Raw genomic sequence first — 532,080 nt, 5'->3', positions numbered from 1 at the left:
CTGCTGGTCCCCCCCTGCTTTTTAATCTCTACATTCACTTAAATTTAAGCTCATCAGAACACTTCCCACCTTGATCTTTCTCTCTCTCCACTTATATGTTCATTTGCCATATTCATACAGTATCGGACCGCTTTTACTTTACTGGTCGTTATTTGCCACTCGGCTGAAAGTTCCTCTTCCCTCCCCTATCACGAAGTTGCTCAGAGGCCACCCTTCGCGGATCCCCCCAGGCAGTGCCGAGCACACACCAAAGCCCAGCTGGGGGCACTGGCTTCTTGCCGCAGCCCGGCCAACGTGCCCCGGGAAGCTCCCCAGCCCACCAGGAGCTGGAGACCCTTCTACTCCAGCAGGACCCCCCCATTCCCGCTGCTGGCCAGTTTAGGAGCTGGGGTGTGGTGGAAGGTGCCAGTATCAGCAGAAAGGAAGCAAAACAAGTTTAATCTGCTGCTGAACTAGGACTGCTTGGCCTCTTACGGGTGCAATCCCTAGGAGAGCGCAGCCAACGTCTCCCCTGCACACCTGACACTGACATACAGAGCAGCTCTGACACAGCTTCCCTCAAGTAATTGGCTCCTCATTCCAATGAATCCCTCTGGATGAGAGGTTTCCTCCAGTCACTTAATGAGACCTCAACTGTCTCAACTTTGACCTTGAAGCAAAAGAACAGCATCTGATGTAACAGAAAAGAGTTTGCCCAAGCAGCCACGGCAAACCTCACTGATAAAAGTCAATGCGGGGTTCAATTGAAACGTTCAGATGCGATTAGAGCCCTTCACAGCCAAGCATCCTGGTGTTTTCTGTGTGCGTGGGGGGGGCGTAATACTCAGATAAAGGGAAAGGGAGGGGGTCCATTTCCTTCCCACTACCATACTGCAGCCAAGAGACCTGCTGCAAAGCCAGGCAGCTTTTTGTTTTCAGCATGTGATCAGCTCCTAGGAGGAGCACACACTACTCGGCAGCCTCGCTGCTGGCACTGGGAATTACCACCAGTCCAGTTCAAAATTCTAAGGTAGCAACTCAAGCTTTTCCACCACTCCAGTACAGCCATCAGAGAGGTATCTTCATCTTTCCTCTATAAAAATACAGCTTCTGTCTGTCTGATTGCTTAAACAAAGTAATTTTCAAAACCCGATCAGGTTTTGCCTGTGGTATTCCACCTGTCCATTTTCATGAGGAAAATTTCATATTCTCACAAGACAGAACATGAAGCAGCTGATTAAAAAGTGTAACAACAAAATGCTCGCAAGGGCGTTGTTTGAAACCATTCCCCCTTCAACTTTACATCAGGAAATCAATGCAATGGAAAAGAAGGCCAAAGTGAATGACAGATCACCCAACCCATGCAGCAGTTCTGTACAGAGAAAGGTGGTTCAGGAAACTCACCTGAAGAGAACGAATCTGTGTACTGGATCCAGTAGTTGCTCACGTCATCCAAACACATCACAGCGATGGTTCCTGGTAGTCACTTCTCCCTCCAGCACCCCCGGCCCTAAGGCCTATTTCTTTAGCAATGACTGCTTGCTGTGAACTACAACCAGAAGATGTGCCGTTTAGATCTCTACACTTCTGTTTGACCACATTAGTAGGGAGAAATGTACGGCTGTCCTCCAAATCCCAGAGAGAGTTAGCACACCATTTGCAGAGTTAGTGGATTTCTCAGGCAGGGAAAAACTAACCTAACGTGGAGGTAGAGAGGTGACGCCCTCAGGGGTTCAGAGTTACACTATTTTGCCCAGCAGCCCGCATTTGAGCCCCAGCTACATTTTATGCCTTTGAGAGCGTACTGCTCAGCCCAGAGTTGCTACAGTGAAACCCTCAATCTAGGTATGCTTCTTGCAAGCATTTTCTCATTCTTGTTAAAAGGGAAGCAATTCATTTAATGTAAAAGTTTGTTTTAAAGAGTTTAAGGAATCTTCACAAGTCGCATCCTCTATTATTAATTGGAAGATCAGTATTAAAAAAATCTTTTGTTAATTACACAGAAAAGCCATCTACACACTGAGAAAAATGAAAACTACAAGAAGATCATAAATACAAAATTTATATGGAATTTCAGTAAAAATACCCATAGTATAAATTTGCAACACTTTCATATAAAAGACAGTCCTGCATAACATTTCATGACGAAAGCCCACATAACAAGTGTTGCCCAGCACGAGTGCAGCATATACAGAGTATTCCAAGACGCGCATACAAATGTCACACAAATCTCGAGGACAGGGGTTTTGAAAGGCTGTATGCATTTCTACCCTCTTCAAAAAGTAACCCACCGGATTTTTTGAATGCCTTGCTTTTAAGCATTCACATTCAGATCCATCAGGGACTGGTCTTCAGAGTGGCACACATGCCATTTGAAATTTAAATTGGTTCTCAAAAATCTTAAGTAATTTTTGATATACAACTCTAGTTTACCAGCCTTACAGCCCTATCCTTAATCAAAACATTTTGAACAGCGTTAGCAGCAGCTTCTCCAAGGACATTTTGTCTATACTGAGGTTGCAGGAGCAAGTTCCATTTTTTAAAATTAATCATAACAGAACACTCAGATTGCACAAAAGGTTGATGCTGACTTTTTTTTTGGAAACACACCAAGTTTAATACTATTGTAATAGTCTAATCAGTACTATACTTGCATGATTCAATTAAAATGTGTTTTAGTGGAAAAAACCCTGATTCTGGAAAGTATATTAACATTACACTTTTACTACATAGCTAGTGGTCTTTTTGTTAAACACGAATTTAGCCTTCACAGTATTTGCTACTTGTTGTTTGCCAGATAAACATTAGTCAAAGTTGAGTATCTCCACTATCATGCTGCAGTATTTTTCCTACAAATGTAAAACTAAGTTGGAGATATCAATGGTTGCATAGCACCTGTTTTTCTAAAGTCTTAATCACAATTTAGTGATCTTTGTAATCCTCCAATACATGTCAAATACAGTCAAACCCAAGTTAGCATTATTATTCCCTACTTTATTAATGAAAAGACATGAGCAATGACATACATATTATGTTCAAGAAACCTTAGCAGCCTAATATAGCTCATTTCCAGATTCACAAGACAAATCTATGAAGAGATGAACTGCTGTCGCTTGCTGCCTGCTTACTTAATCCCTGCTCATCAGAGAGTGATCTTGCAGTTAGGTCTATTATGATGGAAAATACTTAATATCTTCATTTTAAATAACCCAAACTTAACAGTGACATGCAAAAAACAGAGGAAATGTAAGCAGAGACTTCAGAGAACCACCACAGAAAGGAGCTTCTGATTTTTCTCACAGCATCTCATAAACCATTTATCTGGTAGGACAAAGTGTCATTTATGGTTTGTGTTTTTGTTTGTTTTTTTAAACTCAAAGACACCGTAATGAAATCCAACTCTTGTGAGAACACCTTACTTGTCTAAACATTCAAAAAGCCCAAATACCTCATCTTGAGCACTGAAAAGAGGTGCACTTGACTTTTTAATACTTCATATTCCCAACAGCATACAACAAAGCCACTGTGAGGTATAAGGATGGTCTGTACCTTTTAAAGTTAAAACCTCTTTAAACAGCTAAAGAGGATATTAGATGACTGGCTCCATGATATTACAAAAGTGAAGAGAAATTGAATTAAAAATTAATATTGACATGCTCCCTCCTACACACTGAGTATCACAAGACCCCATGCAGTATAAGATACCCTCTTTGGTACACAACCAAAGTCGTCATTGCCCTCAGTCTGTGCTGGATACAGGCCCACACATTTTTCAGTGTCTGGTAGTTTTGGACCCATGACTGAGGGGATATGTCTATTCTTATCTTACGCAAGTTCATGGAACTGAACACAACTGACTCCTGCTTGTCTCATGAAATATGGTTAAAGTCTTGTTTTTCTTTCAAGGCTTTTATGAGCTCCTGATGCAGAGATAATAAAAAAGCAAATACATAATGGAAACAACAAATCTGTACTCTGAGCTTTTAGGCACACAGTTCTTCCCTCCAGACTACAGTGGCCACAAAGTTTTAATTTTTGCAAATAGAAGCTTAGCTTGAGTTTGGGGGTTCTTTTTGTTTTGTTTTTTTTTAAAAAAAAAAGCTGCTATGTACCTCAACTGCTACTGAGTTCTGCTGTCTATAAGCTTCTACAATTGCTCAGTTACATGGGACAACGCCCAAATAACACAAGACAAACTGTTCTCATTATAGCATAATGTATATATATTATCAGCTGTATGTTTTCACATATGTGATAGCATATATACATGTGTCCACTGTATGAAATTCAAGCTCCAGACTGAGAACGTTCCTTAAGAAAATTCATATTCCATATATGCAGTGTAATTTTGTTCTTTGCACAGCTGTAACAGACAAACGCAGAGTTTCTACCATGTAGTTCCAAGAAACAATATGCAACAGGACACAGACAGGAAAAGTTAAGCTTTCTTAGTAAACATGCTCTTCATGAGCATTTAAAAAACCAAAACATTCAACACAAATTGGCCCTATTAACCTCAGTCTCAAAGGAAACCAGCATTTTGCACTTGCAACTTGTCTCTTCTAATGAGAGATTATTTCATCTCCAATTACTCTTTATTCTTGAAGAACAAGATGAAATTCATGCATGTTAGCAAGGTTTATGCAATATATATAAAAAAAATAATCGAGATTAAGACACATCTTAAGCACATGATCACGTATCAACAAAACAGGAACATACAGGATCTCACTGTAGGTATTCCTTACCAAAAGAAACGCCTTATATATTAACCAAGTCAAAGGAGGGAAACAGTGATACCTTTAATGACTTAAGTCTTCTAACGACACCTAATGCTGTCTACTGACAAGCCATTTTCACTTTACACAGTTCAATAGACACGTTTATCTTGATATAAGTAGCAAAAACAAAAGCTTCTCCCCACTACCCACCCATGCCCCTCTCTTTTCCTAACGTGCCAATTCCAGTGACAAAAAGTAGAAAAGTGATCAAAGGTAAAGCCTTAAGTGCCTTTTCAGTTAATGTTACTAAAGCAGTTTGAGTTCTGCCAAAAGTATTCTGAGTTGGAAATAGCAGAACTTGCTACAATCTCTTAAAGGAGGAAAAAAAAAAAGAGAAAAGTCATGCTTTGGCAAAAATCTCCCCTGACCAAAATAATTTCCTTTAAACCTTTTAAAAGTTCAAACATATTTTAAACATTTAGCTGCCACTCTTTCTCAGCCTGAGGTTTTCAATTACTCAAACTCCTTGGGTCAAAAAACTCAGCTGACAAGCTTGAGCAGTGCAGCATGCCTCTGAATTACCAAAAGCTGAAAAATCTGGGGGCGTACTGTATGATAAACTTTCACAACAAATGTTAATAAAAATGAAAGAGAAAGGTGCTTCGGTTGAAAGTGATAAAAATAAGCCCATCATACACAACATTTTTAATAGAAGACTAGTAAGGTGCCTTCTTTCATTCCTGTATCACTTATCTGGTGCTTCTGTGGCATTTAGGAAACAAACATTCAGACAGAAAAGTCACAGTCCTGCCAAGCTACTGTAAAGAGTTAAAAGTCCTGATCTTGCTTAGGTCAACACTCACAAAGGAACACAAGCATAGAGGACCATTTTATAGCTGGTGAACTGAGACTCTGTTACACCCCTTTTCTCTTAGAAGACTTCAAACAGATAATATATACTTATTTTGATTGTCATGGCTAAAGTTATACAATACACAGCACATGTGCTTATAAAACAAACCCAATGAGCAAGTACTAACTTAAAAAAAAAAAAGAGAAGCCTGCTGATAGAGCAGAGGTTTTGCGTAAACACAAGTGACAAATCAAGTGTAAGCTTCAGACGCAGGGTCTGATACTTCTTTGGTCCAAGTGTACAAAATACACCACCCAAACAACTATAGTCCATTATCAGCCACCTGACTTTTACGCTGTCTTACTGAGCTTTCAGTCTCTGAATCAGCTACAGGTTGTTCACTTAAGTCTTCCATTTCTTCTTCCCCTGATTCTTTTCCGAGTGCTAAATCCTCCTCTGAGTCATCAGCACTTGAATTTGCTGCATCTTCTCCATCTGAGAGATCTTTTACATCTGCAGTCTCTTCCACATCATCTGCGGAAAGCTCTGCAGCCTCCTCTGGTTCTTCTAATGCTGCATTCTCCACATTATCCTTTGTAATTGCTTCTTCTAAACAAAAGAAGAGTTTCAAATACTGAAGTTAGACTGAATCTCAGAACAATGTCTTTTAAAGTTACATCACCATGTATGTATTCCGAAATACTCAGGGACATTATTATTGAAAACTTGTACGGGGCTGTATTTTCCTTATTTTTCAAATATTTCAAATAAATCTTCAGTAGTATTTCCCCTCCATTTTCATTTGTTTTTCTCGCATATCGGGCATAGATAGCTTTCATTTTGTTCCACCAAGTTACAAACTAAAGACAGATCAGTTTTACTGGGCTCCTTGAAGAGGTATCATTATCAAACAGATCAGTGGGAAATTGTTAAGATACTGGTAAGCTCTGTCAGGTAACAGCTGCTGTTGAGTCAACCAGCCAACTGGATAGCATACTGCACAAGTATGCATAGGTGCGTTTTTCTTTTGATAGTGATGAACATTTAAGATTTTGAAGGTGGTAATTTTGAGTTCTAGATTTGACTAAAGTCTTATTGGCAAGTGTCACAGATGTGCCTTCATCTTCAACAGCAAACCCATACACACAAATGTACACAATTAAAAAATAAATTCTTAATTACAGTTAAGTTTTGACTCCACTTAATAGCACAGATGTAGCAAAAGGTGTTCTGGAGCTTAACAGACATGTGATGCTGACAAGAAACTAATTCATGTGCAAGTTTTTGCCTCTCTTGTTCATAGGGAGCACAAAACTATTCAGAAGCCCTCTCACTAAGGATCAGAAAGATGTATGTTTTCTTCTCCTATTTGAACAAGATGCAACACCTTCCCCCATCCCCACACCTTCAGTCTCTAGATTCATATGATTCCCTTTATCTCCTTCTTTCCTCAACCACAAATTGCATAGAGAATTTTACAGGTTCAGAATGTTGCATCTCCTAATGCAATATACAGACTGCATATTAGGATGTAGAAGTGTCCTGCCAAAGCAAATTTCTTTCTATATTTAAGCAAGAGGTCTAGTGAATACGCACTTGCATAAAATACAGAAACTCCAGTATCTTTCTTCAAGACTTCCTCATTTTGAATGCATTTAGCCTCTTCACAGTGTGGAAGCTAGAACAAGTTACTGTTGGTTTGGGGTTTTTTTTGTCTTCTTTGCTGTCCTCCAGATGGATGCTTTGACGTTGATATTTTAAAGCCCAACATACCAATCCTTGTCAGTGTGACTAAAATCAATACCCGGATTATTGGTTCACACCTAACTTCTTGACATCTAAGAACTTCTTGACATTGGTTCACATCTAAGTTCTCCCTCCCACAAGTGTGCATTTAAACCTACAGTATCTCACACCCTTAAGAGTTCTTACCAGATGTTTCAGCTCTGTATCTTGACTTGGAGGGGCAAAGGCAGTCTGAAATCAAAACCAGTATCTGTGTAAAGCAAAAAAAGGCATTTATTTGCAAACCATCCCAGGAGCCCTTGCGCTATTAAGTATTTTCCTACTCATCCTTTTTAGATAGGCATACAATAAAATTTAGAAAATTATATTATCTTGCTCGGAGATAAGAGCTGTCCTAGGGAGCTAAATAAAGACATGGAAGAGAAGCGTGTTCTCAGTGTATACCAACCAATATTCTCTGCTTTCTACTCCAAATTTTCTGCCTCCTACTTCCCTAAATTTATTCAGTATTGAAATGGCTTGCATCTTAAGAAGAGAGGCCCAGAACACAGTTGAGGAATTTTTATTTATTTAAAACTTATGAAATGTTCTTGGTCAAGATTTTCTATATGTCGGGATGTTATTCAATCCCTATCCCTGACTCCCCAATACACGATGTGTACTTCCACCTTTTGTGCTTGATTTTGTCTTTCAGGGTTTTTCATTGTTATTTAAAGCAGTCTAGCATGGAACACATACAATCAAAATGCAAGGAAGATATTTGTGTCTCATTGTCATGTGCTAAGAATAATGCAAAGAAAAGAAAAGAGACAGATGATACCATGTTAAAGGAATACATTTCAATCATTGAAAAGCTTTTTAGAAAGAGCCGAGACATTAACTTTACATTTTTTCAGCTTTTTCAGGTTTGGTTTTTTTAGTGAAGGAGGAAGAAGGAAAGTTTTTTGAAGTCATCATATTCATTAGCTCCTGGTAACGCTAACTTGATTTGCACTCATTTGGATGAAAATCTACCATCTAGAAAAATGCAGCTGTTTAAATCGAATAATGAAAGACATTTGCTCATATATACCAATTCTGTACACATTATGTATAAAAATGTGGTTTTGCCTGAATACACACACACTGCTTTGAAATCACTTCCCTGTACTACTGAGAAACATACTCATGCAATTTTTCTTTATTTCGCTAACACTAATATTTGGGCTGAAGGGCAGAGATCCAAGTGCCAGAAACAACCTTTACACTTCCTACATAGAACAGCGATTTAGCAGCTAGTTAAACCAGTTATCAGCGTAACTGTTTTAAACTGTCTTTGCAGTTGCACAACACGCTTGTGGACCAAGCAACTAGTCTGAAAGAACTTCTCTTCCCATCTATATCTCCTTTTCCAGCTCAGTTTCTCATTTTATATTGATATTGGAGAGGTCACAGAGCCACATCATTCAAATACTCTGAGAGAAATAATCCAAGCTCCACAGGTAAAGCAACTTTGAACTGTTTCCACTGATGAAACAACATAGGGCTCAGTATATGGTCCCTAACGTTTGCATATACAGCAAACAGGTTTGTGTGAATAACCTTCCTGATGGTTTGGAGATTGATATATGAATGCACCAGTTCTGGTTAGTAACAAGAGAGGTCAGATTTTTCAATTACTAATGAGAACTCAAACCAAAAGATCACAGGGGAGAAAGAAGTGAAGTCAGATTTTATTAAAACCAAGCTGTAACCACAAAGCTATGCCCTGGAATAGAGTATAAATTAATTAAGCCCCCAGATCTTCAAAGCCTTTCAAAAAATATTTTCATCCTTTCATTGCGAGTAACAGTGCAGCAGCATATTTGCATTGCTAACTCCCACAAATACAATCCCACTATAGCTAATAAAAATCTCTCCACAAAGCCTGTGTTTTTAGAAGGTTGGAGTCTTTACACAATTCTGACCACAGGCATTCAAGCCTTAAGTATAAAAGTCTTTGATACAAAAGGCCAATGCAAAAATCACTTGTTTAGTGGATGGACTAAGCAAGTCTAAATTGAAGCATGAATTTCATAAAAAGGTTAACTTATTTGAGTGAACCAGTCTTAACCTTCACCAGAAGTAGGTAACAACTCTAGTGAGTGGATCTGCAGTACTGAATACTTAAAAATTTTAATAGAAGAAGAATAGAATACACTATTTCAGATGAAAGGGACACAGAAATCATCTAGTCCAACTGCCTCACCAATTCAGGGCTGACCAAGTTAAAGCATGTTATAAAGGGCATTGTCCACATGCCTTTTAAACACTGACAGGATTGGGGCATTGACCACCTCTCTAGGAAGACGGTTCTAGTGTTTGACCACCCTCTCTATAAAGAAATGCTTCCTCATGTCCAGTCTAAACCTCCCCTGGCGCACCTCTGAACAATTCCCACACATCCTATCACTGGATACCAGGGAGAAGAGATACATCATTAAAATAAGGTACTTCGGTATATCTTATCAGTGAAGTTTATTCATTTTTTCAGAAGTTACCGCAATGCAGAAGTTCTAGGTAACCGAGAAAAAGAAAAGTAATATGCTTTCTTACCAAACCCAGGAACAGGCCAATCAATAAAGTAGCTAAGATGAAGATTGCATAAGAAATCCAAACATGAATTCCAAGAGTGCCAGTGAGGTAGCTATGAATTTGCTGGAAATGAGAAGATGATACTTAGTAAGTTCATACCTAACACCACTTATGATATGTACTGCTGTCACCATTACATAAATTGGTACGTAATTAAGACCTTTCGTTTGACAGTATTTATACTAAAGTCTTCCCCCTCAAGCCCTAGTCATCCTTAGAAGCCATACTATAATTCTTTTGATACTATTAATCTTGTTTTTCTTTACCGAGCTGCTCACTTTAAAAGGCTTTTTAAGCAAAGGATGCACAATTCCTTCTTCCTAAGGTACTCGGCATTTGAGATGCCATGCATAATCTTACTGTGAAAAAAACGTAACCTCACACAGAGCCTTATCCCCATAATTACATCTGGGAAGCAGAGTGGTAGACACTTAAAGTTGCACAAGATCCAAATACATACTTAGATTCGGAAATTCATTCATTAACTAAAATTGAGCTATTTAGTTCTTACAAGGAGCCACCCATTCTAAGCAGATACTGAATAAGTGATTTCACTTATAAATTTAAAGATAATAATCCAAATACAATATTAAGATTTCTTTGAAACTGAAGTCTGTTATTCAAACCTACAAATTCAATTGACTGAACCAAGCACCACATAGAGTCAGATAGTCTGGTAGGAAGTAAACGACGACATTAGATCTCTTCCAAGAGTATATCCATTAGAAAACAAACCACAATTAACATTTACAAAAGTTTAAATATCAAAATTCCAGGGTCTTTTTTTTAATGTCAGAACAGCTTCCAACACTTATTAAAGCACATACAAGGACAGCACAGCAAGAAGAGTGAGGAAATGTACAGCTGAAATATTCATCAAAGCAGAAAGCAAATTAGAGAAGGTTTCTTCCGAGAGCATTTAATCTTTCAGGAAGGAAACTAGACAGAGACAACATCATTACGCAGCAACCATGGAAGAGAAATGCCAGAAGGCTATAAAAAGTTAACACTATCCAGTGAAAGAAAAAGAAAGATAGCTTGCAGAGGAAACCTAACAACTGAAAGGTTGGTTTGATTCTGGGTTAGACACTTACTGGCAGCGACACTAACTCTGTTCAAACTACTACACTTGTTTTTTGTAGCATGTTACAATATTAAGACCTTTTGCTACAATCAAATACAGTCTCTCAATCTTTGCTACACTTGAAGATTTTAAAGAAAGAGTATGTTTCCTGACCAAAATTAGAAAGGTCTGAAAATTCTCAGCATCTGCATGCTACAGGAAAAACTTTGATAGCTCCTAAATGAAAGTGTCTTGAAATATTTTTAAGCTCAAAGCATACTTCAGTGTACGCTAAGCATTTCTCCTTTACTTCTGATAATTACTCTACCATGGAAATTTGTTGTGTTCCTATGCAAATGGCATTGACAGTCTGAAATCCAGATGCAGAAATTCTTAATAAGGAATAAAACCACTACCCTCTCTTCTCCTGTACAATACACCAGAGGCAAATGAACTGCAGAAGATCATAATAGACAACTCAAAGTGAACCTGGATATAATCTTTAGTAGTAGTATTAAATGAGAGAACCTGGTAAGATACTAAATGTATTCCTGATGTTTACAACCATTTGTGCAGCAGCTCTCAAAAAACTACTTTATCATATCAGCACACTTTGATAGAACATTTTAACTATATCAAGATAATAACAACATAAGTATTTTCAGTATTGATGATAATCTTTAAAAATCAAACTGCCATTTTTGGCATAGACTAATAGTACTACAAAATTTATAGTGCAAAGATACTATACACCCAACGTACAGTAAACGTAAGGAAAATTTAACTCTCATAAAAGGATAATAAAAATATTCAGTTAGGTTTTGACTTCTAAACAGAATATTATTCTAAAGAATAAAGAGGAGGTATGGAAAACACTACAACATAGTTACTTACCCTGATCCATCCAGAGAAGTGAAATAGTCCTGCCATGCCATGCATCCTAGAAATCAAAGAAAAGGAAGGAACAGGTTCTAAGACAGACCCGAGTTGAGATACACAGCAAAGTGCCCAGTGACTTGAAAGATGGCATTTGAGCATAATCAAGAAACACCAATTCCACAGCTTAAAGCTGTGCAGCCGTAACCACCTTGTCCCCAACTCACAGCAGCGTGCAGCCCTGTAACTCGTCTCCCCATTACTAAATGTCCTATAGCTCTTCCTCATCCTCAGATGAAAAATAAGGACGCACACTGGATCTTTGACATGAATTTATACAGGGCATTCACATCTCTGGTTCATCTTTTACATCATGCAAGCATTCTACGCTATTTCAAAGCAAATCCAACACTCTGAAAACAAATTCTGGTATATCGTATAAGCACTACACTGGTTCCTATTCCAAGGGAGGACACAAGACTTCCTTATAAACAAATAAACAAGAAATCCTTAAAGCTAAATGCTGCCTGCCCCAAGAAGCCGGAAGTCACAAAGTAAAATAAACATGCATTTGATTCCAGTACTCAGCAGATGCTGAAACTGACGCTTAGGTAATGCTCAGTGGCTGTACTTTTTCCCTTTATATATTTTCAAAGACAATATAAACAAGCCTTAGTAGGCATGAACAAAAGCGAGTGCAGAAAATAAACTGCTTTTAAAATTGAAACTGGAAAGCAGGCTGTCAATACAGATTGCTTCTGCAAAGCCTACATGTCTAGGGAATAAAGGCCTTTTGCCTCTAAGCTGTGAACATAGCACCCTTACGGAATAATGAGCTATAAAGCATGTTTGTTGTTAATAAAAACAAAGTGTTACATTATAGAAGATGGAGACTTCCATCCTGCTACAGGCTCCACAGCTTCCCATTTTCTCTCCAAAATATAACCTTGAAGATCTTCCAATGTCCGTGAGCCTCGGTATCTGCGAAATATTCCATCATTTGCACTAAAAACCAAAAATACACATTAACACAGATATCCCTTAAACTGTATCTATGATAAAAAACGAAAACCAGAAAACCCATGTACATTACAGATTTGACTTGCTCAGAGAGTTGAACACCTAAGTATCATGTAATCCATGATGGAAGGTCTCAGTTTTCAAACAGCATGAGCTTTTGCTATTTATTAAAAATGCTATTTTTCTTAAATAAAAATTCACTCGCACTACAGCAGATACAAAGCATGAGGTTAACAACCAAATAATTTCTTAGACACAACTCAGAATTAAAAGTGTACATATATATGTGTGTGTGTATATATATGCATGACTCATAATATCATGACTTAATAAAGGGTTCAATATTTAAAGGATGACTTTTTTTATTGGAGAAGAGATACAAAAAACAGATCAGAAAATATGTTTGCAACAGTCTTGATAACAGGGGAACTTAGTAAAGTTACTTAAACTAAAGAAAAGCCTCAGATGAGGACTTTATCAATACAATCAAAGCTCTAAACAGTAACCTGAACTGAAACCAAAAGTCAGTATTCCTTCATTTTTACCTGCATTTCAGAGTTACAGTTTCAAACAAGTAACAAGCAGGCGTTAACAGCTACATAAAGAATTCTAGCATTAAGAGAAGCAGTAAAACAAACAGTGGAAAGTTTCTGTACTGTTTTACATGCGACCTATGCAGTCAATTATTCAAATGAGAAATTTTAGTGACACTTACACAAGGTCGAGTGTGTCTGCTCACATATGGTCAGGTTTCTAGAAGCCAATACTGCAAGCTTGCACCAATTTTTACAAATGCTATTAAATGTTGTTTCCAGACTGAAACAGCATCACTTTTATCTAGGTACAAAACTATTTGTAGGAGAACCTACCACCATAAGTTAAAAATACATACATTACGTTCATTAAGTGCACTGAGCTCCTGAGAAATGTTTTAGAGAGTGACAAAAGTGAAAAAGCCAGTTGTTCATCACATCTTTCATACCACTGTTCAAACAGTACAGGAAAAAAGAATACATACTGAAACAAACAACTGTTTCTAGTATGACACACTTACTGGTAAATTGTAGGAAGCGTTGTGACAAAGAAACGACCACTCAAGCCTAGAAAGGGAAGGAAAAAAATACATAAAACAGTTAAGAAAAACTGAAATTTCTCAGCATTCTGACTTACCTATAAACACCTACAGATCTGTATTTGTAGAGTACAAAGCAGCAGACTGCATAGCTTTTACCACTGTATTGTAAATACAGGTTTACAGTTTGTCTTCAGAAATGCTACAAACAGTAATAGATACTAAATATTGTTGACAAATTAGGGAAAAATGCTTACCTTGAAAAAATTTACTACAAGGTAATTTTTCTACATGGATTTCACTAATCAGTATTTGCACACAGCTGAAGTTTTTGACCAGACCAGCAGAGTGTCCCTCCAACCAAGAGAAAGAAGAGTCACACAAGTGCACCCATATTCCAGGATGCTGTGTGCTTGTGTCTGTGCATAGTCTCATCCAGATGACCTTCGTTTTATCTAGAAAGTTGTGCCACTAACAACAATAGCAATGACAACAACAGCTTACAAAATCTGGCCCCTGATTTTAATTCATCCTCCAGCTGATTTTAAATGATTTAGAGTTGCACATTTCAGATCTCAGGTACTTCAAGTCATTAAATAAATTAATCTTTGCATTTGCTTGTTTGCTTCTTCCAAATAATCCACGTACACTGTACAACCAGTCTGTTCTTATATCCTGTAGGAAGGCTCAATCTCTCTCATAAACAGGACTGTAGCAAGACAATGTTTTGGATGTTTCAGGTTCTTATCCTTCCTTCCCATACATCATTCCTCTCCAGGTAAATACACATAGTATGCCAACAAGTTGATAATAAAGCTTGGGATGTCTCAGCTTTCTGTTCTGTAAAATATTGCAAGTTTAAGCCATGAGAATAATTTTTAACATCATCTAGAAGGGTGGGTCATGTCAGCATTTTGAGCATCAGACATAAGAAAGGACAAAAAGTTTGGAACAGGGCTTCAAGGGGTTGACTGGAATTGATCCCCATACTGAAAGTGGGTGTTTCACTGACTGGCAAATACATAATAATCTTCTTACAAGTATCACCCTAGACAGTGACAACATAATGCAACTCATAGGACAGAGAAGTCATCCAAATGGTCAAAAAGCAGTTTATGGGGAGAAAGTGTTTGAAATTCTCTGGCCTTCCACTCAGTACTGCTACAGAGTAATAGATGCAAGTACTTCCAGTTTCACTGCTGTGTTAGGTACACCATTGAAGATGTCCCAGTGTATGGCTTAATTGCAAAAGAGTCAGCTGTGAAGCATAAAGCTCCCAAACATCTCATAAGCAGGTTGTCTGTATGACTCAATTAGCTAAGTTGTCAGGTGAAGACATCACTCTCTCCCCTCTGCTTCCAACATCTGAGGAAAAGTCAGGGCTACTTGACACTACCACCTCCTGCCAATTACAAAAACCTGCAAGTGAGAGGAAGAACTAGCCTTAGTGCTTAGTAATTTTATTCACTCTTCAACGCATCCAACTCAAAGACTGCAGAAATGAAAAACATGCTAATAATGCAGTCTATTTTGGAAAAAAAAATACAGCAGACTTCAGAGATCATCAACCCCTAGATATGCAGTCTAACTCCATTAGTAAGGGCTAGATTTCTCTAGCTAGCAATTGCCAGTCATAAAACGTACCACTGTAAAGAGTACAAATCAGTTATTTAACGTTTCCTTTTATAAAGTCCTGTGAAAATCTTTTGGGAAACTAAGTCTTTATTCAACTTTCAATAAAGCAAATATCTTTTGGCACGAGGAAGTTAGCCATGGAAAAGTATTGCAGCCACAGAGTTTCTGCCCTTAGAGAAAAAGATAAGCCATACTGAACTAAGCCAGGTATTTTTAAAAGTTTCAATAGTAATGTTTTTCCTAGTGTGAATTCCTCTATGGACTAGGCAAGAAAGTGTTGTGGGGAGTTTTTGTTGTTTAGGGTTTTTTTTGAAGATGTTTAAATCAAACCAAGTGCAAGCATCTTTAAAGTTCCAAAAGGGAGGTAGTCTTCATTTCAATTTTTCAGCTTTCTGCCTTTATTGCTATGAGAGACAGGGCAGTGGAAAACTTTATAAAACAGCTAAAAGCTGTGCCAGCACAGGGAGATATAAAGTAAACAAACACAAGTGTAACAGTAGAATTAATCAAGCAGAAAGTGCTGGTGCACAACAAAAACTAGGTGGAGAGCCATAAAGAACATAATAAGCTTAAGAGCAGAGAAAGTCATGGGAACACTGAAAGACTCTCTGAAGCTCTTACACATGCTAGTCAGGCAAAGAGAAAACAAAATAGCTAGCTTAAATCTCTCTTACCAGTAGCCTACCCTAGAGTAAGTACAAATGGTCTCAGAATGAACAATGAAATCTACAAAATATAAAATATGTTGCCAAAATGCATCTTAGCATCCCCAAAACTTTAGTTGGAGGTTTGTTGCTTATCTAAGGCACCTCCTTAACAGTAAAACTAGATGTGAGCTAGCTACAAAGAGCTAAGAACAGACAGTAAATTGTTTTGGTGCGTGTTTAATACAAACTTGAACTGGCTAATAGTTTAACTTGAAATACAGTTTAGCATCTGTCTTTGTTTGCAAATCAAAAACTGATATACATCCATTATGAAGTCAACAGCTAATCCAGAACAGGAAAACTTCAGTGTTTGCACACACACACCCCCCTCCAAAATACACAGAGAATATAGATGCCATCTAAAAATACAGCTGCTTTCACCAAACAACTACTCAAAGAAGATTACAGAAGATCCAAAAAGCTTTGTTTTAAATCACAAGTAAATGTTGTGATTGGAGCTTAAGAAAGGCACCACAAATACACAGAACTTTGAGATCCAGAAGCCACTCCATTACCTGCTCTTGAAATACTGAATGTTTCAATAGAAAAGATGAGGAAAGAATAAGCACTTTTAAGATTAGTACATCAAGTGACTGAAATACGCTGTAAATCCATTAAGGCTCTGGTGGATTTACTCTTTGGGCATCTGCTGTAATTAAGTACCATGAATGGCTACTTTCTCCTGCAGGTTGTGGAAGTGCAATTTTATGCAACTCTGCACTCATCTAGTGGTTTTCCCCTAATTTAATGCATTTTGACTACTTTCAATTTGATGAAGGGGTTACATAACCAAAGCTAATTAAGGTACCATTGTGCAAGCAAGAACAGGAGATAGAGCACTTAAGCACACCAACGAAAAGGCCGAAGCATAAGCCTATAGTAAAAATACCCCAATAACTTTGGAAAGCTTCCAAAGGAGCTCATATACCTTCAAAATTACATCAGCACCAAAGGTCAAATATGTAATAAATCTTTGTTTACCTGTTTGAGTATTCATTAGTTTTAGAAGTGGCTACAGTTTTCATGCTTTGTGCTGAACTGGATATTGTAGGTATATTACGCATGCTTTGGTACCAGTTCATCATTTTAGGTCAGTCCTTTGACTTGCAGAAGTCAAACATTCTCAGAGGTCAAGACTCTCAGCAACATTAGAAATTCAAATATTTAAGGAACTCCTGGTTAAAAGTCACATCTAAGGTCTTAAGAATCTGGCATCACTCAGCAGTCAGAAAAATTTAGACCAAAAGAAAGTATCAAGTACCTGAACCCTTCAGGTCCCCACACTGCCATTCAAGTTTTTTTACCAGGAAGAATAATGCCTTTGAGACCTCAAGTATTTTATTTTTACAGCCTCCCTTCTGAAAGTGCATTTTTAAGTTAAAGTCACATCCAAATGCCGCAATGAAGATTGAAATCCTTTTATTTGAACACTGCATAAGCAAAAGAATCCCTGTCTAATTGGGAGAAAATAACAGGATAGGATTATATTGGATCCCCATTTGCAGCTTTAACTCCAGAATAACTATTATTTTGTTGATGTGAAGAAGCTGGCTTTAAGTTTACATCTATAAAAAAAATTTTAATAGTCAAACTCACCTGTTTACTAAACTGTTAATGATTAGTATATGCAGTAAAGGAGAGCCCCACATCGGCAGCTTTTTGGCGTAAGAGTTTTTGTATACCTCTAAACTTTTAACAAAACATTAACCTACACAAGATCTAGAACAGCTGGCATTTTCTTGTGAACTTTAATTGCTGTACCTGAGACCAGAGTTTAAGTAATTTCCCTGCTGTTAATTTGATATAGCTAACTTGTTCGGCATGTTTTCAACTAACAAAATGGACACATTTTCCACATGCTTTATACGGCAAAAAAAAAAAAGAAAATCCGTAAAGCTTAGCCTTTTTATTCTAGTAACATCTCTGCCTAACTCTGTCAGTCTTTTGATACTGCTGAAATAATCTCTTATCCTCTCAAAGCCAAAACAAGCATGAAGCATTCCCAAGAGATGCAGAGGTTTAAATAATAGTGGTACTGCCTACACAAACACACATTCAAAACTTTGAAGGGAGTCACTAAAGGAATAAATAAGATTGTATTGATGCTTCTGTGGGTAGTTAGGAAACCCTTTTTGCAAACACATTTGAATATGTGCATCAGCAACAGAAAACAACAATAACATCTGTACTTTAAAGCACTACTACAATTAAACAAGACAATAAACCAGCACTATCACGGAAACAGTTAAGAAATTATTAAAGCAAGCTCACACACTGTGGTAATGCTACCACACCCTGAAACTCTGGGTAACTGGAGGCTACAGAACTGGATTCTTCTGCGGACAGTTTGGAGGAGAGAGGAATGAGACAGGCAGCAGCTTTCAGTGAAGTAGATTAAAATAGAGAATAAGCCCCTTTTAATACAGTATTAAGCCAGATCACTCGCCCAATTCTTTAATCCTTCAAATTGAGTTTACAAACTTAGGCTCTCAGATATGAACTACATGGAGAAACAAAATGTGGACAACGTTATTTTGATTTAGAAACCTCTTTTCTGACTTGGCTGGTATCCCAGGTACTCCAGTAAAATAAAGCACACTCCCAGATACTAAGTGGTACTTATATTGAATAATTCCTTTTATTAAAAGTCTACTTCATACTATACCTGGTTCTTGAGTGACATCCACCTTTCCCACAGTGATATCTAGATGTTCGCTTTCCTTTGCAAAACTCTCCCATGTCAATTCAATCTGTTGACAAGCTGGACACCAAGGAGCATAGCTAAAGGGAGAAGACAGGTTAAATATTTTAATACTCTTACACTCATAGACATTCAAATTGATGTGTTGGTATTTTCTCTGTATGGTAAATCAATCACAAATTAAAAAACCTACAGTTTTTCTTAATTAAGTCTACTGAATAAGACAATCAAGTATTTTATCAATCCCTATGTTCTTCCTCACATTATTAAAACAAAAACAAATCTCCACAGATTTGAGAAATTCATATCCAAACCCCTCACCGCTTGCGATTTGTTCTATTTACATATGAAAGAAATCCATTTCCATGGCAGCCATCTGAATTACTGAAGCCAGGCTGTCCTCTGAAGCGGTATCCTTCAATCTAACATTTTGTATTGACTTCCCACACCTCAGAACTTGTAGAAATTACATTTGCCTTCGCTCCACTACTCAATACAGCAAAGCACACCCTTTTTGATAACACTCTTTAGAGATTTAAGAAGGGCGCACATCAAATTCCTACTGCTCATACCGATTGCCTTTCTTAAGTCTCATTTTTTCCCAGGATGATTTTCAGCAAAATAAGAAAGCATGTTTCAAGAGCTCAGTTTTCTATGCTACCAATTGGAATAATCAAAACAAGTTTGCAGTTGTTATTGATAATATCAACATGGGAGACAGAACAACTCATATGAAAGGATAATATCAGATAATGCTTAAATGCTGATAAAACCCCATTTGCCATCTTTATATATTTTACCCTAACTTGGTTGACAAAGTCTGTGTCAAACTTGTGCAGCTTGCAATGGTCTGTCATACACACAGTTAAGCTAACACAGAACAGCTAGGTATAGCGTGTAACTGAGCCATGGCAATTGCCCATACACAGACTTATCCTTTTACAAAGAGACCTTTACGTGGTTTAACCTAATTTATTGGGGAGGTGGAGGTGGAAATGTATATATGCAGGTTTCTGATAGCAAAAGTAGTGGGTCTAGAGACACACTACTTCTCACAGTACTCCATATATGCTACCACGCTCTTCACCCACTGTTAACAACAGAAACAAATTTCTTCACGGGCAGAATCCAATATCCTTAACAGCCCACATAACCACTACACTCTAACTGGGAACCTCTACAAGGAACTCCCTTACTCCTTCGGTTTGTCTGCCAGTATTACTATCTGACCTAGAGAGTGGCACTTCCTATTCTCTGGCTGTCTTCTGATCAGGAATGCTTACTTTCTTAGTGGCTGCAGACAGAGATCTCCCCAGCCACCCACAGATGTTTCATGTAAATAACACTGAACCTAAACCAGGTAATTTCTCACAGAAAAGGTACAATCACATTTGCTCTGAGTGCTTCATGGTAGTTCTGAAACCTAAGTATTTGAAAAAAGAAATCCTGTAATTTGGAAGTTAAAAGGATATGATTTTAAGATATGTGTTGTATTTAACTGTACTAGAAATTTATGATTCTAAGTATGAAAGCCAAAACCTTGGTTTTTTGAATCAACATCATTCTCTGCAAGAGCACCTGAAAAAAGTATATAAATCTTATCCTGCCAGACACAGCCCCTCAGTATCTTTTAAAAAGATGCTGGAAACAAAACAGCGCTGCATGTGAGACTTCCATTGTGCTGCTGGCCTATAGAGGGCTTTTAATAATAGTTTGACAGATACTGTACTTTACAAACAGTGTTATTTTCTTACAGTAGCTTGACTGATAAGTCAGAAACCGCAAACATCCATCAGATAATGCTGCTGATGTTGCTCTAAAATTAAAGACAGAAGTTGGAACATTTTCTAAATCCAGCTTCTCTAGATGTGTCAAATTCACGCCATGAGGTTTTCAAGATCAATACACCCTTTAGCCTGTTTAAGGTACTATTTGATCTTGATATAGAAATTTGGGCCCTATCAACATTTATGTTTACATTTGACATTCATGAGCATTTCTTCTAAATGAAATTAAGTGGAATATTCAATACACCTGCCTAATATTCATGTGATTATAAATATTTTCTTTAGCTCAAAGCAGCATTAAAATCCACCCATATGACAGTTTGGTAGCGACAGAACATAACAATGAACTTCACAAAAAGCCTTAGTTGTTGGCTTCCTAGTTTTTATTACCAATATCGGATGTGGGATGGGAACAGTCACACACAATGCTACAAGATCCAGCCACTCAAGCTGAACATGGGCACAGACAATCAAGATTAATATATTTGCTTTACATTCCTGAAATTATACATCTAATTTTTGCCAGCCAGGAAACACCCTGTCCCCACATATACAAGAAAGAACTTGCCATAGACATCAGATTTCTGCAAGAGTTATCACTGCTGTTTATTTCAACATCCTCACTTTTCTGAAGCTTTAATGTCTGCATTTCTTATGCAGTATTTGAAGCACCAAGGAATTCAGGAGTGCCTCCTGGAAATAACAAAAACATTCTATTGCCAAAGCTTTATTGTTCCTCCCCTCTCAGTCTTAAAAATACCTTCCCTTACACTTTCCCTTTCAGTACAATACAGAAGAGTAACATACTTCACGCTTAGGTCACCTTTATCAAAAGTTTCAAAAAACTTTTTGCACCCTCAAGAACTAAAGCCTAAGGAGGTACTTTATTTCAACGTAGGCTTGTAACGAATCCTTTAGAACTGTGGCTGTTTTGTATTTCTACAGAAGTCATGGTACAACTACCATTCTTATCTTCCCCAGAAAAAAATCTGTAGAAGCAGGAAAGCAAATCCATGTGTGTGCTGTGAAACCAGTCTTCATTACTTTTCATCAAGTCACAAGATGCATGACCAGGTCATTACAACAGTAGATGTAACCTCATTTCTTCTGCTGTACTTCACAGACAGACCAGGGAACAGCACCTCGACACCACCAAATTGAGGGCTGTTACTCCTCTAGCTTCTCCCTTTGCACAAGGGGGGGTACCTTTAGCTGTTGTGTTGTTCCTACTCCAACCATTACAACACCTGAAGCTTTTTCAGAGGGCATAAAGCAAGCAATCCAAAACCAAAATTTTAAGCTCTAAGTCAAAAGCAAAGTCTGTGTCTATCTGTTATCTAAAGCACAAAAGACCAAGCTTTGGCTTTCAAATACCAGCAACTTCACTGATGGCTGCAATTAAAAAAAAAACAAAAAACATACTTAAGTTAAAACCAGTTTGAGCAAATGTGCCATTCAGTCATACCATGACAGAGTTGATCAGTAAACACAGAATGATTTAGTAAGATTTACTGATATACCGAGTCCAACTCTAAGCCACTAATCTCTTTTCTTGTAACTGCTTCGCTAGGGAATTTACCAATTCACTTATTTTCAAATGAATGTAACTGACTCCTTTTATCTGCTTTTTCACTACTATTATCAGTAACTATCAGTGTTGAATAGCTGTAACCTGGAATACCATTCTCCACTTCACTCTGATGCTAATGTCACAAAGTTGCAAGAATCTAGGAACAAAGGAAAAACAGCTTACGCATATGGGCATGAGAGGATTTGCTGAAGAGAAAATAGCAAAATAGGCGAGGTAAAAGTTTCCCCGTTTAGTCTAGTATTTCTCAATTCAAGACACACAACTTTTCATAAAAGGTACTGCTTACAGTAAGCCAAGCTATTTGCTGGATTTAAGATTGGGAGTACTATTAAAATTAGAGGTGCAAATGTTGACACAGTACCTAATAGAATGGTAAAAACAGTATCAGAATGAAATAATTATTACTTTTATTCTTTTAAGTAGTTTTGTCTTATTGTTACAGAGTTCATAAACATACAAAAAAGAGACAGCGCCTGATGTCTTTGGGTGTTATTTTGAGACTATCATTTGTTTCATTCTTGTTCCTAAATGCAGATAGGTCTTGAAGCAGAATAAACATAGCCATAATTTCAACAAAATAAAAGCTTCAGAAAGTCAACTATATGGTTTTAGTCTACTTTTCAAGTGAGCAGGTGGTAACCAAAGATAAAAAAGTTAGTCCCTGTAGTCTACCCATACCTGTATCACAATAGTACAGGCTCTGGAAGCCGACAAGAAGTTTCCTCCAGTGTGCCAAAATCCCTCCAAAACAGACAAGACCTCCCAACCCAAAAACATGGCTCCACAACAGTTAAAAAAGTGATTTTCACAAAGTGCTGAAGCCCTAGCTATCTCAAAGAGCAAACAAAGGAGGTTTCTTCCCTGGATTCTCTGGCCAAACTGCACTCAAATGCCTTAAATCACAGACAGCCCTGCTGAAGTGACAATACAGCGAGGCACTGTTCTGGGGAATTTGTTTCAGGGTGCAAGCTCAACCTTATGAATTCCCATTCTGCTGTATTTCCTTCAGTAACCTGACATGCATCTCTTTTCCAATAATACCTGAATAAAGGAGAAAGTAACTGCATACCATTGTGGTGTGATGCACTACAAGCCAAACAAATTGTATTCTCTAAGATAACATTTCAAGTGCTACTTCCCACTTGTTCTACAGCTCAGTAATGACGTGCATTTTAAACTTCCAAAGAACAAGATGAGAAGCAAAGCAGGGTATATCATAATTATTCAGCTCTCTAGTTTCATAAACAAGAAAAGAATAAGAATACCATCTGCAATTACAAAAGACCCCAACAACTCTCCATTCACAAGCATTTTTTTTAAAGATGGAGAAATTATTTTTAAAATAGAGAGCCAATCAATCACTGAAAAATTATGTGAAATCTTCTAGAACTTGAGCAGATTAAGTTTCATCATCCTAAATGATTTTTCCCCCTTCTATAATAGTAAAGCATCTGCTACCAAGGATATTTCAGTTTCACATTTTATCAGTTTCTGCTCAGCCAATGCATGGCACAGTAATCAGCCGCATGTCCAGTTATTTAATAAGAGTCCATAGATAATTCGGTCACTTCCTCTGAACTCAGTCAGGAGGGCTGTAGAAGCTTCAGAACCAAACTAGAGTTTTGGTAACTTGATTTTCATTCCCTCCTCCCCTTTTTAGGGTGGATTTTTTTTGAAGAACAGGACAAAGAAAAGCCTGGATACTAACAAATCAAGAGGCAGTAAGAGATGATACTCTCAGAAGTGACAGAAAATTCCCAATCTTATTGAACTCTCAATCTAAGTTACAGTAATGGTTAAATAATTTATGGAATTCTTCAGGAGTTTATTTACACAAAGCATTTCGAGCCAACTGTTTAAAAGCATTAAACCATGTAAACAGCAAAACATTCAGCTTGATTTTTAGCACACTCCCTTGAAACTACAGACAAAAGTGCTAGTAGGAGGACTGAACCCTTGTGACAATCTGGCCTACTAGATAGCAGGGCAATGTTTAACGATAAACGATTATAAGAAAATAAAGTATGGACCTATGCTAAAGGTATGATAAGCTATCCTCGAAAACATGACTATTACACTATTCTCCCATTTTTCACCTGGCTAGAGTTAAAATAGAAAATTAAGGGATTCTCTTTTAGGTACATACAGCACTAAGTCTGTGCCGAATAAATGGGAACCAAAACGTTCAATATCCTGTGCAGGAACTGAACTAGATATTTTCCTGACGGGCAAGTACCTGAAGTACCAGGTGCAACAGAAGCATATTAAATAGTTTCATTTGTAACCAGAGGCATAAAGACAACAATTTTTTATTACTGGGGTAGGGGGTGTGTGTGTTTGTTTTAATCTACTTCAAAAAGAAGAGGATGTTAAATTAAGATCAATCAAGCTTGGAACAAGCTATGCTTACAAATGCAAAATGCACTTTTAAACAAACACAGAAATTAGTTTCATATATTCCTAATAGACAAAATACTAAAAATAAAGACAAAAAGAAACTTCCTCATATTAACAAATCATTATCTTGCAGCTACAGACTAGAAAAAAGTCAGTAAGGAAACCTTTTATAACAGTTCATTCCAGCATCACACTAACAGCACTTCAGGGAGGATCTGTGTGCTGTGATAGTAACAGTAAGCAAAAAGTGTCGCAATGTCTTTCAGAAACACAAAGTTATCCAGAACATTTTTATCAATGAAACGCAGCAGTGCTTCCAGTGCCTGCAATTTCACCCGCTATGAATAACTGGATGTTTACAAGAAGTCAGCCAAGTACACACACTTCAGCTAGGAGGGATGAAGAAAGAAAAATCCTATTTCCACCACAAATCCTGCACACAAGTAATTTCTGACTTAAGTTTCTCTATTTGTGCACCTGAGAACAACAAAAGAGTGGTACCATACGGTAATTCGCCTGTACTACTTTCACAAGTAGAAAAACTGACATTAAACAGAAGTCGTAGTACTTGTTCTGACCAGGGCAGAAGACTTCAAACCAGTAATCTAAAGCAGGTGAGCAAAGTAAGTATTTTTTTCATAGATATCCTGTAACAACATTTGCGTTCAGAAAAAAAAAAAAGTACTGCTTGGAAAACAAAGGTCTTATAAACAAACAGGAGGTTCTTCAAGCAAATGAGGTTGTTTTGAACAATACTACAGTCTTGCCAAAAGACCTACCACACAGCATGGAAGGAATTAATGAACTGACATGCAGGACTCCTGTCCAGATCACCAGCTCTAAACCGGACAAAAATCAGTAGAAGCCAAAATCCATCAGCATGAAAACAGAATTGCAAGAATCATAAGAAATCAATACTAGGTCTCAAACTCCTGTCTAGACACAACTGGGATAATTCAAGAACAGCAGCACTGAGTTAGCATCTTCAAGAAAAACAAAGGTTCCTTCTCAGTTAGAAGAAAAGCAGAAAGCCCTAAAAACATACCACAGAAATTAGCATGGAGAACGAAGGATCTTTCACACAAACACTGTATGAAAAATAAAAATAAGTTTAAGCAATGTAGCAACATGTACCATATCCAGCTAGCACTATAGCTAACTTTGCCACCATTGCTATTGTCAGCTACCTGTCACTCCAAAGCAGAGTGCAATGTTTCAAGGGGAATGAAGCCTCACAAAGCATTAACTGTTTGCTACCCCAATCACTTCTAATTTCAGTCAGCTCCTCTATTCTTTCTTCCTCAGGGGCACGCCCCTGAGTAGTTATTTAAATATTTTCTCTTAGAAATGGGAACTTTGAATCACCATAAATAACCTTTTTCCTCCTTAAGATTCATCAACTCGTGTATGAATCGGTAACTTTCATACAATAGCTTCCACATAGGACTAGGATGTCAGAAGTGGAAAAATTTCAATTTAAAAAATAAATTTATTTTCTCCCACTCCAAGATCATCTCTTCCCTCACCTTTTAGAACACAATAAATGAAAAGGGAAAAAGAGCGACTCAAAATCAAACCCAAATCCTTAGTCACAACAGTGGGCATCCCTGGGTCTCTCAATCAGCCATTTCAGGACTGTTCCCACAATTGTTTCCCGCTGATTAACACCAGGTGTCCAGTTGGATCCTGAGCAGTAAAGCCCTAGGGGAAGTGATAGTTTCTCCCCCTAATAACAGACTGCAGATAACTCAAATTCAATACTAAAACAAAACTTAAAAGCAGCTGGGTAAGTATTTATGAGGAAGCAAGAGTTGATGGGCAACCTAGTCTGTTTCACAGGCTACCCAGTCTGTTTCAAACTGTTCAAACTCCAGCACTTCCATAGAAGAGTAGCACACATACCACAATAAAATCCTATTTCATGGCTGCACAGCACACAGATACCATGTGAGCATACAGCCTATTTGAATTATTTTTTTAACTGCCATATTAAGAAAACCCTCAAGTTCTTTTTCCCCCTTCTAACTACAAGCAGGTGAGCTAGCCTCCCAGCACAAAATGTCATGTGCATTTCAAGAACAATAGCATGTCACAAGTGAAGCCGTGACACCACTACAGTTACTTAAAAGCACTTAAAGCCCTAGCCTCTTTAGCTGTCACCAGGATAAAACAACAGCAGCACTGAAAAGTTAATGAAATGTGATGCAGCTCCCTTGAACAAGAACTCTAGAACAATGCGGCTGGAAGTGAGGGTGTACCGGGATATTATGCAACACTTACCACTTTGGAAACCTACTGCCGCTAAATATTACCTACCAAATGCAGCCTTCCCAGCTTGCACAGAATCCAGTGAAAGTCCCAAACGGGTAAGCAGTGCAAGGTGCAGTGCCTGACACTATTCCCCAGCAGGCAGTTGTCTCGAATAACACCGCTGACATGTCATCAGTAAGCACGGCTTACTGAGACGTGCCCAGTTTAACCTTGGGGCACTCGGGCGCTCCGTGCCCGCACGGGACAGGCACCTGAGGGAAAGCTTCCTTTAGCAGATCACCTCGGATAAGGTGCGCCTCTGCCTGCAGGCCGAGGGCCGACACCGCTTGGTGGAAGAGGGGATCACGGGCACTGGGTGTCCCTGCGTGGACGACACACGGCCGCCTCCTCCCGCGCCCTCCTTCCCCGGGCCAGCCATTACAGGGGTGGGGAAGGTGCGCGGCCGCTCCCGCGCTTCCCTTCGCGGGGGGGGAAGGCCGGCACCGCCCGGCCCCCCTCTCCCCCCACCGGGGCAGGCGTTACCGGCCGTGCCCGCTCCCCGGGGCAGGCACCAAGCAGAGGCCGGACGCCCTAACATGTAAGCTCCCCCCCTCAGGCCGCCCCCCCTCCCAGCACAGTGCCTCCGAGGCGGGCGGGAAGGCGGCCGTTACTCACAACTCCAACATCCACTGGCCCTGCAACACCAGGCTCCAGTTGGAGCCGACCAGCACTTGCACGCGGCTCCGCGGCTTGCCGGAGCTGCCTGCCGAGGAGGAGGAGGAGAAGGCGGCGGAACCCAGCACCGCTGCGAGGAGCAGAGCGGCCGCGGCGCAGAGGAGCCGCCGCCCGCCCCCGCGGCCCGCCGCCATGTTCAACCCGCCCGCCCCAGGAAGTGAGGGCGCGAGCGGCCGCCGCGGGGGCGGGGCCTGCGCGGGCGCGAAGGAGCGCGCGGCGCGGCCGTTGGGCAGGAGCCGTTAGGCGCGAGCCAGCGGGCGCCTCCTGAGGCGGGCGGCGCGGCGGCTCTCCCTCCCCTCACGGGGAAAGGCGCCCTTGCCACAGGCTCGGGGGACGCTCTCAAGCCCGAGCTCCAGCTCCAAGCAAGGCCGCAGGGCAGGTGCTCCGGCCCCACCATCACGGTGGCTTCAGTGCACTCGATCAGGTTCATGAGTCTTTCTTGTATTGGGGCGCCCATAATGAGATGCTGTGAGGAAAAAGCCATAATCATTTCACTGGGGCGCTGTTAGCCACCAGCCCTGTCGGGCTGCACTGCGGGATCATGTTTAATCAAGTGTCCAGCAGCGCCCCAAGGGACTGTCCCCCCAGGCAGGCGGCCTGTTGATCCCAATGCGTTGTTTCACCCATCCCAGACACAGGACTTTGTGTTTTCCCTTGAGTTCAGTGAGATTCCTGTCAGCCCCATTCCTTTGGCTTGTCCTAGTCCCTCTGAACAGCAGCCCTGCCCTTGGGTGGAATGATTGCACTCTAGGTTAATGGTTATTAGGACAGACAACTTCCTTAGTTAGCCTAGTAAATTGACCAGAAAAAAATAAGAAGATATCACTGTACAGGTTTAAGCTGCTTTCCTGTCTGATACAGAAATTAGTTCTCATTTGCTGAAGACTATCTTGGCTTGGAAGTAACTTGTGATGGAGAATTTTCTAACAGTTACTCCAAAAGTTAATAAGCCCTATTGTTAAAACATTTCCACACTTTCTTTCCCCCAGTAGAGGAAACAGTAGGACTTACCACCTCTGGGTTCTGTCACACTTGGCCAGTTTGTCTTATGAGGCTCCTTTACTTTATTCCCTTATTTCTCCATAGTAATCTGGTCTTTGATCAAACCATTCCTTAAAGCCTGAGTATAGGTCTGGCCTTAATTTATCACTGCGGAAGTGGACTCAGCATTAGCATCTGGGGACAGCTATGGGCTGCCACTGTTCCTCCAACAGCAAGTGAACAGGGAGTCAGGCCTGCCTGTAGCACCGCTCGCACTATGCATAAATGAAACAGTGACAGCAATTTTCCTCATTTGCTACTTCCAAAGAGTAGGTCACCTCTCCCAGTAACTCAGTGATGCTCTCTCCTCACTAGGTATTCAAATAGCACCTGCCATTACCAAAGAAGATTTTTGTCGACAGCTTCCCAGCATTGTAGAGATCCCGGCCTTTCTGAGCTGTAAGCTTCTTGCCACCACAATTAATGCCAGCTGAGAATTAAGTAAGTAAGAGCCTCATGGAACACATATCTTCTGATATCTTCCATGCGATACACATACACTGAACTCAAAGTCTCTGTATTACAATTTTTCTAATCCTTTTAGGTATTCTTGTGGTTTGTAAAAAAAAAAAAAAACTTCCTCTAATTTATCAGTGCCCTTCCTGAGTGGATAGTTTGAAAATTGGATGTGGTATTTTAGCAATGTTTAGACCTGAGATATGTAGTGAAGAGAAAGAAATACAGTGGTAGATATTATTTGAGAAGACATACACTTGGCTGAAGTTCCCTTGTGAGGAGGAGGTACAGAAAGGACTTTTTCCTGCTGCTCAGTAAGAACTGGGGAAACCTGAGGGAAACATGCTAGTTTTTCTACAGATTCTTTAAGGTGTGAGGGGGGGTGAAGTGATTGGCCAAATCTGAGAGAGGTTTGAGATCTGGTGGAGCCAAATTAGGAGAATTTATGTGACAAAGAGCTGATCTGCAAAAGGGAAGGTTGAAGAACATTTTATTGTGTGGTACAAGGTGCCGAATAATCACATTTGTGTCCTCAAAGACTATGCGAATGCAGGGGGTGGCAAAACAGACCTCCATGAAGTGGCTAAGAAAAAAGATGTAAAATGATGGCTCCAAATATATGGGAGTGTTCCTGTGAATTCAAAAGGACCAGGAAGGAAAGACTTGAGGATGAAAAGAGCAAAAGACTTACTTTACAAGTCATTTATAAGTCGTTTCTAGCCACATTCAACACAGAGGAGGTTTGCAGTTCAGGCAGAGTCTGCTCAGGAACAAGGCAGAGTTGCTTTCATTCCTAAAACAGAACAGAGCATTCCTAAAACAGGGGAGACATGTCACAGTGCTGCTAATCCCTCTGAAGTAGGGCAGGCTTGCAAAGATGGAGAAGATACACCTCATTTGAACCTGATTAGGAGCATGAAATGGCAGGTGGATAAAAAGACAAAACAAGGAGGGCCAGTTAGAGAAGGCAACTGTCTGGGCCAGACCATTTATTGCTTTTGCGATTACTTCAATTGCTTTCTCCCGTACAAAACTTACTTTCCTTTAGCTTCATTGGGCTTCTGTTAAACCTGTACATCTTCAACTTTTATCCTATACGTGTGTGTTGCTCTGCTGGCGTTGCATATATCTTCAGAGTTATAGTTTTCTGACTTCCATCCTCCCACTGCTGCTACAGAAAAGGTTTAGGTATCAAGCTGTCAGTTTAGGTTTCGACAGCTGTGGTGGAAGTGTATCCATTAATCACAGTTAAGTTTTAGGCAGAATTTGGAAAAAAAGATTTATGAGTTCAATTCTGTAACTTTTTATTTTAATCTTGATTATAAAATGGAAAGTTCAACTATAGTTTGGAAAGAACAAGTGTTGTAGACCTGAATGAAGGGAGAGGCGCCAACAACATATCTTTCTCCTGTTCTGTGATACTGCAGGCACTCATATCACAAATATTTCTATACTGGAATGGTAATTTACCTTGGTGACCAGCCCCTGCTCTGCACAGAGGACACCACCAAAATACATTGTTTCCTAGACTTCCCTAGCAGTAATTTCAGTGTTTCTCTTGAAGGACATGAGGAAGACTGTGCTTTGTGCTCCCTACATATTTTCTCTGTGTCGAGTCTTTATATTCAGTGAACTAAAATTGAGGCTCCTGTGACAGTGTGGCTTTTCACCGGAAAAAGAAGGGAATTAAAAACTCATTGATTTTAGGTGTGGGGTATAGAGGGCATAGTTAGAAAACTTTTTCTGTAAGTTTTTTCTAGTAGGTTTGTTTTCTACCTTATTGAATGTTGTCTTATTATTAGTTTGTGTGGGTGTCTCATGGTAAAGAAAGATATTCCAGCATTCTTGACGTGTTTTCTTTCACTGTATCCCATGATGGATTCATGACATTGCCTAGAGCAGAATAAATTATTGTAACACTCATTTTCCTACAATATGCCTAATTTCACCATCTGTGATTTTTTCAGTTCTATACTGGATTTTCAGAAGTATCCTCCTAAACTTTTGGAATTTGTTTTTGATGGATTGCTTGTAAAACTCAAAAATAAGAGGTTATTTTCACAGACAATAGTAATTTTGATATTTCCAATTTTAATTTAATCTGTAGATGTGCCTAACGAAATAATAGTTGCAATACATTTTTCATTATGTGAATGGTAAAAGAGTTTTCAACTTGGTTTATAATTTAAAACAAATAATGTAGTAGAAAATAGACAATATATGGCCAGAAATAAGTATTCCATGTATGATCTAACATGGGTTTATTAACCCTAACGCTTGTTCTATTTAAGGAAAATGGTTTAGTTTCAAATGGATAGATCAGTAAATACACAGCACTGTAACTGTTGGAAACTTACCATGGCTCTGCCTTTGATATCTATTTAAAATGAACAAAAACTTTTATACATGAGTTTGACTTTTGACTAGGAATGTTCATATCTGTCCTTCATAAATAAGACTACAAAATTCATTGGACTATTAAAAGAAATATATAAAGAGCTTTCTTGTTCGTATGGATCAAGTTCATATGAATCTAATGACTACCCACCAAAAGGTAGATATATAATGACAAGAGGATATCATATTTTGCACCTTCATAAAGAAAGCCAGTGAGGGTACTGTACCCATAATACTTCTAGTTAAACATAGTTTTCAAGAACATCTCTGACTAACTTTGAGTTTTGCTGTCCTGTAGAAATGTAAAGAACTAGAGTTGTCCTGTCAAGCACTCCAATTTGAATATAAGTTATCAAAGGTATTCAGCATTGAAAAATGTATCTTACTATCAAAAAACCTCACCACTCATTTGTTGTTTATGCTTCTTATACAGGGAAGTTAACGTGCATCACTAGTGCACATTAGCATGCACTAACAGTTCTGCCCTACCTTCCTGCATGGCTGCTCTTGATCTTGTATTAAATAATATAAAAAATATGCTTTTTCATCTTGCCTGCATGTCCAGCTACAGAAGACATTTGGCTACCGAGGTGAAGTTTGTCATACAAAGACTGAAAGAGTAGTGCACCAGAGCACGACAGTGTTCAGTGTACTTCCCGCAGCCAGAGGCATCCATAACCTCCAGGGATCAGAGATGCCAGAGCGGACCTGGTTCAGGAAGCATACGGTGCCTACGTAGGAGCTAGAGGAACAGCTTGCTTGCTGGCTTTCAAAAGACAACTGCTCAGCAGGGGAACTGGGTCAGAAAGAATGAGATCTGGAACCTGAAGGGCAGCCTGTTTCTGGTGAAATGTCTCTGTACTGGTATCTCTCCATATCTTCGAAGGTATAAAATGGAGGGACAGGAAATTATTTGCAAGCCTTATGTAATATCCAGTCCTGTAAAAAGGTGCATGCTGGGCGATTCCTCTACCCACACAGCGCTCCACCATGCAGGCATGCCTCCGCATCCTTATCTTTGCATAACTCAAGCACAGACCTCCTACAAGATCATCTCCCACCTCTAATGTGCATCTGTTCATTTTCTGCCTGTCAAGCCTCTTCGGAATTTAAAAGAAGTTGCAAGAGATAGGAGAACAAGCTTTCAAGTTTGAGTGCATCAGATCAGGACAGATCTGATAAGAAATGTGAATTTTTATTGTCTGACTTACTTTTCTCTCTTTTTTATTTTTCCAAACTGGAAAGGAGGAAGGAGAACTGCTGTGTAAGGAACTGTTTCTTGCAATATATTTTTCCTCAGCAATAAAAATATCTCCAAGGCAGAAGTACAGTTCTCTTTTTAGACCTGACACGTCAGAAGCCTGATATATGTGGCTCGATGAGTTAGATGAAAAGGTATTATTAGGTTTTTATTAGATTATGATGCAAGCTCAAGCTGGCTAGGTTTGTCAGACAGTAAATCTAGTGCAAACATCTGTGGCCAAATTCTGCTCTCATACATGTTGCTGTTTGACGGTGGTCAGTATTCCTCTCTACTGTGATACTGGTTCCCTTCTGTCAGTCGCGAGAAGTGCACGGGTGTACATAGGACATGATTTACAGTGTAAACAGGTATTGACATAGAATAATTCTGATTTTGCTCTCAAATTAAATCAGAAATAATGCTATTAAAGGCAGAAGAGTTATTCTTCCTTACACAATACATGAATCCAAAATTCAGGCCTTTATCACAAGACGGTAGGATTTGTTAGATATGACATGGATATTTATTTATACATGGCTTCTTACCATCAGTGACTTCCTGTTTCAAAAATAACCCTTTTTCAGCTCCTTTCTGGCAGCTGCAAGTTGTGTTAAAGAAGCAAATCAAACTGTGTTGAAGTCAGGTAGACATGGAGATCTTCTATTGACTTCAGCAGGGACTGCACAAGAATTGGGTACCTGAAAGCTGCACTGGGCACTGCAAACACAGCAAGTACTTTTTATGTTCCAGGCAGAGCGATAGTCTCACGAACAGCAGGCAGCTCACTTCACAGTACGTCATACTCATTTTAAACCTGCCCCGAATGCTGCAGGAGCTCAGCAGTGAAGCAGGTTGCCCAAAGGCACAGATGTAAACCCAGACTAAGCTCACAGATGTTCTATGGCAGAGTATCTACTGTGCACTCTATAACACACAAAATATATACTGTAAATTTTTTTAAAGGTCACAATACTTGAAGACTTCCTGTGAAAAAGAATAAAAGCTCACCTGAAAAGATGGCATGTTTGAGGAAATGAAAACTGTCATATCATGAGCTAAGTTCTTGCTTGTATTCATTTTTTGGATAAGTGTCTCAAAGACATATTGCAGCAGAGCCATAAATCCAGATGCCATTGCACGTAGTTCTCGAGCCAAGCTTCCACAAATTCCAACCTTTGCAAATATCTTTATATATTAATCTGAATTTAGTGCTGAGATAAGCAACTTCTGATGAAAGCAGCACGATAAACATGAAACAAAGAAATATTTTCCAGATTTTCAGTATCTGCCCAACCTTTTCAGAGTTTGTAGTCATTCTCTCACACAGTAAGAAAATACATCTTCATCTAAATGCAGTGAAAAATAATTATTTCTGGCCCCCATCTGAACAGTTAATGGGTATGTTGGCTTGATATGCATGCCATTATATCTGAGACTTCTGTGGGAATAGTCTTCTCTAATATTTTTCAAGTTTTAATGAAGTAATGTTCATCTCTCTCCTTCAGTATTACAAAAGAGGTATAAAATCCTTATTCCAGACCTCCTGTTTAAGCAGTGATTACCTACAACTCTGGGCATGTTTCTCCTGTTCCTTTCCTACTGACCTGTGCATTATGTAGACAATGGACAATGGACAAGTAATGCTCAGTCTTTTTTTTTTTTCCCCTTGGCAACCATTTAAAGAAGGTAAACAACTGCACAAGACATTGCAAGGCACTGGAAAAATCTACCTATACAGAAAAACTTACTGAAATGCACAATGAATGTAAGAAATGTAATTATGTAACTATATTCTGCCATGGATTTGCCACTGTAATTCTCCTTGCTCTCCCTTTCCCAGGGACAGTTTAAAATAAGTTACCTGAAAGAAGAATTACATTGCAATACGATCTGAGTTTATCTCATCACTCATCTTGCATCACTAGTGTCCAACAGACATTTCAGGCCATTTATTCTTTGGACAATGATCTCAAATCGTTCCTGGAATATTAGGAACAAGATCACTTTCAGTTATAGTCATAAAATCACCCCAGTGATTTTAGAGAGGTTAGTTACTTGAATGAAAATTGGATTCTATCCAAAAAGTTTTTTGTGTTGAAATGTAAAGCAGGCTGAGTTCAAAGTTCTTGGCCCTGACAGTGTCTCTTTCATAACCAAAAATCCAGATGAATGAGGAGCCAGCCGAAAAAAGGTGATTTTATTACCATCGACAGGCTGGATTATCTCTGCAACATTACTACAGAATGGAATGAGAAGATTGCTCACATTTTACAGTAATTTATGTGGCCATAGAAATATTTCTCTCTGCTCTAAAAAGAGGCAGCATACAGATCAACAAGCCTCTGCAAGGACATATTTATGAATGGGCCTCTGCTGTTGGTGACTAAATGCTCTTACAGGTGCCAAAGAAAATGGGCCACCCAGATAACTCTGCTTCCAGCCTCATCTCCATCTGGTACGGAGCATCCCCATAGCTCACTGTGCAGCTGCTTGTGTGTGACAGTTGCCAGAGGCCCATACGCTGCTGCTGTCGACAGACCCTTTTAGCCAGTTTGTCATCTGGGGGTTGCAATTGCCTTTTAGTGATCATGGGCCTGCTGTGGTAGTCCCTATTCAGGAAAAATTCTGTTGGATTTGGCAGGAGTTTTGCTTGCAGAGTTACTGCTGGATGAGGCTACAGATTGTTAGATTGAGAAATTGTATCTTTTTGCTGGGACAGATGAAAGCAGAATTCTTTTTAAATGCAAATTGTCTGAGAAATAGACTACTCAAGCTTCCAGGAAGCTGAAATTCTAGTCTTTTATTTGCCAAGGCCACAAAATTCTTCAAATACACAAAGACAATCAGCAACCAGTTATCATCCCGTGATTAAATGCAACTTCCAAAGCGTCCATAAATATTTAAGCCTATTGCAACTTTCAGACATGTGGTTTGATAATTAAGGTGATCAGTGTAAAGAAAATTACTGATTTTTCTCTGGGGTGTTCCCATGCAGAGCACTTAAGTGATCCAGCCATAGAATACAAGGGTGTCGGGCACAAAGTCAAGATATTTTTCTTTTGAAAGAAAGAAGAAAAACTGTAGGGAGTGCACATTTATCTGAAGTGTGGGCTGATGATGGGGCTTATTTAAAACTTTGTTTCAGAGCTACCCTTTTGCCAAAGAATGCATTAGTGGATATCTAGAAATAGCATGTTTTGTACGGAATATGAATGTTGAAGTTGGTAAGTGCTCAGAGCTTGATTTGCCAGCCTTTTCCTGTTAAGTACTGTTCAGCTCCACAAGTGGTCAACATAAAACAGATATAATCAATAAGTGGATTAGGTATGTTAACAATCTAAAGGGTCCTTTAAGGATATAAATATGTAGTCTTAAATGGCTTATTCCGGGAAAGCCCTGTAGTGAAAGTTCATTTTTATTGCTGAAATACTCCTAGCCATGGTGCAGCTTTCTGTGTGGCAAGCTTTTCACAGAAAGTGTTCCTGGTCTTTCAGCTTCATCCATAAGCTCTTAAGCCTGACTTTCCTGGATGCCTTTTCCCCTTGAGGGAAACCTGAAACATTGTGCGATTTTAAACATTTACATATCCTCAAACATCTTTTTTCCATCTGTATCAGGTGATTGAGTAAGAAACAAGCTATCTTGCTTTGCAAATGGCACATAATTTACTATATCAAAGTTACTGAAGAGTAATTTTCAGGGACCCTGACCTGACCCTGTAATAAACTGCTGTTGACATACACTTAAGCACAGAGAAAGAGGCAGTTTGCAAAGCAGAAATCTGCTAAGCAGCAACTGCCAAAGCAAGTCTGCTTTGGTTTTAGACCCTCCTGTCTCTGGCAAGAAGATTGTAGATCCAAGTCTTGCATTCTAGTCCTGTGACTCTCTGGTCACTCCTACAGCCTGTCCCTCAAGCAAGTATACCATCTGGCATATACTTGACCTTAATTATAGCTCATGTCACAACTCCCTTGCCCAGTGGGAATGTTAGTGTCCCACCACTCAAAACACTGGAAAAGGGTGGAATTCATATTTCTGTGCCTCACCCAGCAGAACAGCTTTTGAACCAAGTGCTTCTGTAGCACAAGCAATGGATATTCTTTAAGCTGATATTTTTTATCTTGTTCTCCCATTTCTGTGAATTTTTCCATGATAAATGAAGAGGTAAAAATGGGAAAGCATAAGACAATGATGACCTTCTAATATGACTTCTTGGTTTATGTATAAAACCCCACAGGCAGACATTTTGCTTCTGTCTCAGAGAGGCATTAATGTAAGAAAACCACCAAGACTGTAAACCTGAAGGCAACTGAAGCCAAAGGTATCTTGAAACAGCCACATTAAATGGCTCAGCAGACATTTATACTTGTAACACTGACAGAGCCTTGGCCATAATAATAGGAAGATTACTTTCTGATTTGGCTTCGTAGAGAATTGTACTTTTGGCAAACTGTTAGGATACAGCTATAAATTACCCGTTTCATTTTGACCTAAATACAGCTCCATACACATGGAGTATGTCCTGCTAAATCACAGCTTCTAACACAACAGCACTCTTGTTCCTCCGTTCACACATCTTTGTGAAGAAACTGAATTACATACCTCATTGAGGTAGAAGACTAAAATACTTTATTGCAGTTCAGAAAACAGTAAAAATTATTTTAAATGATTGAACCCTCCAAGCAATTTCTTAAATGCAACCATATGATTTCTGTTACAGAAGGCAGAAAAAAGCCACAAGAACGTTCAGGGAGTCACCCAAAAGTCCCACCACACCCTAAGAAATGAGCTCTGCTGTCATTCTCCAAAACAGAGGCCTGCCATTTGGAAATGTAACAGACATTTTTGTAAGTCCTCTTAACTGTCTGCCTACCATTTGCTGCCACTTGTGGTTCAGTTATTTCCCAGTAAAATCTGTTCTGTGAACAAAAGGCCAGACAATTAGAACAACTTTTTGCCTGGTAACAGGTGCTGGTTGCTTCCTCTGCCTGAGAAGGATTGTGTATTTTATGCTCAGAATTTCTTTTGGGGCTCAGTAATATCCCTTAACATAGATATCAAACAAAGTATCAAATCTCAATAATGCTTGGGGACTGCAGAGAAGGTATAGCCCCTCCCTTAAGGTTACTGCAACATCAATCTTTTACTGTTTTTACACTCTGTTCTTGTTTTCCAAGGGTCTCTGGTAGAAGTATAGATGGCTTTTAAAGGGCCAGTCCTCATGTTCTAGGCTCTATTTGCTTATCAGCAAAGTAACCACCAGAACCTTCTATAGATAGACAAAAAGGTATTTTACAGAAGGGGCTTAAGAACAAGCAAATCCAACCACTACTTTTAGCTTCCTGAAGTCTGTTTGACTACATAAAGAATCTTAGAATTACAGGCTTCAAATGCACAGAGCACTATCTGCTAATCCAGGCTCAATGGAAAGGCAGAGACCACTATAGTAAGGGGACAAGCTAAAAAAGCCCTTAATATTAAAAGCCATTGTAATAGATACAGCAAAGAACCATGGCAGTTAGAAAATATCTTTTTCCTAGTCAGAGCTATAAAATTAGTTACACATTCATAAAACCAACAGTGAGAAGTAAGATGGCTGGCAAGAGTTCATAGGTACTGACATAGATAAAAGTTTGCTGTATGCAGTAGTGAACATAGCTATGGAAAAACAAACCTCAATTACATTTTAGCAAAGCACATCAAGAACCCGTTATAAGCTACAGCCCACTGTACACTGAACTGTTCCCTGCCTGAAGCCTGCCTCCCCAAATAAAAAGGACCTTTCAGGTCTATGTACTTACAAACTTACACAACAACTGGCTATTCCAGAAAGCTCTCCTCTTGCAAACAACTGTCAGGCCCCTGAGGGCCCTAATAAGCTCTGGTGGACCTGATCAGCCTCATCTGGGACCCCTGCCCACACCCTTCCCATAGGCTCTTGGGCCCCATTTAAGCTCAAGCATGGGCACTATATGCTTCTATAGTGCTATAGGGGTGCTAGTGTCTAGCTGTCTCTTACAGCTGTCTTCAGTACTTACATTGCAGCTTTGTCTCCTATTGCTCCTGTCTGGGCTGCCTGGATGGCCTATGGGCTTGGTTCATCCTCTTGCTATGTCTGGGGCTGTTGATGGGTCTTGCTGTCTACAACTGGTACTGTATGCCATGTTCAGATCCTGCAGGATAGTGTTCTGGTTAGGTCTGTGCTGGGGTCATCCTCAGGTCCTGGCTCAGCTGTACTTATGGGGTTGCACTGTTTTCTGTTGTTATCTCATATGCTAAGTGGGAAGATGGGTGGGCTACAGCTGGAATGAAACTACAGAGGGCAAAAGTTAGTGTCATTTTTAAAAGTTAAACTTAAAGTTTTCTGACACTTTAGTAATCACAGAATCACTAAGTTTGGAAAAGACCTGTAAGATCATAAAGTCCATCTAGCCTTGGTTTGAAAACCTCTAGAAATGAGCAATCTGCTGTTTCCCTCATTAAATTTTTTTTAGAGTTCAGTTGGCTGAAGAAGCAAGGAAAGAAAGTAATATTTTTCCAATGGCAAATACTGCATGGTATTTTGTTATAATAGGATGTATGCTTGTTACAGACTCCTGTCAATGAAACCAACAGGATTACAGAGGGTGGGATTTGCTTCTGTAGTTCAGAATAGGCTGTTTAGGGAAACAGGTTACTGGATGCTAAACTAATCTTCTGAAAGAACCTACTTATTTTCAGCCTTGAGAGGAATGGAGATTACTGGCAGTTTCTCAAGAGAAGAACGCTGAGAAGTGAGATGTTTAATGCTGTCTATAGCCAGAGCTTTTTGTATATTATGTATGCTTGTCCAGAAAGTATGAATACAAACATCATATTCAGATCAAACACCTATTTGCAGAGTATCTAGTTTCTGTGAATGGCCAGCTACAGGTTCCTGGAGAAATCAGATAAGAAATGTGTATATACCACTATACTTAGGCCAGATGCAGTTAACTTTTGAAAGTGTTGCAGTTTCAGCACTCATTGAATTGGATTCAATCTGCTACTTACGGCTGGATTCTAATTAGCATCACTCTATATTTTTCTGCAGGGTAGCATAGCAAACCTGGCATACTTAATAAGATTGCTATGCTGCTTTCACAGCTTTAACTGTCAACCTACTTTGCTCTGAAGAAATGGAGAAGCTGTTTGTTAAAATACAGCCTGGAAGGAGGAAAAAAGTTAGAGGGGATGTTTGGACTTCTGAGCTTTCCTGAGGCATGAGAAAACAATGGGAGTGTAAGCCTCCTTTACTTTCTAAGAATGGCTGCCCAGTAAAAATGTCTCTTCAGATCAAAATTTCCTTCCTGTCTGATTTGAAACAAATACCTTTCCCTCTGCCAGCATACCTTGCTGTTTTGTAGCAGTTTGCAGTATATCTTGCTGACTTTGAGCTGCTTTGCAGTCTGTTCAGTTGTCCATTTCTGAAAGCATCCATGTGAGAGTAGCATTGTGAGGAGTTTAATGTTAATGAAGATAAAGGGGCAAATCAAACAGTCTGCTTTGTAGTTTCTGATTTTAAGAGGCTTGAAAAGGTCTATGTAAGCCCTCTTACACATAATACTGTGTGCACACCCTAAATATGTTTTTATCCTGAATATCTAAGTAAGGTTAGTGAAACTGATGTAGATAGAAAATGACTGATGTAGCCCAAGGCCACCCAGCTCATCTGAGTAGAACAGAATTAAATGTGCTTCCTTCATTGTGGTGGTCTAACAACTCAGTCGTGTTTTCTGCATGTCTTCTCAGTACTGGACTCAGTATTTGGACAAAATAAATACTTACTGCTTTTCGATTTCCAAATAGCTGTTCTTCATGTAAGTGCAAATGTTGTATTGTTGTGCTTGCTAATAGGATTTTTTATTTGTCCTCAGGAAAGGTTTTCCTGACAGATGCAGGAGTTTGGTTTAAACACACTGGCTTTTTTGGGGGTGTTCTACCTCTGTGTTCAGATGTACTTGACAGGCTGTATGATATTTAAAATGAGCTAAGGGTTTTTTCCAATATCTCCCCTTCATTCCTACTTGTCACTAACACTTTATACAGGTGAGTGCCTTTAGAAACACTCATGTATCAGAATACCCTAGTGAGGGATGTTAATATTATTGCTGTACTTGCTTACAAATTGAAATTATAGCAAATACCATGTGACAACTCATCCCAAATCTATGGAGTTGAAAGAAAAAAGTTGCTAAGATTAAGTGAATCTGTGGAATTTCCCTTAGTTACCTGCTTATGGACTCTGAGAACGGGCTTTTCTTTCTCATCTGACTAAACCTAAATATAAGAATTGCAAGGTTGGATCAGACAAACTTGTCAAACCAAGGGTCCTGTCTCAACACTGGGTAGCAACAAATACCTAGGGAAAGAGTACGAGCTCAGGCTGTGCATACCATCTTTTTCTATCTTGGAAACACCTAACACTAATAAGGGTTTCTGGAGCATTTGATTTATCTTTAATTATCAGCAATGGACTTCTGTGAATTCGCTTATCACTGCTTTGATCTTGTTTATGGTTATTGGATCATTTAGCTGTAGGTTATACAACTCAATTAGGCTTTGTATTGCAAAAGTAGCTTCTGTATTTGCTTAAGACCTGTGGCCTCATAACCAGTGGGTTGCCTCTTAAATCTAGTACTGTAAGAAACAGAAAAAAAATTTTTAGGATTCTGTAGACTGAGTGCTGCTCCACTGACTGAGGTGGAATCTGATCTGCTGATTTACGAAGTGAAAGCAAATGCCTGCTCTAGATGCAAATGCAACTTGCATTTTCTACCTCTCTCCCAGTTACTTGGCATTGTAGTATGTTAATGACAGCTTGGAGCAGGTGTGACTTCCATTTCTGTGTGATGAACCAGTTGTGTACTTATCTTTTGAAAACATGATGACAGATTGGGAATGCATCCAGTTAGACAACCCATGTCCTCCTCAACACTTGTTTGTGTTGGTGGATGCTGTGCTCAGTCAATTAACAGTTTGTCAACAGCTGATTACAGGATAGCAAAATTAAGATAGCACCTCCTGCTAAGTAGATTTTCCTTCTCTTAGGATATCAGCACCTTGGTAATGACATTCCATTTCCAGGCTGAGCTTGGTTTCCTTGCTGGTACTGCTAGCCTCTCTTGCTGTGCAGAGCCTCTGAACAGCAGCTTTGTTGCAGTTTCTAAGACTCTGAAGGCTTTCTCAATTTTCCTTCACAATGATGGGGAATTAACACCAGCCCTGAAGTGTCTTGGTGACAAATCAAGCTTTAAGTCACTAAGACTGTAAAAAAATACTCTGCTTCACAGAAGGTGAAGGGGCTATTTTAATCATGGAATCATAGAACAGCCCACATTGGGAAGGACCTCAAAAGATCATCTAGTCCAGCCTTTCATGGAAAAGAGAGCATAGATGAGATTATCTAGCACCCTGTGCAGTTGCATCTTGAAAACTTCCAGTGATGGTGACTCCACCACATCCCTGGGGAGGTTTGATCTTGACTGAGCTTTCTTGTGTGGTCTAAGCTTATACATGAATGGCACGTGTGCTTTCTCTTTAGCAGAACTGTAGGTTTTTGAGTGCTTCTACTTGTCCTTGTTTCCAGAAGGCTTTACTCCCAAGTGTTCAGCTGTCTCTTTAAGATACATCTGAGGCATGTCTATAGCAGCAAGTACAATGACTGGCTCTTTCTCCCTCCATTGTGAATGCTCGCTTCCAAATCTCTGTTAAGAAATATCCATATCTCCAGAGACTCTTTACATTTTCCTTCAGCTTTTTTTCTGATGTTAAGCTGATGTTTGTTTTTTCCAGTCTGTTCTCCAAAGTGGCCAAACTGTGTTCTAGCATCTTCTATTTATTTGTATCATTTTAGAGTGTATACTTACGGATTCAATTCTCTGCAAGGTACAGGTACCAGGCAATTGATTATGCATTGCCTTAGCTTATAAGAGACAAATAAAAGCATAGAGTGCTTTAAGGATAAACAGTAATAAACTCTTCTGAAACTTCCATTTCTGCACTTAGTGCAAGACAGTGAGAGCTATATGGGCTAATGCTATGGCAAATATTTCCATCAATGTAGAGTGGTGAAAAAACACTACCCAATTGGAAAGGTGGCATTTAATGCTCTTTTTCCAGGTATGCATAAGTGCCCAGGCCTCCTGAGAGGCTATTAGTCCCTGTGGAAACATCATTATTTGATTGTGTGTGCAAAATAAAGATGACTTTCTCAACTTCCTTTGTCTAGAAATTGTAGGTCACTAGCATAAACCGAGTGCATGCGCTCAAGATGAGACCACTGCCTTTCTGCTCTGTCTCTTCCATGTTGCCAGAGTAGAGCTGGGAGGGGGCAAAGTCTCTGAAACCTGGAACTGGGGTGGCAGCTGGAAGGCTGCCTAGGGAGACTCTCCTCATATGCTGCACCATAAAAAGAAGGATCATAGCTTGGAGGCAGAATGCTGAACTTTGTGAACTCTAGGCATCACTGAAACCCATATCCCTGTTTGGAGATGCTGCTGGAGTTCAGGCAGACTCTCCAGGCCAAGTTGCCTAGAGAGCCTTTTCACCTCCATCCTCCATCTCTGCATATGCACACAACTCTGCATGGCTGAGGGCAGAAGCAGGAGTTATCATCCATCTGATTTCTTCACTCTTAATCCTGTTTATCTCCTTTACCTGTCTTGCTATGTACAATTTGCATTCTGCTTTTCATGGGGAAGAGAGGCTGGAAGGAATGTTGACGGGAAATATGCTAAGAGTTCATTTATAATAGTTCATATGATCTGACGCAAAATGTTTTAAGACTTATTCAGAAAGCTTAGCATGAAGCAGTTAAAAGTGTGAAATCAGTATGCCCATATGAAAGCATATTGAACAGATGTTAGAATAGTCTTGTTCAGGGATAAAATAACCCCTGATACAGCCCTAAATCTATTGCAAGGTCCATTGATTGATTCCAGAAAATACAATATCATTCTAAGCATTCAGAGATCTGACTTGAGCTTTTTAATGTTTTGAAATTTTCTGTCTTAACTTTGCTTTTGTGAGAGAAATGTGGTAGTGAACCTTGTTTCAAGTCACTTTAGAAGTATGCAACACAATGAAATCTTTATTGAATACTTTACTGATGTTTTCTCCCCTCCTGTCCCTCTCTTCCCCAGTTCTTTATGGCAGAAATCACGTTTGCAATTTACTTTGATGGGACTTTTCTAGTTCAGGGAGAATTGCTACAGGACAGGTATAAACTTGAATGATCTTTGTGTCATACTGAGTGCTTGATGAACTCCATGTCCAGAGACACCTTACCTTGATAGAGCTGCACTGATTGCAGCGGACTGGTTTCTAACATTCCCATTTTTAGTGGCATTAAAGCAATCAGGTCAGTATCAATAGATTAGACCTGAATTTTCATATAGACTAGAATTTTTTTCTTGGCTTTTTCCAGTTGTTTACCCACTTGTGTGTTCTGGAGAGTAGAAACTATAAGGGAGAGTTCCATGTAGGTCTTGCATTGCAGTTAAACTTTATTGACTTCAATCATAAAAATGGATGCAAGAAAATCTTATTAAAACTAAATAGTGTGTTAGTAACCTGCTGTTTTCTTCTTGGGACATATGTGAGCTCATTACTGGACTCTTGATGGCTGTTGCTCCAATGCATATTTAGAAAATTCTTTTGCTACCTCTACAGAAGTAATGAATTTGTTTCACCTTGTGCCCTTGTACACATTATAAATGACAATCCCAATAAAAAGTAAAACTAATAACACAAACCAAATTATCTGCCTGCACCTTTAGCAACATTTTCTCTTATTTTAAAAACAAAGGGGATAAATTGAACATGGCAAAATGTGCTGTGTCTGGATTTTGCAGCTCCCAGCTTTTGACAGTCAGTCTACATTCTCTGCCCTGGAGAAAATTCAGCTGCACATAAAGATAGGAAATAAAATTACTTCTTGGAGGCGTTGGTGTTAAATAATCTATGTTGTCTGAAATCTGGCAGAATGCTCACAAGCTTTCTCAAGTTTTTTATGGAAAACAAGAGCTGTCATTATACTATATGAAAAATGAGTCCTCTTTCTGGAATCATCTCCATTAATTACCAGGTTGAAGCTTGGATTTCCTTGCTAAAATGAATTTGGACTTTGATAATTACTTTAAAAGGAATAGTTCCATAGTCTTGTCTTGATTTTCTTGTCAAAACATTGGTTGTTAATGCATTAATTCCATTACAATAAATTGAAGGAAAAGAAAGGATGCTAAAAAGGAACATTAAAACTGTGCAAGGCATGGTGACAGATTGAAACTTGAATTATTGTGCAATCTTGGAAGGAGTGAAAATGCCCCTGTCACTCTCTGCCACCAGCTTCTTCCACTATGTGCCTGGAAGCATGGTAGGAAGCATACTTGCCTATTTCTAGCTTCAGGAGCATGGAGATAATACTAATAGGCAGACCTTCAAATTATTTTCCTACCCTCTGGCCCAGGAGTGGGTGAGCAACCAGGAAGCTCTTATGGATATAATCTGTGTTTTTAAAAAGCTCAGTGAATATTGAGCACTTTGTATCCTGCATCTTATTGAAACCCAAGAGAATTAGGCTCTTTGCCAGGTTTAAAAAGGTACTCGGGCTGAGCACTAGAAATTAAGCATTTTCCTGTGTGAATTTGGATTCTTAATTTTAAATAGTTTTTTTGAAAATCAAACACAGTTGACTTTGAATATGTTACACAAAGTCATAAAGGGTAAGAAGGAGCCAAAAAAGATTGGGGACTACAGTAAGCTCTGAGCTGAAAACCTTCTGTAGGCTACTTGTGAGGCATGTTCCAGCTGTAAAATAACTGTTACTAAAAATATCTTAAGATCACTGTATAATTTAGTCAGCTTTGAATGTCAGATCATACAATGGAACACATGTACATATTTTAGAGAACTGATAAAATTAGCCTATATCTGCTAAGATATTACTGGAATAGATGCTTGCTTTCAGCTGGCATTGTCTCAAGTGTGCAGCAGGGGGGAATCAAGCTACCAGTTGGGTGAGAAGAATGGGTTCTGGTTCCTTCTCTGCCACTCTGAACAATTCGCCTCACTTCCTGGTGCATTTGTGTCCCTGTCTGCAAATGGACTGAGGAGCATAGATAAAAAGCTCTCTGTAAAAGATACCTGAGAGAATAATGATATTCTACCAAAGTTTTTACTGCCATTATACTTAGATCTTGTGTTTTTCACTTGGGAAAGAGTATAGTTAACTAGCAATGACACTGTGACTTGGCATTTTCAAGCTAGATTCACAATATGTTCTTAAAGTAGTGTGATTGTCTATGGACAGCATCCTAATTTAACTCTCATTGTTCTTGAAATACCTTAATGAGAAATTCTTTTAAAAAACCTCAGTACAGAGTAACTTTATTTAAATACTAAGGAAACTATGTATTCCTGTTTTGTTTCATTGACACACAAATGCTCAAAGCACCCTACAGAAAGTCGTCATTTCTTAAAAACAGCTTTCTCTGAAAATTGCAAACAACTTTTTGGGTAAAGTGCACTTACTGAATGACAGTGTGCTAGGCTCTTCATCTTCTTAAAACCAGAAACTCTTTGTAAAAAGTAATGAGTTCCTGCTGCTTCTCTCCTGGAAATGGATGGCACAATTCATCTGCTATCACTCCATGCTCTCCAATTTTCATTGTTATTAAAGACAAATAGTCACCAGTTCCCTTAGTGGTATCTTCTTACACAAGCAATCTGGGGCTGATAGTCACAGCAAAATGCTGGGTTCATGGTAGAAAAACAGAGTAATACCCACCCCAGTGAAATGCTGTATGCAGAAGTTGAAATGAAAGGAGTACTGGAAAATGCTAATCTTTTCCTTTAGTCTACTTTTTCCATATTCACTACTATCAGTGCTACTTGATTTACTGATGTACACAAGTCCCTGCATACAGACTGTTGAGAGGTACTTAAAAATGAATAAGAGGTGGAAAGAAGAGGGGTGTTGCCTTTGAACATCCAAGGAGAAATGAAAACCACCAATGAAAATCTGTCCTGTCATAGGCCTTCCTCTAGAAACAATAGTTGTTTTTAATAGATCACATTATCTTTGAAAAAGGGCAGCGAAACATAGGATACTATTTTGACTTTGAATGTATTAATTTATGTGCACAAAGCAATTACTTAGCCCACGCAAATGGGAATATGAAAGTATTAATTGTTGCCAAACTTAAGTGAATAAATGCTTGGTTTTAATTAAAAGATTTGATCCCAACTCTACTCTGGCAAGACTGCCATTTATTTTAGGAAAAGGAGAAATGGACTCAAATTGTGTAGGAATAATTAAAGCTCTGAGCACATGGGTAATACAGGTTTTTTAATTCTTTGCATACTGGATACTTTTGAAAGTTTGGGTGGGAGAAATGCATTTCGGGGAAGAAATAGAAGAATTAATTTAGAATTTGTTTTACAAATGTACTCTTGAGAGTTAATGCAGTCTACAGTGCACTAGCATGGGCAAGTTTACAACTCTTGACTTTCAAGGCTGTACTTAAACTAGATTTTTTTCCTTTTTGCAGCAGGTGTTTTCAATTTCTTCTGTATTGGGTATACATTAGCAGTGTGTAGTTGTAAAGAGTGGCCTAAAATTTCCAATAGGAAAAATAGGAGTCTAAAAATCACAAATGGCTTATACTTTTGTCAGTGTTAAAGTTTAAGCATGTCATAAGCCTCCCGTGCCAAGCTGGTGTGAGGGAGCAGCAAGAACTGGCTGCTCTGCAGGGGGAGAGGAATGAGGAGTGGAGCATGATGATTATGCAGGTGGGAGGGGTGACCAGGAGGGAGCTAGCTTTCTTCACAAAACCTCTTATCAGCAAAGGGACTGACCTTGGACTCAGCCAGCTAAACTACTTAATTCCCCCAATTTGCACTCCTAGAAGGGGAATGTACTCTGGGCTGACAGCTGTGTCTTTCATTTCCAGATTATGTTAACTGGGAAGCTGTTTCATGTACTTTGCCACAAGCTCAGAATGCAGGTGACTACAGTAGAATCAGATTAACACAGCATTTTGCTTACTGCCTTCTGCCTATATTTTTAATATTTTTTGCTGTTGATGGTGCTTGAGATCCAGTTCAGAGTCAATTGAAACCAGTGGAATTGATTCATTGACTTTTCTGAACATTGGGTAAATACTGTAGGCATGATAATATTAAAAAAGTTCAGAACTCTGTCTTTTAGAAATGAAATATATTCTGGCTGCTTTTATTCCTGCCACCTTTGGTTTTGTGTCCATAAACACCAGTTTAAATTCTTAGCAATTACTACATTAGGATAAGAAGAGTTTTCAAATATTTTAATATTTTGGGTATAACTGGCAGAAACTGCGGGCAACAGTTGCAGCACAGTTAAATTGGCCATTGCCCTGCCAGTGTTTTAGATTGTGAAAATTTAGGAGAACCATAAGCTCTAAAAGGATTAAAAATCATCATTTAAGACTGGTGTGCTCTGAAGCTTTGAACTTGTAATCAATTAGACCTTAAAAAAAAAGATTCTGGTAATTAATATAAAGTTGGGGGCGGGGCTTGAGGGATGAGTTTCTTACTGTTTTTTTTCTGGTTCAAGCAGAGAGTGTGACGAACTTAAATTTTAAAAATGACTTCATAGAAAATGTAGAAGCCAAAACTGTAATGATTTAAATTAGTGCTTGAAGGTCAGTAAATTAGGCCTATCTTCACAAGGGAAGTTGAGATTTGGTAAAAACATTTCATCCCTAAATGATGTATTTCAGCTATGAATTGTGATCAAAGTGCCTCAAAGTAATTTCTCCCTGGTCTTTTATATAATCGAAGCTGCGTAGTGGAACTTTCTCTTGTATTTTCATTTTGGACTAATATTTACCATGTTTCAGGCATTCAGTGTTTATTTAGAAACTGATATATCTGCCAAAAAAAGTCTCCATGAAAGATTTTATTTAAAGATCTGGCTTTCCCTTCAAAAATTTACCTTCTGATAAATTTTCTACCAGCTCATGAGTCATAGCAGATCTATTCCTTCTGAATAGTGAGGCTATTCAATGTTGTATATTTTTATGATACAGTGTGGATTTTCTTTAACTACTTAAGTCACTGCTGTTGTAGTTCTAGTTGAAGGACTGTCTTACCTGGAAATAGGTGAAATTTGATTACATGTGTATGATTAACAATTAAAAAGTGTTTTTCCAGAGCCTCATACACCTCACTTAAGTTATCTTTTCACAGCTACACATGGAGAAATGCAGTACAGAATTGGATCTAAATGCCTAGAATAGCTCCACTTGAAAATACTGAGGGCAAGGCTGTTGTGTGCATTAAAGGTAGAAGAGGGGCCCCTGAAGGATGTCTTAATGGGGGATTCCCCAAGAGGAAAAGCTGTTGTCATTGGTGTGTATGTAGCAACTCCAAAGGACAATGAGTGGTTCAGTCAGGCCAAGAAAAAGACAAAGGGAATTAGAACTGGAAGCAGGCCGGCAGGATGATAGTTAGCTAGTGGATTAGTCAGTACATGGAAACTTTATTTGGCACTTGTGTAGTCTTCAGTCTCAAAGAAGAACCACAATGTTCCCTTGGGAGATTATTTTAAGATCCCAAAGAATGTATGTGCTGTTCTTTAGTGTTGAGAAATTTCATCACGTGCTCATCCAGCCTGTTTTTTAATTCAGAAGTAACAAGTGCAGAGCATCCCCTGGATGCATAGTTACTGCTGTTTTATGGGGACGGAAGAAAAAGTATTCTAGTTTCCAGCTCCACAGTAAGTTACTATATTCCCCCAGGATCCATTTTGCAGCACACTACAGCCTTTGATTCTCACACTTATTTTATAGTCATGAGTTCTCTGCTGCTAGAAAGGCAACAGCGATCACATTTGGCATAATGTCACTTATGGAAAATTGTTTTAGCTGCTAAGTAGAAATCTAATTCAAATTAATTGTAAAACTGAGTGGCTTATTCCAGAACCTACACAAGACCAGTGGAATTGGTTAAAACTGGAGTAAACAAACCCTGCTAGATCCAAGTTGGGGGCCATGGCTGGTGCTTGATTTCAGTGCCCGTGCCAGCTTTGGAAGCTAAGTACTTGGATTGCACAGCACTGCACCTGTACTAAAGGGTCATGCTGAACCTGAGCTAGCTCTACCCAGAGACAAATCTCGTGTCTGCATCAGAACCTATGTGCAATAGGTGGCACTGTTAGTTTGTAACTTGGGCAAACCACCCACAGACAAGTGGGAGTTGATGGTAGCTGCAGTCCAAAAATAAATTTATGTATGCTGGGCTGAACAGCAAGTGGAAACTGCTGTTGCAGCTCAGAGGATTGATTGACAAGCATGCTCAGCTTCTTGCAAAAGTCAAATGAGATGTGTACAAGAAGCAAGTGTTAAGTGATCCTCTGAGCTGTGAATGTTGTAAACCTAGTTCTACCTTCAAGTACACCTGTGTGATTCCCCAAAAAAGATTAGCAAAACTTTCAGTGTCTGACATAAAAACTCAAACCTGAAGTTCTGCATTGCTTTTAAGTTCAAATCTGGCAAATGTTCATGCTTTGTTCAGTCTCCTTCCTCCACTGTTTTCTTCTGCAGCTTTAATAACTGCTTATACCCCCTGTTCTTCCCTCTAGAAAGGGAGGTTTTCGAAGTGTGCTGTGATTCTGTTTCTAAGTGACTGTATTTTAAATTTTCCACTGCTGTGAATGACATAAATGACTTGAGCAGAGGAATTGTGTTGCTCTAGGTAGCCAGTATACTCATCAAATGCCGTGTGTGATTGAGATACGTAGATATTATGATTTCAGGACAGCTGTGCTAAGTCCTAGGAGCTGAATAAACTTCACATTCTATATTTCAGTAGGTGAAAGCTCTCTATGCAGGACGGATACCCAGTGGAGACAGACTGTTCTAATTTTTAAAATCATGAAAGGCTTTTGACACTTGCTCTATTAATTTTCCACTAAGGACAGTGAGTCCTTAAAATAACTGTTTGGCTAACCTCTGTATGAACAGGCTCTGCTTGTTACTACTAAAATTGGAAGTACTCATTGTACTAATGGATTTTGGCTTTTCCCTGCTGCTTTACCTTTAAGCATAGATGTTATTATTTGAGCATTGGTTTTTTGAGTAAAAAGATAAAATGTGTGTTTTAAATTAATCCTCTTTGCTGCCCTTTCCCCTTAGAAGATCAGAACTGCTGAACAATAGTGCAATTTCTCATGTGCAGTCCTGTCAGCTAAACCAACACCACTGAGACTTTGCCTAGCTTTTCTAGCATACCTGTTCCTAGGCACTGTCATTTTTGGCTTGACCTCTGTAAGTCTTCACTCTCAGGACATGACTTTACTAACCCACCTGATAAAGCTAGAGACCTCTGTGAATTATGGAGAGGTGTGTTGACTCAGTTTTGTGCTTTCAATGTATTACCAATTGTATACTTAACACCTATGTGTTAAGTATTTCATCCTATTTTGATTCTCCATTCCACAAGTTTTAAAGCTCAGTGTGAAGATTTAGGGCTGCTTTGCTGGACAAAGTTAATCACTTCAGTGATTCAAGCCCCTTGCCTGATATATCAAGCCTCAAAGACAGTATTCACTTGCTAACCTCAAATCCTAAAATCCCAACTGAATTACTAGCAGCAGGCTTCAAACTGATTTCCTGACTACACAGAAGGGGACAAAAATCAGCTGCAGCTGTATACAAGGGGGCTGAGTTGAATCTTAGAGTTGCATCACACATTTGCATGAAGTTAATTTTCATGTGATTTAAGATCTCACATTCTTTGAAAAGAAAAAATCTTGCTCTTCAGAAACTTTCTATAAAATTGCTTATCCTCCATATGTCTTTTTGGGAGGGGGAGAAAGCTTGTTCTAGAACAACCTGAAGTATATTCTGTGAAAAACTTACATGTAGCCATCCTAACATAAGATTATTCATTGACTGCATTCCAGAAAAGTTAGATAAAAATATAGAGTATGAATCCGGAGTATTTGAATTAATGGTTATCTAAATTTTATTTGAACATCAGCCATTTGGAATCAAAAGAATTCCCAAGATGTAGCACATTTAGCAACTAATACAAATTCTGAAATGAAGTTATCCCTATAGCTCCTGGTGCATGCTCTGACTGTCTCAAATATTTTTAATGCTTTTTTCTCAAAGATATCCAATCTGAAGGTCCTCCCAGATTACCATTAGGTCTGACAAACATTTTTCTCCCTTTTTAATGAGCCTTTAGTACAAATGGTGTCTTGAAAAATATTCCTGTCTTTGCTTGTGTTGAGGCTCCACTTTTTCATTTATCTATCATGTCATTAAACTGCTATGATGTCTTCTGCACATCAAGTCAGGAACTTTTCAGTACTTACACAATGAACCCATGATTGCTGCCTGATGTATTTTAAAGTGTTGATATTAATCTCTTGGTGTCGTCTTGGCCTGTTTCTAGCAGCACTGGTTGGCCCTTACCCAGCGCTTAGGTATTGCACCCAGGACAACCCCAGGCTTGTGTGTGAATGGTGTGGTGAAAGCCCAGTAACTGAGGAATTTGCATTCATCTTCTGGCATCTGTGGTGACTTTCACAGCATGGCTCTCACACCTGTAGGTGTTTGTTCAGATCTGTCTCTTAACAGACTGAGTGTGGAGGTGACAGAGGAGTAGATTTAGTACCTGCTGAAACTCATGAAGACCTTTCCATGAGCTTCAGTGGATGTTAGATTAGAAACAAACTTTATCATCCTTTCACTGAAATTCAGGCTACCTATTCAGATGCCTGTATATGATTTACCAATATGTTATCTATGATTTAAAGAGGATCAGTGCTATAAAACAGGGCTTGCCAAGCTGAGTTTGACAGGATTGCCACTGATAAGTGTCCAATATACCATTCAGCAATTGCTGCAGCAATTGGCCCTCGTTACCCCTCTAAAAAGAGAAGCAGCTGCCTTCAGTCTAGCAGCCATCACCATTCAGACACTGGTGGGTGGCTGCAGATGTTTCATTCGGACGTGTGTGGCTGCCAGTGATCAGACCCTGCTGTGGGGTAGGTGTCTGTAAGAGGCAAAGACTCATGAATGACAACTGCTTGTGCGCAGGCACTCACATCGACTCAAGCAATGCCTGCATAGAGGCAGCAGGGAACAGTTTCAGTGTAGCTTGTCTACTCTCTGTGGTGTGGGTGACTCGGCCATCAATTGTGTAAATGTTGTTAGGAAGCAAAGGATTGAAAAAGCAGGTCTCTTTTGAGCAAACTGCTACACTGACTGTTGTGAGGTGGTTGTCATCTAGCCCTGCACTGTGTGTGAACAGAATGAATGCATGAATAGGAATTTAGCCGGTGTTCTCTGAACAGCTATGAGAGTATTGACTATTTTAGATGTGGAATAAGCACTTCAGTTTCCAAAGTGAATTGAAGTGTGTTCCAGCAGTGATAGGCTGTCCCTTAGACACTATTTACAAAACCTGCAGCTTCTGTGATACTCTCCACTGTTGACCCTTCCTTTCTATTATGCTTTCCCAGCTAGTCTGTGATAGAGGTCTGAATGTCTCCTATGCTTTCCAGGAGCAGAAGTCATTTGAGGAGGTTGCAAGCTAACTGCCTAAATCTGTGAGCAGGAGAAAAAGTACTATTGGCATTAGGTAAAGAACTGCTTGATATTTTTTTCTTGTGCAGAACATGCCTTGAGTAACTGTTTTTCTGTTAGGAAGGCAAGCAGAAATGGCCCCATTAATGTCTTGTCCCTTCTGAAATCTCTGCTTGTGACCCTGTTGCACCAGAAAGAGCATGCTATTTTAGAGTCTCTTGGCCACTCACAACTAAAGCTGGTGTAAAGATGATTTCCTCTGGATTAGAACTGCTTCTGCCTGCAGTTAGGATGGTTGATGGAATGGATGTTATGTTTTGACTGCAAATCACAATAGGTTTCAACTGGAAGCAATAAATCCCAGCCTCCATACTTCTGTTAGTGATAGAAATAATCTTGAATTCTTCAGATGAAAGTATTAAGACATTAAGAGTTGTAACTGGGTTATTAACTCATTCTTGAAGTTTAAAATATAAATTAAAAAAGATACATGCCCCTGCCCCTTAGGAAACTGCATGTCTGTATTGGGTGCTTTTTAGTTTTCTTGCTTTCAGCTTATTTTTTGAGATTTAAGAAATGTGTATTTCCTAGTGCTTAAAAGAAGTTGACATACAGTTGTTAAATACTAAATATCAGGGTGCAACATGGGCTGCTAGCTGGCTGGGGAGCCAGGAGCTGCAGGGGACTCCTGGGCATTCCTTGCCATCAGGGCCTGTCCCACTGCCCCCAGCAAGGGAGCAGGGCAGGCCAGGAGGGCTGGGAAGTGTCCAGATCAAGGGGACCCATGGCCAGGCGTGGGCATGGCTGTGTGACACAGCTGAGACGTAACTCAGGCAGGGGACAAGGGTGAGAACTTCAGCTTTCAAGGGAGGAAGCGGGGAACCCCCCCCAGGATATTTTAGCAGAGCTATTAAGGCAGCTCCTAGCTTTCTTCAGAGCTTACCAGCTCACGAGCCTTTAGACATTTAGCAGGGAGAGAGATGCTCTAGGCCCTAACATCAAGAGCCTGTGTAAATAGGCAGAAAATAAAAAGGAAGAAAATCCCTGCGATCTCCCTGTGCTTCTAACTTGCTGCACTCTTGTTCCATGCACAATGTGGAGAGCAGTGATCAATCCAGTAGTATATGCACTACGCAGAATTTTGCTTTGCTAGTATTTAATCATTTAGTTGTACTAATGAAAACAGCATGGCTGAAAAAAGCTTTTGAATTTTCTGTGTCTTATGGTACTAAATAAACCATTTATTAGAAGGGAAAACATTTTGTGGGGGTAGAAGGAAGTTTCACACTGCTGCTGTGGTGTGAATAGAATTCTTCTTTTGCTAATTTCTTTTGGTGGTTGTTAGTACCCCTTTTGGACCATGTGCATGACATTTTTAAAAAGACATATCCCTTAGTTGATGAATTTTAACTGAAATATTGTCACTAGGACATTCATCACCGCTGAGAGCTCTTAGCGGGTTCCAGTCAATGGCGGCAGCTCACATGGCCTGGGCAGCATGTTGGCTTCCAAGATGACAATCCCATTTCCTTCAGGGATTGTCGTAATTAGGGAAGTCAGAGTGAAGCTAAGAATGGCAGTGACTCACAACTGATACCAGTAGGTATGACCAGGGCGAGTGGATTAAGATGGCTTGTGCTGTCATATCAGAATTGGCACACTTGATGACCGACTAGTGATACAGTTATTGGATATGCTCAATAGCTAATTTCAGTGGGATTGTGGTGGAGTAAGGTACTTGGAGCCTGCAAGGCTACTGGAGTCTAGATGCATTTTATCTATGCTTCCCACCATATTAAGACTATTGTGTGTTTGTAGACCACACAATTGTTTGACAAGCATGTTCTCAGGCAGTACATCTGAAAGTACACTACTTTATAAATAAATCTGCCATATGGTTTGTCAGGTAGGTCTTTGACGCCTTTCACACTTGCTTAGTCAGAAGTGTATTACATACAACCCTTTGCACATGACAGAAGAAGCATCTGTTTTGTGACATGAAGACATGTGAAATGTAAGTAAATCACTTACAGTTTGTATTACTGGAATACCCATCAGCCCTATTTGTGTATTGGAACTGCACTCTGCTAGGCGCTGCGCAAACAGAACAAAGACAGTCCCAGCTCCAAGAGCTTAAATCTCAGCATGCTGGATTTGAAAATGTACTAATATGAAAGTCTGTATATAAGGAAGAGCCTCTCACATTATTACATTAAGATCAGCTCAGAGTACTATAAAATATTCAAATATTCTGATCCACTACAAACCTGGCATAACTCAACTGAAATCAAAGTTATCACAGCAAGGTTGATCTCACTAAGATAAATGCTTTATTCTACTATAAAAGCTCAGTCCAACCTCCTCTATGTTGCCGCCAGAGAGTCTGCAAAAAAAAATAATTTTAAGAATCAGCCTTTCCTTAGTAAGCCTTAAGATAGCTCAGTTGTTTTAGATGTTATTTATTAAATATTGCTTAATTAAAAACTGGTTTAACTGATTTGGAGCCTGAAACCATTCCCATTCAGACCTTTGAGAATATTTTATTCAACTTTATTAGCAATTAGATCTAGCCTTTAACCCTTTGGAAACCACCAACGAATGCATATTCAGGAAAAGCAGCTAAGTATTCATTTGGTTGGCTGTCTGGAGACTGCAAATATTCCAATGATTAAATAGATATTTTTTTTTGCCACTGGGCAAAGCTGTCTGCCAAGTTCTCACCAGATGCATGTTAATAAAGCTGGGTTTGATAAACAGTTCTGATGCAGGGTTCAGAGCAATCTGAGTGACTCAAAGCTGCTAACAGGGTAAGCGGAGTTTTCCAATGCCTTCTCTTAGCTCTGGTTTGAACTGAGATGCAAGCTGTAAGCAAATTAAAGTATTATTTGATAGTCTTCCCTGAAAATAGTGAGAATCAAGTCCATTCTCTTAGCTGGCAAGTGGCATATCTCAGAAGAGCTGTGTAATTGGCATTACCTGACATTTTTGGGGAATCCTCAGAGAGGCCAAGGACCAAATAGTGATGAAGGATTAATTGCCTTCATGGCAAGCAGCAGCGTCCAGGTCAGGGTGCAATGCATTGCTAGAAGAAGGTGGGAAAGGTGGTGTTCCTGTCTGCAGAAGGTGTTCTGGGCATTTGGGCAGAATTAATGTTCTTTTCTGAGCATAGGAGTCAGGTTGGAGTGATGCTTACTTTGCCAAATACATTGACAGCTCAGGTGAAGGTTTAAGAGCTGCAGACAGGCTGAGGACAGCTTTCAAGTTGCAACAGTCCAGCTGTGATGTAGGAAGGATCTGAGACAGCTATGCTTAAATCAATTACTTCCTGCTCTTAAGGTTTAACACCCTCAGTCTAAGCATGTAGCAGCTGTTAATTACAGTAACAAACTCAGAGGTGGGGACTAATGAGCAGAAAAATGTAGGAGATGTGCAGCTTCATTTCCAATCCATTTCTGCTAACAGGACAGCAAATGGGCAAGCACCTTTTTGCTGTTCTCTGATGTTTACAAGCTCAGGTAGTGTGCATGGAGGTATGGGAGTGTAAGGTTGGGAGGAGGATTCCTATGTCCTGTTCTTCCTTTTCAGGGACTCAGAATGAATTGCTCCCTGAAATTCATGAGATGTTGAGTTTCAGTGGCAAAGATGACAAGAGCCTTCTGTCACCTTGTGCTCTTCGTTACAACTAGTGTGGATGAGAGTCCTAAAAAAACTCATTCATTGAAGCAAGCCCAGAGCTGAAGCTGAGTCAGCAAAATCTCCCCCAAAGTTTACTAGCAGTGCTAGCTGCCCAAGAAGAGAAATTTAAGTTGGCTGAGGAAATATACCTGCTGTGTGGCTCCGCAAATGTCTAGGATCTCATTTTAGAAACTAAGAGTCCCTCCCAGAAGCCAGAGTCCTTATTGTCTGCAATTATAAACACAAAATTTACTGTGCATGATTGAGGCACCAGATTTTCTTTTGTTATTATGCAAGTGAAATAAAATCAGGGCTTCCAAGACTATGCTTCCTCTCTTCCAGGGTTGCTTTTTCGATTGGTTTTAACAATCCAGGGAGCTTACTATTAGAGACTTCTTCCCACAAACATTTATGTTTCTGTTGCAAATTCAGTCTGGTGTGTTTTGTCTCCTTTACCTCTCTTCCACTGCATTGTCTGCTTTTTTTAATACTAATAGCTACTTCCTTCAGAGTTGTGTATCTCCATGTGACTATTCTGGAGATTTTAATTCTTGACAAATAACAAGATAAAAAAATAGCTGTATTAGAAAGGAAATCCTTTGATAGGACAGAGCTGGAGGTGTGACTGCTAACCAACAACTTAGGAGACTGACCAAGTTTTCTAGCTCAGTCTGGACCTTATTTAATCTTGGGCAATTCATTTAATTCACTTCATCCTTGTCTTTTGCTCTTTGTAAACATGGGGATGATAAACTTTTATAAGCATGTTGTAATCCATTAACTCCTATAAGGCTTTCAAGCTGCATTGCTATATAGTATCTAAGTACAACTTATATAATCAGAACAGCATTATTACTTCTTAACTATTTTTGCATTTTGTCCAAACTGAATGAATGCCAATTTAATTGTGTTGCATGTGAAAATTTCATAATTCATACTATATTAAAGAAACAACTTTTATTACCGTACTAACTGCAAGCAAAGACAGGGGACAATAAAGATACATATTTTACAATCTATTAATTCTGGACCTTTTTAGAGAGAGCAAAATACTTAGTGGATTACTTAGGCTAATATCCTTTCTCTAGGCTGCTCAAGGTCATATATAATGGATGATGTACCTTTTTGTGTATGTATGCATTATGCATGGGTTTTGGACAAGTTGTAATCAGGTCTAGGAATTCCGCCAATTTATTATTGGAAAAATTTATGGTATTTAGCACTTATGTAGTACTTTACAGTTTTCAAGGGGAATTATAACTAATTAACCCTTGCACGTGTACAGAGCACAATTGTTACTACAAATGTGAAATACAGTTATAAGAAGTAATTTTTCAAAGTTAATACCAAAGCCAGAATTAAACCTCAGATTGCTTACTATTTGTCTTGTGATCAATTTAATAGGCCTTCCTTTATCTCCAGTCAAGAGCTGCTAAAACAAGGACTGGGTTAGTAGAATCCAAGGGTGTTCTGGCTTATTTGAGCGGTTGACTCCCTGGATATTACAGTTTGATGACAGAGGTGAGCAAGTAAATATCAAACGGAAGCACCCTGTCATCAGGTCTTACACTGAGAACATCCTGCTGTTGCTTAGCAAGGACCCACAGCTGCCAGGGGAGTCGGGTTTTTTTTGATCTTTATAAATTTACCTCGCTCTTTCAGGGTAAGTTGGGGACTTTTGTACTCCCCAAAATGAGAGAAGCCATTGCAGGTGACTGAGTGAAAAGTTGAAAGCCACACTGAATGTTACAGAACAGAGGGATTGAAGAGATATAGAAAAAGTTTCTTGGCTAAAAAAATTGTTTTTGTGAGTCATTATTGCCTGGGCTTGCCAAAATCTTCTGACAGTCTTCTGTTTGCTAATTACCTATGACTGTAGGAATGCACCTCTTATAAAGCCGGTTTCTCTTCTCTTTCTTGGGAAAAAAGTTATGGTTTTAATGAACAAACTTGTAGCCCTATACTACAGAAGTGAGAAAGAACAGCTTTAGATGAAGATCCTAAAGGGCTTTATTTTCTTTGTGCTTGCCACCAGCAGACGTGCCTTTTTCAGGGAGTGGGTAGAGTGTCCTTTTTGAAAACCCTCTAAAGTTTTTTTTACTTAAAAACAACACATTTCTCAAAATTGCCATGCTGTAGGCTCTGAACTGGCACAGGTCTAAAAATCTCTGACTTTTTCCTCTTTCTGTGTGATTCCACTAGCTGATTGCATTTGTAACTGGTATTCCCATTTGCTATTTCAGTGTTGCAGGGTGTATTTTCAGTGTAAGGCAGAATTGAATGAATGCAATTTAGACCTGGTGGCACAGATTTGTCTGATCTAACCCATATCTAAATCCCAGTGTTTCCCAAGCTCCTGTGAAGTGCTAGAGCCAACTAGTGAGAAACACCGGACACAAATTAAGTGGCACCTAGCCCTTAGTTATGTTCTCTGCATTACACCTACAACCTGAGTTGCTACTTTGTGGCTTCTGTTAATCAGGCTGGTGCACTGTTTAATGTTAAGGTTTTGCATCCTTCTTATGAAGGATTTCAATATGCTAGTATGTATATGAAAGATAAGCCTACCGTTTTGTTGTTGGTTTTTCATGGCTTGCAACTCTGTGTATTAAAAGAGGCTTTTTCCTGAATGTTCTTAATTCAAACCTTCTCCCCATTGGCATGTATTGATCCATAACATTTGTGTATCAGCATGTACTGGTTCTCTCTGTGCTCAGAGGTACCAGCTGCCAAATGCCAACCTGGTAAGGTTCTGCTGCTGTGTGCCACAAACTGTCACAGTTCCTTTCTCAGCACTTGTACATTTCATAATTTGCACATATGCACCTCTCTGATCCATCTATTCTTTGCATGTCCAAGCTTGCAGGAATAGAGGTAATCACTTGCCTGTCCTTTGTATACTGTTATATCTGCTTCTTCTGCTGAGCCTTCCATAACTGCCTGATTGTTTTTTTCACCAGCATCTTTCTGCCTTCAGGAAGCAGAAAGTTTGTTTTCCCTCAGGGGCTTAGTTTGGTTTGATTTTTAATTTAAAAAAATCTCTGGCTAAGAAATCTTGATTTGCATGGATTCTTCTGACCTTATTATTTATACACATTGTCACTTTCTGTTTCTCTTGTGGTTTCTACTTATTTGTAAACATTGTAAGTGTTAACATTTATGCTTGCTCCTCTAAACTTTCCTCCTCCTTTTTATCTATGAAATTGTGTGAGAAAAGAGCTTTTCAGGAAGTCTCTCTTAGAGTCTGTAGTTCACTTTTAAGTCAGTGTATCTTTGGAAAATTGGGATGCTTTTATCTTATCCCCCATAACAAGCAACAGGCAGATACTCCAGAGGAAGATGGAAAAAAAACCCAAACAAACCACCTAAAACAAACCCAAACCAGAACAAATCTCATCCCCAGCTTCTGCAATAAAAATAAAAAACAGTACAGAAAGGCAGAAATACTAGCCCAAGTGGATAAATTGTGTTTTGTTTAGCTTTCCAATTTGTTTGCTTTGGCCTGGTACAGTCCGAGGCAAGTTGAAGTAGTCATCCCTGTGTAGCTGTTGCTTGGCCCTTGCTCAGAGACCCAGAGTAAGTTGAAAGTCCTGGCCAGACGCCAGCATGGCCTTGCAGGAGTGCAGTTTGGATCTGTTGACTTTGTCTTTACCTATGTGCTGCTTTGTGCACTTTAAGAATCCTACAAAGGGGTAGTTTTTCTCCTTTTAAAGCATGAGGCAGCATAAGCCAACCATATTGGGATCTATCTCAACATTTTATTGAGACATTCTCTTCACCCCGGGAGGACATTGGCTGTTCAAAAGGATGAATGTCTTTTCCTCATAAATGCTTTTTATTCTAGTCAAGATTGCTGTGGCTATTCATATTCACATTAAAGTCCAATTCCTGTTTCCTTACAGATTAGATTTTAGAATAAGTTGTCTGCAGAATAAACCAAGTTGTAATGAAAGCTAAAAGGATCTCAAAATGGCTTAGGATCTGATGTGCATTTGAGGTCACTCTAACCCTAAGTACTGTTTTAAAGTTATAACAATGAGAGAATGACAGTATAATGTTACTGTGAAAGCATAATTCATCTGGATGTCTTTCGGTTCCCCACACTATTAGGCCTATTAAGAATCTGAAACACTCTGAAGAGGCATTAAAAATTGTTGATGAGAGAAGTTCCCATCAAAGTCCATTAGCATAAATGAGTGGTCACAGTAGCTGGAGCTGACATATTTCATATTCTTTTCCTATAAGAGTAAGTCTGAACTTCTGAAGAGCTTTCAGGCTCAATCTCATTCAAAGATGATCTCAGATGCCACTTATCATTCCCATCATTTTTCATGCACTTCTGTGTGAGGAGCAAGTGTTCTGAGAACAAGGCGTATGTTCATTTTAGTAGATAAAATAAAGGTGGGAGGAGGGGAAAACTGAAGCATGGCTGTAAGGGAAGACAGTTTCCTAGATTCTCAGCTTTGCATACCTGTAGAACAAAAGGACTGTCAAACCTCAAAATGGTCACTAGATATTCTATAGAAAAGAAAGAAAAGCTCCAATTCTGCTGTCAGAACCAATAATAGACCCTTGGATATTGAAACACCATGTGGATGCAGGAGGCATCATAACTTTGTGGTGTAATAAACCTGATACTAAGTACGATGATACTTAGCAGTTCAGAACAGACTGAGCTACACAGAAAGGTCACTAGGCAAAACCTCTACCTATTTATCAAAAAATTAAGCTAATCAATCACAATGATTTCCCCTATTCTTGCCCGTAGTATAAGTCACCTCAACTAATTCAGGTTTGTTTGTAAATGTTCGTGTCCACAAAAATTAAAAGAATGCAGTGTGCTGGCTCAGCCTACCTATGGCAAACAGCCTGAATAATGCCACCTGCCAAGGTAGGAGCAGCAGTGTAAACAGGGTGTGTGGCTGGGCTTAGCAAAAGGGCTGTGAGCACACTAGTCCAAAACCACTCATATGAAAGTGGAAGACAACCATCAGTGAGAATTATCAAGAGAATTCTGAAACAAAGAAGGCATCAGCTTGAAAAGTAGTGTTAAAAAAAGCAAAAAAACTTGCAACAATGGGGAAGAGGGCTTGAAGCAGAAGCAGCAGCTGCCAGAACTGGGTTTGGTGCTGCCAGAAGTTTTCCTGTGGCATCAAGACCTCCCCACCTGGGCCTGGCCAAGCACCCTCTGTGGTGGACACTAGGAGTAGCCTGCATCAAGCTCTGTCAGTACACAGCGCAGCAAGCAGGGGACCCCCCTTTGGGGTGTGTCTGCATGTTGGCATGTGTGTGAATACCGTATTGCGGTTTTCTGTTGTATTACTAATGAAAAACACAGCCACTGGAATGTGAAATTCGGGAAAAGTATTCTAGAAGCCAGAGAGCTTTAAAGCAAATCTAAGTTGAATTACAGCTACTTGTGCCCATCCTTGAGGCGAGTAGGATGTTAAATCAGAGATGTTGAATAGTTTATTGAGCTCCATTTTCAAAGAATAGCTCAGCATCCAAATCGGAACCAAATTTCTCCATGCAGTCTAGGCAGTTAAATGCCTGGCCGTGTTTTCTCACGGGCAGTTCAGCATTGAGAGTTCATGAAGATATGGACCTCTTAGGGAATCCCTAACTGGGTATCAGAGGTCTTGTGGAAAATCTTGATCCTGTTACAAACAGAGCATGTGCAGGTCTGGTCCGGCGCTTACTTAATCCCACTTAGCTACACACAGGTAGATCATTATTTTTAGCTGTCTTACAGTAATTACAGCAGGTTTTGTGCTTATTTAAACCATGCTATGTGAAAAAAATATAGTGGAAAAATTTCTATGTCTCCTTAAATAACATTGAAATGGATCAGGAAATTGAATTTTGTTTTACTTTTTGTGATATGATAAGTTCAGAAGTATCTAATGTAAACAAACAAACATTTTAATTGTGTATTTATACACTTAAACTCTGTTTATACTCTAAATGAATTTTAAATGTTTATTTGTAGCTATGTCTTAAAACTATTTGCTTAAGAAGGAGAAAAGTTAAATCACTGGTATATTAGAATGCATTGCTTATTCATGTCCGCATAAACATGTAAAGTAGGGAATAAAATTAGTATCCTTAGTAGCTGACAGTAGAACAGGAATATCTGCAATTATGCTTATGCTCCTTTGCCAGTTGGTCCTATTGTTCTGATAAATGGCATTAAACAGAAACAGTATTTCATAGATTAGCCACTGACTAATGTCTATTCCATGCAAGCATGGATCCTTGTGAAGCATATCCTGTATTTTTTGTTTGTCGTCTTTGACATCTCTTTGAAAAAGCAATATCAGTTAACAAATGTTGTTCCAAATAAGATTATCGATATAGGTATCTTCTTTTCTCTCTGTTCACAAATAAGGTTATAGCTTTAGGATATCATACAAATTATCCTGTAAATAATTATATACCCTTTAGTGTGTGTTGTTCTTCCAAAAGTAGTAAGTGAGTAAAAGATGGGCTAGAACTTGTCATAATAGCATTGTGGTTCTTCCATTGTCCTTGTCCCAATAACAGATGGTGTTTCTATTTATATGATTTGTATGTTGATTACAATTGTTTAATCATTTTTCCAAATTATTGCCATAAATGTTAAGTCTCAGGTTCTGCCCTTTAACTGTCATGTTTTGTCTCAGAAGTTGTTTTTGTGTAGTCATTGGGACTAGTCTGTAAGAATATTAGCTTTTATTGACTAAAATGAGCTAAATTTTTTCTGGGTCTCTGGGGGTTATGAATTAGTGTTGCTCTTGCTTTGTACCAGTTCATATCACTTGAAGATCTTAGTTTACTTCTAAGTGGCAAATTAATTTTAATGGAGAAAAATCTAAAATATTACTGGAAGAAGACTTGTGGTAAATTTTCATACTCTCACATCTTGCTTTCCTCTCTGTATGAAACTTTGAAGGCTATATGTGCTTTACATATGTCAGCAGGCCTTTACTATACATGCTTTTACTATACATTTTTATAGTCAGTTCTTTCAGTATCCCTTTGGGGTTTTGCTCTTGCCATCTTCTCATAATCTTGCAAATTATGGAAGCTACTGTTCTGAAGTTGGTCCTTTTGCACAAGTTCTGGCTCTACAAACACCGTTTTTGCACTTTTCCCATGCATCTCAAAATAATACATTTGTCAGGAATTTGTCATGTGAAGCCACAAAACTTGGGGTACAGCCTGATTAAACAGTTGAGAAACTTGCCCTGTTAATGGAAACAAGCTCTGGTTACCCATCTTTTCTTTCACACTTCACAGTTCTCCTATGAAAAAGACTTTTCTGTTGTAAATGCCTGTTTACTGGCAAGTTATCCACAGCAAATGCACAATAGCTTCTGATTTTATTGTCATTAAGGAAGCTTTCAGCTGAAAGACTACCTCATTTATGAAAATCAAGACTAAAACTGGAGTAAAGAAAACACATAAATGCAACCTAAAAATTATATATGCCAGAATTACACTACAAAGACTTTGATCATTTGAGAATAAGTTTGATCTAAATCCAAGTGCCAGTGCTAGGAGCTTTATTTCTTAAATATAAACAGAATTATTATTGCTGTATTTTAGAATTATACTGTAATGAGTAAGGGTCTTTCTCTTTTAATCTGATATATCATATTCCACCAGTATATATTATAATACAATACTTCTTGAATATTCATATGTAGCTCCTCGTAAAGTTCTCTTAAAATTGATACTAAAAGGCTAGAATTATTTGAGATGTGGCAATTACTGACTGCAAGAAAACTGTTCTCTGCTGAACACTTAAAACAAACAAATACTGCTGTTAGAAAGAGTGTTAAATAGCGTAAATCACAAAGCTATTATGGTGTTTTATATAAAATAGTTCACTAATGGATCACAAACCATGGCAGTTACATTTATAACAAGCAGATTCCTGAATTCAGACAAATACTAGGGTGTTTTATTGCACAAAGATGTGAAGATCCCTGTGTTCCTTACTGGGCTATTTAACACTTTACTATAAGCCTGTGAATTGTCTTCACTGGGTGACTACCACTGCTTCAGAGTGTTTGGCTATGTTGCTAAATCAGGCACATCTTCAAGACCTAGCTCTTTAGCTTTTGATGCAGCAGTGTGAGCTGGATGTGTTTTAGGAGTGCACCAGAGGTCTTTTGGCACAGCCAGCCAGGATGGTTTAGAGGGCCTTTGGGGCAGTTTAAGCTTAGCTTATAAGAGGGTAAGGGTTTAAAAATGTAACCTCTCCTTTATCTGTTAGTATTTAAACCAGTTTCTATGTACTGTGGTGGGTTATATTGGTTGCTGCAGAAGAACATAAAGCTTTCTCTTGCTTACTGATGTGGGGACGGGCAGATGGAGGTGTAGAGAAACTGAACTATTTCCTTTAGGGGTTCTGGCAGCACTCCATATGCACTTTGCTTCGTAGCCTCTTTTTTCCATGTGGACTACAACTGTGCCAGAATGGTTGGCTTTTAAATTACAAATGGAGGGGGAATGTGAGTATATTTTGCAGACACCTCACTAGTATTTATCTATCCACAAAGTTGCTTACCCAAGATATGAAACAAATTTTTGACTCAAATGTGTAATACAGGTAAACAAGCAGAGCTAATCAAGAATGAATACTAATGCCATGGGAAATGATCATGAATGCAATGTAGCAATTTCTTAGTGTATCTGGGGAAACTCATTTGTATGCCATGGCACAGACAAAGCACCCCTGTTTGCCACTGTGTCAAACCTAGTTAGCCCTAGAGAGTCTTCGCAGATTAAATAATGCAGTATAACAAATCCACTAGAGAGCACAACAGTCTCTATGCATGTAGCATGCCCATTTCTGAAAGTCTAACTTCAGGAAAGGCATAGAAATGTCAGGCCAAAGGGTGTTTATTGCAGACAACTGAACACCCAGGATCAGGAAGGTAGAATGAAAATATATCCAAAGACATAAGCGCAGCAACCCTATTACACTTACACAATATCTTCAGTAGATACAGTTCTCTTTAATAATGTCATTTTTCATGCACAGCTGATCTTGCATCATTTGGTATTAAGGGACACACATAATATCCCTTTAAATATTTAAGAGTATTTTCATACACTGAAAACTGTCAGTGGTATTATATATTACACATAAAACAACCTTTCCTTTTTCATTTTCTACCTATAAAGATGTGTTGTACATGTTTCCCTCTCTTGAATTTATAATGGAGACAACAGGTTTCTTTCTGAGTAGCTGTAGATATAAAATACCTAGCAGCAGAATGGCTTTTAACTCATTTTTATAGCACCGTAAGGCAGTATCTTCCTAATAGCCTTTTCTCAGACCATAGAAATGCTACCATTAGAGGTGGGCTGTGGCTGTCTGTATCTCTTAGGAAGAAGGAAGTTTTCCACAGAGGTTAAGAATCTTCATTAGAGTACACAACTTCATATATTCAAGCAAAAATCTAACTCCTCTCTGTTTTTTTAAGCTTTTAGAGATTCTTAAAAAAAATGAGTTAGGCAGAAAAGCCTCTTGAAGCTAAACTGTTGGAAGCAGTACGGGCCAAGTTCAAATAGCTATTATATGTAGTATGTGCTACACAAGTATGATTCTTCCCCTTTTGCCAAAATGTCAAGTATCTCCAAATACATTCCCCAGTTATCTTAACAGGCATCCTCTCACTCAAACTTTAACTTGTTTGGTCAAACAAGAAAACCTTTATTTGGGAATACGGCATAAACTTTGAAAATGTAACAGTTGTGCATTGGTACGTTTAAAATACTACCTCCTGGTGACTTTGAGCCTTGTCCTCCATCTCTCAGCTTTAAGTACCAAAAGGCAAGGCCAATTCATTTCTCCTGCCACCAAACCTTGCTCGTATTTTGGGGCCAAACTCACATTTTGGCAGCAGCATCCAGAATCCTGAAGAAGATGCATCTTCTGCCCCTCATAGATTTGCCATGTGCTTCAGCCAGACATGCCTTCTGATTGTCAGGCTAGTATTTGATGTACATGAATAGTCTTAGTCTGCTGCATATATGGTTTCAGATCAATTGCTTTTTTTAGCCACAAGCACACAGGTGAAGTGGAGCGGAACTGAGTTGAGTGCAGCAGACTGCACTGTCAGAAGGCAACTAATCCCAGCACCTCCCCACTATGCCTAGAGCATGGCCACTAATAAATTCCATTTTTCCCACTAGGTCCTGAGAGGTGATAGATGCAGGCCACAGGTAAGACGTGGCTGTGGCAAGTGTTAGTTGCTGCCTCCTAAAGACAGGAGGAAAATGAAGGACTGATGGATTTTTGTTTCATTTGGGAAGTGGTGGTGAGTGGTTTCCTAAACTAACAGCCTCATAAACTGCTCTCAGCTGTAATTTGTCTATTGGTTCATGCTGCAGTCTAGCAGGCTGGTTCTCTAAGGGCGGAAATGAGTTTTAAGACGCTGGCAAAAGGAGCTGTAATTGGGCTTGAGGATTTAAGAGTTGCAGAGAGGAAAACAAGTATTCATTCTGTTGAAAATTCATAATGTTTCAGATAATTTGATTTAGAAAAAGAAGAAAAAAAATTGCAACAAGAGGTCTAGTTCTCCATGAAGGCATACCTGTATGCCATGTTTCAAGCATAACATTTTTATGGTTTAATATAAGTAGGAATGTGTGCATGCATAGACAACATACCTATATTGCTTATTTTAGCCACAGAAAGGGAAAAAGGCTTATCAATTCCTTTTCTCATACCTGAGAAAATACCTAAGAATGTGTTCATATTCAATGTTCTTATAAAAAACCCACCAGTATGCTGAGAAAATACTATCCCAAAATGCTAATTCTCATAAAAGATGTGTGTGTGAGAACAGAGGGTTGAAAAGTTGTTTGGCAACCTAAACAGGAGCACAGTCTAGTCTTATTTGAAATGCTCTTTTTCTATGGAAGAATAAACTGTATTTCTCAGATAATTACACTTTTAGCTTTGGTAGAAACTATTGAGAAACACGCAAAGGTATTTGAGAGTACAAAATACTTGGTCTTGCCAGAAATAAGCAAGGGATCACACTAGTAATTTGCTGCCCAGCCCTTCCAGGCCACTGTATGCAGTGCCTGCAAACTGGTGTTTCTTAAAGTTTAAATGCAACGCCTACCCCCCCAAGGGAGAGAAAATCCCATCTGGAAGGAAATGTGAATAAGACATTGCTCAGGCAGGTACAGCACTGAGGAACAGTGATTTGCCCACCAAATAAGAATGGAAGATTTCAAAGCCCATCAGCTCTTCCAACCTTGTCTAAGTCTGTGGAGATCCGTTATCTTCCAAAGCAGTTCAGGAAGGAAAGTGGGAAGACTGTGGCATCTCCCTGGTGTATCGGAAGTAGGCCATTTCCTGCCAGTGAGTGGTAGTATGTTAGAGCACTTTTGCAGTATCCTGCTAGGGGCTATATAGAAATCAGTCATTCTTGTATCTTTGCAGTTTGGTTTGAACTTGCTAGTCTTTCAGTGAGCATGAATGTTTCAGGGCACTCTGTGAAACTGCTTCTACGGATCTTTGTTCTGTTTTTTTCCAGATTCTGTGTGCATGCCACAAGCTTTATTATTTTACTGCTTTAGTGAAATCCCTTCCCTTCTGCATGCATTGCCACAGCATTAATAAATTCTGATCATGTTTTGTATTACCTGTTAATGTAACTTAACTCTTGTATACGGCAATCTGACATGCATGTTGTGAAGATACATTACATAAAAGACATCATTATCTATCCATGAACTTTTCTCTACAATCACCACAATAATATTTTGAGATTCACAGTTTGTCTTCTTTTCAGGTTGCATTGCATTTTCTGTTAACTACGAAGTTTTTCCATGCTCACACATAAAACAACTGCAATTCTTCACCTGTATTAACAGTCTGGTATTACAAATTTTCTAGTACAAAAGGAAATTATCTTATACCAAATATTGGAGCATGGGGATGGGCTGAGATGTACATGTTCTTCCCTGGTGTAGGAAGATGCTGAAAAAATAAATATGGAGGTCTTAGGTGCGGAGAATTTCCCCGTAGTAGAGACAAAGACACAGAGCTGATACTGAGGGCACAGAATCTGGGGACTGCGTTCCTCACTTTCATACTCATTTTGTCACATAAGTAAAAGGCCTGACTATTTCCACAAAATGATTAGAGGGAAACAATTTTCTGGTCGGGAAGCAAACTGGCCCCTAAGCAATGCCTGTCTCACTGCCAAAATTTACTGTGTTTTATATTTTTCTATAATAAAGCTACCACTTTTTTAGCAACATTCTATGGTGCAATTAGGTATTAATTACAGCTTGCAAGATGTTTATCAGGTAATACCCATGTCTATTTTTTAGATCAGTAATTTGAGGTAGGAGGAGGTTTTCAGTGATGAATAGTGGTAGAGAAAGGAAAGAAGCAAGGAGCTCTGACTCTGAAATGCCTGCTTCACAGAATATAGACCTACCTTTGTGCAACTACAGTCATATGTTAGCATTTTGCATCTCCTATCAAAAGTAGATGCCTATCATTAAATTGTATGTAAAATTCTGGATTTTTAAATAGATGCAGCCACCTTGCTAAGGGCCTTCTGAGTTCCTATGTCCCATTGCTGTCTGATAATCACCTTTTATGAACTGATCCCAGGAAGAAATCAGTATCTACAGCTGAATGGAAATCAGTGAAATACCAAGGAAGATCAGTGCTGTGTATGATCAGACACTTGGATTTGAAGCAGGACTGATGCTGCTCTGGCTTTGTAGCGATGAGCTCACATTCTTGAATTTTTGCTGGCTTTGTTTGAAACACCAAACTGAAGTCACATTTCTGTGTTTCTCCTCTGCTTTCTTTTACGCACTGTTCCTGAAGTAGTCTGCAAGGCAGCTATGCTTTAATTCAAATACTTCAAGAATAACTCCTGTTATGTTAGCTTTGAGATAGTATCAATGGTTAGGATTTTATTGACAAACTTGGTACCAAATAATATTAAACACTAACCATCAATTTATGTTTATATAATGTTAATCACAAGATCCTTTCCCCCACCCTATACTGCTCTGTTAATTCTTGCTATTGCATCATATCTAAAACATCTGTGGTTTTTTTATCAGTGCTGTGAGGCATGTAGGAGAACAGAGAAACAGTATTTGATTAGGTTTCTTGGAAATCTGGACTCAGTTCTCAGCTTGTCTAAGACTTCTTGTAAGATCGTGGTCTCTTAGGGGAGTGATAATACTCACTCTGAGTGCACTTCCTCTCTTTGTCTATGTCGCCTATTTAAATAGTAATAAACAGCTCTTGTCCAAACAGCTAAGAATGTGTATGTGCAAAATGAGGCTATACTCATGGCTGAATTCTTGGTGTATTACAAGATTTTAAATAAGTTCACGTATTCTTGGCGCTATAAAAGCAAATGATGTCTATTGTTCTTGGTTATTCTGTTGAATAAATAAAAAATGTAGTTTCTTTAACTGGCATTTACATTCAGATTAATTTTGTACGCACACAGTCTGCTTGCAGATGATCTATGAAATACTGGCAACACTGGGGGTGGGAATATTAATTCAAATCAGTGCACGTGCCAGATATTCCCTATGACTACTGCAAACCTCACTGTATTCAGAGAAGTTGAGGTATTCTTTATTATAGTCTGTGATGTTCACTTTCAGCTTTGTTTTTGCAGTTCTGTATCTGCTGGCTGCTCTGAAACCTGAGACTTCTTTACAATAATTGCTTTTCCTTATTTGAAATTATATGTCATGACCTTTTATATATTTACAAGACTACTGGGAAAATGAATGTTGAATCCTAAATTAATCATCAGCTGTTTCATCAAAACTGTTGCATAAGCTCATAAAAAGATAATTGCAAGATAATTTATGTTATTTGCTTTCAAAGGGCCTGTTTGAACTCCCATCAAAGCTGATGGAATGACTTCAACCAAAATGTGATTGGGCCCTTGCAGTTTGACCTACTAGTCCTCTTCAGTGCTCTCTTCCTGGAACAAGAGGACTTTGGGTATTATAGAGCTTAATGTCTGATACAAAATGTGAAGGGAAAGTGGGAGTAAGGTGAGCAGCACTGCTATGGAATAGACAGACACTGGCTGTTTCTTCCTCTCCTCCTCCTGCTAGCTATGTTTTGCTCGTGAATACCAAGATGTAGCCTGTGGTCTTCTTTAAAAAGGCATTTTTCCTCCTCCATTTAACCTCTTACCTTTCTCTCACAATGTCTTTATGCTTCTAACAATGTCTTCTGTTTGGGAAGTTGGTAAATGTTGTTTCTGATTGCTCAGCAGGCATCCTGTTAGAGCAGATTGCCTCCCAGACAGCCAAGTGCTTTACCTGTTAGTGCTTTTCCTTGCCACAGAGTCACAGTACAAGTCATGAACCGAGCCATTCATTGAACCTGTATTTCTAGCTTCATAGCTTTTACCTAAATCCTAGACTACTGCAGCAGCTACTACTGTTAGTTCCTGGTGAACGGTGCTCTATTTTTTTTAAGAGAATGCACTACATCTTGAAAAATCCTTACTAAAATTATTAGTGATTAGGCAGCATAAGAGTTTGGATAGGCCCTGATAGCTTTCAGCTTATTTGGCTCAGCTTGAGCTTTATGGTCATGGAGGATGTTGCTGTCCTTAGATAGTCTGACTTTGGAAGTTGCACTTAGGCTGCTAGTAGATTGCAGGAGACTAACTAGTCCTTTCTTCCATTAGGCATGTTATTAGTGACTAGAGCTTTTTTTAGATTAGCCATGTTTAAGAACTGATTTACATTTAAATCAGCTTCTCTGAAATGTAACTAGGAGTTGGTTTTTTGCCATTAAGAGTTACAATTCATTCTAAGAGATATTGTGGCTCAGGATTTACATCACAACACAATTGTTCCAAGCCTTAGAAATATAATTTAGAGCAACTGTTTTCAGCTATGTAAATGGTGTTCTGTTGCTTTGTGACTACTGTTTTGTCAGTTGTGGAATTTCACCCTTTACAACTGCAAGTTCTGTAAAATGGCCAGAATGGGAATGAGAAGTCTGTGATGATTCAGAATAGTGCATTATAAGAATAATTCTGAAAAGAGAATAGAGAAAAATGTTAGTGGCTTATAGCAAGACATAAAATTTTAAATGAGCTGCTTTACTTCAAGATAAGGTATACCATCAAAATATTTTTGACTTTATTTGTGAGGAGTATCAAAAGACACAACAGCACTTGGGAAATGTAAAAAAAAATTTGGAAATATGTCAGATTGCCAATGCAACAAATTTAACACAAAATTACTCCTTAACTTTTTATCATCTGAAAAAATTATAAACCCCTTTCTCTAAATGTTTAATGGAAATGAAGTACACCTGCTGGTGTACAGACCCTTAATTATTAAGCTACTTAAACCAAGCCCTTGTGCTATGGTGGTCTCTAGAAATCCAGGGCATGTACATGCTGGGCTGCTTGCCTTTAGGAACTAAATGGGCAAGAGAGTCATCTAGAGGGACCTGAAAGATTAAGTAATTCATCTGAGTTTAAGGGAAGAAGACTGGGGCAGATCTGAGGGCAGAATTCACTTCTTCAGACTCATAATTTCACATCCTATCTAAAGACAAACCATCCTGCCCCCAGCTTTAATACATTATTTTTTCTAAAACTGTACCAAACTTGTAACCTGGGCCTAAATTCATTAGTTTCCATGGGATGTGACCACCGTGGAAATGGGAAATACAGCTGAGGGCTATTTTCCTTTTTCCTAGGAGCAGAATATTGCTCTGTCATAGTGATACACGTAATAGTTTTGTGGGAATTATGGAAGGGAATCCAGAGAAAGTGTACGCTGACTCTCTCGTTATGCTTCTGAAAGATACCATGAGAGGATTTCTGTAGTTTTAAGGCATTGGAAGAAAAGCATAAACGGGGCAGTCTCCTCTGCATGAAGCACAGATGTCCCATTCATTTGGCAGGTACAGAGTCCAGAGCACATAATTTTTCATCTCCAAAAGGGTTGGGGATTTTTTTTCAAGGCAATTTCTGCTTTTCAACCCATTTAATGTGTTTGTCTTTTAGTTCAAGTCACAGCTAAACTTGGATGTAAATAAAAGCAGGTGAGACAGCCTGCTTGCCAGTTGGTTCTAATCTGCATATACAGCTGGGACAATAGTTAAGAGCTAGAAGAAAAAAACAAAAAAGGTGAAGGTGCAGACATTACACAGGTATAAACAAATGCACAGCTTTGAAGTCAGTGGACCTTTGATAGTTTACACCAGCTGTGATTTAACAAATCTGGTAGGCCGTGAAGTCTTTCACAGTTAACTTCAGCATTCTTAATTGTGTTGTATGTTTTATGGACTGGTTTTAACAATCTGCAAAAATGTATGATGCTATAAACTTAACAGGGAAGCAAGAACAGCTTATATTACATTAAAAAGAGTGAATTAACACTTTCCAGGGAATGTACCTGCTGACTTTTTGACTTGAGATTCTAACTGTGCAAGTATTGCATTAATTTAGTGTTCTTCTGGTAATAGTTTTTTTAATGTAGAGGTTAGGTAGGGAGTGTCAGGGCACTACAAGGGCCAGCAGCTCCCTGGGGGCCAGGATGCTGAGGGCCATGGGGGGGTCCCATAGGATGGAGGGACAACAGGGAAGGACCTGGCCAGCCAGGGCCTATCTCCAGTGAAAGAGCAGGGCAGGCCGAGGGGGCAGCCCCCAGCCCAGGGCATCAGGCACCTCCATGGGGCTGGGGCAGGATGTCAGCCTGTGGGTAGGGGTCAGGATCAGGCCCAGTGAGGGGAAGCAGGGTCAGACATAGCGCCAGGACAGCAGCGCCATGGGGAAGGGGCTGGGCCGGGGCCAGGCTAGGATGTTAGTCTGTGGGTTGGGCCTGGGTCAGTGGGCCTGTGGGCAGGCAGGGCTGTGGTGGAGCTGGAGACTGGCATCCTGCAACATCACTGGGGCAGGGACTGACAGCCCCAGGCTGAGATGAAATGGTGTCCTGGGCCATGGGCAGGACATGGGGCAGCCCCCAGGGAGGAACTGATCAGGGCCATTATAGCCTGTTAGTGCCCTCAGGGCTCTGACAGGGTGAGGGGGAGAAAAGTTTCTGAGTAAAAGGCAATTATTTCCATCCAGATCAGTTTCAGCTTCTGATTCTGGAAACGAAATGCACCTGTGAAAAGCATATGCACAGAGCTCTGCTAGTTGCCACAGTAATGAATTAATCCTACCATGACATGAAAAGAGTCATGGTGGGGGTCTCAGGTGCCAGTGGGTGAGGAATTCTGTTCAGCAGCATCTTCTGTCCAAACCATCAGGGGTTTGTTCTTCCTCACATAGGGTATTGTACGGAGAAATGTGGACTGTTTCCTGTGGCATGGAGATCCATATGTGCCAGCTGTGTACCAGGTCAATCTATCCAGAGTCAAATATGGTCCCAGTGAGTGTAGCAGTGACTGGGTCATTTCATATACACAAAGACACTATTTGTGTCGTAATTTCAAAGGTTGTGCATTAATCTTTATTCTCCCAGTATTTTAATGACATTTGTGATGCTGATATGAAGGAAAACAAAAATGAAAATGATTTTGACAGGAAATGGACTTTTTTACAAGATTTCCCCTCCCCTTCCAATTTCTTTTCGTGCAGCAGCTGCTGTTGCCAGGCTGTCTTTGTTGCTATGGTGGTGTTTTGTGTGCCAGAATTTTATATTCACTCTTGAAGAGTCACCTGATTGAGTGGCTGTGCCACATAAGTTATCAGTCTCACTCATAAAGATAAAGGATATATCTGACTGCTGTTGTTATGTACGTATGACATCTAGTAAATGCATTAAATTAAATATAAACATATTGCAATGGCCACTGGCTGTGAGTTTATGGAAGTATTAATTTAACAGGTGAATTCTTTTAGTAAATGAATGACTAAAAAAAATAAATAATTATGATATCTCTTGGGACTACTGCATTTGGTAGGTTTCATTTCTTAACACGACAGTCACGCACAAGGTAGTTTCACTACACCTTGTGGCACTTGTCTCTCACTGGTGAGATTTGAGTTCTACTGTCTGCATTACCTGAAAGGTGCTTTTCTCAGAAAGATAGGGTAAAATTTTCTGTATTTCTTTTCTGGAGAGTTGTTGCATAGAACTTAAGGATCCTGCTTCCACTGATAATGGAAGTCTAATTTGGCCCAATTTAAAATGCAATTAGGATGATATACTTTTGGTGAAGCTGAGTTTATCTTTAATGCCAAATCCTGCAAACAAACACTGCCACTTACGTTTCACTCTTAGTATGTTAAGTGCACCATTGCATTGAAGCATTTTCAAGGCTGCTTTTTTTCAAAATGTAGAGTTACACCCATAAACTCAGGACAGCAAGTGACATTGAGGTATTTTATATATATTTCTCTGAAATCAAATTTAAAAGAGTAAATTTTATTTTTAATGCATTTCTTATATCACCTCATCAGTCTTTCAGTACAGCTTTTGCTGTATCTTCATTTGACCTGACTTTGATCAATGCCATCTGTTATTTAAATCAGTTATTGCTCCTTTCTCCTATTTGTCTGCATACATTTCCACAGGTGTATCTAAAACATACTGTGTATTCAGTTTATTCCCCTGGAAATGAAATATTGGTACCTAAGTGCATTATATAAAAAAATAATGTTTTACGAGGTATATTGCATTCAAATAACTTGTATTATTTACACAAAGCAATCGTTTTACTGTCTAGGCTGAGATTTTTGAACCTACAAAAATTAAAACATCTAGAAATCAGTTCCTGCAGCAATATAAGACCAGCATGTATCACATCTGATACGTACAATTTTGAACAACTACCTGAATAACCCTCTGCTGAGTTTATTTCTAACAGTACATCTTTCCTTTAGTTTCTTGGAACTAAAAGGGACTGAATCAAGAAGAAATAGAAAATATGCATAATACTTTAGATATCTCGTGAGGCTTACAGCACATTTGGAGAAAGGTGTCTGGTTCTTCTTTTGCCAGACTTGGTCCAATCATCTAATGATATGATGATACTCACACTCTTTCTGGGTGTAGTGATCCTGCTGACTGTAGCTGGTTTCCAGGTCACTGATCCCATGCTTTGTGGAAAAAGATTGAATTTAGACATGCATTGATTTTAAGTGTTTGCAATATGTACAACGTACCAAGAGATGTATTCTTAGCTGGGGCAGATGCTAATTAAGCAATAGTGATAACACACAAGCTAGCTATCTGGGTTGAAACTAAAACTCCCACTGATTTCAGTGAGCCCAGGATTTCAGCAAAGGCTGAATCATAAGCACTTCCCAGAACTGTTTTAAAGAACACAGTCATAGTGCCATTTCCTTTTGTGCTTCTTCCTCCTTTTGATGCAAAATTCATTAGATACCTGCCATATAAAAGGCATGTTCTCTTCAGCCAAATACCATCAGATTAAAATACTGAAGTCTGAAAAGCCACAAAATTTCTCCAAACAATACTTCATATCTGAAATACTGGATACCAGTATCAGAGCCTATACTGATCTATAGGATCACCTCTTCCATGTTCAGACTAACGGAGTGCCGGGAGTCTATAGTAACGTCAGGAATCATGAGGTATCATCATGAAGTGTGTTTGTTTTTTCCCTAACAAAGACTGTAAAGAAGGCTAGGCCAAGTGAAGATGTATTACAGACCTGTTGGGAAAACTGCCACAGAGGTGTCACCATCCACAGTAGTTTTACATCTTCCAAACAGTTGATTTTGGTAGACTGCTGTGAATACAAGTGCTTAAGGGATCACAGATATCTACTGTAGCATCAGTGCTCTTTGCATTTATTTTCTGGGGGATGAAAAGGCAGTTGGGAAAATGGTGCTGAAAAATCTCTCTCCCTTACCCCATCATGGAGCAATCCTGTACTGATGTCAGTGGAGTCAAACCCAGAATTTGTTAAAGTCATGGCAAATAAATGGAAATTCAAGCACAGCAGAGAGAGCAGACTTTCACCCTGACTGATGTGACACCTGCATTTGCATGGAAGGTTATCTAAAAAATAGATCAAATTGATTAATTGGCCTTGGAACATGTATGCTGCCTGAATGGACTATCGTAAAGAGGCAGATTCAGCTCCCACTACAGGCAATGAAAAGTTTCTTATTGAAGGGGAAGAAGTTGGAAGAAGCCCAGAGGAAGAGCTTTAACAACTCTGTAACTAACTATAAGAGCAAATTTGGGAGTCCAATATGCCAGTTTTGTAGCTTTTTAATTAAAAAAAAAAAATCTCCTCACTCAGATTGTATGTATTTTTACCCAGTAATTTTTTGGAATATTATTCCCCTGAAACTACATCAATTTCTCTTCAAAGATGTTCTTTGTACATCGTTTGCTTTGTCTATAGTAGAAGTTTGACCTGCAGCCCCTAAATCATAAGGGTCAGTTGGAAACCTCTACAGAGAAATTAGAAATCTCATGTCCTGTGTCATCTGATGCTTTATCTCTGCTATGACTGCACAGGGGCTCTAAGAGAGAAGGTCATTTGTGGAGCACATATAACTTCATTCTTAAAAAAACTTCCCTTATTTAGGGATTTAGGATTTTGCTGGGTGAGAGGACATTTTGCCATCTTTATGCCTTCTGAGTTTAGTATACCTAAACCTGAATTAAGGTCATGTGCCTTTGTTCTGAGGAAGCCCCTTCATCTTATGAGAGCAAAAAGCTTTGGTAAAGCAATTTCTGTGTATTTAAAGCATGAAGCCTTGATGGGAATTGTATGCAACACTCTCTTTAAGAGTCTTTCCTCTTTTGGCATCACACTCATCACTTTGCAGGCTAAGCATTGCCCTTCTAGTCTGCTTTTGCTATAGCTGTTACTAAAACTGCCCTCGGCATCCCCTGTGCTCACCCCTTCTGAAGCCTGATGTTGGCGAGAGGCACTGCTCGTTGGCCGCATCTCTCAGTAGGACAAGTGACATAGACGCTCGCCTTTGCTCCCTTCTCAGGCGGAACCGTGCATTAGCAGAGACCCACGGGGGCCTCTCCCTCTGTGCATTTTCAAGCGTCTCCCTGTTGTCCTTCTTGCTTCGGGGGGGGCCGAGAGGGCTGACCGGGACCGCGCTTAGAGGAAGGCAAATGCTGGGCATTGGTGGCCCGGGACTAGGCCTCAGCCCGGGGCGCAGGCCTGAGGGAGGAAAGAGCCCGGGGGGGAGGCCCTCGGCCGAGCTTCCGTACAGCTCGGCGGGGGGGAAGCTCGGCCGGGGGCCTCCGCCCCGAGAGGAGCCCGAGGCCCGGCGCGCCCGGCCCCGCGGCGCCCCCTGCCCGGCCCCGCGGCGGATGCCGCGCCAGCCGCCGCCGGCAGGTGGCGCCGCAGTGCCGCCGGCGCGGCGCGCTGACCTCGGCGCGGGGGAACCTCGGGGGCCGAGCCTGGCGGGGAAGGAGGAGGGGCGGGAGGGAGGGGAGCGGAGCGGGCAGCGCCGCTCGCTCCGTGCCCCTGCGTGCGTGTGTGTGTGTGTGTGTGTGAGAGAGAGCGGGCGCGCGTGTGCGTGCGTGGTGAGCCGGCTGTATATAGAGGATGTGCCGCTGCATGGCTCGCCCCGGCCGCTGCCGCGCCAGGTCGCTCCTCGGGCGCCAGTGAAGCCTCTCGCCCTCTCCGCCTGGGCAGCCGCTTCCCTGCCCGCTCCAGGCGCGCCGGGCGCGGCTGCCGGCCTCTCTCCCGGGGCCGTTTCCGGCGCCCCGGCGTCCCTCCTGAGGCGGCCGCCTCCCGCGGCTTCTCCGCTCTGGGGGAGAGCGCGTCAATGCGGTGCAAATGGCCGGGGCACAGCCAGGGGTGCACGCTCTCCAGCTCAAGCCCGTCTGCGTCTCCGACACCCTCAAGAAAGGCATCAAATTCGTCAAGTGGGACGATGTGAGTAGCTTCCCCCTCCCCTCTTCCCCGCTTCCCCTCGCCGTGCCCCAGTCGGGGCAGGGCGGCAGGGGCACGGCGGGGTTATGCAATGCGTAGGGCGCATCGATCGGGCAGGAGGGCTCCGGCACACATGTTGCGGCCGCCCGGCGCCGCGGCCGGCCCGGCCCTGCCCTGCGCGGCGGCGGGGAGCCGCGGCGGGTCGGCCCGCGGGGCGCTGTGCGCGCCCCGCCCGGTGCGGAGGGCAGGTGCGAGGCGGCGGGGCCGTCCCGCGGCGGGAGGTGAGGCGGCCGGAGTTGGCGGCCGGTCGGGGACGGTCGCGGCAGCCGGCGATAGGTGTCCCCGCCCGTGCTGGGCGGTCGCCGTGTGGGGTCCGGGCCGAGCCGAAAGGCGTTGTTAAACCGCCGGCCGTCTGCCGGGCAAACTTTCTCCAAAGGTTCTCCCGGCTCACTTCGCTCGGCCGGTGAGAGCTGTGTTGAGCTGGCTCCTTTCGCGAGCGTCTTTCTCTCGTGCCTCCCGTGTTTTGTTTTGCGTGTTGCCAGCTCTATCGCTGTAACATAGTTGTTTCAACCTGTTCCCTGTCTCTCTTGTTCCATCTCCCGTTTCCTCCTCCCAGCCTCTCTCCTTCCTTCCTGGATGCGTTTTCCCTGGTCTCACTGTTTGGGTGCCCCCACTCATCTTCCTCTGCAGAAGGCACTCTTCTTTCTTGGCTCATTAGGGCATGAGACTTGCCTCAAAATGACATCCACTTTCCCCTTACCACTTGCTGCTTCCGAACCCTTTACACTTGTATTGCCTGATACAGGAGAGGAGTGTGGTTTTCACTTCACCTTTGGTAGCACAGCTGTTCAGCAGCTGGGATTTCTTTCATCACTTGCAGGCTGTGCCTGGGACCGTTTCAGAGAAAGGTAGCTTTTCTCTGTTTAGCTTTCCTTTTCTTGGAGCACAAAAGTAAGACTGCTGTGCTGCAGAGGAGGAAAACAGAAAGGACTAGTCCTCTGCTAGCCTTGCTCCTACAGTACATTGGGTGTTTGTGTCTCTGTGCATGAAGGAGCGGGTGCCCCAAAAAGTCTGTCTGCAAATGGTGACTGGAGACAGAGGGGCATACTGAGACTCAAGCTGTGGTAGAGGAATGGTTGGGTAAGAAGGCAGGCATGCTGGGCAGTTTGAACATCAGAATTGTTGAGGATAACTTGTTTTGAGAGCCTTAACACAGCTCTCATTTTTGCTGCTAATTTGGCAGTGCTAAAGACACCCACAGCAACAACTGGAGGGATGACAGAGAGAGAGAGGGAGAAGGAGCAGTTCATGTGTCTTTAACAACTGTTCTTGTCTTGTTATGTATCACTGTTTTGCCATTGCTTTCAGCCTGTCCAGCAGCCAGATGTGTGAACCTGACCTCTGTCAACCTGTCATAAACACTCTCAAGCAGGGAAAGAACACCAAAAAACTGAACAACTTGTAGTGTGAAATTTTATTTACGATAATAAGCTAATACAGTTTTAATAAGCTCAGCAACCTGACCTTGTCTGCAGTAGTAAACATTGGCTTGACCCAGGTTATTCATGTTTGGGAACTAAGCTTGAATGACTTGCCTGAGAGAACGTTTTTCTTTGGTCGATGTTTTCCGTAGTATAGGAAAAGGCAGCGTAACCTCAGCCGTGTCATTGCAGTTGTTTTTGGTAAGCTACCAAGAAATTTCCACAGGTATATGCAGAGGTCAAGTTAACAGAGATTTAAGTCTCTGGACTGAAAGTCCAAGCAATTAGGCAACAGTTTAAGTTATTAGTTTAAGTGCTATTTCCCAAGTAGTGTACTGTATATGTAGAATTTGAAGGAGAAGAGATGTTCTCCATGCACTCCAGTGGCTAACCTGTCTGCTATCGACTAATTGCAAAAAAGATTTTCAATTGCAAACCTAAAAGCTGCAGTAATAGAATACAGCTGAATTCTGACAGAAGATGTGCATTTCTGGTTAAAGGTGTTACTCAGTGATACACAGGTATTATCTGGAGTGTGTGACTGAGATGAGGAAGAGTCCTGTTGTGTTTAGTGAATGCTTTCATCAGCAACCTTGTGAAAGTTGATGCATATTTAGCCACACTGTGTGATGAAGGATACTAACATTAACTCATTGTTGACCATGCATTGTGTGTATACGTATGCATTTCCCACCCCCCAACACCCCGTCTTGCCCAGAGTGTTTCTTCTCAGCAGCGGAAGCCCCACAAAATCACAAATCTGAAGGGAAATGAATCTTCTTTGGCACTCTGGCTGTAAGAAGGTCTTCAGACGAATGCATGTTCGGTGACTTTGAAAAGTATTTGCCGTTGAGTAGCCAATAACCACTTCAGAGTCTTTGTTTTCTACCAAATTAATCTGCTTGAAGAGTTTTTAAAAAACGATGATTATTGATCTGAACCTCTGTGGTCTCTCATGTAAGTAGGCGTGCACAAACTCTCCAGTGAAACAATAGGCTGTAATGAGAAATAGTAAACTACAAAATGTAACAGTAAAATAGAATTGACCATAATGAGTACTTTGGCTCCGCTGCGCTAACAGGGCTGTTCAGAAAAGCGAGGCTCACATACTGATGTTTATTACGCACCATTTTCTATTTACTGTTTCTGAGTGAGAACAGGAGTTCAGTTCTTCCACATCGCCTGTGCACTAGGGCAGCATTCGTTCCTGTCCAAGGCATACCCTTGTAGTACACTTCCCTGCTGTTTTGTTTTGCAGTTAAAGATGGCTCTATTGCCTTTGTTTCACATTTCATAAAGCAAGAGTGTTTTCAGTGAATTCCTATGACTTATACCAAGTTTCAGCCCAAAGCAAAATTTTTCCAGCTGAGTTACAAACCACTGAAAAGTAGTGTTTGCTTTTTTTTTTTTTTTTTTTTTTAAATGGGAATGCTGGAAGGATTTAAACCAGAGCAGGAGAGGCGTGTAAGGAATTTCATGCTGTATAGAGTAACAGTTGTTGAAGAATGTGTTTGCCAGCTTTTAGAAGGATGCTGCAACGTGGTGTGCAGAACAACCTGACAAAAGCTGTGGTGATACAGACTTTAAAACCGATCGACCCACGGACTTCCCATCCTGAGCCTCTAGTAGCTCTGTGCCTAATTAGTAACTCAGAGGCTGCTGATAAGCAGATGTGGTACTGACGTTGTTATATGGATCTCCTCTCTGAGGAACAACAGTGGAGTCTGCTACATGTTACACATGAACCTCATCCAGTGCCTGCCCTCCCCCTCCCCAGTGTGATGATGATCCAGTTTGAAAGAGAAACACCCTGCCGGAGTTTTGCTAAGAGGAGAGGAGGTGGTTACATCAACCGCTCAAGATCACATACAGGCAGGTGGAAGGCAAGCAGCTCAGGAGGCTTGAAATTCCATTTCCTGTGCTTACCATCTTCAGTTTCTAAATCGTAAAAGCATTGGGATCAATTAAAAAATTCTGGCTTTGCAAGACGTCACACTTTTGTGCATCGGGATTGAATGTAATATCACTTTCACCGTCCAATGCCTGATACAGTCTATTCACAAATTCCATTTTGGATCAGGATATAAAGCTCTGAAGTCAAACAGATGATTGTTGTCTTGTAACTTTGCTTTTCCTCACACTGTTTCTGGTTTAGTCTATAACAGTATTACGGGTTGGAAAACTAATTTTAGAATTAACTCTTGTTCTTGATGCGTAGATTGGATTCACAAGGCACTGAACAGAACTAGCTGACGTTTGAATAGATGAAAGATACAAGTGACTGGTTGCTTATGTGGTTTTTTTTTTTTGTGGATGTATGCACATGTGTGTCTGGTTTAAGATGCTAGTTGGGTAAGCGCTTGCTTCTTCAAGTCATGTTTCTTTATGCTGCCTTCAGTTGGGCCTTTGTAACCACTTCTCCCTTACTACTGGGAAGAGACTCTGAGTCTCTTAAGTACTGGTCTCATCTTTGAACAGATGCACTCTCTTATTCCCAGAGAGAAGCGATAGCTATGAAAAAGAGGGAAGGCTTAAAGAACTGACTTGATCCACCCTGCTGTAGTGAAACCCAGGTTATAACAGATCTTCCTGATGAGAGTTTTAAAGCAGTTTAATAAATAAAAAAGGATGCAGTTAAGTCCATGGGTGAAGTGTTTTTGTAGGGGGTTAAACTTAATGTAGCAGAATGTGTTGCTAGCTGAGAAGGTTAATGAAACCTGAGTATAAAGGGCGGCTTAGCTCAGGACCGATCTGACGTCTGAAGGGGCTGAAACCTGCCTCGGCTGTCTTTTTTCCTTTGAACAAGATAGACATAACTGAGTTAACAAATAGTTCAACAGCTAGAGCACAGCTGAACTGATGTTTTCTGAGAGCAGTAATTGGCACACTGAAGCAAGTTAATATGATGGTGTATATTCAAAAATAGATTTGTTTTCAGTTCTTGCTTAAAGGCTTTCTTATCTTCCCTAGTGATAATATGTACTTTGCGTAAAGAATTTGACTAGCCTCTCTGTGGCTTACACTATTTACTTTTACTTGCAAGTTAACTGTATCAGTAAGGTAATGTAACTCCGCCTAAACTGAGGGACATGATTCCAATTTTATATCCATATTTTTTTTTCTAAATATTTAGTTACTGAAAAAAACCTGCTGGTAGGTAGCATTGTTTAGTGGCTACAGCACTTCACCAGCAGCAAAAATGTACCTAGGTCTTTTAAGTTCTCTTTTAATGCCTTTTTCTTAGAGCACTACTTTGACTTCATAAAATATTTTTGAGCTCAGACGGTGAGTGCTATGTAAAAGTTTTTGGGCCTCTTTATTTGTTTAGAATCTTTTTAAAGAAGACTATCAAGAGCATGAGATACATCCCCTTTAACCTTACAAGTAAATATAACATCAGAGTAGCATTATTATGGGTAAGCTGAGATCAAACAAAGAAAAAACCTGGTAGTTTTCAGAAGTGATTTTAAGATGTTGATGCTCAAGTACCTTGGGTTTTTTCTGCCTTTTTTTTTTTTGTATTTAAACTCTGCACAAGTCTGTCACTACAGTACATTACTGAGGCCATGAAAAATGAACAACCATTGTTCTGTGGGTATAAAACTAAAACAATAAACTGAAAAGTTTATTTTTTCTGAATGTTTTCAGTCTGGAAGGAAGAAGTTAGACCAACATTCTAGAGTTTTTGTTTTTTCTTTCTTTGTTGCTAATCTTTATGTAGTAAACAAATATCAGCTCTGTGCTATATAAAAATATTTTATCTAAATGAGTAGATGTTGTAGTTTTGGTCTTTTGCAACATAGGAGAGTAATCAGATTGAGTTTAAAATTTCTCAACAGTTAACATTTAGTAAAGGGGGAAGCCTGAACTTGGTTAACTCCATTGGGAAGCTCTTGCTGACTTTAGCTTAGGGAGGGAGGGAGGATTTGGATCCCCTGCAGAATGGTTAGATGCCTGCCTGGGAAGATCTGGTGAAGACTTTACATGTTTAAGTTGTAGATAACATCTGTGTTATGGTTGCGTCTGAGCGCTTTTGAGTGTTGGTAGATACTAGGGAAACTGAAAACAAGAAAACAGCTCTTAAGTAAATGAGGAATTTGTTGTGGAAGGGAAACTAACAGTGAATTTAAGTTGTGCACTGTATGCTTTCTTCACTTTAATGTTTGAATGCTCAACACTTTTTTTTAAGAAAGGCTGTAGTGAAGTAGAGAGTTAACTAATCATTATGGAGTCTTTTATCTATTATAAAGTAAATGCTTCATAAGCACTTTTTAATTTATTTTCACAAGACCCATTAGATGACAAAATGTGTTCCCAATTGTACTGTTGTAGGTCCAAAAAAAGAGATCAACATAAAAAAACCTACTGATTTTTAATCTGTGATTAGATACCTTGGACCTAATTTTCAGACTGCATAGCACCATGCAGTCAGATGTTCAGAATGCCTCCCCAGTGACTTCAGATGAATTTGGGCTCACCATCTCTGAAAATTAGAAAATGAAATGTAGAAATACAATTCCAGTATTCCCTCAAAATCAGAATACAGCATTTATGCCCATGAACAGACTGGTTTAAATGATTTGCTTAGCATCACTTAAGAACTCTCTGGCAGAGATAAAATCTTCCTGGTTGGCATTTGACTACTTTTGCTATAAAGTTCTCCCTTTATTCCTTCTTTCTTGACTGTGTACTTTGCAACATCTACAAGAAATCAGGACTCATGCAGACGAATCAAGACTGCATGTGCTAAGGCTATAATTAGCCCAGGAGTATAGACATGCTGAGAAAAGAGACAGGGTAGTCTGCTTCTGAGAAACAAATCCCACTCAAGGTAGCTCTTTGAAACTTGCAGGAAGTTAGTTTTTAATTAGCAGAATGATGACTTCTGTCCGGTGGTGCTGTCACCAAAGTTTCTCCAGGGTTTAACCCCTCTAATAGTGAAGTATATTTTCCTGCATGTTCCTATTGAACAAGTGGGATTTCATTTTATGGATCCTGTTTATGGGTTCCAGTTTTGATTTTTCTGTCCTCCTTCCAACCTCCAGCACTCATTTCGCCTTCTCCAACATTTCCCTCTTGCAATCCGTTCCTTTACACAGCAGGTTTGGTTCTTCTGCCCTCAGTAAGGGGGCATCTTTACCCTTCTGGATTATTTCAGGGGTTCATTGCAAAACCAGGGGACGGGTACTCTCTCCCTCTCACTTGTAGTTCAGCTGTCAGCCTAAAGAAATTCACAGTGCTAATTGTTTGGGTAATCCTGCTTAGTTCCAGTCTAAGTACACACAGTGTATCATGGAATTTAGCAGCTAATGTATCTGCTGGCCATGTGTAAACTGTGGTTTTGCTATCCCTTCTCCTTTGCTCCTTCTCCAGTCCCCCAAGCCTGAAATCCCCCTGGCTTGTGGGGTGGCAAGAAAACTCTTTGCAGGAACTCTCCCCCACACCTTTCCCACAGCCTTACACCCTTGCTCAACCACAGTTCAAGCCCTTTTGCCAAAGTGAAAGAAAAGTTCCAGAATATTTTGCATCTGCTGGAAACAATCTGTATTTCTTAGCTTTGTGTTTGGAAGCAGTTTGGCAGAAATTTTCCAGGAGAAGGTTCAAGCAAATGAAATAATGATGTGTATGAAAGTTTTCAGGTTATATTTGGGGATGTTTGATATTTCTAAAAATCTGAGGCAAACCCAGGAAACAAAGGTCTGGCTTAATAAGGCAGTGCTGTGAGCCCCATCTGTTTGTATGAGATGAAGATAAAGGCTGGCCTGCTTTTCTTTTTAAAATCTGTTGATGTGAATTTTGACTGTAGCTGTTTCTAAGAAACATCATCATTATCTATATATGATTTATTAAAACACACACTCATCTGACTCATGGTCTTGATAGTTGACAAGGTACATGTAGATTTTCATTCCCCTGTAGGTACTTTTAAGATCCATTAGGAACTTTTCATCTATGGCAGGACTGACCTGATACTTGCATCACGGGTACACTAGTCCCAGCCTGTGATGTTCTCTGATCATTTTAACACTGAACTGTGCTTGGCACAAAACACAGCAGCAACAGTGTTACACCCTTGCCTTAGTACATACTGAATAAAGTACAGAGAGTTCTGGGAGCAAGGGCCAAAACCCTGGACGTAGGTGGCAGAGCAGTGTACCCTTATGTAGCCGTTTTTCCTTGCCTCCTGTCTCTTCAGGTCTTACCAGTGATGGTTGAAGAGTAGGGTAGAAGGCTCCGTCCCTCGTGGCTGGGTGCACAGCCTGGTCGTGGGGGTACTCTGGGATTTAGGAAGCACAGGCATACAGTCAGAAAGGAACTAAACCAAGGTTTCCACCCTCTTCAGTGTTTGGCTTTGTATGATAGTCTTTCTTGGTCAGTAATATTAAAATGGAGGTGGCACTTTTTGCTCGCTGATGTTAGATGTAGTCTAGGGGACCCACGCTTGAAATGAGACCTTCAAACGGTTACCTGGCAGGCACTTAAATATGGATTTGTCCATTGATGATCTACGCCCGTGTTCTGCTATGCCTGGTTGGTAAGGATCCCAGAGTTCTCTGTGGCACTTTGTGGGCATAAATTTGAAGCCTCTTTGCTTAAAAGTATAAAGTAAAGAATATTGCTAATGCAGGATCTGAGGTTGTACAGCCAATTAGGAGGCAACTTAATGGAATAAGTATAGAATAACCACACTACTCATTTGAGGCTGTGTAATTGGAGGAAAGTAGAGAAATGGCCCTAAGTCAACAAATAAAAAGGTGGGGGGGGTTAAAGGTGAAATTAAAAGCCCTTTAGAAAAATTATTCACTGAAGTTTAGACTGGTGTGATATGCAGCTCACTGGGACTGCCACATTAGGGCTACTTTCTATTCAAGGAATTTGTAGTAGCAATCTGTCAGAAACCAAGCTGCTGCTTGGCGCAAGCACCCACAGGTGGCATTTAAAAAGCCTGATAACCCACAACCATTTGCATCATTGACTGGGACACTCTGCATTTCTCTTCATCCTCTCCCTTTTCTGGTCACAGATGATTTTTGCCTTGGTCACCTCATCCTGCTTCTTTTCTTATATGCTTGGAAATGTCCCAGGAATCTGGGGCTCCTACCCAAAGGGCTGCTTGCTTTGTTGACACCTGGAGGATCAAAGAGCTATGCCCCTACTACACACCTAAATGTGTGTTAATTTCCAAACCTGACAGCTTTAGAGATGCACAACATTGACCTTTTTCCCCCTCCTCTTTTATTCTCACATTCTGGATCTGAGTGGGTTAGGGAAGAAATAAATGTCTGCTCCCTATTTGTTTGTCCTTCAAGTTTTGTTTGTTTTTTTCCCTTTATCTATTGTGTCCAGTCTGTTACCCTCTTCTTCAGAGTTGTGTATGGTTGGTAAATCTGTTCAGGGGAGTTACAAGATAGGTCAGCTCTTTGAGTGAGAAAATAGAATTAATGGGCTTCAGGATACTCTCATGAATGACTGCAGGTGTGTCTGTTGGGTAATAAACCACGGTTATTCCCATACAGTACATTTTTGTAAATAAATGTACCAGACAATTGTCATTTGAAACAAGTTTCTATTTCAGAGCCTTGAACCACTCTTCTTGAAAGTATAGTGTATAAATGGTTTTTCATGTATCTTGATTGTTGCCTGCCTTTGCAAGCCGTGATTGCAGAGCAGTGTAAAAGCAACAGGCCTGTTCCACGTGACAAAGGACTCCATGTTAACATGGAATGGAGAGAAGGACTTGCAGAGCTGACTAGAGAAGTTTATTTCTATTCCTCTATACCCAGAAGTAAGGAGTGTGGCTTTTGGTGGCAGGGACTTGGAGGAGTTACAATTAGCTTGCAGACTATATAAAACCTTGTGCACATGGCTTTTATTGCTACTGTTAACTGTGTGGAAGAGTTCCTAAGACACATGTTACACAGTTACATATACAAAGTTATTCGCAGATCTTGTGTTTGTGTACAGCATGACAGTGTGGGGTTCTCATGTTCATCAGCACATTAATTATGTTATCCTTAATGTCAGAGTAGTATAGTTAATTTACAAAAGAGGCATAATGCATGAGTGCCTTTTTTTGATTTAAAAAAAATCACAACAAACAAACAACTTCCTGGAGCACAGAGGATCTTAAATTAAGACTCATCATTATCCCTGTCATGAAGAGGTTTCCTATATGTCACCTAATAGATATTTCTTTCCCCTCATCCTCTACTGTTTTGAGTCTGATTATAGTCAACATTTTACAACCCGCATCTACAAATATATTACTTTGATAGCTGTGTGTCATCAGCACAGGCAAATCCAAACAGCTTGCGGGTTGAAGGAACTAATTTGAAATGATTAACCAGCAAAATTGATTAATCCTAGACATAATCACTTCATGCCTGTCTATTTCCCATCACTTCCTTCTCCTCCCCCCCCACTCGCCCAAAGCTGTGTATATCTCATCTGAAGGCAGAAGGACACTTAGTCTTTTTCTTTCCTCATTTTACATATTTGCACACAGGCTGCACGGGACATAATGAAAGAAGCTAAAATAGGAGAGTTATATCTCCAGACCAGTTTTTCCTTTTTTTCCCTCTCTTTTTGAATGCCAGAGGTTTAAGAATACTTTTGTAGGAGCTTGCAGATATAGACAGCCAGTCAACATCTCTTCAGGGCCTGGCGTATTTTAAAAATAAATTTGCCTGTTGCACTCAAACAGTACCCAACTCTGAGGTGTACAAGGTGCTGAAACAGGGGAAAAAAAAAGATGGTGCAAATTCTGTATGTCCATTCTCTTAGGGGAAGTACATACAACGCTGTTCTCTTCTAATGAGGAAGAGAAGGGTCAGTGGCACTTTGTGAACAGGCTCTGATCCCAGCTGGGACATTCCCATAGCACTGCCTGGCATTGGTACAGCCACACTTGTTCCCAGCCTCTGAAAGCTCACGTGGCAGCCGTTTGGGTGTTGATGTACCTGTGGCATGGTTAATCCACAGCCCGGATCTTCCAGTTATAAAGAGAACTTTTACACTCATTTAAGGGTTTGATGTTGTATTTATTCTTAGTGTAGAACTTGCTTTTCTATTTGTAATTCTCTTGTGCTGAGATAAAAACATGCTTCACTCTTGACTCCGTTTTATTCTTCTACTTGTTTCCCCGCAGGCTTCTGACTGGTGCTGGGCCTGTCACTTAGCTTCTTTGGGTCTTGTTTTTTCTAGCTGTAAACTGGGAATAATTCAACTTCCCTGTTTCACGAATGCCCATTGCTGGGAGTTCAGTATTCAGTCGCAAAGGACTGTACTGGTGGCATAATATAGACAAGTGTTATTTCCTTGCCTTGGAAGTGGCACTTGCATAAGTTAGTTTTGATTAATTTATGATAATGTCACTTCCATCAACTTTATTTGCACTTAGAAAAAACACAGTTAAATATGTTGTATTTAAACCTATTAGAGCCCATTTTTTTCCTTAAAGGAATGTAGGCTGATCTCACATACTGCTGCTTTGGAAATAGGTGAATGCTAAAGCTGTAATATACTTGTAACACTTCAACAGAAATATGCATCCTTTTTGAGGAGGAATTGTGTGTTTAGCCTGGTTTCCTGTGGAGATAAGGCTTAAGCAATTTTTCTCTCTGCCTATCTTCCTCCTCCTTTCTGTGCTCCCTCCATAACTTTTAAATCAAGTTTGGGAAACAGGTAGAGGTCTCAAGACAACAGTGTTTTTACAGATGTCATGAAAAATAGTAGAGGAAAGAGAGGAGGAATCCTATTAGGACCAGGCTGCACTGATGTCAATTATTGTTAGGCACCAGGGAATCCTGATGGGTGAGGGGTGTAATGAACGCCCACCTTCGGGTGGTTAGAGCTTGTATCTCCTGAGTCAGGTATCTGCTGTCAGTCAGAATACATGAATATGTAGGAACCCAGGCTGCCTTTTACCTAAAGTACTTAGAGATGTGCTTGGTTTCAAATGACCTGAGCTATGGGTCGTACCAGAGTAGACAGGTTTTCAACTAATTTGGAGGTGGGGTGGAATGTATATACTTCCATTACTAAAATCTTTATAGCTGGATTGTAGTAAAAATGGAAAAATGCTAATGGAAAGTAATTGACAGAAGTCTTAATGTAGTGGATATTATTCCAGGTTTTCTAGGCAAAGTCAGTCTTTGTAAGTTACAGTAAAGCTTGTAGGCATTTAGCTCTTGTCTATATCTGAAGGTTAATTTGGATCAAGGTGGGCAGCGGACTTCTGATAACTGTAGTACTTTATTATGTCAGCTCTAGTTTGACAGTTAGTGTGTTATGTCTGTTTAACTTCATCTACTTCCAGCTTTTCTGGAGTAACTCCATGTGTTGACAAGTCTGGAGTTATTTAGTGCTGTCTTCTCAGTAATGGAAATATGTTATGTCAGAAAAATGGAGCTTAGGCAGGTGATACTAAATTCTTTTAGTGACATCTTGCTAGCGAAATCTTCAGGGCAATTCCTAGATGTTGGAATTCATTAATATGGGTGGCAAGGCAACTAGTGCATAATTTTGTGTTTGTGTGCTGACATGGATTTTTTGTTTGTCCTTTTTTTTTTTTCCAGGACTCCACTGTTGTGACTCCAATTATTCTCAGAACAGATCCACAGGGATTTTTCTTTTACTGGACAGATCAAAATAAGGTAAGAGAAAAGGTTCTTTCTCCAGAATGGTTCTTTCTGTTTACTGTGGTTTGATGGTCAGGAGGCTTTGCATGCCAGTCCTGGCACAGCAGACAAGCGTTGCATCAGCTTACCTTCCTCTGCTCTTCCGGGGAGCAAATACAACAGGCCTGTGGCTCATCCCTGGTGTACCAAACTTGGAGGGGTGAATGGAAGACTTGGTAATTTCTAGCCATGTTAATGATCTGATGGCCGGCGAGGAGTAGAATTGTCCCGGTTTACAGGCAAGGGTCCATTTTAGATGCTGTTGTGGTTCATCGTTGGCTTGTGGTTTCTCTGTCTTGCCTTGCATACACTGAGGATGTTGGCTGTGGTGCATGGCAGACCCAGAATTCCCAGAGGCCAGAGCTCCCTTTGAATTCTTCCTTCTGAACTGCTGCGTGCTCCCTGGCCATGCCTGGTGGGCCACGTCACTACGTTCTTACTAATCCTCTCTGGACACTTACTTTCTTTTAAAAACATTCCCGTATGCTTAGATCACTATTATGGCTGGAGAGCTGTTGGGAAAGCTCATGGCCTGATTCATCACTGCGTTACTCCAGTTTCACATCCATGTCACCCGTTGAAATCAGCATTGTCGTGTTTCCAGCTGTTGGAGACTGTGGAGCTGCACTAGGGTGAAAGAGTATCAGTACCCTGAGCAACTGGATGCAGTTTGTTTCATATACCATATGGGACATATAATAGAAAATTATTGTTGCAATTGTTATAGCAAAATACTGTATCAAAACTAGGAACTGAATGAGTTCCTCCTTTTTTTACAGATGAATTTTCAAGTATTTATGAACTAAGTGCTTGTACGTTGAAGATGGTGTTAGAACTTGGTAGTGCTTGAGCTTTGGCCTTGTGTTGGAGTATATGCCAAAATGACTAAATATGTACTTACAGTATTCTGGCTATGGAAACCTGCTTTACCAGTTGCATAGCTGTTTTTCAGGAGTTCCTGTTGATTTTATGTTTAGATACCAGTGCAAAAATTGCTTGAGGAGGTAGCAACCATTAAATGTGCGGACTGTACAGGCAATTTGCTGTTACATTAAATCATGTTTATCTTCCTGTGTTTGCTTTTTAGAGGAGATGGAGCACAGTTTTGAGTCAGTGTATTTGGAAATCATATCATGGAGTTATAACAAAAACTTTGTCTGTCTTTACTTGTCCTTGTACAAGGTGGTGGTTGTTAATAGTGGGTTCATCTGTTGACAGTCCAGAGTTGTTAAATTACTACCCAAAGAAACAAAGTGAATGCCCTCAGAAGTTGAAGGATATGACTGATCTACAGCAACCCAGTAGCTATGCCGGAACACAGTGCAGTCTTCTCTTTTGTTCCTTCCCTTGCATAAACTAATTGTATAAGCCGAAAAATAACAGTGAACTTTGTAATAATAAATGGAAACTGAGGGTTGATTGCAGAGTTTGTATCACTTTTAATTTGTTTGGCACTAAGACCTCCTTCAGTTTCCTACTGTTGTCTGTAAAAACAATGTCTTGAAGCAATTCTTTGAAGAATAGCTATTTATAGAATTGTTGTTCTCATATTCATGAAAAAATGTATTTATAATGCTCAGAGCATTTTTTAAAAGGTTGGGTATTTGTACAAGAGATGTAAGTGTCAGTTTGATTTTTAAACTTGCAAATCAAGCCTCTGTAAAGGGCAACAAGAGGGATTTTTTTTTTCTGGTTAATAATTCATGGCAACTAGGTGAAGCTTGTTTCTAAACCCCATCCTAGAAGTGTCTATTTAAAGAAAGCAAATATATTTGTATCGGGGTGCTGATAGCGCAAGGACCAGGAAGGAAATGCTACTTTCTGCTTTTGCAGGGAATGGTTGGGTTCATGTTTATTGTGAAATTACAAATATATTGAAAAAGGAGGCTATATAGGAAATTCTCTTCATTTCTTCCTCTTTGTGTAAAGTGATCCCATGATGACAGTGGAACTACGTGAAGAAATAATATCAGGACAATACACCCTCTATGTGATTGCTTTCTCTTTTTTCTCGTAGTTATTTTTTTAAGCAATTGCTTTTGTCATAAGCAGGGCCTGTTATTTTCTGAGTATGGAAGGACAGGCCTTGCTAAACAAAGAGATGAACCGTGAGAAACCTGCCTGCCAGCATCCTTGGTCAGACACATTTTCCTGGGAGCTGACTACAAATGGGTATTGAGACAAAGCACGAGTAGCAGTCATCTTTCTACCCATTTGACTGTCCTGTTTGCCAGACACTGTGCAAAGCAGTAAATTACTGCCTGGATAATGGTACAGCTTTTAAATTATGAATCTGGCTCCTTTGGTGGTTGTTGCCTTATCAGTAAAGTTATACAAAAATTACATGAATCGCTGGCGGGGTGGGAGGGGAACACCAAAACAAAAAAAGCCGCTCCCCCTGTGTTAAATTTTTATTTAGCTTAGGGAACTGGTGGTTGTAGCTCTGCAGCTTTCTCTAACTTGTTGGCTGGTGGAGCTGCTTCTTGCATTGTTTTCTTGTTCCCTTCCTTTTCTGTTTCTTCTCTGTTGCAGAGAAAGGAAAATAATATGTACTGTCTGATGTCTAGCAGTGTATCTGGACAGTCTTTTAAACTGTTCTTCATGCAATCAGAGCTCAAAGTTCCTGGTAAAGATGCACGTTCAGTGCAGCCCTCCATCAGTGTCACTGACCCCATTTTGTAGTTCTTCATGAACCAGCAATCCTCCCAGGGCTTGCAGCCCAGTTGGCGAGTCTGGATAATGCTGGAGTTGAACAGATGATGGATCAAAAAGACTGCCAATAAAGTCAATCTTACCAAGAAGTTTTTTATTTGTGACCAGTCTGGGCTCTTTACTTGCTGTCCCCTGTAGCTTTCTGATAAGTTAGTAGCAAATTTCATGCTTGCAGGATCCATATGCTCCTAATAAATCATCCTAGGTCTGTCGTTTCAGATCCATGCCACTTAAGTTAGGCCACACGTGAAAGACTGTAAGGAGGATGGCCATTCTTGTGGTACAAGATACCAGTGGCAGCCAGGCTTAGTGGAGCCATCCTCTCAGCATTTACTTCTAAGAGCAGGAACAAAACTTGGGAAGAAGCCAGGCTGAGGAGACAAAGAGCCCCCAGAAGCCTGCTTTGCAGCAGAGTGGCCATCTGACAACTTACAAGCAAGGCAAACAGTAAACTAATTGCTTGAGACTCCTTCAATGCAAAATAAGTATCCATGTGCCTTGCTCATTTCTTCATGAGTGTGTGTGATTTGACCATTTAATTATGTTTGGGCTGGCTCCAATGTGTCCTGCCAGGTACCCAGGTCCAGCATGACTGCTTTTGGACATTAACAAGAGCCATATTAAGAAGTGGTTGATCAAACTTTTCTGTTTGAATGACTTTATCAGCAGAGTAAACAGTAGCCTAGGATGAAAATACATACAGGTTCTTCTGATCGGGTGCCGTTTCTCTTTGATTTTTATGGGCTAGGTTTGCCTTTCACCGCCCGTCCTGGTATGGTCATAGCTGCAGTGAAGGCCTGTTAAGCAAGCTCGTCTAAGCTCTGATCCTACAATTCAGTAATAATAATGTGGTATCCTGCAGTTCGACACGCTTACTGGGAATTTGCGTATTTAAGTATATTTTGCTGTCATCAGTAAAGATAATCCTCCAAAATAAACTCATACATAGCATTTTGCTATTTTCTGAGAACAAGGAAATTTAAAACTTTTTGTTTTAAACAGATGGCAGGACAGCTTTCTGATTTTAATTGTATTTTTCAGTATGAAATTCTTTTGTTGCTGAAGGTTCTGGAATATTTGCTTCATCTGTATGTAGAGCGCTGGTTGATTTCATATTATTACTTGAATGATTCTCAACATGGGTTTTAAAAAAGAAAAATTAATTAATGTGACAAGCTAGTGTCTGCTATATCTTTTTGTTTCTGTAATGTTTCTTAACTATAGCAAACCCAGACAATATTCATTGCATTGTCACATTTTTATGACCTGATTAAGACGTATCTCAATTCCTCGCTACTTTTTTAGAAGAAGGAATGCCATTTATTTCATTTGTTTATTCTGGTCATGAGTGTTGAAGAAAGATAAATCAAAACTCGACCAGGTGAAGAGAAAGCCTACTAGAATAAAAAGTAGTGATAATAAAAAGCATTTCTCAGAAGATGAGAAGAGGCTGGAAGCGTTTGGTGTGTTTAGCCTAGCTAGCAGAGCAAAGCCAGAGAAAGACTGTGATTTCTGTCTATGAATAAACGTATCAATGGATGCATAGTCAGAGTAGGAGAAGAAATATGTATTGTCAGACAGTTTGTGCATTATTCTTTCATCCTTTAGTGGAAGTTATGTTACACAATCAAATGGATGTTAGGAGAAGACAGCCATTGACTCGCGCAGTTCTGACACTGCCTGAGAAAAGGAGTAAAAGGAGGAAAACAACTAATTGCTTTTATGGTGGAGTCATTTAGGTTTTTAAAAGTCTAAGGATGGCATAATATGCTGTCCCCTTCATCTCGCTAGCACGTACTGATTTATTCCTCTTTATTTTTAAAGCTAGGTTACTACACTGACATGGCAGCATGCCTAAAACATAGAGGATGCGGACCCAGTGTCATCCACAGCACCATGAAAAGAGATTAGCTAACAGTCTGTGTCATGAAACTAAACTTAAGTGTCCAGTCCGGGGGAGTCAACAGTGATTTCTAATGCCTTCTGCAGAAATGGTGATGATCCCATTTGTCCAAAGGAGGTTTGTGTTGAGAAACTACTGAAAGAGCTGAGGTGATATTTACGCTGTAGGAAGGGATGTGTGGCAGAAACTTCCCTCCTCTGCCAGTTGCCATTAGAGCAGCAGCACAGCCCAACCAAATGGTTTATCAGGAAGGAGTCTGCTTCAGAGTCTGGCTTGCACAATTCATAGTTCAAGCTTTTATGTGTATTTGAGGGAAGGTGGGGTGATGTGGCCACAGCGGTGCAGAAGTACCTACAGTCAGGTATTTCCCCCAGCTCTGGCTTGCTCAGACTGATAGACTGAGGATGGTATCTAAAGGCAGAGAGGCTCAATCTGTACAGCTTTTCAGTAATGACACTTTTGCAGTTTTCAAGGTAAGGAGCAAGGGTAGTTTCTCCTCTTGCAGGGGTAGGCCTGTTTTTATGCGTGAACATCACTGACAGAACTGCTGCTAATATGCTGTAGCTCAGCCACAGAATATGAGCTTGCTACAAGAGCCTGTAGCAAAAATGCTGTACCTTGTGCTGGATTTTTTTCATTTCATGAGGCTGCATGAAGCGGTTCCTTATGATAAAAGAGGAGACGATTTTTCTGACCTGGAAGGTCCTTTCCCCTCCTGTGTCCTGAAGTGGTCATGAGTTTCTTTGGGCCTGAAAACCCACACAGACCTCACAGTGAATGTGTGAAGTAGAGCCCAAGGACTGTGCCTACAATAGGTAGGATTCTGTAGGATAAGGCTTGGCTTCAGCATGTTTGTAAATTCTCTGGCAATCCAGTTGCCATCATCCACATGAAAGAAGATGTGGCATTTTTCCAGCTGCTGGGGATTTTGGCTGTGTTATTTAAGAGAGTTCTTTTGTGGCTGTTTTGATTTGGGGCTTTAAAACAATTGGGTCAATATTTGTAATGCCCCATGGGTCAAAGATCTTTTCATTACATCTTTATAGGTTTTACAGTACATGTGACAAGCAAACAATAAAGGCTGAAGTTAATATATCAATATTTAAAATATACCTAGTAATTTAATGAGAAGAAGGTAATATTTAATAGTACTAGGTTTAAAAATACCTGCTTCAAACCCCAACTGTTTGGCTTAATTTATTCAAGAGCAACGTTACTCAGTGATGCAGCTCACTGCTGAAAATGTCCAAGGACTGCATCATTAAACATGTATTCACACTTCTCTTTCTGGCATGTAAAAGGCGGGGGCGGGGGGGGGGGGGGAGCTAAATAACTAGACCCTTTGAAGAATTGAGATGGTAAATATCATTAATTGGTTGAGAAAAGATGGTGCATGTCTCTCCACACAAGTGATTATTTTAACACATACAATGAAAATCTTGCTGCTCTTCCTCATTCTTTTAGCAGCTCTAGCATTTCAGCAGTCAACATCTTTTACTGTTAATTCTGTGTGATAACGAATATTGGATACATGGGCCTCTATCACATGGCTTGTCATACGAATAGATTTGCCTTTTCTTTAGCTGTAAAATGCAGGAGTCGGAACAACTTAGATCCATGTACCACACTGGCATTCTACCAGGTACTGAAAAAGACTTGTACATTTAGGTCTTTATGAAGTGGGGTTTTTTGGTTTATTAGTAGCAAATTCTGTATTAGATGACTTGTGTTCTTAATGCACTAGTACTTGTGGTGCTTCTTCATGGACTTCTGTAAAAACATTATGTATAATCTACATACGCACATTCTCTAGTGTCAAACTGGCATGAACAGAAATAATACCAAAGCTAGGAAAGTTTCTTTCAGAAGGACCCTTGTGATATCAGATTATAATCCTTTACTATCGAAGGGGAAGTTAAATTCATTCCATGAATGGCGTTGCTCAAGACTTGCTCCATATGGCACTATTCCTTTATCCATTTACCACATGTGTGAACTGAGTGGGAAGCTACGGGGAATTGCCTCTGACTTTTGAGGGTGGGGGTCACTCACTGTATTTCAGCTGGAAATTTAAGGATTGAGGGCTTTCAGGCTCTTGAAGGTGGACAAGGTCCTAAGGAGGTGATGCTAACCTTTTGGCACAATTAGATTGAGTTGGGTTGGTATCCATTCTTCAAAACAAGTAAGTCACATGCTGGAGGAGGTGACAGAGTAGTTTTCATTGGGAATCTGGATGAGGACTCCCCTGGGACAGAGTTGCGGTGATGTAAGGTTTTGCTTCTCAATGACACTGGAAACTGGGAGTGAACTTGAAGCAGCTGGTAAATAACAGTGGGGGCACAGCGAATAATCTGGGCTTTTGCCTGGGTTTTGAAGTCTTGATTCATGAATTTGAGATGCAATGTTAGAAGGTTCCATAGTAGCATTAGGACCTTGTGACCAGGCATGTCATTGCTGGAATGTAAATGCCAATTTTTGGATGAGAAAATGACTCATAAATACTGACATCCGAAGTCATGTGTCTGTCACATTTTTAATGGGAAATGGAAGAGAATCTCTTCAAGGTGCTAAGGGACTGTTGTAACCATTAGGCTGAGAGGTGCAGAAATCGCAAGTGAAATCCGAACGAGTTCTTCCTCCAGTGGAGTTGCAGTTATGTGATAAACAGCATAAAAGTCAACTTGTCAAAAGTAAAGAAGCTAACTAAACTATAATAGGAGTTCTTAGCTTGAGGGTCCCGACACTGGCTTGAAGCAACTGAGGGTAAAATATTCAAGGGTTGAGCTGCTAGCTCTGGTAGCAGCCCGAGTGGTCATCCTGGAAAGTTCACCTGCATGCATTTGCTTTCTCTTTAATACAGAAATAACTCCTCACCTGTATCTCTAAAGGCAGTACGTAGGAGTTCAGAAATAAATAACAGTACATGAGCTAACACCCATACTGATGGCTCCATGCTGGAAACTGTGCCAGTGCCTTTGTCAGTGAAGAACACTGCCTCCTTGCTGGCTTATGCTACAGAGATTGTTTGAAAGTAGAAGAGCCTGTTGTATTTTGAAGTGGGGAAAATTTCTAGCTCAATAGTTAAAGCACTAGGGGAGTCAGCCTAGCAATAGTTCTTGGTCACCGGGAAGTTGCAGTTCGTGTTTTTTCACAACCACTTAAAAATTGGCATGTGAGCGGAAGAAAAGACGACAGGGAAAGTGGTAGGGGATTGCCACAGATAGTGAAAATGGAAGGAAATATTTCATGGAGGTCAACTTCCCATCAGACTACTGATTTCGTTTTTAAAAGGAAATCTCTTTGCTTTCAAAACATGGAAATTGTTCAAGGCCCATTAGGGAAATGGTACTACATCAAACACAGATGATCTCTAATAAGCATTTCCCACTACTAAATATCTCCCTTATTGTTGTGAGGGAGGCAGGAATAGAAAATGAGTTTTGTATTTAATCCACAACATAGGTCCAGTTTCTGAAATGAGGAAGCCAAAGAACTTCAAAAATGGAAGCTGATCCTGGGGTCATCCACATTTAAGTGTTGTTGAATTCTCAGGTACTGAGAAAAGTCCTGAGATATCTTGTGTTATGCAAGAATATTATTCTTGCTGTCTAATTGAAAGTGGGTTGTGACTTGCCTATAAAGATGAGATTATAGGTTGTCTTTTGTTTAAATGGGCTGAGACTTGGTAAACTTTGCTGTAGATAACTGTAAATGTTGTTAAAAAATTGGAAACTGGAGGTTTTTGCGCAAGAGACTTTCATGATCTGGCTGCTAGAAACTGTTTTGTTGTTACAATTTTCAGCTTAAATATTTCAGTGAAGAAAACTTGTGGCCAAGTCGACTATCATACACTACAGTGACTTCTTTAGCGGATGCCTGTCAAGCTTTCAAATGCAACGTGCCATAAATAAGAATTTTCATACCATTCACATCTCGTCAGGTCATAATGTCATTTAAAGTATATACTTGGCTTTAACTAATAGCATTGTATGCTTTTAGGAAACAGCTGGGAGTCGGGAGACCTGGGTACTTGCCTCTTCTTGGTCATGATTTGTCATAACTCAGCAGTGGGCTCCTCTGTTTCCACTTCTGCCCTGACTTCATCTATTTGAGAAGCCCTCTGTGAGTAGGGCTGCAGCAGGGACGCCCTGTTACTGCCTAATTAGCACCTGGTACAGCGTGATTCCAACCCGCTGCAGTACGTGTGCTTTGCTGTTAGAGATGTTAATGTCTTCTAGCTGAGAAGGGCTCGTGGTAAATGGAGACAACGGTGTGCAGTAAGCTAGCCTTCAGTCTCTTTTCTCCTCCTTAATTAAAAAAGTCTCTTGTGTTCATGCCCTCAGCTTGTACATAGATTTGGTTGAATATGCAGTGTCGGCTTTGCTGACTGACCTATTATTAGCACAGTTCAAAAATTGGCTTCTAGGCCGGGGGGTTGGATTAGATGATCTCCAGAGGTCCCTTCCAACCCCTGTCATTCTGTGACATCAGCTTTCCTGATAGCTGGGAGGATAAGCAATCTCTTGGCATGCCTGTCAGATTGCTTTCTCTGCTGCAGCTCTGCCAGTTCAGATACTTCTCTCTAATGCTACATATCCTAGCTGTTTCACCTCCCTGCTATGCTTCCAGGTTTTTTTTTTTTTTTTAAAAAAAAGCTCTTTAAGAGATAGTGCACTGAAAATAATGATCTTTAAATAACATATATTCTGTCTCCATACATGTGATCTTTCTGCATGAGTATATGCACTCCGCTAGTAGTCAGTGTTATGTGATAAATGTGTGTGGAAATTTTGGTTCTCTTTTTTTTTAAGGAGTTTGAAAAAAGTTCTTGAAACACAAGTGACTGGCAATAAATGTCAGTTTTGCACTAATTCTTGACTTACTTGCTTTAAGGCTTTTTACTGTTAAAAATGTGGACTTGCCCTTGCTTACCTCTCCTGCCTTTTGCTTCCTCCTACAGTCTTAGTATTTTACAGCAGCTCTGCACGCTTGCAGTTGGCATCACACAGAGCAGAAATGATAAAGCCCTTGGCCTCTATGTACAGTGATAACAATGTACTCCATTGTACAACACTGCCTTCCTTTTTGATTTGGGGTTAGTGTGTAAGGACAGAAGACACTCTGTAGGATCCTTTCCTAGAGAATTGATTTTCAGTCCCATCTTCTTTGCTTTAATGACAACTTTAATTATATATCCTAGCACTGGGAAGACACACAAAGAACCCCACATTACAGATCATAAGACTTTTCAGTTCACTGTGTGTGGCTATTATTTTTGAGAGTTTCTAACTGTACAGTCGCTGTTTATATTGCCATTCTCCTCCAAATATTCCGCAGGATTAGAAACTCTGTAAAATCTTCATGCAGCCTCTGCCAGTGGTGTGTGCAGTGTCTTGTCTACATCCTGGCTTTTGGTTTTCCTGATGTTTTGTGCTACTGTATCTCCTCCACAGGCAGCGGTTTTGCTACTAAAATTCTGAACTAGCTCTGGAGGACGTCAAACCCCCAAAAGAGGGGAGACTGTGTTTGAAGTGGTGGTGCCATCCCCTGTATGTGTGCACATGCATGTGCTGTCACTAGGCAAACCTCCTTTTTCACCGTTTCGGAGTTAGGGCTCTGCACTAGACAGGAAATGGGTATTCATCTTTATTACTACTCCTAATTAATCTTTGCACATAGGCAGGTTTTCCAGTGTATTATGACTTCTTGATGTCATTGTCCATCCTTCACTTATTGCCAAAAGCCCATAATAGGCATACGTTCTCATCTCTGATATCTAGTTTATGACATTGTAGCTCTACTGATGTTGAGTCGTTCCTCATGCACTCCTGCTGGGGGGAAGGAGTAGGGACTGTGACAGGATTTAGATTTCTATCTTCATTCATATCCCAGGGAAAGTAATTGCCAGTATCTGAATTCTTAGTGTGGAGGTTGAGCCTGCTTTTAAGACTGGCACATGCCTTTATCCAAGTCGCACTCTGCATCATGTGAGAGGAATAAGATATGCTATTGTACAAGAGAACTGTTAGTGGTTGAAGAACATATTTAAATCCTGAATCTCCAGGGCGTGTTAAACACTCGGCTGTCCAATTAGCCCAATAACAATTTTGTCTGTAATTTCAAGGCTGCAGTTATACATGAAAAGTGAAATTCTACCCCTGCGCCACATCCCAAAGAGCTCTTGTACTGCCTGGGGGCTGGGGATTACCAGAACCTAACCCTGATTTCAAGGCCGGTCACAGTGTGCCTGCAGAGCTTTACTGAGCCTTCTGCTACTGCCGGGGCTGCAACCTATGCAGGCACCATCCAGACAACAAAGTCTGCCTCAAAACTGGAGAAGTCCGTGGGTTGTTAGCTGACATTGCACAGCTGTGCTGCCGGCTATTTCCAGTACTGTTTATTGAAGGCTAACTCGCAGCTGACCTAGGCGAATGCTGTCTTGCTAATCTCAGTATGTTGAATAAACTATGTAAATGGTAACATATTTACCTGCACAATATGTCTCACTTAAGAGGACTATGGATAATTTGGACAGGTGGTTTACTACCCAGAGAGCTGATTATCTCTGATTGATAAACAGCAGTAAGTGCTGTTTAACGAGACTAATAATAAAAATATTGATTAGCAGGCTACAGCTGTCTTGTACTAAGTGATGCTCACTGAAGCCCCTGTTAAAACAGCAATGAAATTCTGAAGGAAGTTTTTTTTTCTTTTATTCTAGCTGCTCTGGATTTACTCAGGACATTTAGACATAAGGCCTTATTTAATAATGAGTACTATGAAGTGGAACGCTAATGCCTGAAAGTTAGGAATATGGCCAAAAAATATGCAGGGAGTACCATTAGAGAAACTTATGTAACTTATCTTAGGCACTTTCAACTCTGAGACCGGGAAAAATAAAAAATTTTCTGCATTCAAGGGAACTTTAAGAACAATACGGTACCTTACAAAAGGTGGTTTTATTCTGTGATTTCCCTAAAACTAAATAAAATAAAATTGAGGTGGCTTTCTCTCCATTTAATGCAGATTTGCATGCTAAATAGTAAAATAAGCATAGGACTATGTTGTTTGTGAAGACCATCCTTCTAAATGATGGTAAGACTTAGGACTTCCTGAACTGTTTTTTCCCTTGCTATTGAAGTCCATGTTGCGGTGGCACATCTTAAAGTCATCTGCCAGGCGCTTCTGCCAGCCGGTCTTCCGTAACCAGATCTTCACTCCGTCACTAGCCCGTGCTGTAATTAAAAAGTTTCCAAACATGCTTGAAGGGAAGCTGGCATCATGCGTGTTTAGCAGCAACAGTGCTGTTCCAAGGACAGTCTGAGTCTTGCTGTTGTCATCCCCTTCCTGGCAGTCACATACGACAGTAGAGGACTAGACTAGATCATTAAACATCATACATGCTTCCCCCGCCCCAGGAAAATATCTGGTTGCTAAGATACTCTTGGGATTTGAAGATAGCTGGAACTTTGCCTTTCAGTTCTCCAGCTCGAGGCTTTTCGCCTGAAGTTGTATTGTCCTTAGATGCAGATCCACAATGGCTTTTTACTAGCATTGCCTCAAAAGCAATGTTTGGTTATACTAATACAATGGTCCATAATTCAGTCAGGTGGCTAATAAGTAACTGGTATTTGACAGCAAAGAAAAATTCTTTAATAATTGTGTTTTAAATAATATGTCTCTATCAGTGAGTACCCGGGAAAAATTGTATTCAAAGGAACTCAGTAGACAGTGTGCTTTTTGTAGGTGGAAAGCACATCCTCTCTGCAGTGTGCGGTTTTGAGTTGGTTGTAAATTACTTGTATGCAGAATAAGTTGGCTTATTCACATAGAATGTTATCATTAAGTGTCGTAGTCAAAAATTGTCTCGGATAAATCTCTGGCTTTGCATTGTACCCTTTTGCAGACATACCGGAAGATGGAAACCTATAGACATTTTTGCCAGGGAAAGTTGCTAGGAAGTGCCTGTCAGAGATGCTGCAGTAGTACTCTTTGGGCATAATGATGTCATACATACTAGATGGATGAGGTGAAAAGCTTCTCTCACTAGACTTACATACAGTGTATTTTAAAATGTGGAAAATCAGTTTGACAAGTGGCACTGCTTTTCTGCTGCCAGAAGTAGGTTTTCAGTATACCGACTGCAGATGTATCTTGTCACTGACAACTCATACCAGTATCTTTTGCATATCAGTGTGTTGCATATCCAGATTTAGGTCCCTCTTTCACATATGTTGAACTTTCAATCAATATTTTTACTGAAATCAAGGACACACAGGAAGGGGCTATAGGTAAGATAAAGAAAGCTGGAGGTCAAGTCAGCCATTCTAACTTGCAGACTGAAATCTTTCTGATGTATTTGCACTCATCTCCACAGTGTTCCTACATTTCACTTACAAATATTGTTCTGGCTTCATAGCCTTTGTGTAAGGGGAGAATTATCTACCTTTTTGTAATTACCATGGGGGGAGGTATCTTAGCCTTTCAGAACGCCTGGTGCAAAGCTGATTGTTGAAACAAGATTTCTTATTTCCTTGAAAATGCCTTTTCTCTTGTTTGAGAAGTAACATAAGACATTTAATAATGCAGAGTGAAGCCTGCCCGCCCCCCCCCCCCCCCCACCGCCCCCGGCATTTCACGCAGGACTTACCGGGGTTCAGGCTAAAATTGTGTGTCCTCCTTTCTTTCATTGCTCCTCCTACCTCAAATTCTGCTTCATGCAGAACTGATAGGATCTGTGTATGCAGCTCTGTCTCGACTCATATCTGAGTTTTCTGGGCATGTCTTGTTTTCTCATGCATAAATTTTGCCTGTGCAGAAGGATGTCTTTTGCCATTTTATTTTGGTTTCTAGATGAGCTGTGCAGTGCATGCAGGCTGTGCAGCTGTGATACATCCGTGTTATGTTAAAAGAGCTCTTCACAGATTGCCTTCAGAGCAGGTTTAAAATGTGAAGGAGACTTGCGTATGGTTGGACTGGCAATTACAAACATAGTTGTGTATGACATGTCACTTTGTGTCACCTTCTTTAGAGTGCTCAAATGCACGTATAATATTGTAGCTAAAAACGTGAGCCTGGAAATAAGAACATAAGGCTCCTACCGTTGAAGAATTCAGGCATTTAGCCACAGCCGTCCATCTAAATCCTTTAGATTTATGCTGGTACTCGGTCATGGCCACTGAGCAACTTCCCTGGATTTATGCCAGGAAGATGGCTAATGGAACAATCTTTTTATGATCTGTTTAGCTAAATGGCTATAATAATGTGGGATATTAGAGTAACAGATGCTGTTGACCATCCTGCAGTAGATCAAAGTTTGTATATACAGGAACTATGCACTTCCTTTCAGAGTCACGCGTATAATTTGGAGCTTCTCATTTGTTGCTATGGTATTATATTATCAGAACAATGAGAGACAGAAGTGGTAATTTTAATGTACTAAGTCAAAAGTGCCAGTCTGCAACAGGCTCAGAGCCTAAGGAATAGTTCTTTGGTATCAGTAGCAACACAAAAGGGTGCTCCGTAGATGACTTTCAGACGTTGTTGGCATCTGAGGATTTCAAAGACTGTAAATACAATTCCAAACTTGCTCAAACAGTCCTGTGTCATGAGACTTCAGGTATGTTTGGCTCACATCGCCATTGCAATTTTGTGTGGCCCCAGACTATAGCCCCTGAAGCACAGATGACCAGCACCTGAACTTGCATTTGCCTCCTGGGATTCTCAGGCTGGAGTCTGGCATTCAACTTTGACTGCACAGTGCAGAGTGTGGTGGTGGCTGGCAGGTTGCACCTCCTGCTGCTTCCAAAGTGGGTTGGGAGGTGAACAGAAAAAGTGAGAGATGAAAATGAAGCATCCAGCTGGTGACTCCAACCAGGCTTTCTTCTGTGAACCTTTTTCTAGGGTGAGAACAGCATACTTCAGTATTCCTGTTTTATAAAATAAGAGAGTGACTGACCAATATGAGATCCCTCAGGGTCTAGAGACTTACTCCCCAATCTCACTCTGCCTGATTCAAAAGAGGGATTTGAAGCATGGAGCTTTAACATCTATATCTGAGCTGTTTCAGCTGTGTATTAATTTTGTACATTTGAATTTAAGCTACAGGATGATGACACCAACATGAGAATAATCTCTGAATCATGAGGGCATTATAAGTTGATAGTAAATTCCCCGGAGACTAAAAAGATGCCAATTATATGGGTATCACTGAAAGTAAGATCTTGGGGCATTAAAAGCACTTCACACATAATCTTAATGGACTGTTTCAGAAACTGTAAATCTGCTTCATTAGTATACAGTCCTAGCATCATTAGATATGTTGTTTAATTGGCTTGGCTTTATGTTTGGAATATAGATTGTGGGTGGTTTGAATGTTCATATAGTGATATCATTAATTATGCTGTTAATGATATACAGAATTAGCCAGAGAACATGGGCGCAAGCGTGTTATGAGCTGCAGAGTCATATGCCAAACAAAATAGCATCATTTCAAGGTGAAGACTTGAACTGAAAAGACTACTTTTGTCCCCATTGCAGGTCTAGTAAATTTAAGACACAAACTTCATATTATTCAAGAAAAGAATTGCCTTGTGGCTTGCTGAATAAAAGCCCCTTTCTCTCACAACTGTGTTTCTTATCTGCGAAGGCGGAGAGTTTTCCTTTTGCTGGCTAGGCATTGAGCTCTTCATAAACACTGTTCGCATGCATGGAGTTTGCTTGAATATATCAGTAATATCTTTCCATGTAAGAGGGGTGTGTGCAAGGAGAGGGTACCAGTCTTTGAAGCTCAATAACGTCTCGGAAATGACGAAACTCAATTTAACCTGGGTGTTTCAGCAGAATGGAGATCGGACTGAATAGAATTACCTGGGAGCATCAAGAGGACTCCACTTAGGGGTCAAAGGAGTTACTACCACGCAGTTGACACTGTTCACGTCAGCATTTTGTTTTCTTTTTTTCCCCTTCTGCTGGCTTGCAAGAATTGCAACAGCGATAATTTTGTGTGTGAGTATAGCTCTCATGGGTAGTGACAGATGATCGCTTGCTATCATCTCTCATTGCCCCCTGCCATCAGATGCACTAGGTTGAAAAGAACTCTCGGAGGGAATCTTGCCAGTCAGCCTATGAATGCATCCTGCTAATGCTGAGAACTGACTCCTGCCTAAGGATGCAACTTGCTGCAGCTGTGGCTTTGATATTTATTATGGAAGAAAAGCTGTCTGACCAGTCAGCTCGGGGTGGTATTGTAAGAGCCAGGCTGTGCATGGCCGAGAAATGGATATGGGCTCTCTGAGCGGGACTGGTAGTTGCCCCAATGGTTATGGTAGGGAGATTGTAGTAACCTCTCCTTTAATCAAGGAGGCCCAGGGATTACTGTGATGTGTACCCCAACAAGTTGTATGGGCACCAGAGGAGATGGGACTACTTCCTATAGCTCAGGCTCCCACCTGCCCTGTTTGTTAGGGGTGTGGGGGAGCTCTTCCTTCTTGAGAGTGGGTCTTGTCTCAGGACTATTTGCAAAGCAGATGTACTCCCTCCTTTTGATAGGGATTTTTTTCTAATTATTTTTTTATACTTGATTCTGTAGGTGTATATAAAATGAAATAGGAAAACTTGCAGAATCAGACTCATTACTTCCTGCGTAAGGAAGCCTCCTTGTACCAAATGGAATGCTTTTGGAAATCTTGAATGTCATGTTTGACTTCTATTCCTACTCCCCATGACTATAACTGATGCTAGTATCTGCTTACTGTCATGTAAGGCAGAATGAATAATTCTGGTTTAAATACAAACTTGCTTGGATTTTCTTACAGACAAATATGATGATGTTATTTCTGTCCACATCTGTACTTTTCCCTGCACTTATTAGTTGAGGTGAAGATGCATTACTCTAATCTGGATTTGCTTGAAGACACAGGCCATATTTTAATGTGGATTAATAAAGTTATGTTCTGTTTACTTTGGACGTAAATCATATCTCCTGCGTCTAGATATGCCCTTTTTTCCCCAGAGATTGTCTAAAACGATAATCTGGAGTTTTAAATGTGCCACGAAGGTAGGCCTGTGTGCATGTGCTTTTCTTCACACACACACATATGCACGCATGCCCGCCCCACAATTCACAAGAAGTTAATATACCTGTGAAATGAATGATCTGCCAGAAGAGGCTTGAAGAATGTCTTTGGCTAATATCATTATGATACGAATGGCAATATTTGCTCCAGAGACTCAATTCCAGTCAGACAGCCACTAATTAATAAACCATTGCATAAATCCACAAGATAAAAAAAAAAAAATACAATATATTGCAAGATCCTGTATGATCTGGAAATCTTTTAACTATGTATTCTGTCAAACTGATGTATAGTGATCATGAAGTGAATGACGTGCATTACTTGATACGCTTGCAGAATGTAAAAAGCCTTTTCCTATTACATAAAGTGTTGTTTTGACCTGTCCTCTTCTTGAATGTCTTCTGTATCCTCTAGTCTTTTTTCTATCTAACTTATATAGTAAGTGACTCAGTAATGGTGTATGAGAGATGCTAAGTCAGAAACATGTTGAAGTTGTGGAGTGACACACGGTGCAGTGTTGGGTTGCTGGTCTTCAAGTGCTGGTGTGCAGGGGTGAGAAGGGGAGTTGAGGATGGAGGAGTACTGGTTGCTACCTAGCAATCTCAGAGCTATAAGCAGACTTCTGGTTTGCACCCACTTCAAAATGCTATGCTGATGATAAACAGCTTTTGGAATTGAAACCTTAGATTGGGAGGCAGATAACTAGTGAATATTGCATTAAAGTGCAAAAAAACCCAACCCCAAAACCAAACCCACTGAAACCTTCCTTTGCAAACCACGGAGAGGTAGGTTAGAGCATTTCGCTTGAACTCCAGAATCTTTTTCAATTAGACCATTTTCTAAGTAGTCAAGCTAAACTGTGTGGTTTTTAAACTTCAGAGTAAGATGAAGATGCATGGTTTTACAGTTGTCCAACTGGGCATTGGAAAGGTCATTCAATGAAGTAGGAAAACATGTTTGTTCGTGGGGTTTTTTGGGTTGGTGTGGTTTTTTTTTTTTTTAAGGCAAGTATAAATTTCTGTGCCTCTGAAAACTCAGTCATGCAGTATTTTTTTAAGCGGGTTCATGTTAAGCATGCTGTCAAGCTAGAAAGCCAGTTATAAGGCTTGGTCTTTGAAGCTCAATTGGTTTCCAGAGATGAGCTTTCTTTGTGTTGTCTTAGATTTGTGCTCAGAAGTTCTTCCTTGCAAGGGGCCATCTTAATAGAAGATAATTTAAGTGCTAATTCAAAGGTATCCCCATCACCAACACACGCTGGGACAGAAGTTCATGTCCTCAGGCCTTTGAACGTTGTCCAGCCTGCTGTATAAAATGAGAATAGTCATACCTGGGGGCTTCTGGCTTTTGCTGAATTTGTGGTGCTTAATTTGGTTTCCTAGTATGCTAGGAGTGTTCTTGTTTTATGGTGCTTGTCCAGCTGGGTGTTTCAGCAGAATGGAGATCAGACTGAATAGAATTACCTGTGAGCATCAAGAGGACTCCACTTAAGCGTCAAGGGAGTTATTACCCTGCTGTCCAGCTTTTAAGCCCTTGTTCATGTATTGCATACTGTGAGGTATTGCTGATGAACTGCAAACCCTTCAGTTATAGTTCATCTGTGCAAATTCATTCCCATGGCTTAAGGGAAGCCACCGAACGCTCTGGCAGGCTTTGCTTGAAGATGCACGTGACACTGAGGCCCAAACAACTCCCTATAAACTCACCTGGCAGAGGGAGAATAGCCTGGGTGATGCTGGCTCCAAAGAAGGTCGCATGTGGGAGCAAGGATGAAACATGCTGATAGGACCGTGTGTGTTGCAAAATTACCATGAATAAACCAAAGGCTTCAAACTGAAAGTTGGGGCAGCCTTCGTTCTGTGACTGTGTCTAGATGTGCAAGTATGGCATCCACAAAGGGTGCCTAACATAGGTGTGACACTCTGAAATACATTCAGTTTTCTGTAGATGAAAGTTAAGAGGCAAGTTATCTAAGGATTTTCTTAGCATCGGATGGATGGTGATTTTTACGAAGCATCGTGGCTGTGCTGTGCCACACGCTGCAGGCCCAGCAAGCTTGCGTGTGCCTGCAGTGTGAGCCAGCAGCACGTGGGCTAGACCTGATCCAAAAGCTAGTCCTGGGACATGGAGCTGAGCTGCAGTTAGTAAGCTCTCCCGAGCATCCTTATTCCTGATGATAGGAAAAAGTAATTTGTTTAGTGTACAGCTGTATTTTTAAAGCAGGATTCACTGTACCTCATGAGTTTGGGGAGGGAAGAGAGGGAAGAAGGCTTTGCTTTTTTGTTTTTTTTCTTTTTTTAAAATCCCCCTTCTCTTGGCATTCTCTCTGCAGCCTGCTTATCCTGTGTGTGAGCAAGGCTGTTCTTGTTGACTGATATTGTAGCTGTTGGCTTAACTCCTGCCTCTTCCAGCTGGCTGCCATGACACAGGTTCTTCTCTGGGATCTGTCCTTCTTGCAGCGGCATTTCATTCTTTGACAATTTAGAAGTCAATTAAAATGATGCAGGTATTGATGCAGATTTCCTCATCACCTGTAGCTGCCTAATCCTGGAGTGACAGATCAAGTGCTGGCCTGAATAATTTGAACCTGCCTTGCAAAACTCTCGAAGCAGTGGACTAAACTTGCCTTCCTTGTAATCCTACAGCAGGTGTAGGAAAGGGAAGGTCTGGTGAGGCAGTATGGAATATATTAAATACTGGTAGATTATTTCAACCCTGACTATATTTTTGCTAAGCTTTTTTGAGTTTTCTGTAGTTAAATGAAAATTGGCTTAATCTGTCATTTCTCCTTTGGTAGAAAGGCGAGATGGGCCACCAGGCAGCCTCTAACAGAATCAGAAATTCTCATCCAGAAGCTAAATGTAGTTGTTTCCTGGTGGCATCATCTGGGAGACAGTGCTTATCTTCCTACCAAGGAATAATTTTTGCGGAGTGAAGGCTTTGTCTTAATGTCTCCTGGCTGTGCAGAGAGCATTACAGGCCCCTGGGACTGTGAGATCAGATTTTCCTATCTGAGATCTTGGCACAAACTAACTCTTCAGTGTCACCGAAGATACCGCTGTACCACTGCTGCAGGAGCAGACAATGTTAAATAGTCTGGCGTGAGCACGGTTGCTTCAAGCCCTTGAAGAGTGGGTATAAACGCGCTTTTAGAAAGTGGAAATAAAGTGTGTGCTTGGGCAATGCTAGTCTGAAACCATCCAAAACGCTGATATCTTCATAAGGATGTGTCTTGTTTGGCGGGGTATGTTTTCTGGCTGTATCACACCTACACGGATAATCATTAGCTCTGTCTCTGAATCTTCTCCCGAGGGCATTCGGCTTCCTGTTTCTGCAGGTGAATAGCAATGAGGCATAATTTAGTAGAGGAAAGGATTTCTGCCAGCTGTATATAATCCACACCTGTTACTACGAGTGTAATCATTAACTTGGCCTTTTAAAGTAACTGGAAATAATTATCAGCACAGAGGATATTAGGTGCTAACAAAACTTCCAGGCATGTTGACTTCTTTTAGAGTGGTTTTATGGCTGATTGTGTGTAACCCTTGAGACTTGTTGAAAAGTTTTGTACTTAATGATGCTGAAATTCACTACAAGTGTAAAAGCGAAACAAGAAAACTTGTAATCCAGAGAATGACTTAATTTGGTGCTTTCTTTGTTATTATTGCTATTATAACTTTCTCTGCGGTTCAGACAATTTCATTGTATAAATCTTTGCAGTCTCGCGGAGAGCGGAGTTGGGGAAACTACAAAACACACAAACTGCTGTTGCATAAACATTGTGTGCAGCAAGCAAAGTTAAAGGGAGGCAGAGGTGGTACTGCAGCCACTTCAGCATACACATGGACTTGCATTTGATAGTAAATGGTGTGCTGAAGTTACGCCTTTTGAGTCCTCAGGGTAGCATCGGTACAAATGCTTTTTTCAATGAAGTAATGACATAGTTTAAAAAAAATCCCGACAAACAACAGCTCAAAATTTTTAAAATAAAAGTAGAGCTATAGTGCAAGATGCAGAAATTGTAGCTTTCCTGGTATTGTCATTATCTTTGGAAAAATAAAAAAAGACATTGGAGATATGAATGTTTTGGGGGTTTTTTTTTTGGTTGGCACATGGAATTATTTACTCTTCGTGAAAATGGGGAGAAAAGCCTTAGGTTTAAATCTCATTCATGATTCATCCTCTGTTAGTGTGAAGGGAAAATGACTTCATTGTAGGATTACAGAAGCAGTTTCATTTGCTGTGTGAGTTGGTACAACTTCCAAAGCTCAGGATGCAGCCTGCTGCATCGACTGAAGAAAATGCTAGAATAAATTAATGAGTATACTCGCTTATTTTTAGGATGAATAACCTGTTAGTTTGCATGGGTAGGGAGATTAAAACTGAAGCTGGGTCCTGGTAAGAGGGAAAGCCGTGAACTGAACTGTGGAGGATTGGGAGAGGAGTCGTGTGAATGAGGTACATCTTGCTGGATTGCTGCCTTTTCATGTCAATTTGGGACAGAATCATTCTGATAAGCAAATCCTAATTCTGTGCAATGTCCTGACATGTAGGTCGTAGATCTCACTGTGAGATGGGTGGTTTGTGTTAGCTTTCGTGTATTTGGAGGCAGTAATTTCACTTTGAAAGATTCTTAGCAAATTTGGGCCACTGCTGCAATCTTTGTGTTCAGTGAAGAAAAGTAGGAATATTAGGTAGAAAAGTTGATGTTCTCCTTTGTGATTGACTGGAGTAATTAATGAAAATTAATTTATATCATTAAAGCTGACAGCAATATTATCTGATGTCAAGTTCATTGGCATTACTTTGCAAGAGACTGACTGAAAGTTCTGGGAAAAAAACCCCTGTAATTGTATTCGAATGAAACCTACAGTATTTGTCTTTAACTCGTCAAACAATGGTTACTGAAAGCATCCCTAGATGCTTTCTGCTAGCCTTAATATTGTAAGGTTTTTGTATTTTTAAGGAAAAATGTCCATTTAAAAGAATTTTGTAACTTGGATGTGCAAAAGTGAGAAAATTCGTGGCGGCAGCTGAATGAACAAAATTTCAATTTTTCAAGGTGTTTACAGAATACAGCTATTGTGGCAGTTATTACTGTGTCCTTTTGAAATATTAAAGCTTTTATAGATGGATCTGGAAGAACTAGAGCAACAGAATTCAAATCCTTCGCCTCTGAGTTGAGTGTTAGTTTGATATTAGCAGGTGCTTCAATAGGTAGAAAATACTTCTAAGACCTCACCTTTAAATTCAGTGTGAGTCAATGTAGATATTCCATTATTTTGCATTGGCTGCTACCTGAGATTTGGGAAATACTGGGCTGTACTACTTGCTTAGTTTGTAAAAACATGCAGTGCAGGTGAAGCAATGAAAAGTTGTTTAATCCTACAACATTGAAGGGTTTAATATAGGCACTTTAGAGTGTTTCTAATAGAAATTATAGCGGAATCTTGTTTTATAAGGTCCACTTTGATTTTTTTTCTGTTCATTCTCAATGCTAATGCTCTGGTATGCTGTCATGTACTGTAAAATTCCAGGATTTTTAATGCAGTCCTTTAAAATTCATAGCTAACCTTTACTCAACAGAAATAAGATTGACCCTGTCCCTAATAGGTGTTCTATCCTTAAGATGAAATATTAAACCAAGGTCCCTTTTGCTGTGAAGAAATAGTTCCTTCAGAAAAGGCAGGTTATAACCTTGGTGAATGGGCCAAGAGTCCGCCTCTGTCAGGTTGTAATGTTCAAGGCTGCACGACAAATAATATAGTGCTGTTCTCTTGCTCTCTTCCAGTCCCAGCTGTAAACTAATTGCATAGTTGGGAGAATGGGATCCTGACCTGTGACTGGGCATCCTGTCCCACTGCAATGCGAATAATCTTTTTTTTTCTTTTAGTAGTCTCTAGTGTATGTTTAATATTTAAAGCCTCAAGCCAAATGTAAAAAGCTCCTTTAATAGTTGCCAGCTAAATGCTTTTTTGTTGGTATTATGCTACTTCTCACTAGACATTCAGAAACCAGTGGAAGTTTAGGATGAGATTTTTTTTAATGCCTACCTGAAAGAAATGCAGGCAGTAATTAGTTGGAAGGTATAGTAGTGTATGGTGTTGGGGAGAAACCTTGGAACTCATCCAGCATTTCCATGTAATCATTACCCAAATGATATCCTTTCAAGAATGAAAACATTTTTCCAGTTCATGCAACATTTTTGCTTTTTCCCCTTTCCCTAATGTCAGCTCTTCTATTAGATTCAATATATATTTCTGATTATAAAGCATGCTGTTGTATTTTGCTTAAAGAATAATAGTAAACAAATTACTATTGCCTTCTGTTATGTATCATCTCTAGAAATTTCAGCCATTTGAGCCCTCAGCTTGTTTTACTATGTGTATTTGCTTGTGTTGAATGTCTTCCAGCTCTTCATTTCCCAGGGCATATAAAATTGATGAAATTCCATGGGAAAGGATTGTTTTGGGTACGTAAACATACCGTCAAGGGTTTTTAGAGCTCAGGAAGAGCAGGCGCTTAAAAGTTGTGGGAGTTGAACACATCTGTGTAGCAAGCTCATGCACCTTCCTCTAGGCAGCGTATTGTGTTGGGACATCAGAAGACTCATTTTTTCAGAGATTAAGTCTTCCCCAACAGTTCTATCCATGTTGATGAAGTCAGGAGAAAACAACTCTGCTGTTATTTCCTGGACGATATGTATTTACCTCCTAGAAAAGTTATGCAATAAATAAAGCAAGACTTGTCCTGGCCAAGGTTGATGGAAAGTTCCAGAGGAAACGTCTGTGTATGGTTAGTGTTTTTGTTGAAGTTTTTGTTGCACTTGCTAAAAAGAGAAGTAGACATGTAAACATACAAGACAAGCTTAAGTCAGGCTAAACATAGAGATTTATTTTCCAATTAATCAGGTATTTATTATGAAATGTGTAGTTTGCAAGTACTTCTTGCAAGATAAACAATAGCTGCCAGGGAAAACAGCAAATTTAAGTGGATTTGCTACTGTCCCAAACATTGAATTTTCCAATTTGTGTATTGTCCTTAAGCCAGTAACCAAACCTTAACACGACGTGCTAATTTAAAGAATATGTTTTGTCTTTTCTGTGTTTAGCAGTTCCTCAGTTTGGCCAAGCCAGCCCAAATTTTTCCTGTGTGCCTTCTGCACGTGGCTGTCCAGCCAACATCTGTCTCCAGCTGGCCCCATCAGACATCAATTGATGTCCGATGGTGTACTGGGCATGTTGTGCCAGTAGCATCTGCTGGGGAGGATGACTCTCAAACAGAGTGGGGTGAGCGGTCCCCCACCCAGTCACCCTTCTGAGCGTGCTTACAGGGAGATCTCCCAGCATGGGTGAGTCTGTCTCTTCACCAGGATAACGTGAAGAGCTCTGTGCAAGCAGAGATTTTCATCAAAGTTCTTAGTCCTGAATACTGAGGGATTGGAGGGGGAAGGATCCGTATGCCCCAAATGCTGCATCTGTAACCAACATGCAGAAAAACTTAGCTCATTGGCTATTTGTGTGTTGTGAGGGCTGCCAAATCCCTACAAGAACAGAGAAGGTGTTCTTTTGATTTTGTAGGGATTGTGTTTGTGTGTGGTGGTGGTGGGCACAGTGGCTGTTTGCTTTTTTGCTTTTAATAGTGGTAAAAGGGATTTGCAGAAAGGCAGTTAGTCTTATAAAAAATTGCTTTTGCTGAGAACCCTGTAAGAAATTACCATAAAAGTCAGTGTGCTGTTAAGTTCTCCTTCTTCCCACCATCCTGCTGCCACTTTCTTATTTATAGAGCCTTTCCCAAGAACCTTCTTGTAGTCCCACCCTTATATGTCTTGTATGTGTAAAAGTGCTGGAGAAGCAGCGCACGCTGTCCAAAGCACAGTGATTTTTGCTTTTTCTAGTCTTTACCATCCTGAGTGAGAAAAGGAGTCATCTTTTATGGGGCTTTTGATAAGCTTTGGGAAAGTTTTGTCCTCGCTGATGTCCTTTAAATTTTTTTTCCAAAAGAATGAACTTTGAGATAATTGGACCTTGAAAATTAAGTGATTATCTTCCAGATAGCATGTGTGAAATGTATGTGTCTGTGTTCAGAGAGCAATGCCTCAGATGCTTAACACTTTAAAATGCCATTGTAAATAAACAGTCCTTGGAAGTATTTGCTGGAGATGTCACTGCCAAATTAAGGTAAAAATCATGTAACAGGATGTCCGATTCCAGTGGCACAGAGAATTAAAAGTTCTGCCTTTCTGTTGCTTTTTTGAAGACCTGGAAGACTTGCATCAGTTCTCAGGCAGTAAAAGGATTTGGCTCCATGCACCAAAATACCCACAAGTGGCAAACTTACTGCATGCTGAGAAGGGGGAAGGAAAAAAGGATACAGTCCCTATCTCAGAGATGCTCGTCTCTTTGCAGTATATGGGATAAGCACTTGAACAGGAACTCCTGGGGTACTATGAATAGGGAATTCCTTCTGGAATATTTTCAAAGGGTTCAATAGGCTGCATAGGGATTTTTTTTTTTTTTGGGGGGGGGGGGAGGTGGGTTTTTTAACAGGTAGAATAGCATAAAAAAAACAATGTAAAGAAAGGCAGAATGCATATAAATAGAGAGGAGTGGAGCCTGGGATGATGACTGGAAAAGGCAACCACAGCTGGTTTAATTTTCTCAAGTGACAAGGGTGGGAAACGTAGTGACAGAGTCCTGACATTTGCAAGAACTTCCATCTTTTTGACCAGCAGAAAATGCTGTCTGTCTCTTGAGTGGTTTAGGTGGATTTCAGATATTTGTAAATAATTTCAGCAGGTATTTGTAAAACAGCTGCAGTAATTGATGGCACAGGTTTTACTTGGAGATTTCCAGGTAACTTTCCAAGTCAAAATGGTAGAAATAATTGTTTGTTTTAACATAAAATTGTTGATATTCTGTTGACAGCCTAGTCATGAATATTTTCAGTCATGTGATGGTTCAGGCTAGAAATACCAACGCTTGCAAAGCTCTCTTACTCCTTTGAGCAGAACGCTGTATCATTTCTATCTCTAATCCTCAACAGTGCCAGAATCAAGTTTATAATATGCATCCTCAAGTACTTTGAACAGTGTTTGAGTTCTTATTTACTGGAAGATAAGTGCTCCTTGAATGTCTACAAACTTGGAATGGATGTGGAGTACCGGATTTAATGCGGCCTTGTACCGACACTAATAATATTGTTGAACTATTGGGCATCAGTGTAGATCAAATGCTTGCTTGCCCCTTTTCTGCATGCTCTCCCTACCACACAGTAAATGTCAGTAATTATCCCCACATTATTTTAAATGCCATTGCTAAGGCTGAGTGTTTTAAAATGTCAGTTCGACTTAAACTTAAAGATATTGTAGTTACATTTAGGCTAGAAGGAATTTTAAGGAAATAAATGACCTGTGGCTCCATGAAAGTTTAAATAAGCAATTTCCTTTGCCAGCAACCAGAATCTTGTTTATCCTCATGTGTGCTTTCAAAGAAATATTAATACTTGCAATACAATTTTTGTACCTTTATTAAGATGTCTATTTTATATAAGAGAAAATAATGATTTAAAATTGTGAAGTCAAATCCTCAAGGTTTTGTAGAAGGTACTTTCAAGATTACCATTCTAACATTTTTATAAAACTTTAGTTTTTGAGGAAAAACTAAGCTAATAGAAATCCTGAGCAGACTTATGCGGGAAGCAAGCCACTGGCTAAGCTCGGTCATCTGTCTGTTTTCATATGGTGTATCAACAGCCTGTTGCTCAAGTATTTCCAGATTCTGGAAGTGTCCGGGTGATAGTGGGTCTCAGACTACACAGAAGATGCACAGATGCACTCATCTCCGTGTGTTACTTTTCACCAGCCTTCATTGGGATGGCCAGAGTGGGCACAACCTCTTCCACTGCTCCCTGCTGTATTGGGTGATCTCATGTGATGTGTATGTTCATAGTTTACTTTTAGGGAGGAAAGACAGGTGGGATATTAGTTTTCTTTGGGAAACTGCGAGGACCGTGTGCCAAGTGAGATGCTGGTTAGATCAGAAAAGAACCCCCCATTTCTGATGAGCAGTGGGGATGGAAGGGTGTGTTTCTTAGGCTGTAAGAACAGTGAGTTCTGCAAGCTGTTGTCCGTTGGAGCAGTAGCATCAAAATGCACGTGGAAAATGACGTTGGAATTTGAGTTGTAATAACAAGATGGGGTGCTTTCGCTTCGCTGTCAATTAGTAGTTAGATGCTTTTGGCAGAATAAAATAACTTTTCTGTCATTAATGTTCTGAACTAAAAATATTATTACTTCAACAGCAAGCACTTTCAGATTTTTTTTCCTATATGCAGTCTAGGTGATAGAGTAGAAGAGGGAGGAAAGGAAGAATCAGGAAGAGATGTGGCATATTTTGGCGACTGTCTGCTGGCGATGTAGGAGATGACTACTGCATCTTAACTGATGAGTTTCTGTCTCCTGACTGTCACAATACTCTCTAGGCCAGTCTACGTTTGAGTTTCAGTTCATGTTCTAAGTGTCTAGCAACTATTCTTTCACTCAGGACACAGACCAATCTTGACCTTTTAAGTGTAGCTATTTTATCTTCAGAAAGAGAATTTTCTCTTTTTTTTTTTTTCCTTCTATCTGTTCCACAGCCTGCCTGACGCTTCAAAGCCATAATTTCGTTCTTTCCTGTTTTGGTAAAAGCAGCTCAAAAGAACATGGGTCATTGTTTTCTGAATGCAGCGTGAAATCCTTTGCCTTCATATGCAACTATAATATTAGTAAAACAAAGTCTTCAAATATATCAGAGTAGTGAATCCACTTCCATGATATCGTAATTTTAGATGAGTCTGATCCCCAAAGGAAGGACTTGACAGTTTTGCAAATTTGATGTCCAGTCATTGTGTTCAGGGGGATGAAGTAGAAGTGTTTTCATAATTTGTGAGGTTTTGTTGGGGGGGGGGGGTGTGTGTGTGTGTGTGTGTGAGTGGGTGGAGTGGTTGTTGTTGTGTATGGGGTTTCTTTTGGTTTGTTTTGCTTGTTCCCCTAAGGTGTTCAGAGCAGCCATGTTGCTCATAGTGGGTTATGTGTATCATCAGTTCATCACCCTAGCAATGTCTTAAGTGCCATTTTGAATATGGGCTGATGACAGAGATCTAGTCCAGTGGTGTAGCAAGAACTACATTAGAGCCTGACCTAAGCTAGTTTTAAGCAGAGGAGTTATTCCATTTGAGGTGAATGCTACAGTATTTGTGTCCCATTCTTCCTGGGACTGGTCAAAAGTGGCAAGTTCCTGGTATTTACTCTCATAAGCTATTTGTTCCTGTGACTCACTCTGTAACCTTCCCGTCGCTTCTGCAGGGAGCCGCTGTACCTGTACAGCGTTCAGGGTCTCACTGCCACAGCTCGACACTGCCCACTGTCCCGTTCAATGAGGCTTTGCTCTTCTGAAGCTGATTTCCACACTGATACCTGGTTCAGAAAAGGGAAACCCACTGAGTTTCTTCACTGCACCTAAATTCTGTGCTTCTAGGCATCCGGTGTTCCATCCAGTTGCTTCAATGGCATGGTGTGTCCTTACCAAATTACGTTAATTGCCTGATAGCTTCCAAAATACTAGCTTCAGAGGGAAGGAGACTACTAAGTTGCACAAATACAGGACTACTTCCACAGTATCCTTCCTAATAGTGTGTGTTGATGTGTTTGCATCATTCTGAGAAGTGACAGTCTTCTGAGCCGCACTCAACTCTGTCCTTGAACTAAAATAAAATGTTATTTCCAGAGTGTCTACTGTACTTGCAAGGTTTGACATCACTGGACAAAGAAGTTTGCATCCACAGACCTTAAAATTAATATTTGGCTTTCACATCAGCTACATGACATATGTGATGTGAATGTGTTCATTCTGTTCTGCTTCGTGACACTGACAACTTAAAAGATCATTTCATGACATTATCTACATCACTTATCCCTATTGTCCATCCACAGCAGACATGCATTCTCTTGCTAAAATAGTGTACATAAAGGTCTTAGGGGGAACTTTTAAAAAGGCTGGAAGAATGATTTATTGTGGTAGCCTAGACCACAACTGTACTACCTACCTTTCTATCTGTTTGCCATTAGCTAAATTGACAGGAAACAGTCAGTCAGCCGACTTGGCCAACTAATGAATATTGTACAATTAACAAAAGCTGAACTGTTCAATCAATTTCATGTAACGTCAGCATGAAATTTGCTGTTTTTTTCCAGAAGGTTGTGTGCACTATGGATTTCAGAAGGTACTGGCAGTAAGTGATCCTCAGAGATGAATTTCAAGAATATTTTTGAAATGTGATTGGATAAGCCACTGCCAAAGGCATTTCTGTTAGTTTGTGGCACTTCTGATCTCTACTTAATTAGAAATATTGAACTGTTCTGGTGTATTTAAAAACAGACTCTCAGTGCACAAGTGCTTCTCTGATATCCATGTTCCAGTTAGTGCTGTTGTCTCTGTAGCATATGGAAAATTAGTATGATAATGGAGCTAGGTTTCAGAGTCTTTCCACTCTCTGCTGTCTGATGTATATTACTCATTTAGGTATGTAATAACAGTTGCATTCCACAGAGCTCAGGAGATAAGTAGTGAATTAACCATTAATCTAGAATTGCGGTTGAGACATTAATTGCCAACTATGAGGACAATATTAGATACTCTTTTAAGTGCATTAAAGACATGCAATATTGCCCTGATTTGGCAGGAAAGATGTTTTTCCTTTCTATTTAACACAGCCACTGTAGCTGCGAGGACAGTGTAAAATCACATTTTTGAAACATGCTTTATGTTCTTTAAATTCTGTAGCTTGCACATGTAAGGCCTTCTTGTCTGCTTGCTGTGGAAAGCATCTGTCACACTAAAATGAATTTGTCAATGACATGATTATTAAAATGTCCTGTTCGATTAAAGACATTCCAGTTTCTGGAGCAATGTTAGGGGCCTTGTAAGAGTAAGTCTGAGGTATGGGGTTCCTTCAAGAGTAAGAAATGTAAGACCAGAGTTGATTTGTGAGAAGCTGACTTGAGTAATTGTTTATTTCTGTGAAAACTGCTTTTTATCTTCAATCGACACAATTAAAGCTGCATTTATTGGAATGAACAGCCTCACTGCCATACAGGTAGAAGACAGATTATAAAGACATATATGGTATCGTAGTGGAGCCCCTGAGAATGAATGGTCTAATCAGGATTAAATCAAATTGTCTGGGTGCTGTAATGAGAAGACTCAGGTTTGCTTTTATCCCTCCAGCTAGCTGGGAAAACTCTCCACTGCATTTTGCAATGAGAGGTTGTGCTATCATTTGGAGATCATAATAGTAGCAATAAAGAGAATGCAAGCTATCTACAATTTATTTTGGCCCACTTAGTCCAGCATTTGATGTATCTGATGTATTGTTTACACTGTGAAGTTAAATATTTCATCTGTTACATTTAAATGAAAATAGACAGAACCTAAAACAAGGAAAAATGTGTGATAAGTAAATACTTGGGGAAAAATATTCTGCTGTGCTTACACTACTTTAATAGGGAAGGAAAAAAAGGCCTGTAATGCATTCTTGTGATGTTTCTTTTATTCTTTTGTTAGCTACTTCGAAGAGTGAGTTAACACAGTGCCTAATTCTAGAACCCATGCTGCCTCATGGGTTAACGAAATACAGGGGTTTCCCTGCTCTCAAATGGATTTAGCCTATAGCTGTGAAAGTCCTGCAGCACACAAATATTGGCCTTTAGAAATGTACCTGCCAGTCAGATCTCCTCTCTGCTGTGGTTCGTGTGAGCACCGTTAGGAGGCTGTGCAGGTTGGGTGCCATCGGTTTGGCTTCGGTTTCGCAGGTGAGCGAAAGGAGGCTGGTGGTGATACTTTCTTAATCCCATGGCTTCAACCAGCTTCTGCTTTTTGCTTGTGGCTCTCAAATCCTTCACGTGCTTCCAGCAACTGGCCAAGCTCTGGGACCTCCTCTTGGCCTGTTCAGCTTCTGTCCCTAGGCAAGGCCATTGATCACACATGGCCAGTCCTGCTGGGTTGGGCAGCTTCTGCTGTAAGCCAAGGCAGAGGATTTTTAATTGCTTGCTGTTAACTCTGGAGGAACTACCATTTAATGGATATGATTATGTGAATATAAAGAGAGCTCCTGGAGAATCTAGATGCTGGTACTCTTCACAGCAATTGCTGGTTTTTAACTTTGAATTCTGAGCTGTAACAGTTGTAACTCTCAAACAAGCTCCTTTCGTCCATGAAACATGATCTATGCATTGAGCAACACTGAATTAACATGTTTACATATGGTGGTGTAAAAGGAGAACCTTTCCCCATGTATTGCAGAGAAGGATATTAGACTTAACTGTCATTTGTAACTTTGATAAATTTTTTTAGCATGAGGAAGCTGACATTTAATGCTTTCCTTCTATGTCTGTTATGTCAGAAAATGTTATTATCAAAGCTGGTGGCTGCATTTGCTAATGGTTAGCTCTCCTTTTAAAACTCTGTGGTGTTGCTCCTGGTTTTTCACCTTTGCTGCCTTTTACTTTCTGTCTCTTTCACCAACCAGTGAGGGTACTCCAGGGGTCCCAACATCCCACTGAAACCCAATATCTGATATTGTGGTGTTTTATTCAGACAAAGGCTGATGTTTCATTTGTAACTGCGGTACACTGCTGGGCCTCACTTGCTATCAAAGATTACTCTGCAAAGCAGGTGAGCACTAGCCAGGTGGGGTGACCGAGTATCTTGGGTCTTGTGGTGATCTCTCTCCCAAAAGCTGCATGAAAGAGAATTAAAGTTAACAAGTGTAACTTTTAACTTGTAACTCGATCAATTACAGTGCAGGGCTGGAACAGGTATGAATGCTATAAAAAGTAGAAGGTATGTGGAGTTACAGGCTTAGGGCAAAATTTGTCCAACCTGCTTATTTTTCTAAGAAAATTCTCTGAAGTTTAAATTGATGACACTTGGTAGAAAAGGGACTGGGATCCACCTTCAGAAGTATTCTCCATGCAAATGAGGATGACATCTTGGTGAATGTCTTCACAGCTACAGAAACAGAGCATTTCTACCCTGCCCAGACCTGTGGCTATTGCGGTTGATTAAAACGTAAGACAGTTGTCTTTCATATGCTCTAATAAAAATTTAAATTTAACCTGTAGCAAGTAAATATTTTTTATGATTACGTGAAAACCACCTGAGTAAATCTGCTTAAATTTTTTTTCTGCTAGAAGCACATCCAGCACTCACGTACAACTGAATTCAGTGCTTTCAATGGGATAGCCAGAAATGGACAAAAAACTTGTGATAGTGTTGGTGCTACTGTTGCCGAGATGGAAAAAAATAATTCTGATACTTGGCAGCTTCAGCCATTCAGTTGCCAAGTGTATTTTACACGTGGCTCTGGGTATTAGCTTCACTGCAGAGGAGGATAAAGGAAAGAAGGTGTGAAGGGATCAAATTAATTTATAGTTCATTGTCTCCTTCTACCATGGGCAATGTTAAATAAGTTATCCTCAGTCTGTGTCAAAGTGGTGTTTGCTATGGCATTAGTAACAAAAATAGACAGATTTGTTTCTAGAGGAACACTATCTGTTCTCTTGCATCTGGGGATTTGTAGTGAGATCTGTTAATAGCTGTGAAGATTTGAAGGTGAGAGGATAACAAATTATAAAAAACCCCACCCTGCCCTAGTGTTAATGCAACATATTAGCAAAACCTTAAGCATTCAAAACCATACAGGATTCTTATATTGAGGTTTCTCCTTTAACACTGAAAATGTTGATGTATTAACCCTTTGTTATCATTTTTCACATATGCTGTGAACACACAAAAGCATGCACTTAAGAAACAAAATGAAGTATGGATCCTCTGTTATACGGATATAACACTGCAGTTTAACATTTTAAGATGAAATGTTACTATTTTGGAGACACTTCACTTCCTCAGAAGCAGAACTTATTTAGTAAGCTATATAACCAGCAGATTTATAAGGCTGTCCAATTCCAACTTCACTATCAAGTTTTTAAGTATGCTGTTTGTACAGTTAGAAAGGCTTCAGACTATTCTGGGAATACTGGCAGTGGCTTCAGCAATGGGTGGGCATGGGTTGAGGTTTGCCTGGTTAGTTTAGACATGGCCTAAAACCCTCTTGGGTTTCATTTACTTGTTCATTGCCCTTAGAAGTCTGTTTGGTTTACTGCTGCCAGGTTCTCTAACAGCTCTGGTGGAGTCCTTCATACCAGGCTTCTGGAAAACAGCATGATTTTTCATAGTAAATTTCATAAACGTGTAAGTAGTATCTTTGCTGATGATGTACCACTGCTGTCTGTAGAACTGTATACCCACTTTTCTGAGCAAAAATGCATGATAATCTTCAGAAGACATGTGCCCCTTAAGCTTGGAAATAGCTAGCCAGTTGCAGCTATGGGCTTTGCCACCCACTGCTTAGTAGCTACTAAAACTTCTAAGTATCTGCAGGCCTCCTGTCTTACAGGTTTGCCTGCTGAAAATACCTGGAGTCAAACTCTCATAAGTCATTCCAAATTCTCTCCTCAGTGAATTTGGCTTGCTCTCTTTTTTTTAAGAACTCAACATCAGCCATTACAGAGAATCAAGTGTGTACATTTTCAAATTATCGGGTGGATAATTTCTTCAAATGACTGTTAATGAGCAAAGTGTACTTAGCATCCGACCTTCAGGCTGCGTTGGATGTGTAGGGCCTCCGTTATGTAGCTGTTCTCCCTATTGATGAGTGTAACTTCTGGTACAGCTGGAGTTTTAGTTCAAAGACTAGCACTTGCAAGTTCAGATCTCATTTCCGAGAATCTTCAGTAATATCACTTGAATTCAAGATTTCCATCAACTTCAAGCTATCTGAATTGTTCTCCTAAAGTGCTCATGGAAAAGGCAATGAAGGCAAGGCAAGCCTGGTCTTCCGAGCTTGAGAGAAGACTGAAGAGGTGTATTCCTGTCACGTGTGCAGATGAGCACCTGAAATGAGTTAGAAGGAAACTATATAGCATCGAGTTTCAAACTATTTCTGAGAAATTGCTGCTGTCGTAAACACTAAAATTTTGTGGTGCAGCTCTGGTGAGGTATGTCTGTTCAGTCTTTGGTGAGTTGACATCAGGAGAGTTAAGACTTACACTGCAATTAGTTTGTGCTGAGCCTGAGCTAATTGGCATCTCTGAGAGAGACCAGGTACTTTCCCGGGCTGGGTATAGCGCTCACAGAAGCACACAGGATGGCCTCTTAGAAATTCAGGGAAACTCTTTGGAGGCTGCGTAGGCATCGCCTTAGCACTGACCTTTCAGGAGGGAAGAAGGAACACAGGGGGGATGTAAGACACCTTTGTGCTCCTTGCTTCTGAAGTTCAGCAGAACTGTTTAGTGGAGATTAATGTTATATACTGGAAGACCTTAAATGACTCACTTAAGAAACTTCTTTGGTTGATGGCATTACATAAGGATGGTAGGACTTTGAATGTGGCTTCATCTGATCATGGCTCAATTATATGCAAATGTAGAACTTTTTTTTAATGTTTGTTTCTTTTTAGTTGACATTCTCATAAAATATTTACAGTTACATTAGTTTCCTTTTGTATGCTTGGTGACCGGTTATTGCGATGCTGGAACATTAGAGCAGAGTTGTTTTCTAGTTTTTGAGGAGGACTCGTGTTATATATCTACATGGTGATTGGAATTACTTGCATAGTTTTCCTTTAATCTGAAGCTCCCAAGAAATCCTAGTTAATCTCCAACAGAAACATTGTCTTTACTCATACTCTGAGGGGCTTTACTGTCATGACTTTAAAACGTGCTTACACTGTGACCAGCTGGTTGATGCTTGTTTTCAAAGATTCTGCATTTATTTTGCATCCATTCCTATCTTAACTTCAAGCACTTTGAAAGACTGCAAAGCAGGTCATAAATACATAGGCTGACCCTGTGAATTTTATGGTGTGGAAGTTTGTCATATACTTGCTGGTCGTAGTAACAGTGGTATTATTCATGTAGAGTTCCTAGATTTTTACACATGAAAGCAACTTTCCAAAGCAGAATATTTCTTTCTTATTGTCAGGACACAGTAAGACCAATTGATATGTACATGAAATAATTTTACCTCTGGAAAGACCTCAGGGGCTGAAGTCAAGCTTCAGATGCATAGGTGCTGACAATTTGATAAGCCTCTTCCCACCTGCACTTTATTGCTTAAATAATAGTAATTAAAATGCCCAAGTATGCGTATAATATTCGCTGAGGAACAACTAGTGTCTTAACAGAAGATCTAGGGAGTTTTCATCCTACAGAGTGATGTATGAGCTGACACTGGCTAGGAGGCACTACTTGAATACAAGAAATCCAGGGTGAGAAACGATATAAAGTGAATAAAAGACAAGTGCAAGTGTACCTGATGGCGTTTGACAGACTGCGTTGTTTTCCTTCAGTCTCTTAATGCCTGCAAAGGGGAAGAAAATAAAGACAATGTCAGAAATGGGCTGTAGTGAGTGAAGGACAGCAGAGCGAGCGGGTGGTGTCTGTGATATCGATGCACATCTTGAACTTGTTTATTTATAGCTTGTATGTCTCATCTATTTGGAAATAGAAGAGCTGCTTGGTCACACTCCTGCAGTAATGCATGCTTGGTAAGGTGGAATAACTTAGTATTTTGATTTTTTTATTTTAGTCTTTGCTACTAGTAGTAGTTTATAACAGTTTATTAACTTGTTTCCTGTGAGGTGAGTGTGAGTGTGTTTCTCTTGAGGCTGACAGATGCATACTGTTTCTAAATCATATAAAGACAGAGCTCTTATCTTAGTTTTCTGGCCTAAACTTGAGATGTGTTTTCATGTTGGCAAAGGGATAATTTTTGGACTGTGTTCAAGGTCTCAAGATTTTACCATATCTGGATGTCCACTTGCCTGCGTTTGTTGCCCTTTGGCTTTCATTTTTCAACAGCTTACTGGCAGCAGCACTGAAGGAAACAGCCAGTTTTGAGTGACAGACATGGAGTATTCTCAGTAAGGGCTCCCTGAACGAGCCAGTACAACTATTCACATCAGAAGTTTAATTCCCAGAATTTGCCTCCTTCATTTGGAGAACAAGAAGGATGGTTTAATGGCTGTGCAGCTGATTAAAACTAACCGGGCTACACAAATTCAGAGATGTAGACAGCTATCAGTTGCCAACTGAGTTAAAACAGATTGTTAGCCAGCTCTCTGTTGATTTGATTAATGACCTGAATCAGTTGTTTTTGAGCATATTGCTGCCAAAGTGTGCTAAACAATGAAAACAGGAAACTTGTGTGTCTTGAAACTCTTTGCTACCGTGGTGTCACCAGACATAACAGAACGGAGGCTTTGCTGTGCGTGGGCTGAACAGTGTGGAGAAGAAAAGGATATTTAAGGACTGATTATACCTCTGCCACACCCAGGCCACGGACCGCTCTGAGATGCGGGAACTGGCAATGATCTGTGAGGAACCACCTGCTTCCTTGAGATTGCAGGGATATATCTCAGCATTTGCTCTCTGCCTCAACATATGTTTCCTGCTCTTGGGTTTGGGACTGAGAAGAGAATGTGGCTGTATGAAAAGGAATGTCAGAGTTGCCCTTGGAGCATCTTGGAGCTGCGTATCAAATGTGCAGGGCAGCAGGGCTTCTTTCTCCTTCTGTTGTGCCAACAGGGAGGTAGAAGGGGAGTAGGACACAACGGAGAATGTGTCCTAGTTATGGCAGATACTGGGAGCAAGTGGCAAAGAGGAGGAGGAAATCAAGTTTGTTGATTGGGAAAACTCCCTATAATTTTGGTTGTGACTGTATTAGGAAGTTTGCACCAGCTCTTGTGCAGGCAAACCTCCTCTGAAGCACCCCTATCTTCCCAGGAAAGCTGAGGGTGTTTACCACCTCCTGTAGCTGCTTCGCAAACAGTGTGTGTTCAGTGTTTGCTGAAAACTTTTCCCACTTTGTTCTAAGTGGCTGAGGCTGAAGTGGCTGATATCCATGGCTGCATTTTTCACAGACAGCTTTTACAAGGCTGGTAGGGCAGAAATGAGTGAGATGACCATTCTGACCCCTGTGGCTGAACGCTATACTAATGACTAGTAATGTTTATTTCCAGTGCGAGCTGAAGGTGCTGTGAGTAGAAGGTAGAGGATATAGTAGCTGTGAGCAGGTCCTCCTTTATCTCCTGCGATACCTCTTTCGTTTTCATCTGTGTGTTAAATATTATCACCAGCTTCTATAAAATACTTTGTATTAAAGCACAGTACTAAATGCAACAGTGATGATTCAGTAATTTCTAAGGTTATTACAAGTCTAAACCCGAGAAGGTTTAAAATGCTTTGTATGTCTAATAAACATACTAAATTAATAAATTATTCTTTTGTAAACATCTGAAGGTAAGACAAATATAAGCCTGTCTGCTGATAAGCCAGGACCAATTAATTAATGAAAGAACTGGTCAGCCTGTTAGTAGAAGTACATTGAGCGCTTTCTTTTCCTGGAGGAGCTTTTTTCTGAAACTGGTTCCCTGGCAGACCTGACCAGCATCTGTCTTTCCGTGCGCAGTGTGGTAGCGAGCAAAGTAGTGAAGTTATTCTTCCTGGTACCAGGCTACAACACACCCAGGTGAGAACGATTCCATTTCCAGACTTTTAAGCAAAAGAATCCTCCATTTTAGGTTTTAATTAAATATTTTCTTCTATCAAGCTTTGATAGTCTTATTGGTAATATTTTTTTGTCTTTGAATAAACTGGCAGTTTGGATTGTTAGTTTACTCAGATACACGTGGCTTAAATCAATGAACCTTTCCTGGTGTTCTTGTATGAACCAAGAGCAGGCAGGCAATAAAGCAAATTGTTGTACAGGATCAGGTAGAGAAGATTTCCCCTGCCACAATTCCAAACACATGTACTCACAATTCTCCTGGTAGGTGCTCCACAGCTGTGTAAATACTCAATTATTATGTGCTGCTGCTTATCTGGATTGCTTGCTTGCTTCATTTCTAAAACTATAATACTGATCTTAATTCTATGTATAATGTTTCCCCTACCAACTCAAACAAGTTTTTCCCATGAGTTCATGTTTTTAATTGCAGCTTTAGACCAACTCTCTCCTTCTTGATGCTACATTTCTCTCCTTTTGGTCTTGATACCTACTTCAAACATGTTATAATTAAGTATGCATCCACCACATCCTAAACATTCAGTCTGAAAAACTGTTGTAGTGCTGAAATTGCCCCCTGTTCTTAATTCAGTGAGCCAGGAAGGTCTAAAGAAAAGAAGCTTGCAAAGCACTGATTTGTTTTTACTGTTACTTTGGGTGTTATAATATTTTTAAGCCCACTAGTTTTAGTTTACTTGTTTTAAGTGCTGCTAACTTCTATCAGACTCCAGAGGGCAGTTGTTAAAGCACTTAAAATAGCTCACAGATCCATCCATCTGATAGCTTAGTTTTGAATGTGGCTATTGTGGAAAAAGTTAAAGAAAATGCAGACTTCTGTGATGTACCTAATTATGTGCTGTTGTGCCCCATTTCTTCATGATGCACAAGCATGTAACTACAAGATCTCATTCATCACAGTAATGGTGGGTCTGGTCATGTTCTGCTGAGAGCTGTGTCTGACTTCTTCAAGAGTGCAAGGGCTAGCTGAGAGTACTTTCTTATGAGTAGCTCATCTCCGATAAGAAACACACGACATGTTCTGGTGCAGCTGGAGACCGACAGATGCATGTGTTTTAATAAGGTACTGTAAAAATGCATATATATGTCCTGCATGTTTAAAATCTCTTCTGTGAAGAGATGTTTCTTTTATAGCTCTACTGAGAGACCTCTCCGCCTTTAGTGTAATGGTGTCTGCAGACTTTCTGTGTAATGTGACAGAAGGGAAGGTGTTCGACTGAGGTTTAAAATGGCCTAGGAAAAAAAAGCAAGCGGTACTTTTGGAGTGTTAGAGATTACCTTAGCACTCATTCTGGATTCATCTTCCCTCATTCTTTCTCTGTCAACAGGAGTTGTAAAATACAGTATCCACTGGCCTAGTACTCTTGAGACAGAACATATCAAATCATCCTTGTAGCCTTACTTAACTGCCTTGTCTTTTCCTCTGAGCTGTTTGATAATGATTTAACCATTATTATTCGACTTTCCTGAATTAGTTTGCGTGGAAGGCTATATAAGATGCTAGAGGTCTTATTATAGTTGGAAATGTGCTTTCAGTTAGTAGGTATGGAACATGCTCTCTGCTAATGAAGTTACTCTGCCTTACAGCAAAATCAAAAGGTACTTCAAGCCCCCCTTCCCCCAAAATACCGCACTGAATGTCACTCATCAAATTCTAAAAAGGGGCAAGTGTTTTTGTAGTCCTTTAGTATAACTCACTGAAGTATCACATCCTCTGAAGCTGGATGACTTTTCCGGGGAGCTCACTTCAATATTTAGTTATTTCTTCACACTAGCAAATGGAATTGTGTAATTTGATAAAGTGAAATTTCATTTAATCAGATTAATAGTTTTAAAACTATAGCCTTCCTGAAGGGTTTGTGAATGAATGGACACATGGGAAAACTAGTATGACTTTATTTTTAAAGCAGCTTGTTGCACTGCATCAAAACTCTGTGTGGATGCTTTTCTTCACCGTTAAAGTGGCCTAATTCGATTTAGTTTACTTCACGTCCAAACTTAAGTAGCAAAATCATATTAAAGTCACTTTAATTCTGAAGGAAAGCATCCACATAGAGTTTAACTAATCTTCTTTAGGTCATATGTTAAACTAATGCCAGTTGACTTCCCTGAGCATCCCTGCAAAGTCATGCCCCAAGAGCTGTAGACCTTGTCTGAGAGCTTCCATCGACTTCAGTGACAATTTTATTCCAGATAAAGGTGGCAGTCAGGCCCAACTGTATAATGTTATAGTGTGACTAAAATGCAAATATGTCATTAATTTCTACCCCGTAGATATGCTTGCTGTATCCTGATTTGGTTTAATACTGAGTTAATGAAGCTCTAAGGAAATGTTTATCAAGTAGTATGTTAAAATAATTTTTTTCATCATATTGACTATTGCACCCTTTTGAAATAAAAATACATCCAGAGTATTTAAAGTACGCTTTACATTTCTGCTACAGGTGAGACAGAATACCTGTTGCCATGTATTATTGGTTTGAATGTAAATATTAGGGATTGATTGCAGTAAAGTAACTGTGACCCATTACTGTAATTGATTTGTAGGTTTTAAAAAATGAAAAATCAGGCTTTATACAAGTGCTTATTCTTTCTTTGATTGGCACTGAAAAAGACAGACAAATGCAGATGTGTGTTTCCAGGTCACTGGAACCACCTCGTTGCTCTAACATAGCACCACCCCAATAGCACTCGGTCGCAGTGTGTATTTTGTGGGGAGGCTATGACCCAGCTTTCAGAGTGTTTTGTGTATTTTGCTGGGAGGGAGGGAAGCACACAAAAGTCCAGGGGATGGTTGTGTCCATTGCGTGGGTCATTTGGTCATGACTAATCTGCTGAGGAGAGGGTACGCTCTGAGCAGTGCACACATCAGTGAGTTTGTATCATTTGGCCCATGGCCAGGCGACATTCCTGAAAATGGGTGCCTTTTGGAGTACCAATGCAGCAGCCATGAAGGATCCTTCTACCACTTGACTGCACAGTGTATTCAGTGAAACATCAGCTGAGATCTTGCCATCCAGAAAACAAGAAAAAGTTGAAAGCGTAAGATATGCCACTTAGTAAGTGTATTCATAAATGTATTCTATTGGTAAGTAATTATGTGATCCAATGTGAGAAGGTTTTGGAAGAGTTGGTAGTGACATCCGAGGAATGTGTAGCAGAGGACAGGCACAAGTTTGTTCGAAGTTGTGCACAACTGTTAAATTTTCTTTCTTTTGGTGTTTTTCCTAAAGGCTGAAGCTAGAGCTTAACAAAGATTTGCATTGACCTCAATGGTATTTTTGACGCAGACCTCAAACCACAGAAAAATCCTTATGTTTTGATATATTCCTTTCAGGACACTCCAGAAAGAAATAGCTTGAAAATATCTTGGCAGATAAAAATATTAGAAGTACGTGAATGAAGCCTCCAAGGCATCCTGCTTTAGCCGAGCTGGCGTTCTGTTTGGCAAGCAGAAATGCGAGGAGATGCACAACATACTATGTGCGCCCTGATCCCGACCATTTCTGACAGCAGCTTTAGTCGGTCTGGTTTTTGGTTTTGCATCATCATGTTTTACAGTGCCCCACTTTAAGGCAAAGCAGTGTCACAAATGATCATCAGAGGAAGAGGAGAATGCTGAATTCCCAGATTCAAAACATTTACAGGAATCTTGACTGGGACTTCAGCACCCTGTGATTGGGACTGTGTGTGGAAGCCGGTGTTTGCAAGGCATCAATGGAATCGGGACACGAGCTACTTCTGTTTCAAGAGCTCAGTGTAATTCCGTTAACTTTCTAAGTGTACGAGGGAAACACTGGCTTCAGAATTGGTAAACTTGGGCCCTAATTTACCATCTACGCAGTCTGAAAAATGCCATGGCAGGGAGGGCTTATGCCTTACTTTATTGGTTAATTTGTGAGATGCGGAATTGTTTGCAATAGTGAGCTACTGTCCTGGAGATCAGTCTGTGGCTACCCTGTGCCGCAGCATTTCCCTCGTCTAGAGGCAATCACAGCAGTTGATCTCTGACCTGAGAGGAGAATTTACAGCCTATTAGTATGTGCTAATTGCAACCATCAGCAATCACAGCCCCATCCATAGGTGACATGGTGGCCTTGAAATCCTGAAATGGGTCAAATGCTGTGTCATGCAAAATTGCCTTTGAAAGCACAGAGCTGTCTGGGAGATGTACCAGGCAAGTGGGACAGGGTTAGCATCTCCTCCTGACTTAATCCACCCTTGCACCTGGTTATGGGTTGTAAAAGTCTTCACTCTTTTAATAGGATGGTTACCCAGCCTTCTGGCATGTTCTGTTGGCCAGACCAGACCAGATCCAGCGTAGCCCTGTCTGGCAGCTACTCTTGCTGACTGTCTTGTCATCTCTTTGAAGAGAATCATCTATTCCTTGTCATGACGGGGATCCTCCTCCCTGCATCACCCCATCTGTTCATCGCACTCTCACCCACTAATAGAATCAGGTCCTGGATTTTTCTCTTTGCTTGTTAAAAAAAAATTGTTCCAGAGTTGTCAGTGTTCACATGTTTTATTGCATTTCTTGGAGTTGGTCAGTTGTTTCATGGGGACAATCTGACAACAGGGATTCTTCCAGGCTAATACAAGCCTCTCATCTCTCCAGATTCTGTTTTCTGTGTGTTTGTGCCTGTTTTGTTTGAGATGTATGTTGTTTTATTTCCCTGGCTTGTTAACAGTGCCGTTGGCAAGACTAGATGCCAGTGTGAAACACATTGCCATTAGCATAAACGTGCATGATACTGTCATTTTGACTCTAGGAAGGTTGCGTTTCCCAATAAAATAGTAAGGGGAAGAATGTTTTGCAAGTGATTCATCATTTGCTGAGTTGATTATATATCTTCTCTTCTTTAGACTGTTTATCCACAGTGAATGAATGTCATGCATTCCTTTTGATAAAAGAGGAACCTTCCTAAAATAAAAGGTATAAAGCTAAAATTGTACACCCTTAAAATTGCACTCCGACAATATGGAGAAGTTTAGGTCTTGTGGATCAATACCTGAGCAAGCTGAACAAATAGTCTTGTTTTCATTTCAGCTACAGAGCTTCACCTTGCCAATTCACTTTATCTGTGGCCTTTTTCCCAAGCGTGGAGTAAAAGTAACACTTTCTTTTTCCTTCTGTTCATTCTTGATGTAATTTGTAAGCTCTTCAGAGTAGGGACTTCTCCTTACTCTGCCCAAGTCAGCACTTACTACTGTTGTCTCACAGCAGTAAGAGGTAGGAGAGCACAAGGTTCTTTAACTCTGGTTTTATCACCTTTTACTGATGAAGGCCCTGACATAAACATTGCTGCACCAGTGTATAGATGTTTTGTTTAGTTTTTCTTGGTATAGCTCATTTTGTTTTGCTGAGTTTGACAAAGCTAAACCGTAAATAGTTACAATAAGTTCGACTATAATAAGCATATTTCCTGACAAGGTGTTGTGGCAAAGCTTATTAAATATAGACTTCATCCTAGTGTGTACACAAAGCTGAACACAATTAAGCTGTGTCATGGGCGAAGCATTATTATAATAACAGCTAAAATCCTGAAGCCGGTCTTGCTTTTAAAATTGCACAGCCATGCTGAGCGACAAATAATCCAGTACTTCACTCCAGCTGAGGTGTTTAACCAACCGTCTTCTCTTCTCCACGAGAAACTTTTTAAGGTAGATGTGCTTTGCAGTCTATCGCCAGAATTGATACAAGCAGGAGGTATCCCGTGGCGTGAAATGCAGAGTTAGTGGGTTCCCCCCGAGAGTGTCACGCTGGCAGCTCACTCTCCCCTCTCTGTCACACTGCAGTCCAACTTGGTGACCTTTGGTTTTGCACAGACGGGAGTTTAATCACATCTAGACTGGTCCCAGCTGGTTAGATCTCTAAATAGTTGCTTAATGCTCCACTGGAAATAGTGTGGTTCAAAAAGGAAAAGTTGGTTTTTGTCAGTTCAGTAGGATACTCTGCTTGCTGAGGCGCCAACCAGATTGTGCTGCTGGGAGCTTCTGGGGACGAGACCCTGGGGTCAGGCCAGCCTGCGCTGCTTCAGTGCATTCCCCAGGCAGCGTTTCCTAGCTGTAGCCCAAGAATTGCTGTGCAGACCTGAAATAGAGGCCATTAATATAAACCTTGCGCCTCCACACCTTGGGCGTGAGTCCAAGACAGAGCAACCCCTGCGACTATGGAGCATGCAGATGGCATGTGTTATAGTGGTAGCAAGCACGAATGAGGCCAGCCGGTCAGTGTAATGTAACACGGGGCTCTTGTTTGAGGCAAACAATATGATGTTTCAGTTTGAGCCTTCACACATTTTATTTATCAATATGTGGGATTGGAAAGTGCCATAGTCTGCTACTCCAGCAGAGTGAAGGTGGAGCAATTCCGTGGGCTTCCTCGGAGTGGCTCCTTGTTTGTGTGGGTGATGCAGACAGAAAAGCTGGTTTTGAGGTATTTTAAATGCTTGGGTTTTGCTTTGTCTCTTTCCATCCAAACCAGAGAGAGAAGAAGCGTTGATTAAGAGGGTGGGAGGCTGTTAGTTCTGCTGAAAGAACATAAGCAATTTTTCATGGTGTTTCAGTGCTTTCTGGTCTGTAACTTCTTTTCAGCACTGGACCTGCTTACAGCATCTTGAGTTCTCCAGCAGAAGTCTGTAATGGTACACTGAGGTAGGGATGCTGGTATTTTTATGAGGTAACACTATCATTCCTCACCTTACAAAAGCCTTTGGTTTTAGTTCTGAATTTTCTGCTGTGCTTATCTACTGCATTTAACTCACCAGAGCAATCCTGTGCTCTCGTTTCTAAAATTTGGGCTTCACTGACATACCTTGGAGTTCCTCTGTGTGCTGCAGTTAGTTCAACAAATATGCAAGGCCATCCTTTCACTGGGAGTATTTTCTCTTCAAGTAAAGACCTGATGAGATCTAAAAATTTTTTTTTTTAATCAAGCCACAAAACACTATCTGTTTATTTGCTAAAAAATGAACAGAAAAGGTGGAGGATGAAACCTTGGCTATGTGACAAAGCATCCTTTAGAATGAAGGTAGTGCCTGGACCATCTGCCAATTTATTGGGAAGAGCTGGAGTACTAAATGCCCCAGCGCTGTTTATCGGTCTCCTGAAACCTTTGGCTTTCAGAGGGGCTGGGCCAACCCGCTTTGAAGGAAACCAGTCCCTGACCTGATGACTTGAAAGAAATGCTGCAAGATGGCTCTGAGATGCCTACCTCCCCCATTACGGCATTTTGTCATCTAACTGAACATCTATCTGCGGCGATGCTCTCTGTTTTAACCCAGTTTGTCTAATGGAAATAGGCATAAACCATGTCTTTCTTTTAACGCACTTAGAATTTATAGTTTCAAGGGGCTAAATAATTCCCATGACTCACACGGGTTATTTGTTATGATAACAGCACTGATTGGAAATACTGACAGTCTGACGATTAGAGTACTGAGCGTACAGCCACTATACAATACAGGTGCCGCATTTTTACAGCCATGGTGTTGACTTCTCCTTGAATGGGAATCTCAAAATGAGGATTATAATATTTTACAATTTTTGAAAAATACTTATTTGGACTTAAACTTCAAAGTTAAATAGTACCTCTATGAGCGCAATACATTTATCCAGTAGCTTTACTTTATTGAGAGTTTGATTAATGCTAGATTTGTAGAAGTAAAAGGATTTTTTCCTGTGACTTAACTGTAATAACTGAGAAAAATAAATGTCCTAATTTAATATTTACATAGGTGTCCTAGCAATAGGCATCCTACGTCCTAATTATGTAAGACAGAAAAGTGTCGGTGCTGACATGAGATCATATATACTTGTAGGATAAGAAGCACAGATAGATTATCTATCCCTTATTTTACCTCCTTGCATTAACACATCATGAAATGAACAAAACCTATTTTATGATGCATTAATTTACAGCTGGTTGATATTGATAGACAGTTTCATATTTTGTTAAATAAGGGTCTATTGCCATCATGCTCAGCATTTCTCAGATAACCTACAGATTGCACTGCTTTTCTTCCCCCCCAAAAAGGTATTACTAGGGTCATTAGAGAAAATATTTATTCATAAGGAATTTGTACCTTAACACATCTTGATTTCCCAACTCTGAAATCCTTGGAGTTTCATTTCTTCTAATTTTCTTAATTTTACTGTTTGTACTTTTGAAATCTAGAACATAACTCCATCCTGTATTTATGGAGAAACCAGAAAATAATTAGCTGGTTTCTGTTGGTTAGCTTTGTATAGTAATTTTTGAGATATACTGGGCCTATTCATTTATGGGAAAACTTTACTCATGTGAGGGGAATGTTACGAACTTCAGTGTATTTAAATCCAGTAAATTGGAGGGAGTGAGGATCTTTAGGATTGGAGTGCTAACTGTAACTAGACATGAACTTTTAAGTCCTTCTAATACAGAACTCTCTAACTTCATTCATTATGGCCATTTCTTCTAGGAAGAAATTTTAAAAGGCACACATGGCTGTTTTCTAGGGAGTGTAGGCTGCTTAAATGTCCTTTTGTGCCTTTGAAATCTCTGCTAAAGTTTTTATGAAATATAAAACAGAGGGAATGCAATTAATTACTGCAGTCTCATCATTCAGTAGCAAAGAGGAACTGTTAAATGCTTTTAGAGCACTATGTTATAATAGAAAATTATTGTTATTCTTTAATATCAAGCTGACAAATTGGGGAATACAAGGACTAATTATGAAGGATGGAAAACAATCACACTTTACAAAGGCTTTGTTTATGGCACAAGTTTGCCTGTCAAAGCAGACAGGATAAAGCAACTAAATGATGTAGAATCTCATGTACTCTTAAAGTCACCATTTTTTTTTGGTTGGGAATTGATGCTTCTTTGTGACTTAGATAAATCCTTTAACTCTCAGGTGCTTTAAAAAAATTGTCTTCCTTTTAAGCAGTGCTCTGCTTTGCAAATTAAAGTCTACCCAATGGTATAGAGCAGCTGAAGGTTTTGCTGCTTTTAATGAAAGTAAACAGAAATTTTCATCAGGGCAGGATCTTTGCCTGAATAAGGGTTGGTGGTTTGGTTTGCTTTGGTTCGATTTGACTCTCATGTTTTTAGTGACTGTAATGTCCTGATTCAGAAACGCTTTCCAAAGTCAGGGTGTAGCATTAGAATAGAAGTTACATTATGCACGTAACCTTTTCCTGGGTAGGGATGGATGTTGTTGTGTTCATATATGCTTCCCTGGCTATGGCTGAGCATGAGTGAAAGCCAATTTGATTAAACAGGTCTGGGTAGTAAAATGACTGCATGTCATACCTAATAGCTCAAATGCATCTAACCATTTTTGCTCATGGCTAAATTACAATTTAAAAAGAACAAGCTAATTTCACATGGTGTTCTTGAGTGGTAACGGTAGCATGACAGTTGCTTTGTAAACCATTTCAATCTGTTTATTTAGAAGGAGCTTTCAGTGCAATAAGAGATGATCAAATGTTGCTTTGTAGCTCAAAAGTCTGATGCAGTTGGAGTCCTTGTCAGTGCTGAGAAGTGCCTGAATGTGCAATAAATGTACTCTCTTCCATGAATACTTTTAGCATACCTTGACTGCAAGGTTAACGCTTTGGGTTGGATGGGAACCTGAATGATAATAAAAGGAAACTGGATAATGTGGATACAAGAAGGAAAAACTTAAGCCCTATTAAAGTTGGTACCAAAATTCCCACGAGCCTTGACGGGGTGGGCTTTTTGTTCACGGTACTTAATGTGTACCCTGATATAACAAAACTTTGGGCTGGGACTGGAGCGTTTGTATCTGAAATAATTTGTGACCAAGTGGGGCTTTTCAGTTTAAAAACATAGTGAAATACATCATCAACATCAATACTACATCTGAAGGGCAATATTTTTTTTGTCGTGAAAGGAAGTCTTGCACAGCTGTTGTTAATGTGGGTCCCATTTTATCCTCCCATACTGCTCTAGCACATACACACTCCCTAACACACAGCCCCTGTGCTGGATGATGAGATGAAATCAATGCCATAGATCAGCTGAGGAATGTTGTTGTTTAAGTGTATTTTAGAAGGTTTCTGATTTGGCTTTACACTGTCATAGTAATAGTCTCTACGCAGAGAATACATTCCCTCTCAGGATCTTAAAATGCTTCAAAATAAACCTTATGCTACACTAATGTGTTATGTTATACTGGCACATGCCAACTTCGGTAAGAAAAAGCTCCTGCTATGAAACATCAATTTGCTATACACTTCACTTATTTGCGTGATTATTCATATGTGCATTACAGACCTGATTGCCCATGTTACTGTACTGAGGGCTGGTGGCTCTTACTGTCAAGTCTTTTGTAATTTCTGGTACGTCTTTTTTAAAAAATAAAATAGTAAAAAAATGGGAGAGGGAGAGAAACAGCCTGCATCTAGCTTAGGTTAATACAGCCTTGCTAGTCGGTGCAGCTCCACAGAGTCAATGAGGCTGTGGTTTGGCTATAGCCCAGCTAAGCTCTGTGTCACAGTGGCTGGAGAAGAAATAATGTTTTAAATGTTTTGCTCCAGATCATTTGCTTAAAACAATTTTCCTTTTGAACCAGCTATAATCCTAGCCTGGACATACCATGAAATATACAGACATGCATAGATATATATGCATACGTGTACACACATATGCCTATGTACACAGACACGCAAATATATACACACACAGTGTAATGGAGTTCTTACAGCTATGTTAGCATATACCCTATCCCATGACTCCAGCAGTAACTGTGTATTTTAGTTATAATCTCTCCTGACTAATTCTTGTGAAATACAGTGTTTCTGACTGTGATCCTCTGTGCATTTTAAGAGCTTTACTGGGAAGTTACTCCTCTCTTTCTTAAGTAGAGCTGGTAGAGCGTGTTCTCTCCAAATGGTTGAGATGGTAAGTTTTTTTTTAACAGAGATTGCTTAGTTCATCAGATAGTCAGCTTTTATAAAACACTTCTGTTTTCATAAGAAATATGTACGGTTACACTGGAAAACATGGAACTGTTCCTTTTTTGGGCCATCAAAGTGAAAATGTTTCCTTTTTCAGCAAGAAAATATTTTTTTATAAGTCTGACAACGTGGTGTTTTTCATCAAAATTTCTTGTGGGAAAAATTCTCGCTTGCTTATCAACTCTTTCCCTAACCCAGGGAAAGGGCTTCTTGTGTTGTAACTTCTCCTCTGTTATGTGCAGCCTGATCTGAAATGTAAGCACTTCGTGGCCTGCTGAACACATGGCGATGTCCTCCTTTGGCAAAAAGGTGTGCACTTCGGCAATGTGATACTTGGAAAAGGACAGGCTTTTGGGTACGTGGTCCCTTCCTCAGGTCCGTCCTGTCTGTACCCACTGGCTTGGTTGACTTAAAGCCATTTCCTCTCCTGCATCCTTAAATCATCGCTGGTGGAACATCGCAACTCTTGCAGCAGTGAGGATGTGCATCGTTTTTACTGTAAGATAAGTGGGCAAGGGCAATTCTTTATTACCTGCCTTCAGTTGACCTTGCCTATTTTAACTTACAACATGTCTTTGCTCGGTTTTTACAAGGTAGTGACTGCATGCTACCTACCCGTGGCAGAAAGGCACCTTCCACAGCAGAGAAGACAACCCGTGTAGGTGTAAAGCTGCCAGCACTGCAGGCAGTAAATGACTTGGGAAGTGACATGCTGATTGTGTGGGTGGTGGAGGTATGTCTGCGATGCCATTTGGCTATGTTAAGGAATGGGTACAGTTAAAAGCTACAGTGAAAGTTGTGGGTTGGTTTCTGATGTGTTTGGGTTCTTTAATTCTTGTTTTAATCTTTAGTGCTTTCTGATCTGAAATGTCCTTTATCCTTTCTCTCCCTTTTTCCATCCAGAAAAATCTGTTTTGTTCTTGCTCTGGCTTTCTGTTTACTTATTTAAGAAAATAAATATGGGAAATCACTATGGCAAGTGCAAAACATAGATTATGTTTTTCAGACGGGTACTGATGGGTTATCGTTGGGTGATGGTGTTGACAATAAAAATTGAAAATGTAGAAATAATTTATTAAAAAAAAAGGCACTAAAAGTTTTATGCTCTAGTTTTTATTTGACTTTAAAAGGTCTTTTGTAGAGGAGGCGATCTTACCCAGGGTATGCTGGTTTGGGCTGCAGAGACCCAGGGAGAGTTGTGAGGGCAAGGCCGGTGCTGATTTTCCTGAAGAAGTTTATCTGGGTTTTGTGAATTCATGTTGTTGACAAGATAGTTACCTGCTCTTGGTATTAGACTTGCATTTCACATTGATGTGTTCTGGGTATAAGTGCTATTAAAAGCACTCAGAGCTCCCTGTAGTCATTCTTTCATGTGCTGCCTATAAATCTAGGTATTAACAAAATAGTAGGGCATCTTTGAGGAATGGTGTAGGGCGAGGGCTTTTTCTCAGCCCCCTCCAAGTCTTTCCTGCTGCCAGGAGGGAGGGAGAAAGTGAGCCTAAGAACTAGGCCCAGGTCTGTGGGGCTGGAAAGTGATCTTTCCGCTTTTGTTTGCTAGCGGGAAGAATATTGCCCTTCTTTATTTTACCCAATATGAGTTACCATAAACTCATTTTATTGTGCTGCTCATTTGCTGTTGTTTTTAAGGAACAGTCTTGCGAGTGCACCCCAAGAGCTGTTGCAGGGAGGCTCTGGCTGGTGCTCGGTGTGTTGGACAAGTCCTGCTGCTTTGAAAGGACTGAGTGTACCTGACAGACATGGGGATTTGAATTTCTCTTATTTTCAGGCAAACTCACATTTTTCTGCATGTTGAACTATTTATTGAGTCTGTTTAATGAAACTAACTAACGTTATGAAAAACACACTCATCAAGATGCAGTTTGGGGTTTATTTATTGTTCATTTGGTGAAGTAGTCCTGAAGGGATGGGGAGAGGTAGAGAGGGAGGGAACCTGATGGCTGTGGTGGTACTGGGGAATTCCTGATGAATACCATGTGATGAGGCCTAAACATCCTCTGTTCTTAAAAGGAGGAGTTTCATGGGCAATTGTAGATTCCTCTTGGAATTCAAATCGTCATAGTTACTCAGACGCTGCAAAACACAGTTTGTCCATAATAAACCACCTCAGTGAATGCAGCATTTAGTTCCTTTATATTTTATGTATCGTTACAACGTATTTCCATGTCAAGTACATGGTTACTTTCTTGTGTTCTCCATGCCTGCGTACATTTTACCCTAGTCCTTCTATTCAAAAGCAGACACTGGAACTGAGATAATTGTTAAATAAGCAGCAGTCATGAATTTCCTTTCAGCTGGTGCCTGTCAGTTAATTTATTAGCTGGCTATTTGAAACTGCAGAATTTCAGGGATTGCAGTAATCCTGTCTATTCCTTTTCTTCTTTTTTTTTTTTTGTGTACAGTAGAGCTTGTAGGTGTTTATTGGCTTTTTATAGTTTTCTTATTTTCTTTTAAATGCACTTAACATATTTTCTGAAGAAGTGCAAGGGAGTATATGCAGTGAAATTGCCTGAGTGCTTGGAGCTTTTATTAACATGCTCCATCCCACAGACGAGAACATGTCCTCAAGTTCTTGAGTTCAAGTTTTGTCTGGGCATGAGACCAAGGACTGCAAATTTAAGTCCCAATCTTATATCTGATCCTATGTTAAACACATCCAGATGGTAGGTGATATTCTAATGTTAACAATCTGCTTACCCTCCCTCTGCTGCCTTTCCACGAAGTTGCTGACAAATCTTTCTGACAGTCTTTTTTAAGTAAATGAGATCAAGTATATTGAAGGTCTTTTATAGCAACAACCCCTGAGAAAGATTAGGCTTTGCAGTAGTGCTGCAGAATGTACATTTGCTTATACTCTCTCCCTGTATGAAGCTTGCGCTGGTCTGTGCCCTATAAATCGCTACCTGCTGCGAGCATTTGTTTTTTTCCTGGTTGTGATGTGAACGCAGAACTAGACACTCTTGCTCATGCGCCTTGCCTGCTTACTGCACCCACGGCCCCACTGTATGTACCAGCGCTTTCGGGTCTTGACCTCGGCGTTGTACGCTCAGTAGCGGCGTGGGTTGGAGACCATTGTGTAGGTGTTTCAGGGCACTTCTGGCATCTTGGAGCGAGTCCAGCAGTCTGCATGGATGCGGCTGTGAGACATGCCATGGTAGAGAAGACCAAATGAGATAACATCAAGATCTTACTTGGCACTATCCCCCCCTGCTTTGCAGATCTCAAACCAGCAGGAACCGCTGTGTGTCTTTTGGGGGACTGTGGCAGAGCTGGCTGTCGAGGGGGTCATGGGTGGCACAGCTCAACCCAGGGCTCCTCATCTTAAGGCTTGTTCTGGTCCTTCCACTCTGTGCATTCCATGCAAGTGGATGCCATTCATACACTTTATTGCTAATAAGTTGTAAGATTTTTAATAAATAAATACATTTCTGCATAAACCTGTACATCTTTTAATCCACTTGGTTGAAGAACACTTTTTTCCCTACTTTGTTGTGATTTTGGTTCATCCTGGATATAAAATCTTGCATCTAAATTATGCAGATTAGGTGATGTTATTCTAGTTCATTTGAAGGATGTGGAAATAAAACATTTTTCCTTTATGACCGGAATATAAGAGAGACAGTCTCTCTTTGACAAAGATAATTTTGTTTTCATCTAATGATTGTCCTGATCTTACTGCATTTCAGCTCTTTAATTCTTTATGTCTCCAAAGTTAATATGGCAGTATGTTAGCTTCTCTGCTTACCATGGTCTGATACTTAGGTATATGTTAGAAGAGCTGCATTTAAATTACTTTGCATCATTGATACCTAGCAATTCACAAATAGATGCTGTCCTTAGTAACATAGATTTCTTTACTTGACTTAGTTTATCCCACATGTTGGGTAGGTCTGCCTCCCATCCCAGTTTTATCCTGCTGTGCAATTACAAAGCCTCATCTATCCTGAACCTCCATCTAAGTCTTCCATGTCTAGTCTAGGCTTCCTGCTATGCCAGTCTTCAGGAATACTTGGCCAAGAGGAAAATGGTGCTTGGGTGGAGGTTAGGCTAGATGAGCCTTTGCCTTTGCTTGCTGTTTGACCAACCTGATGCTAAAATTCATCAAGCCCCATTATGATTCCATGTCATGTTTTTAACAGGGCTGGTATCTTCTGCCTTCACTGAAACCACCTGTAATTCTGAATGCTGCATATTTTAAAATTGGCCAGTTTGTATATGTATACTCTGAGGTCACATAAAAACCCTCATTTACTGCCTACAAACCTAGTGTGCAGTGATGTGAAAGCAGTCCCTTTCCTGAACTGATTGGCTGGGTAGCCATTATATGCCTTCTGCCTTTATTGCTTTTTGAAAGAAATAATGTGGTAACATTAATCTATAAAAGTACTAGTGAACAGATCCTGCAAAGGAACATTTAAAGTGTGTTTCCTGATGTGTAAAATTTGCTTTGTTTTGTAGGAATAGAATTCTGAAGGAGTTTTACCAGTTGTTTCATAGAAATGTTTAGAAGTGTTTAAAATTAGTCCTTTTAAAATGATACTTGCATACCATGGGCTCTGACTTGAACTTTACAAGTGGTGATGCCTGAAAGTCTGCAAACCATGTTCACTGCTGTTGCACTACATCCAGAAATTACTCTGACTAGGTCAAGGGTTTCCAACTAGCCAGAGAAACAAACGTTGCTGACGGGACAGGAGCAGAGCTGAGAAGCCCTTTTGGATATACACTGGCTCGCAGGACTCGCTGACCACTTTCAGGTATGCAGCAGCTCCTGAGCAGTTGCCCTAACAGATGCATTCCCCAGTCTGAGTGTAGGTGTTTTCACGCGCAAGAAAATTATTTTTAACTTGACAGTGTATTCAGCATATGTAAACATCACCCTGTAGGGTAATATTCTGAATATGTTGCACAGGACTGTAAATGTGTTGTGTCAGCAGTAATTAGAGACATGCATCAGGTGAGTTGTAGGTTTCAGCATTGCCAGTTGTCACCTTTGCAGCCCGAGCACCCTCTGTACCCAGACCGACTCCTGGTAGGCTTTGAAAGGCTTCCTGCCAACCGTGACGTCAGGTCAACAAAGAGTTAAAATTCTGTGTGTTTTCTGGAAATGCACTACATGCAACTCCTTCTGTCAAACTTGAGCTATAATGCATTGACACCAGTGAGTCATCTCTCTGACAGGGGGACTCAAACCAAAGGAATATGGGTTTATTCATTCAGGGTGAAATAACTTTGTCTGTCAACTAATAGCGACTGCTTAGTTTAGAACTAATTCGTATTGATTTATTTCCAACCTGGCCCTGCAGTTGCCTCGTAAAGCTCAAACCCCTGCTAGAACTCTAGAAGGTTATGCTTTCATGATGGGGATTACAGACAATATGTAATGCACGGTGACTTTTATAATCATTAAGGAGAAACTCGCAGCTTCCAGTCTGTGGAGCTATCTGTGATGGCTGTTCAGCTCCTGAGAAGGTAGCTGCGCTTTGGCAGCTCACTGTAGGCTCTTCAAACTAATTCACATTACTGCAATCATCTGTTTAATTGTCTTTCCTTTAACTTTAAGCTAATCATTTAGCGGGTTTTGCATCACTCCGTTTGTCTCACTGAACAAAGATAAAGATAAATTCAGTAGAGTTACAACAGTGCAGCAAGTGAAACAAGCTGTGTGTACATTATGTGGATAGATGATAATTTATTTGCCTGTGTGATGGCAGGTGAGGGTGGGTCAGGGAAGGGCCAGAAAAAAACGCTTAGAAAGAAGATCTAAACCAGCATTTTTATCTACTCCTTTTTTCTGTGTACATCTGCGCTCTGTCTCCTGTTATGAAAAATTTACCCATTTGCCTGTGTGCAAGCATCAAACTAAAACTGCTGTAAGCCTTTATTAGTTGGAAGGAAGTCTGTTTTGTGGCTAAAGGGCTGGACTGGAAATTGGGAGACTTGGACTTGTTTTCCAGGCTAGATACAGACTTCCTGGGTAAACAAGAAAGGTTCACTTAACCTTGCTTTGATTCAGGTCTTGATCTCCAGTGTGGGGATTAATAGTACTTCCTTTCTCTCTTCCTTAATGTCTTGTCTCTGTTGATACCTGTTTGAGACAGCACTTAAATTGATGTAATCTGGGTCTCATGGAGACCCTGTGGTCATAACTTTTAACAAAAATAAGTTATGTCCAAAAAACAGAGAAGCAGCTGACTTTCTTGGAGAGCAGACTCTATTAAAAAGTTTATACTTATTTGACTGCCAGTAAAAAAACAACTTTTCAGCTTTTCATAAGATGTGGGAGTACCATATGCCAAACTAAATCTCATCATTTGAATATGCTAGAAAGTATCTTCTAGGTTGTTTCTACTTTGTGGCTTTTTATTTGTGTGTTTGTGTTTTCCACTTAATCACCTGGTGGCCAGTTGGCGTGAGTGCTGGCCTGGGCTGCTGACAAATTTCTCCTTGTCTTTGGTTTGTTTGCTTAATGCTACTCGTACGGTTGGGTGTGTCTGTTAGAAATATGGTGGCCATTTGAATTAGCAAATGGGGTTTTCTGACAGGTTCTTCATTGGTTTTGCTACTTCTGATGATATAGTTGAAAATATGTGTGGTTTTTTTTATTTTTTTTATTCCATAGTTGTAGGAAATAATTGTTCTTCAGTTATTGCTGAGAGGTAGGAAGTTAAAGCAGCAGCAAAACAATCTGCAAACGCTGCTGTGTTCTGAGCGGTGCCACGCAGAGCTGTGGCTTCTAGGGTTCTGTGATGGGGGCTGGCACATACTTCATTGATTAAAGTTTTGTCAAACACTGGTCCTTCCTCATTTTAATGCAACAGCAACGTTACATTTAGTCTAACACTCAGAGCAACCAGGTTGAAATATGGCATGGTTAACTCTAAAGCCTCCAAGTAATATGACCTCAATTGCTCATTTACTGATAAAACACAGAAACTGCTACTTCAAACTGGATAAATAAAGACAAGTGCATTTCAGGTATGATACCATGACCAGCTAAAAAATTATTTTGAGCAGATGCTTTTGATCTGCAAAACGCTTGAAAAAGCCTTCAGAAGGTTTTGAGGATGTAACATTACTAATGCAAGGCTGATGTTGGGCATTAACGGGTCGTTGACAGCTGTCATAGGAGGAGAGTGAAAGACTTCAATTGCTACTGGTGCAAGTTCCTTGGCAAATACTGGCAGCTCACAAAGCAACATACCTGGGAATATGCAGAGCAGACAAATCGGGTGTTTTGGCATCCTGTATGGAGAGCAGCATGGTGCCAAGCCTGCATTCATGGCCTCTGCAGCATGCAAAATTCACATTAGTGTTAAACTTTCTCAGCAAGGTGTGAGCATGGCTGAAGTTTACATGATGATGCAAATGGCCAAAACAGCTTTTATTGTGGTAAACTAACTCATTGCTGGTTAACAGTGACATTCTAGCCTGCCTCTGTGTGTTGATGCTGTGGTTTCAAAGCTTCATCACGTTGCACTTCTCTCCATGTGGAGCTGTCCTGCCATCAGAGTAAGGTGCGTGGAGTTTATGGTAGACAAGCTTTGCCAGAGACTATTGTCCCTTTGTCAAAAGTCACAATGCGTAAATGAGCAGTCCTGCCTGGTTTAAACTAACACATGTGGAGAGGAAAGTATGTCTTCCTCCAATGGTCCTGCCGGCAGCTGTTCTAACAAGAATGTGGAGGCTCCAGAGGAGGCTGGTGAGTAACCATTTAATACAAAGCACTAGCAGGTAACAACAGGGTTTGCTGTCAGCTACCCAGGCTGGATTAGCAGTGACTGCCTGCAAGCAAAAAGCTCAGTGACTCACTGTTCATCTCCTGAGCCTTCCGATTTCCTCAAAATGTTCCTTGAAGTTGGGCTTAAATTAACTATTCATAATTATCTCAGGATCTTTTCTTCCTCTTAAAGCTTTCTTAACTCTGCAAACACACCAACAGCCCTGAGTCTCCAGAATATTCTTCATTTTACTGGAGAGAAAAAAGGTGAATTCAAAGGTTTTACTTTAAATTCGTGCGTTTTCTTAAATCCTTCTGCTGAAACTTAGAGGAATCTGGCCAGTGTTTAATTTCCTTTCCAGTTCTGAGTTTGAGGTGAAATAAGACTGACTTAGGCTCAAATGAGTGGTAAGGGTGGAAAAAAAACAATATTAAGCAGAATCAACCTGTGTTCCTGTCTGTCTGACTTACAAACTTGTCCATCCTGAATTCACCATGAAATATTCCTGCCTCCTTTTCATCTGGGATAGCACTTCATGGCCACTGATACCAGGTGTGTTAAATAGTGCTGTGAGGGAGCCCATCTTAGACGAGGGGTTATGTGTGACTAATGAATGCCATATCTCAACTGGAAGCCAATGGCCAAGCTGGTTGATTAAAGGACAAAGAGCCACTACCGGAAATACTTGAGTTTCTCACAGTATGCAAACAACCCCGATTAACTGGGACATTTGTCAGCCAAGGTGATCCATCTGACCCTGACATTGCACACTTATCTCCTTCTTTGGACTCTGTCAAAGTGCTGGCATAATACTTTAAAAATACTTTACACTGTGATCAGCAAGATTCAGGAAAAGCTGTCTGCCCCTAGCATTTCTTGTCCTCTCGTGTCCTTTTTCACCTGCCACAAGCAATCAGTATGCTACAGTGATGAAGTCGGGACCGAAGATGCTGAAAGGCCTACTGTACTGATTGTCAGGGAATAGGGGCTTGGTAACGTGCATCCTGCCAGGTCACTTTTACTGTCATCTACTGGCTGAACTAAAGTCTTTCTCCAGACCTCTCGCACCGTGAGAGAAGTATCTCGATGGTTTAGGAATTCAAACGTAACATCTTTCCCCCCTCCTTCTTTAAATACCTCCTTTTAATTCTGCCTTCATGTGCTACCTGAATTTCTGCCAAAGCATTTCTTATTAATTTTGTAGAGTGTACACAATCTTGAGAGATAATACTTCATTACATATTTGCAAAATGAGATTTTTTTCTTGGGCTAATGGATCTTGCGGTTTACTTCAGGTTAGGGCAGTCACTGGATTTGCTGAAAGATTTTTTTCCTTCTCTATTCAGTTTTTCTTGTCATCATGGCTACGTTCCTTCTATTCATAAACACAGCATGTTGCTCTTCAGTTTGCAAAAATTGCATAATGTATGTATTGGTGATTAAACAGGAAATAGCTGAGAGGGAAGGAGGCTTGGAGAAAGCTTGCGGTGCCAAATGAACACTTTGTATTTCCCAAGTTTTGCTTTCCAAAATATCTAGGCTTTGCATCTGTTGAAGTGATGCATCAGTCTGATGGTATGTTTGACTGTGTATAGGAGTTTGGTTGACGTATAATGGTACTGAGTCAATACAACAGTTTCTCCATTGCCCAGCAATTTGTGGGTTTTTTTTTTTTTTTTTAAAAAAAAGAGGAGGAAGACTGTGAATCCGTCTCTGTGAGTGTCCTCTCATGCTCCAGATTATTTAACTGTCCTAGAGAATCAAGGTATGAATCTACAGTCTTGAAGTATGTGCAGATCTGGGCCTTCTTGTTGGGGTGGCAGGGGTGGCATTCATCATCATGGAGTTCAACTTGCAGTAGCGGGGTGCTTGCGACCCCAGGCTCCACATGGATGTGGCAGGACACAATTAGATTTGGAGCAGACAGTGATGGAAACTGGCTGGTAAAGTTAATAGCTGTTCAACATGGGCGGACCGCCTTTGACACTGGTGGCAGAGGCATAGAGTTACAGGTTGTTACCAAATAGGCTCAGGCAGACTGGTCATCTCTAGAAATTGTGGAGGAACACCGAGAGAGAGAGCAGAGAAGGCACCAGCAGCCAACATCTTGTGCCTGGCTCCCTTGTACAGTTGCCATACTCCTGAAAGTCTGGGGAAACCAAATGTGTTAGTACCACAGGAGCCCCCAGGCTCGCTTTGTTTGGTATTCATTAAACATCACACTTTAGTTTATGTACTCCGTGTGGTTTTCCCAGAGAGGAGGTTTGTGCTGGTTTTTTTTCAGAACTGCTCTTTCTCAGAAGGTGGAGGGAGCTTCCCTCTCCTGGGGAGTCTTCGCTTGCTCCTGCTGCATTTCCCCGGCTTGCAGATGCCTGTAGTCACCTTCCTTTGGACTGAAAAGCGCTAAAAGGGCTGCTTGTCAAAACGGGCTTTTTTTACAGCTGCATGGGACAACACAGAGTAGCATCACAGTTTGCTCCGTCCCCAGTCCTCAAGAGCCTCATTTCAACAGTGCAACTTGCAGTCTTTGAAGAGAAGGAGGGTTGGGAGGCTGGAGATCCACCTCTGCTTTCCCAGACAGCTTTTCACTGTTGTTCTGTTCTGTGGCCCTGTTAGAACCTCCTGACAACTTTAAAAATGAGTCAGATAGCACCACAGTCTAGTGATTTATGGGTAAAGCAATCCTATAACAGTAATTGGCTGGCCATCGGTGTAGTCACATCTGGTTTCAACTCTTGTTCTTCTGTCAATAGCCTGAACGCAGACAAGTAGCTCCTCCACCACTTGCGCAGGGGCGAGATGGAAGGCTCCGGCTTGGCTGTGGTGTGTGGCAAGCCCCTGGTGTTATTAATGGAAGCTGACAGTATAACATCCCACTCCATCTGCTCCCAATTTATACCTTGAGATTTATTGTCTCTTGAAAAGATAAAATAAAGACTTGTGAAACAGAATTACTGGTTCTGAAAGGTGTAGGGGAAGTGTAGCATATCTCCCCTTCCGTACTTTCAAAGCCAGAAGGCAGAATAAAGGCATTTTTAAATGAAAGCAAAGCTCTTTCACAAGGTCTGCTAGGGATGGACTGTAACCTGTACCTCACTCAGGGTTCATGGTTGTCGTTTGGCCGATGCTTGGCTTCAGGAACTGGGACTTTCAGGTCTCTAGTGTTTCTACAGCCTGAACTTGTTCATTTACAGCTGCAAGAGATGCACAAAGTATCCTGGCCAGACCCAGAAGCCCGGATATTTTGGGGAAGACGCCAAAGCTCTTGTTTCTTTGGCATTTCTTTCCCTAGAAAGTGTCGAGCCCTGTAGGTACAGAGCAACACAACATCATCATGGTCCTTTATGTCAGTGAGAGCCAGTGCCTGTATTTGGGGCGGAAGGGAAACCCTGCCGAGGTTTCAGTCAGGAGACCAGAGTGAGCTCTTCTCTGCTTGGAGTCTGGCTCCTGTCACTTGGGAGCAAAGTCCAGGGACATCATGTCAGGAAAAGGTTGATGGGACCTCAGCAACAGGGTGGGTTCTTTGGCAAGCAAAGCAGCTGTGGCTGGGATGGGTGGAAGTGGCAGAGGCTGCTTCAGGCTCCTGCTGGAGCTGTTTGTGGAACTTGTGGAAAATGTTCAGTGGCTGGAAGTCTGCCAGAAGGCTTTATATGCTCTTGTGAAGTTTATACAGCTGCAGGTAACCTAATGCTGGTTCAGCTGTGGACTGAAGTCCCCAGCTTGCAGCTGTGGCAAGTGCTGGCATCCACAAAGTGGCTGAAGCTTTCGTGTTGTGGGCTTGAAGGAGTCTTGCTGAGCTGCTCCAAATTCTGCCTTTCCAGTGGTGCAGAGGGAGGGAAGGGCAACATTAATCGCTAAGGACAATGGATGTAACAAATGAAGCAGAAGTTGGGGTGTGAAGGGAAAAGGTAACATGAGAAAGGTAATTGCCAAAATTCTCATAAATATCACCTCCATTTTACCTCCTTATCCATATGGTTGTGTTTGAAAGTTTGGTTTGATGTGCCTTTGTAACAGAAGAAACAGCCTGAAAATAAAAATCTATCAAAACCAGGAAGGGGGGGGGGACGACGAGAAGAAAATGTTGCAGTAACCACTTCAGTGTTTTTCTCTAAGATCTAAAAAAAAAAAAAAAAAAGTAATCCAAAAAGTAGCATCTGGGTATAGATATTTCAAAGTAACAGCTGTTTTTGCAACCTTGTAGGACAGTTCGTAGACAGAGAATTAAGGGAATGAGTACGAAAAACATCAGTTGTATAGAATGAAGCTGAGAAATTTCATGTTTATTACTAATGTGCCTAAAAGTTAACATATTCACACCCATCTGAAACACCTAACACTGTTTCCCCTCGCTGCAGGACTTAGGCATTTGAAAAGAAACTCAGTGAATTTACTAATCTAGAATTGCTGAATGACCGGGGAGGAAAAATATTCACAAGGGAGGACAAGTGTTTGTCAAAATTTGAGTTGTGGAAGTGTCAGATTGTTTTAGGAGAACCTGCTGTTTCTGTTAGAACAGTGTGTATTCAGCTCTGTTGAGTTGCTTGTATTACGTTTAAGTTTAATTTGTTTATACTACTTAATTGCCCATTATTAAATGACACAATTTAAAGTTTATCTGTTCTGCTGTGGGAAGTGAGCAAAGTTTCTATAAATAAAATGCTAGCATTTTTATTGGCAGAACAACTTTAAACTTCTTTTTCTAGAAATCCGAGTCTTAAATGTGCAGAACTGTTTTCAAAACCATAGAACAAAAATCCATGTTAAAAACAGATAAAAGATTTTTCATGGTCCTGATCACAACTGGTTGATAGCTTTTCCCAACCTCCGTGGCATTCCAGGTGATACTGATGTGTTTAGTATGCTTCCTTGCAAAAAAATCTAGAGTTTCTAACTTTACTTATTTTGCCAGTGCAAATAGAAAATCTAAAGTCATAAAAAGTTTGTTATTCCTAGCCATGTACTTTTAGTAATGGGAAAAATACCGTAAACATTTTTTGTTAAACTGGGACATTTGCTACAGAACATGCTTTCTTATCATTCAAGAGTTTTAAAGAATTTATGCTTTTGGAATACAAATAATATATTGCTGATACTTTCTATATTTTCACATTCTTCTTGTAGATGACCAGGATCATCCCAATTACAACTCATGTCCACCAGTAAAATGGGAAGTAAAGAGAGTGCTGGGCTTCTCCTGAGCAGGCAACTAAGTTTTTTCATGAGCCCCTCAGCTGGGCAGCTCTTCGGCAAATAAGCACTACTTCTGTCTCTCAGATCTATGAATTACAGAATATGGGAAGCTCAGGCTGCTAAACGCTGAAATCACTTTCCGTTGGCTTCAGGGGAGATCTGAATCAGTCCTATAGTGAGAGCAAAACAGGAAATCACTGATTCAAAAAGCCAGATTTGTTGAGTAATTATTGAAATGTTGCCATTGGTCATTTCTCTGGAATTCTGTATACTGTATAAATAGAAATGGTTAAAAGTCTCCTGTTGCAGTGTTTAAATAAACATGTTATTAAAGAATTTTAGGAGAAGGCATGAAGAATGTAGCTGAAGTGGCAGCATCACCCTTTTCTTTTGGTTTTTGGTGAAAGGCTCCTTGGGTTTTTTTTCTTCTTATTGTGCTGCTTGAAGGGTTATGATTTAAAAAGAAAGAGAAAAGGGGGTACACACACCTCATTCAGAGAAAAAGAGGTTTTCAAATGAACAAATGCTCATTAGGCACCAGATTATGAAAATGCCTGAATTTTCTGGATTTCAAATCTTAGGTCTTCTAACTACTACATGTGCGCTTTGGCGTTTCCCCCCTCCCACCCTCTCTCTCTTTTGTGGATCAGGTCTCAACACTTGCTCCGGGTGACCTCTGTGACAGGTTCTGTAGCTGCAGGGCTTCTAGGTGTTTGCTGCACAGAAGAGGGTGTCAAGTGTGCTGGAACGCAGCATTTACTTTCCTCTGTAGAGCCTGATGGTTGTACAGAGCTGACGTCCAGCATTGCTGCAGATGGCACAAGGCTGGCATTTTGTTTTGAAAAATACAGTCTCATAAGCTCAGGCAATTTTTCTTGCTGCTAGTGAGCTTGGGTGCCTTGGTTCTCAGGGTATTCAAGATGAAACGCCCTGGCAAGACCTTTTTTGAGGGGGGGTCGTTTTGGTTATTAGGGGGGGGGGGGGGGGAGAATCCTGCATTTTCTTTGGCCCTCATTTTGGCGATCCAAAATATTACAGATGTTCCTTGGAACTTGAAGACAGTAAATGTCTGCAGTGGGACTTCAAATGCAAATATATATGCAGCATCTAATTTGGAGACAGAGTTTTCAAAACCAGAAAAAGCTGAGTCCTTTAGAAATTCTCACCACCTTGCAATAGCACTGGTAAAATAGCAGTGAAATAGTTATGAGAGGTGTTAAATGGCTAATTTATCTGATATTTTTGGCATGCGTGTTCCTTAGCTGTTGACTAGTTACAAGATTATCAAACATTACCAAATAAATAAATAAGATTAGACAAGCTTGATTGATGCAGCTGCTGTCACAGCCCATTGAGCTCAGAGGGAATTTGTAATATTTTCTATAATGCAACTCACAATGTACAGTTGGGCTCTGACAGATGTCCTGCAGTAAACTTTGGTGGTTTAAGACCTCACTGACGGCAGAACAGACAGAAAGGCTGCTGCACGTCAGTCTGGCATAATAGCTAAAATTTATCTTCACCTCTGGCTTAAGGCCCTGGGTTGTCCCTTGAGTGCGGCACCTCACTCCTCTCCTCTACCCAGCGCCCTGTTATCTTCCAACGGGGCAGCCCTCCGTGGAGAGGGAGATCTGACACATGCACAGCGCGTTTCTCTGGAGAACATCTGTCAGAGCCTTTGCCTGCCTCTTCAGCATATGTTGCCTCTTTTGCTTCTCACTTTCTCTGTGGTATATTTATATTTACCTCTCTCCCGTTCTGAGCTGGTGTTCAACACTTGCTTTGCAATGCTGTGAGTGATCAGAAGTGATGCTGTGCAGTGGAGGAGCAGGCTTCCCTGAAGTCTTTGGTTAGATGTCACAGGGGCCTGTGGGAGAGAGAAGCAGATGTTTGCATCTGTGGGGAGCTAGAGAGGAGGCTGACCCGCTCACTGCTCAGCTCGTTGGGGAAGCAGAGTCGTTTGCAGATTCGCTTCAGAGGATACTAAGGTTCCTACCAGCTTCTGCTTTGAAACAAGTGGTTTGTCTGTTGGTATTGAAGTTAGAAAGTGCAGTAGGAAAATACACAGGGGCTGCTCTGTTTTCTTTCGCTGGGAAACAAAAGGGGAAGAAAATAATATACAGCTGTTTAGGCTGTATTGCATGGAAAAGTGTAAATTACAAGCTGTAGAAAGTAAGTAGAAATGGCTATCAAAATGAAGAGATAAAGCTAAAGCTGAATCTTTTATTTCCCCAGACTGCAGGTCACACCACTGCCCTTTTGTTATCTGGCCAGGCAAGTGATAATATGGTAGCTAATGATTAAGCAACACATTTCTGTCCCGATTTTTAAATACCGTACTACAGTATTAATGCGAGCTGCCCTGTGAAATGCAATCTATTTAAGTAATCCTGCTGACAGCTGTTTTCCTCAGCCCTTGATTCAGTGCTCATCTGGTGACTGCCGATTGCCTTTACCGCCGCACTGGCATTTCTCTGTTTCCATGGCACTGCTGTGCACATGGAAGCAGCGCTGGAGTGTGTGCCTAGCACGTTTTTACTGTGTTAATTGTTCTCATCTGGGAAAGAGATATCAGGTCAACTGGCTAAATGAAGTTTGCCAGAAATGAGGTACAAATCTGTAACTTCAACTACCCAGAAGCCTGATGCCAGGGACTGAGGACTTGCTGTGGTATCTCTAGAAAATATAAAAGTAGTTTTGTCTTACCACAAGCTTTGCCTGGCTCTTCCCTACAGTTTGGGGATTAAGCTGTAAGTTTAGGGTAATATTTTCAAGAATCTTGATGATTTAGAAGATTAAATTCCTATTTTAAAAGTGATTTCCCCCCCCCCCAAATTTAGAGTCCTAAGTTTCAATTTCAGCAATCCATTTGATGGCACAATATTGTGAGTGTTGGCTTTGGTGCTCTGAAGAGGACAGCTGCTCTGCTGGTGGGCACATGCAGCAGACAGGAGGGGATTAAAACTTACTAAATGGAGAGAAGTATTTGCCATGGATGCTTTGTGGCTTGTAAGCGTACCCCAAATCTTTGCTTTAAAGAAGGGTGCCTGCCTGACTACTTATGAGTATACCCAAACGCCTTCACTTACGCTCGCCAATTAAAAAAAACCCCAACCCCAAAACATTCAAAATGACATAAGATCGTTCAGTCAGTAAGTTAAAAGGTTAGAAATGCCAGAAGCTGAAGTTACTTTGAGAATCTACCTATAGGCTTCTTATGTGCTTGCTTTATGTTAGTCTTTAATTAATGTGTTTCTGCATTAGCTTTTCTGTGGGTTCTACCTCATTCAGAGCAACAAATACATGATGTGATATTGAATGGACAGAAGATATCTGACATTTTGTTTTCATCTCATTGCTCAGTGTCCAGTATCCATCTATTATACAGGCTACCAGAGTTTGCACAGATGATAGCAACATTAATTGTCTTATGATACAGTGTATGGCATAGCTCACTGTGGTATTGAAGTGAACTACCACAAAGAATTGATCTCTGTTTACTGTGCCACTATCACGCAGGAGATGTTTTCACCTCAATTGCATATTAAGAAAGCAGGGCACTGAGTAAGGAGGCAGAACACGTCCCTTGACTTTGAGACGTGCAGGTAGGGTTATTTTACAGGCTTCTTGAAATTAGGCAGCATTTTATATGCTCTAAGCACAGCTCCCATTGGTTTTGGTTGGAACTAAAGATACTGCCCCTGCAGCAAATCAGACGTACAGGTTCCCACTATGCACCCTCTCCCTTTCCCCTGAAATGGGGAATACATTATCGACAGCCTTTTATGCAAGGTTAAAAATAGGCCTCACTGCAAAGTTTCTGGGGCATTTGGCACCCAGTCTGTGGGGCTCAGATGTGCTGAAAACCCATGTCTTAATGACTGTGCCCCCTGAGGTTCTCCATGCAATGGTAAGCTGAGCTGCCATAGGATTCTTTCCCATGAATGACGGGATAAACGCTTGCCTTTTCCTAAATGCTGGGGAGGCTGGGATAGCATTGGAGATCAGCAGCACTCAGGAGGGCTAATGTATGTCTCTGCTGCAGGGAGGACTGGGTATGAGCCAGAATAGAAATGGATTCTTGGCATGTGCCCATCGTGCCACCCAGCCAGCTCACCAAGGTCACGCAAGAGTTGTGTGTGTAGAGGGAGGGGGCTCGGGACCAACCTCTGCATACTGGACTGAAATAGCTCGGTTATGCAGGCATGCCCAGGGAGGTTGGCCTGACATCTCCTAGAAACTCTGGAGAAAAGAGGGCTGCTGACAGCAAACTTGAACTGGTTTTGACCATAAGACTTTTGCTTGTCTTTCTGCATTTCCCAGCCTCATTTACTTGTTTTCTTTCAATTCCCCTAATAAATGAAGCAGGGATCATCATGATGCCACTGCACACCCTGCAATTGTTCTCCCTGTTGTTCATCCCCTCGGCAAAGGGGGTCTTTCTTAGGACAGCTCTGGTTGGCAAAGCCTCCAGTGCAACCTGTGCCTCTCAGGCCAGGCGAAGCAGAGGTACAGAGATGTGCTACCATAGGATTTATGGGGACTGGAGAGGAAATCTTTAGCATTGAAATAAGAGTCTGCCGTTAAAAAAAAAGGAATTATTAGATAGACCTGTAAGTAGTATTCTCTTCTCCAATCAAAAGTACTAATATTGCATTAAAAATATATTTAAAAAAAAAAGTGGCATTTGAAATGCCTTGTTCTCCTTGTGAAATCACTCTATAGATGTAGTCCACTTAATTGCGATGTGCTTAATTGAGACAGTCACTTTTACTGGGACATCTCCCAGGGAACCATCTTAGCCTAATGATTATCAATGGCGATGGTTGTTGGCTAATCAGGTCAGTGCCATAAATCCCACTTAACAAGAATGCATTCAGTGAGTATCAAGTGATTAAACAGTGTTTAAACAGGTGTTAAATAAGTGTGGGATGCCATGTTTAAACACAGGGAAAACAAAAATTAAATGGAAAGCAATAGGGGTGAATCTCAAAAGTGGAAAGTGCTATCTTTGTCTTTTCATTTAGTATAGGGCTTTCTCTGATGAGTCTCAAATCTCACTTGGAATTTTTCATGTTTCATCACGGGGCGAATGGTCCTGTGAATGAAAGCTGGCCAGGTGCTTAGGGAATCGGCACTAGCTCCTGAATAGGCACTAGCTCTGATTAGGTTTGCCACTTGTGTAGGACTTTCCAAAGATCCTTAAATACTCTAGGAATTTGTATATATTCAGGGATTATTTTTTTTTTTCTTGGGGGGGGGCAGGGGGAGGTTGTTTAGTGATAGTTGATATAGCATAGCTGTAAAACAGAACAACAGAGATGCTGTCAGGACAGCTGAATCCTTTTGCCACTATGGATTTAAGAGTCTTAAAGTAATGTAGAAAGCCAATAGTGTGTAGTGCTGGTATGGACTGCCAGTACTTGCAGTGCATGCATCCTGCTGCTGCCTCCTTGTCCTGAATACAAATGACAGTTGTTGTCTGCTTTCTCCCCCTCTACAAATACAAGCTGGCCAGAAGCACACCTCCTTTTTCCCATGGCACAACTTACCCCTTAATGGGGAGGTTTATTGTATCAGGATTCTGCTGTACAAGTTGTGTTCTCCATTTTTGATCTGATTATGTGCCCTATAATCCCTATTGATTTATAACAAAATACAATTGTGACATATTTTGTGAGTATGCAGTACTAAATGAAATTTGGGAGAGAAGCTTAATCAGCTCTCTCTGTAAATATTAAGAACAAGAGGTGTGTATTTTCTAACAGAAAACTACCATTCAATATCTGATAGAAATTTTATGGCATCAACCTGAAACCTCTGGAGTGCAGGGAACTTCATGGCAGCCCTGGAGGCAATAAGTCTGTCCCTCCGATGTCACATGAAATGCATGCAAGTCTCCATGTGCATCTAAAACATCTACTCACAACTGCCTTTCTTCATCTTAGTCTTCTAAGAAATAGGCCTCTATTTTCTGAGCGTCTTCATGGCCCTGATTGCTCTAACATTTTGTTTGCAGACTTCTAGGTTTTCACAGTTGTTTTCCTGGCAGCCGTGCCAGATTTGAGAGTAGTCATTTTGCATTCGTTCAGCTGAAGTACAGGAAGAATCTTTGGAATTATGGGGGGAAATCTCACCATTGCTTCAGATTGAAAGGTGAATATTTTTGGTTTTATTTTGCCATGAGGTTAGATCAGGTGCAAAACAAATGCAGTGCAAGGAGGCACCATCCGTCCTGTCTTGATGAGGTTCCTGCTATTTATTAGTCAGTGGCTGTAGGTCTGTTCAGCCTTTTTGTGTAGTTTAACTTTATTTTACCTCTGAGTCTGGTTTTTTTTCTCTTTGGTCTTCAATAATGTGGTGACTTAAAAAAGATCAGAGAAAATTTTCATCTTTTACTCCAGAATGATTTTTATGCATCGAATCCCTCCACTGTAGTAGAATAACTTTTTAAAAATTCACAAAAATGTCACTTGAAATTTGATGTAAGGTTTGGCAAACCTTTTTTTTAATTACACGATAGCTTATATTGATGTTTATAAGAAAAAACAAAACACAACACCTTTTCCACCCCCTTCCTCCTCATTCCACACACTAATTTAATGGATCATTAGGAGTTTTAAATAGAAATAGCTCTGTATTTTGTTACACGGCAAGCTTGGTGTCAGAAGATACTTTGGAACTCTCAGGAAGCAAGGCTGGCATTATAGCAGCTACTTTATTTTTGCTGTGCTTCTCTAGCTTTGCGGTACACAGCCACCAGATGCAAAGGGACAGGTTGTGATAAATCTTTAATAAGACCCTTATTTAATATTGCAGAACTAAAAACTTGCGTAGGAATGGCAGAGAAGTTACTGGCACATATTCACAGCATCAAGGTATGTTCCTGAATTGGGTGATTTCCATTCTGGCACAAAAATTAAATCTCTGTCATTTGAAGTGTTGTTCTTGTAAAGTACTGAGTTATGCAGCTTACTTTGCTGTATTTTTAAAACTTTGTATTATTTTTTATTTCATTTGTAGATAGAAAGTTCTAAACAAGCATAGAACTTAGTTCTTATTCTGGAAGAACAAACAGGCAAACTCTTAAATGACAAAGCAAAGTCTGGAACTGAAGAAAATATTGTTTTCGTCCTGTAAAAGTGAGTCTGAAACATAGTGCAAATTAGTGGTCTGGTGGTGGTCCTACCACGGATTTCTCAAAGACAGAAAATGAATGTTAATCTCCTGAATCAGTCTAGTGCTGCAAGTATAAACCTAGCTTTCCTTTTTAACACAAACTCAGTGGGATTTAAGGATGTGAGTGCTTCAGAAGACCTCGTCTCCTGTGAGGCTGGCACTGCAGCCAGTCTGTTCAGCAATTGCAGCTGCAGAAGGAGAGGCTGTCAGAATTCATCTTCGGGTTTTCCTGCAGTTGTCTCACCCATGGGGGCTAGCTGCCATGGCTCGCACGCCAAGCAGCCTCCTTGCCGACCTTTCAAGTGGCACTCAGTCTTTCCCATCCACAGTAGTCCCCCTAAGGTGGGCATCCTTTGCCTTCCTCTCTTTGTTTGTGCCAGAGCCTGTCATGCCTCAGGCTCCCTGGGAGCATAGGAAGGATACTTGCAGAACTTGGCACTACATATGGGCACTCCTGTGTTTTTCTGTTCTGTCTTATTTTGGTCCATATATGGTTGGACTTGATGATCTTACAGGTCTTTTCCAACCTTAGAGATGCTGTGATTCTGTGATTTTTTTTTTTTTTTATTATTTTTTTTTTTTATTCCCCAGTGAAGTGGTTTCTCCTTTCCTTCTGCTGTGGGCTAGGTCTCTTCTAGCAGAAAGTCACTCACAGTCCACTCCAGTGTAATGCAGTTCTTCATGCATCACATAAAAGCACTTTTTTCCCTGTTTACTCCTCTGACATTTGCATATCACAGGAATAGGGTGGTTTAGACCTATTGCATTCGTTGATTATGAGATGACCACTGCGGGCCGTATTATGAGAGAGGTGAGGATGTGGGAAAGGCAACACAAATCTCTGTGAACTCTGCTGCATTATCTGCACAAGCCACAAAATAACCTCTTAAAATATGCAAAAAGGTCAGTGAGATAATGGAAGGATTTCACTACCTGGGCACCAGAGGCTGTGTTCCGTTAAACAGGAAATAAATGGGGAGGTATGCGTGTGCAGCTAGCCTTGGCTCACTTCCAGAGTCAAAACACGTGGGAACTGGCAAAGGAGAGAGCAGTGCGAGTAATTTGGAGAATAATGACCTGAGGATGTGAGACTAGAGGCGAAACAGCTGCGAAGGAGCTAACAGAAAAGGAAACTTTAACAAAGTGGATGTTGAACATACCTGAAAGATGAGGTCGAATCGGCAAACTCAGGAGATATGCAGAGTAGTGAGAGAAATAAAGTATTAACACCAGATTCTTCTAAATAGATGTTACAGTAGCTCGCTGCCAGATGTTGAGTTCTTTGAAAAGATTGGGTACTTCTTTTTTTGCCCAAATGAAAACTAACTGAGACGTTTTTGAAATTTTGGTCCCAATGGTGAGTGTTGAATGCTTTGCAAGTTCTGGCCATGGGTGGGATCAAAATCCTGTAATTTATTCCAGGTTTGAATTCTTTCTGTGGCAGCAGCCATCCTTTGGGGCATAGCTGGCTTGCTTTATTCCCTCCCAGCATGCTGGAATGGCTGCCTTTCTGTATTAGTGGCTGTCTTCCTTTGTAACTTATTTTAAGGGCTTTGTTGGGCTGTTGTTTGGTTCCCATCCTAGAGGATTGATGCTGTTCAGTTAAGCCAAAGATGAAGAACTATTTTTGCTTGGCCTTTCCCCTTTGATTTTTTTCTTTTTTTTTTCCCTTGGCTTGAGGAATCCAGCAGGAAACATACTCTCATCGACAGAAATCTGATCACACAGGTCCCCCCCAGCAACATTCTCCTTCTAGAGCAGGAAGGAGGTGATTGAAGACAAAACCCAACTAAAGGAAAGAAGCAAGAACAAGTCCTTTGCCCCCAAACCTTGCTGCTTTTCAGAGCTGTATGTTGTGGGCTGTGTGGATAAGAGAGGAAGGGCACTGTTTGATTAAAGGAAGGAAATCAGCTGTTCAGATGACTAAAATAATGCCAAAGAAAGTAGATGAAAAGGTAAATAGAAGAAAGCAAGAATAGGTGCAATTAATGTGTAGAAGTAACAAATCACGGGAACAGGAGGCTGGAGGTGCTTGCTGGAAGCAAACACAGAATGAGAGGAAAATGGAGGAAAATAGAACTCTTCCTTCCCTCCAGCTTGATGTACCTTCCAGTCTGTCAGCTGCCTTTCAGAAAATCTGGAAGGACTTTGGCACCCAAAAATAGGGCTGGATTTTCACTGTTACTCTCCGCTGCATTGCAGGTTTGCCTGCCTGGCAGCTTCCCTGGCTGACCCACCAGCAGTGACTGGACACGAAACAACTTCAGACCAAGAGCTCTCCCCATCTACAGCAGCCCCAGGCTCCTGTTCATGTCAGATTAGGCAAGAGAAGGTGGGGTTTACAAGCTGCACCTGTCAGTGGGTCACACCAGCACCAAAATCAACATTTTCAGACCTCAGTCTGCTAAGGGGGGGACCTTTCGAAAATAATCTTAAAATAGGACCTGAGCTGTTTTGAAAGTAGCTGGTCAGGATCTTGTTGAATTTGTGTGCTCGAAGACTGGTCTGAGACAGTTATAGGTTCATGGGCATCTTGTCACAGCGAAAATATTTGGTAATATTTATTGAAACCGGTATTCTTTATATGCTCAATGTTCTGAGCCTTGTACCAGGCTTTTGTCTGTAGCTTCTTGGAAATATTTTGCCATTCTTCTGTGCCGCTGACAATGTGGAGACCCATGTTTGTTGTGTTCTTGCTTTGGCGCTTCCTGGTCAACAGAAATAAAAAGATGGTTGTACTAACAGCTAGCAACGTAAACTCAGCATGGTACGTCACCATCAAGCTGGGTTATTCTTCTTTCCTGAAAGGTGTGCCGAATCAAATGCTGGCTTTAGTCTTTTGGATTCAATCCCTTTCTTCTTTTGTTTTGCAATAGGAAATTGTTGACTTGCACTTGTGAGTTTAATTGCCTTTGATAGAATAGTTGTAGCTCTATTTTCTTGCCAAGATGCCTTTTTTTGCATATGCTTTATAAACTGAAAGATGCGTAAATAAACTGGGGATGTACTTAATGCCTCAGCAGTATCAGTATCACAGGAGGGAAGGCTTATGACGGAACAGAGCCAAAGCCTGGTCTTCCTGCTGACAGTGCCACGTTGGGAGGGGATATAGAAAGGTGCAGGAGAAAAGGATTGGGGAAAAAATGAGAAAATAGCTTTCTGGGCTAAAAGTGAGAATTGCGAGGAGAAGGCAGTAGCAGAAAGGCTCACTGCTGGAACCAGTGCCCAGAATCCACTTTCATTAAGGCATGGACTCATCTTCACTGCGTTTCGATCCAGAGTAGAGAAGATCTGAACACCTTGTTAGATACAACTCTGTAGGTGCAATTCTCTTTAATGGGGTAAACTGCAAATAGAAGTCAGTTGTCTTTTTGGTGGATGCTTAATGTTTTGCCTTCCAGAGAGCCTTTTCATACTTCTGATAGCATGTATAGCTTATTCTTAGCCACAGAAACACAGAATTGGATGTTACCATCTCTGCGGTTCTTTCTGAATTCGGTTTCCTACTTTTTCAGCTCTGTTTCCATCCCGTCTGTCTCCAGATACGTCTTATTAAAATAATTCTTTGTGAAGTGACAGGCACGTGAAGACCTGAAAATGAAAGCAAGCTGAGGATGGCTGAAGGTGCTGATAAAAGGCAATCAGCTGGAGAGAGCAAAGCAAGAGGCATCAGATGTAAGCTGTCTGGCACATGTGTAATTAGCATGTGCCTCCAGGCTTACCGCTGGGCAAGAGCTGGGAAGTTCACTGAGCAAGTTCACTTGGTTTCTCTGCACTGCTTTTCGCACGCAGGAAGAAAAAGTGAAAAAAATATTCCCTAGGATGAGCAATAGGACCCTGAAAGGCAATATAGAAAACAAAGAGACTTGACTGGGGTAGTGAAGCAGATAATAAGGTAATTAGAACTGTGAAGAGTTGACAAAGCACTAGACCAAGACGAATTGCATCCCCAAATGCTACAGGAAGTGGGCAAGGAACTAGAGCAGCCTCCCCAAATGAACTTCTGACACGTAACCCTCATTAACTGTAACACAAGTTGCACGTATGTCACAAGAAGAGTTGCTATCCTTTCGAAGCGCAGAGCTTCCAAAAGGCTGGGAGGAGGGTCGGCATAACGCACACAGTTTACAAGGAAAACAAGAAGGAGTAAAAATAATATAGAAGTCTCTGCTAACAATGAAGAAAAATAGGGAGGGAGGCAGTTGCTCAAAGTTGGTGACAAGATTTATTTGCTGGGAGTGGTAGAGCTGCCATTGAAGTAGCTAAAAGTCAACAGTTAAGTAAAAAATATTTTCATTCTGAATCTATATCCAACTGGCAGCTATTAAATTAGCATCACTGTAATTTGTGTTCTTACCAGTAGGGTCTGTCTTGCAGCGTGTTTGCGTTGGACCTTGTCAAAGACAGCACTGAGCGTGGCATGGGTTTCCAGGCAGTGCTGTGGTACAAATAATAACAATCCGATCCAACCTTTCCTGACATACTTTTGCTCTGATGCAGCCCTCCCTTCCTGCCCATCACCTTGCTGTTATTTAGTATAAAAACAAAAAAAGCCATAAAAGAAACTCGGAAAAATTTATCTGTGGAGATGCTGCCACTTGCTGCCCTTAAAGAAGGGTAACAAGAGAACACAGGAGTCCTTTGTTGGAGTCGGAATCCATACTCCCTTTTTGCCTTCCCTGAAAATAGTTTATGTACTTGTGAAAATACATCATTTGCAGAACTTCTGTAGAGGAGAGTGTTGTTTTCCTTTGTTTTTCCTTTTTCTTGTAAATGAGTGCTTTAAACTAATCAGGTTGTTTCTGTTTGGAAAAAAATGAGGCAGTTTCCTTAGCTTTTTTAAAAATACTGTATTTTATTTTCCTTACATTCGTAATGTGAACACTGCTTTATATAAAAATGCAAGACTGTGCTACACTTCAGTTCTCGGTGTGTATCCCACATGTGCACATTACTTCTCTGTCAGTACCTTCTGAGGTTTTTCAGATCATGTTTAGGAATATGTGACTCATTTAGTATGAAAATAACCCTGGAAAAAAAAGTAGAGTAAAGATAACACATAGGTACTTCCTACTGACATATGGAAATGCCTTCATGGATGTACATTCTTTTCTCCTGACCTGGTTTGACTAATTTTTGGTGTGGTAAAATTGTCCTCAGACTCTTCTGAAAACAGCAGATACCTTCTGTGAGGCAGAATGAGTGAAGGGTTTTGCATTCCAGTGTTACAAAAGTTGATTCAGCCTCATTAAGATGAACGGAAAGACTCCCATTGATTTCAGTGGAGTTGAATCAGGCTCATATCCTCAATTTAATGAAAAACATTATCCGCATGACTCTCATTAACTCTGTTTGCAAAACAGACAGCAAGATATGACTCCAGATTTCTTCCGAGACATACTATGATGATGATGATGATGATTATCCTGTAGAGCAGACAAATGTACCTTGTGTTTAGGAGAGGATCATTTACTGCCTGAATTTTGCCATGTATTTTTTCCCCGTTACACCTGCTTTCTGTTTAGGCTCGTTTCATGCAGTGAAGGTTATCTTCAGGGCGGCTGCTCTGGAGCACCCATGTGAAGATACAGACGGCGAGATGTTAATGCCGCTGTTGTTTTGTGGGGCAGAGCCTCTCCCTGGTGGAGGGCTGTGCCGCTCTGGCTTGTGGTACAAGGCACATGAGTCACCTGTTGGATTTTATTTCTAATGTTTTCCTATCAGAAGAGTGACCAATGTGCACTTTTGGGAAAGCTACTGTAATACTTCATTGTGATTTTTGTTTAGCGGTAGGAAATCTCATTTCCTTACACTTTTTTTAACCTTGAAAACTCATTTACAAATTGTGACTCGCAACAGGAGGGCAGGATGCCAAGGCATAATCGACTTACACGAAAGAAATTTGGGCAGGCAATATGAAGAATCTAGACCTATTGAAACCAGTTGTGCAATTTCTGTTGATGTCAGAGGTGCAGTTATTTTTACCTTTGGCTTCACCTGTTCCTTCAGATTTTCATAAATCCTTTGAAGTTATAGTATAGCCTAAGCCTCATTATATTTGGTGTTTCGTTTAAAGTCCTAATTTCTGCATTCCCCATAACTATGTAACAGTCAGATTTTTGCTTATTTTGAGAAAGGCGTTTTCTTGCCATTGTAGATAAAAAGAAAACTTCTAAATAGTTAAAAAAAAAAGGATCAAGAGCAAATAACAGATACTTTTAAATGCATAATTTTTAAAATCATAGAATACGTGAGCTTGTTTAAAGATTTAATAATATACAAGGTGTCATGTAGATGGAGCGCTGGATGTGTGTTTTTTGGTGGTGGGGGAGAATACCAAAAACATTATTATTTGTTCCAGCTAATTTAAATGACATTCTGGAAAGTTTAGATGTGACTTGCCAGCTTTAAATACTGAGCTACAATTCAAACAAGATTAAATGTCTTTGAAGATGGCAGAATCAACCAACACCGTAGGTCTGCTGACCTCAGTCTTTGCAGACACACACACGTTCAAAAGCCCCGCTGTTTTTTTTTTTTGCTGATGGATCTCTTAAGTGTCACAGGATTTCTCAATTTATTTCTGCAAAGGGAGGAGATACGATATGGGTTGCATGTCCCCGTTTATTATTTTGAAGTGGTTGCCAAATGTTCTCTTCAAAGGTGATACATTTTAAGGAATTTCATGCTTGTTTGTTTTTTTAATGTTGATTTCCTCTGGGGCTTTTGTTTGTTTGGTTTTGGGTCTTCTGGGGTGTGTGTGTGTGAGGAGGAGTGGGTTTGGAGGAGTGGAAGGGGGTTGTTTATTTTTCTTTTTTACCGCAAAAAGAAATAACTTCCTCTTCTCCCTTGTGGCTAAACAACAAGCTATCAAAGGCTAGGAGAAGTTGAAGCTGATGGTCCATGACACGCAGCATTGGTTCAAACAAACCAAAAGTATTTTTTCATAGATGTTTTTAAACACATGTGCAATTTAAAATGAACCCCCAAATTATTTTGGCTTGCCTTGTTGTAGGAGGACAAATGTGATTTCCTTTTTTTAGAATTCAAGTACAGCCACGTGCTTTCATTTGCTGTACATTACTAAAGACAAGTTCAGATGCTGATAGCAAGAGATCTGTGAGGAAATACGTACTAATTCTGCAAAATAGCAACTGGAAGGAAATGAGCTGCTTTAGAGAAGCAGAAAGGAGAAAACAGTGTTAATTTTCTTCTCATTAAAAGAGAATGTCTCCCCAAGATCTTTATTTAAAATGGAAATCTGCTTTTTCCTTGCCTTACCTCTTTTCCAAGTGAATGTTCTGAAATATACTTAATTTTCTTCTTGCTCCAAACCCCCCAAAACTATGTAGAAATTGCAGGAGAGGGCAGGTGTGGGAGGTTGTCTTTCAACAGCCTTGTCTTTCCATCTCTTACTCACGTGTGCTGGTCAGTCGAAAGATGTGCTTGCTACATCTTAATGTGTTATGACATGCTAAATAAACCCGAGGCACTTCATTATGGTCAGAGTGAACATCCTGAGCCTGAAATAACAGTACGTTTGGGTTTGCGTGAGGGAGGGAGGTTTTATTTGCATGAAGGGTTATTTGTGAAATCCTACCTTGCGCACATGAATCCAGCACGGGCTCTGTGCAGCCGAAATTGCTGGCAGAGAATGTTATTGCAGTGTATCAAGTGACATGAATAGTTGCCAGCAAATCTGTTTTGCTGCTGTAGCTACTTCAGAGTGAAATTGAACCTTGGAGCATCACCACCCAAATGGAAACTCTACAGCTGCTGAAGGGTCTCCTTTTGGGAAAAAAAAAGCCAAAACCAAAACCCAAACCCACCCCACCGCAACAGTGCTACCGCTTGCAATGCTTCCCGAAGTCAGCAAAGGCAGAGCAGATGTTGAAAGGTCTGTTCACTGGGGACAAGACAGGTCTGTTGCCCACGTTCAGGCCTCAGGAGGGATTGCTCCTGGAGTAGGGACAGTCCCCAAGTAACCTGGTGAGGACGGGGGGGTGAAGGTGGTCTCCAGCTGCTGACGGTGTGGAGCAGATGTGCTGTGCCCTGCTCACAGCTCAGCCTTAGGGGACTTCTCTGCTCTCATGGGACAGGAATCTTTCTGCCCCTCTGAGCACAGCTACTGCTAGCCTGACCACTTACACTTGCTAGTCCAGAACTGGGAATATTAAGGGAGAGGAAACTACAGAAAGGAAGTGGCAGATGAATGGAGCAGGAACTCCAGATTGCAAGCTGTGACATTGTACGTTCCCACACGTCCTCAGCATAGCTATTACGTTCTACAGAGTGTCAGGCTGTTACTTTCAACAAATGTCGGTTTCTAAAATTCCCATGTAACCTTTGGAGGTTTTTTAGACCTTACCCGTATATAGGCTGGCATAGTGTCTAGTATTAAATTATGTAAATATATGCTTAGTATTATGCTTCTGTTTAGTGCTGACTTATAACAGTTCTCGTGTTTGTTAAGAAGAGAATGGTCCTAAAAGTAACACTTTTATTCTGTTGCTGATTTTGGAGCAGATTTTAACAAATACCTGAAGTAGCAGAAATAGAAATCGGGTCTTAAAATTACTCTTTCTTCTTGCCTACCGCTACACACTCAGAGCCCTGCACTGTTAGCAGTGTGCTGAGGGGAAGGCGGCTGTTAGCTGCGGCAATTAGCTATGGTAGTAATTTTTAGCTTTCTGCTTAAGGAGTGTATGGCTGAAAGTGTTGGCTGAATAGCTTTGGAAACTCAAACCCAAGGGAGTCTACTGGGACTTGGCACTCTTCTCATTGCCCTTCTTGTACATTGAAAAAGCTGCTGCTTGGCCACTGTGTGTGAGTGATGCCTTTCACGTTGTACTGGTGAGGTGGTGAGGTTGGCCCATGAATGATATCTCTACCTGCACTCACATGACTTAGCTCCCAGGCCGGGCTTGCCTCTGGCTTAATCCAGTCCTGTGGCAGCCATCAGTAAACTGCACAGCCTTCTCTTAACCCCCCCAGGCAGCGGCTGAATCCACCAACCGGTGCTGCGTGGGGACAGAGGACACTAGTGAGCAGCAGTCAGTAGCTCAGGGAAGAGACCCAGCTCCTTCTGCTTCCCACACCAGTGAGTCAGGTTGATGCTACAAGCAGCGTGCATGAAGAAGTGCATGTTTGTCTTCTGGCTGTCCGTTTGATTTGTTGTAAAAGTGACTTTTACAAGAGGTCACGCCGTCACTTTTGTAAATGCATGAAAAACTTGGAATAGACAAGTAGTGGCTTGGCAGGGTTAGCAAATGGCGAGCCTGAGGAGGGGGTGCCAAGAAAGAAGTCTCCTGGAGGGATGAGAGGAGAGGGATGAAGGGGAGTAAATCAAATAGGAGCTGCAGTGAGAGATGAGCAGTTCCTGCCTGTGGAAGTACAGACAGCATCTTCGGTAGGGATGCTGTTAGCCAGGAGAGAGGTCTGGCAGGCCTTCCGGAGCTGGATGGGGAATTTAGCCTTTTTGACCCTCATTTCCTCAGCATTCAGCCTGTCTGCAGCAAACTAGAAGTATTTTACCTTTTCCTTTTGTTTTTTTTTAACAAATTCAGAGATTTCCTAACTACAGACAGCAAAAATTAAATGACGGGAAATGATGGGATCTATTGGCTCAGCATGGCAACAAGAGCCTGCTCAAATGCTTGTCTCTCCAGATTGTGTGAACTTTTATTTCTCCTTTTAGAGTGGAACTGAGATCATCGGGTTATGTTGCCTGTGGAAGCAGGGATACAGACTGGTGGGTGCTCTCAGCTTAGCTTTGAAGTGTAACTGGCAGTCTGTGGGTGTGCGGCAGCTTCTTTCCTGGAGAAGCCATGAGCCACCCTGCCTGCCTGGAGTAGGTGTCTTGCAGCCCGATTTAGGAGGAACATCAGCCTGGTTCTGCCATGGCTAGAGGAGCTGCTTGGACTTGGCATTGGTGAGACATACATGAATAAACTAGCAGTACTTTTCCTTCCATCACCTGTTTAAGTTAGGAGAAGCAGAACTTGCACAGGGTTTGTTGAGGAATCTGTAGCACTACGCTAGTCCATTCCCATGCTTGCTGAGGAGCAATTTTTTCTTCTAGTTTTGATTCCTATAATCCATGCCTGAACACTGTATGAGGTACTGAACTCTGCTGCCGCTCTTGATTGTATAGCAACGGTAAAGTTATTTGTGTTGCGGTGTGTCACCCTGCAATGTTTCGCTCAAGGTTTGCAAAGACTGAGCAATATCTGACCCTTCGTCCTGAGAAGGCATGTGCAAAGATAAGTGTTAGAATAGGGTTTAAAAGCTATCCTTTGCTTTTTTGGTAGAGATGCGTTTCAGAACAGAATGCACGTCTCTACTGTATTTAGCGCACAGCAAAATTATATTACTGAAGCTTTTTTTGGTCTGCTGTTATTCATTTACACTAATCTTGTTATGCTGGCTTAGAAAGAGTTGTTCAAAGCACAGCTTTGCCAAAGCTTCTCTGTCCTCCAAGAGTCCTAGCAGGATAGGTAATTCATACGAGCTCATGTCTCAGAGGAATTATTCTTGGCCGCCTTCCTCCATTAGCACTGCTAGTACTTATACCGTTTATTCCAGGGGGAGTTGAGCAACTCCCACACAGTGCATTTGCAAATTCCAGCCCGAAGCTTACTCTTATCACTAGCTAGAAGATGCTTGCAAAAAGGAGCATGTTGTGAGTGAAAGCAAGGGAGATGCATCAAGATGTGGTTACTTGCAAAGAGCCCTGAAAGCAAGTACAGAGTGTATTTCATGTTGTGTATTTGATATTGAAACTGCTTTGGCTCCCCCTCCACCCTTCCTTTTCACCTTTCCGTAGAAAGAGTTTTGGCTGTCCCAGGAGCAGAAGAGGGAAGCACCGATGTAGCTGGGTAATAAACTGTTGTCTGTCTCATCTGCCCTCAGCTAACCAGAGGAAGAGTTCAGGACCTGTGGCTATTAGATGGATTTGTCCTATGACAAACCGTATCAGTTTATTATAAGTTTGTCACCCTGCTGAAATGTCACATCAAAAATTTGTCAGCTGTAACTCCATAACCTCCTGCTCAGTTGGATTGAATCAGGCTGAGTTTAACTTTTGAACTGTAACTTTTGGAGGCAGCAGGTCCACGCTTACGCCGGGTCTTCAGATGGCAGCTGGTGCTGTCCCCCAGCCCTGCTGTCCCTGTCACCCTGGTGCAGAACACAGCCTTTTTCTTCTGAGGCTCTTTATTCTAGCAGGTGGCTGAGGTGCCTCCTTGCTGCTTCTCCTTGGTATATTGCTCTTGGGCAGCAGGCTCGTAGGCTTTGTGTTCTTGGTGTGGAAGGAAAAGAGGGGTTTGACTGTAGATATATGTATTTTTTTTATTTAAGAGGACAACATCAATTTTTAAAGAATTTTCTTCATGTTCATCCAAAACATTTGAATTTTTTTTTAACAAGTAATACCTTAAAAATTATTAATGTTATTTGTGGGTTTTTTTTTTCCTGCTGATGTTTGGGATTTTTCACCAGAGATGAAGTTCTGAGAGTAGGTAATAAAATAATGTATGTTCTGCCAACCACTTACTCTTCTGCCGCTTCCCTAGGCTCTTCTGCTTCCTCCTGGTCCCTTCTGTTTCCTCCTGGTCCTTGCTTCTCCAGGATTGTTCCCAGACCAGGAGTGACTTTGCTGTTGAAGGCAAAGCCGTTCCTGCAGTGCTGTGCAGCGTGTGTGTAACAGCACCATCCTGTCACTAACACGCCAGTGAGTTGCTCAGAGCAAACACACCAGGGAGGCAGAGGGAAGTTCCCACGGGCTCCCCCCCTCCCTGTTTCTGAGGTCTCAGATGTTATTTGCAACACCTCTGCTTAAAGCATGGGCATACAGGACTCCAGTTGTGTTGTGCTTTTTTTCTTAAGCAAGATCTGTGATGTCGGTTCTGTGCTGCACAGTGGTAGAAGTGGGATTTTTGCAAGTGCAGGTCCAAGCAGCTGCCTGTCGCTATAGATTAGGAGAACAAAGGATGTTGAAGGAAACATGAAAAAAGGGTCTCGAGCCCACACAGAGGTTTTTCAGTCCTAGCTTGCCATGTACTTTCTGCTTAGAGAGATAACGTTGCAGAAGTGCTATTAGGAGTGTGTTTTTGTACTGACTGGTATTATTTTTCTCCTGTATCTTGCATCTGCATCACTTAATAGATGAACTTTGAATAATTATAGGTGAGGTCCTCTTTGGATTTGACAATTAGACAGAGATACTGCAGCAGAAACACACACACAAAAAAAGCATAATGTGAATCATGGATATTGACTGGATCTGCCACAAGTTACAATAAAAAGTCTTGCCTTAGGTCAATTGTTTTTTGGCATATAGATGAAAAAAAGGAATTCAGCAGTGTGCAGTATGATTTGAGCTGTTGTACATCAACATGTGCCAGCTAGGTGGTTTTTTTCCCTTCTATTTTTTCCCTTCATGGAGCTCGTATCTATCCCAAAGGTAGAGACAAGCTTTTGAAAGCATTCAAACACCACAGATCGCAGCCAGCACTTCTGCATGCCATAGAAGTCCTGGCTGCTGGCTGCCTAACAGAGGAAATTTTATTATCCCTCCCTCCCCCCCTTTTTTTTTTTTTTAAATAATACAGTGTGATGTAATATGGGTGACCAAGCTAACACTCACTGTTCATCCTTTTGTTGAAAATCAGTACTTTACTGACTGTTGTTGAAGAGGGCTTGTAGGTCGCCCAGAAGGTTACATCTGAATAGGGTAAGCAGCCGCAGTGAGGAGAGGACCTCTCTGTGATGGACCTTTCCTTTATCAAATTCTGCACTAGCTGGGGTAGGGACGCTTCCCCCTGCGCATCTCTTTAACACTGTCTGGTCCCGTAGCCAGTCCTTTTCTGTGACAACTGCTGTCCAGACACCTGATGTCTCTCAGCTGCTTGCTGGTGCTGCATTACAAAGTGAAATCAGATGGTTTTCTAATGAGAAGCTATCCTATTATTCCTTAAATAGGAATCGGCCATTGGCTTCTGCTCAAACTCTTGATGTAGTCAAAGGAGAACGCAACATCAAGCAGTGTCACTGACTGTGCAGACTGTGCTGTGGATTAAGGCTACCATGATCTAGAGGAGGTTTTGCAATTGTTTATAGCAGTCCTCAGAGAATAAGTGTGAAATGGAGAATGTGGTCTGATTTATCTATATGATTTCTGTGATGTATTTTTGTGATGCTGCAGAGCTAATTATAGATGACTATAAATATGCTATTGGGAACCTTTTAAACATTTCTTTTAGCAGTCTTGAGGAAGCCAGTCTGAAGTTTAGTAGACTGTGGTGAATTATTGACCTAACAAATTATAACCATGGACTCCAGTACAGTATTGACATTACCGATTGTACTGTCGTCTTTAGAAGTCATTACAGAATTTAATTGGGGGCATGCTGAACTTTGAGGTTTACATTGGGTGGGATACTGACTCCATAACATATGAGACATATGTTAACCTGAGTGCATAGTAGACAATTGTTAAAATGTCTTCCATAAAAGCCGTAGAAATTATGTAGTAAATTTGAATCAGATTTTTTTTTCCATCTCCTTGTGCTCAGGGAGCTCTAAATGCAGATGTATGAAAGCCTATGGTGAATGGCAGTTACTACCATAATTCTTGGAAATAAATCCATTGTCCTACCAGGTATTGGAAACAAGGTTCCTCTTTTTTCTGTTTGTATAACCTTCAGCGTTCTGGAAACAGTCTAATTTTGAGTTTGGAAGAAAAGACTTAACAGGCACTTCCTTACATATGCATATAAAGGGAGAAGTGATGATTGTGCAGGCCCATAGGACACATTTTATTACCACGTGCATGGTTGGTTCCCGGACTTGAAAGCAGAGAGAGACGTGGGCTGCGTTTCTTCTAACAGCCTCTGAAGCTGCCCAAAGGTTTGGGGCATTGCAGTAAGTCCCAGCAGTAGTGAACTCAGGAGCACAGTGCAAGCACTCAAAGTGTACAGTCAATAGCGTGTGCCGTGTATGGCAGCACTGGAGATGCACCTCCCTCATCAGCACGTGCCGCTCCTGTACAGGGCGTGTGTTGATGTTTTATATGGGATAGTGCAGGAGGAATCGCTGCATCTGGACCTGAAGTGAAACCCTTTTTGCAGCAGCTGCCAAATGCAGAAACATGCTAAGACAGTCCTGGGGAGGACTTCCGTATTCCAGGGAATCTCTAGAAGGATTCATGTAGCCAAAGTAAATGGTAATTCTCTGGCTATTTCCAAAGTTTCCCTTTTAAATCCATTCAGGAAGCGAGTCTTTCCTGTTCCTTCATACTGCCTGGTGTAGTTTAGTCTGCCTCAGACTCTGACGGAGCAAGAAGCCCCTTCAGAAACAAAATTGATCTGGCAGTAGAGGAAGTTGAGAAATACTGTCTGCATTGCTGTCGTCTTTCCTTGGGATTTATTGCTGGGGGATAAGACGATGTGCGAGTTCCTGTCTCATATAGAAAAAACAAAGAAATGCCTCCAATATTTCTGAAACTAATAGAGTTGATATGCCCAGCCTGCAGTTTTATTTAACTCTGAATTTCGGAGGGGGGGAAAACTATATACTATCAATGGAATAATAATATTACATTATTTAGGCTTTTGCTTGATAATGGAACATTCAAAATCTTCTGAGAATCAGAGGTGAGCAATAATTTACGAGATGATCAGATGTCGATACTATAGCCAGGGCAATAAAAGTCTAGATCGGTTGATTTATTTGGTGTAGGTTGGATAGAGATGCTACTCAAATATTGATAGGATCTTTCTGAAGCACAAATTAGTTTGTTAAACACATAACAAAAATTATTCAAAATAATGAAAAAAAAATTAAAATACCATTCCTACTGGTGCTAAAACAGCTCTGTGATTTTAAACATTTGGGCTTTCACAACATCTGATGATCTGTATTCCTCCTTCAGGGCTGTAATGACAAGGATACGCTGGATTGTGTAAAACAGACTGCTGAAGAGTTCTGCCATCTTGGGCATGTACTTGTTCAGGAAATTAATCTCATCTTTAATCTGGTTTGATACTGTATCTTAATTTAGTTTGCTGCTGCAATAATTGGCTAAGGTTTGTTTATCCATAAGGATAGTTGCAGTTGTAGTTTGAGGGTAATTTCAAGTTTAATAGAAAACCCTAGCTCCTTCATCTTCTTAATTGGCCACGTTTTTCTGTTCTCCTTTAATTGGGGTGGTAAATAATCCCTTTGGAAAGACTGAGACTACTGAGAGTGATTAAGCCTCTACCAAGCTGAATAAAAACTTATTTTAATGAACAGATAAACAGTGTTAGAATTTAAGAGGCCTTTCTGTATTGAAAAAGGTAAATTCTCATCTGGACTGACATGTATAGCCAGATTTTCAGAGAAATTAAAGCTGTTTCTGCAAATATTTGTGAATGGAAAATTGTATTTGCTTTAGGAAAGGAAACTGGCATGCCATTACATCTTCGTATGCCTACAGTCCAAGAGCTGTTGATACGCAGATTAGAGTCAGGTTTGGAAAATCCTGGAGATTATAATCCAGACTGAAAAGTAGTATAAAGTTTTACAACATCATGTATCTGCGTGGGGGATTTTCTTTGTTACAGAAGATGCAAGTTTTGTAGCAGGAATACAGGTAAAGATATGGAAGAAAGTGGGTCACAAGTCCCTCTGGTTTTTGTTTGTTTGTTTTTAAGACCATTGCTACATTTGTAGCAAAGCTCTTGAAACTCTTCATACATGGGAACAATATCAGAAGGCAGTAAGAGCAATGTTTATGTTCGCAAGCTTTTCACTTGTGGTTTAGGGCATATCAGCTGGTGCCATCAAAGAGTCACGGCCAAGATGTCTTTTTTAAGTTTGGCTTTCTGCTAACTAATTGCTCTGCAAAAGCTCTGCAGTGAAATTCAGACTTGCACACACTTCTGTAATATTAGTCATTGGCTTGACTAAATGAGTAAGATTACTTAACACTTCATACATAATAGGAAAAACTTTTCTGAGGGAGCATAGACTTGGATTCCCTTAGTCATATTGACTAATTGCCTCCAGGTCTGGTTCAGTGGGGCCAAAACCAGGGTTACTGGAAAGCAGCTATTTCACATACCCAACAATCGTGTCAGGGTTTATGCACTTTTTATGTTTGCTCGTTATTAAGTAAAACATGTTCACTGTGCTCATCCTTGACCCTTCTGTGAGAAACTGCTGATTTACCACCGGTGGTTTCATTTAAAACACTCTGCAAAAAATAAGGGAACATGGTGAAATGTGGCCTGTGCTTACTCAGTACCTGGGTAAAGATCATGAGAACCTGAGAGTCTGTTTGGTTTAATTGGATAAAGTATTTCTCACTGAATACACAAAAAAGCCAGGAGATACATGCCTAAAATCTTGTGTGTCCCTGTACACATCACACTCCATATTTAATCTTGTAATTCCCATACAGGAGCTTGGACTTACAAATAATAATTAAAAAAATCTCCAGATATAACCCTAAATATCACAATTCTTATCATGAAGCTGCAAGAGTTGACCACAAAACGTACAAATTTGACCTTCTAGTAAGTTCCTGTTTATTTGCTCTCTCCCCCGCCATGCGTCTTTTAACGGGCTTAGCTGTCAGACAGTTTCTAATTTTGAGTATCTTGTGTCATCATCCCTACTGTCCTGATTTACAGCCAGCCTAGCTATGTGTTATGGGAGGGATTTTCAAGGTTGACCAAGCTCCAATTAAAATCTCATCAGTAAAATGCCTGATCTGATGTGTGCATGGATTAAAATCACAGCAGGTGATTTCACTAACCCCAGCCTCTACCCAAATGGTGTTCTCGTTGGTCTCCTAAATAGATTTGGCTTCTTTCATTGTTGGTTTTTAAACTACCATTTTTCTGGAAAAAACCACCATGTGCTTGCTGATTTTCCTCTGTTTACTTTCTATAACTTTAAAACTTTCTTTGAAGATGTCAACAAAAATAGCTGTTTCTCAATCCGTGTAATTACTGACAAAAGCATCTATTTTCTAAGTCTGCCAGGCTTTTTTTTTTTCTTCTTCTAACTAGTATACTTTTACCCGTTAAGACCGCTTTTTGGTGTTATTGTGGAGGCAGCCTAGCCTGCTTTGAAAGACACACACATTCTTACACTTGATTCTTAACAATAATTTTATTATACGTGAAATTTCATTTAGAAAGAAATGAAACACTTATTAGGAGATTACTTAGGCTGCAAAGTCAACCACTTAGAAGTTATAAAATGCTAGAACAAGCTTCATTTTAGTCTTCTTATGCATTTTGAGAATAATAATATGAATATATATTCTCCATGATTTTTTTATATTCCTTATGTGTAAATTGAGAATTTCTGGTGTTCTGGTTTGTCCAAACTTGGCTGTATTTTCACAGGTCTGGCAGAAAGAGACAACTTGTTTGACTGTTAAAATCCAGATGTATTTCTCCAAGCAGGAAGGCCTTAGATCTTCCCACATACAAGAAGTAGTTGATAATTTAGAGTGTGCATAAAACTTATATTTTCCAAACCATTTTGGCTCCCATTCATCTCCTTTGGAGAGGTGTGCCTTATTTCAGAAATTGCAGCTTCATTTGAGGAAACTGGTAAAATCACCCTGGCTGCTACTTTAAGAATAAAAACAACCATCCCACCCCAGCCCAGGCAATCATCCAGCGTGACTATTTCCTGCTGAGTGGTTAAAGTTTGGCAAAGGAGTGAAGAGCTGACATCCAGGTCGTATAATGGAGCGTGCTGGACAAGTGCACGCAGTGATACAGTTTTTCTGATAATATGAAATATGGACGGATTCAAACCAGTGTGCCTGGGTGTTAAACGCCCTTCAGGGTTCCAGGTTGGTTGCGCCTGTGGAAACTGCCCTCGAGATGTTTGAAAAATGCAGAGATTGCGGTATTGTGCTGTACATCTTAGAGGCTCAGGTATCTCAGTCGTGCAGATCCACAAAGTATTTGGGTCCTAATCTTCTGTTGCAGTACCTTGTCAGGATTGAGCCCTTTGATACTTTCTTCAAAGTGTGTTTCGGTCACCTTCCAGAAGACAAACCTTATTTTGAAAAGCCAAGAAGTATTAGCATGCTGCTGCTGGGGGAAAGGTACTTAAAATAATTATGCTCCAGAGAACAGAACTGAGAACATTTGTGAGGGAGAGACCAGAAGAGTGCAGTAAAACTAACTGCTAAATAAGGAAACAGCATTAGACAACAGGGCTAACCTTGGGTTTGCTGCTTTGCGTTTAACTCCACATACTGGAGCAAAATATAAACAGGAAAGAGCAAAGAGTGCCCCGATAGGAGAGAAAAATGTCTTTTTTGTGCGTGTGCTGTCAACAAGTGGAGACAAGTCACAGCTAGCAAAAAACCCCAACTTATAACAGCCCCCAAACTGTTAGATTGAGGCAATGAAACAAGTGCAAAATTACGAGTGTGTTACGGCATGACTGTGTAACGCTGAGCAGAACCAACTATTAGCACACTTAAGGTGTAGGCTGAAGTGACCCCCTATTAAGAAAAGTGTGTTCTTCAGTTTGATTAAAGATAAGAAGACCTAATCATACATCTGTCTAAGTGTTACCAATTTTTTTGCTGAATTATGACTTGGTTACGTTTTGTGTGTGCCTTTCATGCTCAGAGCAGCTGGCTCCTGCAGGAGAGAGTAGCTGATAATTGAGGCTTGAGTGTGGTGTAGAGCAAAATATTTTGGGAAACATGGCTTGGCAAGAACTCAAGGTCTTCCAACAAGTTGCCATTGACTTCATCTCTGTTGTGTTTGCAGAATGACCCGTATTTCCTCATTCAGTGTAAATTCTGATTTCTACTACAGCTGCCAAGACTAGAAGAATTTGAGGCATGCACATGCAAATACCTTAATAAAAATAATTTCCCAGACCTATCTAGAGATTTATAAAATAACAATGAAGAATATTATGCATTCAGATTAATAGTAGATGAATGTAAATAAAATCTTTAGAGATTCACCCACCGATTCTGATCTGGGGATTCTCATTTTTTGGTTAGATTTTTAAAAAGCACTTATCCATAAACCCTGGGAGCATGCAAAAATAATAATGATTACAGCTTGCACAAAATAAATTAGTAAGAAATTCTTACTCCCTTCTAAGTAATTCCCTAATAAATATTGAACAAATAACTATGTCCTAAACTCACTTATATTTACCTGGTAAGCAGCAAATGGAGGTAAAAAGGGAAGTTAAACTATGGCTACAACAGGTGAAGTGAAATGGGCCGCAGGAGGATGGAGCGAGCATTCTCCGACAAGAAGTGTTTGTCTGCTGGCGCAGCACAGGGAGGAGAACGTGGCCATTGAGTGTTGCTGCCGAGTTACTGCACTAGGAACGCATTTGAAGAAGCAAAATATGACTTGCCTAATGACAAACCGATGCTTTCTTATGCTTATATTGTGCACTTACCTAAATTATTCTCATCTGTTTGACTGTACGTGGACATCTTCAGATGGTATTGTTTGTGTATTTCATCCTCCTTGAGAGGAGCAAGCTGTCAAGGATCCATCCGGGAAAAGCTTTCTTTCTGCGTGTGCAACTTCTGCTTTTTTCTGATGTTGACATGAAGAGCCTGGAAATATAAATCTTTTTGGGATAAACCTCCACAGAAAATGTTGGAGTATCAAGACCTACAAAATAGGCCACTTAGAACTTAATATTTAATGACTTATTCTCTCACCCGTTCCCTGGTAACTTTATAGAGAAAGCTGTATGGTGCTTGGAATGGTGAAAAGTCAAGGATTTAGCTGTAAATAAATACGATTCTTTTAAGTCTATACGATAGGAAAAGATTTTCTGTGTTAGTTCTATGTTTTCGGATGTTGTTTACTGCATGTATTACTTTCATATTTAGAAACATGTCAAACTGCATTTTGAAAGTGATTTTTTGCTTTCAGTATCTAAAGAAAAATAGTCCTAATTTTGCCCGATTGAATAGCTCCTCTTCCTCTCAACTGATTATACAATGCATATATTTAGAGACAATAATCACACCCCTCTTAGCCTTCCTTTCGCTGTTCTGTGGAAGCCAAGCTCTTTTAGTCTTCTCTAATAAGAGCATACTCCCAGTTCTGTGACCGATTTTGAAACCCTCTCTGTACCTCCAAGTTAAATTCACCTCTGAGTACTGGTGACCAGAGTTTTGGATGATGTTGTGTCAATTCTGGCTCATGTAATTAATCAAAATTCAGGCAGAGAAGATCTTCAAAGCTTCCTGTGCCAAGAAAAAAAAAGATCAGCTTAGTTAGATATGAGCTGGCTGGCAAGCTCATATGGTCTCTGTTTTTGTTTGTTTGTTTTACCTTCACATTATTATACTCCTTTCATCATCTGATCTAAAGCTTTGCCTATCAGCCTAATGTGCCTACAGCTGCTGGGGTGATTCCCCCTCCTTCCCACTTTCTAAAATGTAGATGTTGTTTTAGGTTTTCTTCAGCCTCCAGGTCTGGTACGGATTAGATAGAAGACCAGGATGCATTATTTAAAAACCCAGTGAGAAATCTGCACCTTTTGATAACAGATACGCTAGCAAAACAACTGATCCCAAGAGATTTTTGTGTTTTGGGGAGAGGTCTTGTCAACATGTCTTTTAGTGCTGTTTCAGCTTTAAATACATCCCAGAAATCAAACCTTGGATCCTAAAACCACAAAATGCCTTTATATGCAAAGGTCAATTAATGAGTTTTCAGCTATTGTCTTTGGTGCTTAAGTGTCATGTTATAGCTGGAGTCTCCAGTTGGAAGTGTGCCTGGACTGTGGATTTTCCAGTTAAGTAACACATGCCAGGGCCTTAGCTAGAGGAGTTGGAGGGAATATACATTGTGCTTCTATACAGTTTTCAGTTTTTATCCCTCCATGGAAGTCACAGGCGTGTAAGTAGGGCATGTATTGCTGTGTTGAGCCTTAACCTTAAAACTCCTTGTGCTGTGTAGAGAGGAGAGTAAATCCAAGTTCCTAATCTCCCACTTTTGTTAAATTTACATATATAAAAAACATTTACTGTTTTAATACAAAGCAGTCAAAAGCTCTGGGCTTTCCTAAAAACATATTCAAAGCCATAGATGTGTTGGTATTCTTTTAGATTCATCAAACTTACGCTGCGTGAATAGAATAGAATAGAAAAGAACTTTTATAGAAGAAGTTCAAAGGCCTTGATTTTGTTCAATCTTGGAAAAATCTTCTGTCGATCAACAGGACATTTGCCTGAGGAGGAGCTGCAGCGTGAGGTGCGGTGGTAGAGCGGTGTGGGGCAGTAGGCAGGAGTTGTACAGTGGCTTTTCCACTTGAGATGAAAGTCTCTGCTCTGGGTGTTCACTATTTGGGGCACTCTGCTGAAAATAATACACTTTACTAGCTTCAAAAGAAAAAACATAATACTGGTCTATGTAGTCTGTGATCCCTTGTCAGTGTGAAATAATGACACAAGACCATCACCCCCAAAGTATGATACGGCCCTTTCTGGGAAGGCATTTAATCATCATAATCACACATGATTATGACTTTTGGTATGAAAAGAGAAGTTTCTTAATAGAAATACTGCTTTTTTGTCTGCTGCTTAAAACTTCAATTCACTGTACTTTTCCTTGTGACTCTAAAGCTAAAAATTGCCAGGTTATTATCAGTTATGTGAATAAAAATCAGTCAAGTACCATTATGAAGGCTGCCTACAATATGCTTTGTATTTTCTTTCGAAGCAGGTCCTCCCCCAGCTCTTTCCTCTTTTGAATATGGCTGCACCTCATCAGTTCTCCTTTTCCTCTGGTTGTTACCTACTTGTGTGAGTGGGACGAGCAGCTCCATGAGAGCTATTCTAGCAGAACCAAACCAATTCCAACTGCTACGTTTGAGGTGCTTGTGTCCATGCAACGCCTACTGCCAGCTGCAAGAAAACTAAGTTGTTTGGATGAGAAACTTTTAGTTTGGAGCCACAGACATGCTTGCATTGCCCTGAACTTTGGAGACAAGCTCCTGTTGGTGCGGGATGCCCCGTTGTGTTGTAGCATAGTGCAGCAGGATGCAGCTTCTGCAGGAGTCCCTGACGAGCTCCTCAAAACATTTAAAACGAGAGCAGCCGTACAGCTTGTCCACAGCTGACTGGCTGTGGGAGGTAGCACACTGTAATGGGAAACTAAACGACCAGGGACCTGTTTCTAGCTCTGCCGGGGATTGATTTCTCACTTCGTTTATGGCACATCGCTTACAACTAGACTTCTCTGTGCACCGATTTCTCCAAAAAACATCATGTTCCTGTTGTTGTAAAGCTCCTAACTCTCCTGGAACAAGTTTGTATCCAACTCAGTCTCTCCAGGGCACACTGCCTTCCCTGGAAAGGTAGAGCACCAGTAGTTAAGAGTCCAACGCAAAGGCAGCAGCGTGGTAAGGAGACTGCAGGCTAATGGGTGTGGGGCTAAGATGTGGAGATACTTTACCAGCTTTGCCATTGTTTTCTTCTGTGCTGCTGGGAGATGACTCCACATACCTATTTCTCACTTCATCTGCTGATTGTCTTGTGTATTTAGGCTGTAAGATCTTAGGTTTGTGGCTTGGTTTTGTCGAGTATATACTGATAGTCCAATGAACAGGAGAAGTAACATTTTATCTACCAAGCTGAGCTTATATCCGATCAAGCACTGGTGACTTTGGACTAGACCTGCAGCTTCAGACATGGCTGAAGAGGGGGAAGACTAAAGTTCTATCTGTTGTTAGGGAAATTTTCTATTTTTCCAGTGCATTGCTTTTAAAATCTGAGATGATTGCTGATCATAACACACTGACTCTTTGGTGTGTCCTTCACCTGTTCGTGCTGGTCAGTTTGCTGTGATGAAGGCAGGTAGCGAATCTTTACCTCTGCATGTTCCTCTGCTTCCCAGCTATTTCTTTGCCCTGACTTGCGTTGTGAAATGTATGCACCAGTTTCTAGACTGCTTAGCCACAGCGTCTGTAAATTCAAGTAAATGAAATTTTCCTTAATGAAGCAGCAAAGAACTATATGCATAGATGCAGAAGACTTGTTTTGCCTTCATTATTAAAAGGGTACTTAGCATGAAAATTCCTTCTCATTTTTTTCCTAATAGCCCAGTGCTTCATATAAACTGCAGACTATTTTCCCTGTACTAGAAAACATTGCTGTTCTTATGTCTCCAGGGATACATTGAGACTGAAAAGTTTTTGCTATCTTAATAATGCTCAGTTTGTGGCTTAATCTTATACAGGAGTGCTTGCTATAAGGGCCTTTCAGTAGGGATGTCATGTAACTTAGCACTTCAAGAAGAACCTGCAAGCAAAGAAACCTTGCAAAGTATTTGGAGCTTATTCCCAGAGCAGCTGAGTCAAATCATAAATACTAGTTCTTACCTTGTGGGTGCTGAGGTCCTCTGACTGTTTTTTAGTTAAGAACAGTTAATGACCACCTAGGTGAAGTTTAGCTCAGGTTCAAATTTGCAGATAATTAATTTTGGGTTGTAAGAAGTCATTCTGTTTAAGTGATTTTTGAAAAATTTCCATTCCCTGTGATACCAAACCCCTTGAAATTGTTTGCTTGGAGAAGATCAACCACCATCCAGTTACAGTTGATTGTAGCTGTGGTCACCTCACCAGGTGCTTTTACTAAGAGTGCTGGGAGAGCCACCTGGGGAGCCAGGTATAACGGGGTCCCAAGTGCATCACTCTCCTCCTTGTCTAATGAACCATATTTATTTACTTGCAGAAAGCAGAACAGGAGAGGCTGAGGAAGCAAGCCAGGGAGCTTCTCCGGAGAGGGCTGGCTGGGAACTCACTGGGCAGGTGGGATGGTGGGGGTCAAAGCCATACTCTGAATCAGACAAAGCACTAACCTTAACCATTCACTTGCCTGAATCGGGGCTGAATGCCACAAGTTGTAAAGAGGGCAAGTGTCTGCCTGGACTATTTGGTCAGAAACGCTAGTCCAGACCTAAGGCTCTCATGAGGTCAAAGCAATGTTTAAAACCATCCCTTCTTGTTGGCCAAGCTGCTGTGCTGTGTAAGAGGAGCACATCTACATTCTTCCTTCCATCTCCATCACTTCTTGCCTCAGGGGATGATTCCTAGCACGGTAGGTAGCAGAAGAAATGACAGAGCACCTCCACCAACTCCATGGGGAGATGTAGCGCTGATGATGACAAACAGCTCCCCACTTAAAATAATTCCCAAGAGAGAAAGGTCCAGGAGTTGAAATTCCCCTGTGTGTATGGTGAAACGTGCCCAGCCTTATGCTCTGAATGGGCCTGAAGTGCATGGGGCTGTGGTGTTTTTTCTGTCAGCATTTATTGGCCAGAAAGGAATAGCTTGAAAATAAGTGATTTCGAGTGAAGTAGTGGAGGCAGCAAAGTGTTTTCTGTCTCTCTTGCCCCTCAGGAACAGCTGTGCCTCTCGCTCTTCTTTTTCATTTTGGGTGCCGGGGTGGTGGATTTGGTTTGGGCTTTGGATTTTGTAATACAGATTTTTGGAAGGCAGAGAATTCAGGAATCACTTTAACCAAGTTTGAACACACAAGAAGTTTTAATAACCCTTTGGGAAGCCAATGGCTAATCTAGAAATACGTGTTCAGTTTAACCTGAGTATTTGTTCCGTTATTTGAATGCCTTGCAATTGCTTCTTCATAACCTCTTTGAGGAAAACATCACCTGCAAGGAGCTAGAAGAGGTCTGGTTGCTTTGGGCAGGTTGGTGAGCTACAGCATTACTATAATCATCTTCAATGGCTTGTTAAAAAGAGTAGGTGGGAAGGTAATAACGTATTTTGAATTTGTGAAGAACAACTTTATGCAGGAAACGACTTTGCTATTGTCAGGGAGAGTTTTACCACTGACTTCAGGGTGTACGTGCTACTGTGCTGCTTGCTTCTTGACACAGCAGGTAATTTTGATGCCTGATAATTGAATTGTGTGCTGCCAGGAGGAAACATGGAGACAGCTTCTTCAGGGACTGGCTTGCTCTAGTGGGATGCAGCTTATGAATTATATAACGGGACTTTCAGGGAAACACAGCGCTAGCTCCCATGAATGTCATTGACAGCCTTGCTATTTCTTCTTGTAGCTGTTGATGCAGGTTTCTGTTAAATCAACCTCACCAATCCTCCACAGTTTTCCTTTGGGATGAGGAGACAAATCACTGTGTTTCATTCAATTTATTCTTAATGATATTTCGTTCAATTTATTCTTAATGATAATGGGGAAAAATAGATGTGGTTTTAACAGGGCATTATATACGACATCCCCTAACTGTGAAAGCACCCTTTCTAAATGAGCACTAGATGTTCATTCTCACTGTGGAAAATGTCAGTCCTGGAGTAATCTGAGTGTGGCTGACTGATCAGCACGCTGTCAAAAATCTCTGAAACCTGAATGAGGTATATTCGATAAATGGTTGTAAATTGCTGAGTTTGCATATATATTTACTCTGAATCTATAGGGCCAGATACTTCTTTGGCATAACTTGTAATTGTTCCCGATCAGATTCAAATGTTGATCTTTGTATTTGCTTTCTAACATGTTGTAAGGAACATGTTGTTCTAACATGTCGTAAGGAAACTAGTCGCTTGTGGTTTTATTTTAAATAACACTTTTTAAATGCAGAATAAAAATAAAAGTAACCTAAAACTGCATAAATTTTTTGCTTCAAGAAATATATCATGCTTTCATGTTCAGAAAATGTTAAAATGGAGTCTTTTATGTTAGAGAAATGTGTCATTATGACTAACTATTCCCAATAGAAGATGTTCTTTAAGTCTCCGTTTGAAGTTTGTTTCAGCAAAATGGCCTTTTCCCTTTGAAAACTTTCCCCAGATGTTGCCATCCAGTAGCACTAAATGGTGCTTGTTTACAAAACTGGCTTAGTTTTTCGAAGTTTATTTTGCTAGCACTGCATCAGACAAACTTTGAAGGCAGTGTTGTGTCTTCTATTAGGTTGACTGGTAACATTTTTAAGAATTAGATAAGCTTTCAGGCACACAGTTTCCTTTTCAGAAACAGCAGATTTCAAAGCTAAGTGGAAAATGAGTTTTTAGAGTTTATTTAGCTGGGCATCAGTTAGACTGTATCCCTAAATGGCAATGGCTGCAGCAACATGACTGCGAGAATGCTGCCAGCAACTGTGGAGCACCGTACAGCAACACTTCATACAATGCAAGAAAAGAACATCCGACGAAAAGGGAGGTGGAAATGGAGGTTGAACAGACGCAGGTCAGAGCAATACATGACTACTTAGCCACACTGAGTACTTGAAGCAGAGTGGAATTATTTTTGTTAGGCATATAAGTGAAGTAATTAGATATCTGGACCACCTAACCCATGCAGCTGTTGTAATGCACACCCACTTTTCCTATGTCTCCTTGACATAGTTTTTGTGAAATTCTGTAGGACACTTGATCCCGCTCTCAGCCCGCCGTGCTGCCGATGGCTCTTCAGCAGAGCTCTCCAGTGGGATCAATAAGGAATCCTGCCTTGTAGCTGGGGTTACGTCACGAGCAAGTTCCCAAGACACTGTGATTCACTTGGCATCATTTTGGGCAGTTTAAAATAGGAGTGAGCCAGATCCTCAGCTGGTATAAATTGGTGTTGCTATATTAAATTCAGACGGGCCTAATTATGAGTGTTCAAGCAGTCACTGAGGGTTGCACAATCTATTGCTTTTGTGAGTGTGTGCTCACCCATAAAAGTGAGATTGCACAATCTAACCCTATATGAATGCGTCTCTGTCTCAGCTGCTAATTGAAAACAAACACGGTAGGATTAATAATTCACTTCTCCGGAATTTCTGTATTATAAATTATGGGGGGATCTACCAGTTGCATTAAGAAATGTTACTCTATTGCAAGATTAGTAAGTCCCAACAGCAATGACTGGAGGTCTCTAAACAGGGAAAAGTTGGACTTGCAGAGGTTTTTGATTGTTGTCGTGTTTGTTTTTTTTTTTTTCTTTCTCCAGTTGCTATGGCTTTCGTGCCTTGTGCAGCACAGAGTGCAGTTTCCAAGCCTGCCTGGAGGAAGTCAGTAGCAAAACTCCTGTTGACTTAAGCAGAGGAAGGCTTGGGCTGTTTTGCTGCACAAGAAATGGGGCATTTTTCTGTCCAGTACTTAAGTGTATTTTCCCTTTACAAAAGTCTGTCCACATTTTGCAATAGGGAAATAGGAAATTGTCTTTTCTTTCATTTGGGAGGAAGTTGCTCTCTGTCCTCTTAATTAGTTGTTTGAAAGATGAAAGCGAATGCCCAGGGGGCAGGGAATTCTAGGAGGTTTGGTATTTTTGAACCAAAGAACTTCTAAGAAATAGCACATTATGAATTCTGATTTATCCAAGCCCCAGTGAATGCTGCCCGCAGAGGCACTTACATGGATTCATAACCTGCTCTCATCTACTTAATTTAGAGCATAGGCTAGAGCATCTATCAGGCTATTGCTTCTGCTGACCTGAACATACATATAAAATGTATTTATGGAACCTGGACCATTCCTTTCTGATATCGGATGGTGGCTGAGACCTTGGACTTTATTTTTCCTGTGGCTTCCATAATTACCACCTAGGAGAGAATCCCCCCAAATTAAATGGTCTTCTCAAATAGGGATATAAAGGATTATAGGGATAGGATTATAAAACCTGCTTTCTATGTCAGAGAGGTAGCACAGCAAAGACGTAACAGTGCAGCAAGGCCATAAGATGGATGTTCAGGGGGTCAACCTTTCCTACAGCCGTGCCAACTGGTCTTGTCAAAGTAGCCCCACAAAACTCCACTCTTCCCCAGTTCTTCTTAGACTGTCCTTGCTAGGTCTTGGGTCCTCAGGCTGCCACATTTTCTGCAAGTGCCTTGGTGGCATGCAAACAGCTTGAAAGTAGTAGTGAAAACTCCAAAACAGCCCTATACCTCCTTATCCTCCTCCACCTGGGAGGATGCAGACCTGAGCAGGGCTGTTCAGGTTCCTTGTACTGTCCTTGGGGGTGCTAGTCGTTGCCGTTTCCTATTCTGTGTCTCTTTCTAATGTGTGTAATTCCATTTAAAAGGGTCTTTTTATGTTTGTGTTATGGGAGGTCTAGTTGCACTTCTGTAAGTGAATAAATGATTAATTCTGTTTGTTGTTCTTTTTTTTTTAAAGCTAAAATACCAGACCAATCCAACCAAAAAAACTTATGAAATCCAGTCTGTGTGTGGCTCAGCATCTTTGTTTAAGATCCATTTTTCTTCAGTGTCTTTCATTTCTCTCATGTGTTTGCTGTTAAAGCCCTTATTTTTAGTGCTTGTCAGTCCTTTCAGTTGGCAAAACCTTATTTTTACGACATGCTCTGTATGTGCCCCTAGCTTCTGTAGAACATTTCACAGTGGGCCTGAGACTGCTTTGGGGCGCGAGTATTATTTGTTGTGGTAAATATAACCCCTGGCCTCTCACCCTGAAGGCCACATTCTCGTCCCATAACAGCAAACCTGGGCACGTCCACCCTTGCTGAGTGTGTGGTCTGTAAATCTGAAGTGCCCCCGTCTCTGCTCCGCTCCGCACGTTTGCTCTGCGCTGTTTCTGCTGATGGACTTCAGCCTGTCTCTGCCCTGCCTTGGCTTCTCTTTGCTTGATGCTCACGGAGTATGCTGGCTCTTGGCCCTGGTTTTCTTTTCAATTTCTTGCCTTTTGTGCAGCGTTGTCTGGTCTCCTTCTCCCTGTAATTATGTCGTGGCTCTTCTGTTTCCCACCTTAGTTCTTGCTCTGAGTGTGATAAACCCGAATGTAGCTCTGCCATACTTCATTATTTTCACTTCTACCAGTGTATGAATGGCTGCATGCATTATCTCAAAGGTAAGCCCGCCAGTGTGCCATTTTCCTGTTTCTTTTAAAGTTGCACCTGCTGCCGTACCTGCACACATAGCTATCTTGTAGTGCTTCTTTGCCTCTTTTCACTCTGATTTAATTTTATTTATTTTTTCTGTGTTGAGCAGCAAGCTTGCCTTCTGCTGCTGGTATATCCCAGGTGGTAACGTGATGTAATCGGCAACGTCATGTTTCGTAAGAGCAGCCTGAGAGACTAACAGAGTCATTCCCTTCTCCCAACACTTCTTTAAAAGAAAAGGGAGGGGGAACATATTCTGTTTTAATTGACAAATAATATGTAGCATCTGCATGAGAACTAGGAGTGTCATGCTGCATTTTGAGATGCAAATGTGGCATGGACTAGATTTCAGAAGTAGTAAAATACGTGGAGTCACATTTGCACTACTCCAACATCTCTGGGACTCGAGACATAAATTCCACTGAGAGAGGAATTACATGAATGTGGGAATGTTATAAAACCCAGGGACAGATCTGTAGGTGGTAAAAATCAGTATTGCTTTTTCACCATTGCAACTATTTCCTCTTGGTGAGGAGCTGGCCTCATCCAGGCCCGCAGATCACTCATGTTTGGAGATGGAGAGCTAGGGCTCGCTGTCCTCAGCAATTTTTAGACGTTCCTTACGCAGTGGTCTCATTGAATAGTGAGAGAATACCCAGGCTTTGGTGCATTAAGGGCTTTTCTGCACTGAAGAGTATTGAGCTTTGCCCTAACTCCTGGTGTCAGTGTGCTCATGTCGGGCAGGATAAGGATCAATGTAGTTTAGATCTGGAAGTAAGATCTGCTTCAAACTGGACCGGAACGTTGGGTTCACAAACCATCAGGTGCTCTTGAGCTGGAACAGGGACAGCTGTACACGAGCTTTTACATACAGCGATCAGCCGTCCATGTGAGAGGCTGCAGCGCTGTCGGAAGAGTGCTTCTGTACACATGCCTTGTGTATTGGTGTAGTTTGGGTTATTTCCTGAGGAGGTTTACAAAATATCACCTCTTACGACCCTGCTTATGCTTCTTTCTAATCCCTGCAAGTTTTGATACCCTTGTCCTCTTTCAGGCAAGTAAGAGCAAAAAATAACTATCTCAAAAGTGCGTTTCCTCTAAACAGGCTAGATGAAGAGGGAAAATAATGCTCGTGTAAATTCAGCAGATACTATAACAGAAGAGAATTGGGATTGATATGTGGGACAAAGAGGAATGTTATGAATGTACAGTCGCATGAAGATTTGGTGGTAGAGCTTGCGTCTTAGTAGACAACAAAGACCTACCAGTGCTGTGCAGGAGTGGGTCCCTTAAAATGGAAAAGAAGTAAGGCTACAAAGGTACCCATGTCAAAATAACATGTCCATGGGAAAGTCTCTTTCTCTTCTCCTTAGAATTAAAAAAAAAAAAGAAAATAGTGGCTTTGTCCAGCACAGAGATTTCAAATTCTCCACACAGCATTTGCAATTACTGCTGGAAGGCTGAAATGCATTGAACTGGTGTAGCACTAATTGCGGTGTGGTCACACTCCTGCTGAAGTACTCTTAGACTATATTTAGTATGTAATTGGGCCATGCTAACATGGGCTATTAGTCCAAATGCTAGCGTAAATGAGGCGGACAGTATTAAGATGTGCTTTAGGATTGTCACATAATGCTAAATCACGTCACATGTTCTTGCCGTGTCACACAGGACAGTTGGTGTTGCTCCTGGGAAAAGCACACGTAATGCCACATGGATGTGCATGCTTGTGAGGGAGCCGGCAGTTGGGTATCACGCTGCTCTGGTCTCCCGCATCCTTCCTCCTTCCAAGTGCTCCCTGCCTGTAAATGTTAAGGCATCAAGAAAGAACCAATATGGCAACATCCAAAAATGCCCTGTTGCAGGATGAGATGGGAGAAAATTATGTTGGCTGAAGGTTATAATTTGCTGCGTGTTTGGAGAGAGGCAAATAGCCCGTGCTGATCCCGGAGTGGTGCGTGCACCGCACTGGGCTGGCGCTTGCAGGCGCACCCAGAGCACCGTGGGCTTGGCTCAGGCCCCATCCTTCCCGGCACCGGCAGGGAGGGTGGAGACCCAAGAGGCTATCAGTGAAAGGAGATTCTTCATGTTACACGTGTGTAGGGGAGGACAGGAATTTGCCTAACAGAAGCTGTCATCACATGCCAGTTTTGTTCCAAGTACGGCATGTGTTGTATAACCCACAACTCGAGAGTAACGTATGAACTATGAAATGCTTGTCAAAAGCACATGGTTTTGATTGAGCAGTAGTCACTGTGAAATTGTTGGAACCTGTTATCATTGTAGATATAACACTTCTTGGGTTTTATGAGCACTTTTCAAAATGTTCTGGCAATAATAAAGTAGGTTTTCTATTGCAGAGGCAGGGTTTTCTGTTTGTAATGTTGCCTTTTTCACACTGTGACTAGCATCAAAAAGCTTAAATTGTATTAAAAAAAAAAAACCACAGCAGCTGGCATTTAGTGATCCAAGAAACAAGCCTGACTCATATGGCTTCTCTATAGTGTATATGTCATAAGAGATATGCATGTTTTTAAGGAAAACAAGTAATGTGTTTAAGGTCTCAGTATTGCTATTAGAATAGCTTAGGTGCAACAGAGCACTCCTCAAAACTGTTCTCAGTTTGGACAGGCGTCATTGCAAACAGGCAAACCCCTGATAGATGTGGGAAGTAGGGCACTGTTTGTTAACACAACCAGGCTTTTTGACTAATGTAATAATTATCTGTGTTGCAATTTTTCCTTCTAGGAGACTGAGCTGCTAGATATCAGCCTTGTCAAAGATGCCAGATGCGGAAAACATGCCAGAGCTCCCAAGGTAGGAATTTTTGCTGTGAGCTTACATGTTACATTGATGACCTAGATAAAATAGAATGGGGATTGTATGCAAGAATTAAAAACCAGGTTCCCTAAGCTAATAAGAAGTACTTTGTCTTTTCTCCATTTAACACTGTCTCTGATGAGAAATGTTACGATTGTTGAGCTGTTGTCATTTGATGCTGTGTGTAAAATGCTGCTGGAAGCTCTGCTGGTAGTGAGGGAACAAAAATCAAAGTAAACTTACGCAAGTTCCTGGTTTCCCTGATGGCAAGGAGCTGATATTTGTTTAGGTCCATGTTGCGTTTTGTGCTGCCTGTTTTCCTCTTTCAGTGCCTCTTGAGGCAAGAAAGGTTTTTGGTTTTTTTTTTTCAACTGTCATCAGAGCGGTCAGGGTATCAGCTCCCTTAGGTCCGCTCTGATGTATTGCATACTCCTTTGCTGTCTCTAAAGACAGTAGGTTGTAGATATATGTTCTCTCTGGTGTTTTTGTTTGGACAGACACTACACATCAGAGAAAAAAACCAAAGCACTAGGCTCTGGAAGCAAGATAGTGCCTCGGGGAATCACAAGAGTGATAGGAAAAAAGGAAATCTCCTTAGGGGCCTGAAAGTATGGCCTTGCTACTTAGCTGCGGTTGAACCGGTGAGGTTGAAGCAGCCCAAAGGAATGCTTCTCCTACCCTCTTTTCAGGGGAGGAAAACGTCTGGGTCTGGATGGCCACAGCTCCCCTGGAGTCTCCTGCGGGGCTCCCTCTTCCTTGCACCCAGCCCTGGGCCAGGGCACGGCCCCTCCGGCTCCTCAGCCCCTTGAGAATAGACATTAGGAATGGAAAAGGTTATTTCTCTGTGCCAGAATGCAATTGTAGTTATCTGCGAACAGACTATTTAAATTTGGTTTTCAAAGCTTTCCATGTAGTGCTGGCAGCATTTTAAAGGCTGAGTTATAATTGAAATGCAACTGAAGTACTTTATGACATCCACATTAATACCAAATGAGTTCACCATGATTAATGGTTCTATGATGAATAGCAATAAAGTAGTAACAATGGCTAGAATGTTATTTTAAAATGCTACCCGCTTTACAGAGGACATTCATGTTCTTCTAACAAAATGTTTTTAGCTAAAATTTATGCATAGCTATTGCCTTGGTGACTTTTATTTATTAGGTTACATAAGGGCTGTTTTTGTTACAACATGTTATGGATTTGACAGCAGTGGCATGAGATGAAGGGTATGAGAAAATCCTGACTTTTAGGGTGGTGAGATGCACCACCTGTGTGAAATGAGTTTGCTTTTTCTCATTGATTTGTGTGTGGGCAGAATGAAAACGGCACCTGGGTTGGCTGTTGATGGGATCTTGCAAACGGTGTGAAACAAAACGCTCATTTTGGGGCCACTTGTGTCGGTTTTGCTTTGGTCCACGTCGTGGGGCTGAGCAAAGGAGTGTTGACTGCAGGTGAGCGAGCGTTACAGAAGCCCTGTTTGTGTCATGTCCACAGAAGATCTAAAACCCATATAGCAGCAGGAAGGCTTGGCTCTTAGTCAAGCAGTAGCAGCATGTGATTGCATAGAGGTTTCTAGTAAAAACCCTGCTATATTGTCTTAAGAGAGCAGCACCGCATATGTGTGATACTTGCCAAAGTTCCCAGCTTTTCAGAGGCTCTTTTCCACAGCTCTACTTCCAGGTGGGAGCAACCTTTGCTCTCAGGTGAGCATAAATAATGAACTATGGTTAGGGGTAGTTTGTGTGTGGGAAAGCAAGCGTCCCTCTTGTAGCGTGCAAAGAAGTCCTTCACAATCTGTTCGCTGCATGGTAAAAGCGTGATGCACATGATGATTATGTTGTGATGATGAGTCTGAGCTGTATCCAGCAGAATGGCTCTGGGGTAGTTTACTGGTACCTGCAGAGCCTCGTGCCCTGTATGTAACACAGCCTACGGTATAAGCTGCAGACATGGAACAGAGTTTAGCTGTCTCGGCAACAAATACTTCTTACTGCCGTGGTACCACTTAACACAGGTTTATTAGCTGTCCCAGAAGTTAATCTCTTATGATCTGGTGGGATCATCATTGACTTCAGAACTTGCTTCCTGTAGTAGCCTTGCCAGATGGAAAGGACAACATGCTGTTGTGCATTGATGCGTCTTTCACTGTAAAACAAGAGATTTAGGTGATTTTTCTCTTTGTTCCCCTGCCACCCCTCCCTCTGCCCATAGTCTTGGACAATTTTTACACTGCGTTAGCGGACTTCTGCCAGTTTATGCAAATTTTTTAATCTACTTTCTATTTTCAGAATTCTAAGAATGGATTTCATCTGCGGGTTGTCATTAAAAACTTAAGAAGTTAATGGGAATCTTCAAACCTCATTTAGTGTATTTCTGATCTAGTGCTACCTTTTGATAGAAATAAGTGTCATCTTTTATAAGCCTTGACTTTTCTATTAAACATAAAAAATGTAATTCATTTTCTTTTTTATGGTAAACTAAATTTCAGCGTGATTAACGACACTCATAGTAAGCTACCCAAAGCCGTTAGGTGTGCTGCTATAGAAGACCATCAGCAAGTAATGATTTTAGAGGACTATAAGCAGTCATAGTTACCAAAAAACTCTTTCTTCCCCATCACCATCTGGAATACACACTTCTTCCCCATATGCTGCCATATCCACCAGCGGGGACGTTTCTTTGGTAGCTTAATTAATCTGCCAAGCTCTTGGTCTTTTTGATGGCTAGAAACAGAGTCTGTTCTCATGCTGCATTAAGTTTACCTTCTGTACAGCCATCGGCATTCTTAATTTCTGAAAAAGAGAGAGAAACAGTTAGTTTCAGTTAGTTTCTCTTTCAGCCTTGTTGGCTGATATTTGCTCTTCACAGTATTTTCCATAAGTCCAGACACATGTATTTTGTGATTGTTCTTGCGTGTTTGTTGTTGCATCTTCTTGTCATTATCATAAGAAAAAAACCCCTTTTTCATTCTGGAGTTTTCATCGATGAAGGATAAACAGCCAAATGCTTTGTGTTTATTTAGAAGGCATTGTAGTCTTTTTGTATTATGCTATTTCACAGTGTCCCTAAATTTATTGAAAATGTGTTAACATTTTCCTCCAGTGATTAAGTCCAAGCTATGGATTGTCTTCCATAATGCTTTGGCTAAGTGGGCATAGTCTGTGCTCCGGAGAAAGGCAGTATTAGGCACGCTTATGTTTTGTATTACTCCCTAGGTCATAGCACGTGTAAAAAAGGGTAACAGTAGACTCCGAAAACAGGATACATAAATGCACTTATGCTACTGTACACTTTTCACAAGCTCAGAGCTTTTTCTTTCTGGGTTTCTCATCCAGGAGGTCTGGTTCCTTTCTCCAGTCCCTATTAAGTTTAGCCTCAAAAGTTCCCTTGCCAGCACAAAAGTGCGTCTCTCATCCTACAGTCGTCACATTAAGGTAGCATGAGGAATGAGCTGAGCTCTCCTCAAAGCTCGTATGTTAGCACTAGGTTGCAGCTATGCAGGTGATCAGCTCTGCTTGGCACTTCTTCTGCAAAACTGCTTCTTCTCCAGCTGTGACGGCTGTTAGAGTCTCTTGAAACCTCTCCTGTTCTTCCCGTACCCTGGAGACTTAAGAGCAGTGCACCAACACTATTCCTGGTCATGACAGCAGTGTATGGGAGTAAAGTATGCTCAGAAAGGCATCTGTAAAAGAAAGACCTTCCTGAGCAGACCTCAGGAATAGTTACCCAGAAGACCTGACTGAAACTACGTAGAATAGCTCAGCACAAGACCACGGTCCTAGAGCCAAGGTCATAGTTATGTCAGCTGGTGGTAATTATTATCTGTGTTCTCACACTTCGGGGTACTGTGATGAATTTGTGGCTGTCCCTGAGAAGCGCTGTTACCATGTGGATGGTGTGAAGCCTACAGCCTCACCTCAGTTCCTGTGGGTGTAAGAGTGGCTTTGTGTTTATCCTTCTAGGAAACTCAAAACTTTTTTTCATCCATGTCATTGTCCACCAATTCTTCCAAATGGTGCTCAAGGCTGGGAAGATGAGACAAATTCAGACGACTTGCACAAGTCTCTGTCCTGCTTTGGGTGCCTAATGGCACCCAAAAGGGATTTGTAGATTTTAGGGGGTTAGGTAGACCCTCTGGGTCTTGGGCAGAAAGTCAGGATGGTTTTACAGCAAAGGAAGCAGGGCACAAAGATTAAAGGTTAGATCAGTGTTTGTTTAGGCATCTGAAAATAAGCCTGTATGTCTTTCATAGGAACTTAAGTTTCTAATGAAGTAGAATCCCATCTTTGGTGGGTACCAAACCACTTGATGCTTGGGGGATGAGAACATCGTCCTCCGCCCCCAAAGCAGTAAGTAGTATACTCAAATGACCCCTATGTTACTGAGAAGCTTCAGCATTGCCTTCATTTTCCACATTGTCAGGGATGAGTCCTTCTGTCTTCAGCTGCTATTTTCAGAAATGCTAACAGTTTTTCGTCTCAATGCAATACACATGCAAAGGCTTATTCTTTGGAGTAAGGGCAAATCTCAGGCAGCACAGAGCACTGCAGCAGATATCTAAATGAGAATAAAAATGGAAGTAATGTTCTGAAGAGAACAAGAAAAGACTTAGTAATTGTGTATGTTAGGAGAAAGTGCCTGAATTCAAAATACAATGAAATTTATACAGAAGTGAGGGAATTATAAGATGATTATCAGGACTTTGCCTTTTTAGTAAGCATTAGAATCATTTAGGAAGGGAGCAGGAGAAATTTTGAGAACAGGAGATTAATACGCAGTTCATTGCTTCCTTCGGAAGACGTGACTGCCCATAAATTCAGCGCAGCCTTTTTGAAGCGTGGCATGCCTTTTCTCACAGCTTTCAGGGACTCAGAGCTGCCGCCGGTGTCAGCAAGGGTGCAGCGTCAGGATGCTCAGGGTTTGCATTGTTTGTATTTTGAAATGCCGAAGGAATGTGAAAATCATTAGTTGCGATGAAGCAATTATTTATTTCCTTCTATTTGCACATTACCTGGTAGCACTCTCTCGAGCTTTGTTTTGATGTGCAGGCTAACAAAGAGACGTATTTTTCCCTTGTAAAGTTTAGCGAAGAGGTCTGCAAAATAAAATAACACAATGAGCAGTGAAGAGAAACATACGCTTTTGTACAATGAGGCATAGAAATAGCTCTGAATATTCACATACCTTCTGTGAAGCGTGGAAGTGCCACTCAAAAGAGCGTCCATGTTCTTCAAAGGGACACATAGCTAAAAATGTCACACAGCAGTAAATACTGGTGAAAGGTTAGGTGTGAAAATTTGGCAGCTGCAAGCATGCTCGCAGGACTAGGGAAGTCACACTTCTTACCATCTTATATTTATTTAGCCAATAACAGTTTCTATGGAAACTAAAATCTTAATGCAACTGTATAAGTGTTTTTAGTAGCAAGAAATATCAGGGTGAGTTGGCAGGAAGAAGGAAATAACCCCATGGCAAATGTTCATATTGAAAACTTTTGATGCATTTGATCAGTCTGTTTTCCCATAAATCATTCAGCAGGAAATGAATTTCTTTAAATGACATATGCTATGGAACTTGTAGGAGAGGAAATTATGAATGACAGAATCACTCTAATGCCAAAATGTTTATAGAGCGTAGTCCCCAATTTTAAAAACACTCGCAGCTCCCCTGCCCCAAATTTTCTCACTTTAACGGGAAAGCTCTACAGAGAAAAATAAGTAAGCTTTCTTAATGTCAGAAATTTGCCAAGACCTCAACTACTATTAATATCATCACCAGCCTCTCTACTCAAATAGAGTGAGATGATTTCAGGGGTATCTCAGCTGTAATTTGAAAAATACATGCTTCTTCCTCACTGCAGAGGGTTTGCTGGTTTCTAACACATCTGTAGAGAAAAAACATCATTTCATAAACTAGACAGGCTCAAAAACTAAAACTAACAAGGAAAGTCTAAATAATTATTTAACTGAAAATCTGGTGATTTTCAAGGAAATGATGATGTACAAGTCTATTTGAATTGTCAGAGCTATTAAGACTGTTGTCTTCTGTGTCTGCACTCCATTGCACGGACTTAGAATCAGTAGGATTTTACTGACATTGGAGTAAAATTTATGCAGAGAAGCAGAAAGTAAGACTGCTGTCTGTTAGTTGTTAAAAATCTCCTATTTCTTCCTTCGTTTTCTAACTTACTGCCTGAATTTGCAAATGCAGGTGGAGAACTTCTTGTGAACCCACTCAAAGCACACATACGCAAGTAAATAAATCGCAGGTAACGCTTGGTTGATTTGCCTCCGAATAAGGCTCTAACTTCTAATTTACGAGTCCAATGACAAGAGCCTGTCAGAATAAACCTAATTCAATCACTTGATTTCCTTATGGTATCTGAACTTACATTTTTGCTGGCAGCCCCTGATTTTTATGGTCAGGTTGTTTGTTTTTCTTTTATCAGGAGAACAAAAGAGGCCTCTCTCACTTCTGAAATATTTGAAAGCCTGGCAGTTATTCATTTCTTTATGATAAAGTCTGTGCTGGGACAATTGGGTTGTATTTAAAAACCACCCTGATCAGACTGCATGTGGGAAATGGCAGAAAGATTTTTATTCTTTTTTTCTTTTTCATCCACTCAGTAAATTCCCTGAAAAAGTCAGCTGCCTACATGGGTTGCACAGGAGAGCAGCAAGCCTGCCCTTTGCAGCACTGACTTCTGTCACTCTGCCTGTCTCAAATGCTGCTATTGCTGTTATTTTTATCTGCTGATAAATGCATGTTGCTTTCCCTTCAACAACCTTGGTGCTAAATTAGAAACTCTAATGTAAATTATGCCTAAGCAATGTTCTATTTCTGCCAAAAAGAAATAAAAATGGAATATGCACGCAACTCACCTTCTTCCCACTCACCTTAGGGATAACAGTGACATCCTCGAACATCCCCTCCAATTTGTTTGTTCTACATGACTGCTTTTTTTCGTAATAATGATTAAATTACATAAACATTTTCTTTAGGTTGAGTTTTACTTTATTAAGGAAGGTTAAGATTAATTTCTCTGGATGATGCTTGACCAGTGTTCATGCAGTCGCAGTTGTAAGGGCGGGGAAATGGAAGTAGCTGAAACGCTGGGCAGAGCGTGGGAGCCGTGGTCGCTGTGAGAGCGAGGGAGTTTTGCCTTGGGCCCTCCTGGGGGGTGAGCCTCACTCCGCCCTTCTCTGCCCGCTTCCCTGCAGCTCGCCCTTCTCTGCCCGCTTCCCTGCAGCTTGGCGTCGCCTCTCTTCACCAGGCTGAACAGGCTCCTAATGGCACCCAGCATCTTCCGCTCTGCCAGATCTTCCCCACCAGTGAAGACTTATTTCAGAAACGCTCTCCCTAGTGCCCACAGTAAAATGCTGCTGCTTATTCAGGAGAGAAGGCAAGTTTCTGTATGGCTAGGGTGCTTTTGAGTTTTTCTTTGCTTGTGTTTAAATCTGTTGAAAGTTAACCTCTTTGGGGAAGAGCCTCATCTCCAAAGATAAAGCTGATAGTGCTGCTATCCAGGGAGCAGGGAGAGCAGGTCATCATTTCTCCACCACCTGGAGACATGTCACCATCACAAACATTACTCATGCTAGTCTGGAAGCAAAGCAAAGCTTCCTGAAAGCACAAACGAAGCCTGGGGCGTTAAGTAGCAGCACAGGAGCCATTTTCTTTCTGCTTCATCGGGTCGCAAGTCGTGTCTCAAACACGGTGGCTTGCTTAGTGGAGTGGATGAGCACAAGTGCTTTGCACCTGCGCTCTGAAGCCTGCAGAGATCCCTCGCCTGCTTCCGAGTGCGGTTCACTTGGCTGCTCATGCCTGAGGCTGAGGCCACCTCCGAGACGATCGGCATCCTGATGCACCACCAGAACGGCCCAAGTTGGTGAAGGTGATTTTATTTACAACCCTCTAATCCTTAGGGAACTGATACCTTCTCAGAAGCTTGCCATACACTGTATAACTCAGCTGTCTGAGTAGTTCATTGGTTTCCCTATTTACTAACATTCAGGGTATGGTAGAAAGCACAGGGTTTTGTCCAAGGCTTTCGCTATGAATCATTGCCAAAAAAAGATTTGATTATTTTTTTTTCTGCTCACTGATGGTTTCAGTTAGCTTTCTGTGCTGCTTGGTTTTATGGTTTTCTTTGTTATATTTATAAAAGATACATCTTTTTTGTTTGTATACTTTCACACCAAAGTACACAGTACAAAGTATGTAACAAGAAATTCTGTATTTTAAGAAGCACAAAGGCATTTTATAAATGTGATTTTAAAACGTGACATTTAAATTTGAAAAGGTAGACACTGCTCAATTAAGTATGTGATATTTGAGTTGCTGAGAACACCAGAGAGTATCAGTAAAGCTGTGCTTTAAATGCTACTGCTGAAGATGCTTTTGAATAAACCTGTGTACATCCTTTTTTTCTTTTTCCTTTTTTCTCTTTAGTATGACTGTTTGTGTGATTTTTGAAGAGAGATTGACAGAGACAGCTTTGTGTGCTCTCAGGCACACATAATACTCCAAAACTCTTTTAAATCCATCCATAAGGCACTCTCGTGAGCTTTCAGACTGCGGCGGTAGGGGATTAAAGCAGCACACTGGAGGGCGGGGACTCATCACTTAACGGAGCATGTGCTTCATGCAGATGTGAAGTTCAGTGCTATGGCAGTATTTCCTGTGATAGCATAGTTGATTGTAATCACCTCTGTGCTGTTTCAGCTTGAAGGTTTAAATTCCAATTCTTGCCTTTCCCTGCTGCAGGATCAGCCTTGCAGGAGGAGAGGCGGGTTGTGAAGTGGCATCTCTTGGCTGGTAGGTCCCACTTCTGGTGAGCCTCGTGGTTGCTGCCGTCCACAGCCATCGCCTGTGCGCTTGGGTGCGATGGTGGGGAGCTGTCACCAGCTCACCTTGGTGACAAGGCTGTATCCGGTGTCAGCAGCCTTTTCACTTGTGTGGCTGATCAGTAATACAGGACATGGATGTCTTATTCCTGCCTTCACAGCTAATAACACTGATGAGATGAGACCGCAGCTGGGACAGCCTGTCCAGCAGCAGCTATCACAAACCCACACCCACTGTCAGGCGTGATAAAGCTCAGTCGAATCTGATAAACGGCATTTTTACAGTGGCTGGCACACAATTTCAAAATTGTTGGGACAATGTGAAGTTATTCTGGAGGTGCTTTTTGTGATGCTAAGATGTTAATATTGCCTATGAATGTCCTATATTATCTGTTTGTTATCTTCCGCCCTCTGTGTTCGTATCCACTTGTTACCTTTTGACTTGCACTAAGATCATGAAGATTTGGGAAAGTACAGTCCTTTTTTTCCAGTGTTGGTACAGTATCTAAAAGAGCAAAGTCCCGTTTCATAAGTAGGGTTCCTACGTGCAATACTAATACAAAAACTAATAAGTAAAATGTTGCTTTCCATAAAGATAAGAAATGCTGCATTCAGCCTCTGTCATGAACGCCCAGTTTGGAAAGAATTTCAAATTTTTTCATTGGGAAATGTAAAGGCACTAAATAACTGAGTCATACTAGTCTCTCCTTCTCAGCAGTAATCTCCATCTAGAAATATTTCATAAATATTAAAGTATGCATTTTAGCAGTAGTGTGTAGCTGTGTATCCAGAGAGAGATCTGATGGCAGTGCAATACCCTCAAGCTTCAAATGTAGAATCAACAGGCTCAAGTGAAAATACCACAGCAGAAACATTTTTATGCAATGGTTCAGAACAAATGATTTAAATTTCCCAGTTTTATTGTAATCCAGCTTGGTGATTTTGCATGGCATCTGTATCTTGTAAATAACTGGTCAAAGAAAACTGCTGCGTTTTATTTAGCTGCAAAGGTTTGATGTATTTTTTTATCATCCATCTCTGTGGAACTGAGCAAAACCTTTTAGGTTTAGGAAAGAGACCACTGCAAAGCATTAGAGCAAAAGGATTAGGTGTAGATCCCAAGTGACCATTGGTGACAGAGATGCCAGTTTGTTCACAACCGGGTGAACGTGCCCCCCTACTCAGCTCTGCAGGCAAAAGCATTTTATGGGCGACGGGACGGCAGAGTGCTGAATAGCCAAGGAGGAGCGGAGGGTGATCGGCATTGGTAAGTCGTTATCCGGGTTGGATGGGGCCGCCTGTGTGCTGCAGCGGATGTCAAACCCTGTCTGGAAACCCTCAGGCAAATGGCAGGAATTGAGCAATTTGTGATTGAGTTTAAATAAGTATAAACTGTCTTTGGTCAGAGCTTGTAACTCAAGAGGTTTGGTTTTGAGATTTACAGGAGTCATTAAAAAAAGTTTTCTTTAATACTGAAGTTATTTAAGCTTGCTTAAACTCCATTAGAACAGCTTCCAGCTTCGAAGTTCGTTATCTTCCATATCACAGTAGCACTTTCCCAGTCTCTCTGCTAAGCACATTTGGCTGTAAAACTGCACATTCGCCTAATGTTTGTTAATCCCTACTTGTATGCTGTCCAGTACAGATGTCTAAGAAAAACTGATGGGAAGAAACTTGGCTCTCCAAGCTAAAACTTTGATCACAAAATAATTACAGCCCCTGCCATAAATAATCCTTGTTTCATCACTGTGGCTTTTCAGGGTGTTTGCTTGTGTCCCAAGGCACGTCTGTGCTGGTCGGACACCCCAGCCGCACCAATGACGTGATGTCCGCAGCAGATGTACTGCTGTGCCTTGTAGTGACACAGGTGTCCTGCCGAGAGACCTCTGCCAGTATCGCAGGGAAGCATTTTATTAGGAATGTGCAAGTGGGACTTAGAAGAGTCAGCTACAGATAAGGAAGTAATGGGAGCAAATGGAAATAGCCAAGGGTCTGTGTGCACTATAAAGCAGCAGGAAACTATGGCTATTTCCAGTGTAATAATACCAGTATATTCATGTTAAATCCACGTTACCATTTCTCCAAAGTGTCAAGTAGAAATGAGACTGTTTTCTTTTGCTCTAGTCTGCTGTGGATGTATAGGAAGGTAGAGGCAAGTGCATCCAAACATCCAACAGGGTTTTTTTGTACAGTAGGATATTTCTGAAAACAAACCAAGCCAAACCCCATTCCTTTTCGATTATAAATAGGATTATGCTACCAAGTAAGGCATGTGAATGCTTAATTTTTAAATAAATCCTGGGTAGTATTTTTGTGGTGATAACAAAAAACCTTATAGCTGTATTGAGCGCGAGTTGCCTGTCTCTGGCTTTCTCAGCTCCATCGCCTCCCAGCCTAATCCTAGTTAAATAAACAAAACTATCAGCTGTTGCTGCTAGGGAGGGAGTTCAGACGTTGCTGCTAGGGAGGGAGTTCAGACACTCTGTTCCACTCCTGGGGTGTTAATGAGCCATCCGCAGGGATGTTCCTGAAAAATGGGTGGCATGGCGACACACGCTGGTACACAGGCATGTGCACGTGGGAGCAAAATGGTTATCTGTATGTCGGTGCTAAAAGAACGTTTTCTGAGGGCCAAAGGTTTGCTTAATGCATTTTTCAACCCTTGGTGATTTGCTGGAGTAAACTGTAGTGTATTCCTGGTAAAGACTGCTGTGTGTTAAGATTGATACACAGTTACACCTGATTTAGCAAGGTTTTTCTGGCTATCAACTGGATGGTGGATACATCCTTCCCAAGGAGAAGCATTTCTACCACTACGAACTTGAATGGGTAGAATTGCCGTAGCCCATCCTTGATATGGCTGATCTGCAGTAGCGGTGCATACGGACAGAATTAGGGGCTGTTTTCTGCATGTGAGTGGCCTTTTGTATGGTTATTAGTGCTGTAAGTGTTCAATGTCCTTCATATTTTGTCTTTTGAAGATAAAAATCAGGTCTTTGTTCCTCTGGAGAAGATCGATCTGCTGAGAAATCCCATGCACGGACCAATGTGTCATTCCTGTTGTACAGAAATCATCATACAGGATGTGTAAGAAAGTAGGCGAAGTACATGTTTCCAGAACTTACCCGCTCGTGAGTATGAACTTGAGTTCATACCCCTGAAGTGTGGATTGAATTATTAACCAGCCTAAAATTTCAAGGATTTTGCTGAAATACTGACCATGTACCAGTGCTCTGGGATTGTGGCGTGTTCTAGAGAGTGAGCAGAAAGGGCAGACTGAATGCTGATCTTACACCAAGGTTCAGCGTAGCTCTATTTTTAGTTACTGGAACGATCTTCATTGAATCCCCAAACAAAGCAGAAAAAACCCGAGTGTGTAATTGTAAATTACAGCAATCTATTACAGTCCACGTTCGCTCTTTTAAAGGCAGATTCCATGTGGCTTAGGTTTGTGAGCTTGTGAGTTACAGTGTTTAACTTGGAGGATTTGGATAAAAACCCAATTACTTTACTTCGGAGAAGAAACACCCTTGGCTGGGAGTTCTTGGGGAGTTCTTGGCTGTGGTATTTTGCAGTATCCAGTTTCTTTGTTGTCTTTTGGCATTAGAATGAACTTGCAAATGTGCAATTTAGAAACAGGCCTAGGTGGTAGCTGATATTTTTCCACCCTGTTGTGCACTGCCTCTGCATCTGGGTTCATTCCCATCAAGGGACACTGGTTTCCAGATGCTAGACTTCCAATGGTGGTTAATCACCATAACACTCGTTAAAAGAACATGTCTTTTCCTTATTATTTCCAGGAGGAATCCTAAAACAAGTGTCAGTATAACTTGCAAACACTAACATCATAATCTGGGTTATTTGAATTCTGCCTTATCTACAGTAGTCGGTACCTGCGCTGAAGGGCAGACGTGATGTGCAGGCAGAAAGGTGAGCTGCTGGGGTTAGGTCCTTTCCAGCAAGCCATGAATCTGGCAAGGTTTGGCAATATGTAGGGGCTTTGGGTCTGGAATTTTTTCTTTTCTTGCAAGCAAGTTATATGCAGTCCTGGTCCTGGGACAGCATTAAATGTTATAGTTTATTGCAACTGGTAAATAATTGGATTTTTTTAAAAATAGGTCAGAGGAAATGAGACCTTTCTGCTGTGTCCAAATACAGAAAAAGCATTACCAGCTCAGTGATTTTTATATGAAATTTTGTGATGGAAGGTTCTGGTAGTTCAGGGGAGCTGCCCTGATTGCTGGTCTGACTTGCAATGCATCCCAAGCACTTTTCTCCTGTTTTGAAACGCATCCAATATTGGTAATGCCATAACTGAAATTACACAAAGATTTTTTTTTTTGTTGTTGTTGCTGCTCTGAGTTAACCTCCTTCCTCCAAGATTAATGAAATACGTTTAAAAAAATCTATATGAGAAACTGTGTGCTGTAGTTGTGAATGTTTAGTAGAAATAGCTTCAAAATGATGTTTGCTAATGAAGTGGCAGAAGCAGAACAGTCGTGTTAGGTAAGGTCACAGTATAAAGGCAAAAGGCAGTCACATTCATCTCAGCAATAATGGTAGCAATTTGCATGCCGTTCAAATGTTTAAAGAAAACAACAAAACAGCATTCAAGTAAACTGAAGCGGACTCCTTGAATGGTTACCTGCGTGTTGAGATAAATAGAAGAAACTAGTGTGTGTCAGGATAGCTGATAGAGCCGTGGCAGCAGGTCCCAGACCTCCGAGGGCGGTGGGAGTTTTGCTTTGGCTTTTGCCGAGAGCCGGGCTCCCTTCACCATCTTACAGAACGAAGCCAACACAGGCTTGTTTTCTGCAGTGTATTTTTGGTAAAGAATTCCAAACCACAAAATGGTCATTTGGCAATTAGAGCTGATTTTAGCTAACCGAGTTAGTCCAGTTGTGCTGTGTTTTGTCCTTGATAAGGACAAAGATGCCTTTCTGCCCTTCCTCCCAAAGCCGGCCCCGGGGATCAGCCCAGGCTGCTGCTTCCATGCCTAGAAGTAAACCTGCAGCCTGCCAGTCTTCCCCCCTCTCTTTCTTTCTGTTTACATGCACCTCAGACAACACTGTGGTTTTGTAGGAGAGAATATCACCTTTTTCTCCAGAAATATTGATATCTATTTGTTTTTAACAGGGGTAAAGTCTTTCTTCACAGCCGTGGATTGTTGCTACCAGGGTAAATGTGCAAGTTGTCAGTGGGTGAGTGGCAGGAGGAAGGGGAGAAGAGGAGGTTGTTTAGGTCTTGGGGTGTGTGTTTTACAAGTCAGTGGAGGAACAACATTTTCAGAACTGCTGCAGAAGTTTGGTTTTGCTTGGTTTCAGCTGAAAGAAGAGGAGAATTTATTCTGGAGTTGCTTTTATATTGTCCTTCAGGGTGGTCTGCTGCAGTGACCCGAGGCACTGGGGCGCTTTGGGACCTGAGGCTGCTGGTGGTGTAGAAATTCACTCCTGCTTTGGTCAGTGCCTACGGGTCAGCTTCTGTTCTCATGGTCTACGCACGGATTTTGCTTTTCAGCGGTATGAGCCAAACATCTTTGCTGTAGAGGTGGCAGTGTTAGAGTTATGCTAGTATGCACTAGAGTAGTTTAAGTTAAAATAAGTTTTTCACTCCTCCTGGGTCCTGTGTGAACATCAAGCCTTTGCAGATGGTGACCACTCATTTTGTTAAAGGGGTGAGATTTGTCCTTGGTCGCAAGTCATCATAACTGACATGTTAAATTGTTGCATCATGTTTCCCACTGTAGTCGACGTGGTGACACTTCTGCATGTTTCAAAGGAACTATTGCTGCTGTAAATTGTTGTAGGCAACACTCAATATGATCTAGCCCACTTTTAAGACACTGATACGTTTGTGGCAGTATTTCTGTTGGGGGAACTAATTTTTTTTACACTGTATTTTTTACATCCTGCTAGAGTCAGGAGAGTTGCAAATGGTGGGAGGAGAAGTGGGATTATTTAGCTGTTACTTACATAATAAAAAAGGAGAATTTGAAAGCTGTGCTCATGTCTGGTCATATTTTGATGATACTTGGCTTTGACTTTTGGTTTATATTTAAAGTGATTTGTTCTCGGGAAGCATAATCACTTGATATTGCTAATTTAATCTTTTGCATATGACACTTGCAAATTATGTAATTAAAAGAAACCCTTTACTGGTTTTTTTAGGTATCAGATACTAGCTTGATTTAAGAGCATTTAGATGCCCATGTATTTGAAAGGGGGGTACTGTGTTTTCTACTTTAATTGAAAACTTCTTTGGGCAAATTACAAATGCCAAGGTAAAACTTACCAGGCTGTAAGCAAATGTTCTACAATCTCTGTTAGCTTTCTGCCATCTGGCAAAACCCAATTACCCTCAGACAGTTTTATGTTCTTTACAACAATGCTGGTAGTGCTGCCAGGGGAAGAGAAGGTGCGGTGGAGGTGGTGGTGCTCGTGCTGAGGGCTGTGCCACCCTGATAGAGGAGCCACGAGTTGTTCTCCAGAGGCCTCTCTCTCTCTGTGCGGACCAAAAAGAGACCTTACGCTTGTTGGCGATGGGGTTGTGAGCTTCCCTCTCCCCTGCCCCCAGATCAGGTGCTTGCTGTGGATGCCTCCATGCTGGCTTTATGCAATTTCGTATTTGTAAACTGTTTGAATATTTAGAATAATTATTCAGATTATCTGTTCAGTTATCTTTGTTCCAGCACTCAGAAAGCAAACTGAAGAGTTTGTGCAGCTCCACAGAGCCAGGGAGCACTAACATGAGCACCTCTGTAGTACTCCTATACCAGTTTGTTCACCCTTATTTAAGATTCCCCTTCCACACAGTATCCACTGTGAGCTCGCTTCCTGATGAGAGCCGACAAGCGTAGATACAGAATTGTCTGAGCTGGGTTTAGATGGCTGAACCACGCACATCCCATTAAAAGCAAATGTATTGCTATCCTGTCTGCTTACGGAGCCTGATTCATCGAAGCACTTAGCATATGCTTCAGAAGTCTTGCTGGAAGAAAACCTGTAATGACCAAGTATTTGTTTTGCACATCCAGGAAAGGTGTGATCCCAGAACTGGAGAACTGGGAGACAAAGTGTGTTTTAAAGAGATTTCTATATTAAGTAGCCCAGAATTAAGATGAGTGATGAGAATGTAAAAGTGTTGTCAGAAGCTTTCCCCTGAGTAGTAACTGTGTCTGTTAGTCATGCAGTTTATCCTGATGATAAATTCAAAACTATTTGCAGGATTATTTAGAGTATAAGAAAAAATTGCGTTTTCCTTCACTCTTGGAGCTAATGTCAAACGTGATATAAAACTGTTTGATATAAAGTTATTTCAATTGCAGTTAAATATGAGAGAGAAAGAGTTATAATTCTAACCTGCTTATAAACCAGGGAAAAAGATGAGGAGAGAATGCTTTTATTTGTGTGAAAGTAGTGGACCCTGCTGTAGATGCAGATGGATATTTTTCTTTCTCCCCTTGGGTGCACATTGTCCATTGCTCCTGGGAGTACAGAATTGAATCGCATGAATACGTAGTCCAATCTGGCCAGATGAATGTTATACAGTTGTTCTACCTGCTGAAAATAAGGGGGCTGGAATTAGGAAAGCTAAGAAATGCATGTTTTTCTGTGCCTTTTTATACGGGATTATGCTCGGGAATTGCAACATCACGGGTCAAAGACCACCGTATATGTGTTAATAGACGTTCTGTGCTTTCAGCAGCATGTACAAAAAAAAGCAAAGGGCACACGGCCAAAGCTCTCACTGAAATCCGTGTGCCCGGTTTTGGACAGAGGGAGCAGAGGAGTGGATTTCATGCTCACTTGCGCCACGGAGACAGTTGTTTATACAACCAAGTAGGCTTAGAGTATTGTTTGTCACAGGCTTTAAAGCTAGAGCTTATTTATATCAGTTGCCGCAAAGCAGAGTTCTTGGGTAAAGCCAAGATCTATTTATAGGATGCTTATCAATATGTCACGTGTTTTCCAGTTTCCTTGATGGCACAGCGAGCCTGCTCCCAAAATGATATAAGGGAAGTAACGCTTTTCTTGCTGGGACTGGGAGCATAGGCAACAGGCGTCAGGCTTCCTTTGCTGCCTTCACTTCTTTGCTCCCACATCAGTGTATGATTGCACTTGGGCGGGAGGGGTGATTTTGTTTGGGTTTAGGAAGCAGAGGGCTTAGAAATGTCTCCAGGAAACGAACAGGCGATCAACAGGCAAATCACCAGAGGAAAGAATAAAAAAAGCTGTATTTCAGTGTTACTTATCCTTGAGATATGTGGCAGCATTCTTTAAAATTCCCATCACCCAGAGCGAGTTGATTGCCTTGCTTTTAATTTTACTTCAAATAAGTTCTTAGCTTGAAAAGCCAACTTAAGTGGGTTCTGCGCTTCCCCAATCACTCTTTCCCAAGTTGCTCTTGCCACTGATTAGCAGATACAACAAAAAGAAACATCGTCGCATTGCAAAAAAACCAGGCTGACTTGTCATGCCATATGTGTCTAAGAGAAAATAACATACAAACTAAACCCAAAAGTGCTAATACTTGAAACTAAGGCTGGGAAAGAAATACGGTGGCTTATTGTATTTGAAAAGCTTGCTTGAAATGCAGAGGTGAGTGATGTGGGCAGTGGCTGACACTGGGTTGAAACGTGCTTTTGCAAACCCTGGGATGGGAGGGCAGCACGCCGGCTGGGCACACGCAGCTCAGCCAGCCTTGTTAGGAATTCAACTGCTTTTGTTTGTTTTTTAGTGTAATTTGATGTGTCTGTTCTGATTGCTTTGTATATATACATTAGGAGCTTAATTAAAAGCTCCAGAGACTGTTTACATGTAGAATACATTTTATTTCTTAAGCACAAGACTGGAGTGAATGAAGTGAACAAAAAAATTCTGATGAGCGTTTTTAGCAAACAACATCACAAAGGAGACTTGGAGGAAAGCTTATGTATTTTAGAAGCAATAGCTATTTAAACTCATTCATTTAAATTTGTTGCAAATATTTCTGTTTATTTGCTCCTTTGAAATAGCTGATATCAGTGGTAATCATCTAGTTTTTGCTGGACTAGAGATAGTTTTATATTAAAACAAATAGATTCTTTCAAATTTAAAAAATATTTTTCTATTCTTTGTTTTATATATATTATAGGTGGGAGTCCTGTTACAAAGCATGAACTGTACTTTCTAAAATATACCCCTTTAGAAATGTGGGAAATGTTTTTGTTTATTTTTTTAATGTGCCTGTCTTCTGTTATAAGGGACTTTTTCTCCTGATCAGGAGAGGAGATGAGTGGTGATCACATGCCTTGTCTGGTAGGAATGAAGCGTTGGCATCTGACTGCAGTTATCTTGGAGAGGCAACCAAAGACCAATGAGAGGATATTAAATTGTAATGACTAGCAGCTTTGGGGTGAAACACGTGAAAACAGCGGTAGCAGGACCTGACACAAAGCGTTGCGTGTCAAGGAGCCCCAAGAGTCAGCCCTGTTTGCTGTATCGGGGAAGGTGGAGCCCACTTTTCCTTTAAAACAGAAACGCAGGTCGTACTGTCGGGATGAACCTTTAGGCAAACATTACTTTTCCTCTCTTGAAATGCTCTACAGTCCTTGCAAGCACCAGCTAGACATGGAGACCCAAGAAGAGGGGCAGAGGTCTAAACTCACATTCAGGACGTTGTAAGTTGGCAGCAGCCCCACAGCACTGAAGGCGTTACCTTAGCCCGCTCCTTTTGGCCCCATATTCTCAGCCTTGTGCCAGGACTCACTTGTAGCATCGGAAGCATTTGTGCACCAAGGGATACCCTGCGCTAGGGAACTCGCAGGGCTGAAAACCAGATGTGCTTTTCCCCCTTAGGGTCATTTTCAGTTGGGTCGGTTCCCCGGCTCCTTTTGCTGTCCAGCCACGCGAGCGTGCATGTTGGTACGGAGCGCTGGGGAGCCCGCAGGGCCAGGCAGGAGCAGGGGATGGGGAGGGGAGAGACTGCTTCTCCGAATAGCATCTGGCAAAGCCTGATGAAGATGTGGAGGCAAAGCACACCTTGGGCAATCTTAGAAGTTATTTATTTTTTATTGGGAAAGAGCTAAGCCAGGAAGAAGTCCACTGAGCAGCAATTAATAACACTGGTACAATTTTATTGCACCGATGTATTTGTTTCTCTACTCTTTCTACAACTATATTTACTTACTCCTAGCTAGAATCAAAACAGTTACTGCTTTGAAGTGGTTTGAAGTGCCGCTTGAAGCACCTTCAATTATGGATTTCTGTTGATGTCAGTTTATTTACCTACACCCAACCCGCCAAAGTATTTATACTTAGTGTGGTTGCATTTTTAGTGCATTTTTCTCTTTCTTTTAGAAAGTTTCTTCATAGTTAGTATTGCTTCATGAAAATTGCATGTGAAATCACTCTGAAACAGGAGCTCAGTTCAATGATATACAGCCCACACCACTAAATGTCTTTGGTTAGGATCATGCATTAACCTATAATCAGTTTAAGTACGGTTTATAATCTATTTACAGTTCCATTCCTTTATCTATGACATGTTTCTTGGAAGAAGAAATTATGTTTGACAGTGCACTTCATGTTTGAGAGCTAAAATCCAATTTATCTAATCCTAGAAAGCTGGCCCCCACATCTCTATTAATGAAAAACCTCATGTCATCCTGTTGTCCAAATTACGCAGCAGGAATGACCACTAACTGTCCATTAACCTCGTTCAGCACATGTTACGCAATTAAAGCCCCAGCTAGGTAGAAAAATGGACATAAACAAATCATGCGACCTCCTGCTAGCCTTATCTCTCTCTACAAATTATTACAATCTAATTCCAACTATTTTCATGTTTTTCTTGGTATATTTAAAGGCTGAACCATTTTTACTTCTGTAACTGTATAACTATTTGCTGACATTATTTTAGTGGTGAAAGAGATGACTTAGCATACCTTCATCTTTCACTTTCTTTATCTGCAGTACTATCAATGTACTTTTTTTGCTGTGCTTTATAATAAACTGCAGGCTAGCAGGTATGGCATAGGGAGTGTTTGCAAATGTGTATGTTTTGTTTAAAAGCCAAGGAGCAGAATAATTATTATTTTGGGATCTGTGCCTAATGCAGTTTTACAGTAGTAACTAAATCAGACAGCGCCCTCAATATTTGCTTTTTTTCAGAGAAGCAGGGATAGTGTGGATATTGTAAAATTGGAGTGAAGCATTGAGAAGTAGAAACAGTATTTACAACAGTGTACGTATTTGTTTTACTGAAGTATTTCTTCTCCATTACACTTCGTTGATGACCTTTCAAGTCCTTTCCAAGTTTACATTTCTTCAATTTTATGAATCTCATTTTTAAAAAAAAAATTATTCTTTTCTCCAACAACTGTAAATTGTGGAAGAAAGTACTTGTAGTTATAAGTAAATCTTTGAGGTCGGAATAGTAAAATGTTCTAAATTGATGACCTGCAGTAGAGCTTAACCTCAGTTATCAGTGAGGAATTTATGTAACGTCTCATCTGTTTCTGTAAATCTGGGAGGAAAATCCTGACAACCTCGTCACTTTTGATACACATGCTATTTTATTTTAATTGCCTAACCTGGAATAATTCAATCTAATTGTGCATCTCTGAATCACCAGATATTTTTTCTTGGAGAAAGAGAGATTGTTGTTAACTGTCAAAACCCAGGAAATACGAAGCAGGAAAGGTGCAGCTATGCAGAAGGCATAGCTGCGACTCTGAATAATCTTTCTTGCTATGTACATGTCTGATAATTGAAGAAGGATACATGTCTGCTGCCACTGAATTACTGCTGTTGGTTTGCATGACTCCTTGGCTTTCCGTTCTTAATTGTTTAACATCAAATAAAGATGTCTTGGAAAGAGTACCTGCAGAAAGGCAGCTTCCTAAGACAACGCCTGACACAGAAACACTGGAGTTAATGCTATTCTAGTTCCACCCTCCGGCTCTGAGGATTTGCAGCAGCTGAAGATAAGTAAATGATGCAGTGGTTCACATTATGGCACTGATGAAATGAACTTTATGCAAAGTTTATATGTCTCTTTATCAAGAATGTAAAATGTCCTGATAGCACAACTTTCCTAATTGCGCTTGCTACTTAGTTCCTTATTGAGAAGTGGTATTAACACTGGCATGCTGGTTTTTCTGCTTAAAAAAAAGAAGGCTAAAAAGAGACAGAGCTCGAATGTATTTTTTGGAAAGGAAGTTGAGTGAGAGAAAAAGACTGTCAATCAGTTATCAATGGAACAGAAAGCACTTGAAACCATCAGCCTGTAAAGGTGCTACACGCAGCACTGTTGTATTCATTCTCTTCTCTACCTTCAGCTTATTTGATCCTCTGTGTTGAACCTCCTTCCTTTGCAGAGGTCTCTGTACGGGTATAGAGCAAGTTTCTTCTTCAAACAGCTCGACTTGAGCGTTTGTGTGAACGCCACCCTTCCTTGGCAGTCAAGAAGACGTTCCTTTTTTATAGAAGATCACAATGTCTTTTTAATAAGCTATTTGAGTTGAGCTGTAATATTTAAAACAAGATGATGAGACTGCACCTGGAAGCAAATTGAAAGAGATGTTTCAAAAACTCTTGAGTGGAACAGTGGCTAAATATACCCTGCCCCAGGTATAGTTACAGGGTGTTCAATGGAGAGAGATCTTTCTGCAAATGCTTCTCTCTCTTCAAACATCCATGGAGGCATTTCCCTTTTGTAGCACTGGGTAATCTCTGACTGAGGATGCTGTTAATTAAACAGGGGCTCCCGACTCATGAAATGATGTGCAACCAAATGCTAATTGCACAGGAAGTAACAGCGGTGGAGTAGGCTGCGTAGAGGGCATGTCGCAAGGTTATATTCCCTGGCAAGAATAGAAATTGCCTGGTGCTGAAATCTGAAAACCTGATTAAGTTGTCGAGAAGTGGGTGGGGTCTGAAGGACTACACGTGCAGATTTGATTTACAGAGAGGGAGGATGAAACAGTAGTTTCATCTGGAAATGATACCAGCTCTCTGCTTTTGATTAGCAGTAACAGAATATGGAAAATGCAGCTGCTTGATTCCCCTCTCACATACCCGCTGTTGAATCACAAGCAGCATAATTTCTGTCAGTTCAGTTACCGTTTGTGTGTTTTAAAAGCAAAAGGCACACAAAACATCAGCAGTTTCAACAGAACTCTGATTTCATCCTTGATTTTTCTTCTGCCACAGTCTGTTGTCATTGGGGTGCAGTTCTGGAGCTTTGGAGTTTAATTGCCTTTAATTGTATCTAGAAATCTGGTTCCTAAAGTATTAATAGTTTGAATGAGAGCTTTGGGTTTGGGGTTTTTTTTAATTTAATTTCAAAACACTGTTTTTTTCTTACTGAATTTTCATTTTAATGGTTGGTGGTTTAATGAAAAGATTTTTCCTAGTATTTACAAGCAAGCCAAAGTTTATAATGGCAGTTCGGATAGGCAGCTGAGCGCCAGGCTTCAGATAACATGAATGCTTACAAATCAGCTTCGTTTTGTTTCTGAGCCGCTATGCCAGCTAGTAGAATTCTGCTCATCGAAAATATTTAACAGAAATCAGAGCGTGACTAATACTTGGTGGGACAGATTTGTGCAAACAAAAATGACCGGAGGAATTCAGATCTGCAGCAAAATATTTAAAAGAATAAAATTCGAAGCTATTCATACATCAAAAAACCTTTTCCTCTAAGGAATAGTATTATGGCTTCAGCGTAGAAAGAGAAGTGCAATCTCTGAAAAACATCAGTGACCAAAATACTCTGCATGTTGGAGACATCTACAGCAGATATATTTTTTTTGAATCAAATTATCTTACTCGTGCAAGCTGCTTTCTTCCAGATAAACAAAACCAGACAGGCTGTAAGCAGATTATTAAAATATTGTTCAATTAAAGAAAACTCTTGGAAATACAAACAATTATTTCAATTTTATAGGTTCTCAGTTTAATCTAAAGCCTACTAGTGCAACTCTATGTAAACCAGGCCTTGTAAACACCTGAGTTACACAAGATTCAGTACCTGGCAGTGATTTATTCAAGATTTAACTTAGCATCAGAATAAAGTTTTCATCTAAACTAAATTAAGAAGTGGGAGTCATTCTGCACCTAGACAGGGGCACTCAGCATCATACAAAATCAGTCTCTTGGTAGTCACAAGCAGCAGAGATTCTGCGAGTACATCACAGAGCTGTTAACTGTATTTCATGCATTATAAGGAAGTGAGACCTAAGGAGAGGAAGTAATGGTTCTATAAGTTATCCAGTGCCATGCTTTGCATCCAGCACTGTGATTTCTTTTGAAGTGGAGCTAACAGATAATAACGTAGAAATAGGTGGCCGCTACTGCATCAGAATAATTATAGAACAAGTCTAACAACAGAAGTTAAACAGAAGATACTATAAACAGTGTGAGCGATGAAGAATCTTCATTATTCTGTAAGAAGCTTTTTCACTTTGAGGTTAGAAAATTTTCCACTGGAAACTTGTACTGCCTTAATTTTATATCAGTGATTGCAAGTCACATGGAGTTAAGTCCTCATAGGCTGATCATATAAGGCAAAATCAGAATTCATTGAGAAATCAAGGAAAAGCCTGGTTTTCAAGAATTGGCTTTGTAATACAATACTAGAGGTAGTATTTAGGCACAACCAGAAAATAGTTGTTTCAAACATACCAAGACAGTAGGTTATAAATCGTCATGCAAGCAAAACTGCCAATTAAATGCAAAGGTTTTTTTCAGTGGAATCGGCCTTATGTAAAGAAACAAACATGAAGACTTGAAGTTTTCCAACTTCTTTGTACACAGCAGTGGTAAATATTTTTTATTTGGTTCCGTATTGGGGTAGAGGTCTAAGGGTTTGAAGTTTGTCCTGTAGCGGCTGCTGATAAAGCAGCACATCAGTCAATTGGGAAGCTGGCATGTTAGTGTCAAAGCTACACGTTATTGTACAGTGTAGGGAGCGGAGGTATCACCAGCGTTTGTAGCAAAAGTACCAAACGTGGCTTTTGGTAGAGAAGTCTGTTGGAGGAAGAAGGAAGCTCCAGTAATGACCTCCACACCGGAGCTTGTTCTAAGTGGCTTTTAGTAAACGTGATTGATTTAATTACTTCAGGAGCTAAAAGGTCTTTCTGTGCACTTGGGCACATTTACACCTGTGAGGCAATTGTACGTATACAGGCAGTGTACAAAGCCCCGTTCCTGCGAGTAGCCACAATGCTGTTAACTTGGAAGGATTCCTGTTGCAATGAGGATTTGGTCTAATGGAGCTGCAGGTCTGAAGGAGATAGCGGAGTTCAGGCTAACACTACTCTCTGGGTGTAGCCGATGACCGGATTAGCTGTGGCTGTTAAATGTCATGACAGCCAAATTCGTCCAGTGGAAGCGCTCTACCCAGTGCGTCTCTGGCACTACACTCCTTTGTAGCCTTGTACGTCTGAGCTCGTGGAAGGAGGAAGGCTCTCATATCAACTTACATTATATATAGGTGTGTCTACAACTCTGCAGGGATTTTTCCAGTTGTATTATAAAAATATTCTCAGTTCTATGTAGTAAGCCCATTTCTGGGGCTTTACCTAGGCCTATGTAAAGTACAGGATTAAGTTATAAAACAGTGCAGATGTGGTTGGTTTTGTTGCTTGATTTTGGGTTTAATATATACAGAAAATTTAGGCTTTGCTTTTGCTGTTGTTTTGGCTGAATGCATTTATGTGCTTGTGCTGTCATTTCCTCCGGAAGAATTGGTTTAATCCGTGTTTGCCATGTTTTCAGGACTTTGCTTTAGCTACAGAATTGCTTCTTGCCATGCCGTTATTCCCACCTGCTGGGAATTGCAGGATGTATGACTCCACAGTGAGTCTCCACAAGTAGCTGCACTTCATATAAACAGGGAAGCGTATGTGCTCACGCCTTCATATAGCACTTCTCCAAAAAGGAGTTAATACGTCCCTGTGGGCACGGTAAAGGAGCTGTGGAGTTATGTTTGCCGAGAGCTTTGGGTTTGCAAATATTCCCCCTTGGGCCTCCATAGCTATCAGCCCAATAAGTCACCTGAAAGCACGGCTTGTCAGAAACCATCTGGGAGGTTCAGCTACTTCAAGACTGATGCACTTTTAGAGGTTTTGCTAGAAAAACTTTGGCAGTAAAAGCCCTATTACAAATGCAACTGTGGAAGCAAAACAGTTCTTTTACTGGCAGAAGTTTGTTTCCTTCAGTGAAATGGCTTTATTGACAAAATAACTTATTGCTAGCACGAAGCTATGTCTGCACTGAGATGTCTGCTGTTACCTGCCAGCGAGGCTCAAAGATAGGCAGAGACTTGAGGTTTGTGTAGGGAAGAGCCACCTGTGGCTGCCAGGTGACAGGAATTGAGAATTAGGGTCTCCGATATACAAAATCAGAGCTTGTGATTTATTGTGGCTGTCAGTTAAATGAGGAGGAAGATTCTGCAATCCACACTAATGGAGTTGAGATACTGAAATTAAATTTAGGAGTAAAAAATGCCCTGGCCTTAGTTAAATTTAGTGGCTTATCCACTCAGTGGTAATTGTATATTTGCAATTCCTTCAGCTGGACTGGACTTAAAATATGTACTTTAGTGATCAGATTAAATGAAATTTTAACGATCAACTGGGGTTAGACAAAATACTAATTAAACCCAGGGAAGTCTATTAATATAATTAGCCCTAGGGCAAGACAATTCAAGAACTGGAAACAAATTATTTGTAGCGTCTTGTCATTTCCTAAGTAAAATGTCAAAAAGACTAGAGAGAAGAGACAAAATATGGAAGTCTTTGCTTAGAAGTGAGACGGGCTGAGTGTATTTTATGTATTTTTATACCTGCTGGGTAGTCTGCAGTTATCTCCTGACTTCTGGCACCATCACAAGGTGATCCTGTACATTGTGAACTGCATGAGAGGGAACCCGCATGGCTTGGTTTGAAGAAGTGCCCTCTTCACCAGCCTCATTAACCAGCAAAGGAGTTTGGAGGTTGAATGGGCACTGAAAAACAAAAAGTCCTTGAAAACCATTTGGGTTTATGTTCAACTCCTTTCTCATTGTACGTTTGAAAATGAGTTCTGCGGAGCATGGGGAGAACTGTTCATGCTTTTTCTGGGCCTCTGTTTTCAATGGCGGTTGGATTTTCTTTCCTTGTAGGACTCTTCAAAAGCAAATTTTTAGGCAGTGCTTTCACCTTTCCTAGTTAGGCACGTTTGATATGTCAGACTGAGAACGTGAAAGGTAGGAGTAACTCAGGCACCATTCATTTCTGACAGTTTTGGCCAAGGTCCATAGGTTGTCAGCAAATGCTCAGTTTATTCAGTAGCATCATGCAGGAAATCTTGTCAAAATACCGTGGTCTCTTCTGAGCGCCCCTTGAAACGTCCCTTAACCTTGAATTCCAGGAGTAGAAGGTACTACGTTGCGATGCCTGGGTCTTACTATATTGAGTGTCATGGCACTGGCAAAGGAGACACATTCTTCCTCTTCCTTTCCTGACCGAGCTGTAGCCCTGCTGCCATGCGCTAGAAATCCTGCTGAGATGGATCCATCAAACATAAAGATGGTAAATGCACCAATGAGTTTATTTGATGACGGTCTGGCCTAACATTTAGAAGCAGCTATATAAGCTTCCTGCAAATAGTAGAGACACTTGCTGCAGTGCATGTGATTAGTAATACCAAGGTTTCACTCACTTTTAAATTGCCGTGATCTAAATAATTTCATCAGCCTCTGATCAGGTTGAGGCAAAAACTGGACATTCGAGATTTGTATTTACTTTGCCCTATTTTTTACTCTACATTTTAGAGACTGTTTAACTTTCAACTTTCTGATGGAATTAAGAGAAGAAAATGTTGGATCCCTTATTAGTAGTATTTTGGAGGCATGGCGGAGGATGAATAATTTCTCTTTTTGTCTTCGAATAGTTTACCGCAGGCATAAAAAAAAAAAAAAAATTAAAAGGATGGTAAGACCTAATAGTCTTCAGATGTCCCAGGCAGCACCAACGGCAATGCTCGTATACATGTTACAAAGTTGAAGTTTAAACATGTAAATATTTTTTTTTTTCTTCCATAGTTGGCAGATTTAAGGTCACGTATCTTGTGACTTGGCAGGCATCTTTTCTGTAGGATCAATAAAGCTATAAAAGTGTTCACGTACCCTCTGTAAACCTCTCTACCCCGCCCAGATGCCCACCAGCCATCCTCTGAAAATCCTGGTGTGCCCATGGATAGTTTCATTCTGTACCTCAGTATAATTCATAACACATATTTTTCAAGAGTGTGGGGGAAAAGTTTCTGGCCAAAATCTATTAACTATTCAGGCTGAATTATTGTGGGGGTTTTTCTGGCTCTTTAGTGCAAAGGCCAAATGCATGAGGCATCTCATCTGATCTACAGCAGATAATTATAAACCATTTTATTTTAGCACTATGGAATGTTGTGTCCTTAAATGTATGTGTGAATTATACTTACGCAGTTATGGTCTCAGTTTTAAAATTCAGATGCTTCAAATTAGAAAATGCCATTTTAGGGACTTGAGATACAGTTTAAAAAAACATCAGATGTACTTGTCAGGAATTCACATTTTTTCAACTGAGCAGAATATAAAGATTATGGGCATTTGAAATCTCAGATCTATTATTCTAGGACTAATGTTATGAATTCAGAACAAAGTATCAGTGAGAACTGCTGTTTTCCCAGCATTTTGCGTATTTAGCCGTTTAGCGAAGTACCTCCGTTTGGCCTCATGAGGTTAATTTAAGAATCATGCCTTTGTAAAACAGCTCAAAATGTGTCTATTTTAATAAGGGCATACAAGGGAAAATGTCTGCAGCTGTGTCTGTTCCACATACAAATTAATACGAACAGCTTTTTAAACAGTTGGGACTATCTTCTGGGTGCCGTTCCTCTGCTGGTTTTGCTTTGACATGCAAGTTTGCTCTGATGGTGCTAATGGAAGAGTGGGAAAGTGAATTTTTGTTACTATTACAGACTAATTTCACAGAATCACAGAATCAGTACGGTTGGAAAAGACCTGTAAGATCATCGAGTCCAACCTGGGGGGGGGGGGAACAAAACAAACAAAAAAAAAAAACACAACCACAAAACCCACGCCACACAACAACAATAACAAGCCACAACCCACCCAACACCACACAGCACCATGTCCATCAAGCTACATCCCACAATGCCACATCCACACGCTCCTTGAATACCTCCAGGGCGGGTGACTCTACCACCTCCCTGGGCAGCCTATTCCAGTGTTTCACCACTCTCTCAGTGAAGAACTTTTTCCTAATGTCTAGCCTGAACCTCCCCTGTCGCAACTTGAGGCCATTTCCTCTAGTCCTGTCACTAGTCACTTGGGAGAAGAGACCAACACCCACCTCTCTGCAACCCCCTTTCAGGTAGTTGTAGAGAGCGATAAGGTCTCCCCTCAGCCTCCTCTTCTCCAGGCTAAACAACCCCAGCTCGCTCAGCCGCTCCTCATAAGACTTGTGTTCCAGACCCCTCACCAGCTTCGTCGCCCTTCTCTGGACACGCTCCAGCACCTCAATGTCCTTCTTGTAGTGAGGGGCCCAAAATTGAACACAGTATTCGAGGTGCGGCCTCACCAGAGCCGAGTACAGAGGCATGATCACCTCCCTGCTCCTGCTGGCCACACCATTTCTGATGCAAGCCAGGATGCCGGTGGCCTTCTTGGCCACCTGGGCACACTGCTGGCTCATATTCAGCCGGGTGTCGATCAACACCCCCAGGTCCTTTTCTGCAGGGGAACTTTCCAGCCACTCATCCCCAAGCCTGTAGCGTTGCCTGGGGTTGTTGTGGCCGAAGTGTAGAACCCGGCACTTGGCCTTATTGAACTTCATCCGGTTGGCCTCAGCCCATCGATCCAGCCTGTCCAGATCCCTCTGCAGAGCCTTCCTACCCTCAAGCAGATCAACACTCCCTCCCAACTTGGTGTCATCTGCAAACTTGCTGAGGGAGCACTCTATCCCCTCATCCAGATCATCAATGAAGATATTAAACAAGACCGGTCCCAAAACCGAGCCCTGGGGGACTCCACTTGTGACCGGCCGCCAGCTGGATTTCACCCCATTCACCACAACCCTCTGGGCTCGGCCATCCAGCCAGTTTTTTACCCAGCGAAGAGTGTACCTGTCTAAACCACAGGCCGCCAGCTTCTCTAGGAGAATACTGTGGGGAACAGTGTCAAAGGCTTTGCTGAAGTCCAGGTAGACAACATCAACAGCCTTCCCCTCATCCACTAGGCGGGTCACCTGGTCATAGAAGGAGATCAGGTTGGTCAAGCAGGACCTGCCTTTCGTGAACCCGTGCTGGCTTGGCCTGATCCCTTGGGTAACCTGCACGTGTCCCGTGAGCGCCCTCAAGATGAGCCTCTCCATAACCTTCCCCGGCACCGAGGTCAGGCTGACAGGCCTGTAGTTCCCCGGATCCTCCTTCCGACCCTTCTTGTAGATGGGATTTCAAACCCTCTGATCTCTGTAAACCTTTTCTTTGTCATTAGTTGATGTAGGATTAAGCCTCAGCAGAAGAGCTGTTTCGTGGCCCTCTGGGGAGTAACGTTGGACAGGCAGCACAGAGATCTTTCTTTCGTTGGGCTTTGTAAACAAAGTCAGGACTTTAATAGAGATGCTTGATCTGTGGCTAGCTGACGATTAATCATTTAAAAGTAATTAAAGTTGAACCTCAAAGGTAAGCAGTCTGTTTAGAAAGAGGTCTGAAACAGCCACAGAACCAAAAATTCACCAGAAGTTTTCACAGCAAGGTGTAAAAAATGTGCAAAACCAGGCTCTTGTGAAAGATTCTTATTATGCTCCTTACTGCTCAGCCTCACCCGGGAATACTTAATATTTCTTAAGTGTTATTACTGAAGTGTATGAAGAAATGAAGAAAGTTTAAAACCAAACAGAAAAGTAATAAAAAGGAATCTCCTGGACCAAATGTGTCTCTATATATTGCAATTGCTTGATGAAGGATCGTGACTCACTATAGGTTCAGTTCTTAATATAGTAAACTTTTCTTAAATTTGTCTTTGTGGAAAACATTCCTAAGGGAGGGGGAAAAAAATAAAATCCCACGCTCATCCTCTTTGAATATTAACAAAAGCACCAGTTTCAGCTGTCAGGATATCTGTATGTGCCTGATGTTTTGGTGACCCAACATATGTATATATTAATGTAGTTTTACTATGTATAAACAAGAAACCACTGGCACAAAAAGACTAAGGCATTTGTTCTGCAGGGACTGTGCTGTGTATTGTGACACTTTGCGTTTATTTTATTAAGCATGAAGCTTGGGAAGGGTTTGTTACCATTCTGTTGGCTTCCCGAAGCTTTGGAGCTGGTTCCGTCATCAAGGCGAGAATAGTGGTACAAGACGGATGAAGCTGGGTACCAAGCAGATGATTTTTCATGCTTGATCTTCAAAGCAAGGATTGGCATTTGCAAACAGTTATACAGAACTTTCATATGTTTGTTCTGCAGAAGCTAAACGTAGAACAAGATATTTAAAACTGGAGAAAACCTACTAACTTCTCTTGTAGGTATAGGTTTAGGTACCGGTCAGTGTAAAAAAATCGGTGGTACCAGGATGAGTTTAAGCATGTGTCTGGAATTAAAGTTGTGCTTTTTTCTTTGTACTAGCAATAACGACTTACTGTTAAAATTTGTTGTTTAAAAAGGGTGTTGGAGAGCAGTCATTCTGAGAAAAATCTAGAGGTTGCATGCACGATATTGCGAATTATATGTGTAAATAGTATATATAATGTATAAATATATATATTGGGCGTATGCACGCACACACTCTATACTGCAAATTAAAGGGAATTCAACACAATTTATTCCCACATTGCAATCACTGACTTGTGTGGAAAGCAGGAAATACTTGTTTTTCACTTGGCTGAATAATGACCAAGAGATGTAACAGAGCTGGAGTTTATACAACAAGCAGAAGAAAAACAATATCCTCTCCAGCAAAAAGAATCCAAACACACCTTATCTTCCCCTCCTGTTTGCTGGGGGAGAACAAGTGGCAGCAACCGCAGTCATCAAAGTAGGCAGCACTCGCTGTGGACAGGATATGGTTGACGGAGAGATAATTAAATCCTTTTCTCTGGCTGCCTAAGCCTGCTTTCAACTCCATAACACAGATAAAAATGTCTTTCCTTTGCAGAAGCTCTCAGTCTGGTCTCTGCTGCGTAAAACCAAGGCTTTGTCAGTGTGAAAGCTTTTCATGAAAGTGTTCATGAAAAGTCTCCCAAGTCATCCTGGTTCCCTCATCTCCAGATCCACGGTGCAATCTCACTGGTGTTTTTTACAAAGCTGACCAGCACATATAGACTTCAAGAGAGTCAACTGAAGCCACTTTTTTCTGCAGTCAAGTGCCCAATGACCTGGAAGTCCTTTACACAAATTAGCCTGTTACCTTGAGATGCCCCAGACATCTTCATTTGCTGCTCATCCAGGTGAGCTCTTCTCTAAGCAATGAGGCCATGCTAGAAAGTTACTTCGGGAGTTAGAGATGTCAGTGTGTTCCCCTGGACTATAAAAAACACGATACGATAACACTTGGTTATGCAGAAATGCAATGAAGAACACAATTTTTGTATCTGTCATGGTTTTATTTAATTAACTGGCACTACTCTAATCATCAATTAATCGCCTGAATTTTGGATGGTACTTCATCGACTCAGGCCAGCATAATGCTGTTTTTTCTGTTAGAAACATAATTCACGTTTGTCATCTATTTTATTATGCAGGACTTATTATCTGTAAGGGAGCATCAGGCTGTGTGCTAAGCTTTCTCCTGACATGTGTCCCGAGAGACTTTCCCTGGACTGTCTGTCCTGAGTCACTGCAATGTGTTGTGAATTCTCTTAGGCCCCGATCCAGGAAAGCACTCAGGCATGTATATAACTTGACGATCGCAGCTCCAATTGTTCATTGACATCAGTGGGAATACTGACGTAATAAAAATTATGCACATGATTAAGTGCTTGGCTGGGCAAAGGCCTGAGTTAATTCTCTTTTGTAAGCAGATTTGGACACAAATTGACACTACATTTCTGTTTTCTTTTATTTATTATAGGATTTTAGGGCGGAGGTAATTTAATCACCCATCAAAGACTTTGGCAAACACAAACATTAGAACAAAACATTTAAATGTAATTATAATAGAGCTTGTCAAAAACACTTAGTGTCATGTAGTTAAGACGTTACTGGGCCTAAACTCTGTTAGCTTGAGGTACCTGAGAACTTCAAGGAGTGCTTGGAAGTAGATGATTAAATATAAAATAGCAGCAGAAGAAAATGTTTCTTCCCTCTGGTTAATAAACCAAAGGAATAATCTGTCTGTGTGAAGAAGCAAGCAGAAAACTCCAGCTATATTCAGCACAGAGAACAACTCATTAGCTGGTGCTGGGGTTTTTTTTGGTGGTTGTTCCTTTTGTTATTTTGGTGTAGAAAATTGTTTTCACTATTCCATAAAATGTGCTATACCAAAGTGCCCACAAAGGTAAAGTTAATGAAAGTAAAACGTGCCTGGGAATCGCTGCATAATTGAGAGGTGACGCCAGTGCTCTCCACTGATTCTTATTGGCCTCTCTGAGCAAGAAGTATTTGCTTGTACTTTGATAATCACCTCCAAAATATTAATAAGTGAACTCCGCTGCAGTCTCTTCTTTATATTCTCTTCCTATACCAGGCAATATTTTATCTCCATATGAAAAAAAAAAATGAATATGCAAATACATGCATTTATATGTATTGTCACCTGTTCAGTATGACTAAGCTGTATTCAAGTCATCATCTTTCTGCATCATGGCAAGTGTCTTTATTCCTTCCTGTTCAAATTACCTTTCCTGTTTCAAGACCAGGTGTAAAACTAACCCGCAGCTTTGGAGGAACCCCCGTGGCTTTAAGCTAGCTGAGGATGTGCTGTATATATTCTTTACCTCTATCTATGAAACTGCGGTGCTATATGAAATTGTTGGCACCTGAGTGAAATGTTGATACCTGTATTTGAGCTGACTGCGTTTTGCTCTGTACTTACTTCAGCGATGTCAAGGTGCTGTTGGTGGAGGGAAGGGGGGAGAGGCTGGACGCGTATGCGTTTGATCCAGTGCTCCGTAAAATGACCGTGTTCCTGTGTCTGATTACTCTGTGCAAAGTTATGATTATTTCTGAGATGCTTGCATTTATTAAATGGGTGTGGGCTTTTGTTTAAAAAAAATAACGTGTATGACAGGCTCAATTTTCAAGACACACAGGCAATAATTCTGCACTAAACAAAAGGCTGGCATAGCTGACGTGGGTAAATGCCTATTACTAGAAAATACTAAGTGAATTGTTTGGCTTTCTTTCAAAACTTAAAAGCAGTAGTGCTTTCTCTTGGAGCTGAATGCTTGCTAAAGGTTTTGGTTTTTCCCTAGCTGTTTTTTCCTCTGTTTCACTGATGGCAAGAGAAAGTAGAGCTGCATTTGTCTTTGCATCATTTTATGAAGCTTATGGTACTATTTCAGTAAGATGGTTTCTGCAAACAGAGCAATTGAGGCTTGCTTTTGTTTTTGAAACAAATGTATATTTTAAATTGCCTTTATTCATGGTATTATTTTTTATTTGTCATACTTCCAAGCAGTAAGTTGTCTTCATGCAGTAGCATAAAGTTATCTGGCTACATGAAGTGGTTGGAGCTGGTGACATGACTGTCACGAACAGCAGGCATGTGCCTCATTTAGCTGTTTGCACCTTTTCTCCTCTAGTCCCTTAGCCTTTTCTGGTAGCTGTCTCCAAACTATTAGCAGGGACACTGAATTCAATACACTTAATTCAGATTGGTGAGCTGACCTGCAGCTGCTAGCGGCAGTGTTGAAGATTCTTTTTTTTTTATTTTTTATTTTTAATTTTTTATGTCGCGTGTTGCTGGAAGGGATAGTTGAGAAATGCTAGTGCCTTGTGACTCAGTGCTATTTGTGACTATATATTACTTCATGGTTCTTCTAATGGTTTAGTAGTATCACTTCGTCATACACCACAGGTTTTGTGAGAAGACATAAAAAAAAAAAAATCTGTTTCCCAATAGTTTTGTAAATAGAAGTGTAGAGGAAAAAGAAAAGATATTGGCAGTTTCTACCCTCTCAAATACATTATTGGGCTTTATACCCTAGGAGGTTTGTGCCATTTGGTTGTAATGTCTGCTTTACTGCCCCAGGAGAGCTCTCTTTCTCCACAGTTGCTATTGAATGCATTGGTTCTGGTTCACCAGGTCAGGCCTGGTTTTATGGCATGACAAGGTGTTCAGCTCTTGCGAACGCCTCGGTGGTGCATGCGTGCAGACGAGGAACCTGGTCGCTCTGCTGTCCTGCCCAGGAGGAGCTGTGGAAATTCATCCCATGATTCCTGAGCCAAATCCACAGTTGAGGTGGGTAAGGTATTTGAAAATTAGTTTCAAGCTGCATTAACTCAATAGCAAATTTGCCTGTCGATATTAAATTGAGAAAGTTATTTGGTCTTTCTACTTGAAGAATGGATCGAATCCCTGAATAAGTCACTCTGATGGTTAATTGCCTGCAGAAACAAAAAGATGTGACCTTTTCCCACTCTCAGCCTAGCTTCGCTTTTCAGGCAGTAGCTCTTGTGCCAGACTTCTGTTTGGACAGCTCTTGCATTTTCTCCCAATTAATTCCCATCTGGATTGCTGGAAGTAATAAATCAAGATTTTGGAAAACCGAATGGTATTAGTCTTTTGGGGAGGAATGAATAAAGTGAGGTAGTTATTGGTGGTGCAGCTTTACAATCCAATTTGCTATCTATCTGCTGCTCTCTGGCAGATGGAAAAATGAGCCGAGAAACCCACATTTTTCAGTGTAGCCTTGTAAGACACATTTAACCTGAATATATGAACTTGGTGATCCCAACAGTTTTGGGAAAGGAAAGCTGTCAACTCTCCTTCAGTCTAGCAGTACCTGGTAGTCGAAATATAACCAGGTCCAGAGCTCAGGTCAGCGCAACTGGTTTTCATTTCGTGTAGCAAAAGCAATGTGCGTATTCGCTTGAGATTTTTTGATTATTTGGAAAATGTTCTCTGCATAGTACTGTGCAGTCACTATCACTTTTTTACATGTGTTATGAAAAATCACAAATAGCCATGTTCAATCTGTGAAATCTTGCTGTTCCTTTCTGCTTCTTCAACAATTTTGTCATCGTGTCATCTCCTAAAGATGTAGTTGCTATTGACGGTCAGCAGGACACAGCTTTAGTGTTACTTGGGTGATTTTGAAAATGAGATTCATTTTTTTAAAAAACAAAAACACTTTTCTAACTAAAGTCAGCACCAGATACAAATTTTACTTGCCACTTCAATACAGAAACAGTTTGCTGTGTTTGCCAGAGGACAAGATACATCTCAGAGATGACACTTGCTGATTGTGAGTGAGAAGGACATCTTTTTAAATTGGGGAATGTTGTTTTGCTGATGGAAATATTACACACTGCTGCCAGTGGGAGGGGAGACAGTTTGTGTGAGAGAAGGAATATCCAGTAATAGCTTGAATCCCCTCGGGGTCAGTTGGAATATTTTACAGTGAAGAGGCGCCGACCCTATCATGAAAGCCTCAGGTTATACTGACTTTTGCTCATACTGCTCAGCAGTAGTGCACAGAGGTCAACATATCAGATTCTGACCTAATTCTTAAAGAACAATATTAAGTTTTCCATGAGGTACCCAGAGTCAGCTATATAGCTCTTAATGGGCAAAGATTCCAAAATAAATTTAAAGAGATGGTAAGTGATAAGCTTATGACTTTTTTTTTTTTAAAAAAAAAAGCTTTCACACTGTGCCTAAGTTGGGGGGGCTTCCGAGTACCTAAAATTGCTCTTTAATTGGTGTACAGGCAAAGCCTGTGGTTCAGGGGAATGTGCTGTTGGATTCCGTGACTGTGGATAAAGTTCACGCCAGCGTTTTAGTTTCCTTCTTTGTGTCATCGCCTTGCTTGGGTTATGTGTAACCACCACTTTGCCTATCCAGAAGTGTGGTTGTGGTATACGTATTGACAACTTTAAAACTATGTACTGTGTTAGCCAGGATCCAACTTAAATAATTGAAATTGTGCCATTTGATACAAGACTATTGGAATAAATTGTCATAGCTCTTTTGGAGCGAAAACCTCCCAATAATTTCTAAAAAGAATTTGAGAAAAATTGGAATGTGCTTTTTGTCAGGTACAATACCCGTTTAATGTTGCAACACAGTTTGTCTGGGTATCAGATGATCTCCCTTGCCCTGCAAAATATAACATCCTCCTAATTTATAAACATACCCACAAGCAAACAAAAACCACTACCACCACCCCTTTTTTTAAATACTGTTGTAATTCTGCAGCGAGCCATGAAAGGTTTTGCTGTGGTACCTAAGGAAACCAGTGGTTTCTCATTGCCAGCCTTCTCTGCTCCTGGTCATGTGGTGGAGGCGGAGGTGGGTACATCTCAGTTTACACACTTATCTCATCATTGTCATGAGTCCATCCAGCCTTGCCGCAAACATGGACACAGCGTCCTTTCTGGATGGAGTACAACATTGTCAAATTCTGTACAAACAGCCTTAATGAATGTGAGTCACTTTTTATTCTTGGAATTCATTTCTGCACTGCAAATGGACATAATTATGTGGCTAAATTGAAAGGAGCCATAAACAAAACAGAACCATCAACCAAGTCCTGCAGGAAGCGATCAGCTAAGAGCCTCGCCATCGCCGGCTTGTGGAAAAAGCAAGGGCTATCAGGAGACTCATGGGAAACAGAAAGAGGATGGTGAAATAGCAGTTTGGGCTTCACGTGCAAGGACAGCAAGTAGGAGTCGGGGTACAGCAGCTGCGATAGTCCCGGGGCTGCAGTCCATGTAGGAACGTGGCGGGCCACCTGCAGAGCCTGCGGCACCCTGTGCACCTCTCAGCCTTGGTGTTCCCCCTTGCCTTCACCCGGCAAGTTGTGCCATGAGACTCTCCTAAGTGAGAGGTTTCTGCCTTCTACATCACCGGGGCTTGCCGGGCGTGTGGTCCTAGGTGGGAAGCCTTGGAAGTGGCTGAGGCATTTAGAAGTACAAAAGCTATTTGTCGGCTCATTTGCTTTACCTGAGCACAGAGCTTGCTTTTTTAATTGCATCCTTGGTGGTAGGATGTGTTAGTCATGGAACAGAGGGATCGGGTGTATGTAATTTTTCTTTGGGTTGCTGTGTCCCTCCGTTCCTGTACAGTGTGTACTCTGGTTTTTGCAAGGTGGCTTCAGCCTATTTATGAACCTTCAGGCTGGCATCACAGTTGCTCAGTGTGGATTGTGGGAGACTTCTAAACCCGTCCATCTACTCATCTGATAAATATAGGAGGGCAGAGGACAGGAAGGTGTGATGGAAGGCAAAAAAGCAGTGAAAGCTGAAATACAGGTTAAAAATCATAAGCTTTTCTCTGTGTGCAAAGTGAGATTCTGTTTTATACTCCAGGGTCATAAGAAAAAGGAGATTTGTTATTCTTTAAAGCAGCCGAGCCCAGGTGTGCCTCCGAACAGAGAGCGCAATGCTGCTGAAGCAGGCTGTCCTGCTCGGCAGCGTGTGTCTGCGGTTTATCTCCATCAGAAGAGACTTCCTCTCTCAAGTTCCTTCAGTAGCTAAAAGGAGGCGAGGCCGGAGCGTGGCATTTGTCCATGCATTTATCTTCCCATGGCCTCTTTCTTCATTCCCTCAGATCAACATATTGGCAGCGGCTGTGAGTCATGTTACCCTGAACTGGCACTGGCAGCAGTAGGAGGGCAAAGAGGCGATTGTGCTCCCTCCTTCGCACCGGTTCCTCTGCCAGTACGGCATTCAGAGCACTACAATGGGATATTGTGCCGCCGGGATTGCGTGCTACTGTTTTGATGGGGTGGGGAAGGGGTCATTATTTTTGTACAGTGGGAGCTGGCAATCTGGAACAAACTGCTTTAGAAAGCTCCCAACTTCCCTTTCATTATTACCAAAATAAGAAATGTATTATGCGGCAAAAGGACTCCATGCTGCTTATGTTGTGGAGGGGTTTTTTTCCACCCTTGTCAGATATTTTTACCAAGCGAAAAAGGCTCAGGAAACCCTTTAAGGAATGTTAGCGTTCAACCTGCTGTGGGGGGAGGATGTGCTACTAATGGTCGGTAATTATACCTTTTTTTTTCCCAAGGAAATTCACAAATCTGACTTCTTTTTCTTTGGGAAGGAAGAAATCCCTTTGTGTGTGGTTAAATGGCTAGTGTGCTTCAGAGCAAGCCTGCAGATGCATTGTTTGGAACCAGAAAGAAGTGAAGGGTGGCAGCCTGATTACTGAGCTGAGATGCCTCTAGAGACAAGTAAGGTGCCCACATCCGTGTACGGGTTTCTTAGCAAATCAGCCAGTTCAGCTCCAGGAACTCTTAGGAACCCTTGATAAAAACAGAGATATCCAAGAGTTTGAAGTTTTAGTAAACAAAAGAGGAAAATCAATATTGTGTATTAAGGACACGATCATTATTAGCAGTGAATAGACATGTCAGTGCCCGCTGTGCGCAGTGTTCCCGTGTCAGCCAGACTTTGGCTGGGATGCCAGAAGTGTCCGCATTGAGGTTTCCAGGTCCCAGATTTACTTACCTTTCTCTTAGGAGTGTGAAGAGCTGATGGTGCCATTGACCCTCATCCTCCCCTTCCATCCCCTCACCATCCTCACTTGCAATGGCCTCAGATTTCCTCCAGTGAACTATAAAGACAAAGCGATAAGGCAGTTCCTGCACACCTTGACCTTTGATGGTCATACAGTACAAATCTATTATTGGAGTTTTGTCTTAGAAATTGGCCTGAAGTTTTGCAATAGCTTTTTCAATACAGGGGACTCAGTGATGCTCTGTTCCAAACATATAAAGCACGTACCTGTTTTTTATCTCCTTATATTTTGGGGATATTTGTGAGTTCACTGTAGTTTTGAATAATCTCCCTAGCAGTGTGACAACTATATCCCTGGCTAGTTACTGAGTTTATTGAGATTTGAGAGGCATTCTTCAACATAAGCAGCACTTTAGGTAGTTGTTTGTGCTGTGTCATTTTAGGAATGCCATAGTGCCATTTCACCAATCTTTTACATAGGTTAATAAAAATACAAGTCTACTGAATATCCAAAATTGTGGCATGTTAATGGTTTGTTGTTTGTCAAGATTACAGATAGGTGTCAAAATCTCTTCAGGTTTTTAGGAGCTAGGTTATGCTTTAGGGCAGAGCCGTGTGTTGAAGCTGCCCTGTTCTCCAGAAGCAGTGTGCTGCCGAGCGCAGGAGAAGCCAGGAGGGGCCAGAGCTGGGTGCACGTCTCCCAGCCAAGGGCTGGAGGACTTCGGTGGGTGCTCAAGGGAGACTCTTCTCCCTCTTGGTCCTGTAGTCCATGGCAAACCATGGTTAACAATTAATTTGAGACACAGGGAAGGAAGTAGTCTTGGAAAGTAAAGAAAACAGAAATACATAATTTTGTCGTGTTTTTAGCATGTTACATAAAACAACATGTGCTCCCGCATGAGCTGCCAGGTTATGGTTTGTATTTGCTCTGTTTTCTCTATATTCAGATCTTTTTGTAAAGTGCAACTAAAACGTAGCTGAATGCATAACTATTGCTGTCACTTGTTCAGGGGGGTCTTTTACTTTGCCTGTGCATTCATGTATTTGGTTTGTTCATATATGTAAACCAACGAGACTAAGCCTGTCTGCACGCGTAGGTTCCTGCTAGCACAGTTACTCTTAAACATTAACACTTGCAACAGGCTATTTTTTATAGCTAGCACACACTTCTTTTATGTCTGGGTAAGGGAACTTGTTGTAACTCTAGGTGTCAGGTGACACTGGTTCTTGGCTAAGGCACCTTCTCAGTGTTGAATACTGTTTGACTTTTTATCAGCACCTTGGTTCACTGCTCATTCTGTTGTTCTCCAGAGTGCTCCCATTGTATCTCCGACTGCATTATTTCTGCAGCCAGCAGCCTGCACCGCACAGGTATGCTTCGCTAGCTCCTCTCATGCCAACAGGAGATTTGTGCACGCTAATGTGCACGCTTTGGGAGTGTGCTTTGAAGCAAATCTCCCCTGTTTCATGTCGCAGAGCAGGCTTGGCATATACAAACTGGATGAAAGTAAAATAGGTGGTCCAGGTGTGGTCCAGGTGCATACCTAGTGTGCGCCCACCGTTAGTGGGTGTTCATCTACACCGTAAGTAGACCCTCTCCTCACCCCTGAGATACATAAGAATTGAAACTCAGGTTTTCAGCACCAGCTGGAGCTTTGCACTACAGATCTGCTCCAAGCATCCTCACTGCTTGCTAACGTACAGGTAGCCAGAGATATCTTAAGCTTTTTCCCTCCTTTTTTAAGTTAAGGCATCCTGTGCTGGACTTCTGTAATAGGTGATGTTAATTGCACTGATAGAGCCCATTTCTTCTTGCTAGCAGTATTATACATGCTCAACTTGTAGTCACTGGACTTTGCATTTATGGCTGCTTCAGGATTCATTGTGCTTGACCGGTGCTTGCACAGGAAGGTAGAGCTGGGAGAGATTTATCAGGTCTTTAGGTCCTGGACCCCATAAGCATTGCCTCTTCTAAGGAAACATGGTAGTGAAATAAATAAAGCATTGAGTTGGAAATCCAGGTTGTGTCATTGGACTGGTAAGCTCTCTTGACTGCTAGAGCGTGGCCAGGTTCCTCTCCTAATAGATGTTCTCGTTTGCCTGTGAGGATGTGTGTCAGTTTGTGTACAAAAGGCACTTAACCTCTTGCATCTTAATATGCAATCTTTGCCAAATAAATAAACTGGTACCTGATAAACATGCAAATTCTGCTTAAGATGTCAGGCTAAATTTAAGGTCACTCTTACCTCTCAAATTTCTTTTCTCTTTCAGTGTGGGGGAGCCACATCTGATTGTCATTTGCATGTCTGATATACGCCCTGTCTCTTGTGGTACTCTTAAATAATACTAGCATCATATCTCAATTTAGAGAGACTAAGTGCTGCAAAACATATGGCTGGTAGATAATCATAAAAGCATAAAAATTGCCAACATTCGGCAAGGGATGTACAAAACCACACAGGACTTTCTGTAAGAAAATGAGAGCATTGCACAGTGGCGCAGGTTCTGCGTAACCGCTTCCTCCTCACTTCAGTGCCTGATGCCATTTCAGGCTTTCTTATCTAAGCCTTCATACCCATGTAACCTTACACCAGCTGTTCTTGGAGTAGTGGGAAAAGAATTTCTTTTACTCGGTCTCATTTGCTTGTCTGTTGGTATTGAGGAGGGGCAGATCATAGGGGCATCAGATTTTTTCATTTTGTGGGAGGGATTACGATCTGGCGCCTGTTGGAGTCAAGGAGATGACATTGTCTTTTCACGGATTTACGCTGACGTGCGTGAGATCCTCTGGGCTAAGCCTGTAGCCTTTTCCCTGTCAAACACCCCTTACCTTCAGAAGCTCTTCCCTGAAGAAGCCCAACTTCACCCCAGTAGTTCTGTGAGCCCACCAGCCACTCTCCTCTCCCTGTAAGTTTGCCGTTTTCCCACAGGTTTAAAACCTCTTTTCTCCCCTCCATTTGCCAGTGTGAAATAATAGGATTGTTCCAGTGGGAAAGGAAATGTGTTTTGACACCATTGTGTCAGAGTGCCACTTTGAAGGTGATTTGTTTAAGTTGTGCTAAGTTCCTGTTGGCATTTCTTTGAGGTTATTATCATTTTGTAAACATTACCGAGTAGGCTGCAGAGTGCCAACTGCTTTATGTTTTCTGTTAAATAAAACATACAGTACAGCCTGTTCACATGAACCAACCTCCAGTGCCCGCACTGTTTTGCATTTTTGGGACCAGCATCTGCAAAAAAGACCGAATTTGTGATAGGAGCTGTGAGGCTGTGGTCACCCCAGCGGAAGGGCAGGTCCTGACACGCAGGGTGACTCAGGCTGGAAGGGGAATGATTCCTTCTCCTTCCACACAGATCTGTGGCTCTGAGTTGTAAAAAAAAAAAAAAATAATAAAATGAGGAGTTAGGGAAGCCCTGGTTTTGTCTTATCTTACCCACTATGGGCTGCGGACTTCAGGTGTTATCTCGGAGTAAGAAAATCCCTAATTTTTACATTTTTATAAACACTGTCCATACTTAATTTTTTTTTCCCAATAAACACATCTGTGTTTATAGTAGGTGATAGGGATCGCTAAGGATTCCTTTTCACACCCTGAGACCCGACGGCAGCAGCACAGCAGCTCCCCCAGCTGCGCAGGAGCTACAGGAATGCTGGGCCAGCTCCTGGGTGACCTTACTGGCCCCAGGCTGGGACGACCCAGAGCAGGCAGGCAGTGCTGGACACCTGCGTTGCTCACTGCTGGAGGGTCAGGGCTCCCACGTGAGATGCGTGGGAAGGTCAGTATGTGTCCCTTCCTTATGTGCTGCACTGAGATCATGTGCCGCTACAATTATGGTCCTGTCAAGTACCTGTCAAGGGAGCAGGACCAGTAAATGAACCGTACATAAGTTATTGAACATCAAAGGATTTATGAGTTGCCACATTTTCCATTTGAAAGCTAATGTATCGTAAGGAATGACGACAGGCAGGAGAAAGTTATTTTAGTTCTGGGTTTTTAACAGCTGTTCCTATCAGTCCTCTTATGGTGGTCAACCTTGCCAGCCAGAGGGACCATGCGGCCCCTTCCAGCAGCAGGCACACGCGATGCTCTCTCTTGTCCCCTGTAACTAGTCGGACGAGGCCGACGGCTTTGTACTTGCATGTTGAATCTAGTGCTTCTGGGAAGCTTTGGACTGAGATATATTACAGGCTGGATAAATTCATCCTGCCTCCCCCCCGCTTTATGTCATATAATGGTGACAGAAAAAACGGCACTAGGAAAAGGCTGCTATTGTTAAAATAATTAATCTGGCTGATAGCCTCTTCCTAAAGGGCCCTTGGGAAAGAGGACTGCCAAAAGTAGGCTGCAGGCTGGGTGAATTTGCATAGTGTGAAAGGTGGGACATTTAATAATAAATCTGTATTTGTTATCTTGGCCTCTTACAATGAAATGGAAGTACCGCCAGTGCTTTGACGTCCAGAGTAAATGCGCTACAGTATTTACTGTAGTAGGCTAAAATAGTCTTTCATGGGGGAGTTAAAACAAAAATGAAAATAAAAAAGAAAAGGGCATTAAAGCAGGGTATTGTAGAGTAAGTTTTGAAATGCTGAAAATCGTGAGTTTCTCTAGTTTTGGTTTCTGGAAGTCTTGAAAAGATTAGCATAAATTTGGTAACATGAAGGATAAAGCCTGTTGTTAAAAGCGGTGGCAGTGAATCCAGCACAGTATAAATTTAATAATCTGCTTCTGCTACTTTTCATAATATTTCCTTGACAGAATTATCTCCTCTGAATTTAAGTCCAAATCACCTCCCTCCACAGATTTTTATGTCTGTCACTGCTTTTTGAGCATAAGTGGCCATTTAGAAAGATACCCAGACTTCACATAAAGATGCTTAGTGGTGGCATATCCATCATGTGTCAGGTGTGTGACTGACTACTGCCATACGGTCACTAGCGTCATGTTCAGTATCACATCATTTATCACCTGTGAATCAAGGCTTCATCTGTGGATAAACAGTAACTACTGATTATGGCATGTAATTAGAAGTTGTTCTTGAACAGTAGTTGGGCTACTCATTCTAATGGCTTTTATATCGAACATGTGACATATTCCAAGCCACGGAAGTTTCTAGTTTTAAAAGGCAGCATTGCCCAGCTAGGTTGGTGTGGTTCATGTCTACAAATGTTGTGCAACATCTCCAGTCCCTTGTTTTCCTGCAAATGAAGCAACAGGATGGTTATTGTCAGCAGCGTATCTGCTGTCAGTGTAGGAAAAAGTAAGCTTTCAGCATGCAAAAAGATACTGCTTATGTGGGTGATAGTAGGAAACTTTTTTTATCCTCTCCTCTTGTCTTCTGAACTTACTGAAACATTACATGTAGTGCTGGGGAAGGTACTTTGTTTAAAACTGTAGCTGGCTGATCTCTCAAGTACTCTTCCCTGCGCCTGTGATGATTTTAAAGCTGCTCTGTTACAGTCTATTAACACCCTATCAAGTGTGGGCTTCGTGGCTTGTTTAGCGCATGACTGTGTTGGGTTACACCGTCAAAGGTTATGGGAAAAACAAGCAGAAAATGAAACAATAGCTCAGGATGGCCACCCCCCAGTAAGCAAGTCCAGAACTACGGGAGAGTGCCCCGGTTATTAACAGGGACGGGCTGATTTCCAGCCTTCAGCCAGATTGCACAACGCCTGGTGCCACGCAGGCAGAAGCCAGTCAAGCACGGCGTACGGAGCAGGGGGACGTGCTATCTAGACGTCAAGGAGGCAGTTTCAGATACGCTGGCTAGACTTGTCGAGCCAAGATGCACATGGAAATTACTATCTTAAAACCTTTGTCTGTAAATGTTTTATCCCACTGTTCAGAATAACCACTGTTTTGATTTCAGCAGTGCATTCACCAGCTGTCACTGGCTGCTATAGAGAGGAACCAGAGGTGCCGGCTCAGCCCAGATGCTTAAGCACAATTAATATACAGGCTCTACAGCACAGCGTTTAGAAGGGAGGGTTGTAGCGCAAATTTCAGTGCAGTATCGCCATACTTAGACAGTTATTAGTATTGCTATTCTGCTTTCCTACTCATTTCTTTACTTACTGTGACTTTCCTCATCTTTGTATATCCCCATGTCCCCATAACTGTCCAATATGTTATAAATCTCTTGTCATTATTTAGAATAAGTGCTTCTCCATATACATGTCTGTGGTTCCTTGGCCCACTTCACTGACAGATGCTTAGGGGCAAATCTTCAGCTGCTAAAAATAGAGCTCCAAGCAACAGTGATAATTTACACCAGCTGAGGATCGGCCACTTGTGCCTTATCTTAAAATATCCATCTCTGAGAAGCAATTTGTTACTTAATGAAGAAAATGCTCCTAGTCATCTATTTCTCATTTCAAAACACCATGAACGTCGTTGGTTTTATTTTAGACGAGGCTTTGTTTTTAATAGGAGCAGTGTTGTGTAATCTGGACCGTAACACATGTTCATGAAAGGGTATTTGAAATAAGTATTTTATTGCTTCTTAAAATTTTTAAAGAAAAACATTCTGCATTTTGCTATGAGATACATAAATGCTTCATACCTGCCAAATCTTTCTGGTTGGGAGGTATCCCTTCCACATTTTGGCAGGATAAGTGTAGTTTTCCCCCACCATTTTCCAAAATCCTCCTTGGAACCAAGTTATATAGCTGACTTCAAACATGTTCTCCATTTTAAAACGTTGGTAGGTGGGATAATTTTGTAGTGTACTTGGAATCCCTCCTCATAGAAATTAATGGATAAAAATACAACTTGCATCCCTATCTTTATAAGCCTGCAGTGTGAAGGACTCAGTCTGTTATAGCTGGAAGGTCATCCTCCCGTACTGCGTGCTGGTGCCTGACTAAGAGAGGGTTCCCTGCTCTTGCAGATGCTGGTGACTGGTCTGGGCCTCGGGATGTCTCATGTCATGACTAACCAAGGGCTGATGTCTCTCGAGAAGGGCAAGTCACCACTGCGTTTGATGTACTGAGGTTGCTTGGTTCGGAAGAGCCAAACAAGTCCGTCTTATCCAGGTTTTGAATTCTTTGATGAATCTGAGGTTGGTTATACAAATTGGAAGCTGTTGGCCAGTGATTTTTGTCCGATGTAGTCTCAGATTTTCTCAGGGTTTTAAGTCCTAAATATCTATGTGGTTGCTCTCCTGTCATGCTAATGCGTATGTGCTATGGCTCCTTCTTGTTCATAAATCAGCAGAGGTTTATGTGTTCAAATCTACCCCATACCAAATACACCAAACTGTAGTGCTTATTTCTGTAGAGTAAAAAGACCTATTTTTACTCTCTTCTTTAAAGGATGAAACGTTTGTTTAGTGCTGCTGCTTTCCTTTCTTAAACTCTGTTTGAGGAAGCTTTAAGGAGTGGGAGAAGTTCAGTTTTAATGTTCAAAGTAATACAGACTCCAGAGGCTGACCTTTATTTAGCTTTATAGATCTTAAAACACTTGAAGTTTTATACTCTACAGACTATGCAGTGGGGTTCCCAGAAATGTCCTAGCTCTGTATTAATTTGTAATCTATATAACTGTGAAACGATCATGCATTCTTGTAATACCTGGATTGCACGGTCATATAAAACATCTTTAAAAAGAAAAAAAAAAAAATAGAGGGACCTATTTTAAGTGGGAAAGGTGAAGAGCGAGGTAGTAGAGAGATGGAGACAGGGAGATTTGGTACTGTTCCGGGTGCTGTTATTGCATTAGGTGAAGTCTGGCTTCTCGCATAATGCATTAGAGCTGACAGGCTTGCTTTCTTCTGAGGCATCTAAACTGTATTTCAATTGCCCCATGAAGACAGAAGAGTTTCTACAAGTGGGCAAAGGTGCGTTGGTTTCATTACAGTTTAATTTTGGGCTTGTCTGGTTTGGTTTTCTGTGGGGTTTTTTGTTTAGTTGGGGGGGTGTTTTGGGTTTTTTTCCTTTCTTTTTTCTTTTCTCCACAGCAGTGAATTGCATCCCTCCATCAAAAGAAAAAGAAAACAAGCAAAAGCAAATGCAAGCATCTCAATGCTGGACTTCCCATGTGGGTGATATAAAGAAGCTGATGCTTTCTCAGCATTAGCCCTGTAGAAGTAATACTAGGAATCATGCTGCTGAGATAAGAAAGGGGAGGGAGTTACTGTCACTTCTGAGGATGATCGGTGACAACTGAGCGTTGTGTTACTTTGACTGTTACTGCTTGTTCCAACTCATTCGGACCTGCTTAATGATCATATTTCATCCTAACAGATAACCACCCAGCCTATCACAGTATGCAGTAGTTGATGAATTGACAGCGCAAACCTTGTCTTAGAGCCTCCTTGTATTAATTCAGTTAATCTTCAGATTTAGGATGCAGGTGGGACTCTGTTTCTTTGTTTTAAAAGCTTTCAAGGTTGATTTCTTCATTTTTTACATGTGTTTCAAACTGTAGTTAATACAAATCCTTCACACAATGAGCTACAAAGCCTATGACTTACTAGAAATTACTAGAAATTAGAAACAGAAGAGCCCTATTTCAAAGAAATGCAGCATGGGCAGCCTGCCTTTCTGGCTCTAACATCTGCCCATCAGGCGTATGCCAGAGCAGGTATGTAGCCCAAAGATATGCATGAGCTCCAGACTGATTACAGAGAAGGAGGAAAAGGTGAACTTACCAAAACAGAATGACTCTAAATGTTCACACTTTTGTATGAGGTAAGGGCACGGTACAAGCAATTGTATGAACACTGTCTCTCTCCAGTCTAAAGTGAGGAGGGACCCTGTAGGACAGACTGGGTGTTTGTCCTCTTCTTTTTCTTCCTTCTTACACTGGCCAGAACTTGAGTCTGATTGGGTTTTCTGCAAGAGGTTATCTAACTTATTTCCAGTGGTCGTGCAGTTTTATTTGCTGGGGGAAAGTTACATAAAGGCTTGGCTTTTTTGAAGCTTAAAAGTCTTCTGGTCTGATGTGGTTGGACTGCAAAGGAAACTGAGAGAATAGTCCATAAGGTCTGGATCCTGTCCCCAAGTGCAATGCTAGCTTGCATCAACAGCCCTAATACTAGCTTTGTGGTCAGGCAAGTGGATTAGAAATCAGGTCGTTACAGAGTCAGTGCAAATATGAAGTTGTATGTGACAATCCCATCTTGGTATTATGTTGATAGGCATCATTAGCATGCCAGCTGAGACCTTTGAAGCAGATGGAGAGCGTTAATGTGTAGCATGCAGTCATCCAGCAAAATAGCAGCAACTTCTGAATGGAAAATTACAAAATATAATCCATTTTGTCTGAATTGTCCAGCGTATGAGAATGTCTGACAGAGCAGTCAAGACATGATGTCATTTTCCCTGGAGAAGACGTTTGCAAAGTGCACTGCATGTCTTGCATTCAGTACCTTTCTGCTCCTCTGTTAAATGTTTTTGTTACAGCATCCTGTTAAAGTCAATTTTTTGGCAACATAATTCTGAGAACAGGGTAAATTCCAAGTACTTAAATGAATTTTTTTTTTTTTTTTTGTCTCCCAGAGAATACATACAGTTTTCTCTAACTGATGCTGAACAGATCAACCTTTAGGCATTGGTATACCAATAAATCTTCTAGTATGTCTGTTCTCTCCTTTCAGGTGTATGCGTTCATAGACTGGTAGACTGGGCTTATTAATTCATACATTCAGTATGTGCAAAACCTCACAAAGTCAGAGAAATGGGTAGTTTTGCAGTCTGTTGAAAATACATGTATGTTGATGCCTGGGTGTATATGCAAATCAGTTGCCCAATACATGTGACCCAGACAATTTTCCTTAATGTTTTTTTAACTGACTGATAGTGTAAATGCTCAAATTCTTAGCTTAAAAGTTGCCCAGGACAAATTGGTGAGACATGGTTGAAAATGGATTCTCTAAAGATTAGCACTGGTTGAAATATTAGAATTAAAAAATGCAGTTAATGCCATTCTTCTAATTCATTGGTTGGTATCTACATTTCTCAACCCTTTACTTCTTACATTAACGCTTGTCCCCAGGTCAGCACCAATTACAAACAGTAGTAAATAACTACCTAACAGTTTCATCAGTGTGTGGAACCCACAATTTTGAAATCAAATTCAGATGGGAACATCCAATATCAATAGCAGGGTGGCTCTTAGGGCTCTAGTGCTAAGTCAGTTTAAAGCTGTGTTATCTAATGTAAAACAGAGTCTTTACCGAATCTAAAATTATGGTTTTGCATCTTGTAAAGTGTTGTGCAGACAGAACTAGCCTGCAGGTGAGATTGTATAACTGGGTAGCTGCACTTAATCTTGGCATTGTATCTAAATATGCCTGTATGGAGAGAACATGCCTATTGAAATACTGTGTTGTCCTTACACTGCCTGCTACACTAAGTGGGGAAGTGCTCTCAAAATGTAGCTGACTGCTGTCGTGATTTAGGGACTCAGCCTACAATTTCCTACTGATGGCCCATCTCTCAGTCCAGTGAGGAGGAGTCGGGCAAGGATCTAGAGGAAAGAATTTGCATGCACCACAGTTGTTTGTTGTGTTCACGCAGAATGCAGCTGCAAACCTTTATTTGATACATGTTAAGTTGATTCAGCCTAACTCACTGCAGCAGCATGGCTTAAAATAAAGAGTGTGTGCTGAACTATGTAGTATTGTTCGAGTTGTTTTCTCTGTATCTTTTGTTGTGGGAATAATTGTCACCTACTCATCTTCTCTGTGCTGTTCCATAATTTTATTGACCACTTTCCTAACAGCCATTTCACTTCCAAGCTGGAGAATTCTAGCATGCAACCGCATCTCCAGTCATAAAAGCTTATTTTTGATTGTTCTTCTTTTTACCTTTCCATGACGTGCCTTTGCGAAATGGCTGGAACTTCTGCAGTACCCAAGGCATGGCAGCTGTGGGGATAGCTACCATTAACATACTGATTTTTTTTTTTTTTTTAAATTACATTTGTAAACTGTTAGCTTGTCTCTTGTATTCTTGGGCATATGGTAAAGCACGTATGCATGGTGAGATCTTTACTTACCTACCATCACTTCTACAAATCCTATCTCAGACTTTTCCTTGTTGTAGTGAGGACTCTTTTAATTTTAGTCTTTAATTATTTAATCTCTTAATTTTAAAATGTGTCATTGTTGTTTCTTAATCTTTTAGCTGACAGTGCTTTGAGTTCCACCTTTTCTTTCAGAAAGGAAAACCATTCATTTGCCTTGTGAATATAAAAAATATGACTTATGGATAACACAAAAAGGGAACTTACTGGAAGAAACACTGCAACTTTCCTTTAAAATTCCTTCATTTGTATTTTAGTATTGATATTAAATGGTACCATAAATTATACTGCAACCTTTTTTCTTTTCTTGCCCACACAGAGGATTTAATAAAAGAAAAGAAAATGTCACTGAATCTGTGAAAATGTCTATATATATTTGTCAGAAAAATAGAGTAGAGTGGCATTATGTTCAGGACCCAGTCAGAGTGGTAATTATTCTTTCAGCAGTTTAAGACCGTACCTGTTCCCTGCATTTTAAGTGACTACTGAAGAACAAGGCACTGCAAATTGATTAAATATTAATTGTGACCTTGAAATTTTCAGTCTCATATTGTTTGGCTGCATTGATCCGTAACCTGCATTTAAACAGTGTGATGCAACTGGTTAGATGTGATGAAAGTATACAAGGCGGCATTTTATGTGAAGTCCATCTACAACTGTATGGAAAAGTACATTTTTGCCTTTAAGTGTGTCTTGGGAAATTGTTCCATGTTAGTTCTGCGCACAAAAGTAACGGTGAGGTCAAATGAAAATTTCCATACTAAAGGATTCATCTTGTAGCTTTGGGGACTTTTTGTGGGTGAAGCTCTGATAACATTAACAGAAGGATATTATTTTGATAAAGAGTATGGGTCAGTGCAAGACTTATGTGATAAAGAATATGTAGACTGCACAGCACACCTTAGCAGATCTCCCGCGCACCCCGAGACGCCTGTTTTTATTTAAGCCATTTCTCTCCTTACTGAGGCACAGTTTAATCAATAAGGAATATTACCGGGGTTTGTACTGTATTTACAAATCTCCAAAGTTTCTCGTCTCTGATGCTTAACAAACCACAAGTCAAGTCACATACTAAAGGCTGTATTTGCCACCTCGGGTGACATGATGGGGCCGGGTTGTGGTGCTCCCCTCCGCAGGAGGTTGGGTGAAGCTGCACAAGCCTGCAAGGGGTTTGCGCTCGGCACTGCCTACGTGTGTCTCTGCCGGACACGCGCTTTTCCTGGTATTTAAGGAAATTCTGCAAGTGCTGGGTTATTGCAATGAAGGGCACGATATAGACGCATGGGTTTCCTCTATACTGCATCGCAGCCAGGTCGCATTAGGCAGTCTGGGTCCGTATGGACGGGCAACTTACTCCTCCACTGTGGCTGCTATCGAGCAGCGACTATGTCAGCCGGCTGCAGGTGTAAAACTCTCTATCCATCCATCTCTAAGGCATCGTGCCCAGGCGCTCCGAGGGTGTTCTGGATTAATTTTTGATGTGTTCTTTTCAGAAGTTGGCAAACTACATATTTAAACTATAGCAATCGTTGGTAATCAGTTTACTATAGATTTTAATGGATGTTAATACAGTTTTCCCTCCAAGTGCAATAAAAATTACTCCTAATTTGATCTTACCATCAAAAAAGCTTTCCTATGCTTTGGTTTTATTCTGTATATTTTTAATCACTTCCCATTTCAAAGTGCATAATTTTGTGTTAATATACTACTGGGGAATTTGTTCTGTCCTAAAAACATTAGCTGTTTAATATCAAAGTGTTTCACTTGGTGTATTTCCACCACTGGAGACTAAGACATTTCCCCAGTTCTGGCATGTTTCATACTTTGAAAATATTTACCTCAAGCTGTTTTTCCTGTGTTATTTTCTGTTCTGAGGAATTTCACATGACAAAGTGAGTCTACGTTCTGTGAATTGTGAAATGCTTTGTGAAGATTTGGGAAGCTCCAAGACGTTTTCTAACCATAGAACAAATTACAGACATGTGTATGTGTGTGTGTAAATGTTTCCTACTTTTCAATCTTTCTGATTTCACGTTTAATAATTACATAGGCTAAGGGCACAATATAGCTATAAGAAAGAAGTGCAGAAATTCAGTGCTTAGTTGACAGTGCCAGCTTCTGATTTGAAGTGCCGACCCTTCAGCCATGCAATGCCTGGCCCACTGCTTGACCGAGCTACCACCCCTTCTGCAACCACAGCTCCCTTACCCAGATCATCTCACCAAAGCCATATTCCCGGTATTCCACTCATTTACCTCCATCCTTTTTCCACTTGGTTAACCTACTCTTTTTAATTTCATAGTTTAAGTCTTAAAAGCCTGCCCTGTTACCTTGTTTGTCATCAACGTTGCTGGAGTCTCACATTTATCCTCCCACTTTCTCTCTAGCAATTATTTTGTTCTGAGGCAATGCCTTTACAATCAGCTCACTCTTCTAAAACTGGCAACAAAATCCTTAGGTATTTTTCCCCCCAAGCTAGTTGTTTATTGAAGGCTCTTTTCAATTGTCAGTGTCTAAAGCCAATTACCTACGTCTTTGGAGGGGGGCTAGGCATGTAAACGCAGATGTAAAGACATCATTTTCCCAGGGCTGAGGGCTCCCGTTTGATGGTACCGTTATGATGGTGTTGGTGGTGGAGTCACCGAATCACTGGAGGTGTTCAAGTAACATGTGGACTTGGCATTGTGGGACATGGTTTAGTGGGCATGGTAGTGTTGGGTTGATGGTTGGACTTGATGATCTTACAGGTCTTTTCCAACCTTAGCGATTCTGTGTGTGTGTTTGGCACGCTGGAAGATCAGGCACTTTGGACAGACTATATGAAGGGGAGGAGGAAAGCTGGGTTCTTGGGTAATATGGAGGTTTTAGAGCAGCTGAACATGTCAGGGAGGAGTATGGTGCTGACAGAAGGCTGCAGAGATGGTTGTGTTGTTCCTCTTCTATTTGCTTCACCCAGGCATAAGGCAGAGCAGAACATGACTGAGATATTGCTGGTTAAGACAGGGACAGGGAAGTCTCGAAGGGGACAGGAGTGTGATTTAAATAGGGGCTGACCTTTTGAGCTTTTTACTGAGGCTGTATAAGCAAGGGATACAGCAGAGTCAGATCCGGGTATCTGTTTGAGAGTAGAGGCCAATTATCATGTATATTTGTAATATTTATCCTAAGTATCCTGTATTTCTTGCAACATCGTGTTTTCCATTGGAAAGGAAGCCATCATTTATCTTCATAAGCAATTTTATCTGTCTTTGTGCTTATTAACTTTTTTCCCTCTATTAATCTACTGTTCATCACTGAAACATATTCTTGCAATCCTTGGTAATCACCTATTCATGGCCCATCAGTCTAGTGATCATTATTTATTAATATTATTAATACAAAGTTGATGTTACAGCGATTCATCAACAGCTGGTTAGAAGTGATTCAATTCCACTGTTTAAACAGCATTTCCCAAACTTGCTGTGTTTGAATACAGTGTTGAATAGCTGTGAGCAAATTCTTTGCGTGTGTTTCTCTGCGTTTAAAAACTGTTCAGTCACAGCAGCCTGCTCCTCAAAAAGATCTATCTCATTGCTATTAACTAATTACAAAGAAGTGTAAATACTCAAAGCGCTCCACAGATATACACAGGGCTTGGACTGTGAGCCAAGGCAACGATGCTCCAAATTAGACATGGCACAGCAAGAAATTGCTATCAATAGATGTGGCTCTTCTCTGTGTGTGTTATATGGCACTCACCGCAAAGGTATAGGAGCATTTCACGGGAGCTGCTGGGCTTTATTCCTTCCGCGTCGCACGCAGTGGTACATCTGCACCTCTTCTACGTCTTCCTCTGGAAGACATGCCTCCCCACCAGCACTGCTGTAGCTTTGCTGGTTTTTAGAAGAAGATTTCATCGGAGCTGAGAAGGAAGGTGAGGAGATGTAGGGGGAATCGGAAAATATGCCCATTCACACTCCCGTGCCGTCTCTCTCTATCCCCTCTACTGCCCAGTCTCCACGATGTCCCCTCTGCCCCGCAGTCGCCTTAAGCCTTGGCTGGCTCTCTGGAGCAATCCCCGCGGACTGAGGAGTAAAGGTGTGAATAATGTGGTGCCAACTGAGCTCCTGAGATAAGGGGGAAGTATTTATCCAGAGGCCTCCTGCAGATTCAACAGTCGGGGCACACAGGACTTGCATTTTTATAACCGGATTTTGTATTTTCTGTAAATAAAGCTCTGTCCAGCTGGTTGGCCAGCTTCACTCATTTCTTCTTGTAGATGGCCTCCAGTTTCCAACTCTCCTGGCTGGTTTTGGCATGTTAGCCGATGGTTATTTTGTCATCACTTATAGCCAGTGTTTTTCCGTTGACCGTTAAGAAACCCTAGGATTTCTTCTAAATGACTATTTTGTCCAGCTTCTCGGCTACCTAGTTGTAATCTGTGAAAGTTAATACTCCAGTTAATAACTAAAATCCTGTTTTCTGGGATATGGTTCTCACGGGTCAGTGGTGATACTGAAGTCATCACTAAAGCTTTGTTGTAATCTCATCTGGTACAGATGAAACACAGCTTCTGATTAAAAACAAAAAAAGAAGGAATAAACAGGCTTTCTGCTCTGCCTTTTTCTTATCATCTCTCTTTTATTTAAATAAAAATGGTCATTGTCATCCCATGTTTTCACCTATGTGAATAATTGGTTTGTAGTGTGTCACATAAAACTGCAAGCTTTATGTGAGAAACCTGTTCTTTTAATTTTAACCTCCATCTGCCATTCTCTCTGTTCTCTTTGAAATAAGGGAAAAAAAAAAAAAAATTTAGCGAGGAACAAAATTTGACAAGAAAATCCTTGTCTAGCTCCTGCCCTCCCCGCAATGGAGGTCTCTTCCCACATCTCCGGCAGGGACTGTGCACAGGTTTGGTGCACCCACCCGCTGATTTGCGCAGGGCAGTTGCTGGGTGCTGCTAGATCCCAGCCCCCGGCTTTGCTGGGTGCCCTGATCCTGGCGCTGGAGCAGCTGCTGTGCTGCACGCTGGGAGCCAGGTGGGTCACGGCGAACAGGAATGGAGACGCGCAGGAGGGGCAGTGGGCGAGTACGACCCAGGGGAGAGAAAGGGGTTTCTCTTGCACGGAGAGAAATCTTTAATTCACGTGAAGCGAACAGCATTGGGGTGCAGAAAGGAGTTAGGCCCTATGCTTTATGGACTTTGCAGTTCTTTGGCCATCACTGTTCTTCCATCAATACAGAGTTATATTCCATGGTTTCCTTTTTTTGTTGTAGTGAAACAGTGAAAATTGCGTTTCAGATGTGTTGCAGAGGGTGGAGGGTAAGACGAACAGCTTTGGCTGTGCTTGTCCTAGCTCTGCGTGCTTCAGAAATGACACCCTGCAAGGGTCAAGGTGCAGCGAGGGCCAGGGACTCGCTGGGGCAGCTGGGGGGGGAAGCCCCTGCCCCAGGGCATCAGGTGGTACTTCCATGGGGATGGGCCAAGGGCCGGGCTGTCAGCCGCCGGACTGGGCAGGGCTGGAGAGCGGCACCCTACAGCATCACTGGGGCAGGGACTGATGGCCCCGGGCTGGGCAGAAATGGGGTCCTGGGCCATGGGGAAGGAATGTTAAGGTATTCATTTGAACACCCTGCTTTGCTTCTGCTCTACCAAACCCCTCATCAAATAAACGAAATAAAAATGAAACCTCAGTCTTGCCAAATAGGATGGAGCTTTTATTGAATATGGACCTGAGAGATTAATTTAGTGTTCCCAGGAGCTAAGAGCATGAGAATATCAGCAAATAAAACTGTGGTTTGGGATCCAAATTGGATAATGAAGTTGCTCCCATATTGGCTTGTCTTAATTGAACCAAACGGTTTACCTAGTTTGCTTCCCACATTACAGAACATATAGTGTACTTTCTATTCTGTTCTATTTTTCGAGCCTGTTCATTTTCCTTTGTTCTTAAGGTTGTTACAGGAGAAAAGGCACTCATCAACTGCAAGCCTAACAATGAGCTGGTTTTATTCCAGATGCTGAGTTACTGGTCAGATGTCCTTTGCAGTCAGTGGGAGGTCCAGCTTTCAGTACTGTAACCTCAGCCTAATCAGGGAGAGAGCACATTAACATGCAATCAGTTTTTCATTGTGGGGTAACGAGCATACCTTTGTCACTGACTGTGCTGGGTATGAAATTACAGATAACGCACAGAAATGTCTATGCTAAACTAATCCTTCCTTCAGTTGGTTTTCATCTGTTTTCTTTCTAACATTTTTCCCAACCTCTTGAAGAAAATACATGCATGAGTACTTTAACACCCTCCCTCCCTTCCCCTCCCACAGTGCCCACTTCTGCCTCTGCTGACAAGTTTTGTAGCACTCTGAAAATAAGTAATTTCTGGAGGCTTTTTTTCTGTCTGCAAAACAAAAAGGAAATTCTGTCCCCCTTTAAAATAGATACAAAACTTTTGCTGTATCATCCATAGGCTAGGCGAATGTCGAGGAGGAAATGGGCCCCTGTCTGTTCAGCCCAATTTGCTCATCCACAGGATCATCCCTTTTCACTGCTCTCTGGAGAAGAAGTTTCTTGTATAGATCTGCCCCAACGTACTACCCTGATAAAGGTAGGAAGAAGACTAGGAGGAGACTACGAGTAAGAAGAGCAGTGTCTTTGTGTGCAGCTTAGAAGGACTCTCTGCTAAACATGAAGTGCTTCTATCAAATTTCCTGACTTTTCTGTTGGCATATATGGAATAGCTTAGAAATTGCAGCATAAGCCACAAATTAAAGACATTTAAAAATATTATTTTAGAAGTAATAGCTCATGTTATGTGTAAGACTGAATTAGCCTTACTTTCTGGACTGATATTTTTGGATTATGCTTTAACAGCTCAATCCTACAAGCTACTGAGCAAATCTGGCTTTATCCACTTATGGGCAGGCTTTGCTTTAGCATGCGCACGGTCTCCAGAAGAATAGGGCTGTTTGCACACTCATATGTAAGCTTCTATGGAGGCGTTTTTTTGAGCTACTTAAGGCCTGAACATTGAGCCATGCAGCTGAAGTGCTTTGGTTATTTACCTCTCACACTGCTCCCTTTCTCTTGCCCAAAGGGAAAATGAGCTGCCTTACTGGACATGGGGACATCTAATGTGATGCTGAGTTTAAAGTTAAACAGTAAATCTTGATTGCTATTATATCTAGTACTTTCTGAAATACTTCCATCACACAGGAGCCCCAGGATGAAGTGGGTAAGACTCGTAGCTCTCAAGGCTGCCTGTGTACACACCTATTTTACAGGACCTGCCTCTTCCTCTTGGGAAGTCTTGTGGTTCTGGAGACATCAGTTAAAGTCTCTCTGCTGCCTTCAGCTTGGTGGCTGGGGTTAGATCCTGTAGATCCTGTACTTGCCTGGGGGTATAGGTTTGCAGTGCTTTCTCTCCAGAGTGTCTCTCTAGGGCTCGCAGCTACCAGCAGTCGTTTTGGACCTACGTGGGGCACGCTGAGACCAGACTGTGAACCAATATTCTATAGGGTCTAATGTCTGTGTCCTCAAAGCCTTGTGTGATACTTGTCATTTTGTAATGCCCGAGATTATAGTATCAGCTGACCGATTTGATTGCTTTGGACTTCCAAATAAACTTCTTAAAACCCAGAGGGTATGTTTTTGGAGAGAGGTTGCGTAAGGCACCTGTTTGAGTGCCTTCAGTCAAAGGAGCAGTGTAGTCAGCAAAGGCTTGTTTCTGCCTGCGGTAACTCCAAAGCGTCTCCTGAGGTTCAGCACAAATCTTTGCTTTTGCCATTTGTGTTCACTACTTCTTGCTTTGCTCATCATGAGGAGAAAAATCACTCCTTTCTCAACCCCTGTTTATTCAGTTTGTGTTCCGTTTGTCTCTGCTTTTGTCTCTCCTTTAACATCAACACCTTTGGTCCACATCTTCAAGTGCCCATGGGATACACTAATCCAGCTGAGACTCAGGAAAGGTCGGTGGTTAGCCTGTGTTTTGTGGAGGCTGTGGTCCTACGTGTGTGTTCCAGTACAGTGTCTGCCATCTTTGCGAACAACCCAACAATGTTCAGTTCATGACACATTTAACAAATGATAAAATACTGAGGCCCGACCCCAGTGAGGTTCCTGAGAGATGTCAGGTGCAGGAGAGGGACTGCGAGACTCGGGAGGAAGCCGAGTGTGTTTCAGGTGCTAATCCTCGAGCTCTAGCACCTCTGGAGACGCTGAATACCCTCGCCCCAGCAGGACGCTCAATAAAAGCATTTATTGGAGAACAAAATATCATCAGCTTAAGAGAGGGTAGGCTGGTCTGACTGTTTATGTGCCCCCGTTTGTAGTTGGCAATTGGTAAACACATTGTATTAAAAAGAAAAAAAAGACAAAAAAAAAGCTGAATTTGAAAGAACCCCCCTCCAGGCAAGCCCCGGGCCCACACAGCCTCCCTGAGCAAGCGTGGTGTCGTGGGGCTACGTGATAAATTCCTCCCCTGCAAAACCCAGGGCTTTATTTCGGCACAAGAATCCGAAAGTGGCAACCCAGGGGGAAGAATTCAAATTCAAACTTCCCACACAGCAATACAGAGACTTACCACTGAGTCACTGAAGCTGCTTAAGAATATCATTATCATATTTGCTGAAAACAACATTCCTACCTGATAAAGCTGAAAAGTGTTCAGGCCATGTAAAATTCAATTCCCTGTTTAAAGTGTCCATTTTCACCTTTCTTTTTCTCACTGAATTTAGGAGACATCTTGTTTCTCTGGGAAATGGATTTTCAGCTAGGAGATGTAACTCAATGGAAGTTCATTTTTTGGGTCAAATTACATTCTAGCTTCAGATGCTTGAGAAGAATGAGGTACAAAAGGGAGCAAAAGGCTGTGTTTATGGTCTTTTGAGAAGAAAAATACTGGAAAGAGTGTTTTGTTCGCATCTAAGATAGAGGAGTCACAACATATATTCTGCCTCATCCTAGTACCACTGAATGAATTTCATGGAATCCAAAGGAAACATTTAAATGCTTAATTTCATTGTCTTAGAAGTTCTTTTTCAGGGTTTGATTTATTTAGCATATTGGTTTTGTGTTTTGCTGTAAAAGACAAAATACGGAAATTGAGCAACGTCAAGCGTTCACTGTTTTTCAGGAGTTTAATTGTGTTGTGCTCCAAAATCTGGGGTGGTAATGATCGATAATAGCAGATCTGAACTTATAAGCATCACTTGGGTGTTTCTGCAATGAGTCAGTAGACCAGCTCGCTCTGCACCATCTAGCAGGGGATATTCACGAATCAAAAAAAGAAGAAAATTCAGTTTCATTCACACATTTAATGTGGCTAAGGGTCATCTGACATGAATATTAGCTGATCTGATTTGGAGTTGTTATATCATTAGTGCTTGACGGCAGACTTTTGATTAACTACTAATTAATCAGGCTCTACAAAGTGTTAAGCAGGGCACACGTGGGCCTCTTGATGCAACCAGAACTGTTGAACATGAGGATGAAACACGGCTGAAGGTAGATACAGCGTCCAATAAATGCAGTGTGTGTGTGGCATTTGGTGCTGCTGCTATGAATTAGGACTGTCTATAAAGAGGTAAAGAGAATGGTCAAATACGTTGCTGAAATACTTACATTCAATATCATAAGTACTTCTGCAGGCGTTAAAGACTGTACTTAAATGTTCACAGGACTGATAGTTCAGCTTTTAGGAAAAGTTCATTAATATGCCTATTTATTTTTCGGGCATGTATCTCTGGATGTTGGAATACATAACACAGGAATTCAGAATTCTTAGTCTTAAGCCCTGGCGCAGCAAATGTTGATGTAGCTTTACAGATTCGTGTTGTTGGTGTAAGTCTGTGTCATCATCCGAATGAAATCAGGCAAGAAAAGAGGAAAAAAAGGGACATGTCAGGGAATATTTTGACTAAAAACATTAAGTATCAGTTGTTTCAGGGTTTGTGTGTTTGGGTTTTTTCTAAACCATAGCTGCTATTAGTGTCAACTTTGCTTGCTTGAAAAGCCCTTACATGTTAGTAGAGAGCTTTCTCTTGTTAATTGCCCAGTAAAGTTAATTCTGACTTACATGACTGACCTTTATATCTGACGACAAAGACATCCAGAATTTGCATGCCACTTAGCACCGGATTCATTGAATCAGACTTAGACCTAATTGCACTATGAATTGCAAAATACAGTCCTGTCTAAGAGATGCTTTCATGTTGCGGCCTCTTCATAATAACGTGTTAATGGCATGGTGCATTGAATTGGTCTTGGTAATTATATCTCTGCAACTCTACAGAACCTTCCTGACTTTTTAGGTGATGCAAGGAGAGCTAATAGTGAATAAATTTAAACTGTGTAGTAATAATTACATTGTTCTTTTAGGCACCTGATATTTGTACTTTATATTTGAAAAATTGAAGCTCTGTAGTATTTTGTTCCTCTCTTTTACCCCATGATTTCATATCATCTTTCATTGCAATAATGCTGGCAATTATGTAAGTCCCTCCAGATCCCTAACAACGATCCCTACCTTTCCTAGGTACTATCTTTTCTAAATGATTTATAAAAAGTGAAAGAGAATGTGTTAATAAAGCTAGGCTTCAAATAACTGAATTTATTTAAAAAGCTAAATTAGATCCATTTATCCTTGGCTGTCTTGATTACAGGAATCTTTCTCAGTTTGACAGAAGCAAGTGCAGCTGCAGGTGTGAAAACAGCTGCTCTGACTGGCTTTGATTAGGTCTGTTACTCCAAGCTGTAGAGCAAATTCTTTCCTGTTTAATATTTTGATAGCTGACCTACAGAGGACACCTCCGTGGATTTTCAGTTTTTGAGCATGGAGATGACTGGGCTAAAGAGTAATGCCTAAGATTTTCAGAAGGCCTAAGGAGTTTATGTGCTGAATTCCACCCAAATTGTGATGGAAGTTGACTTCCCAAGTCATTAATTCCTAATTCTTTAAATTCTTTATCATCTATGTATTTAGTTACCAAAGAAAAAAGTTGGAGGTTGCGTGGGTCACAAAACAAGTGAGAAAACTGGGAAGTGTCATTTTTATGTTGCTCATCCAGCTACAATGCTGACATTTTCCTAAGAAGGAAAATTAGGATTATTTTTAGCACTTAATAATTTAACTAAACCTAGTTGAAATTCCATAGAAAAAGTGTAAAACATTTTTGTAATGTAAGAAACACCTCCTTATTTCCTACGAGAAACTTTTTGCAAGCGATGGAGACCATCAGTACCTGGAGTAGATTCCTCTAATTCACAAAATAGGCTTTGCCTCTTAATTGGGGAGAATTTGGCATGGTCCCTTGTGATTTGGCTGTATCTGTAATTCTGCAAGAGCTGGCTATTGCAGCAGCTAAATCCAAGGAAAATTGTTACTCTGAAAAGTTGCATTAAAAAAATAAAATCAGTTGAACTGTGAAGAAGAAAAGCCAGGTCCTATGTGGTATTAAGTTAATGAATCTCCCTTGATTTCAGGGGTTATATTGTCATTTATGCCATCTGAGGGATTCTAGCCTGCAGTTTTTAAGTTAGCAAACATTGAAATTTCCCTCATATGTGGCTGGTTAGATGGTATAATCTTAATCAGGCCGTACACCAGTGAGAGTGGTGATGCTCATACAGGGAGTAGTGGTAGTTGGATTGGCTGTAATAGTGCTCTTATCGTTGAGTAGCTGGATGCTTGGGTATCTCAAAACTCTTAAGGTAATTGCCCTTTGAATTATAAAACAATTGATTTTCTTTTTAAAGTGTCCTGTCTGGGTAACTCTGGTTGCTTTTTGTAAGAGATTTTCTCTTTTTTATTTGAGAGGGAAAAATCAGTCTTATCTTCTTTAGGGATTTACTGTAGTAACTATGATTTTATGTTTCTCATTCCTTTCCTGAAACCGTTATTTCTCCTTCTCAGTTGGAAACGATACTTTCATGTACTCCAATGCAAAATAAATTAGTGAACAAAACAAAACAGAAATTACCTAGAGGCTGGGCTTTTTTATTTTTATTTTTATAAGTGTATTTTTAAACAAATCTTGTCTTCTGATGGAGAGACTTCTCTGGCATCCCTGAGGAACTGCAGGTGCTGAGATCCCTCTGCCTGTACAGGACTGATGGGGAAGGCACTGAGCTTGAAAAAAGTTATTCAGTAGTACCAGTAGTACCATGATTATCATGATGTTTCGGAGTGTGAGACCAGGATCTGATTGTCTTAAATTATGTCTAAAATGATCAACTGTAGCACGGTGAATGTGTGTGGGAAGTGAATGAAATACCTGGGAGTTTTTAAGCTAGCAAATAGGATGCACTTTTTTCCCAGGGAGTTTCCTTGTAGATGTGTAGATTTATGAGATCAAATCAGGGCGTGTTTAAAAGGCTGTAGGCAGCTTAGTTTAGATACATTTTGTCCAACTCAAGCTGCAATAGGGCACGTTCTTGGCAAGACAGTTGCTCTACAACTGCTTGTATCCACCATAAATCTCCTGGTGGACTTCAAACATTTCTACGGCGTTCTGCAGTTAGTGACACTAGCACGTGTTTCTCTATCAAATCTGAGCATCGGTGAAGGGAAACACTTTTGGGTAAAATGGGCAATCAGCCCCAGGTTAAGCTTAACGGTACCTCCTTAGCGGTTTTTGGCTGTATGTTTGTATTGGGGAAAGAGTTGTTTAAATATTCTCGGTTTGTTTTGCTTTGTCTTAGCTGTGAGGGTTATTTGTACTGGTTTATGTACATTTGAAGGAAGGTATAATCTGTAAAGATAATCATAAAGGCAACTTTAAATGGCTGAAGTATGAGAGGTGCAAAACGGTGCCTGTGCCCCTGTTGAAGCTCTACAAGTTTTCATCCTCCCTCTGATACATGATCAGGAAGGTAGATGTAGTTCTTGCACATTGTTCCTTCTCAGACTAGGCAGGTGTGTGGATAGATGAACTGTAGTACACAACTTTGCTTAAACTGTAATTTTTAGGAGAAAATCTTCAGTCAGCATTAGAAAGGTCATATACTTGTAGAGATTAAAAAATAAAATCCGTCAACAGAAAGGTGACAGTCCTTCAGGGCAGATTTAGAATTACAAAGCCAGTACCACCGCTTAGGAAGTTTATCTTAATAGGAAAGTGCCACTCCTAACGCAGGCTAACAACAATAAATGTATTTTTTAGAAAAGGATCAAGAACTCAGTAGGGCTTGAGAGATTTGCTGTGTTGAGGCCATAAGACACATCATCCTGACTGCCGGTTTGTCTCCTGCCTTTATTTTCTTTTGATACAGGTTTCTTTACTAAGAACAATTAAAGACTGACCCTAGCGCTTGGACTCCTGTTTTTCAATGATTGAAAACAAAACAGATGTGTAGAAGAGTATGAGACAACATAGTAATCAGGAAGAAGTCATGTAATTGCATAGGCTGCTTCTGCTTTTGTTACGTGATTTAAATACTAAATTTGCAGTTCTGGCTCCCCTTGAATATCAAAATACTAGTAGTGGCAAACAGATGCATTTGTCATTTTGCCAGAATACAGTGCTACAGCAGAGGGGCAAATACAAGTTTTCCTTTGTTTAATACGCCTCATTAAGTTTTATTGGGGGGAAAGAAATCAGTTACAACAGAAAGAATGATAAATATTTTTAAAAATTCAGAAAATGAACTGGCACTCTCTTTTAAGGTACAAAATGGCACACAATATAAAAATAGTAAAATTGGGAAGGAGAGAGTAATTTTTTAAAGCAAAGTGATGAACCCTGCCATGGTAGTTGAGAGACTGTATGTATTGTATATGAAAACTTCAGATAGCTTATTTGGGGTCTTTTTTATTTGCTCTTTTCGAATCGGTATTGTACCACTGAATTCTGTTAAACTGCTTTGCTGTAGATCTCCCAAGAAGTTTTGCTGCTAACGGGTATTTTTTTCGTCTCATTCACCATATGCTCATGCTTTGCAGTTGCTGATTAAGCTATCTTTTGAACTTAACATGTTTTACTGCTGATAGTCTTGAAAGACCGCAGTAGTCTTCATCGTGGACGTGCAGAATAGGAACATAGTGATTTAACTTCCCTCTCATGCTCAACGTTGTGTTTTGTTCTTCATGCTGCCTTACCCTTCTGTCTTATTAGAAATTGCCTGGTCTACTCGTCTGTTTACTGTAGTTCAAATAATCTGTAAATTATACTTTTTAAAACTCTTGTGTCTCTACAAAATGACTCCTTCAAGCTGTTTCCATAACCATTATGATACATCATTGAAACTGCAACCCATAAAAGAATTAAGTGAGTCTTGGTTAGGCAGTTTTGCAATGAAGAGGAGAATGGCTTGCTTGCAATAAAGGGGAGAAGAATTATCCTGAATTACTGAAGCTTAAAACCTAAAGTTCTCCCCAAAGTTTGAAAATGTCTCCTCATTTCCTATGTGAAGGAAATAAATTTCTGGACTCTCTCAGACCAGTGAAGGTTAATTTTGAAGGTTGTGAAGGTATTCATGTTGATCAGGGATTTTGGCAAGCTGGTGCTTACATGGCATCAGTTGGGGCTTCGATGAGCAGTTCAGAAGTAGGCTTTGCAAAGATAAGTACCAAACTATGAACTAGTCAATCGCCTCCAGGCAAATTACATGGGAAAAAGAGGTTTTCCTGGGTCTCTTAAGGTTTGTGTGGGGTAGGATGCCAAATCTGTTCATCGTCACTGTAGGATTCTCCTAGCTAGCAGCTGTCACCGTATTCACTGATCCAAAACTTCAAATGTCTGAATTCCGAGTAGGTACAAACTTTCAATTTTAGGTGCCTCTCAAACAATGTATTTTCTTTTTTCCACATTGCTTATACCTATATATGGGATGTAGATTTTGAAAAAGTATGCTATGAAATTTGATGTTTTGGATTTGGATTGGAAGTAATTTCTTGCACCTAGGTTTCTAATTTGAAGATCTTACTTAGAGAAAACAGGATCATCTCTTGTAGAACATCTTTTGGGTTTGTGTAAGTAACAACAAGGTTGGATGAAGCATCTGCTGGTGGTTTTTTTGCTGCCTTCAAAATTTACAATCTGAATTTTAAACTCTTGCACCTTTTTATTACTACTGGTAGAGCTCAATAAGTCCGTACTCTGGGCTTTCTTCTTCCACTCAAAGCTATTTACTTTTATTCTGAAAATTAATGCAAAGACTGTAAAGGAGCTGGGGAGGATGAATATTTTATTTTTTGAAACGTAGAGCTACTGATATCAGAAGATACAAGAAAGCGTTACTTACATCTTGTATGTATGCTTCCTTACTAAAAATGCTATCAACGTTCCAGGCAGTTTTTGTTACTGAAAATACTGCACACATCTAAACAGGATAGTTTGTCATTTATTCTCTTTTGTTTTTTTTTCCAAACTTCAGCCGTGGGTAGATGGCAGAGGTTATGTAGTTGTAATTTGTGTGAGTTGTCAGTATGGTCAAGCAAGTTATGTGAAAATTAATTCTGCTTTTTTAATCCCTTTGTACTGCAATGTTTGGAAATTTGAAGCTTGTTGAAAACAAAATGACCCAATGTTCCCGAGAAAGCAGAATTAAGAGGTCTTCAGCATGCTCATTCCCTATTTGTTTGCTAGATAGATGAGCAGCCATGTAATCAATAGGGCTGTGTTGAGTTGTTCTGGCTGAGGTCTGGCTGTCATGGTTTTGAATTTAAGATGAACTGGTGAATACTTTCAGTGTCCGCAAAACTCAGATGTATGGAGCTTTCTGTAAATACTGTCAGTCGAAAAATAATTCTGAAGAATTGCTCAGACGATAATGTTGTAAATGTACACATGCCAACAATATTTAAATATTCTTTGTGAAGAAACTGAACTCCAGATTACACATCTCAGTTCAGCTTAACCACAATTTAGGAAAATATTTGTAGTTATTACAGGGCTGCTAAACAACAATTAAAAGCTAATTGATTGAAATGGTTCAAAGGTTCAGTTTTGCCTGTAATCATTAAATGAATTAAGTTCTGGTGGCTGAATAGTTCAAGAGCTTCGAACAATCTTCTGTGGCTAGAAATACTTCCAACAGATACATAGGTAATTAAAAGGGAATCTTTGTACTTTTAGTACAGAAAGAAATCAAGCTAATTTCTTATGAATTTGGGAAATCATTTGAAAGAAGAAATAACTCCTGGGAACTAGGACGTAGCATTTATGCATTATTAAAATGAACCTATGTGGATTGTTCTATATTTTAGAGCCAAATAACCAAAGAAGTTGAGCTGGATTTAGATCTTCTTATTATTTTATTCTTCTGGAGTGAAGGCTGTTGCTCGGAGCCATTGTCACAACATGTTTCTTATGAATTACATTGGTCGTGATATTGAGGGTTGTGGGAAAAGGAAGAAAACAGCAAGGCAGATTTGCCTGGCTCCCGGTGCGAGAATAAGGGGTTTCTCCTAGAGCAGGCTGCTCTTCTACCAGGTGAGCAACTTCAGCAGGAGCCGGCGGGTGGGAAAGCATCTCTGTGTTTGCACAGAAGTACCCCAGTAACTACGGGCTGGTCTGTATAATAGCAAGTTTTCCAGTTGTAGCAACTTTATGGTGTGGTTCAACAGGATTTGGCCCCCCGATGCACACACGCACAAGTTTAGCCATGGTCTTGTCTTTTCTTACAGCTGTTTGTGATTGCTTTGAAAAAGTGCAAGTTTTTATCTGTCTTACTCAGCCAAGGAAGTTTGAACTGAAAATCTCTTAGCCAAAATCTATAATTTTCTCTTTTTTCTTCACCCCCCATTTTTTTGATTTCCCACATTTGACAATGCTGTGTATATCATCACTTTGAATATTTTACTGATAATGAGGCAATTTCTCCCTTGTTGGAAAGCTGTAATGATCTAGACACATTTTCAAAGGAATACATAGATGGCAGAATGCAAAAATATGCTGTATCAGAAAATTATATCTTTTCCAACTGCCTCAATTATTCTAATAAAAGATTTTAGTGTCCCTGCAGACCTTGCACCCCTCATATCTATTATGTCTATAATTATATTAAATTTTCACACAATGTAAAAAAGCATAATTCCCTCGTGCCCCAAGACCCACTCCCCCAGCAAATATAAAGGCACTCTAGATACAGTTGTGGATTCGTGTGCCCTAAGTCATAGCTAAATCCTGAGCTATAAAACTATAAAATATAGATCATCATACATGATCCAGCTTCAAACATGAGCCTTGCGCCAGCATGGGGCTGTGGGCAGTGTTGCTGGAGGTATTAGATTTGGATGAAGTGCAAAAATAAAGTGTTGTGGGTTTTTTTCCCAAGCCATGTTTATCTTTTCTCCCAAGAAATTAACAGAATTGTTTGTATAAGCTCACATCGTAATATTTGAAAATCATCCATCATAAATATTTCTTCCTTGTGCAATGGTTTCAGTTTGGTTTATTTTGCAAGCTTTCTAGAAGGATGGCAGTAAAAGGGACAATAAAAAGAAGTAACATACTTCAAAGCAGTTTCATACGCACATTGAGTTAGTTTTAAATGTTACTGTATAGACCTGAAACCGAAGCACCTTAAAGAATATTTTAGAGAGGTGCGTGAATAGAAAAGGCATAAAAAGGGTTTCAGATATTGCATTCAGCCTACTTAAAATTCTACCTGCAGTTTCAATTCTACTGTGTTATTTTTTTTCCTATCTAAACTGTATCATCATCTGCTATTCCTGTGTGTGCAGCATCATCAATATTGGTTTCTGCAGTATTATGCTTTAGCTCAGTCCTGGCCCCGTGGCGTAAAATTGTTGATTGTTTTTCAGAGCATGGAGCGAAAACTATGGAGAGTTTTCAAGGAATAAATAAAACATGCTGCTTGTTCTTAGTTAAACGCCTCAGAAAGTCTCTTTCGGGTAGGCAAAGGGACAGGGGACTTTCTGAAACTTAACTACTTTGATAACCAAAATGTGGATTTGATAGCATGTGAATGGGCGGCTTTTCAGTTTGACAGTGATTTCCAGCTTCCTTCATTTGTAGGTGCCTAAACATTTTTCAGAGGAGTAGCATTCCACTTTGGAAACTGCTCAGTCGTAAGTTAGTATTTGGCATGTGCTGCTTTTTGGTCACCATTTGCAGACGTTTTGGAGACTGCCTTTAGGGCTAGGCTGAGTCACACAAACACCAGTAAGAAAGGAAATAAATCTTTTAGAGAATAGCTCTTTTATTTTGCCATTCACATTTCTGGAGAAGGGAAATACAGTCTAGTGCTTGTTTGTTTCAAACAGAACTTTCTTTTTTATCTAAATAAAATAGTTGGATTTTTTTCTGATCAGTGAGTCATAGAAAACATAGAAAAGAAGTTACTTAAAATGATATCAATATTGCTGTGATTTTACTGTTCTGCTAGTCCATCTCTAGATTTTGAAATATTGTTTCTTAAAATGTATAAAGGTCTTTTAAATTTCTTGAAGTTTTGCATGCACGGAAATTTTTCCCTATTTCTCTTTTATTTCCGGAATTTGCTTGACAGGCAGACCCATACTGCAGATGGAGGAGCGGCTAGAAATTGTTTCCATTTGAGCGTGGTCAGCTCCTGTTAACATAGGTCCTGCGTGCTCCGTGGCTCACCGTGCTCTTAAGAGCTTTATCAACGTGGACCTGTCACTTGAAGTCCATTATAGACAATTGGTATGAGGCAAACAGAAGCAGTTCACTGACCTTAATCTTAAAACTCTTGATTTCTCATTTATTTTCTTACTCCAGTGTGGTCAGAGTTTTGAGCATGAGGCAGAATTCTCCTTTAAAGTGGTTTATTCTATCTGATTGACTACTAAGATCTTGGTTTTAAAAGCACTTTGCGGAGAGCAGTGCTTTGGTGCTTAGAAATCAAGAACATGACATAATTAGTGGGTACATAAAAGAATATGAAGTTTATTCTTATAGTTACATAATTAATTTGGTAGACTATTCTCTTCCTTTCAAAATGCATTACTGTAGAATATTTTCATTCCAGCTTTTGATATTATATTTACAAACTCAAAAAAAAAAAAATTAAAGAAATCCAGAAATGCAAAGAATGATCATCATATTAAATTATACTCTTTAGAGAACAAAAAAATAAACCAAACTAAAAAATTACTTTGCTTGGTGATTCTTTAATGAGCTTGTAATATATACAGTGCAAGTAATATTAATGAAATGTCATGTTACAGCTCCAGAGCTATTTTTTCAGAAACCTAACAAGTCATTTTGTTTTCTTTTGTGTCTAACAGTGGTAATAATTTCCTGATAAGGCATATGTCTGGAAGGCCAGAGACCTCTCAGGGCTCAGTTTAAGTTATGACAATGTTGCTGAGAGCTCTGGATTTCCCACAGTCCCCATGATAAAACACAACGGGCGTAGTCTGTAAATTTGACTAGAATAGTACTTTATGAGTAAAAGCGGTAGGAAAATAAATCAGTTTTTGCCAGGTGAAGAAGGATTTACAGCTAGTAGAGAAATGTGCATTTTATTTCCAAGCTCCTTAGAAGCTGGTACTAGTAACGAAGGAACCCACCATCGATGGGGCAGGATTTGACACCAGGTACATTTTAGGAACTCGCAATGGGGAGGGACTGCTGCTTTGAGGGACTCATAGCCCATTAATTAAAGCATTGTATCCTGACACTGCCATACGATTATTCCTTCTACGCTGCCATCCCTTTCCAGTTCGGTAATAAAGGGAAGTGGTGAATGGTTGCCCACTCTTCATGTTGCTGGCGATGGAGGAACAATGCTAAGGCAGATCGGAGGCTAGGAACCTTAATATCCCTCTGGCTGGTGAAAACCCTTTTGCGTGCTGCTGTTTGTAACAAAGACGGGTCTTTCCCTGCGTTTTTGAGACTAACTGCCAACTGCCAAATTCTTACTAGCTATTCAAATCTAGCTGCTGCCTGTTTTCCAGTTGCTAGACAGTAGAATAGAATAAGCTCCGAGTTTATTATCTGTTAGCAAAACCTGTGTTTTTCCTTGAATTTATATTGTTGCGGTTGCGTAAACAGAACACAAGTGTCTTACTAGGCGAAGGAAAAGTTTTACACATTATGTAGGGTCAAATATCAGAGGAAAGTCGCCCTTTCACGGCCTCTGCTGCTAATGCACGGGCCAGCTTCCTGACCTGCTGACCACAGACAACTGGCCTGATAATTCAGAAGAAAACACAGACCCTGAGTGTTGCTCTGACTTTGCTTTCTTACAAATTCTTCTCCAAGAACAGTAGCTCTTCCAGGACACGAACCTAACACCCCGAGGTCCCTGCCAAAGCATTTCCCTCAGTTACCATCAGCCCATAGCAGCATGTAACCAGTTAACAGCAACACCAGCACAATACCTTGTAATGATGTATCTTTTTCTTCCGTTACATTAGCTTTCTGTATGTCTACCTCTAAAAAGAAGACCAGAACCTATCCAAAAGACGTAGACGTTTTTACTGTTGATATAGTTAAGTCAGGCTCAAAACAATTCTCTTAAATGGTGAACTGGGGCTTGAGGCTCAAGCATTCGTGTTTTTAGCATTGCCGATGGAGGATGCTTTAGGAGCTCTGTATTTCAATAGATACTGCAGGTATTCACACACACTGTGCTCAGATATGTAATGCATCCTGAAGGGTGTGAGTCAGAGTACCTAATTCTGGAAGGGTAAGTTCTCCATGTGTCAAAGAGCGCACGTAACCTAGGGGCAGCCTAGGTTCTGTGCCTAAACCCAAGGCAGGATGAATTATCCCACCACAACACAGAAGCTAGAAAATGCGTTCGCTGCTCGTTGGTTGTTTAGTTGCTTGGAGGCTTAACAGAACTTGGCACACACGAAAATTGGAAAAATATTTCCAAAGAGTGCGGGTTTTTTTCTGAGGTAATTTCTGTTTAACTGTTTTGCTTTTGTAGTCTTTTTAAGCTAATTTTCAAAGCTCTATTTGGAAAGAAAAACAGCAACGCCAAAACCTCCCCAAAAATGCTAATCAGAAAAAAGCCTTCCAATCCTTATAAATACCATTTTTCACAGAAGCAGTATTCTTCAATGTGCGAGCAACAGATCTTTTCTGCTCTTGAAGTGGTACACAGAGAAAACGGGAGATAAGAGGTGCAGGCACAGAGGAGGGAGAGAGGAGAGAAATTAAAAGAGATTATAGAAATAGCCAAGACCACAGTCGTGAGCTAGGGCAGTAGTTCAGGGTCTTGGAGCAAAACTATTTATTATCAAGTTGCAGTGGTACAGGGGCAGCTGAGAAGGTTTTGCTGAGAGCATTCTGAGTAAGGGAAGGAAGAGGGAAGAGAAAGGCTTACAGGGTGTTTGGCAGCTGGGCAAAAGCTTGTAATTGTTTTTGCCAATTGATCTGATAGGATTTGGGAAAGGATGTTGGAGAAGAGGCCAAAGACATTGGGTTTGGCTGTGGGAGTAACTGCGAGAAAGACTCCGCTGATGAAGCTCTGAGACTAAATTCAGGGCTGGGGATAGGTCTGTGGAAGGGTATTGCTGCAGGGTGCCGCAAGAAAGAAACAGCGTCTGAAACCAAGAGCCTGAGAACTGGGGTTTTGTAACAGGGTGAGGAAGGGAAGCTGAGTTCACCTTTCAGTTTGTCTTGGCAGAAAAATATCCATATTGAGATAGCGTAGACACAGTCAGGGAACTTTCATGGTGCATTTTTTCCCTTTGCCTTCTGTAATCATTGCTCTTTCCACTGTGGTGAGTCCTGCCTCAGAGCTGGAGCCTTTACCATCTTTGCAATATAGCGATATCCTTTCAGAGCATGCCATGTATGGAAACAATGCCTATAGAAAGCCTATTTTTTTCGTACTAATCTTGACCTTTTTATGCCTTCATATATTTTGTGTCTGACTCCAGTGTAATTAAAATTGTCAAGGATGTTCCAGTATTGCTTTATTTACACACGTATTTAAGATTGTCTGAATTAATTTAAATCTGAAAAACTGTGTGTGACATTCTGTATCTTATACTTCTGGAATGCGCCCCAAAATGTATTTTTAAAACCCCCCAACAGAATGCCATGGATTCATCCCACAGTTGGTAAGGTATATCCTGCAAGGCATTTAAGACCCTCAGTTCATGTACATTTAACTGCAGTTTACGTTATCATCTAAGTATCAGCATCTGATGTTGTTCAGTGACCTTCAGGTTTCCACAGCTTGGCATATATCGTCCTATTAAATCCATAGGAAAGCATGTGCAGTATTTTCTGTTCCGACAGCCACTGATTTGCCAACAGGTTTCTAGGCTGCCTGCAGCCAGGGTTTTAGTGTCCTTTAGGACACAAAGAGCCCGTCTGCGCCTCTCCTTGGAGAATTCAGCCAGAAGTCACTGACTAAATTACTTTTTCCTTGATCCCCATAAACCTCAGGGCATTATAAAGGAGCCACCATTCCTTTCCCCACCTCTGCACCTATTCCAGCACCCCATTACATGAAGAAAAAGCCCAGAGAACTGTATATAGGACTGGGGGAAAGGAGAGGAGAGGGAGGTGTCAAAACGTGTGTATTTATAAAACTAGTTCTTGGGAGGTGCTGAAGCCCTTCCGTGGTGGGCATCCCATACGTATGTGGGAAGAAACCAGAATGCACTGGTGAGCTGTGCAGACCCAGGAGAGGGCCAGCAGGCACAGCTTACCAAACCGGCCCGCGAGGCTGCCTGACCTCTCGGCTTGTGTGCCCTCAGCTGATTTTCTCCACGGCCTCCCTGGTAGGGGCTTTGCGCTGTGCAATTAAGGAGCAAGAGAGGAAACCCTTGTGCTGTGCTGACAGATCTGCAGCGGCTGCTGGTGGGTAGGCTGCTTCCTTCTGCCCTAAACGCTTTTAATGACCTTCCAACGTGAGGTTGTTAGCTGCAGGGAAGAGAGATGCACCGATGAATGCGTTCCTGTGGATCGGTTCAGTGGCACATATGGCACAAAGAGAGTTTTGGAAAAAACCACACGGGTATCATTAGCACAAGCTTTAGAAATACCTTCGGCAGCCTGCAGCTCTGCAGGGTATTTCATTGAGGCTGTGCACAGCAAAACTCTTCTCTGGTTGTCAGCAGCTGTCAGAGGTTGCTGGTGAGGAGCAGAGGTTCAATTCACCCTCGCCCGGCCAAACCGCGCTGCTTGCTTCTTCCTGGCAGCCGGCAGAGACATCCGTTCCCTTTCCAGCCTTCGCTAAGTGACAGCCAGAGCAATATGAAAAGCAAAGGGATATATTTAGTGGAAATTTTCTGTAGAACAAAGTTGAGCAAGGCTTGCTTTATATTTTTCTTTGGAAAATCAGGAATTTCTACTCTTTAAAGGTCTCTCTACTAACAGTAGGTTTTTTTTGTTTCGGCAGCATCACATCCTGCAGCTTCAATATTACCACTTTGTGGTAGTTCCTCGGTAGTTTGTGCCCCTTCTAACCCCTGGCAACCATAATGCTTTCAATACATAATAACTAAGCAAGGTAGTTTTCTAAAAGAAAATAAGCAGATGTCAAGGTTACAGCTGATCTTGGGACGACAAGTCCCTGGTAATAAGCACTTTGTTCGAAAAGACACACTCAATAGTTCTGCAGGAAATTTTAGCATTAAGGCTTCTGTCATGAGTCACAAAAGCTGTTGTTTTAGCTGAGGCAGCTGATCTTAAAGCCATGTTATTTCCAGGGCACGGCACAATTGGGCTGTAGTTTATTCGAGGGTTTCGGGCTCAGTGCAGTTGAGAGGGCTGCAGACTCCTCACGGCTGTCATTTCCAACTCCCACCTTCTCCACGGTCTTTATTTGCCGCATCTCATTTTCTCTTGCACTGAACTCTTCATTCACGTAAATTAGTGTGATTTTTGTAGATTTTTTTATTTTCTTGTGCAGGTTATTATATTGCTGCCATTATTATTACATTCGGAAGTGCCCAGGCTAGCATTTGGGGGGTACATGCGTGCACACTCCGAGCTGGGAAAGCTTTCACCTCTTCTGCAATTCAGAAGCAGGACGGAGGCTCTCAGCGAGTACTTTGGAAGAGCCTCCTCGTTGTCTCTCCATTTCTTCCCACGCATTCACCCATGAGCTGCCTCCTCTCCGTGTCTTCTTCCCACTCCCAGCCCAGAAAACTTGTCATGCTGTGTGCATCTCAACTCCCACACAGCCACAGCTGTCAGCTCCGCGTCCCCTGCACTGCCAACGGCAGCATCCCGTCCTTCCTCCGGCTTCCAGAGCGGGATCGTTCCCTTGCAAGCTGAGCAATCTCTTCTGCTAGTTACAAGCTGTGCAGCCTCCCACCCTCCAAACACGCTAATGCTTGCATATATGTTCTGTTGGGGTATTTACGAAGTTTGTTTGATTTATCAGAATCAAAAAGAAATGTGAAACAAGCATTATTTGGCTTCTTAGGAAACATTTACAAAATGTTTTCTATGTTTTGAAAATGAACATTTAACAAGACAGAGTTTGTTTTGCTTATTTGATTTTAATGAAGAATTGAATCCAGAAAATTCAATAAAAGCTACATATATGAGAGGGGAAAAAAATGCCAAAAGGATAAAAAGACATTTTTCATTTAAATAACTTTTGGACAAAACATTTCCACCAGTGACAGTTTTATGTATTTTCCCAGATTCAGATATGGAGCTATGACAGAAGAACAGGGTTTTAAAAGTCTCAACTGGGTGTCATAGGAAAGCTAATTTTAGGCAAGTAAACAATTAGGTATAAAGAGATAGGGTACACATTGTTTTCTAACAGATCATTTGGCAGTCAAGAAAGTGGCATTTTACAATATTCTTTGGGTTGGAGTAGCTCTTTTTTTAGTATAACTACCCTGTAAGTGAGTGTCCATCTTTAACTTCACCACCAGATTCTCACCTGTCCTGTAACGGTGTAAATCCAGGGGAACACCTGGATGTAATTGGATTTGCTTTGGGCATAACCGATGTGGTGGGAACCTTTACCTCCCTCCCCTTCTTGTTCCTCTGAATATCTCTAAAACAAACTTTTAATGAAAATCCTCATTCCCATATCCCTAAACCCAACTTTTCACAAAGAATTCCCCATTTCTCTGGGAACTTTACCAATGCTTTGCTGTCCTTACTATGTTTTTTTTCCTAGTGCCCCATCTGGACCTTCCCAATTGCCCTGTGAGCTCGCCCCTCCCTTTCTGTCCAGTGAAGCTGGAAAATGTGCTGCTCCTTCCTCTCTGCCGTGGCCTTCCCTGTTGCTAAAGTCCTTGCTCCTTAGGCTAGAGACTCCCAGTTAATTCAGGTTTCCTTTACAGACCGTGTCTTCTAGACCTTGGTTCATTCTTCATGTTGTGCCTGGGACTCTCTCCAGTTGGTCCCCATCTCCTTTGAAGGCAGTGCCCAAAAGCGGATGCAGGTTTCCAGCCAGCTCCTTTTACTAGAGCTGCGTGGCATCAGAAGAGCTTTCAGTCTCGTAGGGCATGTTTATGTGCACAGGCGTTATTGTATCCATACGTACAAATAGATATTGTCTGGCTTATCACAGCAGTAGGATTACCTCTGATCTTCTGATCCACAGTTGTTTTGCCCATCCTGTATTCATGCGGTTGTCAAGCCTAAATGTGTCGGTTTTTCGGTGCCCCGTGAGTAATACCCCATCACTCCAGACCATATCGCCAGTTACCAAGGATGGGTTTGAGTCTGCTCCATGCCTCGGGGAATTCGCCATTCCTTTGGGATTTTTGGCACCTGCAAATCAAATAAACATACTCTTTATTCCACCATCCCCATCATTAGGGACTGGTTGTTTCTTAACAGTAGCAAAACATCCCTCTGAAGGAAGAGGGCATCTGAGAATTTACAAACAAATAGGTGGCACAGTCTGTTCAGAAGAGATCGCTGCACATTTGTCATTAACCATCTTGGTTTAGGGAAACATTTTGAGGAAAATACTCTTAAAAATCTGTCATTCATTATTTACAGCAATTTGCTATAGGTGTACCTGTGGCAGATCAACTGTGAGAAAACTGGATTAGGATTGTCTTTTAAAAGTTAGTCAGATATCAGAATTGCGATTCTGTGAGGAGTTAGGCAAATCTGATCTTTTTCCTTCTTGACTGGAGGAAAAATGTAGGAATATATATATTGAATTTTCATATAGAAAGTTGAACTACTTTTTTGTTGTAGTCCCAGTTTATTAGATAGGTTATTTCACCATTGACTGATCTGAACATGGAGTTTTGGTCTGCTAAAACGAATCAAACTGTTTAAACTTAATTTGTTATGAAATTATACCTTAGGAAAAAAATATATTTCTGGAGCCATAGTTTCAGTGATGTTAGAGGTTACCAGCATGCTCTGAGATAATGTCATCAAATGATTCATTCTGAGTTTCTTCTGCTATTAAGGAGGAAAAAAAAAAAAGCCCGTTAGTGTAACCCTGTTTTCCATACAGATGGATTTATGTGTTTGGGGTTTCCTACAAAGTCCACTGAACTAAACAGAAAGATGTTTTGAGATAAGTGGTCTGAGAATAGGGCCTCTGGTTGAAAATGTTGAGGCAGTTAATGAAGTACAGATTTATCTGACTGCGAGTGTTTATGATGAGAAAAAGCTGGATCGAAGCACTACTTCTTCCCCATTTTTGTTTCTCTGATTTGGAATTCAAAATAAAATTGATGAGAGAGAGGGAAGGTGAGCAACTGTCCTTGAACAGAGCTTTGTAACTCAAATTAACATCTGGTTGTTTCTTTGTCCATCGTGCCATTTATCGAAGACACCGTCAACAACAGAGCTGTTAAAATGCTAAGAGGCTAGTGAAAAGTAATTATTTTGGCAGTGCTAAGATTGGGCAGGTTAGTTCTGCAGAAAACCTCCAGTATGCAAACCCAGGAGTAATTGCCCATTTTCCAGCTGAATTCACAATAGGCTGTTGCTGCCTTAGCTCTGTTAGAGTTGCCTGGGCCCGAGAAGGTACCGCCATCTGCTTTGTTGCCTGTGAACCCGCGCACACATTGCTTTCATTTTTACGGTGTGAGTGTGATATGTATTATGGAATAGTTAATGACTAGTTTGTATACTGATTACTGCAACTGGTGAGCGAGAGCAGGCTTGCACTTAATCGCTCGCTGTGCGGGGAGCTGCGATGCGCTGGGGAAGCTGGTACGCCCGCGGCCCGCAAACCGGGGCGAGAAAATGCTCTTCTCATTTGGCACTATGTCCCCCCACTGACTGCTTTCCCACTTGCAAAGGGCCTTGAGTGTTTCATACGTTCCTCTCAGCAGATTGTTTATTTTGCTGATTTGACAGTATAGGATCGAGCAGTGGGGATGCTTTCCATTAGTAATAATTTTAGTTATCTTGGTAAAACTTTTCTTTGTTCAATAACAGATTATACGGCATAGTTTGCCATTACGTAGCGATGTTTCCACTTCTGAACTACACTTTAAATCTCCCTGCTTCTAAGCAGCCAGTAAATGTGTTAAATTGTTTCTAGGCCATGTGGATATTAAAGTTAATGCTTGTGTACATCAAAACCGTACTGAATTGAGGTAGCTTTGCATCTCGCGTGCAGTTTATTTTGGAGTTGACTAGCCATAATTTTGGGTAAAGTTACCTTTCACGTATTAGAGCTTTTCAGTTGTAATTGCAAAGTGTGTCAATCTTGCTGACCTTCATCTGCCAGATTTAGGATGTAGATGATGTAAACATTGTTGCCATTTGTGTTGACTAATCATTGTATTTGGTGGAAAATTGACATGAGTTAATTTTGCAAAGCTGTCGCACGCTTACAAGTAGAGAAATCTGTGAACACTGAAACTGTGAAGCTTAACCCAGAGAATGGAATATTGCAGTTAGTGCCTTGTCCAGGCTGTCCTGGGACAAAAATTCCACTTGGATTTTCACTGTCTGCTCATAGCAGAGGGACTTGTGATGCATTGCCACTGTTAGGAAGCCAGACATCAAGAAGAATTTGATTTTAAAACTTACTGGGGCGTGCTTGCAAGTTTGAAATAAAGTTATTGATTCATTTATCCACTGAGACTGGAGACTTAAACTTATGAGCATTATCTGGTGAAGCAGAAAAATAGTCCTATTTCCCATTCCAGATGAGAAAACTGAGAACATAAAGTATCTATTGTCTGAATTTCCAAGGTTCCATGTGTCGATTTTTACGCTCTCAACTTTCTGAACAAAGCTTGAGATTTCTTAATGGGGCCATGGGGTTTCAAACAACAAATCCATGGTCTTTAGGTGATGTATAGAGAGACCAAAGCTGAGAAGTTCCATTGGGAAGAATTACACAACTCTGTTAAAACCAGGCTTTCACTCTTGAGGGTTTAAAATGATGCCAATTAGTTGAGGAGAGGTTCTCCATGTAGAGCACATGGGGGAGTTGCACAGTCAGTAGGAACACAAATCGCGAGCGCTGTGTGCAGTTTGAAAAACTCCCTTAGCATGCTGAAATCTGGCTGCCTCCCCTTGCTCTCCAGGGGAAAATAACCCTCTCGCTTCTTTTGTTTGTGAGAATATTTTCATAACACTGCTGAACATTTATCTGTAATTTACCAAGCGAATTTCTGTTAAACCTTCAGTCATCTGCAATAGTGTTCCTACCTCGGTTTGGGTTTGTTTTCTTTTAACATCATGTGAAGTAAATTCTTGGAGAAGCTGGTAGGAATGCAAGTGAGCAGAAAGCAGAGATTTTGTTTAGTCAGATTAGCTACTTCCTCATAGGTACTTTTATGAATGATACTTAATGAGACTGATTTTCTAAAGAAATTAAACTTGAAGGGCAGAAGTCAAGTTTCTGTGACTGGTATATACTTAATGGAGAGGTTTGGGTCAGTCATGTTCATCTTGCTGTCTGAACTCCGATGCACAGCATGACATTTCAGCAGGTGGCAAGATTTAAGAAAAAAATGTCATCAGTCTTTCAGCGATAGCAAAAGCAATATGAAAAATATAGTTAATAAGAAAAGGTTAATGTGCATCAAAGATCAGCCAGTTTTAGGGAGGAACCTCTCCCTGGCTTCCTCTGTTTTGCTTCACAGGCAGAAGACTCACCCGAAGGCAGCAGAAAGCAGTGCAACAATATGCACAAAGGCCTGGGTCCGTATTGCGTGGTCAGAAGAGGCTTGAATAGTTCTGGAAGGAGATAAGTGAGGTTTGCTGTGTCTTCGGAGATGCTTTGCACATGGGAGAGGGCATTAGACACGAAGGGGTTTTGGTGTTTGCAGCGGCCCAGTTGCCTGCAGCGGAGCTGTCACACCAACATTGTAATTCTGTGCCTCTCCCCGACTCCCAGGTCTCATTTCTTCTAAAAGAAGTGACAGAGCCATAATGTAACTTTAAGTAACTTCAAAGAGTATTTTCAAGACTTTTTAATAACACAGTAGAACTTATTTAATGCTCCAGTTATAGAGGAGTTACTATAATAAGAACTCTTCAAATGTGATTGTGTTCTGTGAAGTATCATCCCTCTTAAATAAGTGGTGTTATTATGGAAAAGGCTTGTTCACACACCCGGTACATTATTGAAAATTGCTTTTATAATTCAGGTTCCGAATAAGTCTACTTGTATTGAAGAAAATTATTACAAATTTCCTGGTCATAAACACCAGAAAGCAGTAGGATTTAGAATTTTATGGCAAAATTATATTCAGCTTACCTGACTAATTCTATAGAGGTCCATGAAATTACTCAGGTAAGTAAACAGAATAGGGCTTGATATCAAGTCTTCAATACTCTCTTAGAAATGACCAACTTGGCCAACCTTGTCATGTGGTCTAAAGTATATGTCAGTATTCTTGATAGCTTAAGTAAAGGAAGTAGAAAACAAGTTCAAATTTGCATTTACTTCCCAGATTTTAGAAATCGGAGCTACCACAATACAGCCAAGTGTGCACGTCTGCTGCTTCATGGTGTTCTAAATCCCACTGCTACCAGTGGTGCTTGAGCCAAGCCATCACTGCCTAGTCTAAGGCAGCCGTGCTGCGGGGTGTTACTGGGTGCAAGCTGCGTGTGTGCTGCTTATCGCTGTCTCATGCCAAGATGATGTTCCTGTATCTCACAGCATTGCAAAAGTTGTTGCTTTTGGTTTAGATACGAGTAGGCTTTTCTCTTATCTGCTCTTTGCTGTCTTGCCCTCCAGATAAACACACGCCTCTTGCTGCGGTTCCCTCCTCCTACCTTGCCGTGCCCGGTATGACAGGGGGAGCACGTGAAATCGTTTCACACATCTGTTGTCTGTTTTTCTTTCTGAAAAAATAAAAATAGGATGTCTTTGAGAAAATCCCTGGCAGGAATTGAAAGACTGTAGACCTACCAACAGCACTTCTCACAGAAGTTCTGTTGTATTACTTTTTTCCTAGTTTGTCTCTCTTAAGAGATCATTATATCCCTTTCCTTCAATAAATTGAGATGTCGATAAATCTGCCCTGACTTCAGAAGACATTGCAGCTGACCATGCCAAGACGGCTGTCGGTCTAACGGTGTTGAATAGCCTGCAGTACCTGTGTAGACATACCCAAAGCTTCTCGAGTCACCCAGGGGCAGGTACAAAGGAGCTGTTTATCAAACAGAGCCCCAGGACACTTTGGCAGAGCTTCCTTAAATGTCTTTATCAGATGCCATCCCTGTTATGCTTCCAGTCACTTGATTAGAAATTAATTTGATTTGAACGGTTTCATTTCAGTATTTTATTTTGGCTGTCCGTCAGTTGCCTGGGATTTGTGGGGTTGTAATTTTGTGGCATTTCTGAGGTTAAACTTTCTAAGTATCCCTTTAAGTCGGATGAACCCTACCACAAGAGCATTGCTGTGATTGGCACTTAGTGTTGTGATCTGTTGTTTTGGTTTATCTTGAAAATGATAAGGAAAAGGATGTCATCCATCTTCAAACTTCACTTGGATAAGTGTTAATCTTTCTTTCAAACTCATGAATAAATAAATGTATTCTGATGGTGTTGTGAAGAGTGTGAAGGATTATTGGAGCAGTGATCTTAACTCGGAGGGCATTGTCATTCATCAGTGATGTGTGTTACATGGGTGTTAGATCTATTGTGAATTTTGTCAGCAAAGCTTATGCAGGTCATTAAAAAGTCAGGTTTTGTCAACAGCTGCCAGAAAGTAGTCTGAAGGAAAAAAAGAAATAGCAAATTTTTTTTTGTAGCAGTGGAGCTGTGGTATTTTTGTAACTTGCAGTACTCGCAGAATTTACCAACAGCTGACCTTCTCGTTGCTTCTGGGTATCTTTCCCTGCTACGTTCAGAAATGCATCACGAAGCAATGTATAGGTAAGTATAGGGCCCACTTCTGACTGGAATCAGCTTTGAGACATATGTTTGAGACATATTTCCCCCTCAAAACAATTCTTAGAAACTCTAATTTCTAAATGGATTTTTATTTGCATTTTAACTAGCAGAAGACCTGGAAGTAAAAGGTATGATCATGTTTGTACAAAGGTTATTGTAGGTGATGTCATTTAATAACGAGGTGAGTATTCTTTATGTGCGTTGCTGAAGATTTGTATTTTTTGGTTTACAAACTTTACACGTGCTGGGAAGAAATAGCTATAATTGATAAACTGAGTTGCCAAGTTGACAGAGAGTACATAAAAATCACCATGTTAACACAGCTGTAAGAGACAAGATAAACTTTTTATTACTACAACGAAATATCATTTGATTGTCTGATTGGCTCCATCGTTAGGACCTTTTTTACTTCCCAAGACATATTTAAATTGTTTACTCAATTGCTAAAATGTCTGGTAACTTGATAGCTCTCAAGGTCAACATGACCTTTTGCATCAGACCTAATCCTTTATTCATAGCCGAGCAGTCAAAGATTTAATTATAAATGCATTAAGCTCATTGGGTGAACGCTAAATTGAACAAATGTCTGTATGGACAAGAAAAACTCCAATTATCACTGTACAAAAGAGCTCTTCGTCTATGATGCGATGGGGCTTTGCTCTTATTGTTTGCATGCTCATTAAAAAGTTACTGGTCACTCTTATGTTTCAGATGTTATAATAAATGCATCATTTGAATAAGGCAGGTTAGGCTGGCAGCAGGATGTTCCACTTAAATGGAGCCCTGGGGGAAATTAACCTCCTAGTTTAAGCACGGCATTAGGGAAGGCGGAGGAGATGGGTTGTGTTTTGTTCCCGCTCAGGCTGGTAGAAAGGCCTTCATTGATTTTGTAGGACCTGAACGAATGACTCAGTTCCTCATCAGCTCCTCCAGCCACCAAAGGTGCCGTATCTGATGAAGCCTCAGCAGTGGCTTCCTTTGCTGCAGCAGGTTTCTGGAGCCTCTGGCGGGTGTCATTGTGTGAAGAATGGCAAGAAGGAAAAGAAACCAAGGAGCAAAGGAAGTTCACTGGAAGGTGTCCAAAAAGAGGAGAGAAAAACTGATTGTGTGGGCTGGAAGTAGGAGGTGATCTACCTAGATATCTTGCAAGAGGGGCATAAGTAGAACATGTAGGCATAGTCCAGAAGCAACATGAAAAGAGATAAATGAAGTGGTAGAGGGAAGTGAGAGTGAAACCAGGTGTTTTGGAAAAGTCTGAGATGTTTTAGAATGGCCCACAGCAAAATAAATACTTTTTTTTTTTTGACATGGAATACTTGGAAAAAGGAGAACAGCTTCATAAGAGCAGTGCACACGCTGTCTCTTGGTACAGCAGGTGTAGTACAGGGGCTTACGTTTTTTGCACCACCACTGTCCATCTTTGTCAGTGTCAGGGTAGGAAAGCAGAGAGTTGAGCTGCACAGGGGCAGAGAGGAGAGAATAAGAAAGTTCACTTTCCTTGCCTACTTTGCTACCTTCAAACATTGCATTTTGAAAGGTGAGAAAATATAATTTAATAATTTTTGCTTTCCTGTACATTTCCCAAAACACTTCTTACGCTCTTCCAGCTCAAATAAGGTTGGTCACATCAAAAAGGGTGAAGTAGAATTGTTTTATTATAGCTTCTTCTTTTACTGATTTGTGGAATAAAAAAAACGGGGTAAGAGCAACTGAAATACTAGCTTAAATTCATGTTTGTTCTTGGCCTGACGTTATTTACAGGAGAAGTTGTTATGTTCCTTTCTGTATGTTCTGGTAGCTATTACACTAAATTATCATAGACCTCAATTAATATTTGCAAATTCCTGCTAGTAGGTAAAAATAGCCAAAAGATATTACTGTCCTTGAAAAACAAGGTTATTGCCATCAATAAAATATGTAATAACATTATCCAGGAGAAATACAATGTTCCATAGACAGAACGTCAGTGGTTTGAGCAAGCACCATGTGCGAATGTCTGTGTATCTGTCTGTGTGTAAATGCTGGGTTAGGCATCCTCAGTGCATGTGCACACACAAAATTAATTGGTGTAATAGTTGTTATGGCTTGAAACCTCTATCAGAAAGGGGTTAAATGGAGTTAGAACTGCTGTAGCAGTTACATTTTGGATGAATTTTTCTTTTTATGCAGAAAAAGTACATTTTTCAATCATTTTAATAAAATAAATAAATTTGTGCACAGAAAACTGCCCTCATAAGTGTCAAGCTGGCGTCACCAGAATTCATTCTTTTAGAAAATGACCATTCCACTTTTCATCTTGATAGCCAGATTTTCACAGTAGTTCCCTGTAAACATACTGACTTCTTTGCAACTTTAAAGAAGACCTGGGCTGCTTTTAAATCCAGTCTGGATGAGCTTCCTCCGTAGGCTGCTGCTGCGTATAACCTGTGAAGTGCTCTAATGCATGTTCAGCTTCTCCAAGTACTCTGCCACAAGAACAAGGGTTTCAGAGTGGGATTCAGAGAATGTGGTTTATTGCTGTGGCCCAGATGAAGATTGCTCTTCCATTCCTGCTCAAATATGGCTTTTACAGGAGAGCTGCACAGGTTGTAGCTAAAAACATTCCACTTGCTAAGTGACTTCTTTAGATCTCTCCCACTGACGTTGGAATTGATGGCATCGGATAATCCATCTGTGAGAAAACCCAACAGTCTTAACAGTTACGCTAGACAAAATATTCCCCAAATCATATGGGAAATTGATAAAATATGCTTTTCTAACATGAAAGTGGAAAAGAAGAGCTTCACAGGTGGTATTTATACACTACTGTTGGATAGCTTAAGTTGCAAGATGTTGGTTTGGACCCATATCTTACTTGGTGGGTTGGTGCTTTTTTTTTTTCCTTCCCACTTTTATTTTCCATTTTCCATATGACTGACACTGCTATATTTTTAGACAATTTCAAACATTTATTTTCATTTTGTATTTATTAAATTGTGGCAGTTTATGTACCCTGATAGCTTAACTCCGTCTTCTAGGTCAGAAGAATTTCTTACATTGCTCTTTGTTGGAATTTCATGGCACGGTCTTTTACATTTGGCAAGTTCTCACTTTTTTTTTTTTTAGGGGAACGACTGTATGTGAAATGACATATGTTACTAACAAGTGCATAATAGCCTTTCCCACAGAATATTTCCTTTGTTCTTTTTCTTATTTTATTTCCATCATTGTATGCGGTTTAATGGCTATACATCTCTTAATGTAGATGTAAGCTCTTAATTCCAGCTATTACACATATATGAAGCTATACATTATTTTGTCAGCGTGCGAATAGTTTTATGCCTATTCAATATACAGAACTATAAAGTGTCCATAATTACAGTGATTAACTGCAGGTTCAGTCATGCATCTTTCTTCAGGACATCAAGTTGAAAAATAAGGAAAGGGCCAATTAAGCCTCTGCTACGCTCCCCCGAGTTGCGGGCACTGATGTGAAATTATCCCAGGGACGTGTTTAACAGCGGAGACGTTCTTAGCTTACACGTAAAGGGATTTTTTTCCATGCAGCACTGAAATGCAGAATGTATCTTGAGTGCCATCTTCATCCGTTTGTGGTACGTGTTAAGGTTTGAAGTGTTGCAGACACTTGAGCATCGCAAATTTGTAACGTCAGTTCCTTTAAATATTTTTTCTGCTTTTATGGTCAAAACCCATGAAGAAAAGGAAAACGTCTGTCTGGCTATGGAGAAGGTGGAGCTGCTATCAAAACGTAGCAGGAAATGGAGAATTTAGCAGTTCAGTTTGGTGTTACAAGAGCATCCCTTGGCCTTCTGGCATTTGATAGACCACTAGCGAGAAGATGTTTCAAACAGGAATTCTTGTTGCGCTCACCAACAACGCAACTGCAGAGTTTCTCTCCTATTTAAAACCACATCGCGTGTAACGTTTTGTTGCTAGGCGCCTGCTTGGCCGAGTGCTGGTTTCTAAGCATGCTTTTATATTTAACTAACCCCTGCACAGCTTGCAAGTGATTTTGCCCCCACGAGTTCTAATTTTCCCTTCACTGTTTTCTGTATTTTTGTGTAAGGAAAATTCCCTCTTTCTCTCCATAGATTTAATCAAGATAATGTCTCCCAACTAAATACAGGAGATTTACATTTTCTCCTTGGAACTAGAGAAATTGTGTGCAGAAGTAGTACAGCTGGATTGATGCTGCTGTCAGAAAGGGTTGTAAAAAAAAAATCAAATTAAGTGTTATCTTATTTTTAGCTCTGTAATTTCTATTTTTACATCACTTAAAGAACTTTAAAAAAAAAAAAAGTAGCCTTTATCTCTATTTCTTCATGATTGATGCCAGCAAATTCCACAGAGATTCAAGGGAAAACAGCGGTAGCAGAGAGGACAAAAGTCTGGGTTTCCCAGAGCAAATGCCATGAACCTTTCCATTTATTTAGAAGAAGCAGGAGTTAAATTAAAAGTTCCTTTAAGTTGTTTAATTAACCTTCCTACCGGGGGGCTCACTTAAGGGAGTGGTGAATTTGGGGATGCGTCTCTGCCAGTACAGAGGGAGAGCAGGCGCTGAGATCCCGTGCAAGTGAAAAGCTGATGGTTGGCTAACAGGGACGGAGGGCTGTGCCGGGGGCAGCCCCACTCCTTCTAGGGCCCTCTAATTTGGGGAGGGAGATCGCGTTTTCAGTTGCATCACTTCTTTGCCCATTTTTTTTTGGTGGAGGGGAAGAATGTTGCCTGTATTACACGTAAAGAAACCCTACTTATTCTGAAATAGCAGCTATTAAGAACTATAAAACCACTGTCCATACCTGTCAGTTTTTCTTAGAGATGTTGAAGAAAAGGCAAAAACGAGGGCAAAATGCTAGGATGCTACTCTAATATTGTCTAAAGCTCTTGAAAGTGTTCAGTCAGCTTGTACGTGTGACGTATAAAACAAAACTCTTAGGATCCCTTTGAGGGGGGCTGCCCTTTGAGTGTATGTGCATCCCTGAACTGATCAGGCAGTATTTCCAGGATATAATGGGTGATCAGAGAAATCTGGTCATCTATAGTACTATACTGAAAAGAAGGCCATTTTATTGTTCTTCTGTAAAGGGAAGAATATTTTAACAAGGGAAAAGAAAATGAAAGGACTGAGCTTTCCTACTTGGAATTATCATGAAATGTTGGTTTCATTCCCTCAATAGCGCTAATAAAATTGAGATGAAAAGTCAATTGCTATTACTGTGGCAGGAACAGTCTGAGTAAATTCTTTTGCTCAAGTTCTACTAAAATAATTTTAAATGAAACCAGATGTTTACTCTCTGGAGTTTGGTGTGGCGAGATTCTCATTTAAGGATAAAACCCCATGCTAGTTCTGCAGTGGGGGATACATCTGCCTGACTGTCGATGTGATGTGCTCTGGAAATACTCACTCGAGTGTCCCGAGTTATAAATACTGCGGGCGGCTGCCTCTTATGCATTACTGGTCCAGATCAGAGAGATCAGATTGAAGCAACTGTATAATTAAATGTGAGCACATATTTAAACTGAATTTATGTTTTCTTCTGTCTCCCCTGGTTTTGGTACAGGATGGTAGCTAGGGCTGATTTTCTGATCACATTACGATGGGTTTCCTGACGTTTATGGAGATAGGCTGATTTAAACTAGCTCAAAATTATCTTTTAAGATCAGTTTCTTGCATTTTTCATTGAAAGCTTGTGCTCATTCTCCATCTCTCTTTTATCACTGTATTTTTTAAACTTTGACTCTTTGTGATGAAGATAGGCTGTGTAGTTACTAAAGGACGTAGCTCACTGACCTCTTACGTACTGCTCTGGAAGAGAGATCTGCTGTTCAGAATGGGATATATATTAGAATAATAATATTCCTTATTTTCTCTTATTCTCTTGTTTTTCTCTTATTTTCACTCTTATTGCTCTCATATTTTAAGGTATGACCATGCCTCCATTACATTTCACTTGCTTGTAGTAAGAGATTGTGTATGCGGGAAATCAAAAGTGAAACCTGGGCCTCACAGATGGCAACAGCAGCATTTTGTTGGCACAAGCAGGACTGGGATTCTCCCTCAACAGGTCACTTGCCTGCCATTTTATTTGACCAGCCAGGGTCAGATGTACACTTTATGAGTATACTTTATCAGCGAAGCCAAAATCTGTGTGAAATATGCAATAAACATGAATCAGGAGTTAGGGAAGAGAGGAAGCCGTCTTTTAAAATGCTGCAGCTTTTATAACTTGAATAAATTTTCTTTATTGGGTCACTAATTTTAACAGATCCTGGCTTTCCTATCCAATCCTGAGAAGCACAGCAGTTTTTTCAGTTTTTAACAGAAGTGAAGCCTTGAGTGCTCCGCACAGTGTTACCATCGGAAAATTTTTTGAGGCTGTGAATACTTGGAAAGTCTGGATTTAGCCGGTAGGCTCCCGGGTCCTGCTCCAAAGCCTGTGCTGCTTATGCATCTCCACAGCCATCACGGGGCTGGTCTCGGCTGCGGGCCATGCACCGCAGAGCGCCCGGGGCTTTCTCCTACTGGAGACCGGACAAAGGCCGCCTTCGCAAAAGACATTAAAAGGTTTTGCCTGCGATTTCTCTTAAAAGTCTGGAACATGTCTAGAAACGTCAAGGCATCCAAGTCTGTAGCCTTTACTCATGTAAGAGTCCCATTCTTTCTAAGGTTAAAATAACGTTTTTGGAAAGAGAGATAAAGCTTTTCATGGGTCTGTATGCCAATTAGAAAACTGGAGCCAAGTCCCTCAGTGATATAAACATTAAGCTGAAATCAGCCGAGTTGCCTTTTACTAGGAGAATATTTGGCTGATTTCTCTGTGTTTCCCAAGGCCGTAGCTGCAGGGATTAACTCGCGTTACGATTTTGTGCTTTGGCCCTCGCTCAACTCCTGCTCGTGCATAAAAATACTTAACTCGGGAGGGCAAAGCCTGAGATAACCTGCGCAAAACTGGATTGCCTGCTTCATTACAGGGGCTTACGGGCACATTCAGACACATCCCAGTTCATCAGCGGCTAATATGACCACTGTACACCACGGGTATAGGCACCTTCACTGGATTTAAGCTAATTCTAGGAAAGGCCACTTCAGTTTAAGATGTTAACAAGGACAAGTGGATGTTAAGAGAGAATTGTGCCGCAGGGAAATTGTGCTGCTTTATCCTTACATGGTCCTGACCGTAGCCCTCCAAATACATGAAGCAGACAGGAGGAAAAGTCCTTCATTTTGTGGAGGGGAACAAGGCTGGGGTTTTTCTTCCTTTTCTTTCACCTTTTTGTGTATTACAGATGCTTTCTTGGTTTCCCTTTGAGAATTTCATAGCATTTGGGGGGGGTCAAGTAATACAGTACTATTATCTAGGTTGTTTTGGCAGCAGTGCATATAAAACCTAATCTCTCAGTCCCAGTTACCTACTGTATTACATAAATAATGCTCAGTTTTAATTCATTGTAAGAGCTGTTTTCATGTGTAAAGTAGAGCCAAGATGAATTTCAGATTCCTGTTTCTATTCTGATCCTGCGTACTGCAGGCCATAGATACAAGAACTGCTCATGTCCACTCTGCTTAAAGAGCACCGTTTTAAACATCAGTATCAAACTGTTTTGTCACAGCAGGTAAGAGGGATATCTTTAGCAAGTTGTATTTGCATGTCTTTATATTTGCCTGGTGAGCTGGCTGCTAGGGTGTCATATCATATGCTTTACGTTCATGTTGACCAGGTAACGCAGAATGCCCTTTTCCTTGTTTCTGAGTGCCACAAACTAGCCGCGGAATGGCCCGATGCTGGGGAGCAGGAATATTTATTTGGTTTTAAGCAGTCCGTTTCCAGCCAGCTGATGTCGTGATGAGTATGGTTCAGCATGGGGGTTCACCGTCAATCTCAAATCATGAATGTAAACCTTTCTACTGTATGAAATACTCATGAGGCTTCTGTATTGGTCTGCAAATGCAGAAAGATAATGTGTGCAACTCGATGCTACGAGGTACGTAGGTACCCTTCCAGTGGTAATGAAAAAATAATATTTGACATGCCCATTGCTTTCACCAAGCCAGTTGTAGGCAGACAAACAGATCTCAAGGCTTATCAGAGATAATGTTCATCCCTGATTTGTATGCAGGGTTCTCTTTGTCTTGATTATTTCAGTTTTGTTGCCCACAGATTGTTTCCACAATCCCTTTGGTGATAAAGCCAAAATGTAGATTTCGTGTGCTTGTTATTTAGTATGTTGTTACACATTTTCTGAGGTTTTCTCAAGTGTAGCTTCAGTAAGAGTCAAAGCAGTGCTAAGATAAATTTTTTGTAGTGGTACGTATAATATGAGAGGTGATACAGGCTTTGAAGAAGAACCTGGTTTTAATGTGACTTCATTTGGCTAAGTCCATAGGAAACAATAATGCCATCTACAGCAGAACCAGCAGAAGGCTGAGGTTTCAGCTCTCTTCAGAAGACAGATTCTGCTGAATCTGTTCTACAGCTGCTTGCAGTTTTCAATCCAGTAAGGCACAGCCATGTCCTTAAAAAAACTCTGTACACAAAAGTGTGGTTCAGCTACATGGTGGAGAGCTCAGCTTGCAAATTCAGCAAGATTCATCAGGATTAAATACATTTTACTCTCTTAAATTAGACAGGTGTAACACTTGCTACAAGAAGCTTCATCAAAATTAATAAACCATGCATTGTATTTTTAAACCAAAACGCTGCTGTGTTCATAGCATGCTTCCTTCTTCCTTCCCCTGAGATGTTAAGAATCCAAGATCTGTTTTCTTGCACACCTTTAGACTTTTTAAATGTCCTTGTATGTATGCCATCACATCTCTGCAGTCAGGCAATTGATCACAATTGCAAGATTACACCTTAAAAAGGTATTAATATTTATTATTTGCCTGGCCAGAAGGATTACTGTCAAACGGGACCAAGCACTGTATATGCCTGGAGAGCTGTCATACCCTGCTTTAGACACACCCTTGAATCCACAGCCATTCAAAGAGCAAATGGAGAATCAGAGAGAGATGGGTGGTCCTGAAAGGCTGTTGAGATGAAAAACCTAACCAGAGCCATATATCTGGTTGGCCTTCAAAATTATGTGTCTTTCAGATGTGTTGGGGTGCTGACCTACAAGAGGAAAAGAGTTTGAGAGGAATGGGAAAGTGGGGTGCAGGGGAAAGATGATGTGAAGGGATGGATAGTAACTTGGTCTTGATCTGTGCCCATAGCCGCCTCCTCGGTGAGGTGGTGATGTTGTGCTCCAACCCAGAACCGTTAACGGATAACACGAAGTAGTTCAACCGCGGCATCTTAGCAACACAAAATCATAGAATCATTTAGGTTGGAAAAGACCTTTAGGATCATCACGTCCAACCGTATAATGCAAAAGGCAATAGCCAAACAACTTACTCTGCTTGTCTGTCTTCCAAGTTTGTGTAATTTTTCTGTTGTCCTCCTGGTCTCTTTTCCGTGTACAATGTGTGCCCATCTTCAGCATAAAAACTACTGTCACTGTAACACACTAACCTAGTTTAGCCTCAAGTCCTTTTTATGCAAGTAGGGTAAAACACACACCTGCACGCGTTTGTAAAAGTATATTGCAGTAAATGGGACTAGATCTGAGCCTTGGTGCATGCAATCCTTCCTGAGAAGGTTGCCCTTTAAAAATGTTAAACACATGGAACAGGATATTACTAATCATGAATCTGAATCTTCTGGCTTTCCTCTAAGGTTTTGCAGGCCTTTGATTGTATTAGTCTTCTGAAAATCTCGTGCACAATTATTTGGGCTTTGTAACTATACAAATTTTGTAACTCCTGCCTAAACTGGGTTACTTTTACACAGTGTCAACTTCTTTCTGTATTTCTAAACTGATGACACCTGGGTGAAGACTAGTCTAGACACTCCTTAAAATCTTGTCTTTAGTAAATGGTTTTTCAGCTTGAAGTAAAATCTCAGTGGAGACCAGGCTGTTTGTAGACTGAGCATGTATTTGCCATTCAAAATAAACAGCTAGCCTGTCCTGTGCTACAGAAGAGATTAAACATGTGAAAAATAGAAAATTTCTCATCTTCGTTAGACTTTGATCCTAAATCAATTACCATGTGTAAGTTAGCTGTGTAAAGAGTGCTCCTTTTAGTGCACATATTTATTCCAGGTTGCTGTTATTCATTATTTACTCCAGGAATCAGTAAATTAGGTACTTAATTTAGGTACTTTAGGTTAAACACAGGAAACAGTCTTAGAAGAAAACTGTTAATGTTCAAAAATTAATTCCTCAGAAGTGCAGAAAAGGCAGAACTAAGGTTGCCTGCGATATCCAGGCACATTCAGGAGGTGGGAGGAGATGGACCGTATATAATCTGGTGTGTTCTCTGCCCATTGCCCTGCCAGCGTGATACCTCTTAGCTTGCTTAACAGGAAAGGGACCCTCAAGAAATAGCACTGCTAAAATTATTCACACCTTGCTAACAAGTGCAGACTGCTGTCTCACAAAGTTCTGTTGTCATTGGAAAAAATGTTGACGGAAAGAGCTAGAGGGTGAACCCCAGCAAAGTAGACCAAGACTAAAATCCCAAGCACTAGTTAGCAAATGGAGTGGGTTTGAAATGATGGCACCAATGGTATATTCTCCAGAGGGTCCCCAAACGTGGCAAATTTGAGTTCAGGTTTGCTTGGGAAGGAGAAAATCTTTGTGCTCAGGAGAGTTCGGGCACTGTTTCTTCTACGTGATGCCTTCCTCCCACCTTAGTTCCCGTTACACCTCCTCACTCTGACAGACAAAACCTTTGTTGAAGTTCAGGCTCGCAAAATCTCCCACTCTCTCTAAAATTAGAAGACCGTTAACTCAATAGGAGAAAGACAAGTCTGTTGTTAAACCACCGGCAACCCCCATGTCAGCATCAAGATACTTGTGAAGTTCCTGGTTTCACATTCATGTACAATTTCTTCCTCTGTATGTCCTGCTGCTCCAGGGAAAATCAGTGCTGGTTTAACAGACGTTATTGGCGTAAAATGGATCCTCTGAAGGATTTATCATTTTTAGAGAAGGATAAATGAATTGCTGAATTGACAACACCTTCTGCAGTTCATTATTCCACTTCCAGGAAGACAGAGAAAAACTTGTCCAGAAACTAAAACTCTTCCTTTCCATCCGGTTCCCTGATTCAGATCCTTTAGAAATGTGTCTGCCAAAGCAATTGTCTTTTTTTTTTCCTAAGGCATGTATTTGGTTTAGTATATGTATGTGTGTGTTTATATATATATGCACCCACATACATGTATGTGTATGTAGAGTTTTAACTGTTCTTCAATCCACCATGACATTCACTTGACTGTAGAGGAATCATACAAGCTTGATACTAAGGCTGTTTTTTCTCCTTCTCCTTACTGTCTTTCTGCATTTCCATGTTCTCTCATTACAGGAGTTTTTAATTCTGATTTTGTGTCTGGCTACACAGTCTTTCTATAGCCACTTCTTGCAGAAACGACAGCATTAGATTGCAGGCTTTCTGGTTTGGAGTATACCTTGTTGTGCAAGAAGATGCAGCACGCTTGTGGTTTTATCTGTAATAGGAGTAATACATGAGACTGCACTGTGATATTGATTACAGACCTAAAATTGAATGAATTATGTGCAGGACATTTTTCTTTCAGTCAGTGGGCAACCGGCTACGTCTGTTATTTTTAATATAGAATATATTTTAGAGCTCTTCTCACTGACAGTTTCTCCACTGGATTATTGCTTGAGTTTGCACCATGAATACAATCAGGGCAGGAGACCTCCAATATGTTGTTTATTTATTGAAAAAGCAAAACTGAATTTTCTTCCAAAAGTATGGTGGAGAGCTATGTAATGTGTTTCACATTACACCAGCTTTAATGCTGGTCAAGAAGTCAAAGCTTGTCCACTTCTTGAAAGGAAAAGCAAGTGGACATGCACTCGACATAATTATTTTTTTTTCCTTACTAGATCTGTTTATGTAGGAACAGTGGAAAGAATGAATACATGGTGCACAAGTTGTCAGGGAGCTGCCAAGTTGTTTATCCTGTTTCCTTCAGGTAGGGTTTTTTTATGTTTGGCTCAGTTATGCCAAGAAACATTTGCAGATCAAAATGGTGTTTATTCAGTAAAGAAGCTAAAGGTCTCAGGCTTAGAACAGGAATAAATGCAGGGTCAATGTTCTTATGTTGATCCACTGCTTTCAAATTCCTATGAATTATTCTGGATTTTTTCCTACTTCAGTTGGCTTCAAATACTGCGTTGAACACATCTATTCATCAGCATTGAATCAAAAGCTTGGCAGCTTTTTCTTGATTAAATAATTATTCCCAAACTAATAAACATCACAGCAGGGTTTAATTAATATATGTCAGTCATACGGCTTTTTTTTTTTTTTCTCTAAAAATACAGTCCTCTGAAATTAGTACCTGCAGAATAAAGGTGTGGGCTTTTTTCTGCAGTGAGCCATGGCAAAGACAATTACAGAGTATGTTGATTGCAGCCACTTATCTCTCAGTTTAGGCAGGGATGTCTCATTTTTAAAAGTTTCCTGCTAGAAAAGCTGCAAAAACCTCGCGAGAAACCCTCCACCCTCATTACCCCTGCAGGACTCCTGTTACTGTAACAAACACAATCCTGCTGCAACTTTATTTTTGCAGTTATTTGTTAGCAGCGGCATTAACCTCGCTGTATGTCAGCGCGGCTGCTTAATTCTGCTACTTGATAAGCCTTTGAAGATACTATATGCTGGAAAGATAAGGCTCAGACATTTAAAATTATAATGGAATTGGCATATCTTTAAGATAGGGTACGTGTTATTGCTGCTCATGTGTATATACAGCCCCGTCCGTGCTTCCCCCTTCCCCAGTGCAGTATCGACCTGCAGTTGGTTTTCCTCAGGGCTGTAGGGAATGGGATCTCCTCGCCCGGCTTGGGAGGAGAGATTCTCTGCTCCTCCATCAAAACTATTCCACTAGCAACTTGGGTTTGTTAGCCATCTCCCAGACCAGAACCCACGCTGAGATTCAGTCAACATTGATATAAATAGTTTAGAAATATTAAAACCCGAAATGTTATACCGGATTGTGTGTTTTGTAGGTATGCATTCAAAGCATCTGAGCAACTCTGAATGTGCTGGCTAAGGATGTCACGCATTTGGTAGGTGGTTGTTATGAAGATACACTGATATCTTTGACCCTAGATAAGATAATAGCAATTAAGAAACGGACTGGTTATTTCTCTATTTCATTTTTCTCGTTGGCATCTTGACTCTCCCTATATGCATGAGCTTCAAATTAACTTCATTTGCCTCGTGAAAAGCATGTTTTACTGTAAAAACCAGACCAAAAAACCCCTTTAAATAGTCTAATGGGTTCAAGTATAGTTTTCATACCTAACAACCTGGCAGTTTTACCATGTTCTTCGTGTTTGCACTAAATGCAGACTTCTGGAGCAATATATAGAAATCAGGTTTTAAAATGAGCAAGCAACGTCCTTCAAGTGTATCTCATTGCATGACCTTGATGAAATGAACATTTCTAATGTGCAGAAGGGCTGGATAACTATTACCATATTTTGCATGAAGTACGGTTTGCTTTGAAGTTGGCAGAATCTTTTCCTGGGGACTTTGTGGGATTAGACTTTCTACATGAACAAAATTGCTTCCTTTAAGGAATGTATTTCCAGATGGAGCGATATTCGACTTATGCATACTGAGATGTAGGAGGACTTCAAACAACCATGAGATTTAATGAGAACTGATATTATTCATAACTTCATCAAGAATTACATTCATGGAGATTATGGAATGACCTGATCTTTTATTTGAACAGTGTCAGGTATTCTGTCTTCACCAGGGGCCCGTGTGAAACACTGGCTGAAATAATTAATTTATTTTCAATTTGCATAAAGACTTCCATTCCCGTAAATATTTTTAGGTACGTGCATAATTTTGCACTTAAGTAATCCCTTTGAAGGGCATAGGGCAAATTATTAGTTCATTTTGACCAGAAAAGAGTATTCATAAAGGATTTGGAGTTTAATCTTATTCTGTGGCTTCCTTGGTTACTGAGTCCTGCCTTCCCTGTAGCCTTTCTTCCAGTGGGTTTTACATGTCTAATCTTTGAAGGAGGGGAAAATTACTTGGCATTCTGTGTACTCTTCACTTTATATAAATGATTGGTTTTGATACTTACTGTTTTTATGCTTAATTGGGTACTTAATTAATAGCAAATGTTCAGAAAACATTAAATTTCTTTCCCCAAGGAAAGTCATCTCAGGCTTTTTAAGAAGGCTGAGTTTCCCATCTCCTGTTGAATATGTATTTCCAAGTGTGCTGAGTGGTTGTTTGACTGATGTGTTTTTAAATGAATCCATGTGCTTTACGACAATTAGACAAAATTTTCACAAAAGTTTGTCAAACAAAGAGGTCAGTGATAAAATCCCTGTGTTCATGCTAAGAATTTGCTGCCAACCTGCACGACGTGCCGTACCGCTGGGAAAGCATCTGGGCTGCAGTGAACCCGGTGTGTCTGGCCGTGGCGCGTGTGCCTTGCTGCTCGGAGGGACCTTTGCACCTTCCCATGCCAAGGGGGGATTTCTCAGCCAGCTCTAGAGCAGCAGCCCAGCCGCAGGGGAGGCACTGGCTGCCTCGGGTGTCATATTCTTTCTTAGGAGAGGGTTTCTGAACCTCCACGTTGTTTTGTTGGGAGTTTCTGACAGGTTCTTTCGTCTCCTCATTTGTTTCATTCTCCACCCATTGCCTTTTTCCTGTATTTTGAATGGTGCTAGTGAAGTGGTTCATTTGATAGGATACCAACTAACTTTCATGCCTCCTTATCACGCCAGAACAGATGTCTACCAGCACCGTTCCCTGGTAGTGCTAGGACTCGGGAAACAGCATCGTTCAACAGCTGCCACTGCAGAGCAAGTGGTTTGAGCACCAGCTGTAGTATGGAAACTGAGAGGTCGGCTGCTCCCTGGAAAGGTCCAGGGCTTGTTTGCTTTGTAACAGCAAGGCACGTGGTGTCTTCTCCACATCCAGTTTGTCATGGGAGTTTCCTGAGTACTCGCAAGTGGTCTAAAGCTATGATGAAGTCAATGGTCAAGATTACCCCTGTTGGGCTGTGCTTCAAGTTCCACCGTGGAGACTGGGAGACCTTCGGGATGTATCTGCAAGGCTTATTAACTGCAGGGTCACGCAAAGGAGAAGCTGTGCCTGGATTTATAGACTGAGTGTTTCTAGGTCAACTGAATAAAGGCATGCTGTAGCTGTAACTCACAGCAGAGAAATCCAGGAGTAAGTGCAGATGCAAGGGAATGATGTTCAGGCACTCAAACCACAGGAGTGGAGCGCTACAGCACTCTCTGTCCCGCAGTCTCGGCTGAGGAGCTGTAGCGAGTGCTGCGGCCCATCGGCACCCTGCGGTGGGTAAGCGTTCCCAGGCAGGGCTGCGTACATAGCTGTGTGCATGAATGAGCTGGTCCCCGGGAGGCAACATCTGAAGAAGCTGAGGTCTTGAATAGCCCTCATCCCTTCTCTCCCAGGAGAGGATAAGCTGAATGCAGCAATGTTCTCCTTATGGCCAAGTTTCACGGCAAGCCCCACAGGAAAGCCGACGCTAGGCTGCGGACTCGGGAGATCTGTAAGCCTATCGTCCCTGGTCTGAATTCCTTGATAAAATGTCTCTTGGGTTTTCCATACACAATTCTTAGCACCATTTTGCTGGCAGAGGAATGAATTGGGCTGAATGTCCCAAGCCCTCGAAGGTCTTTGCAACTTGATTCTGGGAGATGATTCATATGAGTAGATAGAAATGTTTGTGTAGGGACACAGGATCTGAGAGCACATCTTATCTCCCAGGATTGTAGCTCTTGACTTGAGAATAACCTCACCCTTCTGCAAACTAGTTGTACGTGGGTGTAGGTTTGGATATTGTTCTGCATTTTCACTACAGTGGTGTGGGTGACTGTTCCCAGCTGCGTTCAGTATCGGCCATTGCTGCTTAATGTTAGGAAGAGTCCAGCCTGGTTCTCAGGGAAATGTGTGGCACCAGTTTTCTTTTGCTCTAACCACTTTACTACATAATATTAGACAGAATTCTCCAGGGTAGGGTGTGTTAAAGCAGTGTGAAACCCATTGAATCCCTTTCCTCACAAAGTATAAAAATAGATACTGCTCTGCGGGCAGAGCACTTTTTCCTAGCATAGATAGAGGCGAAATAGGAGGGACCTACGCTGCAAAGTGTTTTGGGCAGTGTTTAATGACCAGCAGTCATTCTTGTGCTAATCTGTCCCTCTCTAGGAACATTTCCAGTTACTCTTGAATTGCACAGATTCGTTTCATTTTGTTTCCTTTGCTGTCAGGCTGTGGCTTAATATCAGCTGGCAGGTGAGAGCTTTCAGGGCTTGGAGGTAGCAGAAATGAATATTCCAATGGGAAGGGAGGCAGATGTGTGATCACCACATCAAGTTAAGGATAGCTGGGGAAGAAGGTGTCGTCTATCAGATGCCATTAACTTTAGAAGTATTTTCTACTCCACAGATGAATCTGGACGTTTTCATTACATATTAGACAATGGATTGGGTAGGCTGCATAATATAAAACATTTGAGAATACTTTAAAACATTATCTGACAAAAGTCTATCCAAAAAACCAGATCCAAACAACATTTCTATGAGCCATTCTTCATTAAAACAAATAACATTCGCCTCTGTTAAGAGCCAGAGGAGAGAGCACTTTATTTTCTCGTTGCTGGTGGGGATTGTCTACTTTTCCCTGCTTGCAACTCTGCTGAAAAATTGTGCCTTTTCTTTCAGAATCAGCAACATTACAATAGGTTATCCAGAAAAGTAATTGGCAAGCTTTCCCTGCTCAAAGCCCAACTGTGAATAAAATATGGAAGGGCTGCTTTTTTAATATAATTTCCAGCTACTATTTTATTAAGCATTTAAATTTTAGTGTTAGGCTTTTTTATTTTATTTTGTTATCCGAAATCGCCCAGATTGTCATCTGGGAATAAAAGAATAGATATAAAACCTTAAGAAGTTTGAGAAATACTATGGGGATATAGGGCAAGTCTTACTAATGGCATACCTTACACTCTCTGGGGTTCGTACATTAAAATATTCATGTATAGCTGCAATTTTTATTACAAAAATGACTTGTCCTTGCACAGGAAAAAAATCAGGTACTTGTTCTCAAAACTGTAATTACAAGAAAGGTGGGAGCTATAACTGTTGGCTGCCTCCCACCTTGTCACTGGAATATATTAGTAGATTTTATTTTGCTGCTAGAAACTGATGTCAAAAGCACCAGTTGAAGCCAGTGTGAAAAATAGGCATTAGCAGGGTCAACGCGGGCGAAGTTCACATTCGCTGAATGTAGGTTCCAGGATCGAGTCTGTGAGTAGGTCTGGTATCAGCGGTGGCTGGATGTGCAGGGATAAGGTCCACCTGCATCCGGATTACTGCTAGAAATGCATGCAAGCACGAGCAAGCATGTGAAGGCAGGTTTGCTACACGGCATCTACACAAGTGACTGGATATGGTTAAATGTCCCTGCTTTGTCCCAGGGGTAGAAAAATGCTGGGAACATGAACATCAAGAAGTTACTTTATATTCAGTTGTGAAGTGTGGCTTTTCTTAATTTTACTGTTTGATGGTACAGACTGAAATAGATGCCTTATGTAACACTAAAATACGAGAGAAGGAGAAGGTTGGAGTAGAGTTGAGAATCCAGCCACCCCCACAACGTAGGTGTCTACGAGTCCGGGGTTGCATCTGATCAGATGATCAGAGCCTTGAAGTTTCTGAAATGTCAGAATTACCAGTAGCAAAATTAAATGCAGCCACGTAAAAGGGACTGACCCAAACGTACGGGGTAGACGTGACCCTGGAAACCGCCTTCCAGCTTTTGCGTGACTTAGAAACTGAAGAGTAGCTCTGTAAAGGTATTTAGCTGGCAAAGGGAGCAGGCGCTTGCAAAAGTCCCAGTCAGCACCTGTGGGCAGATACGTATTTTTGAAAAGTGACCAAAAGTCACCTTAGACAATGTTTATTATTCATTTTATAAATTAGAAAGAAACATCCATATATGAAGTCTGCACCTGAACTGCCATCTGAAATTTAGTGCATGAACCCTCCTGAATTTAAAAAATAATAGCAAAAAATGGTAAATAAAGCTGTTTGATAAAGAGGCGGGGAAACAAAACTAGGATTTGTTCTTCTCTTTGGTTTTGTTTGGTTTTTGTGTTGGTTTGATTTTCCCCAGGTTGCTCCTTTTCTGTCTCTTAATTGATATCCCACTTTCATTAACTTATGGAAATTCAAATGCATGTTACACAGAATGAAGATGTTTTACCAACAAGATTAATTAATTATTGAGGCAGCCAATTAGCACTGACTAGTGTTCTTAAAGTCAAGTACACAGTGCAAGAAATGGTTGCTGTGTAGGATTAAACCAAAGCGCCGTATCCCAAGTGAGAAGCACACATGTAAGGCCTGTATCCAGCAGCTAGACATTTCCAAAGCAGAGGCGGACGTGACTGCTGTTCGGAGGAGATGTACAAGAGCAAACTCATGAAGACAGATCCATCTTGGAAAAAGAAAAAATTACAATGCTTTTGTGTGTCATTTACTTGTGCATCTGCTTTCGGCTTCGGCCAAAATTTTCTTCAGAAAAGAACAAATTCTGTCAAGTGTTATTATTTGTTAATGTTAGGTATTTTTCCTGCCTTGGAGCAATTCACACTCTGTTCTTCTGGAGACAGTAGCTACCACCTCCTGTTCCCTGAAGGTCTCATCCTGAATATTTAGTTAAGCCAGACTTTCAGGTCTTGATCCCTTCTCTCAGCTTCGTGTTCGCGGAGGTTGCACAGCTGGCAGCCGGCACTCCGGGATCCAATGCCTCCCAAAGCCTGGCAGCAGTTCAGTTTAGCACCTGATGTAAATTAGGCTCACAATTTAGTGCTGCTGCTAGTTGAGAAGGTCTTGACTCTGTCCTCAGCTTGTTCAAAACGTGCTAATTGCTCTGTACATCTCGTGGTGTCCACGCAGTGATGCACGGGGTGAGCGTTGCACCTGCAATGTGGCTGAATCTTCCTCCCACTGAAATCTTCAGGCGTTGCTCCTAACCTCAGCGTGGTTCCTCGTGAGTTTGATTTCCAATCAGCAGTGGGATTTTACTTGACCGTGAACTTCAGGATTGCTTGATATTTATGTCTTTAATATGACTAAATATTGAACTGATACTTTACACATCACTACAAGTTGCTATGCATCAGAATTACACCTCATTGATGTAATCTCATTATATACCAGAACAATTGTAGGTAGAACAAATAATTTAAAATAATTTCAGTATGCAGTAAGTTCATTAGGAGTAAGAGCTCATTTTAAACATTACAAAATAATTCAGTGTCATTATTGTATTGTTGTTTATACATTCTTGTGAACTTCCATCAAATATTTATATTGGCCTAATTTGGAGCTGACATTCAGAAGTCTTCACTGATTTACAGTGATGAAGCCAGGTAAATAATTCTAATCTAGTTGTATGAAAACTCATTTCTGTAATTAAGTATCGCTTTCACTCAGATAGTTGCTCCAAACTGCTGCTTGGATACCAGCCTCCTTTTGCTGTCTCTTCCCTTTCCTGGGAAAGTGGGGAGGGTGCTGTTGCCAGATAGGTACGTGTCCAGCACCATCCTCTGTTTAATTTTAATTTCTGTGAGAAGCTCCAGGTGTGTCTGCAGACCCTGCAGATGTATTTTGAGGGATGAAAGTAAAACATTTTCTTCAGAATGCCACCTGGTAGGTTTACAGCACCCTCCCCAGCCTACCTGCCAGGTTGGAGGGGTAACAGTTTGTGTGGAAAGCCACATTATTATGCTTTTAAATAGTTATAGATGTAGTTATATTCCAAGTAAGACTAAGTTTTGAGAAAGAAGTGGAAAGAGACGACAGATTGGATGTTTGCTCTTTGAGCCTTGCTCCTGGATAGACTCAAAAAGCAAAAGCCTTTCTGTAGCCACTGTAACTCATGGGAGTCGGGAGGACATCGCGGCTCTCCGGAGCAGACCAGAGATGCACCATCTTCACGTCCTAGTTTTTGCTGAGCAGAAACCAAGGTGTGTGTGCAGGGAGGGAGCTGCCCGTTGCTCCGTGATGTTGGGAAGTCATGACTGCAGTTGTGTCCTGCAGTTTGGGGACAGCCTGGCAGCCACCCAGCTCCCCTTGGCGTCCCGCTCCGCCGGGCACCCAAGGTGTGACAGCCATGGGCGCCAGATCTGGGTGCCTGCTGCCTCCGGGATGGTTTGCTCTGAACTCAGCATCTCTCTGGAGGGGTCCGTCAGCAGCTGCTGCTGCTGATGCGGGGCTGGAGCTGCCGTCTTAAGCACAGTCCTGATTTTAGAGACTTTGAAATTCATCGGTTTGTTGATGCGCCTGTTAGTTGCAAAACACATCTCTCCGGTTTATCGGTTCCCTGGGGGATCTCTGCTGCTTGTCGTTCCTGCTCCCATTTCTCCTCTAATATTAATTAATCTTTGTCAGACGAAGCCACAAATTACTTGTCAGATCAATGATTGGGTTTCACCTGCTTTCCCTCGGGCTTTCAGTAAGAACGGGTATCACTTACCCTGGGTGGATTACCAGAGCAGATTAGTCTGTCGTGGGTGTACGCTCTGCTTTTTTCTGCCACTGTGAATAAGAAGAATCTGATCTGACAGCTGCAGGCCAGTACACGCTTTACGTTAAGCTATAGCTGATGAAAAGGGTTGCCAAAAGAGATGATTGACATTGTGAGCTGAACAGGAATCTAAAAAGCATCTGAGGTTCAAAGAGCTGCCCTGAATTCTGTAGGTGTGTAGGATTACAAAAGCAGGGAAGGTATCAAATGGGCTATAAATACGTGTTTGTGGAGGTTAGGAGCACATGTTTCAGTAAACTGTTTCGTAATTGCTGCTGGAGGTGGCTTATGCCTTCACCCTATGAGATGGTTTGGGGTGTCTCGGAGCGGGGTATTGCAGTAGCAGAATTGCTGCAGTGCACAAGCTTCTTAATTTATGTTTTCCTTTTTTCTTTGTTTCTCTCATTTTCATTATTTTTCTCCCTGTGTTTACATAAGTGCATAGTATATTCCCTTCCTTTATTATCTTGTAATCCATTTTAATAGAGTCCGGTGAAGTTTAGGCAGAGGGGATAAAAATGCCCAGCTTCGCTGGGTTCCCTGGTGTCAGGTGCTTAGAGTGGCATGATTGTTGTCAGCTCTCGGGAGAGAGAAACAACGAGCAGAACCGCTGTTGAGTGCATACAGATGTGCCACTGACGCAGTTCTGATGGACTGGGGCCGGGACATGAAAAGCACCACATTTGCTTCTTTTAAGGAGGGAGAATGTGAATAAGATTAGGGTCGTAATTTAAACATCACTGAATAAACATCGGTTTACTGTTGTGTACTTTTTAGACGTTTATAATCGGCTGCATATATTAACGCTTTGTCAGGCTTGGGAAGTAGGTGCTCAGGATATTGAATTTATTAGATTGGAGTTTATTGAATTTCCTTTGAATTCTTTTGGCGATGTAACGTCACTATTGTGCTTACCACGTGCAGCTGGCTGCTGTATGGGGGTCTTCTGTGCAGCAGCGAATAAATACATCCGTGTGGTTTGAGTATGTTGTTAATAACTAGAGGTACTCCGAGCAGATGAAGGACAAGATATTGATCCCAAACCTTACTTTTTGGTTTTCCCAAGCTAGACTTGAAAGTCTGGATTAATTTAGACCTGAAAAAAACTATGTTCAAATTATGTTCCTTGCAGTTGTCTGCAGTCTGCTGTGTGTCTTTTCCCGAGCCCTGTCATTTGGTACATGCACCCTTGTGCTCCCCCCCAAAATGTTGTCACTTTTCATCCAAAAGCATTTTCTTCACAATGTGCTTCAGCCACGGCCCTGAATTTACACTGATAAATTCTCATTCCAGTCTTATTCCTGATCTGCTGTGACTGAGCATGCTTTTGCTTAATCTTTTGGGCTTTGCAGCTCATGCAACATATTCTGGGAGGTCGTGATGATAAGAGACACTTTAGGTGGTGATTGAAGCCAAAAGGTGAGGTCAGGGTTAGCTGGCTTTTGGGTACAGTGCTTGTCCTCCAAAGTCAAGTCGTTCTGAGACCGTGTGCCTTCACAAGGCTGACCATGTGCGTTGCCTCTTGTAGCGGATGCACACAAGGTAACGGTCAGCCCGGCAGAAAAGCTGGATTTTTCAATGTGGCCAACTCTGGCGTTGCTTAGTTCAGTCTCACTTCCAGCAAAGGCGATGGCTGCAGCCAGGGCACGCGTCTCTGTGGCTTCTGCTGCTTCGCTGAGCAGGAGACCACGAGATGGCCATGGCCTCCAGGGAGAGCTCCCACAGCAGCACATCCAGCAGAGCTGCGGCTGCTGGGGGAAGCAAAGCCTGTCCTGGTCCGCAGTACAAAATGAGTGATAGGATCAGGTCCTCGGGTGAAGAACAGCCCAATCATCCCCCTCTTGGCATTTGTGCATTGCCGAGTACTGGGCACGTCCCATCTGCAGCCGCTTGGAAAACACTCTGCTTTTGCAACTTGGAGGAACCTGTCATATGAGGGCAGAGGAGACTGTGCTGCAAGCTGAAGCAAAGCCCCAGCCCTCCGTAACATAGATACCAGTTTGCCTATCTTTGTCTTTTGACCTTATCTCGAGGAGCGCTTAGATGAACCTGAGGTTGCAGGGAAAAATATAATCAAGTTGTGGTTGCCGAGTCTCATTGCCACTTTGCTGACATTTCTAAGCCAAAAAAAAATATTATTGAGCCACTCTTGCTAGTCTTGGTTTAGATAGGAGATTATTTGGTATGGCTGCAACACTGTATATCTGTTACGAAATTATGTCAGTGAAAAAAAGTCCTGAGAAAGCTTCACAGAGGATGGCAGACTTGCCCTTTTGCTGCTGATTCCATCTAATTATCTGTTATACCTCAATGAAAGAAGGAAATTGCCCAAGGCAAAAAACCCCACCATGTTTTAGAATGGAGCCCAGAACTTGCACTGGTCCCCATTCCAGACTGGAATTCAACTGCTGCCTAAACATTCATCTTCAGGAAGAGCTGAAGCAAAATAAGTTAGAGCAAATAAGAAGGAAGAAATGAATGGAGATCTGCAGAGGACATCCAAGGACTCGCCTGCAGCAACTTGGGGTTTGTTCGTGTTATTTGTAGCAATCCAGCCCGGTGTTGCCCCACAGGAGGAAAACTTGGTTTGCTTTATTACTTCGAGGGCTTTGCCTGAAAGAATCAACAGGATTTTGGAAAGTTGTGAAAGCTTTGTTGCTATTGTTAACTTTAATCATTGCAATACAAATGTCTAGTCCCCGGAGGAGAATTTCTGTGCAATACCTTTCTGTATTTATTACTGAAAAAAAAGATTCTTAAGTTACAAGTTATTATTTCTGTCTTAGGCACTCACTGCAGGGTAGAACTGGAGATAAATCTAGCGAAGTCTTGTCTTCCAAGTGTAATAAATGCATTTCTGCTAGATTTTGTTAACCTTTCTCTGTAATTAAAAAGGTAACAGCAATGAGATCTGAAGGTAAGGTTGGTTCACGAAATTCACCTTTCTGACATACGATGTTTAGGTAATTGGTGCTGGTTGAGTTTAAATTTCTCTACAGATATTTGTAGGACTCATCCTACTCTTTCCTGGGTTTAACAAGGTGTTTATTTATAAGGGCTCAAAGACAACCTCGTTAGAGATGTTTGTTTAGTCCTGTTTGTAGTACTTTGCTGTGCCACTCACTTCTTGGATTTCTCCAAGTTCTTCCCTGAAAAGAAATAAATTACACTTATTTTCTTCATGCTGCCAGTTTTTCTGGATTTCTTCTTAATCTTGAAGTTCTTGATACTCGCTAAGCTAGTCTGTTTATTTTGTAATATTTCTGATTGGCATTACCACTTCGCAAACTTTCCTCAGGAGCCGTTCAGTTCAGTGGCAGGAGGTTGTAGCACACGGCTTGTAGGAGCTGCTAAAGCCTGTCTGCTTGGTTGTGCTTAAAATTGCTTCGATTGCTATCAAATACTGGCATATGTGGTTGTTACTGCCTCAATTTAATCTGACAATAACTCCTTAAGATCTGGTTGATTCCTCTTCTAATCCAAAGAAGCCTCTGTTCCCAGTCATCAGTTCAAGTTTCAAATCTTTTTTTCCCAAATAAAAATATAATATACATTTTACAAGGAATTTAGAGGTTTAAAGATCTGCAAATTTTCAAAGCTGGTACATTTTTAATATTTAGAAGTTACAATGTCTCTCAGTGAGAAGCTTCCAAAGCACTAATGCTTTAACTAGCATCTCTATTCTCTGTCAAGGATCCATTCAGTAGTCCTGCATGCGGAGCATTTCCACAATTGAGCCTTAATTTCTTCAGTATCCGTGAATTCTGACATGCTATAACACTGCAAAGATGCTATTAAATTTCAGTATCCATAGAGTATTTGAGAGAAGCTGCTTCTGCTTGCAGAAAGGAGTAATACTGTATTTTTTTATATACATTTTCGTTTTCTTCAGCTTTTTTTTGTCCTTGCACTCAGCAGTCATTCCTTAGGGATTTGACAGTCTGTTTTGTAACCATGGGGGCAACTGCATCTGAACTGGGATTTATTTACTGGGAGGGAAGGGAAGCAGAACAGAACATTAACCACTGCAAAGACAAATAAACCTCATTCTCTGTGTGGGAAATAAGCCTCTGTGAAAAATGTCTTTATTGAGCGAGTCTTCCAGATGGCCGTGCTCGCTGCTTAGCTGGCTCCGCTGAATGCCGAGTCCCACAGCAGCGGCTTTGAGAGCCTGCTGAATGGTTGGAGCATCAACAACCTGGAGAGAGTTTTGACAGCAGGATCAGGCCCTCTGCGTGCAGAAGTCTGGTCCCTGCTGAAATTTGTGCTTTACAAATCAAAGCCTTTATTTATAGGAAAAAATGTCTTGCTGTGGAGAGTTTCCTTTAACCACCACAATTAAAAGCTGCTGAGAAACTGTTTGCTTGCTTTCAGCTCGCTGATGCGGAGCACTAATCTCTGCAGCCCAGCGCCGAGACTGTCTATATGCCGGGAAGCGGTTGGGTTGGGTTTGTTTTGAGTTGGTTTTGTGCGCTGTTACATCACGTGAAGCAACTTCTGATCCCAGAGCTGAACATTGTTGTCCCTGGGACCGCTCTGGGGGGTGTGGGCAGAGTCGTGCTGTAGAGGACAGGTCCCTGTGCCGCCCGAGCTGTGATCTCAGGGGAGGAGGGTGCTGGGTGCTGCATGGGCGGTCTGGGCTCAGGTGCCAAGTTAGACAGGAGGGCTGGCTCCTGCTGTACTCCTCAATTCACAGGGGACATTACAACTCCCATTACACCTTTGGGGTCCTGTTGGGACTGCCTGCCTCATCCTATCAGTTTCTATGATTAAACAGTTTGCTCCTTCTTAAAAAAGTATTACAATTCTTACTTGCTCTATGTGCTAAGGCACAACTGTCATACTGGTTTAGTTGCAAAGTTTTCAGAAATAACATTCTAACATCTTTATTGCTGTTTGTATTGCTTTAAAGGGCCTGATTTGTGACCAGTGGACAGTTTTATTGCCTTCTGTGAGCTTTGTTTCTGAGGCAGAATGGTTTTAGTATTTAATGGATACTGTTGATTTGGGGGAAGAACCTCCCTTGGGTATTGTCCCACTAAAAGAAAACAATCCTGTAAAAAACCACAATACTCTTATCTCTTGACCTTTAAGATTTTATGGCTGTGGGCATGTCCATCCCAAACCACGGGGCACAGGGGTGCCCAGGGACTTGGGCCACCAGTTGGTGCCATGAGGGGAAAATTGCAGCTCAGATCTGAAAGCCTTAAAGGCATTCAGACTCTAGGGAGCTCATAAGTAAGTGCAATATCACCCAAAAGGTTATTAGCTTTTTTTTTTGCTTTTCTCACGTCAACTTTAGATGTGGAGTCACTAAAGGCAGAAAGAGCTTTTTCTTGTTAGTTCCAGCTGCTTTCAGTGCTCCAGTGTGGGTCTCCAACAGGCTGTAGCATCTCCACAATTAACTGACAGCCAAGCTGTTGGGAAAAGGTGAGTTTTAAAGTGATCCAAGACCAGGGATTAGTGAAGTATTGCATGGGTCATGTCCAATTGTTGTTTGTTTCTCTGCATTAATTCTCATTTCATGTACTTAAACCCTAGACAGCTAGGCAGGTTGCGTCTCTGGGCACAACTCCAGTAGCAGGCATCTCCTCTGGAAGTGCCTGTCTCTCTCTGTTGACCAAGAGAGGATTTAGACAATCAGTTTGGACAAAATGCCTAACTTTCGACTTTGTGGAAGTTTGGTGAGTTGAAGCCCCACAGTGGATTTTCATGATGGTTGTCCATACTGTGTACCAGTTATTGTTCCCTTGCTCTTTTGTTTTTCACAATCAAATTACTATTTAAACAGACTTAATCCTTCTGTTAAGCCATTCCTCCAAGGCAAGTGCATTCCTCCATCTTTTCGCTCTCGTCCCATTGCTTTTGAAGAGTTCCTACTTGAGCTAGACCTTCCCTTCTCCAACCTACCCAGGAGGCCGAGGTCTTCATAGTAAAGAAAAAGGTCATCTTTTCTGTGTGACAGCTAGAAAAACATGGCTTGTGCTTAGTACTGGTTGCTGTGAAAATTGAATCTGGGAAGTTTCTTAAAGTCCGTTTAAGCCTTTAGTTTGCAAGCACATCTTGATAGAAGAGGTATCTCTTCATGCGCTTGTTGTAGTGGTGCAAGAGCATTGGGTGCAGGTTACAGTGAAAGTACATGTTTGCTGGCTGTTACCTGGTACATGCAAGTGTGTTTGCATTTAATCCATGTGCCATTTTCCCTGGGCAGTTGCTTAATGTTGAGTGTTGGAAGGAATTGGCTGTAGAAAGGTAAGAGCAAAATGTTGGTGGCCCAGTGGGGGCGGTCTTTTATATCTGTCCTTCTCCTACCTCTGTTAGTTTTATGCTGAAACATCATGATTATCAAGCGGCTTTTTTATTGCTGGAAAGCGTCTTAAGTAGGGGTCATTCTCTGTGAATCTTTGCTATTTACAATACATCTCGTTAGACCGTGTTTAGAATTTAAATGAATTACTTTAGTGCAATCAGCTACTGTAATTGCACAGGGAGCACCCCCAGTACTGCTGCTCGTCATACCTGAGCATCGAGACACTGAGAAATTATCTCACCACACCTTTTCTCTGGTAGCTTTAATCAGCTTGGATTTTATATCCTGGGCTGAGCTTGCTGGGCTCACAATTAGTAAACCCAGCAGAATAAACAAAACAGCTTGGAAATCTGGTGAAGCAGTAAGTGTGGAGCCCTGAACTTCACGTATCATGGGAACATCATGCCTCTGCTAAATGCAGGGACAAAGCCTTGGGTATAAAAATCCCCACGAGGCAATTTCTGCAGTCAGTTAAGACGCCAGTATGTTCTAGTGCATTTTACAGCATGTGCCGTTTAAGTGAAATGAGCATGAGATTAGCAAAATGTGAATTAAGTTATAAAGTTGAAATAGAAGTGGATTTGTGAAAAAGTAGAAATGAAATAAACTCCAGGCAGAGGCAGAAGCGATGTCAGGATTGTCACATCGATCTGCACGACCATGAATGCCACGTAGATTTAAAAAACATTTTGAAAAATGGGTTATGAGGAGGATACTTGGAGGAGCCAGAAATGTTATTTTACATACCATGGGGTTGTGAAATGATCATCCAAAGACAGAGCCAGTATGTAGGGAGTTGCAGGTTGTCTCTGGGATTCCTGGATGGACTTAACATGGAATAGACCAGAATACTTTACAGATGCCACTTGCTGAGAATCCGCCTAATGTATTCAGCATGATTTAATAGGTAAGGACTGAAATTATTAACAAGAAAGGAAAGTTAATGTAGGCTAACAGTGTATCTGATTTTGGTTTTAACACCAAAGCCTCTTCTTGTCCAGATCACTGTCATGTTATTTCAGGAGATACTGTGATCCAAAAAAGATGAGAATCTTTGATGATAGATGTCCTTGTCGTTTAAAATGTGATTAATATAATCATGGATTAGAATGCAATCATACAGTAAGAGTATTGCATGACTTTTTAAAATAAACAATAAAAGCAACTAAAGACATTCTGAATTAATGAAAACTTCCAAAAAACAGATATTGCAAATTTGCATTCATTTTCACTCAGCTCAAAAACTTTTAGATACTTTGTTGGGGAAAAAAAAAAGTATTGTCTAGTTTTTTCCCATCTCCAGAAAGTTGCGAACCAGGCACGAGCTGTGGGTTATCTCCCAGGGGAGGCACCCCTCTGCAGGGACAGGGTTGCCAGAACTGGGGTGTTTGGGAAGAAGCTATAGAGGACGGCTTGCCGACTCTGGGCGGCGGGTACCTTAGTGATGGCAAGTTGTATATAAGCAGTGCACTTTTACAAGTACAGATTTGATCATCAGGCATTAGTTTTCCACACTAGTAATCTCATCATTGCACCCCATCCCGATGGGTTGTGTTTTTCATTATGTATCATTTGCACTATTTATAATTTACAAATATTTATCACATGTCTGCAGGCAGAAATATCGCTGTCCTTTAGCTCTATGTGTGTATGAGAGACTTTGCGAGATGCTAAGAAAAGTGATCTCCCAACCTATGAACTACTGAAACTTTTAAAGAAATTGTGATTTTTTCCAGGATATGGGATTTCTTTGCATTTTTTTTGTTTGGGTTTTGTTGGGTTTTTTTGTGACAGGAAGACAGCTTCTGATACAAGGATTTTGTAAGTTGGAAGCTGAGGAAGAATCTTAGCTGGGGCATTTGTGACTCCATGGATCACAAAGCTGACTATTTGGGTGGAGATTTTTCAGTTGGTCAGAGACTGCTTAGCAAACAGCTTGGTCTCAATGTAAAGCCAGGAGAAGCCTTTCGGAAGCCGAGGTACATACTGTGCTCTTGAAGATGATCTGTGAGCAAGCGTGCGGGCGTGTTGACAGAAGCACGCAAACTTTGCACAGGCTGGGCCATGCGCACGATTGCCAACAGGCAGAATTACCTCTTGACCAACATTCACGCTGAAAGGGAAGCCAGCTGCATCAATACAGCAGTAACCACACTTCGCAGCTCCCTTTGGGCACTTTTGGGACAAATTATATCAGCCTACTTCACAAGTTTTCTCTTCCTTTCATCTTCTTTTCAATACTTTTCCTTGTAGTTGGTTAGACGTGATGCCAGGAGAATCCAGGATTCTATTTTTGGCGAAGTACGGACAATGAAACAAGTGTCAGTATAGGCAGTAACTCATATGTGAATAGCTTCATATTAATGTGACTATATAGACAACAACCTATTTAGATACAGCAACCTGATTTATCTTCTTTGCTGTCAGTGAAAGCTGCTGAGTTACTGACACCAATACGGGCAGGACCAACCTTCTCAACCTGGCACAGTTGTAGGAAGATTAAACCATAAGAGCAATAAAGAAGCCATGTCAAAAGTGTGATGGCTTAAATTAGACATTACTATGGATGATGAAGTTAAACTAGGCTTAAGACAGTGTTGAACTGGTTTGGATTACTGACTTTTGGCTTGAACTCAACAGGAAGCCTTGCTTAGCAATTTTCTGCTCTATTTTTTCCGCTCTTAAAGTGCATGAAAACTCTCTAGTAAAATCTCCATCATGAGACCGTATTTGAAAACTCTCCAGGCAACCTAGGCAGTGGGTTAGTTTGTTGCCATTTCAGTGCAGAAACTCAGTGGGACGGAATTGCCTTGAAAATAAAAGCAAAAATATTCCAAATGCAGTCTAAAACATCTACTAAATAAATAAATGAATAAAAATTGGAAATTAAGTAATCCACTGAACTACTTTAGCAAGTTATTTTGTAAATACTGCCAGTTACTCAAAGAAAGGACTCCATTGTCCAAAGTTTCTCCTGCCTGTGTTGGAAATGTACTCCGGAGACATGGCAATCAAAGTCTCTCTTAATTTCCTTAACCAAGGGAATTTGCTTGACCTTTCTGGTTTTAACCCTAGCTGCAGCTCTGCTGTGTGTTATTTCTTTACAATAGTTACTACTTCTGCAATTCGGTTCAGAGAAATGAAAATTTTTTTTTTTTCTAGCTTTTTGTGGTTTAGAAATTTGCATTAAATGTCCCGACGTTGCTAAGAGAGCAGCATTGACAAAGGCAAACACTTTGATCGAACCTTCCTCATCAGTGATGAAAACTTCGACAAGTAGAGCCTGCGGGATGAGAAGTGTTGGCAAAATGATCCAGATGTAATGACCCAGATACTCATTTCGTCATTCTTCTCCATCCAGTGGGACTCTGCATGAACTGTAGCAATTTTACCCATGCTGTCAGACCTGCCAGATAGCTCAAGCGTGATGCCAGGGGAGGCTGCAGAGATCAGGAACTTAGAAATAACGCAGATATAAACACTAAACAGGATTTTCAACAGGGAAGCTGCGGAGTTACCAAAAAAAAAAAGAAAAAAGAAAAAAATCAAAGTTACTGTTGGTGAAGTTACAGCATGCTGCACAGAAATTGGAAATAGTCAAACAGGAATTAGAGAGAGCCAGCTGAGCTAGCAGCGCAGCGGCAGCCGTATGCCCTTTAGGGTTCCTTAGCATGCTGGGGTACTCCACTGCGTCCGCAGAAATCCGAAAAAGGGAGCAGAAGCAGATAGGGCAGCAGCTTGAGGAGCTGTAACCACCTCTGCCTTTGCACTGGAATCAGTCTGAATCAGTACGGAAACCTTGTAAAGAGGGCACTGTTACCCTTCAGATGGCAGGAGAAACATTGCCATCCTGCTGATTTAGTGAGGCAAGGACTGCAATTTTACAATTTATGAGATGTTATACAGGCTTCGTGTGGGAAGCGCTCATGAGTTCTGAATTGCTTGATAAACTAGTCATGAGGGTCATCATTGCTAAGATTCTCGGAGGGGAAAAAAACCAAAGCAACAGCAGAAGAAAATAATGCAATCAGATTTCCATAGGCTTTCAGGGCATAACATATTTCTATTTCCTAAAAAAAGTGAGATCTTAAATACTCTGGTTTAACCCTGCGATATTTTTTTTTTCCTATTTCTCATTTGCCTCAGGAATGTGTTTAGCAGACAGACTTTTTAGTATTTAAAAAATAGCAATCAAATGCAAAGGCATCCTGCCAAAAGGCAGGGAGGGCAGCATGCAGGCTCTGCAGAAAACCTTTTCACCATTCAGTAGTTTAAACGTATTCTTACAGTTTGATCTCCAGATACAGCAGCATGTTAACATGAGAACAATATTGTGTCCGGGATAAATATTCCTGTACTGCTCACTGGAGCATTTTTGCTGGCAAAAAAATTCAAAGTCAGCTTTTGCCTACCTGTAAAAGAATAGCCTGTGCTGTGCCAGGTGCCGATGAGCAGTTAATCAGCTTTTTGTATGGGTGCATTCATTGCTAAAAATACGAGATTAGAGTACAATGGAGGTATAATTGGTATGCTGTGTAAGAAAGCATGAGAACTGCACCTTGTATAATTTGGTGGTAGGCCAGATATTTTTAGGGACATATGGTTTACTGAATGAAAAGTTTTCTATTCTTGTGCTTATGTTTTGGGGTTGCCTAATGAGGAATTCCACTGCTTAGTTTTAATGCGGTTTCTTACACTGGAGAGACCTTTGAATTCCCTTTGAGAGGCTAAATTACACACTTCTATTATTTTATATATATCTGCTGTTGCACATACAGAAGAAGTAGCGTTTCTGTGAGATGTCAAAAGCAACCACGAAATGAACAGAATTTTGGGACAGATTCCCAAATGTCTCTATGCAGAATCTGAACAGCAAGTAATTGCAGTAAAATTGTTGCAAAAAATGTTTGCTGTGTTCTTCTCAAAGTATTTCTTACCTGACTTTTTCATGTTTGGTGTTCATGTTTGGCTTTCTTGTTCAGCATTTTCAGTAAGTAGGGGCAAAACTGTACAGGTATGTGTATATTTCTGATCTTCCAATTGGTCCTGCTGAGTGAAGAGTTATTTTGTGTTTTAAAGTTGCCATTCCTGAGGTCGTTAAACATTTAAGAACCTCAATTGTTAGCCATCCTGTTTCACAAAATTAAGTTCATTTCCCATAATTTTAGCTATCCAGCAGCTAGATATTGAGCCCAGGGTAATCATCCAGGCTCTTTCAATAACAGCAATAACATTAATAGTGTATCTCCTGGGTTTTAAGTAGCTTCTTTCATTGAAAGGGAGGTGAGTCATAGGTTTTGAATACTTGGGGTTGACAGTGTTGTGAGTATGAACTATAATAGTATTAAACAAAGACTGAGATGCAGTAACATGTGGATAAATAATAGTAAATGACATTCTAATAACTTGGTATACTTTGATGAAGTAGTTTAAAATTCATATTCTCCTTTTAGTACATCAATAAATACACCAATTTAATCTGATAGTGACTAGAAGCACTCAGCTGCTGAACCCTTCTCGATTCCGCTTATTAGCTGTCCACACAACTCCTTTGGCTTGCATTTTTATGTATTTCTATTTTGCAGAGCTGAACAAACACTGCATTATTTTATCAAAAACAATTACGAGACTGTTAGCTGCAAATAAAGGCCAAGCTATTATACCCTAACAGTTAGCGTAAAGGAAAGCTGTAGCATATGTAGGCTGATTAAATGGTGTATATTTAATTTTCCTTTCAACCAAAGAAAGTCATGGAAGTCAGCTGCTGAAATTCACAGAAGACAGAATGTAGCAAGAGTCATGTGGGCAGAAACAATGATCCGGGCAAATTAAGTATGTGGTGGCTCTTAAAAGAAATTTGAAAAAAGAACTGAAATACAGCATTGAGTAGGAAAGTCTTGGCAAAAAAGAGAAGAAATACCACCCTGAAAGCTCTAACATTTTAATGTTTATGTCCGTGGTATCGTAGATGGTGATGTTATCTAAGATGCTACCATTTTCTCTCATAAAATGAATTTTAAAATCGACACCTTTTGGCAAGTCTTGGCTTTTTAAATTGCAAATATGTCATAGCATATATAGTCATGTGCACTCGCATTCTGTATGTAAAGGCTGGTGTCCCTGGAAATAAAGCAGTGCCAGAACTAGTGACAAAAGTCTCCATCCAACTGCATGGCACGCATAGTTGCTTCTTCATTTTGAAAGTGCATAGATTTGGGTATAACCATATTTGACGCGGGCAGCCTACCTGGATTTTCCCGTTACAGCTTTCCCTGGGTATGCGGAGAGTATTGGTTAAGATACACAAACAGGAACTCAGCAATGCAAAAGCCTAAATGAGACTCGTGTATGTTGTAAGCTGATCACTTGAGATAGCAAAGCATATACTGAGAAGTAGCGATAGAGAAAGAATAATGGGCAGAAAAGGTCCAGATAAGATTGGGAAACCAGTTGGGAAAGACTTCCAGGTGAGTGAGTGGCAGTGAGTGGGTAGGTGCTAAAGCCCTGATGAAACCGCAGTGATTGCAGAGCAAAGGTTCCCTTTTGCTTCCACATGATCTCAGTGAGGCTGAGGTCAGTAGAAGTCCACGGAGACAGGTCCTGCCCTATTAAGCTCCATTTCTACCAAGGAGTTAGAGCTAGTATTTGTTTCTTGCAGAACTGAGACATAAAAGGGAGTGAAGTAGGGACATAGGTTCAGACCCGTGACCCTTATTTTCTGAAAAACTTCTGAGAGCATTCCTTAAATTTACTGGTATCTTGACAGGAATCTTATATGTTCAGCATTTCTTTACTGTCCACAAAGTATACTGGCCAAATTCTTGAATCTTAGTGCAGAAATTAGTTCTCCTCTAAGAATTCATCTTTCTTAAACATTATTTCTCTCATTCTAGAAAATGGCTTGTATTAATTCCAAGAACAAACCCCTGGTGAGGGCAGGTCTGGGTCTCGGGTTTATCTGAGTCAGGTTAAAAGTCTATTAAAAATTATACTTGAAAAATGTCTTAATTGGAAAAACTGTCTCAGGTGTGTGAGCCATCCTCCTCATCCCCTTTTCCACTGCTTTCTTCCCAGACAGCATGTCACTTAACAGAAAACCTTTCTGTTTCTGCTACGAAATACTTAATTCTTTGTGTCTAATAACATGGAGAGGCTTCTTGCTACTTTTGCATATGAATATTTAAAATTAGGCTTGGAAAGGAAAAAGCAAGTGACATTGTCTATAAATACCAAAGCCACTTGCTTGTTTTTTCTACTGCCTGAAAAATAATCAGTTTTCTCAGTATTTTGTACCTGAGCAATATAATTCTTCAAAGATTTTTAAGGGCTTATTTTCAGCTCCTTTTAAATCTGCGCTTTTACAAAAATGTATACCCTTCTCTAAATAGCATTACTTTTTTCATAAGCTCATGTTAAAATGTCACACCTTTGAAAAAGAAATGTTAGAAATGGGTACATTAAAACAAGAAAAAAACCTGGGTTTCTTTATGTGAAAGCCCTTTCAAGCCCACTGGAAATGTAAAGAATTGTTAGAGTAAATGTAAATACAATTAAAGTCCTTTTAAAAAAACCAAACCAAAGTGAAAATTCTAGGCATCTTTTTTGTGATTCTGCAGTGCGCCGATTTTAACGGGACTGCTCAGGTGCTTCAGTTATGCATCTGCTCCAGTGTCTTGGGAACTGGACAGCCTGGTTACACCCTGGGTGTGCGCACAGCTCCCACCCTCAGCAGGAGTTAGACCGGAAATTTAGGGATAAACTGCAACTCATAATACTTATGTCTCGCCTTGTCCTGGACTCATTCTCCTTTTCTGCAGAGTTCCCACTAAAGATCACGGAGAAATCAGCACCATTAAAGCAAGAGGAGGAAGGGGCAGACATTTTGCTTCTTCATGGCTTGGTTCAACATTGCCTAATTACTCTTGCGTTGGTGGGAAGCCATCGCCCCATGACTATTATATTCTAAGTATATCACATTAAAGCAGCCCACACCTACCTAACTCTTCCTGTATTCTGTGGGCATCTGCTTTTCTTTGTTGTCATGTGAATGTGGGACTTACTCATTCAGGCTTTCATGTTCAAATCAATGGGATTATTCACAAAAGCAAGCGTTAGTACAGTTTGTTCCCCATGGTACAGCTTCGTTTCTGAAAGAGTACCAGCGTAGTTCATCCCAAATGCTCTTCTATTCTCAAAGTCCATCGGTCGCTACACTGAAGTCCTGAACACAGCCCTTCCCGTTCACTGGGTAGGATGACACCACGTTTGCGTGTACAACACCTGGATGTCACTAGAAGTGGTGTCCTAAAGCCATGCCTGTTTTGCAGGACAGCTGGGCACCCCACAGCTATGTTCCCTATACTTGCAAGGTGAAATTTAAGAGCTTATTCTTGCTTTGAAAGCAGACTGAACCTGTAGGCAAGGGGGAGCTGTGGTGGGCTCCAGCAGTTCCTCTGTCCTGATGGCTTGGGGGTTTGAAGGACAAGGTGAACCCCAGGGCTGTCCTTTAGTGCATGCTGAATGTATATTGATACCTGAGCCACACAGTATACTAGTATTTGAGCTATTTTTTGAGCAAAGCTTTGAATTCACGTTTTATTCTGTAATTTTGCGGCATTACCTTGTAAATGTTTTATGCCACTTCTGTCTAGACACAGCAAAATGAATCAGAAGGTAGATGGATATGATTCGCAGCGTGGGCTGCTCACACCACAGGCGGTCAGCCAGTCCCTAGGCTATATTTGTATGTTAAATTCAGCATCTCGTAAGTGCTTGCATAGTGCTTCCATTAATGGCATTAATCTAGTATCTGGAAGCTTTTTTAAGCAATCTTCATAGAAACCCACCTAAAAAATCCTTCCTCTTTTGCTTTACCTTCTTTCGCTTTTTTGTGTGTGGCCGTGGTTTTTTTAAAGGCAAAAGAGAATTTGCGTGAGAGTTGATCTAATAAAATATTCTGTGGTCAGGTATTTGCTCAACTGCTGCTGACGCTTGATCTGAGAGGAAAAAGCATGTTGAGCTGCTCTGAACTTTTAAAAAATATGAACTTGTTTTTCGATAGGCATTTGTTTTCCTTTGAAACAGTAAGCAGACTTCATTGTCTGGAAAGGAACTTGGAGGAGGTCTCACGAGAAGCAGCGGAAGACTCATGTCAATGTGTCTAAGGAAGTCTTTTCCTTAATTTTTAAGGTGTGAGATTGCAATTTTCTCCTTAACACAAAATTAGCTGAGATCTGTTCAGTTCATTGGTTTGTCTTCCTAGTTTATGAAGTCAGCGGGCATCCGTCTGGAGCCGCTTGCTCTTCTCAAAGGCACTGACTTGTGCATCAGTAGAGGTTGGACTGAGTGCAGTAAAAGGCAAATAAGTTTATTGTGCTCCGTGCTTTCCTTATCCATCTATTCTGTTCTTTTCACTGGGGCACGAACTTGCTGTTACATTTATAGGTTTCTGAAAGAAGGTGCAGAGTGTCCATGTGCGGCACCACAAGGGTCTGATCTGAGCCAAGCCTCCTGACTCCAATGGGATGTCCAGGGAATTGAGGGCATTCTAGTATGATCATATAACACTAAATAACTCATCTGGGAGAACCATCCCTCTGGTAACCTCTCTGCAATTACATGCCTGTATGAGTATTCCCCTCACAGTCTGAAAGCAAGCGTGGCCAACAGCTAAGAATTGGGCCATGACTTTCCTTGACTTCTGAGAAGAATGCTGTAGATTGATTTGCTATCCCAACCTTCTTAAAGGCTGAGTAAGAGCCGTAGAACAAAACCTAAAGAAATGAAAAGAGAGTGAAAAGAGAGTTTGAGAAGAGGCATTGTCAGGAAGATGGAGGAGGATATTATCAGATATTATGCACTTTAGATCTGTCAAGAAGAGTGGAGCTTTTTATTGGAAGGTACCAAATGAATCAAGAGCTTAGATAGCACTTTCCAGCTTTATAGATCACAGGACCCTTAACAGAAGACATGGGTATCATTAGACGTGTTTTACAGATAGAAGCAGCAAACAAAAATTCAAATGGCTTGTGAAATGGCAGCAGAAGAGAGTCAGACACCGAGGCAAAAACTGACCCAATACTCTTCCTAAAAATGTCATCTTGGATTGCTGTAGGCTTGCCATTTGCAAGTGTTGTTTTTAAAAAGGAAATCTATGCGTTAAAAAAATTTCAAACAATTTTTCTTACTCATTCCAACATACTATTAATTTTGATCTAAAAATTTATTTTTTTCTGTGTGTCAGTCCTTATCCTGTGAGACCACCCAATGAGGCAATAGAGCGGCTTTACAGATCGTAGGGAGAGTTGGTCCTGCAGTTGCTGTGCGGAGTGACGTTGGTATTGCATGCAATTGCACTTTAGGCAGCTGAATCAGACTCTCTGTACTACACTTGTTTTCAGAGAATGATAAGCCAGGCATGGTATCAAAAATATAAAGATCAAGTTTGAAGGCTGAGCAAAGATAAAATGAAGAACATGGAAATTCTCTTTTTTTTAGGGCTGGCAGAGAAAAGCCGTATCAGATTAGGCTGTAACCTGCCTGATGGTGCTAAATGATGGATAACATCGAGAAACTAAACCTGTGACATTAAGATGTGTTTGCTAAAGGTTCCAGCAAAATAGTAGGCTCTAGCAGACTGATTTGGGAGCATTTATTTGTGTCAATTGTCCTAACTTTCTATAATTTAGGTTTTCTGCATTACAGCATAAATTTCTCTGTTAATACTGAAAATACCAGCGGTGGTGGGTTGGGGTATTTTTTTGTGTGGTTGTGGTTTTTAAAAATTTTTAAAATCCATCTGAAACATTAGTATGATTCTGATTTTGGACAAGCTACTGTAGTATCTCATTAGAATTGCAGTTAAAGGCCTTAGTAGGTCAGGTATCTGGGTAGATGACATCCACTGTAGTCTAAAAGTTTCCGTCTCTATAGTGAGTTTCAGACCATTCCAGAGATTTATACCTATTCAGTAGCCTGGTTTAAAAAACAGATTAGAAACTTGATAAGCCAAAAATAAATTTCTTCTGGGAATTCTGCCCAGAACTTTGCTCCAGCATACTTCCATTCACCATTTGTTTTATCGGGCACAGTATTTTTCCAAGGGGAGGTGTAAGGCTCTACTTCTTTTGCTGCCCAAATAGTAAGTTTCCCAACATTACGTTTAGCCCTCTTTCAAACGTATTGTTGTTTCCTTCGTCTAGTAGCTTAGTTATGAGACAGGATTAAAAAGAAAATCAAAATAGGCGTTTAAAAATTTACTGAGAATGTACTGCCTGTTGTTACTTGTGCTTGCACAGTGAGTAGCCACTTTCAAACAGTCACGGAAAGTGGCAGATGCCACAAACACCACTACAGTGTATAAAGATTAAAAACAGATGATGGTGCCAATATAAATTATGTTATATAAATATATATGTGTATGTATTTTATTATATAAATAATATACAGTAGTCTCAAAGGATTCCAGATTGCCAAGGACATGAATTTAGGTCCTTTTTTCAAAAAAGCTGACCAAACAAATGAAACAAACCCGAACCTATTTAAGTATCTAAATGGTATGGAAAGTATGGAAAAGGGAAAAAAAGGTCCCTAGATGACTTTGCCCCTGTATCGCTCACGCTCTGTAGTCTCAGGTAGGTGCCAGCATGTGCCACGTGGCCCTGTATTACTGCTATTTTGGGGAGTCATTAATTTAAGCATTCAGGCTGACTCCAGGCACTATTGATCTCTCTATTTATAACATCGATCCATTACACACAAGATTTTTATCTGTGGGGGGGTTGGTTTGTTCGTGGGTAAGTCAGTCACCTGTTTTGCATGTGTTAGTGGTTGGGAGTCACTGTCATTCCAGGCAGCCTTGTTAGCAAGGCGGCTGTAAAGGTCCGATTTCACAGACTTCGAAGAGTTTTTAAAAGTACTATTAGGATTCAGTTTTCTATAAGAATTCTCCCTGGAAAAGTTAAATGTAACAGACAATTACAGAAAGCTTCCATAGACTTTTTGTAGTTATAAAAAAAAATAAAAAACCACCAAGCCTTCTCTTATATGCTGTAAAACAACAGGGTACTGTTGTGTATTGCATACACTCTGCAAAGAATCGAAATGGAGTGCACCGCATTAGCTCTTAGGATCTATTTATGTACAATAATAAGGCTAGACCAGAGCAGTCCAAGTGTGCAATTCAATATTGAAGTGATGTGAGGCCCTGACCTGGGCAAACAGAAGCCATTATTTCACACCAGCGGAGCGTTTGCTCCATAGTTTTCTATACGCACCACGTTCAGCAGTTGCATACGTCTCCACAGAATTGAAATTATCACCTCCATAAATCTTCAAAGGGTATTTAAATGTTTAGCAGACCTAACACATGTTACTTCTGCCTCATAGCAGAGGCATACAGATGTCACCTCTGTGTCGTCTTCGGAGACATTATACATTGAAAGCTAGAAAGAAAAATAATGTAGTAACGCCTCTACCACCAGAGAGGAGAAAACAGTGACAACACTGGAAGGAAGGGCTGCACTGGGGGAGGAGGCAATAAAGAAATAAATATATATATATATGCACACACATATATGACATGACACACACACCCCTCCGCTTGGTGGGGGATGGCTAAACTGCAGCATCCCCTCCCAGACTCCTTCCATGACGAGGGGGCCTCGGATGTGGTCAGTGGGAAGCGCTACCATGCTGACAGAATTATTAGCCAGCTGTATCTCGATTCTTTTAAATTCCAGGAGGTATAAATGCATAAAGGGCATTGTACTGCAAGATACATTCCTACTGTGAGCCAATATGGGGCTGGGTTCTTCGGGCTTTTCAAAGTAGCATCCTTGGCTACATAATCATGCAAGAAAGGGAAAGTCTTAACTCTATTCCTGTTAATGCAATGAGGTTATATGCTTCATCACTTCAGATGATGTATGTATGAAGCATACATTTATTTCTCTTTCTAAAAATGATTTAAAGAAAAAAAAGACTTCTGCTGTGTTAACACTTTCAGCGAGGCAAGAGCTGTTGATGGCGATATAAGAAAAATGAAATTCAGTAGACTTCAAGAGCAGCAAAAGAGAGAAAAACTCAATTTACAGAGGGAGGAAATGAAGACGCTGAAATTCAGTACTTTCGACCCCTGTTATCACAAGAGATGTGCAGGTTTTGTGTTTGTTTCCTTATTTCCTTTTAAAGGATGGGGGGAAAAGGAGGGGAAAAAAACCCCTCAAGAAATGCAAAGTATTATCACACTATAATAATATGTGCTGTAAAACGTAAGAACTGTGTGGTAGACCCAAATTAGGATTACTGTTGGAGGTCAGGGTCAAGTTGTCTTTGCTTGATCCTACAGCCTGTTGCACAGAGCAAGAGTTGTGTGCGTGTCTGGATAACCAATTTTAGCAAGTTGCAGCATCAGGGATTTAACTGTGCATCTCGTTCCCTGACGGTCTGATCCAAAACCCTTAAATCCTTTCAGCTTTAGCCTAAACCCTGGCTTCATCAATCTTCCTACAATCGCTGCACTTTCAGCCGATCTTCCTGTCTCCTGCTCCTTGCTGGCAGTTGATCGTTGTTGAAATTGGCTTTGCACTGCAAATACAAGAGTTCCCCACCTTAGCTGGAGAGACAAAAGAGTGTTTCAGAAACACAGAGGTGTTCCAGAGCAAAGGCCACATCTTACATGATTTAGTATATTTAAATATCATGTTGAATCGTCAGCAGACTAGTATTTATGTCGTGAGCGAGTGTGGTCTTATATTACAACTCACTGGTTTGTCACGTTGAAAGGACCGTTGTCTTTCACTAATGTTTTCTGCGGGCAAACGCTTTACACAATTTGGTTTGTCCAATAAGACTGAATGGAAAAAAAAATATAAATTACTGCATAAGCACCAGGCTACTGTTTTAAAATAGCTGAAAATCTAGCTCCAACAACGGAAATATTTTAGAGAAGCTATTAAATTCTGTCTTAAAGTTAGTGTCCACTTAAGATACATCTTTATACAAACTGTACTTTAAAACCCATCGTGTCAAGTGATGTTGTTTTGGGGAAGTGACATGTAGGATATTCTCATATTTGCAGAATATTCCTTTCCAAATTGCATGCATTGTAACTATTTGTTTTTCCGCGGATGTGTTGGAAAGGATCCAACTGGATAAAGTGTACCCTCAGTACCATAATCTTATGTGCACAAAATATTTTTAATTCCCTTTTCAAAAAGCATTGGACTTCATAACCTTTCAGAAATATTTTGGTCAAACCCTGGAGTGCATAGTTTTGCTCAGTCAAATACTCCACTGGGGATCCTTGGGGAGCACGGCAAAGGGGGGAGCACAAAGTGTGGCCTGGAGTTTTTGCAGGACTTTCCAGCTGTCCGTGCGCAGTTCTGGTCTGCAGCCTGTGTGCCAAGCCTATTTACTCGACCTCCCCCAGCTAAAATGTGATTTTTAGAATTAACTAACTGCTTGGGTAGTTTATACAGACCAAAATGTGTTTTATTTTCCACTACCTTGAAGGCTGATTTATCCTTTAAGTTGAAAAGCCTCTTATCTAAATGAAACAGCCTTAAATTGTTGGACGTAGTTCATTAAATTCTTGGATAAGTAGAAGTCGCTGGCACTTAGCAAGTGATATTAGGAGGAGAAGTGCTGATCCACGTTCTAAATGTAAGAAATGGAATTCTTTGCAAGCTGCCATGGTTTGTACAAGGCACGTTTAAAAATAATTAATAACTGTTAAACTTCCTGTGCCAATTTTTACCCTTTCTCAACTACTGTAAATCCGGGTTAGCATCTTTGAAGTGAGGAGAGTTGTTAAGGATGTGAGTTAATGGAGAATTCCAGTTATCTCTTAATTTCAGTGCATCTGCTGGGATTGGTACTTAGACAAGGGTTTTCAAAGTGTTCAAAATCATGCAAGGTTGTGAGGTGGCAAATACCCTTTGGCTCCTTGCACTTTCCCAAAGTACCATCAAATTATTTCTGCTGTGCAAAAGAACAATCAATGGATATCAAGGATGCAGTTGTATTTTTAACTGACAATGAGTGTTTTCTGCTTTCTAAAGGGCAACAACTATTGCCCTTGTTGGTTTTCCTGTGAGCCGTAAGAAAAGCTAATAGAAATGGAGAAGCTTGAAGGACCAAGTTGGGAATTATTGCTGACACTACTTCTAAATGTAGTTGTCTTAGTGCTCCATACCTGCAAATATACAGGTGGAGACACGTATTTATGGGTGAATTTTAGTTCTATAACACATGTGAATAATTCAGATGCACAAAGCTGCTCACTGCACCAGAGTGTCTGCATCTGGATAGTTCTTCATGTGGACCTCATGCCATGTAGTCCCTTTTCTTTTGGGACCATTTCCATCCAAGTCCGTAGTACTCAGGATTTCCATCAGGACTGTTCTCCAAGTTGACGTGTTACATTCTTCTTAGAGTCTGATCTCAGATTGATCCAGCCACCCTTTTTATATCCCCTTCATCGATTATTTCTCAAAACCACAGAGTACCAAACCAATTGCTTAAAATAATGTCCATGGCATCCCTTGAAGAATTCCTTCTCTCTGCAGCTGCTTGCCAAAGACATTAGTGTTTGGATGTTCTTTTCCTAGCAATGACGGAACACATTTCCTGTACTTTCACAGGTAGTAAAATTAATCTGTCATACAACCACCCAAATCCAGTTTCTGCATTTATTCATTGTTTTCTCTCTCTTCTCAGCCAGAAAAACATATTTGTAGTTCTTACTCATACTCCTTGTAGATTTTACTTCTTTTTTTTCAGTAGTCATGTTGTCTTCTAAAACAGCAATCTGTTTCTGGACTTTTTCTGTCAGGTATTTATATAAAAAGTTAAAATGTACTTACAGAAGATCATCCTCTCTGGAGTAAATTGAAGCCGACCAACTTTTAAAAAGCAATCTTAATTTGTTTTGCTTATACATTACTTCTCTCTTAACTTTGCCATCCGAAGCAGTGGCATCTGCTGTGTGATTTTGCCATGTGGCTTTTTAGCTGATTTTATGGTTGTAGTTATGTTTTCAGAGTCAAGGCACCATTCAGCTAACGAGCACTCCCTTGCCTTTGTGGTACCCTGGCTCCAATTCCTGTTGAGCTGGACAGTCACCATGAGCCGGGACAGCTCTGTTGAGATCTGCAGGAAATAAGTTCCTCTGTGCTGGCTAATTCTGCACCAGTTTTCAAATGTCAGGAGTCTAAATATATTTCTACTTCTGAATTATTGTTACTGATATGTAACAAGATGTAGTGAAGGTTTTGTGGCAAGTGACAGTGCAGGAGAACTTGTCATTGGCAGTCAGTAGTTAAATAGATGTGCCATTAAGAGTCTGTTGTAAGCTCGCGGGCTGATTTGCAGGAGCTGACTATCTGGTACAGTCCAAGAAGGCAAAAAAATATGACTGTCGCTGCATCATCATTGAAATGGTTTATTTTTCTTTGCTATACTGCAAATGAGTCTCCTAGAATTAAATACTTACAGGTAATGGGAATAGTGCAATAATTAAAATCAGGTACATTGAAACGTTTACCAGTAAGCATCCCATATGACTTTGTGATTGAAAAAAATATAGCAAAACATGTCTCACAAACAGGTAAGATAGAGCAAAATAATGCTAGCGTGGCCAAGCAGGATATATCTTTTTTTTTTCTTTTTTTCTCCTGATGAGTGTGACTGAAATGTTGCAATAATAAACAGCTCGTTAGTCAGATGTTTTCAATTATAGCTTTCCGTGTTTCATCTGTTATTTTTGTACAGGGTGGGTAGTTGGTGCATTCAGCATACAGACCGTCTGGATGTACATACTTCCACCAGCTAAAAAAATGCATTAAAATGCCAGTGATTGTACTCCAGCCCTTGTGGAGCACTCCCAAAAAGCATAGTGGGCATCATTCATGCAGTACCTCTCATTCAACTCATTCCAAGCATCTTAGATTTTTACAAACGATGTATAAATGAATAGCTGATTGTACCTCAACCTCTGAAGTAACCCTATTAAAATAACTCCACGCAGCAATTCAGAATTGGAAGAACAATGCGTAAAAGATTTATAGATAAGTGAAAATTAAGCTGCTGTTCCAGCTATTGCTGCCCTTACGTGCTGTGCAACCTGCTGTAGAAATCATTTCATTCTAAGACTTTTTATAGTTCCAATAGTCTCAAACAGACCAAAGAAAACGAGTTAACAAAAGTAACATGAAAATGAGAGAAGTTTCTTTTCTCTGCTATCTCTTCATCTCTTCCTTTAAAATTATATTGACGAAAATCTCAAAAGTATTTTGGGAAAGGAAAAGCAGTGAAAGGAAATGTGTGTGCTTAAAGGTCATTTTTAAAATAATGAACCATCTGCAGCTAATAGAAATTGATAAAAATGCTAGTGAGTTAGAAAACATCTAGAGGAAGATTGTGCATGATTGTAGCTTCTAGGTATTTCGCCTTTTTAAATTGTCATTTAAATTAAGATGTACACTGTGAGATATAAAGTACTTTCATGTTAATCACAACCGCATTCAAAAGGACTGAAAGATACCACGTTTGGTCTGATTTTACTTAGATGGATTATACTGTCACTTGTTTTTTGTTAGAACACACAGTCTTGCAACCAATTTAAAACTGAAATACCACAAACCTAAAAAAAAATTCTGAGAAATATGGACGTTTAGAAGAAGAAGTAAACAAATATGCAGGCTGAGTATTTGCTTAATCTTCTGTCATGAGAGCATGAGAGACCCAGGGAAGCTGGATTTGGATCACTTGAATTGTGAGAAAGGTCAGAAAAAGAGGAATGAGGTGGCCCTGTTTTTGTTCCCGGGCTGCTTCTTAGCACATACAATTCATTCTTTTTGTATTTTATATAAAATCCTGTTTTCACAGAATACGGCATTGAAGTTGAAATCATTATTTTTGGTATATCCCTCCCTTTCCCCCAGAAGTCAATCTGATTTTGTACTGTAAGGAGGAATAGCAACTTCAGCAAAGCTGGTGCTGAGTATCTATCAGTAAGTGCATAGTGTTGTCTCCGGTAAATTCTTGTAACACAAGTGGTCATGTCCGAGACAGCAATCATGGTGTCGTAGAGTATTGTAGATTGGAAGGGACCTCTCAGCCTTGCTCTCCAGCACATCAGCTGCTCCCTCCAGCTTGGTGTCGTCTGCAAACTTGCTAAGGATGCATTATGTCTCCTTGACCTTGTTGTTGACATAATAACTCAACGGGGTTTTTTGGGTGTCCATAAGTATTACAAAAATACTCATTAATAAAATTGTATGGTTTTAAACATCTCATGTCTTGTAGTGTGGTTATTGTAGAAAGTCAACGTGAAATCTCTGAATTCATCCCGCATTTTCAGATCTCAAAGTTAGAATTGTATTTTGAAATTTATATCAACACAGTCCTCTCCGAAGTTAAATATAATTTGTACAGGTATAAGTTTGCTTACCTCTTATTTCTCTGCTGAAGAAAAGTATTGTTTTTGCTGGCACATATTCTCTCTTCCTCAAAAGTTTTACATCATAGAAAAAGAAGTAGCTTTATTACTTTTCATAACCTAGTCCTGGTAAACTGGATGTATTGATGTTCTCACTTCAAGCATGGAATTGGATTAAGCTATTTTGGGAAAAGCAATTGTTGTTCTGGAATAAGTGTTTCACAGAGAGAGTTAATCAGGATTGACTGTTTGATGTATGATTTATGGTATCCTTTAATCCCTGATAATTTCTAAGGGAAGAATAGCCCTTGGATCTTAGTTGCATCTAAGGCATTCACTGTTGCTGCAGGTACCGAGCAAGATCGGTCCTAGCAGGCAGTGGCTGTCTCTGCTCTCCTCCTTCAGGGACTGACTCTTTGTCTAAAGCATTTCTGACTCCTTTACCTAATTCTGTGTTACACTCTAGAAATACTCCACCGTATTAACTGAGCAGATGGTCAATTTAAGACCAGTTTAGATTATTGAGAGATATTTTTCAAGAAACATCCTTTGGTTTTGTACACACTGACTTAGTGTGCACAAAAAAGACTCAGTGGTTTAAACAATATATTGGCTCCATTTCTGTGCGTAGGTAGCAATGGTGATACGCAAAATTTGGAATCCATTCTGAAACCATAGAAATGAGAAAAAAATTCAAAGAATAAGTATTTGCAAATATCTTAGTCATATATTGATCTGATGCACCTTTGTGAAATGTATGAAGACATATTTGTATTAAAAACCATAGTGCAGTTTTTCTCTTTATTGGACTAAATGTATTTCTGGTTTAATGATAATGAATTTGGCTAGAATGGTTTGATGATATAAATGAGTATATTTAAATATCAAACTTCCTGTGAATTCTGTGCAATAATGGAAAAGAGAGTCTGGAGAACACTGTTTTGAGTATCTTTGATGTAGTAATTGGAGTATATTCATTTCACATGACTGTCATTAGGGAAGACAGACAAAACCTTGTCATTGAGTTCTGTAGGTGTGATTCCCATGTATGGACATTCTCTTTAATCAGTGAAAGGGATTGCTGAAAGATAAACTATTGATAGTTTTGATTTTGGTCTCAGCAAAGGAAGGAGAGAGAGAAGAAACACACATTTCTTTGAAGGATGAGTCTGTCAATCCACTTGATGGGAAGTTCCTAGTCCTGTACTGTTGCTAGGTGATGTGTGACAGAAAGGGTGTTTGATCCAGCTTTGAAATCTGTGTTGGGATTGTTAACAGTAAATTTAATCCAGTGAGCAAGAGCATTTTGTTTCTGAGGGTCACACTGGTGCACTGCAGCGGTTCACAGCTGTTTAAGAGGGAATGCAGAGTGACGGTCCCTTTGTAAGGAGGGATTTGGGGTGTGACACTTGCTGTGGGATTGTCTCACCTCCCGAAGTTAGACATCTCCTGTGAACGGCTTGCACCTGCACCTCGGGTACTCACTAGGCAGAGAACAGACTGTCAGGTGGGTGATTTAGTCCTCTGTGACACAGGTGGGGAAATACCCGCCTAGGGAGGTGCTCCACTTGTTGCTTGGCTGTAGATGCAGATGGAGTGACTGGACAAGATGAGACACTTAACCTGTAGAGACAAAGGCAAGAAGCAACTCTCAAGTATCATCGTGGACCCAAGAAGACTCACAGACCAGAACTGTGTACTTTAGCTACCGGAGATGGTACAAAATCACTTCGACAGGGTATTAGAAAGTAATTCCTACCCTTATTTGGTCTTCTGTGCTGGGCAGCTTGCACTGCGGAGTTCAGCTGGATCAGTTCAGTGGAGTCGGGGCTTGGGAAGTCTGCTGAAGTCCTTAGCTAGCCATAGGGGTAAGTGGTCTGATTTTAAGGGAAACTGGGTATTTCTTATTCATATTGCCTCTACTACAGCTACTTACCTGGTACTTGGAGTGTTAAGATCTGATATTTTGAAATCTGGGTCAAATATATGAAGTATGCATACTATGTGTATACATTTTTGTTTATAAACACTCTGTGATAAGGCATTCCTGAACATAGAAGACTTTGTTCTATTTGAAGAAAATCTGTGGGAGTTTTGCCTTCGACAGAGTCACAATGTAAGGTCCTATTTTAGCAAGGTTCTTCATTTAATTTAAGCACAAACTCGAGTGTTTCCTGGAAAACTCTTTGCATATGTAGCTATCTAATTATGCTTCTTTTCCCCCATCTCCGCTCTCCTGGGATACATAAAGAGCTAGAAAAATATAAATGCAATTTTGAATGCTTGGAACTCTTACTCTGATGAGCAGGGAACTAAGATGAAATTCTGTTGCCAGTTTTTTAAACCTCTCCAGTCCTGAAGTTATCAGGACACAAATATAACAATTTGGGATTATGATACAGACTCTAGGGAGTTCTGAAGTACCTGCATAGCTATGTAATATAGTTCAAAAATCTACAACAAACTGTGCAGTTCTGCCCAACCCTGCTTTACTGAAACTTTGGCTTCATTAAATACAGTGTTTTATAGTAAGGAGTATGGCATATTTTCAGTACCAGAAACAGAAAGCATATGGAAATTGCAAGTCAGATTGACAGAAGTAATGAAAATAGCTGATAAACACTGAGTTTGTGTATAGGGTTTGGGGGGGGTGTTATTTGGGGTTGGTGGCTTTTTTTTTTTTTTGGAGGCTTTGGGGTGCCTTTCATACCTATAGCTTCAGTAGGACTCAAGTATTTAATTCACATCTTAAAGACAATGTTTTACTGCATGAGATGTGAAAGAAAATGGTTTCAGTTGATAGCTCTTTGGGGGCAGGGAGCGTATGACATTTTGCATGCGCAGGAATGAATGTTGTATAGATAATGTAGTACACACTGCATGTAGTCTATACGTGTATTTTAGTCTATAATGACTCCTTTAGATTGTTTGCACTGTAAATTAATGTCTTCAAACACCGAAAAATTTCCTATATCACTTTAATTACACAACTGTTGTAGCAACCCAGAAGTTCTGGCTGAGATAATCATCCAGTTTGGCCATCACATTGTCTGTAACTATTAAACCCCGAGGAAAATCTTTAGCACTGGACAGATCCTTTTACTGTTTAATGTAGGTCTGGGATCAGAGACAGCTGCTCTCAGAGATGGTGCAGCTTTGAGAAGCATTAGTAACAAAAGGTAGTGCATTTATCCAAGGTGAAACCTTGGCTGATCTGCTGCCCCTTGGGGGGCTTAAATCAGTGTTTGAGTTTTACTGACCTGCACGGCAGCCTTTTATATATATATGTATGGCAATGTATTAAAAAACCAGAAAATTTTTGCAGACAGAGGGTGTGTTGCAAGTTTTCTGAAAAGAGTTAAAAGAGCTGGAGATACCATTAATAGATGTTACAGCATTTACTGCAATGTGCAGAGCACACATTAATTGGGATTTCAGTGTTAAGAGCTACATTTTAATAACAGCAACCACAGCTGAAAGCAGTCTTCGCAGAGGTTGTCATTAATGTGGCTGGAGTAGCCTCTTGAAGTTTACATTATTTTTATGATTTCCACTGAAAGGAAAATACAACAGGAGAAAGCTTTGGAAGTCCGATTGAAATCTATTTTTATCCATCTGTCTACAGGATCCTGGTTTCTAACAAAATATCGTTATTCAGGGGTTTTCATTAATGTTGTAGGAATTCCATAACCTTGCTCCCCCCCCCCCCCCAATGTTTCTCGTGAATTTTTTCTATTTCTTTTTTGGATTGATTTAAGGTATACTTTCTGTTGACAGTTTTGTCAAGACAGCAGAACCAGATAGGGAGAGCTTTTTGCCAAATGAGCAGATAGTCCTATGGCCAACTCTTGGCTCAATTTGACACCATTAGTCTTATTTTTAATGGATTCTAAAGCTGTTTGTGCTGCCAATACCATCCTTGTCACCTCCTCTGTATTTTCCTGCTCACAATTTGCATCTCCCTCCGGGAATCTGTCAGCCTTTTAGCCATAGAGGTGTCCCATCAGAAACACCGGCTCTCCTGACCTGGTTTCAGGGCAAGTCTTCAGGCAGCTCCGGTCCTTGAGCTGAAGGTCCTGCTAGGCTTTAGTGGAAGGGAAAAAGCAAGCTGACGCCTAGACCTTTTGAGTAAAAGAGACGAAAGGATGCTCGTTCATCAGAAAACATCAAAGCAGACTTAAATCATTGTGCTACGAAGGGAACTTGGACGAGTTAGGTGGGCACTGTCAATAGCCTGCGGTTTATTGAGCATCCCATGAATGTGTTCCCTAACGTGATAGCACTTCAGTAGCTCAGGTGTTCAAAAAATTACTATAATCAATATTCAGTAGGTATAATTCTTCTGAGTGTCTCTCAAAGAGCTCAATATGTTCATAATAAGGCCACAGTCTAGCAAAGAGCTTATGCCGAAAACCAATCTGTCCACTTGTGAGCCAGTATATCAAATGCAGCTCCAAACAGCAGCAGACTTTCAGTCTTGTTCCTCAAAATGGAATTATTAAAATCAAAATAATCCGATTTACATAAAAGAAGCTAAATTTGGTCTTGCTGCTTGGTTTTTTTCCATGTGCTTTCCTATCATCTCCACAGGAAAACTTGCTGACATTTTAAAAAGGGCTTTGATTCATAGAGCTTTGATAGTCTTCAAGATTTTGATAAAGGATATTTTGCTCATCTCCTTAGTAGTGTTTGCAGCCAAGTGTGGTAATAAGGGAGCAGAGCTGCTCATGAGGAATGTGAAGAGCTGACAGTGTGCTTTGGTATCTAAGTTTGAGAACTTCAGGTCTAAGGACCAAATAATATGACCTAGATCATCAGCTAAGGGCAAGTTGTCACTGAGAAGTGGAAATGCATCTGTCACCCTTAAAGGGCAAATATACCCCTGGCAGGGGTCAAAAAGGGCATGAATCCTGTTAGTGTCAAAATCATTGTCTTACACTGAACTTATAATAAAAAAATCTAAATTAAGTCTGTGGAGCACGTTGCAGGTTACACTGAGATAGCCCAGGATATGCAGTGTATGCCCTTTATTACTAGGTGCTGGATAGCAGCCAGATAATGTGTTGCTCTAAGGGACTGTGTGCTTCAAATTTCGTTAGACAAGTCTTAAACAGAATAGAAGAATTCAACGTTTTACTTATCCAAACCCAGCAACCCAAAGAGGATGGTCTGTCTAATTTCTTACCTTTAAAACCTGGAGAAGAATCATGGGATTTGGAAGACCAAATTCATACTCACGTTGCCTTATTGGCAACTTACTCTGCACTTCTAAAAACCTTACTGAGCCAGTCCCAAATAATGTCTCTTTTGATAAATTTGCTTTGGAAAAACATCCCATTTCAAATATGTTTCTTTTTTATTCTGTGATACATGGCTAATGCATATCTTAGACTAACTAGAGTATGATCCATCAGGGAGACATCCTATAGTTGACTATAAATACCAGGAAAAACTTTTCTTTCTTCTTTTGTTGTTATGATTGCAGTTCATCACCAAGAGTGAAACTGTGAGCAAGAGGTTCAGCCAGGGAAAGGAAGACAGGAATGACAAATACGTGAAAGAGAACAAAACCAGACAGACAATCCTGTTCAGTTTGAGTTCAGAAAGAATGATGCTTTTTCCAGACAGGCCCTTTAGCAGAAGCATTTATCAGTCTGATTTTGGGTTTGAAACAGTAGATAGTAAAAAGCAGATGAGTTCTCATCTCCCAAAGAAATTAAACAAAGCTTCATAACATTCAGCCTGTACATTAAAGAGAAAGTAACCCATCTAGTAATACACCATCACTAACTTAGCATCTTCAGGGCATGTCTCTAGCTTCTCTCCTAGATGTAAATTAACACAGTTTCTTTGCCTTTCTCCTTCAAATTCCCATCTCTGGAAGGCAACTACTATTTTTGTATCCCTATTCTGTGTTTCTCTTATGTGAAAGCCTGTCATTAACTTGTTTATCCATGAAATCGTCTTTGTCTCAGAGCACAATCATATTCCTTCTTTACAGAACCCTCAAATAGAATTATACTGTCTGTTTTCCTGCAACACTTGCCATCATACCTGGTATTTAATGAGGCTCAGCATTTTATGATGGACAGCCTTGTAGTTTCTTTCCAGTTAATACGCCATACTTCAAAATGCTCACCTAAACCTTGTGAAGTATTCGGTGAATATATGTGTAACTCCATTGCCTACAAGCAGCTGTGATACCAGTCTGGAGATGCCCTTTAGACTGAGGTCTTGTTGATACAGGATTTCCTGCAAGATCCATGAAAAATCGCCCTTTCTATCATCTTAAGCTTATCGTCCTGTTATACTAATTTTAATTTGTATCAGTTGGTGGAGATTTAGATTCTTATTCAAAAGTTATTAAATATTAAGAAGTACCATAAACACTAAATGTATGCAGACAGTGGGGGGGAAAAGGTTCATGTGAGAGTGAAATGTAAACTGCAGTATATATTTGTGTCAGTTTTGAAATAATTTAATCTCTACACAGAATCTGTCATCCCATAGTGACACTATTTGCTGGCCATTTTTTAGTATTTGTACCAGACTGAAAAATCTTGCATTTTAGGAAACCTGAACTTTCAAATTATACTGGCCCTATTCAGAGGACTGAATTCAGTCATGCAGGGCTTCTTTTCATCTGTCTTTGCCTTTGTAAACTTCAGCTTGAGGTCAAGGACCAAGCTGTTTTCTTAGTTTGAAAAACACTGAGTGCGTTTCTTGGAAATGCTGCAGCCCGATAGAAACTAGTAGAATTACAAAATAACTTGAAGTTTTTTCTCACATGCCTATGCTACCAATGAAGCTAAAGTTCAGGCTATTACTGGCTGATAAAAATAATTGAATATATCTTTCCTTCACAGGAATGTTATGTAGTCATTTCTATACTGGATATAAACCGGAAAAAAAAAAGACTAAAAACTAAATATAAATGGAATATATCTCATAACTTAAATAATACATGACCTTTTGAACGTGAAGATGAAAGAGGAGCGCATCACCAAAGTTCTGTTATGCATTTCATAGTGTTTAAGACAGTTAATTCCAGACAGTCATCTTAATTCCTTAGGAAAAAACTGAGTTCTCATTTTGAGCTTTATCTAAAATCCATTAAAATCATAGAGAATCTCTCTGCTGAGGCCAGTAGCCTTTGGACAGATTGTGTTGTCTTGACAAGCAAAACAGTTTACGTATGCTTATCTTATGAGACAAAATAGCTGAAAATAGGAATGTGCAGCCATCAACTGGACAGCTTTTCATCTGTACTGTACCAATACAGGGCTCAGAGGCATCAAAGGATTTACAGTAGTGATTTTCTTTTTGTCCTGGTTAATAGCTTTAAATATTTTAATGAATAATTAACTGGATCAGAACCTAGTGCCATCATGTTTAAAATGTTCAAAATAACACAAGTTTTCAAAATGGAAGTATTTGTAAAAATATTCACCTCTTTTAGTGTAAAAATTTTCAAAAGATTTTTAACTATTTTGTTATTTATTTACCTACAGGATCCAAAACTGCGCGAACTGTTGGATGCTGGGAACCTTGGAGGTCGGCTGGAAAATCGAATGATAACTGTTGTCTATGGCCCAGACCTGGTCAATATATCATACTTGAACTTGGTGGCATTCCAAGAGGATATAGCAAAGGTAATATACATTCATCTGTGTCATATAAAATTAAAGTGTTTTTAAAGTATCATTTTGAGATATGGATAAATGAGTTAAAAGTGGAGATTGCTATGAAATGAACCTCAATTCTGCTGTAGAGCTGTGCCACTCAATACCAAAGAAGAAATGTGCAATAATTTTTTTTCTGGGAGTTAATTCCACAATTTTTTTCCCCCGATATGTGTGCTCATCTTCAGAACATTGCTTGTAAAGCCCAAATGAGCACTGTGAAAATGATGGCATGTGCACATTTTTACTCAGTTATAAGATGTATACTGTGACTCTCCAAACAGGTATCAATATTTTTCAGTAGTTATCGCACTTTTATGCTTGTTCTAAGTGTGTGCGAACTATGGATCATCTTTGAGAACAAAGTTTGTAAATGGTTGACTTTTTAAAGTTGGCCTATACCAGAGCAGTGGGAATCTACAGCTTTACCTTGCACACTCAAGTATGTCAGCAATCAGATGCTTAATTTAGCTTGCACGCATAACTGTTTCTGCTCATGTTCAAAGGTTAATTTTAAGCATTGCATTTTGTCTGCCTTTGATAAGAATTGTGAAGTCAACGTCATTACCTTAGCATTTTTTCCACGCAGGTATACAGTCCTTTCATTTCTGTCCAACACACCACATAAAACACAGTTGTGTGTACAAGCAAGTTACAATTGATATTAGTACATGGTTTACGGTTTTTTTTTTCCCTTCTTCCAATTTCTGTATGACTCAGTTGTATTTAATGAATTAGGAGCTCTGTGCTTTATCTGTTCCAAATTAACATTCAAAAGCTCTCTTTCCACTTCCATTCATGTAGATAGACCGATGACAGCCTCTAGATAACCACCTGCAGAACACACTTTCATATGGTTTGCATCCTCGAGTCTACTAGATAGCACTAAAAAGCTAATTTCTCCATAGACTGCTGTTACTTAATAACCGTAAGGAGTTATTTTGTCACCTCACAGGCAACAAGGATGGTCAGACCACGTGAAAAAAGGTCATAGGATGAAAGGCTTAACCTGGGAGGGAGGATATAGTTTTGCTTGTCAGGTTTCTGTCACTGCTGATCTTCATTAGCCAATTGGTCAATTTGGCAAAAACACAGTTTCCACTGTTTCTTTGGTACAACAGAATAGAAACAAAATGAGTTTGTGGGGGTCCATGGACGGCTGAGTGGGAAGTGCTGTCCTCAGACTTGAAAAAGCAGAGCTATACTCCACAGGTGTGGTTAAGAAATCTTAACACTGCAAAAGTGAAAGCAATTGAAACAACTCTTCAGGAAAAAAAACCCCTAAGCATCTGATGGAAAATGAAAAGGTATGCTAAACCTTTACCAGCAAAAATTGTTAGCCCTTACCAAGGAAGAAGGATAATCACCTAAATTAGAAGTGTATGTCCTTCTTTTCCACTTTCCTGTCTAGCCAGCAATCAGTGAACTATAATCTACTTGCTAAAACAGTGCAGAAATTTGTATTTTAGGGCCATTTTCTGTTTGATAATGGAACCTTAAAATACAGTAGATAAAATCATGTTTTAGAGAAGCTTGGCTGCTCTAAATGCTGAGTAACTCCTATGATCTGAGTAACGAAGAATCTAAGTCTTCCTTGTTATTTGTAAATGCAGTAGACCATATAAATTCGTATTTTATCAGTCAGGCACTGTGGTCTGGGGATGCAATTTTCCAAGCATTGCAGATTAGCTGTGCTTGCTTTGAAATCCCATTAAATACACCAATTGTTTCAATGAGAACAGAGTTTGAGCACTCCTGAATGCATCTAAAAATTCTTCCTTTTAACATGTTTTCCAACTTTATATGAGCAAGACCACAGAGTCTGGTCCTTCTCATCTCCAGAACCCATGAGTGACTCAAAGGAGTCGTTATAAATAAGCACATCAGACACAAATCATCTCTTCAGGGAGCTTTGAGAAGGCCTGTAAACACAAGAAGTTTTCAACATCATATGCGAATTTTGACCCGTCCTCTTGCTGATATTCCAGGAAAAGCAAGTGCTAATGAAAAACTCTCCCACCTTTCCCTTTTCAGTGCATGAATATTTTTTAGAGCAACCCTTCATTTGTTATACCTTATTTTTCAAGTTGTGTGATAAGTATCAATCAGTCCTCCCTTGGAGGAGAAAGGCAAAGTAAACTGTAACAGTCTTAGGCAGTTAAAATTATTCAATTATGGGGTTTTCTTCCTTTGCAAAAGGCTTCCTGTTCTGCTACAAACTCTGTGCATCACATCCACTGGCCAAGTTGTGGGAAAGTTATGAAAATAGGAGCCTTGGGCTATTCAGCTTGCTTTAAGTGAACTAAATACAGAGCTAGAAATGATGATGTAGCCACAATGTACTGTTTCCTCCAGGAGAAAGTAACTGATGTTTAAAGTACGTTAGTGATGAGCTGAAGGGCACTGAGCAGCTAGTTTGTTCAAAGAATGCACCTTGAAATTCATTGGGTAATGTCTAAAAGGCAGATTGCTAGACACCTCTTGATGACGAGAAGTAGCACTGATACAGCGTGTGCTTATTTTCAGATGGGTGCGCCTGTGCCTGTCTTGGGATAGGATTTGTGAGCTTCCACAAACGTAGCACTGCAGAAGCCAGGATAAAGAAAGAAGTTTGTTCTCGAACCCTGTTCTGAGCGGATGCTCTTTTTCTCCCTATCTGTTCCCAACATGAAAAAGTCCAACCTGTGAACCTCTGTGTCTCCTCTACAATATTCCATTCTCTTCCCAAATCCAGTAACTTCAAAAGTGAACATCCTATTGTTCCCATCTCTTTCCTTTCACTCTTTTTTTTGTGCCGCTCATGTCAACTCTGTTCTCACCAGACTAGTCCGTCCTGGCCATGCAGACCCCTGTCCAGAGCCCAAGGAATTCTCTTTCTTCTCAGTTTGAGGAGCTTTGGATCAGATCCATCACTAAGAGATGATGAATTCCTCCATAAGTAAAATGATGTAGTCAGAGATGATTCACAAGTTGTGCTATATTATGCTTTCCAGCATACATCTTTATTTTTCCAGCTTCTTGGCCATATTTAAGAGCTTGATCCGTATAACAAAATGGTAAAACAAACCATATCAATTCTTGTCCATTTGATATATTTTTTTAAAATGAAATTCTTAAGGATGCCGAAAGTGTAGAATTCCAGCAGCTTGCTTTGTTAACCTCCCACCGAAAACAAATGTGCGAGAAAAATTGCCTTCACATGTAGTCAGTTCTGATTTGAAGGAAGCGTTTTCAAGAATGTGTGCTGTCTTTTCTTACGAAAAAAGACTGATCTCTTCTGTTGAGATAAATGTCTTATGGTATGTATCCTGATGCATGCAACAGAGGAGAGAAATTACTTCACTGAGCAACAGATTTCCAAATGAACTGCTGCTTATATGCTACCTGCCAAAGCAGAGAACAGCTAAATAATTTGTTAGTAAAGTTCACAGGAGTGATATAAATATGAATTAGTGTAACAGGACGTAGCCAAGAGAAGTTAGGGTTCAGGGAGCTCTTATCATGATGGATGTGACTTGGTTGGAGTTGAGTGTCGGAAGGCTGGGTTCTTGCGCTACCAAAGGGGATCAGAGGCTTCCAGTCTTCAAACAGTTTGTTGGCATTAGTACAGTCCTATTTCAAAATACCTAGATTTGTATTTTCCTTTTGTATTGCATCTGTACCGCAGTCTGCAGCTACCGTGGTGATTCAGAGGCTGTTATAACCTTTCCGCAGTAGGCTGTTTTCTTTCTACACATAACAGCTTTCTACCCTGCGGAGCGCTCTCACCGAGTGCTGCCTTCTGGAATCGCTGCTGCTGGTAAAGACGGCTGCAGAGTGCATCATGCACGGAGTTAGAGTACAGGCTTTACTCTCTACCATGCAGAAAAACCAAGGAAACAGAGCCGTTTGGTAGCTAAAGCAGTGAGACGCATCTTGGCTCACAGCTTGATGCAAGCCCATCAAAGTCAGTCCAAAGCATCTCCTTTATTTCTTCAGGTCTGTGCTCAGGGCTGTTGTTTCCCCTCCTGCTGAGGGTTCAGACCAGCAACTGGAAAGATGATGTGATCCTTGGCATATTTTCTGATCTTGGTTTTTTGGCTGCGGCTCTGTGGTGGCTGGAATGAAGACCGTAAAATGGGAGAGGCAATGAGCAAGTATTGCTTGTGACTTGTTGACTTGGCACCTGTATCAGAAATGGCTCAGCCTGCAGGTAGCCCTTAGAATATTTGGCAAGAACAATGTGATTGCTTGAAGAGCCAGGAAGAGCTAGCAAAGGAACATGGCAAGACTGTTCATATAAATAATGCTTGTGACAGGCACATAATAACCGAGTTCCTCTTACATTTCTGTCAACAAGTGCTCGGACAAAAAGAAGGAAGAGCTGGGGTGTGGGATACTCCTGAAGTGCTCTCCCTTCTGTTTTCTACACAATACTTCAGTTTTAGGCCCAGCAGAATCGGTGAGATCAAAACAAGGTCTATCAAAATGTGTTAAAAGCCAACGTATTTTCAATTTCTGAATAATATTTTATGTGGCCATTAATCTTTGCAGCCATTAGTGTCATAGAGAGAAGTTTTAACTGCTATTATTAGTGCCTAAACAAAGCAGTGTTTACAAGATGAGCCTATTTTGAGCCTGGAAAAATGAGTTGCCAAGAAGAAAAAAAGATGCTGCACTTAATACGCTTTCCGTTCCAAGAGTCACAGCAAAGCAGTGGTGTTCCTAACGAACCCGAGTCCTCCTTTGGTTCTTTCTCACACCCCTGTTTTTTCAAATTAGTCCTCCCCTCCACCGCTCGTGACTACTTCCATTTTTTTAGTTTACTTGTTTTTCCTTCTTAGGTTTATCTCGGCAAGAACGGTTTGCCACTAGAACAACAAGTCTGTGTCTGAGGGAGGAAGGTTTCTCTGCCAGAAATACCAGTCACAGGGAGATGTGTTGTCTCAGCTGCTTGGGGGTGAGGTTGTGAGTGGGGTGGACTTAAGGATCTGGTGGTTGAAGGATATCAAAAGGCTCGTATAGCAGTAGGCATCTAGGTAGCCTTATCTCTTCCTTGTTGGGAACAAGATCTGATAACTTTAGGGGACAAATCTTAGCACATTAAAAAAAATAGAAAAACGTGATAACTTCTGAACCTCACAGATTGATCACCTGATCATGTGGAAACTTGAGGCTTTTTAGGTAAAACAAGCTCATAAGCTCCAAAGTGATGTAGTAACGTTTGTTTCATTGGAAGTCAATGATACTTTTCATCATTATCATTTTTTGACAGAATGAAATCACCTTTTTTTTGTATTTTTCCTCAAGAAAAAGAAGAACGAAGGAGAGGGAATACCTCCAAAGAGTATGCATCTGGGAGGGTGTGTGGTGATGGGAATTTTGGATCTGGACTAACATGAAAGGAAAGTCAGCTGTAGTTTCAAAGAAAACTCAGAAAACTTCATCTAGTAAAAAAATCCCCAAACACCACATTGTTTGCAAAGGCATTGTTTATTTTCGTTCCTTTCTTTTTTTAAAGGGGTGAAACAAAGCCAATCCAAACCCACAGTTGTGATTAAAAAGGATTGCAATTAAAGATTGTAAATAAGCACCAAGTTAGGAAGGAGGAATGTGCTGAAGTTGTCAATGAAGAGCTGCGGGAGAGCTCTGCAAGGGAGGAGAGTGACAGCATGAGCAGCGAGAGTCTAAACTTCAGATGATAATCATGGATCAGCCTTGCTGGGAACCTGGGAAGGGATGGAGACCTAAGGGAAGGACTTCCGCAACATACATAGAAATGAGAAAAATAAGTCAGGGAAATAAAGAGAGGAGAAGTGAGGGAGAGCCATGGGAAGAGTAGTGCCTGCGGATGGAGACGGGAGGCATCCCGTGAGCAGCTGGAGGACACTTCTTCCCTATGCCAGAGTAGCAAGGGGGAAAAATAATTTAGCGAGGGATAGGACCACAGTGTAAGGATATATGGTGGGGGAAGAGGAGCTTTTCTGTTCGGACTTGCATCTTCTTACTTGTATATCGGAATAATTTAAATTTACTCCTATATATTTCTACTGGTTTGGTTTTTTTAAGTGTGTTTCTTATGTTGGCTGGTAAGATCTTAGGTAGAGTCAGTATTTACAGTTCTTAATTCGGTATCCACCATAACAAAGCGTGATATTTGTTGTCTGAATTACTTCCTGATCTGTGGAGAGGGTGATGCAGAGGCTCTCACAACAAACTTACAAGAGGGGACATCAGAGCAAGAGACTTATTATGGTATGGTCTGTATCCCACCCTGGCAGGTCTGTCTGTCTTCAGAAGGCTTTAAGTCCATTTCAGCGTCATTTTACGAGGATGGTGGTAAGGGGCTCCTCTTTTAACCTTAGCGTATCAACCAGAACAGTGTCCAACAGACAAGAAAATCTATTTTTCTGGGGCATTTATTTCACATCTCCCACAAATTGGAATGTGCTTTGCATCAGACACTTATCCATATGATTTTTATTTTTTTTTTCTAATACATTGGAATAAGATACCTTTTTAAAAAAATATTTGTAACAGTCTTCATTTTTTGCAGCATAAGAAAATCAGGTCTCACAGATGAGGAAGGGAGCTGTAATTGGAAAAATCAAGTTCAGACTTTAATTAGGCAGTTCTTACTAACGATATAATTTTCAAAAATATTTTGCATTGTGTAAGTAAACATCTAAACTAAGCCTCATTTAATCACATTTTCTCTCTATAGGAATGGTCAGATGAAGTGTTCAGTTTGGCAACAAATTTGTTGGCACAGAACATGTCAAGGGATGCGTTTCTGGAAAAAGCGTAAGTGGCCATCGTATTTAATGCTGTGGGTGTTGCTCTTTTCTCTGCGTCATTTTCCTCTTTTCTTGTTAGTCACATTGTCATCTATTGTTTCTGCTTTGATGAGTTGTCACTTTTGTAAACACAGGCTGTCCTTTCCCATGGTTTTAAAAAGCCTGTTATCTAAACGTCATTTAAACAAAAATCTTGTTAGGGTTCTTCTTGCAAACTACTAAGTTGTAGCAAAAAACCAGAATTAAGTGCCATCTTCCCCTTGCATACCAAAGTAGCAGCTTCGGCTGTAGTCTGAAGCTCTGCATTTAAAATGAAAGAATATTCTGGACTGACTTGCTTCCGGTTTATTTTCCTTTTTTTTTTCTGTTATCGATCAAAAAATGAGAAATGCAAGAAGTCCATTTTCTCAGTCTAATCTCTCTGGTTTTCACGAATCCATTCGTCTAGGTTGCTTTGCATAGCGTGCAGATTCTGACTTGGTTTCGATGAAATACAGAAGGTGTTTAGGAGAACGTTTGGGGTGTATAAACACACCTCCGAAAGGAGAGAGAACTAAACCTGAGATTAGTGAGTCTCAACTGGATAAGTCCACATGCTGAGGGAGTTTTGCAGAAGTGATATTGTTGAGAACAGCATGGCAAAGCCTACCAGGTAGGGGTGGTAATGAACTGGGGTATTTGCTGGCCTTCTGGGGTTCTACAAGAGAAGATACACCCTCCCCAGCCTACAAGTTGGCTGGTTAAATTCAGCTTTGTGTCTCCTCTAAACACCTTTTAATTTCTGCTCACAGACAGAGGCTCGGTCCAGCTAAATACCAAGCTGGGGCTTAGGTTCCTAAAACTTGCCTCCATCCAAGAAGCAAGTTAACCCACCCTTTTTCTGGACTTTCTAAGGTTGTGCTTGCCTAATTTCATTAGATGCACCCATATTTAGTCACAAGGTTCCCAACTGCTTAAATTTAATCCCATGTGTGTATTCATAGGTGCCTATTCTGGGAAGGGGAGAAGTGGCGGGTGTGTGCGTTTCCTTCTCATAGTATTCGTTGTGGTGCAGCTGAAGTCAACGGAAATTACTGAAGAAACTTTGAAGGCTGGACTTTGCAGGAACTACAGCTCTGTGTCTGAAAATGCTGTGTTGGGACAGCAATGATACATCAAGCGAACAAAATCCCAAATGGATGGAAACATTTAACATTTCCTTTTCGCTCTGCGTGTTGACAGTGGAGAAAACACTGTGCTAACCTGAGCAGACCCAGGTGTGAGAGCAAGAGCAGAGATGCCTTCCTTCGCCTCCATAGGTCATAGATGAGTTACGGGAGTGATTTGATGTTACTATTTTCATGCCCCCTACCACTCAAATCCCCAGGTGGATAGTGGACTTTGCTGACAGGTCTGGAATGGGGAGGATTGTGCCTGTACCTAATGGGCGCTTTCAGATCAGATTCACAGGAGGAACATGTTATCACACAGTATACTAGAGCAGTCTTATTTGGAGCCATTTTTCTGCAACGTTCAAGCAATATTAATTAAAGATCAAGTCACTGGACACATTGCATAGATTCAGTAGCAGGCAAGCATGGCATTCCTGTGTCTTTTCTTTTTCCACTAATTAATAAATCACTTAGGAACTGTTGGGTTTCCAGGGTCCTCTGCACAAATGCTAAATCAGTCGCTTAAGAAATCTTTGAAGACTAAAAATATTTCCCTATTATAATTACTGTACTAGGCAAGGGGTTAGTTGCAGTCCTATCAGAACCCTTTCATCGAAATAGAAAAGCAAATTGCATTAGAGCAGAATTAGAAAGGCTTTTTTCTTTGTGGCATTCAGTCCCTTGCGGTGTTGGAACTGCAATAATAAACAGCTTGAGCAGCTCCCCTGTGGTTTGGTCAGATGAGAAAAATAGGGTTAATTTGGGAGGAAGGATGGTTAATAAAAACTGCTATTTGGTTATAAAGTGCTCATTCCTCTGTTGTAACTGTGCAGTGTATTTTTCTGTTGGGGTGCAAATATGGACGCTGGAGTACATTAGCACTGAAATGCTGAGCAGTGCAGTGATGAGCAAAGGGGGACTGCGCTGTGCAAACCCTTGGGTCAGCGTTACGTCCAGGGTTTGTCGTTCTTGGAATCAGCACTGCACTACTGATGTGAGTCCATTCGGCTGCTGCTGATGGGAGTATCTCTCAGCAGGCTTTTTAACAGGAATAACATGCTTGAGTTTCTTAGATGGATGGATAATGTCTGCATGGGGAAAAAATAGTGTCACACGTGTAGCAAAGAATTTGGGAGGAAGAAAGGTGGTAAGTACTGGTGGGGGTTGACTGTTCTTCAGACGCACATTTTTAGTTTGCTTTAACTGAAGTTCAGAATTCTTTTTTTTTTTTCCCCATTTTCTTTTATTTCTAGCTTTGTTGGCTGCAGAGGAAAACATTAAATGTGACCGGAATTACTCAAAAGTTTCAAAAAATAGAAGGCAAAATAAAAGAAAACTTCTTTTACTACCTGCTGTGATTTTTTTTGTTTTTAACCTAGCTCAGTGCTGGGAGATGGGGCAGAGGGGATAATACTTTTGTTTGGTGACACAGTAGCAGTAGAGATTTCAGTTTCCAGAAGATGCATATGAGGAGACAAGGATTTGTGAAAATGTTCCTATTCTAGTTAGGGATATTAGCACGTACTTCGTTTTTGAAGCGGTTACTAATGGCATTTTCGGTTGGGAAGAAAAGGAAAGTTTATTAGAACCATGCAGTTTCTTTTTCTTTTGGTAGGCCAGTGGGTAAAGTGAAAAAGTTGGGGTTTTTTTTAACAACAACAACAACAACAAAAAGTCTTCTAAAGTACTTAAGTGTTGCCACATTTTTCACCAGATCATATTACTGCAAAACTAATTTACAGTTTTAATTATGTTCAAGCAGAAGAGATGAAGCACTCAAAAAGTTTTGCTTTTCGCAGGCTGCTGCTGGTAGACGTGCCGGAAACCAGTAGTTGTCTTACACTGGGAGGATCATCAGATAGCAGCCGTAGGCCCAACTGCTTCTCATTAAAGCTACTGGATGACTCCTGTTTCAGTAGGCTTTGAATCAGTATGTTGAAAGATTTGGACAAAGAAAGATACGTCCTCATCCTGCTGCCTTAATGAGCATGTGAGAGGAGTCACAGGTCCTGAGATATTGAGATTCTCTAAATACTCACTTCAAAAGCTGGATAATTGCCTGCCTGTAGATGGTTTCAGCGTGTAATTTTTATATTGCTTCACACTGGAAATGTCTTGGGCTTGCCCAGGGCTGCTAAATGTATTGACACTCTTGCTGGTGCAGAGACATTTCAGTTGCCAGCGATTTGACTTCCTTCCAGCTGAGGAGTGACAACATTTAGTGTCAAACAGAGAAACCTTCACAGATGTGTGATGGGGGGGGCTTAGGGAGGCAGGGATGTTGGCGTGCAACATCCAGGGTCATTTTCAGCCCCTGGAAGAGGAAGACTACAGCCACTTTTCCAGCCAAGTTGTGTAGCCTGTGTGCCACAATTCAGTCTGCTGATAGACAGGCAGCCTGGGTGAGAAGGACCTGGGGCGGGGGGGATGATAAATTTGTGCATTTATGGTATTTGCAATGTTCTGTTGCAAGACAGACCATATTTGACACTACAGGTGCATTACTGTTGATGGAAAAGGTATTTACTTATTAATGATATCCCAACAGGTTTTTACATTGGGCAAAAGAGCTGAGTGAAACTTGCCACATGATCAGAGCACTAGCGTTGAGCTATCAAGTTGGTGGAGAGGTACTTGAAAATGCTGTAAAAATAAAACAGGATGCTTTTCTCTCCACAGTTACACAAAACTTAAGCTGCAGGTGACTTCAGAAGGGCGCATTCCTCTGAAGAAGTAAGTTCTGTTTCCCTTCTTTACCGTGTATTCTCTTCTGACTTTTGAGTGTGAATATATGTTTGGGATGAACATGTGACCCCTGTGTCTAGGATAGTAATTTTATCATCTGTTTATAGACATATTGCAGGAAAGAGTGGCCAGTGATACTCAGCATGTCTCTGTTCAAATACCCTTTGGGCATAGATTGCCCTTGTGATCTTGAGTAAGACATTTAGCTTCTCTGCCCTTGTTCCACTTGTGTAAAATAAAAAAAAACCCCATAATTTCTATACCTCAGAGACATGTCGTGAGGATAAATATATTCAAAGTGCATGTTGCTGGGGTAATATGAAGAGAGCAATGGTGACTTTCTCAAATAACTATCTGCTGTAATAGGGACTTCTGTGGGATACAGTTAAACTCATTGTGGGTACCATTAAACTCACTTGTGTTACCAAGCAGCCAGCAAATGGAAAGAAATAGGTAAAGATGGGATAGACATCCTTTATTGGATGCAGGGGGAAGTAGTGACAAAGCATGAGGAAAAGGCTGAGGTACTTAATGCCTTCTTTTCCTTAGTCTTTAATAGTAAGAGCAGTTGTTCTCCGGGTACCCAGCCCCCTCAGCTGGAAGACAGCAACAGGGAGCAGAATGAAGCCCCCACAATCCAAAGGGAAATGGTTAGCGACCTGCTGCACCACTTAGACACCCACAAGTCTATAGGGCTGGATGGGATCCACCCAAGGGTACTGAGGGAGCTGGTGGAAGTGCTCACCAAGCCACTTTCCATCATTGATCAGCAGCCCTGGCTAACCGGGGAGGTCCCGGTTGGCTAGAGGTTAGCAAATGTGACGCCCATCTGCAAGAAGGGCTGGAAGGAGGATCCAGGGAACTACAGGCCTGTCAGTCTGACCGCGGTGCTGGGGAAGATTATGGAGCAGATCATCCTGAGTCCCATCACATGGCACGTACAGGACACCCAGGTGATCAGGCCCAGTTAGCATGGGTTTAATGAAAGGCAGGTCCTGCTTGACTAACCTCCTTCTATGGCAAGGTGACTTGTTTAGTGGATGAGGAAAAGGCTGTGGATGTTGTCTACCTAGAGTTTAGTAAAGCCTTTGACACCATTTCCTACAGCGTTCTCCTGGAGAAACTGGCTGCTCATGGCTTGGACAGGTGTACTCTTTGGGTGAAAAACTGGCTGGAAGGCCGGGCCCAAGGAGTTGTGGTGAATGGAGTTAAATCCAGTTGGTGGCTGGTCACAAATGGTGTTCCCCAGGGCTCAGTGTCGGGGCCAGTTCTGTTTAATATCTTTATCAGTCATCTGGATGAGGGGATCAAGTGCACCCTCATTAATTTTGCAGACGACACCAAGTTGGGTGGGAGTGTTGATTTGCTTGAGGGCAGGAAGGCTCTGCAGAGGGATCTGGACAGGCTGGATCAATGGGCTGAGGCCAACTGTATGAGGTTCAGCAAGGCCAAGCGCCAAGTCCTACACTTGGGTCACAACAGCCCCATGCAACGCTACAGGCTTGGAGATGGGTGGCTGCAAAGCCACCCCACAGAAAAGGACCTGGGGGTGTTGATTGACAGCTGTCTGAATATGAGCCGGCAGTGTGCCCAGATGTCCAAGAAGGCCAACAGCATCCTGACCTGTATCAGAAACAGTGTGGCCAGCAGGAGTAAGGAAGTGATTGTCAGTTGGACTTGATGACCTTAAAGGTCTTTTTCAACCTAAACGATTCTATGATTCTATGACCAGGAAGTGATACTCATTCTTTAAGCCACAGAGCCCATCAAGACGTGTCTTTAAGCCAATTTCCTCTGGTTTCTCTTTGTTTTGCAGCATATACCGCTTGTTTTCCGCTGACAGAAAACGAGTAGAGACTGCATTAGAAGCTTGTAATCTTCCATCTTCCAGGGTAAGCATCTGAATTTATTCCTGGCTCTTACAAAGTGTTGCTTGTATTCAGCAGTGTTTACTCTCTATTGAGTTGAGGACAATTTGTTCAAGGCTGATCATGCTGTGCTGGCTTTGCTTCTGGATAGCTCCTCAGCAGCAGGTCTTTCTTTCCCACACAGAAGTTCCTGATACCCATCTGCAAATCTGAGTACCTTTGATTTGAAATTGTCTAGGCACCAGGAGTACCTGGAAGAAGTGTGAATGGGTTGAAGGAAAGGGCAGGGGGTTGTGTGACCTGTCCTGGAGAAATCCTGTGAGAGTATTTTAAGAATCGGTGACTCTTGCACAATTTTCAAGGCATGATTTCAGAGCAGTGTTAGCTCAAGGTGTAGCTAATGGTGTAATCTGTTTCCTTCTCAAAAAAAAAAAAAAAATCTATAGCTTGGGTTAAGTGACAGTTAAATTCACTGTAGCTTATCTAAAATGTGCATGGAGTAACTGTTGAAATGCTATAGCATCAAAGTTGTTAATGCTGCGGGGATGCAGCCATTGTATACTGCTAATCCAGGAGTTCTCCTCAACCTGGAGCATTTGCAGGATGGTACCTCACCCTCAGGAATGCTTTTTTAAAGAGGAATGAGCTTGAGCAGGTTATTCTAGTCAATGCTGGAGTGAAGATGTCCTTAGTCTTTCCTCCCAGGTGGAGATTCTCCTCCAGGAAGCTTCTTGCAGGATAATTCCTACTTTTGGAGGTCCAGGAGGTGGGGCAGAACTGATCTGCAGCAGAAGAGAGCCTGCATCTCCTAATCACTCGCTCTTGTAGAAAACTCTGTGCTTTGATGTTTGCTCAACCTTTGCTTCCCCATCAGTTTCTTAATAGATCCAATTCCTGTGGCTCCAGAAGTACAATGGGGCAAAATCTTCACAAGCCAAACCTCAGATACCCCTTACCAATGAGACCTTTCTTCCTAGGTTTGGGAGCTTAATTCCTTGAAATTCCAAGGACTGTCTATGAAGTTAAGTACAAAAGAGTATAACAATTTTAGCTGAAGTAAGGTTGTGAGGTTTTCATTTAATTGTTAGCAAACAAGATAAGATGTGCAAAAAATCACTGACGCATTGGTTTTTAAATCAGTTGATTTATTACTTCTTTTTACTACACATCTCTGAAAAAAAAATCTAAACATCACTAGAGTCCTTGAAAGAAACTGCAACCTTTTTCTGCTATTTATTTAAGTACAGTCAATTTTACATACTCATTGCTGGATACTTGTTGCTGGGATACCATCTTGAAAATTGTTCATAGTATAAAGTAGAGCCTTTCTTTGGATGGGACAAAAGAGCGATATGCTTCATGCAACAAAGAAAACTGTGTTGATCATCTTGGAAAAAAAAATATTTTAGAAGCTAAGTGTTTAAGAGGCATGAAACTCTGCATCTCATATAGGTAATGGAGTAGAAGAAAATCAGTTCTTCAGCTCTTTTTCTTTGTGTTCCTGTTTATTTGAACAAGTAAAATTCTTAACTTCAACTTCCAGCTTTTCTCCCCCATTATACTACAGGACAAATGCTGTTCCCATAAAGCATTGAAGAGCGCTGAACTCCTAGCAGCATACAAGACATGAATATCAGGGAATCTTCCTCAGTAAAACCACACCAAATTATTCAGAGAATTCATGAAAGTCTCTCATGGACATTAACAGCTTAGGCTTTTTGGGTGGTTTTTATTCATGCCTCATGAAGATCTCTCTAAGGGTCTTATCTCCAAGTTTCATAGAAAAAACATACTTCTCATTGCTTAGGAAGATAGAGGGCTCATTGGCCATGAGTTTCACGTGATGTTTTGCTGCACCTCTCAGAACCTGAGGGTGACGCCAAAATACAAAATTAAATTCTCAGTCATGGGTAAGAGGATGCCAAGGCAGCACTTATCACTCTTCCCCTGGTTCTTAGCTTCAAGGTTGGGACAGTCCCTCATATAGCTTACGCAGTGACCTGAGCATAGGGCAGCCTGAGCTGCGCTGCTGGGGCCAGTATCACTGCATGGCCTTGTCTGTGACAGCAAGAACTTCAGCATCTGCTGGCCCTACTGTTTAGCAAATTCCCTGTGCGTGTGCTTGCCAGGAGACCTCGTGGGACAACATGTAGGAACTGTATTTAGTTCGAGAGGAGGAAGAGTTCTCATTACCTGGATAATTGCTTTCATCCTGCTGTAGAAGAATAGCACCAGAGAGGCTCCTCAGAAGTGCCGAAAATAAACTCTTTATTTCCTATTTAGGGACCTTAATAAGGGATAGATTTTCTGCAGCACTGAGCACTCCAGCCTAGATTTGGGTGAACAGTTGAGCATGACTGCGGTGGGATGACCCATGGACTTAAAGACAAGCACATTTGCAAAGCATGGATTTATTTATTTGAGTATTTCTGGGTTGGACCTGGCACGTATAGAGTCTTGCAGGACCAAGCCCTGTGTGATGTGATTTTTGGCAGTATTCGTCATCCAGCAGATCTGAAAGCAGAGGAATGTTTAAATAAATGTTTAAATGAAGTTTTAAAATATGCCAGTGAGTTTTTGAGTTTGGCATCTGATTGCCCTATGCTTTTTTTAAATCTTGGATACTTTTGGGGAAGGGGGGGTACTTTCTGTTGGGTATTTTTGTTTGGTTTGGTTTTAGGCAAAGGTGCCTTAAATAGAATTTGAAGAGCTTTATTTTAGTCATCTGTTTGCCTGTGAAGACTGGTTTCTGCCTTCCAGTTAATGTCGAGGTTCACAATGAAGCACCAGTGAGCTTGACTGTTAACTTAAAATAAAGCAACCAGCTATTGAGTCCTGTCTGTGCAAATAATCTGAATTAGCTGTTGTGCTGCTGAATATATAACAGACTGGATACAGATGTTATTAAAGCAGGCAGGTTAACAGACAAATCATAAATCAGCAGTGCTTGAAATTAGTAGAGAGTCGTAATCACAGAACAAAATTGAATGCCAATATTCAGCAAAGCTGGAAATGAGGGACGCTCTCATGTGGTACAGAAAGTTTGTGATTTGTTCATTGGTCTCAAAAAAGAGATGAGCGCATAAGGTATGTGGGTGGTTCCACTGAAATGTGGATGGCTCAGACCAGGCTGAGGAAAGGGGCAGCGTAGTTTAATCCCTTCAGGCAGGCAGGCTGGCTTTTGGAATCCAAATATAGTTGTCTGAGCTTGTGCCTGGGGTGGCAAATGCTTGCAGCAAGGCTTTCATCTCTGTGTTTTGTAGCCCACTGATTACGTTACTGGTAGGAAATAATTAATTATTTAAAAGTTCTGTAATTATGCCTGAAGACTTGTGTTTGTTATACTCTTTGTAGATAGGTATTTGGAGATGCGTGCTGGGAAACTGAGGTTTATTTTCTTAATTGGAACCCAGTGGCAGATAAAAGCCTGGATCTCAGGTTATTGGAAAAGACCCACGTTTTGTTCAGTGTTGAGTACCTTCAAATCCCCTGTAAAGGAAAAAATATATTAGGTCAATAGGAGACTGTAATTCTGTGGTAATTACAGAATCAACACCTAAAATGCCCTTAGGAGAAGTGCTTGCTGATGAGCAGTAGCCTGCTGAATAGGGATTATAGGTACAGGGAACAGAGGAGAGTGGGGTGCCAGCCATAACAAGAAAATTCACAAGCTTTGTGAATCGTGGCCTTTAGGAAAACACAAGTATCAGCAGTTCTACTCTCAACCGAAAGCACCACAGCTCAAATTTGTCAAAGTGTAGCGGGTGCAGCTTCACATGTAGTTTTGTGTCACTGGCAGCTGTCACTGAAAGGAGCTATTTCCGTCCTCCAACTTCAGGTTACACACTTCTCCATCCACCCTTGCGCTGGATTTAGCAGTTGTGCTGTTGGCGAGTTACCTGGCTCAGCGACCTGATCCCATGGTCGAGTGCATGGGGTTGGTTTGGCCAGGTAAGTTTTGAACCAGTTCACCCTGCAGCTACTTGCACAGTCTGCCAAAAAAAGGAAGGCACAAGGGTCTAAGGGCTGGTGACCTGAGACCGCTGGAGATGGATACCCAGGTGGAGCAGGGAAGCAGCCCAGCTCGGTCCGAGCGTGAGCTGGGTCTGGTTCAGTCTGCGCTTGCAGGAAGAAACGCTGAGTGATAGTCACAATACAAAACCCTCTCGAGCCTCTGCGGGTTTCACAGATGAAAGGAGAGATAAAGTGATGCCTGTGGCATTCATTTATTTATTTATTTTAACCTAAAGCAGGAAAAATATGGGAAAGTTTCCTTCAGTCTAACAAAGGCTTGAATTGACGCTTCCGGTTCCCTTGGCAACAGCGTTAAACAGGTGGAATAAATAAAAGCAACGATTTCCTCTATCAGCAGCTTGCTTCTGAGATGACTAGATTCAACGGTGTTTAAAAGCAAAAGGCTTTGTGTCCAAGTTACAATTTTCCTCCTCCAGTTCATCGGATTCAGGCGTTATTTTGGAGTTGTGGAGAGGCATCACGTGGGCCCATGGTGCTCCCAGAGACTACATGTCATAGCTTTTGATAAAATTAGCTTGCCTGGAGGAAACTCAAAATCAGATTTTCAGTATGTGCATTCCACGTTTTTTGTGTTTTCCTTTTTCTTGTTCCTTTATAAGGTTTCCTCTCCACAAAATACAAGCTTCCATGCCATTTTCCTTTTTTGGTGCACTGACGCAAAGGCAGAAGTCAGTGGGCACATCGTTACTGTTCTGTGCTGAAAAAAGCTTTGCATCTTCCTTGGGGTCCTCATTTCTTCCCAGCCCTGCTAAAGAAGCAGCCCTTGCTGTCTTCTGCAGAAACTCTGGAGCTTGAAGGCAGTGCCTGCACGTGAGAAGAGAGCTCTTGAGCTACATGCAAAGGACTGTTTTCTTTATCCAGTCCAGTAATTCCCTCCAGTTAAAAACAGTAATTGTATTTTTTCAGAGAAAAGCCACCAGATATAATAGGGATGATGAAAGTATCATCTAGAAGTGGGATTAAATGTAAATTGTTCTAAATTTTAGAAAATGTAAGAAAAAAATGCTGGTATCTCTTCTATAGGAGAACATTTTTATCAATTTCTGTAGAAGAAATCTGATTGCCTAATGCACTACCCTGAGCATTTAGGACAAAGATGTATGGAAAAGCTACACTGCATGAGTCTTGCCCAGGTTCATGGTATTTTGAACATATATCTTCAGGAAGGAAAAGGAAACATTGCTGCTGCTGTCAGAGAGCAGGAGTATTAATAATGACTCAGTGACCCATTTCATTCCCCAGTTGTTTGAAAGCTTTGGAAAGATGAGTGATGTGCTCGTCCTCTGTAACGCTGCCGTTTTGCTCACTGAAGCACGTGGGCTCAGCACCACTGGTCAGCCGCCCCGCTGGGACTGAGCTCAGAGGCTTCACTGGCATCGCTGTACCTATTTATGCTATAGGTAACGTGGTTCAATGGAGAGGAGTCCTTTCTTTCTTCTTCACAGGTGCTCGGAGAAAGAGATAACTTTGCCTTGTGGAAGCTAAGATGATGAATGTATTTATGTATTTTTTAAAGATGTACTTTTTAAGCTGCTCTTTTATTCCGGGGGATTTATTATTCTGCAAAATCCGGGCTCCTTTAGGTTGCATGAAGGAAATCAAAGAAGCGCAGTAGTGAGTGATCTGTTTACAAAGAGCGTGTAAAAGTGCTGTATCGTTCTTTCACTATTTTTCTCTCGTTTCACAGAATGATTCAATCCCTCAAGATGACTTCACGCCAGACGTGTACAGGGTGTTCTTAAACAACCTCTGCCCTCGGCCTGAGATCGACCACATCTTTTCTGAGTTGTAAGAAAAGACACTCTTTTTTTATTTTTTTTTTTTTTTCCCCCCCTTCACTGATTTTTCTGGCCTGGGGAGGGCAAAGTAGGTTATTTAGACTACAGCAGCATGCAGCAATTGCCAAGAACAGATTTCATTGTCAAGCAGGGCTGTTATTTAACCTTGGATCAAGGGTTCCTTCTCTCCCAAGTTTTTGCCTCCATTTCTAATGGCCAGAGTTTGAAAGTAATTTGTTCCTAGAGGAGCAGAACTCCTGGGTCTTGATTTTCTGTGTGGATTAGGATAGTTTAGGCTTCCATGAAAGTAAAGGAAGAAGAGTAATAAGCAATAACAGCATGCAATAGGCATGAGAATATGTATAATCACTCCCAAAAGCTTAATTAGGAGTTGCAAAAAATGCAGTAACTTTTAGGATTTGTGCATCATGAATTCACACTGTGAAATTAAATTAGCAGCCAGCTACAACTGATTTCATACATTCAGTTACAAGCTATGTAACTCGTGTTGCTTCTACCCCTTGCAGCAAGTCGTCGTATTTCCCATTTCAGCAGAGCCTGATCAATGGAGTCAGAACATGAAGCAATAAGAAAGCAAAGTAATTTCCAAAATACCTCCCAAGACCACCAAAGCAATTAGTGCAACATGGGTGTGCACACATCCTCCTTTTGTGCTTATCTTCTCTAGGGTTGAGCTTTCAGAGGAACTCAGCCTTGACCTAGTTTGCTCCCATTGAACCTGGGGGTAGACTTTCCATTGCTTTCTCCCAGAGTAGAAGTAGGCCAGTTCCGAGTGCTGTAGACAACCCTAAGCACGTCACCTGGCTTGAGGGCTTCCTGGATCTCCGTCTGGGTACAAATTGTACCCAAACTCTGCTCTTTTTACTAACTCTCTAAAGAGGCATCTTTTTGCTTGCTTTGCAGAGTGCCTAGCATTTTTTAGCAGGCTTATAAAAAAAAAAAAAAACCCAAGCAAATACTAGAATAATGAAATCAGGGCTGCTGTTGTTCAGCAGTAGAACCAAATAGTTGGGCCAGGAATGCCAGCAGAGTGTTTGTGGCAAGCTCAAGATTGAATTCCACATCGTTTTCTCTTTCACTTTTTTTAATTGCTTAGTTCCAGGAATTCAGGGGAATGAAAAGCTTTTAACATTGCTCTAACTCTTCCCATTGATGTCAATAATGCTGAACGCTTTTAAAAGTCTTACTCCTAGATGTTTGATGAAGAATGTTTGTCATTACATGCTGGCAAAGTAAATTAGTCCAGAGACGCAGTGGGACAATGGTTTTGTTGTACAATAGTTTGAATCTTGTTTCAGTTTTCCTGGGAAATTACAGAACATTGAACAAGATTTCAAGGAAACATATTTTAATGGCTTTGCCGTTGCTTTGATTTTTCTCTAGTGGTGCCAAGAGCAAACCATACCTTACTGTTGATCAGATGATGGAATTTATAAATTTTAAGCAACGTGATCCACGATTAAATGAAATCCTTTATCCACCATTAAAACAAGAACAAGTTCAACAACTGATTGAGAAGTATGAACCCAACAGTAATCTAGCAAAGAAAGGTCAGTGGTTTTTACATTCTATCCGTACTTGGTTTCTGATTTGAAACAATGACTCAATTATCCTACAGTGCATGCTAAAGCAAAATTTGGTTCAGAATCAAACTGCATTTCCAACTATCTACTTTTGGATCGTACAAGCCTGTGAGACATCGTGTGGTTCATTTTTAAATGTATTTGGTTGAGATCGATTTAGGAAGGATGGGGCTGTTTTCAGTATGGGTAGTTGATAGTTTAGAACAGTTGCTCTGGTATGCAAACTTGAGCAGAAATCTTTCTGTCACAATGACTATTTACCGGCATCTGAAATGCAAAATTTAAAGAAACAATTGGTGGCATTGAAACTAAGATGATGAGAATTCTATCATTTAATAATAGTAATAAGTCCAGCCTTCTGCTTTCTGATGAAGTGGTACACGAAGTAAGATGTGAGAGTAGCTGAGTGTGTTTCGTGCTATAATCACAGAAAATTCTCTTTTGAAAATCTCGAGTGTTGTCAGGGCTTAACTGGGCATTTTGCCAAAGCCAGCAAGAGAACTCCTGCTCACATCTCTGCACATTTTTGCTACCACCACAAGTCTCAAAATAGCATTGAATTTGTGTCTGCATCCTGTTTTATTCCAACCCACATATCCTAATGATTACCCCAGCTTTTAATGTCTTTGTACCTTAGAAATTTTAGGGGCATGGGAATATCCTGGAAAACAGATCTGATATGAAAAAACTATTTTGGTCCAGAGATTTTGGATCCAGAGGAAACAAAAAGACATCTTTCCCAAAAGTCTAGAGGTTAACTGAAGGCACTCCCATCCCTCTCCTTGAGGGAGAGGCCTTCTGACCTAGGTGCCTTCCTGAAGGAAACCGGTGGCTCTCAATGCCACGATCAATGTTGTCTCAAGGCAAAACACTTGTCATTCTTCTCATAAGTCTTCTTATTTTCCTAGTGCAATCAAATTTAGTGTTTCCAGAGGTTTTGATGGAGGGTTAAATCCTGCTTCTTTGTCATGCTTATGCAAACTGTCTTTTGACGTCAGTGAGAATGCTAGCAGGAGTAGATGAAAACACATTGTGACCTCCTCTCTCGTCCGTGCAAATATTAGAATATTGCTCTGTGCTTACCTTATTTCACATCAGCTACGGGGAAGTCTGGTACCTAAAAGATCATTCTTATTACCCAAATATTGGCACTTCATATAAACCAAATAAAGGGTTTATTAGAAGGAGGTGTGCTAGCAGAACACCAAAGTCAAAATGAAATCACCCTCTGACTGGCAATAAGGAGGAAGCATGAAACAAACCTCGGAAAGAAGGGTGCTGTGATGGTGTTTGCTGATACCCTCCAACTAGGATTTGTGGGACACCTCCGGCTTACCCTAATTTACATTGGTGTGCACATTTGTTGCAGGCGCTTGCTCTGCTATAGGTGCCTCTCTTCCTGTGTACGAAAATGTAAGGCAGGTCATAGAGAGTTAATTCCTTTTGTGTGTTTTTTTTTTTTCCTCTTCAAACTTGTGCACTGATGTCCGGCAAACTCTGACAAAGCTGGCACAAAGCTGCCACCTCTTCTGTCTTATATAGCACCCTGTCTGGTGGCTGAGCTGTGGTAACTGGCCTGTTCTGCTAATCAGGCCCCAGTGCAAATCTCAAGCTTACTGCCTTAAAATTACAGGAATTGGCTAATCAGGAATGACATGGGGACACAATATTTTCTGTACATCTGCTTCAAGTTGGGAATTCAAGTCACTGTATATTAAATGAAGTGTAGATGTGCGCTCAATCCTACACTCATAGAATAATTACAAACAAATGCTGCATGTCTGTAAAATGTCACCAAAATATAACAGTGCATATTCAGAATAATGATTTAACCTTTTGATATGGTGTTTTGTAAAAGGGATTGTCACTCAGGCTTTCTGCTGCCGGAAAGGACTGTTCATAGGCTGAGTTGCAGGGATGGCAGACCAGAATGACATGCTTCACTGACACTTTCCCTGCCACTGAAACTATACTCACTTGGGCCACTGAGCAGAGATGTTATTTTCAGTAGACCTGTGGGTGTTCAAACCACAGTTAGATGCAGTCCGCTGTTACACACACATGAACTTGTTGGCCTTAACTTCCCACCTCCACTGCTCAGATATTCTGCTTCATTTCTTGTGGTGGCATTGCTTATGTCCCCTTAATTGCTGGGGTCAAAGTCAGCGGAGAGGTAGGGATGGAAGTAGGATGTTTGGAATGGCCCCAGTGCTGTCAGTTAAAATAGTAAGAGCAAGTAGAAACTTCAGGGCACTCAGACCAGCAGCTAAAATAGGTAAGAAGGTAGCAGAGCCTTCATCCAGCATAGTTCTCAAAGAAAATGGGGCCCAAAAGCTCCATGAAGAGAGATGGACTTAGGGTCGTTGTCCACATGCTCCTTTATGCTCCTGTGTTTCAAAGTGAGCTGGAAGAGGTCCCAGCTAAACAGCTCCTCGGGATTGATGGGGTACACCAAAAACCAGAAGAGCAGCGTAGGGAAGAGAGGAGTAGTGTAACAAGGCACATGAGGCAGAGGTAATGATGTGAGAGAATTACATGATAAACAGCAGGATGGGAAATGGAGTTACAGGTGGTCTAAGGATGACTTCATTGCTGTTGTACCAGAGCAATGCAATTAAATAATTGGATTTTTGGAGCAGTTTTGCACAGTTTTGCTTCAAGAAGCAAGCCAGAAGATCTGACAACATGGTATATGTACTTGTTCTTTCTTGGCAATGAGAAGTTGCTCCTTTGAAGTAAATCACAGATACGCGTCCAGAACAGAAGAAAATACCATAAAGAAATTTAAAAGTTGCGATTAACTGCTTCTTGAGAGTAATGAGTGATTTGAAATACTTTGTGGTGGTAGAGACTTTAAAGGCTTGTTTGCAAGAATTAGGTGATATAAATTGCCAGCCTTTGTGCCAATTAAATCCCTTCCCTCAGGTTGTTCTAGTGTTTGAACATTTGCGGCTGCCCGCAGTGTGTGTGTTTGTATGCACATGCCTGCACTCTGGTATATTGTTTTGTTTCTGTAAGCTGCCTTTCTGACTGGCTCCGTTCATTGCCTCGTGTCATTATTATAACATCAGATTGCAGAGAGGTTAGGGACAAACATACACATAAATGATGAAGGTCTGTCCATTTTCATGTCTGTTTCTGTAGTATTTCTATATTAAACAATCTATCTAATGTTCAGGTGTCCCACTGAAATACAGATTCATGTTCAGCATCCTCATGAAATAAGCCAAGCTCTTGTCTTTCATTCAAACTTTAAAGCCTGCATAGTCCTTGTTTAAACTGCCAGAGAAAATGACTTTTGTAAAAGCCTGAGGCAAAGTTAGTGGCAAATATCCTTATTTTTCAGGTATTCTATAAGGCCGCAAGGCCTACATTTCTAATCATCTTTCACAAAGCTAGACGAAATATAAATCGTTTTTCTTTTTTTTCCTGTGCGCAGTAGCACACGACAAGATGCAAACTTAAACTGAATACTTGCAATTCACAAGGAGTAAAAGCATTTATGCTGTGGGAGTAGGATTTCATGTTTGCAACATGCAGAACGTCCTGGCCTCGAGGTAGTAAGTCACTTAAGCATATGCTTAACTTCATGGGTGGTGTGGGAAGAGAGGATAGTTATGTAAAAATCTCTTATGCTCCATTTCCTTGAACATCATATTAATTCTCTGTTGAAGCTCAATTCCTGTGGTTACCTGTTTCCTAATGTTGTTGAAGTGAAATTTCTTAGCAAATAAAATTTTATGTGTCGAAAAGTTCTTCTCTTTTAAATAGAATTAGGGATTTTTCCTTGAAAACTTAAATCCAAATTCATAAAATAGAAACCGTGTGCCTTTGTACAGCAGCTGACTCCTTGCTCCCAGTACCCTGTTTGGACAGTTCTAGACCTTCACTCATCTTATGATTATATCTTCCTCTAATTTCACATCTAACTGCATTCATTATCTGTGCACATTCACTGTACAACAATATTCTCTTAAATTAATTATTATCCTCTCGTAGCTAAATGAATTAATTTCTAAAGAATGGTTTTAGTCTCAACTTTCACAGCACTAGTCACGTGCTTTTGACATCTCACAATTCTCTATTACTCTGATTGCTGTTATAGCCCTTTTTCTGTACCTGTTGCAGCTAAATTACAGTATTTTGAACACAGTAAGCAAGAAACATACATAATATTTTAAACTTGGCATATTTTACAACATGGCTTTCGAGGGAACTGTTAAAATCAAATGCCAGTGTGCTTACTGGATAAGGACCTTAAGTTGCAGAGTTTTGAGTAAAAAGGCTGCCCTTCGCTAATCGCTTCGCTCATCGCTAATGTATTTTTAGGTATCGTATTGCTGGGATGCAATTGAGCTTCTGCAACATCAGCAGTTACATAGGCTTGACATCTACATAGGTTAAGTGTCTGGAGCAGTATGTTATTGTGGTTGAAGCAAGCTGTTGTGATTAATGCTGTGTGTCATACAGCGAAGGAGATTAATGTGCTATGTATAGCATGTTTCCTTATCAGGTGGAAGCAGAAGGAAGTTCCTGGTACTGCTGAGCAGTCTCTCGCTGTCAGCAAAACCACGCTGGGGGGCTGTTAGGCCTGGTTAAGTAGCATCTTAGAGTGTGTTATTTTCAGGCTGTAAAGCATTTGCCTTGGGTGACTGGCATAACTGCTAAAATGTCTTCCCTTTCAAGTTACCAGGTTGATAATGGGATGTGTACTAAAAAATGAGTTGCCAAGTGGTTGATTGGGAATTTCCTTATTTGCTTTTATTTCTAAGAAGGCTTGTATAAAACTAAGTTGTTCAGGATCTTGTTACATTATGGATGGGAGATGGGACATTGATGCTGAGTTTCAGGTGTGTCTGCTTGCAGTGTCCAGGCTCCCCGGGATGATAGTCCTAGTTTCTAGAATTATGTGAAATTTACCGTGCAAATTCTGCAAAAATGTGCTGGTTCTTCCTGATTTAATGATGCAATTCATATATAAAAGTTTCTAAGTTCCAAAGGACCCTGGAGCTTTGAGAGCTCAAATCCCATTCTCTCAGTTTAAACCTTTCCTTTTGAAACCAGTGTTTTGAAAAACACAGAATAACAGTCTTGGCTCTAGGGGCATCCTGTGTCTCTTAAAGACTCTAAGCATGCAAGAAGATCTATGCCTATGTACCAGACTAGCAGTGAAGAGTACGAAACCAAGGCCTGCTAGGAAAGGAGACGTGAAAAAGCTGGAATCATGCTACAGCAGTAAAATACATGTTTCCCACCATCCTCATTGGTGGTAGCAAGACAAGGGTTAGCTTATTATTAACCATTCTTTTTAGAGTGCTTTTTGTTGAGAGAGATTGTCTTGACTGTAGTATAAGCTTTAAAAATAGAATCTGGAAGTGCTTTGGAGATTTTCCTGGCCAATGGATCTGTACACCAGATTGTACTTACTAGAAGGTATCTTTGAGATAAATGATGGCATAAAGATGTTAGTTTTTATCTCTTAAGTATGCGTTCGTTTAAATAATATCTCTGCCTATTTAATTTTAAAGGGCCAAGCCTTTAGATCTGCACAGAGAAAAGAGTTTTCCTCTTATATTTCACAGCATTTCCTTCTCCAGGTTTTCTCAACTGTACCTATTTGGGAATACCATATGTCAGTTGTAGTTAGACATGTATTTAGAAGGCTTGTAGGGGAGCTGGTTCCATGATGCTCTTTGAACTCCAGTATTAATTCTGTTTTGCTAGTGCACATTTATTGGTAGCTGTTGTGCTGGGATTTTCTTAGGTAATAAAATAAATTAAGCAATTAACGTTAGCTTAAGATATTTAATTTTATACAGCATTTACTACATGTGTTTTTCTCATGGCAGCCTTAATACCAGGCAGTATTCACTTCAGCACAAATGTGGTTTTCCTCCCATAAACATCAATACATTTTAAACATTTTCATCCCACCACATCAAATTCACCTTTTAGTAACTGCTTAAGAATAATTACACATCGGAGTCTTTCGATGTCAGAAGGGGGTCATTTCCTAGGCAACAGATTTTAATGGCAAGAACAAGTACCGTGCAACCGTGGCTACACTTTTAAGACATACTTCATAATATTTAAAGCATAAATTCTGATGTATAAACCATACAGTGAAATGGTGGAGTTTTCTGGCATTGAAACATTTGTAGGACATGTTACAAACGGGTTGAAATCCTTCTACTTCCTAACTGTAACGCGGAAAATTAAGAATACTTATCAAAAAAACCATTAACTTTGGGATATTCAGTGCTTTCCAACATTCCAGTTGTACAAGAGAAGAGCTCTCAGGATTGTTTCTCATTCTCAAATGACGACAGAACAAGATCCCAGTCAAAATTTATTTATCTTTAAAATTTATAAGCCACACAAAAGTCATAGCCTATTCCATGCTGTCAGCAACAAGTGCTAAGTTAGGTAGCTTGCCAGAAAGCCTTTTTTTTATTCTTTTTAAATGTATATATGCAACAAATGTTAGTATGAATAATGTATTACCACAAATAAGTTAATGGAAACTATACTTGTCAAAATTAATTTGCCAAATATGTTTCTGTAATGCATTGTGGGTTTTTTTTAGTTGCTTGGGTTTTAGTTACTAGTTAAGCTGTAAAATTCATTTCAGATCTTGTAGTAGTTTGGAAGATTGCATCTCAAGTAAAAGACTAAATGCTGTAAAAATCTTTTAGAATGGAAAATCCTCAGTTATGAGGGGTTGTTGCATCTCTTTACAGGTAAAGTGCTTCATCTTTCTAACTTAACTGTAACAACTTGATAACATAAAATGAAACAGTGATGTGGACTAGTAATAATGGGTTTTGCAACAGTGAACAAAGACACTTAGTAAAAAAGCAACATTTTTTACCTTTTATTCTTTGGTTGCATTTTAAAAGTATAGGCACTGGCTTGGATCTGAGACCCATGTGCTTATGCATAGAGTTGGTTTTTACTGTTGGCACTAGAATTCATGAAAATATCAAAAATATGTCTAGGGTTCCAGGGAGGGCAAGTTTCCTAATCTTCTGTCTATGATACAGATACTTTGAAAGAAGCATGAGCTTTGCAGAAATGCATTTTGGGACTGGTATCTGATACCAGGAATAGCTCCACTGATATCAGTGCAAATGTGCCAAATATAAAATGGACAGACCTATTGTGGAATTTATATCTGCAGAGCAGCAGAGCATAAACTAATCGTAATAATGTAAGTTCAGCACTCAGACCAGACCTGCACTAACTAATGTGGAAGCTGACCGTACTAGTGACTCTTGTCCTATGTCCTGGAAACCTGATAGACCACCTGATGGACCCCAGGCTCAAACCCTCCAGGCAGACTTGAACGCTATGTCCTAACATTGAAAATGGGTGCAAGAACCTGGGGTGACAGGACCACAAAGCAAACATGAGTGGAGGTTTTGGAATATATGTAGGGGCTGCATCATTCCCTTTATCTGGAGCTTTTGCTCAGAGATAAGTAAAAGAGAGTCTTACACCAATACTGCATTTCAAGGGTTATGGAGACACATTTTTCTGCTGCTGCCTGCCTGTATTGTGTTTGACTCAGCCTCAGACTATCAGACCCCATAAATAGAAAACTTACTCTAAAAGTAAAACAGCTTCTTTGTGCTTGTTGCTGTTTTACTGCCTCTTTTATGGAGCACAGGGAGGTATTCAATTTTAGCAGCAGGATTTATTATTTGAAGATGAATATCAGATAAAGTTTACTTCTGAAAACATAAATCAGCATGGACTCAAGTGCTGAAGGAAACAAATGTAGATAAACTTTGAATAAATATTGTGGGGTTTGCCTCTTCATTACGACTGCTACAAACATAGTGTTTTGCAGCTGCAGAGGGCCCATGAGGAAGAAGGAAGTGAAGACTGCTCTAATCCAGTGGGTGACATCTAGAACCAGTGGCAGAAGAGCATGGTTTTCCTGGCTCTGCCACGAACGAGCTCATTGACATTTGGCCATCCCCTTTCATGTGCTGTTTTGGTTTTTTGCCTCATCCTTTGGTTGACTCAACTAAATAAACAGTCAGTCTCAGCCTTGAGGAGCTAGCAATGATCTGCGAGTCTTTCAGTATGTATGCTATCTGTCATAACAGGGCTGTTAACATAGTTGGAGTATGTGCGCTACTATAGTACAACAACCATATGAGGAAGTTTCCCTTATAATGTCAGATTTAATCATCTACTCGAACAGTATCCTTTAGCTGGAATATGACTGTTGCCTATAAATACATCAGGGTTAAATGTTGGGGAGGCAAAAAGAAGTAGTAAGCTCCAAGACAGTGTTGGCAGAAGAACACAGAGGTATCAAGCGGCCTTGAATAAATTTAGGCTGGAAATTAAGAGAGGTTTCCTAATGTTATGGTTCTGGCACAGCCTACCAGAGGTAGTAAAGAGGGCAAACCAAGACATTGTTATCAAGATAGAGCTCGATTTGTTTATGAAAGGGAATGTCCAATGCAGTGCCTGCAGCTGCAGAACCAAGTTTAAAGAACAGACAAGGAAGTCCCTTTAAAGGGACTGAAGTTCCCTCTTTTTAGTTTATTTGAACTGTCTTTGCACAGCTGTGCCTTTATTATTTTCCACTTCTCTTTAATATTAAAATATCTTCTTCAACAGGAGGAGTTTCTGGAAGTAAAAATATTAGCCACGATGAAGGCTTTTCCTAGGTTTTTTCCTACCTATAGCATGCTCACTCTACTCTTATCTCTTCCCATTATGCTGCAGAACAGTCTTTTTGGCAAGTGCCTTAATAGCTTATGTAAAGAAGTATCACTTAAGAGAAAAAAAGGGATGTATTTTTAGATGTTGTTTAATGCAACTTAGCAATTGGAAGTAAGCCAACATTTAACATTATTACATCTCCCAGGATCACTCCGAGGCATTCTACAGAGTGTGTTTTTTCAGAGGTTTGGGAAAGACAGTGACATATTCCAGCAGTGGCCCTCTTTCAAGTCTGTCAGAAATAACTGTAGTATTGCTGGGATTAATAGTATTTTTATCTGTCTGATTTAAAATCTTTCCTCTTACCTAGTTGTCCTCCTGTCATAGAAATCTGCCATGTTGTAAAGTGCTCATTTCACTGCTAGCTAGGAACTAGTATGAAGGTGGTTTTGTAGTGTTTTTATAGATGTAATTGGATCGAAACTATCTGCCGCCTTGTATCCTGTAAGGGATATCTTGTCAGAAGTGATTTCTTTACTACATCTGTGCTGAAAAGTCAAGAGCAGCTAGGGAATGGGCTTGTGTCTGTAAAACCCTGTGACCCCACAGACTTTCTGTCCACAGTAATTTTTGTAGATGGTTGCAATTTGGGCTCAGAAAGCGTTCAGAAATACAAAGCTTAAGATGTCTACTGGGAGACTTGGGTGTAGCTCACCGTGTTTGCCTTTGCTTAATTTGTCCTGATGTAATGAATGAGACCTGCCCAGGTGCTAGGGCCCTTAGCACCTCCTTCTCCTGGATCATGCTCCAGACCTCAACTGAAGTCCAGAGCAGCAGGTATGTTTGCATGTAGACAGTAGTTATGGCGGGAAAGTGGGTCTTGAGGACAGAGTTTCTTGACACTGCAAGATCATTTTTTACATCGCTGTGTTGCTTTGCATTATCTTGCAATGTCAGCTGAAATCATCAAGATGTAGATTCATTGGGTTTTTCAATAGCCAAGGCCCCACTCTTGGACACGAACCTGGAAGACAGTAGCTGAGGCTTGCTAATGTAAAGACTGCACAAATCAGGCCAGCACTTTTAAGCAAAATTGAATTTGGACAGGGACCAAAAAAGAAAAAAGCAGAAAAGTAAATGCCTGCCAAGGAATAAGCTGCAGTCCCATGTGGTTTTCTAGCTAACTTTAGATGTAGCATTTCTTCACAGTCCAAGTCGGAGATGATGCTGATCACCCTGCTTTAGTCTTGAGACTTAGGAGAGATTGCTTGCTTATGTACACCAGAGTGGGATTTTCCCCCACCCCTTAAAAATTACTAAATATAAAGATATGTATATATACATCTGCTAATATTTTAGAAACTGATTTGGCTGAAAAGACAGCATGATAACCAGTAAGAAACTGCTTGATACTACATATAGGGATCTGGTTAAATGTGAACTGTAACACAGACGTGCTTGATTCAAGATGCTGGATACTTGTGTGTTTGTTAGCTGTCATAGGCATATGCTATATAGATAGACACTATTTGGAACTAATAAAAGACTGTTTTACAGTATAACAGGTTCCAATAATTGTGCTCCTTAACGCAATACCTCTGCTTACCAGAATCTCTGAACTGTGGCCATGCTTTGTTACAGCAGAGGTTTTTAAAGCTGCTGTGGAGATTTAGATGATCAATAGCCATTAAAACAATTATGTTTCCAACATATAAATTTTGAGGAAGAGAAAATGTTGAGTGTCTCAAATCTTCCCTGCCTATGTGTGTGTTTTACTGTTTTCTAGCACTACTAGAGAAAAATACATAAATTTCATAGGCTGTAGGCCCTGTGGGTTAGAGCCCTTCTTTCTTGGGTGTTTGAAAAGGGCTGAAAAAAACTGTGACTTCTGATAATATAAATAAATAGCATGCTGAACATTGCACAGTGACTTCAAGATGGCTCATGCCAACAGACACAAGTGAGGTTTGTAAACTTTTGTTGCTTCTCAGGTGGCACTCCATCTTCCTTTCCCTTTCGAGATGGCAGTGTCCTTGGAATGCTCCCAAAGTTTTCGTCGTGATTGAAAATGCCCTTTATCATAAAAATATGAGGTTTGCTATTTGGCATGGCTTGCCTAGAAACTTATAGGAAATATTTCCTCCCTGAAGTGAACTGAGTGTCTTGAGCTGCAGTACCTCTTCTGAAACCCAGAAAAAGTGGTTTTCTGTTTGCAAACATTTTCTTGCCAAAAAAAAAAAAAAAAAGTATCCAATGTTAGTTTTCTCTGTGCACTTGTATAGATGATAAAATATGATTAAATGGATATGATAGGTTCATTGCTTCATTAGAAGCATATCAAGCACTTCTGATTCAAACATAATGAATTCTGCTTTACTTGGTTGATAATCCTTACTCTGCAAAATATTCTGCGTCTCTGTCCTTGGGCATGTGATATTTCCGCATGGATTAACTGATACTGAGTAAGCTCTTTTACGTACGCTACTTAAGCATGTTTACCTTCCCATGTTTTCCCTCTCTGATTCCTTGTAATTCAGTAAGCATTTATTTTGGATATTGTATAGGAGTTACCATTCCCTGTTTGTTCAGATTTCCCTGTGTCCTGTTACAATACACACGTTTAAGGGTAGAGCAATGAATCTTGCTCTATTACTTTCTTACTGAGTAAGTTTTCTGTTTCTTTTTCAAGAACATGTTGCCAAAGCTTGTTTTGGTTTGTGGCCAGGTAAATGTCTAATCACAGAAAGTAGTTGAGCAAGTATAACTGCGGGTAGAATTGGATCCATGATGTTTTTCTTTAAGTTTAGAAATCTGAAATGAGATTTGAAAACAACAGGATATTCTCCTAGTTTGATTTTAAAGGATTTAAGCAATGAGACAACCAATAAATCCACTGTGAGACTGTTTCCTGGCACAATTAGTTGTAGCACTGCCAAGCTTTTTCAAATGCTTACCCCAAGTTTTCCATTGCTTACTCTGATCTCATTACTTGCTCTGCCTTTGGCCACTGTAACTGTTCTTCCTCATCCTTATCATTTACACTTAAAACACTTGTTGACCATGATATTATGGCCACTTCAGCTTTACATGTTTGATCTTTCTTGTTTTGGCATATATTGTGACATACGTTATGATTCATAACACTTCTCTAAATAATCTTCTGTATACAGATATGTTTCTGATACTAAGTAGTCAAAAACTAGCATCATGAGACTGGGTGCAGGGTCAGTGGTCCCATTAAGATCCTCAGTGTTGTCAATAGTTAAGCTTAACTTATGTCTGTTAAATCTGTAGGCTTGCCTGTGTGGTTAGGTTTAGTTATGGATACTAATGGATGCATATGTTGATATATTTGATGTTTACCTCTTTCATCAATGACTTGATAGTAAAATGTCCTGCCAATCCATCACTTTTTTTTTCTATCCACTTTTTTTGATGCAGCTACATACAGATACATTGCTGTTCTTTACATCCTCTGCTTTTCAGGATGATGGATTTCAGGGCATCTTCTTCCCAATTGAGCTCTGTATTTTGGATATTTCTTTGCTTGAATGATTAGCTACCTAGCTTGAATTATTTGTGTGTTCTCATTTGACTTCCATCCCATTTACCTGGTTCATTACAGCTTTACCATCTTGTTTTGATAACAGCTCCCAGAGAACTCTCTGTTCTTTAAATCCTGTGTTGTTGATTCTACTTTTTCAGATTATTAAAGACTGTATGAAACCAGACCTACTGCTGATCAGTGTGGCAGCCTCCGGACTTCTTTCATGCAGTTCAGCTTTCAAATTCAAAGAAACTCTGATCTTCTAGTCTGACCTCAGTTTATTTCTATCTGTGCTTTCTGCAGATTAGTTTTTCCAATAAGGAAAAATTTGAATTTAGAAACTCTATTAAATGCTTCACTAATATTCAGACACAGTGATTCAGATGTATTGCCCTTCCTCTACTTATTTATTAATTTGATAAAACTGTCTGACTAGTGTGAATTTTTCCCCTTGCTGATCATTGAGAAAATTGCCGAAATGGAGGAGTTACTGACGGCTTCTGCCCATGATGTGTAAATGATGGTTGGTACGTAGATATTTTGAAGTATCTGCAGATCCTGACCTGAGGCCTGAAAGTCTTTTCTGTCCCCAATGTTTTTTTCTAAAATAGAGCAGCACTGACGTTCCTGGAATAAAGTCCAGTAACACAATTGTAGGGTTCTGACATTTTCAGTCTGGGCTGACCTTGTACCATACTCTGTCCTTGAGATGACTTTGCTATTAAGAGGATGTTGCTTGGATGATGCAGTCCTGACCTGCCCCAGTTTACAAAACTGAATACAGACAGAAGCTCCAGTTATGCCATAGCAATATAGTAATAGTATGCATGTCTGGAAAGCCAAACAGGTTTCAGCATCACTTCCAAAATCACTTGGATGCAAATGTTGCAAGTGTCATGAGTGGCTCTGGCACGTTGTGTCCCACACAGTGTGAATTTTATGTAAATTCATCCTTGTGAACTTTTCTGCTGGCTCACAAAGCTAGAAAGCATAGAGTAGCTAATGTGTGCCCAGTGTCAAGAGACACACCAGGGGTATATGCGTCCTACTCTACACCGTGCATGAAAATTTTAATACCTAATGAGCTGTAAATTGTGGTGCTGGTTTGTGAAATGGAATTCCCAATGGGGCATATTGTACAGATCTCACAGGATTATAAAATATCTGCTTTACTTGGCAGTGAGAGGACTACTCAGTTGTATGGGATTACAGTGAATGTGATTAATGTTACAGATTGCATTGGAATAGACCTGATTTCGCTGACAGACAAAATACTAATGTAATTCTGTGTTGCAGGCTGGGAGATGTGAGGTGCCAATTAATTGTCTCTTTTCCTTGTTTGTTTGTTTGTTTTGTTTTTTACTTTAATAACATCTCTTGGCACAGTTGTGCCTTCCAGTTACATTATAACTGAGTGGATAACAGCATGGGCATAAATAAATGGAAAGCTGTATTAAGTTTGCAAATATATGGAAAGAAATGTTTAAGATCCATGCAGTCAAACCTGTTGACTGCTTGCAAGCAAATGCACATTTTAATTGTCTTACAAAATGTCCACAAATTTTATGGGATGAGCAAAGGCTGATCTTAAAGTTGCGAGATTGAAGTGCAAAGAGAAGTGTGCAGATAAGTGATCTTTTCTGCTGTCAGTTGTGCCTCTCTTGTTTTGTGCCCTACTCTGTCCCAAGACTTTGCCCAAAGGACTGGAAGGCTCCTGGGAGCAAGTTAGGCAGACCTGAGCATGCTGCGAGGCAGGGGAAAATCACGTAGCGATCAAGTAGCTGTGCATACAGCTCACGTGTTTAAATAAGAGGGACAAAGTTTAGATCAAGCAGTTGGGTTGAGAAGTTTGCAGAATTAGCTGTACTGTTATATTTCCTCCAGACACTGCTAGGGTTTTGACCTTTATCCTGGGCCTGGCACTGAACTGGTGAAGAAGCTGCTTTTAGAAGAAGCTCAGCCCTACTTTGAACCCGCACGTCTCTTATCTTATGCTTGGCACAGTCCTGCAGGTGTTGAGCGAACAAGGGTTTGTTTACATCCTCAAGTTGATGAGCTGGCAGGCTCCCAGGGACCCACGAGCATTTCCACATCCAGAACAATATGCCGGTCATGCTGGCACGCTGGAGGGGTTGGGAGAGCCGGAACTTGTTGAGTTACTTACGTGTTGTTAAGCAGCAGGAGAAGGATTGTAGTGTCAAAATCAGCCTATGCTTTTGCCAGCCCTGGAAACGGCATGAGAACAGTTTTACGTGAGAATATTATCTATGTCTGTGCTTGCATGGGAAAGTGTATGGTGCCCTAGCCCTGCACAAGGACTGTCACAGGACCTGGTGAGGAAAATATGCTAGGTTCTCTAGATGTAGTCAAAGAAGGTTGTGAAGAGCCTTGTGATAATACAGTAAGTCTTTAAATAGACAAGCCTCTGAAATGCATGTTCACAAAGTATAGTGTATCCTATCAACCAGTTCAACTGACTGCCTGGAATTCCTGTTCAATGGCAAATTTGTAAACGCCATCTCCCAGGAATGGGGAGATTCCAGATCTCATAAACTGCAAAAGAAAACAGTTTGATCGATCAATGTTGACAATATCCAAGAACCATAGAAGAGAGGATTCGTGTCATTCCCCTTATAGATATTGCGAATTTTCAGTGTGTCATTTGCTAGAAGTATACCACCTGCCTGAAGACAGCTTCCAAGGAAAAGGATTTGGGATGATGAAAGTGACTTCTGTTGTCTGTTAGAGCTGACAAATGTTGACCACAAAGGAGCCCTGTTTCTTACGGGCAAAATAACAGTTACATTTTTATGTGCTTTTCTTTAAGCTGCCATCCAGGAACATTTACATCTTTGATCCAATGTAATAGATTTTCAAAGGTATGGGATCATGGAGCTGTAGCTAATAAGGAAATATTGTAAAATACTCTGAGCTTGCCACTTTGTTTATTTTCTTTTTTTTTTTTCTCCCTTGTAAGCATTTTGGAGCAATCAGGTGGAGCCAGGGATGCAGAAAAAGATCAAGCTGCCACACAAACACTTCACATGTTTCACATAATGAAGCTGATCACAGCCTGGGAAATTCAATCGGATCTCTCAGCACCCCTATTAAATACACTACTCTCTAGTAGGAAATTATTTCTCCTTCCTACCAGATTTTAGTGAAAAAAAATCAGATTTGGTTGACTTCACTTGACTGTCAATCTGGTGGTGGTTCTTTGATCTCTGCATGAATTTTACCACCAAGCAGGTTGTATGGACCAGTCGTTCGAGGTGTCCTGTGGAACCTCTTGCTTATGGGCTGCTTCACACTTTGCTGCAGGTGAAACGCTGAATGCTGAGGACATTTTTGGAGGCTCCTATATGGGCTTCCTCTTCCTTTCTGCAATAAAGGATGAGGTTTGGAGGCAGCAGGTGGGACAATCGCTGACAAGCTCCCCGCCAAGCAACCGGCAGATGAAGTTCAGCTTCCAAATTAAAAGTGAAGGGGAGAAGGGGGTTGCGGGCACGCCGCAGGAGAACTGTTGGCACGTGCAGCTAAAGTGCAAGCAGAGCTTAAATCCGCAGTGCAGAAAAGTAGCGCAGGGGTAAAGCCAGAACCTGATTCGGATAGGTCTGTCGGAGTTTGCACTAGGTTTGTCTTGTGAAACGATGGCATGGGAACTTCACAGTGAGAATAACAGTTTGTGTGGGCAAGCGGGCAGTCCTGACTGTGAGGTACTTTGCCATGCAATTTGTACCTAGAGGGTAATGGGTAGAATGTTCAAAAGATGTTGAGAAGTCACAGTCCCTTTCTTTTAGAAGCTTCCTTCTCGTTTGGAGAACAGATTTTGGAAGGTATGTAGATGTATAAATATAGAGAGGGGCATGTAAAGGCATTTCCAGACTTCCCAGTGCCTCTAGCTCTTGTAAGTTTTTAATTTAGATATGTTTTTAGAATTACATAAAATTTCGTGTTATATATAATTTACAGACAAGCGTCCAGCTACAGACTTACAGTTTTGAGGTACTGGGAATGTCTGTGATTAAGAATACATTAGATGCTTTCGCATTTCTCCTCGATACTTGCTCTTTTATTTTACAGACCTGTTCCATTGCACAATAAAAACATTAAAATTGATCTGTTACTTATTTGGCTTGCACAAAACTTTAGCCAGTCGCTTATGTGTGCTTTGACACAAACTTTGCCAGTCATCCCGCTGGGGCACCGTGTGCGGTCGCTTCTTGGCGAGGTGTGCTGAGGCAGCGCTCGGCCTGTGAGCGGGAGGGGACTGCCTTAAGTTGAAAATGGAACCATTGATTAGAATATCCTTAATTTTCGCTTTCACCTTGAACTGGCTGTCGGTGCCCAGGCGCTGGCAGCGCGGGGCTGGGGGGCTTCTGTGAGGAGAGGCCGGGGCTGCCCTGCACCGGTTCCAGCCGGTTCTGGCCAGCTCCAGCTGCCCCACGGCAGGGCACAGCCAGGCCCCTCGGCCGCGCTGGTGATGCCTCGGGGGAAGCAGGTTTAAGAACTGGTGAAATGCCGCTGGCAGCAAGGAAGGAGGGGAAAAGTGTGAGGGGAAAAGCGTGAGGGGAAAAGTGCGAGGGGCGGCCCTGCGAGCCCCGAGGGGAGAGGAGGATTTGCTGCAGGCCCAGGGCAGGCGGTGCCCTGTACAGCAGAAGGCCTTCCCGTGGCACTGTGGGAAAGAGTTAAGTGTGGGACACTGAAATAGTCCACACACCACAGGAAAAAGGAGACATTTGTATGTTTGTGCTGTTGAAGTGTTTTAATACAGCAGTACTGAGTGAGCCCATAGGGAAATTCTGATTAATCAGATAAATTAGAAAACAAATATTTGGGGGGCGGGAAATAAATTTCTCATGCTGGTAAACTCCAAACCCCGCAGAGGAAAGCATCTTCCCTGAGTTCTGTAGCTGTTGGCATAGCTTCTGTTATGGTTATGTCTGCGTTTGCTCTTCTGGGTCTGGCTTTGCCAACATAGCTAAAAGAGGGTCATCTGAAGCCTTCTTTCTTTGCATTGCACTTAGGATTATTTAGTAAGGTCTTGAACCAAACGTTATTGGAGTTGATGGTAGCATTTCAACAAACACTAGTGAGCTTTGGGTCTGCCTCTGTCCTAGTCAGTGACATCAGATCGAATTTAACAGGGCAATGGTGAGGGAAAAAGACAAGCAGTTAACTCCATAATTTTAAGTATATAAAGCACACCGGTTATTTTGAAAGTTTCATCAAAAACCTAGGGTTCAGATGGTTTTAAGGCAATCATGTGCAAGAAAAAAAAAAAGAAAAAAATTGTGAATCTGACTTGTCCCTGTGTCTTTCCTGGTGTGTTTCTTTTCCCTCTAACTTTTTATGTCTAATCATATCATTAAATATTCCTAATATATATCTGAAGATAAAAGGTGACAGCTGTAATGAAAAGAACAGATCACAAATTACTTTTTCTTGGCAATGTCTGTGGTAAATTTTGCAATATGCTTAAGAAAACAGAGAACAAATCTTACCAATAAATTGAGGCCATTTCATTCTGGATGACTGTCCACCGAGGATCATCCTTACTGCAGTTGGCCTCAGAATATCATTGACGTTGATCACAAACAATCTACTCTTTAATATCCAGGATACAAAGTCCCTTTGACATCTGCCATCTCTGTTCCACAGTCAAACTCTCACTGATGCAGTACTGGCTGTAATTGAACTTGCAAATTGTTTCAATTTCTGAAATGCTGACTGCTTAATTATGATGGGGGAAATAGCATTCTACAGCCATAAGCTCAAATAACTGTGTAACTCAGAAACTATGTAATTATACATGTGAATAATACTTGCTGTGATTTATGTTAATACCAGCAGCAACACGCAGAAGGACCATTCTGCAGACCTTGTCTTACTTCAGTGTAGAAGGGAGCAAAGAAGCAGAATGAACCACAAAATAGAGAGAAGGGAGGAAGTGCAGGCCTCAGCCTTGCTTCCTTTTATCCCAGAGGTGTTCAAGTTCACCCAAACAGTCTTCAAGAGATTGTGCAATTCAAATCCCAGCTTAACCCACGGGTTTTCCATGGGGTATTGTCCAGTCACTTAATTTATCCTTAGCTTCAGGTCTCCATCTGAAAAACGAGGACTGCAAAGACACTGTTTTTCAGCTATACTCTGAGTATTAAATGCAGAGATCACTTTGAGATGCTTGAATACTATGTCTGCATGAATTGAAATGAGTATCTGTATAACAAAATAGCAGCCTTTCTTTCTGAGCACTGTGTGATTATGATGCTTCCATTTTCTGAGTCATTGTATGTATGAAACCCAGTATGTTTCATTTTAGCCTCGAGCAGAAATGGCAGAGCAACTTTAAGCCTCCTAGTCTGAAAGGAGCTTGTTCAAAACAACACGGAGATACTGAAGATTACTCTGGATGAGCTATTTCAAACATCAGAAGTTGCAAATCACTATAACGTGACATGGCTTTGCTGGTTCCCCGTGTAGTAGCTATCCCATCCAGATCTTACCTGTTTTTTCCTGTATGATGTTGCTTGTGTGTTGTGAATGTACATCACAGACCATATCTATATCGCAGTGACCTTGGTGCAGAGTGTTTCTCTTAAGTGGATTTTAGCTCAGGCTAACCCCATGATAGTGCCTGATATTGTTTACATTCATAATGTTTCTCTGGTACATTCAAGCAGCAGATAGGTTGTTCGTAAATCTTTAGTTTCATGAAAAACATCAGTGGTGGTTGTTTTCCTGATTTTCTCCATCTTATATTTTTTCTTGTGAAAAGGAAGTATGTAGGCCTCTGTCTGTGGATGATTAATAACTATGACAAAGCAGCTGTGGAGACTGACAAGATTGCACTCATTACAGTGTAAAAATAGTGGATGGACTTGATGTTTTTCCTTCCAACCATCTTACAATTGTTGTCATAAGAATGAATGATAATTGCATTGCTCTGTATTGTCACTACATTTCTTGTCATATGAATAGGTTTGTTTAGTGCCACCATCTTGCGTTGTTATGACAATGAGGCATCTGAACTTAGGACTGTTACATCTTTGCCTCTCTGATGAAGAGCCAAATCCTAGGGTCCAAGCACAGATTTTAAGTAAATGCTTTACGTGCTATATTTGCATCATGTGGTTACAAGCTTTACAAAAATGATGCAGGGCTGGCTGTTACTTTTCCATATACTAGAAAAATATGTGTAAATGTATATGTTTTAGGATAAAAAGGGATTGACCCTAACAGGAGAGAGCAGTAGAATTAGGAGTAGAGCTGAAGTCTTCCATTTTTTCAATGCCATAGTCAGTTGACAGTTTTTTTTCAATAGAGATGTTATGCAGAACATTTTGGGTTGGAGACAAGGTTAAGAAATTATCATTGTTGGGAGTCACCAGGCATGTAGCTGCTTCAAGGTTCTTCAGAGATACAGATCTGTTTTACTGTAGGCAGTAACTGCATTAACTAAAGTTAAGTGGTTGAGTAAATCTACAGATGAAATCTATACAAAATAACAAAAATACTAAGCAAAGAAAAATGTCTCGAATTTGTTTGGCTAAGCATTAATCTTCAAATTTAAATTAAAATTTGAAGACTACTGGATTTTAATTTTTTTAGGCTAAATATACAAATTGACACCCTAACATCAACTTTATGCAGAAGGCTTGACAAAGAAATTCATCCTGGTGTAATAAGCACAGCTCCACTAAGATCAATGGTGATATTTAGGCTGAGGATAGGACTCAGCTTTCTAATTTCCTAGCAGCATATGAAATGATCATTTATGCTGGCACTCCAGTGAGATATGAATTGGAAGACAAATATAAAAATTACAAAGCAAAGCTTAGTTCCCACTTGAAAGGTGGTTCATTTAGTTTGCTTTGCTTTGCAGTTTGGTTGCATTCGTATACACACACTGAATCATGTTCAAAAGAGGTTGAAGTTACCTGTTTCTTTGCGTGGCTCTTTGTTTGCTGGTTTCTTGGTTTCCTCTGGAAAAGATTATTTCTTTTGCCCCTGGAAGACCCCCTTCTTTGATAGGCTTTCATTTATTTTCTCTGTTCTTATAGCCTTCTGTAACTGACTCCCCTGTGCCTTTGATTATCTGTGGACCCTGATTATGAAATGATTTCTCTTTGGTACAGGTAAAGGGTTGTGTAATATGGCTGAAAATGTGGTAATAGTAACAAAAGAATATGTGAATAACTACATGAAGGCCAGTCTGATGATTATATGGTCTTCTACACAGATAGTTGTGTAAGTGTATATTGAAGATAACATTTGTATGTCGCAACATCTGTACTTGAAATTAATTGGTGCTTTTCCTGGATCTGTGTTTCTCTCAGGACAGATATCAGTGGATGGATTTATGCGATATCTGAGTGGAGAAGAAAACGGCGTTGTTCCACCTGAGAAACTGGATTTAAATGAAGATATGTCTCAACCACTGTCACACTATTTCATCAATTCCTCACACAACACCTACCTCACAGGTACAGTGTTGGAGAGATCTGATTCCTTATCTTACAGAAACTTATAGCATATTTGCAGTGATACCATAAAATACACCAGAAGCATCAGCAGTAAAAGATGATGGAGCTTAGTCTTCAGAGAAGCAAGGGTAGCGCTTGATTGTTGTTCAGGCTGCTACACACATACATCAAATACACATTTATTAACAGGTGAGCAGCAGTTGTGTTGTTCAGATAAGGTCTGGTCTGAAGCCCAGTAAAGTCCCTGGAAAGTTTCCCTCAACTTAGATAGGATTCCAGATTAAGGTCCTTATTGGGGGAGAAGAGGGAATGATGTACTTCTTATGACAACCAAGGGTAGACAAACAAGCGTGTGAAGCGGAATACGGGAAACATCTCTATAGCTAATAAATTTGCCTCTAAACGTTAAATCTGAGAGTTTGTTGAGCTCCACGAAATTCGCTTTGATTCAGAGATTAGAGAGGTCCCAACATGGCACCTAGCTTTCTGACAGTCCATTCATATCTGCAAGGAAGGGAAATCTGGTCTCTGACTATCTCTAATGTCTGAGATGAGAGTTTTAGGTGCTATCATGCTTTTAAAAGGCTTAGCACCCAGAACCTCCTGTTAGTTTCAGCTAGAGTTAATGAGTCTGAACTGGATTGTTTGCGTAGCAAAGTAAACAATGCTTCAAGATTCCTAAAAAAGTAGGGCAGTTTAGGAACCCAACTTTTGGCACTCATTTTCTAGTCTAAGGTGCTGTTAACTTGTGAGAAAATAATTGTAAATTCACAATTTTAGTTTAGTTTGTGTAAGAACAAACATTTTTGGCAAGCAGATGTGCACAGGGTGTTCTCTTCTTTTTCACAGAATCACTAAGGTTGGAAAAGACCTGTAAGATCATCAAGTCCAACCATAAAAAAAAAAAAAACCACAAACAAACAAAAAAAAAACCCACACCCACAAACCACAAAACACACCACAACCCACCCACACCACACAGCACCATGCCCATCAAGCCACATCCCACAATGCTGTATCCACACGCTCCTTGAATACCTCCAGGGAGGGTGACTCCACTACCTCCCTGGGCAGCCTGTTCCAGTGTTTCACCACTCTCTCAGTAAAGAACTTTCTCCTAATATCCAGTCTGAATCTCCCCTGGCGCAACTTGAGGCCATTTCCTCTAGTCCTGTCACTAGTCACTTGGGAGAAGAGACCAGCACCCATCTCTCTGCAACCCCCTTTCAGGTAGTTGTAGAGAGCGATAAGGTCTCCCATTTTTGATTTTTTGATTTGATGTTTGCTTTGTCTTGTCAACGTTTGCTAATGTCTTAGCGTTATGTAAAAAAAAAAATATAGTGCTACAGTGCTTGCTAAAAATGTGGCTCATGGATAATGTAGGCCTTTCAATGTTATTAACAGACTTGCCTTGACTGACTTGAGTTCTTCAGAATGCCAGTATGCCAAAATGTAAACAAAACCATGCGGTGGTGATGCCCGGTTTATACAGACTGCGTGGTAGTTACTTCCATCTGTACTTTCTACAGCGCTTTCTACAGCACCTTCTATGCTTTTATAAAGTGAATGAACTGTCATTGTTTCCATTAGACACTATTTTTCAGAGGTTTATATCTTGGCTGTAAAATGTGTTTTGTGCTAAAACTGGTCATATAACTATTTGGCTTGACAGGTATTTTGTTTCTCTGAGTTAAAAGAAATGAAAATCAGTGAGGCCACTTCTAAGTTATGATTCCAATATGCAGAAATTTATGCTCTTTGGAAGCGTGCAGACATGTCCAAAGCAAAAGCAATTTTTAATTATGATATTTTGCAGGCCTCTTACCTCCAGTACGGACTTTGTTCTGTCAGTGAGGATTAGGACCCACTTAAGCCAAGTGCTGCAGCTTTATACAGATTTTCTGGAAAAAAACAGTAAGGCTGTTGTACAAATGTGGGAAGCGTAGGCCCACAGGGAGGACAGACGGTGCAGTTTAAAGTTGGTCTGAAGAGATAAAATACTGCTCTCCCCTCTACCAGCATGAATTTATAGCCAGTACCATACCACAGATATTTATCAGGGCTGATCAGGACAGAGTCATGTTCTAAAGGTCTAGAAGCACAGAAGCCAAAGAACTAAGGATGGAAATTCACGATTAGTCCAACCCATTCTAAATTTTTAACTACACAACAAATGACCTAACATACTTATTTTAGGAGAAAGTTTACATTGAAACTTTCCAAATTCACTTTGACTTGTATGTGAAAGTCTGCAAATCATCTCAGACTGCATCTACAGATTTCTTTGCCTGCATTTCTAAATAATTTCAGAAACTGCATTTGGAAGTATGATCCTCGCTCTTAATTTAATGTAATATTCCTGGCTTAGTAAATTGGGAGGAGTAAATCAGAGTAAACTCGGGGGATAGTGCAAAATAAGTTTTAGTCTCTTTCAAATTCCATTTATGAGTGTGTATTTTCCCATTTAGAGGCACAAAACACATGCCCTTCCCTTTTAGTGGGCTCGTTATGTTCAGTAAATGTGTGGCAGCTGGCTGACAATGGGATTAATGATTTGATTTTTATCTCTGTATTACAAAAACTGGCAGCCTTAGATTTTGCTTTGTGGCTAGACCAGATACAGCAACCACAGTGCCATTTGCTTTCTTCCAACAAGGACTTAGTAAAATTAATAAGATTAATGGTGGCATACTATTCTTTTTCCCAAGAAAATTTCGAAGGGTCTGCTCGAGTGCTCATGGCTTCAGAAGGGAAGCTTTGGAAGCACCTCTGTCCTTATTGGAGCTGTGATATAGCAACTAGTCATGTAATAATTATTAGGACAGTAAGAAAACTGTTCAGTCTAGCAAGACTTTATGATTACTGTGGTTAATGTCCTACCAATTATCTCTCCCTTTGTTACTTTTTTAAACCCAGAAAAAGCATGCACAAAGAAACGACGTTATAACATAAAAAGAAACATGTGCACACTCTGAATTTATTTTTAATTACCCAGATCATTTTCCTACCCTTTAGTAGAAACCCTTGGCAGTACATCAAGTCCTGATTATTTATTTAGAAGTGTTACTGCTTTCTTTTTCTTAGGGAAAAGTAATTTTTAAGAACAAAGGTAAAAATCAATGAAGAAAGAAGTAATTTATAGTGAACCTAGGCTAGCTTAAAGAAATGTCATCTTTTGGAAACTTTTTTTTACTGTGTCTCATCTTTTTTCTCACTGGTATCATATTTATTTATTTACTCCTTTGAATCCTTAACCTGGAACCCTGCTTTTTTCTGGTTTCTCACCAGTCTCACCTCAGGTTACTACTGTTGTCACAGCGGGGAGTGACTTTGCAGCATTTCTCTCAGCAGCAGCCAAAGTCAAAGACATAAGATTACGTATCATTGTCAGCATTGCACACTTTGATGGCTGTGCAACTTGCTGTTGTATATGTGAAACGCAGAATATGAAAATCAAAGTCCGTTAACACGTTTTGTCTTCGGCTAAAAGGAAAAATGATAGCAGCAGAAGGTTGCAGAGCTATTGGTTTAGCACATTAGCCAACATGGGACTATACCACTCACCATCAGCACCTGCTTCCCTGCTTACAGTCCAGTACTTTCAGTTGTTTCTAGAAAAATATCTCATGAGGGGCATGTTCTCTTCTTCTTTATTGCTCCTATGGTCTCTCCTCTACCATCCTCCAGCTTTTCTGTTCTTAGCAATTCCTCAGTCCTAACTGTTGCTGCTTATCTGCATTCAACACTTCCTTGAAGCCTACTTCACCTTCAAAGCCTCCAAGACGGTATCTTTACAGTTTCCAACATGACAGCACCATACGTAAGGGAAGGAAAGCTCGGCAATGCCTGCTCTGAGCATGAGTTTGTGATACCACCAAGAGCAGTTTTTGGCTGGTTGCTTCATGCCTCTCGAGCTGTGCTGAGCCCAGGTGATTGGCTGGCAAGACCCAAGGCTCTGCTCTCTTCCAGCCCTACCACGTCCTTCCTGATGGACTAAAGAATAGCAGAACTCCAGGAGCTCTTGCAGCAGAGAGCAGCTGAGCTGAGGAGGAGCTGTAGCTGTTCTCCCTCCAGCAGACCCAGCTAATCCTGTCCAGCAATCTAAGGCAGATAAATGAGATTGTTCCTGGCACTGGGGTCATGGTTTATCTTAGCACGAAGGCTACCAGGTAAAAAGGAGGAGTAGTGGTTATTGTGCAGCTCTTCAGTCCATCAGCAGTTTCTGGGGGTATTTTTTTTTACCTTCCAGCTGTCGTTATTTTTCACGATTCCCCTTCAGAATATCATAAAAGCTTGTGTAACACTGAGAAAAAGGACTGAGTTTTCAGAGATGAAGTTAATTTGAACATGATGACTTCAAGTCAAGAGCCAGACTCCCAGCAGTACAAGGGTCTGGGTTTGCACACTGCAAACTACGGTGTATGCTCCAGAGCACTGATTGCTTTTCCAGGACCTGCCTGAAGAGAGGAAGTTTAGCAACTCGTGTTTGTGCAAAGGGAGTATACAGGCACTTCTTCATGCCGGGAGAAGGTTGTGCCATGGGTGGGCGAGAGGGCAGAAGCAGCCTCTGCTTCTAGAGTAGTGAAGAGTCAGGCGACTCCAAATACCTGGATCCAAATATCCCCCAGTTTTAGGAGGACACATGTCATAAAATCGTAAACAAATTTTAAGTCCATCTATTGCAAATAACTTGCACTTGGAAAACCAGGGATGAATGAACCCAACAAGGATGCACTTGCTGAGAAATGAGCAGCTTAGAGTTATAGAAGTGAGGATCTGATCTGTATGGGGAAACATGGGTCATATCCTCAGCTTATATCAATTAGCACAGGCTCATTTTGCTTAGTGTCCTGTCAGGTATGATTTGGCCGATTATATTTTTTAGAAAACCGAGTTTTAGTCAAAATCTGTTTCTCCTTTTCCTATATAGGGTGATGGGATACAAATATTACTGTATTACTGTAGATGCTGTATGTATTATAGAAGGGAATACGTAATGCTTTCAATTTCTAGTATTAAAAAATTGATCTGTACTCAGGATATTAAAAATATCACACTGGAAGTATTCCCTTTAGTGTCTGTGTTAGCACATTTTAGAATGCGTTTGTTAAAGGGATAGTTTGGAATAGATGCAAATAGAGACTTGCACAACAGAAATTTGTAAATAATAGATGCAAGAAAACATTTGAGGGAACATTCCTAATATTCCGTATTTCAGACAAATAAGCTATTGAGACTATTAAAACATTTGCTAGCATTTTGCACTCTGACTGGGAGCCTTTCTGAAGATTGAATGTTTTGGAGGTTGAATATCCTCTTATCCTTAGCAGGAATCCTTCCAAAACATCTGAGCCTTATTAATAGGTACTGTGGAAAAGTGTCATATGGCAAGTGATGCATGTCATGATTTACTTAAGCACTTTTGAAGGTTAAGGATCCTGTAGTCCAAAACGCTTAGCAATAATAATGGCCAATAGTCTCTCAGGAAGTATAGTAGAGTTTGTTAATCATAAAATAGTTTGCTAATCCAAAGTCAATATGCTTTTCCCTCAGAGAAAGACAACATGAAAACAGTTTTCTAAGTGAATGTAGTCTTTTAGGCAGCAGAGTTCAGCAGATCCATATAACAAGAGCCAAGTTTTCATAAGCACAGAAGTGTGTGCTGTTGTATCCTGACCTATGCTCACGCTTGTTTGCATCCTGCAAAGAAAAAGAGCCACTGCTTACCCCAGGCATTGGGATTGCACCAAAAAGGCTTTTGTGTGAGTGAAGATAACCTGCCATAATCAAAGGGGAAATACAGGAAAAAGTTAAGCAAAAAAAAAAAAGTGACACGTCACTTTGCTGACTCTGTTTGGATTTTCAGACCCTTCCAGCACTGGCCAAATTCTTCCGTTATTAACATGTATTTCTCGTTGGTTCCAGCAGGAGCTGAGAAATCTTACGTATTTCAGTAGGAGTAATGCTAACACCTTATGGAGTATTTATGACTGCTCCAGCTCATGTATCAGGCACAAACGGTAAACAGGAATTTTCAAATAGAAGGGTTTTTCTTTAGTGGAAGGTAAAAACACAGAGAAAGCAGACAATGCTATTTAGTGAAGCAAACCAAAACGTGTCGTTCCCAGCGTAAAACCTAAACTCAGAACCCCAGAGACAATAAAAGGAGGGTTATAGTAATCCACATTATATTATATGCTAGTCTCGATGAAGTATTTATACGTCCCTCATCAGCGAAGAATCTTTAGCATAAATGAACTCAGTGACTCCTTAAAAAGCAAGTGAATTCCCTTCAAGAAATCCAGGAAGGTCTCCTCGGGAAGTGTGCTAGAAAGCAGGAAAACGCATCCATTTTCTTCCCATCTAAAACAAGCACTAAGCCGTTCTTCCATTACCTTTACCTCTCTGCTGCAAGAAATCTGTATTCATGTGACTGGAATCAAACCTGTTGCAGCAGATGAAGACACACTGTCTGGATATCCTTCCCTGAATACAACTGGACTTCTCTGTTGGATTTTTGGTTCAGGTTTTTGGGGGTTTGTTTTAATACCTCCTGAGTTTGGGAGAAGCTGAGTTTTCCTTGTTTATTTTTAGATTTATATTATGTCATTGTTGGAAACTGGTAGTTTAATTTAATTTCTCCCTACATAATGCAGTATCACATCAGGAAATTGAACTGACCAACTCAGTGCAGTAATTAGTGTATTAAATATTGATTTGAGACCTAGTAATGGTACCATTAGTGACTGTACAGGAGGTTTGTTTTATCTTGTGTTAAACTGCATTGCATGTTATGAGAAAATGTGATCTTGCTGTCCTGAGTCACCTCTGAATTTCACATTGCTTGTCAAAGGATAACAAAGTCTTTTAGAACTAAGCCATTTTATTTTATTTATTTTAATTTTATTTTACGTAGTCGATGCTGTCGAAAGTTTTGAATTGGCTTCAGTTCGGTTATTCCTCCTCACTCACAGCAGTTTAACTGAGGGCAGAATCCAAACCATGACAGTGACTCTGTCTATGTTATTTCCATTACGTTCTTATGCTTTTTGTACGCCTTTGAGTGTTACTCCTTTCAGCTGAGGGTAAAAGATGCTGTTAACTCTAATTATTATTAGATTATTTGTATTTATTCCCGAGGCCCATAATGACTTCCCTTTTTTCATGTTCTTGTGCTGTCGCAGCTGGACAGCTGGCTGGTAACTCATCAGTGGAGATGTATCGGCAAGTGCTTTTGTCAGGCTGCCGCTGTGTGGAGCTGGACTGCTGGAAGGGACGAACAGCTGAAGAAGAGCCAGTCATTACACACGGATTCACTATGACAACTGAAATATCCTTCAAGGTACTGCAACGCAGCGCACTGGTGTAGTTGGCTTTAGCTGGGGTGGTTTCATTCATGTAAAATGCATCACAAATACATAGCGAGAATATTACTGCAAAGGTGGAAGCTAAGAGGAATGTGAGGGCAAAAAGGTGTTTTAAGAGGAGATTTCAGAGCACGTGCAGAATCATTGGGAGAGAAGAGTTGCAGTATTTGGACCTCGCACAGGAAGAGGTTCTTGGTGATCGTGGCAGTTGGAGGAAAAGGGATTGTATGGTGTAACAGTCTGTGCCATCTGGGGACTGGGCTCAGTGCCCAGGTCCATGCTCCTGTGCATGTCCCTGCAGCAAATCTCACGAAGGGGGAGAAACAGGGTAGACCACAGTCAGGGCTGAAGGACCAGGTATTGCCATCGCAACTGGTTTTACACAGTGTGAAATGGGTCTGCGGATGGGTCTGGAACAAGAGAATGGGGAGGAAGGACTGGTTTCTGTTACAGCTCCATAGCATGTGGCAGGGAGGAGAGCTGAGATTGAAGGCTGCAAGGATTTGAACAGCAATAAGCAATGTGTCAGTATCCTCTTTGTCTTTTCACTGCCTGGTAAGTGGGAGTGGGAGACAAAAGTGCTGAACTGAGGTAGGAAACAGCAGCTATCATGGAAAGCTCTACAATTTGCAAGCCTTTAAATTCCTATGAGCAGAGAACAGACTACTCGTGCCCAGACACTCATCATTTTATTAACTATTTAAAAAATAAATAACGCGTGTGCAATGTTACCCTTATCCCTGATACTTAGGATTAGATTTGAAGCACTGGAGGATGAAAATGAAAAATTAGTGTCTTTGGAGAGTGTGACGGGATATTTGTGCCATTCAAACCCCTAAACATATCATCTATATCTCTGAATTTTCTCTTCCATTTCCTTTTTTTATAATAAAAGGTAGATACTATACCCTTAGTAATAGCCCTAAATTGCTATCTTTGTGTTATTCTTAAAGATGTTTTTGATCCAAGGTGTTAGAGGAGCAGGATGGAGGTGTTTTCCTATAGTATTAAGATTGGTAGTCAGCACAGCTTATAATGATACATCAGGATATAATTTTTGAAGTGTGAAGAAATAATTCTTGTTCACCTGAGACAAGAACTCACCATGGAAATATGTTTCTAGATTTACCTGTGTGCAAGAAGATGTGGAAAAATACCGTACTGAATTTGGTTATGTTACAGGTGTTAGGTGTGGCTTCTCAACAAGCTACAGCTTTGAAGCATGTTTCCTACCCTTAAAGCATGAGTTGTTGGGGGTTTTTTTGTCTTCTAGTGCCTTCCTTTAAGAAAAAAAAAAAACCAAAACCAAACAATACTGCCACACAGACAAAGCACCAAATTTGATTCTCATCAAAACACTCCTTTCTTTTTTTCCAATTTGTTTTCTCTAACTCTTCACTGATTGTGTTAATCACAGGAAAACATAAAACACAACCTTCTTGCACATTTGTTATTGACTTTCCAGTTGTGTATACATGAAGCCAATTATGTTTATATGTGTAGAGTTTGATTGCTGGAAGTCCTTTAATTAAGGAAGATAGCTCTCAACTCCTTTGGTCATGAGCAGGAATTTAAAACAAAGTTAATCTAATTCTTAAAAGGATCATTAGCCAGAAATGAGGATTATCCCTGGTTATTTAGGTGTTCAACCCTAGGCATTGTGTTTGCAGGAGAGCTATTGGAAGGTATTTTAAATCTACTCAGGAGTATTTGATCTGTCACTCTTCAGGGCAAATATTTTTTTCTCCACACAGAAAAATGTAAAAATGTATCAACTGCTGGTTTCTTTTCAACAGTGAAAGTGTGCTGCTTGGCTGAGGAGGAGCAAAGTGATGGTGAAATAATGTGTCATAAGTGTGTGAATCAATTCAGAGTGATCACTGGGTCTTGAATGCTGAATCATTTATCAGCTCACGCTTTTGGTGTGACCACAGCACACAATACTTCTGTTCAGTCTGTCAGTTTTCGCTGCCTCAGATAGGCTTTCTGAAGTGCAGAGACAGAAGCAATATATACTCCTCATCCTTATGTTGCTGGGGGTTTTGTGGGTTTTTTGTGGTTGGTTGGTTTTTACCTTGCTTCATGACATACAGAAATTGGTGAGGTTTTTCTCAGCTGCAGATTGTGCGCTGCTGCCAGGGTCAGATCTTATAGGGTTATAGGGAACCAACAATATTTTTGATGCCATAACCAGGAATCTGTGCATGTGTACTTTGTAAATACCTTGGAGACCTGTTTCAGGTGAGTCATTCTGCAGCTGGAGTCAAGTATGGAACTTTCCATGTTGTTCCTGTCTGACCACAGAGAATGTGCATTTACATTTGAATGCAATGCAAGAATGAATCACCAGCATACCTGTTTCTCCACTGAACCAATGCCTGAGCTTCTCATTCTCCAATTTCATCTGCGTAATCCTGATTTTACTCTTTCAGGTTATTTTCCCACATATGCTGGATTTCATCCCTTTTTGCAGTTGAGAAGCCAGTTAAAAAGAAATTTATGGATTTACTCCACAGCTTGAGCAGTGTGTAGGAGCAAGAAAGGGCTCAGGACTGCTTTCGGCAGTACCTCTGATATCCAGCCTCAAGTGTTCTTAAGCCTTGTAGGATGCTCCATAACCAAGGGGAGGGTGCAGGTGGGTGGAGACCAAGCCAGTACTGATGATCTGGGTGGAGAGCATCAAGATGGGAGGATTGAATATTTGCAACCTGATTCTTGGCACCACTGCTCCCTTGTAATGGCAAAATTTCCTTAGATGCTTTTGAGAATCCCACCGGTTCTGAATAGCATTAAGGTGGTACCAGCACTTAGTGATTTACTGGAGCTGGAAAGAAAATGTGCAGCGTGAATCACTCCATCGTGCATTCCACCATGGAAGAACCACTGCTGTGAAACTGCAGCTTCATCCAGCCTTCTGCACCATTTACTATTCTTCCAGTAAATGCTGTGCCTTTCTGCTCTCTTTAAAGAATAGAAGTGGTCTTAGTTGAAGCACATGAATGGTTAGTGATATGTGAAGCATTTAAATATTTGTGATTGCAGTTTATTAAATACAGTCATTCACCACCTGTGTGTGCTGAGAGAGCTAGTTTCTCATCTTATAAGAGATACTACAACAATTTGTGCATGAGCTGTGGGGTTTTTTTCTACTTACATGAAGACTGTAAATTTTGTTTGTATCCTAGCTCATATCAGCACATCTTGAGATGGCTTGTGCTTTCCTTCCAGCCCTGGATTCTGCAACCCAACATCAGAAGAATGTAGCAGAAGCTCAGCTTTCATTTTAGGAAGTGAATTTCTTACTGTTATGCTTCTCAATTGAGCCTTTAAAAGTACAGAAAATGAACAAATGGAGTCCTCAGAGGAGGCTTGTTTAAAAATAAATAAATCTTTTGGGTTTTAATTATCCTTATGATTTGGGAGGTAACAGGCTGATGGGTTCTTACCAACTCCAGAGTTTGACAGCAATGCATATGGAAAGTCTTCAGTGTTTTGTAAGTTCTTTTTTCAAAAGATTTGTGTTTCAATAGGGAAACATGAATAATTTGTAACAGTGAGTGCATTACTGTATTGTGCACCCCACTAAAATTAGTGTTATCAAATGATTCCTCTACTAGATTTACAGTTGCCATTTTCCATCAGAGCTGAAAGGAAACTTCTACAGAAGTTTCAGTTTCTGAGCCCTCTGATGATTACTACTACACAGCCAACTGCTTTAACTGAGTAACGTCTGGGGGGTTTTAAATTTTTTTCTTTCTTTTGCCTTAAAGGGTTTTCTCTCATCAAAAAAGAGGGAACTAAAACTTGTGAGTCAGAGTAACTAAGGATTTTATGGATACGTGCTTGTGCTGATGATGTTTAGAAGATAGGCATTTGTCCGAGCATGTTTATTATTATGCAAAATGGTACATGAAAGTCACAGCTTCAGGCATGGAAAAACTTCACACAAAGACCAAGTTTTACATTTAAACTATTGATTTGGGCAGACATAAGTAATTACTTGAGAAATGTGATGCTTGAAGCTCATCAGACGTTTTGGAGATTTGATTACAGTTCAGGTTGAAAGATTTGGTTGCTGCAAAAACACTTCCAGAGCTTTCTGGGATGTTTAGAACGGAAGCTCTGATTTCAGACCTCTTTGGGTCTTTTCTGTCTTCAAAGACCAAAACGCTGTTTCTTTAGAGACATAGATTTGTAACTGTATGTATTTTGATTCTTTAGGAAGTAATAGAAGCTATTGCTGAATGTGCATTTAAGACATCGCCCTTTCCAATCCTCCTTTCCTTTGAAAATCATGTGGATTCGTAAGTAATTACCATGTTTTCCTGTATTATTTTTTTATAAGGTCTAAGCACAGAATTATGTATGCATTTGTGACAGTTTTATTATATGACAGCTCTTACCCCAAAAAAACTTACATCAGCCTAAGTAACCAAGATGATCAGAATGAATCGGGCATGTTCTTAAAAACCTTCCTGAATTAGAACCTTTTGTATGAAAGAGAAAGTTTGAATAATTGTGAGACAAATTGTGTTAACTTTACAGTCTCAGTATGTCCTGCTGGAATGTAGCAGTACTTCATCAAAGGAAAAGAAGCAATATTTCACCTGCTTATGAGGCTATTCTGTGCTATAAGCATATTCTGTTCACAGAATTTGGTCTGTTCTTCATGTGTTAGAAGTAGAGGCCAGAACCATAGACTAGCTAGGATTGCAAAGTAGGTGGTATGGATGGCCAGGAACTGTTCTGTTTCTGCCAAAAAATACCAGTTTGCCTAAGCTGTTTTCTTTTTTTTTTTTTAGTTACAAAGAAAGGACAATTTTTCTGTGTAAGAAAAGAAAAATAAGTGAGAACACTTCTAAATTTGTCTCAGTGATCTATTTTTTTATTATTGGTGTAGTTCTGATTTTTCTCTTTTTAAGTTTGACATTAACTTTGGGTTTGAATAGAGAGACCACATGGTTCAAAGTGGGGTGACATTGACACATAACATGTGCTTTAACTTCAATTGCCTTTTCCCCTTTTGTTTTCTGCTATGAAAACATTTTCAAAAGTTCTGGGGCCAGTTTGGACTGAGAAACTATTTTTTTTAATGTGAAATAAAAAGTAATCTTTGGGGCAGCTGTGAATGATTTAATACAAATCAGAAAAGATGTTGGCACTTTTGCTTCTTGAAGAGGAAAAGGGTGAGGGCTAACTGCTTTTCCATTGTTTTAGGAAGAACATTCTCGTCATAAGGGAAGGAACTGGTAGAAGAAGCTATGTAAGAATGTTTTTAAGAACAGATGTGACAATACTGATCAAAAATGATGTAGGTAGAAAAATTTAAAATCTGAGAGCTGACCTACACTACCTGTATACCTTACAGTATAAGTTCACATTACCTTTTGTGGGCAAATATGTGCTTGCTCTGCACACATTTAAAGGCCACATGGTTATGATTCAAACAGCTACCTGTTAAATCCTGCTTAGTTAGTTCTGTCTTCCTCTGAAAGACCACACAGGTACTGTATTTAATGTCTTTCTCTAATCAGTCCCCTCACTTCTTTCTTTTTGGTGTAAGTTGTATCACTTTGGACTTGCTTATGCTCACCTACTGCTGTAGGTTTTAACTCACAGTGCTTTTCTCAGTGCTTCCAAATGCAATGTCTGGTCTTTAGAAAAGATCTCAACCATCATTCTTCAATGTATTATATTTTCTATTCATTCTTCTGTATTTGTTAAAATATACATTCACTGTGTTGCTATAAGGCAGCGAAAAAGCAACATCTAATTTATTTTAACCAGAAGGGTTACATTTTTCTTCCTTTAAAGTCATTAAGACTTAAATCTTCAACTATTCCAGGGTGATCTGTTCTATTTTAGGAAAGTAAAGAAGTAAAAAAAAATGTATAAAATAAACTCCTGTCAGATGTAAGTTATGTACAAAAGTGGCTTTAAAACTATAAGATGAAACACTGTCAAAATTAAAGGTGGTGTGATACTGCAAGAATGTGTCAAAAAGGGAACAGAGTTACTGCTGTGTTACTCTGATCTTTACAACTTGCCCCACAGAAACCACTGGACCTTTCTCTCCAGACAACTCCGGTCATGGAACAATGAATTATCCCTAAGTGTATTATTTGATGTGCTTTTCCATGCATTGCTATGACATAGGTTTTTAGCAAAGCAAGTCTACAAAAACAATATCAAGTATTTTCTCTTTCTGGGGCTTTATTGCTATTTATTATTTTCTGCTGCAGTAAATCATCAGACTTAATGTGTATGATTTCTAATTTTGCTTTGGCTGAAAATAATTTCTAGTTATTTTACCGAATAGTTGCTAGAGAAATCTGCAATTAGTCATGCCACTCACCTTCACCTAGTTTCTTTGAATGCTCCTTTTGTCTTTTCATTTACTTGGAATTTTTTTTTTCTCCTAGATCTTAAAGATGGACTTTGCTCTAAGTATTAACAAAAAATGCTAGGTGTTTTTATAGAATTGCTGTCAAACAAATCCTATGACATCAATTCCTACTTTTGGGTAACCAAATTTTTCTTCTGATTTTCAAGTTACAAGAGTTGGTAGTCATGTGTGAAATGCTGGTCCCATACCAATCAGTAGAAATTGTGGCATTGGCTTGAACAGAAATATGGTTTTAGCCTGTGTTCTGTATTCATCGCTTTTAAACAGACTGTGATTATCAGAGGTAAATAAGTTTTACATCGCCACTATAGATGTGACAGTGTTAATCACCACTGGACTTAAAATGCAATTTTTCTTCCTGTTGGTTTATGTTGCTGAGAATATTTTTAACACTTTTTGTCCACCTAGGGAACAAATTACTTACTAGCATGTAGTGTTAATCATCTCATTTTGCTTTCTTTCAATGTTTTTCCTAGGACTCCTCTCTAATATCTTTATAGCATGAGAAGAGTTTTCATTTCCTTTACTATAATTCCACTATGTAGTAGTATATTCATTCTTGCCTGTTGTTATACAATAAAAAGTTTAGAAAAAGAGGTGAGCATATAACTTTTAGAATGTATAAAATACTATGTATGCCATCATTTATATTGAAGTCAAAACATGCACGCTGAAAAAAGACAGTACTAAGAAAAGATGTGGTTCTATCAAAAAATAGAAAAGTGCCCTGAAAATGTTGAAAAGACCTCAAGAAGACCTTGACGTTTGAAATTGGGCTTGCGAGAAGATAAGCAATCTGCAAATCTGAAAGCAGACACTCTATAATTAGAAATGCACTGATGACATAGCAAAAAGGTTAAGTGATCCTTGAGCAGTATCCATATAAGATTGCTTCCAAGATTAAATTTAATTACAGTTATCCATATTGCTGGTTTCTTGCTGGAATTGTTATTTCAAATATTAACAGGATTTTTATCACTTTTTCTTGCTACACTTTAAATTATTTTAGACTCTTCTGGGAAGCATCTGTGCCTTTGTCTTATGCAGAAGAAGTATCTCTGCAGAAGTGATAATAATATAATGTTAGGAGTGCAGTAGTGCCAAAGAGATTGACCTTCAAAATAGGCATAATACAAACACAGTAAAACAAAGTACAAGCAATACAGTAATGGTAACGAAAACATTCCTTAATATTCTTTATATTTCCATATCTCCAGGTATCATGTTCCTACTTCATCTTCCCTTGCCCTGGCACATTTTGGGGGCATATGTAATTAGTCTATGTGCTACCTGTCCACGTCTGCACAGTGAAAATCATAAAGCAGATAAAGTCAGCTCTTCTGACTTTAAAAAAATCAATTTTCATTACAATACATGAATGCTGAGAGACTTTCCAGTAACAGTAGATGTGGACCAGGAAATACCTGCTTTTTTGTTCCATAACACAAATGGGGAAATATGTTGATGTAGAAAAGTTGGTATTTCAATCTGTTGCTCTGGTTCATAATTTTGAAAGAAGGGGAAAAAAAAAGAAAGAAACTGATATTCCAACTTTTATAATACTATAATAACAACACATTATCTATACTATTACTAATATTCTGTCTCTTGAAACTGTATATATATTAGAGAGAGAGAGAGAGAACACTCGAAAAATACCACTCAGTTAAATGCTGGTACTCCTAAATATTTTATTATTCCCTCTTAGTAGCTTTTAAGAATATCTGTGTATATAGTCCAGTTCACAAAGACAAGTAATTTTGTAATGTCAAGATTTTCCTACTTTGGCCTTGTCTACCTCTGCAAGATTTTTTTATAGTATTAAATACCATTAGTTTTTCACATACTTTTCCTTTTCCTTCTTTCTGTCTTGGGGATGCAGTGACATTGGAGTTTATACGCTAAACCAAACTAATGTTGCATTACATTTTTCTCTTTTGCAAAAATGAAAGTTCTCACTGTGCTCTCCTTGAGGTAAACATGTAATTAAACACACAAGATCAGAAGAATTTGTTCTAGCTGTGGTGATAGTGTGAAATTTATTAGATGTAACTCTTGCATATTTTTTTCGGATTCCTATCAAGAGTTCTTTTTGGAGTTGATGTGCCCATTTAAAAATGCTGATGTCACATCTAATTACTACGATTTCAATAATTGTGCTCTTTTGATTTAAGGAGATGTCCTTTCAACTTTCTGGGTCCTAAGAGCATGGGTCTATTCAAAATATACACTGGTGGAGAAGACTGAATTCAAATTCACCATAATGACCCCTAGACCTATAGCAAATACCCCGTCTGTTTGCTTGCTGGAGTGAGGTGCCTTCATTTTCCTTGGTAGCTGGTGGTTAGAAATAGCTAATGCACTGTCATAGCCTGATCTATTCTCCCCGTCACCTTCTCCCTTGTGGGTTCTTAGTTCCACTGCCTTGCTTGTCGTCATCTTAATTTTCTATCCTCAGCTAAAAGTGGCTTTTAGCTTTTTTGCAGAATTGACTGCATGTGAAAGAAAGCATTAATGAAATGCTGTAGTGATTTAAACTGCATGCAGCACTTGTGTAGCTTTGTGGAATAATTTAAAGCCTCCTTGCAATATGTTTTGTCAATGACTGAGCTAATGACTGTTCACCCCGTATCTGCTTCAAGGGACATCCAGAATGCTGATCTCAGGGAAATTACATTTTCTGATTCAAATGCCACCCAGCCTTTATCTCAGCTCTGGTTTGGCCTTGCTGACCTCAGGAAGAGCTCCAGTGCCAGGTGCCCAGTTGGTAGCTAATGATGAACGAGATGCAGCAGTTGTTGTACTCTGTTTGCAAGAGAAAAATGAGCAGTCCTTTTTTCCTATATACCTAGCTCTACTTTGTCATGAAAAGTAGCTCCATGGTAACATAACCGCTTATACCATTCATGTATCTTCCATGATATGCAGATCATAATTAACAGTAGTTGAGGAAGTTATATTAAGCAATATAAACCTGTCCTTCAGTTGAGGCTTCTCCACCGAGTATCAAAAAAGGAAACTTTTGAAGATACCTAAGCCTAGATGTTACAGATTTTAAACAGGCATGTATAACAAAAATACACAGTCATCTAAAATTAGAAAGAGAGTGATTATAGCACTGAGCTGCATTTTAAGATTATTTGAGTAATATTTCTGAGCAGTATAGTATCTTCAGTCCTAAAACTCCCATCACTGATATGCAGGAATTATTTCATTCTTTGGTTGCACTTTGGGAAAATTGATTATAAGTAGAGTTCACTGAGGTTCAATTTACTTCTAAAGGATGTCATGAAAACCACTGAAGTAATTTACTATGGTAAAATCTGACACTCTTATCTGATTTTAAATAAAATTTTAAAATATTAAAAAAAGGAATCTGACCATCTACTTAAACCAGCTAAAATGATCATTGAGCAGCTCCACCTAGTAGCTTATTACATCCAGATCCCCACGAAGAAGGTCGTCTTGATATGTTGGTCCCAGTTATATACACATAACATGCGTGCAATATGTAATTATATGCATATAAAATGCAGTTATAATAGCACTTATTACAGCAATTTTCCAAAGTGACATGATACATCTTAGCAGTGGCACAATTACATCTACGCTATGACTTCTGCCAGTGAGGATATGTCAGGGGAAATACTTCTGAGTGAGCTGGCGAGAGCAGTGCAAGCTTTGGGTGCAAACCCAGCCCAGGAGGTCTGCTGATGGGGTCAGTGCTTTGTTGTGGGGTGCAGAGGTGCAGCTGCAGCTCCAGGCAAGGCTGTGGCTGGATGGGCTGTCATGCTGTGCAGGCACAGCACCCACCTCACACGGGCTAACAAATAGCGTGGGAAAGTAGGCTGCATTTTAGCAGAAAATCTGCAGTAAAACTAACTGCATTTTAGAAATCTGCAGTAAAACTAGCTGCTTCTCTACCTGTGCTTATAACTGATGCAGCTTTGCTGGTTTTGAGACCCAAGTAATGTCTTCTGCCCCTTCTTCTGTATGGCTGGGCCTTACAGACATGCTGAGTGGGGTGATAAGCACTCTTAGCTTGGGAAATTTGACAGACACCCCTGCACAGGAGACTGCTTTCTCTGTAACTGTTTTGGGGTTTATGCCTTAGGTAAGGTACAACAAAAAGAGAACGAAATCCAAATGGGGTTGGGGGCGTGTGTGTGTAAGAGGAATGGCAGGCATGTGATAAAGTAACATAAGGAGGAAAATACTTAAACTTTGAATAAAAATGTTGCCTGAAAGAGGCAAATTAACGTAATAGTTATTTCCCTAAAGGTAACAACTGACAGACTCATTTTTTTTATTTTCTACTAAGTGCATGGGAAAATATAACTCAGTGTTAAAAGTTCAGTTTCACTGTTACTCAATTGACTAGTGCCTTTACTTCATGTATGATCCTTTTGATAAGCTCTAGCAGAGGAGTCAGAATAATTGCATGATATATCTAGGTCTCTCTGAAAAATTCACAGCAATTGGATCAGGAAATTATATCTAGTTTAGGGATATTAGATATTTCATTGCTGCTGCTTTCACTATGTAGCATTAGTAGGACTCATTTATTTCTTTCTTTTCCCCCCTTTAGCCCTAAACAACAGGCAAAAATGGCGGAGTACTGCAGATTAATATTTGGAGATGCACTGCTTATGGATCCATTGGAAAAATACCCGGTAATACAGTTTGGTATTTTACAGATCACAAATATCTGTCTGAATTTTTATTTAAGTGTTTCAGTCCTGTGTCATTCTTCATATATGGCCTTTCAAAACAGAGTAAAGGAGGGGATTAAACAATGTGCGTTGGTGGTGATTTAAGCATATAATTTCTGATGCAGAGATCGTTCTGATAGAGTGAATTGTAATCTTCTAAACACAGTTGATTCTCATAGCTGCTATTTTATAATGTAGGCTTTCATATTAGAACTAATACTTATTTTGGTTATTACAGTAGACATTTGATAAAGCATTTTTCTTTTCTTCTTAAGTGTCCTCAGTAGCCCTGTGTCATTTAATGTTGAGGTTACCTTTTGTGCAAAATACATTTCATTTTAACAAGTCTTATAGAGGTTACAAAATCATCTTGTACCATGTGGGCCCTAAGAAACTGCCATAAGCTCATTTCTTTTGTTGTTGTAAAAAATTCTCTTCCTTTTTCTGCAAGCTTGAACCTGGGGTTCCTCTTCCAAGCCCTATGGATTTAATGTACAAAATTCTGGTGAAAAATAAGAAGAAGTCACATAAGTCTGCAGATGGAAGTGCAAAAAAGAAACTCTCGGAGCAAGCTTCCAACACATGCAGTGATACGTCTAGTATGTTTGAACCTTCCTCCCCTGGAGCAGGTATGGATTGAATCTATAAATATATTTCTCCCTAAAACACAAATGCTTAATTACAGCTATAATTCAATATATTTGCATTGCTCTAGCAAGGTAAAGGTACACCAGTGTGGGCCTTACTCAGTAGGAAATGACGCTAAGTGTCATTGATCTAGGAGTCTGTGAAGGTTTGTGGCTGAGGAATCGCTTGTGGAGTGACCTAAAGCTCAGTGATGTGTACTAACATTTCTCTGCACTGCTTAGGAAGTAGAGCGAGCTGCCAACTCCACCACCCTTGGGTGCCTTTTCTCTGTGCCCAAGTCCACTACCAAATATAATTGTTTTCTTTTTTCTGTTGCCTCTGAGATGTGCCTACCATTTGGTGCCCTTTCAGGCTTAACCCATTACACAGGAGAACTGTAGTGGTTCTGCAGTGTCTTAAGATTTAGGGTAGCTGTGAACAAGGTATCTGTTCCTCAGGCCGGCAAGGCTCAACCTGCTGTTGTCTTGCATTAGTTGGGAACACGTCACAGACCTCTATGCAAAGTGCTATATAAGGTGTTCTTCTGTTCCAGAGATGGAAACAGGCAAAAATAATACTGCAAACAAATATTTGTTACCATCAGGAATTACAGGGAACGTAGCCAATGGAATGCAGTGTATTGCATTTAACTTGTTCATTGTTAGCAGAATTTTTAGAATCAGAAATTAAATAGAAAAGTTACTATGATTTAATGCATATATTCTGGTAATGCCTACGGGATCTACAGAGGACCATTGTGAGTGTTGGTATGCAAAAATTAGTAAGAGATGGTCTTTGTCCTGAAAAGCTTAAAACCTAACTAGAAGAGACAGAGAGAAGTGCAGAGAAAAAGATAAAGTAAGGATTTGCTCTAAACCACGGGAGCAGATTAGCAGCAGGACAAACAACAAAATCTGGATATCCTGATTCCCAGCCCAGTGTCTGTTCCCTGCACTAGAATGTCTTCTTCCTATTTAGACTGAAATTTTGGATTGCTAAAAGCATAGACATTTATGCCCCAGTAGTAGAATACTTACAGAGCGAATTGAAAGCTCTACTGGAATATAAGTTCATTAACATTTGCCATTAAAAAACTTCTTTCCATTGTTTGTAATTTTTTCTAAACTCTGATTAATTGAGCTGAAAATTTTCATGCTGGCAGTTTGCCTCAAGTTGAATTAAAAAAAAAATAAAAATCCTGCTGTATTTGTGGATAACATTGTTTATCCTGTTAGAAACAAAGAAAGATTTTTCAACTCTTGTGTTAAGAAACTTTGAAAAGGGCATGCTTTGGAGTAGGACTTGGATTTCAAAGGAAGATTCATCCTGGTCTCAGGAATGATCTAGTACTGTTTTCTTGATTTGCTTTAGACAAATCCCAAGCAACAGAAAAATAAGTGTGTGTATGCCAACTGACTCCTTTCCAACACTTGAAATCAACCCTGGGTTCCTAACTCTACATTTTTGTTACCAGCACGTAGTGAGAACCCAGTGGCGAAGTATATGTTTTTTGCTATATGATTTCTTCTGAGTGCCTCATCTGCATTGACGGTAACAGCTTTGTCTTTCGGGAGCCTCTCTATGAGCTTTTATAGGAAAAGACCTGGGGTGTGAATCTAGATGTTGATGATGATGCAAGGCAGGGGCATCAGTCCCATAATAGGGTGTGTAATTTTACAAATTAACTGTGAATATTATGTCTGTATTACCTATATAACAAACTCTGTTAACTGTAGATTGTGATGATGAACACTTAGAAAATGCTAGAACTGAGATTGCAAAATTGATGTGGTCACTTGGTTCATCTGTGACTGCCAAAGTATATTACTTGTCAGCCGTTGTTTCTCCTTTAGGACCTGTGCCTCTTTTGGAGAATGCAGTTAGTCAATATTTTTTCTCTGTGTCATTCAGTACTTGATCCTACATCTAGCATCCTCATCTTGCAGTGAGTATCTATGGAGCTATCCAGGCTGCATATGAGCACTTGACAAACAGCAGTGAATTTAGCTGAACAATACCTGTGGGAAGTGAAATAATATTAAGCCAATTTTATCTAAGGACAGCCGAGTCTGAGAGAGCTTAAGAACAGTTTAGGGGTGACTGACAAGGAACATCCAGGATCTGATTTTTCAAGAATACTTTGAATTTTTAAGTATGCAGAGCACAGCTCCAGAGATTTCAGCTACAGCTTACAGCTATGAGCATGCAGCATTCCTGTAAATCAGATGCCAGATTTCTGTCTGTGAACATTTTAAAAAAAATAAATTATTCGCCATTTTATAAGACCGCTGTGGTAAGACCCAGCAAAGACCGTGGTTCCATGGGCCAGTGCTCAACAGTCACTATGACGCCCTTCTTTTCACCGCCTCATTCCGTATGTGCCTCTCAATATGGGCAACATGTAATGCTGGAGCCCTGCAAGCATTATGCGCCTCTATATCCCATACAGATTTCTTTCTGGAGCATGAGAAGAGTAGTGCAATTGAAGACTCACTAAAGGAAGCCTAATTCTTAACATTTCTTAACATGAAGTGTTTCAATTCTCCAACCTTAATATAATCTTTACATTTAGCAAGCGGGGCGTATTATTCAAATAACTCTTATCGTATTGTATAACTCCTGTCAGAATTACTGCTGATCTCCAGGAGAAAGTTGTGCTGATTTAGGCTTCTTGAGGTTTTAAATGAGTTTTTTCACAGCAATGAAAAAAATACAGAGATTCGTACTTCAATTGATAGCAGGCTTCACTGTCTTGCACTGCTTGAGGTCTGATTTAAATCCAAATAAACCACTCTTTTGATATGCTTGTAAAACATACCATATGAAAGCTAGGTGGTGGTGATACAGTAGCAATAATTAAAAAAAACAATTCTGAAACGGGCTTTGTGGAGTAGCTTGCAAAATATTCATGAAACTGATGTAAAAAGTAGCTTCAGTAGCATATAATATCTGTCAGTGGAGAAAGCTTTCCCTAAAGGTACAGCAAAGCTGGCAAAGCAGAAAAAGAATTTCTGAGTTAACATTTGTGAGATAGATTGTCATTTTGGTAAACAAGCATCTTAAACCTGGCACGTTTAGCACAATGAACAGACGTAAATAAGATTTTCAAAGAAGTTAGATTACGCTGCAAAAAGAACAGTGGCAGTTCTGCAGGTACATACATTGAACCGAAAGTAGGCCTATAACTGAAAGTGGCCCAAACTTGCTAATTGAACAGTATTTAAATTTTCGGGCAATTTGTTAATTTCTCACTGATAGGTTGACATTTTTGTCAGAGTAGCGGTTACTGCAAGGAAAGAGTTGCAGGAAGGCAGAGAGAGAGGGTAGAATTGACTCCATCATTTCATGATGACTAAATGGAAAACTGGATAAAAAGTTATAGGCTCAGTGTATGTAAATGCATTGGTATCTTGCTGCTGCATGCCAGCTGAGGCCATGGCCCACTGTTACAAAGTAAAATGTTTTAGCAAACTGAATAAAGTTAATTTTTTCCTTTTTAAAAATCAGGAAGTGCTGATGTACAGCTTGGGGGGGGAAGGTGATTTCCCCCACCCCCCCCCCCACCCCCAAGATGCTGGTGGCTACCTGACTGTTAATAGAGCTAACAAGCTGCACCAGCAAATACCACATTTATAACCTATTCTGGCTGTTATTTTAAAGGGGTCTGAGAAAGAAGATTACTAAATTCCTCTGAATTTCAAGCAATGTATAACCTTCCATTTTATTAGGCTCTCAATATATGTCACGCTGCTGAGGCATGGTGAGAATGGATAATATTTAGCACTCTGCTCCCTTGGTAATAGAGAGTTGGCTTGTCATTCCCAGCTCTCCTCTCCTAATCGTCTTCCATTCAGTATTACTGTGTTGAACCCCTCTACCCATCAGTTAGGATTCAGCCTCCCTTGTCCAATTGTTACGTTGCCCAGTGAGCACTTTTATGCCTTCCCCATGCTGCACCACTCACTAGGAGCAGCTCCTTGAAAACATCCTTGAAACTGCCCCATTACACCACTGAGGAGTTTCCTGTGCCTTTCTGCCTGTGAGCAGTTGACAGTATCTGCATTATAACTTACCTTTTCTGGTAGAGAGCAACATCTTTTTATTTCTTGATATTCTTCTGTCTGCCTCTGTCCATGGGCAGGCTCTTGCCTTGTACTTGGAGGGCAAGCCCTTGCAGCAGGGCTCTCTGTTTTCACTGTATTTGTATGCCACATAGTATGGAGAGGTCCTGTTCCTGACCTGGGTTTGTAGTCCCATCTAAATGCAAGTAATAATTGTGCTGTTACAGCTAGTTGTCCCTTAGACAAGCTCACACATACATACTGGACTTGACCTGCTGCACAGCTGCATATGCCAGCCCACATGCTTTTATGAAACATGGTGTCTGTGCCCTCCTGGGAAGGGATAGGAATGATGGCATGGGGCTGATCCCTCCACCGCTGTGGAAGGGTGAGCGTGAAGGCATCCACAGCACAGACATCTCCTCAGTCTGGCCAAGGCTTGCTCTGACTTTGTGTCCCAGCAGTGTAACAGGAAAAGAAGGTTGGGTTTGAGTGTAGGACCATGCTGCTAGGTGAAAGACAATGCAAATGTAGTCATACTTTCTAAAACACTTACTAGTTTTTATTCTGTGTTTGCAATCCTGTGTATTATTTGTCCTGGTTTTGCTGTCTGATGCAGAACTTGAAAATGAGATCTGATCTCCTTGGGAGTTTTCCTGTTAAATATTTTTAAATAAATGAATAATGTGTTCTGTACTTTCCTCCCTGGACACTTCTGGCAAGAAGAAGCTATCATCTACCTGGTATCTCAGTAGTGCAAGCTGGCTGCAATCTGCCCATGTCCCCCATTTTGTGGACTATGCAAAGTGTTATTTTGCCAGTCTGGTTAAATCAGTTGAGAGCTTCCCATCCGAAGATTGTCACTGTAAATCCTGTGAGTGTTCGGCTGGCTCTTCACAATGTGTTGAGGTTCCCTGAGCCATCCCTTGAGCCTGTTGAGCAATCGTGTTTTCTTCAATGAAATGTTCAGGAAGAAATGTGTTCATGAATAAAAGCCTGACATTTCAACATCTGCATCTGGAAGGAAATGCAGCTTGGGTAGTCATCATTTAGTTGTGAAAGGCACACTCATTATTTAAATCATATGTGCTCTCCATGTTCAGAAGGGGCCCACTGGGCATGATTCAAGGCCTGATGGAACAAGAGGAGTTTCTTTATTGATTCAGTGGGCTTTGGATTAGACCTTAAATTGACAGGAGGAACTGAGACTGAATTACCATTCTCTGGAGAGCTTGGGAATGCTGCACAGTGGTTAGATTTTTGTGCTGCCAAAATAAAATTGCCACCGCTGAAGAAAGCTGAAAGGTTTGTAGAATAAAATCTTTAGGGAGAGTTGTCAGTCTTATAGGTCTGGATAGGTGACTGCAATATAAGTTAAACCTCTTTTCCAGAGTCTTCTTAAGATGCACAGTGTATATTTTATGACAGCCAAACCCACAGGAGGCGTTACAAAAGAGAAAGATAAGCTCGATATTCCTTAATGGTTTAATTTCTGGTGTAACCAAATCAAAACATTCTGGAGGCGAGGGGAGGCATTTATTAATTAACAACAAAGAATCTGTGTCTTGCTCATAGGAACTTGATGAGTACACCACAATTGGGAGCAAGGCATAAAATGTGTTTTATTTGGTCCCGTTTACTCCATCACTACATTTTCAGGGAAAGGATGAGCCTATGCATCTTCTTCACATTATTTGATTTGCACTGCCCTCAGCCGGTGCGTTTGCGCTATGCCACTGGAGTCCTAGCAGTAAGGCACACCAAAGCAGTCTGTGGAAGGAACTGAAGTCAAGCTATTGCAGTTAGGCTCCTGTGCTGGATCCTCCTAGCTGCGCTACCTCTGTAGCAGAGTACATTTGCAGCACAGTACATTTACTGTGATACATTCAGAACAGATGGATTTTGCTGAACAGTCCTTGCTACCACAGCACATGAGAATCTCATCAATTTTCATGCATGGTTTCTTCACCCCGTGCATGCTGTTATGTGTGCGCTTCCCAGAGGGGGTTAAGGCATTCATTGGAGGTTGTGCAGGGATCCTGCAACAGAGAGGGAGTTTGAACTCAGATCTCTCAAACCCCAGGGCTGCACCGCAAGCATGGGAACATCTCTTCAGGGTAGTTTATGATACTATACCCACACACTGTGCACATTATGCACATCACAACGCTCTCTTCTCGGTGCTGATGTCTACCCCGTGATTTCCAAACACTGGGCATCCAGCAGCTGCAAAGGAAGAGTTTTTGTTTGGTTGGGCAATAAGAACTTATCAATGCTGAAGATAGATGAATCCCTTGAGACAGTGTATTTGATTTGTGCTCTGACAAAAAGCACATGTATAATGAAGTCTCCTTTAAGCAGTGCTAGTTGCACATCTTTCTCAAATTTATTGCTGGTAATTATAACTCTTGCTTCAGCCAGTAATTATCTTCTGCTTAAAACTTTTCAGGAGAAGCAGAGATTGAAAGCGATGACGATGATGACTATGATGATGACTGTAAAAAGTCGTCGATGGATGAAGTAAGGGTGTAGATATGTTTTATTGTGATGGGTGGGTTCCAGCAGTTGTGGGTTGGCTTGTGTTACCAGGAGTGGGACTACCATCTAGTGGTGAAAGGGAGGCAGAGCACTGGAAAACACACCACGAACTTTCAGAAGTTGGTTGTTAATCGGTTTGGAAGCACACCTTTGCTTTGTTTATTTATATTTTCATTTACTGAAGAATAAAAATAGAACTACAGCTGATCTTTTTTAGACAACTGCTTGTGGTGTATTTAGCATTGTTGGAAGAAAAACTTGACATCAAAAACTTAGAGCTATATTTATTATTTATCCAACAGTACTGATAAATGTGCTCAGCACTATGCATGTGTAAAGGTAATGCAGTCCCTTCCCTAGGAGCCACGTAAAAAGAATGAATACAGCAGCAGTTTAATTAAACATGTACGTTTTGCAGAAAATTTTCTTCTTTATGATGTGAAGCTCCCTATGTGAAGCATTGACTTCACTAAGCCAGGATCAGTGAAAGATACTGTGGTTGATAGAAAACTGGGCTTTGGTATTTGTGGCCTCTGATGGCCACCATGGACAGATCAAAACTGCAGCATTTTCCCTTCTCTGTCCTAGGGTACTGCTGGAAGTGAGGCAATGGCCACGGAAGAGATGTCTAACCTGGTGAACTATATTCAGCCTGTGAAGTTTGAGTCATTTGAAGTATCAAAAAGTAAGTAAGCTAAGCATGAGCAACATCTTATACTGCAAATTACCTAGCAAGTGTTAGGAAGAAAGTTCTGGAGAATTGCTGCTTGGCTTCCTCTCAGTTAGATACAGGCACACAGACAGAAAATGTTCCCTTGGTATCCAGCCAAATAAATCCATATTTATTTTGAAACCTGCATTAGTCTAAATATCAAACTTCATCAACAGTAAACATTCTGTCATTTCAAAAACATTTTTGAAAATGTTATACTTGCATTGTCTTGGTTGTCCATGACTGAAGAGTAAATTAAGCAGTTTGAGAAAGGTGGTCATAAATATTCCTTTGGATTGAGCAAGTGCTTTATAGTTTGCCTCTGCTACTTTTATAGAGGATTCAGGGTAAGCAGAGTCTGCCCTTCCCCATATGCAAATTCATTCATTCCTGCCTCTGCGTATTGTATAGAAAAGGCCATAATTTCATCCCCTGATGGCTTTTACAGAAGATGCCTTGCTAGGAATGCACTCAGTGGCATCCTCAATAAACATGGCAGCATCTCTTCCTTTCTTGGTGCAGAACCCCCTACTGTTTGCCTGCCCTTTTCCACTTTGTTTTGACAGGTTGCAATATGCTCTTGGGACTTTTTAGTTAAAGTAGTGTATAGCATTTTAATTTATTATGGATTTGTGGAGGCCTTGGCAGAGGACAGGTAATTGGTGCATAAGTCCATATCTGTATACAACATTTTACATTTACTCATCATAAATAATAAATGTACAAGAAGTTATCTACCTGTTCATTTGTATGTGGGTATTTATACAGACATACACACAAGCATTCACAAAATCATGCAGAGAGCTATGCTTGTTCCCTATAGTAGTGTCCTTTTGGATGTTTATAATCTCCTCTAGCTCTAATGAGAGTTACAAGAACACAGTGGGAAGGAGATATTCCTTCTGGAAAGGAAGCCATGTAAAATCCTAGCAGGATGCAGCTGTTATAAAATTGTCTTGTGTAGATTTCTTCTGTTCATGCGCCTGTGCCTTTCCAAGCTTTGTCTTTTGTAAAGAACTGCTGATGTCCAGATTTTTTATCCTAAGTCTTGATGTGACCTTTGATCAATCATACTGTTTCTATGAACTCGTAATGTTAAGGAATTAATATTTCTGGTGTTAGTGTTGAAAAAATCATTATGTGGTAAACGTGGCCAGTTTGTTAAAGCAGTGGCCTTGTGTGGTAAATGTTGCTGGCTGATTAAAGCAGTGGACTCTATAGCATGATTTGTGGGTTCTGGTCTTAGTCCTGGCCTAGACTCACTGCTGGACCTTCATTAAATTCAGCAAAGACAAGCTGAATGAAGGAGTTAGATGAGGATTGTTTTTTAGTTTGCTGCCTATCCAGTTGTTGCCCAGATTTTATTTTTGTTCACCTGACTTCATTTCCCTAAGTGTAGAGCTCCATACGTGTCTTTTATACAGTTTCATCATTTCAGTGTTACAGCATTTTTCTAATTTAATATTTTCTAATTCAGAATTTGTTTTGATTTGTGATCCTGGCTTCCATCGTGATAAGAGCACCTCACTGCTTCTGTCATTCACACATTATAAAAGTGCATTTTCTGGTCTTGCATCCAACTTGTTAACAGAAATGTTGAATAGCACTGGATCTGTAACAGCCCCTGATTGTCCTCACTGGGTATGTTCCCGCTCTCTGACAGCAAGTAGCTGTAAGTGTATTTTTTCAAGTTTTTCAGGCAGTTTTTCACCAAGTTGTTTGTCCACTCCACAGTGACTTCCTTCTGATAAGATAATACGGTGTAATGTATCACGAGAGAGAAATGTGTCTCCTGCACAACGTTTCTTCAAAGGGCAGGTTTCTTAATCCTTTCCAGATACTACAAGGAAATAATTGTTCTTATTTTAATTAGGAGTTTGATTAAGCCCTGGACATTTAGTAACCAAGTCATTTAACAGCCACTAGTTCTGGTTTCCTACAGAAGCTCTACTTTAAGATAAGGCTGAGAAATACGGTATATTACTACAACAAATTCTAGCACCTATATTCTAAATAGAATTAAACCACTATATATGTGTGTTGCTAGTGCTATCCTATTAGTAAGGGGGAAGGATGGAATAAGAATAATCTCAGTGCCTTTATAAGGAGCTGAGCTGGAGGTGAGCTGGCTGGAACAGAGTCTAGAGAAAGAGAGGATATTGCTTGTTGGAAAGGAAGAGGACTGGTAAGAGAGCAGCCTCTAGGGAATGGCAGGAATCTTTCACCATTAGACGATAACTGCTGTGAGTAACGGCAGTAGTGTAATGGATGCTAATTAGAAATAGGGACCGCAATAAAGTCTGAGTCCCAGCTCTTCTAGAGGGAATCACTTTTGGAACATGACAGTCATCCTCTGACTGTTCAACATACTCTGAGAATAGTTTGTAGTTCACAGGCTGGCAGCACGTTTTCCTCTCATCTTGGCCCAAACAATCTAGCTCCTCATTTCTTTGGATCCTCTGCTTCCTTTTTGGCTTGCTGTAAGGAAAGCGCCCACCTGTTTCTGTCCTGCCTCTCTCTGCAAGACAAGTGCTTTTGTTCAGTTTTATCCCGCTCCAGCAGCTTCGCAGTTTGACTTCAAGGAGCCGGCCAGGCTGGCCTCCTGGCCATCCCTGGATTACTGCAGCAGAATTACTTCTAAAACCAGATGAGAGCAAGCCTTTTCTCTGCCTAATTGTTTGCTTTCAATAAAGTGGTGAGGCTAGAGAGTTCATGTTTCAACACAGGCGCTGTTTTCCTCATTTTTAAAGAGAGCAGCGCTGAGATCTCTAATGGATATGACCTCCCAGCGCTGTGGCCCCTTCTAGGCAATCTACACAGCTGATTGTGATGAAGTGGGAAGCTGTTATTTTACAGCAATCCTTACCTTCTGTACAAAAGTGTAAAGGAAAAAATACTGAAGCTAGAAGGGTCTTGACTTAGGCTCTCTGCTACAGCATGTCGCATGGGTACATTGAAAGGCTGTGTACACATCAGGCAAAGATGAGTAACAAATTAAGGTTTAGTCCTACTGAATTATAAGCTTAGGAGGAGCTTTTCACCACTGTCAGGTCAGAAAGTTTGACCAAATTAAAGAGGTCACAGAAGTTCCATTAGTTCGGGGTTAGGTCTGAAGACCTGCTGGGACACAGGAGTGTACCTTCAAGCTTGATTACATAGCAATGTTTCCATGACTGTGTGAGACAGATGTGACCTTACCCTGACATACTGAAGATAACGAGAACTGCTGTAGGCACAGCTAGCGCACTGCTTAGTTTAATCTGACAGGGACATTAGTTATTATAGCTTCAAATTGGCTCAAAGCCCTTACATCTGTCTGGAAAGACAATCTAGAGATCCAGCAGGGCCCTCTGTGTTCCCCACAAAAACTACTACAATACCTCTGCGTCACACTTGTGAGCTTTGGGCTCTGCCTCTCAAATATCAACATGGTATTCTGCAAGCAAACATGAGAGATCTCTGCCCCTGCACTGACTTTCTGTTGCCTGCAGCTGGTGCAGTAGCAATCTCAGGCAGTACCAATGCCATTAATTTGGGCAGTGCTAATGTGAGTTCAGACGGAGCTCTTGAGTATGTGCGGAGTGAGCTTACTGCTGTCAGCAAACAATTGTGTACGTAAATTCTCTGAGATCAAGGTGAAATGAGCCGGTGAACAGTAGATGGGATAAGGGCACTGAGACTAAACCAGTTGTTTGCAGCTCATGTATCGCATATGATTTCATGCTGTAATGTGTCATTGTTTTTATTTCCCCTTTAAACTTCCAGAACGCAACAAAAGTTTTGAAATGTCTTCCTTTGTGGAAACCAAGGGGCTTGAGCAACTTACAAAGTCTCCCGTGGAATTTGTGGAGTATCCTTTGACTTTGAGAGCTGTTTTCTTAGCCTTTCTATATCTGAGATCTGTTACAGGGCTTTATTGAAACTTGGAGACAGGAGCTGGGGAAATAGGGAACCAAAATGAAATTTGTAGATTTGACTGTCTTCCTAGATGAATTAATTGGCCTCAGTTCTGATGAGCTAATTTAAAAGCTGGCATGAGTCCTTGTGCTGTGGGCTAGGACTAGAGGGAATAGGCATAAACTACATATTGAAGGCCTGATACTTTGTATTCTCATTGTTAAATTTATCATCCTGTATGAGGTGGTATGAGTTATGATGAGCAAATTGTCAAAATGTGGCTGACTTGGTTTTTTGCAAAGTCATATGAGAAAGCTTGCTTTCCTATTGTACCTCTAGTTCTAAGAGCAATGAGCTGTTCTATTGCTGCAAAATTCTTTTTTTTAAGGTTTTTTTTTTTAATAACTTTCAAAGAAAAGCTAAGGAGCATTCTGTTTAGACCTTTTGATGTTTCTCAGTATCTCTTACCACGGCTGCAGTTAAGAATGAATGGTCAAGATAAAATAGTGCCTTAAAGAAGATTAATGGAAAGCTATTTCCACAGATAACCTGCAGCATATTCTCATCACTGAGATTTGTAGACTCAACTATAAGTGCACACTCATCATTTCTGTCTGTATGTAGAGGCCAATTCTAATGCTTATTCCAGAAGAACACTTTTTAACTGAGCACCTCTCCTCACTCTAGAGGAGGATTTGCTGTTTACAGCTCATTGGCCTCTATAAATGCAGTCATAGGAAAATCCCAAATTAGTAACCATAATGATAACTGGAATTTTATGAATGCTATCTTTTTTATGCATGTGCCTGTGCTATTTCCTTGCTTATTCTGAGTACTCTGTACAGGAACAAACAGCACTTTTAATTACCCCGTATTTATCGTATCTCCTACAAAATTGTGGACCTCTGGAAGCGTTATGGTTGCAGAAATCCAATAAGGAACCCACTGCCATTCTGTAAAGAACCTGCATCAGTTGCACCTCTCTGCAAACTGATTTTTGTCACACGTACTATATCTTAACTGCTTACCATTTAGATACAACAAAATGCAGCTAAGCCGAATTTACCCTAAGGGAACACGTGTAGATTCTTCAAACTACATGCCACAAGTCTTTTGGAATGCCGGCTGCCAAATGGTTGCTCTTAACTTCCAAACTGTAGGTAAGTTATGCTGGTCTCTGGATCTTGTAAGCTGTACATTTCCACTTCTCTGATACAGTTTCTTGTTAGTAGGTATGAAAGGCTTTATGCATCAAAAGATGTCTAGTGATTGAATGATACTACAGAGCTGTTAATTAACATTTTTAACACAGTTTCGTTTTTAACTGGAATGTTCATAATTACCATGCTGTAGCTAGTATAATACGCATACATAATGCCCTCCATATTGTCATCATTTTTAAGTGGTTACCACTGAGCAGCATTTCAGATCTGGCAGGGATTTTTTTCCTGTGTCTTCCAAAATCTCATTATAGCAAGACGTAAGGGACTTCGATAGCAAATTCCACTTTAAAAGTGAGTTTTTAAGAAAGAAAGACATTTGGGCTCCTAGATGCACAAGTCACGTTTGAAATAGAACATGTTGTCTTCCAAGGCCATGTCTGTTCTGAGACATACAAATATTTCCATCCACTGTATCCCAGGACATCTCCTGGCTGTGTTTTGCCTCTGGGCACATGGTACCACAGTATCATTCCATTTTTCCTTTCCAGTTGTGCCCATGTACACACCGCCTTTCCATGGAAAGTAAAACCCCACACAGGCTGGGAGTCTGCAGAGTAATAAAAACCTCTTTGGGCCAGTTTCAACCAAGTATCAGGCACCCAGTGTCTGAAGTTAGAAGGGGTTAGAAACATAAATACTCTGCTGGGTTGGGTACAACAGTACAATCAGTACAACACTGAGGGACTCAAAACCTAAGTGTCAATACTTCTTTTAAAATTTGAAAGTGGTTATCTATTGAGTAGTCTCTGAAAGATGTCTTACAGATGTCTTGCAAAAGAATGCAAGAGGGTGGCTGCAATCACATCTGAAGCCTCTAAAGCAACAGTGTGCCATAAATAGCTGTTTACATTACAGTTTGATATTACAATAATTGTTATTATTTTATTGCTTTTTAAAATTATTATCTATCCAGAACATAATTCTTATCATTATTTTTAAAACCTAGATTTGTCTATGCAAATAAACATGGGAATGTACGAATACAATGGCAAAAGTGGATACAGGTTAAAGCCAGAATTCATGAGAAGACCAGACAAACACTTTGATCCGTTTACTGAAAGTATAGTGGATGGAATAGTAGCTAACACCTTGTCTGTCAAGGTACGTACGTAGCTGGTGAAAATGCTCTCCTGACAATGTCAGAGCATAGATATATTTCTGTTGTGCAGTGGCCTAGCAAATGACTATACTAAGTGAAGAAAATAAAATGCATTTCATTTCGTGGAGTGGCATTTCATTTTTAAATTCTGCCTCATGTTTTATATTGTAGGATAAATACATGTATTTTTATTGTATGTATTCTTTTCCATAGAAGTAATTAGGAAGTGAATGGATTTAAGAGTAGTTTGGCTGTGGTTTTAGTATCAAAGGGCTGAATTTAAAACATGCTGTTATGAAGTGGTAGGTTGGACTGGAATAGCTAGAACACTACACTGTATAGTATAAATAAATTTTGTGGTTCCCTATAAGTTCTCCAGCAGAACTGTGGAACCATAAATGTCAGCTGCAATTCATTGCCAACTTGCTGTTCTTCATTCCTTTTTAAGGACCTCTAATGAAGTTCAAGGATTGCCAGGGATCTGCAAATTGAGAACTACTTGTATGAATGTTTAGAGGGATAGATTGCATTGGCTATGACAGGGTCACAAATTTATACTTGGTATATCTCTAGTTATAAAAACATAAACTTCCTGAAATCCTGTTATTCCTTTAATAGACTTGTCCATTAGAGCAGTGTCCGTATTATAGAATCCACCTGCAAAATATCCTCCTGTTTTCATTGAGAGAAAACAAGTGTTTCCTCTCAGGCTGCAGACACAAGCATAGCAGAGCAGTGCTGAGAGGGATATGAATAAAGTAATAATCTGATGACATGCGTGGTAAAAAGTGATGACTGTGTGGGAGTGACCTTTTGTAGTGACCTGTAATCATGGAAGCTTTCAGTTCCTCCTGTGGATTTAGAGGCACTTTCTTCTGCAATTTTAGTAAATGGAGGTGGAAGTCATTCAATAGCTATTAGGAGATGCACAGCATTTTTAACAGGAATGAGCATCCAGGAGTCATGAGGCAGCTGTCGGAAGTCAGCTGCTTCTGCCTGCTTGGTGAAGACTCTGCTGGTTAGAATGTCAATGCCCATACAAGATAGAGCTGAGAACGGATTAAGATTTGCTTTAGGCAAGCCTCAATTTGTTAAGGTACAGTGGCATTGCTACATATTCCTGTGCCTCTTCAGTTTTCTGAAGTAATTGCAGACCTTTGTTTTACTTTTTAAAGCTGAGAGTTGTATTTCCTGTTAAAAATAAGAACTAGAAAAGACCAGCTATTTTATAGTTGTATTGTTTTCATAGTAAAACTCCTCACCCTCTGTGAAGAGCCTTTATTAGAATACCAACTTTTTAGCTTGTTTTCTCCCTCGCACTTAAAAGCATATGTAGTTTCTCTGCTGCTTATACCTCTTTTCTTCTAGCATTTTTTGAACCTGTTGTTGAAACTGGATAGAAATTAGAGTTCTCAAAGATACCATGTCGTGGAAATAGGCAGCCAGATTGAGGATGAGATCCAAATGAGTATTCCCACTGAGGGAAAGGCAGCAGCATGATCTCAACCACATTATCACTCACAGGGGAGTTCAGGACCACAGGGTCACAGGAAACCAGGCCTCATAAGTTGTTTTTCTGTGTCTGTGATATTAAACATTTTTTTTTTTATTGTGGTTTTGTTTTGGTTTTATTTTAAATGCGTACTGTCTGATCACTAATGAGAATTACCCATCTGCATTTCAGCCACTCATTTCCTAATCCACCAAAGCAGTCTCTAGTGATCCTCCTTTGTTTTGGTTTTAGATAATTTCAGGTCAGTTTCTTTCTGATAAAAAAGTCGGTACCTATGTGGAAGTCGACATGTTTGGCCTGCCTGTGGATACAAGAAGAAAAGCTTTGAAGACCAAGACCTCTCAAGGCAATGCAGTTAATCCCATCTGGGAAGAGGAAACCATAGTGTTTAAGAAGGTCGGTGTAACACTTGCTTCCCAAACATGCATTGTGCTTGTTTTATCACTGTCCAGTAGAGTAGTTCTGTGAATTAGTGAAACTTTGCATTTGTTAGAAAGAAGATAAAGGGATTCCAAATAGTTGTTTCTTGAACTGTTTATTGTTAACTCCTTTTGGTGTAATTTTGCTGCTGTAGTCATGTCAGCTGCTACTAAAATAAATTAGTTTAAAGTCACCTTGATTATTCTGCTGACACAGCTGGAAACAGCAGACATGTCGATAGACTCATCTGCGTGGCACGGTGCAGTGCCATGCTATGAACAAGCAAGCACAGATCCCAGAAGCAGTTTAGCTGAATTACTATTTTGCCTTGGCTGAACAGCCCTGCTGAAAAGCAGATCCTGTTAACCTGCAAGCAAGACGATGTGAATACAGCTATAACAATCTGCTTGTCCAAGCTAGCACATTCAAAGCAATCTGTTATCTCTGCTTAGTGCTAGATTGTGCTATGTAAATACAACCTAGGTGATGAAACCACATAAATCCCATCCACTTGAAATGAGACGTAGGTTCCTAAGTTACTCATGCAATTTGAACAATCTTACTGAGACTTAATTCTCTAAACTTTGAGGGAGCAGAAAATACTGAACACGTTTCAGAATTGTGCAATGCGAATGTCTTATTGTGCTTCAAAATACACTTGGCAGCCAGTTTTCGAACAGGATTTCTGGGGTTTGATTAGTGGGCACTGAGGTTAAGTGGATCCTGAGTCCAGGTGTTTGTAAAACAATTTCTTTCTTATTTCTCTAGGCAAATGTAGTTCACAGAGATGTTTATACAATTGGTACTTGCAGCCCTGCTTTCTAGGGAGCACAGCCTTTTTCCCTGAATATTTGGCCTTCTGAATGACTTTCCTTTGGCAGCCTGCCAGAGCTTAAGTTTGGAAACATCACTAGCATTTTTCTTCTGTAATGAACTTCTAATTAGTGTACTTCATTTCTCTATTTAGTTAATGATGGTGCCTGACTGCCTCTGTGCTCAGAGAAGCATAGATTACTATTTTTAGGAATCTTGGAAATAAATTAGAGAAACTCTTTATTTTGGATTGTTGCCCTTTTTTTTCCCCCTTCTTTCATTGTCTAGATAAATTTTAGCATACGTTCTGAAAAAAATGCATATCTGTGCCCAGGTTAAAAATATGTGTACTTGTATGTGTATTTGCATTAAGTAAGAAAATGAGATGAATTATGTGACACTATTTTTTAAACTAATATTAAAGATTCCTATCTTAGTAGGGTAGTTTAAGTAACCTTTTTTGATTTCTTGTTTTCTTTTTTCACTGTTTGGCCTTCTTTCTTATGTAGTGCCAAGAAAGCATCCAATGCTAGTAAACACCCTGCCTGATTAAACCTCTTTAGCCCAGCCAGTGAGTGTGCTGCAGCACTGGAAAATTCTACTGGGGTTGACATGGTTCATGTAATTCATACATTCACACTCTGCAAAACAGGTTGAGTTGCTTGTTGAGTTTTCAACACTAATATGCCTATCAGTGACTTTTCTCAGAAGTAATCCCATTGGCACAAACACAAAGGAAAAAAAAAAACCTGTAGAGCTGTGAGTAGTAAGCAGAAAACAGAGTGGCATTCAAGTGTCACAGGAGCTGAGCTGCCAAAGTCCCTTGCATCATACTGAAAATGTAGGGTCAAATTGCTGGGTCCAAGATACTATGCACACGTCCCACATCAGGTTTCTTGATTGAAAAATGTTTCTATGAGAGTTGTTTTGACACACAGGTGCATACAGCCTGACCTCTTATATGGTAAGACCTTCCTATGGGTGTGTAGATGTTACTACCTGCTAAACTGAACTTTCTGTCTGCTCTATAGCTGGGGTCTGGAAGGAGCTGTTTCATTCAGAGCAGAAAGTTAATAATGCAACAAATATTACCTTCTAGGTCGTTTTACCTTCCCTGGCATGTTTGAGGCTAGCAGTGTATGAAGAAGGAGGGAAATTTATTGGTCATCGGATATTACCAGTCTCAGCAATTCGACCAGGTAAACTTTTTTCTCCATTGAGACAGACATTATGTAGTGAAAAGCAGTAGCAAGCCAGAATCCCAGTGCTGTAAATCAGCAGCCACTCTGCAGGTTTATAGCAACTGGAGATTTGAATAATCTGTCTCAACTTTGAAAAGGATACCATATTTCACCAGAAATTTAAATTTGTAATGAACCAGGATAACCAATAGAATTAAGCATCAGAGGCATGTTTGGCACTTACTGGTCTCCAGTAGATCAACTGCATGTTCACAGTTTTATGCTAAAAAGTACAATTGTACACTTTTAAGAGGAAAGAGGGCAGCAACACCCAATTTTGATGTCATCTTTGTGAGAATGGGAGATTGCTGGGAATGAAAGCAAAATATGCTCCTCTAATGTAGTTTTTAAACATATGCAAGGACTGACTTATATGTAAGCTGTTGTATCTCTGCAAAACCTTTAAATCAACCCCAAATTACTTTCATCTTTATTGCTGAAAATTAAAAAAAAGAAAAATCATTACTGTTCTCTTCCAAATCGTATAATCATTTCTATTATAATTAGTGGCCACTTAACTGAAAATTGTCTTGTGCAACAACTCAGCCCTTATTTTCCAGGCCAGAGACTTGTTAGAGATCAGGTTTCAGAAAGATGCAGTGACATTGGCATTTTGAGCAAGAGAAGCGTTCAACTTCAGCGCCAGCTTTTCCAGTGAGGGGAGGGGAGGAAACTAAATTAGGGCAAGCATATGGGCCATAAACATGCTCCCAGCTTCACTTACCCTGGAAAAGGAAGAATATCTGTGTCTACCCTCTACCTTATCTACTCAGTCCCAGCAGTAGCACAAAACTCACATATCCCTGTATCTAACAGTTGTTGTCCATATTATTCCTGAAGACCTGATCTCAGGTATTGTATAAATCAGCCCCATTTCTTGTGGCAGGTGATGTCAAGGCTCTTCTAAGAAGTGCTCCAAGCAGTTTTGTCTTAGTTGGTGTGGGTCGCATGGCCTTACTGCAAGCGTAAACAAGGTAGCCATGGGAGGTGGCTGCTGGGCATGTCACTGCTCCAGGATTTCCTCACCAGTTGTCACTTCTCTTTCCCTTCTCTCTGCCCTGCTCTTGGCCACACATCCCTGGCCATTCTGTTGTGCCAGCTCTGCCAATCTCCACACCTTTTTTGTGAGCCAATTCAGCTTATCAATCCAGCAGAAAACTCTCCGCTGTTTTCTCCTGGCTTAATGAATATAATTGCCTCATGGAGGATCTCCTGAGCTCCAGAGGAAGTGACTGGAGAGGAGAAAGGGGGATGTGAAGGATTTCCCTCTTCTGGTGAAAGTGAACTCTTACCACGGCTGATCCCCTTTCATGGCACTCACCCTTCATGCAGCACAGAGTTCATTCAGCAGAGCACTGAATCATGTACCTGCTTTCAAGCTTGTGCTTTTTAGAGCAAAGGCCACTGTGTTAAATCATACATGGACTTTTGAGAGCTTTTACCTGCAGGCTGATCTTCTGTCCTTTTGACTCCAGTAATCATTAGTTTACAGCATCTGATGGAGAACAGAATGTTGATTTTAGTTTGTGTACATGATGAAAATTTGCTGAAGGAGCTTGAGGGAACTGAGAAACCTTTAAAATATGTAATTTCTCTCTTTTCTGAGACATTACTGAAAACTGTATCATACTGTCACACAAATCCACAGAATTACCATTATTCCCAAAGCAAGGATTTAACCATTACTTGGAGAGGGAGTTGTTCACATCAGCCCAGTAAGGATCCCCCCAGCTAAGTGCATCCTGCTCATGACTTGTATCTTGACCCCTATGTGCGGCTCTGTAATCATGCCTTAGAAGAACAGCTTCAGCCATGGTGCGGGAGGCACCAACTTGTGAGGCAGAAGATGTGACTTTGCAGCACTGTGATGCTGGGACTGAAAGTCCCTCTCTCCCACCCCTACCTGTGCACTTCCATCACTGCCTTTAAACTGGCATTAGTACGTCTGACCTTATTGTGAGGCATTTTGGGGAGCTAAACTGATGGAAGACTCTTCACAGTTTCTGAAGTTTGCTTTTTCTGGAGTTTAGCTTGCTGAGCTGCCTGTCTACAAAGTCAGAAAAGTGTCAGTGCACAAGAGAAGGAGCAGGAGATGGTGCTAGATGGCTGGGAGAAAAGGTTTGGGGCTGTCCCATCTGTGGTGCCTCACCATTAACTTGGCTAAGCTGCACTGTAATGTGTGCCCTCACTCTTACAAGACAGCCAGCTTTCAAAACAGTTTGAAAATACCCATTTTTTCAGATATATTTCTAAGGTTGGTAGGACTCATACACACACACACTTTGTAGATATAGTGCCACATTGTCTGTTTTTTAAATCAGATACTGTGTTGTAGATGGATTATTATGTCTCAGTTTTACTTGGCTGTTCAGATTCCTGAGTATTACAAGGGTCACTTTTGAAAACTGAAGAGCTCTGAAACAAAACAAAAAAATGCAGCCAAAGGTAATAAAATAGAATGCATCAAAAATTACGTAAATGACAATTTTTAGCATTATTCGCAGATGTAAAAATAAAGGGAAAATACTATTTTAAATTGCAGCGTCATGTGCCTTTCTAACAGTCCCTTGTCTGTATACTTATTTCTGAAACCCTTCAGGTAAATCTTTCCCTACCAGAAGTCCCTAGGGTTGCTTGCTTAGTTGGAGCCACACTATAAATAACAAATGATAACACATTTACATTGGAAATGCCTGTGGAACAGTTTATGCTCTGAACTGGTTGTTCCTTATTTTGCAGGCTATCACTACATCTGTTTGAGGAATGAGAGGAACCAACCGTTGACACTGCCAGCCCTCTTTGTGTACATAGAGGTCAAAGACTATGTACCTGATACTTATGCAGGTAATTCTGTGACGTTTTCTTACTGGGAAATATAAAGGTTAATTGAAATGCAAAATGAACGTGGTGTAGATGACTTGCCATATTGGGATAACAGTCCTGTGAACAAACCTCTGCATCTGATGGATCATTATGTCTCATCACCCCTACAAGATGGCCTGATTTACAGCAGCCTGCCTGAGGTTTAAGATTAGGGCCAATTCGAATCTTTGCTTACGTGACACAGTAGTATGTAACTGTTTCCTAAGCAGAGGGAAGTGCCGTGCTTAATGTAGAGCATTGTGTTTTGGAATCAGCTCTAAACAAGGATAGGTTTAAGACCATACTGTGCATCTTCAGTGAAAAACAGTATTCTGTATGGCTATTTTGAGGGGGTTTTTTAAAAACAGGATTTTTACTAACACTTCTCCATGCCTCATGTGAAGCAGGATCCTAGTTGGCTGATGCTGTAAGCTTTGAAAATCCATCATAAAACACTGTAGAAAATGCACATCCATGAGGTCCGAGCACAAACTCAAAGAGGGTTCGTGTTAAGAGTATTTGTGCATGATGGTGTACTCCCCTCCATTGTTGTTTCCAGGACCTAGGAGTACCTATCAGCAGCAGAATTATATGAAAAATACAGGCTCTTTCTTAAAACCTGAGGAGCACTGGAACCATAACATAAGGGGTTTGAAACTGAAGTATTTGCATTATTTCTAGACGTGATCGAGGCCTTATCCAATCCAATCAGATATGTAAACTTGATGGAGCAGAGAGCTAAGCAACTGGCTGCACTGACTCTGGAAGATGAAGAAGAGGTAAAGAAAGAGGTAAGGGAGGTTTCAGAGTCTCTGCAAATTATGTTATGTTTAAAAGCACCTACTTTGATTAGAAAGACAAATACTGAAAGGCCCTGGGAATTGTATGTGTTGATTAAACACCTGTAAACTACTTACCTAGAATGAGACTCAGGTACACTACAGCTGAGAAGCTTTGCACTGTGTGTGTGCTTTCACTGAAGTCAGCATGTTGTGCATGGAGTTACTGTTCAGAGGTAAAGAGACACCAAAAGCTGAATGAAAAACTATGATATGTGTATGCTGATTTGCAACTTTTTTACATAGTAAATTAAATCTTTGTAAGTCATTGCTTGTTGTTCTCCAGTGTGATACTGGAGTTCCCCTCACAAAAAAAGACAACTCTGTGTCAGTAGCTTTTCCTGAAAATATGGCAAATTTTCCAGAATTTCAGGCTCTGTTTCTGGAGAGTTTATTCTGTTCAAAAACATTCGTGTATCTCAGATTATGATGTCTCTATACATTCTCCGTGAGCAAACGTGCCCTAAAGACACCCCGTATAATCGTACAATAGTTTAGATGGGAAGGGGCCTCTAGAGGTCAACTGATCCAACCCTTCATAGATCTTAGAAAGGGAGATGAAGAGGGAGGATACCACAGAGTAAATAAATGTTCAGGTCTATTCTAGCTTAGCAGAAAGCTATGGGAGCCACATTTTCAGTTGTTATGTATCTGTTTGGGTGTTTGTGGTTACCTACAGACTAACCTGTAATCCTTTTTTTTCTGTATAATTGGAGGTGTTGTGCATACAAAGGCATAGATGTTATTTTGAGCAGAATTGAGAGTATTGGCTGTTCAGCTTTGGTTTCTGATAAACTCTGTGCACATTCAAATGTTCAGTCTCTCTGTTCCAGACATTGTCATTGGGACGTCTTCTAGCAATGTTGGAAAATATCAACCTTGTATTTTAAAGATTGCTTGTGTCAGATGTTAGGCACATGATGCGAATCAAAAGGCACTCGGTACAGGTCTCTGGCAAAGATGGAGAAATGCTCTATAATCCTAAACTGCCCTCAGCTCTGGTGCCTGTCTTCTTCAATTCTCAGATGTGCAAGGCCTCATTGAACTAGATTTTGTAACCAAGAATATATTCTCAAAGCAGACCAGATGAGTGAAAGTCATTACAATTCAGTGGCCAGCAATTTACTCTTTGTGCAGTGTCACAAGTTCGGCTGAATTGAGGACACTGTGAAATGCTCAATAGTATCTTAGACATTTATCTAGGACACTCTACACATGAGATTCTATTTTAATAGCAAAATCTTTTTTTAACATAAATCTTTAAATACCTTAGAGGTCATTTTTACTTTTGAAAAAGTACAGATTTTCCTGGTCTGTACAGACTTATTTGTCAGTTAGAAAAATCCTGTCACAGAGTATATTATAAAGCAAATGAGAAGAAGAAAGGATGAATTGTAGTGCTCAGGTAGTACTACCATATGTCAAGGAGCTTGAAAGCTCATAGGATAAAGAAGCTTGTTTTGGAGTAGCAGAGAGATATTTTTTAAAAGAAAACTGTGACGATTGTAGCAGTGCGTTTACTAAAAATGTGTAACCTTTCAGATAGATGCAGTAGCAAGGGGACAGGTACAAAATTGCTGCTTGACGTGGCAATCTAAATACACCATTGTTACCTTCTATTTATAAATGCCCATTCTGGGTAAGATATTTGGCAGCTGGGCTGTACTTGGAAATCTTGAATTGCCTGATCGTGTTGTATGATGATAACATCTTCTTCATCAGTCAGCAGGGCTGACTGTTTTGTTCACTTACATTGGCCCACAAGAATCACATCGGTTAGTAATTGCAAGTACCTTCACTGGCAACATCGCTAAATAAACCCAATTATGTTTGCCAGAAATGTACACATAAGTGCACCTGGATTCAATTTTCCTATGTACAGTTTCAAATTTACACACTATAAATGTTTGTGTGCAAAGCTGCGCTGTCTCCTAGTACAGATTCCACCTCCCCACACCTCTTCCTCCCCCCCCCATTTATTTATCAGCTGTCATAGGAAAACAGAGTTTTTGTGCTGCCAAAACCAGCACACTTTGCTACCTAGAAGTTTAAAGTGCATCTCTGTAAGAAGTTCCCTAGGCTTCTTGCAAAACAGTAGTCAAATAAACTACCTAATAATGAATTGTTTTGAACAAATAAATTAGTCTTTCTTTAGGCTTCAAATTACACTGCCTGTTAATTATCAGTGCAATGACATAAATGAAGAATGCTGAAGAACTGACAAAATGTACAGCATCTTTTCTGTATTTATTTGCAATGTTCCCATCATGAGCATAACATGAATTCCTAGTTTGTATGTTTTCATCCCCACAGTCACAGGAGCAGAAGTGTGTAGAGGTCTAGGAAAAGCTAGCCAGAGTAAAATCCATCTTGGCTGTGCCTCCTGGCGTCGTGTCGCTGGGGCTGTGTGTTAATTCCCACTGCAGAGTCAGGGAGTCGGGAGGCCTTGCTGGCTCCTTAATGTGCCTGATGTGGAAGCAGCAGAGTGTCTGACCTGTTGTTTCTACCCATAAAACAGTGTTGAAATGGAAACTATTATTTTGCATGCCTGGATATAAATCAAATGTGTGTAATCACTCCAGTTGGCTTCTTTGGTTAAATAAAATAATTTTGGTAGGGAAAGTAAACAAAAACATCTCTAGGAGAGCAGTTGCATTTAGCATATCTGATACCGCTATTTAAAATGAAAATTCAGGTATAATTTTGCAAATTATAATGATCACACCAAGTTACAGTAATGGAAATGAAGTTGATCTGACACTTCTTATAGGGAGGCCTTGCTTACACTTGCTTATACTTTGCCAAGGAGGATAGAGGCAAACTGACTTAAGAACTGCCCACCTAACAGTGCAGCACAGAGGAGATCTCCCAACCCCAAAACTTTGCAGCTCCTTTTCTCTGTAGAAATAAAAATAGACCATATAGATATGTACCTGTATGGGTATGTATCTTTCTACTTAGTAAATATACTGTCTTGCAAAAGACATGGCAACATGTGGAATATAAACCATTTTCTGTGAATATTAGAACTATAAATTATAAGGCTGGATTAGATCATGTTTTAAAAAGAGCCTAAAATATTCTCCACTAAGGAAAAATTACGCTTACTTTAGCATTTTGTGTGATGAATTATGAGAAGAGAAAGTGCTTTTTAATGAATTAGATTGCTTGATGTAGTGAAAATTACTCTTTATTCACTTCCTGATCCTGTCTCACATTTCTGCTTTAGTTTCTGAAAACAGATGTTTTATGTCCAAAACTGACAGGCTATATTAATAGTTTCTCAACAAGCTGTGATGCAGCATTTCACACCACATACATACCTAGTCCCCAAAAAAGAAGATAATACCCACTTTCCCATGCAGTGACTTTTGGGGCAGAAACTTGCCAGAAGTTAGGAATTCTGGCTTTATTTGTATTAAATGTTGATGAACTATATAGCAAACATTGTTTTTATTTAACTAATGAATTTCATCCTGTGAGGAGTATATTTTAAAGAAGAATTGAGGGGATAACCATGTCTCTGTGTGTTTGTCACAGCTACAGCTTTTGCCAGTCGCATTGTTCTACTGTCATAAATGTTGGCTAGATCATGTTTTTCCTTATTTCATTGCAGTAATTCCTGCTTGATATAAATGAAGTTGTTGGCATTGATTTTAATTGCATCATGTTTCTGACTACAGTATCTCTCTCCTATAATTTTGGTAGAAATAGGCTGTTGAGACAGAAATCCTTTTGCAATATACAGTATGTTGTCAGGGCCAAGATGAAGGAAATCAGCAGCAGGAGCAGCATAAAACAGTTAGATCAAAATGTATTTTGCCTCTGATGCAGTGCAGGATGATATTTTGCAAGTGTGGAGTAATCAAGGGGAAAAAAACAACTGTGGTATCCTGCCTCCACATGTAATGTGATTACCATCAAAGAGTGAAATGGAAGCAGCTGAAGGAGCAAATCCAAAACTACCCTGAGACACCATGGCAACTGGCCCCTCACAGGGACAACAGGAGGGGGGGCTTGGCCATTTCAAAATAGAAATTGCTTTGAATGACCTTCTGTTTGCCGAGTTCTGGGTGCTTGCTTAAAACCTGATGGTCTCAAGGAAAATTTTAAGATGTTCAATGCATAGTACAACATATGCTGTAAGCCTGAGCCTTTAGGAAACTGGAGAGAAAGAAAAGATTGTGGAAAATGCTTAAATATTTGGATACCACAGATGTATTTATGCAGCAGGATGGAGGTACTGTTTACATATTATCCTTGGAGTGTAATTACAAGAATGTAAGAGCTTGGGAATCAGAAGTATCTCTCTGTTCTGTAAGAACGGTGAATAATGATAGTGCTGTTTGTATCTGAAATTTAGAAGTAATTTTGTGTACACATTTTCTTCACAGCAGGGCTTTGAGTAGCATTTTCATGCCAGCTTCTACATTATTTCTAGAAAGGTTTTATGGCAGAGAACAATGCTTTTCAATAAAACACAGATTTCACATCTGGTGCAGCTAATATATACTGTACTGAAAAACGTCCCTGATGAGTTATATCCACTTGAAATAAAAATACTTTTTCAGAATAATATATGCTCTATTTCTTCTTGAAATTTACCCTGCAAAAATGAACCACCTGGACTACCATGGCTCTTAAGGGTATCTTTTTTGTTGTTTTTCCTTTAGAATGATTTATATATAACATTTACAGAATTTTACATTTAAAAAAAGAGGCTAAACTAGACCTGCAAATGAATAATTTTAAGTCTGTTATTTGGGAAGAGTAATGTAAAACATTGTGTATTTTCAGGTTGACCATGGAGAAGCACCATCCGAAGCTAACAATGAACCTAGGCCAACACCAGCAGAAAATGGAGTAAATTACACTGCCTCTCTTACACCGAAACCAGCAACTCAGGTTGTCCATAGCCAACCAGCACCAGGTAACAAAAAACGAAGGAAAACAAAAAGTCCCATCTTCCAAAATAAATCAGATAGTAATTCTTCATGTGCGGGGGTTTGTGTGTGTGTGTGGTTTTTTTGTTTTTATAAAATAGGTAGAAATTTTCCCACTACTTCAGTGTGCTGTTAGGGCCAGTCATCTTCATATATATGAGTATCTTCTGTTTAAGAGTTGCTTTTGTGGTGGAACTGAAGTTCGTTACAAGCAAGAAAATTTGCTGGGGTTTGGTTGGTTGTTTTTTTTTTTGTGTTGTTGCAAGTGTAGGAATCTCTTTAAATTGTTTTTACAAATATGCCTAATTTATGCGTGTATGTACATCTTACTCCACACACAAAATACAGTCTTAGATACTTATATATTTTTGTATTGATGTATCTCCTACAACAAATGCTTGTTAAACCACAGGGTTTATAAATTTGTGGCTGCAGTCATCATAGGCTTGATCTAACTGATTTCCAAGGAGCTGGATTCATCTTGTGTACAGAAATTTTGCATTGACATCATAATATAGGGCAGTTGTACTAACTGTCAGCCTAATACCACTTAAATGACTCGTTTGAATGGTATCAGTGAGTTCAATAACATCCTCCTCGTAAGTAAAAGAACAAAGCTCAGGTGGGTTTTCAGAAAGTTATCTTTTTGTGTTGGTTCACAGGATCAGTGTTGTTTTCCTTTTTGCTACTCTTCTGCTCAAGAGATGTGTTTTCTCAAATGATTAATAAATGCCATGTCAGTGTATGTCCTGTGTCACCTGCCATGTTTTCATATGCAATCTAGCAGCACAATAATGGCTGTTGTTTTAAAAGAATTAGAATCAGTCATCTCTTTTATCTCTAGGTTCGGTGAAAGCACCTGCAAAGACAGAAGATCTTATTCAGAGTGTTCTCACAGGTAATAAATACAGTTTACACTGCACGAATGATGCACTTTTTTATCAAGAGAAACATATTTTTTATGAAATAGGCCATCTGGTTTAGACATTTCTTTGAGTGATTAGGACTGCAGTAACTCATGTAAAATGTACATGCCATGTTTTCTTCCTCAGTTTTGAAGTTATTAAATGTTTGAGCACATGTTTCATGAATTAGTATTGGATGCCAACAGGGAGTTTTTAAGTAGTTTCATATGCACAACGTTACCATCTAATGCAGACAAAAGACCAGCATTATTATGAGAACAGATAATGAATTTGCTCTGAATATTGTAAATAGTAGTAAAACCATTTTATCTTCATTAGCCTTGCAGTGCTCCCATTACTCCTACAAAACGGAAATTACCATTACATTAAGCAAACTGGTCTGTTGGTTAGATCATGCCCTACTGTTCAATTGGGAGTCATATTCTCAGCTTGGGGTTACAGTTTAGATTGCAAATCTCATAACTCAGTTTATTTTATGGTCATTCTCCTACATTAGAATCCATTATATGTCCAAATCTTGTGTAGGCCTACATTTAGGTGTGGAAAACAGGTAAGACATATGAAATTCTGCGTGTTGATTGTGTCGTACTCAGCCTCCCTCATGTGCAGTAGAAAGAGGCTGGCCTAGATTGTGGAAGTACCTGCTGGCCTCATACAATCAGTCTGTTGTCTGGGAATGGGTCTTCAGTCTGTCTTCCCCAGCGCTGTGACCCCAGATTATGCAAGTCATTATTCCCTCCAGCACTCTTTTTTTTTTTTAATTGCTGATTTGGGATGAGCTCGTGCAGGTCAGGCTAGCAGACCCTGAGCTCAAGCCATGGTCTGGGTTCGCAGAGCAGGACATCCTTCATAGCTGCTGTTGGAGTGACAGAATTAGAGGGCAGTTATCAGCATTTAGCTACCAATCCTTTGCTGGGCTGGCAACCAGATGGCCATGACTCCTCTGATGCAGGGTCTCCATCAAGAGAGAAGTGAAGTCTTTCTCGAGATGCCATGATGATACTGGGACAGATGCCTCCAGCCAGTGCCTAGGTCAAGGCAGGCAAGCAGGCAGCTAAAGCGCTGTTGGTGAAGGGGGTTTGGGCATCAGCATGTTATGTAGCTCATCCAGAGGGAAGGGAGACTTGAAATGTTGGTAAAGAGGGTACAAAAAAGATCTATGGTCATATCTATATAAGATCATGGTTTTATGTGTTGGGCTGATGGGAATCTTTTGCATCTGAAAGGGGTTGAGGAAAGAAAGTACATGTTTTTTATTTTGCTACACATCTTGGTGTTCTACATTTTCATCTCACTTCTTACTCTTATATCAGTTAAGTTTGCCACAGTATTTTCAATATGGTTAGCCTACTTCCAGATAAGTCTACTCAATAGTTTAATACAGCACATTTCACTTACCAGCAGTGAACAAGCATGCTTTGTTTCATTCCTGCTAATGGCAATTTCTGGGTTCTCTGATTGAAATCATACGTTATTAGAAAATTGAAGTGGCTTCTGTTACTATCATTGTAGAAGTGGAAGCACAGACTATTGAGGAGCTAAAACAACAGAAGTCTTTTGTTAAGCTTCAGAAGAAGCACTACAAGGAAATGAAGGAACTTGTAAAGAGGCATCACAAGAAAACCACTGACCTTATCAAAGAGCACACTGCAAAGTATAATGAAATCCAAAATGACTACTTGCGACGAAGAGCAGTTTTAGAAAAAACAGCAAAAAGGGACAGTAAGAAAAGGTATGTTGAACATAGCTTTCCTCTTCTTGGTATTGGAGATCTTTATTCAAGTCTTCTTTTATAGTAGACAATTAATATGGAGGTGACATTAGAGCACAGAAAAAAAAAAAGCAGCAAGTTTCCTAGGTAAAATGAAGTCAGGGCCTTTGATATGGAAATCATCAGGAAAAGCCCTCTCCGTGGTGTGCTGCTGCTCTGCTAGAAGCCAGATAAGTTGTTTACCATGTTACACCTCTTTCCCTGTAAATGAGGGCACACAGTATTTATCTTGGGACTTTCCCTAGACCGATGGTATGGGTAGGTGACTCAGCTGTACTGGCAACAGCAGCCAGTCGTTAGTTAGTGAGCTTAATCGCAAACTATGAGATGGGGCATCCCCTACATACTGGGACAGTTCAGGGACCAGACTGAGCGCAAAAGCACTCAAACCTGTCTGGATAAAGAGTTTTACTTTCCTACTCAGGTCAACTGCAGCATGTTTCATCAGAGCACCCTATCTTCTCCCACGCTGACCTCCTTTAGGAGAAGGACTATCACTTCCATGAATACTTCTACACCACACTTAATAATATGACTTATAATGTAGCTCCTTTTTCAAGCAAGGAGAAGTTTTTGCAGCCAGCACACATGGTCATCGTGCTCATATTAAGCAATTGGTTTACTCTGGGCCACCACAGCGTGCTGTCTGGTGGTGAAAGAGACCCAAGGGTCAGAACAGGAACAAAACTTAGTCCTCTTTATGCTATTTGTGGGTAAAATGGGTATTCTGAATTTGGGAATGAAAAGCATTGTCTCCAAGTTAGAGCCCTGGAAAAAAACCCTGCTAGAGTAGAAGTCATCAGATGTATAATTAGCTGAAAGAAACACCTGAAAGTTATTAACACCTGACTACTGTTTAAATTATGATTGATCCAGACCACTTGGGGATCTCTTAATGTTTGCTTGGTTTTGCCTCTGCATGCACAGGCCTTCTTTGCTATGTCTCTTTCTAAATCTTGCATTGCCCTATCGCTTTGTGTGTGCTGATGTAATTTTTACATTATTTGTTTATGCAATAATAAAAAAGTAGAGTTGTGTTTATCATTATCAGTTGGAAATGCAAAGACTGTTACGACTCTAATCTTTCCACAATTATTGTCTTGCTCATATGGTAAGGAACTATATGTTAATAAGATCAATTCTTAACTCCTGGCAGTACATATACACACATAGGTACAATCAGTGTCTGATGCTGTTACAATCGAATGATAATCAGGTAGGGGTACCCTCCTACATTTTTATTTCTCCCATTAGTGCAGCTTTCTCATTTTAACATAATTTATTTTTTAAGTAATTAGATAAGCACAAAAGTCCTTTAACTTTTACATAAAATTGATATAGCTGCAGTTCTTAAATATGAGGACACTGAATGAACATTAAAAAAATTACTTGATAGTTTTTGGTACGAGATCATATCAGAAAAAGACTACAAGCATGCTCTGGCTGCTAACCTTGTTGATAGTACCTCTCATTGTAAGCGACTGGGATTCAGGCCATAACTTGTCCCTAAGAAGGAGCTTATTCATTTCTACCTGCCTGATGACAATGTCATTGGGCTTAATAAGAGCTTTACACTCATAATATATCTATGTTCAGCTGGCCTTAACTGTTGCCAATTTTCAGGCTTCCGTGTTCTACACTTGAGTTTAACAAACTCCCTTAATGACTGGTAGTCAGCTGCACACCCAGTGTTATTTTATCTGATGTATTTTCCATCATCAAAGCGTGCAACAGATAGTGGCAGACAAAACAATGTCATGTTTCTTTTCTCTAGCATATTCTATTCAAATTCAAGCAGAAAAACAAACTGAATAAATAAAATGACTCATTTATCTTTAAGTAAGAAGGATTTTGGTTTTTTATTTTGTTATGATCTGACCATAAATCATTCATTATATCAGGCAATAAAATCCTGCAGTCTATTACGTGGTGCTGTCACAGTGGTTTCAGAGACGTGAAGTTTTATGTGCAGATACAGAGAAATCTGAAGGTTAAAAAATCTGAGGTTGCATTTTAAAAAGGCAGGAATATATTTTTAGGGATTTTCAAATTTGCAAGTACATATTATCTCAAGCAGAAGACTTCTAATAGAATACTGCATCCCAAGGAAAAAGGTGATTTTTATAATTTTAAATTATTACTGAAGCTATTTGCCTGTAACTGCAAAGTATAAAGCACTACTTCATCAGGAGTCCCTGTATCAGATTGCCATACAAATGTGTTGTCTCTGGTCAGAAGCAATCCATGTTTCATACCCTTGTCTAAAACTGGGCCAAGATTCAGTAAAGCCATTGTCTGTAGGAAGTTTGAAGTATTTATTTATAAACCTGCAGAATTGTTTTGCTGGTGGTGTTCTGAAGTTTCTTTAATGATCATGTCCCTTAAAACACAGTCTTAATATTTTAGCCAGCATTTAGAAATAGGTCTTATTTCTTTTTCCCAAAAATACAAGAGAAATGTCAGCTTTAAAATAGATAGTGTAATGGCATAATATGCGGATTTTAATATTCATTAATGCTGTCTTCTGGCTCTGTATTTAAATTATCCTCACCTATCACACTGACACCACTTAACCTCTTAGCAGAATATTCAAATACAATAAAAATACAAGAAATAAAAAGAGGCTACCTTGGGGTTCATATCCTCAGACCGATGAAAGCAGCTTCACATTATTTCAGTGGAAGTAACTCCAACTGACAGCAGCTGCAAATTTGAACCTGGGAGAGAGAAGATGGGCAGCCAGTGTAGCAAGTTCTCTGCGTTGTAATCTCTGCAAATTTCTGAGTAGCAAGCTCATTTTTCTCACAGTGTCAGCCCTCTCTGTTCAAGGTTTTGCTGTTTTGTCCATTTCATGCACTGTTCCTGAGGTTTCCCGGGCAACTGATTTAACACCTGAGTACAGCAGTAAACACAGCAGCAGAGCAGGGTCATGGCATAATATTTTTTATTTTTTTTAAATGTTTTTCTTGGGTTTAGTTTAGTGCTGGCCTGAGAGTGATATTGCTTTTGCTGCTTATTTTTCCCTTGAGCAGTTTCGTGTCATCGTGTCTCCTTCCACAATTACAACTATCCTTCCTTATGTCTTAAGAAAGAAAAAAAACCCAGACAAACCTGTTCCTTAGTGTTGCTTTTTCACTTCCTCATTATATTTTTCCTTTGCTCCTATGTGCTGCCTTTCTGAGGTTTACTCCCCACTGGGGTATTAACTTTCCTCCTAAAGTCAGCAGTCCATAGAGCACTTTCCTCTGTGTGTGCTATGCATAGCATTTCCAGAAGGGGGGGGGGGGGCGAATAGCAAATAAAGGGATGTTCCTACCATTTTAAGCAGTTTATAAATGCAGATATAAAGTTATGCTCTTAAATTTATTGCTAAGTGTATGCAAGAATTACTCAGTTTTCAAAATACTTAGCATTCACCATTTCTGCTGAGGATTTTGGAGCTTTGAAGTTCAAGTTACATGTCTGGAGGCCGATAAACAAGTTCCATGGGCATCTGTTTATGGGAGATCTTAGCAGTTGCATTTGTAGCTCATTTACACTAAGTCCGGTTCACACCACCATGATGGGTTAGTGAAATGAGGTTTAAAAGCAGCAATCATCCCATTAATAAACTGTTAACGCTATTTTTTTCCTAAAAGATGAAATTATTAGACTTACTAGAGCTAAAATCATCTTCTGGCCCTATAGTGGTGCTGAGAAACTTCTTAATGGGCTGCGTATAACCAGCTGCCTTAAAAACAAGGTTTAAATATGGGGCAGAGTGCACATGCCTAGGGACTTAGACCTTGGTGGTATGTGTGTGTCTTTGCAGATCTGAAACGGGCAGCCCAGACCACAGTACTTCAACAATTGAACAGGAATTAGCTGCACTCGACTCTGAAATGACCCAGAAGCTAGTTGGGCTGAAGGAGAAGCAACAACAGCAGCTGCTGAATCTCCGACAGGAGCAGTATTACAGTGAAAAGTACCAGAAACGAGAGCACATTAAGCTGGTACGTTTCTTATGTCATCTGCTTTTCGTTAGCAATCTCAGGGTGAGTAATGAAAGCAACATGACATATAATTAAGTGGGGCTTCCTCTTACTTGGAGTCCATTTCAGAGCTTGATTTCCCCGTGGTCTGCTGCAAGTTCAAGGGGTTGTTGTGTCACTTTGTCACTAACATTTCTAACAACTTGGAAGGCTTTGGATGGAAGGTAGAAAGGCAACAGGATTATTACTATTGTTAACGCAGAGAGTCCTTACCTCTAGTTACGTGAGTCTCGATTTATTACAGCTTTTGGATGACGTTCCCATTTTGTTCTGGCACTTTTTTAAACATACAATACTCAAGGAGGCAGGATTAGCTGGACAATAAATTGAAACACCATGAAAATAAATACATGAAAATAGATTCAAACATTCCCCAGGGCACAGAGTTGTGCCAAACAGTGTTCCTATTGCAGATGAATGCTTTAAGGGGATGCAGGACATAATCTGTATGTGGTGAAGAAATACTTTGTGTCCATCAGTCCAAGCCAGCTTGTGTTTTTACAGCTGGAGTTTGGCTGACAACTACAGCAGGATCATACGCCCTCTGAGCTGAAAATAGAGGAGCTTGGGCAGATGGCAGCTCATGCTGATGGATATTCTCAGGCAGAAAAGAACATTTTTAAAGGGTGTTATGGGAGTGCAAACTGTTTCTCAACTCCAGACAATCCTCTCACAGTTTTTTTCTGTTATATGATGTTTTGCCTCATTACTGCTGGGTGAAGTGATTTGTCTACTCTGCCCTGCCATCCAAAAAGAGTGGGTCAGAGGAGTGATATGCGTGGATATTGCTCAGCAAGGTCTTCTCACAAATTCATTCCCATGGATCAGAGCACGGATCTGCAGTTCCCAAGCAGTGCCCTATTTATTGCCAGATGTATGTGAATCACAGCTGCTCCAGTGTGGGTGCATCGACACGGTTACCTGTACCACAGGGAGAGAGTCCACATTCAAATAACAGTTGTTGGCTGCATCTCAGGGATTTTAATTTTTACGAAAACAAACCATTTTGGACCCACATAGTTGAGCTTATATTGTAAGCTAACACATTTCTCATTTCAAAATGGGAAATGGCATTTCTCAAAGCAAAGTTAGATTTTCAGCATTGTTGAGTTAGTTAGGTAGTGTCAGGATAAATTCATATTTTAGCATAGAAGCTTCAGTTTTCTCTCTGAGCTGTGCAGGGGTTCATATTCCGATTAAAATCTGCCTTGCATCTGAGAGGTTCTTTCTGATGTCTTTCCTTTAGAGGAGAGCCTATTGTCAGTATCTTTCTTCTTTTTTCTAAGGAATGAAAAGCTGGATCAGACTAGCTACGCATTATTATACGTTCTCTGGTTTATCTTCCTGAGAGGATTATTTTACAGAATCAGACATAAACTAGAGGGGGTGATCAAACCAGATGGGTCCCATTTCCCACTTTAATTCACCTTTCATTGAACTTGCACACAAGCCCTGTCCATGTTCTCTCCAGTCAGCACAAATGAGGTTGGGCCCAGAGCTGCACAGCAGATTTCAAACCGACAACTCAGATTTTTTGAATCCATGATTCTGTGATCAAAATGTAGGCTATGCTTATCTGTACTTCGCTTTCCTAGCTATCATGCATGAGTTTTCAATAGATACCTGATCACCCTGAAATCCAAGCTGTTCCATGTAATAAAGTTCGATGCAAGAGGAATGTTTTCAGCACTCAGAGAACCTTGAATATTCAGTCACACAGGTATTCAATTTGTAATTTGTATTGCATAAATTCAGTTTGTGACCATTTATGAATTATCATAGGCATTTTAATTCCTAGCAAAGGTAAAAGCTGCAAAATATATTTTAATTCTACATTTAATATTCTGAGACTGTATCACCTTGATGTACAGAGAAGTAGTAGTTTCTATGTAAGTTGGACATACACAAGTCTGGCTGGACTCCGCAAGTTAAGAATGCATTTACACCGACAAGAATGTTTACTGGCTTTTGATCATTGGTAATTAATCAGGGAATGGTGCAACACTTTCGTGTCTGCTACAGACTTTTGAGGAAACTTAGATGCATGAATGATGTTTAGCTGAAAATACATATTTATGTTTCTTGGGATTTTTTTTTTAGCTTATTCAGAAGTTGACAGATGTAGCAGAGGAGTGTCAGAACAGCCAGCTAAAGAAACTGAAAGAAACATGTGAAAAGTAAGGTGCTATTCCCCTTATAATCGATCGCTACTCTGTATGGGTTTTGTTTAGATGCATTTTGAACTTGCCTTTTTTTTTAATGCTTTAGAGAAAAGAAAGAATTGAAGAAAAAAATGGACAAAAAGAGGCAGGAGAAGATCACAGAAGCAAAGTCCAAGGATAAAAATCAAATGGAAGAGTAAGTATATCCCTGGATCCATATCCTTATATGTTATGAGGAGACACAAGGCTTTTCACAACTGGAAAATCAAAGAAAGGTCTTAACCTTAGATACAAGGCAGTTTTTAGTCAGACTGTAATACCTCACCAGAGCAGTGGAGTCCTTCTTACTTCCACTGATACTAATTTAATTTCCTGGGATTTATCTAATCTCCTGTTCTGTGAGCATTGAGAGCCTGGGTCAGCTGCAAAGGTGCTGATGTGTGGTATGGGGACATGCCTGTGAGTGGCATGACAGAGTGATTCATTGAGATGCTGTTAATCCAGACACTATTCCTCTGAGTATAAATAGACTTAGTGACTTCAGTTCCTGGAGGGTTTGATTTCACCTTAACTTAGGTTTTTATGTTTTTATTTGTGAGTTATTTTTTCTTCTTAACTCTGTTAAAGCTGCTTGCCAGAAGAAATAGCAGCAACACACTGGAAGGTTGGCTCTACTTTTGCGATAAATTCCCCTCAGAAGAGGTGCTACTGATTCTCCTCCAGTGATAGTGTTACGCAGCGTGCAGTTACATTGGGTGAAAGGGAGAGGAAGCTGAGCTCTGAGGGTACAGTTTCTGTGAACAGGGTCAGGAATATTAATTTCATTTATGCACCACCAGACAATACAAACTGTAGTTGTGCAAGTTGATTATATTCTTCCCAAGGGCACAGTATCTAGGTTTGTTTGTTCTCCATTTGTTTTGGCAAGCAGCTAAAAAAAAAGGGAGCGTCTTATTCTTGCACTGTTTGCTTGGATATTCTTGCTACCCGTCTTTATTTTAGTAAAATTTAAGGGCAATTAAAAATACAGGAAGAAAAAAAAAAAAAAGAAAAATACAGAATATCCGAGTTTTACCATGTAACAAAGATGCAACTATGTTGGGTTTTCTGCAGGTAAAAAGGTTTATACAGATTTTGGAGCTTCTCAACATAGAATCTGTGTATTTGGTAACACTGAAAGGTCACACACACAATGAACTGCATCACATAATTTAAGAATCATTATTATAGGATTTTAATAAATGTCCTAGAAAAAAGATAACAAAATGAGAATAATTGATTATGAAAAAAAGGGAGAAATACTTAATATGGTTAGAGCTGGTCACAGGGCATGGAAGTCATATTAGAAAAAAGTAGTCAGTCGTTATGAAAACGTTATAGCGGTAAAACTCAATTGCAATAGGAAATGATTTGCTGAGAGGTTAATGAGACACTAGTGAGAAAGGCTCAGAAACAGACTAGTAGAAATGCTTTTTTTCCTTTTATTTTTTTCTCATTTTTCCCAAGGGCTTTCCTTTGCCAGGATTTTCAAAGAGCCCTTGGGAAAGGTGCGATGGGAACTACATGGGAAACTCAGCTTTCTTCTGTCAAGTGACACAGTCTGTCCTCACTCATGCAGTAGGACAGAGAGTAGCAAGACCTTCTGGTGAATCCCATTTGAGTCATCTGGGCTTTTTTATTCAAAGCTGTTACACAAATTTGGGAAAGAGTATTACACAGAGATAATACATTGTAGTAATTGTTCTTAGTTAATTTTTCTAATTCCTACATGCACCCCGGGCTTGTGTAACTACCTAAAACCATCAGATTTTAGTGTCACCTGAACAGCAATTCACTGTTCTTGACTTAGGCAATTAGGTTGTAGAGTACTGTCCTGAATCTGGTCAACTCCAGTATCCACAAATTGTTGTTTTGTGTGCATTTATCCCTTTGGGGGATCTCATTTCAGCCTTTGACCAATGGTTACCTAGTAACTATCTCACAGAGTCACTTAAAGTTCAAGTATTTCCTCCCAGTTCAGCTTTATGTGGTTTACATAGCAAAGCTGGGGACCAAAGTCGAGTCTGCCCTGCTCTTTGTGGGAACTTTGCCATTGTCTGAGATGTCACCAGCAGTATCTGCTTGCTGGCACAGACTATTTCTCTACTATATAATGTGCCACAATGTGGCAGTGTGCATCTACTGATGATCGTGCGCTCTCCTAGACTGACATTTGGGCCTTCAGGAATGCTGCCATCACTTTGAAGACGTGGCAGTACCCCAAGGGAAAAGCCTGTTATGAAAGAGCTGGGCATTTGTTGTGGTAGGTCATGGGGAAATCTGAGCCCTTTATACAATAAAGGTGCAGAAAGGCACCTTTGAGAAGTGGATAAAAGTTAAGTAGGCAGATCCGTACATTCAAAACATAGCCTTACTTACTTTGTAAGGACTTGTGGGGGATTAAAATATATTGGTGTGATCTTATTGACTACGATAACTTGTTGATTGCTTCTCCCCAGGGAGAAGACTGAAATGATTCGTTCATATATCCAGGAGGTGGTGCAGTACATAAAACGGGTATGTCAGGCCTTATGGGGTTTTTTCATTTTTGGGGGTAAAACGTCAGCTTTCATATTTTAGGTCATATTAAATTGCAGATTCTGTGATTCAGTATAAAGATTCTGCAAGCGCCAATTTTTAACAGATGCAGCGTAGACTTTTCTTCACATTCCAGTTAAAGGAAAACTGGAATTTCAGACAGATCTTCATTAGTTGTTAGTCAGTATTTGGGGGATGGTGCTAAGAGGGGCAGATTTTAATACAGTTATGATTTCATCTTTGAATATCCTGTGTTTATTCATGGAAAATGTACTAATTTTTTTAATTGGCTTGCTGTCTCATGAATGCAAAGATTGCATAAGGAACTCTGAAAGTCAACAAACATTTAATTGCAGAGTATATTTTAACCTTAATTACATTTGTACAGTTACTGAAGTGTAAAACTTTCTATGAGCTCTGTAAATACAAGTCAAAGAATTTCATTACATGTATTAGCTTTTCTGAAGCTATAGGTGGTTTACACTTGGCTGAAAGTATGCACCACAGTGTTTTGATGTGTGAAATCACTGTGAAACATATGCCACCGTTGCATTTTCTCTTAATTTCAGTGCAGAGATAGTTCAAAAGTTGGCCCATTTTTGCTCACAGAGGCCTTGATTCAGGAAGCAACCTAAAGAATTAGCAAATTAAGCATGCTTAATTCCTGTTGGAGTCAGACACGTGTCTGAGTGCTTTATTAAGTGAGGCCCAAAATTTATCAGCATGTTCATTTAGGACACTGGGATGCAAATCCTCTTCTTCTGGGAATAGGGTCCATCTTGCATAGTTCATGCAATAAAAGCTAAAGCAAAATAATACGATTTTTTAAAAAATCATGCTTTATGCTTTTAATAGCATTAGAAGTCTACAATAAGTCCTTTAGACATTTCTGATTCTAAATCCCATGTGTGAAATCTGAGCTATATTGTCCACATACAACTGTTGGAGTAGTTGTGCTCAGGGATGCTTGTGACAATGGTGTGTAAGTTTATATTAGAATTATTCATAGTTTTGATGATAACATTTTAATTTTGATGGATGAAGTATTTGTTGGGGAAGAAGTGGGAACGTGAGGATGTGCAATCTCTGAAAAAAGATTGTCTACTATTTTCTTACAGCTAGAAGATGCTCAGAGTAAAAGACAGGAGAAACTTGTAGAAAAACACAAGGAGATTCGTCAGCAAATACTGGATGAAAAGCCTAAGGTAAAGAGTTTTTGAACAATGTTATACTGCTAAAAAATGTCCTTCAGGAAAGAAAAGTGTACTTGCAGCAGGTAGGCTGATGTTTAAACATGAGAAAGTCCATTCATAGCATCATAGCCATCGTCTCTAATATTCAGGATGAAAAAAAGTCAAGTAGCAGCCTGGTATGGAGCACTACTTCAAGTCCCGATGTCATATACTGGAGTTTATTTTTCAGTACTCATATTGTTAAAAAGCTTTCAGTGTAAATGGTGCTTCTGACCGGCAGAGTGTGCCCTGCACTCTAATGCCTTAGCAGTACAAAAACAAAACACAGTTTACATTGAAAAAAAAAAGAGATATCTTTTTAGCATGCTTGCTGCAGATATTTGTGATAATTGATGAGGATATATTTGGGTGGAAAACAATGAGCTTTTTCATAATATTAGTGCTTAATATTCTACATTGCTTGCTGGATTTCCTCTATTTGATTTTGTGCACTGCATCTACAAGTAATATTCTGAAATACGGTTTTTCATACTAAAGATTGCAGGCTGACACCTGCTTCTAGTGAAGCCGGTGGTAGTTTTGCCATTGACTTCAGTAGAGGAGGTTCAGAGTCCTCCACTTGTCACAGTTTTCCTGTAGGAAGACCTAGGTAGCTATATAATCAGACTTCTGTATGGAGAGAGACTTGTTTTCAGCAGAGTTCATATCCAAGTATGATTCTTCACAGCCCATTGTGTCGTGTCCGCTTTCATTTTTTCTGCATTTTCTCAAATGTGTGTTTTAGGCTTCACTTTTCATTTCTTGTCTGTGTCCACAGTCCTGATGTTTCTGTGCTTGTATTACAGCTTGAATTCTAGCACTGGGTGTCAGCTAATCAGTGTTGTCATGTAATTTCTGTGAAATATCCAGAGAATAAATTAGGCTAAGGTCTGAATATCTAGATGTTTACAATAGTTTGGAAAAATAAAAATGTTTGCATTTCTGATTTTCTACTGATCTTTTTAAAATCGTGTTTATAAATAAGGTGGAACTTTTCAATGTTGTAGGCATCTGGGTGTAAAGACTATACAAAATACTATGTTTTATATTTGATGCTGTAGGATCATGAGCATCTCAGGCACATGAACTAAAAAACTGGAATTTAAATACTGAAAGTATTTCAAAGAATAATCTGTTAGTACTTCTAACACCAGCTTTTCACAAGTACTTGGGCACTTGGTTACTTCTCTGTGTCTGTGTCCTCTCGTCTTTTTTTCCTTGATTTTTTTTTAAATTTATTGATTCACTGAGAAGTAGCATATAAGCGCTGAAAATTTGTCACTAAGGACTTGGGTTGCATTTTGAAAGATTGTGCTGGACCGGTAGTGTTAGACTCTTCCATCAGCTGTCCACGTGCCAAGCGTTAGGTCATAGCACAGAGCAGCTCCAGATCCCTTGTCTTCCCCTGCATCTGGCCATCAGTTAAAGCACTGCGGTAATCAGCCCTCCTCAGTCAGCGCTCTCAATTTCTCCTGAGAAAATCCTCTGCAGTAACGTGCCTCACAGGGCCTGGCTGCAGGTTTTTTTTCCTTTCCCACATACTGAAATGGGCAGACTTCGCTGAATTTATCATGGTATGTGCCTCTTGCTGGCATGAGAGGATTTAGGCAAAACATAATTACTCATTTTATTAAGTCTCTTTTTATGTTTTGCTTCATGTTCATATTTCATATCCATACTTGCTTCCTTAGTGACAGGGTGTATGATATAAAATAGATGAAATGATTTCCCAGCTGAGAAGAACTGATGTATTTTATGCAAACAGTAGCCTTTCTAGGGGCAGCTTTTTTAACAGGCTAGTCTCTTGTGCTTCAGTATTCAAATACCCACTAAAATTTATGCTAGCTGTGTTAAAAGGGTTTTCTGGCAGTATCAACTCAACCCCTAAACAAAGAGTTGAATATATTAAGAGGGAAAGAATTTTTAGTATTTCTACCAATAATTCCTTTGGAGACAGATTTGCCATCATCAGTCATTGTCATTTGCTTATTTATTACTGACTCGCAGTTCATTGTGTTATGACTTTGTGCACAGAGCTCTGTCATAGCCAGGAAGAATATCGTTTCCCAAAGTGTCACCAACAGACTGCCACACCAGTGAGGTTTTTTCGGTTTTTGGGTTTGGGTTTTTTTTAAAGTATGAGTTTGCAGCTTCCTTTGTTGCGGTGCATGTAGGCCACCAGAGGAAAATTTCCCTTTTTAGACAACAGCTTTTAGAAAACGCACAAACTGGATGCAAATTAGTTCCCTGGACTGGAGGCAGAGGGCTTGCTTTTTCTTTAAAATATCATGTGTTTAGATGAAAGCACTTAACTCAGAACTGATTTACACCCTTAAACTCTGCCTGTCTCTCATATATATAATTTTCTTTTAATGTTTGGATATGAGACTGTTTTGCAGCTTTCATTTGCAGGGCTATCGTTTAACAAAAAGCTTTTGTTTTGTGTAAGAGTTGGAGACTTTAATTCCTGAACTGATACTGTTAGGCAAAAGATCGGAGATAGTTCTTCAGCTTCTTGTGGTCCTGCTGAAATCAGAGTATGCACTGGCTTTAATGGGCCCAAAATGTCATACTGTATCTGTGTAAGTAATGAGGATATCTTTGTGAGAAACTAATCTCTGATGCTGTAGAAACTAGAAATTGAGTATTATCATCAAATGTGTGTGTGTGTGTGTGTGTGTGTATGGAAACAGGCCAACCGCTCCCACAATTATGTTTGGAAAAGGAGACTGTCACCTAATTAAGAAGTCAAATACTGACTGACTGTAGGTCAAAAAAAATCTAACTTGCCATTTTAGTGAAAAGACAATGGAAACAAAGTTCAAATCCTCTCCTGCCACTATCTTTTTCCTAACAACATCATTACCAAGCAAGGCCATGTGTATTTTTTTTCTCTCACTCCTTTTTTTTTTTCTTCCGTTATCTATTGGCAGCTTTATTATCAGCAACAGCTTGTATTTCTTTTCTCCCCAATTCTAATTCTTTGTCTCCTCCTCTTACTCATTGATACCCATTAAGCTTGTCCTGTCCTTATCTTCTTCCCCTTGGGCATCTCTTCTGCATGCTGTGGAGGCTGCTGTAGAAACACAGTACTGAATTCTGTATGTCAGAGCAGTGTGTGATTTTAGATTCTCCACTACAGCATGTGTCTGGCACTCATTATCTAAGCACAGAGGATAGCATCGAGGATGGGCATGGTCATCGCATCTTAATTTCTTTGTCCTTGTCAGCTTGTGCATCAAATTAAACACAAATCAAGAGCATTTCCTTCCCCCCACCCTTGCCTCATTGTAATTACAAAAATCAATACACGTGAGACATGACAAGGAATTAATTATTTTTCTGAGAATCGACTTAGTTACAGTAAATAGACCCAAGCCTCCTCTAATTGAAATCAATGAGACTTTTGTTATTCATGCTCATGGGTCAGAGTTACACTTAAATCTCAATATAATAGCCAAGACTCCTGTGCTCTTGCAGTCAGCTCCTGCTCCCAGCCGAGTTAACTGGACTCTTTTGGCTTCAGTGGACCATGTTCTTACAGCCCCAGCTGTCAAGGAAGATGTAACTCATAGGGTTCCTCTTTTTGTAGCCCATGTTCGTGTTTCTGCTCGCACCCACTCCACTGTTCACAACCCCAGCTTAGCCAAGGCCTGCCAGATAGTGTGGGCTCCTGTAGAGATGTGGAAAATGGCACTATTCGGGGTGAGGCTTTATCTGTGGGAAAAGGTGCAACAGATCTACAGAGGGCATCATAAGATGTGCAAACTTTCCTCTAAGTGTTGAATCTCTGTGGTCTTTCAAAGGAATGAAGAGAATACAGCCTTAAGGTATAAAATTCCTTTTTCCCATCAAAAAATATAATGAAAACAATTTTTTAAGATTATAAATCAGTTCTTAATAATGGAAAATAAAAGCATCTGATGCATTCTAACTCAGTTTCAAAGAACACACGTTTATTATCTCGCAGTTAGACATGCGTTATTAATTATTAACTCCAATGGGAGTTGACACTTCCACACCCAATCAATAATTAATATTAGCACTGTACCTGAAAAATTTATAGGGATGTAAAACGATACACATTCAAGTTAAAGAACAAATTAATGAGATGCTGATCATTTACAGCAGTATGCCTCTCGTAACTCCAGTGTCGTCTTTCCATTACATAGGGCTGGAAAGGACCTCCAAGTCTGTCTTCTCAGGGCTAGCTGTTTTTACAAGCAATCACATATCATGTAAGCCTATTAATGAAACAGTGCTGGACAATGACTCCTTCCTTCTGAGTGTTATTTAAATGAAGACATTTGAAAACCCATTTAATGGTTTCATAGATTTCTGATCAATGCTTTTTGATTTCTTAGAATATCCAAAAATACATCGATCTTTGTGAAGGTTACAGCTTGTCATATGTGCTTTAGGTAAAACTTTGTGGTCATCTTCATGCAGATAATGTTGAGTTAAATGGAGCTGTTACTGACAATAGTGTCAGCAGAATCACCGCTCTGACTTTAGAAAGAAGTCAAATACAGCAAATGTATTTTACAGCACTGTTAAATTTGATTTCAGTTAACCTCAGAGCCACTCTATTAGCTCATCTGGAAGAGAGCAGCTCTTAGGAACTTTGATGACTATTCCAGTGTCCTTTCAGCTCACTGCATAATTCACAATAACAATGCACTGTCCACCACAACCCCTGTTTTATTCTTTACACCTCTGTAGGAAGCCAAACTGTCTTTTGGGCTAGCTGCACATAATTCAAACCCTTCCAAATGCATTCCAGTTCAACCACAGGCGACTGTTCAAGAATTTTGGGGGAAGGAGTTTGGAGGAAAAGGTTATTTTAGTTTACTGAGTTTCATGGGACTTTGCATTGCATGGATTTGGATTGAATGGGGGAAAGTTGCCCTCCTAAAGTAGTATTCAGACTCATTGCAAAAAGACATGAAAAAAATGAGTTGATAGCCGCTGTAATATTTGAAAAGTTCTCCTTTTATTTTCTCCCCATTTTAGGTAAAAATTAGTTCTTCTGTTAGTTCATTCAATTTAAACATTTCCAAAGTTTGAAAAGAAATCTCTCTTGAATCTGTGGCTGCTGAGCTAAAATGACTTATGGCATTATCTGCCAAAAAAGCAGAGAATTAAGAGGATTGAAATAATGTACTGTTTGTTTCACTGTTCAGCTTTGGGGTTTGGTGTTTGTATATTCATCAGAGGGGAATAATAAAATGCTTCTCTGCCTCATTAAATGGGCAACAGCATGAAGAAATGAATGGAATTTTCTTAGCCTCAGTGAACAACAAATATTTGAAAGGAATATTCTTTTAAAAAAATATCCTAGACTGAAATTTCCAAATCTCCCTATGACTTGATCTGGCATCTTCCCACTTCTGGACCAGAGCTGGCATTGAAATTGAAGGATGCAGTTTTCATGGACTATTCACTTGAGGATCTTGGGACTTTGCTAGCACCTCTCAGCATCAAGTCCTAAGTAACAGTCAGCCTAATTATCTAATAATCTTTGAGTAGCTTAAACCCTGATGTTTCTTTAAATGTTTTATTAGTGCAATTGCTAAGCAGTTCCCAGTTGCAGAGTATTTTTTTGGGAAACTAGGGTTGTTTCTTTTTTTCTGTGTCTCCCAATGGATAAACACTACAGAATGCACTTTCAGCCTGTAAATTGAGTAGTAAATAATCTCACTTCACTCGTTAAAATGAAATAGGCTGACCTTTATCCTATGCCAGTTTTATACCAATAAAACTCCCTTAAGTTCTGTGAAGTGTCTAGCTCATCACTAGGCCTAAGATCAAAAGACTTCAATCCAAATTACAGAATGCTCAGAGGATTATTTTTGGTTAAGACCTTGCTTGATTGCTTGTTTACTTTTTTTCTTCACAAATCCACATTTTGAATGATTGTTTACTTTTCTAGCAGAATAAATATTACAGTATGAGAAATGGATATCAGGTCACAAAAAATACATCTAACAATTTGAGGTAATATTTATTGTGTTAATTAAATGTCTTCCAGTGTTGACCTTGCACATACACATATGTCTTGGGAACACTAACTTCCAAATCAACAGCATCGCATTCCAGTGTGAATATGCAAAATGCTTTTAAAATTTATTTTAATGAATTCTGATATCACTTCCTTTAAATAAAAATGTCACAAACCCTTTGTAGAAAGAATGTAAACATAAAGAAGTATTGTAATGAACAGGACATAAGGGAAAATGTGAGAAATTTAGATTGGAGTTTATTGATAGAGGGTGATATTTTTCTCACATGGATCATTCTACTGGAAGTTAGAGAAAGTCTTGGGTTTGATCTGGAGCTGCAAAAAAGAAAAAAGGAAAATAAATTATTTGAAAGGGCACTGTTTTTTCAGTTTTGCACTAGTGTAAATCAAAAGGAACATTATGAAGTTAGCAGAGTGGCTGGTGATTTAAACTGATACTAGTGAAGGCAAGAGTATGGTCCATAATGGAGGTCATGTGGCAAACAGATTTGATTTGTGAAGGTTAGTGAGATTTGCCTGAATAACATGCTAATAAATAAGAACTATGAGGGGATTTTTTAAGAAAAGTAATTTCAGAATCCAGCTACCATCTGTGGGCAAAAGGTGTTGCAGAATTTTTTTTTTTTTTTTAAAGGCAGAAATTGGAGAACTCTTCATGGAAAAAAAAGAAACCTCACTGATTTTTTTTTTTTCTGATTTGCACAGGTGAATCTGTTCCTTATTTTACCCATCTCAGATAAGCACATGGCTCATGTCTCACCCCGCTGTGGTTAATTATTTAATTAGCTTTCCTGATACATGTAAGAAAGACAGAATCCAAAGTGGAGCTCAGACTGTCCTGCGTTCCCAGCTGTTTCCCACTATTGTCCAGCTTTGTGTGATACAGCCCAACACTGAGAGAGGTCCCCACCACTCAGAAGCTCCCCCTTGGCTGGAGGGAAAGCAAAGATAACTCCGTATACCCAAACTGAGAGGCAGTGTCCCCCAGATTCCCTCCTCTCCTCAGTAGAAAGTACAGCTGCACCCAAACCAGTCCAGTCTTGGGACAGTGCAGAGGTACAAGTTTGAGAGACCTCTTTGCTTTCGGAGAGGCATCCAGCTTTGCATCCACCAAGAGCCACAGCAGCACAGGGCAGCATATGGCATCCATACTGCTCCTCCAGGGCAAGCTGCATGCTTTCACCACCCCTGTTGGCTTCTGCAGTGTCATGGGAGGATGGGAGGACAGGTTAGCCCAACTCGGTATGAATAATAAGCAAAAAATGTGTCATTATTTACCATTATGCAGATAAAAATATGCATGTCCCTAGTTTGTAACGGATTGCTGCAACGATGATCCATCAAAATGTCAGAACAGACCATGTTTTCTTGCAGTTTGGGGCTGTCGTTTCAGAACACCATCACCGTGTGCAAACAAACCCTCTTGTTAAAAGCAAGAAAATTACTTGCATTTATACAGTAACTGATTTTACAATACTGCACTGTTACTGGAATTCTCTTAGATGCTTAATTTGAGTTAGAAAGCACTTCAATTAAAGGGAGAAAAAGGAAGTAATAAATTGCCATTAAAATGATCAGCTGTGTGATAAACACCAAAAAGTAAAAATTATCTTTTCTCCCTTTGCAACATAACTTACTAAAGTAGACTTAACTTCTGATTTTAACATTTGTGAATAGCTAATCCTTCTTAAAACAAGTGACCTTCCTATGCAGAAAAGAGCGCAGTGTGTTTGACCATAGCTTAAAGAGAAAACTGGGAAAAAGATGTGAAAAATGAATATATAGCTTCTTTCTGCAAAGTCGAGCTCAGGATGATAATAACATCCTAGAGAGTGCACATTGTCTCTGCAGGAAGATGCTTCTCTGTGTACTGCAAGTGTCTAAGGATGCCAAGAAAACACCAACCTGGAGTGAATAGCGTGACATTAAAAGGTCCCTTATCTCTGTTCTCTGTAGCCTCTCGAAGCGCTTTCATCTGCACTATCCCATTCTCTGCTTAACTGTAGAGCGCATCTGTTAGGGTTAAAGCAAAGTACCGGGTGTCCCTCAGTAACCTGCACCCCTGTGACCCACTCCTGCACTCACTGTGGTTCAGCATTATTGCTTTCCGCAGCAAAAATTTCGCAAAGTATGGACAGGTGGTCAGCAAGCTGCAAGGTAGCAACTGGCTGTGAGAAAAAAGAGAACGAAACTAACTGGTGTGTTAACATTATTATGTCTGAAGATAAAACAAGTGAAAATTATGTGAAAAAGTTTAAGAGGCCAGGGACTGCAAACATTTTGTGTCAGGATGTTTAGCTTGGATTATACAATAGTTAAACCTGACGAGAGAAATCGCTGCTAGGAAAATAATTGTAATTCTGCAAAGGCAAGTGTTTTGCATGCTAAATCCACATGAGCAAGAGGGCACCAACAAGCTGTTGACTTTCCTTCACCTTTTCGTGAGCTAGTTTAGTACTCTATGAAAATACATTATAAAACATAAGCTAAATTATGCATAGTGTGTATATATATAGTATATATGAAATGCATGGTAGTGCACACGCACACACACTTCAAATATAGTGCTTTATATAGCATCTTATACACATATTCATCGCTCTAAGTCAGAGTCAGATTGAACAAGAACTGACACAAAGGCAGAACCACATGCTCTTATACAACTGCATTCATCATTAAGCAACAGCAGCAACATATTTGTTAATTATCAGACCTTCAGCGCAACATGACAAATGACAAGAGATTCAGTTTGACACAGCTAATGGAAAAATGTTAAGAGAAATAGTAATGCTTAGCATGTAAATCCATTAAAGAGATGTTTTTAAATGTATGAAATGGGGAAAAATATGTTCCTTAGTGAACAGAGAAAAAAGTCACTGCAAAGATTGTAGTATATTGTATAGCTTCGCATATGCAAGTCATTTGTTAAGATAGTGCTTATGTCTTTGTGCAGAATCAGTCTGCAAAGCAGAGTCACTAATGACAACAATACTGCATTTCTGTGAAGGAGGTAGTAGTGCACATTGCAGTGCACGTTAAAGATGCAGATTGCTTTTATTAGTAAACTCATGACAAGATGGGTGCTGAGTTTCTCTTATTTTCAGTGAGACACTTCAGGACAATAAATACACTAGTAGAAAGGGTAACAGAAATAACAAAAGTAGTGTGACAGTTTCAAAAGTATACCTGGATTAAAAAGTATATTTAGAATCATGAAGAAAATCCTAAATCAGGGGAGGGGGCAGTGTTTTAGAAACAACAAAAATTTCTGCAACAAGAAAATGTTATTGTTTTGAGATGCAGTATCTTTCCTGGCAGTTTAAGAGTACTGAGTTTGGTAGGGGAAGAAAGTCCTGTGCATCCAGAAGGGAGAGAAAGTGCACTCCCATCCATGGTAATAGGGAAATCAGCATCTCAGCTGCATTTCAGGATGTACTTCCCGTGCAACGTGGGTGCAGCTTTCAAGGGTCTGGCAGCCCTCCTTAGTCAGAAGGAGAATAGCTGGAAAGATGTTCCCTGGAAAGATTACTTTTTATTAAATTTCTCCTGTGACTCATTTCCAACGAATCAACATTTTCTGACAGTAGTTGCATATAATTGCAGTAGTTGCATAATACAGTAGTTGTGGATGATGATAGTATATATGTTTGACTATAGTGACTCAATCAGTTTCCTATTATTCAGCTGTTGCTTGGAAGGAGGTTCTTGCCAAGAGATTGTGGAGTGTGACTAAGCACATAAACTATGGCTATGTACCTGTAAATGATCTCTTTTATGGAGTCCTAGAGATTTGTAAGCTTTGTGTGGAATTAAGTGGATGTGTCCAGGAAGGGGAAGCCTAATCCAGACATGATTAGATATGGAGCCTGGCTCAAGGATGGTCAAGGCAAAGTTTTAAACTCTTGTAACATTGACTTTTCCAAGCGAGTGGTGGGTCCAGAGATCATTTGTAGAAAAATGTTGTGAGGATGGTGAAAGTCCACAATTTTTACTTCTTTCCTCCCCCCTAAAAAAAACGAAAGAAAAATCAGAGTTTTGATGTTCATCTGATAGAAAATTTTCCTTTTCAAACCCTACTGAGTATGGGACAGGAAATCTCAGTCTTGGTTCATTCTATCCACTTTGCAGCTCTCCAGGTTGCCCTCTGGTTTATAGAAATGAAGCCATTCACTAAGGAGAAAGGGTTATAGGCATACCATACCCTACTGATAATGGTAGGAGGTGTTTTCTCAGTCTTTTTTTTTTTCCTTTCTTCTATTTCTCCATTTTCCCACTTCCTTGGTTTTACCCACTATCCTACTTGTCCTTCTCTGTCTTGCATTGAGATTCTTTTCACAGTATGTCATTTCTTTCTAATACTCTTTCCATATACTTTCTTTACTTATACTTCTTATACTCTTTCCTCCCTCTTCCTCTTTGCCATCACTTGCTGCTATTAAATTGCACGAGTATCTACAGTACTTGTAGGAATAGTGTTTCTTTCAGATTAAAAGACACATTTGAAGAAGGAGCCTGAAGGGGGAAGAGATGTTAAAGAGCTGACGTGATGTGGTCTGCACGTCTGTGAGCTTGACTGTGTATGTGGAACATGTTCCAAAGTCTTCCATCAGACGAAAGATAGGATACATAAGTTCCAAAGATGTGTGAAAAAATAATCATTCATAAGCATCCCAAACCTGGCGTAATAGGAAGAGTAATATTTAAAGTGAAAGCAATGAAAAAAAATAGACCAAAACTAGAAGATGACAGCAGAAAAAAAATGTGATAGTGGGCCTAAAGAATTTAGATTCAAGATTGAGAACTAGTGAAGACTTCAGGGAGAAAATGAGAAATACAGATGAAAGGATCTTTACTGGGAAATGAAGTATAGATTCTTGGCTCATTCTCAATTATTACAATTTTCATTTTATATCCAGTCCAACACAGTAAAAAAATGCAATGGAATTGCATCTATCCAAGTGGCAATCTTGACTTCTCTGCTCGGAAGTCTGAGAGCCATAAGTGCAGTGGGCTTTATTCTGACCAGCAGTTTAATGATTCCAAATTTATGCAACAGTGTGCAACCAGTACATTGCTGCAACCCATACGCTGCTGCACCTTATGGCTACTGCTTGAGTTCTGACTGATGATGTTCCACTGGTATAGTTACAGTTGCGTGATGATGAAATGGCCAATTATAGTCTTGCTTTGGAGATCAAGGCCAAGGACTGATGGAAGATTAGATGTGGATTGCTTAGCAATTGTGATAATTGCTGTCTCTGACATGGAGATTAGTGGCAGGTTTTCTGTAAGGCGAGGGGCTGCTGGAACGTGCACTGGATTGATGGCAACGGGGAGCTGGGCAGTGCTGCACTCAGTGTGCTACGCATGTCAAGCTAATAGGAGAAGTTACTAATAATTTGTCAGTAGTTCTGGATTCTTTGTTGTGTTCAGCCCACTTTGTCAAGTTTTGCATGCATTGTTTGACATTTCAAATGCTGGAGCAAATGCAAAGGAAACTATTAGTTAACTACAAACATATTTCTAGAAGAAGAGTCTAAAGGACAGGTACATTCTGTTCAGCTGTGCAGCCCAGCAGTGTGGGAATAGAAATTTTTTTTTTTTTTTTTTTTGGTAAATAATGTATTCCACCCCCCTCCAGAACATAGGTCAACTTCATCTTGAAGTTGAATTTGCAAAATAGTGTCATGTGGGGCAGAGGGAAGTGATCCGCTTATATCCGTGCCTGTATCATTTCCCTCACTCTCCCTCTTTGGCCCCTTAAATATTCCAGTTGTAGAGGAACAGTACTAGCTCCAGAGACTCTGAGCTACCAGTCCTAAATCACCCCATGTCAGAGTGGTTGGGCCATCTTCCCAGTACACAGAAGGGGACTGAATCTTGTTAGGCAAAGCACAAGCTGAATATCCTGAACACAGAAGTATTGATAAAAGGCTTATAGCATGGATTTCCCCCCTTTCTTTGTGAATAGCCATCTCCTTTGCTGTGCTTTTGTTTGAAAGGGCCAAACAGACACAAAGTTTTGAGGTTAAAGACTGAATTTCATTGAATACAAAATGAAAACTTTTTAGCTTATATTTTCAGCATGAATAAATCTAAGCATTTTTATATCAAAATCCTTCCCTAGATGTTTGGGTTTTTTTTTTTCTCTGGGACCTGATCAGCTATTCACACAGTCACATCATTCAAAGACAGTTTCCAGTAATATTCTACATTTCTTTTGATTTCTTTCACTCCTTTCTTAAAGCAAAGGTGACTACTGACAAGCAATTATACACCAGTTTTAGCGAAACAAACACCCTTGATTTATAAATCAAGGAAGCCTACTACACCTTGCTTGGCAACAGAAACAGACCTCAATTAAGATGAGATAAAGACAAATTTCTATGATACAGTAATATTAACCACTTTTTTTTTTTTTTTGCAAAATGTGCTCTGCAAATACGTACAGATATTCTATAGCAGAATACAACAGTAATATTTTATAATGCATCTGACAGCCGGTTGCACTGAGATTTATATCTTCAAAGCCCCGGGAACAAGGAGGCATTACCATAACTGTAGGTAGCCTACATATAATGTAAACCTATGAAAATTCCTCCTGAGTGATGCTTTGGTTGGAGCAGACTGTGTCCCAGCCTGCTGTTCTGAGGTACCGAATGGGTTTGTGGGTGGGTTTGTGATCCGAGAGTGCCATTCCTGGTCTGCTACAGGGAAGATCAGATCATCTGCACCCTGCATCTTCTGAAGATTAATAAATGAAGCGTTGCTCATGAGTCAGGCCGTTGCCTGTAACCTCACTAACCCCTTCCCAGCTGGTATGAATTTTAGTCAAAGGGAAATTATAAGGAAATTTTACATGGAGTAGATACAGTACATTTGTTTATATTGATGAATAGATGTGTTTGTGTATATCTAATAGTAAATATTTGATTATGTATGCATATGCATTTGTGCTCACTAGATATATTAAGAACATGCATATGCTATGTTTGTAGAGATTAGTTTGATATATACATTTTGGATGCATCTGTTAAATTAGTTATTCACAGCTTTGCAGGATGCAAAAGTCATTATTGTAAAAATACATTAGTGATTTTAAAACTGACGTGATCACCTTTCTGTTAATTACAGTCTGATTCAACCCCCAGGTTTTTTTTCTGTCCTGTAAAATTGCCTGCTTAATATTCTGGTTCCCTTCTGGAAAGACAATAAATGGGGAAAAAATTTTCTCCACCCAGTGGGAGCCTTCCTTGGCAGCAATCACAGCAAAATGGCATGAGGAAAGGGACCTCAGGCAATGAGCTGATGGGAGTTAAAGGTGTAATGCCACATTGATCTGGTTTGATCAACCCAAGAGAAGGCAACATACAGCACTGAAGATCAGTACATGCTTTTCTCAGCTTAGGAAGGAGCCTGTGCTTGAACATGTCCAGGGTAGCAGCTGATTAGTGATTCCGAGGAGACCATCTTCTTCCTTTCACTCCTAAGTTAGACAACATAAATTACCATCATCCCTGCTTATCTGTATAAAACTTCCCTAATGCTCCTGAATTACATTAGGAGTTTGTTAAGTTAAGCACATTTGAGATTATGAGGTGTTTAGATAATAAGGGGTATATAAATGCAAATTAGATAGTAAATATAGGAGAAAGTCATGAAGAGAGGGTTTCATTGAGAATTAGCTGCTAGATAATTCCCTTTTCAGCAATCTCTGTGTAAACTGCAGTGACTGTTCACTCCAAGGAAAGAGTCTTCACAATGCTTAAGCAAGTACCTGTTTCTGAATGCTCTCATACAGAAAGAGCTGAAACATATTTATATCCTCACCTCAAAGATTAACACATTGTGAATAATGGCAGACTGCAAACCCAGAGACATGGATTGGCAGGGAAGAAGACAACTGAAGCATCAAAATGTCATCATGCATTCATTATGTGCATGATTTCCCAATTAATGCATAGACTCTCTCCTCTTAATGGAATAAATCTGTACCTCTAGAGTTACATATACCATACTACTTAACACTAGCTTCTCGTGTTTATTTTTTCACTCACTGTTTATTGTGAATGCCTAGTTTGATAGCTTGAAAACAAATGTTCTCTCTCTCCCAATCACTTCCCATTTTTCTGATTGGAAATGGTATTTTTCATTTGCTTTCACGTTTATTAATCTGGCATTCCTGCTTCCTGGGATTATCTAGATGTTTTGACCTCCCTACCTGCCACATCTGGTGAGAGCGATAGGAAGAGCTCTTTCACTGAGAACTGCTTGTAACAAAGTTCAGATTAATAGTGATAGTTTTTGTAGTTTGGCATTCTTTATTATGTTGATACTTACAGTGATGAAACACATTTTCTGTTTCTACATTGAGTTTTTTTATGCTATATTTTGATAGTCAATTTTTGCTCATGCAGACAAGATGTACTGGACTTCTTACTGCCCTAATTGTGTAATTACTGTATGTTCACCATAACTTGCTTGGTCATATAGTTGTGTAAGTACATTTACAGGCTAATCGAGATCCTTTAGTGATTTGAACTCCTGCATTTTTCTTTTATTTTTATCTTTTGCTGAAGAGCTGTGTCCTAACATTTTTAATCTTCTTTACACACAAAGTACAAAAGCTTTCGTAATGATCACCTTGACTGCTAATGCTGCTGTCGTCAGTGCTTGTCTAGTTAGCCCCTTCCCAAGCCCATTTCAGACAGTCATTCGTAGATTGTTGTATCATAAAAAAATCATGTTACTTTCTAGCTTACAAAAAAACAGAAAATTGTTGCATTTAGAGTTGATAACATATTGTGAAAGAATTCTTCAACATCTTGTATTGCTTTGTTGAGTTTATTGTCTGCCTCACTTGCAGAGTTATTCACTATGCAGAGGGCACTTATGAATGTCCTTTCTGTGGTGACTTACTGATTTTTTTTCCTGATGGTAAATGGCTTTGCACATCTTCCACTAAAAGCAATGTTTTCCAATAAGTTTTATGATGGCTTTTCAGGTCAAGGCTTCTGTTTCTCCTAGAGATATCTGTGCAGAGTTATTGTCTGATGCATAAGCCTATGACAACATGCAACATTAATAATAGAGTGTAGAATTATAAGTGTATTATTCATGTTATGTGAATAATAACAACTTGGCCTTCAGTTTTATGTGAAAAGCTGCCTTCAGAGCATTAATTGACCCCACTTCATCTATTGCCTTACTAGATTACGTTTCCCTGAGGAAGTATCTTGGTTAGTATCATCTGTACTATCCTATATTCTGTGCAATATACTATTATTGTGACATATGAACCATGGATTACCCTTATTTAATACTCCAGTTTCCCCTCTTATAAGTTTCCTATCAGTAGACACAGGAGTCCTCAATATTCCTCAGGTGGCCCTCACAATCCCATTTGCAGCTATTAATGCTCTTCCTGTTTTAGCCTGTCACTCACACTTGAGTCCTTCATACATAAAACATAACATAATTTTCCTAAGAGTGCATGTACAGGCTGCAGTACTGGATCATTAGTTACTACAAGTGTGGCCCTTGAGACACCAGCTATCAGGGGAGCCTTCCCACAGCATAGACCGTATTGGCCTTGTCAGGCTTCCCATCATAGCTCAGGAGGAAAGAGAGCAATATCCGGCAGCAGTTACGCATTATGTATTTCTTACTCATTTCACATAATAGCTTTTAAAAATGATTTAAATACTTAGCAGCTATCATTTTAGTTATGGGTGTTTTTAATATGCATTTAGATATAGGCTTCTGAGGCATTCTTTGTCTCATGAACATGTTAATTTGTAAAGAAACAATAGTTCTAACCCATCTTTTAACTGCTGCTTAACCAACTTTTAACCCACCATTAATTATGTCCTCCCTCTTTCTTTTTCTGCATGTGTGTTGTACTTCCCTCTTTGTTTGGGGCAGAATACTGTATTGGAAGACACACCAAAAATGTTGTCCTTGACCTCCCTATGACTCCTTAATTCCACTGAAATTGCTTACTTTTTTATGTTGGTTTTGGTTTTTGTTATTATTAACCACCAGTAAAAAACTAGTATTCGATTCCTTGGGGGTGACGTTTGGGGATTATTTCTGTAGAGCCATGTTCAGTTATGGCCTTAATCCATAGAAGTGTTGCATGTTAATATTTGGGATCAGTTTGTGGCCTGAATAGAAAGTAACCCTTTTTGGGGGCTACCAAGTGAATAAACTGAGCAGCACATGGTGGGTTCCCTTTGTCCTTGTTTTACCTGCTCTGTAGACGTTTCTTTTCCAATGCATTTTCTTCAAGAATGTTCTGTCCCTGGCTTGCACTTTCTCAGGACATTCATTTAGAGGCATCAGACAGTCACGGTGCAGCAGTGAAGCTCAGCACTGCTCTTTGTATACCTGCGTCTCGTTCGCAGGGCTCGAATCAGCCTGAGCTTTCCCTGGATCTTAGCCCATGAGATGAAGCAGTTTCTCTTCTCTGCTGCCAGAAGCCACGCTTTCCCAGTTTTCACTTTTTCCTTGTTTTCCCCAATTTGTATTTTCTCATTGCCAAACTCTCTCGGCAACTCAAGATAATGTGCAGTTGAATAGTCTTTCTCAGTTGTTGCAAAAGACAGACCCTATTAAGTGATTTGCTTTTGCCTCTGTCACAATTTAGCAGCAGAAGAATTTCAATAGTTCTTGACTATTGCAGATGGTACTTCTTGCTGTCCAGGAGACATCTGTACAGGCGAGGCTAGTTTCTCAAGTAACAGTAATAAAGACTTCAGACACACATGAGGTGCCCACAGGACAAGTAATGTGAATAATGAAAAGCTGCTAGAACAAGATGACTGGGATAAACAGCTCTTAAGTGGCAGCACTTTCTCCTGTTTTTTCTATTTTTACATAGAATACTGGATTGCGGTTTTTTTATTTATTTGGAGATGGAAGTTTTTGTTATTTTACTATAAATTACTGATTAAGAGCAATAACTTTCAAGCTGGTGTCATGTCTTTTTAATACACAAGATAGTATTGAACTTTGATATTTATTGTTTTAGGCTACTATACTTTAAAAACATCCAACACATCAAATCAGGGGGGTTTTTGGGTTATTTAGACTGACAATTTGATTTCTTAACACCGTGTGCTTAAGAGTATGATGTATAGTTCACCATGTAGATCATTATGTGGTCAGAAGATTATATATAGCACTTCATTTTCCTAATGAATTGATCATAGCATACAGACCTTTAGAGCTGCTAATAGGTAAAGGTAAAATTATAAACACAAATGCCATCTTTGGAGTACCTCAGTGAGTTATGCCCTTTTGAAAATGTTACCTATAATGACATCCAGATGTCTACATGTAGTGTTATCCCATATATCTTGCTGGATGTTGAATATTCACCCTTTTTATAGTGTGAAATTCATCTGGTGCCATAAACAGCAGACAACTGTGGGCTGTAATCATTCCATTTTGCATTTCTAAAAGGTTTTATTTAATTTTATCTTGTGGCTGAAATCATGCCATTCTCTTTTTTTTTCTTTTTTCTTTTGGCATTCCTCTTTGCTGGGTCATTGATAGACATCATCAGTGTCTTTGAAGAAAATTACTGTTACTTAGCTTGGTTTTATGTACCAGTGATTCTTTCAGCATCCTTTCTTGAAAATAATTGCTATTATATCATTAGAGACAGATTAAGTTCCAGGTAATATTTCACTTCCTTGTGGTTTTTTTTGGTCTTAGTCTCTACACATACATGGAAGTGTAGTGTGTTCTGCAGATCATTCGTTAAAGTTTAATCCTGCTGCTAACTAGCAGTGCAAAAGAGTACTGTTACCCTGGAAATATTTCATCCCTTTCACCTTTTCCTAATTTTGTGCGGATTTGTGCAAATGCAATGAATAACAATTCAAGAACTGACCAAGTGGGATGCTTTAATTGCATTTCCTCAGTTTTCAAGACTCATCTTTCCACGTTCCTGCACTGTTTTAATTGAGTTAAATTAGATGATGAATCTTGAAGTCCTAAAAAAAATTTATGAATTAAAGGGGCCATGAGGTAATGTAACTGAAGAATACTTCAAGGGCAATAGGTTAAAAATGGGAGGTAAAATTCATCTCGTCTGAATTTAGATATCTGCAGGAAACCTGTGTACCTGTACAAGTCCTTAAGTCCTTCGAGAGAATGAAATTGTGCTAGGAAGCAATTCACCTAACCCATTTTATATGCCTGCTCTATGAGAAGATTAACATAGAATTCCTAGAGATTCCAATAGGACCTATGGCATATATTTTGATTAAAATTTATATTGAGTGTGTGGGTTTTAAATGGTGTCAGCAGAACCAGCTCAAACCTCTCTAATTAAGGAGACAGGCATTACATTTCTTAAGCAAAGGGTGAACTGAGATTAACTCCTCTGACAGGTGTAAAACTTCTGTGATGTATGTGAAAACGAATATGGGATGTCCTTCTCAAAATTACTGCTCCTAATTTTTGTCTGTGAAACAAATCTCTTTAGAATAACATTTCTTGGGTTTTAAATTAACTGTTAAAGAAGATTTTTAAATCACTTTTTATATCAAAATAGTGATTAATCTTAGCTATTTATTTATCTCTAAATGGATTTAGTAACACTAGATTGCACTGCTTTCAAACTTTTCCATAAACCCCACTGAAGTCTTGCACTGAGAGTCTCTGGTCCCAGCCGTCTTCTTTCTAAATAGCCACCTATACCTACCTGCAGACTGTGAATGAGGCGCCACGTTTGTCCTCAGGGAATTTCCTCTCTTTCAAAATGGATGGACAGCAAGCAAATGAAACAACCGCATCTTTGCCCAGGCAGTCTAAGGTTTTAATCCTATATAAGAAATGAAGGAAGGCAAACATTTAAAAAAATATATTAGTTCTATTAGAATATATTCTTCAGCTTCTAGGGAAATCGAAACATCAAGAATAGAAGGAAGAAAACAGTAGAAAGTGTGTCAGAGAACAAGGATATGGACAGTTTGTAGGTTGTTGTGGAAGGGAATGCTTAGAGATGCAGGAAGATGATGAAATTTGGGAGGCGTATTCAGCTGTTTTGTTGCCTGGCAATACAAAGCAGTGCCAATATGCTCTGACTGTTTTATGCTATTGCAGAGCAGCGTAAATTACCCTAAACATACTGGTGAATCTTAAGTTAAAGTTTCAATAAGATTTATGACTTGCATTGCATGCCTCCAAATCAAAAGGAAAACTTTTCTGTTTGAATGGCTCATTTCATGTTTATATACAGCATTTAATAACAAAAACCAAGGGAAAATGATAAAAGTTAACGTTAAATGTTTTACACCTGCATTTCATTAATTTAGGACTGTTGTTTGGAAAAACTAATATTTTAAAAGAGAAACTCAGACCTTAATCATGAGCTTAAATTAAAGCCAACCCTGTTAGAGTGACATTTGACTTTCTAGTAACCACTCGTCTCCAGAAACAAGAAGTGAATTTTACATTGCATACCATCAGCTGAAATTATTTTCTTTTCTAAGACTTACGGTGAGAAGAATTATTCCATTTGTACAAAAGGCTCTTCGATATATTGATATGTACCCTGACAGACAGACAGAGGCTTGTGCTACAGATGTATGTTTTATCTGTTCACATCTGCGTTTTACTGACAGCCATTTCTGTTGCGTACCTTTAGCATGGAGCAGCTAAATATTTTGATGATTCAGATCTCTCATTACCTTTCAGAAATTACTAAGATACTAAGATTTCTGAATCTAAGAAATTTGAAGAGTGACTATTTAAGTAAGAAAGAGTAGGGTTTTTTGTCAAGACAAAAGATAATGTCGTATTTCATCTGTCTGTTTGCTTGTGTGAACAACTTAAAACTAGGTTTGCTTTCCTGTTTTACTTTTTAATGCAATAAAAGCAAAAGTTGAATTTCTGTTGCTCAATATCTGCTTAGTCTCCAAAAGAGGTTTAAGTAGCTTTAACTCAGAAAAGAGAAACTCAGACAGATTTTAACTGCCACTGCTGTTCACCCATGGAAAAATGGATAAAAACCTTTGTCAGCATTGCTTTACTGACAAAGCAAAGAGAAAGGCTGGGGTATAAAAATATAAAATGGCACATTCTCTAGAAACTTGATCACAGTCTTCAGAGAGCAATGAGAGTTTCAGTTTCCAAGAAGAATAAGGCCGTCCCTGGGAATAGCTGACAGCAAGTTGCTCAGCGAGGAGCCGCGCAGAGACTCAATGGTTTGGTTCGCTGGACAGCGCTGGAACCCAGCGCAGGTGCCTCCCGTGCTCTGCTCGCTGTCGTGCCAGGGCACAAATTAAGGTCATTCCCCTTTGCTTACAAAGGCGAGTGTTAACTGCTTCCCTGGCTAGAGTTTCAGAGAGATGATACAACACCCCAGATCACAGCTGATGGTAAATGACAAGGTATGAGAGGGGAGGGAAGCATTTTATAGGTGGGTGATTAAGGTGAAACCTGCCTGGCACTCACACTCTAGGGAAACAGTCGCAGTGCTTTCAAGTCCCCGGGAACAGCTTTACAGACTGTGGAGAGACATAACTAGAGGAACCTTAAAGTAGTGCTTATGACTTAATAATCTTACATAGGTGAAAATACATGGTAGACAGACCATGTTTTTTAATTCTGGAATTTATTCTGTAACGACTTCAGAGGGAGGAAAAAAACTCTGTGCTTTCCAGTGTGTGCTGATCTTCCTCACTTGCCTTCATCCTATACTATCCTTTAGTTTGGGGAGGGGGGGGGGTTGTAAACTCACTGAACTATACTTCTCCCCAAGCATGTGCTTCCAGAGACTGGTTTTGATTGTGTTCTTATATAGGATTAAAACCTTAGACTGCCTGGGCAAAGATGCAGTTGTTTCATTTGCTTGCTGTCCATCCATTTTGAAAGAGAGGAAATTCCCTGAGCCATTTCCAAATTGGGAACTGTTTGAAATTCCTCCTAGTTGGCTATGTGATTTTTATTATTTTTTTTTTCTTTTGGGTTACTCTTCATTATAACCCTAAAAGCACATCTAAACTTGTGGTCAAAAGGGCAGTTCTCTGAAAAGAGCTGGCATCAGGCTTGACAGCTTTGAAGCAGTTGATCATTTGAGTTAATAATTGGTGAACAGCTCTGTTTAGCTCCAGTATGATTAACAGAGTGATGCCATGAAGTATATGCCCAAGCAAAGGTTTGGGATACCATAAATTTTTTTGCTCCTATGCCTTAATTTAGACATTCCATGTGGCACTTTAAAATAAAGAATTTTCCAGGGCACCATTATGGAATCAGTTTCTCTTGGCCTTTGCCCAATATTAAGTGATCACTTTTAAGGACATCTATTGTAGCCATTGCCTAGAAAATGGAGTTCAGCCATAATAGATTGGTTGTGTACCCTTTCAACAAAACTTTAAATATTTACACTTCCTAATTTATAGTGTATGCTCTGTTCCTTAAATAAAGATCTATCCTGAATATGATCCATCTAGCTCTTCCAAAAAACCAAAACAGAGCACTAACCCAAACAAAATTATTCAGTTGTATTACTACTCCTAGTTTACCCCAGTTCCATACTATTTAAGACATTTCTGCCTTTTGTGATTGCTTAGTGATTGTCTCAAATCACAGCTGAGTGGTAAAACTCATGATACTTTCTAACATGCTCTGCGCCTCTGAGAGTGTGGTTAAAATATAATGTCTAACAACCATCAAGTAACCTCAAATTATCATTGCTCTCTTTATTCTGAACTCAAATATAGCAGAACATAGCATAGTCAGACAATCAGAACTCCAGTTTTGAATCCTAAATGGAGCTGGGGTTGTAAGAATAAAAGGTTTTGTCTGCATCAGCCAACAGTCTCCCATAGCTTTGTTAAAGATCGTTAGAAAGAATTCAAGTTTGCTACTTTAGTTTTGCCATTATTTTCTACAAATCACTGGGACAAAATGGAAACATTTTGCATTAATGATTCTACTCCTTTAAATTCAATACATTTTTATCTAACCTACTTCCTTTGTTTTGTCCATGATTAAAATTTAAATATTTCATAACTACAAAATTTGAAAAGAACGTAAGGGGTGTGTACCTGCTGGGGAAACACGACAGAGTTATCTTTTTCCTCTGTGTTCTCTAAACCAGGGCACCACACTGACAGGTGTTTTGTGCACTAGTGATAATTGGAGTGAGGGAGTATTTGGGCTTTACTCCTAATTTCTTCATACGTTGCAGGCTTTCTATTTCACGGTGCTGGGCACCTGCAGCATCTCCACATGTGTCCCTGAGTCCCTTACTGCCGTATCTTGTCAACGGGTGGCAGAACCCCTCAAAAGCTGTCCTGCTGCACTTGCCTGGTTACAGACATGGCTGTTGTTCCCTGTGAATGTGTCAGCATGGCTCATATATAAACATTAAGCTACAATGCACACAAAGAAGTTGAAAATTACTGTTTGAAGGATCCAAAGAGCAAGCGTGATTTTTACTAAATTTATCTATTTTCTTGAAGACAGTCTTGCCAAAAGAAACCCTTTTTCTTCGAAGTATTGTAAACATAACCATAACAACTTGTGTTTTCTATGAAAGGTAATTGATTTTTAAGTTGAGCCAAAGACTAAAAAAAATCAGTGGACTTGACAGCAAAAGCTGGATCAGGGGATGTAACTTCTAATGAAGCATCTCTGTTTACTTTGTTCTCATTTAAGGAGCCTTTCTTCAATTAGGTTTCGGTTTTGTGGCATCTTGCTTAAAAACTGCAAGCTGTACCAAAAGCAAACAACTTCTAAGCACAGCGTACTGTCACAGACACCTGTGCCTCTTTCCCACACAACAGCAAATTAAACAGACACTTTGGCTTCTCCACAGACTTTTAAGTCGAAAAATAATCAGACCCAGCAAAGGAGGATGCTCTCTGCTAAGCAGCCCAGAGAGACACCTATCTCAATTCACTTAGTCTGTGCTTTCAGGACTAGAATGTGCTTGTTATTCCACTGCATAGCCTTAATGGACACAAGATATTGGAAGTTTTAATCAGATGCAGTAAAGTGCTATCCACGCTATGCTATCACATCAGGTGTCCAGCAACTAGAAAAATAATAAAGTGTGCTCGTACATAGCGCTGTTGTTGCATGAAGGTCAGATCATCTCCCGGTTCTTTAGGCAGATCTCTGACGCTGCAAAGCTGTGGGAGCTTTGCTGTGGGTTGAGGGCAATATGCATCCTTAAATTTGTAATGGGGTCACTGGCAAAAACAGGCTTTCTGCTATGCATTTGGTGCCTGTAGTTGAAGACATTCTGTATAAAAAGGTTTTAGCGGAACAGAAGCTGTGGAATCAGGTCCACCAGATGGACATGGTGACAGGACCTAGACTGGTGCCATGAGGGTCAGCTTTTACTGGAGTCTGAGGCTGATGCACTGCTCAGGACAAAGATACTCGTGTTTCGTATGATAGAGTAATCATAATAATCATATTATACTTCCTTCCTACGAATACTTAATAAGTAATTTTAAAACAAGTTATTGTTCTATGGATAGTAAAAGCTCCAATTTATACATGAAGATTTGGCTTAAAATTTGGTTTTGGGCTTCCTTTGGTTTAAAAGGAAGAAGGGTTTTCTCTGATTTTTCATTTTAAGAAGGGGTGCTTGGTATTTTTTCCAGAACTGTTGTTCTTTCCTCAGTAATTACATAAATGCTAATTTTTTGCTACTTCTTTTGGATTCTGTATGCATGCATTATTTTCTCTTTCAAAATTTAGTTTATGGTAAAGTAACAGAACTTTACGACATGGCACTTTCCTGGGTAAATCTTTTCTATAAAGCATAAATGTAGAGAAAATAATAGGTGCAAACTCCTGAGCACCTGTTTTCTCGTTTTGCTTTGTAAGAGATTTCTGTTGTCTCTCCTCCACAACTGGAATGTCCTTTCTAGGCATCTTTCAAGTCTTAGAGGAGCAGGGAACATCTTGGTAAAAATAACACCGTGTCTAGCTATGTGGCAAACATCAGGTGCACAGCAGGGTCAAAGTGTTCCTATATGCACCCTCCTGTGATTCTGCTGGTGAGATAACCTTGCAGACGTATGGGGAGAGGGAAAAAACTTGTGGTGCCAAACAAAATTGGGCTCACAAGACCTGTAAGTTGCAGAGAAGCTTGTCAGGGAGTGGTGCCTTCTGCATTTAGCACACTTCAGCCTGATTTAGTGTCTACTTTTAGATAGTATTCAACAGGAGAACTTGAGAATGCCAAATAATGTAATGATATATCCTGAGTATAACTCTTCACATCTTTATTCAATAATAAAATATTTGATTCACTGATAATTTTTTATTTTAGTCAATGTCCTGCCAATTATTTTCATTTACTCTCTTATCTATAATCACCTCATTAGCACTGTCTGCATTATGATGATACAACTGCTTCTCCCTGCATTTGGCTTTCCCTTCTCATTTCCCCCCCCGAATAAATAATATGTGATGGGACGATTTCCAACTAGCATCTATCACCTCCTCCTCAATCTATAATATAATGTTAGACTTGCTTCTCTGCAGGCTTTTTGGTTTCTGCTTTCCTTTCTCCTAGTCTGGAAGATTTATATTTTTAAAAATATTCTGTTTTCATTTAGGTTAGTTATTGAGTTATATGTGCCTAGCTTCATACACCACGCTAACCTCTCCTGAGGGTCTGGCCGTGAACTTTCACAAGAGGAGCTGCTGAATGCTCAAGACTTTTAACAGTTCAACTTCATTTATAGGTGCGAAGCCCTTGAAAATCTGTCAAAGCTAAGTAGATTATTAGTGGGACTGGAGACTGCTTCAGAAATTAAATATTTTCAGAGTTGAAATTCTTCTTGACCAGTACTTTGAAAGGAATTAACACTTTACTAAAACTTGAACTCCAGGACTTAAGTCAGTCTTTAACTATTAGAGATCAGGACGAGGAAGGCCTGCTTGAAGGTGGGAATTATTTTATCTACGTCTGCTCTAGACCTCTTTTACCTCTGTACAGCATTTGACACAAGGCAGAGGCAGAGTGGTCTTAGTCAGCACTGAGTCTGATTTAGTCTGGTAATTATTATGTTCCTAAAGCCCTGAGCAATTTGGGGAATCTGGCCTACAATGACCAAATGTCACTTCTAGTATTCTTGCATATCTTCTCATTGTAGCTAAGGCAGAAATTGTGTTGTCCCACTTATCCTGTAAATATATATGAGACTTTGAGCATGGACGGAGAGTTTCCCCATGACTTTCCATATATTTGATTAGAAACCCTACATGAATTTTGTGTGTATCACATCTTCATTCTTCTTTTCTAGAGCTGATACACTATTGTCATCATTACTTGTTTATGTGGTGCCAGCGTGAGAGTGTTTGGCTCTACATTAGTTGTCCGTATGTAAACCAATAACTTGTAATTACTTTTGAGAATGCCTTTAGGAAATAATGAAATGACACTTACACAATCATACGCCCTGTTTTAGAAAGAAGTCGGAGGCATCATGCTACTGCCCTGTTGGAACAGATGAAACTGGAATGCAAAATGTACATGCCACATGTGGGCTAACTATGAAACAAAATTAAAATTTTAATCAAAGTCTCCATGCATTTCCAAAGTATTAAACAGCAGATTGCTAGGCGTGTAAGTAGGTCGCACGTTGTGTTGAGCAATTGTGCTTTGTCCTTAGCCATCTGGCAACATGAATCAACGTCAGCTGGATGCAAATATAACTCTGCAAAGGTGACCTTGGTAACAGGATTGGTCCACTGAGCAGAGACTACAGGAGGGTTACCTGCAATAACAAGAATACTTTAAGGGAAAATCCGAAAGTAAGGTTTCTTGATTCTAGGAAATCTTACAGCCACCGCTACCAGTTTGGTAGTCTGCTGTTTGTCAGTGGTAGCTACATTGAGTTTCAAATCAGGGATTACTTTAATCCCTACACATATACTACATTTCAGTGAATGACTGAGAATTCACTGAAGTTCAGAGTAGGTATAAATGAGGCAGAAGACACCAAATAAAAGCAAAAATGGTTCCTTATGGTCAATTGCTGCTAAAAAGAGAGATTCCAGATATTATCCAAGGATGTGGTTTTGAGGAAACTTAGCTTTTGAAGCACTCAGTTTTTAAAAGTCTCGGAATCTTAACCCAGCAAATAGAAAATACTTGTAGCTCAGTTGAAATGACACTATCAAGACAAGTTTGGCTGTGAGTTTTAAATCTGTGGATCTGAAATATAAAATGAATAGAAAATTCCAAAAGGAAAACAATGTATAATAAAAATTCCCTGTGTTGTTTCCAACTCAAAACAGTACAGCATTTTTTCAGGCTTTGCTGGAGTGCATAGTTAACTTCGCATTTTGCTGCCTTACTTTAGGTGTCAGTTTGAAATCTTTGGCTTAAGCATCTTTCAGAGTGACATGTCTGCATGACAAAATTAGAATCCAGTTCTGATGGTTCCCAGTCCTGTTTTGAAACCACTAATCCCACAAAGGAGTTCTGTGGTCTACTCAAGTTTTCCTAGTTGACTGCATTAACAATGAAGTCAGAGTTTCCCTTGTATGGAAAACAAAAAAGGGAAAGGCAGATTTATGGATTTCCAGGTTCCATGCTATCTACAAAATGGATTTAACATATGCCAAACCTACAGCAAAGAAGTTCACACTTACATTGTCCTGAACAGAAGAAGCATTTTTCTTCTTAAACAAAGGAAACACTGTGAAGCGTGGAAGCCATCAGGTTTCCTCAGCCTGCCTTCCCCGCGTCATGACTCATGCAGTTAAAAATGCCACTACAAAATGAGAATACAATGCTGTTGTCTGCACACAAACACGCTAATTTAAAATGTGTGTTCACATACTGTGAACCAATTGTCTTCAAAATTCGGAGTTATTTGGTTTCTCCAGTTATGGCTAGGCCCTATTGGAGTTTCCAGCTTTATTATTATTATTATTATTATTATTATTATTATTATTACTACTACAACTACTACTACTACTACTACTACTACTTTATCTGAAGGCATTTTATGGGAACATAGAAACTACTCTTCTTGCACAGTAAATGTATCAAACCACATCTGTTTCTGTTTCTCTAGTACTAAAGCAAAGAAAACTGCTGCTCAAAAGTTGTGTGACGTTGTTGTAAGACGGTCAGGATGTGAGCAGGAGTTAGCCATATGTTTATACCTGCCCACAATAAAGAATGTCTCAGGCCAACATTTAGGTGAGGGTGTAAGAAGTTATTTCACTTTCAGTTGACTCACCTGCGTGTGTTTGAGGATGAGAATGTGTCTTGATGAAAGCCAACTGACACTGTGAAAGGAGAAATAGCAAATGTTGAAATGTAATACACATTCTTATAATCTAAGGTTATTACTGTCCACTGAAGATCACTTTTTCAACATACGGGAAAAAACCTGGTTTAGTACAGAAAGTGTTAAGAAGTACGGTCATCTAAATTACTATGAATCAGAGAAAGTTTGCAATAACTCATAGCATATGTCCATGATGGATATGTGAAAAGTGTAACGTCTGATTTTGCTTTAAGCTTATTTCCTTTTTTATTTTATATAAATATTATAAATGGACCTAGGTCTACAGGCTGCCTGGGGTATATCTAGATTTGCAATCAGTGGACAGCGTAAGTTATTTTTAGATGTGAAATATGCTCGCATCCACAAAGAGTGTGGTTATTCACTTGGTATAAATGCACTAGGGAAATAAGTAATTTTAGTGCTTTTAAGTGGTTTGCAATCATCTTTTTTCACTTTATTGGATTTAAATCTTTTTCCAGTACTTGTGAACTGTTCAGTTGGATGAGTCTGTTTCTAATCAATCACCACATCAGACATAGCAATGTGATCTCTAGGTTCCTATCCATGAGTCGGGTTTCATTTCAAAAATACAATTTGAAAGACTTACACTAACTTCATTAAGCATTTCATTGGACCCAAGATGAAATCATGGTCCCTCCTGAAACTGTGAATTCTTACACTGATTTCTAAAGATCTCAGTCTGAATGACAGAATGAATCAGTGCACCAGCAGACATTTCCTAGGGTGTTACTGGATTCTAGCACAAATTCATGAAGTTGGATCTCTGCAGGGACTCTGGTTACAGATTCATATTCAGAGCAGAACTTTAAACTCATTAAAGCCAACAGTTTTAAGTCCATGCTTCGAGGTAAGCGCTTGCTTATAGCACTAACAGAAACCAAAGGGAACAATAATTCCCTAATAGTGTTAGAGACTTTTGGAGCAAATGAAATTGTTTCCAAATCAGGCAAAAATGAGCAGACATTCAGAACACCAGACATCTGTAACACCTGGAGAGTGAAGATGGGAACCATGTCTGATCATACTTGTATAGGTGTATTCTCAACCATTTCCCAGAATCTATTAATTTTGTGGGTTTAGATAATACTATTTACAAACCAATTAAGTCTAACTTTTTATTTTAATTGAGAAAGTTAATTGAAAAATGTCCTTAGAGATCAGGTTTCTCCCGTGACATACTGTAAATAAATAAGTTATATTGGAAAACAAGATGAAGATAAACAAAGGACTGTTTCAAGCTTTCGAAGAATAGGAACTGTTTAATCCTCTAAACAACAAAAATACATTTCATCATCTAAATATCAACATATGCATTAACATTTATATTAATTTTATTGTTATTAATTTGATTGTATTCTTTTAATAAGAAACACAGCTAAAATAAGTGCTATTGCAAATATTTGCTTGCATTCATAGCACTTCCCGTTACTTCTGCATTTCATCAGTGGTTAGTGCTGTTGAGCAGCCTCAAAACTGACCCCAGCTGAGGCAGCTCCTCAGAGCCCTGGGAAAGTTGTCATTTAAACAGCTTCAGAGTTGCAGCCCTTCTCCTGGCAGAGCTCAGATATGCCCCGGGGGGAGGTAATTGCCCACTGTCACTTCACAATTCCCTTTCATAAGAGTATCAGCACTGCTGGTTTTATTGGCTTGCCAGGTATGTTGAACTACTCGAATAAGCGAGGTTGAAGGGAACCAAGAATGTTGCTGTTTGATCAGACTTCACAGGCAACGTGTAGGTTCTCATTCTTTGATCGCTTTCAGAACTGTATGCTGAGTCAGCTGCATCCGACACCGACCTTAGCTTTCTGCCCTACCCTTCCCTGCAGTCGGCTGAGGGAGATAAGTAACCCCAAACTTTCTTCCTTATTTGTGGTCCTGCCTGTTAATGTAAATTCCATTTGGCAGCAGATTACATTAATGCACTTAATTAATTTAAGCTACAGCAACTAGCAAGCAGATACAGAATTTGCTCAGCCATGCCCACAAGAATGGCATAATCTTCAGGAGAGAAGAGGAGGATTGCTAGGAATACTATCTGCTTTAGCTACACCAATTTAATTTATCCATAAATTTGAATTGAAGCCTTCCTTCTGAAAAAAATCTTGAGCCTGAGTAAATCTGAAATATGACAAGAGTACTTTAGCCTCCTTATATTTTTGCAGACATAGTAGGACTCCATCTCTTCGAGAAATGATAGTGTTCATGAATTTGCAATAGCTCAGTGCAGGAACAGAGACACTAAAATGCTTGGTTCTGCATGGGCCCCTCACAAAAAGACAGTCCTTGCCCTAGTTGCTTCCTGAACATAGTTTTCAACCAAATGAATTATATAAATACTGGAGCAAGAATTAAACAGTTGTATTATGAAACACAACTTGAAGTACTTCTTTCTTATTAAACCTAGTGAATATGCATTCTGAGTGATTATTACATTAATCATACACATATTTTATTTTTTGCAATGTGATTAATATCTCCAAGCACTGTTACAAAAAAAAAAAATCCAACAACTAAGAAATTAATGAGAGACAGACTGGGATAGCTGTTAGAATAAGTCTTTTTGGCGTGTCAAAGAAAATGCTAGTAACAAAGTTGGACACTTTTAAAATCCAATTTTTTCTGAAATTGTAAATTTTCAGGCCTGGCTTTATAAAGCATTGAGATTTTTTTGTTTGCCATTTCAGTGTTGTAAGACTCAATGCAACGTTTTAAAACATAGTAGTAGCCTAGCATCAGCCATCCCAGTCTATTTAGCCTGGTGAATAAAGAGTTCTTCCACTTATTTCTGGTTTCAGAATTTTACCTGCTGGCCCACAATTAGTACAGTTTTGGTCTGGATCTTCTTATAATTGCTTCTGAATGTTTCTGCTCTAAGCATCCCTGTAGCTTTTGAGAATTAGGAATCTTCCAGACTGACATTTGTTAATGTTATCTTTCATAACATTTACTGGTTGGAGATGACCCTAAGCAGATTTTAGCCTTTTGCTGCAGTGGGAATGAGGCAAAGATTTTTGGAGAAGGAAAAAAAGTTGATTCACTAATAAGCAAAAGTAACGCACACTCTTCCTGTAATTGCATCTTCTTTCAAAATATGAGGTTTAGTGAAAAGAGACAGAGATTCCACCACCCTTCTCCTTATCCTCTGGCAGTTTGGTATCATGATGGAGCCCAGTGGGTACTGCTTTCTTGGTAACTTTCGTAGCTGTTCCCATGCTTGTGTACTTTCCTGACTTAACTGTGTTCCAGAAGTGAAAGAATTGGCCTGTATCTACCCAGCACAATCAGTTGAAAACATTTTTGTATAGACCTGACAACAGAAGTGTGGGTGGATAGGGTCAAACCCAGATGCCACCTGCAGATATCCCCTTGGCGCACAACTAGAGTATTATTCTCTTCAAGGCCGGAAGGGGCTGGAATTGAGACAGAAAGGCTGGGTGGTCCTCAGATTTAATGTGCCAAGAAAGAGTTCCAGCCTACTGTGCTCTTGATTCCTCAGGCTGGAGATAAAAACCACAGTTAAGCCATTCTGCACTTCATAATGTTGAGAAGACAAATCTCAGCGAGTGTCTCCTATTTTTCCCTCATCATCTGACCTCACTTTGGCTATTTTATCATTGCTTAGAGTAATTTTTTTTATGAACCTCAGAATTAGGTGGTAGGTCTGGACATAGTCCACCAGCTGAGGCAATAACACACTGAGTTTGTAGCTAATTTTTCAGGGTTATATGCTGTTTGAAACAGGAAATCCGTGATTTTAATTAGCAATAAATAGGAAATAGTCTGCTGTGAATTGATCTTAAACAGGTACTGCTGTAATAAATTAGTTCGAAATAAGCAGGATTTTCCATTGAGCAAATTGATATTAAGGCATCTTGAGTTTATCAGCAGTAGCTATGTTATCTGTCTGAGGCTGACTTTGGTTTCAGAAACGAATGAAGCTGAAAATCTGTTCTTAGACAGATTTTTTTATGACCTTATCATAGAGTATGGAGCATTTGGACAGAAGGGACTTCCCCCATGTAGTTATCTGCAGAATTAATTGGCACATGTATTGCATCTTACAAAATAAATGGAACTAATAACAATTTGTCAAAAAACAACATTTTTGTTTATTTCGCAATCATTTAATGTTTAATGAAATTTTGGGAGATGACATTTTCTTGATGTGGTGTTTGTGTAAAAGATCCTTTTATCTGACACTTCATTAGGAAAAGGATTTGGATTTTTAACATTCTTAGGAAATAAATCTCCTTTTCTGCAGGGAAAGCTGTGCAATCTGCTGTATTTAACACAGAGAAGGACCTAAAATTGCCTAAGCTATCATGCTAGCTTTGTAAGACAAGACTATGCTATTGCTTTCAGATTCTAACAGTATTAAAATTTGCACTAATAACTTAAATTTCATACAGTTTTGCACATGGGAGAGTTGAGACCTTAGCAGTGAAATGACTTACAGAAAGTTGCACAAGAAATCAGTTTGTCAGATAAGACGACTAATTTGTATGAGGCATTGAATCAATGAGACGTCCATTTGCCTGATGCTTATCTCAATTTCACTGGCATTTGCTCATAATAATTTCAGAGATGTTATTGGTATCATTTTGAATATGTACTGGTGTGATTTAGAATGACGTTTTGGGATAGGAGAATAATTTTCTTTCATTTGCAGTCTTCCAAATTTGAGTATCGTTTACGGAAAAACGATTTCTGTCTCACCATCAAGATCAGAGGACTTGGTCCTTTACATCCCCTGAAGATAATTTACTTACAAAATCCATGTATTAACACTTTACACTTTAAAACAATCAAATAATGTGGTACACTTGCTAAATTGGGGCTAAATGGGTACGTTTCACTGAAAAGCCTTTGGGCTTTACTCTCTTTGACTTGTTTACGGACAGAGGGAAGACTGAGCCATCACAGAATACTGCTGCAGGCTGTGTTCTTGCAGAAATAACTACGTTAGCTGATGCTTAACTAGGCATCAGACAAGTAGTTCCAGTTTTGGGTACTGTATCCCTTATTTTAAAATTATGCATTGTGCGGACAGAAAGCTATTTTTAAGATGGAGCTAAGCTGATTTCTCTTAGTTTTATGGTTCACCTCAGAGAACAGAGGTCCTTCCCAGTCCTTGTTATGGTCTTACACATATACATTTATATGTATCTTTGTAACACTTGAGTTTTAAAGGATGAGTGAGAATTCAGTATTGCTTAACATGAAATATTGCGATACTAAATCTGTATCAAAGTAACAATTGAATATGTGGTCTAGACAGACTAAGTCTTTATGAGAGGAAAAGTGTCCTCAGTAATGTAGATTCTTGCATGAAGTCTTTGACAGCTTTGTACTCTCCTATGATATAACAAGTTTTGTGAACGCTGATTGTTTTCTGTATAGGAGCCTTGGTATTCAGACAAGAATCCAGCTTTACATTAATGGGACCATTATAGGACAGCTAAAAAGGCTTCATTATCATGTAAGAAAGAAGTTAGTAGTTCCTAAAGCTCTTGGGGGCCATGTCACCATGGCCAGTGAAAGAACTCTTGGCTTCAGTTATTTAAGTGCTTACTGAATAATAACAAAAAATCATTCTGCCTAGTAAAAATACAATATACTTCTATATTTCCTTGCTTTGTTTAGCCCACTCCCAATGGTAATCTAAGTCTCTTTGTTTCTTTCATTCCTTTTAATTGGCAAGACTGGAATGCATTCTTTCATAACTGCTGATGAACCCTAAAATAATCCCTCGCCAACCTGCTGTTCTGGATTAGCTATAGCAATACTGACTCCCTTAGTGTTCTTTCCATTTTTAAAGTAAATTTGACTTCTTTGTGATGAGTAGTTGATTCACAGGGCTTAGTTGCCTGACTGCCTCTCAGACTAAGGTAATTTGCCAAATGCATCCGTGGACTGGAAAGTGAACTTTGAATGTACTCTGACTGATATCAATAGCAAAGTTCAGACTGACTTCAGTGGAGCAAGCCCATGTCCTACATGAGTAAGTCTTTGAGACTTTCAATTCAGGTCATCCACTGAGACATTCACAGAATCTTGTCAGCCTCATTACCGCAGCGCGTTAACTCTTCACGCTTGACCAGAGGAACACAAAATCTAGATAAAAGAGGCCCAGATTGGACTTTTGGTATCTAAGATTCATTATATTAATGGAAATATGTTTCTGAGAAATCAATTCCATTCTCTTGATCTTTGTCTAGCTTGCAAGCTAGTAAATGTTATTCTACATGCAGTAAAGGTGATAGATAAAGTGTTTTGTACCTACAGAATTTCAGTGATACTCTGCCTGGACCTTTTATTGAGGTTTGGGAGTTTTGTTTTGGGGTTTTTTTGAGCTGAAAACTATATATTCTGACTTAATCTTCTGGCATTTATGGAGCTGTTGTATAATAGTAGTTGATTTTTTAAAAAGGTTATAGCAGGAATGCAAATACACTTTTCTTGCCCAGGATGAGAAATAAGAGTGCATATGAAGACTAGTCTTGCTGCAGTTGGATTGTGTATGTGTAACTTAAGGGTGAAAGTGCATAGTGATGTGTTTCACTCACATTATTGTCAAACCAGTGATTTTCACTGGTACGCAGTAGAATTAATGTGAATTGGTTTTACTGTTTCACTGAGTGAGATCAAAGCCAGGACCATTCTCTTCCTCCTGCATTTCTTCCTCTGTCTACTTCACAGTCAGTCTCGGATCAATTAATAAGCAAACCTACATGTACATTGTCTTTGTGATAGGGATGTGGAGGATCTTTTCTGATCCAGAGAAGATGAGAATATAACAAGATTTCACAACTTTCAAAATAGGAATACAAGTTGCTACCTTAAATGTTTTTTGTACTGTTTCTGTGTTGCCATGAGCTAGATTTTGTCCTAAGTGTCTGTTTGTGCAACCTTGCTGTAGATTACACCCATGGGAAAGCATGCCCTCTATCCTTTCTTTTCCTTTTTTGCTTGGTTTTGCAATTCAATCTTCTGTTTGTAGATACCTATAGAAAGAACACTCTTATGTAAAACACATCTTGCACATTATTTTGGAGATGAACTCTACAACACACAACACAGCTGGAAACCAATTTTGAAAAGGATTCATGGCTTAGTAATTTAGGCCAGAGCTTCTTCCATAAAGACCAAGAAACTTTTGCTTGGTCCATTGATTAAATAACTGACAGTGTATACTGTTCTCCAGATGGCTTGGATTTTTCCCTCAATTCAGTGGCCAGTCAGCACTGCTTGCTTCTTAGTCAGCTGGCCAGAGTCTCAGCAGAAATATGTCCCCCCATTTGCCACCAGTGAAGAGGTGTCCTTTAGCTAGCTGAACCCTTGATAAGAGGATTACAGTACAGAAACAGGAGAAGGAGCTAGGCTTGAACGTTTCATTTCTAAAAATCTTAAGTCACTTGGGTTACACCATTGCTTAAAACTTTTCCATTTCCCCTCAAACTGCTTTTTAAAATCTTTTCTTCTTTCTTTAACATGGTGGTTTGTGCTGCTGTGGTCTCGGAAGACACTGTAAGTGTATGCCAAAGGCAAAGCCAACAGCAACATGCGTAGGTTGCTGAGTAACTGAGAGGTGTGTGAATTATTAAGAGAACGAAATGATATGCTGTGAGGCAGCTCTCATGGATAAGCAGTATTCCCTTTTTCTTTTCCCTGATACAATACACTTTTCTTCATTGTATTTTTAAAGGTTCATAAAAGATAATTGTAAAGAATAGTCATATTAACAACATTTGATTGGAGGTGTTAGGTCAGCACAATTTATTGTGGTGAATGACAAGATTCTGTGCCACATTTCTATGTGCTCGCAAGATTATAAATCTGGACTAATTGTGGCAGTAGTTCTTTATAGTAATGTCACAATACATGAGAACACAACAGAGCTTTTCACGACAGCTTAGAAACCAGAAATACAACATGCAGCCTTTTTTGTGGCCCTTTGCACAAGTGAGAACACATTCAGGATCATCAGATAAACCAGAATATATTCAACTTCAATATTTTAAAAGCTTACACTTGCGCTGGATTGATTTCTGGACTTTCTGATCTCTGGTGTCTCCAGAAAACTGCTGGGAAACCAGCATTAAGTAGACATTGACTTCGAATAGCAGGTAGTGTTTTAACACTTCCCTCTGTCATTAGTGTTCTTCTACAGTCTAGTACCCGTGTATGTCTTCTCTAAAATGTTGTCTCAGCACTAATAAAAGCAATAGATATTTGGCTGCTTAGTTATGATTTGGGAAAGTATACGTATATTCTGTGTTGTTTTATCTGTGCATTAGAGGTTTCACAAAAAGCTGCTTAAGGCAATGTCTGTACATAGAGCTCACACTAGAATCAAGAAGTTGCTTGGGGATTTTAAAGACCAGGTAATTATGACCACTACAGTCATGACCATTAGCACAGAAAAGAGCTTGAAATTCGGTGTTTGTTTTAATCCCTGTGTTTCTCTCTGACTTTCTCTTTCTTATGCTGCAATACAATGCCTGGAGCTCCAAAACTAGTCAGCACCCCTGTGGTAAATATGTGTGCATAATATATAATACACGTCTGCTACACTAGCGTCATTTGGATCAGGAGTATCCTAATGGTGCAAGTCACAGAATCAGAATCACAGAATCACTAAGGTTGGAAAAGACCTGTAAGATCATCAAGTCCAACCTTAAAAAAAAAAATATTAAAAAAAAAAAAATGCACAGACTATGTTGTTAAAAGCTCTATAAACAACGTAGGTTTTGAGTGGTGCGTGCCCTACTACAGCTAAGTAGTTGTATCTTGGAACCTTATAATTTCCTATCACTGTGGAATTCATGCTATCCAGATATCTCTGTTACTTTCAGTGGACTGTGTTTTGATAAATAATCAAAGGGAAAATCCTCAGTTTGATTAAGTAGAGGGTTTTTTGTTATCATTTTTGGATGTTGCTTTTTTTTAAATGTTTACTTATTTTGAGCCTGATGTTCATCATCCAGGTAGGTAAAATCAGCATATTGGCAAACTTGTGCCTACTTTGTGCAGCCAAATCTTGGCATGTGAGCAGTAGCTGATACATACCTGCAGTCACATGCATGCAAAGTAGACACACGTTTTCACAAACCAAAATCTGTCCTTTAACAGGGAGGCTGGCTAAAAACGGTGCCAAAAGTAAGGAAAAGTAATAATGTTGCACAAACTAAGGAATTTAGCAAGAGGATGCTTAGTAGTGTTTTCCAAGACTGGTTTTAAGGGAATTTCTAATCAAATCTTAACTTGCTTTCAGTAGTTACAAGCCTCATTGAAGTAACTAGGCCAACATCCACAGTAACAAAATGTTTGTGTGCTGCAAACTTATATGTAATTTTGTTAAAATTGCCAGTTTTAACTAAGGCACTTTATCTGATTTGTCTGTCAGTGGGAGCACAAAACCAGTTAATTATATAGATCAAAGGGACAGAAAAATGAAGTGTGTCAGGAGAAGTGATAAGGAACTATGCAAAACAAAGTAGCTTTCTTTTTTCACTTTACATTTCACCTTCTTGCTGCTACATTTTTTCTGCTACAAACTGTCACCTTCTGCTTCCTCAGCTAATATTTTAGATTTATTTTGCATGTCAAAGTGGTGCAAGCTACCACAATCACTGGCACCCATTTCCTGACCATCTTATACCCAACATGTATCTTATAACACCATTTGTGTCAGTGTTAATGCAGTAGCTTTACAGCCCACTGCTACCAAGGTGAGAAAGAGTTCAAGGAGAAAATAAATAAAATGGTTTCGTTCATTTGTTGCAACACAATATAAGAAGGTGGCATAAGTTCCCTTACACAGAATTTCAATCAAATCCAGCCACGTGGTGAGCTAATTATATTTTTTTGCCTGCCATTGTGACTCAATTAGAAGGCATTTCTGAATCTGCATGAAAGCAAAATGAGAACACAGTGCTCAAACGTATTGTTCTGCTTCTTCACCCATTACCAAGGAAGTGACTCAATAATTATATTCAGTTTAAGAAAATGCTTTGAGAGGAAATGGTTTGTAACAAATTTTAAAAGTACTACCCCAGTTGTTAAGCTATCTAAACCTTAAATATTAAATGAGAAACTTTATTTTGTGCCACTGTCTGTTTCTATTTCTTTTTAAAGGTTTCAATTTTCAATTTCATTTGTAACAAACCTGACAGCTAAGACAAAATACAGTTTACCTCAGTGAACTTGCATGCAATTATTTGAGGGCTGACTCTCACCTAGTATCACCGTATTACATTGGATGCCATTACAGCTCTGGCTTCTGGACAATGTAAATACCATACTGTCTTGAGTACATGATAAAGTATATGATGTGGGAAGTGTCAAGATTTTAGTGGCACCAACTGTATCATAAAAGAGCTGTGATTTAACTTCTGCAAACAGAACCAAGTTCAGCAATACACTCATGCAATTACTATCCATATGAAGCAGTAAATCACTTAATACTGAAATAACACTTATTTTAGAGTAAAACAAGACAGTTACCACAATAATTTAACACAACAGGGAATGAAACGTACTGCAGCCACTTGAAAATGGCATGGCAACATTGTTTGAAGACTGCGCTTAGCAAGAAACAAAAAGTCACCCATTTTTTCAGTGTCTGACTATAATTTTGTAGCCGTCTTTTAGTAACTGCACAGACTGAAAACCTTGGGTCTTTTTGTTTGCTGCTGGATTACCTTCAGGACTTCTCTGATCCAGACCTTAGACCTCTTCAAGAGAGGGAGATTAAGTTCAGGGTGCTCAGAGTGTGGTGTGTGGTGAACCACAGTTATCCCAGTGAGTCAGCTCTAAGTAGCATGTAGCTGTCTGGAGCACGTCAGGGTCTTCTAGGTTGATGGGGCAATCTGACAATCCTGCCGCTCTTTTGAACTATCGAGCAGAAGTTTCAGCTCCAGAGATAAACACCAACTCAGGACAAAGGCAAGTGAACAGTGGTAACATCTCCAACAGCAGCATGTCCTGCACCTTGTCCTGCTCAGGCACTCATGCAAGACTGACTCAAAGGGAATAGGCTGTCTGGTGAAGGAGCAGCACCACTCTTACAAGCACTTGGTGATGTCCTTGAAAGTTTTCCACCCAAACTGCACTAAGTTCATGGGATTAGGCATGACTGCAGTCTAAGGCCTTCCTGCTGCAATGGCCAGAGGTATTTCTTCAAGCACATACTTCAGGTGGCATGGCTGATGCTCATTTTTTCCTTCAGAGATATGCTTCTTTCCCCCACCCAGAAAAAAAGTGACACTTCTGGCGATGCACATAAGCTGCAACTTCAACTAAACCCGGATCTCCCACATAACACAGTTGAAATATTGTCCTCTTTCAGTATGGAGAGACAGGTTGTGATAAACAGACTGCTTTCTCTGACTAACATGTACCTAGTCAAATATTAATGAGCCAGCACACAGAAGCATGAAGTAATCTTTTGTTTTTCATTAAGTGCATAGATTAAAGAGATGTTATTTTACTGTAATGCACAGAATTATGTCATTTCAGCTTAGAGTAATTGTTAATCACATTAAATTGAAATGATCCTTGGTTTTGTTTTAAAGAGCATAGAAGAACAAGAAGTAGAGGAAAAACAGAAGTAGAAATGGAATATGAGACTATAGTGAAAGTGAGTGAAACATTCCCCTTTTTATTTAGTAATGCTAATGTTGTTTTCATTTTACATGTCAAAACTAAGTCAGGAGTGTCCACAATTTACTGCCTGGTGGTTCTTCTGAAATCTTTGAGCAATTATAGCCCTGATTATTACCTGCTAGCTGCATAACATATGCTGCCACTGACCATTACATCCTTTTTATACCGTAAAAGCAATTTGTGGCTTCTTCAAATCATACCCCACCCCATTGTCTCCCTGCCTGTTTTATTTATTGCTGCTTTTGCTCCACCTCAGTGCAGGGTTAAGGGGCTGTGGGTAACAGCATGATTATACAAGCTTTCTTTCCACAGCCCTTTGGGTCATCAGAATATCCTCTGTTCTCTGCTCACAGTAGCTGCAGTACTCTCAGATCAGAAAACCAGGTACTATGAAATGTCTCTCTGAAGAGGTAAAGAAGATTGATGCGGGGGGACGATGTGGGGGTAGGAATTGAGAGCACCTGAATGTGGAGGTATGAGATGGGGAAAGGTGTTTAACGGTAGGAGTTCTGGGTACCTCTGAAGATTAAGTTTACCAAGCAGATAAATTAAGGATTTGTCACCTGGGACACCAGAGTATGGGATAAAGAAAGGATTAACCAGGGCATCAGAGCAGGAGGAAAAATTGGGGGACAAAGAGAAAGAATTTATGCATGTGAATCAGTAAAACAGGATTAGTGAAGCCTAAATGGGAAGATATAGAGGTAAGAGAGTGAGTTTTTCAGGGAGGAGGAAGGGGGCAGAAGACAACTGGGGAAAGGCAGACAAAGCCTGGAAGAAAGATGAAAGTAGATTAAAGTAAAAGAGGTTTTTTCATTGCTTTATGGAGGGGCTGATGATTAGAACATGCTGAATGAATGAAGTATTATTTCAGGGGTATCTCTGCTATCAGGAGACATGATTATATATAAGCAAACTTCCTGAAACCTCCTGTAAATACAGTAATGCCAGGGGGGCTTGAGCTTTCACTGTCAAGGGAGTAGCAATAAGCCACACACCTTTGTCACTGAATCAGTGAATCCTGCTTGCTTTGTGTTTTTATGTAATATTTCACATTCTACTGCTTTCTTCTGGAATGCTTTGATATGCTTTGCTTGTCTTTGAGGAGAGAACTGCCATGGCTTCTCAGTGAGGACTGTATTTGGTAACAAAACCTACCTTTCTGCTGCAGTTACCTGGATGCAAAGGATTTTGGTTACTCACCAGGCCGGCAGTGTTTGCTTTTCAGTGTCCTTGGGCTCAGCTCACACACGTGTGCAGGAGTAAAAGGAGCCTTCTCAAGAGAGCTGCAGCTTCTCCTTGCTACGGAACATCTTTCTGTGGCTTTTCACCATCCCGCACAAGGTCTTAACCGTTGTTCTGTAATTCATAGTCCTTCCTAATGACAACCAAGGCTCAGTTTTGGGGACTACTCCTCTTCCAGTCTGTGTGGTGCTGGTACCACTGTTAGCAGCAATGCACCTTCAGCAGCAGTGAAGGCACACGTTTACTGTGAGTGCTGTTCTGCTCCCTGGCCAGCATCAGTGTGGTGGTTCCTTGTGCTTTCCCCCGGGTTGTTTTATCAGCCTGTCTTGGGTTTTTTGTTTGTTTGTTTTTTAAATACTTATCATGTATACTTCTATGGGCATGTACTGGCAAGAAAGAAAGAACCAACTCTGTATGTTTGATCCGTGCCTTGCACAATACACATTGACTTCTATACTTTACTGAAAGGTAAATGCTATGTAAGTTTGACTGATTTTATAAAATGTGACTATAACTTGATTTGTCAGGCTTTTTTGCTGTGAATCATCTGTCTGCCCACATGGACACTGACATATTCTTCATTTATCTATACATATCATTACATGCTTATGGTTTATTTTAATGTTTTTATTGTGGCAAAATAAGTGATCATTTTTTCAAACACTTGTTAAAAATAACACAATTCTAAATATTGTTTAATTCTCTCATTGTGGTAAGGTTAGAGATTAAAACTGCTAGGTGGAGCGTTAATTTCATGAATGTTGTTTTTTCTCTTGCACACAGGCAAGGCACTAAAGTGTATGTTTCCTGAGCAAAGTAGTTGTGACAAAAGAAAGTAGAGCCCATAATGAATATGTTGGCACCTTGACAGTACTCAAAAGAGTGACTTACTGAAGATGGCAAAATTAAATTGGCAATTGCTCACTAGGGACCTGGGTTTTCTTTGTTGTCTGTGTTTAAGTGTCACAAGAATATTGATTTCCCTTCCTGAGGGATGTTCTGTCTTCCTTTCCTGAAAAGCAGGAGGATAAGAATAGAGCTGAGCTGCCTTGAAACAACTCGGTGAACATTTGAAAAAACAGAAGTACTCGTTTTAACTCTATTCTTGTCTTACATCACTTACATTTTGAACAATATGAGGCCAACCTCATATCACCTGCCTGGGTCAAATTAGGATATCTTGGGAGGATGTTGGGGGAACTAGGCAATCCAATTGCTCCTGCACAGTTAGAAGGAAATGAGATCTCAGAGAAGAACCTCCTGTGACATCATGTAACCACTTATGACGCCACTGGAGTTATTCTTTCCTTTGCTTTTTCCTACTCTCTGGACTTCAGCCTCATAGACTGTGTAAAGGGAGTGGCATTAGGGGAAGCTATGCATGGTGGAATTACCATTCAGTGTACTCAATCTGTGCAGGAAAATTGGGAAGCAAAATGGATTAGCACTGAGTATGCAGGGAGCTCCAAACTGGGGTGAAGGAGTCTGTCTCCCCAACGTTTACCTCACTCCAAAGCAAATAGGAGAATGATGGAAGGAAGCTTTTTTTTCTTCCACCCCTTTCTGCCCTAAGCTCTCACTGCTGCATCCACAGGACAAGACATTTTGAATGCTTTGATGTCCCTGGATAGGAGGAGGACAGGCTGCGCAGAAGGAAAGAGTCAAGTTTTCCTGCAGGCCATAAAGGAGTATCTCAGCTCTCCCTCCCATGTAGGAAACCACTAGCTTTGGGCTGAACAAAACTAATGACCTTAGAGAATATTTCTGTGCAGGAGAGGCATATAATCCTTCTAAGCCATGATAATAGCTGTGCAGAAATCTGGAGGAATGACCTAAATTTACAACTTCATTCAGGAACTGTCTGAATCCACTGGGGACTAAATGTTAGTCATCTGTAGGAGGAGCTTCCATCTAGTTAACAGTTATGTTTGTCAATAGCAGAAACCTAAGATAAAATTTTTGAGACAGAAAAAGAGTATGTAGACTTACAAGTCAGGTCTGAACATGCAGCTCTTTTTATTCCATGCAAAATGGCTTTTCCACTAGGATGTTTTGGCCAGGTAGGGATGGCTTATGAGAGCTCTAAAAAGTAGAACCTAAAAGTTACTGCTACTCTTTCCTCATCTTTTAAACTGTGTTTCAAATGAACACTTACATGCATGATAGAGTTTTTCAGTGGGGCTTCAGGTGTATGTAGGTCTTGTCTAGAATCAAGCTGGCATTTTTTCTAAACCTGGATTTTTGTAAGTCTTTTGATAGCTGTTATACACAACCAGAATTCTGTGCAGTGCAATGTCAGCCTCCATGTTTAATTACTGTATGGCCTGTGGGAATGATATTACATGTGGTAGCTCACATTCTGACAGCTTTGTTTTCACAAAGGAAGTGTAATGCCTGAATAAAACATATGGCATGGAGCTCCTAGGACAAATTATTTCACAAACTTCTGATACTGAAGGTTAATACTTCTAGAAACTGCTAGTATATAGAATAGCTTGTCTGTGGTCCTTCTTGAGATTATTTATATTAGTATATTTAGAAGTACCTGTTTGGATCAGAGTTTTATTCTGCAGGGTGTTATATAGGTCAGTGAGATCTCAGTGTAATATTTCCGCTCTTAAAATGCTCCTTTCTGCTGAAAATTCCACAGGTTCAGTTGTCAAAGCAGAGACTGGGTTTCAGGAATCAGTATTCCTGACAGGACTGATGGCCTTGGTGGCAATTAAATCCTTCCCTGTTCTTTTAGTAATACACCATATACCGCATAGCTTGGCTGCTGCTGAAGTTGAGGTGTGATAGATGTACGAGCCTGTAATGCTAAGTAGCACGGAAATTGTAGAAGCTCCTGGGAAAAGTAACTCACTGACAGTCTTTTTCTTGGGGAATCATTGTAATTCTGAGCAGGGGCTCACGGTCTCCATGGCATAATGGAATAAATACTGCAGTACCTTCTTCCCAATTCCATGTCAGTGTTAACATCTCCTCTTGGCCTGGAGTACCCTTCATTCCCATTTGTATTCAGACAGACACTACTGCAGCTCCTACTTGAAAATACTAATCGGTAGAAAATTAATTCAGTTTTTTAAATTATTACTTTTTTTTTTTACTTTTTAAATGTTTTTTTTAGGACTGGGGTTAATTTCTTGTCATATCAGCTGCTCTTTAATGGTTGCAACTCCCTCAGAAGCAGATTTAGTTCAGTGATATAAACCATGTTTGAGGATTTTTACATAGGCCAAGATCTTCACCATTGCCTGCTGCAGGAATTGATACAGTATGAAAAAGCAATAAGCCTGCTCACAGGTCCAGATCTTTTATGTGAAATAGGTGTCTGTTTTCCCATCCAATCACCGGTAAAGTAGAGAGTACATACTGTAAATATATGAATGTTGCCTGCTAAGAAGTTGGAGTATTCTGTGCCCTGCTGTATTCCTTTTTGAAAAGTTTTCTGGGCAAGTAAGTTAACTTCGCCACCTAATCTTCCTAATGTGATCATCTGTTGTAGGTGCCCACCACAACAATGTCCATTTTCATGCCCAGCTCTGTCATTACCCAGAGACTTTCAGCAGGTCCCTTCCTTACAATATGCTGGAGATCAGAAAAAAAATAAAGATCTTTGATAAATATCTCACCAAAGGCCCTTTGTGTACCTGTCCTCCCTGAACAAACTGTGTCTTTTGTATGAGTATTTCAGTAACATGAATTTTTATACAAAATCTGTCTATATGCCAGTGAAGTCATTATTTTGATTTTCTTAAAAATAATCAGATGTCTTCCCTTTTTTCCCCTATTTTGTGAGTAGATGCATCCACAAGCACACAGACATGTCATAAGAGGATTGACTCAATATTCACCCTCGTTTTCCTCTTATAGACATTTATTAATATTAGTAGGAGCACTTTTTTAATAAACATGCATATAATTGAGAACATCTTTTAGTGTCTTTTATAAGAGTCACATATCGAGTGCAGGATACTGACATTAGGAAATCTCACAGTGGCTAGGCTGAATGTTAAAGGGGATGTATTTTTTTTGTGCACAGAAGTGCAAACTGCTATTGTCTGAGGATAAAAAGAGATGTATTACACACAGACAGCTGACTGCCCAATGCTCTGCCTTTTCTTATTTAAAAGTACAATTAAGCGTAGGATACAGGAGACAGTAAGGTGGAACAGCTCTGTGACTGCTGGTGTAGCATGCAGAGAAGACTGACAGCGAGCTGCTGCAGTTTGACTTTAAAGAAGCATCACTGTCAGGTACGATTACCACTGTCAGGCATTCTTTTCAACACAGAATATTTCAGCTGGTTTTTTTTCTAATTTCTACGGCAGGAAGACACTATTCCTAAGATCTGTTTGAATCTGCTGAATGTTATCTTTGACTCCTCAGTGATGCTGCAGGCATAGAGGATTTGACAAAAAACACCTATCAATTAACAGCTGCACTTTTTAAAATAATCCCGCTTCCCATCATCGCTGCCGCTGAGGACAGCGGCTGCAGTCAGCAGCTGTGACTGGTGCGGCAGTCCGTGCTGTGTGGCTCTGAAAGATGCCAGCATGAACCTTCGATAATGGTACAAATGCCAAATTGTAGTTTCAGCAAAATATGACTAGACAAGAGAAATTCAATTGTCCTAAGATCTGTTCTGCAAAGACAGCAAGACTTAAAAGAGTGGGTTGAAGCCTTCTTTGAGAGCCTAGAGCCGTAACAGCAGGAGAGAGAGAAACTAAAAATGGTGTCTTCTCCTGATGTACAGACCAGATGTTCCTCTGCAACCAGCCTCCCTCTAACTTCTAAAAGAGTAACTAAACTATTTAGTTTCCCATCCACATTTACCTTGCATTTGTAAATGATCCCGTTGCAGAATCTTCTTAATCAGCTATCCTTCAGGTTATATACGGTTGCTGTCCTTCCTTTGCATTAATCACTGGAGTTCTGTTCTTTTTTGTCTGAAAACAGTCATACCATACGATCGGAAAATGAATGCACTGAAAATGCAACACTGCAAATTAAACACGTGGATAACGGCTTGTGGCTTCAGTAGTCTGTGTTAACATGTGACGAGAGAGAATAGTAAACTGAGAAAGAGTTCTCCTGTGAATTCAGTGCCCCCATTATCTCTCCTTCTTTATCCGAAGGGCTGAGGAAACCTTTTTTGTTAGCCAAGACAGCTTGGTGCTTCAGCTTAATTTTCATTGCATAATTTTAAATACAGATCGTGTCTACAGTGCTGCAATTAATGGATAGCCTAAAGACTTATTATTTCAAACTAATTGATATGTAAGAAAGTTTAAATAACATAAGTGTTAAGAAATTTTTAGGAATAACTTCTGTAACTAACTCAGAATAATCTTTTTACTGTTATATAGAGTAGCAGATGACTTAATTATTCACTCACCACCACTACATCTAAAGCTGGTCTGTATTTCTATAGTTCTAAATACATTTACATGAGATGGGGAAAAGATGACATTTTATAGTTTTTTTACAAGTTGTTAATCTCATTCATTTCCGATACTTGCCTACCATCATTTGGAATACTCCCAAAATTCAAGATAAATTTTTGTTATCCTCAACGAAAATGTCTACTCTACACATATTTTAAATAGAGCTTTAAAGCAAGCAACCAAAGTTTTTAAAGTATTCTTTTGCTTCCTCAAAGACCTTGATCACTTATGAAAGGCATTTATTTTTAATGTTCATTAAACTTATCTTCAACTAGATTGTGATCAGAATTGGCATCACAGAATACACTGTAAAGTTTTAAAACCTCTCAAGAACTTTTTAATGCTTTTGGAAGACGTCAAGAACCAAAGTAATAATAAAACACTGATAGAGCATTTTAAAAGATAAGTTCTTATAATGGAAAGAGGTTTTGTTCTACTTCCATTTTTTTTTCCTTAAATAAGGTTCTGCATGGTACAAAACTTTTGCAAGATAGAAGCTACCAATGGTGATACACATAAATGAAATCAGATTAAAAACGAATCGGAGCTCTAAGGAGATCGTGTTATACATTTTGATGGCATGCCTCTCAGTGGGAAAAAAAAGCAAAGGACTTAGTGAAGTTTCATGAGATACATCTCAGTTCAGGCTTGACCCTCTGGTGAACTAAACTTGGATGAACCGTATTAACTTCAGGAGGAGAGAAGCCAGGGACCAAATCCAGCATGCACTGTTGTCAGCAGAAAAGCTCACTCTTCCTGTAGTAGGTTTGAGATCTGCATGAGGCTCCAGTGTGACCTCCGCCTGCTGTGGCCCACTGAGATTGGTGGGGAAGGGAAGTACCAAAGGAACTGAAGTGGTTGTAAGTTGTAGTATCCCTTATTTTCCTCTCTCTGCTCACTTCTAGGGAATTTGCATATCCCTTTTCCTAGCAACAGGAAGGTCTGACCACAAAACCCAACTGTGCTATTCGCAATATCATTAAGAGATCTGTTCAAGAGGACTTTAAGATGTCCAACTGCATGGCAAGATGAAAAGCATACCATAGTGCAGATGTAAACATGCAAGCACTGTGACACGCACATTTTCTGTCACCATAGCTCACTGAACATATTCCACCACACTTGAGAAGAGCTGACCTCAGGATCTGTGCTGGCCATTGGAGCTACAGCATGCTCAGGGTGGTACTCCTTCACCCATACTAAGCATTAAGAGAACAAAACACCTTCAGAGGTTTCCCTTCTTCATGGAGCTCAGGTGCTCAACAGAAACCTACACAAAGAGACAGAAAGGTGGGCAGGTCTGGACTAAGAATGGCATCTGACCTTCTCTGTTGGAATTTGTTATCTCTACCTGTCTGTTGAAGCAGGCTTGGATTTTCAGCAGCAATCTGGTCCTGTTTCGTAGACCCTTTCATGCTTTGCAGCTTCCTTAAATTGCTAAGACAAGACAGTTGAAAATCCTGAACCTCTGAAACACAGCGTTTGCACTGCTCCTTTGTGAGCCAGATTAACTTCAGACCGCTGTTTGGGAAGGAGTGTGCACTTCACGCCATTTTGTGCCAGTGGTTCTTTCATTTGACCTGGTTAGTTTGTGCCTGTACTTATACAGTTTCCGATACTGTAGATCCAAAACCCATCAAAGTCAATCACTGTCTTCTTGTAGACTTAAGTGAACTTTAGGTATGCCCTTTAACAGGCATGAGTTCAAGCTACTCTGCGCAGCACGGGGACAGGCTTTGTCTTGTTTATCTAGCTTTATGAAGTTACCTTATATGTCAATTTTTGCCTTGGGGGATGCTTGCTGAACATCATTGAAATAAAGTTTTCTGCATGGTTCATTTAAACTTGATGGGTAATTAGAGAGTTGCCTGAGTTTGCAGTAGTCGGCGTTAATATGACCTTTGAAAAAAAATGTTTAAATAAGAAATAACTGAACTGAAATATTAATCCCTTGAACTTAATCATGAGGATGGCTCCATTAGCCTCCCATTGCATGGTACTACTTAATCCAGTAACAGCAGTACAGACAAGAACAGGAGGGTTTTTTCCTTTTAAGTTCATTGTAGTATCGGGAAGTACAAACCTTCAGGCTATTTTTAATCAGGTTGAACCTCTGGACGGTGCAGCTTTTACATTAAGCTCTAAAGTTTTTAAGAGTTGCAGTTAAAATTCCACACTAATTTTACTTCTCAAGTAAAAAAAAAAAAAGTGTGTTGTGTAATACAGCATGAAACAATGAGAAGTGGTGGATGAAATAATGGTGGAAGGAGAGAGATGTGAACATATTAGTAGTATTTAAACACAGAGCAGCCATAAACAGTATCAGACTCTGTATCCTTAGTAGCAATGATACATCTCCATTTGATGTTCATTATATAATAATAAACATATACATCAACATATAAATTTGAATCAAGTCCCAACTTTTTGTCATTGTTAAACTCAGCCTCTAAACTTTCCTGACACTTGGAAGTACAAAGTCCAAAATACTGAACCATCATTTCTGTAGGATGGAAAATGAGGGACAGTAGCTCTGCCTCCACTGTTAAACATCTGCCAGGTTCTGAATAGATTTTTTTCATTAGCTTGTTATGTTAGAAAATAATGGGTCTGTCACTAAATTGGCTCATCGTTTGGGGAGAGTCAATGCACATCTCTGCTAATAGTAAAGAGGAAGCCAGATTCATGTTGTTAATGAGTTAGGAAATATTTTGGAATAGCCTTCTTTGTTACAGGAGATTACAGAACTGCGACTACTTGAAAGGATTTTCAAAGAAACTTCTAAGGCTTTGATCTTTATTCAGAGAGTGCTTGCTTTCTAGTCTAAAAACATTCATTTTTAACAGGATCCTAAAAGAAGGACTTACTGCTCAGTAATTTTCCAAGCAGACTTTTCAATCAGGCTCCATCCCGCAGAGGCTTTCTGATGTGAAGAGGTAGTCAGTGCAAGGTAAACTTCAAAGTGCAGCATAAGGCTTTATCAGTGTGATTATTTTTTGAACTAATGATGGCTTACTTCTAAACCTCCATGCAGTTCCCTGACAATTATCAATGACATGGAAATTATAGTGAGCATGTACCTTAAGAAACATGCCATCTCAAGATACACAGACCTCAGTGTATGTTAGAAGCTCTTATTACTCTAAACAGGCTTGAGAGTCTGGGCTGAGTAGGAAGGGCAGAGCAGGGTATCACAGTGAAAGGAGGTGCCAGACTTAATCATAGGATGACTCTTCTTTTTCCACTGAGTAGCACAGTGATGCCACTAGAGAGAGACAGAGAAATAGGTTATTTATTTCCTTTTTATTGTCATATTTGAGAAGAAATCTCTGTGCTTGGAGGGAATTTTCTGTGATACTGATGGGACATGTTAGAGATGTCCTGGCAAGAGTCAGACACAGGCGACACTGTAATTATCTATTAGCAAGGTGTATTTGAAAGACTGAAAAACACTTTGTTAAACTGTATTAAGAGTTCAGTTTAGGCAAGGATCCAAAAGCTGTGGTGCAATTTTCACCACATTTTGTCAGATCTGTACTTCATCGGCTTCTGAGCCTTCACACAGGAGGCCTGCAGTACCTGAAGCCACTTGTCCCTCTCCTCTTTCAAAAACAGCCAGAATCTCTCACTCTGCAGGACAGCACCACTTTTAGGCAAAACACTTTGTGTATAAAGTGGCCCCGCAGATTCCAGGGCCCCCTGGAGACATCCTGCTCGGCTGCCGTGGTGCTGCGCAGCTCTGAGAGTCCGGCGTTCTCCGGTCCACCCGGGATTTGAAATATTTCTGGAATATATTGTTGCTGTTATAACCTCAAGATGTCATTTAAAAGGAGTTTCCAAGGGACTGTTATGACCTCTTGAGCTGAGAATTACAATACTGCTACTCTTCCAAGGCCTGTGCTGTTGGACAGTCAGCTGCCTGTTTACAGGGTGCCTTGGAGGCATCGAGGAAATGGAAAAAAATCACTCGTTAGAAGGTAATGGATGCAGATTTTTTGTTGTTGTTTTGAAGACAGTATCCAAAGTATGGACAGCACTTTATAAAAGGACCAAATAAGAAGCTCTATTTGAGCTATGTCACTGGAGTTATTTATCCTGGATCCACCCCAATAAACTAAGGGCAGTATCTGATGATAGATGAGACTTCAGTGGAGTTTCTCTGGATTTATTGCGTTGAAACGGAGCAGATTCTCTTTTGCTTACAGTGAAGCTAACTTATTCCAGTCATAATGAAAAAGAGCTGAATCTAGCCTTAAAATGTTATACATGCTTATGGAGAGGCGATTTTTTTCCCCCCATTCATACCAGCTCAAATTATCTTTATTCATATGCATCATGAGATGCATAGGTCACGTATTTATAGTGTCATCAAAATAACACTTGACAGCTTAAGAAAGCATTTTATCCACAAAAGGAAACAATTACACAAAATAGTCATCAGAAAGAAGAGTGATTCCAAGTATACAGCTTACAAGGCACAAAGCAGGGCTTTGCATGAGAATCGCCTGCTGTACTGATGAAAAAATAGGAAACAAAGTTATTGTGAAGAACATCCTCTCACAGAATTCAGTACAAGCTATCTTTTTAAAGAAAATGCAAGAGATCTGAAACTACTAATAATGTAACTGCCGATAAGAAAAGATCACCAGTGTAGGCTTTTGCTGTAAGGAGCTTCTCTAATTCAAAAGTTTTCAGCACAGGTACAGTACAGGCATATGTATGTATAATAGATATATAACCTGGACAACACCGATGGGCTTTTCATCACTCAAACATTTATTTTTTAATTAGCTCTTGGAAAATATGTTGGTTTACTATACAGAAAAAAGACACGAGTTTCTTAACCAGAGTGTTAAAATGTAGGAGCCCCGGTTTCTTCACAGTCCCATTGGTTTAATTGAGGTTGCAGTTAATAAAGGTGGAGACACAGATTGATGAAGGCCCTAAGGTTACAGTCTAATGCCTTGAGACAGCAGGTATTAAAGGACTCATTTATATGGGGACTTCTTGTACCTTAGGGAGGCATAGCAAATCACCTTCGCTTTAACAGGAAGAGGCATAAAGCTAAAACATGGAAGATAAGAGTCAGGGGAAGTCGAAGGGGGAGCGTATGAATAAGGGAAGGTAACTCAGTATACAGTTTCTAGACTCCTTGCTTGTGACATGCTTCAGGTGTTACAGTGATTTTTTCAAGCCCATCTTGGGGCAATTTCTGAAGGGGAGTATGTGGACTGTGCAACCTGTTGACATAGGAAGGCAGCAGTGCAGTAGTGGATCAGTCAAAAATACAGCAACTCCTGAGCAAGCACCCCTGGTCTCAGGAATAGCATGGACACCTTGCAGGGTGGGAATACGGGCTTGGTGTGTTAGACCTTGTGTGAAGAACTAGGGGAGCTTTGTCTGGGAGAAAAAGGGTGTGGGGTGGGGCTGGCAGAGAGAAAGTCCTGGAGTTGGTGTGTCTCGTGTCTGTTGTGGTCTGAAAAGTAACCGTTATTTGAAAACGCAGCGACAGGCATGCACCAAGACTGAGATGTCCTTGTCTGAGGACAGGAATCATTAATGGGAGCTTTCCAGTCAGTGTAAAGACATTTCCCGTACCGGCTGTCTTCTACCTAGTGCAATGCTGTTCCCTGCTCTGTCTCTGATACTGAGTGCCCTTAGGTCTTCTTTAATAATTCCACACTCCAGCATCTTATGAGATAAAACCTCAGCTACCTGAACAGTTTCATTTCATGCTCAGCTATATTGTCTATGAGTAGCTATGTTAAGCCCAAAAGTTAACACGGTGCCATGTTCCTTTTTGCACTTGCTTGCAGTCACTGGGAGAAAAAGAGAGCATTTAGGTGCTCTCAGCACATGCAGAGATGTTAACTCCTTTCCCAGGCCTGAATAAACAGCTTCCCAAGAAACTGCATTTCCCAGCTGCTTTCTTTGGGCCATTCTTTCACATGGCAGAGGTGGGTATATCACTTTTGGAAAGGTCCTGCAGAGGAGTCCTGGGTTCTCCTCAAAGCCATCATCCTCACCTCAAGTCACCCTCTTCTGCAGCCCCCATAGCACGCTGAGTGCTGCAGAGGGACTGCAGCCATGAGACATGAGGACAACTAAGCAGTGGTTACTCCTTTGCCTTCCCAGCAGAAATCTGCTTAGTGGAGGGAATAACATGGTCCTTAATAAGAAACTCCTTCTGTTTCCAATTAAACAAAAATTGCTGCCTATAAATCACTTGATCCCTGAGCTCTGTTCCTCAATTTCACTCTCCCTGTTATTGAGCCTCCATCTGCTTTTAACAATTCTTGCTACTCATACGTCTTTTAATGCTGTATCCCTCCAGAATGGCTTTCTAATTAAGTAAGCTCTGAAAATGAAAAGCAGCAGAACAGCAGCTTGCTTGCTCTCTGTACCCTTAATCTGGGAGTTCTCTATGTGCTATTTTGGAAGCTAAATGAGGTCGCTGACATTACACATATTTGTTGTCTGATGCAGTCTTAAAAGCCCCAAATCGTCTATTCAAAATTATCTTTAAGCACATGGGTCAAACATTTGCAGGAAGAAAAATCAGTATTTGGACCTTTAGCAGATTTAGAGAAACAGGGGAGGAGTGCGAAAGGGGCCACAATCTCAGACCAGTTCTTCTGTTGCGATATGCTTTCACTGACCAGTGAAAAGATCAGTGTCATTGATGTTAAGAAAACAAACATTTCCAATGACATGTGAAAAGGAAAATGGGAGCTTTGCTGAACAGAAATATCTTGTAGAGGTTTCAGTGCCCCTTTTGTTACAAATCGTGTAGTAACCAGTTATTGCCTCTTGTCAAAATACATTCTGCTGAAATTGCACAGAAGAAATTAATGCAGTTGAGTTTCTCATCAGTGAAACAAAAAGAACAGGTACTCTTTATGTGGAATTAAATATTATACTGCATGTGGGTAGTGCCACGGTAATTATGGATACAAATTAATATCACACTTCAACTGGTGAATACATACAACAACCAAATGCAAAAAAAAAAAAAAAAAAAGTCATTATTTTGATATTTTGCTGCCCTCTGCCTCAAGTGGAAATAACACAACTTACAAATTTTTCATATTTGGATTCAGAACTCAAAAACTGTTGAAATCTTTTTAAGAACTTGAGAATAAAGACTTTGCTGTTGGAAATGTCAGATATTGTTGGAAATCCCAAACTGTTTAGTCCAAACTGAGTGTGATCAGGAAAACAAAGTATTTATGAATAATACAAAATGAGATAGATTTGAAAGGGGGGATAAAAGAAACACAAAACTCAATAAATTAGCCTTACAGAAAAATTGCAAGTGGAATGGAAAAGCTGAAACTTAAGAGTTTATTTTGAGTCATATCAAATTTTTGCAGTGGAAGAACTTAATCAAAAGAAATATGGCCATAACGAATGTTTTTGATTCAAGAAAATTGCATTTTGGTGGGGTTTTTTTCACCAAAATGTGTAAGCAGTTGTATTTCATACATAATTTTATCAAAACATTTTTGCTTTAAGATTAATTCTTTAGATGCTTTTTAAGTGGTGACCCTTCTGTTATTTTTGAGTTGAAAATACATTTTAAAAAAACATGTGAGCTGGAATGAGTCCCAGTCTGTGTGGAAGTGGGTTGGTTTTGCATCGGATAACTAACTGCCTCTGGCATGGGATCTTACATCAGGAGAATGATGCTACGAGGTCACACCGCTGTGCAGACCAAGCATGCAGTATCTCAAGCTGTATGGGGAAGGAAGAGAGGGGAAAATTGTTTGGAAAACACTTTCATTGCTAACTTCCGAAATGCCCCTTTCAGGGTACAACAGGAAGGAGCAGCAGCGTTCACATTAACAGCTTCAAAGGTGTTGCTGTGGCAGGAAGGGAGATGGGTTGGACATCGTTTCCCCCACAATTTCCTTTTCCCTTGGGCTGCCAGAGTGCGGGGGAGGAGGTCAGATGGAATCGGTGCTGCATACAGGCCAGCTGTGTATCCGCCTCTTGTCTTCAAGCCATGGAGGATGGCTGTAGGGTAGATGTAGTAGACTTTCACAAGACGCTGGCAACAGCACCACCCCACAGATGCATTCCCAAATTTGCTCTGTGTGCGATAGGGTCACGTTTCAGTCCGCCGGTTGTTTTTAATGCACACGGTAAGGTCTTTGCTTCTGACACCTGAGGTCCTAGAACTGGATGCCATTTGTGTTTGTGCTGATACCTAATTCCCATGCCTTGAGCTACTGCACAACTTTTCTTAACTTTGCTCTACATCTGAAACATCTGGTAGCTCATTATTAGATTCTTATACCTCGTTAGCCCAGCTTGTTTGCTTTTCCACAGTTATCTTAAAACAATCCTGAAATAAAAAGAAAAAAGATTCTGCAGCAGGAAAGAGGGATGAGATGTATTTCAGGTAGTGAGAAGGGAGTATTCAAGCAGTATTCAAGAAGTTCAGTATTCAAATCCTAAACTCAGGAACAAGATAATATGAAACACCGTAAACATGATATAATTAAGGATTAAGGGGTTTAACACATTTATTTTATTTTTGAATTCTCTAGATTTTTTTAACCTAAATGTTCTACGTGAACTTCAGCCCTCCCGGTAACTTGTGTTGGCAGCATGTTGCGTTTTTCATGTGATCGTTTTATTTTTGTTCTTGGTAGAAACAGAAGTTCATTAGATCACATTGCAAGTATGCAGAAGTCTACAGGGGCTTGATCAGGATAGTCTGAAACCACAGTTTCTGCTTTTGTAATTCTTTATTGATCACAGTTACTGTTTTTAATGCTGTGGTCACTATTTTAACACTATGTTATGCTATGTTATTTTGCTCGGTTTAATAACAGCTAGGTAAAAATGCTCTAAATAGTTTTAATAATACCATCCGTTTCCTTTCCTGAGTGCATTTTCCTTGCTTTTAGCTGAATGACCATATTCACTTTCACCTCCCACATTCCGAGAAAGGGTTGCTGAGGGCTTTCTCTGAATGATGACCCTTTTTGGAAAGCAGTTGCAGCCAACGATGCTGAAGAGCCCTTTGAATTGAGAGGGAATGCGAGCTGATCAGCCGGGCAGCTGGCTGGCTGGCAGGAGCTCTGCTTCCTAAGGCACGGGCTTCGTCCTGTAAAGCCCTGCTCGTTTTCCATCCCTAAGGCTGGGGGCTGTGTTAGTTGTAGTCGAGGTTCGAAGGATACGGTGGTGTTTGTCCAGGGCACGAGGTTGCACAAGTGCAAGCCCCTCGATCACCCACACTGCCTGACGGCTGGCTGAAGTCAAAGGGCACTCTCAGGCATGGCTTCTTTGTGGAAATCCTTGTGGGGTGTAGCTAACAGAGACAGGACAGTCGTAATCAAAGCCTCACCATATCTACTGTTATTTTGAGCAGGACAACTTGGTGGCCCAGTGGTCCACAGCCTGTTCCAAGCCTGTGCTGGTGTATGTCTAGTTTGACAAACGATCATATAAATGGAGTGGAGCAGAGCACTTTCAAACCAGAGGCAGCTGAGGATGGCACCTCCCAAGCATGTACCTAAGCTTAATTTCTCTTCTTCCATCTGTAATTTGGGAATAATAATACTGATACTTAACCATTTTGTAAAGCTGATGTATCAGCCAATGTTTTTTAACTTTTTTAACTGTTGGGTAAAAAATAAAGGGTAGGTAGATAGAAGCATACATTCAAGAGTTAGAGCTTCTGGCCACAGCCATCAAGAGCGACCAATGCATTCATCTCATGTCCCCAAGGACCCTGCTGCAAACACATAATGATGGCTCCAAATTTTAAAGTATTAACTCATTGCCTGTAAGCAAAATACATGGGAGTGTGATTTACCTGAACACAAAATAATGTTTCCAACACCTTGTGAGACACTAAAGCTGCATGGAGGTGACATTAGTAAGTGATTTTGGTTGGGGGTTAAAGAGAGGACAGAGGATCTATAAGAGATAGCGAGACAACAGAAGGAAGAAGGTTTTTACGTGTTAATGGGAACAGTGGTCCAGATAATGATCTGCCCGTCTAATCATCAGTCTCGTTTTCACCACCTTGTCTGGCTCCAGAATCCTAAAAGCAAGTACAGGTCACCTTGTTTAGTAACTAGAGAGCAGAGAAATCGGGGTAGGTGGACTTATGATGGGAAGCAACCCAAGGGGACAGCAAACTGAACAGTAAGGCCACACAGGGCCAAAGGCTGGTGGGGTGCTGGTTGTGCAGAGAGGTTTTTTTCTTACACACACACACACTGACATGGCATTTTGTCGTGCCATCAGCAAGCCAAATAAAAGACATACATGACTACTGCTACTAATGGGAGGACAGGTTTCTATTAGTGAATGAACTGAAGTGTCCCTGTAAAGCCACAGAATATGGTTGTCATTGTCTAATAGAAGGATACTGAGGCTTTTAAAAGGAAACCAGCTGGGCTTTTTGAGCCAGCTGGTTTTAAGCAGGCAACTTCTTTCTTTAAACTTGACCCTCAGCTGCTTGCCAGTGTTGTACCTGGGGATGGTGGTTTAAGGAGAAACATGGCCAATGCACTGGGAGGCTGCTGTGGGTTTGCAAGCCCCAGGCTCGCTGAGGAAGACTTCAGTGAGGGGTCACGTCTGGCAGTGAGATGGCTGCGTTGCACCCAGGGCACCCGTTGTGCTCTTCATTGCAGCTGGAGTCCTGTGTGATAGCTTGGGGCTCAGGGAATGGGCTCTGAGGTGCTTATCTGAAGCCGAGCAAGGGGAAGGACTGACAGTACCTTTGAAATCAGAAAGAAAACTAATTTTTATGCACTGTTGCAGTTTTAATCAACCCTTCTTGTCTACTGTCTGCTCCTTCTCAACTAACTTCAACCTTCTCATGATTAGATATCTATATAGACTGTCTCAGGAGGCACTGAAGAGAGAGAGGTAACTCCAGATTCATGTCGTTTCTATTAAACGCTCAACTTAGGGGGGATTATCCACTGGAGGCACTTTAGGAGGTGAATATTAGACACAATTGCTATCTAACAACATGCTTGTGGTTGCACTGGGTTCAGATAACGTTCAGTTTCTGAGGGATTTCAAGTATTTCCATTGCTCTTAAACTTAATTAAGCAAATCAAGGTTCTGAAGGAAGTTGAGAGCCAGGAGACTTTCTCTGACTTTTGATTTTACATACTTCCTCCTATACCTGAGGTGCCCAAAATTTACAAATTCAGTAATTCCATGTACGACAATGAGGTGGGGAAATGCAGCAGCCCATCTCTGGCTCAGACACTCCTCTATAAAGAAATTCATGCCCTTTTATAAAGCTTTGCCTTCCGGTGCTCTGGAGCCTTTCCCTTGATTCCTAGATTTATAAAAAATACTGTATGTAGAGCTGCCTGTCCCTGCAGGAACTTTAACTGGTTTTGTGGGGTGCTCAGACACTGCTGCAGATCTGCACCGGTGGCCCAGAGCCTGTCTGCAAATGCTCCTGAACAGGGAAAGATGATGGTACTTGGCGTGCATGGTGTACAGTGTGCTCAAAGCCCACTGGCAGGCACTGCCTCTGCTGTCACTGCTGTTTTGGATGAACCCAAGGAATGCTTTGACCCACATTTGGTATAAATCTCCCTCTGACTGTGATAACATCTTTGGGTAGTTATCACTGATAAGCAGAAGGACTCATCTTCCCCTCCCTCCCTCCCTCCCATTTTTTTAAGCAGTGCAGGTATTTAGCAGTGAACTGTAACCAAAAGCATGGTTGCACCATGATGGCAGACTTTTTGCCTAGAACATAATCTTAGGATTTGCAATATGACCTATGTGAGTGCCATGCTGCTGTCACTCTTGAGGTAGAGACCAGGGCAGATGTAGCCTCTTGGTGGTTGAGAAGTTCACTGGGCAGCAGGCGTGGAGTCCTGGGGCTGCAGGGCCCCGGCGGTGAGCTGAGCACTGAGGGATGGTCAGCATCGTTTGTGGGTTTTCCTGCCAACCACACCACGGCACTGTTCCTCTGATAAAACCTGTACTCTTGGAAGTGTTATCAAAATGGAGATGAAAGGAGGATCCCTTCAAAAATTTGTATCTAGACATAAAGCCAGAAACAAAGCAAGTTCGGGGAAAAAAGAAGGGTACCACATGAAAGAAGGGTGTTATGGTAATAATTATCTAACAGTTGATACAAGTGTGTATTTTAGAGGCAGGGTGTATTTAATGCAACCATTTGTGCCTCAGACTTGGTGTTTGTCAGCACTGTGACACCGAGGTGGTAAACTGAGGCCAGAACAACAGGAAAATTGCCAGAAACAAAGCAGGAAAGGAGCTTTAGCAGGAGAACCAACAAGAAAAAGCCAGATCTTAGATCTTGAGGAAGAAGAACTGCAAAATTTGTCTAATTAAGGAATGTAGAACTAGACCGGGTGAGCTAAGGACGTTGATTTGCACATCAGGAGAAAGAAGAAGAGGCCTCACAAAAATAAAATCAGAGAGGCAGGATGAAAACCAGGACAGAAGCATGGGGAATGGGATTGGAAGGGCTCAGAGGGAGGGGTGGTGGTAAAGTCACATGCTGTGGACAGACCAAGGATGGTAAGAGTAGTGCAGGTCCTAATGTTCAAGTGAAAATGTGTGTTACCTGTTGAGAGCCATCGCAGTGGGGTAAAGGAGACTTGAAACTAGACGGGATAGACTCAAGTATAGAGCTGAAGGATCAGAGTTCATAGCATCTTTATGCATCCTGGAAAAAAAATACAGCTCAAAATGCAATTGCCTAAGAAACTACTGTGAAACTGCTGCAGCTACAGTTAGCAGAACCTGACTCCCTCTTTTTAAGAAGGTGGGTGGATGGATGGTTGGATGGATGGACGGATGGATAGATAGAGTGGGTTTGGCTTTGGAACTCACCCCTTTTGCTTCCTGCTATGCTCATATTGGTCATGATGAAAAAATTGCCTTTGTCTTCAGTTGAAACCTTTGTACACATTAATGTTTTTTAAATAATGGATCGTGCAGATCCTAATATGGGCACTAAAAACAAAGGCTATACAAATAAATACTGGGAAAGGGCCCACAGCTTCCTGAAGACTGATAGCCAGATTTCTTTCTGCATGCCTTTTGCATCCTGTTGATGATACGACACTTTTTCCCCAGTAACGTCCAAGACACATACTGCATTAATCAGATAATGTAACTTTCCGTGATCTAGCCCTAAGAAATGTAATTTAACTTTTTTACCCTCCCTCTTTGACGCCCTTTGACAACTGACTTTTTCCTAATGGTTTCTCCAACCCAAGAAATCTGGCAGAAGTTATTGTTTTGTTCTCAGAGCAATGTTTGTGGTGTGATTAATGTGTGATTAGCTACCCGAAGCTTAATAAAGGCCTTGCTCTTTCAAAAGTTTATCCGTGATCCATACTGCACTTGAATTGGGTCTTGTGAAAGCCAATAGGAGTATGGACACCTACAGTTAAATCCACACATATTTTAAGGATTTGGGTACCCACGGATGGTACCCAAAACCAACCTTACACGCATATGACTGCACGTTCCTTCAGCTTTGCAATGCCTGCATGGAAATCAATAGGCTTATTGGATGTGTGGCACTAATACGAAAAAGAAAGGAATATATTCTTGAATTATGCAAAAATGCATTATTAATTCCCCCCTGCCTGGTGTGGTACATTCCCCGTACTGAAGCACTGGTCTTACTAGATACACCTGAAGACAGCTTGTCTCTTTTGTTGTAGTTGCAGGTGGAACTTGATCAGGAATATCAAGACAAATTCAAAAGACTGCCTTTGGAAATTCTGGAGTTCGTACAGGAAGCTATGAAAGGGAAAATCAGTGAAGATGGAGACCACAGTTCTGCCCCCTCTTCCCTGGCATCTGACAGTGGAAAATCAAATCATAAACCTCTGCAAAGTGAAGAGGAATTGGAAGAAGATAATCCAGAAAAAGTATTTGATACTACTTTTTAACTGCCCAAGCAACAATCAGTGCGCCAGGGCGCACCACTCCCCAGCTGCCCGTCTCCGTTCTCCCGATGTGAGCTGCCGCTGAAGCACTTTGGGACGCAGGCGGAATCTGCACTCAAGTGCACAATTCCCAAAAGGAACATTTTCTAAAAAGTATTGTGCAAAGGTCTTCATTCTCATTCTTCATCTTATTATTATTCTAAAGCTTAGTGCAGTTGTAATGGGAAAATGAGTATGTTAACCATCCTCTCCTCTTTTTTTTCTCTTTTTTTTTGTTGGCCAATTTACAATGGGCTATTTTCTGGCCATGCTCACTGATAAGAATGTTTAATGAAGACCAGTGTATTGTGCAGAGACAAATGTGTGCAGATTTCCTTTTGAAGTGCCAGTGCAAGGTGCTCCAAACTAATACAGATCCTAGAGAATATTATAACAGTACTTAATCATTTTTGTTTCCTTCTTTATAACTGCACCATGACAGCTGTACCATCATTTTACATTTGCACTGAAACATTTAATCCTTTTTAGCTTTGCAAGCACTGGTGGCTTGCTGTCTTGATATTATGTTTATCACATGGAAAGAAATATATTTGCTGCTGAAAATTCTTGGAACTGTGGGGACAAGAGGAAAACAAAGAGAAGAACTCTGCCTGGAGATTGTCGGTGTCTGTGTACATCTGTGTTCGTTACACTGTGTGAGTGCATATATGTTTGTGTATATATATAGCTATATGTGCACACACATCCGTCTATATACACACACGGCATGTTTCTATTTGAAGTCGGCGTGGTCTCTTGGCCGAATGAAATGTTTCAGGGATACGTGAATAGAGAGAATCTTTATGAAAGCTAACATCTGGGTTATACTGCTATAAAATAGTCATTGAATCATAAAATTCTTTTTGTGGTGTTAGTGTTGTAAATCAAAGTAGTTTTAGAATATAAATTTGATATATATTTTGCAGACTCAAAAGTATTGATTTTAAGTATCATATTTTAAGCTTACTGAATTTGATAGGATTATAAAATGTTTAGGACTACAGTATTTGAAATTTAACAGAATCTTCCATTATTTTTAAGACTGAGGTTCAGTTTTACTAAGGTCTGAAATTTAAAAGCAAAATATAAAAAACTGATCACTGTTGTTTAAAAATGTATATTAATCCATTTAACTGACTTCTTAAAATAAGTACAATCAAAGTTAGTGTACAGTATGATATGCATGAGAGAAGTAACAGCACATTTTCAGAAATTTGTATCAGACGACAAGAGCGACTTTGTGAAAGTCAGGATATTTGAAAAGGTAACGAAATGCTATTCTCTGGATTCACACACTGACAGAAATAGGATCTATGAAACATTACGGATGGATTCTTATTTGTACCCAAGCCAACGCATAATGCTGAGGGCCTCTCCCTCAGCCGTGGGGTGAAGAGGCGTCTGAGGGCAAAGGATAAACTAGCTCGAAAGACATAGATTTGCGTCAAGAGGCTTGATCCTGCAAACTCCCGTAAATGACTTTTCCTGTGCACCACTGGGCTCAGCGCAACTGTTCTGGGGAACAACGTTCACATACATGTTTGCAAGATCGGGGCCTTACTTTGTATTAAAAAGCAATTGGAGAAAGACGTCGATTACATAGGGAGGCATTTTAATACATTGTAACAGTTAAGTTACTTTACTTCCATTCCCTCAGGATTTTAGTACTTTAAAGTAACTTATTTTATTTAAATTTAAGCAATAAAATACAAATCAAGCTTAAGTTTTCAGTTAAATAACGGTGTGTGTATATATAAGTTCAAATCTTGGAAAACAAACAGTATTTCGATGTTTCTTTTTTAAACTTAGAGCAGAAAGAAAGAAAAATTGCACATTGTTTGGAGATTATATTTTGGATTAAACTATTCTGGTTTATGATGATGAAATTAGTGAACATGAAATTCAAAAATCTGACTTTCATCTTAATGCTAGGAAAGGTGAATTCTCAGTTAATCCTTGTTTTGCACTTTGAAACCAATCTCAATCACTCACTGAAAACGTAGAGAGTCAAGACGTAATGCTGCATTTTATAAAGTGAAAATGACATATTATCTAAGTTATTAAAAGAATAAACTGATAGCAGTGTTCACAATAAAACTGAAGACTATTGCATTAGCGAAACTGTTGTACAGCGCAGGCTTTTCGGTAAAATCTTAGCTCCTTTGAATTTCAGGGCTGCGTTCCCGTGGACTTCAGCAGAGCCAGGACTTCACCGCAGTCTTCAAAGAAACTTGGGCAAATACCAATTAACCTTTTATTTATATTTAAAAATAAATAAATATACCGGTTGGATTAAATATACTATCAGCTGTAGTCATTTTACAGTACGTTTGTATTTGACCATTTCCTGTACTCACATTTTTTTATATCTGTACAGTGCCACTTTCTGCAGGTGTAAGGTAGTGTGTAATACTGTACATCTTGCATTCTTCAACCTATTTCAGTGAAACAGATATCATTTAATATTGATATTACTTGAACTAGAGTAAGATAATGAAAAAGGGTCTTTATGATGTGCAAGTCTTGTGCCTTTTATGTATTTGCCTTGTTCTGTGTTGAATGTGTGGAAATGCTGTATCGTGGACTTTCTGCTGTATAGAATAGAGCTGTCTGTATTAAACTAGGTTGTGCACTTCAAATATCTTTACACTACTGAAAATATCTTGGTTTTGGCAGTATAAACAGAATTTTAAAAATTCTCATGGAGGCCAGACATTTTAGATTTAACATGTTCATAATTATGTTAATTAACGCTCACATATTAGCGAAACATTCACTGAAAGATACTAAAGGGACATCATTGCTTGCCTTTCTTTGAAATCAGTGTTGCTCTTGTACATGGTAGTAATAGTGTCTGTGATTGATTAGTCCTTGATGATTTGCTTTCAAAGTAGGATGAAATATTTCAGTTAACATGTACATATTTTTCAGTTCCTCAACCTATGATTGTTTCAGAGGCATAATTCACATTTTTGTAAAAATTCTATGCAATTTTGTGGCATGATGTTTCTTCCACTTGTAATTTTATGTGCTTACATTACAGATCCAAAGGACAAATAAAAATTTCTTAACACAAGATGGTTGTTTTCTCTGTTCATTGACTCAAGAGCCTCAGTTGACTCAGGAGACCTTACAGACCTTGAAGACCGTACCCTGACCCCTTTGCTCCCGGGGAGGGCAGTGCCACCAGGAGCCCCTGAAGTTTCGCTGCAGGCTTACAGCAAGGAGAACAAGAAATGGCCTGTGCCTGGGCATCCCCCGCCCCTCCCAGCAAAATGGGCATTTGCTGGTGCTCTGAAACAAGGAAAAACAAAGTGCATGGCAGCCTATGAACTGGTAAGAAAATGTATTGGTTTACAGGACAGGCTTTCGTCAAACAGCGGTTGCATGATTTTCAGCCATACCTGTAAACTGCCTTGAGAAATTACAGCAGCTTTACTTCTCTTCCACTGCCCCAGCTGTTTCGCTAATCATCTATGCAATTATATATGCGCTGTGAAATGTACCTTTGCAGGGGCCTTCCACTGAGAGCGCTGAAAAATAAATCTATTCCTTTGGCTTTTGACTTCACTTTCCCTATTTAATTTACAATGTAAAAAATGATCTCCGGCAGAAGAGATAAGCAGGTATATTAATCCAGTGTACTAGGGGATATACCTATCAAAATAAATAGTCTCCAAGGCAGCTAGAATCAAATTGCTCACTAGGAGAGGTGTGGGGAAGTGGGGTCTGACGAGGGGGATGGACACGGCACGATGTAAAAGCAGGCAAGGAAGGGAGGAAGAGAGCTGAAAGCCGAGCCTGTGAATTTGACAGAGAGGAGTAAGACTAGGACAGAAACAGAGCGGGGGGGAAGCAAAAGAGAAGTGGTACATTTCCTTCCCAAAGGAGGAGCAGTGGGGTGTGAAGTCATCAAGACCGGGGTTTCCTGAGGCCCAGTTAGCAAGCTGCCCATTGTGTAACGAGGCAGGCGAGGGGAGGCAGACGGGACCGCGGGGCAGGGAGGTGGCGTGGTGGTGAGAATTTCAGGAGAACGAGGGGGAGACTGTGACGGCGAGCACAGAAGGAAAAGCCAGGAGGCCATGGGAAGGATTGGGAAATAGCCCTCGGCTCCCGCGGGGCCCAGCGAGGCAGGATTCTCACAGCCGGCCGAGCAGACGACCTCGGCGTTTGTTGTACTTGGGCCACGGGAGACTGACTTGGCTGCTGAGGAGAGAGGGCGACAGGCTGGGATGTGTGGAAGAACTATTTGGAGGCCGACCAAGGGGAAGATGGTGGTGTGGGGGCCAGGCAGTGGGGCCAGAGCTGTGTGCTCTTGTGCAGCTGCAGACACTATGCGAAGCAAGCCCATTGGGTTGCTGAAGCTTCAAGTGGATTCTGCAAATGCTCCTGGTGACGGCCAGAAGAAAACCAGTCTCACCACAGCAGCAGAAGTTTGCTACTACTGGCCGGGGAAGGTGACCAAAGACTTCATTTTGCCCTCAAAGTGAATGCTTTGATAACTAGTGCCAGTGCCAGGTTCCACCACGAGTAATTGATCCTCAGCTTCCTGAGCCTTACACCATTTCCTTCACAGTGATGCAGCTTCCAGGCGGGGGCTGGAGCGTGTCTGGATACAACTGAGATGTTGGGGCGAGGAGTGGGGAACATCGCTGAGCAGGGCAGGAAGAGTTTGGAGCAGGTGAGCAGGCTGAGGGGCTGTACAACCAGACCTCCTAAAACCTGGGCATGCACTCAAAGCCTAGGAAATCATATCAAAGTAAGTAGCTGTACCTTTGAAAGACATGAATGGGGGTTTAAACCCACAAAAACTATATCATACCCTTAAGCTTCAGGAGAGCTCTGAGTGCACAAGTCAAATCTGCCAGCCCTGGCTAAAGCACCCAAGCTCCTGAAGCCACTAAGTTTCAGCTGCAAAATTCAGGTCAGCATTTCTTATTGACACATTGGTTTCAATGAGTACGTTTGGCTTGTTCAGGTGCTCATTCAAAGACCTTTTGCTTGCTCCAGTTCCTATATAGAGAGTACAAGAACCTAACTCTAAATCTGAATTTTTCTTCTGACATCAGGCATCAAGGAGCCAGGTAGTTTCTGGCTATGGTAGTATTAGTTAATGCGAAAACAGCTAAGTCCTCTCCTGGATTTAACCCTAATCATACACAGAAGACACCTGAATGCCAAGTGAGACCACTTCTGTGACCCTGTCATCTCCCACGGAGTTGAAATAGTTAATGCTGACCTCCCTTCCCAGCTCTGCCCAGACATGGAGCTTCCCTAAATACACACAGCAGGATTTGCCTGGCTATCATCAGACCTAGTTCCTCCTCAGTCAGGGCCCTGGCCTTACTCTTCTCTTCTTTAAGGGCTCTGTAGGAGAAGGAGGATTCCCTGTGCAGTGACGGAAGATCCTCTTAGCAAGGGGGTCAGTGCAGGAAATTAAAGCCATGTGCAAAAAGCAGCAGGTGATGGTCTCTAGTGAAGTTAAGGAAGGCAACTGCAGAAACGGGTTAAAAAAGGCCCTCTAAAGAGAGGCTATCTGCTAGTGTGCGCTGGCAGGACAGTCAGCAGGAGGAAAGGCTTGGGGCTTGTGAGGCTTTCCACAGTGTAGTTCCCTTTTACTTTTTCTAAGTGGGTGTGGGTTTAGAGGCTCAGTTCCTAGGTTCCTCAGGATCAGTATCATGGGGGTAGCATGAGAGAAAGGAGGACCTGAGAGTAAAAAACCTGAAGAAATGAAAAATCCAAGTGTTCAGCTTGCAGACAGTAAAGAAGAAAATATTGTAGGTAACCCATTAACTACTGTGTAACTGATACAATTTTAAAGGGCTGGGGTTTGTGGAATGGTAGGCTGCAAAACCATGGTGAGGAGACCGTGGTGTGGTGAGGGGTGCTAATCATCTTGGCTGTATCCCAACCGGAGCAGGTAGAAGGGATTTAAGTAGCACTGGAGGAGCCAAGCTCTAATTAGGAACAAACTGAAGCCAACCTGATGAATATGAAGAGAATTTAAATTTAAAACCTGCTGCTTTATCTATGGTGGAAGCCTGGCTAATGAGCAGGAGAGCTTGGCAACTTCCATCGCTGAGAACTGTAATGTAATTAGTGTTACTGAACTGCAGTGGGATAATTGGCCTGTTCAAATAAGTGATTATAGCCCGTGTAATGGGGATCAAATAATTTAAAAAGAAAAAAAAGGGGTGTGTGTCAAACTTTGTTCTATCCTTGGGTAAGATGAAGTTTAGTTGGTAAATGTCACTGCATTGATCTAATCTACAGATGGTAGGAGCTGCGAGCAGGGCAGGTGACCTGCATTCAGCTGGGAAAGAGGTTACAGGTGTGAAATAATCTGTCCAGGCTGTGTACCAGCATTGTCAGGTAGGCGCAGAGAAAAGCCAGCTCTGTGCTCTCCCAGGGCGATAGACTGATGGCTGAAAGTTGGGCTTTCACAGGAAAACCACCAGAGGCTGGTGGGAAGGCATAACACCAGCTGACAGAGGGAAGCTGGAGGCAAGCGAGTTAGAGACAGCACAATCTTCTTTATTTTCTTCTTTTCTGGATAAGCACACCAGAGATGATTAATTGTAAGTACAGACAGAAAAAGTGGATGATGCACTGCATAGGATGGTGCCACGTCGTGTTACTCACACCATGTGGTCAGCATAGATGCAGCAGAGAGGAATGCAATGGACAAGCCAGACCAGACGATCTCTCAGCGTCTCCTGGCCTTATGGTCCATGAATCTTACCACAACATTCTTCTCTTGGAGTTTTTTTTTCCCCCCAAGAGGGCACTTTCAAATGTGATCACCCAGAGGTTGTGCTTCCCTTTGGAAAGGCTTTGTAATGTCCTCTTAATTGCCAGGGTCAGTAAAGTAGCCCTGAGCGTGGTCTCTGCGGTTCACCCATATGCGATGTCTCCCAGAAAAGGAGCCGCCTCTCTCCAAGGGTGTAAATCAGTAGAAGTGTGGCATCCCAGCAACCCTCAGCAATAAATAAGGAAACTCAACCCAAACCCAAACGCTCTTGCAGCTCACCACCAGCTGAGCAGAGCAGATGAACTCCCTGGCTAGAAGCTAACCCAAGCGGTGAAGTCTGTGGTAAGACGCACCTCTGACTCATCGACTGCTGCCTGTTGGCCTCGGGGAAACAGCTGGAGACAGAGCCCCAGCGAGGAGGAGGAGGAGGAGGAGGAGGAGGAGGAGGAGGAGGAGGAAGCAGCCGCGGCATGCCACTGTTTCTATCCACGGGTGCAATGATCTCAGCGGAGAGCTCGGTTCCTTGAGCTTCCCTCTCCATCTAGGGGAAAAGCCTCTCCTGAGGAGAAGGGACTTCTCAAGAAGGAAACAGGCTGTATTCCCTTCAGTAAATAAATATTATGCCCTGCTTTCACTTTGCTGCTGCAAAATGCTCCCTCTGATCGTTAAGCCCAAGACAGCAGCCCAGCCATCAGCAGGGCTGTTAGCTGCCGTGATTTATGGGCTGGAGGAGACCACAGAGGCCCCTTCACGCTGTCGTTGCCTTCTGTGCCTCGCTCAGAAACCTGCAGGCAGCTGCCAGGCCCAGCTGGAGAGGGAGGGAAGGGGGAAAGGTCCTTCCCCACTCCCCCAGAGGTATTTTCCTGCACCTGAGGAAGCGCTGGGTGGGCAACAGGGCTGGTACCCTCCTCGGCAGGGCTGGGGACAGCGCAGAGCTGGTGCGAGTGGCACATGCTCTCCTGCATCACCATGTGTGTACCACACACGGGGTAATGCCATAAAATGACGCAATGCCACAGGACCCTGGGCAGCGCAGGGCCTCCTCTCTCTGCATGCTGCTGAGAAGCCCTGCGCTGCCTCTCTTGCGCAGGACCAATTTAGCTCAGTGCTTTGGACCATTCACCAGTGAGTGCCTCCTACATCTTGCTGCTATTAGCTCCTTTTATTATATTAGGGTCCCAGAAACAGGAAGAAAACACCCTGCTATTGCCTTAATAGCAACAAAATAATTGCTCTGCTTTGCCTGAGGAAATCCAGCTTTGGGCATGCGCTCTCCCTTTGTGCTGCAGTTTTCCATGAAAAGCAACTATTTCCTATCGCCGTAATTTAAAACCCATATCTGGCTTTACAAATTCCTGTTCCCTCAGCCCATTGACAGATTGGGGAGCTGTGATAACTTTCTTGTGTCAAAGTAACTAATGAGAAGGAAATTATCTGGCTCTCTATGGAAATACTGCCGTTCTCAACTCCCTGGGGGAAGCCGCAGGTCTCCACCTGCAAACCAATACCGCAACATGCCATGTGCTGGCTGAGGACTGGCGGTGCCCGATGGGGACAGGGCACAGGGACAGGCATTCCCCAATGTTACACATAGTGGTACAAATCTTGGTTTTTAACTGGACCCGCTTCACTACGGACTAAGGTGACTGACACAATTACTGTTATCTTGCCTCATGGAGTTAATACAGTTAAACATATTTTTTTCTAGGTATTCCAATCACTTACAAGCACTGGGATAGTTCCAGCAAAGTACTGTTTGACTATATATATAGCACTACCTTAAAAGCAGTTGTATGAAAAACAGTGCGGGAGCTGCATGTAAAACGGGAAAGAGCTGATTGTTACGCAAACCAATTCCTCCGGCAGGTTCCTGCCCTCCTCCTGGGTTGCGCTTTCATTTTCAAAACCTTTCCCATCCATTGGCACTAGCTGACACTCTGCAGCAGCCTCGGCAGAAACCCAGGACGGAGGAGGCAAGGGCCAGCCTTGCCAGACCCGATGGCCTCTGGTCCTGCTCTGCTGACAGGCAGGGAATCGCACTTGCGCTCTCTGCCTGACTCACTAGTTTGCAGCCCCAGTCGTACGATGGAAACCGTACGATGTTTGATCTAATGTATTTGTAATGCCAATGTGCCGTGCAGGTCCTATTTCTTCCCCATTCACTTGGTTTCTGAGCACTCTGGAGCATCACCAGAAGTAAAGAACTGGCTCTACAAAATTAGTTATAACTTTTTGTTCTGGAAGGGATTTTCTTTGATATTTCTTAAAGAAATACAGAGGGTATTTCTTGAGCAGCCTGTCTAATCCAATTTAGAGATTAAGGGGGATTGAAACCAGCTCCCTGTGCACAAAAAGACCATCCTTCATCCCTCCTGGGTCTTGCCACTGTGCATCATGCCTATTGCCACCCCTTTAGCAGGACCTTGGCCACCCACAGCCACCCGTCTTGCCAGGCACAGGGGCTCCCGCGGCTCTGCCTTGTTTATTCTGGGTTGTGGTGAGGCGTCCATGCAGGAACGTGGGAGCCTTGGCCTCTCCACTGGTGCGTGTCTGCCTGCCCATAGGTACCAACACCTACGGAGCATCGCGCTCCCCTTGTTAGCTCCACAGCAATTAGTGCGGAGTGTTGCAAGCTCTTCATGCTACAAACTTCTTTAAGTTTCAGAATTTACTAGCCAGGTATTAATATTGATTTTTAGCCTATCTGGAATATCAAGTGAAAAATCCAATGCTGGCTTTTATTGAAGAGCCATTTCGTACTTTCATAATAGACATCAGAAAATTCCATCAATTACTGGGGTCTCTTCAGGGGAACTAATTATTGTGCTACGCATACCTAGTCTGAAAACTTAATAATATCTCCAGACGCTGCCAAAAGTCCTTTGGAGGTCTTACAGCCCACCAGGGAACCCTCTGCTCTGCTTTTTTCTTTTCTTTTTTTAAATGAACCATCAAATGTTCTGGGAGGGAGCTGGACTGAAAACCCTGCATTCACATGAATTCAGGGTGGTATTGCTCCTTTTTGGAGGGGAGGGAGGATATTTATTTTATCTTTTAATCCCTTGATCATCTTAGATTTGCCTCAGGTCAACTGTTTCACGGTGGCTGCCCATTGCCACACGCTCAGGGAAGTGCAGATAGATCCCTCCGTCTCCAGTGGAATTGTCCCAGTTGTAGCAATTAACAGGCAGCTTTTAGGGTGGGGTTTTTTTGTGGGAGAGATTATCCTAGCATTAGGCAGAAGGCAAATGCCAACAGAGGCAAAGCTGTCTTAGTGACTCCTTGCATGAATGCAACAAGATCCTAGGGGAGCACTGGGTGGTTTTTATGTTGTTTGACTGCTTGACAAACGCCCAACAGAGTGGCGGGCTCCACCCCAGCATAAAAGCATTCTGGATGATTGTGATCATATTGGCTGAAGTGTTACTGGAGTATTTCCCCTTTTTCAGAGCCACACGTACGAAGGGCTGTTGCAGTCTATGGCAATGTGTATCAAGAGGAAACGGGAGCGGTGCAAGCTCACAGCAGAAAAGGCATCCTGCCGTCTGCTGCAAAAGTCAAAGGTGATATATTGCCCGTGAGAAGACAAACCAGAGTCATGAAACACGCTCCCTTCTTCCCCCATTTTCACATCCAGATGGCCGTTATGAAACAGGGAGACATGAAGTATGTGCCTGAGACTGTCTCAGATGACAAAACCATGCTGGTGGATCATGCTAATCCCTTCATGTCTGGACCCCAAGTCCTCTTGGGTGCATTACTTCATCACTATGGCTCTCCAAAGAACTAGATTTTCCTTTAGATGTTTGATTTTGCTGGAAGATCTGAGAAGGGCTCAAGGGCATAAATTATTCTTTCCATAGGCTATGATAATGTATGATCTTTAAATTGCCACCAGATCTGCCTCCTTCCGATAGCGGAATGAAAATAATACTGTGCTCGCCCAGCCAAGAGGAGGATCTGGTCCAAACCACATCGTCTTTCAGCAACCCAGCAGCATCGCAGATGCAGATGGTACGAACGCCTGGAGAAATGCAAGTGCTGGAGGATCAACACTTGGTATCAGCCAATCGAATTAATTTCTTGTAACAGTCCTCAGAATTGGGGCCAGGATTGTAAGGCTGTAAGTCTGTCAGTATGGTGCAAATGACTGTAGTGTGTTCACTGCGGGATGATGGACCAGTGGTGTCAAATAGGGTGGGAGTTGTTTGATTCCTCAGTACTACCACCCACTCAAAAACTAAACTAAGACATTCATGAGGGTTTATTTAAATAAAGAATTAATTTTTATTTGTAATGATAAGACTTATCCCCAGTAACATTACTGGTGCTTACAGCAGTTACTGGTTGCATGCTTGCAGCTTCCTTGGTGAGCAGCAAAGGTGGGACCGTTCCTGAGCTGTGAAATGGAAACTCTTTTCACATGACTCTGGGAGATGATACTTCCAAAAAAACCAATGAACATCGTAACATCTGCAGTAAAATCAGAGTTAGCGACTCTAAATCAGTGAAGGCCACAAACCCACTGACACAAGGAGCTGTAGAAGACAGGTGATTGATTAAAAGCATGCAGTATTTTTATAAAAGAGGGGAAAAAAGGGATGGGGGCTGCTTCTATACAACCATTTTGAGCTATCTGTCTGGCTAGCACTCCTTACCACATCAGAAATACAGGCACCAGCCGCCATTGCCTGATCCTGCTTTTCCTGGCAAAATTGCAATCTGCCACTGGTTACAGCAGGAACGGGACTCATCTTACAATAAATCACATCAATTTACCAGGCAGCTTTCCATGGGAGCCACACTGTGGCTTTGATTGCAGATAAAGCCTATTCAGGCATACTGACAGCCAGGCACTCATGATCACGGCAGCTGGATTCGGCCTAAATCTATGCTCTCCCTACGGGAGACTTGTAAGGCAAGAAGCGCAGGCACTGACACACCATTTAGGCACAGGTCTGTGAAGACCCCTCCTATTGCCATAAAGACATTTCTGCCATATTAGTGGGGAAAAAAAAAAAATTCAGTTAATAATGAAATAGTGATTGCACCATCCTCTTTATTGTAACTGATTAAAAGGCTGTAAAGCAAATTCTTGTGCAAAGTTGCTTGTTCTAGCCAGTGTTTTGGCACGCTACATTCCTATATAGGCAGCTTCTAATTATTAATCATTTAAACTGTTTTGAGAGTTGTATTTTAGTGGTTTTTAACTGATGGATTGTCACAGATGTTAAACGCTGAGCCCAAGTTTCAACTTGAGGGTGTCGGTGGTGATCTTGCACCATTACTTCTCAGCGTGGGTGGCTGCAGAGATTGACAGCTGAGAATGCACATGTGAGAAACCCTTTTCTTAAGGTATGTTCATATGAAACAGGCCCTGTGGGTTCACAAAGCTTTGTATTGCTGTCCATTGCAATAATTGATTCCTAGCCAGTGTGTTAGATTAAAACAAAATAAAAGCTTGTGCTTTTCCCACGTTCGCTTCTAGAGGTTTGAGATGCACCCTACCATTCTCAAGGGTTTATTGTTGGTGACCAAGCAGGACTTTCCATGGACAAGAGAAGATAGAAATGGAAATGGAGAGAGCTCCTCATTTAATGCTAAATGATACCAATAACATGCGTTGATTTGAAACAGGTCTCAATGTCGGTGAGCCAACAATAAACTGCGCGTACCCTGAGACAGTGGTTGACCTGAAAAATGTTATATCCGTGTTATCCTGGGATCAGAAGTGTTTGCATTGACTGTATTTTCAACTAGCTCCAAAAGCTGAACAATGCCAGCTCTAGAAGGTATTGATAGCGTATTACAATTTCAATAGAGAAAGATTTTGCAAGTCTCTTGTATATGCATTAATATTAAATCCTCTGGAAAATTTCAAAATGTGAGTGTGCAACAAGTCCTCCGTGACAGGACATCTCCCATGAGAAAGAACAAGAGGGGAGAACGTAGCTCAGCAAAGTTGACAGTTTAAACATCCCCAGAGGAAAATATAACCAAGGAAATTGTTTTTGTAGATGTGCTGGGTTTTCGGGAGGAGGTTGGGTTTGTTTTGTTAAGCAAATGACCCATGGCACTTCGGCAGAGAATAAGACAGATTTTAGATAGCAAAATTGTGCATCTCACCTGGGATCAGTGGTCTATTGAAATGGAAGTTACCACTTTTAAAAGATGCTTCAGTCCTGCCTTCAATCCAGCTAAATGACTTGGGCAGTCAACCCTGGGACTTTAATGTGTATGGCTGTATGTCGTGAGGAAGAAAAGAGCCTGGACTTATCTACACAGAGTTGGAACATGTGGGGCAAGTGTTCCAAATTAAGAATGAAAACATTCCATGATTTACGTCAAAACTATAAAAATAAGCACTTTGCACAGCTCATGCCCTTACTGAAGTCAGCATCGCTCATCCAAAACACGCAAAAATTACTTTTAATTACTCCAGCTCATGACAAATGAAACTCTACTTGGTGTTCCACAGCTAAAATATCTGCCCTGTCTTGATTTTTCCCTGTAACCATACCCAGATGCAAGAGGTGCTGTATAAACATTCAAACAACGCTGCGATACCCATGGCAGAGGACACAGGGAAGGGGGAAGGGAGAAAGCAAAAGGCCTATTTGTAGCTTTTACTATATTAATATTGTATGACAAGCCTCCCACAAAGCCCCGACTAAGCCCATGGCCCCAGCGGACTAAACATTGCCTTAAAAATATGTGGACAAAAAAGGCAAGCAAGAGAAAAGGGCTCAGTTTCTGTGGGACTGGCAGCCTGTCTCTTCATCCTTGGCAAACTGCACCAAGGTGGTGGAGACAGAGCGGAGAGTTAAAAATGACCTCAAGTTGCCGTGATTCCTGACATGCCTCTGGGCTGAGCAGAGCTGCTGCCCTTCAAGAAAAGCATTTTCTCTTCCCATAGTCCAGACCAATGTGCAAGGACAACTGCACCAGTTTAACGATGCTAGTAGTACCATCCTCTACAAGCAAGATTATATCACCCTCCTGATGGACAGAAAGTGTGTTGCAGTCCTCTATGGGGCTTGGATGAAGTCCTCTCCTCCTGGGTGCTTTAAAAACTAACCCCTAGGACAGGACACCTCTCCCCATGAGGCAAAGTAAGACCTCCCCTGAGGCTCCCCGCAGGGAATAAGCCCTGAGCTGTCCTGTGAGGAGTACAGAGGCTGAGCATGCTCCTTAGCAAAATTCTAGCCTTCTGGAGGGCTCCAAGGAAAGCAAGTTTGGGAAGCGAGGAATTAGGGTTTACTAGCAGGTACGCATGGGGTTTGAAAGAATTAAACTTTGAGAATGTAATTGCCAGTTTTTGGCACCCTAAAACACTGAAGGCACTTTGACGTGGTGACGGTGCCATCAACTGAGGTTAGCATCAGCACTTGGAAGTGTGTTGTTAGAGATGAAATGATAATGTCATTGCAAACACACTGCTTAAGCACTGCAGAAGCTATCAGTATGACTTCCCCAGCTGTACAATGTGGGCTTGAAAGTCGAAAGTGGGCACAGAGCTTCATTCTTTACCACAACTGCTTTTACAGCAAAATCACAATCTTCTGCCTGAGAGACGTACACTCGCCTCTTCAACATGCTACGTTTGAGCATCTAACTGTCATGCAACAGCAATAGCCCAAGACAACATAAACAAGCAGCAGATCCCTGTCTAAGCACAGCCCCATGGGGGATGAAGTTGCTGGCAGTTCTGCAGACCTGGTGCACCTTTGTAGAGATGGCAGTAGAACCATTAAGACCAGTGTGAATGGGAACACCGGGGTATGAATGCACCAGGAAGAGCAAGCGGCATGATGAGGGTGATGGGAAGATATGTGCTCTCGGAACATATGTTAGGCCATGAAGATACAACACACATCTACAGGCAGCTTCTCAGGCCACTTGGTGCAGGAGACGGGAGAGTGAGTCAATCCTGGTGACTCACAGGTGGCACAGGATGGAGAGATTGAGCCTCATCAGCTCCAGATGGGTATAAAAAGGCAGCTCCAAAGCTAGTAGGTGGTTACTATTTCAAGGAGAGGTTGGGCTGTTTTGCAGTGATTGTTATTTAGCTTCCATGGCACCATGAAAGCTCCTGGATATGCAACCTGGGTATCAGCACCACACTGCCTGTGGGGCTACTTGGACACATGGTTTTGGCTGCTTGTGAGTAAGTAAATGAGAGTACAAATGAGTTAAACTATATTTTGTTTCAAATTGACATCACCTTCCTGTGGCATGCAGATTTCCTACAGCAGGTTGCAATGTTACTTCCTACAGTTGAGTCTGTGCAACCTGATCTCCTGTGGAAGGGTTTGTTAATGTCATTTGTTTGTAAGTGGAAGAAAGAGATTAAGTATGTCAGTCTGTGCAGTAGTTAAAGCTTCTCTAAGCTGATAGTGAGGATGCCTCCTGCCAGCAGCACTTGGGTTTTGCTCCTTAGGTTAAAAACTTTCCCTTTTGCTGCAAGGGCCCCTTCACAAGAAGTGTCAGGTGCAGTGGGAAGGTGTTCCCTTCACAGAAGGGAGATGCTGATTGAGCCTCCCTTGACTGCCAGAGTGCAGCACCAATTTGCAGTGTATTGCCTAAGAGAAAAGGCACTTAAGCTGGGAGAATAATTTGCAATAATGAGGGATGACATCTAAACTTTGCAGGATACCTCTTCTCAAACAAAAATATACCAAAGTCACAGTGAATTTCTGGAGTACTTGACAGGCACTTCTTCCGGGTAGGGCTCCCTAACACACATTTGCCTCGCAACCCATTTGTTTTGCCTTACAAACTATCGCTGTTGAGCAAATGCTACCATGAAGCTGGAAGGGAGTGTGACTGGAGCTCCTCCATCAGCACTTCTGCTGCTTTCCTTCCTCAAGGTGGGAGGAGTGGTAAATAAGAGAAAACTGTGTATATGTCTGTGGAGAATGCCAATGAGGCAATATAAATGAGCAGGATTGTTCATGCTGGGTTATCAGATGGTGTTGCTACAAAGCACTATGTGCAGGTTAGAAAAGAAAGAAAAGAAAAAAGAAACTTAATACTGAATTTTAGGTGTTAGTGGCTGGGTATATCTGCTCCCAGCATGTTGCTAGATTAGGAAGATGGATCTCTATCACCCAAAGGTGTGCATAGCAAAGAGCTCTTCTGGTGACCAACCCCTCCAGATGATGGTGCAGGCTCCCGAAGAAGTGGTGCCAGTACATTGTTTGGGTCCCAGCAGGGCTGCCTCGCTGCAGCTGTGTGCTGGGATGAGCGTGTGGCTCTATGTGCTATTGCAGAGGTGGCTCCAGACTGTATCATGCTCCTTTGAGGGCTGCTGTGTTTTCACATGAGATAAGTCTTGGTCTATACAGGATGTGACACCATTGTTAAACAAAGAAATGCAGCTGCGTTCACAAAACCCCTCACTGAAGTCCTGGCATGGACATGCACAGCATGCATCAACACACTCGGGGTAGGAAATCACTGCAGTATCTCCCACAATGTCTGCTACCTCATGTGAATGCAGAGTTGAAACTTCAACTTCAAGCATAGCTAGTGATTCCTGGGATAAGCTGCTTTGGCTTTTTTCTAAGAAAGGTGGCTCAGGAAAGGGCTGTTCATCCCTTCCCCTCAGCTGGGGCTGAGGTCTTTATGCTCATATGAAAAAATAATTAATTTCCTGGGGGAGAGGGCTGCTATGAAAAAAACATCAGATGGATTAACCAGACAGAAGTAAGAGGAGAAATGGTGGTTTTCAGGTGAACAAACACCAGCTACGGTCAAAGAAAAAGCCAGAGAAAGAACCCATTGCATATCTTCTCATTGGCATCTAGTTCTCTTCTCAGTGAAAGCCGGCATATTGCAGGACAGATGATTTCCCTGACTTTTTTACAGTGCTTTACACTTCCCAGGAGTTGTTTCTATATGACTGTAATAGAGCTGTCAAAATAACAGCTTGTGGTAGAGGATGCGATTGCACCTCTCAGCTCCACGCTGCCCCCATCTCCTGCAGCACCTGCTTCTAATGAAAGGCTTGAGGATGGGGCCAAATCAAGGTGACACTGCCTGTGAGTACAGGACATGTCTCAGTGCTCATTTGGCTGACCTTCCTAGCAGAGCTGTGGCCTCGGGTTCCTCCGTGCTTCTCTTTGCCAAAGGTTTACAAGCCTGGTCCCAACTATGGCCTCCTTTGCTCAATGACCTGTAGAAGGTCTTTTGCACCCAACAGTCCTGCCCTTCTGCATCTTGCTGTTCTTGCCCAGCATTTTTGCTTTCACCACACTGTGCAGGCAACGCATGGGTCACAGTCCCAGCAGCAGCCAGTTGACAGTGTGGGGTTTTAACAAATAAAGGCTTTTCCACTGCAACATTTCCACAGGGCAATGAGGGTAGAGATGGGACAAGGACTGGTCCAAATCCACTGAGAAATGGCTATTGAATAAGCTATTGATTACACCCCTAGGAGGTACTGCCTTAGGTCCATCTGGCAAGGACTGCTGTGAGGGAGGCAGCATCTTGGTGCTGGGGCAGTGACAGCTCTCCCATGCCTTTCCCCACCCTGGGGAAAGAGTTTATTAGACAGTGTCCAGCCCTGGTCAGTCTAGAAATAACTGTAAAGTCAAATGGGTGACAACATAAGAGCAAAATATTAATGAAGGGACTGGAGTCACCAACCATCAATGTCCATTAGCATTTGCTTAGAGGCATCAGCCTTTTTCTCTCTTCTTTATCAGATATCTTAAGTAACCACCTATAGGTTCCTGCTTGCAAGGTCATCATTTCCTATGCATAAGAGCAGTATCTTGCAGACTGAAGCTGTAGGCTGCATAGGTCCAATGTACCAGCTCAATCAGATGTTTAAGTATCTCTGCAGGAATGATCACTGTCATTTAATTTGCTGATTAGTGTTGTCATATCTATTTGTAGAATACAGTATAATTTATGGTGAGATCCCTGGAGGATCTTTAGTAAATGCTACAAGTAATTGAATCTGCTGATTTCTAAAGGTCAGGTGAAAACTGAGCATTATCATAACACAGATTATGTGGTGATGACACCAAGAAGCTTTACATTTCAAATGTAAAAATTTGTATTTACTGATTATTGCTATATACCACCACTGTGGAAGATAAGCAAATAGTAAAAAAGTAAAATCAAGAAGCCTAACTTCTCTTTAGCAAAAACCTGAGGTGAGTTTTCAAACCTGTGAGTAAAGGCAATGTAGTTCTTGAAGAGAATAAAGATAAAAAGGACTTGCACTACTATTTTTCAAGCCAAAGGGGGAGGAGAAGAATTTCAGACAGGCAATTAGGGAAGCATCAGGAAATTGTTTGGGTTATTTTATTGAAGAAGTTGCTCACTGATGAACTCTGAGGTTGAGTGCTGCTATTTTCAGTCCTGGCTGCGTACGATACCCCAAGCTGGCATGGCTGCTTCCCATCTCTCTTCCAGCAAACAAGTGGATTTCCCTTATCAGCAAAACTAATTTTGTCGGGGTAGCAAATTATAACAATGACGTCTTTTTAATTTGGTTTGTACACTCTTTGGAGTTCATTTCTGCAGAAACGGGGGAGAAAGAGAAGGAAGGTGGTCTGGCAAGGGGCAGGGATGATCGACTTTTGAGGGCACCAAGCTACAGCAGCTCACTGAAGAAATGGTTTGCCCAAAAAACAAAGCTGATGCAGGATACCGTAACACAAAGCTCAAGCCTGGGTGTGGGTTTGTCTGCACCAGAAAGCCTAGTTGCTTTTTCTTTTTTAAAAAAGAGTACTTTTTTGCAAACTAGTCTTTTGTTGTCAAACTTGTCTGGCCTCTTTAGAAACCCTTCCAGCCTTCTAGAATAACACTAACTCCCATCTGCTTCCTGCAAAGTACCTTCTCATGACAAAGTCAATGGGGATTTAAAAAACAAACAAAGAAACAAACAAAAAACAGAGCTTGGCATGAACCAAATTGGCAAGACAAGGAGTGGGTTGAAGCAGTGACTAAATTTTGGAGAATGTATCTATCCCTAATGGCTGTTGCTAGCCCCAGCACCCTGTATGGTGTCTAACAGGCATTTATAGGTCATGTACCACTGTCTTCTCCTGGAGCAACTCCTCCCTATTGGTGCTTTCCACAAGGGAAAATTGTGCTGAGTTCATAAATTCTGTGACCAAAATGTCTAATAAAAAGGGTAAATCCATGTTTGCTTGTGAAAGACCTTCCCCAGAATGGATCAAGCAAGTTATTTCCATACTGAAAAAGCACAAGAATACGTGCATGCTGCAAACTTCTTTAGCTGCTCTGTAAATCATCAACTTAAAGCGCTGCAGGCTACATAATGACTGCATGAGCTGCCAGGACAATAAACGGAAGCTTTAAGCCCACAAAAGACTTAAATACCTACCTTACTTTACATAGCCTGGTGACAGTAATATGGATGTGCCTAAGGCTGAGTGCGTGCTTCAGTGCTCTGATGGATCAGGGCCTAAATACACATGGACACTTCAAACAGAGGCATCTGTCAGCAAAAACTTCCTCTCCTCTGGAGGAGGCTTCGCTTGCAGCTCCTGTGTGGGAGCTGGGGCACATAAATCCCCCAGACTTTGTTGTTCTGCCAGCAAGCAGGAAGAGAGTGGTAAAAACCTGCCAGGTCAGTTAGAAACCAGCTGAGTGACAAAGCTGCAAAAGAGCCACCTGAAAATAAACAGGTGAACAATAAAAGACACGAATGGGCTCCTGGGGTGAAGTTGGAAGGCAGCCCATCTCTCTGGCTGTGTGCATGCTTGCATGCTGCAATAGCTCTAGGGCCACAGATGCTCCCTCCTGCTTTCCTGTATCTCTTCCTTTGTGCAAAACCCAGGGTATTGGCAGAGTGGGGTACACCATTGCCTGCTGTGTTGCACAGGACCTCTGCCATGAGCAGAGGGGGGAACACCGGAGCATGGACCCCATGGTATCAACAGCGTGAACCTATTTTCTCTGTTCCCAGCATCAGTCCCCTTAGGGTGACAGCGGGTGATGGCAGGTACTACCAGGCACAAGGCTAGGCAATGGCCCACATGTATCAAATGGGGATTTGTTGGGTTATTTTAGTGCTCTCTGGGGAGAAAGCAAGGGCACGCAAACACCAATAAATAACTGCTCCTGGTTCTGGGTCTCTTACATAAGGTGATGATTATAGAAACTGCAGTGTACAAGGCAGTGGGAAGGGATGCAAAGATCAGAGTTTTTAAAGGAAAGTAGGTCTGGGTATTTGGGGGGAAATGGAAATTACCAGCCTTCCCTGAGGTTTGATAAATTCAAAGAGGGTGCTGTATTGTACAGATGCCTTGGCTGCAGGACAAGGGGCAAGAGTCCTGTGCCAGGCAAGTTCCACTCAGAGTTTTACATAGATCATCTCTTCAGAGATGAGCTGATGTATGGTACCAGCAGCTGAGCACAGTACTGGGAATAAATGATTTAATAGCATAAATGGTTTCCAAAGGGAGCTAGGCAAATATGTCCCAAAGTATCCAACCATTCATGTTCCTTCCCAGGTGCAAACGATGCTCGAAATATCACAGCCATGTAGAAAGCAATTTTGTAGCCATCCTGGCATTGATGTTGGCTAGTGAAGATTTTTCACTATATATTTTCTTTTCCTTCCTTTTAATCCCATTGAAGAATGCAGAATTAATACTCAGGACACTTTAATCCTAATTGGAAAGACACTGCATATAAACTAGGTTTAGGCATCTTCACATAGCATATCAGAGAGGGGCTGGCTTTGGACTGCATTAAGACAGGCTGCTGTTTTAATTTATGCATAATTGTTTAGAGAAAAATAGGGGAGGGTTTCATAGTGTAACCCACTCTCAGTGCAAAGCACTAAGCGTTACACGCAGTTATCTGCCATTTCCTCCTCTTACAAACACAGACCATAACTTGCCAGCTCCCTATGCTGCAATTTATTTTCTAATAGCCAGGTTGCGAAAGCTGTGGGAATGGAAGTGATCTGTTGTTCTAATTCATAATGCAGGTACTGAACCCAGCTACGTCTTCAGCCTAATTGTAGCAGTAACATGTGCATTCATAGATTCAGTAGTGAATGTCTGGAGGTTGCTCTTCGCTGCATGCTATTTATGATCTGCTCAGAGTCATACAATAAAAAGTAGACATGTTACAGCAGTCTAACTCTGAGTTACACTTCCTGAGTTGCATTTCTCTCCCTGTTGGGTTTCTGATCAGAAACAGCATCACAACTTCTTTCGTAAAGTAGGTTTTTGATGCATGATCGGTGGAAAGTCTCCTTTGGAAAAAACATTGTACTAATGTAAGGCGCTGGGTTGAAGGAGGGCTGTAACACAGCAGACCGGATATAGGAAAATAATTGGATAGCTATAGCGTGCTGGATGATGGGTATATTGTCTGGGTGTCACTAGTGCTTCTGTATCACTCATTCCTATTACATATCTATATTTAGAGTGTACTCTACAGGTAAATTCACACAAGGACACCATTCCTGCCCTGAGAATCCTCTTTGATGCGTTTGGTACATCCCTTCCTTGGGGCCAAGCCTGTTCTCATTGCAATTAGCAGGAGCTTCAGCTGCAGGTTTTGTGCGTAAGCCTTGCTCAGCTGAACAGTCTCCCTGACCCCAGAGGCACTCCTTGCATGCCTAATTTAGGGCTGGAATTTGTCAGCAAGTCAGCACCCACTGGGATGCTGAAAAATAAGACCTGCCTCAGTCTACAGACATGTTATTTTAGATCCCTTCAAGGACCACCCCCAACATACATAGCCAGCAGGAGCCTCTGACTCAGACCAGCTCCAGAAGATCTGCTGGATTGCCCCAGCTGCATGACATGCCTCAAACCATGGGTGTTTAACAGGTCTAAGGGGCATTCGTGCTCCTGGTGGCACCATATAATGAATGAGAGATGAACGTGTTTATCTATGGCACAGCGTTTTCATGAGGCAGGACTGAGAAGCAAAAGCATATCTGGGGGACAGGTAAAGCTGTACTGACATAGATTTTACAGGCTATGAGTTGCAAGGACACTGATTTTTCTCCTTTCTTTCCTGCAAGGCTGCAAAGGGAAGAGCTAAGGCAGCAAATCCTGCTCTTGTTTTGACTTCCTTCCACGTGCCTGCTAACAGGATGTTACGTGAAAATCCTGGCAGGGAGGAAAAATGGTGTGTCTGTGGGAGTTTGTGTAAGTTTCTGTGTGTTTAGCAATTGCTTGTGTCCTTGTTTGCTCTTTCTTGCAAGGTGTGTGAATGGAGACTATTGTATGTAACGACATGCAGTAGTGCCCAGGTACTCCTTGGATATAAAGGAATGTTTGTACAGTGAGAGCTGAGCCATGGAGATGCTAGAAGTAGGAGCCCTAGCTACATTTTTAAAGGGAAAATGAGTATGTTTTATTGAATAAATCAAGGCTTTGTTAGCTAGGCCAACTTATTCCTGCAGGAAATCCATAGGAAGGATTTATATTAAATGTTCTCTGATTATAATGATACTTTTTTAATAGAATACAGACTATTATGCCACCTAAATCTTGATAGCCCATTCCCTCAGCTCAGAAATGCTAATGCAAGGTGTATCTTGTACTCCATACTTTGTGGCAGCTCCTATTTCTTTTCTTTCTCCATTGTATATTAATGTGGCATTAAAGGCTTTATCTATACAACTACAGAGTCCCTCTCACAAACCACTTCAGACATACAATTTAGCAAAAAAAGCTTGCTTTGTTCATCAGCACTATACAGTATAATTAGAGAATGAACAGAGATGCCAGGAAGATTTGACTTGATTTTTCAGAGATGGGGAGGGCAACTAACACATGGCATTGATTTCGCGAGAAACTGGGGATCCTCAGATCAGAGTAGCATTTTTCTCAATATCCACTTCAGAAATACCACCCTAAATGGAGTGTTTTTTTGAGAAACTAAATGATAAACAGTGAAAAATTTTGAAAATGACTGTTTTTTTTTTCTTTTCCAAAACAGGATGATATGCTTAGATAATCTAGAATGTCAGTAGGATTTGGCGCTTGTGGAAAGTTCTACCCAATGTTTTAATCCATCCTTCAAAAAGTGTGCCATAACCTCACTACCCCAGAAGCACTGCTTCACTGAAACTGTTGCAAAAAGCTTTGCTGGATTTTGCCAATATTTTTTAAAAATCACCTGGAAGTGCAATATTTATAGTCACTTGGAAAACAAACCAGAACAGTGTTTCAGTTTCAAATCAAATTTGTAGCTGCTTTGAACTGTCTCTCTTTCAGAAGCACAATTAAATATAGTTCTGGCTTTTTCACTATTCCAAATAGAAATGCAACCACTCAGTGACATCTTTTTTTGGCCAGCTTTGCAACGCTTCTTGAGATTTGCCTTTGGTTACAAAGGGGTGGTGAGCTGCTCCACTCCCATCCCTGGGATGTGAAGTCTGAAGTCTAGTTATGCTGGTTTCATCTTTCCTGGTTGTTCACTGCTTTACTGCTGATAAATTTAGAAAAAAACTTCCAGCTGTGCTGAGACTGTGGAAGCAGTTGAGGTTTGGGGTAAGAGCTTGAAGAGCATGTAGCCTCTTATTTTCTACTCTGTCGGGTTCTGAATGACAGCTATTCAAATTATACGCATACTGTAGGGTTTTTATGGGGGCTTTCACTTCAAAGATGAACTTTAAACAAGTAATTTTAAGCTGGTAACTTTAATCAATAGGATTTCTTTCTTTTTCTCTTGTAAAATCAGCTGCTTTGATGTAATTTCAAATTCAGCACTGGTCAGATTCTGTAGGTTTCCTAGGAAATATCTGCTATTGCCTAAATCAGAAAGGTAAAGACAAACATAATGCACTGAGATCTTGTCTAACAAATGTGTGGGATGTGTGGATGATTGACTCCTAGTCAAGCTTTAAATGCAACTTAGTCCACATCCTTCATGGAACTATTTGAAAGAAAGATCTGCACAAAGAAGGAGGCTCTTAGTAAGAAACTGCAGTTTGAAACTAGTTGCAATGAAAGTCAATTGCCATTATATAGCTCTGGATCTCTACGCCTTCAAAAGTTAAAACCCCAGCTCCTATTGGATTTTTTAGTTATTATTTATTTTTTTAATACTAATAGCACAAGTCCCTTGTCAGCAGAGGATTCTCCTAACAAAACTACTCTTTCAGTGCAGCTCAGAGGACTTGCCTGTGAGTGGTGGCTACCCAGGGCCATGACCAGACTGTAGGATCATGTAGCATCTCTCAGCTTCTGGACCCAAGTGAACCACTTGCTCTCTCCATGGCACAGCTGCCCTGTGTATCCCTTCCCCAACCCAGCCTTGCATCCCAAATCCTGGGGCACCAGCACCATGGGGTGTGCTGACACGCCTCTGCCTCCCAGACTAGGCACAATCATAATGATTTCTGTGTTTTATGCTGACTTTACCAAGATATAAATAACCACTATCAGCTCCTGGATTGACAGGGCACCACAGCAGAGTGCTAAGGAGAGCCCTGTTCATCTCACTTTGCTGCCGGTTCAGTTCTGCATGGGCAAATAGGTGTTAAACTGAATTTTAATCTGCTGGCAATTAACATCTTATTATATATCTCTGCCTGAGGGCTAGGCAAGTCCATGCACCACAACTGCATGGTTAGTGTGTTCAGGTGAAATCTGAGCTTGTAGATGAGGATTTATGAAAAAGCAGACAATTCACAGTGCATGCTTTGTGCTGAATGCCAGCTATACATACATATATCTATATAGACTGAAGCTCTCTTTCTCTCTTATCTGCAAGTCCATGTACTACTATTCTTGCTGGGACGAGCACTGGCCGGATGGTATTTCTGTTCAGAAGGAAAAATGGAGGGGAGAAAGGAAAGAGAAGAAATATCAACCCCCAAAATGTGCTTTATAAGAATGCACATACAGCAAACATACGAGATGCTTGTACCACAAACTGGTGGCCCTTCTGCCAACTCTTGTTTGCCATCCCAAAGCTATCAGTTTGAAAGGAAGATACAAGGAACATAAATTTTTCCTTTGGTTGCTTTTATCAGGCTTATTTTCTTCTGCTTGCCTAAATTAGCCAGAGCTGTCATTAGAGCCAGCAGCGCCATGCTGATTTCTCTGAGTAGGGCCTTGGGGCTTTCTGTTCTTTATCTGAAGAAAGGCATATCAGCATGAGATACACTGAGTTTTAGATACTGATACTTTGCAGCTCTCTCACACTGCTGTCCCTTTTCCAGAGCTCCCCAGCTCTATTAGTAACCCAGTCACCAACTCCTGTCTCTCCCCTTGTTCTACAATTTCACACACTCCTGCTATTGTGTCTGCTACCTCTCTGGTTCATCTTCAGATCACTTTTGCAGAATAAATCCTAGCATGGTGGTGGTAAGAAAATCTTTTTACCTGTTTAACATGACTACATCCAGTGCAAGTGTGGGACAACTGATGTTTATGGGGAAATGAATAAGGAAAATAATGTAATATAAAATGTTCCCATTGAAGCTTCTTTAAAAGCAATTGCTAAAGATGTTGCACAAGTGACTTTCTGCATACATTTGTGTTTTTTTAAATTTATATTAAGTTTTTCAACAACATCTTAATTGAAGCCTGTATTAGTGAGTGCTTCTTTAGAAAGGACTGCCAATATTTTTTTATTATTTTTCTCCTTCAGAATTTTTACAAGTGACACTATATAAATGTTTTGCTCTAAAGGGGTCATTCTGGGATAAAGCAAAAAAGGAAATAACAGTGTTAAATCAGTCATGCAAAGGTGTGATGTGAGACATTAGCTGCTGAATAAATTTTGTTCACTAAGTGAGTCTAATTTCTGGTCACAGCAATTTTGGTGTACTGATTTCTAACCCTGCACTTGCCTGGTAAACAAGATCTCATCACAGTTCCTGGCTTGTGTCAGTAAGTCCCTTCCTCTCAGGCAAACCAAATATTTTCATCTCCACCTCTTGACAGCTTTCATACACAATTGCATGCAACTTACTATATGAAGAAGCTCAGAGCTGCAGATCTGGGGGTGGGGAGGGGAGAAGCCTAAAGGTGTTCTCATCCCCATTAACACTCATTAGCTGATGGCTCCTTGTCCCAGGCCAGGCCAGCTGTTTGCAGCTGCACAACTTCTCCCTTTCCACTGGGGTGGCACCAGCCTCACTTGTCCTGCACTGCAGTCGCAGGAGTGACTGGGCTGTAATACAGGGAGGGAGGAGTAAGGTTGGCTGCTGGGAGGTGGTGGCCATAGCAGCAGGGAGCTCAGAACAGGCTGATGTGTGTTTTGGTACCCAAGCTACTATAAGGCTGGCCCTCACACCTCTAGCTTACTCTGTGCTCACGCATAGAGTGTTGAGCTGTTTTAGCCTTTGCTTCTTCACAACACCCTCTCTGATAGAGGACATGACGCATCATTTTCAGATACAGCAATCAAGCCACCAAGAAACTAAATTCTAAAATTTTAAATTTGGTCTGTAGGGGAAGCAAAATTCTGCATACAGACTGACTACCATTGCTCAGCTGCTTCTGGATTTAGATCGCCATCTTTAGGTATTTGCCTTTGCAGGTTACTCACATAGTAGTATAAGCTATTAAAAAAACCTCCATGTAACCTCAAAAATAAGAATAAGCTCATATTTCCTCCAGTTCAGCCCATTAGACTACTGCTCTTTACCATTCTTGTGGCCAGATATACCAATGACTATACTAAGTGCAGATATACTGTATCTGCACTGAAGAAGTGCAGATGTCTCAGATATAAGTAACACTTAGAAAGGGAGCGCTGCATATATTTAAAGTGTGTAAGAACCCAGCAGACGTTGTGCCAAGATTAGGCTATAACATTTTTGTGCCTATCTGAGATCTCCTCCTTGGAGGATTTGCTCTTGAGAGTTGCGTAACACCTTTCCTTTCGCATTGACCTCTGAGATAATGTGCATCAGGAATGTATTATCATCAAGAGAGCCAGGCAGTAGCTTGGGAGTTGGTACAAGGGCACATGAATAATGGCATTATTTCCAATCAGAAAACTGCTAAATTTAAGTCTATTACTGAATCCAACAGAACACCACGCAGCTTGGCACCTTATGTAGGGTGTGCACCTACATAAAATAGTGTTGATAACAGGAAACAATATAAGGATTGAAGAGAAAACTGAAAAAATATCTCCATGAGCATGTGGAAGGGAATACTAAGTGTTTAGGGATTTATTTTTTTTAGCTGATCTCTTTATTTCAAAATGCTTTTTAATCTAAATATCCTTCCCTGAACGAAGTGAAATGGTAAGCCACAACCTGAAAAAATGGGAAAAATTCTTAGCAGGTTGGAGCTGGTCTTGCCTTCAGCTGAGACGTTTCATAAGGAACAAGGGGAGCTGCTTACACCCGCTAGCTACGTATACCCGTAACAAAGCAAAGGTGTAGATATCTCGCATAATTTAAAATTATCCTCAGTGAAGCTGTTGGTGTGAATACCAGAATGCAGTGTGGTGTTGTGCAGCTGAACATACAAGTGCTTAAGATAATCCTCATTTACACATGTGTTTAACTGCCACTGAAAGTATTGTCAATGAAGCAAAGAGCTTTGAGTGGGGATGGGCTCCTGCTTTCAGCATCCATTTGAGTAAATTTGGCATCACTGGATCTGTTGTAAGCAGGCTTGTTATTACCAGTAAGGTTGCTGTCTGTGCTGAAGAGCACAGAAGTGATAACCTGCAAAATTAAGATGGTGCAAATGTAATTCTAACATTTCCCAGGAGTGTCTGGCTTTGCAACTTTAGCAGTGCTGGTACAAGGCAGGATTTTTTTTTCTTTTATGGTAATACATTTGATTCAGCATTTACAATCAGGAAGTTCTAAAAGTAACAACGCTAATTCACCACCAGAAAAAAATGGGGCTTTCCTATCCAAACAGCAGGAACATGAGCCAAAACTAATAATGTCAGTGGTGATTCCTGTCTCGTGTTTATATGGTCAAAAAAGGGAAGCTGTCTGACATTGATAAAACCGCTCTTGAAAACTTGTCATCAAAGGTCTAAATTATTCATTTCAATGCATTGTCACTAAACATATACTAAACAGGAACCAGGCTCTAAAAGATGAGCTAACAAAATACTGGGTTTGCATGTTTTCTCTTCTTTGTTGATTTTTTTTTCAGTGGAGATGTGCTGTTTTTTACGGTGCATTAACTAATTATAGACATTAAAGATGAAAAACACCTATTATTTTATTTAAATCTTCCCCTACCTATTGTGATAGCTGATAAATCTAGTTCTTTTAAAACAGTTTTGCAAACTGCTCTTTCTTTGTATAAGCATGCTTTACAGCAAAAATTACCTTAAAATAATCAGCAATGTAATTCCCTTACCTGTCCAGGCCGTGAGTCCTTCCAACTTCAAAGGTCACTGCTAGGAGTTGAGAGATCCACTGAGACTGGTGCTTTTATTGACTGTAAATGTAGTTTCCTCTCGCTTTTATCTGCAAATCCATCTCCATAAGGCTTCTCTCGTAGCGTCTGCAAAACACAATGCATATAGCATGAGCACATGCTGTGTTGGAAAGGTGGAATCACCTGGATTTTATTAAAAGAGGAGTCAAAGTAGACTCACAGTGATAGAGCACAGCATGCATGAATGTTTTCACTTCCATACTTCATATACTGTGCCATTATTGGGGGTGGGTGGGAGGGGAAGGTAATATATTTTTCCACCATCATGACTGGGGTTTTAGCTCTAAAGGGAAATCATGCAAAAGTAGGCTAACAGAAGTCACTCATTGCATGAAGGGTATGGAATAAGCTACTCCACATATACTTAATTACATCATCAAGAAAAGGCTTTTCTATGCACTAAAATCAAAAGAGTGCTTGATGTCAGTCATGGGTTGGTGATTGGACATGAGCGCAAGTCTCGCTAAATAACTGAGATCATCAATATGTGCCCGTTTATACATTCTCAGGACACCTATGCCCTATTGCAACACCTGCATGCATTTGCAGCTTCCCTGATATCAGGGTGAGCTTGCTGTGAGCACCAAGGTAACACAAGACAGCAAGGGAGGTAATCTCTCTCAGATTATGGGTCCTTGGAGAATTGAGGATTTAAAACTCTACTGGGAGTAGGATGACACTGAGTCTTCCCCAGTTTCCCCTCTTCCTTTTCCAGTCACAGAGGATGAGTTTCTTTGTAAGGGTCAGCAACATCCTAAGACCAGTTCAGACAAAAGACCTAAGCTAACAGCTCCCTTAGCCTGAGGAACCCATTTTTGCCTTTTTGTGAGGTCAATATAATCTCTTGGATCCATCATCTTGGGTAAGAACGGGCTGAGATTCACCCGGTAACTGAAGCACCTGACTGTTAGCAGTCTTCTGGACTACAAAGTAGGGAGCATGTACAGAAAGCTTAAATGCAAACGGCCTGGTTTGCTTTGATGGGGAAAAGAAATCTCTGAAGTACTACTCCTGTACCTGAGGTTCCTGAAAACACTTCTTTAAACTATTTACTTGGGCAAGCATGTGGTTGCTTAAGTGAAGATGACAATCACAGCCTAATTTTGTCAGTTCTTGACTTTTTAGTACCTAAGAACCCATGATGAATTAATACTGCAGTAGAAGAATATGACTTCTGCAATTCTCCCTGTGTTTCATTATGTTAGCATAGCATTAAAAGGAATCATTTTCTGGTTTTGGTTTTGATTTTAGGTGTATTCCCCTGTTCCCATGTAAATATGAGGCAGAATTGCACCATTTAATGGTTAAGAAAAGAAAGGCAACACCAGGAAAGCTGGTTTCTCACCTATGTCTTATTGCCTGGAGTTCTAAATTAATTATCCCTCTTAAGGGAAAATGGATGTTGAATGGGGAATAAGGCACAGCTGCTGAAGCAGGGTATAAATAGGAAATGGTTTTAGAAGAAAAAAAGGTGCACTTCGAGCTAGAAAGATGTGTAAGGCAGCATTGCTCTTGGATTTAGACTATTAGGATGAATTCAGCACTAATATAATGAACATATCAAGGCTTGGGGTTTTGGGGGGATGTTCTGTTTGTGTTTCCTTGCATTGATAATAAAGCTTGGGAGAAAAGCAAAGGCGTGCTCTCACTGGGAGGGTCCCTGAGCGGGGAGGGCAGTGACCCAGGACATGGGGGACACCTCCTGCTCTGCAGCCCATCTGGGACTGACACAGCATATGGGATTTCTGAGAGCAATCGTGAGGATTGCATCCTGTGCTCAAGTTATCTCGAAGTGCAATAAATACTAATCTGCCTACTCGTGTAACATCAGAGCCTGCCTACAATACTCAGCCTATGTACACAGCAATATCATATGTATAGCAGGTGTGCATTTGCATGCATACTTGATTTCTGATTTCTTACAATGACATCCTTAAAGACAAGAATAAAAGCATACAGGCTTTGCAGCAGTGATGAGGCTATTGCTCTGCCATACCCAGTATCCAACAGTGTTTCAGAGGGTGTGTTTATAGGTAGGAGATAACCTGTCTTTTGGGACATCTTTACCTGCCTTGCATCCATATGAGGGTTAAGTCCCAAAGCATGCATATTACATCCCATCTAAACATATCTGTTTGTTTAGACAGACTATTATTTTGATAATATTCTTGGACAACCCTTCTGGCACTGTATTGCTTTTGTTTAAGCTTAGTCAGCACCAACCACTTAAAAGTCTGTATTGGTTTAACTGAACTGAATTAAAACAGTCCTGTGTAGACAAACCATGAGAATTTAGAGCAGTTCAAGCTGTGTTGGTGTCTCTTTAGGCATGATGGAGTAGCACCTGGAATATTATTGCCCTTTTTTCTTTCTGTGAAAATAATTTTTGCTTCTCTCTCCATGTCTCACTAGTCATAGCATCTGAATCGCTGCATGAAAAGAGAATCAAAATGTAGACCAAGCGATTAGACAGAGACGAGCAATGCTGGATTCTTCAATTTATGGTTCCCCAGATATGATAAAAGGAGAAGGGAGGTCTCACAGTGAAAATGATATATTTTTTTATCATGTAAAACTGAAAAAAGTTTCTTTTAAGGCTTATACTAGTCTGACAACTGCACCACTGAGGTTTTTAATAACTTCTGAAGCAAATGGTCAGTTTTCAAAAGTGGAAAAGTTCACATTTTTTACATATGAGTATCTCCCTTCCTCTCTGCCTTTCCAATGGGTGCTAATCTATTAACCACCTTAAAGAAAGATTCCAAGGAGCAGCAGGAAGCTAAGTGAAAAATTGACTAGCTACAGTATTAATGAGGCCTGATAACAGGTCTTTCCCTGCCTGTTGTTGTTTTCATTTCCGCCCATATTTAACTAGGGATTCCACATGCACAAAAAATCTTTACTATTCCTCCCTTTCATCAAACATTGATGATTAGAGTTCCTGCTTTAATGACTTTCTAATCTGAAATGATATTTATCAGGAGTGTTTGGAATGGGCCAGCTTAACTAGGAGTCTCTAGGACAGAATTTTGTACTAGTGTTGTCAGTGCTCATTGATGGTGATGATCCAGGATTCTTTGTGCTGCAGTTAAATTCTAGATTTGGGGGGGTTCCATCTTCCTTATCGATATAAAAAATGTCTTCTGTTACAGTCCTTTGCAGAATATGTGAAGGAGAAGGATGAGGTTTCTCACCTTTCACAGCAGAGGGAGTATCTTAGAGCATTGAATCCAGCACAACTCAGTCGTCTTCTGGGATCAGACACCCAAGTTGTTCCTTTACTCTGTAACGTGGTAGTACCACTTTGCCTTTCAATGCCAGATGGGGAGCTAGGGTTTAAACGCCTTCACTGCCTGGGAGGAGGGAGTTGATCTCTTTAGGAAGCTCCTTAACCACAGTAAATTATACTGGAGTGTACAGAACCTGCCCTTGACTTTGCTGGGACAGTGAACGAGGGCATCTCTAGAAGCCAGTGCTTGTGGCACCTGCTTGGGAGGAAGATGCCCAGGGCTGTGGTCTGCATTCAGGCTAAAGGCTTTGTACCTTGATATGATCCTGGAGCTGTTCCATCTACTTGAGGCTTTCATTGATCAGCTGCAGCTGGATTACATTCCTGGCTCTGGAGGTGTAAATCTCACTGCTTGGCCTCAGGTCTAGCATCTATACAGTAAATTATCTTCCATGTATAATGTAATATTGGGATGATTTGGGTTATCTATCCCAATATAAAGTTCCAGCCTAACTAGTATGAATTATCTGTACCTTATGTCCCTGTCAGTCTTTCTTCTGCTGAAGGCACAGCACTGTGCCAGCAGATCCATCCAGGCTGATCATTAATGGCATTTTGTACATGAGTAGGCTCTGGAGAAAGAAACGAGATTATTTCTGTTCTAGGTAAGGCCCTCCTCTTCCAAACTTCGGACAGAGCCAGATCTTTGACTGGAAAATTGCTAAAGCCTGGAATAACAGGAGGAGATGATAGCACAGATTTGGACTCCCTGGAAGAGCTGAACAGAGCATGAAGAGGAGCAGGGATGGGGAGGGAAGAGAGGCAGAGGAATGTGTACCAGTACACAAGGATTTCAGGTTGTTTCTTTGTCTAGGTAGGCCAGCTAAAGGAGGATTGCTGTGCGGGGTACTCCAAGCTGGTCTGGCTAAACACCTCTCCTGCTATTGCTCCTGAACTGTGAGCTGAAAACCTATGGTACGTCCAAGGCCTTAATGCTTGAAGAGGATGGTTACAGGATTGAAAAAAAACAATGTGAGCAGTATTCTGGTTTTGCTTGGGACAGGGGAGTCGTTCAAGGCTGTAATGCGGTCTGTGTATAAGAAGTGAAGCAGAAGGCAGAGAAATGGGGAAAGTGCCTTAGCCCAGTGATGCTGGAGGAGGCTGAAGTCTGCAGTGAGACTGCATCATGGGGCACTGAGCTAGGGAGAGCTCACCCTGGGCAGGAGTAACAACACATCCACTCACTTCCAGAGAACAAATAAACACAATTGTGATCATCCATCAATACATGCACTTTTTTTCCCCCCGTGGTATAAAGGCCCTTTGTGTAACTCTTTAATTTAAACCAGTGAAATTGGAGCAACATAAAATTAATTTCTCTGGGTCCTGTTCTGTAAGCATCAATTATAATGTCTAATCTACATGAAGTGCTGCTAAGTTTAGTAACTGTCTCTTTATTATGCAGCACCCAAAAGCATTCAAATACATTCACATTAAGATGTAAGATCATACAAATGTTAATTGTAGAATCATCCAAATGTTAACAGTTGTTTTTTTGCCTCCTAAGGCTATAAACAGCTATTTTGATTAGGTTGCCATGTTCCACTAAAATAAATTTGCAAAGAGAAACTTCTCAATTGGTGCTTTTCTTGACAGCAGGCACAAAACAGTGTACTATCAGAAAGCAGAAGACCAGCCTCTATTTACGACAATGACACTGGAAATCAAGATTTTACACTTGCTGAAAGGATTTCACTGGTGGTAGAGGAAGGAGTGATGCACTGCTCTGAACATGTAAATCATTTAAGCTCTCAATTAAAAAATTTACTCAACACCTACAGTTTTTGCCTGAGATATGGCTGGGGAAAAAAACCCTTAAAACTGCTGCCGTCTCCTCCAAGGTCATATATCTTGTCATTTAAAAAAATGAATTTTTGTTCTATATTTGACATTTTATTGGCCTCTTAATTGTTTTTGGAATAAAATCATGTATTGTTTTGACTTCCTTCTCGTTTTGCTCCTGCAGTCCAATGTTTTTCTTTTCCTCATAACAAATTATTGTGTAGCTTTTGCTTCGGTGTTACACTCTTTTGCCATATCTTATCTTTTACTGTGTCTTCTCTTTCTTTCTTTCTTGTCATTATTGTTTCTTCTGTGTCCTTCCACTCCTCTGCTTGTGCTGCTTCCTTTCCACAAAAGTCATCTTTGCTGTCATAGCTCACTTGTTAGTCTCTCTCTTCCTTCACTTTAATTTGTGTTCAATTCTCTTTTTCTCCACCTTCCCTCATTTTCTGGAAAACCTCCTGCTTTGGGCAGAAAGGTGGAAAATGTCTGTCTGTCCCCCTGAGTGCAAGGACTTGCAGTGGACAGAGCCTTCTCCTGCCCCCGCAAGCAGCAGTCACACAGTGTTGAGGACAGCTGTACTAAATATGGAGCAGATATTCTTCAATTCACTCTACCTGTCTTTTTTTTTTAAGGGTGGGGAAGATCGTATTTGAAGCATCAGATATGAAAAGTAATACCAGTATGAAAAATAACATCAGCTTATCCTTCTGGTTAAGGTAACGTTACGACATCCCATAAGAAACACCCAAGTTGTGTTTTACTTCTAAAAATGCTACTGCTCATTCTCAAATATCAATATGATACGGATATTCTTGTGATTATTTATCTAACAAGCAGCAGCGCTGAGAAGCAATCCACCTTACAGCTGCTTCTTCTGGTCTCTCACTTAAGGCTTTGTCCACCATTTCCTATGCTGGCAAGGCTGACACTGATGTTTTCCCTGCATAGTGTGGACAGGAGTGCGTGAAGGGTGCAGGGCTATTTGGAAGAAAAAGGGAGGTTTTTTGCGATCAAAGCATACTCTACAAATCTATTTTTCACTCTGATTTCTTTTTCTTTAAACAGAATTATGCAACTTCCATAGACTCATATCAAGAAAGGAATAATATTGTACATAAACTCATGTCAGCAACGATAAATAATTAAAAAAAATGTGAACATTAAAGAAATAACCTAATCACTTATTTAAAGCAGTTTTGATCTTGTATGAAGGTAGAGTGTGGAGGAATGGCTTAGTAACAAGGGACACGATCTGATTCCCATGAGCAACTCAGTCTCTGATGAGAGGAAAGGCTCAGAGGGAACCACTAACTGTCCTTGAAAGCCTGATGTGATAAGAGACAGTGGAATGGTAAACAAGAAGAAGGAGCTACATCCACGAAGAGGAGAAGTGCTCCTGTGCGTGCACAAGAGCACTGTACCAATCACACTCGCCGCTCTGGCGCGTGAACAGAGGCTGTAAGCCAATTATACAACTGTTGCGGACGCGTGTTCTTGGCATCTGTCTATATATACTCTGTAAGCTTGAATAAAGGGGAGAACGACTATACTCATATTGAGATTTCATCGTTACTCCGGGTGGTTCTCCCTCTCCAACAGTAGAGCTAGCACATACTGTAATACATTATGTACAGTGCACCTGGGCTGGGTTTGTGGCATATTCCAAAGGATGTTTTTAGAAGGCATTTTGTATCACTAGCTCTTCTTTTTTTGATGTTTTGACCAATAATATTTCTTAATAGCTCATGGCTTGTGAGGCTGCTTCTGTCTCTTCCTTTGTACCCTAAGTTTGAGACCCTACCCCTCGCTTACAACTTGAGGCAGGAAAAAAATGACATTACAAGAAACCGTTGTGCAAAGAGCATTAGGAAGAAGTAACGGGTCGTAACGGTATGGATCATACCTTGGCATAACCACAAATATAATTCATCATTTGGAAATCATTTACCTTTCATAGTGGTGAAGTATTCTGGCATGAGTTGTGCCTTCATCTATTAGTTAAAACTCATGTTGTATCCTAAAAATTTTAAAATTAAATAAGTAAACTACACTTACAGTACTGGAATAGCTGAACTGTGAACAAACAAATGAGCAAAAAAAGACTCCAAAGCTTTCCAGATGGCTGGTTCCCACTGATGTACATTTTTTTTTCTCTGGAGCTTCAAAACATGTTTAAATTATGAAATTTGGTGTGATTACAAGAACTTGGCAAGCGCTCATTAAGGTTTTAGTCTGAGGAATGATACTACAGAGTTAGAGAAGTGAAGATGAGCAATTGTGGAATTGTGCGGCTGTCCTTGTGTGTGCACAGCATTGTGAGTGTGGGTTGCAGGGCATGGGACTCTGGTTCTCATGGTCCAAGTTTTTCATGTGGCATGCTCCTACTGCTTCCTTGGGCCAAATCCATCCTTGGCAGAGTTGATGAAACTGGTGAAGTTGCATCAGTAATTTCTCTGACTTCCTTTACTCAAAACTGCTTGCTTAGCATCCCCTGTGCCCTGTCTCCAGCTTCTGCTGAGGCCAAGTGACTTGGTATGTGTCTCTTCTGCTCCTGGCACTGCTTGTATAAGTGAGGCACCCAGTGAGTACCTGGCTTTGCTGCTGCAAAATCCCTTTTTTGCTGCTGGGGCAGACTTACTACTCCACAGGCAGAACCCCTTCTTTTGCTGGGCCAGCAGAACAGGGGGGAAAGGCTTGTGGTGGGCAGTCTGGAGTGGGAGATGGCATTAGTAACAGATGATGGGAAGTAAAGTGAGGGGGAGCAAAGGATGACAAAAAAAGGAAACACAAACAGTATTTTTTACTATCTGTTTTGAAAATATTCTGAGGCTGGTAATGGTGAGTTTTGAGTTCAAGTGGTATCTTGCCCTCTTCATTCAACCTGGGGTCAAGCTGGCAAGCAGGAAAAGGTCTTGTGCTCCAAGTGCGGCAGAAGCACACCCCATGGTGGGGATGAAGACTAGAGATGTGCCTCTCATAGCAGATTCATACTTGAGAGAAGTGGGAACCTTCCTTCGTGTCTCAGCTCTTCCTGGCTGCAATCACAAGAGCCTCTCTCCAGCTCCTTCAAGCCCATGCACTGTCAGCTTTTTAGGGCCAGGTGATAAAATCCTGTTATACATACCGAGGAGAAAGCCAGAGCCTTCCTATTGCATGACTGATCAAGGATGCTAGTAAGGACACCACATTTTTTTTCTGATGCAGCTTGTTGTCCAGGTGATGTTTGAAGGAAGTCCATTTTTCACAGGTCTGATGATAGAGACTGCTCCTCACTCTGCGGCAAGGGCAGGTTGCTTACTGATACCTCAAGATACAGGGTTAAGGGCAGTATTAATGTAGAGAAGAGAGGGAGGGGGAAAAAAAACCACAACACCAAACCCAAAACACTGGTGGCCTTCTACTAAAAAAAGTTAACCCTGGAGTTAGCAAGAACATTACACCACTGTGTGGTAATGCAGAGAGCCAACCCCTGCTCAACATCAGACATTAGACAAATCACTATGAATTATGCAAGTGTAGCTTAATTATTCAAGAAGAGGCTGTGGCAACTAAACATGTCAAAAGGAGGGAGGAGGTAGGTAACTGCAGTTCCCTTGTGCATGCCCAGTGTATGCAGAATACCCACTGGCTGTCCATACTGCACTAATGTCAAAGAGGTCCCTTGAAGGGGACCTCCTGTAATCCCCACCTCACTGGTCTCTAGGGAATGACCCTGCCATTGGTGTTGCACTGATGTCACATTCTTGCTGTCCCTACCTGTCTGAGTAAGTAACATATACTGCAGTAAATGTGTACACAGGCATTTGAGTGGCCAAACTGCTCTGTATCTACCAAAGTGTGGTCTGCTGTCTGCTCCTCAGGTTTATTGCCAAAAGACAGTTCCTTTGGGTCTCAACCAGCTGCTATCTTATGCGTTTGTGGACTCCTGCCATGTGTCACTGCCAGTATATGAATTAAAAGCAAATGCTGAAAACAAGGTGAAGAGATAAATAACAGCATAGCAGAGGTGCACTTAAGCCCGTGGAATGGATGTGATGTGACTCCTTTCTAATAATTCACTGTCCGTCAAGTCACTACCATATGTAATAACCTGCAGATGGCTCAGCAGTGGGTGGCATTAATATACTCAGCCCCTCTGGCATACAGATGTCCTGCACTGTCCTTCCCGCCCTCTCTTTTCACCAGCAGAGAGCCTTGCGCCTTGTCGCTGACTGTCAGGTGAAGTGAGCAACATGCGCTCGCTGTCATACAAAACACATTTGACTGGCTCCCAACAGGCTCGTATGCCTTCCCCAGGTGGGGAGGAAAGACAGGTGAGTCCGCCTGATGTCACTGACTTTTTGCAATGGTACCGGAGGAGAAATGTGACAAGCAGCAGCAGAATTGAAATATCAAGGATATTCTGACAGCTTGCTGATGTGATTTTTGTCTATTCACTAGTCTATCCAGAATCATGGTCTGATTACACACACCACCACTTTCAAGGGACATCTGTGATGTTGAGGCAGTATGGAAAACCTCCGGGTACTCCACATGCATTAGGACTTGCATTGTATGAATGCCTATACAGAACTCAGATGACATCTAAATGCTTACTGCACTTTAGTAAGATCAATGACATCATACAACAATTTCTCAGGTAACTTTTGAGAAAGAGAAAACAGAGTCCTGGAAAAGGAAGAACAGGAAGGTATGTCCATAGGAGGGGCATACAGGGTAATGTTATTAGTTAAGTTACTTTTCCTAGAAGATCTAAAGGAAAATATAGAGAAGCAGATTCAGAAAATGTTTACATAGGACTGGAAGGGACGTTCCACTGCAAGCGCTGGGTCATATAATCCATAACAAAAACCACAAACTGAAGAGTCTCTAGACTTCACTGTTTACTTTGAAGGGCTACTGCAAGAACTTGCCACTAATGTTAGACAGCATCTTTGGATTTCCCACTTAAATTTATCAATGGTGAATTTACCTCCATTATTATAAACCAATCACAAGTATTGAGATACTAGGAAAATGGGTGTTGAATAACATCTGAATAACGTGGCACTGAAAACAAAGGACAGTCAACTGCTAAACTAAAAATCACACAGGAAGATGCATGGGTTGGACCTCTTTGTCTTCTTTCAGGGCTGAAGTCTTTCTTTCGACTGAAAAATCCTTGCATTGTGCATTAATAACTAAAGCAGAGTACTTCCGAGTGAGCATAGATTTGTTACAGTTGATCAATAGGTTTTCCTTTACGACTTTCAATGCACAGTTTTTATGTAATCTGCTTACCTTTCTATATATCATTTACAATACTGACTATTGCTGTTTCAGGCATGGTTGTGTTGATACTCCTAGGATTTACTTGCAGGCAATACCAAACGCCTTCAGCTTGCCTGAACATTAGACAAAAGTCAACTTGATTTCTACCACTGCAGAGACATACTCAGTAAGCTGAGAGAGGGGAGTACAAGCAGGTTCGAGAGCTCAGCAGGCAATCTTAGTGTCATTAGTGATGTGTAAATACATGGAGGGAGAGATTCGAGGTGAAATGCACTCTCTCATACATGTTTGGGGTCAGTGGGGCTTTGCTCTTCTTAAGACAGTAATGAGAAATGATCTCTCAAAAGTGAGAAAGGAGCCCCAGGGGTACCTGGAGCTGCTGCCTCTAGCCCACAGTAAAGTCCAGCAGCAACACATCCTGCCCCTGTTCAGGTCACAGTAGATGGGGACAGGGATGCTGATGAAGGACAGAGATCCTTGTCTCACACACATAAAAGCTGACTGGCTCCTTGTCTGAAAGGCTTAATACTACTGTGATAGTTTTGATACTGAGGTCATTTTTTTGGAAGGTGGAGATACTGGTACCTTAAAAGATTCAAAAAGTATTGTTCAAAGCTAAATTCAATTTCTTGTCATTAAACAGGGCAAAGAAACTAAACTCCTTTCTTCTAACGTCCAAACGGAAAAACACAATCTTATTAGCAGCATTATCCTGAAAGCTCTGCTTTCCTCCCTGCTGCATTATCTAGCTTCTGAAGGGAACTCTTCTACAGCCCCATGCTTCTGTCCTGCTGCATTCAAAAGTCCTGGAGCACAAGCCTGAAGATAAACATATCCCAGTACAACGAGGAGACTATTCAGTACCCTGAATAGATCCACTATCACACTTTTGAGTAGTAAGAATCACTCCTTTTAATAGGAAAGACCTCAAAAATAATAATTGCAATGCCTGTCATTAATACTATATCGTAGGCAGAGGAAAAATACTCCCTTTGTTCCCACTCATTCCTATTATGTTTATTTTTGTGTGTGTAGCTTCCCGAAAAGCCTAGGAAGAAGCTAACAGTCTTTCTGAAAAATTATCATAGATAATTTTATTTTATAATGAATCAAGGATCTGATACTGGAAGAAATTTTGCTTGTCAAGAGAGCTAGCATTTAATAAGCTAACCTCAGCTTTTTTAAATCAAAGCATTTGATGGGATATGGGTCCACAACCCAAAGATATCACAGCTGATACAGATCATTGGGACAATGAACAGTCTGGAACAGGGTGGTATTTACAGGTGTGGAAAATTAACAATCTTGTGAAAAAACCCTGCAAAAAAGGAAAGCTTCAAGAAGAAAATCTCTTTCATTTTGCTGTGTCCTGCCTAAACAAAATATTTGTGTAGCCGAGCATTTTGCAAGGGAGAGCTGGTAGAGACATCTACAGTTAAAACTGCCAAGACTTTCAGTATTTTGCCAAAATTTTAACTACCAGACTAAAATATTCCAAGCTTGCTGTCTGCCTCAAGCTGTAACAAAATGGTCCAGCAATGTTGACAAAAATGGTTATGAAAAAAACAAAAGTATGGGGGAAAAAAAAGTATTTTTAATCAAAATTCTTCACCCCAGCCATTTTTTGGAAGTAGAGGAGGAATCAATATATGTCTGCTTCAGTCTACAATTTTCCTCTCGAGTGACCATTAGATTGCCTTTCACATTAAAGACGCACAGATTTGGCTGCAATGTAAGACTTGGAAAATCACCAATACAAGTGGATACTTTGCTATTGACTTTACTGAGACCAGTATTTTACCCATCAATATCAACTGCAGTACCACTAGTGGCAGATGATAACACATCAAGTAGAGCCTTTTGGCAGAAGCAGCAGCGAAGTCCTCCCTGGGGAGCGTGCAGATCAAAAGCCATGTAGCTACATGCACTGTAGCTACTGCATACAGCACCGAGCCCAGGTTAATAAGCCATATTGTGAGGAGTATTAGCTTGAGCATCATCCTAATGCAGTTTCCAGTAAGCTCTGAGCACAGGCAGGGCAGTCTGCCCCAAAAGCCTATGCAGATGTACTACCTGTGGCATAGGAAACTGTTCTTGTGCGATGTGCAGGATGATAGCAGACAAGTACTGAAAAAGACGAAAAGTGTCATCTTAAGCTTGCACGTTAAGGACTGTGACTGAGGAAAAATGTCTTTCATTGCTAGCTCTGAAATGACTTGTGTCACAGCACTGTAGTATCTACATACAAGACGACCAAAATAAAAGCTGCAAAGGGAGCATTTATTCAAGTATTTTATAATGGTGCTTAATTATACACACGAAGCTTTCCTTAGTATTCCATGTCAACATATTTAACTGGGAACATTCAGGCTCAGAAATAAAGAAATTAATGGTCCAACCAAGAGGTTGTAAAAATCGGTGAAAAGCACTACATGTGCTCGATCAACATGGGCTGTATCAGAGATTGTCTGACTGTGAGCTAATGGTGTAGACCCACAGCTTCAACAATCTCACTGAATTTTGCATGGTCAAACTTCAAACACCTACCATGTTTCTAAACCTGCTGCATACTTTCAATCACTACACATGCTGATGTCCAAGGAAAACTTTGTCTTAGACAACCTGGAAATAAAGCACTGAGAAAAAACTCTTTCGTGTGGATATTCTGAGACATAATGGGGTTGTATTGGATAAGAAATAAAAGCAAAAGATCATGTGACTTTACCAAACTTTCAATGTCTTTGGAAAAATAATTTTTAATCTGAATATGCTGCAGATTGAGTAGGTTCCTCTGAAGACAGCTGTAGTTTTTTGCTGACGTGATCAGGTGATATAGTGCTCTACCTCTACCAGAAGCAACCATTTTAAATGCACCAGGTTTCAGCCAATCATTTCAGAGGTTAGGATCTTTCTGCTGTGTTTCCTAGGGCATTTCGTTTTCAACTAACATGAATTGTTGGCATTGTTCATCTTTTCCTAAGTCTTCTTCCTAAGTCACAAGGCTGAAATCTTTAGCATTTGCATACGTTTATATGCACTATGTAAAAAGCTATAACTAGCAAATGTTGTCCTGTATTGACAAGCCACTCTTAATGAGGGAAATACTAATATTTTGCAAGGAAGAAAATGAAACAGTACAGCTGTGTCGTGCCCGCAGCAAGTCAACCTAAGAACTAGCTGTAAAATCGGAGGTTCTCAGATTCATTCCTAACTCATCCCTAACTGGGAAAGTCATACTGACTGCTGAAGTCAGGAGGAAATCAGTGGAGAAACAAAGAGGAAAGTGTCATCATCAGTTGCGCTGTGTTTAGAAGTCCAAGTGTGTAAACAGAGTTGTACCACAATGAAACTCACAATGCAGGAATTAATCTCGGTATGTGGGCCTGACCCTGCCACTTACGGCTGTGTGGGGAGTTTCAGACCCTCCGCGTGGCCCTACTTTCTATGACTTTAAACACCTTTTTATGTGAAGTCCCCTTGCTGTTAAAACTGACATTGTCAGTACCTCTAGTTTTCTTGCAGAGCCAAGGTCCTGACAACTGTTCCTTTGATGACTGCCCTTCTTTCAATGAACAAGTCAGGTCAGAGAGCTGACATCAGAAAGGGAAAGACTGTGGAAGAACAAAGAATGGTTCTTTCTAAAGATACTATACTTCCACTAATTCTGAGATGCCATTATTGTCTGCATTTCATGCAGTTACCCAAACATTTAAAGTCCCTACATTTTGCTAAAACTGCTTTAAGAACCACGATAATGAAGATAATAGGCCTGAATTTTACCCTGGAATAAAATCCCCTCGCACAGGCAGGCAGCCATGACCTATTGTCATGTAGAAGCCATGTTGGGGGAGAAGGAGCTAAGAAATAATGGGAAAAGCCAGACAGCGTTATGGACCAGAATAACAGTGTTTGTGCTTACAGCCAGTGCAAGCTCTAGAGGTCTGAACACAAACCACACAGGGATTCCTACAAGAGTCCAATACTGTTTGCTAGTGAGTAAGCCATTATGCCTCACTGGAATGAATATATTTTTTGTTACTACTTTTACAATGATTTACGTAATTTACATGCAGCCCAATGGCAAAAAGAAAAAAAAAAGGCAATGAAACAGACATGGAGCGTGGAGCACTTCATTTGTATACCCACAAATGTATCCATTCCATTCATTTAGAAACAAACACTTCTGGAACCACAAACAAAAACCTCTTCACTGATGCCCTCCATCTTTAATGGCTATAATTGCTGCTCCTATATCCTGTGTGTTAACTCGATCCCTTTAGCCCTGCCAGCAATACTGGCCTTCATCCAGCTCGTGTGCTTCTCATGCAGGTTCCTTTGTTATTTCCTTCCCGCACCTCCTTTTGCACCATACACCCACCCTGAGCTTTAGCTGTAGCCTTGCTCCCCTTCATATATTTCTAAAGCCCTACCTCTACCTCCATGCCCATGAGGAATTTCTAATTAAGTAGACATAAGCAAATATGAACATCTGCTTAAAACAACACTTGCCTCGATTACAGAAACCCCTCAGTCTGTAGGTCTGCTGTGCTGACAGGCTGCCCCTGAATCATGCCTCATCGTTGCTGTTGTTCTCGGTCACCCCTTTGCTTACTTCCCCACGGCAGCTCCAGGAGCACGGTGTCAGCTCTTGAAGGCAGAGTAATTTTTATCACATCCTGGTACAGCACCTGGCGCCAGCGGTAGGGCTCGTTCCAAGCTGGATTTTTACTGTTTATGGTATAGGACAATATACTGTAAGCTCTGGCCACTGCATTACCAGATCGAGTAGTTCGTGGCAACGCAACACCCTTATTATGACTGTCTAGCAAAACTATTTTAGATTTTCCTCCACTGCTTCCTCAGCTCACCCTAAATAACTTCTTCAGTTGTAGCTTGCTGCTTCTCCTGAGTGCCGCCACCAGCTCTTGGTGCCGGTGTCCTTTTGGGGTGGCCGGGCTGCAGGCCCCGGGCGGCCAAACTCGATAGTTCACTGACGAAGTCCAAGAGGGCAGACTGTAGGAGAAAAGGGATGGGGAACCTGCTTTGGCTCTAAAACTCAGCACTTTCTTTGTTTTTGTGGGCGTTTTACGTTTTTTTTCTTGACACGGAGGAAAACGCTTCTCATAAAATCACGAGGAGGGAAAACTGAGACCAGGCACACTGACAGCAAACTGAGGAGCACAGGGGAAGGCACAGGGTGCTGGTTAGGCAATCCAGGGCAGTGGTTGGCAGCCAGACACGAGCTGTGAAAGGGCTGGACGGATGGTATTCGGAGAGGGAACCCCGTGCTCCTGACCGCCTCTGCGCTTAGCACAGCCTGCTTCCCCCGTGGTGAGCCTCCTCCACCGCTCACTTCAAATAAACCTCAGGGAGTCCAACTGTAATTTTTGAGAGAAAAACTGCGAGAGTCTGGGAATCCTCCAGTGGCCTCTGAATCACCCCTTTTTCTCCTCAGCTGTGCGTTGCTACGCTGAAGGCAGCAGGCCTGGCGGGAGCCGGCAGCACGCGGTGGGGGGGATTTCCTTCTCGCCCAGTCAGCCGCCCGTTAAGTACAGGTAGTAAACACAGGCACGCCGGCGCGGGCATCCTCACAGAAACGCCGCCCGCGCAGCCCGCTGCGTGTGCGTATAGATGCGTGTGTCTTGTAGGCGAGTAAGGTATAGCTGTGCGCTGGGGCCGCGCACCCGGCCGCGCCCGGGGCCGCGCAGGCGGAGCTCCGCGCCCGCGGCCCCGCCGCCCACTTGCCATGCGCTGCCCGCGGCCCTGCGCGCTGAGGGGAGGCGGGTGCCCGCGTCCAGAGGAGGAGGGGGGAGCGCGGCGCGGCCCGCCCAGCCCAGGCGGCGGCTGTGGCGGTGGGGTTTCCCCCTTCCCTGCCGCGTTTCTCCGCGTTGAGGCGGGCGCGGCGGTGGGGCCGCCGGGGCGGGCGAGAAGGGCGGGGGGGAAGGAGGAGCTGCCGCCGCTGTAAGGCGGGCGGGCTGCACACACACAGGCACAGTGTGCGGAGGAGGAGGAGGAGGAAGGAGGAGGTCGCCGCCTCGGCGCAGCCCCGGCACCCTGCGCAGCGCGGCGGGGCCGGCGGCGGCGCGCGCCCTGCCTCCCGCCCCGGCGGCGGCTGAGGTAAGGCGGCACTGAGGGGCTGCGCGCGCGGGGCTGTGGCGGCGCGCGGCGACCGTTGGGGGCGACCGTTGGGGGCCGCCGCGTCTGGCGGCAGCATCGCGTCCTTCACGGGTAGCGGCTCTGCCCGTCCCGCCGCTCCGGGCCGTAACCTTGGGCTCCCGGCTCCGCTCGGGGCAGCCGCCGGCTGGCTCCGCCGGCTCCGGCCCCCGGCCTCCTCGCACCGGCCCGCTGCCTCGGAGGAGATGGACGTACACACACACGTATGTCTGTGTGTACGCGTGTGAGATTTTACGGGTGTGTATGTATCTGTGTGTGTGACTGGTGATTGTATTCTCATCTTCACTGCCAGCCGTGCAGCTCGCTGTAGTTTCTGAGCGTATCCGGATTTTGTCAGTGCTGGGCGGTGTGACAAATGTTTCAGTGTAGTTAAGTATAACTTTCTTCTGGTGGGGTGGTGTTTTTTTTTTTTTGGTTCTTTTCTTTCTTTTTCCCCCTTGGAGAAAGGAAGGCTCACCTTTGAAGATTTGTTTATTTTCTTTCAGATGTATTGAAAGATCTCTCTGGATACAAGTGCTTGTGTGTGTGTGTAACTTACACACATGTTTTTAAATCACTTAAATTTCAAAGCAAGGTGGAAAAACAATGTTTCCATTCTGCCAGCAAGGCTATGCACCGTATTTGATGCATGACTCTGAATTATGTGCACTCAGACACCTGTTACTTAATCCTGTTTATCCTTTCCAGTTACAGTTATCCAGCCTCTGTCTTCTTTTTTTAATATCTGCAAATAAATTACAAGTATTTTTTATGTTGGCATCTAGGAGAAACCCAGGAATCGAATGCATTTGTGAGGTATATACTGTGTGTTTGTTAGGTAATAGTTTCTCAAAGGGAGATGATTTTGGAAAGTTATAGAATAATCTTTATCTCTGGGGGAGTTTATATAATGTTGAAGTGTCCATGAGGATGCATCTGTAGGAAAGGCGAGCAGTAGGGGCTACAGAAAAATCAGTCTCGCACAGTATAAATCTTCAGTAAAGCGTGCATCATGTTCTCTTAATATGTAAATAATGGTTGTGTTTTCCAAACTTCACGTCTGCAAACTTCACGTTGCACCATGGAATTTTCAGTTTAATAATTGGAGTTAATGAGGATCCTAGAGAAAATGTCGCATTTCTGATTCCGCAAGAGGATGGAGCAGATTCTTTCATAACACGTTTGTGTTGATGGTTGTATTCTGTAGTTTACTTGAGCAGTTTTAGCAAGATGATGATGTGACTTGCTTAAGGTTATTTTTCTCTAACTTCTGGAAGTGTAATGTCAACAGTATTTGCAGGCTTTCTCTGGATCAAGGGTACCTAATATGGCTATGTACCACAAAATAATTATTGTTATATAGAGCTGAGCAATTTTGTTTTATACAGAGGTAGTTTCTAAATATGAGTTGGGAACAGATTTATTCCTCTCTGCAACTGATAACTTAGTAAAGTAATTAAAAATAAATTACAGATTTCAGGGATGAGAATTCTCTTCTACAACTGTTAATACCACTCTGCCTTCAAATGTCAGTTTTGATTCATCTCTTGATACCACTAAAAACCAGGTATTAATATGAAAGTCAAACCTCTGGTGAAAATATAACTGCACGTATCTGTCAAAATAAAATTTTAAGATCTGATTTGATTGCTGGATGTGGATACGTACTTGGTAGAGTAACAATGCCTTCTATTTTATAGACATGCACCCACGCACAGAAGCTTTGTTCTAAAACAGTATTTTCTGTCATGAATTTATGCATAACCTACAGTCTCTGCTCTTTCTCAGCATGCAGGGAAGAAAGAACCTTGAGGGGGAAGAGAGAAGGACCAAAAGGGGGAGGAGAGAGAATTCATATGAATTTCCCTTACTGATAGAGGAAATACCTCTTTGTTATATATCACCCAAAATCACTGGTCGTGTTCTGCTTTCACCTTTTCTAAAATAGTGGCGAGTTGTTTTGGCTTGATATACGCTGCTGACTTCTGTTGCAGACTTTGGCCATTTGTTCTAATGATACCTGGCTGTGATGATGAACTTGGGGCTATGCTGTGAGGCTGTCAAGTATTTGTTACAGCATTGTAGGAACTGATGGCTTTATTTTCACCAGGTTTACATGTACTGTGTTGAAAACTTGTAGGGGTATAATTTCCATGCTTCTTGAGATTACTTATATTGTACTTCTTTTTCATTTTTTAAATTGTTTTGTGGTCTACTCGCGTTGTTTAGCAGCTTACGTTCCTTGGTGGTTTTAACAGCTCAATTGCTATTCCTTCCTGTTTGTAATTTGCGGAAGACTGAAGTCTGAAACTGCTGTTTTAATATTTTCCTTAAAATTGAATTAATCCCTTTTCCAGGAGAAAGGGAGAAAGTCACAGAGGAATACTTATCAGAGTTTTAAAAACTAGAACAAAAGCCTAATGCAGGCATCTTACCTAAGAGTGGCTAGTTATGAAAATTGATACCTTATTGATTTTGGAGAAGGCTGGTTTCTGCTGTAGTTTCAATCATCTGTCCCATTAGATTTGGGGAATTGTTGTAAATTAGTTTAGAAGTGAAATTTTCCAAATCTTAAAATCTCTGGTTGGTTGTTAGTGGAAATCATTATTAAAGGTTGCATAAGCATTATTTGTAGGATGGCTAATGAGTAGCCTGGGCTTAGTTCCATTCTGTAATAAATAGATACATTGTGCTACTTCAAAATTGCAAAAATGATGGCTTGAGTTCATTTACTAATTTTGCAAAATATGTAATGATCCAGTTTTGGGAAGACTCTTTGATGTCTGCAGCAGTGGAGATGTTTATCACCTAGACTGTTAACTCTTCAAAAGTTTTTTGATTATACTGTTTAGGACATCTTATTCTTATGACAGATGCATGCGTAACACTTACCACATCAAAATGACCTAAGTGCATGCATCAAAGGCTCAGTTAAATTTTATTCGGTGGGGACTTTCTAAGAGCAGACTTTGTGGTCCTCTTGCTGCTGCAGGAAAAGTGTGTGTTGACTTGACTTTGTCGTGTGATTTTTGGACTTTGTATTCCCAAAGATCTGACCTGTAAAGGGTTTGAATATATGGGATGGCAACGGCACAAATACCGAAAATACTGTGCTTTGACATTAACCAGCTTGCTCTGCTTATGTTCTTGCCCTGTGAGCACTAAGCTATGAAAAACTATCTTGTTGGTCCTCGCCCATCTTCTTAGGGTAGTGGTTTCTGGAAGTTTTGTAAATATGGATAAAGAGGCTTGTGAGACTGTGGAAGAAGACAGATTCCCAGCCATTCTGGAATTAATTAATTAACTATGCCTAGTAGTAACTTCCATGTTGCAGGAAGACATGCTGATGTATCAGAGTGCCTGGAATAGGGTCACAACATGGGGAAGAGTATCAGAACAGCCCTTTTGCAGCTGTGCTCACAGCGCTAGTGTCAGGACTCTGTAGTTTTCAGGGCAAGATGCTCCTGAGCAGCTTATGTGAGGCACAGAAATAGGTGGTGCAGCACAATTGTGGCTTTAGAGATTCCTTTCCAGCATACTGTTGTATGACGAGTTGTTGATCTTTTCCCTGTGAGATTGTCACTGCTGGGATCTTGGAGGAAAATCAATACTTGCATCCCCTCCTTTTGAAGACCTACGTCAGCTTATATAAGGTAGTGAAGCGCAGTGGTTTCTTTTGTCAGTTTGGCTAAACAAGTCATTCTAGGTATCATCCACTGGATGAAGAACTCATTAAAGCTGTACCTGCGCAACAGCAAAAGAATCTTGATTTTTGGAGAAGAATGAAACAAACTCTCTCTTACTTTCTACTGAAGTGCCCAGCCCTTACGTAGACTGTTACGAAGTCATACTGTCCTGGTTGCCTTGTTACTAGGCTTGGATGAATGGTATTTGTGAATGGTTCTAATGTTTCGTTTCACCTTTGGAGTTCTAAGAAGCACCAGTCAGTCTTTCTGTGGGAGAGAACCTGTTCCTGGGGAGCAGTACA

The 532,080-nt window shown here is 40.6% G+C and overlaps 2 protein-coding genes and 1 long non-coding RNA gene across 3 annotated transcripts; 1 reads left to right on the top strand and 2 right to left on the bottom strand.

Annotated features, from left to right (window-relative positions):
* Positions 1-4,461: 4,461 nt before the first annotated feature.
* Positions 4,462-27,880, bottom strand: TMX4 (thioredoxin related transmembrane protein 4). The gene is made up of 8 exons (XM_059828446.1): positions 27,687-27,880; positions 18,951-19,066; positions 13,926-13,971; positions 12,728-12,856; positions 11,870-11,915; positions 9,874-9,975; positions 7,486-7,549; positions 4,462-6,162 (listed from the first exon to the last, which is right to left on the bottom strand). The coding sequence occupies exons 1-8, from the start codon at positions 27,878-27,880 to the stop codon at positions 5,876-5,878; spliced, it is 984 nt and encodes a 327-aa protein (XP_059684429.1). The 3' UTR covers positions 4,462-5,875.
* A 51,044-nt stretch (positions 27,881-78,924) lies between these two features.
* PLCB1 (phospholipase C beta 1) lies at positions 78,925-483,421 on the top strand. The gene is made up of 32 exons (XM_059828429.1): positions 78,925-79,023; positions 91,079-91,156; positions 191,245-191,313; positions 324,990-325,130; positions 331,864-331,943; positions 335,767-335,820; positions 337,649-337,724; positions 343,423-343,523; positions 344,918-345,084; positions 365,686-365,832; positions 373,017-373,174; positions 377,421-377,503; positions 384,194-384,278; positions 384,769-384,946; positions 391,455-391,525; positions 392,132-392,228; positions 396,021-396,105; positions 397,188-397,312; positions 398,322-398,476; positions 400,219-400,383; positions 402,320-402,419; positions 405,201-405,305; positions 406,005-406,114; positions 410,960-411,092; positions 411,950-412,003; positions 413,544-413,763; positions 417,614-417,794; positions 419,934-420,010; positions 420,102-420,191; positions 422,494-422,551; positions 423,691-423,777; positions 483,191-483,421. The coding sequence occupies exons 1-32, from the start codon at positions 78,925-78,927 to the stop codon at positions 483,419-483,421; spliced, it is 3,660 nt and encodes a 1,219-aa protein (XP_059684412.1).
* LOC132319058 (uncharacterized) lies at positions 193,921-198,240 on the bottom strand. Its single transcript, XR_009484437.1, has 4 exons — positions 198,216-198,240; positions 196,504-196,565; positions 196,331-196,414; positions 193,921-194,111 (listed from the first exon to the last, which is right to left on the bottom strand). It is a non-coding gene; the product is annotated as an uncharacterized LOC132319058 (long non-coding RNA).
* Positions 483,422-532,080: the final 48,659 nt, after the last annotated feature.

This window comes from Gavia stellata, chromosome 23 (genome assembly GCF_030936135.1).
Source record: "Gavia stellata isolate bGavSte3 chromosome 23, bGavSte3.hap2, whole genome shotgun sequence".
NCBI classification, from domain to species: Eukaryota; Metazoa; Chordata; class Aves; order Gaviiformes; family Gaviidae; genus Gavia; species Gavia stellata.
The sequence above is the reverse complement of the archived record's forward strand: the minus strand, read 5'-3'. Positions and strand labels throughout refer to the sequence as shown.

What these genes read in the sequence shown, in the direction of transcription:
- TMX4 (XM_059828446.1), bottom strand. Translation starts at nt 27,880, where the DNA reads ATGGCGGCGGGCCGCGGGGGCGGGCGGCGGCTCCTCTGCGCCGCGGCC. An exon ending in ACTTCTCTGGATGGATCAGG is followed by an intron (nt 9,976 to 11,869) that starts GTAAGTAACTAT and finishes TCTCATTTCCAG; the next exon opens with CAAATTCATAGCTACCTCAC. An exon ending in ATACAGAGCTGAAACATCTG is followed by an intron (nt 6,163 to 7,485) that starts GTAAGAACTCTT and finishes TCTTTTGTTTAG; the next exon opens with AAGAAGCAATTACAAAGGAT.
- PLCB1 (XM_059828429.1), top strand. Translation starts at nt 78,925, where the DNA reads ATGGCCGGGGCACAGCCAGGGGTGCACGCTCTCCAGCTCAAGCCCGTC. An exon ending in CAACTGAAATATCCTTCAAG is followed by an intron (nt 373,175 to 377,420) that starts GTACTGCAACGC and finishes TTGATTCTTTAG; the next exon opens with GAAGTAATAGAAGCTATTGC. An exon ending in GATAAAAATCAAATGGAAGA is followed by an intron (nt 420,192 to 422,493) that starts GTAAGTATATCC and finishes GCTTCTCCCCAG; the next exon opens with GGAGAAGACTGAAATGATTC.